This window comes from Rhynchophorus ferrugineus, unplaced genomic scaffold (genome assembly GCF_030347505.1).
Source record: "Rhynchophorus ferrugineus isolate W39M unplaced genomic scaffold, kcgeb_rfMv2 rfM2, whole genome shotgun sequence".
In the NCBI taxonomy this organism is placed as follows: Eukaryota; Metazoa; Arthropoda; class Insecta; order Coleoptera; family Curculionidae; genus Rhynchophorus; species Rhynchophorus ferrugineus.
The window spans coordinates 21,223,497-21,800,212 of record NW_027472581.1 but is presented as its reverse complement, the minus strand read 5'-3'; the positions used below and the strand labels follow the sequence as shown (position 1 = coordinate 21,800,212).

Below are 576,716 nucleotides of genomic sequence, written 5' to 3'. Positions count from 1 at the left end.
TTTATTGGTATATTCAATAAACATGGGAATACTGGGACATAATTCTGTATATAATATTTATATTAAAATATAAAACTGTACTTTATATTTTAAAACGTAACAGTATAGCCTATTCTATTGTTTTTATTAAAAATACTAAAATTGAATTTGGATCCATAAACTCAGTTTAGTTATCCATTTCAATATATCGTGTTTAAAAATATATTTTTACGCTGAAAAGTATATTATATCTTGTAATAGCGATGCATTACTTCATCCACACATGTCATATCTCTCAAGCGGAATATCCTGAATATTATTTGAAAAAACAAAACTAGCTTTAGTCCAATAACGCCATCACTTAATTATATGAAAATAAGACAATTCTTAAGTACGTTATTCAGTATACACAGACAATAATAGAATACACAAAATTACAATATCGACATTTATTATTTTATTACTGTCGTATTATTTTAAGAAATCTGCAGTCTAAGCTTCGCCAGTATAGGTTTCATGATTTAAAAATCGAAGGCAATGGATTCCAAGAGTTATTGGCTGAAAATCCAGCTCAAATATTTACAGAATTTTCAAACAGATTAGCAATTAATGAATCAACAGTTTCTAGGCGCTTACATGCTAAAATAAAAAGATTAAAAAGAAGGAAAAATAGCTACTACTGAAAAGGCTATATCAACCTGTTGGCTACTAGGCATTGAAATTACCACTTATTTAGATCGCTGAAACACGGCCTTGGTTGGCACACGGGTTTGAAAAGCAGAATAACTGCAAAATAAATGTGAAGGCGTTATAGAAAATGATTTAAAATATTTTTATTGATATATGTTGAACCACTTTTTCTCAATAATTACACTTTTAAAGTGAAAGAAATAAACAGAATAAGCGCCTAGTATATTTATCAGTTAAGACCTGATGTCCAAATTATTGTATTTGTATTGGAGAATATCAATATGGCGAGGATTTAAAAAAATAGAAAAATTGATTGATGTAAGAAGAAATCATGAATATTCCAACATATCAATAAATAATAAATTTAATAATAATGTATTCTATGAAAAATATTATATAATATAAACTCAGTCGCATTACACAAATAAGGCGATTTTGCAAAGATAAGAGTACTTTATTCTAATATAGAATAATAGAAAGGCAAGCGATAATTGCCTGATTGTATTACGTTAAACGGTTAACAGTATCATTTTGAATGATGTAAAATTATTTATATATTATATTAGATATTTTTCTTAATTTTGCAGAGGATAAAATTTAATAACAATATAATAAATATAATGATGTAATAAAAATATATTAAATTATATAATAAATATTGTTAAGATTATTATTAATTGACATTCAAAAGGCTTGAACAATCATCGAGAGAGTTAGATAGAAACGAAAACGTCAATCAAAAAGAACAATACCTATTATTGTCATAAAAACAACAACAAAAACTATTTGACTGTTTATCATTCATAATTTTATTCCTTTTATCATATAACAGATAAACTGGAAAAAAATAGAGCTCCAAAATGTTTCTATTTGACTGTTATTTACAAACAAAACAACAAGTACTATCATTCATAATTTTATTCCTTTTAAGTCGATGTAAGCGTAAATTCCTATTTTCAAGGTCGCGGCTACGACGACAAAGCCAGAACATTAATAGATAACCTGGAAAAAAATAGAGCTCCAAAATGTTTCTATATTAGTATACAATATATTGTTATTTACAAACAAGACAAAAAGTACTATAAACAAAACATAAAACCATATATTTTATTACATATAAATCGATGTAAGCGTAAATTCCACAAATTATTTTCAAGGTCGCGGCTACGACGACAAAGCCAGAACATTAAAAAATATAGTCTAATGAACCCAGTAGGACCAAAGTAGTAAACTACTAAACAGTTGATAGTCACTTTCAGTCGATTGTTCCCAACGCTAATAAATTTTACATTAATATGAACATGTCCTTCAACGTAGGGTCATTCTTGAATTATTACTCAAAATACGCTACGAATTAATTCCAACGCCTAATATGATATAGAGAGTAGAGATCCATTTTATTATGTCAAATATTATAATATTTACGGTTTTATTACATTACATTAAGTATTTTTTTACGTTCCCAAAATATTAGTACTGGATCTAATAAAACTAGCAGTTTATGAAGTTAAGCATAAAATATGTCGGACATGTTGTTTTAATAAAATGAATTGCGATATAAAAATGCCCGCTTCGGCCGGCCACAACTAAAGAAAGAGCCGAGCCGAAGGCGCCGTATAGGCTGCCGTCCAAAAACCTCCCAAATAAAATGGAATAGATATATCAGAGAGAGTTGTCCAAGGGGAGAAAACAGATGATATTGTTACCTATAGCCCAGACCGGTGTCCATCCCTGCTTCAGGTCGATAAAAACACCCTTTCCTTTTCTCCGTATAGTTTCCCCCGGCCCCTAACCCCATCAAAAGTTGTTTTCTTTCTCAGTTTGACAAATGTATTTGACTTCAAGTAAAGAAAGTTCTAAAAGCCCACCGCCCCCGTGCTCCCCCCTTTGCCGCGGCGGTAAAAAAAAACTTTCGGACAAAAAAGTAAGGCGGTGTAAGATATTGAGCTCTCATTTTTACTTAGAAAATCCATTAATAATATTTTTGCTTCAGGTTAAAAGAATTAGAACTTCGTAATTTCGGACTTTGTTCTTTGGAAGTTTTTAAGGCAACCTGCATGTTCGGTCATTTATAACAGGTTATTCTTTTATTTTAATCCTCGGTTTCGTTGAAAACTTAAGAATGCCGAAGATTAATTAAATTGAGGTTTTTCAGTCGAAAATGGAGGCATTAGAATATTTTTACACAAAAGTTCACTTATAAAGATAAAGAAGTTTTTCGGGCGGCGAGTAAAAGACGCGACGACAAAAAAAAAGCGTCACGAAAGTTCCTGGCAAGTTTTCGAAAATCGTTTTAGGAATTATTACTTTGCTCTTCGGTTTTGATAGACGCGGTAGAATAAGTTGTAGCGACCTTGAGGCATGTCGAATTCTACATCGTGGAATAACGGTCAACAAAGTACCCAGAAATATAATCCCAGATGTTGAACACGGGCGGGGTGCCAGCAGCGACAACTAAAACACAATAACGAATAATTGGCAATCCCGAGACGTTTATCTGGGATGTTATTGAAGGGTATTTCGGGCATTCAGTAACTGACCATCGTTTGGTTTAGACGTACCACCATCGACTGCCCAAGTCTCCTCTCCAGGTAACACGGCTGCCATCCGTTTTATCTATTTTGTATTTTCTACATTTCTTTTATATTGCCAATAAATAACGGTCACATAATGTAAACACCACGGTTTCATTTCGTTTTACCTCCATTCACCGAGCCATATCAGTTTACCCTAAAAAGTATTTTTTCAACCGCGAATGAAACGTAATTACGTGAATTGAAAACTTCAATCTACGTCTGTATATATGGGTTTTAATTCAATGCTTCATGTTAACCACTCTTCTGATTTCAGGTTTTCTCAAACTAGCACGCCGGCTTGGTGGCGCAGTGGTAAAGGCGATAGGACGGTCCTCCTACTGTTGCGATAGCCGCAGGTTCGAATCCTGATGGGGCATTTAAAATTTGTGAATGTTCTAGGCAAGAGTGTAAAATCTGACAAGGAAAATGGTCCCAGTCACGCCAGTAACCAGGCTGGGTAAGACCGGATATCTTCTGAGATGATTTCCAAAGTTCGTTAGTCGCCAGTCGGTAGGCTTAACGCTGAGGACCGTGGAACCCACGTTAAACTTTAGGATAAACCCATAGTTGGTAATAGGAGGCTTTAAAATTTATATAAAATAGCACATTTTCAAAATAATTTATACATCTCTAAAATACATTAACCTAAAACCCTATTAATAAAGTGTGATACACAGATATATTCACAACAGATTCATCTTACCTTGAAAAATAACAATTATATTGTTACATATATCGCGTTTTTGATGATAATAAAAATAATATTCATGCCAAATATTTGATGAATCAAAGTTATGAAGATTTAGCACCAGTTAAATCAATTTGACATTAGATAGGATACCTTAACTAATGTTCTCACATATACCATAAAAAGGAAAAATATCATTAAAACCGCAACAAAGTTTTGGAATTAAGAAAATTAGAAGCGCATCTCCTATGTTAAAATTGGTTAAAGTTACGCTCGGAACCCCCGTGTGAGGGCGCTTACGCATGCGCCATATAACAGTTAGTTACGGGAGAAAATTTTAAAATGTATAGTAAAAAATTTTAGCGGAAAATTTAAAAAGAAATTTTTAATTTTACTGGGAAAATAAAAAAATAAATATATTTTATTGATATATTGCAATTACATTAATTTTCCTTGACCATAAAGACATTGATATAATCACAGAGATATGTCCACTACCCAAAACACGTAATCCACTGATATTATCTTCTCTCTAATATTTAAAACAAACCTAAAACAAACATTAAAATAAGATAATATTACTATCAATGGTTCCGTTGTATTATTTTTTAGAATCAACTAAATTAACAACCTAGCTAAATTGAGGTACATTTTATCAAATACGACAACTGCAGTTCGGTCTATACAGTCAAGTTTCTGAACTAACGACCAAAATTAGAGGTTACTACTCCAGCAGCAAAAAGGAACCTTATTCAGTATCTGCATTAATGTTCTTCTAGAAGGCAAGCAGAATATCTTCGATAACAGTTTATATCTGCCACTGTATTTTAACAAGAATAAAGCCATTAGTTTTTCATCCAACTTGAAACGAAACTGATGAGACAGGCTGAGTTATCTCTAAACGAACATATATATTTCAAGTTAGAACCTCCATTCTCTAATAATAAACATAAGTTTCTTATTATATACTTACTTCTGGGTCTTGTTGTGATAGAAGAATCTCCTATATATCTATCAGCCTCAAAATAACTTATGTGATTTAATACTGTGAATGGGGACATATGTTCCTTATCTTGTAATAAAGGTTAGAAATTTCAATAAATATTGCTAAATTATTTCAATGCAATAAATCATTATTATTTAACAAAATACTGACTATTTAAATTACTAGTAGGAATTACATCCTATTTCAGCCATGGCTTTCCACATTTTGGTCTATAGTCTTCATCTTTAAAATGATTACAAACTTTCCTGGACCTACATAGGAGATCATAAGATATATAGAGGTTTTCTTTTTATAACACTAATAAATTAAAATACACAGAATAATCTAAAGTAATTGTCAAATATATATAAAAACACATAGCGAAAAACTTGACGTAAATAAACAATACAAATTATATCACCTAAAAATGGCCGTTAACTGCTTAGGTTAGAATTACTAATACCGAGGCCGAACGAGAGAGAAACACACATATAGCTATTGCATTTTTCATTTACATTTGGCCGCGTAACGGGGATTCCGAAAAGCTTAAACGTGGGACCCTATTTTTCCATATAACTTTCACTTCTAAATTTCTTTATTCTATGATATAAAATGAAGTTAAACCTAAAATGTGATTCAAAAATGTCATATTGACATTAAAGTTGTTTTTGGAACTTTAACAGGAATCAATTAGTTTATACTTGAATTAAAAGGAGTAGTACTTGAGTGGACAGAAGCCGGTGGCATCCATTCAAAGTAGGCAAAACCAGATTGCATTTTTCAAAATAGCAAAAAACCGTCAGAGCGTTGAATTTTATGTGTAAACTTTGCGAAAAAATGTGTGTTAAAAAAAATTTAAAAGACGTGTTAACAATTGAAATTTATTTTTAAATTCTGATAGAAAAAAAGAAGTTCCATTTCTTACATGGTTGATGTTCTTGGAACTAATTTGAAATTGTAAAATTGGAAAACCTTTAGGTTTTATGTATTAAAAAATATATGTCTCTAGGATATCTGCACTTATCAGTATATTCCTAACTAGCGACCCGCCCCGGCTTCGCACGGGTGCAATGCTGATACTAAATTAAATACACTACAGAAAAAATATGAACGTTGTATATAAAAACATAGCGGCCCGCTCCGACTTTGCACGGGCATAAAATATATATGCCTATGTCACTCAATGAAAACATGATTAAAATCGATCCAGTATTTTTGGTTCATTCATTACTGCCCTTGGCCTGCACGCATTAAATTTGGAGTAAAACAATTCCTCTTCCCCTATACTTACTATGAAGATTTCCTGCTATCTTTGGAATATCTAAATTCATACAATTTTTATTACATTACACATTTTTAAACGCAAATTTTAAATTTGTAATATCTCCGAAAATATTTGTTTAATTTACATGCTGTAAGGAACCATATTGATCTATATTAATTGCACACTGTATTTAAGGTACTTAATTCGATAAGGATTAATGCCGTATTGCTTAAAATAGATTCGTAAATAAGTCATTTTCTCACGTAAAAAGTAAACAATAAAAATGGTTAATGTGGGTTATCCCTAAAAGATAAACATATACCATCGCGGACTTTTTTGTAGACCTTTTTATGGTGTACAATACTGTAGTACATTAATTTGATCTAACTCGTAGGGTTAGGCAGCGTTTTTGCTAATTGCTAAATAAGCCTAAAAAAATAGGTTAATTTACGACATCACGTTAGAGACCTCTAAAAGTAGCAATGTTGCATTAGTATATTATGCATGTATTATACATATAAACCTTCCTCTTGAATCACTCTATCTATTGAAAAAAACCGCATCAAAATCCGTTGCGTAGTTTTAAAGATCTAAGCGCACATAGGGATATAGGGACAGAATAGGCGACTTTGTTTTATACTATGTAGTGATAAGTCACTATAGTATATACAATCTAGCTTCAGGATATTCAAAAAAAATTTATATTGAATTTTACAGAAAATAATGATACATAATGTGACAAATACACTATGGTAATCTAAATTACTGACTCACTCACATCACTACTGGACTACTGCAAGTTCTAAACCCGTTTGAAAGATAAGTGTTACAAAACAAATTTTTCCTAATCACATATTTCTAGTAATACTTATTTAGTAGAACCACACTATAGTGCGTTTTAATTAAAACAGTCCACATAACATTCTGAATACAAAGGTTCCAAAGGCCATATTTGTCTTTTTTAATGTATAATTCCGAGAAGAGAAAATTACAGTTTGATTACGAGGGTTAAAGGTACACAATGAACGACAATAAAAGTAGACTATGGATCGTTGGAAAGTTTGTCCGCACTGTCCACAAATCATTATGAGTTGTGTAAAAATGTTCATCGCGAATTGTTTGAAGACGGCTAGAATTTATTAAGGTGTTATCTTCCAACAGCGCTAAATGACACATATTAAGCAAACATTGAGAGAGATTGACTGAGAAGTTTTGATGTATCCACAATATAGTTCGGATCTACACCCGCCCGTTTAATAATTATTCCATTCGCTGCAAAACTCTTCTAATGGTGTGACAGAAGCACCTTCAGATTTATTACTTAGAAGTTTCACAAATTTTACAGTGACGGAGTTATGGTTTATTAAAAAAGTGACAAAATCTCACATATGTCATTGATTAAAGTTTGACTAATTGTGGTTGAGTAAACATTTATCAAGAATAAAGTTCAAATATGCGTAACCGTTTATAGCAAACTATTCACCTTGAAGGTTTTTCAAGAAGCTTCTCTTAAGTCTAAGGAGATGCTCGTTGCAAAATGTCTGCTCTAGTCCTTGTTTAACGACTGTTTTTCCGTCAATATTTGACTCAAATGCATGAGCTGACATTAATAGCTGTATTAGTAACAACAGCTGAAAAAATTATTTAAAAAATATACGGTTGAATTAGTAAAAAATTCATAATAGTTATCACTGCATTGCATTCAACTACCAAATGCAAAAAATGTCGGATTTACTCCAAAATATTCCAGAATTATAATTTCTTGAACGAAGATACAAAAGGTTTGTTATGTTTTTGCTTTAGTTTGAAAATAATCTGCTAAAGAACTTGGAGAAACAATTATTATTATGGACAATGCACCTCACCATAGCACAGTGGTGGAAAAGATTCAACAAATGCTGTAAATACGGAATGGCTAACAAAACATAAATTAATTTCAAATTGTTACTTGGTAAATATAGGCAATAAGTATTTTATGTAATTTACATTTTAGAAATAACTGAGATTATTACGTGTTCTTCTCTATCACTGCATATTCAACTCAACCGAATTGATATAGGGTGTGGCAAAGAATTAGTACAATGGACCTGCAGGTCGAGACCAATATACAAGCAAGAACGGTTTGGATATGTGGAAAGAAGTATTTTCTACAATAACACCTTTAGACTTGACAAATTATACCAAACTCACTGAGAAAAAAGTAATGTGACAAGTGGAAATATAAACAGTGTTAGATTGGAAATTAATAGTTTAGTTATAGGTTTGAACAGTGACACAGAAAGTGACAGAATGAAACTTTCGGGATGTGGGATTATGATCCAATGCTGATAATTACCAAGTCAGAGTGACAAGAATGGAAACAAATAAAGATGAGTGTATAACTAATATGGGATAACTGAAAAAATCGTATCGTAGAGATTGCAAGATTTATGGGCAATTGTTCAGAATATACATAGCATTTGGTTAGAATGTATGCGGAAAGACCGAATTCTAGCTGTCATGTAGAGATGGCAAATGCCATAGGGAGAATGCAATGATTAAAACTCATGTTATAAAAAAATTACACAGATAGTAACAGAAAAAACTAAGGAGAAATACAGTAAATCCTCATAACAAAGTGCCTTGACTAGGAAACACAGCAATGAAGGAAACAAGAACCAAACATAAAAAGTAATTATGCTTTATAATGAAAGTAAAACACATTACTTGAATAAATAATTTTTAATTAGGTACAAATTAAAACAAATTAGGTACAATTAGTTACAAGACACCAACACATAAAAGACGGACCTAGAACTATCTCACAGTTTAATGTAATATAATAAAACAACTCTAACCTACAAACTAATGTGGCTGTGTAATTAACTTTAAGTTTCTTTAAGTCTCTTTATTTTCATTTCATTATTTTATTAACATTAGACTGTTATTATTTGTCACAGCGAAAATAAATAAAAAGTCAAAATTGATGCAACAACAATACAATGTTTTGACGTCACGAATTTTGATGACGTGAGTTTACTGTTCTATTGGATAGGCCATACAAATAAAATTGTGATGTTTCAGGTTTAACAGTAAAACAATAAAACCGGATAATAAATCAGGAACATGCAAAAAAAAATAAAAACAGCCACACCAACTCCCACCAAAATCACTCTCGTTTTTTTTTCGTCAAACGTCACCGAACAATAAAAACACAACGACATCACATCGTGACATACAACTACAATACGCAACAAATATCGGATTCCTCCCCTAAACATCCCCCCACCCCCAGGCGGCCTAATCCGTACCTATCCACCCTGTAAAGCGCAATCAGAAATCATCCCCCGTGAACGTCACTCACCTTTATATTATACCACCGGTGTACGGGCAAACAATTATTCGTAATCACCCGACGATTTTGTGCCGCCGTTGTTTCGCCGTTCCTCTTTTAAAAGTTCGTTAGGGTGAGATTTTCATGCGGCCCTTTTTTGCTCGATTAAATCCGATTTTACCTGAAACAGAAATGCCACCGTTGAAACGGGAATGAACGTGATTATAAAGTCGCTAAATTTACAAAGGAACAATATGGTGAACGCATTAGTCTAGCTCATTCTTTTTGCATTTTTTAAATATTTATTATTAACGTTGGTATTTTAGATTCCATAAATTCACAGATAATTCAACATTCGATGATATTTTAATAGCTAACACATTCATTGTTTACATACACAGAAAAATAGAGATTTAACTTTATAGGAAATTTTGGGAAAATGTTTCGCGACGTCCAACATCTAGATGTCGCTACGTTTGACTTATTACTTGCTTCAATCGCTACGCTATAAGCCGCGACGGGATCTGATTGGCTCACATCGTTTCTATGGTACGTCTATTTTGAGCGCCATTTTCAGTCATAGAAAAAATAGAAATTTCACGGTATAGCGACCTTGGGGAAATGTTTTGTTTAGTTCAATCAACGGTAGCGCTGCGATCTCAAATTGTGATTGGCTAGTTTAAATTCCTAGTGCCGCCACTAACATGGAACGTGATTGGTCGATCAAATTGTGTGAAGTCAACATTTTCTATAAGCGTCCATTTTTAAGTTTGTTGTTTGTAGTTTTTGGTTTTTGTTCAGATCAAAAAATTTTCGTTTTTTCTGTTGATTGTTGATTGATCCGTGATTTTCTGTTTTACATTAATTATTGTGGAGTAATAATATGAAAATTGATGACAATGCGTCAGTGTAGCAAAAGATGTAGTGTACCGGGGTAAAAATCTACTACGGAAATTAGACATCGTTTCCCAAAAAATGATCTCGCTCCTTTCCAAAAATGAGTTGATCAAGTAAATAGTAGTAAGTTACCTAGATAAACCACAATGCAAATATGTCAACGTCATGGTGCCTGTCACGGACATTTTAGTGAAAAATTTAGAATTACCCTTCCTTCACGAAGAGGTATTAGGGTAAATGCATATCCAACATTGTTTTTATCAGATATATATATATATATATAAAATTATCTATCTACTACATGTCTGCTTATATATTATTTCTTTACAGAAAATCAATACCTATTTATGAAGATGTTAGTAGTAATAAAATTCAATTAATCTACCAAGTTGTTCGTATGCTCTCAGTGTTGATTCATTACCATAAAGAAATCTATTTTGTCTAAATTTACAAATAACTACATTTGTTTAATAAATCTTAACCAAGATTGCTTAAAGAATTTTGTTAATGCAATATCAACAGGGAAGGATTTAAAGTTTACCTTCAATATATCAAGATAAGTTAGAACTCTAATAGATCCCATAAAATTGATGGCAGTAAACAAATATGGAAAGGCGTTATAGAACAATTATAGATATTTTAATTTTGTCTAGAATAGAGTTCATACTTGTTTTTTTTCGCTTTTTGTTTATACATATTTATATTATTTACACTTATGTATATTTGTATAGGATTTTATTTTAATAAATTAATTTTAATAATTAAATTTGATTTTCATTTAAATACTGTTGGCCAATAAATGTGACGTCACAAAATAATCAGGCGAAATGGCAGACCAATCAAAGCAAAGTATTTTCCTTACAGGTTTCTACATAACTATTTTAAACTAACCGATCAAATTCACGTTGTCAGCGTCGCCAATGATTGAACTAAGCAAAACTTTGCCCCACTACTTACTATTGGAGTTGCACACCCCTGTTTTCAATATAGCTGACATGAGGAATAGTGCGTTTAAAGATTAAATTATAAGTTCATTAGTATATATAAGTCGGTAGTTCAAAAAGTAAAGACAATTATCGATCTAGGAAGTGTTGTGAACCCAGATGAACAGATAGTAAAGAAATCTAGAATCATTTGCGTTCGAAGAAGTACTTGGATGTCATTAAACAATGGTTGATAATGTCAAACCATTCAACCAAAAATCTCAAACCGATTGGATTAAGTATCAAAGAAATTGATGATCGTTACAGCATGTTTTGTTGTTGTAAGTTGCGGTAAGTTTATTCATATATCAAATATTAATTTTTTTAATTTTAGAAATCAATCCCCTTCCAAAATAAGCTATGCGAACGCCTATGTACTTTTCTTCTTGAATCAATAGCTGCAGCTTCAATAATAATAGCTCCTGAATGCAAATCTATTAAGAGAGGATTAACCGATATTCAATATACGAGGAATTTTGGTATAAAATTTATTGCCCAAGTAAGCACATATTTGTTAAAGATTCATCAATTTAATAACTACTTTGAGTTCTTAAAACTAAGAAAGTTTTATAAAATAGTTCTAAATTCTAAAAGATATTCTAAGAAATCGATGCAATGCCTGGTAAAGTCTTTATTTTAAACGTTCCTCAACTGATGCAGATAATACCGCGGAGAAGGAAGAGTTATCTTTTGAATTCATCAAATTAACCCGAATGAACTTACTTATCATGAAAGGAAACCTATCAATAAAAGAAGACAAGTTTATGTAGAATTAGAAATCATTCAGCAGTTACTGGAAGAATTCTATGTGGAATTTGGATAAAAGATTGCAGGTTGTACGGTATTACGGTGTAGAATATTAGAATTTAGAGACGCTAAATCTTCTATAGCTGTTCCTATAACCGTTAACGGAAATCCGTTGCATGCAGGCTATATCATAGAAATGTGGTTTACCATAGAATAGTTAAAATTGGAAGAATAAGGTATTAAAGACAAACTAACGAAGGTACATAGAAGATATTAAAATATAACTACAAGAATAAGCGGTCTAGGTGCATCATTTAACGTGCATACTTTTGGTGACTTCTTCAGGAAGAATGTGTTATAGCGCAAGTAATGCAGCATTGAATATCATAAACAAATCGGTGTGGTATCTGGTGACGCGATTTGTTAGCATTATTGGCAGTTTCATAACTTACTTTAATACGACAGACTTATAAATTATATTTACTATTTAAGCAGTTTTTAACCCCAAAATAGTTCTTTCTCTGATTTTTAACATTAGTTAACATTTAGAAACTAAAAAGATCGATTTATCCTAGCTAGTTTTTTCATATCCAGGTTAAATGCAAATACAAGATGATGAAACGAAAAATAGAGAAGCTAGAACAATTATTTTAGCCAATTTAGTAATCACAGCAGAATATGTCTTTATTTCACACATACGCAGTTTAATTAAAAATAATAAAAGATTTTACATTTCTCTTTATACGTTAGTCGATATTTCTCGATATTTTTTAAGAATAAATTAAATATAATTTTTAATAAAGTTTTTATGGCCAATTTTGGTAATTCATTTTAAAGGCTTATCTAAAATATTTCTACTTCTTAAGAAAATTAGAAATAATATATATTTTTTAGGCTAATATTTCTTTATTTTTTTTTTTTTTTGAAAATATAGATATATGCCCATATTTTTTGCCCGATATATCGGTAAATCGATAATTTTTAAAAAATATCGAAAATTATCGAAATATCGATATTTTTTTCTATGCCTAACACCCCCACTCTGCTTGAATAAACTGTCGTCAACGCATTCTCCTATCAATACATGATTTATATTAAATTTGCCAACAACAAGAAAATCCTATCTTACTAAATGTTCTAGCTGTTATCCCATGTTTGTTAATAAACAGTATAAGAGTACTTTGTGTTTTCCTTTAAAACTGTTTATCGAATGAACTGAACGATGGCGCAAATAAATTCTCCTTGTCAACCTGAAGAGTCATGCCAAGAGACAGAAAGTTTCGAAATCGCTTGACCTGGGAAATGAGCGGAATACAGCACCGGACAAATGAAACTGACTGTGGAGACAAGTTTTTCCATAGTAGCGTTTCCGTTAAGATAGCCCGTTTGATTCTTAAACTTTCGGTCGTGTTTTTAAATCTCAGATCGCGCTTGGTTCGGTTTACCCAAAAATAGTAAATCGGAGAAATTTATTGTGTTAGTGCAGGAATAATGTATGGACGTGTAAGATAAAACTTAGGTCATTAGTAATACGATAATAGAACCATTTGACATATGATATTTACTTATTGATGCAATTAGAAGTTTAAAACAACAACACAAATATAATGATTGAGTAAAAACTGAACTTCTCCTGAAGTAATACGCCAAATCAGCCAAGTTGTGTGGAAAAAAGTGAATACAACAATCAAGAGTAAAACCCTCCTCTTTCGAATGCTTATCTCGCCAATAGTTCTGTATGACCCCGAGACTTGGGCACTGTTATAATCTAACATATATAAGCTCCAGGTTTTTCAAATGCGATTCCTAAGGCAATTCTGCATTTTTCTTTCCTAAATCGCATTAGAAATTAAGTTATTCGCAGTTAGGAAACAAATCCTTAGATGTAGGATGCAATGTATTGATTTGGTTTGCTTGGAGATGTCTGTCGAACGAAAGGTAAACGAAAATTTCGCAGACTTCTGTCGTAACATCGACTCTTTTGATAACGAAGTGAGCTGCTCTGAAAAAGATATAGAGCAAGATTATAGACTAACATTATCCGAAGCCAAAAAGGTAGTGATGGGCCAACAATTGTGGCGATATTTGGTGAAGAGTATTCCTAAATCTTAGTCCTACCACACCAACCAGTAGAGAATTGGTTGGAAAAGCACATTACCCCCAGCACCGGCTGTGAATCAATGAAGTTATTTACTTAGCAAATTTAAATTGAGCTTGTAATAATACTTGTTTAATTTAAGTTTAATTAATTAATTAATTAATTAATTAATTAATTAATTAATTAATTAATTAATAGGTTAACAGAATGATAATAAAATATTTTTAGCAAAAAAATTGAACAGATTTCAAAAAATAATTGAGAAACTCACTGAAAGGTAAAAAATAATTAATAGTTATTAGCTAAATATTAGTTGCAAGAAATTAGATTTGTATTATTCGTAATTTAATTTAGTGTATGACATAAAATTATATTACTATTTTTGTATTGTTTACCGGTACCGACTTTAAACTGATTGGTAGTAGTTAAAATAATATTGTAAATTGATAAATAGGTTTATGTAGGTATTAAGCTAAATTGTGTATATATAGTAGAACATAAAATACGTTTAGATAGGTTAAATAAGGTTTTTGAATATTTTTATTTAGTTATTACAACGACTATAATGTATATATTTTATATTAAAACCTTTTTTTTCTGTTAAAAATACTCAACACTCAATAAATTACGCAGTTATTTTATTAAGAGTTACAATGGGTAGGCCAAATATAGGTGCAGCCCTTTAGGAGGAAAAATAGAAATAAAGAATCAATAATTAAAAATAAAGAACGCTTCGGGCTCTGCTACCTAACCTAAGAGATTTGAGAAATGTTCTAACCAAACTAGAACAACAAAAAGGCTTTAGTTGTCCTCGCCGGGAATCGAACCCGCGACCTCCGCGTAGGAGCTAACGCTCTAACCATTACAACGTAGAAACGGTTGCCCACAGCATTTCTACAACGTCTCCTATTTATGATATGGTTAATGCTTAAAAAGGATTTTTACACTGAACGACTTCCGATTTTCGGCCACATCAGCTCAGCAATAACACTATACCCAAATATCTGATTATTAAGGATAAAAAATATGTGAAAACTTTGTACGTGCCTTTGAAATTTGAAGGCTTCCCACGATCTCCCCCCCTTCCACCCAGCAGATCCTGACTTGGTTCCAATGGCACTACCTTGGAAGTACTTATATTTAAAAGACTTAACACACAAAGATATAGTTGGATGTCATAGCACATATGCTCTCAGTTAGCATTTATTTACAATTGTACAAGTAAGTTTAAGTGGTAATCCATGCCGCTGTTTGGGACTTTTTAAAATGATCGGTGAATCAAAGTAGGCGAATAATTGAAGCCACAGATAGATAGAAAAAAAGCATTAGTATAATGGGTAATAAATTCGCCGACTCTGATGCTATTTTGGCGCTTTCGGTCAAATTCTAACACATATCTGTATCATAAAATTAATGTATGCAGATAAATACGATAATGTGAAAAGTTCTTAAAGTAAGTAGTTCATATAGATAGCAAGTTAGTTCATAGAAAGCTTAGGTTAGGAAACAAAATATTTACATTAAACAATTTCTTTCTCTTTTATTCCAAGGATGTATTGAACTACCCTTTTACTGTTACTATTGTTAATTACTTTAATTGGATGAAATATTCTGCCAAAGAACGTTGAACATTTTAGGATCTCAAGGTGATGCTGCTCCGTCGTGTACCAATTGTTGATTGTGGTGCTTTTGACGTCAATCACCAAGAATGGCATGGATTGCCAAAAAGGTTCGAAAACAACGAATTGAAAAACATATTAGATAAAAACCCAGGCCTCACTGTTAAATAGAGTTGAGATAGCTTAGCTATTGATAAATCAACTTTTTCAACGTCGCGACTTCATTGCTCACCAAGCAAAAAAACACAAGAGTTTCCCGTGGCTCATTGTGACGAAGAAAATTAGTTGTTAGATGATGAGTTAAAGAGAGTTAAAGAGAAACATTTATATCAAGCCATACAATTTTGTTATTGGACATCATCTATGACCTACGCTGGCTGCATTATTGGAAGAACTCTAGAAAATGATGAAAAATCTATGGATTAATATTCCTGCTGGATCGTCGACCGCGGAGTAAAATATCGATTTCTATATATGAAAAGAAATATCGATATATCGGTGAATACAAAATGTTGATACCAAACCACGCATATCTAACATGTATCATATTTTGCTTGCAAATAAACGTTCGATACTCTTACAACTAACGAAAAAATATTGAAAAATATGGATAATATTTGAAAATAATATCTATATATCGATTTGTAAGTGCCTCTTTAAAGCAAAGAAATTATCAGTGTGCCAGCAATCATTTGACATAAAATTAACATAATATAACAAATTAACGATTTATCCAAGTTAGACCTAACATATTTAGTATTTATTTTCACTCATTTAGATATTTAATCAAATGTTAATTATATTATTGAACATAATTAAATATCACTGGAAGTCACAATATACTAGCTTTGAATAAATTTCTATAAAGAATAACATTTAGAAGTTACTGCGCGGATATCGACAAGTTCATAAAAAAGTAAATTTGGCAACTACCACTTACCGTGGCAATAACATACCTCCTTCCTAGAAAGGTGTATTCGCGCAGCAATCTGTTTGTTTCACTGGAAACGAGATGACGCCGAGATAAATATTTTATGCGCGTTGTTCCATCTCCTTGCAGCGCTTTAAATAGAATTTCAATGAGTTGTATAGTCACAAATCACTGGGAAACAGTCTGTGTATTTACAGGGTTGACAGGGCTTTCGCGCAGGCAACAAATCATCTTACCTGATGCGGTTGCCAGTTTGAATCTGTCCCCCTATCGTACGTGAACGCGAAAGAGATAAAGAAATAAAACATTTTCGGTTTCCTGACCGTGGTGGATAAACAGTTTACCAATATATGAGCCCATTTTGTTATTAGATTTGTTTCATTACAACTATACTGTACAATTACTCTTAATTCAAACAAGTTCGATGGTGCCCTTTTTAATTAGCTCCATGTCGATGTATTTAATCAGAAGTATCTCTTTTAACACATATATCACAATTATTGTAAATTCTGAATTACAATAACCATAAATGTCACAATTTGATGACCTTACAATGAACATTTTCTCTTATTTTTAAAACAATGGATAATAGAAATCCCGCATATTTATTAAACAATGATTTTAGCAAGTTGGTGAGCTACTGGGGCCTGGATTTACTTTATGTTTGGGAATGTAATTGTATATGTCTTTATAGGCAATAGTGAAAGATCCGGCAAGAAATAACTATGCCAATCACGTCAGTAACCAGACTGGGTAAGACCGGATGTCTTCTGGGACGGTTTCTAAGTTGGTCACTGGCCAGTCGGTAGGCTTAATGACGATGACCGTGATTTGGAGACCACGTTAAACTGGTGGTATACCCCAGATAAAAACTCATTGGTAAAAAGGATACTTTAAAATATATCCAAAAGTAATAATAATAGGGTTAATAAAATTACTACGAAATAAAATGACAAATATTTTAATAAAATATTTTTAAAAATAATAAAATAGTTCGCTGCAATTTTACATTCTCTTAAGTTCAAACGCGTTTTTCTCGAAACTAAAAAAATATTCGTCGTATATAGAGACAAAGCGAGATATAAAGTAAAACTATAACAAAATTTGTATTTTTAATATTTTTCAAAATTCGAAAATATCAAAAAATAGAAAAGAGTAAGATTCGTTTTTGCTAACAGTAATTTGGTATTTTGTTTGACTTTTACCACTATTTAATCTACTTATTAATAACATTATTAATTAATGGAAATGAGAGTAATGTATATTTAATTTAAGTATAATTTCAGGTTAAACTGCTGGTCCAGTCCAGATAAACCCTCGTTGGTAAAGAGGATACTTTAATATATATGCAAAAAAGTAATAAAAGGGTTAATAACATTACAATGAAATTAAAGACAAATATTTTAATGACATATTTTTAAAAATGATAAAATAGTTCTCTGTAATTTTACATTTTCTAACTTTAAACGCGTTTTTCTCGAAACTAAAGAAAATATTCCTCGTATATAGAGATAAAGAGAGATATAAAGTAAAACTACAATAAAATTTGTATTTTTAATATTTTTCAAAATTCGAAAATATTAAAAAAATAGAAAAGAATAGGATTTATTTTTCGAACAGTAATTTGGTATTTTGTTTGATTTTTAACACTAATTAATTCATTTATTAATAACATTGATAATTCATGGAAATAATAGTCATGTAGTATTTAATTAATATGAAAAAACATAATCGTTCGTATGAAACATAAATAACCTAATAATATTAAACTGATTGGTTATTTTAAACGATTTTTAACAAATGCAGTAATTTAATTTTATTTTGATCTTAAATATTCCATCTTAAATGTTACTAAAGCTTTGGTCTTCCACTTAAATCTCTATAAACACGATTATCAAACAGACGGCCTTAGCTTCCCCTCTTCGGATTTTTAACGGAGGATTATTGAGAAACTCTCCCCGATATTTTCCGTGTATACACATCGGGAGAAGCGAACTTCGTCCCTAAAAGGGAATCAGGTATTAAAACAATGAAAAAGTTGTTTGTTTTGCAACAGATGCAATATTTGGCAGACGGTTCACCTTTCGCGTAGCGCACAGTGGTGTAGCATTAACGAAAGTAGAGAATATTTTATTAATTTTTGCTGCGAAAATGAACTTAATATAATATTATTCTATATTCTGCTTTTTTGATTATTGTTAATGTTACTACTGTGTACACTCTGTTTCCTTTTAGCTTATGATGGAATTTAATTTGACAACTTTTTCGAATTCTACGAAGAAATTCCCATGAAAATCTAGTCATTTATTATAATATTCATCAGACCATCGGACCTTTTGAATCAATAATTAGAGAATTTTAACTATAACTATCTACAAAACATTTCTCTTTGATTTATGAATCTGTGTTTTTTTACAGGGAAATGAAACGAATCTAAGCGAAAAGGTGGAATTAACTCGTATTGTGAATCAACTTATTAGAAAAATTAAAATAATTTCACAAGAATAAGACGCAGATAAGTTATTGTGGCTGAAAATGGAAATTGCTAATGCAAGTACGATATAGTATGAAATTGATGCAAAAGTATGCTGAATTCATATGCTTGCATGTATGTTAATATATTGCTGAAATACGAAGAATCAGTGCTAACTTAACTATCAAATTCGATGATTTTGGAACTTTCAGACAGCTTAACAGCTGACAAATCAAGTCATTTTGAATGAAGTTGCAGTTCAAATGGAATGTTCTGGTACACCCAGCCCTAACGACTTCTCCTTGAGATTTACCACTTATTTAGATCGATGCAGCATGGATAGGCTGGCACACCATTTCGAAATACAGAAGAGATGCGAAAATGGATAGATGATTGGACGGCTACCAAACTAGAATCGTTCTCTCGGGTATATCTATGTTACCCATAGTCAGTCAAGAAATGAAGAGAATTGCAAGGGGGCATGAGGAAAGACTCCATTCTCATACGAATATTGAAATATTGCAATTTTTGTATACCACCAGAACAGGACATAGACTCAAAAGTATCAAACTATCTGATCTGGTGTAGTGAGGTGCATTTAATAAAAAATTCAGCAGTGACATGTATAAACATTATTTCACCAGAAACTGAGATAGGGCCGTTAGTTATATATCTAGATTTAAGTTATCATAAAGACAAATTGTAGGTTAGACGGAAACGACTAGTAACAATGTATTAATTAAATAATAAAAAAATGTTGTTGCCAAAAAGGTGTAAAAGAGTTATAGAAAATTACCAAATATATATTGGTTAATAATATACAGTACCAATTCTTCTTAACAAATACTTTTTGAAAATGAAAAATGATACGAATACATGTAAACATCTAATATTAGTTCGAGTATCTTGTGTCGATTGGTATAAATCAAAAAATGCAAAAGCTGTGGCACAAAAGTGTGTGGCTGTGGAAAAGACTACGAGCTGTTAAAAAAACATATTTTCGAGAACAAGACACATGAAAAGTATGCCGTTGGAATAGCCAGACTTGTGATACAAATAGCAAATCAGCAAATCTAGAAAAAAACTATTTTTAATGGGTCGAAAAGTGTAAAATATAATGACTTTAGAGGGGAGTAAATAAATTTGGAAAATAAATAAGTCGCATGCATTTTATTTAAAAAATTTTACCATTTTCAGACAAAATATCAATAATTCCTAGAGTTATAGCATATCTAATTGGGTTTTTATATAAACTTAAATTACTGTAATGAAATTCGTTCGAAAAAATACTATCCAAACTATAAGACTAATGAGATTACTACAAAGACAGAGGTAAGACAAGGTGAATAATACCTTCTAATCCTGACTAATTACTCCACGAAATATCTGCTCAATCGTCGATAATTCCACTTTATCTTTCATTGTACTGATTTAATCCCCTTTCCATTCATTTAACTCGTTTCCTGAGAATATCTAATGAATATTTTATTCATGACAGTAACGAGAGTAATTGTTAAATGAACTAAACACAGAAAAAATGTAATAAAATATAAAATGCTGCTCTAATCATAAGAATGGTAAGCGTTTTGAGATGATGAGATGAGAAGGCAAACCGGCTAGTTATTTTTATTTTCGACGTTATCTTTTATGTTAATTTAGTTTCGCACCAATAACAACTATCTTCTGTGGATACAGTGTTAAAACAATTAAATAAAAAAGACGTCCTTGAAGCTAAACTCTTCAAGGAATAACCAGAAGTCTAGGAAGATGTCGGGCGAATAGAGTGTTCGTAGATGCTAAAAGTTGAGTTCCTGATAATACAAAAAACTACCAAGAACCAATACTGTGTAAGAACACATCATGATGAAAAAAACTAAGGATTATTGGTTCATAATTCAAGTATGTTACGTAAACCTTATGAAACATTTTTTATTATCTTACTAATTCAACAATATATCCAATGGGTTCTATAGGAATTTATGCCGTAAAAGTATAAGTACAACATAGTTACATTTCGTAGGACGAAATGGAACTAAGTATCGATTTGTGCAGAAATATCTCGTGCTTCGATTAGTCATTCGAACCAGTACATAAGGTTTAGTTTATGTCCAAGTTACTTTCGCTTAGCAAGTGTGAATTTCTCCCAAGTTAGACGTCGGCCCAAAAGCGCAGCAAAATATTTAGCATCATCCCCTTGGAGGAGTTGGCAATTAATAATGTGTTCTACGAAAGTTAAAAGTTACATAGGGAGAATTTGTTTCACTAATTCTAAGACGTCAAATGTAAAGTCAGTGTATTTTATTATGGTATGTTTAGAGTCATGAACGAATAACACTCTAATAATATTTATTATTGATAATTTACTGCGACGAAAGAAAGATAGGTGTACCATTATACATCTTACCATTTTTTAATATTCCCTTTTGCTAGATTACATGGACAAGAAGAATATCAGTTTTCATTAGGAAAGTTTCATTAGTTTTAATTATCAAAATACCAAATCGCAGTCCTCATTCTCGTGCCTCCTTTGATATAAATATCATTACACCAGAACATATATATCTTTATAATGACTTTATGATGAACAAACAAAGTATAAAGCAAAATAAATAAGTATTTAAACAAACCCCATTAAACATTAAAAAAGAAAACTAAATTAGAATTTTCTGAATCCTATGAGACTATAATTAATGTTTTGTTTCAAGCATACAATTTGACGACAATTAAAAGAAGGAAATCAAACTAGATAATTTTATCAATATGTTGGAATTATAGGATATCTTAATTGTCTTGCCACTGGTATCCTCAATGTACCATACTGTTGAATCAATAGACAAAACTCTCTTTATCCTGTCTAAAATACCCCAAAATCTGAATTAATATATATTTGACGCATTGTTGAATTAATATTCCAGAGCTGGTATTAATTATTATTGTTAATATAATTAAGTACCTGGTGCAAAGATGTTTCTCAATTTCCCTTAGGAGCCATTTATCTGTTACGTCATACGATTTCGGAAGGGACTCTTATTTCTTCCTATAAGCTGGTGGAGGGTCTTAATAATATGTGAGATCACAGAAATCAACGAGGAAAATACTCTGAACTAATCAGGCAAACCAAAAATTAAATATTATTAGTTATTCGTAAGTAGAAATAAACATTTAAAAATTGTCTCGCCGGCTTGGTGGCGCAGTGGTATAGGCGATGGAACAGTCCACCTGCTGTTGCGACAGTCGCGGGTTCGAATCCCGCTGGGGTATGGTCGTGAATTTAGGTTTCTGATTGTTTAATATTTGTGATTGTCCTAGGCAAGAGTGTAAAATCCGACAAGGAATATGATACCAGTCACGCCAGTAACATGGCTGGGTAAGACCGGAAGTCTTCTGGGATGATTTCTAAAGTTGGTCACTCGCCAGTCGGTTAGCTTTAATGCTGAGGACCGTGGTTCGGAGCCCACGTTAAACTGTAGGTCCAGTCCAGATAAACCCATAGTTGATAAAAGGAAACTTTAAAATATATATATAAAAAAATTGTCCTTTTGGAAATTACAAATGTTTAATGTAACTAACCTAAGGTGCATTTTATTTCATTTACGTAATAAACATTGAATATTAATAAAACCGAACATAGTAGGAGGGGGTCGGCTGTTATTTTTCCTACATAAAGGGGAAGGGGGCATTCATAAATGAATGGCAAAGTTCTCATATTGATGTGCTGATGTATATATATATAAATATACCCGAAAAGTACTTCACTTAGATCATCCTTAAAAAGACAGTACTACTCACTCAGATATTGGCGTTACACATTTCAAAAATGGGAACTTAATAACTGACTGCATTATATTCAATTAATTCCGTTACAAAAAACATTCTGAAATCAATTTTAAACAACTGCATTGCCCTATAAATTAGTTTTAAAGCATTTTTTCACTTCATTGTCAAAATCACCTCTTTTAAAGCGGCGAAACCAGTAACGACCCGCTGAAATGGATGGAGCATGGTTACTAAAAGCTTCACAAGGCATTCGATGACTTTCAGTCGCTTTTTTCTATAAATTGAAGTAAAAAAAGGAATACTTCGCGCAAACGCAATTGATTCGGTGCAAATTCAGATATTTTCAACGCACTAAAAGATTGTTTTGTTCACACTTCCACAAAATGACCCGATGCCATTTAAAACATAGCAATACCATCTGCTGTAAATCCCTTAGAGGCCTGATATGACCTGACAGGACCACATTATATTATATTATATGCATATTTATAACCAGTCATAACAATTGATTAATTCGACGACCAGAGCATGAAACATGTTTCACATCAAAGTTAGAATAATGAAATAGAGAGAACCATTTCCACATAAATGTACAGTATTCTCCTTTACGTCAACTTTTCTCAATTTTCCAACCCAAACACCATTTCAACATTGCACAAATTTCGATTTTTATACACTCAAAGAAACGCTCGAAATGACACCTCCCCTAGTGATGTCACTGCAATCTATGTTTCATGAGTTATTTGCAATTGCCTTTGACGGAATATAACTCTACGAACTTTTTCTCGAACCCAATATACCGTCGACTAATATAAATTATGAACAGCATTTTTTGTACTCAACTAATCTTACAAGACTACAAGACTAATAAAACACGATACGTCTTCGTTCTACTGGAAACAGTTTTGCGATATCCTTCGTGTGTTTAAGAAATTTAAATGAACCATTATAAGTGAACTTTCCCATGCTGCCATCGATAAAACTTCCGAAGACAAATTTCGAAAAAAAAAGCCGAACAACAAAAACCCACGTTCCCGTATACGATCGCTGGTAGTAAACAGATTGATCCTTTCAAAACTTCAATAAATCTAAATTCCGAGTACTGTTTAAAATATCTGGATGGGTCCGCAGAAGTTTTCTCTTATTTAGTTTATACTTTATGTCGACCGGTTCGAAGTTATATTTCATAATTTGCATAAAATGTTCGGCTCTCTAGATTTATTAAAATCTCCTTTGTTTTAATGCATTCCTCGCCATTCCGTGGTAATGATTATATAGTTAAAAAATTCGAAAATAAGAAATTTAAAAAATCATATTAAAAAAATTATGACTAATTTTGAAAAACTACTTCACCATATTTTTATAAATAAATATTATTTCTGGAAAAAACATATTACAGAAAAAATTATGCATTTACAAATATTTATATTCACTAGTATTGTTGATACATTATTTTAATAGCCGCGGGTTCGAATCCTGCTGGGGCATGGTCGTAAATTTATGTTTGTGATTGTTTAGAATTTGTGAATGTTCTAGGCAAATGTGTAAAATCCGATAAGGAAAATGATCTCAGTCACGCCAGTAACCAGGGTGAGTAAGACCGGATGTCTTCTGGGATGATTTCTAAAGTTGGTCACTCGCCAGTCGCTTAGGCTTAATGAGGTGTGGTTCGGAGCCCATGTTAAACATTAGGCCCAGTCCAGATAAACCCACAGTTGGTAAAAAGAGACTTTAAAATATATATATAAAAAAGACATTATTTTAATAGTTTGTGTTATAATTTTGCATTTTAATGTGGATCGAAGATATGGGATTCCTCAATATGATAATACATCAGTTAAAACAGGGCAATTGAAAAGTCCCAGGCCTAACACACAGATGGCACTACTTGAATTAATTCCGTATGTTTGAATGACCGTAAATTGAAATCTAATGAAATAACAGACACTCTAAAGATATCAACTGAACGTACACAATGATAGCATTCACGAATATTTGGGTATGAGAAAGCCCTATGCAAAGCGCGAGCTCATTTTTGGCCAAAAACAACGACGAGTTGATTATTCGGAGCAGTGTTTGAAGATGATCAAGCGTAATAAACCCGAGTTTTTGGGTCGATGTGTGACAATGAATGAAACATGGTTTCATTAATTCACTCCGAAGTCCAATCGACAGTCATCGGAGTGGACTGCACACGATGAACCCGCTCAAAAGCGTGAGAAAAGGCAACAGTCGGCTGGCAAGGTTATGACGTCTGTATTTTGGGATGCGCATAGAATAATTTTCATTGACTATCTTGAAAAAGGAAGGACCATCGACAGCGACTATTGCATAGCGTTATTGGACCGTTTGAAGGACGAAATCGCCGAAAAACTGCATTTGAAAAAAAATAAAGTGCTGCTAAAAATCCATAAATTGGGCTTCGAAATGCTTCCTCATCCACCATATTCTCCAGATCTGGCCCCCAACGACTATTTCCTGTTCCCAGATTTCAAAAGAATGCTCGCTGGCAAGAAATTTTCGTCGAATGAACAGGTGATCGCCGAAACTGAGGCCTATTTTGAAGCAAAGGACAAATCGTACTACAAAAATGGTATCGAAAATTTGGAGGATCGCTATAATCAGTGTATCTGTCTTGAAGGGAATTATGTTGAATAAAAAAATACTAATTTTGCGAAAAAAATGTTTTACTGTGGTAGGCTGAGGACTTTTCAATTTACCTGTTTGATTGTTATTATATATTAAAGCCAAAATAAATTAAAAGCCAAAGTTAAATGTAGCAACATTGCGAGGTTTTGACATCATAAATTTAGATGACATTAGTTAAGTCAGTGTAATTTAGATATGTGTCGAATTGTAGAGAAGGTAAGAATTTCACGTAAAATATAAATTTTATTTAGAGAAGCTTATGTTGTAAACGAATAATATTTCTTTAGACTATTGTTTAACACGACGTACAAAAAAACAGGTTGGAAATCGTACAAAACAAATGGCTAAGAGTAAAACAACGCCTATCTGAACCGAAATCGAGCGAAATCCATGGGCCGACGGTTATAAAGCAAACCACCAATGGTCCCCGTAGGAGCGAAACCGCACTCCGATAACGCCACCACCTCTACGGAATTGTTTATCGGTGTACCGGATCCATACATAATGTGTTTATCTGGGATGGATGTTCCGTGTACCGGTCGGCCATGTTGCACTAACACTTGACATGATTAATAGTCGCACTGTTGCTGCCATTAGCAGAAGTAGCAGGTCGACGGCGAAAGCCGGCCGGCCGGCCCCGCTCGTCTGCCATCGCTGTTTGCACCTAACCGTTACGGTAGCCGAACGATCACCGTCACAACGGCCCCAATCAATGATCTGTCGAATAGCTTTCGAACAGTAATTATCGATTAAGCTGTCTGCAATCCGGTATAAAATCACTGTAACCTTCTAAATCATTTTTTTAAAAATATTTTTATAGCAATTTATCATGATTAATTAGAGTTGAGAATTGTCGACTGTTTAGTAATAGACTACCTTTTACTATCGACTGTTTCAGTCGCTATTTTCGGTTCGACTGAAATATGCAATTTTTTACTATCGACTGTTTCAGTCAACTACTTTCAGTCGCCATTTTCGGTTCGAATGATTTGACTACTTCTAACTATCGACTGTTTCAGTTGCTATTTCCGGTTCGACTGAAATATGCAATTTTTTACTATCGACTGTTTCAGTCAACTACTTTCAGTCGCCATTTTCGGTTCGAATGATTTGACTACTTCTAACTATCGACTGTTTCAGTCGCTATTTTCGGTTCGACTGAAATATGCTATTTTTTACTATCGACTGTTTCAGTCAACCACTTTCAGTCGCCATTTTCGGTTCGAATGATTTGACTACTTCTAACTATCGACTGTTTCAGTTGCTATTTCCGGTTCGACTGAAATATGCAATTTTTTACTATCGACTGTTTCAGTCAACTACTTTCAGTCGCCATTTTCGGTTCGAATGATTTGACTACTTCTAACTATCGACTGTTTCAGTCGCTATTTTCGGTTCGACTGAAATATGCTATTTTTTACTATCGGCTGTTTCAGTAAACCACTTTCAGTCGCCATTTTCGGTTCGAATGATTTGACTACTTCTAACTATCGACTGTTTCAGTTGCTATTTCCAGTTCGACTGAAATATGCTATTTTTTACTATCGACTGTTTCAGTCAACTACTTTCAGTCGCCATTTTCGGTTCGAATGATTTGACTACTTCTAACTATCAACTGTTTCAGTCGCTATTTTCGGTTCGACTGAAATATGCTATTTTTTACTATCGACTGTTTCAGTCAACTACTTTCAGTCGCCATTTTCGGTTCGAATGATATGACTACTTCTAACTATCGACTGTTTCAGTTGCCATTTCCGGTTCGACTGAAATATGCAATTTTTTACTATCGACTGTTTCAGTTAACTACTTTCAGTCGCCATTTTCGGTTCGAATGATTTGACTACTTCTAACTATCGACTGTTTCAGTTGCTATTTTCGGTTCGACTGAAATATGCTATTTTTTACTATCGACTGTTTCAGTCAACTACTTTCAGTCGCCATTTTCGGTTCGAATGATTTGACTACTTCTAACTATCGACTGTTTCAGTCGCTATTTTCGGTTGCACTGAAATATACTATTTTTTACTATTGCCTGTTTCAGTCAACTGCTTTCAGTCGTCATTTTCGGTTCGACTAACTTGACTACTTCTAACTATCGACTGTTTCAGTTGCTATTTTCGGTTGCACTGAAATATACTATTTTTTACTATCGATTGTTTCAGTCAACTACTTTCAGTCGCCATTTTCGGTTCGACTGATTTGACTACTTCTAACTATCGACTGTTTCAGTCGCTATTTTCAGTCCGACTAATTTTACTACTTTTTTACCGACTTTAGAAAAGGAGGGGGTTTTTGTTCGACTGTGTATTTTTTAAATGTATGTTCGCCGATTTCCCCGTCAATTATGGGCCAATTTTCAAAATTCTTTGAGAGAGAAGAGTGCACTTTCGAGGTGGTCCCAATCGAATCAAGTCAGGCTCTGATGGCATCGCGGGTTCGAATCCCGATAGGGACACAAGTTTTTGCTGTCATTCTAGTTTGGTTAGAATATTTGTCAAATCACCTAGGCTAGGTAACGGAACCCGGGGCATAAAGCGTTCCTGATTTTCAATCATTGTTTCTTTATTCCTATATTTCCTCATACTTGGTCTATCCATTGTAATACTTCACTTATAATAGAATAACTTAATTTATTGAGTAAATATCTAACTCTATACAATATGTTAAAAGAGCCCTACTGACAGTATAATAAAACAATTTTCTGGGGCATAAGATATTGTCTTGACTCGTTTATTCTTATAGAAACATCTGGAATTGAAGTTATAGAGTCATCCCCTGCTAGTATAGAATGTATATTATTTAAAAAGCTCCCATGTTCATACTCTTCACAGTTTCCTAAAGGCCCATAAGACTAAAAAAATTAACTTATGTTAAGCGCTTCAAATGATTTCTAAAACATACTAGCCGAGGATGTATATTCCTGAATCCATTAGCTAGATCCAAAAAAACTATCTTTGCTAAATGGCCTTAAGCCAACACATTTACACGGATAATTACACCTTTTTTCTTTAATGAAAAGAACCCCTCAAAGTAGTTATTAAATTGATGGCACTTAAACAAATTTGTTCTTACTTGGACAATAATGTTTACACCAAAATGCCTCTTGTATTGAATATCGGTTAATCTTCTCTTAATAGATTTGCATTCAGGAGCTATTATTTTGTTGGAGCTGCAACTATTGATCCAAGAAGAAAAGTATATAGCCCTTTGCATAGCTTCTTTCAGAAGGGGGATTAATTTCTAAAATTAAACTTCCTAGATCGATAATTCACTTTACTTTTTGTACTACCTACTTATATATACTAATAAACTAATAATTTAATCTCTAAACGCACTATTCCTATGTCAGCCATACTGAAAATGGCGCTCAAACTAAATAAATACCAAACGTACCATGGAAACGAAGTGAGGCCAATCAGATCTCGTCGCGGCTTATAGCGAAGCGATTAAAGCAAGTAATAAGTTAAACGTAGCGACATCTAGATGTTGGACGTCGCGAAATATTTCCCCAAAATTTCCTATAAAGTTAAATCTCTATTTCTCTATGGTGGCAACCAACATGTGAATACCGGTATCGACGTTTTAAAAGTAGTGATTATGACACTGAGGACACTCTGGACAGACAAAAAAATGTGAAGACGAGCATTTGAAGATATTATTCGATAAACCCGTCAATGGGGACTGCCACCTGTTCCTACATATGTGACCTGTCTGAAATGGGTCGACTCATGGATAGCCGCAATATATAGCTACATATTTATTTCCAGATGAAATCCATAAATTAACTGGAAGATAGAAAAAGTAGCTGCTATTAATGGGTAATAAAACACCTAATAAAATAATCTACATATTAGTACATAAAGCGAAAATATCAGAATAAAATAAATATTTTCAAAACCTAAGTCGTAAGATATTCCCAACTTGACCTATGACCTATAATTGACTGATCAAGCCTATTTGGACATATTGGGTCGAGATTAGGGTTGTACTAAGACATCAAACCTACTAGTTATCCAATGCTGCCAAAAAAAGATCGACACTTAATTATCAATGCTTATCGCTACGTAACCAACGTAACCGACTGAAGAACTGCATGATGCCCTCGAAATAAAATGGTAGACATGGAAGCAAAGCAGTTACTTTTGAAATGTATGGAATATGGGAATGTTAGAAGTGATAAAAGATATAAATACATGTTATAAATAATTGAAAATTTACGATGGTGGTTCAAATATGATGGAGACAAACGCTGTAGATGTTTCACGCGCGTATGTTTCGAAGGTAGTGGCTTGAGTATGTGATGTGGACCTGGATCCTTACGAACAGTGTGGCATAGTTTTCGTTGGAAGCGTATATTCACGCGAGTGCTACGACCATGAGTGAACGTCAAGTGCCGACCGCCGTAGCGTAACGTATTTTCATTCGTTTTTTAGTGTGGGAAGGCGTTAAAAGACGGAAATTCTTCTGCGTTTGTGATACAGTTCCGTAATGTGTTTAAATGGGCCAAAGCATTCAAGGGCGGCCGCGAAACCGTCGAGAATCCGCCGCATAATCGTCGACCACGAACCATCATAACACCAAACAATATTCGCCGCGTAAAACAACTCATTTTGGAGGACCGTAGGGTAAATGTTCGAGACATTTCGGCTGCGAGTTCATTAGTATTGGTAGTGTAGAGCCTATCCACGAATACCGTGAATATCGCAAAATAACGGCGCGATCGGTTCTTAAACTGTTGAACTTCGATCAAAAATTTATGCGGTTGAAAGTTTTTCACCGCTTGCTGACGCAATACGAGGCGGAGAAGGAGGAAGGAGGAAGCGGCGCCAGTCAAAACGAAGACAACCAGGTCCGCGGGTAAGGTTCTGTGTTTGGTGTTCTGGGAACGGCGGGGCGTGCTGTACGTGGATTTCCTGCGCACCCAACATATCATTAATGCTGCATACTACTCTAACCTTCTGAAAACACACGCAAAATCCACTTATAGCTCGAAACAAAGGAGCATTCCAGCGCGAAATTTGAATCTTTTCCAGGAAAACGCGCGCCCCCATATCGTGCGTCTCACGCTCGATACAATATCAGAATTAGGGTTGGAGGTACTGAAACACACTCCTACAGACTACCACATGTTTGAACCACTGAAAGAAGCCCTCGGAGGTCAAAGATTCAACCCCGACGATGAGGTAGAGGAGTTCGTGCGCACATGGCTGTCCGAGTTGCCTAAGTAATTCTTCGATACCGGCATCAAAAAGCTTCCGGAAAGATGGACAAAATGCGTAACTAGTGAGGAGAAATACCTAGAAAAATTGTCAATTTTTGTAAATTTTTTCAATAGTAAATAAACGTGTCAGAGTATTTGTCTCGATCATATTTGAACCAACCTCGTAACACTTAAACTTTCCTGTTACTGCAATAATTCGAAAAAAAGAGGTATTTAATATGGTGCTGAAGATCTGAAGTAGTGAAGATGTAAGTGTATTATTATTGTATTCCTTAACTTAGGTAGAAATCCACAATATATCTGTCCTTTTTAATTTAGAAGCTTAATAAGTAAGGTTAAATAACTTAACGGTAGAAGAAGAGAAATAACAATAAGGTTATATGTATCAGTGAAACCTAAAGAAATATTAATATTCGTAAAATTGGCGCATAAAGTTACATTTTGTTAAAATGTTTGAAGTATTTCGTAATTAAATATTCAAAGTTAAATATTACAAAACAAGGCTATAAAGACTGATGAAGTTTGCTTAATGGCTACTTCTGCGAGTCCTCAGTATCACTCTGAAATGTTTAACATTTATCAGTCTATTATTAACTTGCCTTTTTACAAATTTGAACTGTACCTGTGATAAATGTATCCAACCTATTTGCCTTTTCCTACAATCAATGATGTGTTTGTTATTTTTCAAAAATTAAATTCAAACTAGCCTAAAAAACAATATTATATTCACCTTACATTGTAATCCTAAAAAAGTAAAAGGTGAAAGTTTCCTAATCCTCAACGAAACAAAAAGGAGCATTTCGGGTAAAGTTACGTCGAAAAACGTTTCTTTTCTTCGATCCGTTTTCTCACATCATTAGTGGAGTTTCATCAAATTCAATAAAACCCCAATTTCGCATCAAATCCCCAAATCGAAAGCAATAATAGTCACTCTTTATTTAATCGGTCGACTGCACGTTGTTTCTCATCCCGTAAGGTGAGAACGCGTGACCAAATTCCCAACAACACACATTCCTTTCGCCACCTGCAGTAGTTTGTTTTCCCCTTAGGTATCCTTGAACAGGACTGGCTTCACTTCTATTTTAAAATTCTAGTAGTTTACAGATATACCAACATCTATATTATAAGTTAGAAGAATAATAAGAATTCCTTATATTCACTCATTTTAACAAAAGTTTTCTTCTGTATACTGGGTGAAACGCAACATACAGAAAACATAGACAGACTTGACGTATTTTGACCACCACTTTTCTCCCAGCTTAATCAGGCTTCTGTTTATTCTATTTTGGTCATTGGTAATTTTGATTACTTAACCAGTCCAGTTTAGTTAATATAATTTTCAACATTTATTGATAATTAATATTTTTAGGGTGTTATTGATATATTTGATTTGTTAGGAAGCTGAACAGTCATGCATTTTCATGAGGCCACAAGAAGCTCTAGAGTTTACATGTGAGATTGAATGAGTGTAAACCCAAATGTCTTTTGTTATCTTCGAAGTACATAACTAAATTAAAATATAAAACATATGTTTAGCCTTTAGCTTCACCAAAAAGGAAAAACAAATTCTGAGAAAGAATAAAGAAGGAATCAATTGGTCTGTTTACATTAAAGAGACAAAAATAACAAGCAGATATAAATATAGAAATATTATATATATATATATATATATATATATATATATATATTTATTTATTTATTTATTTATTTATAATTACATAAATTTTCAATTAAAGAAATCTTATTCACATTCATTTATATTTAATGTCATTTAAAATAGTAAATAAAAGATATTGTAACATTAGGCAGTATTTTTCATTTATTTTCCAATATCACTTTCAAAGGTTAGTACCGAAATAAAATGTCTTATTACAATTCATTTCTAAATTTTCCTGTATATGAGTGTCCCTTCCTAGATTATCCATATTTTATGATTGAGTGAGTTAATGAAATGAAAAATAAACTGAATATCAATATAATAAAGTGTTTAGTAAAGTAAAATAGTTAAAACATAATTTTTATTTTACCATCATAAGATTAAATAAAGTTAATCTACACTTAAATCGCCACAAGTTAAGTACCATGCACTGGACTTTTAAAAATGAAGTACCTGTTTTAAACATTTATTAAAAATTATTAAAAGATTTTTTTAACATGTTTAAGGAATATTTTTGAAAAAATATCGGCTAATAAGATATGGATATATGTACAGAAATGTATTCTAGAGTAGCATGGAGTGACTATTGCCGAAGCCAGCCCTGTACCTTTTTTCAAATGTAACGTTTAGGTCTGAATCTATCACAGCCAACACCAATTTCATTTACTGTTTTCTTATCTCCTTTCCGTTCATCACCTTTTCGCCAGACCTGAATAGTTTTCGCTTTTGTTCAACCAGGAGGAAATTGAACAGAAAAAAAGTATTTTTGTAATTGCTTACAAGTTTTCCCCTCGTGTCATGTATTTATCCGTGGCTACTGTTTCACAAGGCAAACATTTCGTACTGTTGTATTTTCCTACAGATCTATTTTGTACGTTCTAGTCTTGCTTTATGTTTAAAAATGACTTGATGTACGTTTAAAATTTAAAGTATTTTATAGATCTACCGATATTTTACTTCATTGAAAAAATTGTGCTAATATAGAAATTTAATCTATGACAGGAAGTGCAACGATACAGTAGAAGTTGAATCAGAGACAACAAAAATTTAAACAGTTTCAAGAGTTCAAATTTTTCTCTCAAGTGGAGATACACAAAACTATTGCACCAGAACAAACTCGATGGCTATTTGTAAAAGCGTGTGTAGACCGTGAGCTAGAGTAGTACATTTCATTAAAAGCCTACTTGACACACAGTCTTTTCTGATCCATCGAAGATTACTGAAGTAATGAACAACTAATTCACTGCAGCACATTTATAATTCATGTCTTATGTACTTTCACTGCTAATGAATTTCAATACCTTGTTTCAATTAAAAACATCACTTCTTAACGTAACCAGAGGTAGAAAATCTTTTGAAAACGCAACTTCCAAAATTCAACATATTTTTCTATGATTATACGAAATATACATTGGATTAAAAGCTAGAGAAAGTTATGCAAATAGATAAGAATGTAGCTCATACCGGCATACCATGTACCAGCAAGTCATTATCGGTTTTTCTAACAGATGTCGCTAGACTTGTTACATTGCTTACAGCTAATACCACCGGTTTCGATTGGCATTGGTCTAATGAAAATATATGGTCCTTGAAAATATAAAAGAGAAAAATAACCGACTTATAAACAGTTAATTATTAAATTAGATTTGTTTTGTTCCTTTTTAATTTTGTGATTTTGTAATTTTTGTATTGTTCGAAGACTCGGTACCGACTTCAACCTGATTTTTATTCAGTTATTACAAGGATTCTAATGAACATATTTCATTTTAAAAGGTTTTTTCTTTGTTAAAATTCTAAGTTTGATTGTTTTTTACATTTTAGTGAGTTCCATATTTATTTTTTGAAGTCGATTAAATTTTTTTCTTTATAAATATATTTTATTTTTCTCTTTTAGTGTTAGATATTTACTTTATATATTAGACAGCTATTTTATTAAGTCTTACAATGGAAAATCCAGGTAAAAGTACAGCCCGTATGAGGAAAAATAGGAATGAAGAATAAATTATTGAAAATAAGGAATGTTTCAGGAACTGGGCCCGCTATCTAGTCTAGATGATTTGACAAATGTTCCAACCAAACTAGAAAAAAGAAAGTTGCCGCTCTATTGGGAATCGCACCCGCGACCTCCGCGTGCGTGCTTAACGTTCTAACTATTACACCATAGAAACAATTGCCTACCATGTTACTACGACTTGTCATATGATATGGTTAGTACTTAAAAAGCAAACCGAATGGCTTTTACACTGAACTACATCCGATTTTTCATCATATCGGTTCAGCAATAACATTATACACCAATATCTGATTATTTTAGATAAAAAATATGTGAAAACAATGTACGTGCCTTTGAAATTTGATGTTTTCCCTCGATTTCCCCCACCCCCTTTCTCATTTGATTTTAACTTGGTTCCAATGGGACTACCTCGGAAGGGCACTATTTCGAATAAAAAAAGAATTTTGAAAATTGGACCACAATTGACGAAAAAAAAACAATATACGGTCGAATATAGAACCTCCTCCTTTTTTGAAGTCAATGTCGTTGTCAGCAATGTCTTTAATGACAACAAGAGAAAGGCTTAAGAATGTGGGCGGCACTGTCAAGTTTAACTTTACACTTTATTGTTGGGACTTTCCCAGGTTTTATTTTTGTAATTAAATAAATGTTGTTTATGTAATAATTACTTTATTCTAACTAAACATATAAATAAATTAAGTATTAATAGTTTGTAAACTTTACAAAAACATGTGAGTTTATGATTATTTAAAGTTAATATTTCTAATTTAAATGTGTCACACTACAGTTCTTTATTTGCGACACATATTTAGTAGAATAATATTAAGAATTGTATATCATTTTTTCCACATTTATATTGCGTAACACAAGAACAAATCAATCTAAATTTAGCTTACAAAATCCATTCGATTTCAGCTATTTTAAAAACTACATATTTCTTTTGTTTTTTTTTTCTCACCGCTGACAGAACAAACAGCTTCACCTTGCTGCCCATCACTCAGGCTAATATAAATAATTACAAGACGATTTCGCGTCCTTTAAAATTCCACGTATTCTGTAAACCGTTCGAATGTTTTAACTTCGCGTTAAATTAAAAGTGCGAGTCTGCCGTTTACGTCTGGGCAACATTAAACGAACTAATGCACTCCAGTTGATTGATATAGCCTTGATGGCCATCTGGACGGTGGCTAGCCCAAACACCGGCTTATAGTATTTGTTGAGTAACCTGAAAATTGCCAATTACACAATGTCAAGGTGTGCTACGATCCAAGGTAATGAATCATAACGATGTCTCTTTGTGTCCAAATTGGAATATAAACGGCATTTGTTGCAAATTGCTATGATTATGATGTTTATTGCGGCTAGTATTCTTACAAATATGTCGCCATATATATCTAAGATTATTAAAAAACACAATACAATAATATAATTAGTAATAATATACGAATGTTATTTATATTTTTGTAAAATATTATATATATATATATATATATATATATATATATATATATATATATATATATATACTGGTATAAGTAAAAAAATAAATAGGTTTGAAGGTAATAATAATATTATATTAGTTGTATAAATAAATGTCCATATATAAGCAATTTTGTATAAGCATGGCTTCATTTCCTTTGCTCTATTCTGGTTTTACTAACAACTACTCAAGCAGACTAGCAACTTTTGGATGAAATTTATTAAAAAATAAATTAAATGAGTGAAACTGTCATTAAACGATTTCATTTATTTTTAAACAATAGTGATTAATTTTTATGTTGTTTATATTATTTTTTATCATTCCAGTATTGCTGGCACAATGAAGGATAAAAGGTAGGTTTCGATGAAGAACTATTATAAATGGTAAGACCATATACTATAAAAACAATTCATATTTTTAGTAGACACATTATTAAGGTAGAATAATATACGAAAATTCTATAAAAGAGCTCACACAATCCAAAAATAATAAAAGTATAGAGCATAATCATCTTTTAACACAAAAATTTTCTTTTCTAGAAATATTTTTTTATATTCATAAAATGAAGATTAAGGAATTCAATTTTATTTTTCAGAAACTTGATATTCGAAGAATAGAAGATGCTTACTGAAGAAATGATAGTAATCTGGTCAGATAGTATAACATTATAATATATGCAATTGTGAAGATGTTTACTTAGGATTTTTCTAAATATTTTTAGATAACTTTAGTAATAAATACGTATTTTGTGGAGCTCACTCTAAGACTTTCTACAAGAATTTCGTTTCGTTTCCAAAAGAATTGACATACTGTGATAGGCAGCATATAAAAAACGCAGATCTGAAAGTGAGATCGACTCTCGTTTATATAGACAATCATGTTACTCAAGTTTCAATCAGAATTCAATTCATATACTAATCTATACATGGAAAAAGAAGAAACGAAGAAAAATTCTACAATCTATACAAAAAATATAGGAATAAGCGGAAATATTTACTTGAGTTGGAATCAATTTAAATTTCTTTTTTTTATTAATCTCTTAGAACGGCAACAATATGTCCGTGGCCAATAAGTATTATTATATGATTTCCTTTATATATTATAGCTATATGTCACTATATGTATATTCCATGTCAAACGTCGACATTCAAAATGCATTCCCAGATATTTAACGTTGTCTGCTTGCGGAAGTTCATGATTATTAGTGTTGGGAACAGTCGACTGAAATCGACTAACGACTGTTTGGTAATTGACTACTTTTTACTATTGACTATTTTTGGTTCGACTGTCTTTACTAGTAAGTGTTTTCAGTCGCTATTTTCGGTCCGACTGATTTTATTACTATTTACTATCGACCGTTTCAGTCGTTTACTTTTAGATACTATTTTCGGTTCTACTAGTTCATGCGACTGATTTAGCCGCGACCTTGAAAGTAATGCGCGGAATTTATGCTTATATAGATTTATATGTAATATATGTGGTTTTATGTTTTTCTGTAGTTTGCTTGTGAATAACTATATATTGTAAATTAATATAGCAGCATTTTGCAATGCTAGTTTTCGAGGGCAAAAAAATTAAATTGTAAATGATAAATAAGTAAGATACTTTTGACTGGTATAATAGGTAATACTTTTGGCTGGTATAATAGGTAATACTTTTTTGATAAACTTTCACGATTTTTGTCCAAGCCTTTTATTTGGCAAAACTTTTTTCCTAAAATCATGAAAACTAAAATTAGGTTCCAAAGGTTTCAGAAATTGCATCAATCCAAAAGATTTGAAGAATTTTTTATATAAAAATATTAACGGTATTAAAAAGAACACCACAGTGTTTATTCGTTAACGAATGGACTATCTTAACAAAATATGTTCAACTTTTAAAGCCCATTGAGATAATGACCAACGAGTTATCCGGTGAAAGATGTCCCAACGATGTATTTAATTATACCGTTAATAAGAGAACTGCAACATTCCATCAAATCCAGGATTTTAACAAGTGAATGGGGAAAAAATTACAAAATTGTCTATTAGATATCATCAATAAAAGACTGGACATTTTAGAAGTGAACACGATATGCGGGAAATCCACATTTTTAGATCCTATATTTAAAAAGCAGGATTTGGTATTGCAAATAATGCTGACGCGATACAAAAAGTTACAAAAGAGGTATCTTCCATTCTAACTTCAAAAAATGCAAATATAGTTCCACAACTCGAAATTCAAGACACAATTACTGACCAAGAATGTATTGACATCTGGAGATATTTTGATAAAAAAAATGGCTAGAATGAAAGAAGTAATTACTCCAAGTACTGCAGCAACTTTACAGATTTAGCAGTAATTGGAAATTCCATTTATTGGGCGTTCAGAAAACCCATTGAATTTTTGGCAAGCCCATAAAATGGAACTACCTGAATTATATCAGTTAAACGTAAAATATTCGTCTATACCCGCAACATCTGTCCACTGGGAACGAGTTTTTTCAAAATCTGGACAAATAATTAACAATCGAAGAAATCGCCGAATCTTTAAAAAGGGCCTGGTAGTTGTTGTACGATTATTTTTAGGTTCATCATGGATTAGATTTTTCAATGATTAGGTATACGTTTACATTTTATTTAGTAGTTATGGTTATTGAAAATCTTTAGTTTTTAGGTTTTGGTTAAGTTGTATTGTACTATTTATATTTATTATACTATGTTATTTAAAAACAGCAAATGATATATTACAACACTATAAAACATTTGTGGTGTTATTATTCCATTCCTTTTTACACATCCACAGAACATTCAGTATAAAAGTAATTCTACTTCCTTTAAAATTGTATTATTTATTACATGTTAATAGAAATTAGTAATTTTTTTTCCTTTCCTTTTTTAAAGTTATCACGTGAATGAATATATATACATCTCAGTCTCGCTAATACTACCATTGGCGAATATAAACACATTTAAAATTAACGGCTCCAAGCAATTATCTCCGTTCTTTCCTATCTCACATTTTATACAGACAAGAATTCGTACATCTTCGTCTGGCATCACGAATGGAAAAAAAAACAGTCGAACCGTGCATTTGACTGAAAATAGTAATTACTATTTTCTCGTCGCTATTTTTTTGATTATCGACTGTTTCGACTCTTCTGCGACTATCGACTGTTTCAACTGTTTTCAGTCGATAGTTCCCAACGCTAATGATTATTCAATTTTACTGAGGGACATGTTCTTCTACAAAGGGCGAATGTAGATTTTGTCTCATTTGCTTTGATATTTTCATTCAACCACAATTCGGCTTTGTTAATCTGAAGTTGGAGGTTTCTTGTGGCTGATAATGGATCCTTGTGTGATGACAAAACCGCTGTATCGTCAGCATATGTTGCAAAAATAATGTTTCTTGAGGTGGGTAGGTCAGCTCTATACAATAGATATAAAAATAAACACAAGAACACCGCCCTGCGGAACACCCGAATATATTGAGTGTAGGTCAGTGCATTCGTCACCCTGTTTGAGAATAAAGTGTCTGTCTGAGAGCTTGATTTCAGCAGTTGAAGGTGCGTATAGGGCAAAAGATGTTTCAATTTAACATGCAGTCCAGTCTGCCACGCCTTGTCGAAGGCCTGAGAAATATCGGGAAATGCAACGGAGCAATAATTGTTTAAGTTTTTCTTAATTTGGTTGACTAATTTATGTATTTGTTTTATTGTTCTGTGTTTATTACGGAAGCCAATTTAAATTTCTAGTGATTAAATTTTAATTCCATTTGGTTAAAGGAATTTAGTCATAAGAGTTTAAAAAAGGCACCAAAAGAATTGTCATGTTCAGATTAGAGATTAAAGGTAACTAACTTTAGCGTAAATAGACAATTCAACCAAATTTTAATCCATATACAGACATATAAGACATTTTATTAAAATCATTATATTTACTATAAATATCCTAAAATTTAAGTTTAAGTTATATCATATAAAGTTATACCACATCTCGATAAATAAAAACAATTCACGTCAAACGAGAAACGAACGAAAAAAAAGCAGAAATAAATATGGAAGTTGTTCCGGAGAAATTCTTTTTTGTCAGTTAACGACTGAACGCTCGTATCTATATCGATATAAAACCAGTTGAATTTATGAGCGGCAAATGAATCGACACGGCTTTGTGATTGATTTATTGTGACAGTGACTGATCGTTCCTATAGAAAAATCTAAGGTATACCATCACATTCGAACTCACTTCCTTATCGATTTTATATGCCTGGCCAAAAGAAAAAGGTGATATCATCATGAAACGATATTCTCGGAAAAAAATATATTGGGAGTACAAATAAGTCTCTGCCGTTTTTTTAAACATAACAGAATATATCGTGAAAGTAAGAAATGTATGTTGTGTTGAAGCTATTATTCATGACTCACTACTATTTCTCCCATATTCTGACTGTATTCGGTGGCATCAGAAGAATGATTCTTCTTGTGGTTGAACATGTCTCCTTCAATATATAAAAACCAATTTTATTTCAATTCTCAGGCTTTAATTGGCTTAAGCTTTCAATTATAAGTACGAAATACAATATGGGTTCGTATCTTTCGCAAAAAATTCATCATCCTTAAACATCTATAACTATTTCGAAGCAATACTAGATTATTATATAGAAGTACCTACTAGATTATTCAAATTAAAGAAAGAGTTCCCACAAATAACATCTGTAAATTTTGAAATGTTGCTTTATTTAAACTTACTTTAGGCTACTGAGCACCAGCTTTGACAGATTTGACATGCTTCATAGACAAACTTGATTCAATCAAAAGATCAATAATATATCATGAATGTCGTGTCAAGCTTTGCCCACCAACTACGCATCGCTGAAATTATATGAGACGTGTTTTAAAAGACATTCGCAAGTTAAACCTCATACTAATTCATTAGTCCTACACATCTGAAATACCTTTAAGACAGACAGAGTAAGAGGCCCAAGAATAGTTCGAAAACTCGTGAACCTTTTGTAGATACTTTAGTCCAAACATAATCCGCGGAGTCTATTTAACATGTTCTCCGAACCACAGTCATCGGCATTAAGTTCACCGACAGACATGCGGTCTTACCCAGCCTGGTTACTAGCATGACTGTTGAGCGTGATACACTCTTCCTTATAAAGACATTTACAGTTACAATCACAAAAATAAAGTACGTCTATACCCCAGCAGGATTCGAACCCGCGACTATCGCAACAGTACGAGGACCGTCCTGTCGCTTTGACCACTGCGCCAACCAAGCCGTCTTTGCGATAATTTCATATTCCACATAATGATATTTAAAAAATATATATCATTATATTGTTATTACAATATTTTTATTATATCAATAACTTTTTGGTCGATATTTAACAAGAGATACAAATTCGATGTTTTTCCCGAATATCGACTCTTTTTAATACGTATAAGACCGAACAGGCATAAAAAATATTTTTAACAAACATACGTCGAATATTTTACAGAACATTAATTATTTGTGGTCGTCAGGTCAGACAAATATATGATATTTTTCTTTTACAAAAAATTAAATCAATACTGGATCAGCTTGCATTTTAAATAATAAATATAAAAAATATCTATATTTTTAAACCATTAAGAGTAAATTAATGTATAAATTACGTATATATTATAATAAACGTATCTAATGTATGGCGTAATAAAAATAAATAAATGTCGTTATAGTGATAAAGCGATATTTTCTATTACTTATACTTACTTATTTGCTACTTATATCTCTACGTCTGACTTTTAATCCGCTCGTTGATTCAAGGTCACATCACTCCAATTTCGCATCGTTTGCCACTAACATACACTATAAATATAAAATATGAATTTTCCTAATGGACACCCTGTACAATCAAAAGACAATAAAGTGATTTTGAAACAAGGCAATGTTCGGCCGTATGCTTCAAAACGTATGAGCTGACTTCGATATATTCAAAGTTACTAGAATTAAATCCATATGTTTTTTTAATTAGCCCTAACCCTCAAAAGATGGGATCATTACTTTGTGAATTGAAAAAAGGATCATTACTTTGTGAATTATAGCATTTTGGGTGAAGCAACTTTTGTTATTGCGAAAAAATAGATAAAAAGAATTTCGCATGGTAATAAAAATTGCTTTTTGAAGGGAAAAATTACAGTTGAAGCAAAAACTTGTCAGTAGACGCACAAAAGAGATTGTTACCGACGAAAACATAAAAAATCTACAAAATGAGTTTGAATGACCGTAAAATGAAATTGAATGAAATTGCAGACACTCTAAAGATATCAACTGAACGTGTACATCATATCATTCAAGAATATTTGGATACGAGAAAGATCTGTACAAAGTAGTTGCCGCGTGAGCTCACTTTTGACCAAATACAACGACGAGTTGATGATTCGTCTCACTCCGAAGTCCAATCGACAGTCATCCGAGTGAACTGTACACGATGAACCAGCTCCAAACCGTGAGAAAACGCAACAGTCGGCTGGCAAGGTTATGGCGTCTGTATTTTGGGATGTGCATGGAGTAATTTTCATTGACTACCTTGAAAAAGGAAGGACCATCAACAGCAACTATTACATAGCATTATTCGACCGTTTGAAGGACGAAATCGCCGAAAACGTCCGCATTTGAAGAAAAAGAAAGTGCTGCTTCACCAAGACAATGCACCGTCTCACAAGTCAGTGAAAACGATGGCAAAAATCCATGAATTGAGCTTCGAATTGATCCTCATCCACCGTATTCTCCAGATCTGACCCCCAGCGACTATCTCCTGTTCTCAAATTTAAAAAGAATGCTCGCTGGGAAGGAATTTTCGTCAAATGAAGAGGTAATCGCCGAAACTGAGGCCAATTTTGAAGCAAAGGACAAATAGTACTACAAAAATGCTATCGAAAAGTTGGAAGGTCGCTATAATCAGTGTATCACCCTTGAAGGGAATTATGTTGAATAAAAAAACTAATTTTGCCAAAAAAATGTGTCTTACTATGGTAGGCGGGAGACTTTTCAATTAACCTGTTAGCTTTTCTCCTAGAAAAAAACTGGTAATGACTTTCCGATAATCGATATCGATAACATATGATCTAATTCAAAACTGAAGTGGTAATAATTTGCAATAGGCAATAATTTAAAAATAATAATGTGTCCATTTCATCTTCCATTCTCAAAAAAAGAACACTCCGCATTTGAACCGTTCCCTTCGTCTATGATAAGAATCATATCGGAAGGTGTATAAGCACACTCGAATACATATAGTGTCCCAAAAGTAATAACGTCGGCCTTAAACGATAAAACAATCCGTTATATAGCTTAACCATCCTCGTGTATTGTCGTTCATTTTAATGTATCGTAAATAGACCAAAATAGTATCTGCGAGTATTGAATGCGCCTCCGGAATAGTCTCTTACGCGACGATAGGAAGGTAATAGTGGCAAAATATAAAGTGACAATGGCGCTATTTTTGTAAAATATTGCGGACAGACATCCGCTGCAATAAGAAATGCACCTAGCATGTAGTGCGGCGTGGAAACATAAAATCTTTGTCAATAGCTGGAAATCGACTGGCCATTTTACTTATTGACTTGGTAATGTTCTCGACGAGGCACAGTAAATAACGTTTTACAGCGTTTTCAGCCGCTATATCGCTTTCATGCTGCTTCGGTCGTTTAAAATCATTAATAAAAAGTGCTTGATGTGTTGATCGATTTCTACAAGCTAATTAATTAGCATTTTGATTTGCACAATCCACTTTAATCATGACAAACACAAAACAATATTATATTCCATCCAAAGTAGCAGTGAACTCGCGTCATCAAGATGTATAATGTATTGCCTATTGCAGTTTCTAAATTCGTTTTTAAAAGCAGACAATATTTTCATTCCCATTTTATTCTAGTTAAAAAGAGATACAATGCTGTCCGATACGTTCAAACATGTTAGCGGAACATAAGCCTTCAAAAATCGGTCTGCTGTCTTTGTTTTTGGCGCTTTGCTTGTTTTAATATATTTCAAATAGCTGCTTCAAAAATCCAATCGCATATTCAAATATATTATTACTTTGCTATATTATTTATATATTTTATTATATATTACCTTATATATAATATATTTATTTATTAATCCCATAGAAAATATCGAAAACAATAGATAATCAGGGACAAAACTTATTGCGGCTTCTCTTGCTAGTAAAATCCGTTGGAGAGGTATTGATGATAATAAATACAGGTTGCTGAGGTTTTATTGGAAATGTTCTTTAGCGTATTCCTGTTGCGCCGAATGTTACTATGGACATTGCGACTAAAATCTCTAAAAAAATTAAGAACATTATGTTAGAGAATCCGTTCATATACAAAGTGGGTAACGAATCAAAATCATTTTGATAATAGCTCTATTCGATGTCAAATATATGAAATGTATAAGAACACTGAGTACACAGACCAACGATTTTGATATAATCAAAATTTAAAAGAATTATTTCAGAGGAAACTATTAGTCTGGAAAGCATACCTAGAAAACTTATGAATACGCAGCTCTTTGAGTCATCTCTTCATACATAGTTGGGAAACATCGGATTTAAATGCTGTAAAGATAACCCACGAATAGGTCTAATAGAACTGCCAGATATTGCTTTTGGAAGATTACAATTTTTAAGAGCCTATAATAATATCAAACAAGATTTGTTATTTCTATGTATGTATTTAGATAAGACATGAATATTTCAAAATGGAACATTGAATGACTCAAGATAAGATGATAACAAAAACACCATAAAAACAACAAAAGTTGACGGAAAAACGTAGATTAAATTTTGTTAGAATTATTTTTAATTCATTGCACACAATATGTTTTTGCTGTGGATTAAAAATCAGCTTTTAAAGAACAAATTATAGCCCACTGATGGAAAAGGTCTTAACAAGTGGATTGCAATATATAAATTGATTTTCGGAGAAACCATTAAAGAGTGAATTATTTCAAAATGGTACTCGATAAATATAAATAAAATGTTTAATTCCAATTTATGAAAGTGGCTTTTTTAGATGAAATGACTTTTTTAGATGAAATGATTTTTTTTAGAAATACGAATATGAACAATATCAATGAACAATATAACCACAGAGTATTATATCTTCCTGCTTCTCACTGCGTATTCAATCCAATTGGATTGATACGGGGTGTGGTAAAGAATTATTACAATAAACATGCAGATGTGAGATTATCATCTGATGCTGACAATTACCGAGACAAAAAAATCGTATTTGATAACATTATTTTTGTTCCGTTACTTTATTTAAGTTTTCTTTTTCTTGAAATGTCAAAGCCAAAATAATAAAATAAACTAAAACTAAGAGTTGATATGGTAAGATGCGACTTATGACGACAATTTGAGTTATTAAGTTTAGATGTGACTACAGTATATATAGCCTCTTATATATATATCCCAACGCTAATATATATATATATATATATATAATATATATATATATATATATATATAATATAATATAACTGAAAACAGTCCAAATAGTATATAGTCGCAAAACAGAACAAACAGTCGATAGTCAAAAAACTAGCAGGGTTCGACTGTTTTTTTCAATTCGTGATGTCAGACGAAGATGTATGAATCCTTTCCTGTACAAATTGTGAGAGAGAAAAGGACGGAGATAATCGCTTGAAGCACTTAATTTTATATGTAGTTATATTTTCCAACGGTAGTGTAAGCCAGACGGAGATGTATAAATCCCTTCACAATCTAACTTTAACAAAGAAAAGGGACAAAATAATTACTGAATACTATTATAATAATGCATAACATGCAATTTATAACTTAATTTTAAGCGAAGTAAAATTACTTTTATATTCATCGCACTAAAATGTTACAGGATATTAAACGTTCAGAACGTTTTACTATAATATCATCCTACCCCTCTGACCACTTATCAATTATAGATTTAAGTAAACCCAACGCTCTCCATTCAGGACATTTTTCTCGGTTAAACCAAATCAAAGACTCCTCTGTTGTCCAATTAAAATGCATAAATGTTTCTGGTCCGCTTTTAATCGTCGACCGTTGTCCATTCGGTCCCACCGTCGCCCTTTGCGCCCTGGGGGCCGGTTGGAGCCTTTGAACGGAAGTTGTCCCCACGGTCTCGGTCCGAAGTGGAGTTGGTCACGGGCGGGAGCCAAGCCTGAATTATTAAGAAGAAATCATTGCCGGAGCAATGTAAAGGACAGGCCACTTTAACCACTAATTGAAACGTGAATCGTACAAACAAACTCCCGAATCGCCAGTAAAAGGAGTCGGCGAGCGGCAGAGACGTGGTCATAAGCTTAATTCGTTCCACCTTATAGACATGACGCGGGGAAGTTCGGCGGTCGAAGAAAGTACTAATTAAAACTTGGGTTCGTTTGATTTTTGCTGATCGCTGGACTACGGTGGATCGGAACGATATACTCACTTGAATTCGAAATAATTATGACTTTTTGTATTTTATCTCTTATATGTTTTTAATTATCCGTTCCTCAATTTTAACAACAACATTGTAAAAATAATTATAATTTATCTCAATACATTTTTATGTTGAACTAGTAAGTAAAATACTAAGAGACACAGACTTTTAGCTATGCTGCTCTGCTTTCAGTATGAGGAAATAAAAATTGTAATCATGTAATAGTATGTATATAGTTAGATATTCGCAAGTCTAGGTATATATCTAGGAGGCCCTATCACCCCTATCTTAGTCTCTGGTGTGACAATGTCACCTATTAACACTGCTGATTTTGTATCAAATTCACATTATTACTATTGTAGGAATGTTCGTCAGGTCGGTCGGTCGGTCGAAATGTGTAGCTGCCGATGCGATTGCCTGTCCGAACACTCACTACTATTTTTGGAAGGAATTTGCACGGGAACTAAAAACACTGGTTGAAGATATACTGGTTTATTTTAACCTTGAATGATGCATGTAGTCGACGGGAGAATTGACAGGATATTAGGTTAGGTAAAGAAAGTACGGCAGCGCTGTGGAAGTAGTACTGTTACAGGGGGTAGAGAAAAGAAAAGAAAAGGAACGAGACGTCGTCGTGATAGTCTTTGATAGCCCGGAACTGCATGGTACCAATCCACCGGCGTTGCCAACCTTTGAGCTTGTTGTAGGTGAATGCGTGGTGGCCTAAAAGGTCTTGGCGATCGCCACATGACTCCCCTCCTAGTGGAACTACCGTGGAACTTACCTCTATGTGGTGCAGATTCCGGAGTGTACCTGCAATTACGCAAACAATGGCCCAGGGACTGTTGATGAGATGGGGATCCCAACCTGAGCGAGGAGTTTTACGGGATCAGCTGCCATCGAAGTTGTAGCAGGACGTCGTTCGTCTTGGGGCGTTTCGATTTGTTTGAGGGTATTTACAAGTGTGGTGCCTTACGTGTCCCGTTTCGTGATGCAAGGGGGTTCATGCGTTGATTTTATACATGATGGGCTTCTGTGGTTTTCGTCCATCAGGCTAGTGGGATGACGTCGACCATGTGATGTTGATGGGTTCCATTTCTGTCCATGCGCGTGTCAAGCACCTATCGAGTGGCTTACGTTGAGCTGATTTACCTGCTAGGCACTTTGAGCACGTCGGGGTCACCAATTGTATGGAGGTTCGTCAGGTCGGTCGGTCGGTCGAAACGTGTGGCTGTCGATACGATTGTCCGTCCGAACAGTCACTGCTATTTTAGGAAGGAATTTGCACCGGAACTAAAAACACTGGTTGAAGAAATACTGGTTTATTTTAACCTTGAATGATACATGTGGTCGACGAGAGAATTGACAGGATACTAGGTTAGGTAAAGAAAGTACGGTAGCGCTGTGGAAGTGGTACTGTTACAAGGGGATAGAGAAAAGCAAAGAGAAGAGAACGAGGCGTCGTCGTGAAGACCATCACATTATAGCGTTGGAGCTGCATTGTACCAATCCACCGGCGTTGCCAACCTTTGAACTTGTTGCAGTTGAATGTTGAATTGGCCTAAATGGTCTTGACGGTCGACACACCGTACACTGTACAAGATCAAATAGTTGGATTATTTTCAGTCTGTGTCCTGTTCTTATGTTATCTAAAACTTGTATTACTTTGATATTGACATGATAATGGGAGTATCAGTTCATACCAGCTTGCGATTCTTTTGATTCCTAAACAATTGGGATCTGAAGAGTTCGGTGTAAGTAATCAATCCAGTAGTATCTGGATATACACACAATAACTAAACTACTAAATATTCTGGCTGTGCTGTAAGATATTTATAGTTAAATGTGTTACTTCGGTAACAGTTTATGTAGCTTAAATATAATTGATTGCATTTGATTGGCTAATTTCTATAACCCCATTGTTTGTTTCTATGGTTTGTTTATAGCGCCATCTTTGTATGTCTGACATTGAGTGCGATCAGCATTTTTGTGCATTAATTATAATCGCTAGTATTTGATTAAAATGCATCTTCATTCACAAAAGTGTTGTGTATCCGGTGTATGCGCAGGAAAAAAAACAGACGTCGTTTTCCTTAGAAAAAACAACCCAAGTTAGTTAGATTAAGGATGTGTGTGTGGCCTAGCATTGTGTTAGCATTGTTGTGCATATTTAAATATATATATATATATATATATATATATATATATATATTGTTATTTATACGAATACAACAGAAGAAATCATGAAAATATTACCCACACTAAAATAAAATGCGTCCAAATTGGGTGATGGTAATTACATTGAAGGTAAATGTGATTATACTACATGAAAAGTTTCTGTAACATCTTAAAAAGTTGTTTGTAAAGTACCATCAATTAAAAATTACTTTGAAGGTGTCCATTTGCTTCACACAAATTTATATTGGTTAAAATACTTATAACTAATATTTTGGCTTAAAACTCCTTAACCAAGATAAACAAGGATCATCATCAACAAGGATGTTAATAAAATATATTAATATAAAATTAGACAATACAGAATCCAACAGTATAAGCTTTATTTTATAGACAAGAGATTATTTAATGATTGTTTTATTATATTGTTAATAGATCTTTAAGCTATCTTTTTAACTCCTCGATTTTAGGATAATAAGAGCACAGCTGCAATTTTGATCTATAACATATCATACATTTTAATGTTTTGTTGCTGTTCTTTAAAGTATTATTTTTTATTTTGATTTCTTCATTCTGATGTATATCATACAATTTAACCGTTTTAATTATCCGTTCCTCAATTTTAACAACAACATTGTAAAAATAATAATTTATCTCAATACATTTTTATGTTGAACTAGTAAGTAAAATACTAAGAGACACAGACTTTTAGCTATGCTGCTCTGCTTACAGTATGAGGAAATAAAAATATAGATACTTTAATACATCTTTTTTAAATTGATAGCACTAAAGAAATATGAAAAAGGGAATATATACAATTTGGATTATATTTGCCAGGAGATATGTTGATAAATATATAATATATTTCGTTATATTTTATTTATATAAATTGAATTTATATAGAACTTTATTTTAATAAATTGTTTTCAGAGACTATATTTGGGTTTTACTTCAAATTTAATTGGTCAGTAGAATGTAACGTCAGAGTTTGGTCACGTGATACGTATGACATTCTAAACCAATGAAATGCTTTCCTAATAAATTATTTTGTCTGCAATGGTAATTTAAATTAACCAGTTAAATATAGCGAAATGACGTTCTGAACGCCTTCCTGCTGAGACCACGCAAAACACTTCTGAATTTATTTGTATTAAGTTAACACTCTATATATTATTCTATGGATATGTTTAGTATGTTTAGGGGCATTGTCATGTTAACATTCCTTAACCAAAGGCATCGTCACATAATGATTAATAAAACTCATTAGTACTTATATACTATAGGTATACATTTTTCAGTCACTGATTCCACCTCAAAAGAACGATATTTCTTTTGAGGATATCCACGAATCGACCCATTTTTTATATATTGATAACAAATGAAGTGCTGCTCAGACAGGTCACGACACATTGGAACAAGTAGCAATCAGAAGAAGCAAGGTCTGGAGAATGCGGCGGGTAGGGTAGCACTTCCCATTTTACCGTTTCCAGGCATGTTTCACCGGTTTTATAACATGTTATGAAGCGTTGTCATGCCGAAGAATAACATGTGTCTTTGCTCATATTTCGGTCGTTTGTGCACGGTATTTGCATCAATATCGCACGCAAACGCATCAATTGTAATCGATAGCAATGCCCATTGATAATGTCATTACGTTTTAGCAGGCCATAGTATACCAAACCAATTTGATGCCATTAAATACAGAGCATTAGTATATACCAGGCTTATGTATATCATTTCGGCTTTGCTGTTAAAGTTGATGCATGAGCAAGTTATCCCCATTATATTTTTTGCATCACTAATAATTATACGATACAAGGAACCTTTCCAATTTTACCGTTGAAGCATTATCTCACACATGACCAAACGCCTTTCAATATCTCTTAGCTTCAATTCAAATATCCAAGTATTTGGATTATATCCACGTTCTTCAAGCAATTGAAAATAACTTCTTACGTTACTCCCAACAATTCCACATACTCTTCTTGCATCTTACACGGATCATCATCGAGTAAATCCTCGTCTTGTCCAATCCAAATGTTTTGGCAGTTTAAGTTGTCTTTTTTTATTGTTGCCTTTGCCTTCGGTATCAAAATCTTGTCGCCTTTTCTTCACATTTAAGAAAAAATAAGGAAAAAAGTAAAACTTCCCGCAAATTCCAATCAACTAACGAAGTTTTTTGTTCACACTTCGGCTAAATGACACATACTGAAAAATGAAGCTTGTCAGTATAGTAACAGCCTTCAATATAAAGTTGGTTACAAATGTACCTGATGCGATCTATTGTAAATTACTCAAACTTAATTTATGGCCTTGATAGATTAAAACAAAAATATAACTATACTTAAACACATTCATACGTTCACTAAGAGCAAGAGCAGAAAAATATGGAAGGGGAATGCCACATCAAACATACTATTTTTTGTATATAGAAATTTGGTCAATGCTTTTGTCCTTTTAGATCCAGCAGCAATGCCCATCAAGTTGTCTAATACTTTAAAAACTACATCAAATTTATTTAATAGGTAAAAAACATATTTCCATCTAGTTTATTGCAGGAAAGATGCGAATAGACCAGCAAGCATCTAAAACCGTTATCGATTTTCTTGCAATTTTTCCGATAGACCTCCTGTTCTCAATCATGTTAAGCCCCGATGTTATTAATTCCGAGCTTGTCCCATTCTAGGTGCCTGCAATCCATCATTAGGTTGATTGTTTTCGTCGTCATCCTGGCAAGGTGTCCGCACCGAACGTACAGGGGTCAGTAAATCCCCAGGTCCCTCGCCAAATTTAAGAGATAATTACTGGAGAGTATAAGGGCTACGGCACTAGACAGCTCCGATAATTTAGTTACCTTGAGTCCGGTATATAGATCTCCACGGAAAACCTAATTCGTACTGGCGGGGATGGCTTTGCACCAGATGCCATGGGTTTATTTAAACCGCTAACTTAAACAGCAGCTTTATGTATAAATTAAACCATCAAGTGATAAGTTACAAGACTATCTATCTATATTCCTCGACGGATTAATTCCCATCAAAAAAGTTTCGTTCATAAATGTTTATTTGTATTGAAATTTTTTGGTCGTGTGGTGCTACTTTTTCACCATATCGCTATTTTATTGTAAAAACTAATAATTAGTTAATTAAAAATTAATGCTTAAAAATTAAAGATCTAAAAAAATTTAATTCAATTACTATCAATATTAGAACGAAAGCGTTTTAGTTAAATCGTGCACCATCACGTGAATACTGTGATTGCATCTGACATTTTAAATATTTATCCCTATTGATGCAAGCATTTTTTATGTACTAGATTGTTCATTAAGTTCGTAAAGCACCATCATCAATAGAACAGAACTAAAAGTTCAATGTTATTTTAATATATTAAAACATGTTAAATAAGACCATAAGAAGTTATTCTAGATTCCAAAACCTAAATATAAATTACTCAACATAAACCAAAATACAAAGGCACCTGGTTGTGATTTTGAAACGTAGTTGATTGTTGTCTATTACAATGCGAATTTCATTAAGCCGTTACTCTAATACTATACCATTATGATTAAATAGGTGCACCTTTCCTTGTTAATTTATATTCATCATCCAGTATTGCCTACAACATTTACTGTTTCTGTGCTAATAATTATAAATATTATATAAATCATTTATTTACTTAGAAAACATATTATTACATAAGAGGTCAATTGACAAGTCCCCGGGCTGAAACATAGATGGAGCTACTAGGATTAAATCCATATGTTTTTTAGTTAGACCTAAACCACAAAAGATGCGTATATAAATTTGACAGCTGTCGAATCATTAGTTTGTGAATTATAGCATTTTCAGTGAAGCAACTTTTATTATTGTGAAAAAAATGGATAAAAAGGAATTTCGCGTGTTGATAAAATATTGCTTTTTGAAGGGAAAAATACAGTTGAAGCAAAAACTTGGCTTGATGCCGAGTTTCCCGACACTGCCCCTGGAAAATCAAACATCTGGTATTGGTATGCTTAGTTTAGACGTAGTGAAATGAGCACCGAAGACGGTGAACGCAGTGGACGCCCAAAAGAGGTTGTTACCGATGAAAACATTTTAAAAATCCACAAAATTATTTTGAATTACCGTATATTGAAATTGAATGAAATAGCAGACACTCTAAAGAAATTAACTGAACATGTACATCAAATAATTCACGAATATTTGGATATGAGAAAGCTATGTGCGAAGTAGGTGCCGCGCGAGCGCACCTTTGAATAAAAACAACGGCGAATTGATTATTCGGAGCAGTGTTTGAAGATGAACAAGCGTAATACACCCGAATTTTTGCGTCGATATGCGACAAAGGATGGAACGTGGCAGCATATTCATGCTTTCACTCCAAAGCCAATCGACAGTCATCCGAGTAGACTGCACATGATGAACCCACTCAAAAGCGTGGGAAAACGCAACAGTCGGCTGGCGAGGTGATGGCGTCTGTATTTTGGGATGCGCATGGAATAATTTTCATTAACTACTTTGAAAAAGTAAGTACTATCAACAGCGACTATTACGTAGCGTTTTTGGACCGTTTGAAGGACTAAATCACCGAAAAACGGCCACATTTGAAGAAAAAGAAAGTGCTGCTTCACTAAGGCAATGCACCGTGTCACAAGTCAGTGAAAACTGTGGCAAAAATCCATGAATTGGGCTTCGAATTGCTTCCTCATCCACCATATTCTCCAGATCTGGCCTCCAGCGACTATTTCCTGTCCTCAGGTCTCAAAGGAATGAAATTTTCGTCGAATGAAGAGGTAATCGCTGAAACTGAAACCTATTTTGAAGCAAAGGACAAATCGTACTACCAAAAAGGTATCGAAAAATTGGAGGGTCGCTATAATCAGTGTATCACCTTTGAAGAGAATTATGTTGAATAAAAAAGAACTAATTTTGCCAAAAAAGAAGTGTTTTACTATGGTAGGCAGGGCACTTTTCAATTGACCTGTTACTTAATATTATTATTCCACGAGAGCACCCTTTGTTGATGTAGGAAAATCTTATTAAGAGTCTAAGCCATCGACCACAAAATATTGGACATGTAGTTAACCTGTAGTTCTTCATAGCCCTTGCTAACTGACGCTTCCCTAGGTTGAAATAATATTGAATACATTAATAAAGACCTTGGATTTAGAAATATTATTTGCTCTAGTTTATTTATAATTTTTCAACGCTATATAACATCTAGACAAGGTTGTGTCAAATTTCTAGCATAGAAATATTTCCAAAGACCAGCGTACAAAAATACAGTGATTACACAAATGATTACAGGTGCAAACTATCCATAAAAGATACGAGAATTAGTCAACGAAAAACCAAAGGACGTGGAATAAACTAAGGATTACTAAACACAACAAAATACATAACGATAAGTCTCAAAATCTTAGGCGAAAAATTTAAAATACTAAAGAAGGATCAATAAATTTCTGCAAGAGATTATCTTATATAGGAGAATACAGTAATTCTGGAGAACAGCCAAGATGGATTAAGAGGCCTGTGACACATATGCAAGGAGTAGTAATGCACCGTGGGTCAGAGATAATACACAAAAAGCAGAGCTCCTTGCTGAACATTTGGCAATATATGAACAATATACTCTCAACTGAGAACAGACGAACTACACGATAATTAGCAGTGATAATTTAAAATATCACACCAAATACCCCAAGGAGATAATAATAAATCTGAATAATCACTAGATAAATACTAAAAAATTGTCTAAAAACTTGTTGGTGAGCACGAAAGAACGTTTAACTCCTTGACATATAATTGATTAAAAGATTAAAAGGCAAAAGAGTAATATAGTCCAGAATGCATATTCATATTCTATAAACATGTAGTTAAGAATATAATAAAGACCGAGTATATTAACAAGGGTGGTTGAAATATAATACAATACACATAAAAAGGAAATATTAAAGAACTGTAAATTTTAACATATTTTAAAAAATTCCGATAAATCCTAAAAATATTTACATTTATAATTCTTATTACACCCCATGATGTCAAATCATTTTCAAATGGTCTTTTAAATTTAAACCCAGAAAATTTCACTCTTGTCGCTGCCATGAATAGTTTCACTGTCACCAATGATTGGCATTGTTGTTATATATACAAAAGCCCTACGTATATAATTATATACATACTAGGTAAAAGCAATGCTGGGTCGCGCACCACACGAGATTATTCAAGATAATTTTGGATTTTTTACTAGACATATTTTTGACACATTCCTTAAGTAGGATTGGGAACGCATCATATAAACGAAATGGATCAATCAAATGCTTTTGTGGCAAATTAAATTTCTATTTTCTATTGTTGTTGCCTGTCAAAATTATATAGGTACGTTCCAACATTTATTTTGAAACTAAAAGTGTTGAATAGTGATCAAAACTACTGACCACTATCGTCAAACCGCGATTAGAACACATATTGTATTAAAGATTAAAGATAATTTATCGGCACCGACAGTTTAATACTTTACCACTATTTGTGTTTGCAGGTAGGTTTGTCGATCGGATAACGTGAAAATCCAATGAAAACTAATGAAATATATGTAGGGCCTGTTTACGGTAAAGCATACTTTTATTACTTTTTATGTATTTATTGATTTTTTTGAACTTTTATTATAATTATTAGTGATCATTACTTCTACTGTTAAAAGTGCCAATGAAAAGGCGTGCTAACCGCACTGATGGCTAACAAGAGCCAGAAAATAATAGTCGTATTGGTATGTTGCGTTCTAAAGTGACCAGAAATGAATTGGATAAGCTAGAATACAACAAGTTCGTTCACATCAAATAGAACAACAGCGAGAACGGCACAATGAAATTGAGCTATTCCGCAGACCTTCCACTTCACTCCCAAAATGGATTTTAGTGACGCAAATCAGTTATAATTATATTATACTCGGTCATGTTGTGCTGGTGAAATACTAAAATTGCCACAATTAGTGCTACCACCAGATCTACTACAGACACTAGTTTCTGGGGAGGAAAATGATTCTAACCACTTCTTGGTCGATATTTAAAAATATAACAGTTGTTTCCAAATGGTGCCGTTTAGTGAAATGTATATTGTACAGTACCATATACCATCAAAATGTTCTGGTAACCATCAAATTTATATCAGAAACGTTAAACCAGATTACAGATACAAGGACAACATTATCACTTACTAGGAGCGCTGTTACCACTATTAGATGCAGATTATCAATTCTTAGCAATACAATTTTATGAGCAATACAAGAATGAAGAGAACTATGGACCGAGAACTACCAACGTTTTTTCATCAGAACAACGATTTAATCAAAATGTTTAAAACAGCATCACCAGGTCATCTAGTATTTTAATGAAACAAAATATAACAGCGTTAGGTAACATATTCAGTATTTCTCGAAAATATAGACATAATAATAATCGCTTGTCAACATCAAAAGTGAAGAGAGCTGAAACATTAGGTACATAATCTTGCCATACGGTTATTTTTGCGTTCTAAATATGTTCGAGCCGCGACCGAACTAGATCCCGGTAGATTTTCCCATATAAATAAGAGCCCATCACGTATTCCGGCAAGGATCTAAGCCGCTCTCTTGTAACGGTACGCATCTTTACATAATTTGTCAAAACAAACTGGAAAGTAACGGACTATTAGTCAAGCGATTTAAATCTAGAACAAGTTGCACCTGTCTTATCCGAGTTATTAATCAAGATATAAATTACAGCTGAAACGGAAGAAAATTAATTGGTCTCGCTCTTTAGCAATACGTTGCATCATCACCATTAATATATTTGTGTGGTTTCCACCTAGAAATTTCAACAACCGTAACAAACCGTTTCTGCGGGAAATTTCTAAAGATATACTGCCACGATCAAAGATATTCTTATACGTCGTTTACATCAACCTTGATATAATTACAAAAAATTATGTTGTTGTTAAAAGAATAATGGAACTCTTATTGCAGCGATAATAGAAGGAATCATTTTATATAAACCACAATCCAGGGGAAACAAATCGTTTTTCGTTTTTTGTAATCAGACCATGATGAACTTAATGGACACTTTTTGAAGACTTTTATTAAAATAGTTTCAGTTAATAATTTTCTTTGTTTCTTGAGTCACATATTGTCATTCGGTAGTGTTAGATGCAATTTTTTCTATCATCACTAAAATAACTTGTTGGGGATTTTTACCTATTTGTACATATGTACGTTGAGGAACAGCACATTGCTGATACATATGAGAATTATTAGAATAAGAATGAATATTATAAGATAAATTTATTGAAATAATGTATCAATAAAACTCGATACATACAAACTGTCAAGTTTGGCGAAATACTTATGTTACACACAGATTTAGAGCATATTGAGACACATATAAAATTACACTATTTCTTTTAAATCCTTTCTTTTGTGGAGCACTAACGTATTTCGAATAAAGTAAATACCTAAAAATTATTTGAATGAATTTCTCAAAATTATCATTTGTTTCAATCAGTTATTTCAAAATCATATCAATTATGAGTGGTTTTCCTATATCGAAAATCAATCTTTTTACATAACATTATACCACTCTCTTAGAACTCTTATCATACCTCAACCCCAATGTCTCCAATCGACGTTATTGATTTTTCGTCTCTCAAAATATTAATAACAATGTTTTAATGTGACTAAAGTCTGGAAAATCTGAAAAACGACTAAAGACTATTACAAAAATTGACATTTCAAAAATGTTGATATAAATGGCTTGCATTAATGACCATTCAGGGTGGAGCATTAAATTAAATACATTTAGAAAAATAAAAAGCTCTTTTGCGTCTTATTTTAAAAGTAACATTTTCAAACAGTTTCAATAATTTGTTGTATCTCCAAATATCAGGTATTTAAAAAATTAATTATGAATAATTTACTATCATTAAGTTCTAAAAATTTTTGTAAGCTTTTTATAGAATCAACTGTCATTCGCCAGGTATTCGACAACATCCATAGAATATATATGAGGTTTTACTTAAATAGGCGAAACCAAGGAAATATTTTGCGTGGTCCAACTAATGCTGGCTCTGAGACTACTTTTTTGATTGGTTTATTTAAATTTCCCTACAAAGGCATTTGATTGGCTAATTTCTATAACCAGATTGTTTCTCTCTACGGTTTGTTTATGATGCCAGTTTCATGTGCCTAACATTGAGTAGAATGTATCTTCATTCTCAACAGTGTTGTGTCCCCGGTATATGTGCGGAAATAAAAAAAAACAGACGTCGTTTTCCTGGGAAGAAACAACCCAAGTTATATAGATTAAGGATGTATGTGTGACTTAGCATTACTTTTACCTGATACGTATACAATTATTTATATAGAATATTTGTATTCATATAAATTGTTATTTACAGGAATACAACAGAAGAAATTGTGAAAATATTACCCACAGTTTAAAACCAAAATGAGTTCAAATTGTAATTAATGTAATTATACCATATAAAAAGTTTTTGTTATCCATAAAATTTGTTTGTAGTGCCATCAATTAAAAACTTAATTATTTTGAAGGGGTTCATTTACTTGAAACAAATATATGGCTAACATACTTATAATTAATATTTTTTAAGGTTTAAGGCTCCTTAACCAAGATAACCTTTCCAACAAGGATGTTAAAAAATGCACTAATATAAAATAAAATAATATAATTTGTAGACCAACAAAATGAACTTACTTTTATAGACAAGATATTATCTCATGATTGTTTTATCATATTGTTAATAGATCCTTAAGCTGTCTCTTTAACTCCTCGAATTTACTATAATAACAGCACAGCAGTAATTTGTTTAAAGTGTTACTTTTTGTATTGTTTATATTTCTCCATTCTAACGTATATCACACAATTTAACTTTTTTAATTATCAGCTCCACAATGTTCACAATAACATTGTAAAATTAATTATAACTAACCTCAATACATTTTTGTGTTGAACAAGTAAGCAAAATATTAACAGATATAGACTTTCAGCTATGCTGCTCTGCTTTCAGTATGAGGGAACAATAAGATTTGACAGCACTAAAGAAAGATGAAAAAGGGAACAGCGCTATGGATAATTTTGTTTATATTTGTTAGGATATATGTTGTGTATTTAAATAGACTGCAGCCTTTTTTTATATTCACATTTAATTATTTTTTTACTTATATACATTATATATATTCATTACATATTTTAGCTTATATTTTATATTTATATTTATATGGAATTTTATTTCACTAAATTGCTTTGAAAAATTACATTTAGGTTTTATTTCAAATTTAATTCAATAAATAATAATTTAATAATGTGACGCTAAATGTTGAAGTCACGTGATGCGTATGAAATCCTCAACCAATGAAATTTTGTGCTAACAAAATATATTCTTTACAGGTGCCTGTAATAGTAATAAAAAGCTTAGAGCCTTCCTGCTGAGGCTTCGCAAAATAGTTTTAAAAATTATTCGTATTAAGTTAACACTTTATATATTACTCTATGATAACATCTTTGAAAAAGAGTTCAAACCTCCCTGGTCAAAAAAACATTTCCATGTTGAAACAAAATAGTATGTTCTACTCGAGAACATGTATTGTAATTTTATGTATTTTATCATTTTATTTGGTAAACCTATTTTTAAGAAATAGAAACGTCGAATTTTATGGAAATCTTCAAAAAGAAGTTCACCAGGTATAGCAGCAATTAAGTTTCTCGAAAGCTATAATATAAATTATTCTTAATTTCCTTTAAATTAAAATCATCTGATAGTGTATGTAGATAAATCTTATTGAAGCAAGTATATAACAACTCTTTTGTAATAAGATTGAGTATTTCATACATCCAGTATACAAAATAATTAAAACCGTAATAATAAATCAAAGAAAGTAAAAGTACAAGGAGAACTTATTAACACACATTGTTATATTTCATTATCCTCCCTAAAATCCCCATCAAATATGCTATAATATAAATTATTCTAAATTTCCTTTAAATTAAAATCATCTGACAGTGTATGTAGATAAATCTTATTGAAGCAAGTATATAACAACTCTTTTGTAATAAGATTGAGTATTTCATACGTCAAGTGTACAAAATAATTAAAACCATAATAATAAATCAAAGAAAGTAAAAGTACAAGGAGAACTGATTAACACACGTTGTTATATTTCATTACCCTCCCTAAAATCCCCATCAAATATTTACTTGGTCCTCCGAATATATGCGTAAGAAGAGCAGAAAGCAGAGGTTACCTTGTTTCCTTCTCCGAACTGTCCTATATAAAAAGAAAATACTCGCAAATGGCAGCAGGGCTCCCAATAATATATCCCGAAACTTGTGGAAAACTTTGATTAAAAGGGACGAGCGACGAGTGCCAGAATGTCTAGTTGTATCACTACAAAGGCCTACTTTAGTGTAGTGGATATAGAACAGAAAATGATTTTAGCTTAAATTGCTCAGCCTATATATTGAAAATAGCTATTAAATTGTGTCAATCTATTATGAATTAAAAACTAAAATTAATTAAGTAAGCAAAAATAAAATTAATATTTAGTAAATATGATATTTAAATTAACAAATAACAAATTCAATTGAAAAGTTCCCGACCTGACACATAGATGGCGCTACTACAATTAGATCGCCCTAACCTTCAAAAGATGCGTATATAAATTTGACAGCTGTCGGATCATTAATTTGTAAATTATAGCACTTTGAGTGAAGTAACTTTTGTTATTGTGTAAAAAAATGGATAAGGAATTTCGCGTGTTGATAAAATATTGTTTTTGAAGGGAAAAAATACAATTGAAGCAAAACTTGGCTTGATCCCGAGTTTCAGGACACTGCCCCGGGAAAATCAACCATCAAGAATTAGTATGCTAAGTCTAGACGAGATGAAATGAGCAGCGAAGACAGGGAACGCAGTGGACGCCCAAAAGAGGTTGTTACCGATGAAAACATTTAAAAAATCCACAAAATGATTTTGAATGACCGTAATTTGAAATTGAATGAAACAGCAGACACTCTAAAGATATTAACTGACCGTGTACATCATATCATTGACGAATATTTGGGTATGAGAAAGCTCTGTGCAAAGTGGGTGCCGCACGAGCTCACATTTGACCAAAAATAACGACGAGTCGATGATTCGGAGCAGTGTTTGAACAAGTGATGATCAAGCGTAATAAACCCGAGTTTTTGCGTCGATATGTAACAATGGATGAAACATGGCTCCATCATTTCACTCCGAAGTTCAATCAATAGTCATCCGAGTGGACTGCACACGATGAACCCGCTCCAAATCGTGGGAAAACGCAACAATCGGCTGGCAAATTTATCGCGTCAGTATTTTGGGATGCGCATGGAATAATTTTCATTGACTACCTTGAAAAAGGAAGGACCATCAACAGCGACTATTACATAGTGTTATTGGACCGTTTGAAGACAATGCACCGTGTCAAAAATCAATGAATTGGGCTTTAAATTGCTTCCTCATCGACCGTATCCGCAAGATCTTGCCCCCAGTACATGTGTAAATGATAATTCACGAAGAAACAAGTTAATTTGATAAAACGTAGTTATCCCTTCATATCATTACAGTTTTATTCATTTTAATTCCGCCTTTGATTTTATTAGCCATACAAAGCTCCATCAAGTATAATTTGCGAAAACATCAGAATCGGATCACATACAGATATAAAAAAAGTGTATAATCATTTTAGAATTGAAACAGATACTACCTCAGGAATTGTCTCTTCACTTCATTTCATGATAAAAAAAAACATTCTTAACCGATATGATGCCTGACATGATAGTGTTTTATAATTGGTTATGAAATTAATTGATATAACAGAAGATTAGACGTTAGTTCACGTTAACGTCCTCAATACCGTTGTATAACAATCAAAGATTGCCAGTCACGACAATCGTTTTCTAAGGTAAGAGAGGGAAAATATAGCATTAATATACATTAAAATATCAGGATTAGCTGTATTAATGGTACCTGTTTTAAACGGTTCGGATTTGAGACTTGCGAAAATTTTTACCATGTATAACATCTTTAATCAATTGAGGCAAAATGTGAAAATCAAAAAGCCATAAACAGTGCGCAGTTGAGCAACAGACGCATTATTTAAAAGACTAGATATCGAATAAGTCAAAGTTCCGTTTTCAAATCACCTGAATGCGGTTGTCAAAATGACTTTCTTGAATTAAATTCTAATATACTCAATAGATTCAAAACGCGGAAAATAATAATGTGTGTGCCGGCTGGGTTGACGCAGTGGTCAAGGCGACAGGATGGTCCTCCTACAGATGCAATAGTCGCGAGTTCGCATGCTGGGGCATGTCGTAAATATATGTTTGTGATTGTGAAAATCCAACAAGAAATAACGATCTCAATCACGCCAATAACCAGGTTAGGTAAAACCGGATGTCTTTTGGGATGATCCCTAAGTTGTCGTCAAGTCGATGGGCTTAATGCCGAGGACCGTGATTCCGAGCCCAGGTTAAACAGAATGGCCAACCCAGATTAAACCCTCGTTGATAAAAAGGAGTTTTTATATTAATATTTTTATTTAAATAAAATATATATATATATATATATATATATATATATATATATATATATATATATATATATAATTGAAAAATGACACCATATTATACGCCATATACCTTTTGCTGGTTTCAACAGCTGAAATCATACCTCACAGACAGCTAAACCCAATATATTCGCGTGTTCTGCAGTGCAGTGTTCTTGGCCCATTTTTATATCTATTGTATACTGCTGACCTACCGACTTCAAGAAACACTACTGTTGCAAAGTATGCTGACGATACAGCGGTTTTATCATCACACGTGGATTCAATATCAGCCTCAAGAAACCTCCAACTTCATCTCAACAAAGTCGAATTCTGGTTGAAAACGTAGCGTATCAAAGCAAATGAGACAAAATCTACCCATGTGATATTCACCCTTTGTAGAAGAACATGTCCCTCAGTAAAACTGAATAATATATAACTGAAAAAAAACATATAATGACGAAATGCAAACAGCTTGGAGTTAAACTAAACCAAATGTACTGGCGATAGGGCGTCAATCCAAATTATCATTAGATAACAAGGTATTACTGTATAAATCAATACTTAGCCCAATTTGGATTTATGGTATTGAACTGTGGGGTACTACTAGCAAGTGTGTAGTTGAACTACGAGTGTGATTTAGAGTGTTAGTGCGAAGTACTCTGAAAGACTATTAGTGCATTATTTTCATTTGATTATTTTTTAGAATAAGCTAGGATAGACTTTAAAATAAGTTAGAATAGTACCTAGAATAAGATTTAGATTATAAGTTGTACAGTAGATCACTTACTGAAGTCAGGTACATGTCAGGATGGTTATATTATATAACTGAAATCATATAATAATACTTATTGCCCACGGGCAGATTGTTAACGTTCTAGGAGATTAATAAAAAATATATTATAGACACGATTAAATATAACAAATATTATATATCTTGTAATGTAGATTTTTAAAAATGCATTCAATTAAATAAAACATATTCTGAAATTATTAAACACAAAGGTATTTTTGTTCGCGATAGAAAAAAAAATCCGCTCGACTATGAATCGAGGTGTTCTACGGCCGAGACGTTGCCATGGCGATAGTCGAGTAGGCGCCATCATAAACACTCATTGTTGTGATGCGGTTCAGGCCGGTAAGTGGCTACGAGACTCCCGTCAGCAGTCCGTCGTCAGGAACAACATCTTCGGATCTAAATTGGATTTTATCGGCAAGGTAAAGGAGCGGACCGGGGAAGAAACATCGACGACGGGGCGGAGGGGGCCGAGGAGCAGGCGGCGGCGACGTCGGCAGGGGGGAACGGCGGGGGGCGAAAAGGCCCCGACGGGCGAAACTGGGAAGTGATAAAGTATTTCGAGGTGGTATCTGATTTTGAGCGGGGGGACCGGAACGAGTCTATTGGAATATTTAAGTAAATCTGCGTCGGCGGACGGGAATGAGGGATTCGAGTGGAATAACTAATTGAGAACAATATGCTGTAAATTGCATTTCTTGTTATAGCTATTATCCGGAATTGAGTTGCGGATGGACGATCTTATCGCCTGCGTATCACAATACCAAATTACCATTTTTTTTTTGTATTTTTGCTGTGTGGAATCCATTTTACTTTCAAAAGATTTACCTGGTACTTGGAAGGAAATTGACATTTCTAAATATTCCTAGCAAAATATTCTATATTCAACTTAATTTAGAACTTTAAACAATAACAATAACTGAATAGTATTTAGTGAATTAGTTTTTGAGTACCGAATAATATTTTCATTAAATATACTTAATATGTGCTGCAAACTTAGCTGGCGAGTGGCCAGCCTAGACACCATTCAAAAAGATGTCCTTAAGATCTCATTTTTACCCAAGAGGGTTTATCTGGACTGGACCTACAATTTAGCGTGCTACCAACTGGCCAGTGACCAACTTAGACATCATACGGTCTTACCCAGCCTATTTACTGGCGTGACTGGCATCATTTTCCTTGTCGGATTTTGCACTCTTACCTAAGGGCAATCACAAACATACATTTACGACCATTCCCCACCAGGGTTCGAACCCGCGACTATCGTAACAGTAGGAGGACCGTCCTATCCTCTTTACCACTGCGCTTATGAAGCCGGAGTTACTCTAGTTAATGAAGTAGAAATATCACTATTTAAAACCAGATTAAACACTCTTGTCTATAAACAATGGGCATCATAACAGAAATGAAAAATCACAAAAATATTGATTTATTGTAATAATACAGAATAGATTCTAAAAGACATTTTCAAGTTCAAATATAAGTTATATTAATAACTTCTTAGTTAAAATATTGGCCGCATTAACTTAGAATGTTTGTTTACAATGTTTACCGGTTTGTTACCTCTATTATTACCACTACCTTTAAGTTGCCTCTAACGTTTTGATGAATTTTAAAAACATTTGACGACAGGTACGACCAGTACGTTCTTAATTTAAAAGTCTTAATTTTATTTGGATAATTTATCTTATATCACATAGTTATAAAATCTTATGACAATTTCGACATGTAGATGAAAATGTTTTTGACAGGGCTACCAAAACTTTAATTTTACTTAGCTGACAGGAACAGCTCAAAAAAAAGTGTCACAGTGAAAAAATGTCTAATTATCTTCTCATTATAAATTCTTAAACTAGGCTATACACTACTGGCTGTAGAAACTTGATGAACTATTTTACATTATATTAAAAAACTATTTGATGTACAAGAAAGCAGATCTTTCAAATATAAGCTTTTTAATTAATCTAACCACGACGGAACTTTTTGATGACTTGTATTAAAAAAACAAATTAAACCTAACCTTAAATTTTGTCAGCTGTGTTTACTTCGATGTGGTTTCTAGAATACATTATAAAGGTTTAAGTACTTACACAACATGACCCTCACATAAATAAATTAGCAATCTTGAAACTATATTTGCTGATTCTCGCCTTGTTACATTTATCCAACATATTTCTAACCTGGAATAATAACAAAACAGCTCATTTGGACTTTTTACTGATGTATTGCTACATTAGGGACCCGCCTACCTTCCATACGTAATTAAACTGCATGATTATAACAAAAAATATTAAAATAATGTATCAACAATACAGATGAGTGCAACCAAAACAAGTACAAAGATTTAAAGCTTTTTGGAATTACATTATCTTTAACGACAATTTTTATTTCAAATATTTCTTGCATAAAAAACACATTTTGTTTGACTTCTAAATTCAAAGTCATCATGCTCTTTATAATCTTTAAAACCAACCAAACAATTTCTTTAAAAAGCCGGCTTGGTGATTCAGTGGTAAAGGCGATGGGACGGTCCTCCTACTGTTGCGATAGCCGCGGGTTTGAATCCTGCTGGGGCATGGTCGAAAATTTAAGTTTGCGATTGTTTAAAATTTGTGAATGTTCTAGGCAAGAGTGTAAAATCTGATAAAGAAAATGATCCCAGTCACGCCAGTAACCAGGCTGGGTAAGACCGGATGTCTTCTGGGATGATTTCTAAAGTTGGTTACTCGCCAGTCGGTAGGGTTAATGCTGAGGACCGTGGTTCGGAGCCCACGTTAAACTTTAGGCCCAGTCCAGATAAACCCATAGTTGGTAAAAGGACACTTTAAAATATACATATAAAATTTTCTTTAAAATCTTCTATAATTTGTTGCTTCATTTTTGAACAAAACAGGCTAATAGTCAAAATTAAAATGTATTATAATATTTTTAATATATAATTTGTTAATAACAAAAAATTAAGAAGATTAAAACGTTTATTGAATTATGCCTAATCAAATCAAATCAAAAAATTAATCTAAATCATTGAAAAAAGTTAAATTTAAAAATTATAAGTAACAAAAAAACTATTACTTTTTGTTGCAAAATAATGTACAGTAAGTAAAGTAACAATAAGTTTTCATATTAGCTAGATACTATACTTAGCTATTTAGATGATATGCCTTAGCAACAGTACTTATTTGTTTCAAAATAGTACTGTTACTGTTAGCTTTACCTAGGAAGGTAAAATTTAAATGTCTTGAATTTAATGGCTGGTTAAGAGTTTTCATTTTTCTGCAGTTGTAGTTTGAGATTTAAAAAAAAACGATGGCTTAGTATTAATCTTGTAGTATTTAGATTTGAGGGAGATATTTAAGATATTTAGTCTTTAATTGCTTCTGTGGCATTGCAAGTTTTTGCATTCATTATGATTGTCTTTAATTAATTGATTTTTTTCGCGAATTTCGTGAATTTTATGCATCATAGTATTTCCACATTGCTGTAATTAAACAATGTATTTCTCCTTCTATAGTAAAGATGATTAACAAACGATATCATACTAATTATATGATATTATATTATATTATATATATATATATATATATATATATATATATATATATATATATACATAAAGAAAAAGAAGTGTACAAGAAAATAAGACTATTTAGTTTTATTAGCATCTGCACCATTTATTCTATTACAGAAATTGTCGGGTCATGCATAGCTACAAAAACCCACGGGATCAAATCACTTTAATTTAAAAGTACCTACTTAAACTATTAAAACACATGTAGGTAAGTTAAATGATATAATAGATTAATGCCGTGAGTTAGTCGTTTCCTTTCTACCCTATCTCTTCATAAGAAGAGAGTTTTAGCAGAGGACGAGAACGCTATAGGAAATATCAAAAATAAAATTTAGTTCGACGTTAATTTTACTTCTGTAATATATAGTCTATTCATAAGTTATTTTGTACATATGTCGTCTAAATTTGTGACGTTAAAACGTCGCAATATTGTCGCATCAACTCCTAGTTTTAGTTCAGTTTGGTTTTGACATACAACAAAATTTTAATTTAAATAAAATAATTGCACAAAAATATTATAAAATATAATTTATTTAAAACTATAGTTTCTATAATCGTATCACTATTGCTTTCAAGAATTTTATATACGTCTGATAAACGGACGACTTTGACAGGCTCATTTGTTTACGTGTTCGAACTAATCAGACAGCATTGTGTCTCTTTTAACCAGAATAAAATGAGAAGGAAAATATTGTCTGATTCTAAAACGAATTTAAAAGTTGCGGCAGATAATACATTAAACATATTGATGACGTATGTACAAAAAAACTTAGAATATACTATATATTTTATTTGTCTTAGTTGAAATATTTTATTCCTTGATGTTCCAGCTCTATATTCCTTTAAAATGCAGGACATCAGTACTTAATAAACTTATTATCCCAATATCCGTATTAATTCATTAAAGTGGATATTGGAACTATACCATAATAAATTAATAATTCATATTTTTTCCGAAATGATAGTGAAAAAAGTTCTGATTCTGTTCAATACAGCACTATAGCATTATAATTTATATTTATTTGTCCACGTTAGTCAAATTCAATTAAAATAAAGAGCATTTGCGACACAAGCTATTTCTCCTGTTCAACCATAAAAAATGTGAGTGAAGGTCGATGTCAATCACGATACTTGTGGATTTAGGGTAACAATATTTAAGTATATAAGTTTGGACAATACGCCAATCTCTTGAAATTTTTAGTAGTTGTATATACTGCTTACCATGAATTTTAAATCACAGTCATAGTGACCTAGATCCAATAAGACCCGAAGTTATTCAATGTTATACAAGTTTAGATATTTTAAAAATCATAATTTACACATGAAAAACAATGAATGGCAATTGAATAAAAAAATTTAAAAAGAGATTTGACGATTAACATACATACGAAATTCACCAAATAAAATTTATAAAAACTTCAGTTAAATTAGTGCGGTGGTGTATATCAAATTAGTATGATTTCTTACATAGTTTTTATTAAATACTTCTGGAATGACGATGGTATCAAACATTTTTTGTCCATTATTAGTGATATTAAATATATATAAATAATATGGCTTTCAGTAAACATGAATATCTCCCTTTCTTCCATAATAACATTTTATAGCCCGATTGTTCGGCGCTCTGCTGAAGCCAATGGGATGGTCTTCTTACTGCCATAGACACAGGTTCGAGTCCTACTGGGGCATGACCAAAAATTTGTGTTTGTGATTATTTGTAATTGTAGAGCGCAAGATTCGATAAGAAAAATGATCCCAAACACGTTAGTAACAAGGCTGGGCAAGTCTTGTGTTCTTGGATGATTTGTAAGTTGGTCAGTCCCCCCTTGATAGGTTTAATGAAGACGACCGTAGTTCAGAGCATACGTTAGGCAGTAGGTCCAGTCCCGGTATACCCTAGATGAGAAAAACAGAAAATACAACAACAAAAAAAGGTTTTATATAAAAATAAATTTAACAATTCTAGGGAAAAACTAGTTTTTTGTTTGTACATTTTTATGGGCTTAAATGAAACAAAATAATGTGACATAAAATATAACTGGGATATGTTGTACTTAGTAATCAAAAAAAAGTCAGTAAATCTACTTGCTTTAAAAAGGCTTGAATAAAAAAATTATTATATTTATATTAAAAACTAATTGTAATTGTATATATTTTAAAAAGTTTTGATATTTCAAACTTATTTAGGTCTTATATTTTATATTTATTATAAAATATAAAATAGATATATATGTTGTAGGCTCTAGAGTTTACAGTTATATAAAATAAATTAATAAATATTTTCACCACACATTGTGACACATTTTTTTTCCTTTTCCTTTTTTATCTCTTAGTTCAATATATGATAAAATATAATCACGAAAAGTAGTCATAATTTGGAGACGAAATTCTGACGAGATACCGTTACAAAAGACACCGATAACGATATTCGCCGGTCTAATCGAAAACTGACTCGAGCTCAGGGCGGATAGAGTGGGTAACACGATGAGGTTAATTGAAAGCCATCTACCTCCATTATAGTCTATACCTGAACTACATAAAGCACGGAAACTTATCTTGCATTAGCTTATGTATACAGTTCATTTAAATGTAGTCGTCGCGAGGAATATCTTAAGGTGGAATCTGGAGTTTTGGGGGAAAGTTAAAATTAATACTCGGGAGCTTAAAGTGTTTAAGGTACGGCACATTAAAGGGCTTCTTTGTTAAGGAATAAAGTGGAAGTTCCCGGCTTGCATGCTAACAGAATACGTTAAGCTGGAGAAATATTAATTATAACCGCCATGAATTATGTGAATGTTATGTATAATGCATATACTGGGTTGTCCAATAAGTTATGTCGTTCGAAGTACATTTCAATCGGTTTTCCATAAATGTTTCTGCTGAGATATATCAACAGTAATAAGTCAGAGGGATTTCAATCTGGAAATTTTTAAAAATTTATTCTTTTACTAATCAGTTATTTTCTCAAGAATGTTTACATCTAGTTGTTCCAAAAGAATACGGACTCAATGAATTCACTATAGACTTTCAATATTCGTAAACCTATACGTGTGTTTGGCCTTGAGAGATCTGCATTGCACAATTTTGATGAGATGATAATATAGATCACGAGCAAGCAATATGCATACCAGCTGACTCATATTCAATATGAGTCTCCAGCATGGAAACCTGAGTTATATATGAGTTTGATAGGAAAGGATAAGATGTGGGAGGTAAAGAAATGTTATTAGAGTCTAAATATAAGAAAGTATGTGCCTGTGATCGACCCAAATTGGTCCTCTCCTGTCCCTAGGATTTTTCAAACCACCTGCAGCAAATATTTAGGATAGATTACTCCACAACATCTCCGGATGCTATATGCGCATATTGGCTCCATTTAACTTTAAAACAGAGGATAATCCGAGTTTGGCGGATGAGTATATACAGCTTTATATACTTTTTCTTTATCGTGATTAAATTTAATGTCGTATATATTAGGCAGGTAAATAGGTTCAGGAAGTAAATAAAAATGGTAAAATTTTGGATATTTCCAGCTATTCTATTTTTATAAGAATATATTACACATCTTCATTATTTTAAAAAAATAATAATACACAAATATCATAATTGATTTAATGTTGACACTATATATAAGGAAGGAAATAAACATTGAATTTTTTTTAAATATACTACAACTATATATGAAATCAGTAAAATTTCTTACAAATCTCTAAATATTATCGCTATTACACTTGATCGACAAACGCATAATGAATAATAATACCTCGAGCTTTCGATTAACATATTGCACATTTACTAGCGTAAAACAAATGGATGATCGTACTTTGAACCTGAAACACATCTCTGTCAATACATCATTATTCTTACAAAACAGTATTTTTTTACCTATATTCTAATATAATAACGCATTGTATTTTCCTTGTCATTAGATCATTAGGGTGTAGTTTTATATTTTGTTTATTTGATCCAGGTCTACTTTTGTTAGCAAATTTAATTATTTCAAAGTATCAATGTAAAATACCGTCTAATTTCTTCTTCTCTGATTCTCTGAATTTCCCATTCTTCGACTTTTACTCTCAACAAATTCTAGCTACATCTTAGCTATAAAATAAAATCTATATAATTACTAAAATATATTATGTTTAAAATAAATGTCTAATTATTACCAGTTATTACAGTTTTTGCTATTATTCTTGATGGACAAACCTCATTAATGACTTGACTACTTCCAACACAACAAAAATCATTTTCTTCTGTGTTATAAATTTGGCAGCTAAAATTCCCACTATAAATAAAATTGATGCTGATTGAACTTTATAAATTTTAAATATTTAATCTTACATTCTGCATTTACCCTTGTTCTTCCATATTTTAAAACCAATGTATGTTAGATCAAGAATAACACAACAATTTCATTATTATTACTATATAATTACTAATGTAATACAAAATTTAAATATTCTAAATTTAAATTTTTGTTGTTTTGATCTGATCGACCGTACAGATCGACCCAAAAAGAATGGACCGCCACGCTGCATCACAGTTTTTCATAAGCGTATGTTGCAATAGGTTTTAACTCACATAAAATCTTTGATACATATAACTAGCGTTGTGAACTAAAACTTCCACTGTTATAGTCATAGTCGATAGTAAAAATAGTAGCTGACTGAAAATAGTAATAACCATTTAAATCGAATTCTTTCCCCTGTTAATTTTGAGAGCGGCAAAGACGGAGAATATCGTTGGATTATCTGTACTGTATAGATCAGTTTATTTTAAATAATTTTAAATTGGCGACTGGCAGTGTGCAAAAAGGAATAGAATAATGATCCCGAATATGTTTCATCGTATTTCAGTATTTGGAAAGTAACAATGACATAATATAATAATATAATTAACTTATTTCTATTTCATTCCAACGTGTGCTTAGGAATGCAAATTCCAACGTGTGCTAAACCATGCTACAAGTGAGACGGAGATGCACATATTCCCTATAAAAGTTTCTATGGAAAAGAAAAGACATGAGAAGAGAAGAGAAGGAATAATTGATGGATTCCATTATACTCAAAAGGATAGTTTCATTTTGAATTATGTAAAATTACTTTTATATTTTATATATTTGATTTGATCGCAAAGAGGAATGGTATAATGACCATTAAATATTTGCATCGTATTTTCTCAATCAATCTGTATCAACTGTTTAACTACCTCAGCCTTTTTAAATGCAATAATATTTTTTATTGTTAATTAGTAATCGAAGGTCGAGACAGAGAAAAATGAGAAAAGTCGTCTGTGATAATGATATAAGTCGTCGGTTCATCGAACAGCCAAAAAGGAGCTTAGGGCGTGCAAGCTCAAAAAAGTTCAGCTCTTCACAGATGAGAATAAACGGGTATGACTTGAAACATGTTGTCAATTCAAGCGTCGGGCCTCTGTTCAGGGATGGAGGGGGTCTCCTCATTTCTCTCACGGACGAGAAACTGTTCACCATTGAGCAAACTCAAAACTACCGAAACTACAGGAGCTGGTCCGTTTAGGCTCCCGACACGTCGGCCATCGTCGGCGAATTGGACGTTCCAACAGGACTCCGCTCCGGCCAATAAGGCAAAAGCGATGCAAAACTGGTACCGAGCCCATTTTCTGGACTTCTTCGCGTCGGCAGAATGGCCTCCCTACTTGCCGAATATCAACCCGATGGACTAGAGCATATGGCTCATTTTAAAGGCCAAGGCTATACGCCACAAAAGTTTGGAGTCGCTGATGCAATCGCTGCGTCGTGAATGGGACCGATTGTCGCCTGAGGTCCATTGACGAAAATTTCAAGTCATGTTTAAACCTGCATATCGCGGCGGAAGGAAGACACCACGAAACCGGCTGAATATATTGTTGCTGAAGGTCCAGGTTATTGTTATTCATCGCTAAATGTATCTGATTTAATAATATTATCACCTAAAATGTTTCATGCAATTCTTTGGGAGTCTACCGGCTAGAAATACAAGCGCCTACCTAATAAACCTAAAAATAGCTAGGCCATAAAAAATCAAGATGCTGAAATTAAATAAAAAAATACCCATTTCAGATCGGTTTTCAAATATACTAGTGATAGGATAGCCCCTTTGCATTACCTAGCTGTTTCTATCCTGTAAATTATATGTAATGCGACTATAAAATAAAAGACTGTTTCAAAAGGAATTGTGTTCAGTTTATACAGTAATCTTCACCATTTCATTTTTCCTACTATAGTTGTGGTAGGGCTGCTTCTCTAAGAAAACAGAAAACATGAATGTGTTTATACGCTAAAGCTTAAATATTATTTTCAAACTACTATCAATTATATAAATTTGTGGCTCAGTGTTTTTATATTATTTAACATAAATAAACTTTTGTTCCTTAGTAATTTACAAAATTAGTGTTACTAAAATATAACTATAATTCCTACTTTACACGTGTACTATATGTAAAATAGAATTATATAAACTAATCCGAGAATAATTTAAACAAAACACTAACAAAACAATACCGTAGACACTAACCACTGAAATTATAGGCAGCAATACAGCAATTTTGGAAATATTTGGAAATGCCCAAGAATATAGGATCGTTGAAGATTACTGTATGCTTCAGTCCAGTCGCTTAGTAGTGTCGAATTATTGAAACTTGTTGAAATTAGAATTTCATTTAGTTTGAAGATGTCATTAGTTCAGCATCTAGAGATAAGAAAAATAGAAGTGAAGATTAGGTCACAATAATCGTAACTGGAAAAGTCTGATATTAATGCTCAAAAAGATGAATGACATAAAATATGAACAAATATCAAACGTATTAGCATTTATTTATTGCAAAGGGGAGTATTACAAAATAAATTATATACGGAACAAAATTCAGTATTTACATTGATTTCAACCCATTAATAAAAAATTAATCATTTCAGAAACATCCATATCCGAATCCCACGTTGGAAAAATAAAAGTCGTAACTGTACATCAGTGCCGGGGAAATCCTTTCAATAATATGCTGAATGCACTACGGCCAAAACGATCGGCCGAAAGAATCGCAATCTTATATCATTAATCACGGTAAATGAGCGACCGGCGGTTTTACACGTCGAAAACGGGAAAGAGAAAAAAACACGGAACGGGAATCGATACACTAGCAAACTTTTCCCAATAACGACATTCAGATGATTTTAAATGGCCTTTTACGGAAACGCTCCGCAAACATGCTGCCTCCTTTCAGATAAATCAGATTTACTCCAGTTCAATTGGACAATGCCGACATAAAGACTCCCGAATGACATAAATCATACAGGAAGCTCTTGTTTGGATTGGTTACTTTATTTTCGATTATGTAAGAAATTATTTTACTCACGAAGTTTTTTATTAAAAATAACTAAGCAAATCAATCATAGTTAAGGAATTCTTCCTAATTTCTTTCAAAGCCGCCACGAAAGAGTGAATAAGGCGTTGGGAACTAGGGATGCAGAAAAAAATATCGATATTTTTTTAGGCGATATTTTCCTTCGTAATACTTAGTACTCCTACTTCGTACTTAATTTAAAATATTTGGTGAATTTTGGTACTTAATTTTAAAGATTCATCAATCACTATTTTTAAATATTTAGGAGATATATATATATATATTGGGGACTATCGAATGAAAACGACTATCGATTGTTTGAATAATTTTTACTATCAATTGAAACTTTTGAATATCTCATTCATTACTATTTTCAGATCCGCCTACTTTATTCAAATAAAGCACTCGATACTTTTGTATAATTAAATTTTATTTATATTGGATTATATATATATATATATATATTATATATATATATATATATATATATATATATATATATATATATATATAATTATATATATACACACTAGGGTTTCAAACTTAGTTAGGAAGCATTAAAGAAGACATCTTATATACCCTGATTCTTTAAGCGATCTTAGCAGCTACGCTGTTTATTGTAGCAGAAAATCATAAACATTAAAAAAAAACGAATGTTCTCCGAAACTCAAATCAATGACTATCGCATCAACTGAAAGACTATTTATAATATAATACTAAAATAAGACTGAAATATTATGTAATGTAAAAAAAAACGAGCAAATGGCTATATTTTTTTATTACTTAATTATTACATTGTTACTAGTCGTTTCCGTCTAACCTACAATTTGTCTTTATGATCACTTAAACGCAGGTATATAACAAGGAGGACCAATCGGCCCTATCTCAGTCTCTGGTGAAATAATGTTTATACATGTCACTGCTGTATTTTTTATTATAAGCACCTCACAAGATCAAATTTTAAATTTGTAATATCTCCGAAAATATTTGTTTAATTTACATGCTGTAAGGAACCATATTGATCTATATTAATTGCACACCGAATTTAAGGTACTTAATTCGATAAGGATTAATGCCGTATTGCTTAAAATAGCTTCGTAAATAAGCCATTTTCTCACGTAAAAAGTAAACAATAAAAATGGTTAATGTGGGTTATCCCTAAAAGATAAACATATACCATCGCGGACTTTTTTACAATACTGTAGTACATTAATTTGATCTAACTCGTAGGGTTAGGCAGCGTTTTTGCTAATTGCTAAATAAGCCTAAAAAATAGGTTAATTACGACATCACGTTAGAAACCTCTAAAATTAGCAATGTTGCCTTAGTATACTATGCATGTATTATACATAAAAACCTTCCTCTTGAATCACTCTATCTATTGAAAAAAACCGCATCAAAATCGGTTGCGTAGTTTTAAAGATTTAAGCGCACATAGGGATATAGGGACAGAAAAGGCGACTTTGTTTTATACTATGTAGTGATAAACGTCCGATTTTTAAATATAATTTAGTAATTAAGTCTAAAACAAATTGGTGATTCCTAAAACATACTAGTACAATAGAATATTTACTATTTTACCTTTGTTTCTCCACTAATTGCACTAAAATAAATATTATAAACAAGTTAACATAACACATAACACCGTAAAATAAATTGCCACCGAATAAAAATATAAGAATATTTTAAACTGTACTTTTTCCTTCAAATAAACACCTCACAAGATCAGATAGTTTGATTCTTTTGAGTCTGTGTCCTGTTCTGATGGTATCCAAAAGCTGCAATACTTCAATATTCTCATGAGAATTGAGTCCTTCCTCATGCCCCCTTCCAATTCTCTTGATTTATTGGGTGCGCCCACAATACCTCTCAGGACTTTTGTCTACCTCTCTACTCTTTGCAGAACATCCCCATAGTTGAACTCCGTATGTCCATGTAGGTTTCAGTATTTGCTTGTATAATAGCAATTTATTATGTACTGATAATTGTGATTTTCTTCCAATTAGCCAGTATATTTTCCTATATTTCTATTCCAGTTCATTTCTTTTCTTCTTTATATGTTCTTTATAAGTTTTCCATCAAGATTCATTCCGAGATATTTAGCGTTCTTGCTGTATGAAATGATAGTATTATTTAATGTTATTGGTGCTTGTACGGCCTGTTTATAGGTGAACTGCACATGTACAGATTTACTTTCGTTAATTTTTAGTTTCCAAGCTTGTGTCTAATTATTTATATTATCACTTGCCAGTTGTAATTTTCGTGAGGCTCCTTCACTTTTATCTCCGACAGCTATAATTGCAGTATCATCAGCAAATGTAGCCATCGTAATATTCTCCTTTCCCTTTCTGGTATATCACAAGTGTAGAGTAGATAAAGCATTGATCCCAGTAAACTTCCTTGTGATACCTGCTTTAGCTTCTTTTATTGTAGAGTAAGCTTCTTCTAGTCTAACTCTAAACACTCTGGTTTTAATGAACGATTTTAATAGTTCGGTATGTTGTTTTGGTAACATTTTCAGTAGTTTAGGAACAAGCCCCAGCGGGATTCGAACGGACGACTATCGCAACAACTGGAGTGCCATTTTGTCACATTTGCCACTGACCCAAACAAGCTGGCGGTTTGAAGTTGTAGTTAAAAAGAGACAGAATGCTATCCGATGCGTCCAAACACATAACCGAATCAGTCTGCAAAATTCTTCAAGACATGCGATAGGAACTGATAATAATTAGAGGTTACAAACCAGCAATTTTTTTGTATTATAAATAACTAACATCAATAATTATTTAATATATAAGGTATATAAGTAATAACTCATTTATTTTATAGTCGCCACAACATTGTTGAGTTATGGCGACGTTATTGAAGAAAATAATGAATATATATGAATAATGTCTCATTCGTTACTATTTTCAGATCCGTCTACTTTATTTGAATAAAACAATCGTCGGTACTAGTTTTTGCTGTTCTAGTCCTGACTTTGAAAGTGATGTGCTAGATTTATGTTTATATTAATTTATATGTAAATATATGGATTTCGTATTTTCTTTGTAATTTGTTCGTAAATAATTCTTATTTAACGACACTGCTGTCAAACATCTGCAAAATTGTTCTAAATATGTCATAAAAATGATAATAATTAGAGGTTACAAATCAGAAAATGTTGGGAACAAAAAGTTAAAGCGGCAACATTGGAAGGCGCTGACATCATAAATGTTGATGACCTGCATTGACTGTTTTATTGGATAGACTGTAGCAGCACCTTGAAGCTTTAGTTTTTAGAATTATTTATTAATAAAACAGGACTAACAATTTTATTGATAAATAGTAAAATACTTTTAGTGAAAATTTATTTTATATATGACTTTTTAACTCTCACGGTGTATGTTTAAGCATTTAAAATATAAAACCTTTGTTGCGGTTGTTAAATAATTTATCGATAGAGATATATATTGATAATTACCATCAATTGTCAGGTATTATAGAATAGTTACGTATTATATTATTTTTAGTATTTATAAAATAATATTGTACCGCATATTTTTTAAAATTTAATTATTCCTTAGCCATCGATAAACTTAATCATCCCAGAAGACATCCGGTCTTATCCAGCTTAGTTACCTGGCGTGATAGGTATGATTTTCTTTGTTGCCTTATGGGCAATCATCAAATTTACAGCAACCACGTCCCAGCAGAATTCAAACCCGCCACTATCGTAACAGTAGGACCAAGATAGATTTTAAATATTTAAATATGTTTATTAAATAATATTTCTGCCAAGAAAAATGTGTGAATTGGTTGAAAAATTTGTGCTTGATCATTTTGGTTTTTGTATAATTAAATTTTATTTATATTCTCTTTCTAGAATATCTTTTCTACCAAGTAGGGTTTCAAACTTAGTTAGGAAGCATTCAAGAAGATATCTTGTTTTACACACCCTGGTTGTCGAAGCGGTCTTAGTAGCTAGGTTGTTGTAGAATTTTATTGTACATTCTTGTTAACAGAATCATAAACATTTAAAGAACGAATACTCTCCGAAACCCAAATCAACGGCTATCGCATCAACTGTAACACTATTTGTATTTTATACTATCTTAACCTTTTAAAAGAAATATATAAGAAATGCACCAAAAAATGCAAAAAAAACTTGAAAATGGCTAGATAATGCTGATACTAAATTAAATACACTACAGAAAAAATATGAACGTTGTATATAAAAACATAGCGGCCCGCTCCAACTTTGCACGGGCATAAAATATATATGCCTATGTCACTCAATGAAAACATGATTAAAATCGATCCAGTATTTTTGGTTCATTCATTACTGCCCTTGACCTGCACGCATTAAATTTGGAGTAAAACAATTCCTCTTCCCCTATACTTACTATGAAGATTTCCTGCTATCTTTGGAATATCTAAATTCATACAATTTTTATTACATTACACATTTTTAAACGCAAATTTTAAATTTGTAATATCTCCGAAAATATTTGTTTAATTTACATGCTGTAAGGAACCATATTGATCTATATTAATTGCACACCGAATTTAAGGTACTTAATTCGATAAGGATTAATGCCGTATTGCTTAAAATAGCTTCGTAAATAAGCCATTTTCTCACGTAAAAAGTAAACAATAAAAATGGTTAATGTGGGTTATCCCTAAAAGATAAACATATACCATCGCGGACTTTTTTGTAGACCTTTTTATGGTGTACAATACTGTAGTACATTAATTTGATCTAACTCGTAGGGTTAGGCAGCGTTTTTGGTAATTGCTAAATAAGCCTAAAAAATAGGTTAATTACGACATCACGTTAGAAACCTCTAAAATTAGCAATGTTGCCTTAGTATACTATGCATGTATTATACATGTAAACCTTCCTCTTGAATCACTCTATCTATTGAAAAAAACCGCATCAAAATCGGTTGCGTAGTTTTAAAGATTTAAGCGCACATAGGGATATAGGGACAGAAAAGGCGACTTTGTTTTATACTATGTAGTGATAAACGTCCGATTTTTAAATATAATTTAGTAATTAAGTCTAAAACAAATTGGTGATTCCTAAAACATACTAGTACAATAGAATATTTACTATTTTACCTTTGTTTCTCCACTAATTGCACTAAAATAAATATTATAAACAAGTTAACATAACACATAACACCGTAAAATAAATTGCCACCGAATAAAAATATAGGAATATTTTAAACTGTACTTTTTCCTTCAAATAAAACAAAACAATTCAAGCAATTTAATGAGAAATCATCAATAATAAAAAATAAAGATATGAGTGTCATTAATAGAACTCAATGCTGAACGTAAAAACATTAGCTTCAATCGCAACCCTACCTAGTAATTATTTTACATTTTTGTTTATTTAGCATTCAGGCTTGTAATTAAAACTCTGTACCGTAATATTAATGAAAAGCAAAGTTCATATCGGGGCTTGTTCGTCATACGTATCAAAAATCGAACCGGACTACACAAGTCCGTTTATGATAAATCAGGGACGGCATCCGGGGCCGAAGGCATCCGGGTGCTCGACGCCGCCGCATCGCACCGTGTAATTAAACGGGGGGGCCGGAACGTGAGACACGCAAAAAAGCACTAATTACTTTCCGACTGCGATGACGCTGTCGTCGAAATTGCAGGTGTGCCAAATGTGCGAATATTTGTAATTCGGATTTCCGGGGACGGTGGAAACAATTTTTCCTCTACATTTTAATGGTTTAAATTCGGAACGTCGCACAAATGACACGTACAACAAAAAATTATTGAACTCTAAGTCCATTGTAATTGTTATTAAATACGTAGTGTAACCCAAGTTAAAAGAAAATCAGATTTTACAATATACATAAATTGTTAATAAAATAAAATGTTAATAAAAGATAATAAAAGGTTGTAAATAATGGGTTTATATTCAAAAGCAGACAGAAAAGTAATGCACTCAAGTTATTAAACCTGTTATCAACGAAACCACTATGTTCAGACATCTCACTCATCAAATCTTCCAGTATGACCTAAATACATAGATTTATATATATATATATATATATATATATATATATATATATATATATATATATATATATATAGAGCAACCGCCTTTTTCGAAGTTGGTTAAAAAATCGACCAAAAGGATGCACTGCGTGGTCATTGTCCTGTCTGTGCAGCTTATAAGTGTAGTAAATTTATTTGTGAGTATCGTCTGTACCTTGATTCGCCAGTTTGCCCTTGGTATTTTTTTAATTTATAATTGTACGAAATATCTTCTGAATAGAACCATTTGAACATATCTTTATTTGAAAGAAATGATTTCCCAAGTTATAGAGACCCCAAGTTCCAATAATCTACAATAAAATACAATATAATAAGCCTTGGTAACCATAAACCTTGAACAGTAAAAATTTGAGTAGACCATGTCAGTTCACAGCAACTTCATAAGAATTTAAATGAGAAGAAGAATCCATTACAACTGCAAAACGAATGTTACATTTTTACAAAATGTATTTGACAGTATATTCGACGTCATCTATGATGTACATTGGCTGTTTTGTTGCAAGAACTATTAAAGTTATTTTACTATAATACAAACGAAATTTACTCTCTAATATTCTAACTCATTATAAACTAAACTCGATGTCTAGATACCTCATTCAGTCCACCTTCCAGTGTGACATAAATAAAGGACGTATCTGTCGAGATATATAGTCTATTCAAAGTTTTTTAGTAATGCTTTTAGTAATCATGGATATTTGTGACGTCGAAATATTGCAATGTTGCCGAATTAACTCTGAGTTTTAGTTCAGTTTGGCTTTGACAAAGGGCTAAAATAATGTTTGCCGGTTTATAACCTGTAGTAATTATAATTAATATTTTGAATAACTTAGCGTACATCTGACAACCAGACGGCGACCGGCTGTCAGATGTATGAAAAATTCTTGAAAGCAATAGTGATAAGAGATTTTAACACTTACCTATAGATTATTGTGGCTGAATAATTAACTGTAGTTTTTATATTTACTATAATGTTAAAATAAATTATATTTCATAATATTTTTGTTCAATTATTTTATTTAGATTAGAATTTTTTGTATGTCAAAGCCGAACTGAACTAAAACTCTAAAATGCATTACTAAAAAAACTTTGAATAGACACGTGATAGTATCATTCCTACGTGGACGGGCTTTTTGAATATTTATCCAGTGTATTTTGAAATCATTTTTCTATAGAGAATACCTGAATACTTTTAAAGACGACAAAAATAGCATACTCGCCGAATGATTGATTAAAAATTGATGTAATTAATTTTGAGTCACCAAACATCCATCACATAATGATGGACAAGTAACTATACATTTCTCGCGTCCAGGGAAAAAAATTAAGAAGGATATTTCACCGACAAACTTAAAAAAACTTCACATTGTACTAGATTTGTTTCCCAAATTTCTTATTTCGAAGTGTATTACAAGGAGGTGCGCATTGCTTTTTTCAGTCCACCCTCATATCTACATATTTTGAAATAAAATAAACCACGAATAAACTATTAATACTCCCAGTTGATAATATCATGATACTGAATCATCAAAATTAAGAATACACATCACATTACTAAAAAACAACTTGATTCATTCACGATAAAAAGATATTCATACAAAACAAGACTACCATACCAATAATTATATTTTAGAAAAATAAAAGTAATACAGGCTTTATAAATGTGCACGAAACGAAAGAAAATCACTTGAAAATCAACGCATACCAAACCTACTAGTGAACTCACTAGTTACTCATAATATATGTTCGCACGTTACCAATATCTTCACTTAAAAACTTTTAAAGCAACAAATATATTTTGTTATAGTAATGACATCATATCCACTAAAAAGGTCATACAGATTTGAACATAAAATGTTTTATATATAGTTAAAGTATAAAATGTATAATTCTGTCTGTTTAAAATGCACATAGATGCATACCCATATATATAACTTTTTAAAAAATGTACATTAAGACTCATCAAAAATATTAAGCAATTTAAAAATTTCCTAAATGATTAAATGAACTTGGATATTACTGATATCACTGGACTAGCTCGTAAAAAACATCATATCCTTCAATAAGTTTTTTCGGTTCTTTCGGTTCGGATTTTTGATGATTTCTTATTAAATTGCTGAAATATCATATATATATATATATATATATATATATATATATATATATATATATATATATATATATATATATATATATATATATATATATATATATATATAATATAACCTAAAAATCATAAATCCTACATAATAAAGATTGTTAAGTGAAACCTAAATGAAATAATCCAGTGGATTAGATAAAAATAATACAATAAGTGCAATATCAATATCCCCAACATGCGTTAACCGATATTAAAATTGAAGAAAAAAATATAAAATTCGCACCAATAAAAAACCGATAAATTTTTTAAACGCCCTTTACCGTCGAAATAAACGTTCGATGACACCGCAAATCGTCGTCGACGAAACGCCGGAAATAAAAAGCCAAAAAATCCCCCCGCCGCCCCCCGATCACTCGTCCGTGCGCTCCCGCGAGAATAAAAAGTAACTTTCGAATTGGCGAACAATAAAATATGCTTCCTGGAGGGAGTTCCGACGTCGTCTCGACTTCACATATGCAGATACTGATTTATGGGGAAGATTTGCCTTTTAGCCGGATGCTCACGTGCCCCCGCGACCGGAAACCGAACAATCCGAAAAACAAGAACGACGATCAACATGTTGAAGTCGGTGAGTTATCGGCGGGGAATTGCAGAAAAATCGTTTTCATTTCCGATTGACTAGCTTGATCTATCGGAATGAATGGAAACTATCTACCTATAATTCGGATTGGATTTTATTGGTTTCCGACGGCACGATTCCGGGAGTACGGCCGAATAAAACACTTAATGGTATTGAAGACTCTCCAATTAATCAGCCCTAATTATCAGTAGTTATCAATGATTTACAATTTATTTTATAACATAGGCTGTAGAACTCACTAACTGAGTATTCGTTAAACTGTAGACCCTGTGCGTTCGGGTAAAATCGAAATTAACAATCGGGAATTGTCGCCGGGCCATGGCCGTTTTTGACGCTGCATTCGAGTGGGATAAATCCCTGAGAGTATATTTTTCATAATAAAAGCTGTAACAATTGCTCTTAAAACTGGAAATCCAGAAGTAAGTACCCTTTGATTTTTTGACTGATTTTTTTAGATTATTTTGAATAAATTTATTAAAATAAATATTAGATTTATAGAGAGAACTTAGTGTCAATTCTGCAAGAAAAAAAAATTCGTAGGTATAATCGACTATTTCAACTAAGGGTATGAAAATACATCTACAGTACGTCAGCCACCAGCTAGAGGTTGTCAGTTCATTAATGTTTGTCCGTCAAGAATAATAGCAAAAATTGCAGTCACTGGTAACAATTATGTTAGAACTATATTTTAGTCGTTATATGCTTTAGTAATAACGTCTATTTTCGGTGGAATATCCGTTGAATATACTGAGACACATGTGGGGTATAAATATGAAATTTGTTACAAAAAATTGACAAAAGCCGAAGAGAATAATACTAATAGGATTTTGCAGAATGTTAGAGTAGTAGAGAATAATACTCTTTCAAGGATAAATGTGCTGATAAGAGTTGACCAATCATTTCATAAAAATACAATATTAATTGTCAACGACACCTTAATGATCTAACGGCTACTACTCTCTAAATAGAAAAGTGGAACAAAGATCCTTTCTATTTAAAATAAAATAGGTAATGAGTTCATGTTTTGTACAGTAATGTATTGACTAATAATTTAATTACTTTTATAGATTAGATATAACAGATTAGTAGATAATCATTCTAACAAGCAAATTGAAAATAACTTGGGTGTTAGTAATTATGTGTTATAACTTATTTAATGTCATTTTTTATTCAAGGCCAACAGACATGAAACTGAAGAAGAAAAAAGCAGAAATATTAGGGTATGTAAGCAAAAGTTCTTAAAAATTTATATTGTATTTTGCAGATATACAATGGTATCTCCAAACTTGGTGCTAGGTTGATTTTAGTGAATGGAATAAGTATTTCCATAATCCTTTAATATACTATAAAATTTTCGATGAATATTTGTTAAATCCCAATAAAATTTTACAATTCAGTTATGTGTTTTTATCATTGTTATTTATTTATTTGCTTTTGTAATTCTACCCTTGTAAACTATAAAATGTGTATATATCATTCTTTAGTTAAAATAACAAGTCTACATACGTATTACTTTAATATACCTCCATTAATGTTTACAATTTGACAAATTCATGTCCTTCATGATCAATCTATTTATGTTACTATTCTTGAACTATATCAATGTATAAATTAAAAACATATTTAAATAAAATCAGAATAAGACGTTACCTTTGCCATCACCTTCAAATTCACTGTTCATTTTATATAATATACATTTACTTATATTTAGTTCTACTAAATTAGTCAGTATCAATAAGTTATTTTTACAACTGAATTAGTTCATAACTGATATAAAGGCAAGGTTAACCTTAAATATAGCAACAAAATTTTTCATCAACATTCTTCAATAAAATTTTCATATTTTTTAATTAAAAATCAACTATCCAAGTAGTTCATTTAAAAAGGTACTTCTTTCCTTCTTCAAACATGATTAATATTCAATCACTACTCTAATACTCACTAGTAAACACGCAACATACAATAATGAACATAGAAAAAAATTATGAAACAGCAGAAAACTTTTATTATCAGAAGTCTAAACTCAACGACCCGATCTTCTTGGATGCTGCATCCCAGACGCCACCCATATAGCAAAAAAATTAATCAACCATGAGAACACGATTATACCCGAAGGGCAATTATGATTATACCCGAACGCACAAGGTCTCCTGACTAACGACTGCTCGCTAACTGTTGATTTATTTTGGAAATGCGTGTCAATTTAACAACACTGCAGCACTTAGTACTGACAAGTATAGTCCTTATATATATTCCTTAACGCAGATATTATTAAGCATATAATAAGCACACCTAATTTGGTAATAAAATAATAAATAACAGTACTTCAAATAATTCTGATTTTTTTTTCTACATTTTAAAGTTTTTAGCAACTAGGAGTTTATCTGGACTGAACCTACAGTTTAACGTGGGCTCCAAACCACTGCCCTCGGCATTAAGCCTACCGACTGGCCAGCGACCAACATAGAAATCATCCCAGAAGACATCCGGCCTTACCCAGCATAGTTACTGGCGTGACTGCGATCATTTTCCTTGTCGGATTTTGCACTCTTGCCTAGGACATTCACAAAGATCTATTTACGACCATGCCCCAGCAGGATTCGAACCCGCGACTATCGCAACAGTAGGTGGACAGTCCTATCGCCTTTACCACTGCATTAACCAAGCCGGCATTTCGGATTTTATATGGAATAAAATGTTCTATATTGCTACTTGTCGTTACCGACTCACAATTTATCTGTACAATAATTAAATATAGGTATATATCTAAGAGGGTCCTATCTTAACCTCTAGTAATGTTTACGCATTAACTCAAATGGTTTAATTCTTTTGAGTCTGTGTCTTGTTATAGTGCTATCCAAGAGTTGAATTACTTCGATATTGACATAAGAATCGAGTTTCTTCTAATATGTCCTTGCGAATCAGTTTGTTGAAAAAATAATAAGTTTCTTTTTACTACACCTATGTCTATCGCAGCAAAAAGCGAATTATATTACTATAAAATAACGTTAAGGAGTAAATCTTTACAAGGTCACATAAACTGAGCAATAGAATGTTAATGCTACCTCATTTTTCATAACCGCCATTAGATTTATTGGTAAAATATTGGTCGGTCTCTTCTGCGACCAGGACGCAAAACAATTAAAATTTATAAATAAATTTTAGTAACTCTATCATTTACAGAGTTGTTATCAGTTATTCTAATGACAAGCAACTGCATAACATGCCTAATTCTGGTAAATGGCTGTAGATGCTACTAAAAAGTAATTTGTCTAACACCACTACTAAAGGTTGACATTGTAAACTCTCAAATACATCGCCAGAAAAGATAATATTAAATCTTATAAGAACAAGATTTTTACATAAAATCAAATTAGTTAAAATTGTACTCAAGTACCAAGAAAAATTACATTTATTGCAAATATCTAGTAATTACTATGTAACATCTTATTGAAACAAAATTGAATTGAAACCAGAAGGACCCGAAAGACTTGAAAATATTAGATAATCGGATTATATATATTAACATGTGGGGCAAAAGTCCCGCATCTTGGTTATGTGATATTTAGCTCAGTTTCGCTTTAACCACTGTGTTGCATAGACGTCGAAATTTCATTATGGATAAATATATACAAGAATGAGCAGAAATAGTGACAATATTTATTGAAAATAACCGTTCCATTATTGCCACTCAGCGGAAATTGGCAGTGCCTCACAAAACCACAATTTATCATTAACATGCGAATTTTCATACTTTGTTCTGGAAGACACAGACAATGGATGTCTCGTAACGCTGAATATGTGGCTCTGGTGCGCTATAGTATTGCAGAGTCTCCAGAAACATCAATTCGGAGATGTTGTTCCCAATTACATATTTTTGCACGAATTTCAAGGCGAATCTTGAAAACTGATTTGAAAATGTTCCCGTACAAAATAAGTCCAAAAATTGCTACCGAGAGATCCTGATCAACGAACAGTCGGTTTTGGGTGACACAGAATCCTCAATTAATTCATGAAACATCATTGCATCCACTAAAAACAACTGATTGGTGTGGTATTCATGCTGGAAACATTATTGGTCCCTAATTTTTTGAAAATGCCCAAGGTGTGAAGTTGCTGTTACTGTCGAACGGTACCAAGACATGATTAAACATTTTCTTGTACCTGAAATGGACGAGCAAGAACTAGAGGACATGTGGTTTCAGTAAGATGGGGCCACAGTACGCAGAGCTCGTTCAACAATTCAAATATTGAAAGACGTTTTTTCAAGAAGAGTAATTTCGAGAAGTGGCGATTTAGCATGGCCAGCCAGATCGCCGGATTTAACAGCAACAGACTTTTTCTTATGGGTTTTTTTTAAATCAAAACTTTATGTGAATAAGCCCCAAACGATTCAACATCTTAAAGACAATATTCGCCATGAAAGTGTCGAAAGTTGCATAGCGAATCGTGGTCACCATTTAGCCGATATAATTTTTCAATCATAACGAAAAAAAAATGTAAAGACCAAATAAACTTCTTATGAAAACGAAACTTACTTATCTTTTCTTTGAGCAAATTTATAGGCAATAAAAATAGTAGCGGGAGTTTTGCCCCACGTTGTACATCAAACGTTACAGTTCATAATGTATTTTAGTCATTAAGAATATCATGTCAAGTCTACCGTTACTTCTCAATTTATTAATTTAATGGAATGTAACCATGGGATACTTAAAAGCTAAGGGCTACGTGCTACAGTCGATGCTCTCTAGTGCGTCTCAAATGAAATTATACAGCGTAATATCCTTCTAAAATCCACAACCAATATAATTCAAACTATTCTATCTAATTATTGAATAGATATAGATTTTAAAGCAATATTTAGAATAAGATGTATTCCACAGAATATCACTCACTGATGTAATTCTCATCACAGATTGTATATAACAATTAATATAAGAAATACCTATGGGGTATTAAAAACATAATTGAATATTGAAACCATTTTCTTAGTAATACAAAACAAATATAGATACCCAAAAAAAAACCTATAATTTTTCGAAATAATATACATAATAAAAAAGGTCACGAGTCGCACTTCAATCTACCTTAGTTGTTTCGTCTTTTCGGGTGTGTTTTTCTTGACACGGTGGACTAATGAACACAACTATCTTGTGTATTGGGCCATTGGTAATATCATATTTGTTAAGAACCAACACAAATAGTTGATGCTCTTGGTATTATTCATCTATATTCGTAACATTTTGACTATTTAAAAAAATATTCGCGAAATCCGCTCATAAACAATCGACAATGTGCGATATAACTAAATTAAGAGAAACTGAAACATTTTTTGTACTATCATGACCAAATAAACAATCAATTAAAAGCATTTACTAATGCAGTTGACTGGCTTATATTACTCAGAAAGAAATAATAATATACATTATATTTTAAGCAAATAATGTCTTAACTAATTAATTTTCCTAACTTTTTCATTCTCTCTATTCCCCGCGATATCTGTAAAACGTAGAACGAAACCCTATCAAATCTAAACAAGGTATAACACGCCCGTCCATTATCCCCCCACCGCCCCGTGTCAGGAGGACGGGAGGGTGTGGAAAACAAGCGGGTTAATCTCTGTAGACTTCGTACAGCCTTCAAAGTTTGAATTGCGAGAATTGGAACGTCTTATTCGAGTAATGAACATGTCAAGGAGGCAATCAACACGCCTCACCGTAGGAAGGTGATCTGGACCTGTCGACCTTCGGCTCCCTTTTCAGACGGATCGTTTCACCGCTCGCAGAGACCGTTAGCGATTAATGCAGTGCCGTGTGCCCACGTTGACTCCCTTGTCCAGTGTCGTTCGGGAGAGCTGATGGATGTTATCCACTGGAGTGCTGTCGATACGGGGCCAGTTTTAACAAGGCGAATGGCTTTTAAATTGCTTCCACGGAGAATAGACGCTTAAACGGTTTTGAAATGTTACTTGATATATTTATAAAAGATTATATTCTCAATACGTAATACTGATTTATAATAAATTGTTTCTTTGTATATTTTATAAGTTTTTTAATATGTGGCAGGTAAATATTAACACAAATATACAAGGTTTTGGACCTGAACAACCAAAAACTCTTTATAAAATAGAAGGGCCTGAACTCAAACTAGCAGCCCGTTTTTTTAATTCGTTCCAGTTTCCGAAATACTCAATACATTTTACATTCATTTTCAAATACGCAACATATTTTGACTATTAATCAAAATGCCGACTATGTGAGAGGAGACCACGACTAGAACAGAGGTTGAACTGAGTCCTTTATACTTCTTGTGATCCGTTTTACGCATTAAGACCCAACAGTAATCGCTCATCGTGCATTCGTTCGAAATTCCTTGGTATCAATTTTCCTGGCCTTTCAATTTTCCCTATATCTTGGTGTAGCTGCTCTCCTTGCTCAGCGCGCATGTCACTCAAATTCTGTGGAAAAAATCAAGATGTGAATGCAGAAAAATTATTTTGAGAAAGTGCTCGAATGGCACCACTTTAAAACGATGTCTATTCTGCTGCTTCATCAGACGTAAATTTTGCGACAGTCATTAGTTTTGGAAAATCGAAACTAAATGCTTTTCCTCCACGACGAATCGCTTTCACTGCTCGCCAGTGATGAAAAAAAAATTCTTAAAGCATTTTTTGCACTTTTACCTCGACAAGTTGGCAATGTATCACTGCGCGTAGGTGGAACTGACTTCGACACTGGTAATGCGTCAGGATATTCCTTTTTTGCATTTATACAGACGACATTTATCGAGCACCACCCAAATGTTACTGGTCGACCCTGTTGTCAAATGTCCAGAAAGTTCTTCAAAACATTAGTAACAATAATTAGAGGTTACAAACAGGCGGCAAACGTTGTAAACCAAAATTTTAAGTTAATGCGATAACATTGCGACTTGCAGGAGTTATAAATTTTGATGATGCGCATTGGCAATTTTATTGGATAGATTATATGTGGTTTGATACGTGAAGAGCAAATCTCATAGATGCAAAAATTAGTAATAATAAAAACATAATTTCATAATTATCATAAAATCGATTAAAATAAAATATATATCCTACTACTTGCATTACTAGTAATACCCTTACTCTAAATACCAAAATGCCTTAGATGCGAATATCGTATCAGAGTTTATTTATAATTATGTTTTACTTGACTATGTTTGAGTTTAAACAACATATCATATCTCAACTGTGAAAATATCGAAGGATGAGCCAATAAGATATGATTTGTTAGGAAAGTAACTTTCTTTTCTTGCATTGAAATTTAAGAAAAATGCTGTCAAATGTCACTGCCATCATTTCGATTATTAGTTTCAAGACTTTTTTCGAGAAGTGGTGATTTTAATACAGTTAACCAAGAAAAATATCAGTAAAAAAATAGAGCAAAAAAGGGGTACTCAATCCAAATAAAATCATTATCATAAAATTAAAATTTAAAATGGACATTCTCTTTTATTATGATTTCCGCAATATAACCTTTTATTACCATATACCTCTTCATGTAAAGATAATCGTTGTCCACACTAAAACTCTAAAATGCGAAAAAAGGATTCGTATCCTACCGGAAGCTGAACCTGATAAATAATTAATAAAGCTAGATCTTGAAACAACTTAACAGAATTTACCAGATCTAACGCTGGTTCTTGGATTCAATGTTTTTTTTTTCATTTTCACAAACTTGTAGATACCCACGAAGAAAAGTTGTATTTTAAATCTTCAAAAATTTACTGTGGCACTTCCATGAAAAGATCAAAATATTGAGAACTAACGGCCTACTGATACAGGAAAATGAAAGAGGCATCTAGCGCCGAAGTAATAAGCCAAATCTCCCAAGAAGCAGGAGTTTTTACTTCTCTAAGATGGCGCGTGCAGAAAAATGAAAATATTACAATCGAGTCTAAAAAACGCCTCTTTCGAGTGCTTGTCTTGCCAATTCTTCTATATGGATCCGAAAATTAAATACCGTTACTTTCTGACACCTGTAAGTTTGGGGTCTTGTTTCTCTCCATGATCGTATTATCAAGTCATTCGTTTAAAATGCGACAAATTCGGAGATGCAGATTACAATAGTTTGGACTTGTCTGTGGAATTAAAACTGAACGAATTCCTTCCAGACAATTGTAGTGAATTCGACATTTTCGATGGAAGATACAGTGAAGAACTCCGAAAAAAATATGAAATAAGATCATAGAAAGTGGTCTGAAAAATAGGAGAGGACTAGCATTGCTCAATGCCAGAATAGCTGCACCAACCGTCAACTGTGGCGAGATTCAGTGAAGAATATTCGGAGTCGCGCGACACCAACTGCAGTGTATTAGTTGAGGAGTTGACACTTCCTCGAGCGCTCATAGATTAATAAAGATAATGATCTTGATGCGAAGAACTGGGTTCAACCCAGTCCTTGGCTCCTAGTGTTGATTCAGTATCATAACAATGACGTAAATCTCATCCAAAGAAATGAAACAAAACACCCTCTTGAAAAGTCACACTCACAGTCAAGGTTCAATCGTCGCCTTTGTTTCAATATAAGCGAATAAATGGAATTAAAATTCCGCCAGAAAGATAAAAATATAAGGAACGTTGAATTAAAAAGTACCTGAATATTAATTCACAGTCCTTATACATGTAGTAAATTACATATGAGATTTAAAGAACCATTAATAACACATAACGGCGTGTAAAACCATTTGGGCTCGGTAACATAATACGGAAAATTCAGCTGAAACAAAAGCGTACAAAAAATATAGGTGTACGGCCGAAACACGTGCGCCGTCAGATGGTGTTAATGAAAATCTGAAGACGACGTCGTAATGGAGGAAAAAGGGCACGGCTTGTGGTCAAAATCGCAAAATGAAAGGAATATTGTGTCGAGCAGGTGTAGGCAGAGGCGCTGATATTGCTTTTCCAGCACCTTATGTCGGACGTTTTTTTTATAGCTGTTGGAATATGTGACTCTCTGGTAAAGACCTATGTAAGCAATTACTGCGACAACATTGGAAACGATAAGAAAAGAAGACAAAGGTTAATAGTCGGTTTGCTATTCGCACAAAAAAAATCAGATAACAGAATATTGGGGGACCCAAGCGTTTAAAAAAACTTCGAAATGTTAATATGAAGTTCGCCGATAAAATGAGAAATAATTTTTGTGAGAGGAATATAAAAAAAATTTTAAATTATTTTTAATAGTATTTTGATATGATTATTTGTTCTTCTACGTTGGAATTATAATAAAAGTGACCTGAAACTGTTAGTATTCCAATGGGTATGATATTACTAATGATAGGCTAATAAATTCGTTTTCCCTTTTAATAATACCTGAAGAACAACCAAATATATATACGACTTCAATGAAAGTAGCAATGTAATAAATCTATTATTATATCTATAAACTAGACAATTTCACATTTTCACCAAAAATCCGACATAGCTGAATCAGGCGGATATCAGAAATATGAAATTTGAAGTTAAAAATTTTGCAAAAAAAACGTGTGAAAGAAAGTGAAATATCGTAATTAAAATATCAAGTTATGAACACATTTTCTCCTGAAATTTTAAACGAATACTACGAGTACTCGTATATTCTATAATAATATAAAATAGCCCATTATTGACAGTTTAATTCTGAAGGCATTTAGAATAAACACACTTCGATAATAGTAGTATATAGCATATAGTATAAAGGTAAGTACAATCTATAAATAAACTTTAAATAAGGACAAAAGAATAATATAACATGTCAATTGAAAAGTCCCCGGCCTACCATAGTTAAAAACTTAACTATGTTAAACACTTGTTTTGGCAAAATTAGTTTTTTTTATTCTCCTAATTATTCCCAATTTAAGAATTAATTCCCTTCAAGGGTGATTATAGCGACCCTCCAACTTTTCGATACCATTTTGGTAGTACGATTTGGCCTTTGCCTCAAAATAGGAGTCAGTTTCGGCGATCACCTCTTCATTTGACGAACATTTCTTCCCAGCAAGCATTCCTTTGAGATCTAAGGACAGGAAATAATCGCTGACGGCCAGATCTGAAGAATACGGTGGATGAGGAAGCATATCGAAGCCCAATTCGTGGATTTTTGCCATCGTTTTCACTGACTTGTCACACGGTGCAGTCTTGGTGAAGCAGCACCTTCTTTTTCTTCAAATGCGGCCGTTTTTTGTCAATTTCGTCGTTCAAACGGTACAATAACGCTATGTAATAGCCGCTGTTGATGATCCTACCTTTTCAAAGGTAGTCAATGAAAATTATTCCGTGTGCATCCCAAAATACAGACGCCATAACCTTGCCAGTCGACTGTTGTTGCGTTTTCCCACGCTTTCGAGCGGGTTCATCGTGTGCACTAAACAAGGATGACTGTCAATTGGACTTTGGAGTGAAATTATGGAGCCATATTTCATCAATTGTCACATATGGACGTGATAAACTCGAGTTTATTACGCTTGATCATCTTCAAACACTGCTCCGAATCATCAACTAGTCGTTGTTTTTGGTCAAAAGTGAACTCGTGCCGCACCCACTTTGCACAGAGCTTTCTCATACCCAAATATTCCTGAATGATATGATCTACAGGTTCAGTCGATATCTCTAGAGTGCCTGCTATTTGCTTCAATTTCAATTTATGGTCATTCAAAACCATTTTGTCGATTTTTTTAATGTTTTCGTCGGTAACAACCTCCTTTGGGCGTCCACTGCGTTCACCGTCTTGGGTGTTCATTTCACCACGTCCAAACTTAACATATAAATTCTTGATGGCTGATTTTCCTGGGGCAGTATCGGCATCAAGCTAAGTTTTTGGTTCAACTGTATTTTTTCCCTTCAAAAAGCAATATTTCATCAACACGCGAAGTTCCTTTTTATTCATTTTTTCACAATAGCAATAAGTTGCTTCACTCAAAATGCTATAATTCACAAACTAATGATCCGACAGCTATCAAATTTATACACGCATGTTTTGAGGGTTAGTGCTAACTAAAAAGCATATGGATTTAATTCTAGTAGCGCCATCTATGTGCAAGGCCGGGGACTTTTCAGTTGACCTGTTAATAAATATTAGGAAAAATTACCAACTAATATTTTTATTTATATTGTAAATTGTATTGTAAATAACTACAATTGTTTATATGTAAATCATCTATATTAGTTCTATCGCCAAAACCAAATTTCAGGAAAGAAAACTAATTTTCAGGTATATCGAGAATCGATCTCAAACTGCATGGTAAACTCTAGGCATTGCCATTGAATAATTAACAAGGATTACACATAAGGTTTTATAAATACTTAAACATATTTTATACTGTACTAGATCTGCCTTTTAAACCTGTACAGATTTCAATTGTTTAATTAAAGTTTAATCGAAAATGTATTTCCAGTGTCTGCAGTTCTGTCATAAGAAAGTCTTAAATAATGTAATAATATGCCAAGTATGTTCAATTAAATGATAGCGTTACTGTTATTGAATGACAATTGAATTGTTAAAGATATAGTAATTGACTGTGTGATGTGACTAGGGAAATGGTTATAATTAAGGGTTTCGTTTATATTATAGGCCTATAATTTGAAATGTTATTATGAAAAATCGGTACAATGTCAGACTTTCAGACGATTCCCGAAAGGAGACATTTTTGGTATCTTTATAAGAAATGAAGAGCTGCTCATATAAATCAGGACTCATACGTTGAAACAAATAGTAACCATAAGGAGCAAGATCTCGAGAATATGATGAATGGGATATCACTCATCATTTTACTGTTTCCTGGTAACAGTTCAATTGAAAAGTCCCCGGCCTGACAAATAGATGGACTAGAATTAAATTCATATGTTTTTTAGTTAGCCCCAACCCACAAAACATACATGCAACGAGTGGTCGAGCGTTATCCTGCTGAAGAATAACATTATTGTGTCTTTTCAGCGCGCAGCGCATCATTGTAGCCGATAGCAATACATAACACTCTTTATCTTCGATGTGAAAATCACCATGTTTAAAACATTAAAACCAATATTCAAATATTGAACTTGATGAAGCATACTTACCATAAGCTTCACATAGCATTCGATGAATTTTAGCTACTTTTTCCTGAAACATAAACTGAGAAGTTAAGGTCTGTGAGACTTCAACATGATGTAAGTTGGTTACAAATGTACCCGATGCTATTTAATACACAGAAACACTATCTATTGTAGTAGTGAACTAACTAGCAGTTAGTAGTTCATCCAGTAGTTCCTAGCACCTGTTCTTTTCGTTAAAATAAAATATTAAAACTGTTTAAAGCTGTTTAAGAAATTAAAAGGATTTGTTTTCAAACTTACACGTTTCATAACATATCTATATACAGGAATTACCCGTTTGATAATACTAAACAATACCACTATCGACATATCATCGATTTTTACAAAATGTTATTTCATCAGAACAATTATGGATAATACTAAATTATCATGTTGAAACTTACTTTTACTGGAAAAAATATACCTACTAAATATAATTAAATTGTAAAAACAAGCACATTTACTTATTTTATGACGTTGTTTTATTTCCTTTTGTCTTTTTGGTAATATTCCAACAAAACAACATTCCACCGAACGACTCTTAAACTGTTAGCGCTGCGGTGTATCACATTCATCTGTTAAATTTCCACCGCCTTCGTCGTACATTCCACACCGTACACCTAAGTATAACTTTGCAGTAAGTTATTTGTAAAGGGGGTAAATTTTGCGTCTTATTTCGCAGTTGTTCGAGTGCGGTTCCTGGGAGTTGGAGGAGACGAAATTAGGTTGCTTGTTACCTCGCCGCACCACTTACTTAATTAATCTATTAAATTAACTCACCGTGCGCGACTGTTTGTGTCACCTTCCATAAAAGACCGCAATTGTTTGTCAGACACCGGTTTCGCTTCATTTAGATATATAGTCATATTTTCATTTCTATTAATGTAGCAATTTCTTAAACTTCATCAAACCTTTTGGTCTTTGGTTTTGGTCAGAGATAGAAAAAATTATGCCGCGGTTCTTTAGGAACATCTACTTCGAAGGCTGGAAAAACTTGCATGTATACTGATCATTTTTTAACTTTAAAATCAAAGCATTTTCTTGCAACTTTTCCCTGCGCCTGTTCCTCGCTGATCTTTTTTGCAACAATACCTCCTTAAATTTGTTCAATCCACGCCAGTATCTGTATTCCTGTTCGGTTTTAGCACATAGGCGCAGCAGTCTTTCCTCTACTTTTGACTCGTTTTAAATATTTCTCATCGCTAATAGAGATCTGGAAACAGGTGTTTCATCAGCAGCTTGAAATCTTGTCAGAAATACATTAGCTTGGAACTGTTTTGGTTATTCAGGCTGTTCCTTGTAATTAACATTAAAATTATCACTTTTAAATAACTGGCCAAAATAAACAATTGGCAAAGATGGAGCAGCATCACTATAACTTTCTAAGAAAGTTTCTTGTTTTGCCAGAGCTCGGTTGAGAAATGCTGATGCATGCACTATATAAAAAAAACATATCATGCTACCAATGCGTTGAACCGAGATCACTTCAACTAGCTTTTCAACTAAAACCAACACAAAAGTATTCAACAACGGCTACAAAAAATGGCACTGAAAAATGATAAATGGACACTGTTCATAAGAAAGAAGGATATTTGGTTTAAACAACTTCCTTTTCATATTAAAATCAGTTTTATTTAACCCAGTAGCTTTTCCCCAGATATATGAACATTGGATCCAAAAATGTCCTACGGTATGACTTGTTCATATTTATGTAATGTATGTATTATTAGTATTATATTAGTATGCCTCGTCAATCAATCAATCATTTATTCAATCCACATGCCTATCTGCATTCTACATTAGTAACAGTTGCTTTTGGTTTTAGCAAAACGTAATACACGTTGCAGCTTACTTTGCCCAACAAATGCACAGCAAGACTTTATGACCATGGATATAAATAGATTCCATTTCTGTGTCGATATGGATGTGTAGGAATGTTGCTTTGGTCGGTCGGGCGGAATGTGTGGCTGTCGATGCGATAGTTTGTCCGAACACGCATTACTATTTTTGGAAGGAATTTGCACGGGAAGTAAAAACACTAGTTCAAGAAACACTTGTTTATTTAGATTTAAACTGATACATGTGGCCGACGGGTGAATGGACAGGATATTAGGTTATGTAGAGGAAGTACGGTAGCGCTGTGGAAGTGGTACTGTTACAAAAGGGTAGAGAAAAGAAAAGAGAGCGAGACGTCGTTGTGGTGATGGCCTTTTATAGCCGGGAACCGCATGGTACTAATCCACCGACGTTGCCAACCTTTGAACTTGCTGTAGGTGAATGCATGGTGGCCTAAAGGGCCGTAGAGGTCGCTACAGATGCTTCTGCTGGACTAACCCACGACTTATCCATTTGGAATTGTCGTAGTAAATCAACTTTTCATCACCAGACACAATAAGATACAGAACACCCTTATCTTGATTGCTTCTGAACCTCTCTCATCGTAGACAAAAGTTTAGAAATAGTTTATTAAATAACATCTAAATTGTCAAAAAATTCTTTGAAAGTTTGAACTAAGTTAACATCCGATCAATTTTGAAATAGACTGGCTTCAAACATTTTACTTTTCTAGGCCGTTCTAATTTATATACATCAAAATCGTCCCTTTAAAATCGTTTAAACCAAAACCAACAATGGGGATATGCCGAAGCAGTATTACCATAACTTTCTGAAAGTGTTTTATGGGATTTAGTAACCGATTTTTTTAAATCAAACAACAAACAAAACAAAACATGACCAAATAAAAATATATAGTCGAGATATGTCGAGAAATATGTCCACTAATATGTCGAAAATATAATTTCGAGTGTCTAGTTGTGATTAGCGTCTGTATACACTAACAGTTAGGCTAGAGAGCTTAATATTCATTTAGATTAATACTTCATATTTTCGCTAATAGATATCATATAAAAGGAAAGGTCCGAGTTGAATCATGAAACAGTCCCCGGCCTGACACATAGATGGGGCTACTAGAATTAAATCCATATGCTGTTTAGTCAGTCCTAGCCCTCATAAGATTCGTGTATAAATTTCACAGCTGTAGGATCATTAGTTTGTGAAATATAGTATTTTGAGTGAAGCAACTTTTGTTATTGTGAATAAAGTGGATAAAAGGAATTTCACGTGTTGATAAAATATTGCTTTTTGAAGGAAAAAATACAGTTGAAGCAAAAACTTGGCTTGATGCCGAGTTTCCGGATACTGCCCCAGAAAAATCAACCATCAAGGATTGGTATGCTAAGTTTAGATGTGGTGAAATGAGCACTGAACGATATGAAGACGGTGAACGCAGTGAACGCCCAAAAGAGTTTGTTAACGACGAAAACATTATTGGGCTTCGAATTGATTCTTCATCCATCGTATTGTCCAAATCTGGCACCCAGCAACTATTTCCTGTTCTCAGGTTTCAAAAGAATGCTCGCTGGGAAGAAATTTTCGTCGAATGAAGAGGTCATCGCCGAGACTGAGGTCTATTTTGAAGCATAGGATAAATTATACTACAAAAATGTATAATACTACGAAAAGTTGGAGGGTCGCTATAATAAGTGTATCACCCTTAAAGGGATTTATGTTAATACATAAAAAAAGTAATTTTCCAAAAAAATGTGCTTTACTATGATAGACCGGGTAACTACGTCTCAACAGATATCATCAAAAACTTACGGTGAAAAATGACGAACCATTTTTGATAATGATGAACCATTTTGATTGATGATAGTAGTTAGTTTATATAACTGCAGCTTCATGTTGAAACCAATTAAATTTTATTAAAAAAAAGCTTTTTCCTAGAAACCAAAGCGAATCAAACATACACGGTAATTTTACTATTTAGCTTAGCACGTAATTCCGATTTAGAGGATTCGATGGTCGGGTGCTCTTTGGTTTATGAGGAGGGAGGAAACCGGTGTGGATAACAGGATACATTTCTTAACAAATATCTCCGGTTTTGGCACATGCGCACTTATCCTGCATAGAAAACCATAGGAAAGAATATATAAATATATATATAAATATGTATATATAAATATATATATATATATATATATATATATATATATATATATATATATATATATATATATAATAATTTAATTTGCTTATTAAGTATACTATATTGCCTTCCTTTTCTAATAGCTGTACATTCTTTTCGAGTCGATCGAGTCAAAACAATAAAAAAATCTAGAATATTTAGATTTTGTATTACATTAATAATTCTATACTAATAGTAATTAAACTGTTGTGTTATTCTTGGTGGTCTAACATACATTGGTTTTAAAATATGGAAGAACAATGATAAGTGCAGAATGTAAGGTTACATTTTTAAAAGTTATGAAATCCAAAAATTATAGTTGGAATATTAGCTGCCAAATTTATAACACATCATTTTCAACGATATCGAATATTTAATGATAACAAGAATAGAGAAGAGAATGATTCTTATTGTGATGGAAGTAGTCACGTTATTAATGAGGCTTGTCGTTGGCAAAAGTGTGTAGAACACGGAGGTGACTACATTGAAAAATGTTAAATGTTTAGTTTGTGTATACCATTGATCAATAAATTTACTTTACAAAATTACCGTTGATATTTGATTCTCCCTCGTATATGAATATTAGATACAAAAAATGTTCAGTTTCTTGTTTATTTTCGTCCTCTCCGTTCAGTATGCGGCGACCATTAAAAAAATCGCTCGTACAACCAGCGCTGGCCCGAGGGGTCCAGGTCTCGCCCACCTCTGCGAAGTTAAGGTAAAGTATAATAGTGATAATAAAGGTAAAAGGGAATAAAAGTTGGGATGTAATTAAGTTAGGCGGCTAGAAGGTGCGAAACGGTGGACAAGGGCCAGTCTTTGAGGTCGACTGTTCGGTCCTGAGGGACCGTCGACATAGGAGACTTAATTAAAGAGTTGCTATAGTTACTAATAGCTGCGGTCGGATGACCTGTACTTAAACGCACCTTTGCAGCTTCGGCTCGAAGTGCCGGAGCGTGGCGTTGAACGGTCCGTCAGTAAAGCAAATGGCGTTTCGGCTTAACGATTATTAAAGCGCAGGAATTTTGACCGATACTATTAAAGGAAATAAACCGGTACACGGGGAGTAACGTAGAAGGGTTAAAGCATTTAAATTGTACTAGAGTTCCTTAAATTTTACAGTTTAAATTTTAGTTAAATCCAATTTTAGTTAAACCTTCAAACTAGTGTTGGTAACTATCAACTGACATCGACTATCGACTGTTAAGTAATTGACTACATTCTGCTATCGACTGTTTCAGTCGTGTACTTGTAGTTACTGTTTTTGGTTCTACTAATTTCATTCGACTGATTTTGAACATTCTCGCTCCGTGGTCTTAGCCGCGACCTTGACAAAAATGTACCCAATTTATGCTTACATAGATTTATATGTAATATATATAGTTTTATGATTTTTTTGGTAGATTGCTTGTAAATAACAATATATTGTATATTAATAGAGCAGCATTTTGGAACGGTATTATTAAAGATTGTTAATATAATAGAGTAAAAAGATTAAAATTGTGAATGACAAATAGTACAATACTTTACTTTATATCGGAATAAACAGTAATCAGAAGAAGCCAAGTCTGGAGAATAGGGAAGGCAACACATTCCATTTTAATGTTTCCAAGTATGTTTAATATGTATGCTGAAAAATAACATTGGTGTCTCCTTGCTCATATTCCGAACGTGTTTCGCGCAGTGCTCACCACTCTTAGAACGTCGAATTCCATTTTCAATTCCAATTTCCATTCCATTTAATCCATTTTTCTCAAAATTGACGTTTTTTTAATTGTTATTACTCTTAGTGGTTCAACAATCTGAGCAGTGGGAAATAATCATTTCTTATGATTATTTGTACAAGATCTATTCATTAAATGATCTCGTGTATAAAATATTATCTTATTTAGTTACTCCTATTCTAGATGTTATTCTAGACAGTCTATATATATATATATATATATATATATATATATATATATATATATATATATATATATGCTACAACCAGATCGGATGGTGTTAAACGTTTTAATCTACGCACTTCACCATTACGTCGCACATGTAGCTATGGGTTCTAGAGGGATACCGTACATCGCTCTGTGTCACATCATTAAAGTTATAGTACAGAGCATAGACAATGGCACCCAACACCTTGTTTTACAACCGTTGTATCATTGCTACATTAGACTTCCTAGCAGTAACCCATAGTTGGATTCCACATGACCAAATAGGCTTAAGTATTGATTCTCGTATATGCTTGTTATCTAACGATAACTTGGTCCAAGTTGTTTACGCCTAGCAAGTATGTACCTTCTTCCAAGTTAGGCATCGGTCAAGATACATACCAAGATATTTAGCATCCTCAGGTTGGAGATATTAACGATTATTGATAATCACTGGTGGGCATGTTCTTCGACATAAAGTCAACACCTAGTCATCTTCAAAAAATGTTATTTGAATAAAAATTATGAATACTAAAAATTAATTTGTAATATATATCAACTATTATAGACTATTTATAATCAGCTTTAAACATAACAGAAAAAGAAAAAGACAGAAATGTATGTTTCAAACAGGATTAGAGCAAAAATAAAGGTTGAGTGGTTCACTCAAAAGTTCTCTAGGACTCTGCAGTATGTCAAGAATTAAAAAAGCATAAGGCAGAAAAAATATTAGAAGTAAACAAATGGGCAATCCTATTTCTGGTTTGTATGAATATAAGATATACGATGTACAGTATTTAGCATAACACAAACTTCTATATTGCTTTAAAACCTATTTTATTATATGGAAAATGTATTAACTATTGAACGACAAGCACAAAAGGACACTGAGGCTTTAAATATATTAAATAAAGTCAGTCTTAACATTGCCTTGCTCGTTTGAATATATAATCTTCGAAATATCCATATGTCATATGATAGCACAACTTTAATTGTTTACTTTAGCTGTGGGGTCTGATGTGTCAATTCTGAAGTTAAGGATTTCATTTATTAAATAAGAAGATTGATTCTGCAAAGTCATTCCAACAAGAAATAATAATTTGTCTAAATAGACCTGAATGTAATTTTTCAGACACGCATTATATTGAGCGAGAGAAAAAAGTAAAAAAAGAAAAAAGGATGGTAAAAAGTAGAAACGGATGGTAAAACTATAAAATATTATGATATAAGGCTATAAAGATCTAGTAAGACCTGCTGTAGTAGAGGTTTTAGTGAAGGCACTGACTATAGAAAAACAGATTGTAATGATTTTATTACACAGGAAAAGGTAATATGAAAGGGATTACGGAGTAATAAAATATTGTAGAGCTAAGAGCTAAGAGCTAAGATAGAAGAAAAGGGGGCATTAACCGGGCGAATGACCAGCAGTATTTTATCAAAACTCAAATTGTAGTACCAATCGCAAAACATATATTGGCAAATATATTTTTATTTGAGAATCAATATTCCCATTCATAAACAAATATCGGACCTATAAAGACCTACTAAAATATTAAAAGTTCAAAGAGCTTTAAATTTTCACTGAAAAAGTTTCAAGTTTATAACCTCGAGTTAACCGTCCATTCTCCGAAGGTGAAAATTCCTTCCAGCGTGATAAGTTAGGTAGAAAAAATAAATTTAAACATAATCAGTTGTCGAGCATAAAAAGCTTATTCAAAAATCATTCTCTCCTGAAAAATGTATGTGCGGCCCGAGCCCGAGGGTCAGATTGTAGGTTTTAGTAATAAGTCAAGTTTCGCAACAGCCAGGAACGCGGTTATATTTCCCGCAGGTAAGGGTAGTCTCCGGGTCCCTCTCATGCAATATGCATGGGATATTTTCCTTATTTACGTTTATACAGGAAAACAGTCACCTACATAATTTTCTCCGCTTTGGCAACTTTGTTCGCAACTTTTTCGCTCGTAAAGAAAATGAGGAATTACCGCCTATGTCGCAGCGAAAAATTGTTTTATTTTCACCACCCTGAAAAGAGAAACTTTACCTATTTAACTAATTACTTAGTCTACATATTTACAATAATATGACTGAAGTAATAATTTATTCTTCAAGATATTATCGAGAATTTATAGTTATGGAATTAAGTACAGCGAACTAACACAATACAAGTTTACAAATTCGGGCCAATTGTTGGACCCGAATAGGTGAGAAAGATTCATTCAACATTGTTTGATGCGCTGAAGCCAGATCTTCAATCCGTGCGTTAAGATTGTTTCCATATTTCAAGTACACGCGCGATGACAGCACTGCGCTCTTATAATAATTGACAGCTGACGATGTTGCATTAAACACCATTTGGAACTCGCTATTTGTTTTGTAGTTATGGTGTGGAACGTGTAAACGCGCCACTTGGTGAAAATAGATATTCTTCTGTCAACGCTGTGAAGAGAACAGAAAAACTATGAGATAATTGCTAACTTTTCTCAATGAATGTTGTCGGCATAGCTGCAAAAACAACACAGTATTAATATATTGACCTATCATCAGTGTCGAAGCCAGTTCCACCTATGGACAGTGATCCATTGCCAATTTGACGATATACAGTACAAAAAAATGCATACGCAAAAATCAAAGAAGGTATATTTGTCCGACCTAATATTGGAAAACTAATGGCTGACGCGACGTTTACAAAATGATGTTTACGCCTAATGAAGCACCAGGATGGGTATTGTTTCAAATCGTTTGTCAGAAAATATTCTCGGTAACAAAAAATCACCATATTACAAGCACATAATCGACAAATTGTTGCTAATACATGAAACAGATCCCAAATAGTACACCCCAGCCTTATTTAATCTCTTTATTTCAGATATGCCGAGAAAAGAGCATATTGACGTCGCCTTTTACGCTGACGACACTGCTTTCTTCACGGCAGGTTCGAAGTTACAATTCATGAACGTTTACAGAAGCAGCTCGATCATGCGGTCAAGTGGTTCAAATTTTGGAGGTTGCAAATCAACCCCCTGAAAACCCAGGCCATCATTTTCCACAAGAACCGTTACGCACTACGCGTCTCGCAACTTAAGATCGACACCGCAATAATTCCATGGCTGGATAACGTCACGTACCTAGGTCTTCACTTCGACCGGCAGTTCGGTTGGCATTCCCAAATCCAGAAAGCAATCCAAAAAGGTTCGGGGATAGCAAACCTGCTATCTTCTCTGATCTGCCCTTCTAGCAGACTTCCCATCTCCATCAAATGCTTATTTTACAAGATGTTAATTCGGTCCGTACTCCTCTACGGATCTAATGTCTACTTCAAGTTTGTTACACCCAACCAGGTCAAACGGCTTCAAGTTTTCCAAAATAAGCTCCTCAGGAGAATATTAAACGCTCCATGCTTTGTCAGAAATAATCAAATTCATAGGGAAACTGACACTCCAGAAATCAAGCACTTCATATCTCAATCATTCCACAAACAACAACTCAGCTCAAGTTCTTCTGAAAACGCGCTTGTTCGCGAGCTGGTCGACATGCTGGGAGCTTAGCACCGTGTCACCGCTAAGCTCTCCCCCTTTTCCAGGCTGAAACGACCTCATCCGTCGCTACAGTCATAACTTTTGCCACCATACAACAGTACCCAGTTGTGTGTTAACTCAGGTTCGCGAATCAATAGAATCGCCGGGTCCTCGTGCCCAATAACGGCTGCCCGATCAGCGGGTGCCATATCCCAAATTTAATGCAGTAGCAGTAGTGATCCACAGGGGTCAACTGTGAGGCGGTTTCGGTTTAGTGTATTGGTAAGCCCAGAGGCAGTCCCACATAACCCGGTCCAACTTGTCACTCCAGGGCAAGTCTCCGCGACCAGGTATGCGTCATGCATTCCACCGCCTGGTTTTTAGGCCAGAACAAAAAAAAACCAAATAGTACAAAAGACGCATGTCAGAATTGTTCACTTGTGATTAATTTGATTTAACTCAATAATTTTGTTTTGATAACATCTTTTATTGTGGGGATGTTACCAGTGTAGAGCAGATACAGGAGAGGTACTAAAATGCTACATTGTAAAACTCCAGCCGAAATAGCTTTGAATGTCGAGAAGGCCATTTCGTACGAGACTCTAAATTTTCTTCCGAAGAGATATGAATCCAGCAATTATTATATTGAATATGCTGTGGCCCAAGAATAGTAAATGAGCCTTAATAAAAGCTTAATAATAAAGAGTTGTTTTCTCCAAATGTATTAGGACCTCTTTAAATATCCTTTTCCAACCTTCGAGATAATCGTTAAGCTCAGCTGCTGGAACGACCTCTAAAGTATTCAGTTCTAATTTAGTCCCTTCAATCAGCAAAGTTTTTTAATTTAAGGAATACCCAGATATCCATTGGAACTAAATCAGATGAAAGCGGCAATTGTAGAGTTATAGGACTAGGTAAATGATATAGCAATTGGCAATTGACTGATTAATTGTTAGGCATGACACTAGTAATTTATAAAGAGCACTATGACCTTTACGTCCTGAAACGTTTTTTATGTAAATAACATTCCTCTTGCGTTCAATTTACTTGCAAGAAATTGGCGGGGAACTTAAGATCACGTTATTTTATTTATTACACAATTTCTATAGAATATATCTAAATACTAAAATCTTGATGTTAAATTTTGCTACAGTCTAAGGGATATAACGTTGTGTCCATGCACTAAGTAATAGGAATTTCTTCATTTACCAGCAAACATAACGCAAAAAAAACAAAGATCTACGAAAAAGGACTGGTGATGTTGCCAGAAAGATATATAAAAGTTGCAGAAAGTGATGAAATGAATTTGATTTTTTTTTACTTTTTTTAAATATTTTAAAGTCTCCTTTTTACCAACGAGGGTTTATCTGGACTAAATCTAGAGTGTAACTCCGAACCACGGTCCTCGGCATTAAGCCTACCAACTGGCGAGTGACCACCTTAGAAATAATCTCAGAAGACATCCAATCTTACACATAACGACAATCACAAGTGTTAAACAATCACAAATATAAATATACGACCATGCCCCAGCAGGACTTGAACCCACGACTATCGCAATAGTAATAGTAGGACCGTCCTGTCACCTTTACCACTGCGCTAACCAAGCCGGCTTGAATTTTTTAAATTAACATATATTGAACCCTATTTTTCTCAATGTATACACCAAGCCACTAGAACTCATTAAAATCACCATAGACCACAGATATGATTCTTGGTATCAAGTGATTTTTTCAATAAACAGGAAATAAATAATTCGTTCAAATTGATCCGTTAATTTTAACTATTAAATCGAACATATCGAAGTTATCAAAATAGCAAATTATCTTAATGATACACACTTTAACTTTATATAATATTGTGTTTCTTTCAATTTCATTATATTCTCCTATGCCTATAGCTATTCAACTCGCAAATTTATGGAAGCACCAAGGAGGATCATTGAATGTAAACGTAACGACTAAGTTAGAACTTGACGAAAAAATCAAATAACTTCTTGGGGTTAACAGCCAACAATATAAAATAACGATCGAGCTTTGAATTTAAAGAACGTCTTGCAATAGTACCTTTTTCTAAACTCGTCTAGGAGACCGATCTTCGGGAATAATGAACATGCAAATAGCTGGAAGCGATAAGAAAAAATTAAAGGCATTCGAATCGGAATAATGCGACTGTAACAGGTCGATTTGTAGCAGTCACCGCCACAAAATCCTGAGTAATACCGTCCAAATCTAATCCTTTCACCTAACAAATGACCGTCAATCGCGGTCTCCCAACCGTGCCAATTTGAATCGGTTGCAGACGGCATTGAATCGAGCATCATCGTCGTCCCCAGAGGACCGCATTTTTTATACCTTTACGAGCGGACCAGCGAGCGGGAGAGAATGAGAGAGAGAGAGACGGGGAGAAGAGAGCAATGAGATCGACTAAAAGGCCTTTATCAAATTGCAGAGCGATCGGCCCTCTCCCCTTTTCTCGCTCTCTGTCTGTTCTGGTCGCCTTTATAGAAAATCCGATCAGTTCGGCCGAGCACGGTCATCGTTTATCCCGAAAGTCCCTCAGGTTGAGTCGGGGTTGAGGTGTCATCGATTTTAAATCGGACCTGACTTTTCGGAGGACAGCGATAATTTAGCTGCGGTTTTTTTTCTCGTCGGTTAAGAAAATTCGATTTTTATTGTTCGGCTCGAATTTCAATACGCTAAAATATGACTCCGTATAACAAATGTATTATATAATAAAACTCTCAAGTTTATTTCTACAAAAAAGGCGAAATATATTGTATTAAAACATTAATGTGTAATTGGATGAAGATTAGGAACTATTATTTTCCTCTTTGTGTCTCAAAGATGATTCACTCAGATATCAATTAATCACTCAATAAGTAACGGATATACCTTCTTTATTTGGGCCAATTCTTGAATAATTATTTTGTGGAATTTGAACCATCAATAAGTCACTGGGTGGTAAATCAGGACAATACGAACAATTCGATCAGCATTTTCATCGGCGGTGAAATATATTTTAACAAAAGTTGTTTCACCAAAGTTCCCCTAAAAGAGAAAAATACCTAGCTTTAGTTTTTGACGACATTTTCTTCAATTAGTTGTAATTCGCTCAAATTTGAAATAACTTCCTGCAAAAGGTTTAATATTAACAGATCTAAATATAACCGGAGCATAAATAACATTATTTATTAGAACCGAAAGAACAAGACTGGAATTGTAGACAAGAATGATTCTGACAAACTAGCTTTTTGTCTAAGTCAAACTTTGGCGTTCTCAAACTCAAACCGCTTGTAGTTATTGTATACAATAGTGTGATCCAGCGGCTAGTTTCAAACACAAGTACTAAGTAATACTGTATGTGTTCCTTAAAGTATATAATCGAAGGGAAAATCAGAATAACTGCTGGGAACTACTAAACACATTAAATCTTCTGAATTATGTATACACGATCAGACAAATTAAAGAATAGAATTCAAGGCATAATTAAAATTCGGATAAATTGTCGGAAGATTGTCTTATAAAAGATAAAATGAAGAAAGTTTAATGATCTTAGCTTAACATGAGATAATTAATTAATTAGGTATTTTTCTATTAAAACAAATAATAGTATTAACTAATTAATCAAACAATACCAGTTGTATTTCAACGTCAAAAACTGACATTACTATTGACTGACTACTATTTTGAAAATAAAAAGCAAAATTCACCGAAATTCTCAGAATAGTCCAGATTTGGGTACCACTGACCACTTTTTCAGACTTCAGACAGAAAAGAATGCATGAGATAAAATGAGATTCTTTTTTATTATTATTCTTTCTGAAGTTACGCATATGGTTATTAATAAAGCACTTTAAAGATTGAAATTACTTTACGTAATAATAGTTCATTACCTATTAAATATTATGCGATTGTATGTCTTCTGATAATTTTTTCACTTAAAAGTAATTTTATAAAAATTGGCACAATATATATTAATAAAAATATTTTCCATCATTTTCTATAACGTTTTCTTGTCATTTGGGCAACATGCCGATATTGTGTCGAAATAATGTCAGATCAAAACGTAAGTGAATGACTTAGTGTATGTTACTCGCTATTGCTTGACTTTTATGTAGCAAAACTTCATTCATTTTACTAAATTGACGTAAGTAGAAATCAGCAGTAGCAGTTTCATTCGGTTTTAGCAATTCGTAATATTACGAATTACCAATCTTACTTAACTACCTTACTGACACCACCATATGTAAAGCAAGGTTTTATGGCCATAAATATTTCGCCTCGATATCGATATAGATGGACTCTCTTGGGCTAAGTCTTTTAAGATTAAGATTTTTTGTGCTTTTCATCGTCAGTCTCAATATGTGACAAAAAAATCTTCTTATTTGGTAAGCAAACAATGAAACCATGATGTTGAAACGATTGTAAATAGCATTTTTAATAATTTCGTTTCGTGTTTAAGTTGTTAAAAACTTCTTTGAGAAGTTGAGCTGGACTCTCGTCCAAAAAGTTATCTTTTTTTGAACCTCGAGACCGACTATTTAGATATGACGAAGCAGTATCACTATAAACTTATAAAAAAATTTGAATAATTTATATGAGAATATGATTATAAATAAAAAAAACAATACTAAATTTCCACCAATAGATATCACTGATTAAAATACATGCAAATACCTAATAATATCATAAATGTATATACAAAATAACTACACTAAAGCATCAATTAAAATGTAACTAAATATATATGCCCCACAAAAGAAGAACAAAGACAACAAGTACTTACGGTTAATTAAGTCTTAAACATAATTATGCAGGTAGCAGGAATTCCTTTACCGCGAATCCAAAAATATCTTAATTTGTGCTGCAGCGATATGCATCAAAACGAAAATGTCATGGGGACAGTGCTGAAATATAGAACGACTAACCTACATCGACCCAGCAATTTATTAAGGTACATTCAGAATGTTGTTAATTAAAGAATCAAAGCAGTTTTCGTGTAATTAGTGACATATATATTACCTTAATTTAAAATATCTCTAAAGTTATGTGACGCCTCGGAGTGCAAAAGCCTTTAAATGTTTTAACACGGCCGTAGGTGTCGTTTATTAACCAGGTTGATTTTACGATATATAATAGTTTTTTTTTTCCTTTTGTACTCGGCCAAACTGTAAACATTTCTAACCGAAAGATATGACAGGATGTTTAAATAGCAAACGTAACTCAATCAGTTTCTACTATAACATTTAGAAAAGTGGTACACCATATTTTTTTCGACATTTAAACTTGATTAACTACGTCATGTTTATCGAGATAGTTAAATAGAATATTTTTTAAATCGTTGCGACGTCGTCACTTAAATGACGATTTTCTTGACTTCTGAAAAATTAACACTGACAGATCAATTTTCAAGGCACGTTTTCTCAATGACATTTTAGAAATATTGTATCCTGGGAATAATGACACAGGTCAATCCTGAAAAAGATGCTTTAAATATAAATAAAAAAAGAAATATATTGCTAAAATATTTTAATCAAATTTGACTACCAAATATCCTTCAGAAGAAAGTTTTCCCATAAAATAATAATACAAATGAGAACAGATAATTACAAGGACAGCTAAGAAGACATGTAACCAATTTCTTTCAATATATGTAAGTTATGAAACTTGTTGGAACAACTGTACAAACAATACTGCCGATCCAATCATTTTTCAATATAAACGAAACTCTTAATTCTAAAAGGCTCATTGATCAGATCCCATAGCTAAAGTAAACAAACCCTTTTTTGGAATATTTTCTTAAGTTTTAGTGGCTCCAGATTTCAATAGTCGTCAGCTAAGCAAAGTTTCGGCCCAAATCCAATAGACTAAACTTGGAAACTATTTTACATTAACAGAAAGAAGTCACGACTTGTTGAGATGACTGCTGATAATTCTGCCGAACCAACCCTACTTTAATATAAATGCACTCCTAATTCTAAATACTTCACACATCACATCTCGCATCTAAACTAAACCGGCTTGTTCTTTCTTTTCATAATTCATTTACAGTTTCAAGGCCTTAATTCATAAAACACTAGAAGGGTCCTGAAGTATTGCAAATGTGTCTACATAGTCTAATAATATTATTCCAAGTTTTGGATTGTTTTAGGTGTTTATAATAGAAACTATACAACAAATAAATAAGTAGAAACTAATGAAAAATATCTACAAACAATAAGCTATACGTATTTGTGTTAGGAGCTGTAGTACTTTTAACAATGGCTGGTATGCTTAAACTTTAATTATGTACTAATGACTTTTATATGGTGTAGATTTAGGTCTTTGTATAAGATATCATGATCTGATAGTTGGTCCATGGTGTGACCTGACACACAGGCTGATTAACCCCATCATGTTATCCATACTTCTTGGTGACTTTCGCTGTGTTGTAAAGTTCACTCAATCTGTTAAATAAATATTTCCCATTCAAAGAGATCATAAATCGTTTCAAACATTTATGGAACTTACGATTTCATCTTAAACCATTTTTAATTTTGGTTGTTTATGTTTAAAAAAATGCGAACAATAACTTAAAGTGAACCAATCCACTTCTTTTTAATGGTGGAATTTATAGAATTTGCGGATACCCAACAACAGAAATAATTGCCATGAATGGCCATATATGAGGTCGTTTACTAGGACTGTTATCTTATATTACATGGGACATCTGACCCAAAAGGCGTTAAAACATCAAAGAGTTCATTTGTGAAGACGCGACCTTCAAAGTCACTACCTTTTTTTATTCTGTTGATTCTAGTGTTTCATTAAATAAACTGATGATTGTTTTTGCTCTTGGTGGCAGCGTATCCAGCCTGTGGTCTTTAGCTTTTTGCCTTGTGCGCATCGCACATTCATTATAGCTGGAGATGTGAGTGCATAATATCAATAGTGTTGCTTATTTGTTTATTTACGATTTTTTAGCTTTCCTCTAGAGAGGCCTACTAACCATAGTCGCAGGATCTGGCTCGATTGGGATCTGCCACCCTTGCAGATACCCAGCACCTAAAACAATTACCATAATTGGCAACATGTTTATACCCCTCCTCGAACTGCAGTTGCCCTATGTGATAATTTAATATGCCCAAGGGCTTTTCGAGGTCTATGAAAGTTCATTTATGCAGCCGCGACCGTCGGAGTAACTACATTTTTCAATCGTGCCGATTATACAGTGATTTATGCTGCACAACCCCAGTTCTTCAAAACGGTGAGTTCTTCACACAGTATTCCAGTTTTCTTTTTATTTTAAATTCTATTCAATTACCTGTTCGTTTATCCAATCATTTATCAATTAATTTAACTATTTATTTCACTATTTAATTATCTATTAATTTAACTATTTATCTATTCATTTCACTATTCATTTCTTTATTCAGTTATCTATTTATTTATCAATTCAGTTATCTATTCATTTATCTATTCAGTTATCTATTAATTTATCTATTCAGTTATATATTTCTTCTGAACATTCTCCGCTATTTATTTATTTAATTATTATAAGTAATAATCACTATAAATCAAAGGTAATAGTTTTAGGGTTGCAACTGTAAGTATAAATTGTAGCTATTTTATAAACCAGAGGCTAATGCCATAGTGGCCAAAGTTTCTGATGTATAGTTATGATCTATGAATAATTTGAAGCATACATAAACGCCACCGAAAGTGGTTTCTACTGGCTCTTGATGGCAGCGTGTCGAAAGCTAAAAGCATGTGGCTTTTAGCTTTCTTCCTTATACGCATTGCACGTCCATCATAGCTGGAGCCGGAGAAATTAATGCACTAGTAACAGTACTGTCATTAGTTAATTTGTTTTTTTATTTTAAAAATTCAGTTTAATCCTAGCGGGGCCTACAAACCTTAGTGACAGTAGATCTCACGCGTTATCCCTTGATCTTACTGCACATTATTATCGTTGGTATTAGGACATAAGCTGTTACGTCGCGTGCTATCCCGTCGTACCATGTGCACATGTCATACTTCGTCCAAGCACTTAGTTTATCATTGCTATCTGATATCGCTATTATCTTTCATCATTATTGACTAATTACACGTTTAGGCATTATCATTAAATTGCGCTACCAGTCAATTGGTCTTAATTATCAGTATCATCACCGTTGTTAGCCGATAATTCATTTAATAATTATACGGCTGATTTAACGTTCTCTATATTTTACTCTTATTCTCGAAAATTGGTTGCTCAGGTACCTTTTTTATGTACTTCAGAACTGCCTCCCGTATTTTCTCAATCTACGTTTTCCTGTTTAATTTTATATGTATATATGTATATATATTATTAACTAAAGTAACCAAATATCCTTTAAATAAATTTTTTTATTTACACCCACATAGTAAAATTCATTCTACACTTGTTATGAGACAATTTTTATTTTTATAAAACAATACAATGACGTCATGTTGATTGAAATTGAAACCGACGTGATAAAATTGAGTATAATACTGTTGTAATATAACCGATGCATAGCATTTGCAGTGAAACGTGATAGTTCCGACCTGCCTATCAGAATAAATGTGCGCCCACATGTCGATATTAAATGGAAAAAATTCCTTCTCTTCGCCAGATAACACACGTCAGGTACGGAGCGTATTGGCAGGCGATATATTGACGCGAGACGTACAAAGAAAACAAATAGATTTTCCTCCGTAAACATCGACGACTTTCATTAGAACGCAAAGGCGAACGGAATACGGGACGGATAATTTAGACCGAGAAACACCTGGTATCTTTTAAACAAATAATTATCCAGATTTACCAACCGCTGCCTCAAAGGTAATTTCAATAAAATCTTTTAGCGGTACGCACGTCTATAACAGCTGGAGGCCATCGTGTAAACACTATAAACTTACCTTTGATTGCTAAACATATCCGTTTGGAAAAATATCATTTAAATACGACCTGAGAATAACGGTTATATCTCCAAGAAAATTGGGTATGTTTTAACCATTACGAGGGTCGAACTGCAATTACTAACAATACAAAATCCATTTAACCACGCACTATGGGTTGTTTATTAAATAATGAAGTATTTTATCCCTCTATAGAAACTGATATCCGCTCATATCAGTTTAGTTCATGAACGTTATTGAACCATATTCATTTATATCAGGATAACTTTAAACCAAGACCTGTTCAGATTTTGTGACATGTTTTTATTTTTAATATTAAATTATACATGTGGTCGACGGGAGAATTGAAAGGATATTAGGTTAGGTAGAGGCAGTACGGTAGCGCTGTGGAAGTGGTACTATTACAAGTCTTTTATAGCCTGGAACTGCATGGTACCGATCAACCGGCGTTGCCTACCTTTGTAATTGTTGATGAATTCGTGGTGGCCTAAAGGGTCGTGGCAATATTTTTAGCAAAAAAAATCAATCAGTTAGTAGTAGTTAAAATAATATTGTAAATAGATAAATAGGTTTATGTAGATATTAAGCTAATTATGTGTATATAGTAGAATATAAAATACGTGTAGTAGATAGGTTAAATAAGTTTTTTGTTTATTTTTATTTAGTTATTACAACCATTATGTACATATTTTATTTTAAAACGTTTTTTTTTTTGTGTTAAAAATCAAAGTTCGATTATTTTTCATTTTTAGTGAATTCCTTATTTATTTTTTGAATTCGATTCTATTTTTTTGTTAAAAATATTGTTTTATCTAATATACATTCACTAGCACACACTAAAACTTTTTCATTTTCCCAGTGAGGCTTTTTGTTTTATCTAATATACATTCACTAGCACACACTAAAACATTTTCATTTTCCCAGTGAGGCTCCCCTTTGTACATTTTCAATTGTGGTAAATGTCCAATAGTAGTTTGATATCATTGAGACGTTACACTTTCTTTGCTATATTTTTGCCATCTGTTTAATGTTCTGACGAAATAGCTCACATCTCCCAAATTTTCGGGAAAGAAGTCCAGGTAGGATTGAAGAAAATTGACTTTTAGGATAATTAAGTAAGCTAAAGATTAAAACGTTTTTAGCATTCTTTTGAGGATTTGTTTAAAATTACGATCTTTATGGTTGCATAAACATTTCTCTTCCTGGTCTCTGGCAACTAGGCGGGATTGCCTTTTCTTTCAAATTGTAGAGTTCTTCGCCTTTGCCAATTTTTGGGAATTATCCATCATGCATGGCAACATTGTTGATGTTTCTTCAACGACTGTATTTCCAAGATGTGTCTAAGCACGTCCCAGGTGCATTACAACCTCATAAGAGTTCATTTCTGAGGACGCGACGCTCAGAGTCACTACCCTTTTCATGCTCGGTTTATTTTACTGTGTTTTGTGGCGCCCGACCTGACTTTCATCAAATGATGAGTTTGTTCACAGAGTATTCCAGTTTTCTCTTCTTAATTCCCATTTATTATTATCTATTTATTAATCTTCATTTATTATTTATATATATATATATATATATATATATATATATATGTAATTTATATTTACAGTTGCAACCATAAAACTAATATCGTTGATTTACCACAATTTAAGAGTTATGGGGAATATACGACGATTCAAAGAAATAATAAAATAGAGTAGAATAAGATGTATAACGATAAAGGGATAAATAATTAAATAAGTAGAGGACAATGAAATAGAGAATAACACAGCTAAAATAATAAGTAGAGCAAAGAGTAATAACAAATAAATAATAATAAGTGGAAAATAATAAATAGAATATATATATATATATATATATATATATATATATATATATATATATATATATCGTCGTATATTCCCCATAACTCTTAAATTGTGGTAAATCAGCGATATTAGTTTTATGGTTGCAACTGTAAATATATATTACAATTTAAGAATTATGGTGAATATATGATGATTCGAAAAAAAAATAAAATAGAGTAGAATAAGATGGATAACGATAAATGGTTAAATAATTAAATAAGTAGAGGATAATGAAGTAGAAGGTAACAAAGTGAAAATAATAAATAGAAAATAATAAATGCAAAATTATAAATAGATTATATGTAAATAATAAATGAAGATTAATAAATAGAACATAACAAATGAGAATTAAAAATAGATTAATTAATAGAGAATAATAAGTATAAAATAATAAATAGATAATTATAATTGAAGAATAATAAATGGAAAATAATAAATAGAACATGAAAAATTAACGCTAAAAAATATAAAATAATAATTAGAACATAATAAGTGGATATACGATAAATAATATATGATAATTAAAAAGAGAAAACTGGAATACTCTGTGAACAAACTCACTATTTGATGAAATTCAGCTTGGACGGCACAAAACATAATGAAATATACAACAATAAAATAAACTGGACGAGAAGAACGTAATAACTCGGTCTCTAGAAATGGATTTTTATGAAATTCTAACATCCCTAGGACGTGATCACATCTGGCAAATACAAAAAGAAAGATCAACAATGTTGCCATTCATGGTAATTATTTCTGTTGATAAGTATTCACAATGGCGACAAATCATACAATCAAAAAGAAGCGGCAATCCCGCCTAGTTCCTTTACATTATCTTTCAAACATTAAAAAAAAACAACTTAAACAACCCAAATTAAAAGGTCTGAAATATCGAACTACGAGATGGAATTCCAAGTACCATAGACATTCGGAACGATTTATGATTGATGTTTTAGAAAAAAATATTCAGAAAATATAAACAAATAAAACTCCTTCTTACAGATTTTAGATTATTTTATATTGATTTATTAAATACAATTCTTAATTTATGCCCTGGGTTTAAAATTAATCTTACATTATTTTGACGGGTCCGAAATTTGGAAATAATTATAGCGTCCAATCTCTTATCCATATCTCACATTCATTCCCTCAACCTAATCAATTGTTGGTACATTATAAATAAAATTCATTATTAAGAACAACTTAAGATGTATTAATATAATAATATATGCGAAACAAAGGTATTCTATTTATGGTATCAAACGAATGAACAAGCTGATATCATCATTAGAAAAATATCAAGCGAAGCAAGTGAGCAAATCGGAAAAATATGTGTAAAATCAGACGACAAAAAGCACACTCTGCTACACTTTTATCGCAGGTAAAGTGGGTCGTTGGCAGGTTCTGACTCTTGCGATTTCTGTCCGTGTCAGCGAAACGTGTTCTCACCTTGCTTTCGCAGCATCCAACTAAAATAATAAAGGTAATTCTCCTGCCACTTTCGATAAGGAGCAGGTTATCGTCGAGAGATAAAATATTGCCGTTCTTGGAAACTTTCGTCGGCATTAAATATAAAAATGTTGGAGAATCTTGGTAAATTGCTTTATAGTTTTCTCTCTGGATTAGAATAATTGAATATTTTCTCTTATATATTTTTTATATATAACTTAAGGTCTAGTTAATGTCAACCTACAAATATAAATTTTACTCTCGCATATCACTCACATGACAAGAGTAAGCATCAGGCTATTCGTATTTGGACCTGACATTGTTTACAAATTTAAAATTGACGGCAAATCCAAATGACCTAGAATAACGGTAAATTCAAACTACTAGAGGCAGTTTAACGGAAATAAATAAATAATTCGTCTAATGGTAGGTTCGATGATAAAATTGCATCAAATAAACTTTCAGTTGTTTACCCATCTATTGTAATATTCCCATTACCATTATTTATTTCTAGATTTCAGAGTAGATAATTTAACATTAGAAATGTTTTCCTTAATAGCAAGGAGACTTACTTTTCATATTTCATTCTATTTAGTCCCAGAAAAGAAAAACAATATAAGTTATATTCAAATCATACAGCAAAATGTAGAAAGAGACGAATTCACTAACCCCAAAACTAAAATGAATACGCAAAAGGTAACAACTATGTACGATATCCTCTGTAAGTTGGGAAAATTTACATAGGAAAGACGGGAAGTTAGAAAACAAAGAACATCAATGTGTAATACGAGACAAACGGTCCAGTCAGCTCTACTAGCTGAACACTTCCCGCTCAACATTTTTTTCGGGGCTATTACTTACTACACTACACAAGACTGCATCGATATTGATTCAGCAAGCGTATATCACCTAATCTATCTATCATCTAATATAAAATCAAAGAGTATATCTAACCGAAAAATATGATATTATTTCTTAAAATCTTACGAAAGTTCATTGTTTATATGATTAAATAAACTTGTTTTTATAACATCCCAATTAGATACGCTTAGTACAATCTTAATTAAAAATTTATTTATTACTACTATTCACTTGTACTTGGATTAATTCAAGAGCAACACGAGTGTGAAAAAATCATCAATATGTATTCCTCAATTATAAAATTATAATAACTTATAGCTATAGTTTACACTAAAGGTATACACTTTATATAAGTTCGTATGGTTTGGTTCCCTTCAATCTCCTGACATCCTGCGCGCTGTCCGGCAGTTGTATTGCTTCCACGTTAGTATGATTTAGTAATCTTCTTTCGTGTTTCAAGGCGAAATCTTGGATAACTTCGCAAATCCATTTGATTTCCAGGTCATCGTGCAGTTCTTCGTTGGTTATGTAGCGATAGGCATTGGTAATCAATAGAAGAATCTCGTCTTGATAGAGTTGTATGACTAGTTGATTTTAATTTTTAGCGCAACCCCATATTGCACCCCATAGGTCCAAATGGGCTTTAGAATTGTCTTATAGATCAACCTCTTTGATTTTAGATCAAATTGAGAGTATATTTCGACTAACCAGTATAGTTGTTTTATTTTGGTTCTAATGTGTTTTGCTTTTTGTCTAACGTGATGTTTCCAATTTAATATACCGTCAAGATGGATTCCGAGGTATTTAGCTGATTATGCTTGAGGAATCGGGCATCCGTTGAGTGATATAATTAAGTTTTTATTATTTCGCCGCAATGCAAAATTAACGTGGACAGATTTGGAGCTATCAAGTTGAATTTCCCAATTTTTCGTCCATTTGTATATTTTGTTGACTGCCACTTATACTTTTTCTATTGCCCTAGGCAGAGATGTGTCGTTTGCCATAATAATGGTGTCGTCAGCAAAGATTCCAAATAGTATTTCTCTTATTGTTGGAATGTCAGCAGTATAGAGCAAATATAAGAGAGGTCCTAAGACGCTACCTTGTGGAACTCCAGTCGAAATAGTTTTAAATGTCGAGAACGCCATTTCGTGCGATACTCTAAATTTTCTTCCGAAAAGATATGACTGCAGAAATTGACAATTAATCCTCCAACAACTTACAGATTAATCCCAAATGCCAAACCCGATCAAAAGCTTATGAGACATCCAGGAATATTGCAGGGCAGTATTTCTTTTCCTCAAACGCTTTTTCAATAGCCGCAGTTACTCTGTGCACTTGATCGATTATTGAATGGTGATTTCGAAAACCAAACTAGAAATCTGGTATTATTACAAAATTTTTAACACGTTTAAATATTAGTTTCTCAAATAGCTTTGATATGCAGGTAGTAGGGAAATAGGCCTGTAAGATTCGACTTGTTCTGCAGGTTTGTCAGGTTTTCTGAGCATAATTATGTGCATTGTGTCCTTCAGTCTTAAACACGCATTAAATATATGTCAACATGATGATTGCTTTTCGTGGCAGTTCCTTCAATAATCCAGGTGAAATGTCATCTATACCAGGTGCCTTTTTAGGATTGAGGTTATCAATTTCAGTGGCAACTTCCAATGGAGAAATTAGATTTAGATCTACATCGGGTTGATAAACAGGAGATGTATCCATGGTAGATTCTATATCATTAGGTTGAAATATGTTAGCTAAGTAATGTACGAATAATTCAGCTTTTTCATCGTTGCGTCGAACCCATTCATTTTGATCATGTTAATTGGCGGTACTCGAATAGATGGTATAAATGGTTTTAAATCTTCTAGTTGCTTTCCATAGCGAATAATTTTTGTATGCTTCTGGGCTTAATTAATTTGCATATTTTTGAAAGCAATTCTGTTTACATTCTGTGATCTTTGGATTTGTCTGATTACTAATTCTATTAAAAGTAGTTTTGTCTGCAGCATTTCTGGTTCTGTACCATACTCTTCTAGCTTTTCGCTTTTCTTTAATAATTTCTCTAATTTTGAGGGGGGTAAATTACTTCATATTCTGATTTTTCTGTTGCTATTGGAGTAGCATCTTTTGCAGCTGACCGAATTTGTTCAATTATATTTTTGGTTTGTTGCTCAAGATCATCTATACTTTTAAGTCTTACTTTTAAACTGATTTGTTCCTGCAGTATTAATCTGAATTTATCCCAGTCAGTATATTTCTTGGTAAGATTAGGCTCTTTTGCTTTTCTTGGGATCGTCATGCCCAGTATTAACAATACTGGAGTGTGATCAGATATTAGATCGCACAAGCTTTCTATACTAATTTGGTTTAATGAGATTCCTTTTGAAATATAGAAATCCAACAGGTTTGGGACTTTATTACTGTCTGTGGGCCAATAAATTAAACTCCCTCTTATTTTTATATCGATTTTTATTTATGGGTATGCGATTTCTTATTCTGATTATTTAGATATATTTTATAAATTTTTAACTTAGTTTTACAGGGACTTTGTTTTAACTGAAAAGCAGCATGTTTCGTAAATGAAAAAAGGAATATTCAAAAAGGAATATAAAAAGTAAAATGGTAAAATTTACAATAGTACCGAATTTTATAATTAAATAATAGTAAACTAAAAATGACTACTGCCGGCTTGGTTGAAGCAGTGATCAAGGCGACAGGATGATCCTCCTACTGTTGCGAGAGTCACGGGTTCGAATCCTACTGGCGCATAGTCGTAAATTTATGTTTGTTATCGTGACGGGCCAAAAGGCAAGAGTTCAAAGTCCGACAAGGGAATTAAACCTAGTTCCGCCAGTAACCAGGCTGGGTAAGACCGAACACCTTCTGGGATGAGCTTCTCAGTTGGTCACTGGCTGTCGGTAGGTCATTATATATGAGGATCGCGGTTCGAAATCGACGTCAATCAGTACGTCCAGTCCAGATAAACGCTAGATGGAATAAATGAGACTTTAAATTGTAACAAAAAAATCACTTCTATATATTTATTATCAAAAAAAATCCAACATACGATATATAAATAAATTCGTGAGAAAACGGTAAATAGATTATATATTTTTGTTTCAATATGCTTTTGTATACCTTCATTCGAAGAAAAGGTAAACAAAATAACAATCACCGATGATGATACATTCACCTTCCTGGGAAGGTGTTAGATAACTTAACCCAAACAAAAACTTACAATTTTCATAAATCCGTCCGCTAACAGATTCATGTCAGTCATCTTCCATTTACGCTCAACATCAAGCACTCCCGATTGTTTATTAACCATCACCAAAAGACAAGAGCGCACCAAATGCTCTTTTGTATATCGAGAATAGACATTCGACTAAAACATTTTTCAGAGATGATTTTAAAACATATTTTCTTACGTAAATACACCTTAGTTTTTAAAGCATAAACAGTTTGATATTTACCAGAAGGGTGTGAAATTAATTGATATTACAATAGATAAAAAATATTAATATATTTTAAACTTAATATAAGTTTATCTTAATAAATCATAATTAATGTTTTAATACAAATCTTGTTCACAAAAAAACACATGCTGTTCTATTTAGCCACTTTTAAGGTCGTACACAAGCGTTGAATACAGTTTCACGTGAATAACGTCAAAAAACTGCCTCAAAATACAACATCCTAAATAGTCGTAAAAATAAAGAATATAATTTGGAAATATAATTAATTAACTCATGGGTATTCAGTAGAAACTCTAGCCTACATCTCAACCAATACGCTGTATTTAGTGCAGCAGGACCTCGGATATTATTCTCCAAATCTCGTCTGCGTTGACAATGTTAGTCTTCTATTCTTCAGTCGCTCTCTACGATCTTGATCTATATATGTTTCGCGCTGCTTGCTGTCATAACTTCAAAATGTTCTGCGAAACGGGCTACGACATGAAAAGTCAGTCCTATTGATTTTTATTAAATATAATGATTATTAATTAAAGTAAAAATACTACACTCCATTTTAATATAGAAATTACAAAAATATGAAAATAAACAATATTAACATTATACTTCAATTTTCATCACTAAATTAATATAATATTTTAAGAAACTCAACATCGACAACTGTATAAACGGATGTGAATCTAAAAACATCAGCATCTATATTCGCATTAGCAACATCCCTAGCGTGAACCTTATTCAATATTCGCCTCGGAAAAGTATGGCGTCACCACCAGTTATTCATTTTGGAAGTCAAGAACAACTTCGTTCCTGCACTACTTCTAAACTTGTAAAACGATGACTTTTATTCCAAACTTTTAAACCAACTGCAAATAGATGTATGTAAATTATATAATGTGAAAGTAGACTGTAGCCAAGAGTAGCACGATGTTAACATGTTTCTTCTAAAGAAAGGACCACAGGCCTAGACAGATTATAGCTGTTGTAAAATTATTTTTGAATATCGCCTCTACTTTCGTCGCCAATTTGCTTTTGTTACTCTTCTAAGTGACAATGTTCCTCCTCAATTTCCATCGTATTAATGTAACCAGATTGTAACTCCAGATTCCAATAGTATACTGCTGAAAAACTAAGCTACTCCAATCCGCTTTTGGTTGCCATTCACCTTGAACTGCAAGCTTCTGTTCAAATTCCAGAAGGCTTTATTATTTCACAACAACTTTAATCCACCTTTAGTAACCTTACACTCTACAACAACAAACTCTATAAAATAAAAGTATTTCTCAAAGCTTGAAGGTTTTATAATCGAATAGTTTGTGGCGAAGGGTCTTTGAAAGTCTTCAGTTCCCCTTTTGTGACCTTACAGCTTCAACTGCGATACTTTTGCCTTAACTCCGCTTAACTACATGATTGTCAAACCAACGCCAACTTGTCTTCTTTTCGTAAAAAAATGAATGGTTAATTAAATTCAAAAGAGAACACTTTTATGATTTTTAAGAAAAGGTTTAAAACAACAAATCTATTAATTCACTTAATTTGGTAAAACTATTTTATTTTATATAAAAAAAGAGGCGACTTATTGAAAGACGATACAATACGACAATGCGAATAAAAACAGGTAAAAATCTATCTCGACAACGCTTGTTATTTTGTGATATCCCATTCGTTGCAAAATACACTAATGAAAAAAGAACTTGTTTCTTAAAAAACTACTTTCATGAAGAGAAAACGTTATAAGTGACTCTATTATTTTTTAAAATATTTTAGACATAAACCAACTAAAAACATAACTTGATAACTGTTCGGAGACTATGTTGAACATAATTCAAGTAAATCCAGAAAAACCACACTCGGCTACTATCCCTAAAACTCGAGAATTGTTGGACAGATTTGATTAATTTTAGCTTCAAAATATTTATGCAAGTTCAAGGAAGGTATTTTATGTTAACAATAACTTCGTTTTTCCACACAAACTGTCATTGTTATTGCCATCAATAGTTTCGCTGTTACATCGCATCGGAAATTTATTTTGTGGCAAACAAAATGGTTCGGTGGAAAAGTAAAATTGCTACAATTGGTCTCACCACCAGATCCATTACGCTCATTAATTTTTGGGATGCGAAATAATTCTAAATACTTCTTGGCCAACATTCAAAAATATAACAGTTGTTTCAGTCAAATGACGTCGTCTAGCGTAACGCAAATTGTAAAGAATATAATTTCATTATCACTTTTAAGTTACCAAAACCTAAAGCAGTTGAAGATTTATCAAATTACAAAGACAAATTGAGCAAATAAATAAATTAAATAAATACAAACGTGTCTTCATCAGAACAACGATTTAGTAAAAATGTTCAAAATAGCATTGGATTAGGTGCCATCTAATAGCCATAATATTGCCCTCAGGTCTGACAAAATACCTGATGGCTACCTACACAAGTGGTTATTGTTATTTTCAAAGAATATTTGCAAAATATATATAGGACGAAGTTCACCGAGTCATCTAATTAAAAATACTTTTATTTCAGTAGACTACAAAATAATTATAATCTAATTTTAACTAAATAAATTAATAAATAGTATTTTATTATAAAATAAAATTCCCATCCCCATAAAAACAATATATATAGAAAAGTTCAGGTAATATAAAATAAAAAAATAAATCCCCATCTTCATATATATTATACTTCAGGAGATAAAAATTGATAGACAGAAACTCCCTTTCAGCAGTTGTGCCGCCATAATACAGTCCCATTCCGTGTTACTCCACTTTTAGTGAAGTGAATTGTAACTTTACCTGGAGTCTGCCGACGGCGGTCGAACTCCAATTAGCAGCGACAAAGATTTTAGTATGCAAATTGGTATCAGCGGTTGCCATAGTAATGGCTAACGTGCTTGGCAGGTGAGGGTCGCTTCTTATTATCCCATTGTCAAAACCAATTTTCTATTTCTCGACCCCAAGAATGTATTGTCATCGAGGCTGCTTCATCGCCGAGTCGTCCTTCGATAAAATCAGAGCTGTGTTTTCAAATAACTTTATATTTTAAATTTATTAATATATTATTACTAGTAGTTGCCGATTAATTTACAATTAATCTTTATATCGACTTAAAGCTAGATTGTTATGTATGAAGGGGTTATTTTATTATAAAATAAAAATTAGTAATACTTTCCGGCATTTTTACCATTTCGTACACTTCACTACACAACAACACAAGATCACACGGTTTTCGTTCCCTGAATCTGCGTCCTAGTTCAATGTTATTCAAGACATGCAGCACTTCGGCGTTAATATCTTAATTTCCTCCGTGACAGTTGGAATCCGAAGGTACCGGTGTAAGGGTAATAGTTTATTCTGAAGTATATCAATAAGTAGCAAATGTAGTGACTACAACTGCTTTAGTTTCTTTCATTGCTGAGTAAGCTTCTTCTTGTTTAACTCTAAACATCCCGGCTGAAATTAGGGGTTTAGTGGTTCTACGTATCGCTTCGGTAACATTTTATGTGGTTTATATATGACTTATGATGTATATTTATGACAGATTTTATCGACGGATTGCATTACGCCCAAGAATATAGCAAATATTTTCATTCTCTTCTCTTTCAATAATGTCTGTGACTCTATATACCTAGCTACTTGTTCAATATTTGCCCCAAAAACCAAACTGATGTGCAGGCATTAGATTTATGATAGGTTTTAATCTTATTAACAGGTGTTTTTCGAACACTTTTTATCTAACTGGTAACAGTGTAATTGGTTGATAAGATTTTGCTTCATTATGTGACTTTCCAGGTGCCGGAATCATTACCAATTATACAGGCACAAAATCTTAAAACGATAGTCGAGTACTGAATGATTGGAAATACCCTTCAAACATCCCAGATAAACGTCTCGGGGATGCCAGCTATTCGTTGTCGGGTTCTAGTTGGCGCTGCTGGCACTCCGCCCGTGTTCAACATCTGGGATTATATTTTTGGGTATTTTGTAGACCGTATTCCACTATGTTACATTCGATATGCCTCAAGGTTGCTACAAGGTAATAAGAAAAATACTACTCAGAATAATACAAAAAGTTCGAGTGTCTGCCAATTCTAATATTTTATGACTGAGTAAAAGAAATACGCTTGTGTCAGGAATCTACGATCTAAGGGTGTTACTCAAAGCGTGGAGGTTTTCTAGTTTTAATAAGAAGCTAGAGGAATACAGTCAATCTGCTTTTGGTAACCTTACACTAAGTCAAGAAATGCTTCAAGTAACTCTGGAACGATTACCAATACAACGTCAACCTGTTCTCTATCCTCGCTGGTCTATTTTCTTGATAAGCAAATCGATTGAAATCCGGTTAACTAATGATCTCCCTTGCACCCCATCGACAGCATCTATTATGAAACCTGTAGGATTTCAAATAAAAATATTCCATTTATTTTATACTGCCTGTCTATAACCCTATAACCCTATTAGAATATAAACCAAACCCTTACAATGTGAACTTGTAGTGAATATCACTTTTACAATATCTGGTGCAGTGTTAGTCGCCTTATACAGCATATATTCATGCAAAAATATTTTTGAAATTTGTTTTTAATATATGTGTAGTACTAGCATACATTTCTGTGAACTAAATCTGAAGTTCCAAAGTATATTTCTTTCAAACATTATTTAAAAAATATAGAGAAGACATACTTTTAAACCTACTCTAAAATTCTTTCAACAATCCATGGGGTATGCCATCAAACATCAATTAAATATGGAACAGTTTACATCAACTTTTATTTACCTAAAACCACATTTTTCATAATCGGTTCGAGAAATATTTTTAGTGAAATATCTCGTCTCAATAAACACGAACCGGCCATTTGGCGTATTCTTACCTTTTGTTGATGGTTCATAAACAATCGAAAGTGCTTGTGATCTGAAAATATCGAACAAGCGATGACTGACACAAATCCGTTAGCGAAATCATTTATGAAAGATGTTAAAAAGCTCTTGTGTTGGTCAATTTAGAACAATAAACATCTTATCGAAAAGGTGAACGCTCATGTTAGTTTATATAACAAATCCAAACAGAAACTATTGTATATATGCGCTTGACGTATCGATATTTGCGGATTTATTTGTAGATATAAGAATGTGTTTAAAATACCATAGGTTGGTCAAGGTTTATCGAAAAAAAAATTTTCGCTGTGAGACTGCTAGTAGACACATTGTTAGCTAGTTCAGAAGATAAGTGTTACTATCAGTATTTACCAATTAAGTTACATTGGTATTAATGATGGTTACTAATCGGAAATACTTGGCATGATCTAAGTTACGAAAAATATTTCATAATATTCGACGACATAATACTTACATCAAATAGAAATACATTAAAGAAATTGTTGTAATTGTTATAATTAAATATAATAAAAATGTTTTCGTCCAAAAAAAACAACCCTTAATAGATTTTCAGTTTAAGTTTTCCAAAATAAGCTCATCAGGAGAATCTCAAACGCCCCATGTTTTGTAAAAAATAATTACATCCATAGGGAAACTGACAGTTTATATCTCAATCCTTCCACAATCAACAACACAGCTCTAGTTCTTCTGAAAACGCGCTTGTTCGCGAGCTGGTCGACATGCTGGAAGCTTAGCACCGCTTCACCGCTAACCTCCCCTTTTATAAGCTGAAACGACCTCATCCGTCGTTGCAGTCATAACTTTTGCCTGCCCCCATACGACAACACCCAGTCGTGTATTACCTCAAATTCGCGAATATATAGTTAGTTTCACTATCTGTTTTTTCGCCAGGTCCTCTTTCCCAATAACGGCTGCCCGGTGCCATATCGCCAAATTTAATGCAGTAGCAGTAGAGATCAACATGGGTCAACTGTGAGGCGGTTTCAGTTTAGTGTATTGGTAAGCCCAGAAGCATAACCCGGTCCAACTTGTCACTCCAGGGCAAGGTCAGGTAATCAGGTATGCGTCATGCATTCCACCGCCTAGTTTTCGGCCAGAATAAAAAAAAATTGAAGAACGTCTTAATACGTAGTTGAAAATACATTTTGCGTTCCCTTTAAAACAAAACAATATTGACTAACGGTTACGGACTGCACTGTGATCTGAGGGGCAATCTATTTTGAATGGTGTGTTATATGGCCGTCCTACCAAACGCTTCATCTTTCCGTTAAATAAAATATTTTTTAAAGTAAATAAATTAGTTTTCGTTTCCTTAACACTTTCACGTAGTCTATAGGATTCCGGGAAGGTCATATGGCCGTTTGACTGCAAATTAATTATCAAGAAAAGAAGACAGGTTGACATTGGATCGGCAATTTTTCTGCAATTACTCGAAGCATTCCTTGGTCTAGTTAAGTTCGGGCAAAAGTATCGCAGCTGAAGATACAAGGTCACTAAAGGTGAATTGAATATGCCTAAAGAACCCTAGCTATAAACTATTTTCCAAGTAAGACGTACTCAAGCATTGAAAAACACTCTATCACAATTCAAGATTTAAGGCCATCAAAGGTGGTAACGTAGTAACAACTAGCATAGCCTACTGGAATTTAGAGAGAAGCATGCAGTTCAGGATGAACCTCCACCAAATTGATTGCAGTAGCTCGGTTTCTTAGCCATAGACTATTGGAATCTGAAGAAACTAAAACTTAGAAAAACCATTCCTTAGAGAAACGCTATGGAAATTTGGGCAGAAACACTGATATTTCGAATATCATCATAGGTAAACTGGCGGGTAAAGCTACAGGTGATACTCGAACATCATTTGATTAGAATTGTAATCTGTCCAGACGGGACAACGACCACGTTCATCCATCTGTGATATTTTCTTTGGGAGAGAGCTTTATATTATACAACTAGTACTGCACTGACTAAATACGGACTGATCATTGATCTAAAAGGCAATCTCTTCTAAATGGTATTTTAGGGTAAATGGGGTAGCTCGGTGAATGGAGGTAAAACGAAATGAAACAGTGGTGTTTACATTATGTGACCGTTATTTATTGGCTATATAAAAAAATGTGAAAAATACAATTAGATAGGACGGATGGCAGCGGTGTTACCTGGAGACAAGGCTTGGGCAGTCGATGGTGGCACGTCTAAACCAAACGATGGTCGAGCACTGAATTCTAGTTGGCGCTGCTGGCACCCCGCCCATGTTCAACATCTGGGATTATATTTCTGGGTATTTTGTAGACCGTTATTCCACGATATAAAATTCGACATGCCTCAAGGTCGCTACAGTATGTTACGAGTGCGATATTTAGAAATTGACGTCGGGACGGTTTTTACCTGTTTTTACTACCATTGTCGCTTTGTATCGACATTCAACCAGTCCCATCATCTTGCGGTTAAACAAAATAGTTTTTTAAAGAAAATTAATAGGTTTTTGTTTCCTAAACCCTTACACATTTTATAACGTATGTATGCAATCCGACGTGTTTGAAGCCGCAATTAAGATTAGGAACAGAATCAACGTATTTCACCGCGTGACTTTGATTATTTATTCGGTTATTCAAACTCGAAACAGGCCGTTGAACTTTTTGAAATCAGAATGGCCATAAACAAAAATGAATTATTGTAATTACCCAAGGTGTTAGTGGTGTACGTATTCAATCATAAAGAGTAAGCCTTTCCGCTGATTGTGCCAAACCAACAAAATTTAATATAGGTGTACCTAATCAAATGTGTTGGCCTTTTGCCCGAAAATTATTTCATAAGTGAATGATTTACGTCGGCCGCATCCATTCGAATTATCAAGAAGATTAATAATTTTCGCCCGCGGTGGAGTTAACAAAACATAAACTGCTACCAACTCGGCCTACTTGATGTTTGTAAACAATGAAATAAAAATAACGTATAGTACTTGTTTATATGTACTGAATATTTTAAAAGATTTATTAAATAAGAAAATACAACAGTTTGATTGTCGGTGTGGTTCATCGCATCAATCGCAGGTTCGAATCCTGCCAGAGCATGATTGTAATTTAAGTATGTGAATGCCGTTTTAGTTTAGAGCTCGGTAAATGGAAGTAGGCTAAAAATAAAAATAGTAAAAAGGTTCTTTCATATCCTCGTTATCGTTTACTTGACGTCGCTGCTGGCACCCCGCACATGGTCAACATCTGTTATTCTACATATAATATTCCTGGGATTTGATCCGTAAGATGTAAAATTCGACATGCCTCAAGGTGGCTACATCATAATAATCTGACCAATAATTTATATTTGTCATAAAATAAGAGTTTAAAATCCAAGATAAGAAAAATCATAACAGTCAAATCAGTAAGCAACCTCGGTAAGTTAGTCACTCGCCAGTCGGTTGGTTTAATGCCGAGGACCATAGCTAGGAGCCCATATTAATCACTAGATCCTGTCTAAACAAACAATAGTTGCTAAAAGAAGTATAAAAAATAAGTCCGTATACAAAAATCATTAGCTGGATGTTAAACAGTTACTTTGTTTTACTAACTACAAATACCAGTCTGAGTTTACGCTTTGTTGGGGAAAAAATTTACTGAAGATTAAACCATTTTTTGCAAATAGATTAGTTAATCTTTCATTTCATATCATTGATTGAACAATCTATTATAAATAATTAGAAATGCATCAGACCCATAAATTAATATAAAAGGACTTACATACAACACATGGTGTTACTGTGTATTAACTTGCATCAGATACATTTGTAACTAATTTCATATTGAAGCCTCACTGAGAGCCGTCACTTTTCAATGTGTGTTATTTCAAGTGCGAACAAAAAAATTTTTCAGCGTGTTGAAAATATCTTAATTTGTGCCTAGTAAATCGCATTTGCGGGAAGTTTATACTTCGATTTGCAGAAAAAGACGACTGAAGGCCTAGAATGATGCGTGAAGCTTATGGCAACCATGCTCCATCGATTCATCATCCATCAATGGTAATCGCTATCGACTACAATTGATGTGTTTATTCCGAGCATTTCGCAAAATATATCCGGAATATGAGCAAAGATACAACAATGTTATTCTTCGAAATTATAACGCTCAACCACATGTTTCGGAACCGGTGAAAACATACTTAAAAACATTAAAATGAGAATGTTGTTGTCCACCCATATAGGACTAAATGTTCTATAAGAACTTTCATCAAAAATTATAAAATAAATTAATTCTGGAATAGCTTTGATCTGAAAAAAGTCAGTATAAAAAATAATGTTATTAGTCAGACCGAGTTGGTAGCGTTTATATTTTGTTAGAGAAAAATTCTACTGAATATTAAACTATTTTACCAAAACCATAAATATATTCGCTTGCCTTTGCCATTTTCATGAAATTATTGATTAAACAATATATTAGAAAAATAATAGGAAAAATACAATAGGAAACTGAGTTTTTCACTAATTAGCAATATAGTATACATAATATGTAAAACTACCCATTAAAAAATAGCGAATAATTAAATTTAACAAATCAGGTGAAATGATGTAGTGGCAATTAAGTTTGGAGAATCATAAATAATCATTGGACTGATTTTGGACGTTATCATTTACAAGCAATTGAGAGGTCCAAGTAGAGGTAAGAATTCTGTTTTGTAAGGTTAAAACTTTTATTGTTTACCGTTTATTTGTTCTTATACTGTTCATATTTTGATTATAAGGAGTAGGAAGTAATCATCCACTTGTAAATATTATCAAAAAAGGTATTATAACACTTTTAATCTGAACAAACGTATGAGAACATATCATCCAGTCCATAGAGTTTGGCTTGCTTTTAGGGTTGGGGGTTTCTATTTTGGTAAAAATACTAGCACTTCTAAAATGTTGATAGGTGAGAATCAGATAAAAATATACAGCCAAATTAGCTGCTAAAATTCCAATGGATATTATAATGGATGAAACCCGAACTGATTGAAGCAGTGACAATTTAGAAAGACTAGATTTATTGACTCATAAAGCTTTATATAATATTCAGCTAGCTAATCGATTGAATTCCACATGTACAAAGCATAAAAGTGTTGAAGCATGGGAGGTTAAAAATACCGGATGTCATATATAGATATATATATATATATATATATATATATATATATATATATATATTTGATGAGCATAATATAAATTCTCGAGAATTCACAAATTAAACTAAAATCTTACTTGAAATCCAAGTCCAAATTTAACTAAGTCATACATATATTCATATCTACATATTTTTATATATGTTATATTATTATTTTTATATATTATATATTATGCTCATCAAATATACGAATAATTTAAAGAAACTATAACTTTGATTTGTTACTGTAATGTTTACATATTAATAAATAATTACATATCATTTTACTTTCTCTTTATTCCCTTCAAAATTATTTTCAAATTAAAGATTTATAACAGGTTCTTCATATTACATTTTTCATATTATAGGAGATGAAAAATATACCAAAAATGTTTAACTTGAGTATCAGAAAATATAGGTATGATTTGCAAGAACTGGCAATATATAATATAATTTGCAAAATTTGAGCCTTGTGTAAGTTTAAACTGATACACCTATACTAGTATTTGAAATTATAATTTGTCGTCCATTCATTTAAATACTTTAAACAGCGTTTCATTGACCATCACTTATTATGGCATTATAATTACCCCCTTCCTCCTGCAGTATCCCATAAAAAAGAAATAACCTAACATCGTCGTAAAATCCTAATTCAATTACTCACTTTTTAATAACCGTCGAAATCCAATTAAAATTCATACCCAACTCTCATATTAGAAAATTAGAGGAAATTTAAAAGGCGGCCTTAAACTTTTACCGTTCTTGCAGTAAAATTACGGCAAATTCGATTAGAAAGCCCTCACCTGTTTTCCACCACAGGTCGTTAAGTGAGTCCCTAATCTTTTAAAGCCTTGGTATGATGCCTTAATCTAATAATGGTCATCATTAAAACGGCAAGTTCGTGCAGATAAATTCGACGGTTATTGTTACAGTCTTCGGTAATTACTTTTTAGAGAGAAATTAAGCAAAATTGATGAGCGCGAGATGGCGGGCGCGCGAACGGCGAGGGGAAGGAGAGAGAGAGTTCCGGACCGGAATAGTCGTGAAATGTTTCCGAGTCAATTTTAAGTACGTCTTAGATTTCGAACTTTTGCCACAAACAATATCGGTGAAGGTGACATTAATATAATTTCCAATACGATAAAAATAAACGTTTTATGTCCCTGAAGAAGTTATATTAGGAATAAGTGCGATTGATTTAACGTTTCATTAGTATTAGCGTCGTAAAAGAATGGAACTGTTCGTCATAACAATTCATATTACATACAATAATTAAATAATAACAGGTCAATTGAAAAGTCCCCGGCCTGACACATAGATGGTGCTACTAGAATTAAATCCATGTCTTTTAGTTAGCTCTAACCCTAAAAAGATGCGTGTATAATTTTGACAGCGGTCGGACCATTAGTTTATGAATTATAGCATTTTGAGTGAAGCAACTTTTGTTATTGTAAAAAAAATGGATAAAAAGGAATTTCGCGTGTTGATAAAATATTGCTTTTTGAAAGGAAAAAATACAGTTGAAGCAAAAACTTGGCTTGATGCCGAGTGTCCGAACACTGTCCTAGGAAAATCAACCATCAAGGATTGGTATGCTAAGTTTAAATATGGAGAAATGAGCATCGAAGACGGTGAACGCAGTGGACGCCTAAAAGGGGTTGTTGCCGACAAAAACATTTAAAAAATTCTAATGATTGAATGACCGTAAATTGAAATTGAATGAAATAGCAGACACTCTAAGGATATCAACCGAATGTGTGTATATCATACCATTCCCGAATATTTGGGTATGTTTTATTTTTTGGTAGTTTGCTCGTAAATAACAATATATTTGTATATTAATAGAGCAGCATTTTGGAACGATATTTTTCAAGATTTTTAATGAAATAGGGTAAAAAAATTGAAATTGTGAATGATAAATAGTAAAATACCTTTGACTATTTTTATAGTAATAATAGATAACATTTCGATTACTTTTTCGATTTTTGTTAAAAAATATTTCCTCTCAATAATAAATAAAGCATTTACCTTATTTAAAAAAGCCATAGTAATCGTTGTGCGATCATTTTTAATTATATCATGAATTAGTTTTTTTTACAACATATTATTAGTTATGTTTAATTCTTATATAGTATTTATGGCTATTGTACTTCCTTAATTTTTAGGTTTTGTTTAAGTTCTATTGTATTATCCATATTTATTATAGTATATTATTTAAAAAATAGCTAAAAACATATTAAAATACGATAATATATTTGTAGGTATTCCAATTAAAAAGAAAATCCATTTCTTTTTACAGATCCACAGAACATTCAAATCTAAAAGTAATTCCACTTCGTTTAAAATAAAATTATTATTTGCAAGTTAATAGTATTCAGTAATTACTTTTTTCCTTTTCTATTTTAAAGTTAGTACGTGAACGAATATGTACATCTTCGTCCCGCTTATACTACCTTTGGAAAATATTAGCACATATAAAATTAACTGCTCCAAGCAATTATCTCCGTCCTCTCCTCTCTCACAATTTATACAGGAAGGGGTTCGTACATCTTCATCTGACATTACGAAATTATATTTATAAAAACAATCAAACCGTACATTTGACTGAAAATAGTAATTACTATTTTTGCGACTTAGTTTTGCGACCATTGACTGTTTCGAGTATTTTCAGTCGATAGTTCCCAACGCTAATTTCCTTGCATCCTATTATTAGTGGCGATAAAAAGTCTATCCATTACGATAATTCAAAGCGAAAAAATCATAGGAACCACCTGGTCATGCGTCAATATCAAAAACAAAGCCGAATATTCAGCATGACAACGCTCAACCATGTGTTACAAAACCAGTGGAAATATACTTGGAAATATTTAACTCACGACCATATTCTCCAGATCTTGCTCCTTCTGATTACTACTTATTACAAATGAGTCATAACCTGTCTAGGCAGAGCTTCACTTCATATGAAAATACTATAAAAACGGGTCGATTCGTGGATAGCCTCAAAAGATACATTATTCTTTAGAAATTGAGTCCATAAATTGCTTGAAAAACTGGAAAGAGTATCGGCTTCCGATGGACTGTAGGAATGTTCATCGGGTCGGTCAGTCGGTCGAAATGTGTGGTTTCCGCTGCGATTATTTGTCCGAACACTCACTACTATTTTTGGAAGGAATTTGCACGAGAATTGGTACTGTATTGTACTATTAAATTATGCATGTGGTCGACGGGAGAATTGACAGGATGTCAGGTTAGGTAGAGGAAATACGGTAGTGCTGTGGAAGTGGTACTGTTCCAAAGGGATGGAAAAAAGAAAAGAGAACGAGACGTCGTCGTGATGGTCTTCTATAGCCTGGAACTGCATGGTACTAACCCACCGGCGTTGCCAACCTTTGTACTTGTTGTTGGTGAATTCGTGGTGGCCTAAAGGGTCGTGGCGGTCGCCACATAACTACCCTCCTAGTGGAACTGCCGTGGATCGTACCTCTATGTGGTGCAGGTTCCGCAGTGCACCCGCAATCACGCATAAAAACGCCCAGGGACTGCTGATGAGATGGGGATCCCAACCTGAGCGAGGAGTTTTACGGGATCAGCTGCCATCGAAGTTGTAGTAGGACGTCGTTCGTCTTGGGTTGTTTAGCTTTGTTTGAGGGTACCTATAAGTGTGTTACGTGGCCCGTTTTGTGATGCGAGGGTGTTCATGTGTTGATGGTATACATGATGGGCTTCTGTGGTTTTCGTCCATCAAGCTAGTCTCGTGGGATGTCATCGACCATATGATGTTGATGGGTTCCGTTCCTCGTGCTATCCTTCCATGCACGTGTCAAGCACCTGTCGAGTGGCTTATGTTGAACTGATTTACCTTTTAGGCACTTTGATCACGTCGGGGTCACCAATTGTAGGAATGTTTGTCGGGTCGGTCAATCGGTCGAAATGTGTGGCTACCGCTGCGATTATTTGTCCGAACTCTCACTACTATTTTTGGAAGGAATTTGCACGAGAATTGAAAACACTGGTTGAATAAATACTGTTTATTTTAATATTAAATTATGCATGTGGTCGACGGGAGAATTGACAGGATGTTAGGTTAGGTAGAGGAAATACGGTAGTGCTGTGGAAGTGGTACTGTTCCAAAGGGATGGAAAAAAGAAAAGAGAACGAGACGTCGTCGTGATGGTCTTCTATAGCCTGGAACTGCATGGTACTAACCCACCGGCGTTGCCAACCTTTGTACTTGTTGTTGGTGAATTCGTGGTGGCCTAAAGGGTCGTGGCGGTCGCCACATAACTACCCTCCTAGTGGAACTGCCGTGGATCGTACCTCTATGTGGTGCAGGTTCCGCAGTGCACCCGCAATCACGCATAAAAACGCCCAGGGACTGCTGATGAGATGGGGATCCCAACCTGAGCGAGGAGTTTTACGGGATCAGCTGCCATCGAAGTTGTAGTAGGACGTCGTTCGTCTTGGGTTGTTTAGCTTTGTTTGAGGGTACCTATAAGTGTGTTATGTGGCCCGTTTCGTGATGCAAGGGTGTTCATGTGTTGATGGTATACATGATGGGCTTCTGTGGTTTTCGTCCATCAAGCTAGTTTCGTGGGATGTCATCGACCATATGATGTTGATGGGTTCCGTTCCTCGTGCTATCCTTCCATGCACGTGTCAAGCACCTGTCGAGTGGCTTATGTTGAACTGATTTACCTTTTAGGCACTTTGATCACGTCGGGGTCACCAATTGTAGGAATGTTTGTCGGGTCGGTCAATCGGTCGAAATGTGTGGCTACCGCTGCGATTATTTGTCCGAACTCTCACTACTATTTTTGGAAGGAATTTGCACGAGAATTGAAAACACTGGTTGAATAAATACTGTTTATTTTAATATCAAATTATGCATGTGGTCGACGGGAGAATTGACAGGATGTTAAGTTAGGTAGAGGAAGTACGGTAGTGCTGTGGAAGTGGTACTGTTACAAAGGGAAGGAGAAAAGAAAAGAGAACGAGACGTCGTCGTGATGGTCTTCTATAGCCTGGAACTGCATGGTACTAACCCACCGGCGTTGCCAACCTTTGTACTTGTTGTTGGTGAATTCGTGGTGGCCTAAAGGGTCGTGGCGGTCGCCACATAACTACCCTCCTAGTGGAACTGCCGTGGATCGTACCTCTATGTGGTGCAGGTTCCGCAGTGCACCCGCAATCTGAGCGAGGAGTTTTACGGGATCAGCTGCCATCGAAGTTGTAGTAGGACGTCGTTCGTCTTGGGTTGTTTATCTTTGTTTGAGGGTACTTATAAGTGTGTTACGTGGCCCGTTTCGTGATGCGAGGGTGTTCATGTGTTGATGGTATACATGATGGGCTTCTGTGGTTTTCGTCCATCAAGCTAGTCTCGTGGGATGTCATCGACCATATGATGTTGATGGGTTCCGTTCCTCGTGCTATCCTTCCATGCACGTGTCAAGCACCTGTCGAGTGGCTTATGTTGAACTGATTTACCTTTTAGGCACTTTGATCACGTCGGGGTCACCAATTGTAGGAATGTTTGTCGGGTCGGTCAGTCGGTCGAAATGTGTGGCTGCCGCTGCGATTATTTGTCCGAACTCTCACTACTATTTTTGGAAGGAATTTGCACGAGAATTGAAAACACTGGTTGAATAAATACTGTTTAATTTAATATTAAATTATGCATGTGGTCGACGGGAGAATTGACAGGATATTAGGTTAAGTAGAGGAAGTACGGTAGCGCTGTGGAAGTGGTACTGTTACAAAGGGATGGAGAAAAGAAAAGAGAACGAGACGTCGTCGTGATGGTCTTCTATAGCCTGGAACTGCATGGTACTAATCCACCGGCGTTGCCAACCTTTGTACTTGTTGTTGGTGAATTCGTGGTAGCCTAAAGGGTTGTGGCGGTCACCACATAACTACCCTCCTAGTGGAACTGCCGTGGATCGTACCTCTATGTGGTGCAGGTTCCGCAGTGCACCCGCAATCACGCATAAAAACGCCCAGGAACTGCTGATGAGATGGGGATCCCAACCTGAGCGACGAGTTTTACGGGATCAGCTGCCATCGAAGTTGTAGTAGGACGTCGTTCGTCTTGGGTTGTTTAGCTTTGTTTGAAGGTACCTATAAGTGTGTTACGTGGCCCGTTTTGTGACGCGAGGGTGTTCATTTGTTGATGGTATACATGATGGGCTTCTGTGGTTTTCGTCCATCAAGCTAGTCTCGTGGGATGTCATCGACCATATGATGTTGATGGGTTCCGTTCCTCGTGCTATCCTTCCATGCACGTGTCAAGCACCTGTCGAGTGGCTTATGTTGAACTGATTTACCTGTTAGACACTTTGATCACGTCGGGGTCACCAATTGTAGGAATGTTCGTCGGGTCGGTCAGTCGGTCGAAATGTGTGGCTACCGCTGCGATTATTTGTCCGAACTCTCACTACTATTTTTGGAAGGAATTTGCACGAGAATTGAAAACACTGGTTGAATAAATACTGTTTATTTTAATATTAAATTATGCATGTGGTCGACGGGAGAATTGACAGGATGTTAGGTTAGGTAGAGGAAGTACGGTAGCGCTGTGGAAGTGGTACTGTTACAAAGGAATGGAGAAAAGAAAAGGGAACGAGACGTCGTCGTGATGGTCTTCTATAGCCTGGAACTGCATGGTACTAATCCACCGGCGTTGCCAACCTTTGTACTTGTTGTTGGTGAATTCGTGGTGGCCTAAATGGTCGTGGCGGTCGCCACAGGACAATACATTGAATAAAATATATTGTACCGATATTTCCTAATAAATCTTAAAATAAAAAATCTGATCATTAATATTCGATTCCGATTCGATTATTAAAATAATTTTTGCATTAAAAAACTTTAAATATAAATCCCATATTACATGATACCTCTACAGTCATAGCAAGACAAAAAAAAATTAAAAAACGTGGAAAACCAAGAAGCAAGTGTCAGTTTTAAATTAGAATCGACCAAGCAATAATTTAAATTTCGCATTGAGACGGAGCGCATCTTGCAATAATCTCTGGAGCGATAAATTAAAACGCAATCAGCCATAAGTAATGGAAAGGAGTTTCACGTGGTGTAGGAACCGTAGATTACAATCGAGATGTATTAAAACAGGTCTTTTCTTTCCTGTATACCTATCCGAACGACCATTAACTGGATCTCGTCTACTTGTTAGATAAGGAATCGGGAAGATGAGAAATTCTAGTTTATAGAAAGTAATTTCCTTTGGTATTGTGTAAGCCGTTCGGCACAGCAAGTTTAAAATGTCTATTTTGTTGTTATTATTATTGGCGGTATTCGATATAGTTCAGCTACGGAATTATCTGGCGAGTAACTCGTTCCATATTTTAAGAAGACAATATTACGTCATGAATATCGTATTATGGCGTCCTTTTATCGATTATTTTTTTACATATCAATGTGCTATATAATAATGAATGTATGTATGGGAATGTAATCATTTCTCATATTCGATTTATTACTTTCCACTTGTTATTCTTCATTTATAATTCTCTATTTATTATTTTCTATTCATTACTTATTTATTTATTTATCCATCCATCGTTACCTAAATGTTCTATAAGAACTTTCATCAAAAATTATAAAATAAATTAATTCTGGAATAGCTTTGATCTGAAAAAAGTCAGTATAAAAAATAATGTTATTAGTCAGACCGAGGTGGTAGCGTTTATATTTAGTTAGAGAAAAATTCTACTGAATATTAAACCATTTTACCAAAACCATAAATATATTCGCTTGCCTTTGCCATTTTCATCAAATTATTGATTAAACAATATATTAGAAAAATAATAGGAAAAATACAATAGGAAACTGAGTTTTTCACTAATTAGCAATATAGTATACATAATATGTAAACCTACCCATTAAAAAATAGCGAATAATTAAATTTAACAAATCAGGTGAAATGAAGTAGTGGCAATTAAGTTTGGAGAATCACAAATAATCATTGGACTGATTTTGGACGTTATCATTTACAAGCAATTGAGAGGTCCAAGGGACTACAGCGGCCATTTTGGATTTGACCCTGGTACTGGTAAGAATTCTGTTTTGTAAGGTTAAAACTTTTATTGTTTACCGTTTATTTGTTCTTATACTGTTCATATTTTGATTATAAGGAGTAGGAAGTAATCATCGACTTGTAAATATTATCAAAAAAGGTATTATAATACTTTTAATCCGAACAAACATATGAGAACACATCATCCAGTCCATAGAGTTTGGCTTGCTTTTAGGGTTGGGGGTTTCTATTTTGGTAAAAATACTAGCACTTCTAAAATGTTGATAGGTGAGAATCAGATAAAAATATACAGCCAAATTAGCCGCTAAAATTCCAATGGATATTATAATGGATGAAACCCGAACTGATTGAAGCAGTGGCAATTTAGAAAGACTAGATTTATTGACTCATAAAGCTTTATATAATATTCAGCTAGCTAATCGATTGAATTCCACATGTACAAAGCATAAAAGTGTTGAAGCATGGGAGGTTAAAAATATCGGATGTCATATATATATGAATATATGTATGACAGTAATCTATGGACCACTTGAAGCATACATAACCGCAATCGGAAGTGGTTTCTGCCGACTCTTGTTGACGGCGTGTCTAACGTGTTTGCCTCATCATAGTCAGTCATAGTTACGAAAATTCAGTACACATAACAACAGAATTGCTTATTTATTGACTTACACATTTACATATTTATTTATTTATATATTGAATAATTAAGCTTTACCCTACCGAATACTACTAACCGTAACGGCAGGATCTTGTACGTCTACTTTCCTTGATCTCTTTGCACGTCCATTATTGTTTTCCCTTCGTACCGTGTGCACATGTCATACTTCACCCTTCATCCCTTCAGCATAGTTCATCATTGCTATCAGTTACCGTTATTGTCGGTTTTATAATGACCGTCCGCCAATTATTGACTACTAGGGACTAAGATTATTGCTAATCATCGTGGTTAATCTATTCTTTTATTGCCTAGCATTGTAATAATCGTTTATTGAAATTAATAATACCATGCATTACTTGTATTTGTCGATACATTTATTTATCGAAACTATTATAGCTGCCAGTATTTTAACTGCCAATGCCGTTATATTTAAATTACCTGACAATAGTAGTACCTATCTACGTAATATTTCAATTATATTTTAATTTCACCGTTGTCATTATAAATTGGTTGCTCAGGTACGTCTTTATTATGTTTTCAGATTTATCTCCCGACCACCTCGATATCAACATCTTACCCGCTTATTTGCATTATTTGTTTTCCCATTTAATGAGTAAGTAGTTGTTACATCATTTATTTTGATCTCTGCCTTTATTTATTAAAGATGTTATTTTTTATTATTCTTTTATTAAATGTAATCTTTATATTACGCGCTGGGTTTAAAAATAACACTACAGTGCTTTTAAGTACCTTTAATTATATCTAAAGTACAATTAACATAATATGACGATAAAAAAAACTGTTGATAACAATTGAGGTTAAATATCATTTGTTTTATTTATTATGTATGAGTCCCTAATAATGTTGTTCTTTTTTCAGTTGCCAAACAATAGGGAAGATTACATTTACTATAATGTGGTAAGTTTAGTCTTACAAGGTTGCAAGAAGTCAGTATATATTTCCAAAATATTCGAATGCTAACCAGACAGAAGAAAATGGACTTCTAATTGAGCTCACTAAGCTTTCACCGTTCAAAGATAAATATGAATTAAATTCAAGCCCTCAACAAATGTTAATCAAACCCTATCACGGTTATATTACAAAAAGTTAATATCAAATATCTCGTTTCTTCTTTTAACTTGAATAGTTCATAACCAGGTTAAGAGCAAATAATACATCTTTGGTTCAACAACGTGATTTTATCAAGATTGTACAACCTGGTATGTGTGTATGAGTATACATCCTGTGTCAGAACAATTAATGACAACAATAATCTGAAATGGTCTTTCTAAATAGTACGGTAATCCCCAGAAGGCAAAAGGTTTTTACAGAATTATGGAACTCCCAACACTAAAAGAGAAAAACTGTAAAATGTTTTAACTGTAAAATATAGGATAAACAATCCAAATAAAATCGAAATGCGCTAAAAGGTTTAAACGTTGGAATGTGGAAATGGTGATTAGGAAACCGTATGTGACGTCAATACTTCGCAGTAGTTTTAACTGATGTTTGACTTAACATGGCGAATTTTCAGATTTTGTGTTTTAATTTCTATTAAAATCTTAGTAATCCCACTTTTAATTTTAAAACAAATGTATTTTAATAACCTCTCTATAGTATATTATTATGAATCAATATTTTTGTGATTCTTTATTAAAGTCATCTAGCCTATTGTGAAATTAACTTTTTTCTCCAATATTATAAGTATTACTAAATAACTAAATCAATAACATTGCTTCCTTCTTGATTTTGAGAACGATTTGATCGGCCTGGATGTCGCCATATACTATTCTCTCCAGCTCTTCTTTAGGAGTCTTTGAAACATTAGTATTTTTCGCCCTCAAGGTTTCTCCAAATCTGTCCCGAATTTTGGATATAGGCTTTCACTCAAAATATGTAATAGCCAGAAAGAATGTCTGGCAAAATCAACGAGTAGGATTGGACTGCTTTTTTAAGCATATCTATTGGTTATACGTCGCTACTGATAAAACACAAGTTGTTCGAAAAAAAAGATGTGATTAGTAGAAAGTTAAAGGAAACGAAATCTTTGCAAGGAGACTCTTTGATACTTCATCCTCAATTAGGTCCCGGTACAACTGAATCGAAGATTAAAACGAATCGGCATAAACCTACAAAACGGTTTTGTTTGTATCGCAATCACTAGCAGTTACTAGTTTCTCGACAATAACAATTCTTATAGAACACAAAGACAGAATGACACAGAACAATTTAATTTAGGAAGTAATCTTAATTAATCTAATCGAATACATAATACAAAATAAATTCGCATGACTTCCGGCATTTACTGAAAAAAAGGGCCTTATTACTCGAACCTTGAACTTTTCAGCCAAAAGAAAGTTTTTATATTTAAAAATTCAAAACTAATGAATAATTATTTTACTCATGTACAAATGAAACATCCGCAAAATTGAATTTGCCCATAGAAAAAGTTATTCGCATACTAAACAATAAATCTTCCCACTTTACATGATGTCGATAACATTTCAGAAGTAATTGCAGTAATTAACTACTGTTTGTTAAATTCGTTTTAGGTAAATATATAGAGGTATGCACGATAAATGTGGACATAACGTTAATGATTTTACGTGCTTTATTGAACTGTACGGATGACAAATTAAATCACAAATCCTCTTTGGTAACTGGGATCTGTTTGAATTAGTTTAATTAAAACCATGTACTAGATATTTGGGCATGTTGAAAATACCGCCTAAATATTGGTAACGATTCAATGAATTATGACATAATTCTTTTAAAAAATAGTATTATTTTCGTATATAGGGTCGTTCAAAAATAAACAGAAATATTGATTATTCGACTAAAGTGGTGTCAGAGTTTTAATGATGACTGGAGAAAAGGGAGGGAGTAGCCATACAAATTAAAAAATACAACAACAAAAAAACAAACAGCACCAGTTTCAGAGCTGTAACCTCTTTGTTCGCTCTTCTGCCAGCAAAGATGAGAAATCAAACAGAATTTCGAAAAAAAAACTCTTAAACATAGTTTATTGATGATACGTTGAGCAATTCCCAAGTGCTCCATCACGCTCTTGGCCAACGTAAAAAGCTTGGAGCAGTCCTTCTGGACCTAACCAAAGCCTTCGACAAGTTCCGGAACGACGGTTTGATCGCAAAGTGCGTGCGGTTAGGCCTCCCAGAAGACCTAACCGCTCTCATCAAGTCCTATCTCTCGAACATATCTTTTCAGGTAAAAATCATGGAATCACTTTACAGTCGTAAACAAATCGACGCTGGCCTACCTCAGGGTTCACCGCTGGTCCCAGCCTTATTTAACCTCTTTATTTCAGATCTGACGAGAAAAGACCACATTGACGTCGTTTTTACGCTGACGACACTGCTTCCTTCACGGCCGCCAGGTTCGAAGTTACAATTCATGAACGTTTACAGAAGCAGCTCGATCATGCGGTCAAGTGGTTCAAATTCTGGAGGTTGCAAATTAACCTAAAAACCCAGGCCATCATTTTTCATAAGAAGCGTTACGCACGTCATGTACCTAGGTCTCCACTTCGACCGGCGATTCGGTTGGCATTCCCAAATCCAGAAAGCAATCCAGAAAGGTTCGGGGATAGAAGTTTGTTACACCCAACCAGGTCAAACGGCTTCAAGTTTTCCAAAATAAGCGCTCCATTGTTTGCCAGAAATAATCAAATTCATAGGGAAACTGACACTCCAGAAATCAAGCACTTCATATCTCAGTCACTCCACAAACAACAACTCAGCTCAAGTTCTTCTGAAAACGCTCTTGTTCACGAGCTGGTCGACATGCTGGGAGCTTAGCACCGCGTCACCGCTAAGTTCCCCCCGTTTCCCAGGCTGAAACGACCTCATCCGTCACAACTTTTGCCCCATACAACAGTATCCAGTTGTGTGTTAACTCAGGTTCGCGAATCAATAGAATCGCCGGGTCCTCGTGCCCAATAAGGGCTGCCCGATCAGCGGGTGCCATATCCCCAAATTAAATGCAGTAGCAGTAGCGATCCACAAGGGTCAACTGTGAGGCGGTTTCGGTTTAGTGTATTGGTAAGCCCAGAGGCAGTCCCACATAACCCGGTCCAACTTGTCAGTCAAGGGCAAGTATCCGCGACCAGGTATGCGTCATGCATTCCACCGCCTGATAGTCAAGGGTGATACACTGATTATAGGGACCCTCCAACTCTTCGATTCCATTCTTGTAGTACGATTTGTCCTTTACTTCAAAATAGAGTTTCGGCGATCACGTCTTCATTCGATGAAAATTTCCTCCCAGCGGGCATTCTTTTGAGATCTGCAAGCAGGAAATAATCGCTGAGGGCCAGATCTGGAGAATACGGTGGATGAGGAGGGCACTTGAAGCCCAATTCATGGATGCAATCGTTTTCACTGACTTATGACACAATGCATTGTCTTGATGAAACAGCACTTTCTTTTTCTTCAAATGCAGCAGTTTTTCGGCGATTTCGTCCTTCAAACGGTTCAATAACGCTATGCAGTAGTCGCTGTTGATGGTCTTTCATTTTTCAATGAAAATTATTCCATCCGCATCCCAAAATACGGACGCCATAAACTTGCTAACCGACTGTTGCGTTCTCCCACGCTTTGGAGAGCATTTTTTTCACAATAACAAAAGTTACTTCACTCAAAATGTTATAATTCACAAACTAATGATCCGACAGCTGTCAAATTTACACACGCATCTTTTGAGAGTTAGGGCTAACTAAAAAAACATATGGATTTAATTCTAGTAGCGCCATCTATGTGTTAAGCCTGGGACTTTTCAATTGACCCCTTTTACAAAGAATTTCGGTTTATTTTTTTCGGTTGAAGCTTTTGAGGTATGAATTTTTCAACATGGCAGACAAATAAAAATTATAAGCAAACGTGTTACATATTTTTATTTTGTTAATTAGTTTTTTACAAATCTTTTTTAGTTAAAATGGTCTGTTTAAATGTATAGCCAATAAAAGGAGCCAAGTTCAAGGTTGTGAAAAGCTTACTGACAATAACATTATTAGAGGCAATATAAACTAAATGAAGTTTAAGTGATGCAGTTAAGTCTTCAGTAAAGCTATTGGAGATTTGATGATGAAACGTTTAGAAATTTTCTGATACAGTCAACTGTATTGAGCATTCTCAACGAAATATAATTAAAAAGGTAATAGTTATGTTAAGTGTTGTTTATTTTGATGGGTGATAATTGTAAACGAAATCGCAAAAGACAAGAATGAAACATTTTTTATTGCATCTAAATATAATTCAGCTTATATGGAAGACGTACAATTATATACTTACAATAAATATATCTCTAAGAAAATATTTAAAAATAGATAGCCTTCAACATAATAGATATTGTACCGCTTTGTGCATTTAGCTCAGTTATATTTATGATAACGAAAAATGTTGCATATACAAGGTATAAATTATTTTAAAAACAATTTATACTCGTATAAATCTTTAAATATATTATAAAACGTTGTATATTCCAAAGTATAAACTGTTTTATGTCAATTTTTTTTATTAAGTGTTAAATATTAATATAATTTCATAATTTATAAAAATGAAATTTTATAAATTCTCCTTTAGAATAACATTACGATTGTGATGAAAAAAATGTATATATCTGATATATATAAAAAAATCTTTAATATATTTTAAAGCCTCCTTTTTACCACTCAGAGTTTGTCTGGACTGGACCTATTGTTTAATGTGGGCTCCAAACTACGGTCCGCGGTGACCAACTTAAAAACCATCGCAAAAGACATCCGGTCTTACCCAGCCTGGTTACTGGCGTGACTGAGATGATTTTCCTTGTCGGATTTTGCTTTCTTACCTAAGGACAATTACCAATGCTAAACAATCACAAACATGAATTTGCGACCATGCCCCAGTTGGATTGGAAACCGTGAGTATAGGAACAGCAGGAATACCGTCCTGTCGCCACTGCTCGCTGTTACCACTGCGCCAACCAAGTCGGCTATAAAAATTGTTAAATTATACAATAATTTTAGTTTTATTTGTCTATATTTTCTCCATATTATTTTTCCTAAGACACAGACAAACACATGTACCATTCAAGGAAATCATAAATCGTCCCAATCTCTATGCTACTCAGAATTCCATCTCGTAGTTCAATATTTTAGATCCTTTAATTTTCGGATCGTTCAAATGTTTTTTTTAAAAGGTTTGAAGTCCATTTCTAAAGATGCGACGGCCAAAGTCACTATGTTCTTATTGTCCAGTTTATTTAATTATGTTTTGTGCCGTCCAAGCTGAGTTTTATTAAATGGTGAGTTTGTTCAGAGAGTATTCCAGTTTTCTCTTTTTATTTATCATTTATTATTTATTAAATCTCGATTTATTAACTTCTAACTATTGTTTTATATTTATTAGCGTTCATTTCTCATATCCTGTTTATTATTTTCCATTAGTTATTGTTCGTTTACAATTCTCTACTTATTATTTATTGCTCATTATTCTCTACTCATTATACTCTACTTATGTATATATTTATCCATCCATCGTTATATATTTTATTCTACTCTATTTTATTATTTCTTCAAATCGTCGTATATTCTCCATATTTCTTAGATTATGGTAAATCAAGGATAATAGTTTTATGGTTGCAACTGTAAATATAAATTATAATTATTTTATAATCCAAAAACTAAAGTCAAAGTGGCTAAAGTTACTGAAACATAGTTTTGATCTATGGATAACTTAAAGCATAAACGCCAGCGAAAGTGGTTTCTGTTGACTCTTGAGGGCAGCTATCTAGCGCGTGGCTTTTAGCTTTTTCCCTTGTACGCATTGCACGTCCATCCTAGCTACAGCTGGAGAAATGGGTGCACTAGTAGCAATAATGTTCATTTATTTATTTATTGTGAGAATTTAGCTTGCCATTGAGGATGCCAGAGAGGCCTACTAACCTTAGTGAGCGCAGATCTCACGCGTTATTTCCCTTGATCTCATTGCGCACCATTATTGTTAGTGTTAGGACATAAGCTGGTACGTCGTGCGTTACTTTCCCTTCATACCGTGTGCACATGTCATACTTCATCCAAGCACAGTTTACCATTGCTATCAGTCACCGTTATTGTCTGTTTTATAAAGATTGTCCGACAATTATTGACTACTATGGACTAAGATTATTGCTAACCATCCTGGTTAATCTATCATTTTATTGGCTACCATTGTAATCGTCTTTTAATAAGATTATCAATATCATCTCTCACCAATATTTGTCGATAAATTCATTTATCGATACTTCTATAGCTACCAGTATTTTGACTGCCAGTACCATTATATTTTAATTTCACCCTTGTGATTGAAAATTGATTGCTCGTGTACGTTTTATTATGTTTGCAGAATTATCACCCGACCATCTCGAACATCAAGATCTGCCACGCTTATTTGCATTCTTTATTTTTCCACTTATTGAGTAAGTAGTTGTTATATCACTTATTTTGATCTCTGTTTTTATATATTTAAGATGTTTGATTATTTTATATTGTTTTATTAAATATAATTTTTATTTTACGGCCTGGGTTTAAAAACAACCCTACATTATATAGTATTTTTTCATGCATTTTCCAAATATTTACTTAAAGTGTGACATAAATTGTATTTTACATTTATTGTATTTTTATTTTTACTCTTACTTTTACCAGTTTACTTCTACTGCCTCGCAGATATTAGCTGACAGGTCTGCCTTAGTGGGACATACTGTATTACATTATAAAATATATGTTAATTTACAGTACTATTGAATAATAAAAATAATAATGCCAAAAAAAGAATAATTAAAAAAATATAAACTTTCAATAATATTTGGACTGAGTTATACGTTTAAAACTGATCAAATGTACTAATAATTACTTCAGTTTTTAAATAAGGCCACAAAAGAGCTGAAAGAGCTAATAAATAAGGAACAAAATCAAGAAATTCAAAACTATTTAGAACTAGAAAATATTAACGCCAAGTGATGCAACGGAATATTCTCTCTGGAAAGTAACAAAAAAAATTAAAAAACCTCAACAACATAATCCACCCATTAAAATTGACAACAATACCTGGACAAGGAATGATAAAGATAAAGCGGAATTTCTCTCTAAATATTTAAAGACAATATTTAATCCGTACCCGTCTGAAATATCCGCAACAGAAGAAAATAACATAGCTGAGTTTCTTAGCACTCCGTTTCAAATGGATCTGATCTGCCACATGAGAAATTTACTGTTAAACAAGTAAAACAAACAATACATAAAGAAATCAATTCTAAAAAAGCTCCTGGTTTTGACCTAATAACTGGAAGAATCTTAAAAGAACTGTCAGGAAAGTGCATCAAATTAGTAACATTTATATTTAATGCCATGCTAAGCACTTAATTACTTTCCTATCACTCAGGCCCAAATCATTATGATTCTTAAACCTGCGAAAAAATCAGACAGAAACTTAAAACAATCGCAGAGGGGAGAAACATTATTCCAGACCATCAATTTGGCTTCCGTAATAAACATGGAAGAACAAAATAAATCCATAGATCAGTCAACCAAATTAACAAAAACTTGAACGATAAAAAATATTGCTCCGCTGCATTTCTCGATTTTTCTCAGGCCTTCGACAAGGTGTGGCACACTGGACTGCATGTTAAATTGAAAAAGCTTTTGCCCCATACGCACTTTCAATTGATGAAATCGTACCTCACAGACAGACATTTTATTGTCAAACAGGGTGACGAATACATTGATTTACACCCAATATATTCGGGTGTTCCGCAGGGCAGTGTTCTTGGCCCATTGTTATATTTTATGTATACAGCTGACCTACCGACCTCAAGAAACAGTACTGTTGCAACATATGCTGACGATACAGCGGTTTTATCATCATACGAGGATCCATTATCAGCCATAAGAAACCTCCAATTTCATCTTAACAAAGTCGAATTGTGGTTGAAAACGTGGCGTATCAAAGCAAATGAGACAAAATCTACCGATGTGACATTCACCCTTTGTAGAAAAACATGTCCTTTAGTAAAATTAAATAATCATGAACTTCCGCAAGCAGACAACGTTAAATATCTGGGAATGCATTTCGATCGATGTCTGACATGGAAAAAAAACATATAGTTACAAAATGCAAACAGCTTGGGCGTAAACCAAACCAAATGTATTGGCTGATGGGGCGTTAAAATTTAAATTATCATTAGATAATAAGGTTTTGCTGTATAAGTCAATACTTAAGCCCATTTGGACCTATAGTATTGAACTGTGGGGTACTACTAGCAAATCTAACATACATATTCTCCAGAGGTTCCAGAATAAAGTGTTGCGAGTCATTGTCGATGCCCCATATTACGTGTCCAACAAACTGATTCAGCGTGATATCCCCATAAAACCCATAACGAGTGTGATTTGGAGTGTTAGTGCGAAGTAATCTGAAAGACTATTAGTGCATCCCAATGCACTCGCCAGACAGTTAAATGTGCAGGATGATAGTGAAGTGAGTAGGCTCAAACGCAAACTGCCGTACGAACTGATTAATAGTCACATAGAGTGAGATTTAATAATCTCTAGAATAAGCTAGAATAGTTTTTAGAACAAGTTACAATAGGCTTTAAAATAAGTTAGAATACTACCTAGAATAATATTTAGGTTATAAGTTGTACAGTAGATCACTTACTGAAGTGATCTACTACATGTCAGGATAGTTATATTATATAACTGAAATCATATAATAATACTTAATGCCCACGGGCAGATTGTTGACATTCTAGCAGATTAATAAAAAAAAGTTTTTAAATAATTCGGTAGTAAATCTACAAAGTAGCAAAAGGAACTGCAACGTCTTCAAACCTATTAGAAACCGCACGACGGTAAACAGCACATTGTTATAAGTCCTTGTGCCCGTATAACCGCCCCGATAACATCATACCTAGTACATTAACGCCGAACATTAAACTGTTTACAGCATAAACAAGTCGAAACCAATCGGCCTTTAAAGGCTCCCCGTCTAGATGGCGCCCCACCGGAGCGGACGCGCTCACGAAATAATATTACGATCCACCGTATCATTCATCATGCTCACCTAAACCGTTTGCCAGATTAATTTCACCTGCTTCGTCGTGTTTACTTTGGTAATGGAGCAGATTCTTGTCGGTTATAAAGTTATCATCGCGACGGAGACCGCTTCGTCATTGTCGGCGCAGAAAATGGAGGTGGAACGAGATCGGACGAGGATGGAGAGGAGGGTTTCGTGCGAAACGGTCATTTAATGGTCCCGAATTGCTCGCCGTGTATAAAACCTGCCTCTGTTTCGGTGGAATCTTCCTGGACGTTAAATATCACGAAGGTGAAACGTTTGCTTTAAGTGTTTTTATTTTCAGTCTGGAGAGTATTATTTAATTTTTGTTGAAAATGAACATGAAGATATTTTATACAAAAAAAAATTAATTAATATTTTTAAAATTAATCTCTTAGTTCTTCAACAATCTGCCCGTGGGCAATAAGTATTATTATATAATTTCCGTTATATAACAGGTCAATTGAAAAGTCGCCGGCCTACCATAGTAAAACACATTTTTTTTTGCAAAATTAGTTTTTTTTATTCAACATAATTCCCTTCAAGAGTAATAAACTGATTATAGCCATCCTCCAACTTTTCGATACCATTTTTGTAGTACGATTTGTCCTTTGTTTCAAAATAGGCCTCAGTTTCGGCGACCACCTCTTCATTCGACGAAAATGTCTTCCCAACAACCATTCTTTTGAGATCTAAGAACAGGAAATATGGATTTTTACCATCGTTTTCACTGACTTGTGACACGGTGCATTGTCTTGCTGAAGCAGCACTTTCTTTTTCTTCAAATGCGGCCGTTTTTCGGCGATTTCGTCCTTCAAGCGGTCCAATAACGTTATATAATAGTCGCTGTTGATGGTCTTTCCTTTTTCAAGGTAGTCAATGAAAATTATTCCATGCGCATCGCAATATACAGATGCCATAACCTTGCCAGCCGACTGTTGCGTTTTCCCACGCTTTGGAGCGGGTTCATCATGTGCAGTCCACTCGGATGACTGTCGATTGGACTTCGGAGAGAGAGCCATGTTTCATCCATTGCCACATATCGACGCAAAAACTCGGGTTTATTACGTTTGGTCATCTTCAAACACTGCTCGGAAGCATCGTCCTTGTTCTTGATCAAATGGGGGCTCGCGCGGCTCTCCCTTTGCACAGAGCTTTCACATACCCAAATATTCGTGAATGATATGATGTACACGTTCAGTTGATATCTTTAGAGTGTCTGTGATTTCATTCAGTTTCAATTTACGGTCATTCAAAATCATTTTGTGGATATTTTTAATGTTTTCGTCGTTTTCTTTTTGGGCATCCACGCGTTCGCCGTCTTCGGTGCTCATTTCACCACGTCTACTCTTAGCATACCAATCCTTCATGGTTGATTTTCCAGAGGCAGTGTCCGGAAACTCGGCATCAAGCCAAGTTTTTGCTTCAACTGTATTTTTCCCTTCAAAAAGCAATATTTTATCAACACGCGAAATTCCTTATTACCCATTTTTTGCCTTAAATGCCTTAATTCACAAACTAATAATCCAACAACTGTCAAATGTATACACGCATCTTTTGAGAGTTAGGGCTAACTAAAAAATATATGGATTTAATTCTAGTAGGGCCATCTATGTGTCAGGCCAGGGAATTGACCTGTTAATATAACCATCCTGACATTGTAAGACCGCTTCACTAAGTGATCTGCTCTACAACTAATAATCTAAATCTCATTCTAGATATGATTCTAACTTATTTTAAAAGACTATTCTAACTTACTCTAGAGATTATTAAATCTCACTCTATGTGTCTATTAATCAGTTCGTATGGGAGTTTGCATTTGAGCCTACACAATACACTGTCATCGCGCACATTTAACTATTTGGTGAGTGCACGCACTAATAGTCTTTCAGAGTACTTCGCACTAACACTTCGAATCACACTCGTTATGGGTTCTAAGGGAATATCGCGCTGAATGAGTTTGTTGGAGACCTAATAGGGGGCATCGACGATGACTCGCAACACTTTATGAATCAACTCTAAGGGATTTTCTTCTCAATGCTAATTATTTTATGATGAAATTGAAATGTAATGAGACTGATACGGCCCTAGTTGCATGAAGTAGTATTAGAGTAGAATTAAGAGTTTCATGTATAATAAATTATAATTAGTGCTAGAGCCTTTTTAATGTACCAGTGGCCCTTGTTGGCCACGCTTATAATTTTATATTTAAGGAATAGAGTAGAGATGTCGAAAAAATATCGATATTTTTGCCCAAAATTTTTTTGACCGATATATCGATATTTTTGTAAGCCGATACTTTTTCAAAAAAACTAAATATATTTATTAAACATTATAAAAATCCAGTTAATTATTTTTTATAAACTGTTTAAATTGGTACTTAATTTTAATAAAAACATATCGATATTTTTTTTCTCCGAAATATCGATATTTTTTAAAATATCGAAATATCGATATTTTCTAGGTGACCGACACCACTAGAATATAGTACTCTTTTTGGGACATTTGGCACCGCCGCCTTTGTTACCACCATTTTACCATATTAGTTATATTACGAAAAATACTTCCCGGGGTTAATGAATATTTACTGGAAACCTTTGTAAATCCGTTGATGCGGTAAGCTTCTTAAAAAAATAATATTCTCTCCTGGTGAGGTAGTATATCTAGGTAGTATAAACAGTTGATTAATAAATTAATGGAATAGTACAGTGGGTGATTATTTACATCCCAGTCTAGCTGAAACTGTCAGCTATGAGCAATCAAGGCAAATTAAAAGGTTAAGCGCCAATCTGTGAAAAACTGGTACTAATAATACACACAGAAGAGTTAAAAAGGCAGTTACTACTAAGTTTTTGTACCGCTGATTCAACAAGGCACAATTTATTTATATTAAAACAAAATATATCATGGGGCCCACTTAGTCGTTTATCAATATCAACAGCAATTTGATAATATAATATTTAATTTGAATTGATAATTAATAATTTGATAAAAGTATTTTTGTTTAATTATTTTATTTAGAGTAGAATTTTGTTGTACGTGCAAGCTGAACAAAAACTCAGAGTTGATACGGCAACATTGCGACCTTTAAATAAATTTCTAATCTAAATAATATAATTGAACAAAAATATTATGAAATATAATTTATTTTAACATTATACTAAATCTAATACATATATAACCGAAGGACTTAAAACTACAATTAAGACACACTTTTCCACACCTTCCATGAGGTAGAGTTTCTAGGCGCGTTTTTTTATGTCGTGGTATCCCCCTGAATCCCTAATCCACCTAATTCATAAAATTAATCACTGAATTCTCTCTAATGCATTTACCATATCTACAAAACAGTTAGTATTCATTCTCTCCTCATACGTTGTAACCTAATGCTCATGTTTAATTTTGAACAATTACAATCATATCTGTGCACCCAAATCTTTCACGCCCTACAATACCATTTTCTACAGTTATATTCAATTAATTATATGCATACCTTTAGTTGTTTCCACTCTCATCACTCTGTCTCAGGAATTTCTAGCAGTCCAATTCAATCACTTAACTGTTAATTTCTAATGTTAATGCCTGAAACATGTTCACAATTCCACCATTTATCAATTACTTCCTCTGTATGTCTAATCGAGTCCATCCAAACCCAAGGTGTTATGGTTGACAATGCTTCCTTCCACATATCCAAACAGTTTTTGATGGAATATCCTTCTCAACCAGTAATATATCTGCAATTAATTATTAATGAATATAATGATCAACAAAACCTATTCGAATGCTACTGTAACTTTTACCTTTTTCCATCACTTTTTGTTGTCTTTACACCTTTTTTGTTACCGCCTTGCCTAGAGTGTCATCAAGATACACAAATTCAAATAGTTTATCTTCCTTGATCTTATTTTATGCCTTTAAAAATTTAATTCTTTTTAAGGTAATGTCTGGAAGTTATATTAAACCTCTCCGAGGGTTATCTTTATACCATTTAAACCCTATGCCCTGTAAGAGTGTATAAAAGGATATCTTACATCCCTCAAAAAGCTGCATGTCCCTAATTCCTTTATGTATACTTTCCAGACAGACAATTTTCTCTAAAATAATGTTATTAAATTATGTTTATATCGATAAAATAATTTGTGCGCTAACTGTTCTTATACATTTCGTATATTTGGTCTCCATTATCTTGTTCCTTTTCGAAATAATCTATTAAAACCGCAATCAATTTGTTACCCTGAATATCTATTGTTTTCGGCATTTTCAAACAAAGTAATATGATATATTACGCAGGGACTTGAATTATTAAAATAATCAAAGGACTAAAATAATGTTTGCCGGTTTATAACCTGTAGTAATTATAACTAATATTTTGAATAATTTAGCGTACATCTGACAACCAGACGGCGGCCGGCTGTCAGATGTATGAAAAATTCTTGAAAGCAATAGTGATAAGAGATTTAAACTCTTACCTATAAATTATTATGGCTGTATATTCAACTGTAGTTTATAGATTTACTATAATGTTAAAATAAATTATATTTCATAATATTTTTGTTCAATTATTTTATTTAGTTTGGAATTTTTTGTATGTCAAAGCCAAACTGAACTAAAACTCAGAGTTAATTCGGCAACATTGCAATATTTCGACGACACAAATATCCATGATGCATTACTAAAAAAACTTTGAATAGACTATATTTCTTTGATAATATTGAACGTGTAACGGGAACTTCAAAGAGACTGTTTACCCTTGTAGAGAAGCATTCGAACGATTATGTTGCACGTGTATTATTAGATCGTATGGTCGACCGAAAAAAAAGAACAGTTTCCTTTCGGCCAAACGCTTTGCTAATTTTCTTAACGAGCGTGTAATCGATCCCCAGGTGAATTTACGTGCGCGTATTTACAAAACGACACGTTCCGCCTTGCCACGTGCTTCGCAACGTCCACGGTCTGCTCTTTTACGCTCGCACGGAACGCAATGTGCATTAAACGATCTAAATGCGGAGTCCATCATCTGCGTAACCCAACTATTTATAACGTCCATCTGTTTGACAGGAGGAGTGGTGGCCATACCGGATACAAGCCGGATTTTCTACCTACACGAAGGTGTAAACCTTGAGCCGAAAATAGACCGGTCCTGACACAACGACCACCCCTTTTCCAGCGGGCCATTTTTCTTGATTATTTTTGGCGATCGAATTCGTAAAAAACGTCGTCAAAACAGTTCTCAAATATGTTTCTTCACAGTAGTTCAAAACGGATGTAATTTCAATGCAATTTATTACATCGTTTACGAGTCTGCACTTAACAGGTCAATTGAAAAGTCCCCGGCCTACTTTTTTTATTCAACATAATTACCTTGAAGAGTGATACACTGATTATAGGGGCCCTACTAATTTTTCGATACCGTTTTTGTAGTACGATTTGTCCTTTGCTTCAAAATAGGCCTCAGTTTCGTCAATCACCTCTTCATTTCACGAAAATTTCTTCCCAGCGAGCATTCTTTTGAGATCTGAGAACAGAAAATAGTTGCTGGGTGACAGATGTTTCATCCATTGTTACATATCGACGCACAAAATTCGGATTTATTACGTTTGATCATCTTCAAACACTGCTCCAAATCATCAACTCGTCATTGTTTTTGGTCAAAAGTGAGCTCGCGCAACATCCACTTTGCACAGAGCTTTTTCATACCCAAATATTCGTGAATGATATGATCCACACGTTCAGTTAATATCTTTAGAGTGTCTATTATATATATTATATTATATATATTATATTATATTGTCTATTATATACTATTATTCAAAATTATTTTGTGGATTTTTTAAATGTTTTCATCGGTAACAATCTCTTTTGGGCGACCACTGCGGCCACAGCGATTTTTGCTTCAACCGTATTTTTCGCTTCAAAAAGCAATATTTTATCAATATGCGAAATTCCTTTTTATCCATTTTCTTCATAATAACAAAAGTTGCTTCACTCAAAATGCTATAATTCACAGACTAATGATTCTGTTGCAGCTGTCAAATTTATACACACATCTTTTGAGAGTTAGGGTTAACTAAAAAAAATATGGATTTAATTATAATCGCGCCATCTATGTGTCAGGCCGGGGACTATTGACCTGTTATAGTAACGGGGTGAAGATGAATAATTGTAATTATTTAGGCATATATTAGTAATACATCTGAAAATTGAGAAGTTTGTTAATTTAGAAAAATCATTCTATTAGCTTTTTCAATTTTAAGATTTAAATTCGCGGTAAAAAAAACTTGACTGTTTTATTTAATTCTCAGATTATGCACAAAACTTAACAAACAATCTGTCCAATATCACCTAATGCCTGTATTTTTCAAAACAATAAACTGTTTTGAGCAAGACATTTCAAAATAACTAGACTTCAAAATATATATTGTACTGTACTCTGTATTTGTATTTGTATCTGTATTTGGCCGAGTTATATTTAAGATACTATTGTAGCGACCTTGAGGCATGTCGAATTTTACATCGTGGAATTACGGTCTACAAAATACCCAGAAATATAATCCCAGACGTTGAACACGGGCGGGGTGCCAGCAGCGCCAACTAGAACCCGATAACGAATAGCTGGCGGTAACCCCGAGACGTTTATCTGGGATGTTATTGAAGGGTATTTCGACCATCGATGCTCAACCATCGTTTAGTTTAGACGTGCCACCATCGACTGCCCAAGCCTCGTCTCCAGGTAACACCGCTGCCATCCGTTTTATCTAATTGTATTTTTCACATTTTTTATATAGCCAATAAATAACGGTCACATTTCGTTTTACCTCCATTCACCGAGCCACATCATTTACCCTAAACTATAAAATGTTTCATATTCAATTCATATTTTCATATTTATTAATGAAAGTAAATCTGTGCATGTACAGTTCACGTATCAGACCACACACGCACCAATAACAGAAAATAATAAATAATACCATGATACCATAGAGTAACAACGCAAGTATCTCGGAATTAATATTGATGCAAAACTTGCGCTGGAAGAAATATGTAAAAGGTAAGGAAATAACTGGAGTTCAATTATAGGTAAATGTAATGGTTAATTGGAACAAAATCACAATTATCAGTATATAATAAATTGCTATTATACAATTAAGTATTGAAACCTATACGAATATACGTAATTTAATTATAGAGATGTTCGGCAATAAGGACTATAAATTCAATACAAGTTTTCCAAAAGAAAGAACTTCCTGAGAAGTACTGTAGGTGCACCCAGATACTACAGCACTGATTACTTGCGCCGCGATCATTTCATTCAGGAAATCAAGAGAATCGTAAGGAGACATAAGGAAGCACTCGTGTCAAAATCAAAGCATTACAACTCTTTTATAACACCACAATAGGATACAAACTCAAAACATACAAAGTAGTGAGCCGCATTTAAAGGAAAAAGACTGCAGTGTTAATGCATAATCATGATCAGATTAGAGAGTAAGTTAAGTAGCAGATTAAGCAGATTAGAGAGTAAATAGTAGGTGTAAGAAAATATAGAATGGCATTGTTGACGAATTACGTAGAGGGCACCTGATGACTCATATAAAGGCCGCCGCCTTGACTAGAAAGGATATTATTTCTTATAATCTCTCGAAGGGACTTGTTGATGTAGTTGATAGGCGAATGTTATTATAATCACCGTTGTAATACCTTGTATATTATCAAGATAGTGACCAATATAATGTTTTATTGAATATTTGTATTTTATTTACCAAGAAATAAAAGTATCTCTTACATAGGTTAGTCCGTAACGACTAATAACAATGTAATAAATAATTTAAAAAATTAAAACAAATAAATGCTTAATAATTTAAATAAAAATGTACGTTCCGTCTCCGCGAACTTATCGAACAACCTAGTATATGCAAAACCACAATTACTTTCCAATCTAACACAGCCAAAACGCTTAGAATAAAGCAGTCGAGGAAATAAAACTGTGGAGAGTTACTTCCCATCCGACCCGTAACAAAATAACAACCAATTAAACACCAACGCCCAAACACCCACCCGCCGTCATCGCACAACAAAAGTCTTCTTTTCTGCTCTCATATACTCGGTTTCTAGAAACAATAGACATAAATTAGTTGTTTACTTCGGATCGCAGTAATTAAAACTTTATCTCTCCGCTTTAATTATTATTTGCAACGGTCCAGTGAAACCGAAGAAAATACCTTTATGCCGGCTTATCGTCGACGAAAAAAGCTCAGCGACTCGGTCGCTCTACGTCAATTCATTTTAATGCTGATGCTGCGCCAATAAAAACGGATTCCATCACCTAGGAGATAACCTTTCGGATCAATCCTTGATCTCGCCATGCATTTCCCGGTATCAGATATCGAGTATGGTTGGTGATTCAAAGTTTTCGGTACAGTCGATTGGAATACGACAAAGAACAAACAAAAAATTACCGTGAAATGCAAGATTGTAAGGCAACAACATAAAACAGTGGTAGGATCCAAAACTATTAATATAAATACATACTCGGAATTAGATAAGGGTAACAGGTATTATAAATTATATATTATAAATTAATTTAAATTTAAAAAATATTGTTTTCAATTCTAAAAATTCATGCATTCGAATTCTCAAATTAATAATTTCATTACATAACAATAACAATTTTGTTTTATGCGTCAGTGAAAACCACCTGTTGACAGATGTCAATCACGTTAAACACATAACAGTTAATTCAAAAAGTTAATTGTAAAAATCGGGTTAGATCTAACTCTATGCTTTATAATATTTTACAAATTATAATGTTAACATTCATATTGTACCTAATTATTTGAATATATTCAATAATACTTATGGAACATGCGCAATGTTATCATTCGCACATGGTTGGATTAACCCTTACAAACAAGAAACAGCTGATTGGTGTATCGCCCGCATACTTACCTTTTCTCTGGGGCTTGCTTTGTTTTCGTCGCCCGGTGCCTCCATAGGACCCGTCAAATGTTGACATTGTTCGATAGTCTCAAATACCCTGTAAACACCCATAAAACACCACGACAACGAACTGTCACCACCGTTAGCTTATTTCACATTATTCTTAATAAAACGCTAATTAACGAAATTGACATAGGTAATGGAAACGAGAAAAACCACCCTCACATTCGCGAGTCTCGCTTAAACTCACATCCAGAGGACCGAAGGCAAAACGTAAACACTACCGCTCATTCGCCATTGGATACAACCTGACCGTTCCCATTGGTGCACCTTCAGCAGGTTACTCCTACCTGCACGTTGTGTCTCACCTTGACACTCGTAATCGGCGGTCGAGCGTCGAAAATTAACGACGACCGAAAACCGGTGTTGAGGGAGTATGGCGGACGATAATCAGCTGATTGACAAGAAGCGGACATTTTTGAGGTCGGAGGCGGCAGTGGCCCGATGAAAAGGTCGGCATTTCGTCGGACCATACGATTCAAAGGCGCGAGCGGGGACGCCCGGGATTCCGATGCAGGAAGAAAGCGGGAAATCTATTTGAAATCATGGATATGAGATGGCACTAGTGCCAGCTTTCCACTTTTTTAAAGAACGCTAACATGATTTGCTATCTAGGTAAATAATTGAAATAATAATGGAAATAATTGCTTAAATGAGCCCTAGAGAACCATGCCATAAGAAATTTAAGTAAATGCAAAAATATAAAGCTGCGGCAGAATTGTTGATATTGTGGCGAAGGTAAATTTATGAATATTATTTTTTATTACTACTATCATGCTCTATATATTACTATCATGCTTGTTTAATATTCCTTACAATTATGTATATATATATTCTACATTTAGTATATACTTTTAATAACAATATACAATAAATGCATGCATTGAACATTTTAAACAAAAAAAAATACTGTAAGACGGTTTTAGTTTATATAGTTATATATTAACGTAAAGAAATATTTTATATAGAAGCTGTATATCATCTATTATTAATGATTTCAACTAATAGTTTTCTTGAATACCTTTATCATTCAATAACAAATATTTTAGGTATATACTTATATATTTTAATATTAGTGAATTATAAATTAATGACCAGCTAGAAATTGATAACTAGGTATATCCATAATATTTTGATACATTAGAGCGATATTTGGATTAGTATACATGACATTTTAAATTAAGAAAAATGGTGGCACCCTTTTATATTTATATAGTGATTTTATTTGTACCTATAGACAACTGTACAATGTACAGTTAACTTGATCTCTTTGGGAATATGTTTTATTAAGGTTAACACTAAAAACACTTTGTGGTGGTGAAAAAGAAAACTTACCATTTTACTAAAAGTTTTAGTTAACTATGAATGATTATTGAATAGAAATTCTTATAATTTAAAACTAAAAACGAACCTTTAATAAATCGAATTTATTGTGAAGTGAGCAAAATCACGATTGGTTTTTTATAATCCCTGTACCAATTTCAAAAATATGATTTTAAAGAGGGGCTATTAAAAATTTCCTTCTAGCTGTTCTAGTACAGACTATTCAAGGGCACTAAAGGTGAACTACTGAGGGACCTTTGTTTTTTGACCAACAGAATTGACAGAAGTTTTTATTATTTTTGAACTCCTTTTATTAATTTAAATTAAATTTAAAAGAAAATTATAATCATTCTAACATTAAACCAAATTGAAAGAAATATCAGTCTATATATCATATTACAATTTGTCTAAATAGTATTAACTGAAATGAAAGAAATCAGTACTTAATTAGCTTTAATTGATAAATATATAATTTTAATACTGATACATAATATTATAAAATATAAATACACACAAAAATGCCAACATTCTATTAAGTCATTATATATTTTTTTAATTTACTATTTTATTATTTTTTTTATATCACAGTACTTGTGGACAAATATATGATTGCTATTATATAACTTCATGTATTACGACAGATTCTGAGCTTCAGCTATGTCACTTCCTAACAAAGGTAAATCATCTGGTTTCAGTAGTCCTTTCGGCAAATATCCTACTAAATTCTTTACATGCTCTTTCAGCATTATCATACGTTCTTCTTCAATAATTTGTTTCCTAAAAACATCAAAAATTAGTTAGTCATGAAGAATTTTCAAAAAATATACTTCAAACTCTACCTTTGTTCCATTTCCTTTTCTTCTTGTTCTTTAAGCTTAATTAGTAGTTGCATCTCTTCAGCTCTCCTTTGTCGTCGCTCCAACATCATATTTTCGACATCACGGCGTAGTTCTAACATCTTCATGCGTCTCTTTTGTTCAGACATTTGCTCTAACTTGCGATCTTCAGCCAATCGTTTCATTAACTGAAATATCGGATGTTTTTAAAAAATACTATAAAAACTATAAGAATTATATTTACCTCATCCTTACACTTCGCATCTTCTGCAGATTCTTTCTTCAATTTCTCCTCCTTTTCTTTCACCTGCATTGAGAGCACCTGGCTTAATTCCAATCGCTGCCTGATTCTCTTCTCGATCTCTTCTTGATGACGCATTTCTTGAGCTTCTTTCTGTTCCTCTTCCATAAGTTGTTGGAGTATCTCTTCGCGTTCTTTTTGTTTAATCTATAAAACCGTCAGTTAATGATAGATAAAATTCAATATTGAAACGAAAACAGTCATTGACATTATTACTTTTTAATTAAGATGGCCAAATAAACTATTTATTCATTTTGTATTGTCGCTATGCCTATCAACTATTTTTTGAGGGAAATACTTTCTTCATATGTTTAGTAGGGTATATTATTGAAGTGAATCCTAAGAAATAAGCGAAAATATACTGTATGCAGTATATGCAAATGAGCCTTTTATTCAACAAAACAGATCATTTGATATTACAGTCGTCTGAACAAACAGAAGCATCTATCTGCTATGCCAGCTTAATATCTTATTCGACTTAAAAAAATGTTTTCTCATATGAACAACATGATTCAAGCGAAAAACAACTGCTGAACAACAACAACAAGCATGTATAATGTTGAATGCTATAACACAAAGTTGGCACTGATTGATAAAACTTCAGAAGTTACCCTCGTAGGCAAGCATCAGTTATATATTATACAATAAAGAGCTAATTGGACTTAAACGCTTTTAACAGGGATAACACTGCCATTCGCATAGCTAAAAATGGATTAAGAGTTAGTTTGAATTCATTATTCTTAATTTTGTGTTTTTTAAATTTATAGTAATGAAAATTACTCATCGTATAACAATAACAAGCATATTGGAGCCACCAGTAAATTCAGCATTCCAGTGAAACCGTCAAAAAATTGTCATTTAAAATCATCAGTCATTATATAGGTAAAAGCAATTATATTTTTCAGACGATTATTATATATCTGTGTTAAACTATTCTTCGGTCACAATTTACCAATTTTTTATTAGTGAGTCCACTAAGTCAATGATCTCTTTGGGAACTTCTGTTATATTAATACGAAAATGGGTTTCCTAAAGACTTTTAATCTTCTGATGAAAGCTAAAAAAATTTTCTTAAAGAAGAAATCTAACAGACAACGAAGGGAAAATGTTGCTCGGGGTAACCATCACAAAAATACCAAAGAAATCAGCGTTATGAATTAATTATTATTCCAGCTATGTCTGGTCCACTGGACATTTCTATGGACTCTATGGAAGAAACAAGACTCAAAAAAAGAAATCAGCATTTAATACAGAGATTGGAAAAACGAGTGCATTTTTCATATTTGGAATTGGAATGCCTGTTAATTATGTATTATAAACTTCAAAAAGATGGACAAGCTTCAAATCCCAAACAAGTAATTGATACAGAATATATAAGATTATTAAATTTACTAAGAGTATTATGCATTTTAGGATGGAGTTACTAAACTTCAATTCAGGGAAGTTCTCCATGTTGCTTTAGATATGACTGATGACACTTTAATGGACAGAATATTTTTAGCAATTGATAAAGGACCTAGTTCCTGTATTTCAATGGAAACGTGGGCTATGGCTTTATCATTATTTTTGCGCGGAACTCTTGAAGAGAAGATACCATTTTGTTTTGCAGTAAGTAATAATGCATGGCTTGTTTGGTTTGGTTTGATGCTGATTCCGAAAATAATAAAAAGTTCTATCACCCACCAATTGCTCATTCAATATATTATTCAGTGAATAGTTTACAGTTGGGTGCTCTGCGGAGATTTAAGTTACCTCCATGCAGTTTGGCCAACAAAAGATACAAGGTTTCCATGTTCTATGTGTGAATGGTAAAAAAATAATTCACACCCGGCAAGAAGACTTTGGTAGATCCAACAAATATTCTTCTACCACCACTATACATAAAGTTGAACTTAATGAAAAAAATTGTATATGTTTTGCTTAAAAATGATGATTGTTTTAACTATGTTTAAAGAGAATTTGCTTATTTTTCAGAACAACTGAAAGAAAATATTTTTTTGGATCTTATTCGTAAATTGACGCTTGCTTGATTCTAATTTCCAAGTAGTATAAACAAAAGGAGGCTTGAATATAATTTAAAGAAGTTGTGACTAAGTTTCTGGGCAATGGGAAAGTGTCTAACTATAATGTCATTGCAGTTAAATAAGACATATTCAAAATTGTTGGTTGTCTATGACTTTATCATTATTTTTGTGCGGAACTCTTGAAGAGAAGATACCATTTTGTTTTGCAGTAAGTAATAATTCATGGCTTATTTGGTTTGATGCTAATTCCGAAAATAATAAAAAGCCCCATCACCCATCAATTCCTCATTCAATGTATTATTCAGTGAATAGTTTACAGTTGGGTGCTCTGCGGAGATCCAGTGTTACCTCCAATTACCAAGTAGTACAAACAAAAGGAGGCTTGAATATAATTTCAAGAAGTTGTGACTAAGTTTCTGGACAATGTGAAAAAGTCTATGTTATTGTAGTTAAATAAGACATATTCAAAATTTTGGGGCTGTCTGATGAAGCCTACAGTCCATTTCTTACACAACCATCCTGACTTTTTCTGAAAAACTCACTTAAAAACATAAGGAAATATAAACATGAGAAATCTAATGATTAAATAATAATACATGGCACATGTACTTAACCAATGATATTGATAATTTGAATGATCATTTTTTAGGTATATGATATAATGGGTGATGGTATACTTGCCAGAGATACCATATTTCAATTACTAAGGTCATCCATGATTAGCCAAAGTGGAGAAGAAGATGCAGAAGAATCGGCCAGGGTTAAAATAGTATTGTTCAGTGAAATATAGAAAATATATTGGATTTTTTAGGATATGATAGAAGTGATAACGAAAAAAATGGATATAGACCGAGATGGTAAAATCTCATACCATGACTATAGAAATTCGGTTTTAAAGAATCCAATGTTGCTGGAAGCTTTTGGACAATGTCTGCCCTCCAGAATTGCTGCGGATGCCTTCCTGAATACTTTTACAAATACACAAAGCACCTTTTAATTTTATGATGCCAATATTTGTTCTATTATTTGAAAAAACTAGAATAAATAAAATATAATGAAAAGTTACCTTTTGCTCATACATTTTCTGGGCCAGATCTGCTTGTTGCTTAGCTTTAGCTTCTTCCTTCTTTTTTTTCTCTTCAAGTCTACCAATTTAACAGTGTTATATGTAAATATTAAACTTTGTAAACAGAATATTACCTTTCCAGCACCCCTGCACTTTTTCTTTCCAAAAATTCTTGTATTTTCCTGTTTTCCTCTTCAATTTCTTCTCTTTTCTTTTGCTTCCATCTATCTTGAGCAACTTTAAAGGCTAACATTTCCTCTCGTGTTCTCTTCATCTTAAAGCAAAATCATTAAAATGACTACTACTGATAAATATTGAAAATACCTTGCACATTCTTTCCTGGATTTCACGTTCGTCTTCGTCATGTATTCTCTGTATAATATCATCAATCATTTTCTTCTCCCTCAAGTATTCTTCATACAAATAACGTTTAGATTTCTCTCTTAAAATTATTTGTTCTTGCAACTCTTGTTTGTATTGTTCTTTTTTCATTATATCCTCCTCTGCTAAAGTCCTTTTCAATTCCTCTTCTTTAATTACAGCTCTTTGTAATATTTCATGAGTTCTTCTTTCTCGAATCTGCAGAAAATCACTATGCTTATTAGATAAAATGTTTATACAGAAATATTCTCACCTTTTCATTATTCCTTTCAGCCTCTTTTTGAGCAATTTGTGCAGCAAGTTCTTTGTTAACATATGCTGCTTTCAACTTTCTCTCTAAATCTCTTAATTCGTGTGAATTTTCCCTTAATTGCTGCCTACAAGGTAAAGTTAATATGTAAAATGTATAAATATTTTCATATATACAACTACCTAAGCTTCAATTGCCTAATCTCTTCTCTTTTCATGTTATCTACTTCATAAGACAATTTAATTTCCTGATCAGATTCAAGTTCCTTTTTAGCTTTTCGCTCATTTATCCTCTGTATTTCTTGTTCATCTGCTAGCTCTCTTCTTTGTTTATTCATGAAGCGCATTAGATTCCCAAAACGATTTTTCTCTTCGATTTTGGCCCGCACAAGTTGAATTTTTTCATCATTATTTTTTTTTAGCTGTTCCTCTCTAAACAATTCTTTCTTGTCTTCATTCAAAGCCTAACCTCACACTCATTTAAATAATTCAAAATATTCTTATTTATGTATATTTAGCAAGGCTTACCATTGTATATAAAATACTCCTAACTATTCGCTCAAGTATTGGTAACAAAAATACCTTTAAATCTTGTATTGTTTTGACATAAATGTTTCTTCTTTTTTTTTTAAATGCATTAAAAAGTTATTGTCTTTTAGACAATTTTTAGGATATTTATAATTATAATATTAATTATAAAACTAAAAACTCTATATATTCCATAAATTAGAATAAAAATGAAGAAATGAACTGTAAATAATGATGTTAACTATTTGAAGTGGATATTAAGTTGCATACACATCATTTTATTCAGAATTTAAAATTAACAGTTTTATTTGAAAATTTAAAAACTTTTCTGTTATTTTTGTCAATAGTATTTTCGCCATTATGTATCTATTTTATTAGCTTCTTCTATTATGCATTAGATATTGGGATTTAGTAGCTTTCTAGTAAGTATAAAAATAGTTTTTATTTGGCACAAAATAGATATTCAAACAGTTAAAATTGTAGCAAATGTAGAAATAATACAACAACAATGCGTTAATATTAACTTTATTAATTTATAATTCTTTTATAAAGTTTTATATGAACTTGAATAGCAGACCAAATAAATCCAATTCAGAATGTTTTAACTTTATCTTAATAAATTCATGTAAGTTTTATTTATAATAGTCCACACAAGTCTGACTGGGATTCATTTGGATTAAAAAGTTAGTAATAGTAATAAATATAATAAATAAGAGGTGACGTTTAAGGGTTTCCAGTTAATAATAGATTATGTTTATTATAGACTTTTGAGCATAGCTCTGTGTAGTCCTCGAGTAAGTGATGAAATATATATATTTGGGTACAAATGCTGTTTGATACAACTTATTTATTTTTATTTAGTTTTCGTTGTTAAGGAGCAACTTTTAAGGTTATTATTACTATCAGTGTGCTTGTTAAAAGTTTTTCTGCCTAGCATAGTGTTTCCAATTACCACTCACTCGAGTACTATCACTGGTAACATGTTTTTTTGTAGACTGGTAAATCCTTTTTAGTCAATTTACAGCAAAGGTACTGTATGTTTGTATAGTACAAATCCTGATATATTCAAAGTTACAATGTAAAACTAATGATTTTTTTCCTCAATTAATATAATCGTAATGTAAATATAAAATACCAGCAAAATTGACAATGTAAAAAAAATATTGATAATTTTCGTACATGGATAGAAAGATTTACGCATTCATTGTCTAAATTTAATATGTTTTTACAGTATCGTATTACAAGATTAGCAGATTATAAATACTTTTTATTTTAATTTTAATCTACTATAATAGAATATAATAATAATTAATAATTTATTTATCGTAAATTTAATGTAAAATGTAATAAAAGTCATGCAACAAAGTATGGCTATGTATATACTTTCTGAACGTTCCCGAAATGTATCTGTAGTTTTGGGATTCGTCGCTCTGGGTACCTGTAGATATTTTAACAAATAATTTATCACACTTCTGAATTTCATAACAATGTTATTAGAACAAAACAAAAAACTATCACTCGTATATATATGTGCAAAAAACACAGAAATGTAAATCTACATACAATATATCAACAACAGTGATCTGGTACCAAGGCGACGATCCAAAACTACGGTCTCGAGAGCAGTTTAGTTCCATTCATAGAAATTCAAAAAATAGTTTTGCGTCTAAAAATCTGGGTACTCATAAAATTTGATAGTATCATTGTTGTCTTAGGACTAGATATCTATATAATACTGCGTAAAAAGCGTATAAACCATAAAATGTTGCCTATAGATATTACAAGTTATATATATATTTTCTTCTATTTCAATATAAAGCTGATCCTATTTCTGGTTAAAGTCAAATAAATATAAAAATCAATAAAAACTAAATTAACCTTGTTTTTTTTTTGGCTTGGCTTACAATGTAATATTAAATATTTTATCATAAAATATGGTTTGCTTTGTTTTTTTTTGGCATAAAAATCTTATTACATCAGTACTAATTAATAATATTAAATAAATAAATAAAATAAATATATATATACGTATAGAATAAATAAAGCTTTGCAGATCAACTATCTGACTTAGTTTAAAATAAATATATACTGAAGTACTTATGAGACTAGAAAGAATATAAAAATAGGTAATTATAGCACAGCATTAGAAATTGTACATGTTTGGACTATATTACACAAATTCATGATATGAAGCAAATTGTTTGACTCTATATACGTTCCTTTGTAAACCATGAACAATGTATAATGACTAGAGATGTGTCTTAGGATTTCAGAGCAAGCATATTCAAAACGAATAGTTTGGTCCCAGCATCTTGTATGTTGGGCAAAAGCCAATACATTTCTATGAGGCGGTTTTGTTACTATTTGACTTGTTCCTTGTGATCCTGTCGAAGGAGCGAGGGAGATTTTTGGGGAATTATATCCGGATTGGTTTTGTCAAGCATGGCCTTGCTCATAGAAATTTATCGGATTAAAACAAAATTCAACAAATAACCCTAAGATATTATGCGAGTAAAATGTGAAGGTATATATATGAGTACCACAATCCGTATATAAGATCATGTGACGTAAGTTAGTTATGCGGAATACTCCCATAGAAATGAACGTAAGAACTATTGTCAGTTTCACAAGTCTTCCCATTTCAAATCCTATCTTAGAATAACGCGGTGACAATGGATCTAGTCACCGTCTGTCACTGCTGACAGTGGACGCCACGCACGGCGCCTTTCTAAGGTAAGATTGTGAAAAACATATCGTTTTAAAATTTTAAATTCGGATACCATTGCATCTGAAAAAATTGTGATGTGTTTAGTCGTTCTTTTAATTTAGATGCCATACTTTTTTTTTCTCTATAATAATAAATAATCCCTAGAACTAGAACCTATCTACTCTATGCTACTCAATGGCTAAAATAATGATTTCTTATAAACCTTAAGATCATGATATAATGAGTTTTAATGGCGGGTCATCAACATTCTTGGGTTAGTTTAGAGCGAACGACGTGAATGACTTATAAAGCGTTTATCTTATCCAATTCATGATATATATATTATAGCTAAAATGTCGAAAAAACGGAAAAGGATAACCGAAGGATCTCATGTAAAAGCGGAATTTATGATTATATTTTTCACATTGAAGAAAAACGATGAATTTTTAAGGTTTTTCTACATGTTTTAGAGAATTTTTTTTGTGGTTTCGTGAAAAATGCGCCTCGATGGACCCCGTTTAAAATTATCTTATGTACAAAATGAGATGAATTGTTTATGGGTAAACGTCAAACAGCTCGAAGCCACAGTACCGACACGCACATTCTTATTATACAAATATATTGAGATTATATATACAATAATATTGAATATATGTAGCAAAAAACTGGCGATTAACCGTAAGAAAAATATCCGCTAAACTCGACGCCTTAATAAAACAATTAACGCGGACGATGGGAACGGACCATTCGTCGTCTGTCAACTGTCACAATTTTTTACCGTGTTAATCCAGGTGCATCGTCTACATATTTCAGGCTCTATATTTACATTGTTTATAAATATATACGACTCAAGTTATTTACTTATAAGAGATAGAAATAAATAACACGTATCACGGGGCTTGGTACCGTTGAGGTCTACGCATAAACGTATAAAGAGGGTCCCAAGATATAGCGGACTTCAATGTTCGAACGGGTTCGAAACACATTGGCCGCCCCCTCAAAGATGATACTTTTACAACGTATAATTGCAAAAAACATACCCTGTATCCTTTAAATCACGATCGCCATTTAACTAACGGATTTTACAAGCGGGTAGAGACAACTTGCTATTCATCAATAGACGTAAGTGTTTTCTCTTTATTATTGTTTATTATTTCATTTTTATTGATTAATTTACATATCCCTTAAACATTTGTCGTAGGCCATTTGTTTTTATCTTATTTCTTGTCTAAGATAAAATTTCATTTTTACTACCCTCTTGTTAATGTTCTCCGTGTGTTTTTTTTTCCTTAAACACTTATGTTGATTGGGAAAAATGTCAGATTTTTTTAATATTTCTTCTTCGTATAAAAAGATTTTTCTCTTAGTAGAGCAGCCAAACACCGATCAGGTTTGGTTAGTCTTTTAGCGCGAAAACTTCGGAATATATTTGGTTGCCTAAACGCAGACAGTCCTTTATATACTTTATATCTAAGCTAATAATATGATTTAATCTTAATTTTACACGTTTTACTTATTTTTTTCGTCTAGTTTTAATGACCTGTTTCCGCAATCACTTGTGCGCTAGTAACGTACTTTGTGCTCACTTTAAAATAAACTCTATCAACCATTTTGCTACGATTATTTGTACTATATAGCATTTTGGTTTTTAAAAATCTCTCATCATTAAAAACGTCTGTATCGATAATACTGCACGAAACGATCGTCCTTATTTCTTTTAAATACATTGTAAAAAGCTCCAACTCTCAAAATTTATCCTACGTTTATTATTTATAAAAAATATCTAAAGCTCAATATTTACAATTTCGAACTCCTATGTTCGGATAGGCTCGTTTTAGGCAACCAAACATTAATGAGGAATTCCCTACAGCGTTTAACGTAAACGTATTCGAAGCGAAAACATTGTGTCCGCTTTGTCAACCCATTCGGATAGTACCTCAGTGGAAAGAAAGAGTGTGTATGGTTTTAAGTCATCACGTAGGTACTGTTTTGTTCTATGGGTTCTGGGTTAAGTTATCGATCGAAAATGCTAAATATTTACGCTTCCTTAGACATAACGGACATAACTATAATCATTGACGAAAAAAGGGACAACACCAGGTTCAGGATAAAGTCGATGAAAGCATATTATTTTTGGTTATGAGGAATTTACTTTTTTAAAGTTTATTGTCATTCAATGTTGATTTTTAAAATTGTTATTAGCATGTGCTGATACAAGAGATTAGAACGTATACAACAATACTTTAAGTTCTTGGTATATATGTACATATATAATTACGTTTAGTATTATCATATCATTATTCATATACATGTATAAACATTGGGTGTATGGTAGGGATTACTGGACGCAAGACCGTCGTTACATCCTATTATGGGGTGAGGGGGAGGGGGGTGAGAAAGAAAGGGAAACGTCACGGTTACTAACACGTCTTGTCAGAGGAGATATGTCGAACGACTTGTAGAAGGAGGGAACAACAATACCAAGTAAAGGATGGTGTATTCCCTACCACAACAGGATGAAAACAAAAATGATATGCTTCTGGTCACTTTTTCCAATGCACCCGCGAACTCAAAACAAACTCAACAACCGAAACGTCGTACGATTCTTCTCTAACGATATAACGTCAGTCGTTCTCTAAAAATATTGCACATCAGTTTTCAGCCAACAAACGCGAATACAAATCTAAAACAAATGGAGAAAAGACTAGAACCAGGAAAACCTAAAAGAAAGAAAAAATATACGTTCTTAATACATATAAATATCTCTACATATGTTATGTTCAATATATATTATGTTCACTAAGTATATATGCCTTAGGACTAAAATTAATCCTAAAATTATTAACTAATCTGCAGCCAAGAGGCCGAATAATTTGACTAGTGAGTGGTATTGGGCGGGCAGTGTAACTTTGAGATAGTACATGATACAGTTCCTTAAGCTAGTGTACAGAATAAGCTCGGAAAATGAGATTACACCTCTAAAGTCTGTTCAGATTGCATTTTAGTCGCCATCAAGTTGCCATGACGATACTCTTATAACGATATACGAGGGTCTTAATTGGTTAACAGGCCTTAAGGTGTCAGATGATGATAGTTTGAGGTTAGATTTTAGAATTAAGGTTTTTGCTAACTTTTTTTTATCATAGAATCATAAAATATTATCAAAATATGAAGCATATCAGGTAGAAATTACATAATAAATTGTCTGTAAATGGAAAAATCACCTTGCTTTTCTATACTGACGTAAATGAAATCTGAAAGGACTATAGAGGTAAGCAGTTCAAGTTCAAAGAACTTGGTAGGCGTAATAAACAGCAGGGTGTCTGTTTAACATTTAACTATCGTCGTCTAAAGAATCTCTTTTGATTTATAAGATATTTGTACCATATTTTCTTTATCAACAACGTACCGAAATCAAAATTTGTACTTTGCGAATTTCACGTAGAATCGATTCTTGTAATTAATCTGAAACATTTTCCGGATGTGGCGAAATTAGTTGGTTTTGATATGTCAACGTTTGCAGGTGGCTGGTTATTATCGATTAAATGCCCGGATGACCAATACGTCCGCGATTAAAACAAAGTCGGAACACCCTGCGCTGGCTATCGTCATATTTTATCTTGAGTCGTTCCATAATAAAACTTGTCTTATTCGAGCTTTGAGACAAAACACCATGTTGTGTATAAGCTTTCAGCGTTCAAAGAATATGTTGTGAAATATTTGGTTGCGTACTTTTTTTATATTTTAATACCAAGCAAAACCATTATTTTGTTCAAGTTTATTCGGTGGATGTCTATTAGAACTATTATTATTATTAAATTATTTTAATTCTAATTCTATTGTCAAATTTTTGTTCAATAGATATCTAATAGAAATTATCAAGATGATAAAATTTAGCGTGTATAAGAAATATATTAACAATACTTGCTGAGTATTGTAAATATTTACATATATTTTCTAGAACATTCATAGAAATGAATAAGGTGAATTTTATTATGGAATACCCCAATAAAAATGGAAATCACATTACTTCTTTAATTAAATAATACTGTCCTAGTTTCACGTATGACCTTGAAAATATGATTGTATCGTATTCCTTTTTACTTCCGTTTAAGACCACGAAATAACAGCAAGAAACGAAGAAGAAGACCGAAGTGAGATCAAGCCTCAAAGAGTTTACATGGCTCGCCCCGTGATTACCTTTGCCTAGCCCGCAAAAGCGAAAACTAACTTTTTTTTTAATTAACAACTAGTCTGGCGAGATACGCTCAACTGGCATTTGATATATAATAATATAATATAAACTTATAATTTGATAAAATTCATAAACTTGAGAACGCATTGTTCTAAAATCGATAAAATGGCACACACCCGACTTGTGGTGGGGCAGATCCAAATTTCAAGTCTAACCTAAGAAAGTACTACCTCTAGAAATTTACAGATTAATATATACTTGGTACAGTTTATGGATTATGCTTAAACTTTATAGTAGAAATTTTTACACTATTTTGTTAGTATTGTTGATTCAATTGTCTGCAATTCCGAATCTATCTCAGTTGTCCTTGACGTGAATCTTTTGTTTTTCAATCACAAACGACGACAAAGCGCGCGCGCCCTTTCGCGGCTCTCTTTAGGACTGATATAACAGATGCGGAACCACGTTATCTTTAAATTTATACATTTTGTTTTTTTTTTATTTTGTTATTAACAAGATATGCCCCGAGCTGATTTGTGACTAGAAACAAAATCACAATTCGCGCAACCGGCTTTTTTTTTCAATAATATATCGCTTTTTTTTCTTATTTTGGCATCGGATCAAAGGGAAACCCTATCGCGACCAACGTCTATTTTTTTCTTTTATTATAGTTAAACACACACTATTTATAATACTTACAAACATATTAGCGCAGTATTCAAAATAGCAATTATTACACATTTTTTTACGAATACGAGAAGACAAAACGGCCTGTACAATCAACACTGATTTGTTTAGTATTCACAGCCCATTTGGAATTTCTCGAATAGTTTGATAGCCAAATAAACGGTCCCGCTTAAAGTTTTATGATATTCAAGCCAACAAAAATATATTCATCTGAATTCTACGGCTATTTAATGATATATTACATCTACTGGCCGTAATGGAAAATATAATTATGTGCAATATCATCCGCGCAACTAAATAACTTAACAAAAACAATATTATTTTTGTCCTTGTTTTATACAAAAATTTATTTACATTTTTGACAAGTGGAAAGAATGTTTGGTTGCATAGAACCTAAATCAGTTTGAAAGGTGTAAATATTTTGTTTAGAATTAACAGGATTGCCAAGAAAGCCTATTTGAAACTAGCTAACGTTACGTTAGGCAACTAAATATACTCAATGTTTTGAATGAATAGATTTTTGTGTCGATTTTGATGAGAATGATATCAATAAAAGCCTAGATCATATATAATATGTCGAGAAGGTGTTTGAAAAACCTCCTTTTATACCTACGACTACCACTATTCTTACTATGTTCAGTATAATTCGGTTTGAGTTGAAGGCTTCTCAATATTAACATTTTTAAGAAACCAGGAATATCGTTTGGCTATCAAACCAAGAAGAGTTAAGGGATCGCGGTGCGTTAGGGTTCCCCGGGTGCGCTCGGGACATCTTCGCCGGGTACGCTTCTCCATAGTATGGGTTCTCCACTTTGAATTAAATACAAACTAAGTAACTAGTATACTATTGGCGGCTAAAGGACCTCTCGAGGAGGTCGGCTGGATGACCTGAGGGTTAGTAGGGCCTGTTGGCGTCTTTGGGTCGTTTCAGTTGAACCTTGAGGCGTTTCATGCCGATTTGGAATCCATTCATTGCCTGGATGGCTGCTTGGGCGCTGGCTGGGTTGTCAAATGAGACAAAACCTGTAAATAAATCAAGAAATACCAATAATGTTCCTTTGATTGCAAGGAGGGTTGCATATATCAAAAAATAATGATATATTTGATTGCATTACAACAAATATAGTATTGGGTTGGCAGTAATATAAATGCATTTTTATATATTGGGACAGCTTATATTTTTAATGTTCATTGAGCAGCAGTAGTTAATGTCTTATCCACATTAATGCCTCTTGATCAACACAACCATCGCACAAATTTGGTTATCAAACAAACTTTTTTAAGAGAAACTTACTTTGAACGATTATGTTGTTCTTAGATAACGTAAACTAAATAACTTAATTTTTTATGACGTCTGTCTATTTACAGTTAGAATTTTGAAACTGTGGATATTAGGCTGACAATGATCTAAAATAAAGCCTTAAAATACTTTTAAATAGTCCATATGTAGTAAGTTTTTGTTATTAATTACATTTTTAATAGATATGGTTAGTACAACCTTAACTTATAAATTAATTTATTAATATGGTTTTGTTGTACTTGCTATAATAGACAACCAAGGCGAGTACGGGATTAATACATAAGTACGTATTGCCAAATTAAAATAAAACTAAACTACTTAAGCTAAAGTTAAGAACTTATACACTTATACACTAAGCAAGTTCGTGTGGTTTGGTTCGCTTCAAACTTCTGATTTCTTGTGTCTTGTCCAGTAGCTGTATTGCTTCCATCTTGCTGTGATTTAGCAAAATTATGTTTTAAGACCAAATCTTTGATCACTTCGTATATCTGTTTAATTTCGAGGTCATCACGCAGCTGCGTTGGTTACGTAGCGATAGGCATTGGTAATTAATCGTAGAACGTTGTTTCGGCTGTTCTGGATTACTAGTTGGTTTGATGTTTTAGGGCAACCCCATATTTGCATCTCATAGGTTCAAATTGGGTTTATGATTGACTGTTAAACCAATGTTTTTGTTTTTAGGTCAAGCAGAGAATATCTTCCGACTAAACAGTACAGTTGCTTGACTTTGGGTTTAATCTGCTCTGCTTTTTGTCTAAAATGATGTTTCCAATTTAATCTATTATCGAAATATATCTTATAGAGAATATATATATATATATATATATATATATATATATATATATATATATATATATATATATATATATATCTTTTGTCATGATGACTGTGTAGTCGGCAAATGTTCTGTTTCTATTGTTAGATATATTAGATATTAGACTTATAAACATATATCTATCATAGACATATATCTTTTGTCATGATGACTGTGTAGTCGGCAAATGTTCTGTTTCTATTGTTGTCGGGACATCAGCAGCGTAGAGCAGATAAGAAGTGGTCCCAAGCCATCACCCTGGGAAAATCTAGCCGAAATAGGTTTAACTGTTAAGAATGTTCCTTCAGGCAAGACTCTGCATTTTTCTTTCTAAAATATATGACTCCAGCGGTCGACAGTAATTCCGCGGGAGCAATTTGCTCATTTTGATAGGTAGATAGTCGACATCCTGGGAAGTATTTATTTTCTTCGAATGTCTTCTCTGTAACTCTGTTTTGTTCCTGTTTTGTCTGCTTCTGTTCCTCTGTGCACTTGGTTGATTGACGAGTGGTGATTTCGAAATCCAAACTGGAAATCTGGTATTGCTATAAATGCTTGAATATGTTTTAAGAGCAGTTCCTCAAATAATTCTGATATCGGTAGCAGCGAAATAGGCCTTTAAGATCCAACGTGTCCTGCCGCGTTTGTCAGGGGATGTGTCAGTGATTAACATCTGGAAGGTATTAATTTTTTTTTTGATAAAATAACACGGTTTTATAGTTGAACATGCTCGGATAGACTGTAGTGTCAGATAATTTCTGTGTGGCAGATGCTCGGTTGCTTATATGTTCTTGTATTTAGCACTACTGGTAGTAAATATTTCATCAAAAGCTTTTTTAAATCAGTTTTAAATCATCATCAATGTTAAAATATGAAAATATAGCAATATTAACAATCGATATTCGTCAGTGTTTTATGTCAACCCAATATCTTATTTGCATTAATATATTTTTGATGGCGTAGAAGAAAAAAACAAAAATTAAGATTATTACAGTATAATGTATTCAAATATTTAACAGGGTACTCGGTTTAATTTTCTTTTTTTTCCATTTTCTGCTACCCCAACGTCAGATAACATTAGCCAAATTATAATTTACAATATATCCATCGCGGCCGATGGGAATTCTACTTACCGAAACACTTGCTTTGATTGGTGGCACGATCAATGAATACTTTAGAGCTGATTACGTTGCCAAAGGGCAAAAACATTTGCATAAGTTCTGCATCGCCGAATTCTTGTGGCAAATGGTAGATGAATAGATTACAGCCCTCCGGTCCAGATATCGAGCAGCCTGCGATAGAAAAAAAAGAACCTCAGATGTTTTCGTCGGTTTCGATATAGCAGGGCGGAGATCGACGTCATCGAGTAAACTGATCGGTTTTGTTTTTGATTCTTCGGAACAAACGGCATTGTGCAAAATGATAAAATGACATCGAACTGAAGCTTACTTCGGAATATAAACATGCATTTTTCTTGTGGAGCACATTGATTTTAGTAGGTGCATTCTAAAGTAAGGTAGATTTTTTCAAAATAACCCATGTCTACTATGTAAAATTTTCTTATTTAATGAAAAATTCTATGGAGTAGTAAAAAATATACGTTAAAAATATTTTTTCGAATATGTAAAAATCACATGGTATTAAATCAGACAGGTATTATTATTGAAGGAAATATAATGTTTTGGAGGTATTTAAATTAATTTTCATTAAATTTTCGTGATTTTCACTCATAACCACTCTCATCCCGCGTTGCCAACTTGTGAAAATTCCCCAATCTGCGGGGAATATCATGCTGATTGGGGAGTTATTGGGATTGGTATTGTGCGGTAAAATTGCGGGGATTTTGACATCTCATTGTAAATATTGTATCGATAGTTTCGTTCGAAACATTTCTACAATAACTCCGAATATCTACATATTTATTTCAAAACTTAAAAATTTTCCGAATATTTACGGATATTTACTGATCTGAAAATTTCACTCATAACCACTCTCATCCAGCGTTGCCAGCTTGTGAGGAATTTCCCAAACTAGGGGAAAATTCATATCGATTGGTGATTTATCCAATGTGCAGTAAAATTGCTGGGATTTTGATATCTCATTGTAAATATTGTATCGATAGTTTCGTTCGAAATATTTCTACAATAACTCCGAATATCTACATATTTATTTCAAAACTTAAACATTTTCAGAATATTTACGGATATCTACTGATCTGAAAATTTCACTCATAACCACTCTCATCCAGCGTTGCCAGCTTGTGAGGAATTTCCCAAACTAGGGGAAATTTTATATTGATTGGTTATTTATCTATTGTGTGGGAATATTGCGGGGATTTTGACATCTCATTGTAAATATAATATCGATTGTTTGCTTCTAAACATGTCTGCAGGAACTCCAAATACTTACATTTTATTCATAGTGGTGCATCATAAAATCTTCACAACAGCTTAAATCCGATGGTACTCGCTAAAGCGTGGTAGACTGTGTGATACTACAGTACATTCCATTAAAAGCCTATTTGATATAAATCATATGTTCTTGTCTGTCAAAGTCTACTGAAGAAATGCTGATTATAATGAACAACCAGTTCACTGTGGAATATTTAGAATTCATGACTTATGCACTTTTACTGCTAATGATTTTCAATTCTTTGTTTGAATCGGAAGGGAGATTTTCTTTATAAATTGAAACCAGAGGTAGATAATATTTTGAAAACGCTGTCTACTAACTTCAACACATTTTCTAGGTTTAGGTGAAGTATACAATGGATTAAACGCTGGAGAAAGTAGGGATCAAAGCTTATAACGACCAAAGTGAATAAAATTTCAGCGATCTATGTTTTTTATACCCGATGTAGGTCCATCAGAAGCTCAATATATATAAATTAAATTACTGGTACCAGTTTTGAAGCGATTTTCAGTACTTTAGAAGTCTCTGTTAGTACAAAAATTAGACGACAAGTGGCAAAGCATGGCTTGATTTTGATAAACATGGGCTTAAACTTCATGAAGATAACATTGATGCTGAATGTGACTGGGGTACGTTGCTTCGCCTTAAAAACATTGCGGTAGAATACTTGGACCCAAACATAAAAAGTGTGATGGTCTTACTTCGATTATTGGGGAATTTAAGAAGCCAGCATTGCAAACCCTAACTCTCACCTAATCCTACTCTCATCATCATATCTTCTTGTAACTATATATGTTATGTGATATGATTCAGACTATCCGGTCATCTACTTTTGAACGAGTGAGACATATGGGTTAGTCTGTTTTTATCCTAAGTGTCGCTTAGTATCGCCGCTTAAACAGTATGTTCTTCTTAATAATGGTTATTTTCTTGTTTTCTGAACCCTTTCACATATTATAACTACTACTAAATATTGGTCAAAAAATATTGATTCTTATATATATTTTGTTATCAATGAATGGATGTATTTTGATGAATCCTACTTACTTTAGAATGCATGTATTATTTCATTGTTATTAGAATGAGGACTTAATGTGTTAAATAAAACTGGTTATTAATTAATTTTATTTAATGACATGTATCGGGACATAGTTCCTTAAAATTAAATATCCCTAAAATAAGAAGATAATAAAATAACTATTAAAATTGTATCGTTTCCATTTCTTGCTACTGATGATTGTCTACGTGAATGAAATAATGACATTTTATCATGTAGTTAAATCTAAATAAAACGTATATTGATCTCTCGTCAAAATCCATAACAGATAACAAGAAAACTCGTGCAGTTTGAATGAATGGAAGAAAGGAATGCGAAAAATACTTGCCTAGATTGTCGATAATACGGTAAGCTGAAAAAAGATAAAAACATTATAGTCGATGCAACTCAAAATTCTTGTTATCTCTAACGTTAAATCTTTTCGAATTCGATTCGAACGATTCCTCTGCGCTATAATGCTAAAGCTATGTACTAAACGTCAACGACTAACAAATAAATATCTTTACAAATTTTACATTTCTTTCTTCCAGTGCCCCAATACTTTAAGAGGAACATTTAGTCACATCGATAATAAATAAAGCGATAAAGGAGGTAACATCTTCGTACTGAGGCAACTATCTAGTTAATTTCTATGTATCGTGCAATTATTAGACATTTAACAACATATATAAAACATTTAAGTCTGATATATATATATCCAGGGACAAATGCAACATTGATTTTATCGCATAAATATTCAACATATAACGTGTTTCGCTCTCAATAGGCTAAAAGGAAATATTTGTCACTTACTAATTAGAATTCGATTCCAAATATCAGTTAGAATATTCCTTTATTTGTCAAGTTTATCATCTCATTTGTTGAATCATCATGATTAATTTCTGTTGTTAATATATAGCTTTTAAATTAATTATGGACATCAACACAAACAGTTCTTCCAATGAAAATAAAATAGCCAATGCACGTCATTAAAATTTATAATGCAACGTTGCCGCACCAAATTTAACTTTTCGTTTATTTTGATTTTTTCAACAAAATACTAATGTGAAACAAAAATAACATTATAAAATATAATCTATTTTAACATGCATTGGAACATGTAACCGATTTAGTTTATAAAATTTTGCGTGGACCATGTTGTCAAGTGTGTCTAAAAATCTTTAAAATATTAGTGTTATAACATACTAGTTAGAAGTTATAAATCGGCAATCCTTGTAAATTAAAATTCGAAGTTGATGCGGCAATATTAATGAGGTGCATTGCATGATTTCATTACATGGACTATAAACAATTATATAGCAGCACCGAATATCGCATAACGAAATATTTTATCCAATAACTTTTATTTATAGATTAGAATATAAATCAGATGATAATTTAGGAAGTAAAATTGGAAGGAAAGCTGCATATCATAAAATAACCAATTGTTTCGATTATATACAACACTGTTTTATATATTAGGTATAGTATTTAATTTTGAAGGATTTTTAAGTGAAAAATAAAACGTTCTTTTTAATCAGAATGTAAATGTTATTTTATCTTCAGTTATCAATCAATATTTCCATTTTCATTAGTTCTTGTCACGATGATCATCAATCACCTCACAGTGTAATTTCTTTGGTCTAAGTCAATGAAAATAAGACATATCTAAATATAACATGCATATATCTAATCTATTCTTTGATCTGTTTCCTTGAATCTGTTTTTCGTCTCACTCTTGATTATCTTATTGTAACGTCGATGAAATACATACAGATTTGTTACAAGAATTTCATGAAGCACATCACAGTGTTACTTATCTTTTACAGGTAAATGAAAATAAGACATATCTAAATAATCTGTTCTTTGATCTATTTTTTTGAACACATTTTTCATTAATTTTACCATCAGTGTTTTTTTTGGAAACCAGTCAAAATAAGAGATATCGAAATAATGTTGATTTTTTTCTTTGGACTTGTCAATTGGTTAATTCATAGCCCTCGAAGGGAAGCATACAGTTTTGTCTCAAGCATCTGATCTCATGTACTTTGGCCTTTGCGTGACGTGGGCCTCCTAGTGATGCCAGGTTTTGGCAGTAGAAATACTGTCTTTTTTGCTCATCTTCGATCTTAGAATCTCAAACACTTTTTCCTATTTCATTGGAAACGTATTTTTGAAAAAATATTTATTGTACCCCACGATTTTTCATGAAAGTTAAAGTGTTTTGTTATGAGTTATTAACAGCAACAAGTGGTAAATCAAAGGAATGATTGAAAGCTGAAGATTTGATTGATAATAAAATAACTTCTCATTACAACATTTATTTTACGCTTTTTTCTCAAGATTGAACATACTATGTCAGTACTGAGGGTGGGAGGCCAAGTGCTTATAGTTGAACAGCCTTCTGAACAGTAGTATCTTGTTCAACTTTTGTTTGAGTGTTGTTCATACATTCAACGCCAACTTGCACAATTCGATTTCAATCAAGTTTCATCGATGGATTCTCACAGCAATCCTTTATTATTAAGTACCACACCTAATTTCGTAACAGAAAGAGGCACCGCGCCACGTAATGAAGTGAGCGAACGTTCATTTAATGAAATATTCATAGAAACGACGGGGAAGTAAATTAAACAATAATTATGACGGTGATTTAGAGGCGGTAACGAAAAAATGCTCCTTTTATAGCCATTCCTAGCAGTTAGTGTTGTTTTGAAACCGTTAAACTCTGTGTAAATAATAAAAGGAAACTGAGCCACGCCGCAATGAATAAATTAAGCGTGTTAAGCGACACGTTATCTTTATTAAGGCTGCGTAAGTGCTTAACGGAATATTATAACAGACTTTGGGGGTAAATTAGTCAAGCGGGCAATTCTACGGAAAAGGAATGTTTTCGTCGTTTTCGGGTGAATTTATGATACTACGAATTTCACCAGATGGGCTTCGAATTATGATATTAAGTTCGCCTTGTCGACGATTGCATGCGCGGCTTGCTTGATGTAGTTGGACAAACGCGATTGAGGTTATGTTATTTATTATTTCGTTAGATAAAACACGACGAAAACATTGAACCGTTTCGATAGGAGTGCCCTCCGATTGGGTTCGATTAGTGTTAGCTTTAGTCAATAGTTTGACTAATTTACGGTTTCAGGAATGCGTCGATTTCTTACCTTCTCGCTGGGCCGGGGCTATCGCTGATACGGGTGGAGGAATGGCCTGAGGGAATTGGCCATAAACTGCAGGGTAAGCTGCTGAACAGATACATAAAAATCACACCCATACCAATTAAGATGCAACAGAACATGCGGTGTCATGGCACATGTTTCTATCAGTTCATTGCCTCTAGACTTTTCTGGTTCATGATTCCGTGTTTAAAATTGGTCCGGTGTCTACACCACTATTGAGAAATAACGGATTTTGCTCAAAGTCTAAAGACAATGAAAGTTTCTAAATAGTTTCAATTATTCGTAAGGCAATTTGTTTCTAGTTGGGTGCCAATTTTAGTGTAAAACGATTAAGTTGGTAACATTAAACACTGAATGTTGCAATTGATTCGCTCGGCTCCGATCGGAATTTGACTTCGGCTGTTATCGTGTATACCCCGCCATATTGGGTTTAAGTACCCGCTAATTCATTTATTATCGCCACTTTTAACGCAGCATTCGAACTGAGTAGATCATTGATTCTTCTTATAAATATTTTTGTCCGATATATAGATAATTTTCGGGCAGATATTATTTGATATTTTTTTCAAAAAAGTATCGAGAGTTGTAAATGAGAGTATCGATATTGTCTTTTCGAAGGAGAGACCTTTTGTTTTCGGATTTCTCCACCTGGTTATCAAGTGAATTTTGCGGGGAAAAGTAAGGTTGGGGTGAATCGATAATGAGTATTGTTAAACAAGTATCGACATTTTTTTATTCGTCGATATATCGATATTTTTCTCCGTGACAGACATCCCTAGCCGAGAGTATACTTCTTCGTTTAATCCTTAAATGATATTGTTTAATAATGAGAGCCTTTACATTTGGTATTAAAAACAAAAGTTCACAAGTAAATATATTTTGATAATATATCGATTTTACTTTTTCAATTTCAATGGATTGAAGTGTAGCAACAGGTCAATTGAAAAGTCCCCGGCCTACCATAGTAAAATACAATTTTTTAGCAAAATTAGTTTTCTTATTCAACATAATTCCCTTCAAGGGTAATAGACTGATTATAACGGCCCTCCAACTTTTCGATACCATTTTTGTAGTACGATTTGTCTTTCACCTCTTCATTCGACGAAGATTTCTTCCCAACGAGCATTCTTTTGAGATCTGAGAACAGGAAATAGTTGCTGGTGACCAGATCTGGAAAATACGGTGGATCAGGAAGCAATTCGAAGCCCAATTCATGGATTTTTGCCATCGTTTTCACTGATTTGTAACACGGTGCATTGTCTTGGTGAAGCAGCACTTTCTTTTTCTTCAAATGCGGTCGTTTTTCGGCGATTTCGTACTTGAAATGGTCCAATAACGCTATGTAATAGTCCTTCTTTTTTAAGGTAGTCAATAAAAATTATTCCATGCGCATCCCAGAATACAGACGCCATAACCTTTCCAGACGATTTTAATGTTTTCGTTGGTAACAACCCTTTTTGCACGTCCACTGCGTTCACCGTATTCGGTGCTCATTTCACCACGTCTAAACTTAGCATACCAATCCTTGATGGTTGATTTTCCTGGGGCAGTGTACGGAAACTCGGTATCAAGCCAAGTTTTTGCTTCTATTGTACTTTTTCCCTTCAAAACGCAATATTTTATCAACACGCGAAATTCCTTTTTATCAATTGTTTTCACAATAACAAAAGTTGCTTTCCTCAAAATGCTATAATCCACAAACTAAGGATCTGATTGAGGGTTAGGGCCAACTAAAAAACATATGGATTTAATCTATATATCAAGCCGGGCACTTTTCAATTGACCTGTTATGTATACATGCACATAATTCATGGAATGAAACAATTTAATTGATATTTAGAAAAGTTATGATGGTTGTTTTTTCAATGATTTTTAAATATGATGATGGAGTTTGTAGTTATGATATTTCCTGATAATTGATGTAAATTAATCTGATATGGGTGTGTGTTTATATAAATATGGTGCCTGGGCAGCTATGAAAACCAAAATATTTATTTTTGTGCAATAAAATTTCGCAATCAAATATGTGATTTTATCATTTGTTACTTATTTACTTGTGTAGTCTAGATATTTTTGAGTGACAATAACAATTAGGTTTATACTTATTTCTTTAATACACTTCCATTCATGTTTTCTACATTTCTATTCGTATTTACAGTTTGACAAATTCCTTTGCCTTCATATCTCTTATAATAAATTTATCTATGTTATTACCAGATTAAGGTATTACCTTGGTTACGACCTTCAAGTTTATTCTATTTTGATTTCGTCTAATGTGCTTCCTTCAAAGTTATAACATTCAATCACTTATTTAATATCCGTTAGCAAAGACGACATATAAAATACTGAAAGAACACCTTAGAAAACCAATATAAATATAAAATATGACGTATAAAAGACGATCATACACGAAGCGTAATTCCCATCGGAACCGAGCGCACGTATCTTTCGATTCAGTGTTTCCTGTTGGTAACGTTGACGCGCTCACAGCGCCACCAACGGCAAATTTCATTCAGAACTGACAGCTTTCAACTACTTAGAGGTTAGAACGTAATAATAAGTAAATTCATTCGGTTTCGTCGGTCCGGTCATACCATCACATAAAAACGAACGATATTCAATAAATATGAACAACATATAAGACACTAATATAAAAATATTAAAAGCCACATTTATGATCCAAATAGTGTGAACACCAAACACTCATAGTGAATCAAGCTACAAGTAGTGATTTTTACGTTATCACGACGAATTAATTTTGTCTGTACTGGATCTGGTTCTGAATGCGAATCGGGTATCACCAGCTAAGTGTCGCGCAACCGACGCTAGCTGCTGATGCCGTCTAACTTCTTTGTTTCGACTTGTTTTGGTGCAGTTTTAGCTAAGCTTAATCGCCACCTTTATCAATCTAAACCATTACGATCTAACTTACCGACTCCGGGATATCCTGGTTGCATGGCCTGGAAGGCGGCTGGATGTTGTAGGGCTGCCTCGCCGTTGGGTAATCCTTGCGCGGGAATGGACAGGTGGAGCGCATCTGTATAGTGGAGGAGATAAGTTCAAGGTGCCAATTAGTAAATTCATTCCGCCGGACGAGGGAGAAAGTAAAACGGGGGAAAAGGTAAATAAGAAACTTTTAAGATCATGGGATCCGGCCCCAGATAAATGTTTCGGGATAATGAATCCAGATTCGACCATTTATTTTTTCGAGAGCGTTCGGACTTTATGCGAGCGGTACAGTAAAACTTTGATAAATAGACAGTTCTTGTATCGTCAGTATTTAGCTGGCATTAAAATATTAGGTTAGGATTACGTTCGAATGTCAGGCGAAGGAAAATTATATAAGATTATTTTCTTTTTGTGGGGAATATATTTTATGTCTTAATTATAGTTATTTTAATTACTGAAATTGTAATTTATAGACACATCGAGTGTTATAGTTTGTTTTTTTGTTAATTAGTCTTCTAGATATATTTTCAGAAAGTATTATTTCCTATTGTATTCTGTATGTATGGTTTTTTTTACTGAAATATACATATAATCTGATTGCCCTTAGGGGACGTAGTTTATAAAATAATAATTGTTATAAAAGTTACATCTTGGATAAAACAATATGATTTTCTTTGTAATTTAATAGCTTTAACTATTTATTTTTGGTCAATTTTATGGTTTTGTTGAAATATTTTTTTTTCTTGCTTTTCATATTTTCTTTCGCAAGAACTCTCTTGCTCTTATTTTACACCCTGTCAGAAATAATATTTGTTAAATACAATTTTTAGACTTTCAACAACTAGTTATTTGAGCATCCATTTCTTTTCAAAATATGGCAATTATTACAGAATCCTGATCATAAAAATTAGAATAATTGTTTCACAATTACCAATATAACTTAATATAACTTCGGGTTGAATTAGGATTTGATGCTTACTTGTTGGTTCAATTGTGAGATGGGATGATTTTGATCCCAATCCAAATCAAATCCTGTAGTATTTGATTCTATAAAAGGTTTAATAGAAGCCAATCTTTCATAAAGTACCAATGCCTCTATATTGATATATATTATTTATTGATATTTAGTTCATTAACTATTTTCTTAATATGTAACTTAATTAACTAATATGAAGAAGATTGTAGTTTTTATTTAAAACATTTTCAACGCAAACCTTCCTGGCCAGGATCCTTCAAACATTGTGTATTAGATTTTAAAGTGATTTTAATTACTTCAATTCATTCTTCTTTTTCTTCGTTAATTTGGATTTGTGTGAGGTATTCATAATTAAATATATTTATTTGTTTTATTTCCTAGTTTGGATGTATTTTTTTACAGTATTTACAGCATTATGACTTTTTAATAATTCATTTTGATCAATTTTAAGCTTTCTTCTATTTTATGATTATTTTAGTTCAAATGCCAATTTTTATTCGTTTTCCATATTTTTTTTCACAAGAACTTCTTTGCTGGTATTTGTTAGTGAAATAATACAGCATCCTAGTTCGTCTTTTATTAAAGCAATTACTAATAGAAGTTAAGTTTGGATGAAATTAGGATTTGATGTTTATTTTCTGTTTTATCTTTTTTTATTTATCTTCCCAATTCAAATCCTGGGGTACTGGAATATTTGATTGGAAATTGCCGTGATGTGTAAAACCAACACCAAGAAGACTGCAATTTTAATTTTTTAGTTTTTTACCGCATACCTTTCTGGCAAGGATACTTATACACATATATTCTATGTGGGATACCAATATTTTCTGTCAGATTGAAAACCAGGTAACATGATGGCCAATGAAACTTGTAGTATTGAAGCCTTGAAATCACTTTTTGTGGTTGTAGCAACGTGTATGGCATGCTAAAGAATATATGTTCATTCCCAGTTAGAGCAATTGGTAATTAGCTTCGTTTATTCAACCGGTAAAAAGTTCTGTTCTTTAAATATCCTTTGATATCGATTCAGGCCAATATCGATCCATTGTCTTGAATTCAATAAGTTGGCAACATTTTAGTAAAATCCTAGCCTACAAACCAACTAAAGACTACTTTTACAAGATAAATCTGTTCAATAGTATATATGATAAGGATCCATTTTTCTCCGTTTTTTTAAAACAGCGTTTTACTCTAGTGAAAAAGAATTGTGTCCTAACCTCTACTTTTTGTTTTAAGTTCAATATTAGTTTGTAATTTTTTAAAATCGTATTCTGTAATTCTGTGAAATTTAATAATTGAATACTTAATTGTCATAATTAGTTAGTTATTATTATTTAAAATAATAATGTTAAAGTATAGTTCAATGCGACAAAACGTCGACATACGACATACTAATGTTTACAAGACATGACAAAGTAAAACGGTACGTTTTAATTGAATTAAACAAAATAAAATGACCAGTTGTAAACGCAGACTGCGTACAAGCCGAATTAATGAGAACGCCATGTAGAAGCCGAACTAATTAGAAGTCATATTAATATACTTACGTGGTGGAAAAGTTTGAGGAGGGATTCCGTTTGTGTATACGGGTTCTTGACCATTAACTTGGGGACCGTTGGGAGTTTGCGCCGCCATATTGAATGTTGGCATTGTGGGGGAGGGCAGACTGGGAATTGCCCCGTTTACGGGTTGACCATTCCGGTCAACTGGGGGACCAACTTGGACGTCTGTGAATTCGGGAGCTGGAACAGTTATCGTACATGAAACTCCAAATCTCGGCACTGCCATATGGTTTACAACATCTGTTTCAACAACAACAACAAAAAAACACATACCGTCATTATATTTTATTATAAAGCATTACGGCTTTAAACATTTCCATAAATCTCAAATATATTCTACATAGTTATTATATATTTGATTTTGGTGTGCAAATGTATCTCGTGATAAAACAGATCGAACTTATATATGCCAATAGAAAGTAAAATAATTTTTTTATAATCATATTTTAACAATATAGAGGTGTGCAAAATAAATATATAGTAATTTCAAAATAGCATTCCTATTACAGTCAGACAATATTATCTTTGTCATTTTATTTTATTTGAAAAGAGACAGAACGCTGTTAGAGAAGATCAAACATGTAACGGAATGAGCTTGCAAAAGTTCTGAAAATCCTTCATAATATTATAATTACGGGTTATAAACCGGCAAACGTTGTTTTAACTCTTTGTTTTAATAAATTTGAAATCGCCGCGGTTTTTATCGAAAATATTTTTTTTGCGCCTTGCAGCTGCACTGTATATTAATACGGACTGTCACTAACATATCTCAAAAAATATAAAAACAATATAACCTTAAATTCGCCAAAAAGAAACGGTATTAATGCTAAACAGGTGGCGAATCAAGATCAGCTTGGTGTTTCAGAGATCAAATATACGAAATGTATAAAATAGTAAGTAGTTTTTTCAATCGAAACATAATTTAATACGATTATTTCAGAGAAAATTGTTAGCCTGGAAAGTACCCATAAAAATCCACAATATATGCAGCTATTTGAGAGATGTAGAACATCCGTTCATACGTTGTTGGATAATATAGGATTTAAGTGGTGTAAAGATAACCTACGAAGGGGCTTAATGGTACTTCAAGAGACTGCTTTTAAAAGAATACAATTTTTAAAAACATATAACAAATTCATGGAAGAAATTTATCAATTTATATATTTAAATGAGACATCAATATTTCAGAATGGTACATTGGGTTGCTCATGGCAAGATGATAATAAATATTTTAAAAACAACAAAAGCTGATTGAAAAAGGTAAATAAAACTATCGATTAGGTTTTGTTAGTCATAACATTTATTTATTGCAGACATATAGTTCTTCATGCTGTTACTTGGTAAATGTAAATGAAATATTTAATTGCTTTTTATGTAATTTACTTTTTTAGAAACGAGCCTGAGAAAAGATACATAGTAGATTAGATTACTTTCTCGCTATCACTGCATTTTTAATCCAATTGAGTTCATACAGGGTATTGCAAAGAATTATTACAATAGATATTCAGGTTGGGGCAGATATTCAAACCAGAAAAGGCATTGTTGAAAAGGTTGTGTGAGCTTGATCAGACACATTGAAGAAGAAATTGACAAATGGTAGAATCTTGAGCAAGTTTTTGATAGACTGGAAATAAACAGCTTAGTTCTTATGAATGTTGGTTTATGATTCAATGCTGACGATTACCAAGACAGGGTGATGAAAGAGAAAACCACTAAAGGTCAGTATACAATTAATATAATTTAGTTGTAGGGAATTGTACTATAGAGTGTGAAAGCTTTATGAGCATGTGTGTTGTTGTTCAGAATCTACATGAACATTTGGTTAACATGTATGAGGAGAGAAATAACACTAACTGTTTTGCAGATATGGCAAATGCATTAAGGAGAATGCAGTGATTAAATGAAGTTTTATCAAGAAAGATGTATACAGATAGTAATAGGACAAACTAAAGAGAAACATCGTAATATCAGAATGACTTTACAAGAATACATTACATTGAAAGAAACAAGAACTAAGCATTAAACATAAATATGCTCTCTAATGGAAGTAAAATAAATTACTCAGATGTACAATTGTTAATTGGGTGGATCACAGGCCTTCTGGGGATAGCACTACATACAAAAACGCGCCTAGAACCCACCCGATACTAGTGTGGAAAAAAAAAAATATATATATATATATATATATATATATATATAATAAAGCAACTCTAACCTATAAATTATTGTGGCTGTAAAATTAATTGATGTTCTTCGATAATAAATGCATTTGATGTACAATGATGTTAAATTATATTTAATAAAATATTTGTTCAGTTATTTTGTTTATATTAAAATGTTGTTATAAGTCAGAGCCAAAATGTACTAAAACTCAGATTTGATGCGGCAGCATTGCCACGTTTTGACCGTTCTCCCGTGTCACTGCTATTTTGAATTGACTACATTTTTATCGGGAATATGAAATTTTGTTTTTAATTCCAGATTAATAAAAGATCTTTTCAGTGAGATAAGGCAGCTTGGAGATGCTCCACTGAAGTAGCTTCTGGACGTGTACTTTTGCAAAATGTGTTGTCAAATCAGAAATAACTTTATCCCTCATTTGTGGTTAATCAACAAGCTATTTTCCAACTATTAAAAACCTTGGGAATGAGTTCAAAAAAAGGGATAAGATCTACTATATGAGTTAAAGCCGAGAGATATTGAACAACGCCATGCAATATAGTATATCTTGTTGCACGTTGGCACTGCTTCTGTCTAAGTAATGCGATGCGTATCTATTGCTCAGTTTACCTGTCAAATCTTGTGAAATGTGTGAAAACAGCTGAATTATTTAACGTTTTATAAGCGATAGTATCAACATGGTAAAACATCATCGACGAATAGGAATAGTGGGTAAAACCCAAAGTAAACATAAAACTACTGGAGCAAAATCAGAAGGTAGTACACAGCTCTGCTCTCACTTGAATGATAAAAGTGCGGCGAGAGTTCCACAAAGTTAACTAACGTGAATGCTTCTTAGTTCGAGGATCATCAACATATCATCAAAAATCTTTCCTGGTGATCTCAATCGCTAGACATCGACGTAGCTGAACCGTTATGGTTAAGTTTTAGAGCAGACCTTCTCCAACATTATTGAAACTATTGGCAAATGTTTTGGTACAAGAATTAAACAATCCCTTTCGAAATTATTCAGATAGTCTGCGAATCTATTCAGCGAATAATTACAACGGTTTTAAAAGCTCAATACCTTTTTGTAAACCTTTTTTATACACAGATACTGTTTATATGTCAGGAATTCATATTATTATGTCAATCCCATGTATGTGCTATTATTGTTGTATATACACACACAGTCACGCCCATAGTCATGGTAACCCTCTGCATATTTAGTGCAAATCACAGACATTTATTTCAGATACCAATGATAATGTTGAATTTTGTAAATATTTATTTAATCTGTCATATTAATATTCCCCGCTAATCACTTCATTGATTAAAAGTCAGGTGTGTAGGAGGTCAGACCGGCAACTTTTCCATCGATGTTTTGACATAAATATATTTCAGATAATAATACATATGATAATCGTCATTTTCTTTGCATCTTCGTCGAAGTTTCGACCTCAGAAGCCTAAAAACGTCCTCTGTTTATTTGACCTTCAGTTATCCGACCGAGACTGATAATTAAATTCCATGTTTCTATCTCGAACATTTATCACCAATAAAAAATAGCGATCATCAAATATAAATACCCTTTTAAATAAACTACAAGTTCGTATGTATTCTTCAGATAACTGAATTCCTCTTGCCGAGGCGACGCGAGTAAAATATATTCCTATTAAATTTAAAAGCCTTTTCTCAACGCTTCTTTATGAAATATTCAACAGAAACTATTTTTTCAATGTCCATCCCGAAATAAGGATGGAAAAAGAAAAAGGAATGGCGCGCATCAAATTCATTGAGTGGGTTTATTTACTCTGTTTTTCCGAATGGTTGTACACTCAGCGGTTGCTTAAATATTTAGTCCGTTGTTTTTTATATTGCTCTTCGTCGCTGTTTGTTAATTTGCAGATAGATTTATTTGGGTCCGGGTGAGGTTTCTTTTTTTTTTTTGGATAGTTTATGTTTTGTAGAGTGAGATGGCAGTGGATTATTTCTATTTGTTGTATTTAAATATGTACATTGTTTTAGGATATGTTATGTTGAATAGACAGCAGACACTCGTTAATGCGACCTAACAAAGTGTAGTTCACACTATCGAAAAGTTTACATTAACGAGCGCGATTTAAGATTTGAATAATAAAAGTTTTATTAAAAGAAAGGGTGAGTATATATATGTATATTTATAAAAAACTAAAAAAATATTTCGACAGTGATTTTTTTGTTAGACGAAAAAAATCTGTTAATTTTGTCTGCGTTAGTTGGCGAATGTACGAATTCTATGTTTATATTAACGCAATGTTTTCAGTATGGAATGTTTACGTTATCGAGCGATTGCTGTATTTCTTTAATTTTCAACATATGAACTCGATTGACAGTAATTCGAGGATAAGGTGAAAAGTTCTCGGTTTGACTGTGAAAAGCTGCAATTTTCAGTCACAAAATGTTATTATTATTCCTCGTAATCTCCCTTGATTTTAACACACTTAGTCCGGCGTTCCTCCAACATCAGTACTTATTCCCAGAAATGAAAGCCCGAAACGCTGTGAAAATATTCATTTACCGTCCCCCAAATTGCTCATTGGTGGCGATACGCTTTCCAGAATGAATCCCAAATTTCTTCAACTTTGGAGATGGAGGGCCATCTGAGCGTACCACGTCAGACGCGTGTGTACGGACGCGTTGTTCTGGCGAAAGGTGATTATTTCCTTTTCAAGCCAGGCCTCTCCTTATGAATTTCGGCTTCTAGCTGCGCAATACATTTGGAATAATATTCTTCTTTTTTTCAAGGTAATTAATTAACAGGATATCTTTCGCATTTTAAAACACATTGTCCGTGAGCTTTGTGACTGTTGCAATCAATTCAGCTTTATATTGGGCTGAAGTACCGGCTTTTACCCACTGATTCATTATTGGCTTCTTGCTCAGAGCATTGGATAATTGAACAAAATATTACTTATACTTTCATCCGATATCTCCACAGGACAGCTATCTCATTCCTACTTGAAGGAAGTTCAAATTTGACATGAATTAATCATACGTGAACCAAGGCAAAAAGAATTCAAGAAGTTTTATCTGACTTGGGTGCCATCTCTGTGTCAGGTTTAGAACTTTTTTCCTTAGCTCCATATATTTAGTTTAAAACTATGTTATATTTTAATTGTCAGTTCCTATATGAATATCCATATCATTACAATAACAAAGTTGTGGGAAGACGTTTTATGATATTTATTCTATTTGAATTGAGTATAAGTAACATAGTAACGTAGTAATATGTAATTAAGTAGTAACATAATAATATATAACATAGTAACAACATTTGAATAAGAGAAGAGCTGTATTACTACATAAGCAATAATAGAATGCTTACTCCTCGTCTTGTTGTAAGATTTAACATGCTTAAAAAGTGTTATGACAATTTCTTGAAATTACATCTGAATAAGGAGTTTGATGTACATATATTAACAGCATAAAGTTGGCATATATATATATATATATATATATATATATATATATATCTGCCAACTTTATGCTGTTAATATATGTACATGTATATATATATATATATATATATATATACATATATATATATATATATATATATATATATATATATATATATATATATATATATATATATATATATATATATATTAATCACCTTAGCGAAAATTTTGTCTCTCTTGTTGTGGAAGACGAGGACACCTGGAGTCATTTTTAGGCATACAATTTTGGTGTAACATGCGCTATAAATAAATGAATTCCAGTAAAATGAAATAACGGCCAAATCAAGCAACCAAGAATAGCCGCCAGATCGATAATCCGAAATATATAAATAATATTTTACCAATAAAGAATATCTGCTGGCTCCAATTCTTATACAGTAGATTATTCGTCGTTTCTGTAGTACGTAAATTCATTAGGGACACGTAATTTTTAAACTCAAAATCTGGCAATGTGGTACTGCAAACAGTCAGCAGGCAATTTTGAATCGGAAGATGGGTCCCTAAATTTTATATTTAATAATTATTAATATATTTATTTATATATTATATATTAATATTATTAAATATAAAATTTATTATTAATATTTATTATTAATATATTAATATATTTATTTAATATAAATATATGTATATATATATATATATATATATATATATATATATATATATATATATATATATATATATATATATATATATATATATATATATATATATATATATATATATATATATATATATATATATATACTTATCCAGTATTATTCCAGTATCGTTGGAACTATTAAAGACTTTTGGCAAGTTTGGATGAAAAACATTTAAGAATAGTACGATCACGTAAAAGTATATTTTACATTTTTTTGTAGAGAGAACAAATTAAAATGTCTGCTTTATCGGAAGGTGTATACAGCTAGGAAAGAAAAGCTTCTTATATGCGAAAATTTCATCCAAAGATCATCAAAACTCGAGAATAAGTTTTGTTTTTGTCAGTTTTTGATTTGATTTGATGTCTGGTGAACGGAGAGCAACTAAAAGAATTGTTCTTGCTTAAGAACTGATAGTAATTGATATGGTCTTGAAGACATAGTATATCATTCTACTAGAGGTAATTTCTGAGGTATTAACTTATATTTCTTAAGAAAGAACTAACCAAACATTGTAGGTAATAAATATTTCAATTTGTAAATCAGGAATTGCAATGAATGTTGCAAAGAATATTAACAAATATAAAATAGCTTCAATGAATTTTAATTCCTCATTTGTTGATGAGTTGTTAGTTTCCACTTGGGATATGAGACAAAATAGAAAGCAATAGACAAACGAAAGCCATAGAAAGCAAATTAAAGATCAGCTATTTGCAAGGGTAAGATTGGAGAGTGGAATAAATAAGCAAAGAATGATCCAATTTTATGTTAAAATGTGAGTAACTAAATTATTCCTTTAATCAGCCTGGTGTATTTATTGCAATATATTTTTAGGTGAGAAATATGGGTAAAATATAAAATGTAAAGTAATCAAAATATGCAACATTTAAAGTGAAAATAACTACATAATTTGTATAGATGGAACACATAGGTCAAATATAAGACATTTTGCATTATTAGGACTAAATTTGTAAACATTTTAAAATATGATAAATTTTAAGGCGTTTACTGTATAGACCTAAGTATTGAAAAATGAATAGATTTTAATATGCATTTATAAAATTTAAAAAACCAATTACATAATTGTATTCGCTATTGTTTTAATATACTCAATAAAGTAAAATATTAATTTCAGAATAGTTTTATTCATATATTCTCTGTTTCAATTTACAAACATGTATTACATCCATCATTATTTTTTATTATGATATTTTCTTATACTACTCAGTGGTGTAGTAATTTAAACTAATCAATACTTTGTTGAGATTTAAATTATTGAGACTTGGAAATTAGATTTAATTAAATACCATTTAAACAAATTAGTGAGTTAGTGTTAGTTTTTGAGATAGTTATTTTAATAAGTTTTAAATTATAGACATTTATTATTTTAATTAATGCTATATATCAAATATATTTCCGATGTTATATTAAAAATACTATGAAAACAAGTTTTAGTAACATATTGTTTTTAAATGATTCCCTTTACTGCGTTATAGAGAAACATGATTATTTAAAAAAAGTAAACATTAACAGGTCAATTGAAAAGCCCCCGGCCTGACACATAGATGGCGCTAACTGAATTAAATCCATATGTTTTTTAGTTAGCCCTAACCCTCAAAAGATGCGTGTATAAATAGCTACTATAGCTGTCGGATCATTAGTTTGTGAATTATAGCATTTTGAGTGAAGCAACTTTTGTTTTTGTGAAAAAAATGGATAAAAAGGAATTTCGAGTGTTGATAAAATATTGCTTTTCGAAGGGAAAAAATACAGTTGAAGCAAAAACTTGGCTGGACGCCGAGTTGCCGTATACTGCCTCAGGAAAATCAACCATCAAGGATTGGTTTGCTAAGTTTAGACGTGGTGAAATAAGCACCAAAAACGGGGAACGCAGTGGACTCCCAAAAGGGGTTGTTACCGACGAATATATTAAAAAAATCCACAAAATGATTTTGAATGACCGTAAATTGAAATTGAATTGACACTCTAAAAAGATATCAACTGAACGTGTACATCATATCATTCACGAATATTTGGGTATAGCTCTGTACAAAGGAGTTCCGCGCGAGCTCACTTTTGACCAAAAACAACGACGACTTGATGATTCGGAGTAGTGTTTGAAGATGATCAAGCGTAATAAACCCGAGTTTTTGTGTCGATATGTGACAATGGATGAAACATGGCTCTATTATTTCACTCTGAAGTCCAATCGACAGTCATCCGAGCAGACTGCACACGATGAACCCGCTCCAAAGCGCGGGAAAACGCAACAGTCGGCTGGCAAGTTTATGGCGTCTGTATTTTGGGATGCGTATGGATTAATTTTCATTAAATACCTTGAAAAAGGAAGGACCATCAACAGCGACTATTATATAGCGTTATTGGGCCGTTTGAAGGACGAAATCCCCTAAAAACCTCTCCTCATCCACTATATTTTCCAGATCTGGCCCCCAGCGACTATTTCCTGTTCTCATATCTCAAAAGAATGCTCACTGGGAAGAATTTTCGTCGAATGAAGAGGTGATCACCGAAACTGAGGCTTATTTTGAAACAAAAAACAAATCGTACTACAAAAATGGTATCGAAAAGTTCGAGGGTCGCTATAATCAGTGTATGACCCTTGAAGGGAATTATGTTGAATAAAAAAAAACTAATTTTGCCAAAAAAATATGTTTTACCATAGTAGGCCGGGGACTTTTGAATTGACCTGCTAGTTAGGACGTTATTATAAAAATTAATTCATTGAAATTCAAACAATGAACAATGAACGGATTCAGCGACGATCCTCTTCGATCGTTTTGTTTCCAAGCCGCAAAACAAACGCACACACATACACACGTACATATACATTCACAAACATGACGACGCGACGGTAGCAGCAGCAGTAGCAGTAGCAGCAGCCGCTCTCGCACGTCAAAGGCTGGTCTGTTTACCTTCACCCCGCTGTTTTTGCGACGCCAAATCGTTTTAAAGTGACATTTCACGCGTCCATGCCTCGAACAAACATTCAGAGTCAAATGTTTACCGTGAGGTACTTATTTGTTTGACGCGCTGGCTGGATTGAAATCCTCCCCGACATTGTTTTGCCCGCCTCGGCTTCGGCACGGGATTAGTCTCGTTCGCGTACGTGGGTTTTTTCGAGCTTGTCGCTTTTTTTTTCGGTCGGCAAAATGCAAATTTCAATTAAAGCCCTAATTATCTCTGGAAGAGTTTAGTTTGGAGTTGGCAGTTGCATCGGAATATGTTAGATCAAACCGAAAACAGTACGAAATGTACGAAAAGGATTGTTTTAATTAATTTTAATATTTCGAAAGATTGAGGTTGAAAAATTTCGAGTCTAACGATATATTAGGTCTAATGAAAAGAAATATTTGAAGCTTTATAGATAAAAACCGGTAAAATGTATTTTATTCAAAGCATTGTTCATTGACTTCCCTTACTTTTCCCATATTTTAGGATTCCATCTCGAAATAACGATGTATCTTTTGAGGCTATACACGAACCGACCCATTTTTTGGTATCTCCATAAGAAATTAAGCGCTACTCAGACAGGTCATAACTCATATGTCGGAACGAATAGTAATCAGAAGGAGCAATGCCTGGAGAATATAGCAGGTGGGCTAGCACGTTCTATTTAATGTTTTCAAGTATGTTTTAACCGGTTTTGCAACATGGGGTCGAACATTGCCAGGCTGAAGTATAATTGTAGCCCATAGCGATTACCATTGATGGTTTTATTGAGTATTTTTTTGTACAGAATGCTCTTTGCCTTCGGCGTATCATTATTTCCATGTTGAAATCGATGGAGCTTGGTTGTCGTAAGCTACAAACAGACGTCCAGCCGCGTCTTTCGTGAAATTGAAGTAACAGAGTAAAATTTCCCACAAATGCGATTCACTCAGTACTGACACAGATATTTTTAATGCACTGAATGTTTTTTTATTCACTATTTGACGAAATGACACATACCGAAAAGTGAAGCTTAAACATGAAGTTGGTTGTCAATTGTCGAATATGGGGAAGAAAACATGGAGATGGCAGGTCCTGACTATAATATAAGTACTTGTTTCATTGCTTAGGAGCTAAACGTTGCAGAAAAACTATTTGGGTCGATTTGATGAAGGTTAAATACAAAAAGAAGCTGGATGTATAGGTGCCACACAAGTTAAAACAAAAAACCGAACCTGCCGGCCGAATTGTCCAATGTTGAATCGCAACAACATCGACCCATCATCTAAAGCGGTGAGTGATGACTGGTAATAAAAAGTGGATAACTTGGAGTAACGTAGAGCTAAAACAGTCATTAGCAGATATTGTGACAACTGGACAACCCTAGGCCGCATACGTCGATAGTGACCTATCAGAAGTTCCGGAAGCTTGGTCCTTTTATATTCATCTTACATTCACAATGTATTTCTCGTACATTTATCCTTATCTCTTGAGAATGCTTCGGAGGAAGATTATTATCATATTTTTATTACTAGCTATTGATATGTCATGGATACCGTGGATATCATATACATGGATATCATATTATTCTACAGCCCACCTACTGGTCAGATTTATCTCCATTGAACTATATCTAAATTAAAAGAATCGCTTGTATTAAAATTCAATCGAAATCGAAAATTGTAAAAATGTGTATCCAATGTGAGTCTTACTATTTCTTAATCACGGTCATATACATAGGTTAATAATTAAATGCCTCTGTTACATATTAGTTCCTCGTTCAGAATCTAGTTTTATATGTGTAATTGATATTAGTAAATGCAGGTAAATATGATATGTTCAATTAAAATTAGCTTTTAATAGGGATGTTAGAAACAAATACGTTTCAAATTGGCAATATATTAGTTCGCTACGGGATCGAGCAATAATTAATAATAAATTTACCTGATGTGGGCGGTGCTACAACTCCATTTCCAACGCCATTGAGTCCATTAATTCCGTTTATGGCATGAGGTAATTGGGCAATCGCTGCCATCGGGTTAATGTAAGTACCCTGTGCTGTTGCTGCTGCCATTATAGCAGCTTGTTGCTGGAAAAGAAATTGAAAATAACCATTATTTGTTTAATGTCAACAACGATATTGGATTCAGCGTTTCAAATTAAACACACACAAGTTTTATAACAATATTTATAAAAAAGAATTGTTTTGAGTAAACATTTGTTGTTTATGTTTATGGATAATATTTTGAAGGTGACTATTTTTCAGAGGGGAATATAAAACCGACTGGAATAAAGTGGTACTGTTATTGAAAATTAAATTATTATAATTCAAAAGTTTTAGTAGATTTGATCATGATTTTTTGAAATCCTTGGAAGTGGATGGGTAAAGGCTATAATTAAGGAATGGCTTGTATAACATAAATAAAGTTTTGAAAATACCAAGTTAAAGAGTGAAATATTTTAAACTGTTATTTGGTAAATATAATTGTAAATGTAATTTACAATTATACTTTAGAAATAGACTTGAAGAAAGATACACAATAGATCAGATGGCTGAACAATATGGCCACAGATTGTAACCTCTTCCTCCCTATCACTGCATGTTTAATCAGATAGAATTGTTATGGGGCGTGGTAAATAATTAATACACGCCTATTGTAGGTCGAGAAAGATATACTAGCTGGAACTGTTTTGACATGTCGAAAGAAGGATTGTTTATAATAATACCTTGATAAATGGTGGAATGGTGAACTAGGTTTAGATTCAAAATTAACAGTGTAGTTATTGAATTGAATAGTGACAGAAAGCGACAGTGAACTTTCTGTATGTAAGATTATGATAACTGTAGTAAAAATACAAACAAAAGTGCAAATATTTAAACTAAACCAAATGTATAAGCTGATAGGGCGTAAATCTAAATTATTCTTAGATAACAAGGTTTTGTTGTATAAGTCAAACTTAGGCTTAATTGGACCTATGGTATTGAACTGTGGGGTACTGCTAGCAAATCTAACATAGCTATCCTTCAGAGGTTCCAGAATAAAGTGTTGCGAGTCATCGTCAATGCCACATTACGTCTCCAACATACTAATTCGGCGCGATATCCCCTTAGAACCCATAACACGTCTGATTCGAAGTGTTAATGCAAAGTACTCTGAAAGACTGTTAGTGCATCCCAATGTACTAGTCAAATAGTTAAAGAAGCGCGTTGACAGTGAAGTGCGTTGACTTAAACGCCAACTACCATACGCACTGATAAAGATTTACATAGAGTGAGATATAAATGAGAATAATCTCTAGAATAATTTTGAATAGTCTAAATTATAGTTATAATTAATTATATTAATAAGTTCGGGTAAACTTTAGAAGAAGAATAATATCTAGACTAAGATTTAAATTATAAGTTTATACAGTAGATCTCACTGAAGTGATCTTCTGCATGTCAGTATAATTATATTGTATAACGGAAATTATAAAATAATACTTATTGCCTACGGATTGTTGAAGTTCTAAGAGATTAATAAAAAAAAAATTTATCGAGAAAAAAGGAGACAGACAGTAACATAAGAAATACAGTGATATTAGAATGATTTGACAAGGAAACGCAAGAAACGTAAGAAACAAGAACTAAAGATAAAAAGGTAAATATGCTCTCTAATGAAAGTAAAATATATTACTTGCATACACAATAGTTAATTAGGTGGCTTAGGCCTTTAGGGGATACCCTATATAGAAAATAGTTTAAAGTAGATATAATAAAACAATTCTATCCTATAAACTATTGGGGCCGTATAATTAATTGTAATTTCTTCAATATATATTTAATTGTAAGTGTAAATCATTCGATAATGTATGCATTAGATGTATTATAATGTTAAAATAAATCATATTTTATAAAATTCTTGTTTAATTATTTTTTATGTGTATCATATATATTCCAGTAAAAATTATCAATATTGCGACGTTTAGGCCGCGTGAGTTTAGTGCTATTCTAGAAATACCATATTTTACTTTTCGTATAGTACATACCTAGTCCCTTTTGATTTCTACTTGTTTAGATCAGTGTAGACTGAATACGCTTAATTTCATTTAAATTCATTAAATAGTCATTTGAAATATGTCTTGTTAATCAAGATGCGATTCACAAACTGTTTAAAACTGTGTAAGAAAATACAGAACGCTATTGTTGACGAATTACGTAGAAGGCACCTGCATTCGCTAATATAAATGCCGACGCCTTCACTGGAGATCATATAGTTTCTTAGAGTCTCTCGAAGAGTATCTTGCTGACGTAGTTAGTAGACGATTGTTATTGTAATCCCCGTTGTAACGCCTTGTATATTATCAAGATAGTGACCATTATAATGTTTGTTGAATATTTGTATTTTATTTGCCAAGAAATAATTCATGTTGTTGAAATAAAGTCAAAACAGTTCGAGCTTTTACATATATCGGAATATACGATTAGAAGAAAACATTAAATGTTCTCGAAACGTACCCGTAATCAGTAAATAGCTTTTAATAAAAATAATGTGTTGATAAAGCGGTTCGCGTGACACATAGAATTTCCAAATAAAATTTTGAAGTCCCGTGGGACGGGCCATCTGTTATGTTATTTCGTTATATTATTTACCTGGGTCGTTTATGCCTATGTAGATAGTATCGGTCGTGCAATAATGAACATTTACTTTTCGTTAGCACGTCGGCCGTAATTTAGGCAAGAGTGACGCTCTTTACCGGCTAATTGCGATGTCATTCGATTATTTTTCGTAATTTTTTTCGCACGTTTAAACTTGTGACGCGAGTGGTTTAGGGTAATCAAAAGTTGGAAACTTGTGATAAGTTCACTGTAAATTACATTTCAAGCATTTAATTAGAAAACTTACGTAATTCTATCAGCCTTACTCAAAAAGTACTTAAGAGAAACTTTCGCGCGGCAGTGAAATAGCTTGAAATAAAGATGAAATGGTTCGGAAAAACTTCATAACGTAGCTAATATGATTAACTATTTTTACAACACTATTACATTAAACCCGGCACTATATTTTGAAATGTTAAATAAATGGTAGGTCGGGTAGGATATCGTCAATTTTCTATTGTACTTTTACGCTTTTAATGTTTCTTTAAAAACGTATCATATTCTCATACATACTACAGGTATTGAAACAAAATGTTTTTCATTTATGCATAGAAAATCATAAAGCATATTAATACGTCAATTAATATATATATATATATATATTAGTGTTGGGAACAATCGACTGAAATCGACTATCGACTGTTCAGTAATTGACTACTTTTTACTATCGACTATTTCAGTCGCTATTTTTGCTTCGACTGATTTTATTACTATTTATTATCGACTGCTTCAGTCATTTACTTTTAGTTACTATTTTCGGTTCTACTAGTTCATTCGACCGATTTTTAACGTTATGGCCTTCCGTCCTAATATATGTGGTTTTATGTTTTTTTTTGTAGTTTTCTTGTGAATAACTATATATTGTAAATTATTATACCAGCATTTTGGAACGCTGGTTTTCGAAGGAAAAAAAGTTACATAGTAAATGATAAATAGTAAGATACTTTTGACTGGCATAATAGGTAATACATTGGACTGGTATAATAGTTAATACTTTTTTGATAAACTTTCACGATTTTTATCGACGCCTCTTGTTTGTCGAAGCTTTTTTCCTAAAATCTTGAAAACTAAAATTAGGTTACAAAGGTTTCAGAAATTGCATAGATCCAAAAGATTTGAAGAATTTTTTACAGTAGCAGTTGTTAAATTTCTTTTAAAAATATTAACCGTGAAGAGCTGAATAAAGTATATTAAATATTTGTAATAAATACATTTTCTGATAGGAAAACTCTACTTTAATATTCAACAATTGGTTTTGTTGGCTAATAAGAAGAACACCGCAGTTTTTATTTGTTAACGAATGGACTATCTTAACAGAATGTGTTCAACTTTTAAAGCCAATTGAAATAATGACCACCGAGTTATCTGGTGAAAGATATCCCAACGATGTCTTTATTTATACGGTTAATAAGAGAACTGCAACATTCCATAAAATTCAGGATTTTAACAAGTGAATGGGGAAAAAATGACAAAATTGTATATTAGATGTCAACAAGAAAAGATTGGTAATTTTAGAAATGAATACGATATGCGGGAAATCCACATTTTTAGACCGTAGATTTAAAAAGCAGGATTTGGTATTGCAAAGAATGCTGAGGCGATAAAAAAAGTTATTACAAAAGAGGTATCTTCCATTCTTCCATTTTAACTTCAAAAAATACAAATATAGTTCCACAACTCGAAATTCAAGACAAAACTACTGACCAAGAATGTATTGATATTTGGAGATATTTTGATAAAAAAATGGCTAGAATGAAGGAAATAATTACTCCAAGTACTACAGCAACTTTACAGATTTAGCAGTATTTGGAAATTCCATTTATTGGGCGTTTAGAAAACCCATTTGATTTTTGGCAAACCCATATATTGAAACTACCTGAATTATATCAGTTACATGTAAAACATTCCTCTATAAATCCGCAACATCTGTCCCCTGGGAACGAGTTTTTTCAAAATCTGGGCAAATAATTAACGATCGAGGAAATCGCCTCACGGGAGAAAAATTGAACATGATAATATTCACAGTAATTTAAAAATATTTCCGTTCAAAAATAAATAAAATTTTTATTTAAAAAGGGTCTGGTAGTTATTGTATGGTCATTTTTAGGTTCATCATGGATTAGATTTTTCAATGATAAGGTATATGTTTACATTTTATTTAGTAGTTATAGTTATTGAAAATCTTTAGCTTTTAGGTTTTATTTAAGTTGTTTTGTACTATTTATATTTATTATGCTATGTTATTTAAAAATAGCAATTAATATATTAAAACAGGATAAAACATTTATGGTGTTATTATTCCATTCCTTTTCAAACATCCACAGAACTTTCATTATAAACGTAATCCTACTTTCTTTAAAAGTATATTATTTATTACATGATAATAGAAATATTTTTTTTCCTTTCCTTTTTTAAAGTTATCACGTGAATGAATATATACACATCTCTGTCTCGCTTATATTACCATTGAAGAATATAAAGGCACTTAAAATTAACTGCTCCAAGCATTTATCTCCGTCCTTTCCTATCTCACATTTTATACAGACAAGAATTCGTACATCTTCGTCTGATATCACGAATGGAACAAAACAGCCGAATCACTATTTTTTTGACTATCGACTGTTTTGAGTGTTTTGGGATTAACGACTGTTTCGTCGATAGTTCCCAACGCTAATATAGATTTCTTTCTTCTTCAGAATCATTTTCTTAAAAACTTTAAGAATCTTGAGATAAACTTAATAAAAATGGTAGCAATAGCCAATAAGCAAAACAGACGCAAAGTTATCCTCTTTCATGACAATACTGTGCCACATTTTTTTTTCAAGATTTGCTGAAGATATACTGTTGCGGATTGATTGGATCGCTTTTCAACTAACACCGATTTTTTGACACGGTATAGCTATGTTGCTGGAGAGACGGGAAAACGTTTAGAGTCTGAAGCAATATATTTTGACAAATATATATTATGTATTTTTTTTTAAGTGCCTTTTTATGTTGTTAAAATGATTAAGAGGAAATAAATGATCGACAGTCAAAAATAATTCAGTTTCATATTCATATAGTCCCGTTACAATTTTGATTTGACACTAAGATGGGGCAAAAGTCCCGCTACCATTTTGATTGCGCGCCAACTTGGTTTTGTGACGTTTAGCTCAGTTTCGCTTTAACTATTGTGTTGTGTAGACGTCCAAATTTTATTGTGTATAAATATACGCACAAGCACGAGCAGAAATACTGACAATATTTATTGAAAATAATAGTTTCATTATTGCCAGTTAACGGAAATTGCCTCATTGCTAGCGGAACTTTTGCCCCATCCTATATTTACAAAAAGCAGAGCAGGTTAGATGGAAAGTCAAGAAACTGTTGGTTAGTTGGAAGATACTCTCAACTTGATTTAAAATCAAACGGAATGGTTTATCAGTCAACCATAAAGCCAATTTGGGCCTATGGCGTTCAAATATGGGATGGCATTAAGATCTCAAACTAATTAGTAATCCAACGTAACCAAAACAACATTCTACGATTAATTACCAATGCTTATCGCTACGTAACCAACCAAGAGCTCCACGATGACCTCGAAGTTCAATGGATACATGAAGTTATTCAAGATTTTGCCTTAAAACATGAAATAAGGTTGCTAAATTACAAAAACGTGGAAACAAGCAGGAAATCAGAAGATTGAAGCGAACCAAACCATACGACCTTGTTTAGTGTATAAGTGTATTCTTAGCTTTAGCTTAAGTATATTAGTTTTATTTTAATTTAGGAAATACACACTGATGTATTCACCCCGTACTCGCTTTGCTTGTGCATTAATACGAGTACAACAGAACAGTAGTAATAAATTAATTTGTAAATTAAGATTGTACTGAGCATATCTAATGTAAGATGTAATTAATAAAAAAGATATTTAATTATATATTAATATTTTTGAAATAAATTAATTATAAATATAAAGGTTTTTTTGCAAGTAAATATTTTATTATTAATTTATATTTTTTCTAGTGTTGGGAACTATCGATTGTTTAGCAATTGACTACTTTTTACTATCGACTGTTTCAGTCGCTATTTTCGGTCCGACTGATTTTGTATTTTATACTATTTACTATCGACTGCTTCAGTCATGTGCATTTAGTTATTGTTGGTTTTGGTTTTTTATTAATAATTATTTATTGATTTTTAACGTTCTGGCTCCGCGACCTTGACATAAATGTAATTTATGCTTATATAGATTTATATGTAAAATATATAGTTTTATGATTTTGTTGGTGGTTTGCTTGTAAATAACAATATATATTTTATATTAATATAGCAGCATTTTGGAACGATATTTTTCAAGATTGTTAATGTAATAGGGTAAAAAGATTAACATTGTGAATGATTAAATAGTAAAATACTTTTGACTGTTTTTATGATAATAATAGGTAATATTTCGACTACTCTCTCGAATTTTGTTAAAAAATATATCCGTTAAATAATAAGTAAAGCATTTACGATCATTTTTAATTACGTCATAAATTAGTTTTTTTGATTAGGTATATGTTTAATTTTTATTTAGTATTTATGGTTATTGCACATCTTTTGTTTTTTAGGCTTTGTTTAAGTTCTATTATATTGTCATAAAACATTTGTGGGGTATTATTCCATTCCATAGAAAAATTCCATTCCTTTTTACAGATCCACAGAACATTCGAATATAAAAGTAATTCTACTTCGTTTAAAATGAAATTGTTAATTGCGTGTTAATAGTATTCAGTAATTATTTTGGTAAAAGCACGGAAGCTACTTTATCTAAAGCTGCAACAACAATTCACAATATAAATCACACATTAACTTAACAATGTATTAATATTATTCTGGAAGGTTAATAAACAAATTAAAAAGCCGTTATTTTATTTGAATTGGCTGATACTTGATGTTCTGAATGTTACATTACTACGACAATATCGTATTTATAACAGAGTAATATAGATCTAACTCTATAGGAAATTTCGGGGAAATGTTTCGTGACATTTTCGTTTAAGATCTAGATGTCCCTACTTTTAATGTATTACTTGTTTTAATCGCTATGCTAGGAGCCGCGAGGGGATCCGATTGGTCTAAAAAATACGAAAAAAGGAATAGACGGATGAGACAGAGATATTAAATTTTATTCGTCAGTTAAACGTGACGTTAGGGCTTTCACTTGTCACACTTGTGCCAAATTTTATTAAAGAGCCAATCAAATGTCTTCGCAGCAAAATTTTTTTCTTACAGGTACCTGTAATGGAGATTTAAACTGACCAATCAAATTACTTGAATGGCCGATAGAACCCCCATCTAGATGTTGGACCAAAACTTCTCTTCAGATACACCTATTGAGTCTTCTCCCTATTACTCTATGAATATATTAACATTACTACAATATTTACCTGTGCATATGCGGCACCATACGCCCCAAACTGGTTGAAAACAAATGGATTCAGAAGACTCATGTTGCCGGCCATCTGCTGCATTCGTCTTAATTGTCTTTCTTTTTCGGTATCAGCAAACTTTACCACTAAGCTGGAAGAGGCTCCCTGAAAAAACAAGAAGAAAGACGTTTTAATGTTATCTGAGAAACGATTTTAATTTTCGTGTTACCAACATATTACTACATTATATATCGCAAAAAAAAAATCAAATAAAATCCTCCACATAAACCCATTTTACATCCTGACGAAACGTTCGCAAATATTAAAAAAGTATATGAAAATATATAAGCGAAAATACGTCTGCAAATAGGGAAAATATGCCTGCAACATCAAAGACATTTCTTCAGAGATTATTAGGTTTTATTGGAAAAAACTGAAATGTTCAGCCCAACAAAGATCTCAAAGAACCGAGCTCTCTCTGTTGGGGTTTTAAAATCTTCACAGGGTTAGTAACAATATTGGTCCGGATCTCAAACGAATTCAGTACATGATTTAAATATTGGTTCGAATCTGGAGATTTAAAAAAAAATGGATATCGTTATACTTTTAGTGCTCAGAGTATTGCAGATCGGCTTTTTAATTGGCGATTGAGCATATATAGAAGAGGTTTTTTTAATCTGGTTTTCGTTAATCATTTCGGATATGTTCTTACCGGGTATCTCGGGTGGATTTCCTTACTATACTAGGTGGGCAAGTCAGTAATTTCGTTTCTTAATCTTTTATTAAATGGATTAATTTTCATTATAAACATTTAATTACTTATTTGATATAATACTTGATTCTATTAAAAAAATTCTTTAATAATAATGGCTTATGTTTTTATAATTACGAAATAAATATTATTGCAAATCTAAAGTGTGCACTAATTAACCCATTTTTCAATTCCTTTATAGTTTTACAAGCATACTATACTCCTTCTAATAAAACAGCCTCTGAACGCCATAGATGACGACGTACTGCCAAATTCAGTTTGTAAAAACGTAAAATTTACGTAAACAAACATAAAACTTTATCAGAAAGACAGAACAAGAAATTGACATATGGACATATGGGCATATAAGATTCGATTAATTAGAAATTAACAATTTTGTAAGTTACAGTGACTGAGTGAGTTTGTTGTAGGCTTATGGCGCTTATTATGATGACAATTACTAACACAGAATGGAAAAAACTGAAGATGTGTGTATAATTAATATATAACTGTAGAAAATCACTTTGTAGAATAATGCAGTTATTAAATCTAATTTAAGGAAGAAAATATACATAGGTAGTAACAGAATAAACTAAAAGAAATACAGAATCGAAGGAAACAACAACTGAACGTAAAATGGTAAGTATGCTCTCTAAATAAAAATAAAATATACTACTTGGTTACCTAATTTTTAGTTAGATAGGGACTAATCTCCAGAGGACAAATCTACATAAAAATGGGCTTAGAAATAACTCTAACCTACAAACTATTGGGCCTGCTTAATTAACTTAGTTTTAGTCCTTCAATAATATATGCATCAATGTAATGAATTTAAAAATAAACTATATTATATAACGTTATTCTTGTTTTGTTATTTTATTTGCATAGAAGTATTTTGTTATGTCAGAGTCAAAATAATCCAAAACTTATATTTGATGGGGCAACATTGCGACACCATAAATTTTGATGACTTGTATTGGCTCTGTTATTTATAGGACTATATAATAGATGGTTTATAGTATAAAACAAGTGGTGAATATAAGGAGCATCAGGTCTGAACTGATTATGAATGCAAATAAAATTGTAGTATGTTACACTTTATTTATTATATTAGGATGCTCAACGTTTAGTTTTGGATCCAATGAATCCGAGTACTAGCGGACTCCAATATATATATATATATATATATATATATATATATATATATATATATGTATAATCGATATGTGAATAAATAATGTGAAAATAGTGAAATTAATTATTTTCCGGTTTTTGTAACAGATTTCATTTGCCATCAGTACGCAATTTAATGATTTGATACACATGCTATTTTATTCGACCGATGCTAACTAGCGTCAAAACTAAACAAGTTATGTTCTGCCAATGTAATAGCATTATAGATTTATATATACTTTTTTGAAAATATCGAGTAATGTGCTTGAAAATATGCATGCATATTACGTTTCTGGTTTTTTTTAATAAAAACAACGTGGTTTAGATAATTTAAATGTGGTGATTTGAACGTTCAAGACAAAGAACGTTCTGATAGGGCGAATACATTTGAAAATATGGAATTGCAGAAGTTATGGCATGGAGATTAAAGCTAAATTCAAAAACAATTGGCAGAATAGTTTGTTGTGAACCAAGTCGTAGTTTGTGAACGAGTAGAGGTAATCGACTGTAAAATGCTGCTTAAAGGTATATATATATTAATAATTATATCCTAATAAACACTTGTTGTCCATTGGATAACTGTTGAACCATTAGTGGTAATAAAAAATATAGTTTATCTTATTTTTAACAATGCACTTCTCTATTATCTGGAATAGCTGCAATAAAAGTCATTAATTTTAAGGAAATATTCTTTTTAAAAATCGATTAATGTTAAATGTCAATCAAATGTGCAGGAAAAGCAAAGAAGAAGATGATTCCAAAGACGAGTTCTATCAACAACTCGGTTGACTCCACCTTCATCGGGATTTCGTTCCCATTTCCGCCCGTAAATGTTTAATTTCCTTAAAGATTTACCAGGAAAAAAATATATTTGCTGCGACGTTTCGCTTTTTTTTATTAGAAAATAAACCTCCAATACAGTTAAATAAAACCTAAAACTGCCATAAAACTTTTATCGGTCCCATAACTCTATATCGGAAAAAATGTGATCTAAAATGTCTCGAATACAGTTTCAAAGTAAATCCAGCACTGATCCTTCGCAGCAAATCAATTGGCGTGGCTTGAGGAAAGGACGATGGGGAAAATAAGAAGAAGGTGGGATGAACAATATCCCTTTCTGACAAGGGATATATTTACAGGGGCGGATTTTGATTTATATGACGGAGCAATTTTCCTCCTGTTTCTATTTATTACTTAGCATTCGGCTGGAATAAATATTCACTGGAGTAATAGAACAAGTACGAAAATAAAAATATATTTCGTACTAGTATTACTTTTTTTCATTTCAATAAGCAAAAGTTGGAAAAAAAGTCCTGTGATAAAAAATCAATATAAATAATAATGAAAAGATTAAATTTTTCAAATTCGAAACTTCAAAATCAGAAGAACATATGAGGTAATACATTTTGATGAACTTGTGCTGAGTAAAACACAAAGGACTATAAGAAACAAGCAATGACAAACTAAAGCTATAACATCAATAACATTTTAATTTTCTTTTTATCTAAAACACAAAATGTCTTGACGCTCATTATAACCTAATTAAAATTTCATTCTGTATATATTTTTCTTATATATTCAGCCATTGTGGGAGTTGTTGGTTCTGTGATTGATGTCCTGGTGAAATGATGATTGTGAATATCGTAAGAAACCGTAAAAAAGAAGACGTAAATGTTAATACCGTTTGTATGTTAAAAGTGGAAATGATGTTAGGTAGATCTGTAATAAAATGTTTTCAAATTTATGGGTATCACTTTTTGTCCAAGTATAGCATGTCAACATTTGCATTTAATTATTATTAAATATATATGTATATCTAGTATTAACTGAGCAACAGTGACGAAACTCAGAGCTTGTAGATCGGTTTTGTCATCAAGTGACCGTGCGGGAAGCTACAGTGGCACAGTCTATTTTTAAATATTCAATCTATTAAATATATTATATGTAGGAAGACAGTTTGATATTTTAATAAATATGGTCTATATACATTTTCATAGATTAGTAAATTGTATTGTAAAACTTTTTTGAATAGAACGGCTATCTACTAGTAAAATGGCGAATAAATGTTAAAATAAAAAACATTATTTATGTTATATTAAAAGTTAAATCGTATATATTAAAAATATATATTGGCCTAAAAAAATCGATATTTGTTGAAAAATATATTGAAAAATATTGTCCCAAAAATATCGATATTTATTGAAAAAAATATCGATATATATTTCTTTGAAAAAAATATCTAAAAAAATCGATTTATCGACATTTTTTCGGCATGTCTAATGTCTGGATCATTAAATTTACGAATGGTAGTCCGTTTTTTCTAACTAAATCTGTGCAATACGTATTTATTGCCGGTAATCCATTCTCCGATAAAACATACTTCGCTTTTTATGTATTTAATTGAAAGTTTGAGACGGGTTTGTGCTGACGTACGCACATCGAAACCCCCGACCAGAACGAGAAGGAAAAAAAAACGTCTATCGGAAATTGATTCGAGAGTCTGACCCTGTCTTCGAGGAGGCTACGCTCCGTCGCCCAAGCAAATCTATTAGAAATCGTTAAATCCCGAGTTCGGAGGAACGCCATCCAATTCGGCTGGATGCCGCTCGCAAAGGCCCAGCAGACAACCTGTTATTGAATGCCCAGGGTTACCGATTCTCACGAGTACGCGCAAAACGTCTCAAAATACCCGCACAATAAAATGTATTAAATCCCAGAACTTGTTACCAACACTTCCCCGTTCAATATTGGAGATAAACGATAAATTTATTGACTGTGTCTGTGAATTTGTGCGCGCGGATATCTATTTGTTCACTATGAAATACCTTTTTATTTTATTTCCCTACCTTTATTTTATCGGCACTTGCCTTCACCTCGCTACAAGTAAATCTAGGGTAAAATAAGAAATATTTTTTTGTCAATATTTCAGTAACATGTTTCATATGGCCTGTACCGTAAATTCGCGATTATTTAAAGGGGTGGGGGTATTCTACTCTAGAAATTTGAAAAAAATATAAAATTTATTTATAAAAAATATAAAGAAAGATTTTATTTAAAAAATGTAAATCGGTTCAGAAGATACTTGAGATATCGCCAGGAAAAGAAATCATCAGATCAGGAAAATGCGTTTAAAAATCCGTTTTTCGATACCGCGTCACTTAAACAGCCATATCCCGAAAATAATTTAAATGTTGAAAAATTCTCTTAAGGACATATTTTAGAAAGTTCAAGCTTTGCAAATATTTTAAAAATTCCATTTTTTCAAATTTCTAGACTGGAATAAGCCCATAATTAATCCACGTGAGTCGTAAATTCACAACGATTTCAACTATACTGATGTTAGATCAGAAACTAATCAACTGTAAATAACTATGAAGGAAAATGGGATCGAACTGTAGAAATGTTGAGTCTTTACTCGTAGTTAACAAGTTTGTCAATCGGTACTTCACATAAATATCATTTGAATAATTACAGTTAGCTTTTGTTATTTAAATTGAAATAATTTGACAGCAACACTGTGAACTGTTTGATTGTTAGTAGGTCTGAGGCATTTTCGAGAATCATTTTTACAGTAATAACTTCTTCATTTTGCGGTTCCATTTTAGGGATTCCAGGAGAGGCAACCTGTTTACACATTATCGATACACATCGAGTGAAGTTTATATTGATAAGACATAGATCTAGAACACTGATATATCGATATTTCTTTTTTTAACCGCAAATAAACCCAAAAAGTCTTTGTATTAAGCTTTTATCGATTACATAATATTTTATATGTAAAAAATCAATAAATAATATTATATTGTTGTAACATGAACTTATTAAAAAAAAACTGTAAGCCTTTAACTATTTTAAAGCACCTAAAGAAGCTAAAAATAATTTTCATAGTTTATTTCCATCTATTTGTTTTGATATGTAGTGGCCCTTGCATTCGAAATAGTTCGTTTTTATTTTATTTTTCATATTGAGCTAAGTATTAAGTAATAAACAACACGTACATAAGTTTTAGTTTTAAATAGTAGGCAATAATAAATAAGTAATTTTGTGGTGAACATTGTCGAGCAACTGAACAGACACTTGGTGATATATCATCCAGATGATCATCTATTTTATTATTTATTTTGATTTTGCAATTTTGATTCATTTCTATACTAAATGCATTATATGTATTATATGTTAGAGAAAATGGAGCCTGTGAAAGTTCAACGAAATATCACCGAATGTTTTTTGTGCGAAGAAAATTCAACAAAAAAAATGCAATGTATTTGGACTCGGTTGAACATTTTGAAATATGGAAAAAGCAACAAGATTGGATACCTATGTTAGTAACAAATTTTGAACATATAGATTTACTAGTCATTGATCATATATTTATAGGATTATATCAAATATAAAGTAGTAAAATAAATACGTTTTGTCTAGCTGGTGTAAAAGTGACACAAAAAGGATGCGAATATGAAAGAACATGAAAATTACTGAGGTAAGTTATCTCTTTTAAAATTATATTGATAATTTATTGTAGTCAAACTACTGGTTTGACTAAAATTATAATATCTATACACATATTTATATAATATATAACTATATATGAAACATTGAATTTCGTAGATAGTATAACAGTGATGCTACTAGTGCTGAAGCATCGGTAAATGGAATCTAAATTAGGGTATCTGTGCTCTTATATAAGTCACAGTTTTAGTTTTCATTTTAAATTAACTATTAAATGATTAAAGATCTACTTTAATCAATTTTATTCACAAAAAACACGTTTCATAAGATATAAATTTATTCTCGTCCTTTATAAGTGATTTTCCTTGGTATTCATATAGAATTCTATTCTACAGGAAATATTATATATAATATAATATATAATATAATATATGTAATATAATATATATAATATAATATATATAATATAATATATATAATATAATATATATAATATAATATATATAATATAATATATATAATATAATATATATAATATAATATATATAATATAATATATATAATATAATATTTAAGGGCTTATTTACTTTACTTGTCGTTTGATGATTTGTTCTGTAAAAATGAACTCATAAAACTAATAAATATATCATAGTAAATTTAATAAAACAGTTATTACGAATTATTTGGTTTGTTAAAAAAATAAATTATCAATATACCTTCAAAATTATTTAAGTTCTATAACGGAAAATATTGTTTTTAATATCCTGTAAGATTTACCAATCGAACAAAACCAAAAAAAACTACAAGTGCACTAACTGAATCTTATCATCAATATCAATTTAAGCCGTTTACGGTCGGTCCGTCCTAAGATCATTATATGGCGATTTATTGATGACAAAAGAATAACGAGACTTAGCAGAAAACTTTCCCTAAAGCCGCACAATAAAAAGTATTATAGTCCCCGAGCTTCTGGATTCTTTACTATAAATTCGACCCTTTTCAATGCCGAAAATAAAGTGGAAGATTATTTAGCTTTATTGTTTGGAAATTTTTCCGTTTGTTCTCCAGAGTCCGTCCATTTATTCCTTTTTTTTTGTTACGTATACCTTCGCGCCGTAGTGAATAGACAGGATAAATAAACAACAATGCAAAAGTCGGTATCGTTGTTAGTATTATTAGTATCAGTTACTTTTTTGCTTTTATTATTTTTAAGAATAATAAGCTGATTATTATCATTGATAATGACAGTCAGAAGACATGTGGTCTTACCTAGCTTGGTTACTGGCGTGACTGGGACCATTTTCCTTGTCAGATTTTACATTCTTGCCTAGACGATTCACAAATTTTAAACAATCACAAACATAAATTTACGACCATGTCCCAGCAGGATTCGAATCCACGGTTATCGCAACAGTAGGAGGACCGCCCCATCGCCTTTACCACTGCGCCACCAAGCCGGCTTCTTACTATATTTAAATCGAAATATTTATCAATATTTTCACATATGGCGAGTCTGATCTAGTGGGTACTCTGGATACGGGAGAACTTCCTACTCCAGCTGCGCAAACATTTACTTTCATTATGTAGCGATTGACATTTTATTTGGATTACTGGAGATTAGAAGTATTAACAAAAATTCTATTTATATTCTTTGTAGTACTAAGACGAGTTGATTAGAAAAATCAAAAAGATACAAAATATAAACAGTATGTAATATATAACTGGATATAAATTAATGTCAATGTTATTACATAGATTTGACTATTATTGATATCTGACTTTATACGTGACCTTCGAGAATTGTTTTGCGATGTCCGCAAGCTACATGACGCTGTAATTGCCTGCCCGAACTATTTTATTGGATTCAAGTGCTATACTCTACAAGGCATTTCATTGGTTCATTCCGTTACAATTATATAGTTGCTTTTGGTTTGGTTGGGCCAATTGGTCCTTCGCGTTTAACATAAAGGAGAACTGCCTTGGTTGGCGCAATGGTAAAGGCAACGGGACGCTCCTCCTATTGTTGCGATAGTCGCGGCTTCGAATCCTGTGGAGCATGGTCGTAAATTTATGTTTGTGATTGTTAAACATTTGTCATTCTCCTAAGGCAACAGTGTAAAAACTGTGAAATATACAAAAAAAAATAAGTAGAGTAGCTATAACATTTTTGACCAAAGTATAATCAATATTAGTTGTTAGTGAATTCGAACTAAAAGAGATAATATATAGGTTTCCTGCGATTTTCTATTTAAAAAATAGATTGATAATATTAAAACTAGCGAATTGTAGTGACTAAATTATTGTGTGTTCCACCAACATCTCAGTATCGCTTATAAATTTATGATATTTTTATGTACTTGTTATATATGTTTGAAAACTGATTTCATATACGTGTTGTTTATTACTTGTTAACCGATGATTGATGCTATCTGGCATTTTAATGGAATAAGAATATAATAAATATGTTTTGGAAATAAAATTTAGTTTTTTATTTAAATTTTTTTAACCGATAATATGTTGGTTGTGGTTGGCTACGTGATGCCGTGGTGTCATATGATTGCATGGCAGACAGTGTTTAAGATCCAATGATAAACTAACTCAAAAGGTAATTTACAGAGAAAAAATTTTACAATATTTTTTTTGTATATATTTTTAGTCTCCTTTTATCTATGGGTTTATCTGGACTGGGCCTAAAGTTTAACGTAGGCTCCGAACCACGGTCCTCAGCATTAAGTCTACCGACTGGCGGGTGACCAATTTTAGAAATAATCCCAGAAGACAGCTTATAACAATATTTAAATCAAAATATTTATCAATATTTTCACATATGGTGAGTCTGATCTAGTGGGTACTCTGGATACGGCAGAACTTCCTACTCGAGCTGCGCAAACATTTACAAATATTGAAACATCTTGTCTGACTCTATCTACTATCCATTATTGCTGATCTTTTCTATGATAATAGAGTCATTTAATTAGTTCGGTTGACATCGTAGGCACCAGCAACATTTTAGTTTAATTTTAGTCGCTTGTGTTAAACTACCATATGCACAGCAACACGATGGTTCTCTTGGGCTGATCCGCGACTTTTCATGCTTACAATTGTTTATTGAGTAGAAAATATGTTTTATACCTAAGTTATAATATGCTACAGAAAACTCTTTCTTACCCACCAAGCAATCAAATGGTTCGTTATGTTGCAACGGTTCGAAATGGTGTTGCGAATTCATTGATTTGATTTTTTTGTCATTCAGATTATTCTTTGTCATTGACATCAATATGACTTGACATGTTTTTAACCGACTATTGGAATATAACGGAGCACAATCGTCATAAGTTCCATCAAAAATGAGATTCAACAGCATATTTCTTCAAGGTTATTGATGTCGAAATTTTCATTTGAGCGTTCCTTGACTAGCTATCACTAACTAATTTCGCTAAATAGAAATCTATTACTTTATGATAAATGCCAAAACCATGGAATGCCATTAATTAGTTAAATTGGATTGTTAAGAAATTTCAATTAACCAATCAAATTCCTGGAATGTTGGAAGATATACTTTTTCGTCTGTGGATGCTTCTTTTCTTCAGAGTTCTATATTGAGTTGTCTCTCTATTATTCTATGTTATAAAGTAATATGCTAAAACTCCGCTCCTTCTCCATTACCTCAATTTTCCCCCTTGGACCTCCACTACTCCCTTCATAAACATATCTTTATGTCAATTGTATAACAAAGAACATCGTTTTTACCTTATTCGGTTTTGTAAACTTCTCCACTCTTACCCTGGCCGCAAGCCTGTCATGTAATGTCATATGTCACTGTAATCACGTCAATGCATGCACACTGTCAGTCATCCGTATCCTCTATGTGAATGGGATCAGGACATGTCTACTGTGCATCCCTTCTCACGTTCGTATACGTGGACATGAGCACGCGGGTAGTGTGGCTAAATCGGCAGCCTCTTCTCCCCTCCCCATCACGGTTATTTGTGTCCATACAATATTGTCTACTGACTTTATCCCATTCGTTCCTTGTTTCACAAAGAACGAGGTACAACGTAGTTGAGCCCACGAGGTTGACCACAAAAGGTTCTTTGAGGTTAAAGCTGATTTTTTCTCCTCTCTTCACTTTTTTCCCTTCGTCACCATGCCGTAGCTTTGAATCAACTGACATTGGGCCACTGTCATTTCTACCACGTCACTTGATGACTTCGAGCCCGCCGGCTCACTGAGAGTGTTGTTACCGTACCTCTATTTTAGTTTACCACATACTGAACGACTGTCTATGGCTTACCCATATTAGAACTAAGTATGTGCTGCAAAATGTTAGGAATGTCTTAACAGGAAAAAATACAAATAGACTTCTCGGATTTCTACGAGAAATCGATTTTCTCCATAGAATCTAGCCTAAGTTAAGTCTTATTGACTAAATAACCATTACCACGCATTGGAGCGGGTTCACCGTCTGCAGTCCACTCGGATGTCTGTCGATTGGACTTCGGAGTGAAATGATGGAGCCATGTTTAGTTTTTTATCACATATCGATGCAAAAACTCGGGTTTATTACGCTTGATCATCTTCAAACACTGCTCCGAATCATCAACTCATCGTTTTTGATTAAAAGTGAGCTCGCGCGGTACCCACTTCGCACAGAGCTCTCTCATATCCAAATATTCGGGAATAATATAATGTACACGTTCAGTTGATACCTTTAAAGTGTCTGCTATTTCATTAAATTTCAATTTACGGTCGTTAACAACCTCTTTCAACCCTCACACTGCGTTCACCGTCTTCGGTGCTCATTTCACCACGTCTAAACTTAGCATACCAAACCTTGATGGTTGATTTTCCTGGGGCAGTGCCCAGAAACTTGGAATCAAGACAAGTTTTTGCTTCAACTGTATTTTTTCCCTTCAAAAAGCAATATTTTATCAACACCCGAAATTCCTTTTTATCCATTATTTACACAATAACAAAAGTTGCTTCATTCAAAATGCTATAATTCACAAACTAATGATCCGACAACTGTCAAATTTATATACGCATCTTTTTAGGGTTAGGGCGAACGAAAAAACATATTGATTTCATTCTAGTAGCGCCATCTACGTGCCAGGCCGGGGAATTTTCAATTGACCTGTTGTATTGAAGACATTAGATGCTGAGTTGCTGAGTTATAGGGAATATTTAAATAACTATATTCAACAAGAACCAGCTATAACAATTATATCGTTGTTTTATATAAGATAATTACTATTTTCTGATTTATTTCATGGCCACGGTATGACGTGCATGGCACTGTTTTTTGTGACATCTTGTTTGGTTAATACTTATGGAGGCAATGTCGCCAAAAAACGGGCGTACTTAAGGAATCCCCCGCCGTTTCCTTCACCTGTTTAAAGCCATCCCTTAAAACTTTATGGCTCGAGCAAGTGCTATTTCTTTCATCGTAACTCGCGAACGCACGTTGAATTGCTAGCAAACGGTTTATATAAGGAAATGGCGAAATTATATTATCCGGAAAAGCTGTGTGTAGTCCCATACTTTTTAGAACCTTTTTCTAGTTTTTATAAATGACCGGGAAACGCGGGGAAACTAATTTCTCAGAAAATGCGGGAAAGGTTTTCGTATATTTATGCATTTTATCGCCGTAAGTAGGTTAGGTTTCGAGTAAGAAATATTGTAAGGGATATTTTACAGAGCCCATTAAACCGTTTATGGGCGTGTGAATGTGACAAGAGTTACTTTAAAGGAAAGTGCTATTGATTTTAATCGTAGATAAATATGTAGAGAGCAATTAAACTTTTTTTTATTCTAGGTATTATATAGCCATACAATTTTGTAACAATAATACATTTTGCTTGTTAAGAAATTCTTTTAACGTAATTTTATTTGTATTAATTTATGATTTTCGAATTGATGTAACAGTAATTAATTTATTTCAGTGCATTTTTACTGAAAACTTGAAGTTGCTTTGGCCAAAGTTAAGAGTACATTATACAATTCATGTGGATTTGTTCTATTTTCTTATTTACTGTATGTTGTCCAGTAGCTGTTTGGCTTCAATATTTCCATGATTTAGTAACCCTATTTCATGGTTGTAGTTAAAATTCCATAGGTACTAAGCATGACAATTATGGTATATTGTGCTCAAGTATTAGTAAATGTATTTTAAAAAAGAGGATTCGTGCTCTTATATAAGTCACAACCTTAATTTTTCGACACCTATCTCAATTTAATGTAGTAGTTACAACCTCCAATATTTCCGTTCTTTCCTTATAATAATATATTACTACTTTAGTCACGACAGCAATCTCCTTCAGGAGCTCTTTATTTCTCAGTTGATTCTTTTTTTGTAAAGAAATTCGTTTTTAGTCGATTAAGGCATATGTTCCCTTAAAACATGTTGTACCTACTTCTTTTTTTAACAAAGCATGCAAATTATATTTTGGTGATTCCAAGCTGGAATATTCATCTAACATAGCTTGTAATTTCGCATTTTTAAGCGATTTTAAGCATGGTTGGTCATCAAGATCTAAATTATCACTTCTAAAAACCTTGTAGCAATGATTTTAGATTTTATAGTATATAACGTTGATACTAAGAATATACAAGTTGGTATAAGAGTGATTGTTGTTCTTTAAAAGTATTTTTATTGGTATTCATACAGGATAGTCTATATGAGAGTTTCGAAATATTGTATTCGATCCTTTGAAATAGTCAAAGGATCGCTGAAATATTTCTACATTAAGTCAGACAAAAAATATCTGTAAAAATAAATATGTTAAAATATTTTATATCTATTAGTTTTTCCAAATTACTTAGTTAGAATATAAATTATGTAAATATAGCAATTAATTTATTTCAGTGTTTTTTTTACTGAAAACTTAAGGTTGCTTTGGCCAAAGTTAAGTACACTACTATACAATTCATGTGGATTGGTTTGTTTCTGTGTTCTGATTTACTGTATGTTGTCCAGTAGCTGTTTGGCTTCCATATTTCTATGATTTAGTAACCCTATTTCATATTAGTTACATTTAATTTCCAGGTCATCGTGCAGTTTTTCGCTGAGTATATAGCGATAAGCATTGGTAATTGATCGAAAAATTAGTTTTGTATTAAAAGTTGATTAGATCTTTTAGTGCAATGATATTTGCAACCTCTAGGTCCAAATCGTTTATATCAGGTTATAGCCTGGTTATTTGCATGACTGGGATGATTTCCCTTCTTGGATTGTACTCTCTTGAATTATGGACAGTTACAAATTCTTATAGCAGGATGATCATCCTGACACCTTGTCCATCGCACCAGCCAAGCTGCCTTTTTCTTTTGACGCAGAAAAATATAGTTAAAGTGGATGGGTTAGAATTGTAGATAATATTCATCACAGAAATGAACTAATATTGAAAGTAATATAGCGGCAATGAGGTCGAAGTTGAGATCACCAACTGGTTGTTTCAGAAAAAAAAATTGGAATGCCATAAATTTTATGGCATAGCTGATACATAGTAGGTAGACAGCAACCTATCCAATGTGATCCAAAAAAATCACCCAGTAAATGTGGTATCTAAAAGTTAAAGGTGATTGAAAAGTATTTAGTTATTACACATGAAACAAAAGTTGGTGGACACAATAATAAATATGGTTCTGTTAGTTTAAGGAAAGGAGTGCAATCTAGAGCACAGAAATATTTTATCTTCATAACATTTACGTGTGTTAATAAAGGGTTGAGTAATATGATTTTTGAATTATACAAGACAAAATTGAATTACTATGAAAACAACTTTTAACAACTTAACAACAACTTAACTTCAAGTAATATAAAAATACATATGTGTGTTCAATTTAGTATTTAAAATTGAATTACTATTGTTAAATTTATATAAACAATATTTTGAACAAAACTCCTAAAGTTTAACCTTAATAAATATTGATAGTATTAATAAATATTAATCTATAATAACAGAGCAATATGAGTGATTCAATTAAAAAAGTGAAGCATTAAAACGTGCAGCTATTAGCCGTTTATAAATATTATGATTCCAGGTTCTAAACTTTTGGAAAAATGTTAAATCACCAAAGACGCCTAATTTTTCTGTAGAAAATGGATGTGCTTAAAAAATAACAGCTTTATGTGAAGCGTTGTACCAGAAGAAAGAGTATTCATAGAAACCTGTCTGTTTTAATAAAAAAAAATAAGATAGCAAAACCAAGGAAGGATGTTTTTAATCAAATGTTCAGGCCTAAGAGGATGATTATCTAGGAGCGTATGCAGTAGGGCTTTTTTTTAAATAATATAGACTATTGTTTTGAGTTAAACTCGTTAAGTTCTATGTTGACGCAGCAATGAGCGTACAAACAAACTCTTTGTCTTCCTCGTTACGTTCGTCAATATCCGTGTTTGACTTTCCATAGTTGAATAATTGAGAACCTTTAATCATTAACTCAAATAAAATCACTCCCAGCGCCAAATATCAATAAATCTCGATTCGGCAACTAACGATAGAGAGAGAGTGCGAACAGGTGGTTAGTTATATATTGATAAACGGGCAAGAACGCTCCGTCAATTACATAATAACCGTACTTTGTAAAATGTTAATATTTCAGCTAAACGCTCGCTTTATGTGTGTGTGTGTGTGCGCGCTGTTAAATTGAACGTTTGCGAGCGTCCGTTACGTTCGTAAAAAAAAACGATTTTTTTCGTTCAAGTGGTATCATATTTTCACCGGTTATGAAAAATACGGTTTGATCTGTTTCTGTTTACCCATGGTATTTCAATTAAATTGCCTTGTTTGAATGCTTTTTTCCTCCGAGTGTTTGTTTTTTGTGTGTTTTCCCGTGTAACGCAAACCGTACGAAGTTAATAAATACGTTGTTAACATTTACTTCCGCTTCTAGTCGGAATAAAATGCTAATTTTAATAGTAGGCCTCGGCTCGGAGGATGTGTTCGTCTGCCGGGGATGTTTTTGATTATTTCCTTTTGTTTCTTGTCGCGCCGCCCCTCCGTTATTCAGCTCATTTGTTATTCCGTTGATTCGGGTGCCTCTTTTTAGTTCTGGTGCGGTTGCGGGTTTAAAATTATGTCCTTTTTCTTCATACCTCTCGTGACTGTTTATCTTCAATTAAAGTTTCAATTAAATTGTTTCACATTAACTTGAGGTATTTACTGTTAATGTGTTAGGCAGATGAAGATTGTAAAGGGCGGATATACAATTGAGGCGCTTAAGCCAACTCTTGAATAAAAAAGTCACTGTCAGTATAGAAAAAAGAATTTGCTATATGATAATGGCAGAATTCTTAAAGGAGTCTTATATTTCATTAGTAATATTTTCCAGGCTTGATCTGTTTGTTAAACACCACTTCAATTTTGGTTTTTAAGTTCATTAGCTAGTCATTGCAAATTTCTTACAATTTTTCTCTGCAAAAATTTAAACTAGGTCCTTATCTGGGAAGACACATTGGTTCTTATTTAGTCTCTTATAAAATAAAATAAAAGTTAGTGTTAAAGATGTCGAAAAAATATCTATACCTCGATATATACTTATTTGTTTAACCGATGTATTTGTTAGACAATATTCTTCGATGCTTTTTCAAAAAAAAAATAAATAAATAAAAAGATTGTAGCGACCGCTACGACCTTTTAGGTCACCCCACATTCACCTACATCAAAATCAAAGATTGGCAACGCTATTGGATTGGTACCATGCGGTTCCCGGCTATAAAAGACCACCACGACGACGGCCCGCTCTTTTTTCTTTTCTCTACCCCCTTGTAACAGTACCACTTCCATAGCGCTACCGTACTTCCTCTACCTAACCTAATATCCTGTCCATTCTCCCATCGACCACATGTATCATTTAATATAGCAATAAAATCGTAGTGAGTGTTCGAACAAACAATCGCTTCGACAGCCATACATTCCGACCGACCGACCAGACGAACATTCCTACAACATTTTTCTTAAATATCCTAAAAATATCGAAATCGATATATCAATATTTTTTAAAATTCAAAAAAATATATTGAAATATGTCGGGTTGGGGTTAATGAAACGGACAATTTTAGGACTAATAATTACCTGCTGTTTTATGGTCCACATAAATTGTAAACAATAAAATTGATAGTAATTATTATCTAGGTGAAAATTGTGTTATAAATATCGAGTAATTAAGAGTCCTATTAATATTTTTTAAATTAATAAAACGCTCTAGAAGTTATGGCTGTTTTTACAAAAGAACTCAACAAAAAGTAAATATAAAATCTATATGAAACTGATACATAAAATTGTCAATAAGTAGGTTCTTTCCTTCACTCTACGAGTATTTTTGGTACCCACTGACGGTGACTTTCTATATGTTTGTTTTTCATTGTGTTTAGATTACATTTTGAAAATTAACTTAAATTATTTATACAGCTAAACTTCTTGGAAATATTTTGTGATAAAAATCAAGCCCAGAAATGTACAATTTCAAATAGACTATAATATAAGGAAGGGTAACAAAATATAGCACAAGCTCTCAAATTGTTAAGTTTGGAATAAGTCGGCACGATAAAACTGTATAATCAAAAGCTTAAAGAAAAAAATATTTTCGCCTATAGACCCGTTTTTTTTTAAAATTTTATATCCGATTTATTCGTAAAATTATAATAATTAATATAAAATTCCTTTCGCATTCGAAAAAAAACTAATGCGTTCGGATGAAGAGCTAAAACTATTTTCAGTAAATGCGGCACCTACTGTGTACACACAATTATTATATCTCAGCGATATTACTAAAATTTACAATTTTAAATATTGGTGCCGGCTTGGTGGCGCAGTGGTATAGGCGATGGGACTGTTGCGATAGCCGCGGGTTCGAATTCTATTGGAGCATGGTCGTAAATTTATGTTTGTGATTGTTTAAAATTTGTGATTGCTCTGGGCAAGAGTGTAAAATCCGACAAGGAATATGATACCAGTCACGCCAGTAACCAGGCTGGGTAAGACCGGATGTCTTCTGGGATGATTTCTAAAGTTGGCCAGTCGGTAGTTTTATTGCTAAGGACCGTTGCTCGGAGTCCACGTTAAATTTTAGGCCCAGTCCAGATAAACCCATAGTTGGTAAAAGGAGACTTTAAAATATATAAATTTTTTTTTTTAATATTACTCAAAACCAGTGAATATTTGAATTTTAATATCTCTTAGTTTCTTACAACTTATTTATCCAAATATTAACGTATACACTAGCAATGTACTCTGATTATGTACTAACACCACAGTATCAACTCAAGACTTTCTTTTGAATTTATTTTGAAATAGTGAAGAAGTCTTTGTTTATGACTCTGGACGTACTTTCATAATGGCCTGGTGAATCCATTTCCAAATCTTTATGAAGATCGTTATCACATAACAATACAAACAACATAACAATTACAACAACAGCACTCAATAATTTGTTCTCAAAACCGCTGTATTATGACTAGATTGCTATTCTTAACGTCACTCGATATTTTAATGTTATATGTTCATATGGGTTTAGGGATTTATGGGCAGTAACTTATGTCTACATGGTATAATTTATTTGAAATAGCCAAGACATTCATCTAAATTTAATATCCAGTCCTCCTCTCTTGCTCTTTCTATGAGACTTCTAGCACAGCTTCGTGCATTTCCTAATTATCTTGATCTGTCAGCATATGGTTAGGTGATATATGTAAAATTGACATGAACAAGTTTAATATCAGTCATACTGATTCTCCATGCTTTTGCTGCTTCTCGCGGTCTTTACCTAGAGCCATTATGATCATCAGCAATGTTGCAACCGGTGTATATCAGGTAACATTGCGTACTCCTACAAATTTAATTGAGTTATAGAATTTTGGTTATGTGGAGTTTTTTTCTGCTATTATTGAGAAATCTATGGTGCTCCACGAACCTATTGAACAACCTAGTACGTATAAAACGGAGGAGGTTTAAAGAAGCCGGGGTTATTAAGAAATCAGGTTTCCGTTAGGACGTGGGAGAATTAATCAGCCCGACCGGAGTAGCTTTAATAGCGAGACTAATCTTAGTAATTTCTATGACAGACATAAAGCGTTTAGACGACGACAGTGCTAGATTGCCCCCAGATTCGACGATGAACGCCTGTATGAGGGCGCTCGTGGCGCTTTTCAAGTTTTTAAGATGGTTCATTAACTAAAACACCTGACCTAATAAATCTTATGAATTGTCTCTTTTGACAAAGCTAGAGGTAAATAAAACACAATAGCAGGTGTTATTTGGTTCTTTATTGCAGGCGTTCCTTTCCTCTTCTTTGTTTCGGAAGATAAATTTTCATTAGGAATAAGGTGCCGGGCCCTTAGCAGGCCCCTCTGATTACCGGCGGCCCCCTTTCCGTTCGTTCTCTACCGACCGCCCGTCCTTCCGCCCCGCGTCTGCCGCCCTCTTGAACTGTATTAGGCATAAATTCAGGATTTAATTTAAATTTTTCCTTTAGATTAAAATATTTTATTTTGCCGGGGGCTTTTTAATATACGGCCGCGTAATTTCGGATCGGACATTGACGGATTATTGTTTTATTTTTCGGTTGTTTGTCAGTTCGTTTGCGTTATTATTTTATTATGCGCGCCGTGTTTGGTTACGTCTGTTCTTTTACTCAACATGTTATAGATATATAAGACTTTCTAAGTGAGTTGGTTTAACACTTAGAAAACATATAAAAAAACGATTACATACCCATCCGGAGGATGGTGGTGGTTCCAACCTTGATCTGTCGTTCATTTGGGTAATATGTGGATTCCCCGTCGATTAACTTTATTTTCTTTAGAGACGATCCGACGACGATTTAGGAATGACCCAATTTTTAGACGGATGAAACTGTTGTTCAACCAGACCATGTGGTATTGTTCGAAATAAATAAATAAATACAGTGGATGCTCAATTTCAGCGTTTTAATAGAAGTATTAATTTCTTGAACCATATGTAGATGGGCATGTGTTTTCCACGTGGAAACTACCTGTTCGTCTAGTAATATTTTCGCAATTAGGCTTTTAACGTTAATAAAATTTTTATATCTTATAACTTATATTTTATAAATGATTTCATTATATGTGTATATATTTTAATGTTCTATGGATATTATCATTAATTAAAATATAACTAAAAATATTATTGTTAAATTAGATCTGAAAAACAGTTTATGACGAATATTTTTTGTCAGATTTAAAGGGTTGTTTTAGATATCAGTTATCTTATTGGACACAATCAGAAATTAACAATCAAGTTAACAATCATCTAAGACACTTTGTTTTTTTGTGTCTTATAAAACGCTTATATAAACACTTATAATTTTATATTCAACATGATATTAGGCAAGATTGTTTTAATATCGCAACAACTGAATTAAAACATGTTTTGTTGCACTTAGTGGTGTCGATGTGGTATATTTATTGTATATTTTCACCTTCTCTATTTATACATTATTTCCATTTTTTCTTTGTTGTTATTTTTTCCTCTATTGATGCAATTTTCTGGTATATACATCCCAGATTCGTTTAGGTCGCCCTTTGATTTCTCCGTTCTTGCTTCCCATAATCTCTTTATCTGTCTTGCCTCTTCCATGCGCTGTAAGGGTCCCCACCAACTGAGTTGTCTCTTTTCTGTGTATTATTCCACTATTTCAACATTGATGTCTTTTTTTAATTATTTAGTTTTCATCCTGTCCATCTTTGTTATACCTCTGATGTTTCTTCTAATTACGTTAATCCTTTTTCCTGTTTTCCACTACTAGCCCCATATATATTTTGCTCATTATCATTCTATAATATTTTATATCATGTCACACTCCATCTGTTAAAGGTTTTCTGTAAATGTTCTGGTTTATCAGTTATAATTTAATAAAGTGTGCACAATGATGACCATTGATCACAAGTCAGGAAAACTAATGATATGGTAATTCAAATCATTTAAAGGCAGATACAGACAAAAAGTAGCCATATATATTTATAGTGCTTTAAATAGGCCAGCCTCTTTTAAGGAACTTTAATTCATTAAAAGCTTTGAACGTAATTCAATTAACAAAAACAAAAACTAAACAACAAACTTTAATCAAGAATAAACAGAAACTTATTCCTGAATCTTAATAACTCGAAGTCAGTTAATTAATAAATCAAACGGTTACTAACGGTTCGACCTAAATCCTTGTTTATGCTATAAAAAACGTTACCTTTACCGAAAACACCCTTTATTAATATCCAATACAGTGCAATTTAAATTTCCCCGGTGCTTTTTAATGCAAATAAGGTGTAACAATTTATCTCATCTACATTGATACCCTATATAATAAAAAAATCGATTTCGGCCCCCCATCGTGCCCGTAGCCTTTAGCGAGAGAAAAGGGAAGAGCAGGAGAGAGAGAGAGAGTGTAATTTTTTATTCAGAAGTTACCCCCAGAGCTCGTTTCCTAAATCACAAACACAGTTTACACTTGGGAAGGGAAATTGCAAGGCCAGACCTCCCCATGACTGATTTCGGCCGCAAAAACTATATCCCATGGGCCTCAGGGCCATTACTGAACGTGTGGACGTCCGATTGTCAAAAGGAACGCCGGTTTATTTGAGCATGAACATCATTGCAAATATAGGAAGGGAACTTTTAGTAAGTAATTAAAATTCTGTAATAGTGGAAGGAATCTGAATAGACGATTTTTTAAAAAATATATTGATTAAAATTGGTGGTTTGTTGTAAATAATTAATCATATTTGAACAGGTACATTTAATAAGTTAATTGCTATTTTTTAGTAATATACTGTAATAAATATAGAGAATACTACTATAGTACTTTTACGTACAAAAAACATTTTGGATTGATTAAAAAAATGTAAATAAAAAGTTTCAAAACCAAATAACTTTGAAACGATTTTCCTAAATATCTATCTAATTAGATTGGCTAAAATATTCGCGTAAATCACCTAATTATTCGGGAACGGTCTGACTCGGGCCAAATCCGAGGTGAGCCGAGTTTGTTTTTGCGAAAGAATAAAGCGACGAAAAATAATCGCGGATTTGTCGTCAACGAATTATATTCGAATCGTATTAAGTCGGGCACCCGTACGGAAACACGGATCTAATTCGAAGTTTATCTGCCGGTTTTATCAAAAGTCAATTTCGACACACAACGCGCACCATTAATAATCCAGCAGCGAACCGTTTAATGGAAATCTTTGATGGCGTCGCGCCGTATCAATAGTCGCGGAACGGCTGACGTCGAATCCAACTATGAGGGCATAAACGTTAAGTGTTTACACGTTAAACTAGGGTCGCAGACTTGATATAAGTGACGGCTTAATGAGAAACTTACTAGGACCGCAAATCTCATTAAATTCTGCGGTCCGTCAATGACGCTGGAAGTTCCACGTTGCCGTGGTGTTTGTAAATGAAAAGAAACGTAAACAGGAAATCGCTCGGCTGGAACGCGACACAATTAGAAAGCCTGATTGCAATGGGACTCGAATAGAACATGTTCACAATGAAAAAATATAATCACGTTTAAGTTGTAATATAATTATTTGCATTCTAATGTTTATATATCGTGTGTGTTTATGTAGATACGAGAATAGTTCTTAGTCACAATTAGATCCGATAGCCGGTTGCCATAAGATTCCAAGAATTTTTTAAAACATATTTTTATTTCAACAATTATAACACTAAAAGTAGTGTTGGGAACTATCGACTGAAATCGACAATCGATTGTTTAGTAATTGGCTACTTTTTACTATCGACTATGCTTCAGTCGCTAATTTTGGTTCGACTGATTTTACTACTTATTACCATTGACAGTTTCAGTCGCTATTTTCGGTCCGACTGATTTTGTTACTATTTACTATCGACTGTTTCGGTCGTGTACTTTTAGTTACTATTTTTGGTTCTACTAGTTTCATTCGACTGATTTATAACGTTCTGGTTCTATCGTGCCAGCCGCGACCCTGACAAAAATGTACTCAATTTATGCTTACATAGATTTATATTTAATATATATAGTTTTATGATTTTTTGGTAGTTAATGTGGGCGCAATTTAAGTTTTCATGCTTGGCAATTGTTGGTAAAGTTCAGTATTCAGTAAAGAATTCAGTTAGAGCAAGTGTAGGAATTTGGGTACTTGGAATCAGTAATACAGAAAAAGGAAATGGTATCTATTGCTGAAGTAATAAGCTGAATTGAACAAGCTCTAGGAGTTTTGGCTTTGATGTTTGTGCGAAATTTTTAAGCTTGTTTTTCTTGTAAGATCATATTAAAAATGATGTCACTAAAGCAAAAATATTTGGTTTTTTATGTTCAGTTTATTTAGAAATTATTTTTTGTTAATACAATGATTGACATGATTGGAGAACAAATAGAGTATATTGTGACGCCTTTTTGCATGAATGTTGTTATACGACAGTTGGATGAAATTTAATGCTAGTTATGATGTCCCTTCTAAATCGCTCAAAAATTCTTTTCTACATGTATAATAATTATAGTGATTATGAAAAAGTGAATATCAAACAGTTGTAAAATACAAACTTGGTATTTTTTACCTGTATTGATTTAAAAATATCCAGACTATATATAGGCCTAAATATTTAGGTACATACTCCTCTTTGTATTGATGCCCTTTTTACAACCTTTACGACGTCATATACGTTTCCTTATGATAGAACCTTACCGGTTCCAGGGCGTAATGTAAAAATGTAGTTACTTTCCGGGCTTGTATTCCGGGTATGGTCATAAACAGGGCCCTTTACGACGTCCTTGGCTACTAGATGACAACGTCTATTTAAACGTTTGGCTTAAATTGGTCTATTGTTGTGGATAGACCGTCGTGATTCTGTAGACCGTGCGGCTGTAACCTTTTTTTATATCATATCATGCAGATTTTTTTATATAAATACATTGTTTTTTGCTAATATTTTTTTTCACAATTTGTATTATACTAATGCTGCTAATTTTGTATTGTATTAAGCTTTTTGTATTAAGCTAATGTTGCTATATATATATATATATATATATATATATATATATATATATATATATATATATATATATATCGAACAACATTAGTATATATAAATGTATATGTATATATATGTATATATTCTAAATTGAGATTATGTACCACGAGGGTCGATAATTATTTTCCGGTTTTTGTAACAGATTGCATTTGCCATCAGTACGCAATTTAATGATTTGATACACATGTTATTTTATTCTAGCGATGTTAACTAGTCTACAAAAGTTACGTTCTTCCTATATAATAGCCTTACAGATTTATTTATACTTTTTTGAAAATATCGAGTAATGTGCTTGAAACTATGCATGTATATTACTTTTCTTGTTTTTTTTTGTATAAAAACAACGTGGTTTAGATAATTTAAATGTGTTGATTTAAACGTTCAAGACAAAGAAGTACAGTTGAAGATAAGGAATTGTAGAAGTTATGGCATGGAGACCAAAGCTAAATTCAAAAACAATTGGCAGATTATTTGATTGTTAGCCAAGTCGTAGTTTGTGAAAGATTAGAAGAAATCGCCTGTAAAATGCTGCTTAAAAGGTATATAGCAAGTCAAAGTAATGAAAATTGGACTTATTTCGAAATTCGTAAGCGCAAAAATTATAGTTACGACCTGACAAAGCAGGTCCATCGACTACAAGGCCAAGAAATATTAAGATAATTTTGATGCATGGTAACGTGGCCTCTCATGCAGAAAACCTAGTGCTGAAATCACTTGAATTTTACCCACTGTCCTCTCCAGATCTGGCTTCACCCCTCTATCGGCAACTGAATAACTTTTTAATGACATCAGATAACCAAAATATTCTTGTTGAATTTAAATCAACGTTCATCGTAGCCAGAAAAATTAGAATTCTTACGATTTCATACTCAAAGCAAACTCTCCAAGCACTCTATCACTGCTACCAAGGCGGAGCTGCATAATAGAAAACTTAGCTTAAACTTAGATAGAGAGAAAATAGATTATTTTATGAAATTGCAGGGAACTGCAAAATTTTTTAGATAAATGCTGTTTCAGAATGCTATGGAAATAATTTCTGCATTTAATAGTAACGGGTGATGAAAATTTGATTTATTTCGAAAATCTCAAGCTAGAAAATCATGGCCATCATCTGCCGAAGTTGGCTAATAGAATGCGACCATATGCTGTGTCTGGTAGGACCAGGTTTATGTTGTACATTATGAACTGTTGAAACCTAGCGAGAAAATTAATATTGATTGCTACGGACAGCAAATGGTTAATTTAAACCGTGAATTTGTCGAAAAACATCCAAGACATGATAAAGCGATTTTTAGCATGATAACGTGCCGTCTCATACAGGAAAATCTGTTAGGAAAGTGCTGAAATGACACACCTACTATATAACGATGGTATAATATGTTTTCCATTATAATAATCTGAAATAACCTGAAGTTATAAAATTTTGTTAATATCAGTTGCTAAAGTGTACTAAAACAAAAAATTCATGTGTTTCATAAATATTTCAATAACAATACTAGAATTATAAATATTAACATCAAAGAATCAGAATATCCTTTTTGAATACAAATAAAGGTTCATCGTAGTCAGGAAAATTATGCATTCTCACAATTCCGGCTGAAAGCAAACCCACAAGATTGAAATAATACCGAAAAAGGAAAACCACCGCACCAAGTCCGAGGCTGCATAATAGAAAACTTAGCAGGTAGAGAGAAAAGAGGTTATTTTATGAAATTGCAAGGAACTGCAATTTGGCGAATTTATTGTCCTCTAAATGAATTTAGCACATACCGCCGGCGTGTTTGCAAGGTGTAATTTATTGATGGTGAAAAATGGGTTAGACTAAGCCCGGGCTCACTTTATAGCATCATTTGTTCTAATTTGAAAAAAAAAACCGGCGCTGTACAGGCCGCTCCAAAATCAATTTGTTCCTGGGAATGAAACGCAGATAAAAAAAAACGTTTGTATTTTATCGTCGGACAGGGCCAAGTGCCATCAGGGCTTTTAAAATTTTACTGTTACTCGCAGGATCTTTTCGCTTGTTTTTAACGGTGTCATTTCGCGGAGAACAAACAACTTGGTCCTAATTATTTTTTGTCTTGCTTTTTTAGAGCCACCTCACCTGTCGTTTTTATTACAGACTGACAGTTAAGCACAACGCAATATAAAATTGTTATATAAAATATTATAATTTAAAGTGAATTTTCTTATATCCATCGAAGAAAAAATATTTAATGCGCTTGATCTTACGTTTTTTCCGAGTAAACATATAATACAGCCATTTTCTTCTCTCTCCAATTCGTTCTTTAATGATTTATTTTATTTGATTTCTTCCAATTAAACAAATAATTGATAAAAATATGCCGGAATTTATTATGTTATTTTCTTTTGAGATATTCAAGGTGTACAAATTTTAATATAGTAGTCTTAGTGTGTACTGTTCAAGAAATCTATTAATTTTTACTGATTCAAATATTCCTTATTGTTTATTATATTTTGCATAGTTGTAAGCCGTTTGAGAAAATAAATACATATTACTATGGGTTAATTTATTTCCTTAGTTTCAATATAAAAGCCAATACCAATTTTAATTGGTGGTAGCTCGGTTTATATGAAGACATTTATATGAATATCAATTATATGGTAGGAAGCTAACCCAGGAAATCTATACCTTAAAGAAAAACAGATCAAAGCTATGATTGGATGAAAATTCATGTTATATTTAAATATATATATATATATATATATATATATATATATATATATATATATATATATATATATATATATATATATATATACCACACTGGGATTAGCTATAAAAATGAAAGTATCTATATTTTAAGAAGTCCAAACACTATACTGAAGACAACTGACCTTTGGTTTGGATATTTTATCATGACGACAACTGAAATATAGAGCCAAAAACAAAAGTGTCAAAGTTTTTATACGAAATTTTGTTATTAATATGGCCATCACATCTTGATTTTATGTCTTTTCGAATAAACATACAATAGAAAATTTTTGTTAATTGTTCTAGTTTAAAATATATTTTTGGGCAAATATGCTTGAGGTAATTTTAAATGTTTTTATATGAGAAAGTTAAAGTATGTATAATGTCAGTTACTAGTTACTTAAGGTTATTTTTAATATACATACTAATCTGAACATTTATTCACAATCTTAGTATGTTGGTTACTGGTCAAGATCCCCATTAATTTTTGTTAATTGAAATAACCCTTCATGCATATTTTGCATAGAGTAAATTGATCGAGGTACAAAGTTACAGTTCAAAAGCCAATACTAATTGGCTAGAAGACACTTATAAGAATTCTAATTATATGTTAGATAAACGACAAAAAAATATTGGCTTTAATGAATTTTCTTAACGAAAAATCTTTTAATGATTGTCTTGGTACACTGTATTTGAAGTATGACTAATGAATGATTAAAATATCTTTTGACTAGTGAATCACATTAATATAGTACTCAGGCACCATTATCCAATCAGTAAAATGTTCAGTCCTAAATATACAAAATCAACTCGATTTTCTGTCTGTTTATGGGGTGAGATTGATTATAAAAATTGTATATGAATTGTGTAAGTTATTATGATCATTATATAAGTCAACATGACAATGACCGAAACATAGAACCAAAAACAAGAGAGTTAAATTTATAAAAGTTTTTTTTACATGAGAGAAAATTTTGCTATGGACCATAGAGCTTAGTTCAGAAATGAATTCTGTCAAGATTAAATATGCAAATCAAATGAATTGATGTTTCGATGAAGCGTGAACAAAACATTTTCTCAATACGAGAAGTTTTACTTTATATTTTAGTTTGACAACGCTTATGGCAACTATTCTCCAACGATTTCACTATGTGAATACTGGTTTCGACTTCTGAAAGGTGGTGATTTCGATACCGAAGGCAAAGAGCGTTCCGGGCAGTCAAAAAAAATTGAAGACATTGCTCGATTATGATCCGTGTAAAATGAAAGAAATTCTTCTTGTAGCATATATTATTCATGTAAACTTATTGAGACTAATACCCAAATCTATTTTCAAACTCTTGAAGAATATGGGAATAACCGAAAAGCTTCGCTATTTTGTGCTAATGTTCTGTATTTGATGGGAAAATTTTGGTGTGCTATGCTATGAATTCCTAAAACTTAAAACAACGACCGAAATACTAGTAACGTTAAAACAATATTGTATGACATGACTGGTCAAAATATATTTGGAAACATTAAAACGATAAATGTTGCCACCTACCGTAATCTATTCGTTGTTCCGGCATATGATTCGTAACCTGTCTGAGCGGCGCTTCACTTCTTATGAAGATATCAAAATAAGAGTCGATTCGTGAATAGCCTCAATCGTTCTTTCGAGATGGAATCCGTAATTTGCTTGAGAGATCGAAAAAAGTAACGTTTATCGGTGGTTAATATTTTGAATAAAAAAAATGTCACAATAAAGTTTAATTAATTTTAAAGCTAAATTAATTCGTTATCCATCTTACAGAAATTATTCTACAGACTTGTATTATTAATTTTTATTATTAAATTACTTTATTATTATTAAAACACACTTCTTATTATTAGAAAGTGAACATAATTTATTTATGTCAATTTTTAATTGAAATAATAATATAATTTTATTTATTTTTTTTTATTCATCATATACTTGAAGTTAATCGGCCTTTGTTCTAAACAAAGGAGGCTTTATTGGATAAAAATCGACTTATACTTTATAAATGTCCCCCTCAAGTTGCATCGTCGGAGCTTTAAAACCGCTATCTCGACGAAACTCTTATCCCAAATCACCAACAGTGCAGTGTACACAATCATCTATTATATGTTTCTCAAAATGGGTTTGATGTCAAGCAGCGCGGGAACCGAGAATTTCTGCCGGTGACACTTCCACACTTCAGTCTAATGCACATGTTAAACCATATCTCTGCGACGTTCATGCGGTTAGATCTAATGAAGCAGTTAGCGCTACCTAACGGTGATTACATTTTCCTCGGAACTACATTAAAGTTTTAGCGACTCTCTTTAAAAACGACAACGGATATTTGAACAATAAGGGCGTTCTATAGAGGTGACAGCTCGGTTAGAGTAGAAATATATTTTTGACAAGGATATAATTGAAATACTTTAATTACAGTGTACTTAATAAAGCAGTAAATAGAGTTTGGTGTCCGGAAAAAATACTATAAAATACTATGAACTATAATATGAATGATCATGCTTAATTTCCTTCCAGAACAGAGTGTTGATTGATATTCCTACAATAATGGGAATATTAATAGTTAATGTTCGTTATCTTGAAGGTCTTGTACTTTGTTGAGAAGGCACCTCATAGTAATCGAATCTAATTTTTGAGTCTCTTTTTTTAACAACTACGGATTATCTGACGGTATAAGTCGTTGTTATCGACATAATTAAGATTTACTTATTAAATACAATTATATAATAGTTAAAATGCATATAATTTTTTTTGGCATATATTTTTTTGGCAAAATTAGTTTTTTTTTATTTAACATAATTCCCTTCCAGGGTGATATACTGATTATGGCGACTTTCCAAATTTTCGGTACCATTTTTGCATTACGATTTGTCCTTAGCTTCAAAATAGGCGATCACCCCTTCATTCGACGAAAATTTCTTCCCAGCGAGCATTCTTTTGAGCTATGAAGACAGGAAATAGTCGCTGGGGGCCAGATCTCGAGAACACGGCGGATGAGGAAGCAATTCGAAGCCCAATTCACGGATTTTGGCCACCTTTTTCACTGAATTGTGACACGGTGCATTGTCTTGGTGAAGCAGCACTTCGTTTTTCGGCGATTTCGTCCTTCAAACGCATAATGCTTTATGTAATAGTCACTGTTGATGGTCCTTACATTTTAAGCTAGTCAATGAAAATTATTCCATGCGCATCCCAAGATACAGACCCATAACCTTGCCTCTATTGGACTTCGGAGTGAAATGATGGAGTCATGTTTCATCCATTGTCACATATCCACGCAAAAACTCGGGTTTATTACGCTTGTTCATCTTCAAGCACTACTCGGAATCATCAACTCGTCGTTGTTTTTGTTCAAAAGTGGGCTCGCGCAGCACCCACTTTACACAGAGATTTGTCATACCCGAATATTCGTGAATGATATGATGTACACGTTCAATTGATAATGTCTGTAACTCAAAATGCTTTAATTCACAAACTAATGATTCGACAGCTGTCAAATTTATACACGCATCTTTTGAGGGTTAGGGCTAACTAAAAAATATATGGATCTAATTATAGTAGCGCCATCTATGTGTCAGTCCGGGAACTCTTCAATTGATCTGTTATATGCCATTTTGCAAAGATTTAAATAACATTTTTCTTAGCTCCAATAATGTTCTTATATCATTTTTAATTGTAACACTTTATAATAAAAATTACGGAAAGCGGGATTATAGATTTTCGGTTTTGCTCTGTTTGTTATTAAAAAATTTTAGGTTTGTCATTATTTAATATTTGAGATTGTTCTAGGCAAGAGTGTAAAATCCGACAAGATTAACTAAAATCCTATAGGGAAAATATAGTATTTTGTAACCTAAAATACCTTTATATAACAACGAAGCTAAATGTGAATCACAGTCGTTAATATAGAATTAGAAGTGTCCGTTCGAGAGTTGCTATTCAGAACTAATGACACTGTAAATTCTTATTTATGATTTTGTGTTTTATATAATTTGTAATCAAAATACTTCCAGGTAGTCATGAAACTGCATGTGAGTCAGAGGCAGTATTTTTAGATTAAGATCTAATATTTTTGTAAAATAAATCTGGTTTTATATCTCGATATTTTAATTTATAGCAACTGTGTTATATATCGGTTATCGGTTATCGGTTATTACGTTTATTTAATGTGAATTAATGGTATTTTACGAAAAGCCTAAGGTTACATAACATTTTGTTTCTATTTATTTGTATATATAAATATAAAAGTAAATGAATAGGCATCACAATACTAGTGTTTGACATTTTTATACATATGCACCGATATATCAATAAATATCTACCAGGGTTAGAAATTATATAGGTTATTAGGTTATTATATTTAGAAGTCTCCTTTTACCAACGAGGGTTTATCTGGACTGGACCTACAGTTCAACGTGGCCAATTGGCGAGTGACCAACTTAGAAATCCTCCCAGAAAACATCCGGTCTTACACCAGTAGGAGGACCGTCCTGTCGCATTTTTCACTACACCAACCAAGCCGGCAAAAAATATATGTAGTCAAAGCTGTCTTGTTCGCCTTTACTTCTTATTATACTGTTTAGTTGTGGAATATATATAGTGAATATACGCCATCCGTGGATAATAATCGCTGGCATTAGTTTGAGGTATTAGGAATAATGATTTAAGTGAAAATGATCAAGTGTTCTAGTCAATCAAAAAAAAAAAAAATCAAAGTGTGGAATAGGTGTTTAGACTACTAGGAAGCTACAACTGTTTGTTGCAACTGACCCGTTGAAAATCAATACAAGCAAATATGAGCAGAAATACGAAAATGCCATTTTGCAAGATGAGGATACCCGTTCATTTGTTTCAAAACTAGTGAAAATCTGGAAAGACTTACTGGGACTTTGTATTCCATTTGTTGGACCCACTGGACCATTTTTCATAGTAGAGCCTTAAATTACTGTTGCAACCATCATCATTATATTTAACTATAGTTCCCAAGTAGATAGTAGACACAACAGAATCGTGGTAAACACAAAATAATAAATTTAATTGACTGACTAACAAGAAAAACAATTTACATTATTTTTATTTTGTTAATCGCAAATTGTCAGTAATTGAACAAGTGTTCTAGTCAATCAAAAAAAACCAAAGAGTGCATTAGGTGTTTAGATTTCCAGGAAGCTATAACTGTTTGTTGCAACTGACCCATTGAAAATCAATACAAAAAAATATGAGCAGAAATACGAAAATGCCATTTTGCAAGATGAGGATACCCGTTCATTTGTTTCAAAACTAGTGAAAATCTGGAAAGACTTACTGGGACTTTGTATTCCATTTATTGAACCCACTGGACCATTTTTCATAGTAGAGCCTTAAATTACTGTTGCAACCATCATGAAAAGACTGACTAACAAGAAAAGCAATTTACATTATTTTTGTTTTGTTAATCGCAAATTGTCAGTAATTGAACAAGTGTTCTAGTCAATCAAAAAAAAAACCAAAGAGTGCATTAGGTGTTTAGATTTCCAGGAGCCTATCATAAGTCAGTTTTTATTGCAACTGACCCATCTAAAATCACTATAGGAAGAAAATATGAACAAAAATATGATGATATGGTGATTTTAAAAAATGAGAATACTCGTTCATTTATTTCAAAACTAGTGAAAATCTGAAAGGACTTAACTGGAAATTTGTAGTCAATTTGTTGGACCCACTGGATCATTTTTCATAATAAAGTCTAAACAGTTCTCGAGCAGATAGTAGATACACCTTGGCTTGGAATTATAACAGAATGGTGGTAAATATAAAATAATAACCGCAAATTGCCAGTACTATTTACCCCATTGTGACGTAAGTTGGTAGTAAAATAAATAGAAAAATGTAATTTATTATATTGATATCTATTAAATGCACACAAAGAGACATTTGATGATGTATTGTTAAACATACAACAATTACAATCTCATTATACCACTTAAATTCCTATTATTGCAACAACGTCATTACTCCGAACGTCGATTCGAAATAATGATAAAGATGATTTGATAGTAAAAGCTAATAATTAATCCTGTGTGGGAGGAAACTCTCGTAAACAACCGACCTCCACTAGGAAATGGAACAAATTGCTTTTCAGATTATAATCGATCGCAGAGACAAATTGTTGAAGCAATCGCGTTTTGTTTGTTATGCGGTTTTTTATCGATCGGTTGGTTGAAACTTCGGTAATTCGAACGTCGATAATTGGAAAGTGCCGAACAAATATAACTTGTTTCTAACTTAAATCGGATAACTAATGCGTTCAGGATGGAGGTATATGCGAGTGGCGATAAACGAACAGTCTGTGATATAGGTATAAACTTAATACTGTTTGTTTTTTACTTTGTTTGCTGGGCGGAAACATGTTGAGGTTTAGGATTACTTTTTCTCTTGACAGTTCACGCCTTAACATTAGTTAACAACTGGGACTAAAATTATATCAAATGTATTGGCTCATTGGGCGCAAATCCAAGTTATCATTAGATAACAAGGTATTGCTGTATGAGTCTATACTCAAGCCCATTTGGACATATGGAATTCAACTATGGGGTACTGCTTGCAAATCTAATATATCCATCATTCAACGGTTCCAAAATAAGGTGTTGCGTGCCATTGTTGATGCTCCATACTATATTTCAAATAAAGTGATACAACGCGATATTCCTCTAGAACCTATAACGAGTGTAATCCAACGTGTTTGTGTGAAGTACTTCGAAAGAGTGTCAGTGCATCCCAATGTACTCGCTAACCAGCTAAATATGCGACGTGATAGTGAAGTGCGTAGACTAAAACGTTTAACACCACCTGATCTGATTACTGGACATATGTAGAGTTTAGAATAAGCATTAGAATAAGACTAATTAATTAAGATAATATTTTATACAGAAGATTGCTTAATGAAGTGATTTTCTACATGCCATGTATATATAATATAAACAGAAGTAATACTTATTGCCAATAGGGCAGATTGTGGACTCACGAAGAGTAATAAAAAAAACATTAGTTGTGTCTTGATTCCTAATTAATATATTATTCCTTTATTTTTATTATTACTATTTAATAAATATATTGCTACTAGTCTTTTCCGTCTAACCTAAAATTTGTCTTTATGCTAACTTAAATCTAGGTATATAACTAGGAGGACCCATCGGCCCTAACTCAGTCTCTGCTGAAATAATGTTTATGCATGTCACTGCTGAATTTTTTAATAAATGCACCTCACTACACAACACTACACAAGATCATATGGTTTGATTCTTTTGAGTCTGTGTCCTGTTCTGGTGGTATCCAAAAGTTGCAATATTTCAATATTAGTATGAGAATGGAGTCTTTCCTCATGCCCCCTTGTCATTCTCTTGATTTCTTGACTGACTATGGGTATCTGAAGGTCTCGATGTAGGTAATCAGTCCTATAGTATTTGGATGCACCCACAATACCTCTCAAGACTTTGTTCTGAAAAAATTGTATTTTATTAATGCTACTCTTTGCAGAACATCCCCATAATTCGTATGTCCATATAGGTTTCAATATTTGCTTATATAATAGCAATTTATTATGTACTGATAATTGTGATTTTCTTCCAATTAGCCAGTACATTTTCCTATATTTCAATTCCACTTCTTTTCTTTTCTTCTTTATATGTTCCTTCCAGCGAAGTTTTGCATCGAGATTTATTCCGAGATATTTAGCGTTGTTGCTATATGGAATGATAGTGTTATTTAATGTTATTGGTGCTTGTGTGGTCTGTTTATAGGTGAACTGCACATGTACAGATTTACTTTCATTAATTCTTATTTTCCAAGCTTGTGTCTAATTATTTATATTGTCACTTTCCTGTTGTAATTTTCGTGAGGCTTCTTCACTATTGTCTCCGACAGCTATAATCGCAGTATCATCAGCAAATGTAGCCATCGTAATATTTTCCACTTGTGGTATATCACAAGTGTAAAGTAGATAAATCATTGGTACACTTCCTTGTGGTACACCTGCTTTAGTTTCTTTTATTGTAGAGTAAGTTTCTTCTTGCTTGGCTCTAAACATTCTGGTTGTAATGTATGCTTTTAATAGTTCGGTGTGTTGTTTTGGTAGCATTTTCTGTAGTTTATGAACAAGGCCTTCATGCCAAACTTTATCGAAGGCTTGTGCTACATCTAAGAATATAGCTGAGCATAATTTTTGACTTTCGTAGGCTTTTTCAATAACATCTGTTGTTCTGTGGATCTGGTCAATTGTTGAGTGTTTATTAATAAATCCAAACTGGTGTGTTGGTATTAGGTTTTTTCTCTTTCTTATTTCCTTATTGAATAATGGATTCTCATACAAATATTTTTAAAGTTCGGTATAAACATATACGCTTATAAATTAGTTTTAAAAGAAGTTATATTGTGAACACTACCTACAAGGTATATTTAACCGACTTAAAAAAGGAAGGGGTTCTATGTTCGGCTGCATATTTTTTTTTAATTTATGGTCGCCGATTTCTCCGTCAATTATAATCAGATTTTCATATTGGTGCATAATGTTATTGCTGAACTGATGTGACGAAAAATCGGAAGTAGTTCAGTGTAAAAGTCAGTCAGTTTGCTTTTTAAACACCGACTATATAATATGAGAGATTGTAGAAACGTTTTAGGCAACTGTTTCTATGTGGTAATGGTTATAACGTTGAGCTCACGTCCGAAGGTCGCGGATTTCATCGCAACAGAGCAGAAATTTTTTTGTTCAGAAGTTTGGTTGGAACCTTTGTCAAGTCACATAGACTAGGTAGTCTATGTGACTTGACATTTTTTATGAAACAAGAATATTTTTTATTCCTAATTAATATATTATTACATTAATGATTACTGGAATTCTAATAATATGATTTTTATAGTTTGATATAAACATATAATCCTATAAATTAATTTTAAAAGATATCTTCTTAATTTGAAGTTATATTGTAAATATTCACTACAAGGTATTTTACTCAAAGTATTGTTCATTGTTAGCCGCTTGTTCTTCCCGTCTTTCAGGCAATTCATGAATTCCACATCGAAAGAGCGATGTATCTTTTGAGGTTGTAAATGAAACGAGCTGTTTCTTGGTCGGAATAAATAGGTTTAGGTCGGTATTAAGCTAAATTATGTGTGTATAGTAGAATATAAAGTACGTGTAGTAGATAGGTTAAATAAGATATTTGGTTATTTTCATTTAGTTATTACAACGATTATTTTGTACATATTTTATTTTAAAACGTTTTCTGTTATGTTAAAAATGTAACTTTGAGGCTGTAGATGAAATGAGTTATTTCTTGGTCGGAATAAGTAGGTTTAGGTCGGTATTAAGCTAAATTGTGTGTATAGTAAAATATAAAGAACGTGTAGTAGATAGGTTAAATAAGATATATGGTTATTTTCATTTAGTTATTACAACGATTAATATGTCCATATTTTATTTTAAAGCGTTTTCTGTTATGTTAAAAATCTAAGCTTGATTATTTTTTACTATTTACTGAGTTCATTATTTATTATTTAAAGTCGGTCCAATTTTTTTGTTAAGAATATTTTTTTATTCCTAAATAGTATATTATTACGTTATTGGTATAAGCCTATAAATTAATTTTAAAAGATATCTTCTTAATTTGAAGTTATATTGTAAATATTCACTACAAGGTATTTTACTCAAAGTATTGTTCATTGTTAGCCGCTTGTTCTTCCCGTCTTTCAGGCAATTCATGAATTCTGCATCGAAAGAGCGATGTACCTTTTGAGGTTGTAAATGAAACGAGCTATTTCTTGGTAGGAATAAATAGGTTTAGGTCGGTATTAAGCTAAATTGTGTGTGTATAGTAGAATATAAAGTGCATGTAGTAGATAGGTTAAATAAGATATTTGGTTATTTTCATTTAGTTATTACAACGATTATTGTGTACATATTTTATTTTAAAACGTTTTCTGTTATGTTAAAAATGTAACTTTGAGGCTGTAGATGAAATGAGTTATTTCTTGGCCGGAATAAGTAGGTTTAGGTCGGTATTAAGCTAAATTGTGTGTGTATAGTAGAATATAAAGAACGTGTAGTAGATAGGTTAAATAAGATATATAATTATTTTCATTTAGTTATTACAACGATTAATATGTCCATATTTTATTTTAAAACGTTCTCTGTTATGTTAAAAATCTAAGCTTGATTATTTTTTACTGTTTACTGAGTTCATTATTTATTATTTGAAGTCGGTCCAATTTTTTAGTTAAGAAAATTTTTTTTTCCTAAATAGTATATTATTACGTTATTGATTACTGGATTCTTACAATATGATTTTTATAGTTTGGTATAAACATATAAGCCTAAAAATTAATTTTAAAAGATATCTTCTTAATTTGAAGTTATATTGTAAATATTCACTAAAAGGTATTTTATTCAAAGTATTGTTCATTGTTAGCCGCTTGTTCTTCCCGTCTTTCAGGCAATTCATGAATTCTGCATCGAAAGAGCGATGTACCTTTTGAGGTTGTAAATGAAACGAGCTATTTCTTGGTAGGAATAAATAGGTTTAGGTCGGTATTAAGCTAAATTGTGTGTGTATAGTAGAATATAAAGTGCATGTAGTAGATAGGTTAAATAAGATATTTGGTTATTTTCATTTAGTTATTACAACGATTATTGTGTACATATTTTATTTTAAAACGTTTTCTGTTATGTTAAAAATGTAACTTTGAGGCTGTAGATGAAATGAGTTATTTCTTGGCCGGAATAAGTAGGTTTAGGTCGGTATTAAGCTAAATTGTGTGTGTATAGTAGAATATAAAGAACGTGTAGTAGATAGGTTAAATAAGATATATAATTATTTTCATTTAGTTATTACAACGATTAATATGTCCATATTTTATTTTAAAACGTTCTCTGTTATGTTAAAAATCTAAGCTTGATTATTTTTTACTGTTTACTGAGTTCATTATTTATTATTTGAAGTCGGTCCAATTTTTTAGTTAAGAAAATTTTTTTTTCCTAAATAGTATATTATTACGTTATTGATTACTGGATTCTTACAATATGATTTTTATAGTTTGGTATAAACATATAAGCCTAAAAATTAATTTTAAAAGATATCTTCTTAATTTGAAGTTATATTGTAAATATTCACTAAAAGGTATTTTATTCAAAGTATTGTTCATTGTTAGCCGCTTGTTCTTCCCGTCTTTCAGGCAATTCATGAATTCCACATCGAAAGAGCGATGTATCTTTTGAGGCTGTAAATGAAACGAGATATTTCTTGCTCAGAATAATTAGGTTTAGGTCGGTATTAAGCTAAATTGTGTGTGTATAGTAGAATATAAAGTACGTGTAGTAGATAGTTCTATTATATTATATATGATTATATAGTTCTTGATATTCATTTAGTTATTACAACGATTAATATGTGCGTTTTCTGTTATGTTAAAAATCTAAGCTTGATTATTTTTTACTATTTACTGAGTTCATTATTCATTATTCATTATTAGTTATCTGATAGAAAACAGTTTGGTGTATCGCAAGATGTAGTAGCCCTTCCAAATTTAATATTTCCAAGTACGTTTCCACCGGCTTTGTAACATATGGTTAAGCGCTGTCATACTGAAGAATAACATTTTTGGTTCTTTGGTCGTTTTTTTCGCGCCGTGCTGGAATTCTTGCCTTTTTTTTTGGCTATCGAGAACTCTTTTAATCGTCGATCTTTTTACCACATTTTTAGTCAAATGAAAGCAAAAAGATTCAGACCACTTCAACGCATTGAAAATATATTCTGTTCACACTTCTGTTACAGTTTGACCTCTGTAAATTTATTTCCTTTCAAATGTGATGCTTAACGAAAATTCTACATGTATCTTTTGGAGATAGTATTAGAAATAACTTAGTTCATCTACGATGAGACAATGTACGCACAACTGACGAGAAAATCCATAGACGCAGATCACAATGGTTTGGATATGTATCTCGCATGAAAGATAGGTTTGTCATATAATATTAAGGCGAAATCTATTGTTTGGATGGAAGATGCAACAGACAGCTCTAGAAATATATGTATCAATATCATTGATCATAGATATTAAGAATATGAGACTAACATTGCTCGCTTTTATTCACTTAATAGTAATTAGTATTCACCGAGTTTGCATTATTTAGTTCAGTCAGGTTTCTGGTTACATCTTAAACTTCAAAAATCGGACAGATTAAAACTGAATCTAAGAACTTTTAATGGTCAAATTATAGATCAGTTGTTACGTATTCAAGGCTTTTGACGTAATTGCTGGTATTATTAGCAAGGTTTTAGCTTAAAGAGCGGATTGAATTTATCTATTTTAACTACTAATGAACAGTGTGCACCCATTAGTTTGATTCTAGCCGAAGGGGTTAGAATAATAAATGTCTAAAGTTTAGTAAACTAAACTTTAAAGCCGGCTTCTTGCATTTTCAACCTTTACGCCAGCTAACATATTTCACGGTCTTATTATGATACAACATTAATATTAATCAGCGCTATCTTTACACAGTTTTGTTTACAATTTTAGACAGTTTCGCTTTACATCACGTAGAATTCAAATCATTTAATAACAAGTCAGAAACAACAAGTTGCCGCAAATATTTTGATTATTACTTTATCTACTCGAATATATATAATACATTTTTATAATAACTTGTTATAACATTTTACTTAATACATCTTTTAACTATTAATATCGTGCCACAGGTATCCAAGGTTCTCTGGAATTGAACGCATGTTAAATAAATTTAAATTCCCAAAGAGTGTTTTCTGCTCGCTTTTTCTAAATTACCATTCCAGTTTAGCTTAGTTACCATTTCAAGTTGCTATGATGATTTTGCCAACCATATTTGCAGCAGTTGTCCCATTTTCTGGAATTGTCTAGTATGCTTTTGTGTATATATAGGATACTGTCTCATATCATTCAATAATTAATTATTCCCAGTGTGTATTCTGATAGTTATGCTTCTTTAAACTTAATATTAGGCCAATATTTGATCTCAGAACGCCTTTAGATAGCGCATACTACAATAGCAATAACTAATAATTGTGTGTTACACAAGTGTGAATCATATGTGGAGAAAATTAAAAAGAAAACAAATTGATTTATAATATAAACATGTATTAGTTAATTACAGAAAATCTCAGTTATTTCGTATGTGATAATTTGCTGTTTTATAAGCAAATTCTAAAGCGACATGGACCAATGGAACTCAAGCGAATATTAATATAAATAAAATACAATTTTTTCAGAATAAAGACATAAGAGGAATCGTAATTATATCCTGGTACTATAGGAATTATTACTTACACCGAGATATTCAGATATTGACTCTATCTCAGGAAATCTGAAGACAAAAAGAAGAATAAAGAGACTTGAAGTTATAAAAGCAAATTATAGGTTACCTGGAATCGACTAATAATAATAATGTATTAATAAAAAAAATACGCTTAGATATGTTACAAGACATACATATCTTGCATATTAAAATAAATATCTGGTAAAATATGATAATTTAAAAGAGTTACATAGAGAAAAAAATATATAGAGATATGTTTCGTGACTTCCCATATCTAGATGTCACTAGTTTGAACTTATTAGTTGTTTTAATCGCTATGCTAGGAGCCGCGAAGGCATTTGATCAATTCAATCAATTCATTTCTATGGTGCGTTTGTTTTTATTTCGAACGCCATTTTTTTTAGTACAGAAGTAAATAATAGTATTATTAACATTTTCTTACGTTTTCGTGATTAAATTATAATCAAAATTAGTTTATTATAAAGCATATTTGTTCTAAGAGGTGTTTTTTTACACTGTTTACTGTTGTGTTTACTATTTGTGTTAGTGTACTGTTTCTGTACATCCCTCTGGGTGTACAGAAAGCTAAATAATGATATATCGTTTTACTTTCAAGAAGTTTCCGACTCTAATTTGAAACATAGATAGAACATGTAAAAAGTCCAAAATTATCTGGATTAAATATGTGTAGTGTGTGACTTAAAATTGTTATATATACAATTTTATATATATAGTCAATTCAAAGTAGCAGTGATACGATTGTCAACATACGTCTGTCTACAGTTGTAAATTAGTTTTACAGTCACACAGTATTATTCTTGTCATTTTATTCTATTTAAAAAGAGATATAACGGAATGAGCCTGCAAAAGTTGTCCGTTTGCCAAACGTCTGAAAATTCTTCAAAATATTATAATTACCGGTTATAAACCGGCAAACGTTGTTTTAACTCCTTGTTTTAATAAATTTGAAATCGCTGCGGTTTTTATTGAAAATATTTTTTGCGCCTTGCAGCTGCACTTTATATTAGTACGGACACGGTCATCATACGGTCATTAAAAGATATCAAACAATTAAAAACAACATAACCTTAAATTCGCCGAAAAGAAACCGTGTTTATGCGAAAAAGGTGACTAATCAAGATCAATCTTGGTGTTTCAGAGATCAAATATACGAAATGTATAAAACAGTAAGTAGTTCTTTCAATCGACACATAATTTAATACAATTATTTCAGAGAAAATTGTTAGTCTGGAGACTATCCACAAAGATCCAAAAGATATACAGCTATTTGAGAGTTGTAGAACATCCCTTAATACATTGTTGGATAATTAGAAAATCCTAACAAGTTCATCAACAAAGGCTGCAATTAAGGAATGGCTTAAAGTATATAAAATAAGTTTCGAGGAAATCATGTTAAAGAATGAACTATTTCAAATTATTACTTGGTAAATATAAATGAAATATTTAATTGCATTTTATGTAATTTACTTTTTTAGAAATAAGCCTGAGAAAAGATACATAGTACATCAGATTACTGAATGTTATGGCCACAGAGTATTACATCTTCCTCTCTATCACTGCATTTTTAATTCAATTAATACGGGGTTTTGCAAAGAATTATTACAATAGATATTCAGGTTGAGGAGGATATTCAAACTAGAACTGTCTGGATTTATTGAAAGAGGCATTGTTGAAAAGAGCACCTTCGGTTTGTGTGAGCTCGATCAGACACATTGAAGAAGAAATTGACAACGGTAGAATCTTGAACAAGTTTTTGATAGATTGGAAATAAACAGCTTAGATATTCACTTGATTACTGTTTCTGAAAGTGAGAGTAATTGAATAAAACCTTATGAATGTTGGTTTTTGATTCAATGCTGACGATTACCAAGACAGGGTGATGAAAGAGGAAACTACTAAAGGTCAGTATACAATGGATATATTTTAGTTGTAGAGAATTGTATTATAGAGTGTAAAAGCTTTATAAGCATGTGTGTTATTGTTCAGAATATACATGAACGTTTGGTTAACATGTATGAGGAGAGAAATAACACTAACTGTTTTGTAGATATGGCAAATGCATTAACGAGAATGCAGTGATTAAATGTATTTTTATCAAGAAAGATGTATACAGATAGTAACAGGACAAACTGAAGGGAAATATAGTGATATCATAATGACTTTACAAGAATCTCTAATGAAAGTAAAATACATTCACTCAGTAAAATACAAAATACTCAGATATACAATTGTTAATTATGTAGATTAGGCCTTCGGGGGATACCACTACATAAAAAAACGCGTCTACAACCCTACCTATACTATTGTGGAAAAAAGTTTAATGAGTATATAATAAAACAACTCCAGCCTATAAATTATTGTGCTGTATAAGTGCACAATATATGTTCTAGTGCTATATAAGTTCGTCGATAATATATGTATTGGATATATTATAATGTTAAAATAAATCATATTTAATAGAATAATTGTTCAATTATTTTATTTATATTAAAATTTTGTTATATGTCAGAGCCAAAATGTACTAAAAATCAGAGTAGCTGCGGCAACATTGTAACGTTTCCCATGTCATTGCTATTTTGAATTGACTATATGATTTTGTATATACTTATTATAGAAAATTTTTTGTTAGAAAGTTAAACCACTTTTCATCTTGTTATCAACGAATAGGCGACAATTGTTAAAATATTGGCTAGAACATGAACCAAAAATATGTAGAAATGGAACTGAAATCTGTTAACCTGGTAAATGTGATCACACTAAAACAAGATATGTATCGCAAAGTCAATACACATTTAGTGATTGAATAGTGTTAAATTGCATTATATTTTAAAAATATGCTTATTAAGGTAGCATATTTTTTTAAGGGGTTCATTTATTTAAAGAAATTTTGGTATTATGTATCCAAATCAGTATGTTGTGGTACAAGGCTACTTAACAAAAATATTGTATTTTTGTTTTGGATCTACTAGAAATCATGGATTCAAAAATCTACATGCCTCAGCAATTATTTAAAAAAATAAATTAAGTAATTTGTTATGGGTAACTCTGTAGACCCAAATGAGATAATGTTTATAGGGGCAAGGCAATATCTCATGCCAGACTTTGCAACTCCATTAAGATACATTTTAGGATATATATATATATATATATATATATATATATATATATATATATATATATATATATATATATATATATATATATATATATATATATATATATATATACTTTTTATTTAACTATTATGGCACATTTAATTTACTTTACAGACACCTATAATAGAGATTTAAACTGATCAATCAAATTATTTGAATAGGTGATCGTAACCCCATCTAGATATTGGACGTGGCGAAACTTTTCTCCAGAGACCCCTATTGAGTTTTCTCTATATTATTCTGTGTATATTATGTGGATATCATCAAGATCAAGAAAATTACGAGAGAAATATATTTTAAAACCTTAGTTAAATAATAATTAGTTATATTGTGAAAAATGTTATTAATGGCAGACATACATTCTATGATTCCGTAACGAGGGAAAATTATTTTCTTGTTACATATGTGAAGAATAATATAATTATTCTTATATTTTTTTCTATACATATCTAAATCGTTACAATATCTAGATCATGTAACTAATCCTAAAATCGACACCTTCACATATTTCATCCAAAACACTTATGTATATGTACAACTGATATTATTAAATATTTAATTTAGTGGTTGAAAATAATACAGAACCGCTTTAATTTAATTAAACTAATAATAAGCAGGCAATAATCTAGGGAAATTGTTATGAGGATTTCGAATAATTATAATATATATCCGGGGAATGCGAGCATTAGGTGTTGCTGTGCCGAGCATCTCCTAGACTACACCTAGGACTTAATGTAAACAAGGTGACAAAAACACGTCAACCTGAAATTTAATTAAGTTCGCGGTTACACCATAAGAAATTCCTTTCGGGGCAGATAGAGAGAGAGACCGCCCCGGGCAGGAGGGAGCGAGCGCGGGAGTAAGAGTGAGAGAGCGGGATGACGACGACGAAGAACGAGTCCCAGCATCTGCCATCGTTAATCTATATAAAACGCTACGGTACACTAATGTTTCATAATCGTTTATTCATGCATAATATGACATTATTTAGGCTTGGGTTAATTGGCCGTTTTAATACCGAAAATGTTCTTTAATAAACTAGCAAAATGAGGTCTATGATACTGTGCGGCAGCCTTTGCTCTCTTTGCCGCGATACCGCCATGCGTTGCCGCATAACTATGTCGGAATAGTTCTGTCCTGATGGGGCGACATTGAGAAATGGATCCGTTTTGTGAGAGATCAGAATAGAGAAGAGTTTGTAATAGAATGCCAATAAAATGGTTTTGGTTAAAGCTTCTGATATTTTGCAACAAACAAAATAACAAAGGAGTCGCGTTTTAATTGAAATTTAATGTCCACTTGCCTTTATTATTATTTTTGTTGACATTTTTTAGTATTCTATATTGATTAATTTTATTAATTAAATAAAAACGTATCATATCATTCTATTAATTAATATCTCTGAGGTCACACACTGTGCAAAAAGTTGAAAAAAATCTTCTAAATATGAATTACATTTGGATTGTTTTGAAATTTTAATTATTTTTAGATTAGTGCTGTTTACTGCAACAAGCTTAAAGAATCAAATATAAGTATACATCCTGGAGCAAAAGTCCCGCTACGATTGATGCAATTTTCGCTGAGTGACATTAATGGAACGTTTATTTTTAATAAATATTGTCACTATCTCTGCTCATTCTTGTGGCGTATATTTATCCATAATATATAAAATTTGGACGTCTACACATCAGAATGGTTAAAGCCAAATTGAGATAAACGTCACATAACCAAGATAGCACGCAATCAAAATAGTAGCGGGACTTTTGCTCCACCTTATGTATGACTATTATTTAGTTTCATGTTATAATTATAAACCTGTAGCATTAAATCAAGTAATACATATTTTTATATTATTAAAATTATAACGAATTAGACACTTTATGTTTTACAATATAGAAGGGCGACGGTCCACCTACTGTAGCGATAGTCGCGGGCCCGAATCCTGCTGGAGCATGGTCGTAAACTTATGTTTGTGATTGTCTTAGGCAAGAGTGCAAAGTCCGCCAAGGAAAATGATCCCAGTCACGCCAGTAACCAGGCTGGGTAAGACCGGATGTCTTTTGGGATGATTTTTAAGTTGGTCATTCGCCAGTCGGCAGGCTTAATGGCGAGGACCGTGGTTTGGAGCCCACGTTAAACTCTAGGTCCAGTCCAGATAAACCCTTAGTTGGTAAAAGGAGACTTTAAAATCCATAAAAAATATATATATAGAAGAAATATATTAGTTAGAATTCTATTTTTGCGTGAATTTTCAAATGTTGCGAAAAATGTTTCATTTCTGCTGAGTTAGGTTCCAAATTATGATACATTCTACATTGTTAGTTACACAGATAAAGACAAAAGCGATAAAAAGATGGTCGATTCAGATATCTTTTATTAAACTGGATAGAATTCATCACAAAATAATTCGCGCGGACGTTCCGCAAACATTAAATTAGTAATTTTGGATAATGGAATAAAGGAACCAGGACCGATTTTTGCCCGCCTTTGGGTATAACGAGCGACACGGAACGCCCAACAACTTTCGTAACATTAGAAAGGTTCCTCAAAAGTTCCGCGCCCGCATATTGCAATCAACTTCAAAGCCGTGTACGTACGCATTTCAGTCGCTCCGAAACGATTGTCTCGACGAAATTAGATACCATTTTAAAATAAAGCAGCAGGTATTTACGGCGAACGCAGAGAGTTCGGGCTTTTGTGCAGGAGGCTCATATTGTGAAAATTACAAATCCCTCCGGCAACTTTATAATTTACACCTAAATATTTCTGTAAATAATACAAGTTATACATAATGGCGAAAACTTTGGAGAAACGAAATTAAATTCGTGCTGACATTCGCCTCCCACTTTATCATATCGTGCACTTTATGCCGCTTAACACGGTTAAAAGGAAAATTATGTCGTTTTCGGGGCAGCAAGGAAACGACCGAGACTTGAGCCGGATGAAAGTTTCTTTCGATCCTTGGGGTCACTTCTGCATAGTTCTCGTTTGAATTACGATCTGTTGTTGCCGTCAATTTTAAGATATCACTTCCATGATCTTTATTTCAAATGCGAGTCACGTATATTTTTAATTAGATCGCTACTGTAATTATAATACATATCTGGGCATTCCCTCTATGTTATTAATTTCAACTCTAATGTTCGTGTACATAATACTTGCGCATGCATAATTTTTGCACTTATCAGCACTTATAAGTTTCAAAAAGTCAAAAAATGTAATCTTATAAAATATTTTTAACAAAAAAATTGAACCGAATTCAAAAAATAAATAAGGAACTCACTAAAATGTAAAAAATAATAAAACTTACATAATAATGGTTGTAATAACTAAATAAAAATCAGTTTGAAATAGGTATCGTGCCCAGATAGTTATATTAAATTATATTTGTTTTGTTCCTTTTTAATTTTGTGTTTATGAGATAAAATTATATTATTACTTTTGTAGTGTTTGAGGGCTCGGTAACGACTTCAAATTGATTTTTATTTTGTTTAACGATTAGTATGTAAGTTTTATTATTTTTTTTTAGTTCCTTATTTGTTTCTTGAAGTCGGTTCAATTTTTTTCTTAAAAATATTTTATTTTTCTCTTTTTAATATAAATATTTACTCAAAAAAGTACGCCGTTATTTTATTTAATATTACAATTGGTAGGCCAAGTAAAGTTGCAGTCCGTATGAGGAAAAGTAGGAATAAAGAAACAATGATTGAAATTAGTGAGCGTTTTCGCCGTATTCGCCACCTAGTTTAGGTGACTTGACAAATTTTCAAACTGAATGGCTTCTGCACTGGACGACTTACGATTTTCCGTCAACAATAACATTACACACAAATATCTGATTGCTATAGATAAAAAGTGTGAAAACATTGTACGTGCCTTTAAATATTGAGCGCTTCGCTCGATTTCCACCCCTCCCCCCAAAAGATCCTGATTTAGTTCCAATGGGACCACTTCGGAAGTGCGTTTTTTCGAATAAAAATGAATTTTGAAAATCGGCAGACAATTGTTGGAGAAATCGGCGAACATACTTTAAAAATATATACAGCCGAATATAGAACCTCCTCCTTTTTCGAAATCGGTTAAAAATCAGTTTTTTGTTATGGTATCTATATACGTTTTCCGATTTATCAGTAATAATCTATATATCAGTAGTAAATATTGATATTATTCGTTCATTTATAAAACATAGCTGTATTAAAAATATATATACAAGTGTTTCATATCTTGTACTCTTTTCTATCAGTGAGCTGTGCTATTGAAACATTTATATGTTGGGGGCATCTTTTGGTGCAATTTTTATTTGGAGATCTCTATATTTTCTATGTTTTTAGGGCCTATACATGTTTAGTTACTTACTTAACCGTCAGAAAAAGAAAATTTTCGTTCGAAAATATAAATACTAATTTAATTAATTAGTAACTAATTAATTAGTTAATTAAACGTTCATTGAAAGAATTATTTTCAACAAATATAATTTATGTTTAATATGATTTATGCGTTATGTCAATCCCATTTTATGTTTGATGCTTACGTATATTTTTATCAGCGATATCTATTAGTGAAGATGAAATGTATCAAAGCAAATAAATAATTGTTAAATAACTTAATCCAAATAATAAACTATATGGTTTTGACATGTCTCTATATGTTTTGACATGTCTCTAGACTTTTATCACGGTACGGTCAAAATGGTATTTTCGACTTTCACTACTTCTGCTGGTGCTTGATTTGACGAAATCTGTTGTCGTAGTTTATTAAATACTTATTAAGGAAACTATTTTTTGCTTTATCATGTCCTAATTGTCGATTTTGGTTGCGGCGACTTAAAAGTTGTGACTTCGGTCTTAATGACAAAGAATGGTCTGGCTGACCAAGAAAGTATGAACACAGTTAATTGAAAGATTTATTGGACGAGAATCCTGCTAAAAATCGTAAATAAGTTTCAAATAGCTTACCGCCTGATCAATGAATGCTACCACACGAATTGATTGAAAACACTATTTTAAACAATTTCAACATCGCTTTTTCATGACTTACCAGGCAAAAACAGAAGAGCTTTCCATGGCTTACTATGACAGGTGATTCCAAAAAGTGCCAGAGCCATATCAATAGTGAAGAAGAATATTCATGAAGTTTTACTGTGCATATTGTGAGATCACCAAGATACAGTGTGTTATGAGCTTCTAAACTAGAATGAGATTCTTACTGCAGATGTCCATTACTAACAATTGAACAAATTGAGTGACGTATTGTTACCAAAAAGAATACATGCAACAACCTAATATTTTATTTTATTTATTTATGTCTTGTTTATGTTTCTAAACTAGTTTGTAACCAAGTTTTCAGTATGGAAAATATCTACAAATATAAATACTTTTCAATGTTTGAGATGCCGTACGTCTTTGTAGCTCAATGAGTAGTAAATGCTAATAATTATACAGATTAAACGATAAAATTCTAAATATGTTCTTTATATCGTTATTAATAATTACTTGGAATAATTTAATTAAATAATGTTTTTTCCTCAATTAATTGATACAAATTCATACATATAAAGAAGGAAATGTTACACGACTTTTTTTTTCACAGCCTAAAACCGCAATTAATGGCAAATCAATAATCGATTTAATTTAATTAAGAGAGACGAAAAAAGACATCATTAAGGTCAGATCGTGTCGCTTCAATAGACGTAAAAACCGGCCCGTAGCCATTGTACTAATCGACTTAATGGGCAAATTCGAAAGAGACCGATATCAGTTTCAGTTAATCAGCGGCTTGTTTATATCTGTTTCGAATGCAATCCACTCTGTTCGAAATGTTTGACACTACTTAACGGCAGCTTTAACTCATCAGGGATATGTAATGCATTTTGAATAGGCCACGGTCAATTGTGACAGAACCGCCCTTCTGGTTTACAGTCCCATTCAGCCATTAACTTCAAATAATTTATATATTTTCTGTATAATTATATATATATATATATATATATATATATATATATATATATATATATATATATATATTTATATATATATCTTATATTTTATAATTTAATTTTGTATTTTTTTATTATGTGGCATTAAAAATACATACAAGTCTATATTTTCACTTCTCTATCACTAACCCCTGCTTTTTAATAGTCATTTTAATAATTTTATCATTTTTTATCCCGCTCGATAACATTGTAGCGACCTTAAGGCATGTCGAATTTTACATCGTGGAATAACGGTCTACAAAATACCCACAAATATAATCCCAGATGTTGAACACGGGCGGGGAGCCAGCAGCGCCAACTAGGACCCGATAACGAATAGCTGGCGGCAACCCCGAGACGTTTATCTGGGATGTTATTGAAGGGTATTTCGATTCATTCAGTGCTCAACCATCGTTTGGTTCAGACATGCCACCATCGACTGCCCAAGCCTCGTCTCCAGGTAACACCGCTACCATCCGTTTTATCTAATTGTATTTTTCACATTTTTTATATAGCCACTAAATAACGGTCACAGAATGTAAACACCACTGTTTCATTTCGTTTTACTTCCATTCACCGAGCCAGATCATTTACCCTAAAACATCAATTATTATCATTTGGTAAGTTATCCCCTCCATGTGTCTACTGGTGCACTTCTCACCCAGTAAACAGCCCGGGGTAGAGATGACAACGAAGATGGTATCCTATTTCTCTCAAACAATACGCCTTTTCTCACTCCCTCTACAGTTTTTGGCTATTATTAATGTTTATGCGTCAAGCATAGTAGTTAAACATTTTTGCTATCTCAGTGTAACTCTCATAACAAATATATTCTCAAGTAACTTTATTATTTATTTATTAATAACTAATATTATTAAATATAATTTATTATTTATAACTAATAATATTATTAATTTTGAGTGAAACTATCTATTATTTACATGTATATTTAATGTAATGAAAGATAAAAGAAATTATTAATATAATATTGTACAGTGGACAATGCCAACAAACCGCAAAGGAGCCAAAGTGAGCCGTGATACAAATAAATCTAGAAGCATTCGAAATAGAAAAGCCCAAAGAACCGAAGTTCAAGTTCAGGAATAAAATACTGGAGCGCGTGTGAGAATGGCGTAATTGAGTCAGGAACAAAACAGACGGGCTAACAAAAATATTGTTCACGCTGTAGCATTAAGCGATTAATATTATGTAATGTATTAATGATATAAATAATTACTACTAAAAATAAATTATAATAAATTAAAAAAATTAATGTTTGGTGTTTTGTTATTTTTATATTCACTCATCGTTCACAGCGCTCCATGCCTTTTTCGTTCATATGCCACATCCTTACACACTTCCAAAAAGTTAGTTATTTTTTATCTACACTAATAATTCTCTAGAAATTATTTATATGGCGAAACAACGTTTCCCGGGTTAGCTAGTACGTACATAGAAATATCAGGTTAGTCTATCAAGTAATTTTTTTTTAACTTGTTTTAACTCAGATTCTTTTTATTAGCATTATATTGATACAGTACAAATTTCAAACAATTTTTATAGCATTAGAAAAACATTGTTATAATTATAAAATATTGAAGAAGTTTCACTTTTCAGAGATTTTTAATGTATTCTAATTCATCATATAAGTTTTATTTATACATATAAACATTTGTGGCTGTCATTTAAGTGCAAAAGTAAAATTCTATAGTTGCGAAACGACGATGAAATCGTTGAAAGCGACAGAAAAATAAATCCGTTCATTAAACTTTATTTCAAAAAGCTGTTTATGGTATCGCTATATAATACTTTTTGAGGAATTATTACTCATCATTATAAATAATATCATGTTAGGCAAGAACTTGAACAAGTAAGACTCAAAATTAAGTAACTCTACTGGTGAGTTGGAAAACATTTCCAAATTCACCTAGAGCCAAAGAAATTTATTTATTTGAATATATGGCATACAAGTACGGGGCTGAAATAAATCATCAAATTGACTAGTAATTCAATGTTGCCAAAAGAGAGTTCTAATGCTTATGGCTTCATAGTCAACGAAGAACTATACGATGACGTTGAAATCGAAATAAAACATAAAAAAAATTACCAACATGGGACTAATGGATAACGCACAGGAAATCAGAAGGTTGATGCGAACCAAATCACACTAATTCGTATATTATAAATAATATCATGTTACCCAAGAACTTGAACAAGTAAGACTCAAAATTAAGTAACTCTACTGGTTAGTTGGAAAACAATTCCAAATTCACCTAAAGTCAAAGAAATTTATTTATTTCAACATATGTCATGCAAGTACGGGGTTGAAATAAATCATCAATGTTGCCAAAAGAGAGTTCCAATGCTTATGGCTACATAGTCAACGAAGAACTATACGATGACGTTGAAATCGAAATAAAACAAAAAAAATTACCAACATGGGAGCAATGTAACTAATGGATAACGCACGGGAAATCAGAAGGTTGATGCGAACCAAATCACACCAACTTGTATAAAGTTTACAATTAATCGCTACTATTATATTAACTTTAGCTTAAGTTAGACTAATTTTATCATTAAAATTGCACTAGAGTATCTAATACAGATGCCTAATGAACATATGAACTACCAATACCTTTACTACCTGCAAAAAATAGTGATTCTAAAACAATTGTCATAAGAACATCTGTATATACAACCAATCCAATCAATTATAATATATAATTAACACATATTTAAAAATGAGTTAAATAACTATATAAGAACATAAACATACAGAAAAGTATGAGAATAATTATAGGTATAGAAACAGAATCGGTACGGATCGATTTGAATATAAGTATAAATATAATGTATATGTATACAATTAAAAATTATATGTGATATAGGGAGTATATTATTAAAATAAACATAATATTGTTATATCTTTAAGAGTAACACTGTTAAGTAGCAAGCATATTAGAGTTTAAACATTTTCGAAACCACATTCCTCAGAACTATCACAATAAAATTAATCATATATTGATTGACTCATATGCTGATATATTAGTTCAAGCAGGATGTTTGACGGTAAGCCTGAACAAACGGAAGGGAGTTCACACGTGAAAAGGAAGGTATGATATTCGTAAGCCAACTTTGTATCATCCAAATACAAACACAAAAACTTTATATTCCATAATCGATTTTCCTCCAGAAAAAAACATTCTGAAAAATGTGGAGCACTATGGAAATCTCATCTGTCTTGTCCCGCGACAGGTAGGTGTTAGGTAGGCAGCTGGTTGTACTTTATTATGGGTTGCTCAGCTCGAGCATTGCCAACACGAGAGATTTCAATCTATTGTAATTGATTTGAGTTAATCAAATAGATACATGACAAATTGACGTAATAACGATATGCGGTGATGTTGCGAAATCCCTGATACCTATTTTGGGAACGTTTCAATTAGAATTCCTGCCCTGTTCGTGTTTATCAGACTATCGCTTGTCTCAATTGATGCTGTATATTGGTACCGAGCAACACTTTTTATTCTTATGAAGACTGGTGGATTGTTTTAAAGGAAAATATTATGTATGTAATAATTTTTTCACTTATTATATATATATATATATATATATATATATATATATATATATTCAAAACAGTAGTGACGCACATCATAAGGCTGCAATTAAGGAATGATTTAAAGTACATACATTAAGTTGCCAAGAAATTTTCTGAAGAAACCTTGTTAAAGAATGAACTATTTCAAATTGTTAGTAAATGTAAATGATATATTTAATTGCATTTTATGTAATTTAGTTTTTTAGAAATAAGCCTGAGAAAAGGTAGATGGTAGATCGATTGCTGAACATTTTGGCCACAGAGTATTACGTCTTTTATATTGAAGAACAAATTGGATAAATGGTAGAATCTTGAGCAAGTTTTTGATAGATTGGAAATAAACAGCTTAGTTATCCACTTGATTAGTGTTTCTGAAAGTGACAGTGATTGAATAAAACTTTATGAATGTTGGTTTATGATATACTATAATTATGTAAATTGTAATGCATAATATTTTTGTTTCATTATTTCATTTAGATTAGAATTTTGTTATGTCAAAGTCATAATGTACTAAAACTCAGAGTAGCTGCGGCAACATTGTGACGTTTTGTAATATCCTCCCAATTCTTGCAACATGTGGTTGGCAGTTGTCAGGAAAGATGATTTTGCATCTGTTTTTCGCTATTGTTGGACGGCCCTCTTGGAGTAAGTATGAATTTTTTTTATTTGGGCTTCGGCAGCAGATTTCTTCAAATAAACCAACAACATATATACACCGAATAACTCAGTCATATTATTTATATATTAAATTTTATTTCAAAATCATCGAATTTAACAGTAAGATTAAGTTTTTTAACAATTGTGCTAACTTAATGTTAGATCAAAGCGTTTTTATAGTCATAATCCATATCGTATGACTGTTTCTTTTTTTTGATAATATTGGTGTAATATCTTTAATCTCAACATAGCGCATTCTTTTCATCGGCACTTTTTCATCAATTTTGAAGAACTAATCGAAATAATGCGATGCTAAATCATGCAAATTAGTGAATTATTGTTGACTTAAATGACATGACTGGTCAAATCATACACCTGACAATGAAGAATATGCACCAACACATTTTTAGAGGACCATGTGTCTAATTGAAGTTTTATTTAACTGATCTAGTTATGTAAACATTCGGTGATTTAAAGCATAAATAGTACTTTAAAATCATATGTTTAATAATTATAAAATTGAATTTCAATGGAAATGTTTTCAATACTAATAACTAATTTAATTACATGGATTATTTGGTTAGTAGTAATTTAATTTTAATGTTTTACTATTCTAGTGTAACATTTACTAATTAGTAACCGAATTATTGGCTATATTATCTTGAGCAAAAATACAATTAGCATATAATGCTATATAGATCATTTACTATGATTTATCTTTTTTAAAACTGTTTTATAGTATGAAAAATATAATTTTTTTCAATATTATACAAAAAGCTATTTTAGTTTTAAGGGATTTTTAAAATTTTTAGCTTTTTTGTTCGAATTCCATCTCGAAAATCTCCAAGGCCTGAAAAATATGGTGACTGAAGAAACACTTCTCATTTTAATGTTTCCAAGTATATTTTCACCGGTTTTGCACCATGTGTTCGAGGGTTGTGATACTGAAGAATGCTCCGTATTTCGCGCGTGTTCGGCTTAATCGCATTAATTATTGTCGATGGCGATTCTCATTAATAGTTTCATCGAGTAATGCTCCCAAATCCTCGTCTTCAAGCTGTTTTGTCTGTCCAGAACCCTATCTGTCCTTGGTGTCAAAATCACCATTTTGAAAATATGGAAACTAGTATTGAGCTCCTTTTTCTTCAAATTGTTGCAAATAAGTAAAAATTCCTACAAATACGATTTATTCGGTACAAATTCAAATACTCGTATTTTCGATGCACCGAAAATATGTTTGATTCATACTACGACGAAAAGGAGAAGACTTACTGATGTACCCGATGTGGTTTCATACACAGTAATAATTAATTTGTATATACACATCTTTGTGCAACTTAACAAGTTTATGGCAACTCGACAAAAAAATAAAATCGCAGACCGATAATGGAATAAGCGCCCGAAAAGGGAAAAAAATGAGCAACGAATAATTAAAACGGACCCAAACTATCAACTCCGCAAATAACGAGCCCGAAGTCTAATCAATACAAAATACGGCCATCGTCTTCGATATCAGTCTCGCTTAACATTCTCCTAATTAAAAATTTGTCAAACGCAAATAGCGTGTTTAAAAGTTGTTTAATTAATTCCCAGATAAGTTTATATAATAACGGCACAAAGGTAACGGAGAACAAAGATACCTAATTAATTACTTTAGCCGTGCAAACAAAAGTAAATAAAGAAGAAAGATGACTACATTAATTAACGAGCTAACGAATCGCTAGGAGCTACGTTCGGCCCAGGTAAAGGTAAACTTGTTTGTTACACGCATCGGCTTCAGAAAGGAGCACTTAAAAGAAAACTCGGAGAATTAGTTATTTTTAATGAAAACATTCGGAGAGTGTCTTATTACTCTGTTTATTTCGCTGGAAGATTTGTCGTTGTCCGATGTCTCCTTCTGATTTTCTTTCTGTTTGTGCGACTCCCGCGAAAAATAATTATTACGCTTTTGATATTTTCTCAACTGGGACAAAGTATTTTTTTGCGTTTTCTTGTATCGCTTAGATTTTGTATCACCAGGCAGGCATTTGGGATACTTTTACTGTTGAGTAATTTCACTCATATCACTGTTCTTAAATGATAATAATTACCTTATATTATTAATTTCGTTATTAACTTTTAACAAGGGATTTTTTCAATTATTTTACTTTATACAAACAAGAACTTGAATATTTCTTTTTGTAAAATTGTAAAACTTTGATGTTACTGATTACATCAACCTTTTAATACAATTGTTATATAAATCATAGTGGACATAAATAAAATAGGGAACTTGCTATTAGGTGCTTGCATGTATTTTATTAATTTTCTCACTTTGAAAGCGGTATTTATTAGGAAAAGTTGGTACGATACATATTTGTTAAAACATTTTTTACCATTATCTACTTTTTCTCATCTTCCAATAAATTTGAACTTCTTTACACTCCCAGGCTATTCATTATCATTGACATCCTAGTTACAACTTCTATATCACTGAAACCAAAGTCGACAATTATGATTTAACGAAGTAACAGCACTAAGCAAGTTTCTAAAAGTATTTGATGGGTTTCGACAGCAGATTTCTTCCAATCAAATAAAGACAGTAATGAAGGCATAATAAGCAATTTTGATCATCTATATACGATGAATAACTCAAGTGAAATATAAAAAGCCATCTAATAGTTATGTTAGTTTGTTTAACAGTTGTTTTTGATTACATTTATATTTCGCATTTTCGCAAATAGATACCTCTGACAGAAATACGTGCAAGCTTCTGATAATTTATAATATGCTATTTCGCAAATACAAATATATTTCAAAGGCAACGGACGGCATGTTGACCCAATGTTGTATAGTTTATTATATGTTCTGTCCATAACAGGTCAATTGAAAAGTCCCCGGCCTGACACATAGATGGTGCTACTAGAATTAAATCAATATGTTTTTTAGTTAGCCCTAACACTCAAAAGATGCGTGTATACATTTGGCAGCCGTCGGATCATTATTTTGTGAATTATAGTATTTTGAGCGAAGCAACTTTTGTTATTGTGAAAAAAATGGATAATAAGGAATTTCGCGTGTTGATAAAATATTGCGTTTTGAAGGGAAATAATACAGTTGAAGTAAAAACTTCAAGTATTAAGTACCATCAACATCAAGTATTAGTATGTTAAGTTTAGACGTGGTAAAATGAGCACCGAAGACGGTGAATGCACTGGACGCCTAAAAGAGGTTGTTACCGATGAAAACATTAAAAAAACCACAAAATGATTTTGAATGACCGTAAATTGAAATTGAATGAAATAGTAGAGACTCTAGAGATATCAACTGATCGTGTACATTATATCATTCACGAAGATTTGGGTATGCGAAAGCTCTGTGCAAGGTGTGTGCCGCGCAAGCTCACTTTTGACTAAAAACAACGATGAGTTGATGATTCGGAGCAGTGTTTGAAGATGATCAAGCGTAATAAACCCGAGTTTTTGCGTCGATATGTGACAATGGATGAAACGTGACTCCATCGTTTCACTCCGAAGTCTAATCGACAGTCATCCGAGTGGACTGCACACGATTAACGCGCTCCAAAGCGTGGGAAAACGCAACAGTTGGCTGGCAAGTTTATGGCGTCTGTAATTTGGGATGTGCATAAAATAATTTTCATTGACTAAGGAAGACTTTGAAAAAGGAAAGACTATCAACAGCGACTATTACATAGCGTTATTGGACAGTTTGAAGGACGAAATTGCCGAAAAACTGCCGCATTTGAAGAAAAAGAAAGTGGTGCTTCATCAAGATAATGCACCGTGTCATATGTCAGTGAAAACGATGGCAAAAATCCATGAATTGGGCTTCGAATTGTTTCCTCATTCACCGTGTTCTCCAGATCAGGCCCCCAGCGACTATTTCCTGTTCTCAGATCTCAAATGTGTGCTCGCTGGGAAGAAATTTTCGTAGACTGAAGAGGTGATCGCCGATACTGAGGCCTATTTTGAAGCAAAGGACAAATCGTACTACAAAAATGGTATCGAAAAGTTGGAGGGTCGCTATAATGAGTGTATCACCCCTGAAGGGAATTATGTTGAATAAAAAAAATAATTTTGTCAAAAAAAAAAAGAGTTTTACTATGGTAGACCGGTGACTTTGACAATTGACCTGTTTTAATATTTTATACAATTGTAAAGACAGTAGAGATTGATTGAATTTAGAATCAGATTTTGAATATTTTCTCATATGATTTCGTGCAGGGTAAAATTAACAGGAAGTTATTGGTAGTGATAATTTATTCAGAATGACGACAATCGTATTTTTAAACACCTCTTATTATTCTATAAGTGCTCTATACATACATGTCACATTACCAACTAAACAAAAACCATACCAATGTGTGGTTGGATACGATTTTTTACTGAAAGTCATTAGTTGGTTACATTACCAATAAAACCATTTTTCTACAGTCATGAATCAGTCGAACGGCAATTTTATTATATTTGGCAATATTGCTGCAACTTCTTAAATCATAATATAATGCCTTCCTTTCATCTATATTTATGTCTCGTGGATTTTGTAAAAATAACGTACTACTAAATCATGCAATTGTACGAATGGTTGATAGCTAAAATGTCATGATTGTGTAAATCATATGTCGATCGATGAAGAACAAAATTCTAACACATCTTTCACGGACTATATATCTAATTCGAGTTGACTAATATAATTAATTAGAAGTCTGATGAGTTAGTAATTAAAAATAAATAATTCGTTCATTAACTATAAAATTTGATTTTAATGGATATTTTTTCGATGCTAATAATTGATTTAATTATTATCGACGATTGGGTCGTGATTAATTGGATTTTAATGTTTTCCAACTCTAATTTAAAATTTCGTGATTAAATTAAATAGCAACTGCATTATTGCAAAATAAAGAGGATCGTATAATACTAGTTATTCAGGAGAGTATATGTATATATAACTGTCGTATAATATGTAGTAAATATGTCTGCGTAATATGTAACGTCTGAACGCGATTTTTTTTGTTCAAAATTTGTAATATTCATCAAGAGCTACAAACTTATTCCAGCGACGCTCTAATATTTCAATACTACTTTTGTAGAACGATTTATCTTTTGCCTCAAAATAGGCCTATCACCAGTTGCTATAAAGTGATGAATCCATGTTTCATCCATTGTCGCATATCGATGCAAAAATTGCGGATTTTTACGTTTAAACATGGCCACGCACTGCCCAGAATCATCAACACGTTCTTGTTTTTGGTCAACAGTGAGAAAACGTGGCACCCACTTTGAACAGACCAGTCTCCTGGTCAAATACTCAAGTAATGTATGACCAACATGTTGTTCCTATATCTTTACGATGCTGTCTAACTCACGCCACTTCACTTTTCGATAATTCAAAACGATTTTGTGGATTTTTTAATACTTTTTGGTGTTACCACTTCATTTGGATGACTACTGCGTTCTGCAACATCAGTGCCTCTATGACCACGTTTGAAGTCAGCAAACCGACGTTTTATTGTTGCTTATGATGGAGTGGAGTACTTATAGTACTTTTCAAGCCATTGCTTTGCTTGAACAGAATATTTCCCTTCAAGAATCATTGTGAAATTAATACACAAAATTGTTTTTAATCTATTGTTTTGAAAATAGCAAAAGCAGTGTCACTTTTAGCACAATAACTAACAAACTTAGGAGTAGAATATTATGAAATTTTAACAGCTTTTTTTTTGAAGGTTAGAACTAACTGAAAAAGTAGTCGAGTCAGTCGAAAAATCAGTAAACCAACGTTTTTTTGTTCTTTATGATGGAGTGGAGAACTTATAATAATTTTCAAGCCATTGATTTGCTTGAACAGTATATTTCCCTTCAAGAATCAGTGTAAAATTAATACACAAAATTGTTTTTAATCCATTGTTTTGAAATTAACAAAAGTAGCATCACTTTTAGCACAATAACTAACAAACTTAGGAGTAGAATGTCATGAAATTTTAACAGCTTTTTTTAAAAGTTAGAACTAACTGAGAAAGTGGTGAATGGTTTAATACTAGTGTCATCTATGTACTATATTACTATAATACTCTAAATATCGAATTTTCTGAAATGTTGTTTTTGTATCCTTCATTTTCTGTAACACGGTTGTTGTTAATAATCAAAAATAACAATTCCGAAAAATTTCTCCAGAAATTATGAAATAGTGTCTCAGATATTTCTCTATATACAATAAATTCATTATGATATAAATACCAATATATTTCAAGCTATAGAATCAAAGCTAGAATAACACACTAATTGGATGGGATGCAGATTTTCTAGCAGATCAAATGAACAAAATAATAGTATATCACACGATTTAGAGATTGATGCTGTAATCTGTTACTATAACAAGCGTGGAGGGGAGAGAGAATTTTTGCTATAATTTAAGGAACACTGAATAACATATTATTCAGAAGAACTACATTTTTATAAATATTTAAAATATAAAGTATTTAGCAAATATTAAATAATCTCAAATTATTTATATGTAGTTTTTAGTTAATAGTTTTTAACGATTTTTGCAAATGAATATGAAATAATCCATATTGTTTCCTTTTTTTCGGAGAGGCAACAACGATAAAAAACTGATTGAAATATTTATCAAATGTTAGTGGGAGGTCGCGTAAAAAAACACGGCCAAAAATATATATCTCGGTTATGTGGCAGGAATATCATATCCATTGTTCAAATATTGGCTGATCGATTGAGTAACACGTGCGATTAAGCCGACAAATATTATAACATGAAATATTAATGGACCCTTTGAACCGTGGCGTCCGAATTACCGTTAAATAACCATCGGCTGTTATCCTATGCAAATTGGTCCAATCCTGAGATTGGCTGGTACGGACCGACTTGGAATATTATCCATATCCAGATGCTAACAGATGTCTTGATTAGGACATGATTTGCTTTAGAAATATCGCATGATTTTGAAAAATCAATCAAATCCATTTAATGTCTTGTATATTTCGCAATTTATTTGATTATCTTTAGTATCTCCTAACTCTAATGTTTGTCCATATTTATAGTGATTTATATATGAGAAAAGCTACATAATCAAGAAAAACTCTTGAAGATGAGAAACTGAGGGCTGAAGTCAAACGAAGCCCTCATGGGAGTTCGCTATCGATTTAACTTGAAGCGCTTGATGATTTAGTGATATACAAGTAGATAAAAAGGTCAAACCATTTTTACCTGAAACCTGAAAGTGCACAGCTACATGATTCAACATGCTGTAAAACTTACATAAGAATGCATGAACCAAGGTACTAAACAAATATTTTATCGTCTTTAATTGTAATCGCCACTCATGGTTAATTAGGTACCTAATTTTTTGTATTTTCAACTTTTGTTGATGTAAAAATATCAATAAAAGTATGTTTTTATACCTTGTAATTAGACTTTCATTCATAATTTTCAATAATTGATATACATTGCGCGAAATTTTGGATCTAAATGATGATATGATAATCACAAGTGCAAGAAATCATGGCTTAAGTCTAGTCTAATTAGTTCTAATGGAAAAAATGTTGTTAATTTGGCTCAGCAAAATTATTATACATCTCTTTCTCTCAAAAGTCACCTAAATGTCTTAAAAATTTCACTTAGTAATAGAATATACAGTTTTTGTTCAATTCAAAATATTAATAAAAGTATATTTGCATAACCTGAAACAGTACCTTTTCTTATAGCTTAAAAATCTTATATATCACTTCCATATTAAAATAAATTACTACCTTCAGTTAGTCGAAGTAATTGCCATGGCCATGAAATTTAACAAACAAGTCCCTGTGAATATTGTTTCTTTTCATTTAAATCTTGACATATTGTTCTAATATGTTGATTACGTAAGTAAAAGCAATAAATAAACAATCAAACAATTGCATAAAAAGAGATACACAGTGTACGGTATTGCCTCCCGATTAAGCCGTTCCTGTTATGCCTGGTCACCGATCGCTCCCTCTCTGTTCCCCCAGTCTCATTGGGAATCCAGTCATATGCTGTCGGACTGAGCCATGAAGTATTATGCAAATCGTGTATATTTTATCATTATGATCGTTGGAGCATTTGTTTGTTTTCTCTGCGTTTCCGACTCCCTTCACCTTCTCGCCCCGCCATCCCGCCGTTCTCAGTCCTCCCACCGCTTCCCCGCCGGGCACGTTGCCGGCGCATCCGGCAAATTTATTCAGTCCGGGTATTTAGCACACCGTGTAATTGAATAACTAGCGGCGTCAGCGAGCGGAATAAGTTTCTTCGGATCGAAAGTCGACGGTTCAAGTGGAAGTATGATAATTATATCATAATGTAATGTAAATTAATGAAGCTGCTGTTGTCGAATTTGCATGCAGGTATCCGCCGAAGGCCGGGTACAAGATACCGAGGCTTGTAACTCTCGGAAATATAATTAATAAAGTTGCGATGCAAGCGTGAAATATCGAATAAACAGCGTTCTGTCTGGAGGAAAATCATCGAGTTAAATGTGACCACTATCCAGGTGCATTATAAATAATTTCTAAGGTGGTCTGGCGTAAATTGTTACATAACTGTTGGTCTGGTCATGTGCTCTTTAATGAATGTAAAAACAATGATTAATAAGGCATGTTACTATAACATGCTGGTTGTTTTCCTTTTAATACATTTTATCTAAAATATTCAGATGTGACGGAGAATCGGAAGTCGTTCATTGCAGAAGCTATTCAGTTTACTTTTTGAATACTAACTTTAGCATATAAGACATTGTAGAAATATAGTAGTAGACAGTTGCTTTTAAGAGTTAGTTGTTAAAGCGTTTTGTTTTCAATCGGATGTCGCGGGTTCGATTTCCTTATCCTTATTTTTCCTCATACGGGCTGCACCTATTCTTAGTCTACAGCCGAACATAGAACCTCCTCCTTTTTCGAAGTCGGTTAATTATATATTCTTCATTCCTACCTCGATCACATTCTCAGTTAGCAATTTCTGGAAATTTGGGAGATGTCAGCCAAGAGCAAGATGAACGTTTTATTAGGACAAGTTTGAGAGAAGATACCAAAAATAATAGTTTTCAATGTATTTTATTTTATTTCGTTTTAATGTAATAAGTCCCTAAAGCTGAAAAGAAATATGTCCTACAAAAAAAAGAAGTCTTTTTCGAAATCAGTACGCCCCAGAACATAAATATTACATCACAAAACAGCTCTTAAAAATTTGTTTCGTACTATCTATGCTATAATGACTACATGGTCCATATGAACATTTTCTTGAAATATGTTTCATATATTTATCATAATTTCCTTGCTGAGTATTCTAGTTGAAGGTTTATCTGCTATTCTCACAAATAATGATGATTCTCGGAAAGGAAAAGCAATTAAAAGGAAAACAAAATATTGCTGAAAATTAAAACTCAATGCTAGTCGAGCTAATTTATTATTAAAGTTTTATTTTACTGCCCTTTTAGATAATCAAATTATTAGAAGCAATTATCTATTCAATTATTTGATACTTGGGGAGATTAGAAGACAGTTTAGTTTAATTAGAAAGCATAGATGGATAATGAGTTAAACTCATCAATATCTGGGTTACACAAAGTAGACCTACTATTGAACGAAAACAGCATTTTACCTTCAATTAACTGAAGCTGGAATACTTTATCTAAAGACTTGCATTTAATTGCAAAAATATATAGTTGAGTAAACTTTATATTGTTGAAATTTTAGCTACCGAAGTAAACGAAATTTAAACTGGCCGCGAAACATTCGACATGGTAAATTTTATATGCGTTTTAAATAGGGACCCACCCCTAATTTTGCAACATGGCTGCGTCGATCTTCAGCTTTACGCGGATTTAGAATTTCGCTGTTTTTACGGGGCGGTAAAAAAGGCGTAAATTTGGGGATAATGTAGGCGGCGTAGTCTGTTCTTTAAATACGCGTTTTTTTTTTCGCAAAGCCAAACCGTGTATTCGGGGGAGATTTTTTGATGTTGCCGCGTCAATCTTTCGGTTTCAAAATTCTATACGCGTCGGTTTTTCCAAAGCAGTCGCTATAGACTTTTATTTTTCATTTAATTAACTGTCCGTAAAATAACAAGTCGAAAAACCTTCCAATTTATATATATATATATATATATATATATATATGTATAGAGTTATATATAGAGTTAACATATGTGAGAGGAATTCGGACGAGAACGGAAAACACTGGTTGAATAAAGCTTGTTTATTTCGATATTGAATGATACATGTGAACGACGCGAGAATGGACAGGATATTAGATTAGGTAAAGGAAGTACGGTAGAGCTGTGGAAGTGGTACTGTTACAAGGGGTAGAGAACAGAAAAGAGAGCGAGACGTCGTCGTGGTGGTCTTTTATAGCCGGGAACCGCATGGTACCAATACACCAGCGTTGCCAACCTTTGACTTTGTTGTAGGTGAATGCGTGGTGGCCTAAAGGGTATGTAGCGGTCGCTACATTTATATTTTCATCTGCCCACGATTTTGTGTTAGTGTATTCGAATGGTATGTTTCTGAAATGGCGGAGAAGTTATTATCTACTACTTACTACTAAGAATGTTTTTGATAGTTGTATATGTATGGAAATATTGATACATTTGTAAGGTTACTTAATCCACGGAAGCATCAGGAATAACACTACGTTCTTATCTATTAGAAAAAAAAACCCTCCGTTTCATTTTCATTCTGACTCATTTTGACTTCCTGAATGGTGAACGAGAATGAGACTGATGGGTCTGCTTTCTAATAGATGAGAATCCTCAGTGTCGCTTTGTATCGCCGTTCAATAAGTCCACTCTTCTTTGCATTAATTAAAATAATATGTAAATTTTAAAGTTTTTCGTCAATAATGTACTCTTTTATAAAATTCTATTAATAATTAACCGACTTCGAAAAAGGAGGAGGTTCCATGTTCGGCTGTATATATTTTTTTAATGTATGTTCGCCGGTTTCTCCGTCAATTATGGACCGATTGCCAAAATTATTTTTTTATTCGAAATAGTGCACTTCTGAGGTAGTTCCACTGGAACCAAGTCAGGATCTGTAGGGGGAAAGGGATGGAAATCGAGAGAAACGCACACATTTCAGAAGCACGTATAAAGCTTTTACATACTTTTTATCTTAAATATTCAGATATTTGTGTATAATGTTATTTTTGAGCTGATATGACGGAAAATCGGAAGTCGTTCAGTGCAAGAGTTATTCAGTTTACTTTTTAAACAATAACTATAGCGTATAAGATATCGTGGAAATATAGTAGTAGAGAGTTGCTTCTATGGGTTAGTTGTTAAAGCGTTTAGATTCCAATCGGATGCCGCGGGTTCGATTTCCGGGCCGGAAAATAATTTTTTAATGTTCTAGTTTAGTTAGAATTATTTTAATTATTTTCAATCATTATTTCTGTATCTCTATTTTTCCTTATATGGGCTGCACCTTTACTTAGCCTACCCATTGTAATACTTAGTAAGATAACTGCGTAATTTATTGAGTAAATATTTAACACTAAAAACAGAAAAATAAAATATTTTTAACGAAACAATTGAACCGACTTATTTTTTGAAGTCAGTTCAATTTTTTATTAAAAATATTTTATTTAATATACATATACATAATAAATAATAATTAATAATCGGAATAAATTACTGAATCAATAAGGTTATTAACCATATCCAGATCCAGAACTGAATTACTATCCAACCAATTAATTATCTGTAAACTTAACTGTACTTGGATTATTATAATTAATAGAATTATATAATTATTTATAATAATATATATTTATATATTGATTATATGTAATAATTGATATATTATCAGAATTTATACAAAGCTTATAACAAAACCAAAACCAATTTTGGAATGTTTTTACCGAAAAATTTATTATTATGACTAAAGCAAAGAGCATTTCTATGCTTTTTAAAACTATTTTTAAAAATCAATTTATCAGTAGGTACCCTATTTGCGGAAAATAATAGGGCGATAATTTGTGGATAATGTATGCGACACGACTTTGCCTTTAGGTAAACTTTCCATCTCCTCCGTAGCGGCAAATGAAAATAAAGAGGGAAAGTTTTTAAACTTCTTCAGAAAGTCTGATTATAATCTTAAAAAGCATATAAAGATGTAATTTATGCTGATTTTTCTTTGTGTCCCCTGGCTTAACACCTTTTTATAGAATACTTTTAAGAGCGGTCTCTTTTTCTTCGCGATTCTGTTCAGGGAGTCCTTACACTTTGTCGATATGTATCTCGGAAATATTTTACCGTCAGTCTAATTGATTTACAGTTATGTTCTTACTTTTCTTTCGTAAATTGTTTTTTTACATGTATATACCATTTATCAAGGGGGGGGGGGCAAAAGTCCCACTACCATTTTGTTTCGGTTTAACTATAGTGTTGTGTAGACGTCCAAATTTTACTATGGATAAATATACGCCACAAGAACGAGCAGAAATAGTGATAATATTTATTGAAAATAATCATTATATTAGTGCCACTCAGTGTGGCAAAAATAAAAATGGTAGCGGGATTTTTGCCCCACCTTGTAGTATCATTGCACCAAAATTCGGTAAATTTCATGATTATTATGGTTTTGAATAAATGCAAATTAAAGTTTTAGTTGACATCATCTTTTGAGTCATGTTACACGTTATCACTATGTATAATGTATGGCCTATTAGAGTCTGTAAATTCGTTTTAGAAATCAGACTATTTTCTTTCTTATTTTATTTAATTTAAAAAAGCGATATAATGCTATCTAATTTGAAATATCCGCAAAATTATTTAAAACATAGTGACAAAGTTAGAGGATATCGGTAAATAAAATTAAAATGCCTAAGTCAACAAACAGTCACTCAGAAACAGATTGTGTCTCTAATCGGTTAGGAAACAGGATTTAAATGGCGTAAACATAACTCCATGAAGTGTAATGGAACTTCCAGACATTGCGTTTAAGAGAATAAAATGTTTAAATGCATATAATAAAATTAGGAATGATTTATTAATTCAATTTGTGCACCTAGACAAGACATGAATATTTTAAATGGAACATTGGAATAATAAAAAGTGTGTCAAGACAACCAAAGCTGATGGAAGAAGGTAAACGTTATAACATTTAGTTGGATTTAGAAATCCTATTATTACTCATCATATTTGTTTCAATACATCGCAGGAATGGTTTTAATCTTGGAGCAGAGTTAGTGTTTTCCCTCTAGTCTAGATAGACACATACATACGATAGAAAAGAGAATCAAAATATATTTTTATTATAGTTTGAAAATCGGCTGTTCAAGAATGTAAACAAAGCATCAGTTGTTGTTCTGGACAATGCATCATGCTATAGCACCCTGGTGGAAAAGATCCCAACAAGTGGATTGATTAGGACCGTAATTAAGGAATAGCTTGCAAAACATAGATTAAGTTTTGAAGATACTATGTTAAAGAGTGAACTGTTTCAAATTGTTATTCGGTAAATGAAATGTTTAATTGTATTTTATGTAATTTATTTTTTAGAAAAAGGTTTGAAAAAAAGAGACCCAGTAGATTAGATAATTGAACACAGAGTATTACATTTTCCTATATACCACATAGGAAATCTATAATGGGCATATGGGTCGAGAAGGATCAGAGACAACTGTTTGGATTTGTGGAAACATTGCAAGCATTAACAACTTCACACATCTTTAGTCTACCTGAAGTCCATCAGACATACAGAAGAGTAAATTGACAAATGGTGGAATTGTGAACAAGTGTTTTGTGAATTGGAAATTAACAGTGTAGGTATTGAATTGAATAGTAATTCAGAAAGTGACATTGACAGAATGAAACTTTCGGGACAAGACACAGATGAAAGTGGAAACAACCAAAGCTGAGTACATAATTAATATAGGATAACTGTAATTAGTGGTTCTATAGTGACCCAGACCAGTGATTTACGCAACCTGAAATGTAGAATCTATGTAAAGTCAACTGAGTAATTTGGAAAAAAATTGTAAAGAGTTTTTTTTATTTTGTAATTTGTTTTTGCTGTATAATGTTATAACTAATATTATGTAACTTAAATAGGTTTAGATATTTTAGATATATAGATTTTCTTATTACATTTATGATAAAATTGTTAATATAAAAAGTAACGTTAATGTATTTTTAAAGTCAATAATTCTACATTTCGTTTCATAAACGAATTGAAAATAGCTAAAAATTAACATATGTGCTCATTAAAATTTACTGTTTCGATATAGTAAATTATAAATAAGACTATTTTGGAAAATATTATTCAAATAGACAAGAATCTTTTATTAAAAAAACCGAAAAAATATTTTTCGAATTCTATTTATATCCCGAACATTATAGACAACAAAAAATATTTCCCATACTGTAGAACATACCATTTATGTTCAACAGTTTGTAATGGGATGCTGATAACAAGAAGAAAAAAATAAACTTCCTGCTCTCAAGGTTGAGTGCGGCACTATAGAAAAAAGGGAGTGAACTTTCTAGTGGCCCAATTAACCTAAATTTTCAACTCACCGGCATAGTTTGGCTACCGTGCAGGCTATTAATGGCTGCTTGTGCCTCCTGATGTGAACTGTATTTCACAAAAGCACAACCTGTAACAAAACATATGGTTTTAGTTAAAAGGAAATTGAAAGAATGTGTTTAAATTTTAGTAAGAATAAGTCATTTAATTATTTATTAATTTTCCAGCCTATTTTAATCATATTACATAAAATAAAGTGATATATGAAAAAATATGAACCTTATCAAACACTGAGTATATCACTATCTATTACTCGATATTGCTGGTATTTTTTTGCAACAATACGTCATCCAATTTGCTTATTTAGCATTAGTAGACATCTGCAGTAACAGTTTTATTTGGTTTTAATAACTCGTAATGCACCCTCTAACACTCTCCCACCATATGCACCGCAATACTTTGTCAATATTCGCATCGGCGTCAATTTGGATGGGTTAACGGCTCAATGTGGAATAGGCTACAGAATCTTTTCTTTTGTTGAACAGTTTGAAACTGCATTTTCGCGTGGTTGCAAGTTCCTCTCATTTGGATCTATCTATCGCTAGAAATCTGGATGGAACTGAGTTGAATAATCAACTGCTGCAAGACCGCCGGTAGATGATTAGATAGCAGATTTGGTAGCTGGATATTTTCTACAATAGTCTTATTCTACAATAATGCTATTATTTTCTTGCTTAACTTACATTTGACAGATATTATTGATAAAATATGAATTATTAATTGAAATATCAAGTGTGAGACTCTTTACTTATAGAAACTAGCAGTCGATAACATATTATATATACTACTTATGATATTGAATATTTACTTACTTATATTTGCTTACAGCGATAATAATTTAAAAAAAGTTTATAAAAAAATAATATCCACGTAGAAATGATTCAAAGAAAATGTAAATGAACACCATATATATGTTGATAAAAGTATCAAAAAGCCCAGCCTTCTAGACTAAGATTGAAATTATTGCCCATCATTTTACAAAGGATTTTACACCCTTGGTAGTAGATAATCACAAATATCATTAAAAAACAAATCAAATTAAAATAAGGTTCATTAAATAAAATATACCGATATTAAATTTTAAAAAATGCCACCTTGCACGCTAATTTAGCAGTAAAAATAATTGTTATTAGAAGGGAAAAAATAAATAAAGGGGGTTTAACGGAGAGGGGGCGACTGAGCTCTTAGTAATCTTTATAAAACAAGATACAAATTCCTTAAGCGTTCGGTAGGCCCTTAACCAGCCCGAATGTTTTATTTCTCCGTCGTTTTATTTGTTTTAACCTAAAATAGCAGGCCTCTCTCTAACTACATAATAGAACGGCCTTGCTTCGCCCTTATTAAATTGCGAATTTAACAGTTTTCATGCGACAATATCTCGGGGAAGTTTTAGCACGGGCACTGTTAAGAAAAGAGTCTCCACTTTTTATAACGCGCGCGCTGTCGGTTTATTTTGGGCGTAAATTTTTAGTGATCTCAAAGAAGCCATCATTTAAGTTTTTTTCTCTCTTCTTCTTTTATATAAGCCAGAAAACAGTTTTAATATTTCTCAGGTATATATTATTTTTTATGAAGACGCTTTTGGCGCTGCTCGGCAGCTGTCGCTTTCTTAAAAGCTTTTTATTAAAACTCATAAAGAGGAAAGAGGCTAAAATACAACAAAACCTACAAAAATCAAATATATAAGTTTGTATTGTAAAAGCTAATATCGCGACTTTGCACCGTAGTATCAGTAAATAAAAATGTATATTGAAATCGATACTTTCGGTTATAACTTCCAACTTTTATAAAATTGTTTATATTTTGCTATATGTTCATCATAATTGATTATGTTATTTACCAGATTTACTTATTAAATTATGTTAAATTCAGTTAGATATTAGTACTAGTAAATTTTATTGATTATTTATAATGTTATATTTATATCTTCATAATTATTAATAGAGAATAATGGCTTATATTTATGTTTATATAAAAATATGGCATTTATTGTGGAGAAATCGAAGCTTTATGATGTTTATGATGTTTCAAGTTTCAAGTGTTCCATTTTAAAGGATATTGTTACTTTTAATTACATATATTAATAACTTTGATTGTTCTTTTTTAATGATATCTATATATTATATTATCGAAAAATAGACATTCCAGGTGGTTGGACGAATATTACAACGAATCAATTAGTAGTGCGTGAGAGATTTGTCTTCTGGCTTTTTTCTTATATGAGACCCTGACATCATTGTCTGAACGATTCAATTTGCAAGTTACAATTTCAATTGAATGAAAACAATAAACTTTAATTAACTTAATGTATGCAAAATCAGGGTCATACAACGTCTTAATTGAGTCATGCGTCCTTCTCTAATACTGTTTTCATGTATTTCAGATGAAGTAAACTTTCTGAATGTAGAAGAAGTTGTTTAGCGGACTGTTTATTTTTCTAAGGTGGAGTCAAATAAAAGTTTATAAAAGTCAAACTGAACATGGAGCTAACGACTTATTTTGGTTCCATAATTTTAAATTAAAATAATGCCAAGAACGGGCAGTTTATACAAGATACATTAGTTGTGTTTCTGTGAAGAAAATGTTATTATATATTAAATTAAAATGTCACAAAGATTCTTCATTGAACTTACTTATTTCGGTGGTATGTTGACGTAGTATATTTTACTCCTTAAAACACTCTAAAAACAGCAATTATTTTCCTATTTTAACCTTAAAAGTTATATTGAAAGCCCGCTTATATTAAAAAACTAATTTCCCACAAACTCAAAATGTAGAATATAGAATATATAACACGTTTTTGAAGTTGACAGACGAAAATACACGATAATAGGTCATTTTTGAATCCGAAATATTTTCATTGTTGGGCAGTGTAATCAGTATGAGCAATGTTGTGCGTTTTGGTATAAATAATTTACAGGTTTAGCAACAAGTGGTTAAGCGACGTGGAAACATGTTGCATGCTAAGTCTTTATTTTTTTAATACCCAACTCAAATGTACCAGACACTCTAAATGGTAACTGATAGACCGATTGAATTCCATATCTCATGATTCTGATTCTCATGATTATAGGTGACCATTCAAATGCTTCGATGTTTTACAGCGGCATGTTCCTTGGTATTTAATTTTTATCGGTAGAGGGAGATATACTATTTTCTTGAATCATAATTGAATACAATATTGTTAATATTCATATTTTTCAGTGAATCAAAATAGTAATGACAAAGCTTTGATATAAATATATAGCAACTATTTTAAGCTACATACATTATTGACAGCCTTATCTAACTCCGCTACTCACATAGAGTATATATTCAGTACTCATTGACCTTTGAAATATATTTAGTTATGGGGTAATATATTAGAGTTACAGATCAAAAATTGTTAACTAATACTAACTTTAACCATAGACACTCAACAACTGATTTACTTGAAATTTAGTGTGAGCCTTAACTATATATTCCTTTGTTGTGTAAATTACTCGTACATAGTTAAAACTATAATAATTTTTTGATTTTTACCATTTTAAAATAAATTCGGAAATGTCTAAAAAATGGTAAAATATCACGTTTTTTTGAACAGTCGTAATTTGATGAAAAAATATTTGTTTAACTTTTTTACATTGTACTATAGCACCGCTTCTTTATATTAAGAATTTAATTTTTTTATTGGTTTCAAATTACTGCAATCGTGTCAACGAAAGCGCAGTAGTTTTTTAGACCCCTCCCCTCTTCTTTATCAGCTTGAAACTTTTTGGATTTTATTTTTCTTACTTTTATGTATGTTTTAAACATTAATAAACGTTTATTAAAAAAATAATATTAACAAATATATATTTTTTTCAAATTATAATATTCATGCCTCTAAATTAGAATACCCCTCAATTATTGCTTGTTTTCGAAACAATTATTGAATTCGAATTATGAAATAGTCTTCTAGCTTCTTTCGATTCGGTCTCAGTCTCCTGAATCGACCCCAAAATAGATGCTTAAAGTGGTTATTTGAGTTTTGAAAATCGTCAGAAATAGGCAGGTGCTAAATCAGGTGAACGTTGCGGTTGTAAAATGACATGAATTGTAATTTTAAAGAAAATATCGCCGATCTGTGATAATAATCAAAACTTATCGACTCATAGTTAATACCATTTGATACTTTCATGCAGAAGATGCACAACAATGAAGCAGTTTTCATTTGTGCTTGATATGGCTTCATGAATTTATAACGGACATTGACCAGATTAGTATATACCGCAAAAAAATTCGGTTTTATTAATATATCGTCTGAAATACAGGGGATGGACCAAGTAATATGAACATGTGATACTTACACAATATTTATTCATTATTAAGGTGTTGAGCTACAATGGGCTTTTAAAAAAGTTTCTTCGAACATAATTATTCGGGGAATAAATAGCAGAGGAAACATCTGCCAATTGCTTCAATGATATTCGAGATTGAAATCTACACCTCACACTTTACTATAACATTCTCCTTAATGGTTCAATTATGTTGAGGTGTGGCGACTGTGCGGACTAGATAAGATGTTTGATGATATTCTGATCAAACTCCTCACACTAAGACTGAATCTATTTAACCATGTGTATTGACACATTATCATGGTGGGCTATGGTAGCAGTTGGAAGCAATATGTTAGTCATAATAGGGACTTTATCATTGAGTATGTCGAGATATTAATTCGCAGTAATTTTTCCAGTGATGTAAATGACACGACCAGCTGAATACCACTACATTCTCGCGGAATCTCCTCAAAATTTGATTAGAGGAAGCAGGCCGTCCTGATCTTGGGTTGTTTGTGGTGTTCTCCAAACATTAACCTGGCTGTTTGCAGGAAATAATGTAAATGATGATTCATTGAATCATACCACAATCTTCCAAGCATCAAATATCCGGGTCTTATAATGATCGTACGCCTGGTTTTTGCCAAAACAGCATTATTCAAGTGAGTGTGAGTTTTGTTGTCATTTTTGCCGCTGCTGTTTTAGTTTGTCTGTCCGCTGTCCTTCGTCGGTATTTGTTCAACTGTTACTGTTTGTGACAGTTACATTTATAGATGACTTGTGTTAGCTGTCGGAGGACAAAGCATATAATACAGTGAAAATTTAACCTACCGTCTATCTAATAAAACAGCCAATGCGCGTCATCAAAATTTTTGATGTCAGCACCGCGCTATGTTGTCACATCAACTTTAAATCTTCGTTTACATTTCGTCGGTTTGAAACATCAAATTATTATTACCTATGTTTTGAAGAATTTTGTAAACATTTGACAACAGTGTCAACTGGTACCAACACAAATAATTTGTATAGGCAAATTCGGTTACATCAAAATACTAAAACAAAATTCCTAAAAATCCGCTCCGCGAAAAATACATACGCTTCGTATTATTTATACAGACGCAGTGTTGCCAAGATGTACTATATTGCATATAAATTCGTCTATCCCCTGTGTTTCAATAAAACTATCGATAATATAAATCCAAGACCTTGTAGCTCACAATATTTACTTAACGATTATTCGATCACACCCATTAACGTTTTAGTCGTGATAAATCACTCCGTACGCGTTTAGTACGAAGATTATTATCACTATTAGTTCCTTTGTGGAAACAAAATGCCCAATAATTTATTTAATAACGTTCGGCCTGGCGTCGTGGCGCGAAAGAACTCAACATACAAAACCTATTAATATCCGAATGGCGTCGGCGATATAATCGAGCGGCCGCCAAAGAAACGCTTCGTAGTAATTTCAAAAGAACGCACATAATTTCGACATGTTTGACAACCCTTCAAAATTAATAGACTCCACAAACTTCGCCCGATATATACTTCATCCATAATTTTAATTCCCCGGCCCTTTTTGTTTGCACTTCCATTATCGGTTTTGCTCAAACAAACCTGTTACAGCTGGGATCGATCGCATAATATGTTTCGTGGATAAATAAGGTAAAATACGGAATCGGGCAATGTCTGTTTCTTCTGCGCAAATAATCGAAAAGAAACAAACCGATGTTCGGGGTTTGTTTTTTCTTCATATTTTATGTGGCCTAATTGTGTAATCGACGTTGTTTTTATGACCGTGATGGTGGTGCTGGTATTTTTTTCTCATTTTTCCTTCTCCACAGAAAATTGTTCATCGTTAAAAATATGATTTGGTTGGCCCAAAAATAATATTTTGGTGAATGGTGTTTTACAAAATATATTAGCCTATAAATTAGTTTTAAAGACATTTTTAAATTTCAAGATTTAATGTGAAAAATGGGTACAATGTATTTTATTCAAAGAATTGTCCATCAATAACCACTACTTATTCCCATCTTTCAGCCAATCTACGGATACCATCTTGAAGGTACGATGTATCTACAAATCGACTCATTTTATGATATCTGGGTAAGAAGTAAAGAGCTGCCCTGGACGGTTATGACTCATATATCAGTGGTAATCAGATGGAGCAAGGTTTGAAAAATACGACGAGTGGGGTGGCAATTTCCATTTTATTGCGTTCACAGGTTTAGCAACATCTGGTCGAGCGTTGTCATACTGAAGGATAACGTTATTGTATTTTTGCTCGTATTCTTTTCAAAATATTTGAGTGTCTCTTGGTTTCAATTCATACGATACAAAATATCCAAGCTGTTGGATGATAGTGAGGTCGGCGGAGCATGTTTGCCATAAGCTTCATGTGTTATTCGATGACTTTTATCCGCCTTTTTATTTAAATTGAAGTAAAAAAGTAAAACTACTTGGTACAAATTCAGACATTTTCAATACATACTGAAAAGTGAAGCTTCAAAATGAGTTGGTTACAAATGTGCCTGATGCGATTTAATACACAGTAACACCGTCAGTTGTATATGCTTCAAAATTCATGTATGGGTTTATATTTATTTAATTTGACTGTTGGATTGTTGGAGAACATTTCGTTACTACGAATGTATAGTTTCATTTTACTTGGATGACTATATATAATCTCGCTTTGAACTATCTAACAATATCTAGCGTCTCTCTATTGGATTAGTTGCAATCCAGTATCGGTACCATTGCTTGTAGATATACTGGAGATCTCTTTATTTAGTCTAGGGTCATTAAGGAAAAAGACATAATAACATTAAACTTAAAACAAAAGATAAACCATTCCTTTATAATAATGCAAATTCCTTAAACAATGGTGCAATGTTTCAGTGAAACCGTTGGGGGAAGTTTTGGTTCAAAGCCTGGAAAATTGGAAGTACTTCGCTAAAATAACCTATTTTCTCATCTGCAATATTGACCAGAAGTCCTTTTGACTATCTCCTACATCCGTCCATAAAAAATCAAAATTTGGAGAATTAATATCGAATATAAACATCTAATTGATATTATTTTAAATATAATTTGACTGTCTGTAATTTATGAATTTACATTATATATAATTCTATAAATATAGTATTATAAGTAGTATTATCCTTCATTTAGGCCTGGTACGAGATGGTACAAGCGTTTCTACTTGTGCCATGTACTGTTATTCTGTGGATTCTATTACTGGTAATATAAGTGGTAAGAAAAATAGTATGTATGTTACCTTGACCGTTGAGTCAAGTTATATTAGGTCAAGAAATGACGATAAACTTTAAGAGCTTTTAAGCTTTTCGGAATTCCTATTACACAGCCAAAAGTAACTCGAAAATGCAACAGTTGCATGTATATTTGTCTCTAGTTTCACTTCGGTATTAATAATTCAACCTAAGCAGTTAGTGGCCATTTTTTGGTGATATAATTTGTGATGTTTATTTATTTCTATTTTTTAGGTATGTATATATTTAACAATTTTAATTATTTTAGATTGTTCTGTATATGTTAGTTTAGTAGTGTGATAAAAAGTGTTGTGTTAGAAGTTATTTCTTTTTGGTACTAAAAATATTTCTTGATAAAATAATTTTCGAATATTCTGAAATTTTTATGGAATGCATGCTTTACCAGAGGACCGTGCTCTAGTCAATACATGACTCTTAAAAATTAATAACAAACATCATAAGAGGATCTTTTATGAACTCTTACGTAGGTGCAGGAATGTTTGTAATCATTTTAGATATGAAGACTTTAGACCGAAATATGGAAAGCCATAGCTGAAACTCGATGTAATTCCTACTTCACTACTCCATTCAAATAATTGAGCAGTATTGATTAATAGATCCTTTACTTTTAGACCAGGAAAATATGCCCCCAATGGCAATATTAAAATCACATGAGTTTTTTGAGACTGTTGAGTTTGAGCCTTCAATCTCTGTTAGATATATAAGAGATTTTTCTACCCCAACAAGACCTAGAAGTAAGTAAGGTTATAATAATAAATGTATGTTTATTGTTAGAGAATGGAGGTTTTAACATGAAATTACATTTATATGTTCCCTTACAGATTATTTACAAATAATTCAGCCTATCTCTTCAGCTTCGTTTCAGGTTGGATGAAAAAATAATCCTTATTGAGATGCACTGGCAGAAGATATAAGCTGCTATCGAGATATTCTGCTTGCCTTCTAGAACATTAAGGCAGGTACTGAATAAGGTTCCTTTTTGCTTCTTTTTCCTAATTTCGGTCGTTAGTGATTTCAGTTCAGAAACTCAACTGAATATACAGAACTGCGGTTGTCATATTTGATGAGATGTATCTTAATTTACGTAGGTTGTTAATTTAGTTGATGCTTGAATAGCTATATCATCTTATTTTAATGTTTTAAATATTAGCGAGAAGATAATATCAATGGATTACGTGATTTGGGTAATGGAGATAGCTCTGTGATTACGTCAATGTCTTTATAGTCAAGTGAAATTAATGTAACTGTAATATTTCAATAAAATATGTTGAAATATATATTTTTTTATATTCTAGTAAAATTACAAGAATTTCTAAAAGTTTTCCGCAAAAATTTTTTACTATACTTTCTTAAATTTCCCTTTATTTTCACTAAAAAATAAATTTAAGTTTTTAAAATTCCCGTTAAAGATTCCATCGTAACTATTTGATTTAGGCCCACGCGCAAGAGTTCTCAAGTGGGGATTACGAGCGAAATTTAGAATCAATTTTAACATGGGACATGCACTTTTAAGTATCAGTATTCTGTGTATTCTATCAAGTAAACGAGGTGGATGATCTAACAGTAAATATTATATTGTCATGTCGAGTGTGAGTCGTTGCATTGTCATGATAAACCCTGAGGTTTTGCTCACTGAGTAAGTTTTATTCACTGAACTGTTTACTTTATTGTGAAAACCTGGTCACTTTCCGTCATTATTGTATGAAATATGGCCAAAAGTAAATAAAGTGTTAAAATAAAGCTAACATTTCTTGTAGCTTTAAGACAACATATAACTATTATAACATTTCGATCATTATTAGATGTAATGTGACCTAAATTGATATTATTTCTTGTACTTTTAACAAAACATATAACATTAATTGTTGTTAATAAAATCTATTATAAGGCTTCAGCAGGTAGATTTTCTTATTTAAAAAGAGATACATAAATCTTTAGGGCAATGGAAGAAAATAACTTCCACATAAAAACTGTCAACAAATGACCGAAATTCATACTGATAATTGCTCTAAAATATAATAGATTCTCGTCGAAAAAAGCTTCATTTAATTTTTTTGTTCGCCCAGCGAGACGCCGTAAGTTTGACGGGTGGCGGTGTTAGGTCGGGCGGCCGAGGGGTCGAAAGTCTTAACGGGGGCCGAACCGTGAGCGAGTGGGGGAAGTATTTCGTATCTGGCCGCATCGTCTCTACATTAATTTATAATACGGGATCACTTCTTTGTTTCGTGAAAATCGCCAATTAATTCCAAGAGATGGATCAGAAACGGGATCAGACAGAGTTAATACACCATACGAAATTCCAATAGAGTTTTCCGGCGGGGCCGGATGAAGAACTCATAAAACACCTACGGGATTTAACGATTCCGCTGCTCTAGAACATTACAACGGTCCGGTTTATATAGCGTTTCTTTTTATAGATAAGCGAGAGCCGATGGGATTTTTGTATTGGCGTTTAATTCCACGTTGGACTAAGGGAGTTGTCTAGGTTGGGAAACTGTCTTACCGGTATTCTCTCTTAATAACTCAGCAGACAGTTTTTCAATCGTTTTATCAGTTTATTGTTATTTTTTTACAGTAAAACAATTATTGTATTTGATATTTTAATGTCTGTTATTCTGAAAATACGATGGCAATTTGGCAAGTCAGCAGCTTTTTTAATATCCCCCACAGTAATACAATTTACAAATACACATCTGCTGCCTTAAACTGGGATCCATTTATTAGTAGACTGCGGTGAGATTTAGTTTGTGCTTGATAACCATTGACAGCAGAAAATCTCTTGAATTTCAACTCTTACTCTTCGGTTTTGATATAAAGAGAAAGGCGGCTGAAGGTCATCGAATGGTTTATGAAGCTTATAACAACTATGCTCAATCGACTTTAACATGTTACTGGTTTTCGCGTTTTAAAAGTGGTGATTTTGCTACCTAAGGAAAAGAGCATTTTGGACAGCCAAAAATATTGAATACTGAGTAATCTCTTAGATAACTTAAAAGAGTTTTAGAAAAAATTAATGAAGCTATGAATTATAACGGTAGATCACCCTGCTGGCTCGATTTAGATCCTTCCGACCTGAAGATATGTATAGAAAACGATTTTTATCGAATGAATAGGTAGAGATAAATGAATTGAATTACTGATGGAAAAGTGGGAGAAGTCACTGAAAAAATGAGATTGAAGTACAAAGTGAATGAATAAATGAGATACGATTAAAATAGGTTTTTTTTACTAGAATATACTGAACAATACAATAAATATTTTATATTTTATTTATATAATATATATATATATATATATATATATATATATACATATATATATATATATATATATATATATATATATATATATATATATATATATATATATATATATATATATATATATACTATTGTGGGCTTCTTGTTGGACTAGTATAACATATTTGTTTGGCTCTTTTAGACAATTTCTTTCAGTATCCAACCAAAGTATTATTCTTCGCAGCAGCATAATATTATTTGGTTAGTGTTGACCAATATTAAGGAGAGAAGCTCCAATAACAAAAATAGGACATCCGTTTGGTTTTCCCACTAGAAAAGTTTGTCCTAATTAAACTTTTATTTTATTAAGATTCAACGAACAACGAGATATGAATAATAACTTGGCTTGTTGATTAACTGTGTAATTAGATATTAAAACTAAGAAAAATAAATGAGAAAAACTGAGAAAACAAATAAGACTAAGAAGAAGAAATATTTTATTTCATTTCAGTGGGAACTTAATGGATGCCCGATATGTTTTGAAGGTAGGTTAAATTAAAAACATTTTATTACGTAAAATGCCGAGCAGACTAGATTCAATGTTAAGCAACATGGGGTTGCAGTAAAACATCAAACCAACTAGCAATCTAACGCATAGAAAAGAAAGTTCTACGATTTATTGCCAATGTTTATCGCTAAGTAACTAATGAAGAGCTGCACGATGACCTCGAAATCAAATGGATATACGAAGTGATCCAAGATTGTGCTTTAAAATATGAAATAAGGTTGCTAAATCACAGCAATGTGGACGCAAAATAGCTCCTGGGCAACACGCAGGAATGCAAAATTTTGAAGCGAACCAAGCCACATAATCTTGTTTAGTGTATAAGTCACTATTAGTATTCTTAACTATATCTTAAGTAGTTTAGATTTATTTTAATTTGGGAAATACATACTGATGTATTAATCCATAAAAAATATTTGGTTTTATAAAACCAAAACAAATTCTAATTACTGTTTTCAATTGTGTATATTTGATATTTTCAGCTGGTATTTTTTTCATTTCGTTAAAATATTCGGTTATTTTTCTATTTAGTTGCGTCCTATCGTCGTTCGGATGGCATCCGAATACCGAATAAATCAGAATGCAAGACCAGTGTTTAATTTGAAAACGTTCAGGGGTCGTTTCAGTCGAACACCGGATATTTTTCAATTAAAATATTCGAGTTGTTTGCCGGAGGCAAACAGACAACGAAACATAACCCTTGGCTTTGGCGTTGTACCGCATCGAAAAAGCGACCAGCGTCGGAAATCGAGTCGAAAGAAAATATTTAATTAAAGGAAATAAAGAACATTTCTTATTCGCCGTTTACTTTCGTCGGCTTTTCATGCGACTTTAACAGTTTCCACGAAACGAATGGCATGGGGGCGGACGACTGAGATAGGAAAAGGGGGGGCCGAAAGTCGTGGGCCAATGTAGATGTGGGTGGAATATCAAAAGATATAAATAACCGAAGCTACCAAATTTGTTTAGGGTAAACTAACGACATGGCCTATCGTCAAGATTACTCCAAAGAATTCTGCGATATTGCTATTGGGAAAAATCCTTCAAATCCCAAGAAAAATGTTTATTTTGTTTTATTCGTTTCGTTTGTCATTGTTTGTCAAACAATTGTATGTAAAAATTGAAATATATTTAACAAAAAGGAAGAAAATGTATAAATATATCAACAACGTTTCTTAGCGTCTAAACGATTATAGAATGAAAGAACGAATCATCATAAATCCGTCCATATCCAAGATATTTTTTTGGCATTGGTTTTTTGGGCGCTAGTATCCTATTTTTAATAACGCTTTCCATAATTTTGATCCATATATTTTTTGAAATTGTTCGCTGTGTCTCTCCTCCAAAATGTAGTGTACTGATTGTACTGACCTTCATCTAGAATCTGATCATTCTCGGTTTTAATGTTGCTGTTCTTCTACAATCTGTAAATATTCTCGGATCTTGAAATATATCTGTGTATATATTGTCTATTCCTGCTTGATATAAACTTTATATAATTTAGAGATTATACGAATATATATATTTTACTTCCTTTATATGAACTAGTAATCAGAAATGTTGTTGTTTCAATATAGTTATTGAATGGCCAATTATAAAAACAAACATTGTAATGATGCAAGTAATGATGCTTATTTCATTATTTTCAAGGTCTATTCATAAAAAAATTACAAGTTAATAAAAATAAATCATTCTTAACTAATATTATCTTAAACTAAAAGTATTTCCAGTTTTGAACACATTTATCCTCGTTTATTTTTACACATTTTTATTATTTTATTCAATGGTGATGAAGATATTTTACTATTTACACGATTATATTATACAAAATATTTTTTGATCAAAATATATAATTCGTATGATACAAGTTATAATTTCCATGTAATTTTCGAAAATAGGTATATAGGTATATTTTAAATAACTAAAACGATTTGTATTGTGTATTAATAACTGGTAGAGAGAATTTTTAGGATTATTTCCCCCTTATTAAGTATTTATTTCTTAATATTTATTATTTGTCTGTGATGATTTTATTGTCTTTCAAAATGTGTTTCATAAGATTATGCAAGAAATTTATATCATATCATTGATATTCGTATTAACCGCGACGTAGGATATATTTTAAATCACATAACACTGGAGTAGAGTGGAAAATAAAAAAATACATTATTTGATTTTGAACGCAACGATTAGTAACAATCTGTTATTAAATTCAGAATTCTGGAAGCTTTTTCATTGCGAATGGAGCTAAATTGCCAGACAAAAATTATTTTGTTATCTTCTTCGAAAAAAATAAAATGATAATTCTCGTAGTTATGAGTTTAATTAAATTTTCTTTCTCAATTAAGTTATATAACAAGTTTTTTCCACGTACATGATATTTACTGGAACAGTAATCGATATTGAATAGTTTTTTTTGGAAATTAAAAATGTCGGAGGCTATTGAGTTAACACGTTAAAATGTTCTTCGTAACCATTCAAATTTTCCTGATGAAACAATTTTTAACACAATCCCGAAACATAAAAGGCAATGGTCGTATTTCAAGAACTAAAAAAATATATAGAAACTTCTTTCATAAACCTATTTATTTTAAGTAATGTGTCCCATTTATATGTCATATATATGCCCATTATAGTATGTCATAAACCCCACATTTTTCTTTTTTACTATTTTTTTTTAATGACCACAATTGAAGCAAAGGTAACGTTTCTCTTAAAAGGTGTCAAGCCCTCAACACTAGGACCGATCTTTCCCGAACAGGGTTTGTTCTCTCTTAAATGTAATATATGGTGGGCATCGAAAGGGTCAGACGATTTTTATATTATACGTGTCACGGTGGAATATATGATTTCCCCAGTTGTTTGAAGTTATTATGTTGAAGGCGGGTTAGGTCTAATGTTCGCGATACGCCACATTGAACCAGCCTCGAAATATTTTTCCTTAATATTTTCGAATATTATATGTTATAGATCTGATTTAGTGTTTTTTTTTGTGTGTGGATATTTATTGCAGTGCTCTTAAGATATAAAATTAGCGTTTTCCTTGGAATAGTAGTGCAGTGGTCAAAGGAACTGGACAGTTTTCTTACTGATGCCGTAGTAAAGTGTTCGAATCCTGTTGAGAACGTATGTGCTTTTATTTTAGGTTTGTAATTGCTTTTACTAAGGGTGTGAACTCTGAATGAGCAATGATTCCAACGACATCAGTTATCAATCTCTTGATACAAAAAAAAAAACAAAAAAAAATGTGTTCATTTTATAACATATATAAATAAACATATATAACATATATATAAATAACAACATATATAAATATTCTTTTGAACTAATCAACATATTTTATTCTATATTTGTATCTAATACTAGCGACCCGCCCCGGCTTCGCACGGGTGCAATGCTGATACTAAATTAAGTACACTACAGAAAAAATATGAACGTTGTATATAAAAACATAGCGGCCCGCTCCGACTTTGCACGGGCATAAAATATATATGCCTCTGTCACTCAATGAAAACATGATTAAAATCGATCCAGTATTTTTGGTTCATTCATTACTGCCCTTGGCCTGCACGCATTAAATTTGGAGTAAAACAATTCCTCTTACCCTATACTTACTATGAAGATTTCCTGCTATCTTTGGAATATCTAAATTCATACAATTTTTATTACATTACACATTTTTAAACGCAAATTTTAAATTTGTAATATCTCCGAAAATATTTGTTTAATTTACATGCTGTAAGGAACCATATTGATCTATATTAATTGCACACTGTATTTAAGGTACTTAATTCGATAAGGATTAATGCCGTATTGCTTAAAATAGCTTCGTAAATAAGCCATTTTCTCACGTAAAAAGTAAACAATAAAAATGGTTAATGTGGGTTATCCCTAAAAGATAAACATATACCATCGCGGACTTTTTTGTAGACCTTTTTATGGTGTACAATACTGTAGTACATTAATTTGATCTAACTCGTAGGGTTAGACAGCGTTTTTGCTAATTGCTAAATAAGCCTAAAAAAATAGGTTAATTTACGACATCACGTTAGAAACCTCTAAAATTAGCAATGTTGCCTTAGTATATTATGCATGTATTATACATATAAACCTTCCTCTTGAATCACTCTATCTATTGAAAAAAACCGCATCAAAATCCGTTGCGTAGTTTTAAAGATTTAAGCGCACATAAGGATATAGGGACAGAAATGGCGACTTTGTTTTATACTATGTAGTGATTTTTATTTATGTATTTTTAATATATTAATTTAGAGCGGTTTTACATTTTACACATGTTAAACTGCAGCAAATAAAACTGCTTTCGATTGTCTCACGTACTACAGTTTGATAAGAACCCCAAAAATTACGGTCAACGACCTTCAACACCCCTTGAAAAAAACACCCTCTGACTGATATCCCTTCATATTCGCTCTAACTTTTGAGTACAGTCTGTCGATTCGTAAGAGAACATGTGGACGATGTTTCAGAAGACATCTAGTATGCAACGCTGATAAAATAAATAGTTAACCGGTCAGTGAATCAGAAATTATACTACGAAGAGATAAGTATATTTTTATCTTATATATGAATAGTGTATTTTAGAATAAAATTGCCGATTTTAGTGGTTATCGTTTAAGAAAATGTAACATTTGAAAGCTATGAACTTGAAACATACGAGTATATTATTTAATATATCTAAGCAGTGCATAAAATAGTTCCAAGAATAACATAAATGTTGGTTTTGTCGCCCTGAGGTCAAGTTAATTGGACAAGAGTCATTCTACAAATGCAATAGTCGCAGGTTCGATTCCCACTGGGTGTGGGCCTTTTAACCATAATAAGTCATTGAAGAGTCCTCGGCCTGACACATAGATGGCGCTACCAGAATTAAATCCATATGTTTTTAGTTAGCCGCAACAAAAGATGCGTGTATAAATTTGACAGCAGTCAGATCATTAGTTTGTGAATTATAGCGTTCTGAGTGAAGCAACGTTTGTTATTGTGAAAAAAATGGATAAAAAGCAATTTCGCGTGTTGATAAAATATTGCATTTTGAAGGAAAAATACAGTTGAAGCGAAAACTTTGCTTGATGCCGAGTTTCTGGATACTGCCCTACGAAAATAAACCATCAAGGATTGGTATGCTAAGTTTAGTGCAAAATGAGCACCGAAAACGGTAAACGCAGTGGACTCCCAAGAGAGGTCGTTACCGACAAAAACATTTAAAAAAATCAAAAAAATGATTTTGAATGATCGTAAATTGAAATTGAATTAAATAGCAGACACTTTAAAGATATCAACTGAACGTGCACGTCATGTCATTCAAGAATATTTGGGTATGAGAAAGCTTTGTACAAAGTGGGTGCCTCGCGAGCTCACTTTTGACCAAAAACAACGACGAGTTGATGATTCGGAGCAGTGATTGAAGATGATCAAGGGATAATAAACCCGAGTTCTTGCATCGATATGTGGCAATGGATGAAACATGGCTCCATCATTTCACTCCGAAGTCCAATGGACAATCATCCGAGTGGACTGCAAAAAGAAAGTGCTGCTTCACCAAGACAATGCACCGTGTCTCAAGGCTTCAAATTGCTTTCTTATCCACCGTATTCCCCATATCTGGCCACCGGCGATTATTTCCTGTTCTCAAATCTCAAAAGAATGCTCGTTGGGAAGATATATTCGTCGAATGAAGAGGTGGTCGTCGAAACTGAGGCCTATTTTGAAGCAAAGGACAAATTGGACTACAAAAATGGTATCGAAAAGTTGGAGGGTCGCTATACTCAGTGTATCACCCTTGAAGGGAATTATGTTGAATAAGAAAAACTAATTTTGCCAAAAAAATGTGTTTTACAAAATATCTCTTAGCACATGGAAGGTAAGTATAAATTGAAATGAAATTTCATGGGATTATACTATTGTTAAGTTAAAGTATTATATTGTTATAGCAATTTACTTCATGTTTAAAATCCTAAGGCTACTTACTACTACTACTTAAAAAAGTACAGCAACAAAGTGGGATATCTTTGTTGAAGTAATTATGACAACCATACTTCGTTCAATCAGCATTAATATATTTTTACAAGGCATTTTTGATAAAATTAGTGACATTGAGGTGATTGCTTGAAGAGATTTGTTCAAAGTAAATAAAAAAATCATTAATTGATATTTTTTTCTATAGATATGATTGAAATTTCGTTGGATTGTAGAGGTATTATATGAGCTATTCACTGCTCTCTATGTAAATAACATTAATGGTCTCAAGTTGAATTTTTATATCAGTGTTGAAATCACAAAGTAGTTTTGCGAGAATCACTTTTAAGATTAACATTTTTCGATAGTACTAGTAAAATAAGATACTCAATTTTTAACCAGCCTCGTTTCCCCAAACAGTGATCACATTCTAGTAATACCTTGTTCAGAATGTATAACAGATGACTTCAAAATTTTAGCTTTGTCTTCGTCTTCGTGTAGTTTACAGGAGAATTTATGAAGTATTGATAATTAATGCTAACAAAATGGATTTGTCTCATTTCTTGGATTTCATTTCTACCTCATATATTAATGTCTAACTTTTTATGAACATTGAGCATACTTGAAACGCATTGATACAATTATTTATCAGTCCTTTCCGAAGTAAAAAGGCTATGTTAAGATGAGTAATAATAACGATGAAAGGATAAATAGTAGCGGTAGATAATTATATACCGAAACAATGATCGCTGCTAATAATTAGCAGGAGATATATTTCACCGACTTTCCAACCGAAAACGGATAATATTCGAAAGTTTCTAAGGCACGCGCTCGTTCAATTGGATCGGTGTTAAATGACGACACAAAAGGAAAAGGATCCATCACAACGGCTGTCGTTTCGCGGGGCTCCATTATGAAAGGCCCTTAATGAAGAAAATAGCGTGCATTCTTACCTGTCAATCTTGCGACGACAATAAAATTATCCGCCGTCAGCAGCCAGTCGGGGGAAACGTACAAATTTCATTTCGACATACCTCCGGCAATAATAACAACAGCCTCGCGGATTCGCCGAGCCCCGAATCAAGGAAATTCATAAAGTCCCCGGCCGAAAGAAACGCGAAAATCCATCCGGCTGCGTGTCGCTCAAAATTTATCTTTCCATTATAAGAAACGCGGGCGGATAGGGGGCGGCGGGGTAAAAGAGGACGGACATTCTCTTCGCGTTCTTCTCGCGCACGGCGCAGCTACTCTCTATTACTGTCGGCATTAATTTAGATATATACAAGTTTTTCCGGGGCGACAGATAAGGCACGAACATAATTACATGCCGCGACCGCTTCGGAAACTCATTTTTGCCACAAATATAAATTTTTATTTATTGCTCCGGCGCCGTTTGTTCGTCGCGTCGGTCGCGACGGGTTCAATTCGGCGACGAGGAAGCGTCAGGAAAAAAGCTTTACAACTCCGCTTCCGGCAAAAAGTGAAATATTGTCACTGATTACAACCTGTTGCCGTCGGTTGGGTTGCGCTCGTGAAAAGGAGGTTGTTTGCCGACGACTATTTTATTTAATTTATTCGGAATGTCTTGGAACGGGTTAGGGTTATATTGCGTTTTATGCGCGAGACGAAATCGTCGACGGGATGATTCTTTCAATATTCCCTTGATTGTATATTTGTTGAAAATGTTAAATATTGGTAAAACTTCTATCGATTCCCAGTACCGTGCTTTGAACACTAATTATATGAAATTTATAATTTTTGCACTTAGGGAAAACTATATTTTATCCAAGGTAGCAGTGAACGCACGTCATTAAGATGTATAATGTAGAAATACGGTATGTAATTTCGTTAAATTACCAGACAATTTTTTTTTCTCATTTTATTCCAATTAAAAAAAGATACGATGCTGTTTGATATCACTCGATTGTCTAATGTTTTTTAAAACATTAGAGATAATAAAATACTATAAACCGGCAACGCTGTTTTGGCGCTTTGGTTATTTCAGTAGATTTCAAATCGCTGCTTAATACAATAAATAAATAAATAAATAGTAAGTCAGAAACATATTAAGTTTCTGATCAATAGCTTCGAATAGCAAAGAGGCAAGAGGAGCTATTGTTACCAGTAAAATGCGTTAGAGAGGTAAGTATTGATACTATTAGATATTAAGCTGAAATATATTTTTATTGTGTTGCATCTGCTCTGCCCCAAAATATTTCAGAGATTGGAGTATGGAAAATATCCATCGAAAATCTAAGGACATGCAGCTCATTGAGGGATCACTTCAAACACTGTTAGGAAACATATGATTAAAATAGTATAAAGATAACACACGAAGAGGTCCAATGCAACTTTAGACATGGCTTTTAAAAGAATAAAATTTTGTAAAGTGTGTAATAAAATTAAGGAACGATAGCTAATAAAATAGCGTAAAGGCAACACAATTTGTGAATCATAATATTTTTTAATAATTCGTTGCAGATATATTGTTCTTGATGCTATAAATAGGAATCGAACAAAAATATCTTAACAAGTGGTCGGCAGAGTCTGTAATTAAGGAATGGCTTGCAAAACATAAATATAGTTTTTGAGGTTATCATGTTAAAGAGTGAAATATTTCAAATTGTTACTTGGTAAATATAAATAAAATATTTAATTGTGTTTGTTGTAATTTACTTTTTTAGTAACAGAGGCCTGAAAAATGATAAATAGTAATTCAGATGTACGAACAATATCGGACAATTCACGGCCACCGAAGGTAACGTATTCTTTCCTCTCACCGCATATTCAATCAAATCAAGTGGACAAGTGGATGTGGCAAAGAATAACTACAATAGACATGCAGGTCACTAAAAATATACAAGCAAGTGTGTGATAGGGTACGTGGAATGGATTTTTTACAATATTACCCTTCGGTTTAGATGAACTCCATTAGATACTCAGAAGAAGACATTGACAAATGTCGCTCATAACAGTGACAGTGAAAGAATGAAACTTTCTGGATTTTATTATAATATGCGGAGAGACAATGAAAACTATTTAGAGAGAATGTAAACATTGCTATGTTTTGATGTCATAAATTGAGATTATCTTGTCTTGTTAAAATATTTTTCACCTTATCCTAACACTTTTGAGGATTGTACCTAACCGTTCTGGCCTCGAACAATGTTATTATCCTCTTTCCAAAATACTGTAGTTTTGATGCATGTATATGTTTGAGGTGTTTATTTCTTCTTTTATCCAAAAGTGGCAAGTGGCCATACTCGTTACCATAAGCCATTACAATTTTAAAAGTTAATTGAAATAACGCCTAACATATTATATTTACATATAAAGCATAGTTATACTTATAAAGCATATTATGATCTTGTAAATAAAATATTTAAGCAAAAAATACTAAATTTTTTAACTAATAGGATTGCTATAATTTATTTCTTTAACATTAATTTCACTTAGGAGTTTCGAAGCTTTTTATTAAATATTTATAACGATAATATAATATAATGCTTTGAAAAATGTATGTTGTTATATATGTTTTTTTATTGTTTTTGTGAACTAACTGATAACTGTAACTTGAATTAGAACATATAGTTTATTAATTGCTATAATATCGTGTCAAATGCTTTTTAAATAGAAGCAATGTTTTTAAACATTTAATAATTTTAATTAACATTAATTTTGTTTAATTACATTTAATTATTATTTATGCAGTTTAGAAAAAATCTTAATACTTAATATGGAAACTAATTATTGGAATAACTTCTTGTTCATTAAGTTATATATTTAGAAAAATATAGAGTTTTTTGGGCTTCCAGATAGCAGTCTTTCACTTTACGTATTTTTTATTAATTATTATCTCCAAAATGTCGAGTGATTCGGTGGATATCAGTATTCAAAGATCACTGCAGTATAAAATAAAACCAATAAATTTAGTTTTAGGACAATGAACAGTAAATATTAAAGTGTTACTAACACTGTGTTATATATTTGAATTTTCAACTAATTATCGGTTTGGGCATAAAATAAATTATTATTAATTAGGCGAACTAAATCGTGGAGGATTATAAAGGGAATTAACCGTTCCCGATTGTCAATTGTTTGTTTAACCGAGATCTTCAACGACCTCGCCCGCTAAAAACGATTTATTTTCCTTCTAAACGCTGATTGTTCGCATTAAACATGCACTCTCGCTCCGAACAGGCAAAGCTCCTCGCTTTTCAGCTCAAAGCAAAACGCTCTTTTCGCGGAGCTAATAACCGCTGAAGTTATTTTTCCGGCAAATAACGCCACAAAGAAAAGCTTCACGCCCGCTGAGAGAGGTAATGTTTTCCCTTTTACAAAAATAAACTACACGCAGCTACGTCAGTCACAGGCAGATTTGTTTAGTTCTTGGAGGAACATTTTTTCATCTTTTCATTTATTATGGAGGTCTTTCGGCTTAACATTCGAAGTTGTCGGTAAAAGGGACGTTGAGGTGCGTTCCAAATGAGGCGCAGTGGCGTTTCCTGCTCTTGAACAGTTATTTTTTTATTAAAATAAATAGAACTCCTACTATATAATATATTTATATTTTTTTTGTACAAAAATTTACAAAATCGTTCATAGAATTTATGTTGCTCTAAAATTGGTTTTTTATGAATGGATATTTATGTATATGCATAATATTATATATTATAAATAGTTTTTATGTTAGAGCTTTTTTTAATATCTTGTATTTTTATAGGCGACATCTGTTGGTGAAAATACGAAGTGTGAATATGAACAAATGTTAAATAACCTAACCTAATTGTTATATTCCATGGTTTTGACATTTCTCTACATAAAATAACAGTTTTCCATAAAATATTATTAAGTTATTCAGTGTATAGCACTGCAGTGTAGTTTTATATATTTTTTAAACTCTAGATCTAACACGTAAACTCAAATAATATTTGATGGATGTAACCCCACTGGTACATCCCACATAATTTTAAGACACGGTACAGTTTTCATGACTAGAATAGTTTAAATAACTTTTGTTTCTTCAACCTTCGGGTGAGTCCGGTTGTAGTGCCTTGACGTTTTTGTGATCACACAATCTTTTTTGATGTTTTGTCGCAACCATTTTAATTTCTTCACTGACTATTGGCACCCTTAGATGTGGATTGTGTAATCTTTTGTGGATGTCTTCATATTTAATATACTACGGGGTGATGACAATACTGCGGAGAACTTTGCTGTGGTAAGTTTGGATCATGCTAATATTAAATTATTTCGTACAGCTTTGTAACTGCACCCTGTAGGCACACTGACTTTGACAACATTTGCTTATATAATAAAAGTTTATTGTGAAATGTTAATTCGGATTGTCGTCCAAGTAGCCACCATATTTTTGAGCTTCATATAAAGGTCTCTTCGTTTCTTTTTAACATGCCTTTTCAGTTGAGCTTGGCGTTCAATAGTATACATATGGTCTATTCAACAGGTTAATTGAAAAGTCCCCGGCTTACCATGGTATAATACATTTTATTATTTATTCAACATAATTCCCTTCAAGGGTGATACACTGATTATAGCGACCCTCGAACTTTTCAATATCATTTTTATAGTACGATTTGTCCTTTGCTTCAGAATAGGCCTTAGTTTTGGCTATCACCTCTTCATTCGACGATTTCTTGTCAGAGAGCATTATTTTGAGATTTGAAAACAGGAAATAGTCGCAATACGGTGGATGAGGAAGCAATTCAAAGCCCAATTCATGGATTTTTTACACGGTGCATTGTCTTGATGAAGCAGCACTTTCTTTTTGTTGAAATGCGGTCGTTTTTCGGCGATTTCGCCTTTCAAACGGTCCAATAACGCTATGTAATAGTCGCTGTTGATGGTCTTTCCTTTTTTGAGGTAGTCAATAAAAATTATTCCGTGCGTATCCTAAAATACAGACGCCATAACCTCGCCGGCCGACTTTTGCGTTTTCCCACGCTTTGGAGCGGGTTCATCGTGTGCAGTCCACTCGGATGACTATTAATTGGACTTCGGAGTGAAATGATGGAGCCATGTTTCATCTATTGTCACATCTCGATGCAAAACCTCGGGTTTGTTACGCTTGATCATCTTCAAACACTGCTCCGAATCATCAACTCGTCATTGTTTTCGGGCAAAAGTGAGCTCGTGTAGCACCCACTGATATGATGTACAAGTTCAGTTGATATCTTTAGAGTGTCTGCTATTTCATTCAATTTCAATTTACGTCTTTTATGTTTTTAATATTTTCGTCGGCAACAACCTCTTTTGGGTGTCTACTGCGTTCACCGTCTTCTGTGCTTATTTCACCACGTCTAAACTTAGCATACCAATCCTTGATGGTTGATTTTGCTGGGGCAGTGTCCGGAAACTCGGCAGCAAGCCAAGTTTTTGCTTTAACTTTTTTCCTTTTTTAACTAATTACTTTTTATTCCTTTTTTTCTCACAATAACAAAAGTTGCTTCACTCAAAATGTTATAATTCACAAACTAATGATCGGACAGCTGTCAAATTTTTACAGGCATCTTTTGAGGATTAATGCTAACTAAAAAATATACTGATTTAATTCTAGTAGCTCCATCTATGCGTCAGGCCGGGTACCTTTCAATTAACATGTTAGAACCAATTATAATTGGCAGATTTTTTGTAAGTGAAATTTCATTCGATTTTAGTCACGGTTTTTATTTCTTCTTTTCATCGTGGGAGGCTCCAATACAAGTTGACAAATATATAATCTAGTCAGATGATCCTCAAATTTTATATTTTCAATAACCATTTCAAAATAAGGAGTATACGAGTGTAAGTTAATCTTTAGTTAGATTAAAAAAAAAAAAATACTATTAATATCCAAATTGGTCTACTGAGATAAAATTATAATATTTCCAATTTAACACTTTTCCTAACAGATTTAGCCAGTTAATTAGATCCGGAGAAGGAATTCACTAGTCGATCATTTCACCGCTCTCCATATTCGAACAGATATCCTAGGAATAAGTTGTTTAAAAGTTAAAATTGCACGCTGTTAGTCTTAGTCAAATACTGCTGTTCAAATTTTACCAGCGATAATGAAAATTTAAAGCAAACAATGTAAATAAATTTCCGTTCGAATTCATCACGTAATACCCGCGAAATAGAACATGGCGGCAGCGGGAACGTGGAGAGGCAGTTTTGGTCCGTTGCGCCCGGCGGTGGAACAGTGGGAGGGAGAGAGTCGGGAGGAGGTGGTGGGAGTCCGGGGGACGTAGCGGGGGCGAGGGCGGCGAGTGATCGGATGCTGCTGGCGAACAGATTGTGCAATAGCGAAACTGTACAATAACATAAAATTAAATAATTTGGCGTGTTGTTGTTTTTAACGGTTTTTAATTTGTAATATTTATTTTGTTGTTTAGGCGCATTTTATTTCGTAGAGGCGTCGGATTAAAGTTTAATTTGTCGCGACACTTATTTGCATGTAGGTCGGGCGATATTTATGTTCGCCAAATTTGTAATGTAATTTGAATTTTATTCTGTAACCTACGTTTAATCTATTGGATTTTTTCCCTGTTAGTTTCATGGGGATTAACGATTATGTATTTGTATTTTTAGGATTGTAATTTCAATCAACTAAATTCCAGTTTAGAGAGCAATTATCAGGCTTTTAAATAGATAATTTAATTAACACAGTTTACTGAAAATATTTAATAATTCTAAGACTCTAAATTTATAATAAGAGATCTCTCCTTAAAATTTCATAATTATAGTTATTGTTAGCACCAAGACGCTATCAACAGAACAAATCATATTGATAGTGTTAACTGGCTACTGACAGAATACTTATATTATCCGAAAGCCTCATTAGTGCCGAATTAGTGTTTATGTTATTTGAGATTTGCTGTATAAATTTATCAAAACATATGTGCCATCGTCGACATGGAGTATTTATCAAAGGTCTAAGGATAGGGGAATGATTATTATTTCGTTCGGGATAACTTTGGATCACTCCGTTGTCATCTATAGCTATTAAAAGCTTTTTTTTATTTATGAACTTTAAGCTCAAAATTTGAATATGTTCTATATCTTCAAAATTTGATATACCATTTATACACTATGGACACAAGTTCAAGTTATCATTACATAACAATATGAGCTTTTGACCGGGAATGACATTTTGGACTAATCTACACGATGAGCAAGTTGCTACATTCTTAACACTTGAACATATTTCGGCTGGGGTTCCTCAGGGTAGTTTCTCGAAACAGTTCGTATAACTACTCTACATTGCTGATATTCCAGCAACAAAAGAAACAGTACTTGGAGCATTTTATGGCCACACAGCTGTCATGGCAAAATAAATATCTCTGCCCAATGTTATAGGAAATATACAAGTGGTATTTAACAGATGTACAATTGAACTAAATACTGCATAATACAGCTTAATAATACAGCTTAATAATAACTGTAATAATAATATCTTATAATAAATCTATCAATCTTAATTTTGCGTTGCTGCGAAATGACAAAATTATAATTATACAAGTATCACTTGACGGGTTCCTTAAACAGAATCAGCTAAATACCTTGGCAGGTTACATTGGAAACATCATGTTAGACAAAAAGCAGAGCAGATCACCCTCAAAATCGAACAACTGTACTGGTTGTTCGGAAGATACTTTCAACTTGACTTGAAATCAACGGGATCGTTTTAGCCTTAATTTTAGCTTAGTAGTTTAGTTTTATTTGGGAGATACATACCGATATATTAACGTTGCTTTGCAGGTGTATTAATATAAGTACAACAGAACAGTAGTAATAAATTAATTAGTAAATTAGGATAGTAATTAGTTAAACATTTAGATAACAAAGTATTGCTGTATGTATCTACACTTAGACCTATATGGTCAATGGAATCGAACTATTGGGTATTGCTAGCAAGTCGATTGAAGTCTTGATATGAAAATAAATACCGCTGAAACTCAATGTATTTCCGTTAAAGTTATGTTTTTATTGAGAAATCTGTTGAAAGTGAGTTTACGGGTTTTAAAAGTTAATCTTATAGGTAGAATAACGAAGGATTGGAAAAATTGCTCGATTGAAACGCACGTCCAGGGCTTCAGAAATTATTTGAATTATTAGGAGTTAAAATTTTATAGTAGACAGACTACTAGATACTATGAGACTAATTAGATGCATTACTATTAATAAACTATAAATTGATTCTTACGACGTCAGGAAAAAAGATGGGATGAAAAAAAAATTGTGTTTTTTTTTAAATTTCATCTTAATGAACTATATCTTAAGAAGGACGCTATTATTTATTTCAGAAAACTAAGGGGCAGACAATACATTTATTTAGAGTTACTTAATAAACCTGTAATATTGACAAAAATCGAAAAATATTTTTATAAAACTTAATTCTCATTAAGTGTACTTACTACTTAACGTTGATGTATAATTAAAAAAAGTTTTTATCCTTTTATACATTAATTTGTTGTTATCATAATGTTATCATAACTTATGAACACCTATTAACTGAAATTAATATATTTTCAAAAATATTATATAGTTAAAAAAGACATGAAATAAATAGTACACAAATGTCCATAATTCAAGAAATATATTTTCAAGTAATAATAATAGGAGAGTTGTCAAGGTATGAAAGCTGTTTAGATAAATATGTTACCTTATCACTTCATAGTGATTCCTCGAGAAATAAAGAATAGTGGTCATCCAGACGAATATAATATTACAAGCCAGAAAATCAACAAGTGACTTTTTGAATAAAAATTCTATAGATGACTAATGATGCGCGACAGCATTCTGATCTGGAACTCCTCTATAAACGCCACTATTAAACAAAATGTATGAAAGTATTATTAGGTTCAATACGGCAAAACCATTGACCTTATTTTAATCTACTTTAATTTAATAATTTTATAATAGAGTATAGATAGAAAAGTCAAACTATAACAGAAATTAAGATGGCTTCAACATAAGGAAAATTCTTAAGAAAACCCATAAGATCATATAATATTAATTCAATCAAATACATATTCAAGATAAGGTTAGTTTTAATTCATTATGTAAAACTCTTAATATGGAAGAATATAAATAGTATCAAAAAAGATATTTATAAAACCTACAAAAATGTTACATCACCTTCTAAATGAGATAAATGTCCAAATTGGAAGAAATAGGAATATTAAAAATTGTATTTTTCAATATCACCGGCTGTTATATCCATAATTATATATTAATGAAACATAAAGATTCAAAAATATAAAACTGAAGACGTTAATAAATGAGCAATAACTGGAAAAAGTACTTCGACATCGGGTAATCAAAAAGGCCATCGTCGAAAAATATTTTCTCGTATTCGGTTTCGCTTGTTATCGTCGAAAGTAATTTATACACAATCTGGCGATTTATTAAATAGCAGAAAGGAGTTTTTTGAAGTCGCAAACATGCCTTAAAAATGTAATAACGAAGAATACTATCAAAAAGGGATATTAAATTGACAAATGAGTTAATATAAAAGTAAGGGGTCCGAACTAGAGCGTAAAGGTGTATTCAGGCATTCATTAAGATTACGCGCAGGATTTCGTTCCTGATATAGCGTTTTAACTTCTTTTCTGATACCATAAAATTCACCTTAAACTTTAATAAAAGTTTAATTACAAATTGTCTTTATTGTCCTAAATGAGATTTTGCCGCTTTTAAGATTTTCTCGTATTAATTGTAGTATTATTAAAATTCTCTTGGTCTGACAAGGTCTGAAGCGAACGCGCCAGGAAAAAAACAAACCCTCGATAGAAGCAAATAAATCTCGAATGAACAGCCAACGCGATTCCTTATGCGAAATGGGGAATAAAATGTTATTATCAGAAAAGCAACATTGTTATTATATATTGTTGTTTTTTTTAGTTAATACGTTTTATATTATTGTTTCAAGACTTTTAATAAGCTTTTTCGCTGTTAGTAATTTTCTAAATATATATTATAACAAGTGGTCTATGTGACATTCTACAGGTTCAAAATTGATGTGCAGCAAGTTGAGAAAACTTGGACGTTTTACCCCTTTTATATGTTATATGCCTTTAACTCAGATATGCCTACTCTTCGTTTCAATGAACATCGTACATATTTCTACATTCCACCGTATTCCTTATTAAGAAGTACGGACTGCTAGCTGGTGCCATTTCGTTCTAAATCTAAAAACAGCTGTTTAGTACTTGCATCCTTTGCAAGCTAGTTTTGAAGTGAATTGTTTTGAAGAAATTGCTTTGTTTTTGTGGTACTCGCAAAACTGACGCATCCAGTTGACCGAAAGCTTGTAGGTTAAGTTTTTTTTACTTTATTAATTGGACACAAGCTTGGAAAATAAGAATTAATGAAAGTAAATCTGTACATGTGCAATTCACCTACAAACAGACCGTACAAGCACCAATAACATTAAATAACACTATCATTCCATATAGCAACAACTCTAAATATCTTGGAATAAATCTCGATGCAAAACCTCGCTGGAAGGAACATATAAAGAAGAAAAGAAATGAACTGTAATTGAAATATAGCTACTGGAAGAACTTTTAGTAAAATAAACATCGCTTGGTTCGTTTCTCGCCTAGTTTCACTAGTCTTTTTTGGATTTAGGTTATTTTACCAAATATAATTTTTCGATATCAATTACGATGAGAGCCGAGTTTTAGATATTAACTGACTATTCTATTGTAAAATTCTAGTACCAAGATGTGTCGAGTCAGTTCGATGAATGTTGTACAGGAGGCTTAGCAAAAATTATTGAATAGCCCTTAGAACCACATGGAGAAACCATAACGAATAGTATAAAATTTTATTGTAATGAGTATTTTTAATCAAAAGAAAACTGATTTGAATGTTATTCTAGTTCGAAACTTTTTGAAATTTTTCAAAGTTAACTAAAATTTTTAAAAACATTAATGCTATTTTAATTAATTAGTTAAATTTAATGATGTATTGCTGCAAAAAATACCATCAATAACCAATAGCAAATGTAAAGGCAACAAGATGCCTACACCACTAGATATGTCAACGCTCAATAACAAATTTCAAGAGTTGTGAAGGATACCCTGTAATAGTTCTAATAGGAAGTTCTGCTACTTCCAGAGTACTCAACAGATAGAGCGCCATAGGACCATCACTTATACAGATCGATTCAACATAGCTTAGCTAGCACACGTTTGCACAAGTTCCACACTCGTCGTCATTTAGAAGATGCTGCTGATCATCATGCTGCCAGAAAGATGGAAGTCCACTTCAAATCTTCTATCACTTCTTCTTCTTCACCACGTCCACTTCTTCAAATTGAAGTATGAAAATGCGATTTAATCGGTACAAATTCAGACATTTTATAACACTAAAAAAAATTTGTTCACACTTCGACGAGATGAAACATAATTTGAATTTAGACGACGAAATACCACGAATAACTATTTTTCTGGACGGGTATTAAAATGTGTTCTTTGCGAAAGTATTAACACTAAATGGAAACTGAAGCTCCACTATTGTTGTCGATTGTTGTTTTATTTCAAGCTATGGTTAAGTTCAATTCATTTGTTGGTTGCAATACATGTTCAGATCGAAAAAGTTTCTGTCTTGTTTAAAAGTCATGTTTATGGAAGTGCCTCTACTAGAGTGGAAAAAGTCTTTTAAAAATATAAAAAGGCAACTCTCGTACTACAACTAAAAAGGACTACAGAATAAGACAAACGTCTATGCCAAACTTTTCCTTATAAATCCACATTTAAATTTCACCTAAGAGACTCGAAACTATAAAACAATTCATTTGTTCCAGTAAATCTTACAGGACACATCGACGGAAGCTTGCGAGAAAATCTCGAGGACCATATAAAACCTTTAAAAATAAATTCGCGTTGTGGTTGATGTATTTTTTTCTTTAGTTTCGAGATTGGAATGTCTTTCAATGGTAACAACCGTACCTGAGGGATGAGGGTTGCACGGTAGGTAAGAAGCTGCTCACATTATATGAACTTTTAAATTCGGAGACTTTTAGGTCTCTGGAGCCATGTAGACAGGCTTCGGGCTAGAAAAAATGCAAAAACTTCGCAACACCTGTCTTAATTCCTTTTTTAACTTTGCCACTTTTACTGTTTTATGTTAAGTTTTAGGTTTAGGGTGAAAAATGTTATTGTGGAGTATGTTGGTGAAACAGAAGATATCTTGTAAACCGTTTTACTTCTGATTTAAATTATTAACTGGTGTTTTTTTTTTACATTTGTGTCTTGGTTATTGCATGTACTACGGTTGCCCTTTATATTTTGAAATTGGGGTCTTTGTTCATTTGAAACCGGTAATTTTTTTCTGATAAATAATGATTAATTATATTTGTTTCATTTATTTTTAATAAAAGGTTTTTTTTTGAATACGCATTTGCTTCCATTAACTGTTTAATTTTTAAGAGCCCAGTTGAGGTTAGCAAGATGTTATCGCTCTGTTATAGATAATAATGGTAATGATTAAGGAAAAGTGGTAATTTTACAATTTGATACTCGCGATTAATTGTATAAGAGGAATTGAGTAACATTGAGGAAATATTGTTGATTAAAGGCTTACTGAACAGAATTCATTTCAAGAATTACTTTTTTTAGAAAATTCTGAGAGGACTAATAAGTCTGTAATTTTATTTAATTATTTTCTTGATTATCCAAGATTAACGTTGGTAATCCTAGTTTTAGATGTGACGAGAGAAACTAATTTAGGGCTGCGTTTATATTAACGTAGTACTGTATGTGCAATACCCTTTATATGGAGGATTAAACAAGTCTTCCCTTATTTGTGTTAAAATGCAATAGCTTTTAAGCTTTTTTTTTATATATATTTTTATCCCTATAGGTTTCATAAGTCATATGTAACACGATCAAAATATTTTCCTACTCCTACTCAAGGCTTACAAGAATATTTTATTGAGTTTAGAATATTGAACTTGGACTTGGACATTTTAACAGCAGCCATATAATTATCTTAAGTAGCCTGCATATTGAGGAATTGTGATGAAAATCTGATTTGGTTGATGATATTTTAGGAATGTTTGTCTGGTCGGTCGGTCGGAATGTGTGGCTGTCGATGCGATTGTTTGTTCGAACACTCCCTACCATTTTGTGGAACGAATTCGTACGAGAACTGAAAACACTGGTTGAATAAAAACTTGTTTATTGCGATATTAAATGATACATGTGGTCGACGGGAGAATGGACAGGATATTAGGTTAGGTAAAGGAAGTACGATAGCTCTGTGGAAGTGGTACAGGTACAAGGGGGTAGAGAAAAGAAAAGAGAGCGAGAAGTTCTTTTTTTGTCTTATTCCATGATGACCAACTAGAACCAAATGGTCTTTTGCTGAGGTTGCTTTTGGTTCGGGATGGGAGTGTTTTGCGGGTGACAGAGATCCTGAGTTACGACTGGGATTGTCGTGGTTGGTTTACTACCGAGGTTTGTGGATGGGCAAGGATTTAGTCAAGGTGTTGTCGTGTTTTAAGGCGCCTGTGCCTACATTACATTGAGCATGTTCGTGAAGTTCTTTATAAACGGGATGCCTGATTCTAGGGGGTAGTGAGAGCATTGGGTAGTGCGCGGACTTTTTTTGGATTGGAACACTTAGAGTAGTTCAAGTTTTCTCTCAGAGACATACCTCTATCACACCTGTGCTCTGTAGTGGCCGATTGGGTGGACTAGCATTTTGTACAGAGTCACCGTCTGGGCGATTGGAAGTTTACTTTTTGAATTTGAATTGAATTTGAGCTGTCCGTTGGAATATGCGGTCAATCTGGAGACCGATGTATGAATCATTCTGGAGCCAAAGGATGGGATCTTTAAAGAGAGTGAGACGTCGTCGTGGTGATCTTTTATAGCTGGGAACCGCATGGTACCAATCCACCACCGCTGCCAACCTTTGAACTTGTTGTAACTGAATGTGTGGTGGCCTAAAGGGTCCTAGCGGTCTCTACAGTACTGAGACAAGTTGCAGACTGGGTTATAAACCCTAAATTTGTTGGAAAAGAGATGGTATTACTTCAGTAAGGAGTAGAAATTGGGCATTATTACAACAGTATTCATAAATATGTATAATGTAATATAACATTTAGATCGCGTCTTTAGTTGGGCGGAAATATGCAATAATCCAGTGTAAATAAATCCAATAGGAATTTACTCTTTAAACACATTTGTGACAATCATCCGTTGAAGTAATCGATGGCATTTAATTTATCAACAACTACAGTCAACCATAAACAAAAGAGATGCGGCGCCGCGTCCAAAAATAAATTCCGAAAATATCTGGGCAATACGAAAACGCCAATTATTTAAATTTCGCATTCCGATTTATCACAGAATTTTACTTTAACGAATTCAAATTTATGTTCGCATATATGAAGCGAATATTTTATGATAATTTAATTTATTGTCATTTGCACATTTTGCACGCACAATTTAAATTCGAGACAATACAGCTGAATATTTTACGGTGCGGTCGGGTAGAGTTTTTCTTCCCTTCCTTCAAATCAAGCTCAAAATTTCCAACGTTACGTGCGAGGTAACGTTACTGTGTAGGAGGAAAGGAAAATATCACGTAACGAGATATAATGTGGCGAGGCAGGAAAACAAAAGCAGTTATCAGGGATGGAATCGCATCGTCAAACAACAAAGTTACATACATTCCGTTCCTGTATTGCTTCTTTTTTAGATTGTATTTTCAGTTGTAAATTAGTCGTATGATACCAATAATAATAATAATAATAGAGATAATGTTTTCGGTTGGACTAAACAACGAGCTGTTAGTATGAACTATAATATACATTTATGTATACATTTCGTATAATATTTGTTTTCAAGTGCCAAACGATGTTATTTTTTGTATGCTATCTAAATGGTAAATTATAAATAAAACATAATTTAAATTTTTCAGGCAACGGAGAAACGTATTTTAATAATGACAATGCGTTGTCGTTAGTTTAATACTGAGATATCAATTAGCAGTACGGCTTTTTAACGGTCCCAACATGGTTGGCATTAACAAATTCATCCAATAGATGGATTTTTAATAGGACTCATGGATGTTTTTTTTTTAATTCTTGATTTAAAAATTTAAAACTGTAGCGACCTTGAGGCATATCGAATTTTATATCGTGCAATAACGGTCTACAATATGCCCAGAAATATAATCCCAAGTGTTGAGGACCGGCGGGGTGCGATTATTGAAGGGCGCTTTCAAAAGTAAAGTAACAATTATGGCGGCTGCAAATAAACCTGAGCAAAACTCAGGCTATTGTGTTCCACCTCAAGAAATTGATTGAAGTCCCCATTGGCTCCCCACTGGCTCCAGAAGGTTTCATACCTCGGTCTCCAGTTCGGCCGCAGACTCCAATGGTCAAATACCCAAATACAGAATGCTAGTTGCAAAGGTAATGGCGTATATAGCCTACTATTTCCACTACTCCGCAGAAAAAGTAAACACCCAATCCCCAGAAAGCGACTCTGTATAAAGTACTAGTCCGTTCAGTCTGGCTCGACCGAGCACAAGTGTAGTACAAACATACCCATCTACAAACCCTGGTAGTAAATCAACTACGACAATCCCAGTTTTAACCCGCAAAATACTCACAATCCCTAACCCCAAGCGACATCAGCAAAATACTATTTGGTTCTAGCTGGTCATCTTAGAAATAGAAAAAAAATCATTCAGTCACCGACCATAGTTTAGTTCAGACGTGCCACCATCGACTGCTCAAGACTCGTCCATAATAACAACTCTAAGGTGGTGACACCGACGTGATATTTTTTACAAAATTGGGTTTGTACTCGTGAGGAGGGTACGTGCAACGTGGTGTATTTTGCTTGACCGTTATCTTTTTTTTTTGATTTTTTGATACAAAATTTTCAATAGTTTTAATACGATTCTTTTTTTTTTCATTTTTCTTTTGTCCAAATTTTTTTAGATTTTAAGATTATTTCTAGAAACAACATTCAAATAATCACTTTTACAAAAAATTAACATTTGAGAAGAATTTTAATGTAAAAACGAAAAAAAAAGTTCTAATTTACCAAAAACTATGTTATAAACTTGTATTACTTATGTTATGAATTCTTTATGATTTCGAGAAAAAGAAACTGTGATTTTTAAATGCGCTGCTTAAGGTAAATTCTTCATATTTCTCTCCGATATTGTGTTGTATAAAATTAGTAAAGTAATTCGTTTAAGATGCGACAATCAGTGTAGAGCTGTGGAACAAATTCGTAGAGGCCGTTTACAGCAGTTTGGATTTATCTGTCCAATGAAAGGTGTACTAATTATACACAGACTTATGTGGCAAAATCAACCTCTTGGGCAGAAGAAGCAACAAACAGCTCCAAAAAAAGACATGGATCAAGATTATCGAACATGATTTAAAAACAGGAGACTAACGCTGGCCCAGACTAGAAAGGACGCAGCTGATCGCCAACAGTAGTGAGATTTAGTGAAGAATGTGCCTGTGGCACCAACAGTGACGTATTGGTTAAGAAGTAGATACTTTCCTTCAGCGGTGGTTATAGATTATTATATGAGATGACGGTGATAGATCTCGCCAAAAAGTTTGAAGACTGTTAAGCACTGAAAAAGTTTGTAAGCTCATAACTAATGAAGCTATTATAGAGGAGTTCTATAGCTCCGCGAAATACGTTTGTGCTGTTATATAAATGAAAATGCAATAGTATGGTTTTGCATCAGCTCTTTCAGCCATGTATTACAGGATCTATGAAAATATACTTAAAAATATGAAAACATAGAAAAGCTGTTTTTGGCAGATGTTAGAAAATATGTTGATTTGTGTACAGTATTAAAACATGTGTTGGGACGTAGAATTCTAGTGCTGTCGAAAAATTTGCATAGCAGTAGTGGATAGCAATAAGCAGTAATTTTAATTATTTAACAGTAATCAACCTCACTATCCTAAAACACTCTAACTTTTTTTATTGTTTTAATGGATTTCCAAATGTCTATGTCTTTGTTATTCGTCTATTTTAAGCATTTTGTTCATAGGCTTTTGAGATATATTTCTGCAATTTATTATCGTGTTAGAGATTACAGACTTACTACAATATCGAGCTAATATTATTTATGGAATTGGTAACAGCTTTGCTGTCTTTTAAATAAATATTTATACAGAAAAATTCTTTGCTTTTTTTTCTAGTATTCACAAGGACAAAATTGGTATTTAATTTGTTGTAATCATTAAACTGATGATAGTTCATTATATGTATGAGAATTAGAATTATCTAGTTAAAGTCTTGCTTTGAAAGATTTCAATGACATTTCTGAATAACTCCAGTTTGATTTATGAAAAAAAAGTAAACCAGTACAATTTCATTGATAAAAAATACCGATATTACTATTAGTAAATTGTTAATGACAGTATGGAAAAAGTATAAACATTAAATAGACAAATGAAATTTTACTTAAAGGATTTTATAGAAATGTATATCAATATTTGTACGAAGCGCAAGAAAAACAAAAACAATGAACTTTCAAAGGTGACAAGTACAAAATGCCTTTTTGGCCTGCTGATAAAGTATAATAAATATCTTTTCAATTATGTAACGGCAAAAACTTCCAAATTTCTGTTTATTAGAGCGGAAACTGAATAAAATTAGTCTCTGGTGAAACTGGAGACAGAGCGAGAGAGAGGCAGAGCGAGAGAGACCGAGAGAAGGACGGGAAAGAGAGAAAAAAAAAACAAAATAGAGACCCCAATTCTCGTTTTACCCGCCGCTGGTTCGAACCCCTTTCTTAACGCGCGCTCGCATCCCCCTCCCCCCCTCCGGCAACCCCCCATCGCCGCGCTCCTTTTCGAAAGCATCTGAATACCCCGCCCGAAGCCACGACGTTGTTAGCGCATTCCAAAATGCAAATTAGGCGTTTTGGAGGGTTGCTTATATTAAATTTTTGGTCTGTTCTAGGCTTCCTCGCGAAACCCGAAATTATTTATTTAAATGACATTCAGGCATATTAGGCTCTACTGTGTTCGTCAAAAAGCTTCGAAGATTTAACGCCTGTTTTATTGAGGTTTTATTGTGGGCGAAAAAGAGAAAGAAATCGCCCGAGGAGAAATGCCAAATGGTCATATTTTGATTGGACCACATTCCGACTTGAATGAGGTAATCTCTTCAGTTATGATTTTTTCTTTACCATATAAGTTCCTATTACACTATTAATATAACTTAGTTATGCCTAGTAGTTGGAATTACCAATTAAGGTTTATAGTATAATGTTTTTTTTTAATTGGCCCATTGCTAGATATATTGGATACCGTATATATTGACTTCATTGACATCGTTGACTGCAAGAATGAACTAATTCTATATATATATGCATTTCTTAACAAAACCTGAGATAAATTAATTTGAAACAGAAAAATCTTAAATAATAACCTGTACTATTGCCTCTAGTACAGTCACTTATTTAGCAAGATTTCTGTATTCCCTGCTTTCTTATTACCTCTAAGTATTAAATTTATCAAATTTCTTAAAATTTAATTAGGGTCCTTCAAGAGATTGAAAAAGATGTTTATGGAAATTGGAATGACCGAAATGATGACGCGAAACTTCTTCTTCTTTAAGAAGAACGATAATTTTTGGAGAAGACACATGATTCTTGTTATTTTCGAACGCTGTCAATCCTGTGAGGAATTTTTCGCATACCATTCGATAAATATTAATTTGTTGTTACTAGCAATCACGTGAAATGAAATTCAATTTAATTTTAATTCTCTGTGGTCTTAGATTATTTTTAATAAATTTTGATCAGTTAGTTGAAATTATTTTATGATTGCAAAAATACTACAATCATAAAAAGCAACAGAAAAGCTTGACGAGTTTAAAGTTAAATAAAAACCTTTAATAATAGCTTTACATATTATCATTTCATATTTTACATTAGAATGCTGGTACATTGTGTATATTTAGTTCATATTAGAGATGTCGGCTTTGCAGAAAATTATTGATATATTCATATATTAAAAAATAACGATTTATCGGCTTTCGTATAATGGAGAATAAAAAATATTAATACCTGTTTTTAAATATATCGGAAAACAAAAATGTTGATATATTGGCACAAAAAATTTCGATATTTGTTAATCATTATTAAATTATAATAAAGTACCAAAAACTTAATTTTAAAGGTTTACTAAAATATCGATATTTTGGAAAATGTTTAAAAAAATATTATTTTTTTTAAATATGGAGAAATACCGCTCAACAAAAATATCGATATATTGATATTTCTGGAAAATGTATTAATATATCGATATGTAGATAATTAGAATCTTTAGTCGATGTACCTTCAAAAGAAACAGTGAGTGTACCCCATGAACGGTAGAACAGGGAACACCTCCTGATTGTACGACTGGCGTAATGTCAATAATTGTGATTGGTTGCTTTTCCATATGTATTTTGAATTCATTTTATAAGTTTAAGGTATATATTACATATTCTTTATATAAATTTTAACTATAGTAAGTCTCGTACTTTAAATTTCTTAAAAATGGACACAAGGTTCTTGCTTGTCATATTAATAAATTGGATTATTAAGAAAATTTGTTATAATGGTATTAGAGTTAAAAATATTTTATGGGTTTGTTTTTATAATTTATTTTTCCGTAAATCAACTATTTTATTTTTTTATAGCTTCATACCATATTTTTAGTTCTTTACATTCATTATATTCTTTCTAAATATTAATATTTTTCATCATATTTATGTATAAAAATCACCAATTGTACATAAAATTAATGAGACAAAGATTTGTTGTAATATTATTAAAATTTAAAACATTCTGTTCATTCTTTGTTATAATTTATTTTCCTTAATGGAATTTAAATAATCAATTATTTAATTTTTTTATAACTGAATATCATAATTTTAGTTCATTATATTCATTATATTCTTTCTATATGTCAACAATTTCCTGTGTTTCCATATTTATGTGTAAGATATCACAAATTACAAAGTACAAAGTACATGAATGATTTTTAGTAAATATATAAAATAATAATAATTTTTAATAATAAATAAATATCAAGACACACACCAACAATTATTGTTTTCTTCTAGGTGCTATCTAATAATTTCTAGTCTATTCTTAAATTGGAACATTAAGCTTTAAATTAGTATGATACATACTTTCTCACTGTTCTACAATTTTGAAATTTGATTTTGGCTGAAATATAAATTCTACTAATTTTTAAATACCAAACTTCTAACATAATTTAGATTGGAATAATTAGTTGATATGTTGTACATAAGTACAATGATACAAATTCAGACATACAGATATAAAATGGTATTTAAAAGTTGTAAAATATATGTGTTTATTAAGAGATTCAAGAGACAGTAATTTTGTTTGGAAATAACTATTTTGATTAACATCTAGTTTGATAATTTCTTAACTTATATATTATAAAATATAATTTGTGTAGTATATCTATAAAATAATTAAAAAATCTTACCTTTACTAGCACCGTCTGGACCTTTTAGTATGGTACATTCTTCTATCGTTCCAAAGGGAGCAAACAATTGTCTGACATCTTCCTCAGTTTGTTGCTTGCTTAGCATTCCCACAAAGAGCTTTCGATCTATACGACAAAAAAGAGAAAAAGAAATGGTCATGAATCGGAATATTGGCTATACTTAAACCATAACAGAAAATATAGAGCGATAGAGATAGATAGATAACATAAAACTAAATTGTGCGACTCGTAATATTCAGCCAGAAAATAGAATTATGGCCTTCCCAAATTGCATTTTTCTTGTTAGCGTTTTTTTTTATCGTTTTACAGGGAGATTATATTTTTATAAACCGGTTGATGAACTTCGGTTCGAACGAGTTCTGATGTTTTTTTCGGATACCGACAATAAAAAACGCCGACAATCGAGAATCAAGACAACATCCATTGACTGGCTTGTATTTTCTAATATAATTCCACATCAAGGTTCGTAGCTAGTTCGAGTTGTTTTGATAACGGGAGGTGTATTAAAATGGTGGAAGTTTTCGGGGGGTTAGTTTAGGAACAGGGAACGGTCTAATGCACAGGGGGAATCCGGAGTAATTGGATCAAAATCAGAGTTAAATCAAAAGCGACTAGGCTTTATGAATTCGTGATATAAAGCCCGGATTGTATCGAGACGTTGTTCGCATCGACGTAAAACAATTTCTAATAACATTATTTCGTAACAATTGTGCTTGCGTAATAAGTCTTTACGTTTAGTTGAACTGAAATATAATATTAATTATTCAGGCTAAAGTTCAATAAAATAAAACAGTAATAAATAAGATATTTCTAAATAATTTTAATATTGTCTTCATTGCCTTTTCACTCTTTTTATGCCAAATTTTTCCCAAAAAAGTTCTCCCTGTTTGTAATTTACCTAATATTTTGAAGATCACGTTAAGCAGCGGGCTTAGAGTACTTGTTATTTTAGTTGAGAAGAAGGGGGCTCCAGGACAAAATATTTTCTTAATTTGGGTATTAGAGATTCATAAACTACGGTCTAATACTTGAAATCCTTTAATTTCAATTCTTCAGTTTTAACTCATTGTCATATTATGACACACTTTTCATTTTTACTAATGGAAGTACTGGCACAAGAGGCAATAGGTGATTATCCCTCCTGTCAGCGTTCAATTGCGTCCCTCCTCTGGAGGATACTGGAATCCAGTTCGTACACTGAATTATGATGGCATTTATCTAAGTGACATGTAATCAGTGTTCTGGTCATGAGGTAGTCAAGAATAAACTGACATGATTTGTTCACTGACATAGCATGATTGGATTTCTCCTCTGTTGTTCAATATCTTAATAAATATTATATTAGCTCTATAAATTAGTTTTAAAATATTTTTTTATTTCAAGCTTTAATGTGAAAAATCGACAAAATGTACTTTATTCCAAATATTCAAATATTGATATCAATCGATATCCGCTACTTTTCCCCATCTTTCATGGAATTTAGTGACTCCATCTCGAAAGACCGATGCATCTTTTGAAACTTTTAAGAATCAACCCTTTTTTTTGTTGTGTCTTTGCTCGCATTCCGATCGTTCTTAGCGCAGTACTCAACTCAAACACGTGAATTTTATAACAAGACCTTTGAATCCCCGTCTCCCATTTTTTTAACTGCTGAGAACGATTGGATAGAGGGTCTTTAGTGTCAAAGTCAGTACTTTAAAACCAGTATTTGCACGCTGAGATTTATTGAGCATAGTTACCAAAGGCTTCATACAGCATTTAATGAGCTTCAGCTGCATTTTTCTTCAAACTGAAGTAACAACATGAAAATATTTTAATTTAAACTTTAACTAAATGATATTCGGTTAAGAGTGAAGTCTGTCAGTGAAGCTTCAACATAAAGTTTGTAACAAATATACCTGATGCGATTTAATACACATTGGCACCATCTGCTATAAATCTACTAAAACTATAGGCCTGGTAGTAAATTTATCAATTTAGTTTCATTATTCCCTTATCAGATATCAGATTTAAGTTTTTACATTTTTCAAACACTATTTCCAAAATTTTATTTACGTTTCACAAATAGCTCGACCGCGGTTATTATTTATTGAAGTTTAACCTGAAGAAAGCACCAATAATAGCTTATAAATCTACATAATATTCCTGGCTTATTTGCTCGAAAAAGAAAAATCAAACAAATCGACTACCTCCTGCTGCACTTTCGCTTTGGCGAAGCAGTAAATACGAGTAAGCGCTTTCCGTCGATCTACCTTTTCGATTAGCGCAAAAAACAACGATTAAATACTTTTTAATTTGGTTCTGTTTACCTCTCATTATCTCAATAAATTTTATTTTATAGCGAAAAAATATTTGTCCAACAAAATGAAGCATAAATAATTCTCAGTCTCTAATAAAAAGGAACGAAAGTCCGGATTAGAAGCGTGATTTTGCTCTATATATTAGAAACATTATATTTTTTATATAAAATATATGATAACATTTATTGAATTTCATAATCCTTAATACAGAACTAGAAGGGTATAGGAGGGTAAGAAATAAGGTTTGAAGGGTGTCAAGGTATATGACAGTGCTTAGTAGTTGCGTTGTAACATACGCGCAGATTTATATATATATATATATATATATATATATATATATATATATATATATATATATATATATATATATATATATATATTAGAAAAACGCTGTGGTTTATCGGATATGTAGAAAATAATTGGATGGAAGCTTTATTGTTGTATATTTCTTTATTTACGTTAAAATTTTATTGAGAGAAAAAATAAATTTTGATTTTCCTTTATTCATATATCATCATATTTTACAACTTTGAGACATTATATTGCAGCAGTTTGCTATTCTGAAAACACTACCCTGTTACATTAATTCAATAATGAAAAATGTATTCTTATATTATTGATAACTTAAAAAATGAATCATCGTTTTTATATTTAATTTCTAATATAATTACTTGCTATATATGAAAATTATATACTGGGTTATTTTCATTTTAATATTATAATAAAGTACCTATAGATTTTCATATTTTTCACAAATACTTCCTCTATATCAAAATTATTCTTATTGATTAATTATGTGACTATCAAAACTTTGATTCGAGACATATGAAATTTTCTGTTCCACAAATTAACACTGTTCTATAATCTGATGTGATTTTAAAACTGATTATTTTGATTATTAAAGGCGCCACTTCATGATAGTGTCCTGTAATACAGATAGATTGCGATCTTCAGTGGATGATATTTGTCTTAAATTATTTCGATAGGAGTCGATGTCGAGTCAAGTGGTCCACATCGTTTTTTGTCATAGTCTACTCCTCTTATCTTCAAGAATTTTTTAAACAAATTTAGTTATTCATAAATAATGTATGTTAAATTTCAATTTTGAATGATATTCAGAATTAAATCATTCGCATCGTTTATTTCGCATTGTTATAGTCAGTACAAGAATTTTTGTAATACATTTAGTTATCCATAAATAATATATGTAAATCTTCTGTTTTCAATACCAATTAAGTGTTTTTTTTATGATTCTATAATAAATGATATTTTTCTTAAATTAATTGATTTTAATGCTGAATGATATCACCTCAATTGTTTATTTTTCATAGTTTGCATCTTCAAGAATTTTTAAAACACATTTAGTTATCTATAAATAACATACGTTAAATTTCACTTCTAAATGTCAGATATTTGTTTATATTCATGATTGTTTAATGAATGAATTAGTTCTATTCAATGCAGAATGATGGGAGCTGCAGGTTTTTGCTACAGTTTGCTTCAATTAACTTAAAATTTAGTTTTCTATAAATATTTGCTCTTTTAATTCGATTTAATTGTTTGTTTTTCCTATCTTATGATATGTTGTGAATTGAAATAATGATGAATAAGGATGATATTCGATAACTATGAACTTTGCGAATATATCGGACTAGCATAAAATTGGCAGTATATTTTTTCAGTATACAGTATTTTTCTGAATATAAAAAGTATTTGTGATATGTGAAAATCTATAGTCCATAGAAATATCTAGAATTTCGTTTCGCTATCGGAATAAAATCAACCCGAAATCGGATTGATTTCTATTATGGCCCTAAACCAAAATCAAACCCGGCTTCTTTAAAGTGGGTGGAGATTAAAACAGAATTTCGTCTCTTTCGCTTTGACGGGGTTCATATTCAAATATAAGGAAAATCAATTTGGCGATCAAATTTACGTTAGCAACCCTTCCCTTTTCCCTAACCGTACCAAAACCAACGCCCTCCCTCCCTCGTCTCGGCCCCCGTCACTTCCTTGGTCGCCCTCGCCCGCCCGATTCTCAGCGTACCCACCCCCTTCGTAAACCATCCCCGTTTGCGTCCTAAAAAGTTATTCGCGACGATGCTCAAACAAAAGGTCCAACAAAAAGCTTTCATCCAGTATTAAAACTAGTTATCGACGTTTATTCGTGATTATCCCACAAAATCCAACCGAAAGCCGTCACCGCCGCCGCCGCCGCCGCCCTCCCCCCCCCCTCTACTGTTGGTTCGTTCGTTCTTCTGCTTGTCTACGAGATCTAGCTTTAAACCTTCGAGGTTGATTCTTTTGTAAATGTCGGACTCTCCCGCTGCGATTACACGGAATTATTTAGCGGAAGCTCTTTATCTTTACATGACGGCGGAGAGGAATAGAAAAAGTTTATCGGAAGTTTTCGAAATTGAGCTCGCGTCCACGTACGATTTCTTTTATTTATACGGGGCGATTGGAAATGACAGACGTTAATTCGAAAATGTTATGGAAGGGTCAAAATATCATTAGGAGCCTTCGGGTTTTTTTTCTCCCTCTCCTTCTCCTTTCAACGCCTCCCCTGGGAAATATTGACTGGCACGAGGGGAATCCTAAGCAGAGTTCTTTATATTAAAGACCTTCTGGAGGAAGTCGTTAAAACAATGCTACACGAGCTATGCATTAAATAAATTTCAAAGTTTTTTAGGGTGCACTTCCAACAACATATTTTATTGCACAATAACTTCTTTTAAAATGTATATTAACAAAACTTCCTTCAATATATTTGCCTCTTATATTATAGTATTTGATACGAAAAACCATTGTCTATGAAATAAAGGCCGATTAAAAATAATTGCTATATCCTTGTGTTCTTTCTCTCAATCATCGTTTAAATATTACTACGTTTTATTTTATATTCAGGGATTTTAGTTGCAAAACAAAGAAAAATTGTTAACAATTTTTGTCGACTCTCCAGTAACACTAATGGAATATGTTTAAGACTACTTTATAATAATTATATTCACTCTAGTTAATCTTGCAAATATATTAAATGCAGTAACAGCTTCTTTAGACGTGGAAAATGATGTTTATGTTACAATTTGCTTTTGATGCAGAGTTACAAAAAATAGAATAATTTTCCATAGATTATGTATGTCCAGTTTCCAAAAATGAAAACCTTTTCTTGAGCAAAAGTATTAATTTAAATATCCCTTTTCTCTAAAACGTTATACAAATAATAATGGAACATACTAAATATAAGCTGATATTATTTTGGATATGTTCCCTATTGACAATATTCGAAAAATTTAAATGATATTTGACGATTTTTTATATTTAAAGTATAAGTTACAATAATATAACAGCTACAGGAAATAAAAGATGTAGTATATGATTGGCTGGTTGTTTATTATTGGTAATTCCACAGTTCTGATTTTACATGCTTGCTCACTTGTCATATCAAAAATTCGATAATATTATAACGTATCATATAAATAATTCGATAATTATCGATAATATTCAGAAAAAAAAAACAGCGAAATATAAATAGTTATCTGACACTGGAGGATGTGAAATGGTGTTTTTAAAACTCATGATGTGTTAGCATGTATTTTTTCATAAGTATATTTAAAGAATGGGAAGTGGTACTGTTGTAGAAATGGACATCTTTGTGGTATGCAAGATTGGCTACTAGATGAAAAAATAGAAAGTTACAAGAGAAAAATCCAGGCATACAAAGAACATTGAATAATATATGATTATACATAATTTAGCATACCCAATATTATCAATATAATTCAGATACTGTTACTTCGATATTATCAGATGCGCCATCAATATTATTTATTATTATTATTATTATAGACATATCTATTGACGCAACTTTGTATTTATTTTAAGTTTTTCAACTTTCAATTCTTTCAGTTGTCTTAAAATATTGATAATTGTAATAGTATTGTAATTAATTGTTTTTACAAGGAAACAGTATTGTTAACAAAATTTACTTTTCGACGAAATACGGACAACCATATAGACAATAACACGTTAAACATAGCAAAGAAAATTGAAACATTATTCATTTTTTCGAGGTGCGTTTATGTTAAATTAGCCGATCAGATACCTTATCTTGTACTCGTAAAATAACCGGCTAACTCATGTTTAATTAATTTTTAATAATATACCTTATAATAATAAAACCAGCTAATATTGCTTTAGTTTTATAAAATATTTTCGTTTCTTATATTAATTTAATTTAATATATCAGATCAGACTTATCAGGATAAGGAACTTACTAATTACTAATAATGAACTAAAATTACTTAAAATTACTAATATTTTTATATATATTTAAATTATATATATAAAATATCTGTTTTTATGACCTATTATATATGAGATACTCGTTTTCAATAAGGACAAGTTTTTTTTCATCAACTACCGGCAAGGAATTTGTTCACATTTAAGGACAATTTATAACTGACGTAGCTGTGGCGGATATAGAAAGAACTTAAGGCAATAATTGATGCAATTTATACTTTTCAACGTCTGCGTGCTGATGCGATGCGAATTCGTAGCACGTCCATTTTTTGGAGAGCTTGATATATAACTGTCGAAATGCTAGAATCATTGTGGATTATTTGAGATGGAACTGACGCAAATATTTATTCGTTGCTGATATAGTTTAATTTTCTGATGTAAAACACAATTTTGTTACAAATGTTTCAAATATATTCTGATGTTAAAAATAAACTTTCTTAAATTCTAAACACTTATTCCAATGAGTTTTTAATATAAGAAATCTGCTTGGCGATAATTTAGAAGAATTGTTTTCTGCTTATGTTAAACAAGGAGGGTGTTGCCATTAATTTTTATTTGTAGTCACACTAAGACTTTTTGTTGTAATCTAGAGTCAATGATAACAAGTTTATTATTATTCTTTTAAACCTGATATATGAGTTTTGATTCATTAAGATCGTATGCAGAACCCATTGCGTTGGGTTTAATAAAAATCTTGACTAACGATGATAATAATGACGAAATAAAGAAATTAGGAACTAAAAAAAACACAAGGCTGATTGAAGAATATTTTATGCATTTTGTGTACTCCAATTATTATAATATATTGAAATTAAGCGACTTGAGAGATTCAAATAACATATTAAGTACTTATTGCACAGTTATATTATATTTCTTAATATTAAGAAGTTCTATTACACTTCAAATACTAGTTTCTGAAGCTTTTTTAACTCTTTTGCGTAGATATACCTAAATTTTGCTATACAAATAAATATTGAATAAAGTGCACACAGAAAAAAATGAAGCATGTATACAAAACTTAACTATATACATCTGCGTTTTCAATAAATAAAACTAGTGAGTTATTTCCCGATTCTTGTGAAAACTCCTCAAAACATTTTAACCCTTATTAACATTTCCGAAATATCCTCGCCATCCCGATTGAAACAATGAAGCTATTGCATTTCTAATTTACATTTAAGAAGGGACTTCAAAATAAGGATTCAGCGTCAGTGCGGCAGGATCCAAAATCGAAAGCAAATATATACATTCAGATTTAACACAGCATCCATACGTCGTAAACCTAATTCCAAAGTCAAATAAAACTGTGCGGCACCGTACCTGTGCGGAACTTGGCTTTTGGTTGCGTCCCCATCGATGGGGCGCGTTATATTTTGAAGTCCAACAAAAGAAACAACTAATAAACAGAATGCCCTCCTAACATACATTACAACGTCTAGACATAACATCGATACGAGCTGACCATTGCTGCACAGAAACAACGCACTACATTACACAGAAAAATGCTGATAGTTTGCATTTTTTTTCTCTTTGCTAGTGGCTGGTATTAGTTCAATATTTTGCTGATGTGTGAGAATGAATTTTGAGGTATATATGTTACTTATGTTCATGTTTAGTATGACCGGTTGTACTATTTTGGTATAACATTTTTTGTTGATCCTAATTAATAGATCTTCTAATATATATTACTTTATTCTTCAGGACACATTTTATGTTTTGTTTTTGTTTACCTCAAATTCACGTTTTGATTAATATAGAGTGTATATGTTGAGTAATTGAAATTAAGCTCCGCATAAATGAAAATATCATTTTAAATTTATCTTTAAAATTGTTTCTAATATTTATACATTTGTAAACTTTTAATTTTATTTCGGTTATAAATTATAGGTAATCACAATTTTTTTTTGTAAAACATCGTAAGAATAATAATTGAAAATACTAAGCATAAAGACGTTAAGTATTTCTATAATTGACAAGAACTAACGCATTTTAGTTATTTCGTTAATATATTGATATTATTCTCTATTTGTGTACAATATTGTGCTTTGTAATTTTGTATTGTTTTTTGTGTCTAATCATATTACTACCTCATAATTAATTAAACTTTAATAACAAAGCTTATAATGTCTAGTCAATTTTTTTTAGTTTTATGAAATATTTATTATTTGTATATTTGACTTATTTATAATAATGCATTAAGAAAAATTAATAGAATAAAAAGTTGTATATCTATTTCTTTTATGGGACTATTCTAGTCTAGATATTTGAAAAACAATCTTTATATTTCCAAAATTCAACACTTTAAGAATAGGCCCTCAAAATGATATTTCAATATTTTCGGAAATTTAGTTGTTTTAGTGAAGTGGCATCTAAACCGGTTGGTAACTAATCCGAAACTTAACTGAGAGTTTATCAAGATGATCTAATTGTGACGTCTAAAAACAAAACTTTAAAATACTTTTTTGAGATTCTTTGAGATTTCAAGTCTTATTGAACCAATTTACTTGAACATTAGTGTGAGTGTTTTCTATATATTCTCTTACAGTACGAAGTAAAGCTATAATAAAATTTATATTTTTACTGTTAAAAAAAAATGAGAAAATGGAAAAAAAAATATAAAAAATTATAATTTTTTCAAACAGTGGTAATTTGGCGAAAAAAATTGTTTGTCTTTTTTATTTTATTTGGCAGCAAAAGTTCTTTAGATTAAAAATTTCCTTTTTTTTGACTCAGAGTGCTAGAAGGGTTGCAATAGTGACAAGAAATGGTTCGTAACAAATATTTTTTGTTTCACTTGAAAAAATACCTAATATTCATTCCTATAGACTAGAATATCCCCTTAATAGACTGATATTATTCTAGAGATCTTCGATATTAACAATATAGGAAAATGTTAAATATTTGTCTATGATAGTGTGTTTTATGACCGTTTTATGTTTTCAATAGTATAATTTAATAATAATATAACCATTTAATTCATAATAATTAATGAAGTTTTAGTAAAATATTTTAAAACAGAACAATTTTGTTTCAATATATTAAATCTACCTGAAATAATTAATAATAGAGCTTTTATTTAAGCACATTTGACGATATATAATTAGTATATAATCTAAAAGAAACAATGCTATATTTATCATGTTTAATTAATATATGATGATCATATTTAAAGATCTCAAATGAATTATTATTTATAGTAAGTAAATTTATTAAAAATGAATTATTAAATGTATTTGATCTGCACACTTTTTATTAAAGCTTTTAAATTTTTTCCGGATTTATTATGAACTAATAACTAACCTAAATTTTTTTGAAGTATTAATTTAGTGCTGTTGTAATATAAACGAGCTTTGTGTTTTCCAATGATGCGAATAATTGTTTCATGTGTGACTCCGCGCCTACTTGACAATATATCGTGTCGAAAAAGTACGAATTTACCACTAAAACCAACCACAATTCAACCATAACAAATAATTTTTCTGTGCGTTGACAATAGAAGTCGATCTAGTCTCTATACGCACAACACTGTCACAAGGCCACAACAAAGGACAGGACGTGGTCTTACTTGACCGGGTTCCAGGCGTTTGGTACGGCTCGGGTCGGGAGGGAGAGAGTTAGCGTTCGGTCCCTCGTTACCCCCGTTAACCCCTACTTCCAGCAGACGCCGCCGCTCCTACTCAGTAGCGTCATGGCGAGTTCTGCAATCAGAATATGACACTGAACTTTATCTCTCGCTCACGCAAACAGAACGACGAACCGTCTATTTATCGAACAACAGTTATGCGAATACTTGATCCTGATCGGTGATTAACCTGCAAGTTTAGTTTTTTTTACATTTCAGGGAGTATAAACTTTAAAAAAAGTTCACTAGATTTGTATTGCGTACTAATTTTTTAACATACAACTAGTATCAAACAGGAACAGCAAAGAATATATCGTTAGAGTATCGTTTCTCAACCAAGACGTAGTACCTTTTGTGATAATCATTTGAGTATCAGTTTAAATTGCATGCCAAATTACTAAGGTGTTGTGATTTTAAGTTCAAGAAACATGAGTATTTGTTTAAATAATTAATTTTTCACGAGTACTGATTGGGTGCTAAATCTAGTGAATATGGTATTTTTCTTAAGAGAATTTGAGATCATTTTTATTTATTTTTTAATTATTACATTGTTACTAGTCGTTTCTGATTAAGCTACAATTTGTCTTTATGATAACTTAAATCTAGGTATATAATTAGGGGGACCCATCGGCCCTATCTCAGTCTCTGATAAAATAATGTTTATACATGTCACTGCTCTATTTTTTGTTACATGTACCTCACTACACAACACTACACAAGACCAGATGGTTTGATTCTTTTGAGTCTATGTCCTGCTCTGGTGGTATCCAAAAGTTGCAATACTTCATTATTCTCATGGGAATGGAGAATTCCTTTTGCCCCTCTGCAATTCTCTTGGTTTCTTGACTGACTGTGTGTATCTGAAGGTCTCGATGTAGGCGCCCACAATACTTCTCAGGACTTTGTTCTGAAAAATTTGTATTTTGTTTATATTATTCTTTGCAGAACATCCCCATAATTAAACTCTATGTGTCCACATAGGTTTCAGTATTTGCTTATATAATGGCAATTTATTTTGTATTGGTAATTGTGATTCTCTTCCAATTAGCCAATACATTTTCCTATATTTCAATTCCAGTTCTTTTCTTTTCTTCTTTATATGTTCCTTCCAGTTTTGCATCAAGATTCATTCCGGGATATTTAGCATTGTTTCTATATGGAATGGTAGTATTATTTAAGGTTACTGGTGCTTATACGGTCTCATCGTAGGTAAATTGCACATGCCCAGATTTACTTTCGTTAATTCTTATTTTCTAACTTCTTGGCAATTAACATTAAATAACTTATCAATAAAAATTGAGAAAACTTCAATATATTTGCTTGAATTTTAGGTTTTCAATGTTATTTGTTTTTTGATATCTTTGGGTATTTCTTCGAGACATTGAATTATATTGTCTAGTTAGTTTCCCTAATGCTGAAATGGTTGAGAAGCGATATATCATCTATCATCATGGACAGTACCATTATTTCAAATAACTGTGTCCATGAATTTCCAAGTAATTAATTTTTGACAAGTGTTGGTGGCTTCATATTTATTATAATCTGTTTTTGATCTGAATGATTTTCAATAATAAAAATATATATATCACTCTATTCGAATTCCCCAAAAATTTGATTCTATTTTATTTAAAGAGTATTTATTATACCGGAATATAAAATGTCCCCCCAACTGGAAATGTGACACATTCCCTGCTCTTCCTTTTCCTATATATTATTCGTTGATACTTGGTATTCGGTTCGTTCTTCGTAGTCAATGGATATAATAACGCACGTAAAATATAAATGAGCTCAAACAGAATAGATGTATATCTATTTTTATCTTTTTCTCGTGGTTTCTCTTTTCTGTTATCGCGAAACAATATACTGACGCGGAATAATCTGTTTTTTGAGATAAAGTTCAATGCAAACAAATCCAGCAGCGGCGTCCATATCCTTTAAACTCTACCATCAAATTTACTGAATTGTTTATTACGACTGTATTAGAGACAATCAATGCGGTAAAATATTGATAGTAAAGCTTTTCCTGTAAAGTAATATGTTATTTTTAATGGTACCATAGTTCTGTGACTCTACATACCAACATATTTCAAATATGCAACAAATAATCAAATTATTTTTAAAATATTTACTGGCAAGTGTCTTGAGGAAAATCAAAAACAATCACGTTGGGTGTAAAAGTGTAACTAAATTCTTAAGAAAGAAACTATATTAGGTAAGCTGTATTTTATACTTAAACAGAAGAATTTTGAAGATTTGTTTTTAAAGTAATTGTTCAAATTTCCGAGAAAAAACCTCAGTTAATCCCAATAGTTCATCTTATATATTTTTTGTAATTTTGAATTGCTGATTTTGATCGAAGAAATGAGACAGGAAGCTATAAGTGAAGAATAGGTTCTGAAAGAAACAAAATTGATCAGACCGTAAGAAATATGGATAATCTTAAAGCTTGTGTTATCGTGTAGTAGCCAAAGAAAAGTTATTTTAATATTGAACGCCAATCGCTGATGGGGGATGGTGGACAATTAGGGGATGATAGTTGATTGTAAATTTTTTTTGAGTATTATTTTCTGTTTGGTTAAAAAACGATTAAGTATGATCATATAAAGTTACGTTTTACATTTCTTAAATAATTTATTAATTATTACTTAGAATAGACTAAGAAAATTCGAGAATAATAAGAATCGTCTCTTCTCTTTCAACAACACTTACACAAGTTACAAGGTATTTAGCTTCAAACCTGCATCAATCCATCTTGAATGTCAAGTATTTCATTTAATTTGTATTTAAATTGAGGACAATTTTTTTTTGCTTAATTAATAATTTATAGTATTATGGTTCTGGAGACGTAGTGCTAGAGGTAATTGTAAATTTTAGTAAAAGTTTTCTGCAAATTTTAATGGTATTATCTTCTAGTCCATTTCAGATTAACACAGCATTAAATGAATATTTTTAAAGAAATTCCATAATTTTTTGGTTAATTGTTAGTTCCCATGTGGGGCACAAGACAACCTAAAAAGCAGTAGACTAATTATATGAGAAGTCATATAAGGCGAATTAAAAATGAGTTCCTAGTAAAGCGAGAGAACAGTACAATTTTATTTCAAAATTTAAGTAAAAACTTGTTCTTTTATTTATTAAAACCTGACACCTTTAATGTTATTCAATATATATTTTAAGGAGAACTAAAAGGTAAAGATTATATGAACTAATGAAAATATGCAGTAAAAATTAAACTAACTGTATAAAATGCATATATCGATTAAATAGAGTAAAAATAATTTGGTAAAAATTTTATCTGTAAATATATATTATACTTTGTTTAAATATTTATATATATAATTTGGTAATTATTGTTGATAAATCTTAAAGTATATAACAATTAATGCAATAATATATTTATAAAACCACATGACATGTTATTATTTGAACCTTTTATATTATTTGACTTATATTTTTTGACCTAAGGTTTATTTATAGGAATAATTATATATACAAGGCTCTGATTCACCAAATTTATATTTATATTTATATATATATATATATATATATATATATATATATATATATATATATATATATATATATATATATATATATATATATATATATATATATATATATATATATAGAAGATCCATTCTCGAGTCAGAAATAAAGAAGACCAAAGCTAGCGAGGAGAATGGGTTCTGTCATCATCCGCGACAGATAGAAATTACGAATCAACCATAACCGCTAAAATACCATACAACATACTTCCATCATACTTTTTTATTTGCAAAAAATTTATACAGTAATAGCGTTTTATAACTTCTAGTGATCGGCCATCAGTGGAAACCCCACCACAATTTATTAAATTAATTATGTTTATCTCATAAAAGAGTAAATAAAATAAGTTATAATAAATATAATTTTGTTTATGTAAAACATATTAAAATTACCAAAGTTAAGGGAAAAATAAAATTAAAAGAAAGGAAATTATAACCATATATATATATATATATATATATATATATATATATATATATATATACATATTAATATACATATTAAAATTACCAAAGTTAAGGGAAAAATAAAATTAAAAGAAAGGAAATTATAACCATATATATATATATATATATATATATATATATATATATATATATATATATATATATATATATATATATATATATATATATATATGGTTATAATTTCCTTTCTTTTAATTTTATTTTTCCCTTAACTTTGGTAATTTTAATATGTTTTACATAAACAAAATTATATTTATTATAACTTATTTTATTTACTCTTTTATGAGATAAACATAATTAATTTAATAAATTGTGGTGGGGTTTCCACTGATGGCCGATCACTAGAAGTTATAAAACGCTATTACTGTATAAATTTTTTGCAAATAAAAAAGTATGATGGAAGTATGTTGTATGGTATTTTAGCGGTTATGGTTGATTCGTAATTTCTATCTGTCGCGGATGATGACAGAACCCATTCTCCTCGCTAGCTTTGGTCTTCTTTATTTCTGACTCGAGAATGGATCTTCTCCCCTTGTGATGGATGGCTCGTAGCTCCTGTAATGTTCCCCCTGGCCTCGTTTTATTTTCTTTCTGATTTGTGTCTACGTCCTACCGTAACTGACAGACAGAAAAATAAAGTAAAGGATGGCGTTTTCACCGCCTCCCATCTTGCATCATTTCTGGTAACTAAGATCCGTCCAAGAGAAAAGTTTTATCTTGTTGAAAATTTGACAATTTTCCATCGTCACTCTCGTGACGGCTAATGGTCGACAATGACCAATTACCGTCATTCACATGCCCGCCTAGTCTCGTTATAAGAACGAACTTTCCTTTTATCGTCGCTATAATCAAAACCGTCGCTAATTCGTCAGTCTCTGTTAATGCAATTAAAAATCAGAAGAAAAAGTTTCGCCTAGCTAATAATTTTAAAATCGCTAATTCGTCGGAAACTCCTCGGGTCACCCTTTGAGAAGACTTTGTCATTAACTTAATATTCGGCCATTTTGTAGGGTATGCTAATTAAGTCGAAGGGGGTAGTTTCGAGATCGACCAAAAATTCTTGGTGATTCTCGCTGTCGCACGGCTTCGAAGCATCTCGAAATGTTCTCGTTAAGAGATAGGGGGTATCCAAATCTTGTGGAACCAGGTGACTTTATCAGAATATATTGTTCTTAATGAAATTTTTTGTTCGTATTTAATCAAAATGGGATTGAAATATTTAATATAAAAATGCTTCAAGTATTTTAAACGTAATATCATGTCCATCGAAAAGTCCCCGGCCTGACACATAGATGGCGCTACTAGAACTAAATCCGTACGTATTTTAGTTAGTCCAACCTTCAAAAGATGTGTGTATAAATGTGACAGCTGTCGGATCATTAGTTTGTGAATTATAGCATTTTGAGTAAAGCGACTTTTGTTATTGTAAAAAAATTAATAAAAAGGAATTTCGCGTGTTGATAAAATATTGTTTTTTGAAAGGAAAGACAGTTGAAGCAAAAACTTGACTTGATACCGAGTTTCCGGACACTGTATCAGGTAAATCAACCATCAAGGTTTGATATGCTAAGTTTAGATATGGTGAAATGAAGAACGAAAACGGTAAACGCAGTGGACGCCCAAAAGAGGTTGTTACCGACGAAAACATTTAAAAAATCCACAAAATAATTTTGAATGACAGTAAGTTGAAATTGAATGAAATAGCTGACACTCTAAAGATATCAACGGAACGTGTACCTCATATCATTCAGGAATATTTCGGTATGAGAAAGCTTTGAGCAAAGAGGGTGCCACGCGAGCTCACTTTTGACCAAAAACCACGACTAGTTAATGATTCGGAGTAGTGTTTGAAGATGATTACGCGTAATAAACTCGAGTTTTTGCGTAGATATGTCACAATGGATGAAACATGGCTGCATCGTTTCACTCCGAAGTACAATCGACAGACATTCGAGTGGACTGCACAGGATGAACCCGCTCCAAAGTATGGGAAAACGAAACAGTCAGCTGGTAAGGTTATGGCGTCTGTATTTTGAGATGCGCAAGGAATAATTTTTATTGACTACCTTGAAGAAGGAAGGATCATCAACAGCGACTATTGTATAGCGTTTTTGGGCCGTTTGAAGTACGGAATCGCCGAAAAAAGGCCGCATTTGAAGAAAAAGAAAGTGATGAATTCGGCTTCGAATTGCTTCCTCATCCAACGTATTCTCCAGATCTGGCCGCCAGTGACAATTTCCTGTTCTCAGATCTCAAAAGAATGCTCGCTGGGAAGAAATTTTCGTCAAATGAAGAGGTGATCGCCGAAACTGAGGCCTATTTTGAAGCAAAGGACAAATCGTACTACAATTAATTTTGACAAAGAAATGTGTTTTACTATGGTAGGTCGGGGACTTTCAATTCAATTGACCTGTTATATCAGCCAAATTTAGTACGTTTATTTGACTGAAATTTTGTATTTTGAATCTTTATGAAACCGTGTTAAAGATGATGTTATTCGATTAAAATTCAATATCCAACCCTCATTTGAAGATACATATTGCAATGGGCGGCTTAGTTGACGCAGTTGTCAAGGCGACAGGACGGTTCTCCTGGTGTTGCGATAGTTGCGGGATGGAATCGTAAATGTCCCGGATGGCCTCTCGGTTGGTTAGCGGCCAGTCGGAAGGCTTAATGCCGAGGACTGTGGTTCGCGGTTAAGATTAGACTTTAAAATGACTGCTTGGTTGGCGCAGTGGTAAAGGCGACAGAACGGTCCTCCTACTGTTGCGATAGTCGCGGGTTCGAATCCTGCTGGGGTATGGTCGTAAATTTATGTTTATGATTACTTAATATTTGTGGTTGTCCTTAGGCGAGAGTTCAAAATACGACAAGAAAAATGATCTCAGTCAGTAACCAGGCTGGGTAAGACTGGATGTCTTCTGGGATGATTTCTAAGTTGGTCACTCGCCAGCCGGTAGGCTTAATGCCGAAGACCGTGGTGCGGAGCCCACGTTAAACAGTATGTCCAGTCTAGAGAAACCCTCGTTGGTAAAAGGAGAGTTATAAAGGAGAGATATACAAAAAAATACTTCAAAAAATATTGAAATTGTTTACCCATAAAATAACAAGAGGAGTTTGAAAGAGACAATTCTGAAATTGCATTCTTAGAAAAAATCACATTATTTATTACTTTCACGTGATTTTAAAGTGTCTAAGAATGTTATTTATATTACTTTCAAAGAAAAATAAATTTATTTAAGTTCAGTTAGTTACTTAGTTATTAAATATTGTATTTTTCTTGTTTTTTAGAACAAATATTGAGCAATATCAATTATATATTTATGATAATTATAGTAAATGAACGAAGTATTGTAAATTGTTTAAGTAACAATAATTGTAATTGTAATAATTGTATTTATAACAAATTGTTTCTATTTAAATGATAGTTGTTGCAGAATTATTGTCCCTGCTGCTAAAATTTGTCTAGGATAGACATTCACTTCTTCATTATAGCTAAACTTAGTGCTACTTTCTAATGTATTTGAGATACTATTTAAGTGCCATAATTTCACTTAAGGTACTATTTATATACTCTCCATAACGTTTATCATGGTACTCTTTGGCTACAACAGCACTTTTCTCAATAACTATATATAATAATCTCACAAAGTTCTAGTTTATTGTTTTGATTACAAGAAAGTGTTTTAAAATAAATGTAATTTGTAAACTAATTGGAGTGTCATGTAGTTTTCATAAGAGGTTTATAACAGTGGTACTGTCATGATGATTCGGATATATTGAGATAAATAACCCAGACAAAAAAGGACAATCGTCGACTATTGTGAATAAACTCACAAATAAAATATTATATAGAAATTAACCCAGCTGCTTTGTAATAATAATGATTATTTTCATTATAATATATTAATAATAAAAATACATGTGTGATAGAATTAAGCAACTTTATTTTTGTATACATAACGAATATAATAATATAATATAATAACCAGTATAACAACCCAAACGGTTAAAAATGTCATGTTCAGTCAATTCGTGTAGTAGATCCTTTCTTTTTAGATCTTCTTTATCGCATATAAATGTCTGGAGATGTTGATTTAAATGCTAAAGTGTGTAAAAGTGATCTGAGGGTTTCAGCTGTTTATATGCAATAAATTTTGTCATTCTGTTTCATTGAACTTCTTTGGTCTTCGAGACTGTTCTTTGTCATTTACTTTTATTTTGTCAATTACTTTTAAATCATTGAAATCAAAACAAAGTAATTAGTTATCATAGGTGTCTAAAATTGTTTGATGGGTATTGGCAGAAGGGTTCTTCAAATTAAACAACAAAAGGAATTGATGGCAAAAAAAAACATTCCATGATTTAAAAAATAGTCCCTAGTCAACACTTTTGTGCTGTTAAACTTCTGTATTAGTTTAAACGTACATTTATTTTATTAGGACTGTAATATATATTTCATGTTGCTTAGTGGACGAAAACAAAATAGAATAAATGTGTATAAAATAAATATACGGTGCAAACACATTTTGTATAAAGAAAAATCAATATCTAAGCAATATATAAAATGAGATTAAATATAAATAATTATAATACATTTAAAATAGAAGTGTAACTTATATAACAGGGTTATTGAACTGTATTTACTAGTACACAATGATTACATAAAGGATGCCAGCCACAGGAATATGAAACCAATGATAGGAATGTTTATACCGTTTAGTAGATAATGGTAAAGAAGCTTAACGATGGTACTTTTTCTAATAGTTTCTTTAGTTGCGAAGTCTGCTCCCTCCTTGCCTTCTATGATCATATGACTGGGGAATCAGACAATTGATACTCTTCTCTTCCATCCAATAAGAATGTGGTAGATGTCATTGATGGGGACGATAATAGGTTGTCTGAAAGATGTATCTTCAATGTAGCTCAGGAAAAGAAGAATATGGATGAATATTTATGAAGTTTATAAGTTTCTATTATAGACGACCCATAAAGAGCTGCGCCTATTCCCTCGGACGACTTGAAGCTACTAGCGAAAGAAGATGACCAAACAGGTGTCGAAGACTCTAGGACCCAAATCGTCTCGTAATTAGCATTTGTATATACTGAATAACTCAATAATCAAAACGATTGAATTTAATGCATTGACCTTAGGCATTTTCATCAATAGATATCGCCGTTCAAAAGACATTCAAGTTTCTGGTATTTCCTATTAATTATCAATAACAATCAATTAGTCAATTGAAAATGTCAACTGACAATTTAAAAAAGTGGTGATATTGTCACCAAAGACAAAGATCGTTCTGGACAGCCCAAAAAAAAATTGAAGACGAGGATTCGAAGGCGTTATTCGAGCACTGGACGAAAAAATGCCGGATTACGAGCAAAGCCACAAAAATGTCATTTTTCAGGGTGACAACGCTCGACCAAATGTTGCAAAACCTATTGAAACATATTTGAAAACATTAAAAGGAGAAGAGGTATGAGTATTCCGATATATGAGTCGTGACCTGCCTGAGCAGCATTTCACTATTTATGAAGATACCAAAAAAATAGATCGATTCGTGGATAGCCTCAAAATGTACATCGTTCTTTCAATCCGTAAATTACTTGAAAGATGAGAAAAAGTAGCGTTTATCGATGAACAATTCTTTAATAAAAAATAAATTAAAAGAAGGAAAAGAACAATAAAATACATTGTCTTGATTTTTCACAATAAAGATTCAAAATTATTATTCTATATCATATATATAGATTCACTGACAGACATTTTATTGTAAATCAAGGCGATGAACATACTGAATTAAATCCCATATATTCAGGAGTTCCGCAAGGTAGTGTACTGGGTCCAGTACTGTATGTTCTGTATACGGCTGATCTGCCCACCACAAAAATAACTACTGTGGCAACATATGCAGACGATACAGCAATCTTAGCATCCCATGAAGATCCAGTCACAGCATCAATAAACCTACAAACCCACCTGGAGTAAATACAATTATGGTTGAAGACATGGCGCATTAAAGCCAATGAATCAAAATCCACGCATATTACGTTTACCCTGCGTAGAAGAACATGTCCACCAGTAAATATCAATCATCGTCAACTCCCACAAGCAGAGCATGTTAAATATCTTGGTATGCATTCAGAGCGACGCCTAAGCTGGAAGGAGCACATACTCTCTAAACAGAAACAACTGGGACTAAAATTATATCAAATGTATTGGCTCATCGGGCGCAAATCCAAGTTATCGTTAGATAACAAGGTATTGCTGTATGAGTCTATACTCAAGCCTATTTGGTCATATGGAATCCAACTATGGGGTACCGCTAGCAAATCTAATATATCCATCATTCAACGGTTCCAAAATAAGGTGTTGCGTGCCATTGTTGATGCTCCGTACTATATTTCAAATAAAGTGATACAACGCGATATTCCTCTAGAACCTATGAAGAGTGTAATTCAACGTGTTTGAAGTACTTCGAAAACTTCGAAAGAGTGTCAGTGCATCCCAATGTAATCTCTAATCAGCTAAATATGCGACGTGATAGTGAAGTGCGTAAACTAAAACATTTAACACCACCTGATCTGATTACTGGACATATGTAGACTTTAGAATAAGCTTTAGAATAAGACTAATTAATTAAGATATTATTTTATACAGAAGATTGCTTAATGAAGTGATTTTCTACATGCCATGTATATATAATATAAACAGAAGAAATACTTATTGCCACTAGGGCAGATTGTGGACTCACGAAGAGTAATAAAAAAATATATATATAGATTACTAACTATACTGTAATACGGGAATTATTAAAACCGAAATAAGCAAATGGAACAAAATGTGTTTTGTGTTAATAAACGCATTTATGAATACTCCTTATGTGATCAACTGCCCTGCCTAGTAGTCTAGTTAGAACCGAAAGTTTCAGATCAATAAGTGCTCTGAAATTGGCTTCTACAGAAATTCGGAATACAATAAATATATAATCATAATTATTTTGTTCACAATGAAATATCAAACAAATGTAAGTAATAAATAACTAACGATTCTAAAATAACATGAGAACATTGGGCAACGTTTAAATAATTGGTTTTAAATTATATACACTAATCAAAGTAATTAGTTCGGCATGATACACGAGCGGTACGATAATTGTGGCACAAAATAGGGTTTTTAAGGTTGATAGTTTAATAGTGGCAACCCTTGTATTTTATTTCCAATTTAATATTTCCCCCTATTAAACCAGAACTCCCCAACGACATTTTTGATCACGCATTACTTTCCCATTACTTCCCCGAAAACTTTACGATGTATTCTAATTGGGTCGCAATCCCCCCCACCCATTTCGCCTAAATAAAAATTTTATTCCGTTCAATTGCGGTCTGGCTTTCGAAGTTTAACTTGCGTTTTGACTGCGGTATCCAATCTGCGATAGAGAGCATACAGTATTTTGAAAACAATTTCGGATTAGGCGCGTGCGCACAGGTACAAATTCACTATATTTCATAGAATAAACTATATTGTCTTCCTTTTCTAATAACGGTACGTTCTTTTCCATAATAGAATTAGTTAAATTATAGAAGAATAGTAATTAAATTGGTGTGTTATTTTTGGTAGTTTAATTTGTTTTAAAATATGGAAGAACAAAGATAGGTGCAGAAATAAGTTTACATTTTTAAATGTTATAAAATTCGGACAGTATAAATTTTATTTATAATGAGAATGTTAGTCGAAATTTACATTATTTTTTTACATGGAAGTAGTTGCAGATTTCAAAATGATAATAAGAAGCATAGAAGACAATCAGTTTTTGCCACTCGAATAAAAAAATTAAAGGGTATGAAAGAAAAAATATACAATTATACTAGAAGTAATACTAAAAGTAAGTATTGGTTTTAGTCATATTTTTTCCAATTAATCATTTATTCGTTTTAATTTAGAAAACATACAACATGTCAACCAAAACCAGTTATTTTATTTTATAAGTTTAGTTAGAGAGAGAGGAAAAAAAATTAGACAGGATTTTGCTAGGATGCAAGTATAGTGGAGAACGATACTTCGAAAAGATTACATATGCTAACTAGAGTTGATCTGGACCGAATAAACACCCTAATGATCTAATTACTACTTCACTGTGGGTGGAAGGATGGAACAAACAAGGAAAAGAGAACTCTTTTTATATAAGACTATAGGTAAATAAATTATTGTTTAAAAAAATAATTAAGTATTACCTGGATTGAAAAGTACGATTATCCATTTGTTTTAGTCTAGTAAATGTATAATATGTCAACCAAAATCCGGAGGTAGTCAATTTATTAATGTGGTTTTATCAATCAAGAATAGTAGTAAAAGTTGCAGTAGGGATTATAGTTGAACATATTTGGAGTTTTTAAGACATTTTCACTTGCTTTCATATATAACGCTGATAAAAAGTAATATTAACGTTTATATATATATATATATATATATATATATATATATATATATATATATATATATATATATATATATATATATATATTATTTATATATAAATTTATTTACATCCTTTTCAGCATGCTTCAACCCAAACTAAATCAAATATTTGTCAAATACTATATATACTAAAGTAAATAACGCTGTATATGCACGCTGAATCCCAAATAGTTTTTTCTAAGTAACGTATCCTAAGTTTAACCTGCATTTTGACTGCCGTATCCAATCTGCGATAGAGCCCGGTGCCTGTCGCGATTCGGCTTTGTGTATTTGCCGACTGAAAAGACATTTTTGTTCATTTATTGAACAATAGGGGGATTGATGCTGCTCTATGTGTTCGCGGCGTTCTCTTTAGACTCCAAAGTAATTGTATTGGCGGCTATTTGCTGATTGTTTCCTTCGCAAACAAACGACGCAAAGAATGTTCCGGTTTAAAACATCGTTAAAGTTGATTAGTTGAAAAATTCGATATCGGAGATTAATTACATCTGAATCGCGGATGTTTTTCCTTTCGAGGAATGTTTAATTAACAGTCGGGATATCAACAGATTGTATAATAGGGGGAGAGCACGTCGGACAAGCTGCTTTATTTGTGTTGTGAAAATGGCTTCGTGATTTTGATGGGTCTAACTGTTACCGACAGCTGCTAGATTACGATTAAATGGAAATAAGCGTTATTTTTATGTTTATTTTATTAATCGAAAACTGGTATATATAGTATGTTATATCAATATTTTAAAAATAATAACTATATTGTAATAGTTTACATTTTAATGTGTTTAAATATAATTATATTAATTTAATATATGCCTATAGGCAGGCTGGGTATAACTAGATATATCTTATGATGATCTTTAAGTTCATTACTCACTGATCACACCAAAAACCTTGGTTATCAACCCACTTTACTATATTGTAATAGTTTATATTTTAATGTGTTTAAATATAATTATATTAATTTAATATGTGCCTATAAGCAGGCTGGGTATAATTAGATATATCTTATGATGATTACTCACTGATCACACCAAAAACCTTGGTTATCAACCAATTTTATCTAACAGGTCAATTGGAATGTTCCTGGCCTGAAACATAGATGGCGCTACTAGAATTACATCCATATGTTTTTTGGTTAGCCCTAACCCTCAAAAGATGCGTGTATAAATTTGACGGGTGTCGGATCATTAGTGTGTGAATTCTAGCATTTTGAGTGAAGCAACTTTTGTTATTGTGAAAAAAATGGATAAAAAGGAATTTCGCGCGTTGATAAAATATTGCTTTTTGAAGAAAAGCCTTTTGAAAGAGCGTGCCGCTTTCGACGCTCAACAACAACGTGTTGATGATTCGGAGCAGTGTTTGAAGATGATCAAGCGTAATAAACCCCAGTTTTTGCGTCGATATGGAACAATGGATGAAACATGGCTCCATCATTTCACTTCGAAGTCCAATCGACAGTCATCCAAGTGGACTGCACATGATGGCGTCTGTATTTTGGGATGCGTATGGAATCAGTTTCATCGACTACGTTGAAAAAGGAATGACCATCCGCTGTTGTGTATACATAGCGTTATTGGACCGTTTGAAGAATTAAATCGGCGAAAAACGCATTTGAAAGTGCTGCTTCACCAAGACAATCACAAGTCAGTGAAAAACGATGGCAAAAATCCATGAATTGGGCTTCAAATTGTTTCGTCATCCACTGTATCCTCCAGATCAGGCCCCTAGCGCCGGCGTATCACCCTTGAAGGGAGTTATGTTGAATAAAATAAACTAATTTTGCCAGAAAAGTGTATTTTACTATGGTAGGCCGGGGACTTTTCATCTGACCTGTTAGTACGCAAAGAGGAAACATGATATTTTTTCGTGTTTAAAAATTTTAATAACTAGTGGGATCGATAGATGTTGTCCTGAATGGAATTTGACATTTAATGTAAAGAGATTAATTTATTTTGGCGAGAAATATCACAAAAATGTTATATATTTCAGGTTTTGTTTTTTTTTCTCTGTTATATGTTTCTATATTCCAAACTTTTGAATGATTTGAATATAAAACGAAACATCGAAATCGTTCTTGCGGTTTAGGAGGATCTCTGCGATATACACGTAAAAAGAATTATAGGCTTATATTATAAATTGTGGCCTATAAATTAAATTTAAAGGATTTAACAGATGGTGTTATTGTGTATTAAATTATATCAGGTATAATTGTAACCATATTTCATGTTGAAGCCTCACCTCCAGGCTTAATTTTTCAGTATACGTCATTTTATTGAAGCGCGAACAAAGATGATTTTAAGTTTATTGAAAACGTGTGAAATTGCAACGAGTAAATGAAGCTAAAGGTCGACCACATATTGGAAAACCGGTGAAAACATACATGGGTATATTAAAATGGGAAGTGCTATCCTACTTGCTGTATACAGACCAGACCAAAAAAGAGGGTCGGTTCGTGGATATCCTCAAAACATATATTCTTGTTTTAAAAATAAATGATGGGAAAAATAGCGGCTATAGATGGACAATACTTTAAATGAAATACATTGTACCGATTTTCCACAATATATCTTTAAATAAAAAAAAATCAAACAAATGTCAGCCTTATATCATAACTATACAGAAAATTCTGTAATATTTTTCAAAATAGTAGACAATAGATGTATAAATAAAAAATAACGTTTTAAATTTTTTAAAATTTCTTTTAAAAAAATATTGATTGAGATTAAAGAGAAATCATGTTTACCTTTTAAATAGATACATGTTACTTAAAAAAACATGAAAAGTATTGTGTTAAATTATTTAAAATTTAAAATTAAGGAATATAAAGTTTTAAAAGTAAGTGGTTTAACGTAATGACGGTATGCAAAATAAACCATACAAAAATGCGTATGATATATGAATATGCAAATTCCTAAAGGTGCTATATACATTTTATTTCCAGCCCGAGAGATAAACATATATTATATTTTATATTTTTACGGTGTTTTACTTTTACAGATGGAAATAAGCAGTTTCACTTTTGTCGTTAAATAACGAAACAGTTGAAAACCCACAGATATCTTCGATATACTGATAATACATTTTAGAAGTGGCCTTTATTTAATTTATTTTCAGTTATAAAATAATTTTCTGACATGTCTTCAATAACCTGAATCAACGTAAAAAAAATTATATTATATTCCATGGTTGTGATATTTCCAATATAGAATAACGCTTTTAGTATTATTAAGTTCACTGTATATGAACACTAATTAGCGAACGGTCAAAGTTGAAATAGCCGTGAAATACTTCCAGAAGTTTATGACTATGTTTTTCCATCATATGACAATTTTAAAATCACTGGTCAATGAGAAAGAACGGTCTAGAAGAACAAACAAGTTCCAATATGTGTTGCAAAACTTATGTATTCACTATAATTCTAGCGACACAAATGCATGTAGAAAATGTGAAAAGTCAAAATAGTTTCAGAATACATGCAAGCAAGTAATATTATTGACTGTTAGGTGAAAAATCAGTTTTTTAAGTGTGTTTTTAAATAATTTCTAGACGAAGCTTTTGGTTGTAAATATTTAATGTTGATTTTCAGTGGATTAAATTATATTTTCCAATAAATCAAGTTTCCAATGAATCAAGTTATCCTCTTTAGGGTTGTGCTGTGTAAAAATAGAAATAAGTATGTGCAGAAATCTGAAGAAGTGGTGTCTGGCAAATACAGAGGGTCAGGTATGATAGCAGTATTAAAGGTACTATTATTTCATATTAAAATGTAAAAACCTTCTAAGTTAGCATTTACTACTACAAATTTTCAACAAAGTATATAATTATATATAACATTCGTTCTTTAAGAATTTCTCATATACCTTATTTGGCCGGTTTGCGTCCGTTGGATTATACTAAACTCAACAAACCGTTTCAAGATTATCATTGTAAGTACATTGGGAAAATTAAAAAGGAATCGACAGAAATTAAAAAAGAAGAAAAAACCTTTAAAAGTAATTCCAGAAAACAACAGTAACCTCAAAAACTATTTTGAAGACTGGAAGGAAACTTCAGCATGTATCCAAGGGCATTACAAGGAAGGGGGCGAAGTAAATTTAGAAAAATAACTAACCCACTTGGATTTTGTTATGAAAGTCTCACTATTTTTTGATCATTTTAATAGAATTAATAGCGTAATAGAAATTTTAGGTGAAGTAAAATAAATATTTACGATTATATGCTATAGTTTGAATTAAAATAATGAGTTATTCAACGAAATAAAAAAAAATGAAATAGTTAATTTTCTTTGATGCAAATGAAATTTTAAAAAATAGGATCATGTAATTCGCTAAGTTGGAATTACCTCATTCGAAATTTCCTAATATTCCGCCGTTTGCAAAAAGTATGTCACTATTATACCCAAAACAATAAGATTCACGTAACAGACTACCGCATTAGGTTTATGTAATTTTACGGGAATACGGAACGGAATTACAAAAGTTTTAATTCGGTTTCGTTGAAACAAAGAGGAGTAGCATTTTTCTTCATATAATATTGCGAAGTTTCTCCGGAACCGGGATATATCTCGCCGTCACGGGCAAAAAGGAAAACTTTCATTTTCCTAATAGACATTCGACATCAAGAAAAACCGACTCCAAATTGTGATTGATCAAGTACATTAAACAAAATAACGTCGACAAACACGTTTCGACTTGGCTACGTGCTTCAGGAGATCCTACTGTTTTCCTGCCTAAAGTCGTCGCAGGTCGTAAATCAAATAACAAAAAATGTTTTATACACTCATAACAAACAGTTTTTTTCTCTTTTGTTTTACTGGATTCCTTAATCAAGTCAACTTAGCATACCACTACAGTTTCTTTGGAACTTTAGGTTTTTTATTTGGTATAAGTTTTTAGTTTTACGATTTGTAGTTAAATGAATGGGATTTCTTTTATTTTTATGTTAATACATTGCTAAAGTTAATTTTTAGCCTTGTAGATTTTTAGGGTTATTTTCGTTTAAACATTTCTTAATTTTTTACGACTTTTTATTGTTTGAAATTATTTTATGTTTATTAATTTTTATTGTATAACTGTATCTATGCCTTGGGGACCAGAAATAGTATAAATAAAAAACTATCTTAACATTAATGATTATTAAACTCGATATATTTTGAGATGACAAATAAAGTGGGATCAGTAACAATATTAAACTGTGTTATATATTGTTAATTCGTTTAGATGTACTTAGACAATACTGCGGTAAATGACTATACTTAGAGTCTTATATAGACTGAGATATTAAAAAACTGATAATCTGCAAGCGATAATTCATTATCAAATAATTTGCAAAGTTTTAACAGCGAAACATATACCAAAAGAACGAGTGATACCTGGTAAAATACCCCAGGAACATGATGGTTGGACTATAATATAACTTGCCTCTGCTTAACAGGTTAGTGTTACACAAAAAAGTTTTTAAAAATCTTTGGGCTTACAGCCTGAAACTTTGGGGATACACAAATAGTTTTAATATAAATCTAAGTAAAACATATTCTAGAAGAATGTGTGGTAATAATATAAATTCCTCATGGTGAATCAAAAATGCATAAGATAGTACTGTCAGCCATGAGATTAATTTTTTTCGAAGAAATACGAACTAAAAAATGTGAATATATGGTGTTGAAGAATTACAATTACTTAACATCTCGGGGATTGTTTAGGTTTGAATATGGGCACTTGAATATTAAAGTAAATTTTCTATTAAGGGCTTGAATATAGTTTTATCAGCGATATCTGTTGGATAAAATAAGGTATATCAATATAGATAATTATTAAACAACCTGACCTAACTGTTTAGTTCCAGTGCCTTGACATTTATCCATATAAAATAAAAGTTCTTTATTTAATAATTTTAATTATTAAGTGTATACAGACAGTGTGCAGTACAGTGTAACTAATCATGTAACACTCAAAATTGTATACTCGATATTTATTATATTTCTATTTGATTTCAAAAAAGCTGTTGAGGAATGCTGGAACGGCTTGGTTGACTCGGTGGTCAAGGCGACAGGTTGGTGCTCCTACAGTTGCCATAGTGGCAGTGTCGAATCCTGCTGGGGCATTGTCGTAAATTTATATTTATGATTATCCAAAGGATAAGAGTGTAATCCGACAAGAAAAATGACCCAAGTCCCGCCAGTAACCAGGCTGGGTAAAACCGGACAGCGTTATAGCGAGGACCGTGGTTCGGAGCTCACATTAAACAATAGGTCCTGTCGAGATAAACGCTCGTTAGTAAAAAGGAGGCTTTAAGATACAGCAAAAAAATAGAATGGCAAGGTGGACTAAAAACGTGGAATTTTGCATGAAAATACGGATCAATCACTCAAAGAACGTTTAGATAGCTTAGTAGTTGGTAAATGCAATGCTAAATATTCTGAAGGAGGGATTTTACATGAATTGACTGAGAATAACGTTTTAAATCCTTTCAATATCACAGATTCATTGGTTGGTAGACAGACAAAGAAACAATTTTTGTGAGACATTATGACTGGATGTGGAGAGTTCGCCATTAGCTTTACTAATACTCTCTAATCTTGCTCTGCTTATAGTGGGATCAGTAAGGTTTAGTGTATTACGAAGTACTAAAATCCAATGAAACTCTTACTGCATATGCCTATCAATATCAGTTGAACAAATTCCATGACGCACTGTTATAAATAAGAAAATAGATTGCATAAAGAAGTAGTGAATGATAAGTTGTTGCAGCTCGAAGTTCTGCCACACCATACAGATAGCTTGGCTTTAGTTTCGAAATGCTGAAGAAATGCATAAATGGATACATCATTGGAACTCTATTAAACCAACATCATTCCTTGTAAAAGTTGTACAAAATGATGAAAAATATTTTGATTAATATGACTTATATCAATATTAATGTTAATTTCCGTCACAAGATAATCAGAGAACATACAAGCACCTAATAAATAGTGTAAAATATTTCTAAAATCTGCACCATATGTGTTTACAAAATATCTATGCTATATACAGTATAACATGAAAAATGTAGGCTGGAAATTAGGATTGATCAAGTACGTATGTTAAACAAAACAGCATCAGCCCACACGTTCCGTCTGGGATACGTGCGCGATGGCGGCCTACTACTCCCGTCCAAATTCGACGCGAAAAACACATAAAATTCTCTAAAATATTTAAGACGGTATCGATCATACATTATTCTATTACTCTTCAAATTCCCGTTTTTCGTACGATTTTTTCTCTCTCCCTCTCGCTACCCTCCTCCCCCCTCGAATACACGAAGGGGAAAATGGAATTATGAATTATTATGTTTTTTCCTTTGCTTGTGTTCGGACGTTTTTTCTCCATCCTCCTTCTCCTTCCCCTCCTCCTCCGCCGCTACGCAGAGCAAACAATCAGGTTTGTGTGCTGCCAAGTCAAGTTTTGTTTCGTTCGGCTTAGCTTACGAGGTTTTGATTGCTGGATTTTAAATTGAGAGGTCCAGGTTTTAATAAAAACGGATGGGGGCGGATTATTTCCGATTGATTTTACGACGACTACGATTTATCGGAAGGTGGGGCGCGGGGGCGGTGTGTTTCATCGTTGGGAATTCCGCCGAACAGATATTAGAAAGGTCGGTATTTCTGCAAAATATTTGATTAAATATTGCGATCGTACTGGATTTACATTTTAAACGTAATTTTGTTATGTTTTTGTACACCAGCTCCGTCCGTAACCCTTTATTTATTTGTATTATTACATTGTGCCGTATCAGATTAGGCGGACATTTATTTAAATTTTAATGCTTCTTTTATACGGAGTTGATTAAGCGTTTGTTAAATATACGAGAGCATGTTTTAATTTATTTCTTCATTTTGGAGGTTATTCTATTTTTCAATCGGGTTCCCATTCGATCAATTTTATCGGATTGAATAACCTAGCTAATAAATGTCTCGTATTTAAACAATCTTGTGTTTTTCTCAGTGATTGTTATCGAATGAGAGGTATCTATGTATTTTTCAGTTTATCTTCCGTTTTGGCCTCGATTTATCGAATCATCAATATAAATCAATATTTATATTGTATATCACTCAATTGTGCAGGTAGAAAATATTCTCTAAGAATCTAGTGTGATTATTTTTATTATTGCTGAACGTTAATATGATTATATACTTTAATATGACTGAAGATCATATATTCTCGCCTTAGATTGATTTGACCATTATTCTGTTGTATTTGCATCATACTTGCATCATACAAGAATAAGACTGGAATTGGGCATCCATTAAATAATATAATTAGGTTTTTGTCATTTCGCTGCAACGAAGAGTTAACATGGACATATTTAGAGCTTCGTAACAAGATAAATACTTTCCAGTTTCTAGTCTATTTGCGGATATTGTTCACTGATATTTGTACTTTTACTGTTGCTTTAGGTACACACACGTTTGCTGCTAAAAGGATCAAAATATATCTGCTTTAACATATTTGATATCAGTGGCAAAGAACGGTTTGGTTATTCAAAAAAGATCGCAGATAATGAAATGCAAGACATATTGAACGAATAACTAACTCAAACTTTCAAAGAACTTTCAGGGAGCTTAGCAGGAGGATCTAAAATAGATCACTTCGACATGTGTGCTAGATAAAAAGTAGTTTTTTATGACAACTGTGTGAGGTGATGCAAATTGCAGTTATTACGACATAAACAAAAATCCCATGCACAAAAATCATGGGATATTTTATGAGAGTCTATCACACCAACAGAGAAATGGAATATAGTCATAAAGTCTATGCACTTGGATGGAAAAAAGTAGTAGAAAATTATAGAAAAGATTTTGGAAAAAATATTCTCAATAAGTCCCTTTTTGAAGTGAAAACATGGCCAGAATATAACACAGAATAAGTTATTCTGAATGTGTTATTCTTCAAAGTAATTAAATTAGTGTATATAATTAATAAGTATTAAGCTTAAATTAACAGATAAGCTATTTCAGTTATCTAAATATCGATGGTCTTATTTGTTTTTGTTGAATTGATAACTTCAGTTATCGGCAGCAGTGTTGGTGAGTTGGTAAGCGTATCAAATAATTATTTATCTTCCATGTTATAAGTATTTCTTTTCAAATGTCTATGTTAATCACTGTATGATATGGTGGATGCTCTTTTCAACATAATTTCTGTAAAAATAAATTACAGTAGTAAAAGTTTGGTCAGATGCTCCTTTTATTAAGAAGCTCAACATGTCTGTTAGTAGAAATACGTTTTATATTTACCTTAGAGACACCAAATTTCAAGCTTGCTTACTTACAAATAGAATATTATTATAAGCTATACAGAGTTACATATTTTGTACATCTGTATATTTGTACACGAGTAACATTGTTTTCTGGTAAACAAATAAACTCCTAATATATAAGCAACTCACATATACACAACAATACAATTAGATTATTATAAAAAAGAACACGTATTATATTAAGGAAGAGTAAGTTGAGTTTAAAGACAAGATATAAAGAAGCGATCCCTTTTAAAAACAACTAATTCAAATTTAAACATAATACGAATCGAGAAGGGTGTCGGAGAGGGAAAAAAGGAGAAAGCCCTACACACAAAAACCTTTACAAAGTAGTCGTCGCCTCTAGAAGTCCAATTTTCCATCAAAACCCTTTGCGATCAAAACGATTTATCTTATCTAGAATCTAAGACAGCAATTTCGCTGCATAATTAAATTAGATGCCTTGAAAGACTCGAGATAATCTTGTTTTGGTGTTGCGGATAATGATGAATTTTAAATTTAGACAGGGTTCTTCTTTTAAAGCGTGAAGGCGAAGAACTTAAATTGTCAATTTTAATTTACATTTAAACCGCCCAAAGTCTTTATTCAATTTCCCAGGTTTAACTCTTCTAGTTTTTTTCTTATGCCGGTGCCGCTTGTTCCGCTTACGGTTTGGTCTCGTCTTGAAACTTTCTAATAAATCAATGTCGGTTTTTTTTTCATCAGTCAACAGGCGTCAGATTATTATGTAGTTATATAAAACATTGCTAAAAACTGAAAGTATTTATTATTAATTTTATTAAATATAAAGGTAAACGTTATTAAGTTTTCGGTAATATTGTATGTATAAATATAGTATTTGAAAAATAAATAAATAATATTAATAAATACATATTTTTGAATAAATTTGTTATAATGAATTAAAATAAGTGATGAACTTTAATTTTTCCCAGTTTGTTCTCTTTCATTGTGTATATACACACACATATATATATATATATATATATATATATATATATATATATATATATATATATATATATATATATATATATATTTATATATTCAAATGACATTGACTGATGTTGACATGATTGTTCATTGTTATTATTTTATGTGCAATATAATTGTAAATGTGTAAATTCAATATGCACCCATTAGCCTTGCTTAAACTTTATTCTCTATATTTGGATAAATTTTTTATAATGTTTAATAATTTTCCGTTTACTCTTTGTTGTTGTCTCTAAAAGCAAATTTGCTCTACGATTAACAAGTGTAGATATGATTAACTTCTTCATTTGTGGCATATCACATGGGTAAAGAAGATGTAGAATAGATTCCAATATACATCCTTGTGGGACTCCTGCTGAAGCCTCTTTTATTGTAGAATAGCCTTCATCTTCTTTGATTCCAAACTGGCTGAAATGTAAGTGTTGTTGAGAAATGTTCAGTATGTAGATTCGGGAATATTTTTTAACTTTCATGATGTCTCACATGTCAAACCTTATCGTAGACTTACGCTACATTAAAGAATATAGCTGAGCAGAATTTTTGATCTACCAGTGATTCTATGATCCTGGTAAATTGTTGAATGTATTTAAAAAGAAAAATAAACTAGTGGGTCGGTATTAGATTTTTTCTTTCTCTCGTATATAATAATGTAAGTTTTTGTAAAAATATGTTTAACACTTCTTGTTAGATGTATATATAAATCTAATATAATAAAAGTATTTTCTGAAGCATTTTCGGTGGTCATGAAAGCATGTTTCTAAGTAACAAGCTAGCTGTAAGTCAAATAAGGCCTACTAAGCTATTTTTGTACATAATTATAATAAGACAATAAACTGGATAATCAAAATAGTATAGTACTAAAAATAGTTTATACTAAAAGTAGAGTATAACAGTCATTATTAATATGTTCTGAAATTATGTATATTATAAAAAAAATTACAAAAATTTTTAGCTAAAAATATAATTTAAAGCGGTTTTGTAGAACTTGTAGCCTGAATTTTGTATACACAAAATAGACCGAGTAAGATCCAGTGAACAAATTTTGAATAATATGAGAAAAAAAGGCGATAGGATGGTCTTCCTATTGTTGTGATAGTCGCGGGTTACAATCCTGCTGGGGCATGGATGTATCTTATGTTTATGTTTGTAATTATAATTATCTTTACATTCAATAATGCAAGACTCTCAAGGAATGACCATCCCTGACAGGCCAGTAACCAGTCTGGGTAAGACCGGCTGTCTTTTGGGATGGTCTCTTAGTTGGTCACTGGCCAGTCGGCGTGGTTAATGCCGAGGACCGTAGTTTGGAGCCCACGTTAAGTGGTAGGTCAATTCCCGATAAACCCTCGTTGGTAAAAAGGAGACTTTTAAATATATCAAAAACATTGACTTTGACAGTATTTATATACATATACATTTATACACATAAATAAAATATTTTGTATTTATTAAATAAAATAAGATAGTTATAAACCTATTTGGATATATAACTAATTAAAATAAAATGCGTATTACTAATATAGGAACCGGATCGTTATTCTCACAAATACAAAATTGAAGAATATTTTATTAATAATACTAAAACATTACGAACGAATGCCCTTGTGTATGCGCATAAAAACAAGTGAAAGCATCGGAAGTTTTTTACGACCCTGGAGTACATTAGTGTGCGTAATAGCTATTGATTTTATTCTACCGATTCGATACAAGTAACGTTGTCAGTGTGCATGTAAATAATAGATTAGAATGCTTTTTGTGAATAATTGGGATAAAACGCACGAAAAAAGTGAGGTCCCCTCTACGTAAATACCGTCGAAGGGGGATTATCACGATGGTATTATCGTAGCTCGTGACACAATTATAATAAAAATCAATGGAAGCTCTTTGTGTTGGTCAGCATTGTCTGCGGCTTCGGGAAATACGACAACCCGTCATTCAGATTCGATTTTATAAATAATTTCCACGGCACCCGAAATACATTTGTCAAAATGGACAATTTATTATTAAGCGGTCATTAAATAAATGATAAAAAGGAAGGGAAACGGTGGAATCGATGGTAATATGTCAATGTAATGTATTGTGGTGTCTTTTTGTTTCGAGTCTAAGTCATTATCATTATGTAGATGGTATTAAGGGCTAAATGGAATAATATTAATATATGTGAAACAGAAATACCATTTTCAAATATTAATTTTCCGATATATGAAGAGCTTTAATAAAAGAATAATATGATATTACCATTAAATATGAAAATAGTAGCTAAAGAAACAAATATAGACATACATATAGATATTCGATAAACAGTTCAAAGCTACTGATGAAGGGAAATATAATATAAGCTCGTTAAGTCAACTCAGAAAATATTTCAAAGTAATTCTACTTTTCATTCACATGCGACTAACATTAGCAGAGACAATTAAGCTATTTAAAATGTTCAAAATCTTCTCTTTATATTACAATTCACCTATGATAGAAAATATGTCTTTAATGACTTCTATTTCCATAAAAACTAAACTTGTGTTGATCAATACAGGCAGATGCTCTCCAAACGCTTGGTACAGTGGTTTTTGGACAATACAGTTTGAGTTTTATAGGCTATTGCCTATATTTAGGATTGTAACTGTGGGTATATGAAAATATAAATATGTCGCAGATTTTTAAAAATATTGTAAAAATGCAAAACCGATACTCTAATTTTTACCCCACTAACAATACAAAAGAAAGGAAGCCTCTGTGTTGCAAGTAATATTTGTTTAAAACTGTAAACAACCATGAATAGTCCATAGTTTATAGCCCAAATAAGTGTAGTTTAACATATCGATGATTACACAGTTTATAAACTAAAATGAGAATAAAAAAACTCTATAGATTAATTATATTATAGATATTCCCGAATAAAGTATTTTGAATGGTTGCTGAAGAAAATGAACACAAAACGCTGATATTAGAGGAAGAGAAACATTAATGTTCATGGAATTTTAACTATTTTGTTTTGTCAAAAAACTTTAGTATGCGACAATTATTTAATTATATATAATTATCTTAATTTATTTTTATTTAGAGTTATTTTTATTTAACTAAAGTAATATTTTAAAATGTTTCTAGTAGCACTTGAGTTCGATATTTAAAGTAATTCAAGAGTTTTACATTAACAGCCAGCTTTATCTGAATGAATCTGCTGTCCAGTCAAATCTTTTAACATCAATCGCAACAAATGATGATAAGAAGGGGAAATGACTGTTGAATGACAGGTTTTTCTTTTTCAGTGCTCATTTAAATGCAAAGTTAAATAATTAGGCAAAAGTCAGGACAAGAAGGCAGTTCACGTGAAACATGTGCTATAATTGTTTTTAATATTCCGAAAATATTTAGTTACCAATTTCTATTGATTTTGTAAATGTTTCCATTATTTTGTTTTCATTTCGTGTCGATTCACCGGTTCTTTGTACTCAATATTAAAACAATTATGATTGGACCAATACTTGATCATTTTAAAATTACAAAATTATTTCAGTGAAATAACAATCATTGTATTTCCAGCATCCCTGTATTATTGAATTATAATACACTGTAATGGAAAATAATCCGCCTATATTCAAAAAACATCCGAAAATTATTCCAGTTTCTAATTTATGAAGTTATTATCTGACCTGATTGATATTTGGTTCTGCCAGAATAATAACTTTTCAATTGGAGTGAATCAATAACAAATTAGCATCAAAACTAGAAGTTTACATTTAGTGATAATATAGAAAATATTTATCAGTAGGCAATAAAAACTTATTTTACGATACTTAATATAGAAAATTCATTGTTTGAGAGAATTTTTTATTAATTGGAACTCTTTTTGCAACATCTTTACCGCCGTCACCTTGACCTGCATCCTATTTATTGCATGGACAATACCTTGAACTGTTTATGAGATACGGTTCTTGAAAAGTATAAGATTCTCTTAGAATATGCAACCCTATACATTCACATTTTAAAAGTCGAAAATGTTAAATTTCCTCTATTTTTATTTGTCGTATATATTATAGTTAGCTATAAAAAGTCCATAGTCATTTATATGTAAAATACTCTGGATGTTTTGGTTGCAATTAAATCAAATTAGAGATATTTGTGAACAACCAAGATAGTGCCTTCAGATTGTATATCACTGACGTTGACTAAATATAAACAAAAGAGCTCTAATGGTAATTCCATTCGAATAGGTTCGTCAATATAGAGAGGAGAATATACCAACTATATAACATTTATTATTCATTATTTTTAGTCATCATTTCATATATCATGATCGTCTGAGGAATCATTGATTAAATGTATCAATACTTTCAATGCGTAAACTATATAATTTCATATTTTCATCTATTCCTTGCAAGTGTTCGATTGTTATAATAACAAAACAAAACGATTGTTTAGATTACTTTGATTTCCTTTAGGTCCTTCAATTAGATTTTGACGTGCTGTATAATGTTTTGTGATATAAAGTGTAAATATAAAGCCTCCTCAGGATTCACTCAAACACACAGAAAAAAATTAATCAAAATTGGTCCAGTGATTAAGATAATTTTAGTAGAATTTAATTTTAGAGATAATTTTAAAGACTGGTAAGATTTATTTGTACATTAGTAAATGCTTTTCTTAACAAAACACTAACTGAATATTCCAGGTAATTAATACGTTAATTGGTGCATGAATAATTAAAACGGGCGTTGCATGGAATATTAACAGTTATAAAACGATTTCATAGAAATTTAATTCCTCATTTGTTGGTGAGTTGAAACGAATGCCATAGAAAATGAACTAAATATGAATTATCTGCAAGGGAGGGATCAAAGAATCAAATAAATAAGCAAGAAACAAGCCCTTAAATCAGCCTGCTGTATATAGTGTTTATGTATTATATATTTTAGTTGAGAAGTAAAGATAAAAGATAAAGATTATATGAATACATAAATGAAGTAACGAAAATATGCAGCAGTTAAATTGAAACTAACTACAAAATTTGCATTGATGGAACATATAGGAGCAATAAAAAACATAAGAATTATTAGCAGTACATTTGTATACATTTTAAAGTATTGCATATATATAAAGGCGTTTACTGCTTAATGCAATAACATTCGTGGCTATATGACATTTTATTCTTTGAACTTTTAACGATCAATTATATTGATTAATTACTGTATAGACCTAAGTTTGGGAAAATCAATAGTTAATTTAATGATTATAAATACATTTCTTTTACATACATTTCTAATTTGTAAAAAATAAATTACCATACTTATGTTTATAACACAAAAGTATCTGAAATATCTGAAGTTGTTACGGTTCTGAAACTAATCTTACTTTGTTATAATGTCCAGTAGCATAGTAATTTATACTAATTAATACTTTATTGATCATTGAAAATTAATGAAAATTAGATTTAATTAAATGCAATTTAAAAAATGTTTAATGAGTAGTTCACATATATTTTAATATTTTTTAATATACATACATATACTATTTTAATTAATGATGTATCAAATACATTTCTGATCTTTTATTGAATTAATCGTTGTTAAATTACTCTTTTTACCCTATTATGAGAGAAGCATTATAAATTTAACATATTGTAATCGAATGTCGACCATAGAGCGATCACTAGTATGAATTAATTAGTTTGAACAACAAATCATAAGAATGATACAATCCATAATCAGCCGAATTAATTAAGACGCTGGCGCCGTCAGCAACGGTTAACGCCATCCCTCCATCAACTCAGCTTGACGCCATCGCACGAAACTAGAGGAGACTTTCTCCTTTCCCACTGAATTATAAATCGGCCTCCTAATAATTCAACGACTGTTTTAAACCAATTTACGTAATTTAGATTTCCTTTTAGTAAATTTTATCTATCTGAAGACGTGTAAATAATAGACGGCATAAACACGCGCCCGAGAGAGAATGTGGGAATTCGAGTTTATTTATTATTTAGCGCAATGACCGAGCAGCAGCAGCGGCACCTGAAGGTTCCTTTGCGCCTCTTATTTCTTAAGGGTGTTTCATTTTGCATATTTCGTGTCGGGGGGATAATTCAGGGGTTTGTTTTAGGCGGCTCGGTTCTTGTTACTGTTTTAATCCAAATTAGATGAATTCTCACGAGTAAACTGTAAACTTTAAGGCTAAATAATATTACAAGAATAAGCGCGGAAAAGCTTCCTCCCGAGAAGTTGGGCGGGACGATGAAAAAAAAACAACAGGAGGAAAAAAAACGCTGATGCTAATCTCCGGACGCTCGAAATGTAGGTCATTGAATGTAAGGATATTAATAAATAAATAATTGGCTTCAGGAGTAGCGTATTTAACTTAAAATCAATAGAACCATATATTTTATTCATTCTAAAATATACACCCTATTCAGGACTATTACTTAATAAATTAGATACACAAAAGTTTTTAAATATTATTTTTATTTTTATGATAGTTCTAACAATTCTTAGAGTTTAAATGTATCGATTTACATTTATGTTTATCTGTAAAGCTACTAAAATATTCTCTAATGCATTGTAGGAAGTATGACTAATTTTTAAATAATAAAATGTGTATATTATGAACTACATTCTTATCTGCTTTTGTATAATAATTGTTATATTTTGGATGTATTTTTAGAATTTATCCACTATGTTATATATGCTATATATCGGTTGGTTACTATTTTATTTATATAATTTGTGTTTGTATCATTTAATTATTATACATATATATTTGTTCTATTTTGTTTTTATTCACTAAGCATAATACAGGTTATCTATGCTTTGTTTCATAATATCTATGTTTTTGGGTGCGATGAATCCGAAAATATCTTCCTCTTTGACCTAGGATGGCACGTTTCATGACAATTTGTGGACACATTTTTGCTTGTTGGTAGAATATAGAAGGTCTCTGAAGCGTCCAACAGTAGTATGATATCATGGAGATGCTTCATTTTCATTGGTATCTGTTCTTAATCTATTTAATGTACTTGTGAAATAGTTCACCTTGCTCTTCACTTACATCACTATTTTTAAACTCATTGGGAAATCCAGCTTAACATAGTTTGGCTTTCATTTTATCATAGAGCCTTTATGATTGGCTAAAAATTTCTTAATGGCCTCCTTCAAAGCAATCTAACCTTCCTTTCAGTCATTTATAAGCCGTCTAATGTTGATACTGTGAGGCAGAACTGTTTTAAGATTTCTTTTTGAAGAATATATGCAAAGATCTCTTTGTTTGCATTTCGTGAGGTTTAATTAGATAAATATATGTTTAAAGCAATCAAAATAAAACAACTATACTGGTTAGTCGGAAGATAATCTCAACTTGATCTGAAATCAAAGAGATTGATTTATAAGACAATTATAAAGCCAATTTAGACCTATGGGGTGTAAATGTGGGATTGCACTAAAAAGTCAAATCAACTAGCTATCCAACGCTGTCAAAACAAGGTTCTTCGATTGATTACCAATACTTATCGCTACGTAACTAACGAAGAACTACAGGATTGACCTGAAGACCAAATAGACTTGAGAAATTATCCAAGATTTCGCCTTGAAACACGAAAGAAGAATACTAAATTATACTAATATGAAAGCAATACAAGTGCTGGACAGCGCGCAGTATGTCAGGCGATTGAAGCGAACCAAACCATACGAACTTATATAAAGGCTATAACTTTAGTGTAAACTACAGCCATAAGTTATTATAATTTTATAATTGAGGAATATATATTGATGTATTTTCTCGTACTCGTCTTGCTCGTGAATTTGTTTTCAGATTTTCTGATATTGGTCCCTATTTGTTGGCGTTGTTTTGATGTGTGGCTCACTCTGGGTGATTTCTTCCCTCAGACGGCCCAATCGTTTACAATACATATTTTAATTTAGAAATTATTCCTAGGTTAGCAGTTATTAAACTTATTGGTCATTAATCCGGGTTTGGCCATAATTTGAATCGGCCCACCGCACCTCAATTATACTATTTTTGCTGAACATTATCGTAAATGATCCACTTTTCATTACCAATCACTATCCATTTCAGAATTAGGTGGATTTTGTTGTTATTCAGTATCGATTCATAGATGGAAATTGGATCCATATGGATTTTTTTGTGTATCATTAAATTTTTTAAGCGGTTTTTAGGATGATGTTTACCTTTTGGGTAATAGAAACAGTGATAGTTCGACTTAGAAATTGAAACTGTGTTTGATTGGCTGGAGAATATTAAAACTATAAACTACAGACAAACATAGTTATGCTTAGTATGATGGAAGATATGTTTTGGGAGTTTTGAAGTATTAAAACTATATACAAAATGCTTTGCTGACTCTTCTGCATCACATAATGTTCACCGCACATTGAACAGTAACAGCTTTGTCTTATTAAGAAGTGGAATTATATATTTTTCTCTCAGTACAAATAATTTCTAAGATGTATAAATAATAGTGATTTTTTGTTAAATCTAATTTCATCCGGATATTTTCCAACATACTATACGAAAATAAATCATGTCTATTTTAAGAAAGATGTAGATATTTGTAGAAAGTATAAAATAGATAAAGACGCTGTTAGTTTTTTTACTATAAAACTATAAAACCCAAGCGGCATCCAGATCTCGGCTGCAAAAACAAAAAGAAAGGTAGCCAGACAGAGAGCAAATTGCTATCCACGAAAGAAAATGAGCGTGCTTAAACATATTAGGCGTGTTTTAAAATTGGTTGAGGAGCTATAAGGCGCATACGGCTCGGAAACGGTATGATAAAGCAGAAGTTGCGGCAGGGAGAAAAGAGGTAGCGATATAACCTCCGACGTCAGTTATCAAACCACGGTAGCAGAAAACTCGGAGCGACTTCATAAAACGGAGCGGCGGGAGACAAAGAGAAACATCAGTCAGAAACAGTCGCCGAAATACGTAAAGTTTAAGTAAATGCCGGGCAATTTACTGTAAGAAATGAACCTTATCCGGGATATTCAATTCTCCTAAGGCAGGCGATTTCTCGGATCCCGTTCGGGATGTGGATTGTTTTATTTTAAATAAAGAATTTGTCGATCTTAAGGGCTTTGCTTTAAAATTTCCTTGGATTCCCTAAATTGTTTTTAAATAGGTTTTATATAGACTCGTTGCTCATTGCGGATTCATCAACTGTTAAACTCGTAAAATATTCATACGGTTTATCATTTATCGAGAATTGAGCGTAAACGTAATTCGGTTTACATGTTTCTTGTTTATGTGAATCTGGATATTGAAATTCCTTATATTAATTTGCCTCTTTGCATTTTTAGAAGTAATCTAGTTAATTAGATTGATTTTTTTCGTTTTTTCTGTACATTTTCCTGGCAAAATTTGTATTTTATATTCAACATTATTCGCTTCAATGGTCGCTACACTGGTTATAGCGACCCTCCAACTCGCCAAATAGGCATCAGTTTCGACGACCACCTCTTCATTCGACAAAAATTTCTTCCTAACGAGCATTCCTTTGAGATCTGAAAACACGAAAAAGTCGCTGTGGGCCAGATCTGGAGAATACGGTGAATGAGGAAGCAAGTCGAAGCCCAATTAATGGATTTTTGCCATGGTTTTCACTGACTTGTGACACGGTGCATTGTGTTGGTGAAGCAGCACTTTCTTTTTCTTCAAATGCGGCCGTTTTTCGGCGATTTCGTCCTTCAAACTGTCCAATAACGCTATATAATAGTCGCTATTGATGGTTCTTCTTTTTCAAGGTAGGCAATGAAAATTGTTCCATGCGCATCCTAAAATACAGACGCCATCACCTTGCCAACTGACGGTTGCGTTTTCTCACGCTTTGGAGAGGATTCATCGGGTGCAGTCCAGTCGGATGACTGTCGATTGGACTTCGGAGTGATATGATGGAGTCATGTTTCATTCATTGTCACATATCGACGCAAAAATTCGTGTTCATTACACTTGATCATCTTGAAACAATGTTCCTGCTTCTGCGAGAATCACCGCTCACTGTTTCGAAGAAAACAAATTCATATAATATAATATTCGAACATTCTGTTTATGTTCGGGGCTTGTCAAATTACTGTTGCCATCTAGGATCTAATATTTATGATATCTTATGAGCAATATTTAATTTGTTAGCAGGGATGCTGAAGTTCAAGAATCATAATCTATAATTATTTTGTATTATTCACTGATGTTTTGTTCCCTACAATCTTCTCTTAATTGTGAATTGATGCTTAGTGCTACAAAATACTGGTACTACAAGAGGGCCATTCCGACGTCATTATTGCAGGACTCTTGACTGGTACTTAATCGATATTACATGAATATTTGGTTCTCAAAGATCGATCATTCTCTATAATTCTCAAAGCAAACTGCTACAACGCCCTTCAACATTGATTTTGAATACTGATTTTGTCATGTGTATTAATTCTCATCAATAATATTTATGAAAAATATGTAATTTTGATAGATAATTAAGTTGTGGTATGTATTAATCATATAAATTAGTTTTAACGGATTTCTTTTCAATAGGAAGCTTTATTCTGAAAAATAATAATTCAATTAAATTCAATATATTTTACTCAAAGCATTATATATCAATAGCCGCTATCCTCAGATAGGTCGCGATTCATATGTCGGAAACAGCAGTAATCAGAAGGAGCAAGGTTTGGAGAATACGCGCGGAGTAGCACATCCAATTTTTATGTTTTCAACTATGTTTTCACTGACGTTGTAGCATATAATCGAGCGTTACCATGGTGAAGAATAAGATTGTGTAGCGACCTTGAGACATATCGAATTTTACATCGTGGAATAACGGTCTACAAAATACTCAGAAATATAATCCCAGATGTTGAACAAGGGCGGGGTGCCAGCAGCGCCAAATAGAACCCGATAACGAATAGCTGGCGGCAACCCCGAGACGTTTATCTGGGATGTTATTGAAGGGTATTGCGATTCATTCAGTGCTCAACCCTCGTTTGGTTTAGACGTGCCACCATCGACTGCCCAAGCCTCGTCTCCAGCTAACACCGCTGCCATCCGTTTTATCATTTGTATTTTTCACATTTTTATATAGCCAATAAATAGCGGTCACATAATGTAAACACCACTGTTTCATTTCGTTTTACCTCCATTCACCGAGCAACATCATTTATCCTAAAATTGTTTTCTTTATCAGCATACCGGTCGTTTTTTGCACAGACCTCGGCTCAAACGCATACATTATAGTGGATAGTGACTTCAAATCCTGGGCTTCAATTTTTTTTGGACGCCTAAAATGCCCCTTGTTTTCTGGGCTATTTTTTGTTCATACTTTGACGAATTGCACCTGATATGATCTATTTACACAGTAACACCATCTGTTGCAAATCCTTTAATATTGATGTATAGGCCTGATAATAAAACTTGGTTAGTTTTCATAAAACCTGTTTAATTAGAATTGAATATATAGAGTCAAATAATCTCTTATTTAACATCGGATATATTAATACTTTTTTGGTTTTATATATGTTATTTCCTAGCTTAAGGGGGTCTATTGTTTTAATATGCATGTATTTTTTTTATCGTGTTAATTCTGATTTACTTTTAATATTGCTTTTCTTGTTATCTTCTTGGAAAATAAAGTTGTAGTTTGTTTGGTTGATGTAAAAAATAGCCCGTCAGCAATAATAAAATTGCAATTAATGCATGGAGATACTTCAGAAATAGTGATCTCTATAGGGACTTGGATGTTGACACCTTTAATCAAACATTACTGTTAAAAAACTTAGCCCGTTTCATGAAGGAACCTTCCCGTGTCAATGTTTAAGCCATCCGGCTTCTTGAAGGTCTAGATGGATAAGAGCACCCAATAGGACCAAGCCTTTTAAGCTGGTGTAGTTTGGTGTTAGAGAAAATCAGAATGCAGTGTTAGTTTACACGTTAATTTAGTGTAAACAAGTTAATGGAACCTCAGAGATTTTAATATGGAGATCTTTTGTTATTTTTTAGTAATTTCGTTGAAGTTTTAGTAATGTCACTAAGATATTATTTAATGATAAAAAAATGATTGAGTTAAATAGTTAAATAAAGTTATGTCTTATGTTATAAATTAATAGAAATTTTAACAATATATATCACATATTTTATTCATTTAATTGCTTTTGATATTTATTTGTTACCTAAAGATCATGTTGCTTTTATCTATATAATATAATTAATAATAAAATATAAAGTATACAATCAATAATATAAAAGGACCTATAAAAATGTCTTCATATATGTGGAATGATATATATCATAAAAACAGAATCAATATCAAATTTATTAAGGTTGCGTGAGGGTGCGTCACATATAGCCTGACAACTTTTCTATACTTGTAACGTCCTAATCAATTATTAATACTAAGCGCCAACCGAAAGTAAATTAGAAAGATGATCAAATATTCAAAGTGTGACGAATAAGTGATTCGGGGCGGATGTTTTTCTCATTATTTTAAAATGAGAAGAAAATACTCCGCGACTGGGGCGGTCATAAAACTTTCATAGATTCGGTGGAGGAGGTGATGCGAGTGCCAAAAGTTTTTATAAGTTGAGAAAAGTATATAATATGTGAAGTGTGTTGTTCTTTCTTGACGAAAGTTTTGAGGAGGTATGAAATTTTGACGATAGAAACGATAAGGACGGGAAAAAATGAGACGGCGCTATATTGACGTCGACTGATAGGACACGATGGTTCGGTGAGATCAATCACCCCGAGAATATTTTAGGCGTGATTGAAGGATGCCGTCCTTATTTGAAATTCGCTCAGTTTCGCTATCACAGTGTACCTAAATTTTAATTAACTGAATTAAAAGTAATTTATACATATGAAATGAATTGCGGTTCGTTAGTCTCATTAAAACTTGAGAACAGCTCGACCGATTTGGGTAATTTTGATTTTAAAATAGATGTGGAATACCAGCAAAGGTTTATATGGTTAGTAAATATGGAATAATTGTGAGGAAAATAGTAAAAAAAATAGTTTTCCCGTACAAAATATATTTTTCACTCTCATCAAGCTACCATCACAGGATCAACATTTTTGTTGATTATCTAATATGTATGATATGTTGAGATAGATATGTTGAGTACTGAGGAAAACTATCGGCCACTATAATCAAACCGCGATTAAAATATATGATATATTAAATATTGAAGATAACATCTCGGTACTGAGCTTTTAAAAATTTGTAGATATATTTCACATTTGTTATTATTTAATCACATGTTTAGTTTGTTGTTTAGCAATTTGGACCGGAGACTATTCAGCCGATGCGTAAATTATAACACATGGGCTATATTTATTGCATTTGCCTCTTTTTCAGTTAGTATTAGCATTCAAAATAAAGCTGTTAAAATATCATGATATTCTACTCATAAGTTTGTGAGTTATTGTGTTATGAATAATAGTATTTTTCCTATTTTCAAAACAACGGATCAAAAATAATTCCGTGTTTTAATTTTACACTGCTTCTTGATGGGAAAAAATACAGTTCGAGCGAATAAATGGGTTGAAAAGTGTTATAAGTACTGCGCTCCATTAGAAACAACAATAAAACGTCGGTTTCTCGACTTCATACATCGTAGAGACCCCGATGATGCAGAACGTAGAGGATCGAAATGCGAAAAGATATCAAAAGAACGTGTTGGTTTTATATTTCATGAGCATGTGGCTATGAGAAAGCTCTGTTAAAAGTGGGTGCCTGTCTTGGTGCTCACTGTTAACCAAAAGCAAGAACGTATTGTTGATTTTGAACAGTGTTTAGTCATATTTAAACGCAATAAACCGGAAGATTTTGCGTCGATATGTATCAATGGATGAAACATAGATCCATCACTTCTCTTCGGAATCAAAATGATCGTCATCTAAGTGGACAGCAACTGGTGAACTTCCAAAAGACTGGGTCCAAAAGATCCGATAGCAAAACATTCGGCTGAAAAGGTTATGGTCACGGCAATTTGGGATTTACGTGGTGTAATATTCATCGACTATCTTTGGAAGGGAAACACCACCAACAGTGTGTAGCGTCAATTAAACTATCATTATCAACATAGCGTTATTGGAAAGTTTGAAGACCGAAATTGCAAAGGAAGGCAGCATATGGTAAAGAAAAAAAGTCTTTCATTAAAACAACGCACAGTGTCACAAGTCAAACAATGAAAACAATCAAATAATGGCAAAAATACATGCATTGATCTTTGAATTGCTCCCATATCCACCGTATTCTCCAGATTTGACTTCCAGCGACTACTGGCTGTTCGTAGAGTTCAAAATAATACTCACCAGTAAGAAATTTCGCTCGAGTGAAGAGGTTACCGCTGAAACTGAGGCCAATTATGAAGCAAAAGATAAATCGTTCTACAAAAGTGGTATTGGCCAATTTAGAACAAAAAAAGAAAATATGTTTTCTTTGTTACGACCGGGACTTTTCAGTCCATGTCATCAATACAAACCAAAAGTTTTCTCTAATTCTAAATAACAATTATAGTATTTATCTATAGGAGGTTCTGTCGGCCTAGGTCTGTTAAATTGACTTAATAAAATTTCAAAGATTCCTTCATACACAGGCACGTATAAAAAAAAGCAATGAAAAAAGTACACGTGAAATTATTGTTTTATTTAGATGTCGGAGGAAGTTAAAGCTGCGCTACTGCTGACGGTCTTTTTAATTCTGCCGCTTGAATGAACGTCTAAAGATGAAAAACCTAGACTTTAATTCGTCGAGAGTTTGCAAGAAAAACAGCTGCTACTTGTGGCACATACGCTTTATGTGTGCGCCAGGCCCTTTTTATTGCTTTTGACTTTATTAAGTGAGGGTTTTTTTTGCTCTAATTAACTCTTTTAGGACTTTTGGACGATGTCGCTTTCTTTTTGTCTCTCTTTCTCTCACGTTCTTTTCTAGATATAATTGTTTTTTCAACATATGTATGTGTTTGCTTTAGATGGAATTTTGATAAGTATATTTACGTGTAAATATTATACTATGTATATATATATATATATATATATATATATATATATATATATATATATATATATATATATATATATATATATATATGTATACTTTTACTCTCAACAAATTCTGGCTACATCTTAGCAATAAAACAAAATTTAAATCATTACTAATATATACTATATTTAAACTGAATGTCTAATTATTACCAGTTACTATAGGTTTTGCTACTATTCTTGATGGACAAACTTCATTAATGACTACTTCCAAAACGACAAGATTCATTTTCTTCTCTGTTCTTGTTATCATTAATTTTTGGTATATGTTGATACCTATTCCAGGTCGTTGAGAATGATATGTTATAAATTTGGCAGCTAAAATTTCTACTACCAATAAGACTGATGCTGTATGGATTTTACAACTTTTAAAAATTTAACTTTACATTCTGCAATTCCAATGTATGTTACACCGCCAAGAATAACACAACAAATTAATTGTTATTAGTATAGAATTATTAATGTAACACAAAATCTAAATACTCTAGATTTGTTTGTTGTTTTGATCTCGGCCATACCGATCGACTCGAAAAGAATGGACCGCCGTTAGAAAAGGAAGACAATATAGTTTCATATAGTTTATTCTTTTCTATGATTTATTCTATGCAGGAATAATGTATCCTCTTCTAAAGTGAGATATTTGAACTGACTGTTATAAATAAAAGCTTATTAGTAATTTTTATGTTGTTTTTTTGTCATCAGCGGAAGTATGTTTGGTAAAAAATAAATTATTTTAAGCCCGAAACATTTTTATTGTTAAGTAATTGTGTCTTTATTATTTATAAATGTATTGGAACTGTAACTACTAAAAGTAAACTATATAAATGGACGTATAGAAGAAGCACATCCAAAGTGCAAAAACTGATTTAAAATATATACTAAGAAAAACTTTTTCTCCTGGCGCGAACTCATTTTATGCCTTTAACTTTACACTTAGATAAATATATTCCCCCAATGGTGATTGACAAGAGCTTATCAAAAAGATAGGGTAGTTTTTGGGTATCAGAGGGGTGCTCACCAGTACGTAAAAATGAACTTCTCGAAGAATAATATATATGCGTAAAGAGATTGGAATTGTGAGTGACTTTCTGACAGTTACTTCACAAGATAGAATCTAAATAATGGGAAGGTACGGACTGGATCCTGTTAAATAAAAATTGCTTTTTTACATTTTCGAATAAAATCTAATCAGACCGAAGATTGAAATGTGCAAATTTACGTTCGAATTTCGTGATACACCTTAATGTACTATTTTAGAGAATATCTAAATTTAAGAATAATTCTTTTTATTCATAAAATTCATAGCAACGTATCGTTTTTATTTGTATGAACTGTTTTACCTGAATTTCAGGCAAATACAATCTTTAATCATTTCAATAAATAATGTTGATTATTTTTTAATTATATATTCTTGGTTATTTCATTTTTTTTCTAAACTAAGCCTATTATTATGTTCTTTATAAATTTTTTAAAGAACTGTAGGTTAAAAAATTTTTGTTATGTTTTGGCATTTTTCAAGAAAATCCGATAACTTACGTAAGTAATGTTAATTTTAAAGTAGTTATATAAACACTGTTGTTTTTCTATTAATTACGTCATACATTAGATATGGTTAATACAATGTTAGAGATCATCCCAGAAGATATTCAGCATTACCCAGCCTGGTCAGTGGCATGACCGGGACCATTTTCTATGTGAGATTTTGCATTTTTGCCTGTTCGACACTCACAAACATAAACTCACGACCACTTCTCTGCAGGATTCGAACCTGCGACTGCTGCGACAGTATGAGAACCATTCACGGAGGTTTTTTTCTGTTGTTTATACATTCCATCCGATCATTAATCATCAAGATCTACTTGCAGATGTGTGGTCACAAATGAAGAAGCGACAGCTGAAAATTGATTTCCATTGCCCTTGGCACATTGGAAAATTAAATTAGACGATTTTTATCACCATTTATAGAAATTAATATATATTTAAGAGATGAAACCTACTCTGCTGCTGTCACAGAATTTAAGCTTGCCATTTAAACACATTTGTGATCATAATTTAGCTGAGCTTACCTATTCTTTTTAAAGTTTTAATTGAAAATAAAATCGACTGATTGCGAATTTGTCGATAATTGTTAGCACACATCTGGGACAAAAGGCAAAGTAAAAAGCTGTAGATTAACGAAAGCTATAGAAGGCAAATTAAAGATGAATTATCTGCAATGGAGAGATTTTAGAATATTATATAAAATAATAGGTTGAAATATATAAATTTACAGGAAAAAAAAGTGAGCTACTGTTTTAAAGATTAAATAGTGGAATATATAAGTAAAGATATTATTGTTTTATTAAATTAGCCTGGCTTTTTATCAACTTTTTTGTATTTTAATATATATTTTAGGTGAAAAATATACATAAAAGATAAAACTTATATTAATACATAAATGAAGTAATGAAAATATATAAATAAAATGAAACAAACTACATAATTTGCCCCCAAGGGAGAAATAGTAGAAATTATATATTATTAACAGTAATCTGCAAAATATTTTAAATTACTTATAAATATTACGACTGCCGGCTTGGTGAAGCAGTGGTAAAGGCGATGGGACGGTCGTCCTACTGTTGCGATAGTTGTATAGTACTGTTGCGCGGGTTCGAATCCTGCTGGTGCAAGCTTGTAAATTTATGTTTGTAATTGTTTAATATTTGTGTTCTAGCAAGAGTGTAAAATCCGACAAGGAAAATGATCCCAGTCACTCCAGTAACCAGGCCGGGTAAGATCGGATGTCTTCTGGGATGATTTCTAAAGCTGGTCACTAGCCAGTCGGTAGGCTTAATGCTGAGGACCGTGGTTTGGAGCCCACGTTAAACTTTAGGTCCAGTCCAGATAAAGCCATAGTTGATAATATTATATTATATATATATATATATATATATATATATATATATATATATATATATATATATATATATATATTACAATTTTTAACGATGAATGCAATAAAATATTTAATTATAGGACTATAACTGAATATTTTATCAATTATTTTATTTATTTACTCTATAAACCTAAGTTTTGAGAATTCATTAGTTTATTTAATGATTATAAATAATTTACTTTAATACAAGTTCTCTATTGTAAAATGTAAAATGCCTAATTGTTTTTTTGTTGTTTCAATTAATATGCTAATATGTATTACTTGATTTAATAATTTAGTATGTTTCTGTTTATAAGGAAAATGTTAATATAAAAGAAAAAGTTAGTGAGTGTTAATTTTTAAGATAGTTTGCATATATTTTAATTTACACACATATGTTACAGTACTTTATTTATTCTATTGTGAGAGAAACATGATTAATTTCATGAATTGTGATCGAATTTCTATTTATTGATCTATTTGTGAAAAAAATATTTATTGGTCGGACAAATCTAGGATTTATAAAAATTAATATTTAAAAAGTACCTTATTTTAATTTTGGTGCCATATATACAATGGTTTTATAATGAATATTCAGTTATAATAGACATAAAATCTATGACATAAACGATAAAGAGTACGGCCTAGATGAGACAATGTGTCGGTTTGTTATATCAGACGATTAAACGAACTTCAAGTGCACAGGCGCGTTTACGATCAGGCAAGCAATTTTCGAAGACAATCAGTGAATGCACAGGTATTTACATTAATCAATGCGAGCCGAGTCGGAACACATAAGTGTCTCTGGCGTGTGTATTCTGGCGCGCCACTTCTGTTATAATTCACGCATCCCTTCGTTTTACGTTTCAGACGGAAGCACGCCGAACGGTTCGCGATCCAAACAACGCATTCAATTGCTCGCTGGCTTGACACCTTCATCGTGTTACACCGGATTCGGTGACTTCGATCGGATTAATCGATATATGACGAACGGAAAACTGAAAACAATAACCTCTAACATCAAGCGTAGAAATTTAATATTTACGACGATTCTGCGCAAATATGTGTATATAACAGGTCAATTGAAAAGTCCCCGGCCTACCGTAGTAAAACAAATATTTTTGACAAAATTAGTTTATTTTATTCAACATTATTCCCTTCAAGGGTGATGCACTGATTATAGCGACCCTCCAATTTTTCAATACCATTTTTGTAGTACGAATTGTCCTTTGCTTCAAAATTGGCATCAGTTTCGGCGATCGCCTTTTCACTCGATGAAATTTTTTTGCAGGCGAGCATTCTTTTGAGATCTGAGAACAGGAAATAGCCGCTGGGCGCCAGATCTGAGGAGGATGAGGAAGCAATTCGAAGCTCAAATCATGGATTTTTGCCATCTTTTTCACTGACTTGTGATACTGGGCATTGTCTTGGTGAAGCAGCACTTTCTTTTTCTTCAAATGCGCCCATTTTTCGGCGATTTCGTCTTTCAAACGGTCCAATAACGCTATTTAATAGTCACTGTTGATGGTTCTTGATATATATATATTTATTCATAAGGTTTTGGACACGTCTACACTGATGTCTGAAAATTTATTGCCTGGACTAGAGGGAGTTTTCACGAAATATTGTTGTTTTCTCTGTTTGTGGGACCGTAGAGACACCAAAACACTACTATAAAATTAAATATTGGCCAAAAAGGACGGACTTTGTTTGTGATAAGAAAAAAACGTTAAATACGAACTTCTTCCTATTCGACAAGAAAATGTTATTCTTCCACCTTTGCATATAAGACATGGTTTAAGAAAAATTTTGTCAAGGCCATGTATAAAAGCTGTTTTCTTTGAATTAATTGATGCTAAATTAAAAGATTGTGGGCTTACAAATAAGAAAAATAAAATGAAAATTTTACGGCTAAAGGGTTAGCGGCTTGGTTACCGCTAAAGAAAGTAATTCAGGGGTTTTTAGGCTATCTTAAAGATGAAAATCGCGAGTTTTTAGTGAAAGATTTGTTACACAACTTTAAAACGTTCCCATTTCGATTTCCCACCCTAATCTACGAATGGTGAGTGACGAACAAGGCGAAGGCCTTCACTAGGACATAAAATAGATAGAAAAAACATCATAAAATATGGTTTAAAATTTTTATACCGTCTTTATTTATTGATTTTATTTTAATTTATCATAACTTAAAAAATACAATGGTCCACCTTATTTACGTACGTATTTAGAAGATATAATTTGACATAAAAAGCCAATTTATTTAATGTTACAGAACAGATTTTGACAGAAATAAGATAACAAAATTTTAAAATTCCCCATATTGAGCACCAATCAAACACCAATCAGAAACGTAACGAAACGTTGACTTTCTTTATAGTTTCCTAACCATCATTCCGCATCGTAATGTTTAAAATTTTCGCGAACTTGGATTTATATAGAAACTTTTATAGAAACAAAGGGAGTGAGTATTCGAGACACATGAACTATGAGATGTGGTAGAATATTGAAGAACATTAAGTAAAAATGTTAACAGTATAGAACTTGGCAAGAAAATTAATATATGCAGATAATAGCTCTAAAAACTACCCAATAATAGTACTATCGCTAATCAAAATTTTACCAAATTAAAATTTTTCAGTGGATTTGCCATCGATACTACATTCATATGTTTTAGCAATTGTACGATACTTGATCTCAATAATATCAATAATACTATTCTCACAGTTCCCAATTGGTGATCATGCTATCAGTAGCTGCTGATTAAACTGTGAGCCGATACTTCATTCAGCCGTATCACGTACGTCATCGTCTCCAATACTCTACCATATTTCATGGTTATTATATCTGGATCAACTCCATTATCATTGTCGTAACAGTTCTATTATTCCCTTTAAAAATGTTACTAACGTTACGTAACATTAAATGACGACTATAAAAAGTAACGTTTTTTTTTGATATAATTTTTCTATCCTATATTATTACTATAAATCAATTTAGCGAAGAAAAGTTTTGAGAAGTTTATTAAAAAAATAGTTTATCAGTATCGTTTCCACCTAATGAAATCAGCTTAAATTACATTAAACTGTTTATTATGAACGATATGATTTTTCAGAGTAATTTTACTGAAAGTTTCTTATATCAATGTAATAATATAACGGTACCACAGGGTTATACAGTAGAAATGTATGATTTGGATATATAATCTACAATATTATAGATAAAATAATGAATATATAAAATTAACATTTTATGAATGATATACAGAGTTATACATATCATTGGTAATTATGGTAAAAATTATTAATATTCATTAATTTATTTGTTTTATTCTGTAATTGCAAAATTGTCATGCTGCTTTATATTGTTATTTTATATAAAAATAATTTTGTGAAATTACTAAAATAAACTTATACATTTCTAATATAAAAATATTTGCTACACCGTTTGTAATTTGCATTATATTTTGTGGAGTCGAATTAAACATTGATCTTAATAAATTGTGTTTTATTATAATATTTTCATAACAAAGCTTTATCAAGGCAAGAACTACTATATACAAAGTTGTTTTAAATACGCTAATATTATCATAAAATATTAATTAGTTTTGTTCAAGATCTGCATGCAATCAGTCATATTTAGAATTCAAATCTATAGTCCGAAACCAAACTAAAAGGAAAATAAAAATAGATATAAAAACAAAACAAAGCATATAACAAGAGACACAGAATAAAACGAGTATCTTCTGATCGGATAGAAGTAGCAAAAAAACTAAAAAAATAAGAGAGAAAAAGTCAAATACTGGTCAAGAACGAACCAAAAAACAAAACCAAACCTTCAAAGTATCTACTGGATAAACCAAAACAGGACTGACACTACTGCAAAAAACGGATCCAAGTGTTGAATGAAATTGAAAAAGGAAAAACTTGTAAACTTGAAAAAATCTTGGTGAAATATTCTCTAACTACGTCGATGCTTACCGGTACCATCCCCGTTATTATAAAATCGGTTAAACGAGCCTGTTTTTGAGCTTTTTTCTTTGTCAAAATCTGCAAAACAAATTTTTCGTGTTGATAACTCTGGTCTGACTCAATAACTGCATTAGTAATTAGTTTAGATCTTTTCTCTTATTCGGTAGTTGGCTCTATTAATTGCGGTCTATTGTTTTTATTGTGGCTTGTGGTATGTAGACTTTCAGAACTATGGTTGTTGCTCTATTGTTAGAATAAACTTTCGAGATGTCGGTCATTGATCAGGTGAGATTGTTCATGGATATTTTACTGTATATACCGACATCAGATGTTTTTATTTACCAATAAACACTTGTTGGTTATAGAGAAACAAATTCTAATATCACTATATCACATCAAGTCAACACTTACCACCGCGGTTTTCACTATCCGCTGGTTTAACTTGTATGGGGCGGTTCATCTGGAACAAAAGATTAAAATTAGTAACTTATAACAAATACTGGAATATATAAAAACTCTCGACAACTTATAGAATGGCTAGCTGACATCGTTGTCATTTTGTACGCAACCTCACATAGATGGCCCATATAGAAAAATAACGTAACTGAACAATAACTAACCCATAACAATAACTTAAATATTAGAAGTTTAAGATAGGGAATAATTCGAATTTAATAATGTGCAACAAGACGTAGATTAATTGATATTTACAAATAGGTAGACTAGGAGCGAAATAAGTGGATCTGTCAAAAAAGTAACAGATATGACAATATTGGTCGTATCATTTATATATTATTTATATATTCAATGTATTTTGTTATCCTTATATGCTTTGAAAATATATATTTAAATGTTGATATAGAATAAGCGCCTCTCAAAAAGTCATCTAGAAATCCAGCCACACGAGCATTAAAAATTATGAAATGTTTGACATGTTTTAAGCGTAAACTAGTTGAAGATACATATATTAATGGTTTGCAAATAAATTAACATCTTTCAGGGCTAATCTCTTTTATTTCAATATAATAAGTTGTTTATCATAATTACCCTAATTGTCAAGAAAGGTTTTTTTGCAATTTTTGGTTACAGGTATATGTTATATTTTTCAGACTTGAGCACATATCCTGCCTGTATAAATCTGCAAAATATTTCTTGACTTCCTTTTTATGGCTTAAAATAGAAACTTCAATATTCAATTAATACAAAATGACAGGAAAATACGTTTATAAATACAAACACGAAACTGACTTTCTGATTTATTTTGCATTATAATTTATTATACAATAAAACGGCAAATGGGTGATTTATTAAACAATAAATAATTGCTCGACCTGAGTCAATAAAGATTTGCAGCAGTATTATTTATCGTATTTGTATTCGTTTTGTTTTAAATGGCCTTCGATATTTTCGATTTTGTTTCAAAACTGAACGGGTTATGTGTTTACATTTTAAAAATACAATTTTCATTAATTATCGAGCGATGATGTATAGACAGGATTGAATTCGGTAATTAATCTAAATAATCGTTTTATTCAGGTTTCGGTTATACTCTGTAATCGGCGATTATTTTCCGAAGATAATTAATTGTTCGTTGATGCTTCGACTTCAATAAATGTCAGAAGCTGATGGAGTACAAGGCATTATCTGAGGAAAGTGTGATAATAATAAATATTTATTTTTTCTCCATTTTTCATGAAGCAATCCATTATGCATTTTCTTACTATGTACTATATGTTCTATATAGACTATACTATATATATGTTAGTATATGTTATTTAAACATTGTCTAATTTCGCATGAATTGTCAAAATTGAAATTGGAAAGTAAATGAAAAAAATACTTTCTATTATTTATGCTATTTTTAGCAAGGATAAACAACATATAGTATATTCTTCGAATCTGAAGCATAGCCATACTTGTTTAAATTAAAAAATGATGGTTGGACAACGATACAATGTTTTATTTCAATATAGCTGACTACAGATGAATTCTGATCAAGTGGGTAAGTTCGAAGATCAGAAGTATCTGAACCTGATGAGGTAACTGAATAAACCCATCAATAAAACCTACTTAGCTTACTTCCTGTTTATATTATCATTAATATAGTAGAAGTTTTAATGAATATTGTTGAAATTGAGCTCAGAAGCAAGGAGCTATTGATATTTTCTATCGTCAGTAACTATTTTTGTTTATCATTTATTACTTAATATAATGATGCACATCATTTAGCAACGCTAGTTATATTTTTATATTAAAACCTTTAGTATGAAGTTGTCGTTGAGATAATTATTTTAATGATGAGATTTAATAAGATAACTATATACAAGAAGTACTACTGCAATCTTTATATATATATATATATATATATATATATATATATATATAATAAGTTGTATAATATATATATCTTTACATTATTGGGTGTGCTGAAACCCAAAAAGACTTCATTTTTTTCATAAGACGATTGGTTTTTTGATAATTTGCTATAATAACAAATATTAAGTGCGTAAGTATATTAAAATGAAAAAGAATAGAAAGAAAATATGATTTTATGTACAAAACATTAACCATACATTTTTTTTTGTCTAGTATATGTCTCCTAGCACACACTAAAACCTTTTCTTTTTCCCAGTAAGACTCCTATTTATACATTCTCGCTTGATGGCAGAATGTCTGAAGCGTCTGACATTAGTCCGATATCATTGAGACGCCCATGTTCCTTGATATCTCTCTAATATCCCGGTTTACTCACTCGCATCAATTTTTTTTGAAACTGGTTGAGGTGGGAATTTAGAAATTTTACTTTAGAAGCAATAGAGAACCTAAGGCTTGAAACACCTTTTGACGATTTGTTAAAAAATTCTTGTTGTCTTCTTTAAAAGCAATCCACCCTTTTTTTTGAGGATCCGTTATAGTCTCAATATATATATATATATATATATATATATATATAGTATAGAATAGAGTAAAATATATATAAAATAGAGTAAAACTAAAAAAAGTGAAAAATTTTAAAATACCTCTATATGTTTATTAAATATTAATTATCGTGTTAGTACAGTGAATAATTAGTGTATTTCCTTAACTTATTATGACGGAATTGATTATTGAACTTGACTCATTTAGAGTAGTAAGGTTTTGTCGCTTATTTATCACTTCAAGCGGTATAAAATCTGCGTTTAAAAGAGGTAGATTATTTCGAGGTTATATTAGAGGTTATTTGGATGTAGATAAGCATATTGGAAGTGATATAAGTAAATTTACAATCATTAGGTTAAGCGTTAGTTTATCATTTATATATTGTCTATAGCTATTTTCAACATATGTTATTGTCCATATGTACTTAGTATTTTAATGAATAAGTACCTTTAAAGTAAACTTTTAAAAAACAGCTAGAGTGGTGTCTCCTTGAGAATGAGAATAAACTATGACTCATCAAATATTGTTTTCTTCCAGTCCTTGTCCTTACAGATAAAATACTGAAATAGATTAAATTATGTAAACTAGTAATATAGGAAAATGTACTGGCTAATTGGAAGAAAATCACAATTATCAGTACATAATAAATTGCTATTATATAAGCAAATATTGAAACCTATATGGACATACGGAGTTCAATTAAGGGCAAAGAGTAACATAAATAAAATACAAATTTTTCACAATAAAGTCCTGAGAGGTATTGTGGGTGCACCAAACACTATAGGACTGATTATCTACATAGAGATCTTCAGATACCCACAATCAGTCAAGAAATCAAGAGAATTGCCAGAATGCATGAGGAAAGACTCCATTCTCACACGAATATTAAAATATTACAACTATTGGATAGCACCAGCACAGGACACAGGCTCAAAAGAATTAAACCACCTGATCTTGTGTAGTGTTGTGTAGTGAGGTGCATATATTAAAAAATTAAGCAGTGATATGTATAAACATTATTTTACCAGCGACTGAGATAGGGCCGATGGGTCCTCCTAGTTATTATCTGGATTTAAGTTATCATAAAGACAAATTGTAGGTTAGACGGAAACGATTAGTAACAATATAATAATTAAATAATAATAATAATAAATATAAACTAGTGCCGCTTCATAAATCCCTTCATTATAGACAATGGCATTATGCCCTACAAGAGAACACTTCGGTCTAATAAATTAAATATTAGAAAATACATTCCTTACCCCAAACTAAGAAAACGTCTTTCCCAAAAATGGAACTTCCATATATAGCGTTCTTTTATCTACAGCTTTGTATTGATTTTATTTGGCAAGGACGTTTTGTTTACTTATTATTTATTATTTATTTATCGAATTGCCATGACCTTGTATAGTTTTTCTTTTTGTTACCGTCTACATTTATTACTTCGATCTCCTATCGATCGTTTATGATGGTAGCAACGTTACTAATGAAGATACTCTTCGAGAAATTCTAAGAGGCTAAATGTAAGAAAAATCAACCATGTTCATTATAGACAATGATATTATGTCCTACAAGAGAACACTTCAGTCTAATAAATTAAATATTAGAAAATACATTCCTTGGAATTTCTAATGGAACTTCAACCGTATGTAGCGTTCTTTTATCTACAGCTTTGTATTGATTTTATTTGGCAATGACGTTTTGTTTACTTATTATTTATTATTTATTTATCGAATTGCCATGACCTTGTATAGTTTTTCTTTTTGTTACCGTCTACATTTATTACTTCGATCTCCTATCGATCGTCTATAATGGTAGTAACGTTACTAATGAAGATACTCTTCGAGAAATTCTAAGAGGCTAAATGTAAGAAAAATCAACCATGTTCATTATAGACAATGATATTATGTCCTACAAGAGAACACTTCAGTCTAATAAATTAAATATTAGAAAATACATTCCTTGGAATTTCTAATGGAACTTCAACCGTATGTAGCGTTCTTTTATCTACAGCTTTGTATTGATTTTATTTGGCAATGACGTTTTGTTTACTTATTATTTATTATTTATTTATCGAATTGCCATGACCTTGTATAGTTTTTCTTTTTGTTACCATCTACATTTATTACTTCGATCTCCTATCGATCGTTTATGATGGTAGCAACGTTACTAATGAAGATACTCTTCGAGAAATTCTAAGAGGCTAAATGTAAGAAAAATCAACCATGTTCATTATAGACAATGATATTATGTCCTACAAGAGAACACTTCAGTCTAATAAATTAAATATTAGAAAATACATTCCTTGGAATTTCTAATGGAACTTCAACCGTATGTAGCGTTCTTTTATCTACAGCTTTGTATTGATTTTATTTGGCAATGACGTTTTGTTTACTTATTATTTATTATTTATTTATCGAACTGCCATGACCTTGTATAGTTTTTCTTTTTGTTACCGTCTACATTTATTACTTCGATCTCCTATCGATCGTCTATAATGGTAGTAACGTTACTAATGAAGATACTCTTCGAGAAATTCTAAGAGGATAAATGTAAGAAAAATCAATTGAGATAATTGAGATTTATGGGTCTCATGTAGATTGCAGTGAACTCACGTCATCATGCCGTCAAATTTATTACTAAGTATAGTGCAGTTTGTAAATTCGCTTTAAGATTAGTAGTTTTCCATTTCATTTTATAGTAGTTAATAAGGCATACAAAGAGTGCTAAAAGGATTAGTGATGGATGTTTTGAATTGAAAAATGTTGTTTTAGCGCTTTGCTTGTGTTGATACATTTCAAATCACTGCTTAATGTTTTTGATTATTCTGATTAAAAATACCATAGCAAATAAATGGTCAGAGTCAGAAAGTGATTGCGTTTCTAATCATTTACTTCGAACTGGAGCGAGAAATGAGGCTCGTAAAATGCTTTAAGTATTGCTACTGTTAAATATTAAGTTATTGGGTGTTTAAAATAATTTTTAGCGTGTTGCAACTGCACTAAATGCAAATGTATGGACACTAAATATTGCACGGATAACCTTGAAATGTATATAAAAGTGAATAGCTTTTTTATATTGTGTTCTTAGTATAATCATAATTTAATACAATTATTTCAGGCAATATTGTTAATCTGGGAAGTTAACAAGAAGACCTGTCTTCTCAGGAAAACAGGCCAGGATCCAAAACTCAGGAATATGCAGTTCTTTGAAGGACAACTATTTAAAAATATAGTCACTTTTAGAGTTTTACGCCTTGCTCTATATCATTGTTCATTTAATCATATCCAGTTGATAAGGGGTGACAAATAATTATTATAAAGGATATGCTGGTTGAGAGAAATATACAATGAAGGACGGGTTGGTCATGGGGAAGGAAGCTTCATTTAGAATAATACCTTTGGATTGAATGAAATCAATCAGACACGGAGAATAAGACACAATTGGTGGATTGACTTGAACAATGATTCTGACATTAAAAGTGTCAGTGATTAAATTAAACTTTCCTGATGTAGGTTTATGCCGACAATTACTAAAATAGAGTAAGCAGACAACTAAATATGTGTATATAAAAATCAAATTATGTGTAAGATTAGTGCGTAATTGGTCAGAATATATATGAGCATTTTGTTGGAATATATGTGTGGAGAATGAATATTAACTCTTTTACAGATCGTACGAGTGAAGAAATCGGTAGTATATTGCAAGAAAAATGTATGGTCGTAGTAACAGATGAGAATAAGGGGACATATGTTCATATCAAAATGACTTGGCATGGAAAAGTGATATAGAAAAGCAGCAACGACGGAAACAAGATCTAAAATTAAGAAAATAAATATGTCCTCTAATAAAAGTAAAATATATCACGTGGATATAAAATTATTAATTAGGTTGATTAGACTTCTAAAGGATACCACCATATAAAAAATGCGCCTAGAACTTCACTTCATAGGTGGTGTGGAGAATAGTTTAATGTAAATATAATAAAACAACCTTAATATAATATTATGGTTGTATGATTAACTGTAATTTAAGTCCTTCAACAATATATACATTATATGTATTATACTACTAAAATAATATGCTTGATAACTTTATTTTTGTTCCATTGTTTTATTTATATTAGAATTGCTTACTTTCGAAAGCCAAAATAACGTCAAAGTCAAAGTTAATGCGACAACATCACGACGTTCCAACATAAATTTGTATGATTGAATTTACTTGTTATACATCATTGAATCAGATATTAAAGATCTATTATTAGTATATTATATATCAACGACTTCATGCGACATGATATTTATTAGTAAATATTTTTTAACGTTAATTGGCCAATACGAAATGGAACAAAATGCCTGGCTGCTCGTCCTCAACATAAACGTTCAGCTAAATCATTTTTATTTACTATTTTTTGTACGCGCATCAGTTTATAAAAATGACAAAGAATAATTTACGGGCGGCGGAAAAAAGGCGTTTATATGGCCCTATGATTATTTTGCAGAATTTACGGCTTATAATTTATCTCAAACAAAGTTTTTGTAATTAAAGCTTCCTATTAATTATGTTGTCGAAATGTAAAATGGCGAGCATCGGTTTTATTAGCCACGTAACGCAATTTTCGCGAAAATTCGCATAATTGTTTATGCTCAGTGAAATTTGTAATTGATGATTAATGACAGTTTAATTATTCGAGTATTTTCGGTCGAACTGTGTAACGGGAAAGAAAATTGATTTTTTTCTGGGTAGTATTTTAAAATGTATATGTTGGCGTGCATTACATGGATAACTTTTAACATATGTCTGCATACTTTATTGATTTTACTTGAATTTAATGGTTATTGCTAACGTCACTTTGTGTTACTACGAGGGTACGTCAAAAAGCAATCCATATACGTTATGTAATATGGTCCAGAATATTCGTCCATTTGTTTTTCTAACTACCTACGTGCTGAAGGAGTGAGACGGATATTGGTCTATTCTTACTCTCAGTGTCGCTTAATAGCGCCGTTCAGCTAGTCGCCTCCTCTTTTCTTGAATACATCAGTTTTCAAAGTAAATTAATAGTTTCTGTGATTACCGAGCAGATCATAAGGCTGTTTTCTTTTGAATTCATTTAGTTATCCGAAAACGAATTAATTATCCAGAAAAGAAGACGGGTTAATATTGGATTGACAATCGTTTCGTAGTCACGAGAAGAGTTTCTTGGTGTAGTTAAGTAGAGCTTGGGCAAAAGTATCGCAGTTGAAACTGTAAGGTCACAAAAAGTGGATTGAAGGTGCTCAACGACCGCTAGCCATAAACTGTTCCAAGTAGGACATTTTCAAGCTTTGAAAGACACCTCTAATCCGTGGATTCCTGCCACATGCATCACAGTTCAAGGTGCAAGGCCACCAAAGTCGGATTGTAGTTGCTGTGAATTAACCTAGTTTACTAAAATTTTAAAGAAAGCTTCCACACTAGAGTCACCAAATACGGATTGCAGCAGCTCAGTTCTTTATCCGTACACTATTGTAATCTGGAGTCACCAAAGCTGATGCTGTTGAGCGCTGCTACCATCGTTTAAATATAAATGTAATTTTTTCCGTTTACAATGCGAGAAAAGTATATTATTTTGCTACAACTACAATGTCAATTGATGGCAGGGATACTCCTGCAAGACCGTTTAAACAAATTAATAACCCTAATTAGGATTCCCTGGACATCATAATACAGGACGCAGTCGCGTGCAACGCACATATAACAGTTATTTTCAGTTTACTGTTAATTTTAGCAATCCCCTACCCGCTAATTAATTAAAAGCGAAAGAACTCCGAGCACGGTGTCGCCATTATGATGTCCATATACGATTTTATCAAAAGTCAGCCATCAACTATGCAGATTCCACGCATAATGGGGGTTGACTTTAATTTCCCGTCATCGAGGCTAAATTAGACGTTTGGATGTAACTCGTAATTGGACCGTACAGAAAATATGGTTTATAGGCAACTGATGTAGTTAACAGTTTGGAAGTTTGGTCCCTAATTAGTGCAGTAATATTCCTGTGGGATGCATGACGAAATACTATTCCCGAATATAATTAGTTTAATGGTAATATTATATATTATTTACTATCACTTTAGCACTTTCCTTATTAGTTTTTAGCTTTAATTATTACCATGAAGAATGGCTCTTTTTGGTGCTATAAAAATATGTAATCATCATTGTTGTAGAAATTTTGGTAAGGCAAATTTGGGAAATGTACTAATAGGGATATAAACATATAGGAGATATAAATGACAATTAGGATAACCTATGACTACATGTAGTTACTAACTGATTAAATTAATTCAGATTTAGCTAACACAGATGGTTCGAGATAAATAACCCACATTTGCTGAAGCTATATTTAAGAATTAAGACATTATTTATGATTTTATTAAGTCTTTTATCTTTATTAAGTGGTTATATATATATATATATATATATATATATATATATATATATATATATATATATATATATATATATATATATATATATATATATATATATATATATATATATATATATTCATTTAATATATAATGAGACAAAGTTACTATTTTTGTTTTTCAGATTTTGGCGACTACCTATGGTCATAATTTTGTTAAAATTAGTTTAGAAAAATAACGGATCTCCATGGAATTGAAAATGGATGGGAGTATATTCAGATATACTAGTCTTGAAATATATACCATTTGACAAAAAGACATGTGTTAGTAACACGTTAGTAATAATAATTGCGTCGTAGTAACTTCAAAAATTGATAGCGTGTATCGGGTGTTTTATTGCATAGACTATATATTCATATTTCTAGGAAATACTTCTCGATAGCTATTCTGTAATCTTCTCTACAAATTCTAGTTATTTATCAGCTTTCGATATGATGCTGAAGCTATATGATTAAGACGTCATAGCCTACTTAAATACTTCAATTTCAAGTAGCCTCTTCATACCTTTAAACAACTATTGCTAAAATGTACTAAACAAGTAATTCAATACAAATGCAAACATTGGAAGTTATCCTTAGAAGTTCGACAGTAAATGAAAGTTGGATAATCAATAATTTGAAATATAATTATTATAATCTAGGATAACATTGAAACCGAATTCTCCCAGTAGAGATTACCCAATTTAATATTAAGTTTATTAAGCTCTGAAACTCGAAACCTAAAAACTAGGTAAAAACTTGTTAATTAAGAAGTTAAAAGCAGGCAACTCGGGCCAGCGATCTCAAAAGATATTTCGGTATTGAATATTGGAATAAATTTACCCAAAGTTTTACGAAATTAATGGAAGTAATAAAATAAGTGCTCTCTGGGTCGAAATATCTTGTTTTAGGGCCAAATTTTCATTTACTTGTTGGTTTTATTAATAACTCAATTTCAAAAGCTAATATTGGAGTTTGATACCAAGTCAACCCCTTTTATTTGCTACTCGTTGATAGTAATGAGACATACAACAGGATTGAGGAAAAAACGTTCGAGATCATCGCTGAAATTCGGAAATCTTGTGACGATATTTCTAACTTGAAAATATTTAAATATTCTAGGTAGTATTTCAATAAATATTTGCTTTTAATCACTATAATCTAATAAATATAAGGCCTACTTTAATTTTAAAGTATTTGCAATAATGGTTTTACTCTGTATTAACAACGGGTACATTTTATCCTTCAGCCAACTTCATGTTAAAGCCTCACTGACAGGGTTCAGTATTTAGTATGAATTAATTTTATGTAAATGTGAACAAACGAGTTTTTCACTGTTTAGTATTTTATTGTTTTTGCCCAAATAGAATTACGACTCAGCTACTACCATGCGCCTTTGGTGGAAGCAAGTTCAGTTACCCTTTGGTAGTCTTACGCCCTGAACTTGTGCCAGGAATCCACGGATTGGGGCTTTGGTTCAAAGCGTGGATGTTTCCTAATTTTCAACGATATTTAAAATCTCTTTTAATAGGCATACTTTTTGGATTTTTTTTTCACTTGAAAGCTACTTATACAAAATATGCCTGATGATATCCTTTGCCAGTTCGTATAGTTTCAATAATCACAGAAAAATTTATTAGAGAGCCTAATCGACCCATATTATTGACATTTATCTCAGATTCTGTTAGTCGACTCTCTTAATAGGTGGCCTCTATTAATATTTTTTTGTAAAATAATAAATTAGATACTATTTGACGAAAAACCGTCAAAACATTTAAGATAAAATATCTTTCTTTTAAAGCAATTCCCCGCAAATCTGTATATATATGTTAACTTTTAATAATCAACGCGATGTGAGGAAGCGTATTATGCTGAAGAAAAAAAAACAAGAAAGCTCGTAATTCGTAGCGTCGTAATTCGAATTACTTTATACAAATATCTTACAACTTATTTGTTTATTTGGACTTATTTTGCAATATTTACATCTAGATGTTTTACCAAAAATATAAGTACTGGGTATGGTCTATAAAAAGTGAGTATGACTATTGAGGGATAGAGGATATAGCATTATTTTTATTTACAATATTTTAAACTGAGAATACATTTCCTAACAATTTTGAAATACCTCTCAAGCATTTTCATAAAAATATTTTCATTAGCGTTGGGAACTACTGACTGAAAACGACAGTCGTTATATTCGGTCCGACTGATTTTGTTACTATTTACTATCGACTGTTTCAGTCGTGTACTTTTAGCTACTATTTTTGGTTCTACCAGTTTCATTCGACTGATTTTTTACGTTCAGGCTCTGTCGTCCTAGCTGCAACCTTGACAAAAATGTTCCCCAATTTATGCTTAGATAGATTTATATGTAATATATATAGCTTTCTTACTTTTTTGGTAATTTGCTTGTAAATAACAATACATTGTGTATTAATATAAAAGCATTTTGGAACGATATTTTTCAAGATTGTTAATGTAATAGGGTAAAAAGATTAAAATTGTGAATGATAAATAGTAAAATATTTTGACTGGCAATTATAGGCAATTATAGGTAATATTTTGATTACTCTCTCGATTTTGTTAAAAAATATTTCCGTTCAATAATAAATAAAGTATTTACTTTAATTAAAAAAGCTCTAATAGTTATTGTGCGATCATTTTTAATTATGTCATGGATTAGTTTTTTTCTATGATTAGGTATATATAATTTTTATTTAGTGTTTAAGGTTATTGTATATCTTTAGTTTTTAGGTTTTGCTTAAGTTTTATTGTATTGCCTATATTTATTATAGTATATTATTTAAAAACAGCAATTAATACATTAAAATACGATAAAACATTTGTGGGGTATTATTCCATTCCATAGAAAAATTCCACTCCTCTTTACAGATCTGCAGAACATTCAGATATAAATGTAATACTACTTCAGTATTATCATATCATTATACTACTTCAGTATATCAAGTTAGTACGTGAATGAATATATACATCTCTGTCTCGCTTATACTACCGTTGGAAAATATAAGCACATATAAAAATAACTCCTTCAAGCAATTATCTCCGTCCTTTCCACTCTCACAATTTATACAAGAAAGAGTTCGTACATCTTCGTCTGATATCACGAATTGAAAAAAGAAACAGTCAAACCGTCGCTAATTTTTTTACTATCGACTGCTTCGATTGTTTTGCGACTGTCGACTGTTTCAACTGTTTTCAGTCGATACTTCTCAACGCTAATTTTTATATTTAATTTATTAAGCATAAATATAGAAATATCACTGTTTTATCTTTGCGAATGTAAATTTAAATGCTGATTAAAAATTGAAACATTGTCAGCGCGTTTGTTTTATCTGAATTACAACGGAGAGAACTTTTGATGCCCAATAAAGCCCGGCCATTTTTTATCGTCCTAGGTGATTTAAACAGTGCGATCTTCTCACTTTATCGCTGTTAAATTTACAACCTTTTGATGAAATCTTCCGCCCGCAAATAAATCTAAACCTTTACATGTTTTATTATTTTCCATGGTAATAAAGCTGGAGAATCGAGCCCCCGCGTCTCTCCCCAACACCAACAAAACTTGTACCCCAAAAGTTTTTATCTCGCGAATTGGATTGCCAGAATGGTCATCTTCCACCCGCCTCGAATTCATGAATCGCAGTTCAGCTCCGGCTAATGGCCGAAAGTTATCTTACGCTGTACAAGGGTTAACACACTGGGTCAGATACACAGAATTTTCCTTTCTCTTTCCATCGGCTCTTTCCGTCTCCGTTCCGGGGAATTTTGAGCAGCGGCTCTGTCTTAAATAGGTCAGCCGGAAACTATATCTTGTCAAAAGGAAACTCCACTTTTATCTCGCCGCTGAAAGTTCAACGTATCGTCTACTGGCAATATCTATTTCGGGGTCAACGTATACGAAACGATTGAGGGGACGTTGATAATATGCGGGGCGGGTTTTAACAGGGGGGTTGAAACTCTTTTAAGGTTAATTTATCGCCTGTTTGTGGAATTTTGTGTACGGAAAGAAGACCCGGATCATCGGGTTCCGATATCCAACTAGCCGCATTCTTACGCCATAATAGCCCAAAGTTCTCTGTCCATATACGAAAAAATTACATTCCGAATACTTTTTATATAATATATTCATGAATAGCAAATATGGGCTCATAAAATATCATCCTAACGTTTAAATTATGGAGGAGCCGAAAATATTTAGTATAACAAAGAGTAAAACGAGAGGTTTATTCATTAGTTCTTGTGTTAACATAACAATCTCTTTGGAGAGATATGTTTATTTTATAATATAATTGATTAATATTCCAAATGATGTCGTACATTTAAATGCTGTGACTGAACTACAATTACTTTTCGAGTCTACAAAAGAGATCTAGATAAAATATAGATAAGGCGATAGCGTTACCAGGACTACTAATGCCTATTGGTTGTGATAAGCATAATTTGTGTTCTTGTTAAAGTTGTTTGTGTGAGGAACAAAACACCTGTTGGGTTTTACTTAATTGTTTCTGGTGAAGCATATGGTTAATGGAACAACGGGTACAAAAATGGTTAGACAGAAGAAAGGAAAATAAAGAGAAAGACATATGCGTATGAGTTATTACAAGTTGTTAACATTTCATACTTTCTCTGTTAATATGGAGTAAATATTTTGTTTTGTTCTTTTTTACCTTATTGAATGCTACTCGTTTTATAAGACATTATAAATGTAAGACTCTTGTTTGTTGTTCATTGCTGTTTGTAGTTTTAATGCATGTTTTAGAGCTTCTTTTGTATCAGCCAGAGTTGAGCAAAATATATGATTTGCTCTAATTAATATTAATTGTTGTTGCAAGAAAATATTGATATTTTTTATTCCCTATATATGTAATATTCGTTACGTTTCTTATGAAACGATCAAGCATATTCATACACATTCCCGATTTATTATCTTGAACCTGAATGTTCTAAATAATGTATCTAAATAATTTATATTTAGAATCATGGCAATCGGATATTCAGACTATAATTGTCATCATTAATATTTCTAACCGAAGGCTAAGGCTTCCTGAATGTTGCGGTAACTTTAGTTTCAGTTATTACCGAACGCTCTCGAAGATTCATTGACATTAAATTTTTGTAAACCAACTATGAATGATATTTATTAGCCTGACTGATTATTGGTCGGTAACATTTCAAATAAATTATATATAAATAATATTTCATTTAAAATTTTGCAGACACATAATTTATAACGTAATAAAATTTCTGGATCGAATTATGCCGTTGTTTTGTTATTTCCTTGATTGTTGTTGCCAGTTATAAAATCATAATTATATCGGTAATAATTTATTTAAATTCCCTCGCAAATAAAGCCTACAATTATATACACATAGTAAAGCAATTTTCGGTTCTTTTCATCGGGCGAATTTAATTAATGTGAAATTTGTTTAATTATATTTATTAGTAACAAAATTTCGTGCTAGAATAAATATTCGAATCGTTACATTTATGGGAGAATTTTAAGGGCGGGAATATGTCGAATAACGATGTAATGGTTCAATTACTTGTATAATGATTAATTAGCTGTCTAGCAAATTATGTATTTCATGCTTCATATATTTATTAATGTATAGTTGATATAAATATTAAATAATCAAAATTATTTTTACTGTATCAGTTTTTTTTTCGTATATTTGACTAAAAGTTTCCTTAGCGAATTACCATTGATACATAACTTTTCTAGAAGAAACATGTTGAAAAGAAAAGGAAAGGACTAGAGTAAAAATATAGAAAAATGTATTAGTTAAATGGAAATATATCACAATTATCAGTACATAAAATTACTATTTTTCAAGCAAGTATTAAAACCTATATGGACTGCAAGAACCAATGTTAATATAGTACACGTTTTCCAAAACAAAATCCTATGAAGCATAGTAAGTGCGTCTAGAGGCTGTGGAACTGATTACTTACACCGATACCTTCAAATACCAACTCTTAGTCAGGAAATCAAGAAAATCACAAGGAGACATAAGACTTTTGGGTAACACAAGAATATAACATTTAAAAGAAATAACCAATTTGATCTTATGTAGTGTAGTGTAGTGAGGTGCATTAAAGGAAAACTAGTAGGGTTAATACATAAATATCATTACAATAGAGACTATGTTAGGAACAATGGAGGAGCCTTGATATATATCTAGATAGCTATTGTAAAAACAAATACGAATGGTAAACATAGGTTAGTCAGCAACAAATAGTAACAATGTAATAAGCAATTGAAAGAAAATGTAACGTGAATTTTATTTTTTAGAAATATATTTCCAGGACCGAACACTGAGCAAATCTTAATTAATAATCAGAATGTCGTGAAGTCCAACAACAAATTGAGTAGGCGGGTAATATGTGAAAAAAAAATATCGTAAACAAAATTATGAACAAATACATAATCATGGCTTCTTAGCCAAACATGACTTTATCATTATGGCTATTTAGAAGGCCGTGGTGAACTATTTGAGTCGCCTGCTACATTCCCAACGGACCCTGTAATATCGTAAATTAGGTGGTCAATTTAATTAATTTAGTTTCCGTATAATGAATAAGCGTAAATCGAAACAAAAATGGGAAAATAGTATTTGTTTGAAGACGTAGATGTTTAACGTTTAGATATATGAATTGAAAATTATTTTATATATACCGAGTGTTGCAGAAACATGAAGCACGCTTTAGATTAACGCGGGTGAATAGTAATTTGTAGTTTAGACAAATATGATCATGCTGTTCTATAAATAACTAGTAAATATTTAACGGATAACGTTACGAACTTTATTAGGAGAATAAAAAAAGGATAAACTTCTAAAATCTGCACATGAAAGACAAGTGTGACCTTGCCATGTTGGAAACCAATTGATGATATTTGTTTAGGCACTTAGAAATGATAAAATCATCTTAAATATAATTATTTTGGTAATATTTTGAGCTGTTCTGGACGTATCCATCGTGATATCGTTGTTCATTGATATATAATATAATATAAAAATATAATAAACTTGAAATAAAATTTTAAATGTACATCAAAAGTTAAATTTAAAAATAAATCATAAAAGGCATGGTTTATTTTAAATATGATTAAATCAAATTAGTAATAATTAAATTTAATATAGATAAAATAACATGAAAGATGTTAACATAATTTGATATGATTTTATAGCTGTTTCATATTGTTGAATATTCCTAAAATGGTTAAAATCCATAACATTATAGAGATAATTTAACGTATTTAAAAAAACAATATATTTCTCCTTTTAGCAACTAGAGGTTTATCTGGACTGAAACTGTAGTTTAACGTAGGCTCCGAACCACGGTACTCAGCATTAAACCTACCGACTGGCGAGTGACCAACTTAAGAAATCATCCCACAAGACATCCGTTACTGGCGTGATTGGGATCATTTTCCTTATCGGATTTTACACTCTTGCCTAGGACAATCACAAATTTTTAAACCATCACAAACATACATTTACGATCATGCCCCAGTAAGACTCCAACCCGCGGTTATCGCAACAGTAGAAGAACCGTCCTATCGCTTTTACCACTGCGCCACCAAACCGGCTTAATGTAATTTGATATCCCCGATAACTGATAGTGGATGACTATCATGAATAAAATATATTAAATTATAAAAGAGTATTTTATTGATTTATGATCTTGCAAGCTAGTTTTGTGTCCATTTGACGAATCATCAGGGGTTGTTTGTTCGTATTATAGACACGAAAAAAAAACAATATTCATCCTTATGTAAATTTCATTGAAAGTATTCCATTTCCAGTATCTATTAAAGGGATTGGTTCGAAATTAATTAATTAAATTGAAACCCTTCCTCTCACGCCATCGCATATTGCTACGCATTGTTTTTGTACATGTTATATTGGCTGTGGGCATGAAATATTCAACGAATAGTATCGAAATTAGATAGAAAAAATATTTTAAAGGCCCGTTAATCACGACTGCATTGCATCACTTCCTATCCGCCATTAAAACTCGATATGGGTGGCAAAAAATGACGAAAGCTCATCGGAATTTCGACGAAATATTTGGGATTTAATATATTTCCATACTAATTGTTGGAATATATTTATTAAACATTATTTATTTATTTTTTTAGAATTTAAAATTAGTTCAGTTTAAAATGGATACATTTATGGGTTTTTTATTTTAAACTAAATTATTAATAGTGTATAATATAATAAATTGGATAATTAAAATATAAATATTATGAAGCTGTTGCTTATTATGAGGAAACTAGCAAACCTAAATAAATTCCATACTACCTATTCTGTAGCAAATTACACTTCGGTTGTAAAGTATCCGGTCTTTATTAACAATATCTTTAATAAAAAATGTGTCATTTAAAAATATGTTAATCCTCAGAAACACTAAACGTTTTTATTTTAGTTGTCATTATGACATCATATTTGAAATAATCAACAAACAAAATTGTAATACATCTTAAATAATATTTGACGTAATTTAACAAAATATATCACGTAAATATAAATATATTTATGCAATATCGGATGTGCTATTGATAAAACGTTGCTTTTACTGATAACGAGTTATATCAACAGTGTAATTACAAAACTGATAATAGGCCGTTGTTGATCAATAATGGACCAGCGTGTTTATTAGAGCTTTAAGTGTATTTACATATATATCGATCGATGAAACTATCCGTTGTCTAACCATTCTAATTAGAATATTCTTGTTATCTCAACGAGCATATTTTGCTTGGCTTTTTTTTATACATTCATAATACCCTGTTAATAGATTTTATGAAACATGCACTTGCAGTGATATTAATAAAATTACTTTTGCTGTATTCATTTGTTTTGAAATTTGTTCGTATGTTAATTAAATAGCACTTCGGATGAGGAGATTATTGTTGAAGCTAAACCGCAGCCAGAAGTAGTGTTAAAACGAAACAATTAATATATTTCACGTACTAGAATACCTACAGATAAACAGTTGTTGAATTTGTCACTAAAGTTTGTCTACCAGTTTGATATAAAACACAATATTGGATATTCAACATAGGTCTAGAGATCGTAGAATAGTTAGAGTTAAAGAAGCGATGTCAGACAAAAACTAAAGCTAGAAATAGAAACGTACGATGGAGGGACTTCCTTTAGCATCTCTATCAGTAATTGACATAGAGAACCTATTTGTTGACGTATCAAGAATGGACGAATTGTGAATGATAATAAAACCATTAAAGTGTGGTGAGACCGTTGATGTCACTTGCTGGCTAGAAAATATTGTTTCAGCTGCTACCGAAAAAAAGCATAATGAAAGTTCGCACTGCTTTCGTCTATATACCCGGTAATCACTGCATTTCTAATAATGATTATGCAATGAGCAATATTAACTGTTTCCCACTTTCGGTAACAGTCAATGAAGGATCTGCTTCCATGAATTGTAAGATGCGACTGGAAATGTGCCTGATATAATATATAATTATATTAAACAGAGCGGGGAAAATATTGATGATGCTCAATGGTCTTAATCCCAACTGGATCGAAGTCGCAAGGAATATAGATTTTAACATTAAATGTTTTGAGGCAACAGGTCTAATAACATTACGATTCCCTAACATTTGTTTTAATATGTAAGTATCAAGGATAATAACTTAAAATCGCTATTATATAATTAACCAACACGAGCCGAATCATTATTTAATGTGAATAAAAATTCAGAGCCTATGCTCCGTTTTTTATCCCGTTCGAAAACCAATCGATATGTTTTATTCATCGGTGTGCGTTCATCGCCGTGTCGTTAAAAAATGTGCCATCGACTGTTACACTAAAACCATATTTTATAAATTCCTTAAAAATTCTGAGTGCGGCGCCTGGGAATTAACACGTCGTCAAAATGAATATTAAAGACCTTTTAAAATGCCGCCCTTTTGGTTTACGAAAATATCTTAATTTTCGGGATTATTTTAAATGGAGTTTTTTTTTGGCCAAATTTTGACCCCGGTTATTAAAACGTCTCTCAGCTTTATTTCTAATTGCGGAGATTTGGCGAATAATGGCGAGGAAAATACCGGGTGCCGGTGAGACGGTGAGGTTTTGATGGCGATTTGGTGAAATTAAAATAAACGGCTCCAATGCTATATATTTATGTTGTATTCGGTGTCGTATTTGATATTCAAGGAGTATAGTTGGTTTAAATGATGGTTTGTCATAAATTTTATGCCAATTAAAGTATGAACCACTGTTAGAGCTTAAATAATGTTATTAAATAGTTTTCACAGATCTTTCAGAAAATTTGTTTTATATAAAAACACACATACTTTGTTTGAAAATGCCGAAAACAATGCATGGTCAGGGTCATAAACTGATTGCGTCTTAATAAGTTATATCGAAAAAGAACGAGATGTGGAGGCCTCTTTTGCCCATAAATTCCGTTAGAGAGGTAAATATTGATGATATTAAATATTATAAGTTGCTGCAAGAAAACCCGTCTACATACGAAGTGACCATCTTGATATTGGCTCCATTCGAGTTCAAATATACGAAATGTATAAAAACAGTGAGTACACATACTATTTTATCGATATAAACATAATTCAATGAAATTATATCAGAGAAAATTGTTAGTCTGGCAAGTATACATAAAAGAGTTAGGGATATGCAGTTTTTTGACGGACGTAAGATATTGCTTCATACACTTTTACTGAGCATGGGATTTAAGTGGTGTAAAGATAATCCTTGAAGAGGTCTAATGGAACTTCCAAACTGAACTATTTCAAGTTGTTATTAGGTAAATATAAATGAAATTTTTCAATGAGTTTTTTGCAATTTACTTTATTTAGAAATAAGCGCGAAAAAAGATATATAGTAGATCAGATGGCTGAACAATATGGTAACATAGTAATATGCCCTCCTCCCTATCACTGTATATTCAATTCAATCGAGTCGAGATGGTGGGTAGCAAAGAATTATAACAATAGACACGCTAGTCGAGAAGAATATTCCATCAAGAGCTGTATGGATATGTGGAGGGAAGCATTGTCGACTATAACACATTCTGTTCGGATGAACTCGATAAGACATACAGAAGAAGAAATTGATAAATGATGGAATAGAGAATATGTTTTAGACAGGTTGGAAATAAATAGTTCAGTGATTGAATTGGACGATGACTCGGAATGTGACAGTGACTAAAGGAAACTTTCAGAATACGTGATAATGCTGTGCAATGCTGAAAATTCCTGAGACAAAGTAATGAGGGTGGAAACTACTAAACGAATGCACCTAATTAATAGAGTATAATTTCAGAAAATAGTATTTTAGGGTATGAAATATTTGTGTGCATGATATGATATGAAGTGTTTTGTAGATATGATAAATGCAGAATTCAATGATTAATTTTATCAAGAATGGTTGACACATGTGGTAGCAGAAGAAATAAAAATACACTGATACCAAGATGACTTGACAAGTAAACACACCATAGAAGGAAACTAAGCTAAACGAAGAACTAAACTTAACTAGGTGGATTAGGCCTCCAGGGGTGATAATACTAGGTCCACTACCTCATGGGTGGTGTGGAAAACAGTTCATTGTAGATATAATAAAACAACTCTAGCGTACAAGCTATTGTACCTCTGTTCTTAATTGTAGTTTCAGGTCCTTCGATAATATAAGCATTAGATGTACTATAATGTTAATATAAATAAATTTAGATGGCCATGTACAAAATAACTTTGAATAGACTATATATACTGTCCATTACTTTCTATGATTTTGTTTCATTTCTTAGGTAAGAACAATAACGACTGTAACAATATAATATATAATATAGAACTTTTACTTGTGTACTTAAGACAATTAAAACTAATGCTTCCACAAATAATCTAACCATTACCTTTCGTCTTTTTCGCACTCTCACTTTTCAAAGTCAAGAGAAACAATTTGTGCATCTTTGTTTTACTTAGGCTACCGTCGAAAAAGAAAGAAAAGCAGCTTTAAGTAATGATGATATTAATTAATGATTGAGTTTAGATCTTACTATTTTAAATCAATAACAATCTTAACAATCCGAATGTTTCGAATATTACATCACTATGGAATGTTCGGATAATTTACATTCAATTGTTTCCATAACGACAGAAAGTTATTATTTATTTTTTACGGATTTCTCAGAAATATTTCCTATAAAAATGGGTTACAACCGATTCAACTTTAGAAATATTGTCCATTGTATTCTGTGATTTGGTACCTTCTTTCAAGTAATTTTAAAATGTAATCACCGAAGAAACTCTCAAACTTCGAGGACATTAAATCATCAAAATGTAAGATGTGGTATATATCAAAGGAAATACGAATTAAAATCAATCAAAAATGCTTGAAACACAAACCTTGTTATTTTGTAACTATATTTCGTTAGTATGCATTGTTCAAAGTACAAAGTATACAACGCTTTTTTTCAATTATTCATTTGCTAAGAAAATGTAAGAGACTATGCCAAGAAAAGTGATTTAAAATTGAAATATATTCATTTATTAGAGAATGTAAACGCAGTATCAATTCCAAAGTTACCCAATAAGTTAAAACGTTAACTAATTAGCATATTTATACTTTATTGAGATCAATATTAACTGTGAAATTCACAAAATGTCTTATTTATGAATGAATATCAGCCAGAGGAAGACATTAATGCTATTAAAGATTTTGGATTCCGTAAATATTATATATTAATTAAAAGTTTCATTGTCATTTTAACTACCAGCTATGAGATATATGTATATTTGCATACATTAACCTGCATCTTGCTGGGTGATATAAATTCAGACATTCAGGTCAGGTATTTGATTCGATTTATGATGCGAGGTCTACAATACTGAATTTTTTATGGAGTGGCCAAATATGGTAAATTCAATCAATTTCTGATTCTTCTCCGCCATTCGTTCTCTATAGATACGTGGTATCTTTCATAAAAACTGCATTGTTTGATATTGGCAAGGTTATTTCCAATATATTGTGGTTAATGATTATTTCTGTATAAAAACGCAATGTGTAGATATGGAGTACAAAAAGTATAATAGTGATGAGATTTTAATAATAATAGTACACATATATAATAGTGGAGTTCAAATTTTATATTTACAGATTTTTTAACATTGTCAATTATATGCAATATAAGGGTTATGGGACCTAAAATAAATTCTAGATCATATTCTCCTTAGATATCACCCAGGGTACCTTATCTGACCAATCTTAAGTTAAACTGTTCGTCTTCATAAATCTTCCCATTTTTGTTTCTTGTCAAATTTATCTTGTATTTCAAAAATTTTGTACCTATTCCTATTTACCTTTAATCTGATCAATTTAGTAACATTAATGTAAGGTATTTGCTACTATAAATATAATTCAGGTTCTTTCATATATATATGAAACTAAATACATTTTGTGGGTTATTTTTTTGCAAAGGCAAACCTTTCTCATACCGCAGCAGAAACGTTGAGCCAGAATAACAAATCTTGAGTAATTTGTGAGCTATGGGAAGGCTCTATGAGTGTCACGTTTGGATACAACAAAATAACATATCAAACTGCGAAAAACACTGCATAAAGACGTGGTAACTGGGTTCATTAGTTGCATACTTTCGCTATATAAACAGTAATTTTTGCATAGTGAGGTCGTTTTCAAAGGTAAGAAGAATATTTGCAACAAATCCATTCATACTAATAATTTTTTTTGGATTTCTACTCGTTATTACCCATAATAATATGTAATGAGGTTATTTTTAAATTAAAATAATAGTATACAAAAATTGTATTTAAACTATAGTATTACGAATATCGCGAAAATGCGAAATATAAATGTAAACATCTGCGAGAAAACAACATAACCTAATTGTTAAGTTTGGTTGGAAAGTCTGACATATGACGACCTAAAAATTTCAAAGACAATACGTTTCAAGACTTATTGGGTGAAAACCTAGATCAAACTATTAAAGAACCTGCGGAAAGCTTAGCAATTAATGAATCATCTGTATCCTGACATGTAAATGCATTCTGAAATATCCAAAAAATAGGAAAATATTTATCACACGAATTGACTGATAAAGGTCATATGAACCCAGTTCAGATTTCCAGGAAGAACGTGTTTGTTTCATACCTGAGAACGTGCATTTTCTTTTCTTATTTAATCATAAGAAACAAGTCATCATTTGCTGGTAGTAACCTAAACTCAAAAATAGTTGGCAAAATCGTTAAATGTGGCCCAAGAAACGATAAACGACCTATTACGAGCATTGGGGATAATCCAAAAGATGGGAAGATGGCAAATGGAAAATCGAAAAATTGTCTGTGAATTCCAATAGTGACGGGCGATTAAATAAGGTTTTATTTTGAAAACCCTAAGCACAAAAAATTATTATTAACACCTGGCGAAACCAGCCGATCGACTTCTAAGCCAAATCGTTTTGGTCACAAGACAATGGTCTGTGCTTAGTTGTGCCAGAGTGGTATAGTATATTTGGAACTACTGAAACCCAGTGAAAGTGTTAATAGTGATCGCTACCGATAACAAATGTTCAAATCGAGCCAATTATTAACCGAAAATGGCCCAGAATGACCTATAAGACACGGTAGAGTGATTTTACAGCATGATAACGGGCCATCTGATAAAGCAAAACTGGCTAAGCAATTGGATGGGACATACTATCACAACCGTCCTACTGTTCAGACCTTGGCCCGCCCGACTATAAACTTTTCGGACCAATGGGACACGCGCTTGAAGAGCAGAAGTTCGCGAATGTCCAAGAAATTAGAAAATGGCTAGATGAGTGATTTTGCTCAGAGGACAAACATTTTTTTGTGATGGCATCCATCAATTGCTTTAAAGATATACAAGATGTAATTAAATGGTCAATACCTTGAATAAATGTATTTTCCATTTTCTTGAAAATTATGTTGTTTTTTTAAAGAAAAATTGATAAAAACGTTCCGATACACCTGGTGTAAATAATGGTATCAATAATGGTATAAAGTTACAGATGAGAGATATTTTGCTTAATCTATTCTATGAATGTTTTTCAATAAATGCCTAAATAAAGTGCAAACTTGATTATAATACACGCAGGAATCTAATATTTTAATTAAACACTGATAATTTTACATTTATTGTACTTTAAATCAATATATTACATCAAATATTGCTAGAAACTATCGGAAATGATAATCCGGTACATATAGTCAGAAAACTGGTGTAACGTTATGATGAATGATGATGATGAATCATGATTATAATACAAGAATCTAACTAAACTAATCTAATTTCAATAAACAGTGATAATATTACTTTTATTTTATTTTAAAATCAATATAAGTAAACTATTTTTAACAAAAAAATTGAACCGAATTCAATAAAATAAATAAGGAACTCACTAAAAGTAAAAAATTATCGAATTAGATTTTTAACACAAAAAAACGTTTTAAAACAAAATATGTACATAATAATAGTTGTAATAACTAAATAAAAATAAACAAAACCTTATTTAACCTATCTACTGCATGTATTTTATATTGTACTATATATACACAATTTAGCTTAATACCTACCTAAACTTATTTATCTATTTACAATATTATTTTAGCTACTACCAAGTGTGTAAATGTCACAAAATTATATTATTATTTTTGTATTTTTTTAAATTATAGTCACTTCAACACTGTTGTGTTATTTGGTGACTCAAACGTATATTTACTTTATTAGCACTGTGATATATATTATTAAGTATGTCTAGTTGACAAAATCAAAACAGAATAAACATGTATCAAACACATACACGATACAAATAAAAACTGTATAAATAAAACAATAATCATTCAATATATAAAACGAGATAAAACATAAATAAATATTATACATTTAAAATATATCAATAAATAGATATTATATAAAAATAAATACATAAATGGATTGGAAATTAACTTGACAACACATATAAAATAATATCACTATAAAAAATTATAATTCATCACTACATAGTATAAAACAAAGTCGCCTTTTCTGTCCCTATATCTCTATGTGCGCTTAAATCTTTAAAACTACGCAACGGATTTTGATACGGTTTATGATGTTTTCAATAGATAGAGTGATTCAAGAGGAAGGTTTATATGTATAATACATGCATAATATACTAAGCAACATTGCTAATTTTAGAGGTTTCTAACGTGATGTCGTAAATTAACCTATTTTTTTAGGCTTATTTAGCAATTAGCAAAAACGCTGCCTATGACGTAGGGTTCTACGAGTTAGATCAAATTAATGTACTACAGTATTGTACACCATAAAAAGGTCTACAAAAAAGTCCGCGATGGTATATGTTTATCTTTTAGGGATAACCCACATTAACCATTTTTATTGTTTACTTTTTACGTGAGAAAATGGCTTATTTACGAAGCTATTTTAAGCAATACGGCATTAATCCTTATCGAATTAAGTACCTTAAATACAGTGTGCAATTAATATAGATCAATATGGTTCCTTACAGCATGTAAATTAAACAAATATTTTCGGAGATATTACAAATTTAAAATTTGCCTTTAAAAATGTGTAATGTAATAAAAATTGTATGAATTTAGATATTCCAAAGATAGCAGGAAATCTTCATAGTAAGTGTAGGGGAAGAGGAATTGTTTTACTCCAAATTTAATGCGTGCAGGCCAAGGGCAGTAATGAATGAACCAAAAATACTGGATCGATTTTAATCATGTTTTCATTGAGTGACATAGGCATATATATTTTATGCCCGTGTAAAGTCGGAGCGGGCCGCTATGTTTTTATATACAACGTTCATATTTTTTCTGTAGTGTATTTAATTTAGTATCAGCATTGCACCCGTGCGAACCCGGGGCGGGTCGCTAGTAATACATAATATATTAATATATTGAAACCAAAGCAGTAGATAAGATATAACATAAAGGTTATAAATATAAAATAGTTTGGTTTTTGGAAAAGATAAGAAATTACATAGAATACTGTAAATGAATTTCATGTAAATAATGAAATATTTTATCGATGTGATTTGGAGTGAAAAGAGATTTCAGATTTCTAGGTATATTACGTCTAATTCGAATAGACCTTAGAGCCTCATATGATTGTAAAACATATCGGACTGTTTTTAATAGTCCACATTAATCACACAACGGAGGTACATCGCCAGTCATAAGATATGAATGTGAGAACTAACAATGCCCGATCATTAGCCTATTTAACAGGACCTACTTATACCTATTAGTAGATAATGTCATAGAAGAAAAAAAAATCTTGCTTAATAAACCGCAATTTATTATCGCCCTCCAGTAAATCCCACCCCAATTGAACAAGACTATCGATTTTATTGGTAATAATGGGATATAAAACACATAAAATAATATCAGTATAATCGCTAGAGTATTAATATCGCTAGAAAATATCGGTAATGATTTTCCGGTACACCTGGTATAATCAGAAAGATGGGATAACCTTATGATGAATAAATACCTAAATTAAGTGGAAACATGATTATAATACACGCAAGAATCTAACATTTTAACTAAATAGTGGTAGCTTCGCTTTTATATTATTTTAAAACCAACATACAAACAAAACAAATGATTCGGTAATTATATTTTCAAATGGTATTGCACTCGCCAGTTGCGTGCATAAACAGAAGCCATCGGAGTTGTATTATATTGTGTCATTCGGAATGATAAGTGTAGCGCGCGTACGAATATTTGAATAAAACATTTTCGCCGTCCAAAACAAAAATCCGTCTCGCATCCATGACAGCGTACCTGTTTGACAGTCTGCGAAAGCTTTTATTTCGATATTTATTCGAAATCGAATCGGCATTACACCCCCTTTCCATCATTCGGAAAGGAGATATTAATTTCACACATACTTCGTCGAGATATAAAATTTTATTGTATCGAAAATGCTTTTAGCATTGTTGCTGGATATATCGACATTAAAAAGGGGCCTTATTCCAATCTGATTCCAATACTCTGTACTTCCGAACGGTAGGTACGTATTATGTATACGCTTATTTTATTTGCATATATAAGATTCAGACAAACGTAATAGTATCTTCGGCGGATCCGGTTTGGAATAAAGGGAGTTTTCGCGTTGCCGTCTACGTATAGAAAACACCCGATATGGGTCTCGTATTAATATTCATAACGTGTAATTCAATTTTATATCAATATATCTATGTGGTGAGATGTTTTGCTATCCCAGAAAATAGGACACCACATATTCTTATTAATGGGCGTAAAAATAAGTCGCTTCAATAATAGAAGATATCATCAGATTAAACAAATAAAATTGGGAAAAATTTTAAAATTGTAAATCCTCTGAAATATAACTTTCAAATGCTTGAGTTTTTATTTGCTTCCTTCGTCTACAGAAGTTCTAGTGCAAAGCCAATAATATAGAAAAACTCGGAAATGAAGAGTTAAATTAGCGTTGGGAACTATCGACCGACAACAACTATCGACTGTTGACTAATTTTTCTCTCCTGCATAAGATAAACCATAGAAAATAATAAACCATATTGTCTTCCTTTTCTAAGTCAAAGCAACAAAAAAATCTAAAATATCCTTTAGATCTTGTGTTACATCAATAATTCTATAGTAATAATAATTAAATTGTTGTGTTATTCTTGGTGGTTCAACATACATTGATTTTAAAATATGGAAGAATGGGGGTAAATGTAGAATGTAAGGTTATATTTTTAAAAGTTATAAAATCCAAACAGCATCAACTTTATTTATAGTGGGAATGTTAGCTGCAAAACTTATAACACGCCATTTTCAAACACATCGAATAGGTATCAACATATGCCAAAATTTAATGATAACAAGATCAGAGAAGAAAATGATTTTTGTTATATTGGAAGTAGTCAATTTATTAATGAGGTTTGTCCATCAAGAATAGTAACAAAAATTGTAGTAACTGAAAATAATTAGACATTTATTTTAAACATAATATATTTTAGTAATGATTTACATTTTATTTTATAGGTAAGATGTAGCTAGAATTTGTTGAGAGTGAAAATCGAAGAATGTGAAATTCAGAGAAGAAAAAATTTGCAAAAAAATAATTAAATTTGCTAACAAAAGTAGACCTCGATCAAATAAACGGAATATAAAACTATTAACGACACCCTAATGATCTAATGACAAGGAAGATACAATGCATTATTATATAAGAGTGTAAGTAAATAAATTATTGTTTTGTAAAAATAATTATGTATTCCATTCAGTTTAAAAGTACTATAATCCATTCATTTTAGGCTAGTAAATGTACAATGTGTCAATCGAAAGCTCAAGGTAGTCAATTCATTAATGGGGTTTGTGGATCAAGAATAGTGGCGATCATATTTGGAAATATTTTAGGCGAATTTCATTTCTTTCATATATAGTGGTGGCTTTTCGTTTTCGTTTGATCTAAATGATTTTCCTCTTTTTATGGTAATGTTTATTTATATGGTTCTTGGAGTTGTTGTTGATTGTTCAAATATGAAAATTAATTGAAATATGATGTTTTTATAAAAAATAGAAAGCCAGAAATTATTTTTATTATTTAATTTTATACAATAATTTTATTTAATACAAATGTGTCATTTCAAAGAATTTTCAATATTTATTTCCCTTCTTATTTATAATTTCAACATTATATCTATTATTTATAAAATTTGTGTATATTTATTTATAAAAAATAATGATGATGTGTAAAATGCTGTTTAAATAAAAATGGAATAGCTGGACATATATTAAATATATTTTCATTATTTCGTTTTATTCAATACTTTTTTAAAGAAGATGTGTTATTTTATTTATTTTATTTTTTCATTTACCTCCTGAACCTGTTTAACTGTTCTACTACTTATAGCTGCTACTTTCGGTTTGACTGGTTTCATTCGAAACTAGTTCATTCGACACGTTTGAAGCTTTTCGCGTTCTGATTTTGCTTTTCTAGTTGACTTTGAAAATAACGTCGATTTTATGCCTATATGTAAATATATGGTTTTATTTTTTATTAGCAGCATTTAGCAGCTTTATTTTTTAATTCTACTTTGGCTGTTCTAATCGCGACTGTGAAAAAAATGCCAATTTTATGCTTATATGTAAATATATCGCTTTTTGATTTGTTTAGTAGCGTTTATTAATGTAATAGGGTAAAAGAACAAGATTTTGATTGATAATGATTTTTGTTTTTATGTTATCTTGGCAATCATTGCGTATTTTTTGATTTGATGTACCTTGATGGTGGTTCAAGGCTTTTAAATTTTAAAGCTTCTTTTATTAAGGTTTCACCGATTAATAATTATAAAATATTCCTCACTAAAGGATACCTAAAGGTGTGGTAATTAACTAGATAATAAGACTTTAAAATTAAATATATAAAAATGATAAAATCAATTTTACATCATTCAAAATAAAGCTGTTGTTTGAATATAATAGAATTCAAATTGTCTCTTTCCACTTCTCTGTCCAGAAAACTTCGATACATACATCAACGACTAACTTTTTACACGGTTGAAGGATAAATATTATGCTATTGCTACTTTCCAAATATTAAAATTATATGAAACATGTTTGGGATCAATAAGAAAGGGATTCCATTCCTTCTTTCACACTGCCACTTGTCAATTTAAAATTATTTAAAATAGACATATCTATACATATAATCAAACAACTGTATCCATAATTTCCTCTCCAAAATTAACACGAGAAGGAATTTGTATATCTCCATCTGTTATCACGACTATAAAAACACTCAAAGTGTGCATTTTACTGAAAATGAATGCTGGGAAAACTGGACAATTTTTTCAGCCTTTCCCCTATTCTCCTCATTTGTCACCCTCATACTTCCATATATTCTCAAATTTGAATATTTCAGGAAGGTATGTTGATGCTAAACCGTAGGAAAACTTATGACCAAGAGTGTTGAAATCAAGGCAAGCATTTATACAGAAGAATAAAACCATTTTTAACTGTAATTTGCAGTGTTTAATTAAAAAATGTCAGACAGAGAACTTTCCATCTTACTATCCTGTAGGGAAATTGTTCACAAGAAAATTCTACATCATTCATTATATTCATTAGCAAATGCTCCTTCTGACTACTACTTGTTTCGATTGCTGATTTATGGTTAGATGGGCCGGTAATCTATTTCGACACTCAGAATAAAATACCGTTTGTCAATTGGTTTACCGGACCGACAAAAACCTGCTTAGCACCACTCGTCTAACATAAGACTTGTACCTTGACATTAACTTTCATTGGTACAAAAACATTTGAGAATAAAATTTTAAATAATTCTTAAATTCTCGATAAAAGTGTGTAGAGCACGGAGGTGACTACTATTAAAAAATGTTAAAAGTTTAGTTTGTGTATACCAGTTATTAGCCTATAGTATTTGTTTATTTTACGAAATTACCATTTATATTTGATCCAATCTCGTATATTAATACTTAAAAGCTTATATCAACTGCCTCAAGCTTCAACTGCACATATTTATAAATTTATAAAATTGGATAAAAATAATACTAGTTATTATATCGGAGTTATTATAAGACTAGACCTACAGTTTAACGTGGACTCCGAGCCACGGTATGGATCATTAAACCTACCAACTGGCTAGTGACCAACTTAGAAATCATTCCAGAAGACATCTGGTCTTACCCAGCCTGGTTACTGGCGTGACTGGGATCCTCTGGATTTTCTTCATCGGATTTTTAACTTTTGCCTAAGGACAATCACAAATGTTAAACAATCAGAAACATACCGCAACACTAGGAGGACCTTCCTGTCATCTTTACCACTGCGCCAACCAAGCCGGCTTCGAGCCCTCGGTGTGCTATGAAATCTATGATATTGCTGGAATAATTAAGTACTACCTGTGACTCATTTTAAAGACCCTCCTTACAATACAAAAAAATACAGTTTGTTGATTTTTTAATATACAATAATATATCATAATAATAATAAAAGTAAACAGAAATAATTACATAAACCCTTGGAGAACTAAACCTATGACTCATATTAAACACCCTTTATTTAAATAAGCCCGTTGGGCATTTTTTAGGCTTTTTAAATACCGCTACGGTTGTGTAACATTTACCTATAAATATAAATAAATATATATTAAAAATAATATCAAAACAAAAGAGATATATTCAAACAAAAACACTATCATTGTCTCGGGATAAATTAACACTAGTTGATAATAAAATCGTAACTCGTACCAAGCCTTTATTGAGCAGCTTTCAAAACGAATTCATTTCTCTTGTAATATTATTACGTAACAGTGTGTATATGGCATTGGTGAGTCACGACCCACTGACGGGGTGCCAGACCCCTCCATTTTAAGGGTATTAAGAGCGGCAGGGAGATGTTACAGGACCGGCTTAAGAACTAAGTCGAAATAAGGATTTAAAATCTGGGTCAATCTCGTTTGGTGGAGGATTTTTAGTCCAGTCGTTGTCGGTACGATGGCAGTCAGCGTCTTTGTGTATTGTCGTTCGGCGATGGAAAATGAGGAAAAAGAAGGAAACATACGAAAATAGAGGAGACACTTTAAACTGTAATCTGTTTCAGACATCGAAACAAAAAAGGAGGATTCAAGAAGCGCTCAGCTCGTTAAAAAAAAACAAGAAAATAATATAATATTCGCGTGCTTAACTCAATGATTTATGATGATAAAACGTGTTGACTTTCTAATAACCGACGTCACTTTTTTACGGATAATAATTAAATTAATTATGTAATCGCTCTTCGTTTATTTGGTTAATCTATTCTTTGTTCTCGGAACTTTTAGTAGAATTGAAGTGGCCGAGAAAGTTTGCCCGGATGCCTTTAGTATACGGAGTAATTTTGCTGGTAATTTATCTAAAAATAGACTTACAAATGTATTTCGGAGAAGTGGGCGTAGGAAAACGGTAGGACGACTTTTTTTCTGATTAAGAATAATGTAATAATTAATGATATGTCGATTGCCGATTTAATGACCTTTTAGTGGATGAGGCAATTTGTCAGTATTCTATGTATAACAGGCCAATTAAAAAGTGCCCGGCCTGACACATAGATGGCGCTACTAGAAGTAACTTTTGTTATTGTGAAAAAATGGCTAAAAAGGAATTTCGCGTGTTGATAAAACATTGCTTTTTGAAGGGAAAATACAGTTAAAGCAAAAACTTAGCTTGATTCCGAGTTTCCGGATACTACCCCAGGAAAATCAGCCATCAAGTATTGGTATGCTAAGTTTAAACATGGTGAAATGAGCATCGAAGACTGTGAACGCAGTAGACGCCCAAAAGGGGTTGTTACCGAAGAAAACATTTAATATATCCAAAAAATGCTTTCGAATGACCGTAAATTGAAATTGAATGAAATAGCAGGCACTCTCATGATCAATTGAACGTGTACATTATATCTTTCACGAATATTTGGGTTTGAGAAAGCTCTGTGCAAAGTGGGATGCCGCGCGAGCTCACTTTTGACCAAAAACAACGACGAGTTGATGGTTCGAAGCAGTGTTTGAAGATGATCAAGCGTAATAAACCCGAGTTTTTGCATTGATATGTGACACTGGATGAAACATGGCTCCATTATATTACTCCGAAGTCCAATCGACAGTCATCCGAGTGGACTGCACACGATAAACTCGCTCCAAGGCATGGGAAAACGCGGCTGGCAAGGTTATGGCGTCTGTATTTTGGGATACACATGGAATAATTTTCATTGACTACCTTGAAAAAGGAAGGAACATCAACAGCGACTATTACGTATCGTTATTGGACCGATTGAAGGGCGATATCGCCGAAAAACGGTCGCATTAAAAAAAAAAGAAAGTGCTGTTTCACCACTGTGAAAAGTCAGTGAAACCAATGGTAAAAACCCATGAGTTGGGCTTCGAATTGCTTCCTCGTCCACCGTATACTCAAGATCTGGCCCCTAGCGTCTATTTCCTGATCTCAGATCTCAAAAGAATGCTCGCTGAGAAGAGATTTTCGTTCTTAATTAAACTCGTTTCTAAATTAACAATTAATTTCCTCGGTCTTTTAAGCCATACTATTTTTTGACATATTTCATTCAGAAATTAGTATATTTATATCCATGCATATAACACACTTACGCTTAATTATATAATGTAATTAACGGTTGGTTACAATTAATATTATTCTACATATTTTTAAAAATTTATATAATTGCGGATATACCCAGAATTTAAAAATATATAAAACTTATACCGGAAAGCATGTGAAATGACTTTCTGTGGATGATATTCCATCAATTGAATTGAAATCAGTACGGATCTCCCCTCAGGTTACACGCAGTAAAAATAGCCTAATGTACACCTGTACCTACATTATCTATAAATAGGTATACTCAAATCGTGTATACTCTCCATTATTCATTGTTTGTTCTTGCAATCTTATCGTGTACCATATTATAACACTTAACATATTCCCAGCTGACATACAGGGGGTATAAATAAAACTCAGTCATTTTTATTAAAAATTGAGGTATTCATGAATGCATATTTTAGGTTTTACTCAATTTTTAATTTTTTCTGGTATGTCATTTCTAGTATCTTTCGATGTATAATTAAATAATTTAAAGTTTGTTCAAGGCTGCTTTCACTAAAAAGATGTACTAATTAGGAAAATGTATCCTATTATTTATATATTCTTAGATTTTGCGATAGGTATTGTTGTAAAATTATTCGAACGCTTTTGTGTTAGGAAACCAGTTATTGAAAAAGTAGTTATTATCAATCGATTGCGATCTATGGTCATTACTACATCATTTCTTTTGGTTGAAATATCAAGTTTTGTGCCTTGTAGAGTTTGGGTCACTTTCATGTGATGCTTAAGGCAATTTCTATATATATTTCTCCAAGATAATCATTAGAAATGATGTTGATGATATGTTAAAAATGCTACAATCAGCACATGTCTGTCCATTCAAAGATGAATGAATTCCTAGAGACTCTTAAGGTTGAGAAGTAGAAATTTTCCCTGATAAAAAAGATGAAGATTATGATGTACATTTTCAACTCTCCAGTATGTTGTTTGTCTCTGATATTAGCACAATTTATTTCACCTAAGCAGGCTACAAATGGTGCTTAAACTTATTTAAACCGGAGTTAGGTTTTCAATAGATCATGTTTTTACATCAAACAATTTTTACGTAACCTGTAGCAGGTATCATCTTTAATCAAAACTAATATGTCACACCAGACCTATTAAATATTTTAACTTAAACAATTATTAAAAATTAGTTAAATTGAATTTTAAAAAAATCGATTCGGACCTGATATCCCACCCCCGAAAAGGGATGCTTCATTCTTGTGAAAATCAGTCATCGTTCTAAACGGACGTCCCTCATTATTACTTATATCGATTCCGGTTTTCTCATGGTCCCCTTCTTATTAAAAATGTACCGAGCGAGGATTTAATTGTTTTTAGTTAATGAGAATTTTTTATGAGGTCCGAGAGGCATCCTCGATTGACTGAAATCAAACTTATTCGATGCGACGACGTTCCTTCTACGTTCGTTTCGTCCGGTCGATCCCGTTCCCGCTCTCTCCCCGGGGAACCTGATTGGATTTCGCAAAGATAATTTGTGGACAGAAATTGGCAAAGTTTCAGTGATATTATTGGGTTTTTTGCCGATATAAACTTAACCTATTGGGTTATGTTATTAAAGTTTCTTTTCCGGTGATACGTCGTCGAGGATCTAATAAATTTAAAGGCGCTGAATTTATCTACCTTGAAAGATGGAGTGCGATACTTTGTCGTTGCCAGGTAGCGAATGAAATCCACCTTCTCTACATCAACATCGTTATTGATGTCACTTTAGGAATTACCATTGCCATGTTTAAATACGTTAACGGTTTTTGTCATTACCTTTATTACTTCGTCATTTCATTATTTTATTATTATTTATTATTTGTTAACACCATTGTGTTACACTCTGAATGATTTTTTGAATATTAATATTAATATTATACATACATAGCCTATATATAAAGTAATATACCTGTCATCAGATCTTCCTTCTTACTTGTTAGTTCTCATATGTTCCACATGGCTATCTGTTTGTCATGTATTCTGAGCTCCCACCGTTTTTCCTCGTTGAATATAGTCTTTTTTTACTATTTTGCCTCTTTTAATTCGCTATATCTTTGCCTATTTCTCGTCTATAACTGTAATATCTCTCTTATCCATCTCCCTGATTCATGTTCGATTTTCTCCATCTATTATCAAGTTACGACTTCCTATCTTTACGGCTTTGCTCTTATATCTCTTTTTCTTCGCTTTTTATTTTTTCACTAATTCTTATTTTTCCTTGTATTTGCTTCAGTTCCTTAGTGCCTTCAATTGAACTCCATTATTTTTGTTCTTCATAATCGAGTCGTTATTTTAGATATTTTACATCTCAATTAGACATATTCCATCCTTTTATTTTGTAGTATTTTTTACTAGCACTTCTCTACCCATGCTGCGTCGCATAAAAGTCTGCGTGTTATTATTTAATTCAATTCCATTCTCTTAATAACAAATCCTTAAATAACTACACTGAATATCCTTTTCTATTCTTCCATATAATCAAGCTGATTCTTCAGATCCATCCTGCTCTATTCTCGCCGCTTTCTCATTTTTCTCAATGATCTTGTACATTTCTTCCCTACATTTTCCTTCTTCTTCCTTTACTTCCATCAATTACTTCATATTATTAATGGGCATGTCTAAGACTCTATTCCACTTCGCTCTTTTAGTATACCCGAACATATAGATTGTAAAATGTAAGTACATAATTATAGTGTACATATAGATGTAGCATTAACAACAATGATTGTTTACAGCACTAGATTACAACATATAAAAAAACACATATATCTCAGTTAGGTGAGTCAATATTACACGAATTAACTTCACCACCAAATTCCTGAAAACGCACTGAATAGATTTGACCAGGAATTCAAGCGGAAACATAAGTGACTTAATCCAGGTTTTTACATGGTAACATCTATAGCCCAAGCTAATACTAAGCGTAATAGATTGAACCAAAGTAATTTGTAGTCAAGAAGGCATTTTGGTGGTCTATCATATCCTAGCTATATTTAACAGAGAGAGGTTCTTCAAGAGTATTAATTTAGTAGGGAGCGAGGTAAGAGTAGAACTCGCATTGGCTGGCCTTGACAGAACCGAGCTAGTTGGAAGGGTTGATAAGAACTCTGGCTGCGGTATCTAATAATAGGTTATGAAATTCAAGCGTGAACGATTTGTATTAGAAACTGGCTGTAATAAGACAGATAATGAGGGATGGCTAGAGATATACCATGACAGTAGTATTATGGCAGGTTTCTAATTTTGTATCGAGTAAAATTAAATAAAGTTATAGGTATAAATATGATCAATACGTAGAGTAGATAATATGTTGATTTGATGTTAGTTACTGACATTGATTGAGTTATTGATTGTGGAATAGTTCCCATATAAGACACACTTGATGGGTACAATAGGTCAATTGAAAAGTCCTCGGCCTACCATAGTAATGCATATATTCTTGGAAAAATAACTTTGACAAACAATTCCCTTCAAGGGTGACACACTGATTATAGCGATCCACCAGCTTTTCGATTCCATTTTTGTGGTACGATTTGTCCTTTGCTTCAAAATAGGTCTCAGTTTCGGCGATCGCCTCTTCATTCGATTTTTGCCATCGATTTCACTAACTTGTAACACGGTGCATTTTCTTGGTGACTATTGTGTTATCCCACACTTTGGGGTGGGGGGTTCTTTGGGGTGTGCAGTCCACTCGGATGACTGTCGATTGGACTTCGGAGTGAAATGATGGAGCCATGTTTCATCCATTGTGACATATCGATGCAAAAACTCGAGTTTATTACGCTTGATCATCTTCAAACACTGCTCCGAATCATCAACTCGTCACTGTTTTTGGTTAAAATTGAGCTCGCGCGGCACCCACTTTGCACAGAACTTTCACAGAGCTCATACTCAAATATTCGTGAATGATATGATATACACGTTCAGTTGATATCTTCAGAGTATGTGCTATTTCATTCTATTTCAATTTACGGTCATCCAAAATCATTTTGTCCATTTTTTAATGTTTTCGTCGGTAACAACCTATTTTGGGCGTTCACTGCGTTCACCTTCTTCGGTGCTCATTTTCTCATTTCTTGATGGTTGATTTTCCCGGGGCAATGTATGGAAACTTGGCATCAAACCAAGTTTTTCTTCAACTGCATTTTTTCCCTTAAAAAAGCAATATTTTATTAACACGCGAAATTCCTTTTTATCCATTTTTTTCACAGTAACAAAAGTTGCTTTACTCAAAATGCTATTATAATTCACTAAGTAGTGATCCGACAGCTGTCCAATTTATACACGCATTTTCTGAGGGTTAGAGCTAACTAAAAATATATAGATTTGATTTTAGTAGTGCCATCTATGTGTCAGGGCGGGGACTTTTTAATTTACCTATTATAGTAGGTTTAGTAAAAATAATTATTTTCTTCACTAAAATATAATTTTGTCTATACCCATACATAATGATGATTGTATTTTGTTGGTTTTATAGCATATTAAAAAAAGCAGCATATTTTAGAGCAGCATTTTTTAAAGCAGCAATTTTGATAACAACTTATAATAAAAAAATTAGTTGAAAAATTAGACATGTATAATTGATTTAGCTGTGCGTAAATCAGTAGTTAACGAAGTGATTCTCCTTAAAACAGTTCAGCAGTCACATTCCTCCAAACCAAGAATATATTAGGAAATATTATCTTAAAAGTTCCTGTCTAAAGTAGTTCTGTACATTGTTAATGTATTTGATAAAACTAAAATTAAACATCCATTTTGCTCTTACGGTGATAATTGGTCCATAACATTTTATTGATGATTTAAAACGGTGATTTGTACAAAAAATTAATGAAAACATCACTATCTTATAATAAGTAGATAAATAATATAATAAATGAAATAAATTTCAAGTTAGTTGTAATATTGACGTCTGGCACTTTTTATCTTAGTTTATACAAAACCGAAATACCTTTATGACCCCTCTGGTATATTATCCGGTAGTTGATTAAGCATTCATATTGTAAATTAAAGTAACATTGTAGAAAACGTCATTTTTAAATAAACACGCTCATAAATTGTAGCAGTATCCAGGAGAAAAAAAGATGTTTTGTTTAGAGAACTAACTGAATTTCGGAGGGTCCTGTTTATTTAGGTTGATAACAGGCGGGACACAGTTTATATACGGTTTCAATAGGTTGAGGAATTCTCTGTGTAGAACATGAAAAAAGTACGTTATATTTATGTTTTCTTTCCAGATCGACGTCGAAGTTCACAACTTCTAGTTCGTTCGGTTATTTTAACCGTCGGTGACAACGGTCGGTATACAGGAAATAAATATCGAGTGCTTCATTGTATGATTAATACCGTTTTTATAAACTATTCCCAAATATATGTGCCCCCTTTTACCATTAAAATACTATTTTTCGGTATAGCTACTCATTATTACGAACTTCTAATTAATTAATTAATTAACTAAGGGTTTCTTTTCTTTTCTCTGACCAAAAAAATTAAATCTTCAAGCTGATAAATTTTACACAAGCTAAGAATAATTCTAAGCTTCCAAATTACAGTTTGTTGTATATATTACAGAATATAATTGTGGTGGCACTGTACCATAAATAGGTTCGGATTGTTTTTCAAACAAACTGTAAACGAGAAGACGTTGATATTTAGTTGACTAACACTACCATATTGTTGCCAAACATTGCCATGTTCCAAGATGATAATATGTATATACATAGAGGAAAAAAGGTTCAGTCTTGGTTTAAGAAGCACAACTTGACTCTTGTCGGCCCAATCGTAATATCTGGACCCCAACATAACTGAACCATTTTCTCTTGTCGGCCCAATCGTAATATCTGGACCCCAACATAACTGAACCATTATGGAAAGTTTTATAGCACAGAGCGAGGAGTAGATTTCCATTTTTAACATCATTGGAACAATTGGACGGATATTTTAAACAAGAAATAAAATGGTGGCTCAAAACCTTTTTGATAAATAAATATTGTGTATATCTATATCTCAGATGTTATTTTATTAATTATGATTTATTATTTTATTTCGCTCATCCTCAGTGTTTTTTAGACTAAATATCTATGAAGATGATGATTTCTCCACAAGCTAATAAATTTTACACAAGCTAAGAGTAATTTTAAGCTTAGAAATTACAGTTTGTGGAATATATTGTGAACTATATATTGAAGAATATATTTGTGGAGATACTGTATCATAAATAGGTTCGGATTGCATGTCAAACAAACTGTGAACGAGATGAAGTTGCTATTATATTTTTTTGTCTTTTACAAACACCGTCCCAAAACGAACAACTGGAATTGATTAAATACCAATAGGAAATAAATAAACTAGTTTTCTCGTTAGAGTTTATTCAGAGCGGGCGCGTAAAAAAATCTGGAAATTCGTGACTAATTCAGTTGTTTTCGGTCTCGTCCCATTCCGACCATCTAATTCGACGAAATGAAAAATCGAATATCGTCCCACCACGCCAGCGAACAAACCGGACGACCGACCGACCGACCAGCCAGTCGGGACGGAGAATTTTTTTTATAAAATTAGTCCCCCTTTTACGTTTTATATGGGGAGTAAACCCTTATCAAGATGCGCCTGACAACCGCTCTCTTTTAATAAAAGTGAAGTGTTGCTCGGAAAGCGTCATTCGACTGACCGCTGCGTATTATGGATTTCGTATTGCTACCGAAATTGCTTTCAAGTCATCGGTTCGCTCAAATAATTGTTCGAAAAAAATTACCCAAGGAATTTTTCTTTCAAAAAAGTATCAACGTTTCTTAAAAAAAAATTTAAGAGAAATTATATTATCATCAGGATAGGCGATATATTTCACAACTACTACGATGTACTTGTATCATATTATTCAAGAGCTGAATAAGACAATTATTCGAGTGAAATTGCAATCTTTCTTTATTTTAATCGGTTAGTAAACATTTTGGCGCTCTTTGAATTTGATTATTGTATTTTCATATTTTTGTTTATATTTTATAGTTAATTTCTTAGTTAAATTTTATATATTTTTTTAAATATGTTTTAAAGTCTCCTTTTTATCAACGAGGGTTAATCTGGACTGGACCTTTCTTTAATGTGGGCTCGAACCACGGTCCTCGACATTAAGCCTACTGACTGCCAGTGACTAACTTAGATATCACCCCAGAGGACATCCGGTCTTACCCAGCCCGGTTACTGGCGTGACTGGGATCTTTTTCTTTGTCGGATTTTACCCTATTTCGCAGGACAATTACAAATATAAATTCATGACTATGCCCCAGCAGGATTCGAACCCGCGAACAATAGGTGGACCCTTCTGGCGCCTTTACGCCAGAAGACTGCGCCTGAAATAATTTCGTAGCATTTAAGTATATAATCAATGTGATGAGGTTAATACACGATTTTTATACTAGATTATGAGAATGTGAAGTGAAAATCCACAAAAAAAACCAAAGTATTCGTGAATTGTCGAACACAATTTATTTTGATAATTTATTTCGATTAAATATACCCACCAATATACATATTTTCAACAATGTTATGACTATCAGACTCATAGGCTTATGTTTTCAATAAAACTGACTTACCATTAGTAATTTCCAATAATTTTAGCTAATACAAACTGAATAAATTTACTGCATAATGATTTAGTACACTTTATAAATCGTTGACGTATGACTAAATTTCATAAATTAAATTAGCTACTGATATATATTGATAGCAATTGCTTATTATTGAAAATTCATTCCATCAAGCGTTCTACAAAAAAAATCGAGTTAAGATAATTTTGAAATTAGATTTTGAAATTTGAAAAGACTGACTAGCAGTGTATTGTAGCAAATGAGATAGGTTACTTAAAATATATGGCGTTTTTTTAAAATACTTTTTCTCATCTTTCATGTAAGAATCCTTGTTAAAAAATTCCTGATCTTTTAGATAATCTAGGAATGGACAAAAGTTTATACTTCTTCCTAAAATGTTATCTGAAATATAATTCATCGACAGAAACGAGCTTAAAGGAGCAATATATGGTGAATATGGCAGGTAAGTTAGGGCTTTTCATTTAGTTTGTAAGTTTTTACGAAATTTTTATGTTATTGAGGAATAAATACATTTCTTATAATAAAATAACTTAATCACATTTGTGCATCTATAATAATACTTTGTATTGAGTGCTCTATAAAAAGAACATATTTGAAGTTATATTATTTGTAATTTATGTTAAATTAGTTTAAATATAAATTTAGTAGTGCCTTCACATACTTTCTGCTTTTCGCTATGTACTCCTTAAGCATTTTTTGAAGACATTACCATATATTTCTAAAGTGATTTAACTATCTTATTAATAGATTTTCTCAAACTTTTAATATTAAAGATGTGAAATAACGGTACCGTGAAATAGAGACACAGTTCATATCCCTATTGTGCTCGTTTTACAATTAAAAATATTTATTTAAATAAAAAGGTTCGTTTTCGATAAGGCTTTTTACACAGAGTAAAAATGCAAAAAAATCGAAAGAGGCTTATTATATCATATCAAAAAAAAAAAAGAAAGAAAATACTAAACAATAAAAACTGATCAGCCTATTACTAATTATTGAAATACAAAAATAATATTACTTAATAAATATAAAGTAATTTTTTTTTGTAAAAATATCGTGGAAGGACAAAGGAAAAGATGAGAAAGGCTCGAGATAGACTCGTTAAAGTTATATTCCACGTATCATTTTATTTTTCCATCTAGCATTAATTTCCCTTTCCTGTTTTTTATGGCACTTTTTTTTCGTAAGCAACAGACGTCGATATTAAATTTTTTTCGATCATAATAAACGTAACTAATAAACGCGGGTAAAAGTTTGAGTAGATCCAGAAACAAGAAACAATCGTAATTCTAGTTTTGACGTTGATAATAATTTGATACATTTTAGAAGCGTTATATTTAATTAAATGTCTAAGATTAATATAATTAGAAAGTTATATTTTTTACTCTCTTTAATTTATTATATATTTTACATACATATTAATCAATTCACTTTATTTGCCATTCATTATTAAATAATATGTTTCCACTATTAAGTTCCTGATAAAGAATTAAAAACAAATTTCAGAGAATTATACATAATATGTTACATCTATTTCTAATAATAGTTTTATTATTAATCAAGTATTTAGTGGGTTTAACCCTAATAAGAGGGTGTGTACCATTAAAAATATGTTATAACATTTCCTAATAAGTGATATAACATTTATGTTATCTATGTAACAGTTATGAAGAGTTTAATATAATAACATATTATTTATATAATTTCCTGTAATTTTGTACATATGGCATTAACATTTTAATATTTATCAACAACAAGTGGAAACAAGTTCAGATATGTAAAAAACAGTGCCTTCTATAGGTATTTTTGAAAAGAAAAACAGATTATGGCTATGACTAAGTTCCAAAAATACAGGATAAACAACCTCCCAATATACATATCTTCGACGTCCTGAATATAATAAGTGTTACTACAAATTACCTTTTGTGATTTTTTTAAAGGTATTTGCAAGTTGTCAAAATTAATAATGGAAGAGTTTCATATATATAGGGCTATTTAGAGAAGAACTGAAGAGATTTTTGAGTTTAAATGTGTTTAGTGAAGTGGGTCTAAGTAAGGAGAGGTTGACAATATACAAGGGGATTGTCTCATGCCTGATCACACCTTTATATAATAGGTGAACTAAAGATAAAACCATTATTTTGGCTGAAATTGAAGGTCTTATTTAACTTATTTAAAGTGATCCTATTTGGTTCTAATTTACATCGTTTTGTTCGAGAATTTTTGGCCAATATGAAGATAATTCCGATAAAGGATTTTTCAGTAGCAAATACATCACTTGGTACCAAGTCCGGGGTTATAAGGCGAATGAAACAGGCATAGGAACTTCCCACCCAAGCTAGTCCCTTTTTGATGGTTATTCCTTCAGAAAGTCCTGTTATTCATTGTAAATTATCGAATATTTTATCATACTTATCTTTGCATCTAACCTGTTTCAAATGGTTCCAAATGGTTTGGTGACCAACCCATGCTTATATAATGGCAGTATATTTTCGAAACTTAGCTTCCATAGTAGTATGCATCTGTAATATCTATACGCAACCGAAACTGCATTTGGTTGACTGTTATATGGATTATAAACACTATAAAACTGTCTATTTTCTCTTTGCAGGTTTTTATTTTTGACGTGAATTAAAATAAAACATATTGTATATATACAACTTTATCAAATAAGCTTTTTAGTACGACATATTAGCCATTTAACGTCATGTAGTGTAGTTCGACCGCTATTTTTTTTATAGATATTTTAAACTCTCTTTTTATCAACTATGGGTTTATCTGGACTGGACCTACAGTTTAACGTGGGCTCCGAACCACGGTCCTCGGTATTAAGCCTACCGACTGGCGAGTGACCAACTTTAGAAATCATCCTGAAGACATCCGGTCTTATCCAGCGTGGATACTGGCGTGACTGGGATCATTTTCCTTCTCGGATTTTACACTCTTGCCTAGAACATTCACAAATTTTAAGCAATCACAAACATAAATTTACGACCATGCCCCAGCAGGATTCGAACCCGCGGCTATCGCAACAGTATACTTTTAGAAATCTTTATAAAAAGATGGTGGTGATAAAGGCTGGGTAAATATTTTTATTATTTCCGTTGTCAGATTAGTATGCTAATAAGATAGGCAATCAAAATGGTAGTTGTATAGATAATGCAATAATATTAATGAGTTTAATGACTTGACCATATTGTACATATTTGGTTAGAAAAATTAAATGTTTTCTTTCTAATTTCATCCAGTGAAAAATCTCTGTTTTTAATACCAGGCGTATGATGCACGTATGTACAACATTATTACACGGCCAAGTATAAACACGGTGAGAAAACATGTGTCACGTCGACGTAAACAAAACTGAAGTGGGAAATAAACATGTGCTTCCGTGAGGTAAAAACGGCCATTGTTTTACTTCTGGTTCGTGTATGTGTTCGTATGAAATTAAACATGTGTCAATAACTTAGTGTGACTTGGGGGTCGGAACGTTAGAATTAAAATTAGAGTCGGACATAGTCGACAAAGCGACAGCGAAATTACTAACCGGCTATTAGTGGAAATCCGTTGTAGTCGATTATTTCTGTTGATTCGCATTGATTCGATGAAATCATTGTTTAGAGTTCTTATTTCGTTGCCATTCCCGTGAAAAATATCTTAATTATGACTTGTTAAATTTATTTTAAGATTTACCCAAAAATACCCAAACATTTTATATAGAAGCTACTTGTTGCTAGCCAAAACATGATGATGATGATGCTATAATAGCCCGACTTATATCCAGGTAAATAAATGAGATAATAATACATGATTTGATGACATTACTACCAAGAAATGGAAATATAATTTAAATAATGTTTACACTTGTAGAAATGTAAACTATAGCTTAAGTTATTATAATTTTATAATTAAGGAATACATATTGATGTATTTATCTCGCACTCGATTTGCTTGAGAATTAATCCAAGTACAAATGAAGTGTAGTAATAAATTAATTTATAATTAAGATTGTACTAAAAATATCTTAATAAAGATGCTATCGAAAAAAACTTGTAGAAATATTTATGAAATGGTGATGGTTTTTGTGGTAATGGTGATAATTCTGATTAAACATTTTCTTTACTTCCATTTTCTGATTTCTTATAATTTACCTTTCATTTTTTTTCGATATACCTGTAAGATTATTTGGCTCTTACTAATTTGTCGTTATATTAAAAAATATTTAGAATTCCTTTTATTTATTTATAAAAATATTAAAGATTTTTTCAATTATTTGATGAAACCTGCTTAAAATATTATGTTCTAAATTATTTTTTAACCATACATTTAAGCAAAGACATAAATTGTCGAATCTCTTTAACAGTTTATTTCATGAAATTGATTTTGTTGTATAATGATGTTAGATTTGGTAGTAGCCTTATATAATTGCTACCTTAACAATTAGACAGCATTTTGATGTAATAAAGTCCAGCGAATTTTGTTTGTAATAGTAGCCTCTGATGTTTTACTTAGGTAGCACTTGAAAATTATTAGTTATACCTACTGAATATAATTACACTATTTCTATTTATTTCGATGGTTGGGGTAAATTAGGAAGCCATTAAAATGAAAAAGTTATAATTATTGAACATTTTTAAGCTGTAATTTTTCATCAAATATGTCGCTAGTAGAATAAAGTCGAACAATTATCAATAACGTAAACCTCTTTAAAATTAACGCAAAATGTTATTTTTCGAATGTCTTACGTTTGCTTATATTATTAGCTAACAGTTTATTTATTTTGGAATAATCAACAATTTAAATAATTGATTACACAAAAATAAATGTCAGTTGAAACCTAACAGTTATAACGGACTAAATTTATATTTTAATAAATTGTTTATATCACATAATATTATATTAATAAAATTAATAGTTTCGAACTTAAAAATTACAGAGCAAAACGAAGCACATCCCTATTTATTGTATAATCAATATACTTTAGTTTGCGTTTAATCTTTTAGGTATTAAAATTATTTACTGGTGATAATACTAAGAATGCATAGATTAATACTTAAGAATGCATACGTTCTTAATTTTTTATTAAATTATAATAAAATTAATATAATTTATATAAGTTTATTGAAATTGTCAGATCTTAAAATTAGTAATTTATTTAATTAACTATTTTTATTCTTTACGTGACTGTAATTTTCTCTTCTCAAACAACTAACCTCTAAAATTAACTTAACTGTTTCGAACTATTTATTTTCGTTTCCGTTTTTATTTTTAATTTATATTTACATTATCATAATATTTTTACAAAAAGGAGCAATTTAATGTCATTAATGTTTATATACATATATGTTTATTGTTTATTTGTACAAAATTAATGTTCATTTATGATTTTGTTTTTGTGGTCCAACACAGCTTGTTCTCTCGTCCGTTCCATTAGTTAAAATTACAACTTTATATAGCATAGTAATATGTATATCTTTATTTCAAACTTTTAACTAAATATAGTACGCCATTTCCCAATTATTACTGTCAATTTAACGAATAATTTTCTATCGTGGTCTTGGGATAATTGTGAGTTTAAATCTTGCTGGGTCGTGGTTGTGTATTTATGTTTATAATTGTGACTGTTAATAAGACAAGAGTGCAAAATATAAGAATGAAAATCATCTCAGCCATTTCAGTAACCAGGTTGGGTAGGTCCAGACGCCTTCTAGGATGATGTATAAGTGTAGCTTCGTCAGTCGGTAGGCTTAATGCCGGGGATCATGGCTCAGATCCCACGTTAAGTAGTAAGTTAGGTCCCGTCAATATAAACCCTCATTGGTAAAAAGGAGATCATTAAAATATAACTTAAAAATGAGGAATATAAAAAATAATAATAAAATAAGGTCAGTTAAAATTACCTTACGTTTAACGAAAATATTAATGTAGTAATTAAACAATTTCGCCTTCTAAAACGGTCTATTATTAATAAAAAAAAACCCTGACACTTACTTGTCCGCGTTTATAATAAACCGGAATTTAAATAAATATAACCGTCAACGGCATAAATTTACCCGTAATATAGACGTTTAATGCCAACCGGGACAATTCCCTACAAATTCGTCGTTTATTTAGCAATCTGAATTTGGTCTTGTGTAATTGTTATTTTCCTCTCGCAGAAAATATAAAATTAACTACATTTAGCTGTTTTATAGTCACAGTCATTCCTGCAAAGTTAAAATTTTATTGCCCTGTTATGTTCCTCAGCGACTGAAGGGTTTCATCTTTTATGGTCTCACTATTGATCAGCCCGTGTTAGTACTATGTATAATATTAAAGTCAAAAAAGAACAGATTTCTTGCTATTTTTGCTTCTATATGTTCTTTTAAATAAAAGCACAAAACAAGACTGTTTAATGCGATGTTCATTCTTAAACAACCAAAACAAACAACTCGAACTTAACTACCCGTATTTTTTGTGTGACATTAGTGACTATACAAATAAGAAATGGCATTATGATGAATTGTTATTCATACTAGTTATTAACTGAAAAAAATTAAGATAATAATGGTTTGAAATATCGCCAACCGAACTAGAACAAATAGATACCTTTAATAAATAATTAGTAACAAAAAGACTATTGGCAGAAGTCGCTTTTTGTACAGTGGTACACAAAACATTGGGGAAACCTAGCCAGGATAAGGTATCAGATCATATAAAGAATAGAATCTTGCTGATTTCTAATATTTTCGTTGTATATTACTATTGCAGAATTAATTGAAACAAGTTTATAAATTATATAGGCATATTTACTTTACAAACCTGTTGCATATATGGTATATGTTATATTTAATATTTGTTTGATAATATACATGAAAACTTAAATTTTTTAACGTAGGCTTCGAAGGTCACAATATTAAGCTTACAGACCGGTCAGTGGTCAACTTAGAGACCATCGCAGAAGATCGGTTTGGTATTACCCAACCTGGTTACCGCCATGACTGAGATAGATATTTCTTGTTAGATATTACCTGGAGTTAATTACACGAATTACAATCACAAACATAAGGTCGAAAGCAGTAAGAATACAGTCTTGTGTTATCTGAAATAAACGCCGTAAGTATGAAATATAATTTATATTAAATGGATTGTGTAAGGCATAATTGTTATGTTACTTTTTTTTAATATTAACAGTCAATACAAAATAATATATACGATATTATTATAAATGTTATCTCTGTTAGGACACAGTAATCAGAGCATTAATATCTATAATTTACAGAAACATTCACATAAATTTATTTAAAAATTAATTATAACAGCATTTATGAATATATCTTACCAAATTTTAATATTACTGCAGATAAACACATACGCAAAACTTTTTGATATAATTTTTAAAAAGTACATTATTATTTTATTTGTTAAATTACTAATTGGATTAAATTATTGATAAATAATCATGAATCGCTACACCTGATGCTGAAATAGTTTATATAGGAATTAGTTATATACATAGATGTGGGTTACGTTACTTACTTTATTGGATTTAATTGTTGTACTTATTGGATAACCTGGTATGCGAAATATAACCCTCAACTACCGGCTATTTTCAGGTAAATGGGAACATTTTTGATATTATCTCAGTTAACAACGTTGCTGAAATAATGCGTTGGATTCTATATTCATTCGTCTTCTTTGAATGTTCGTTTTATCAACTTGTTCCCATTTTATTTATTATTCGTTCTACATATTAATAGTACTATGTTAGTTGATATTGTTTTACATTAATATAGAATAATTGATTTGATATATTACGTAAATTTGTTAATGTATGTATTATTATGTGATAAAAATTAATGTTTTCAGTTCCTTATAAAATATGTGGGTTATGTTATCTGACGGTAAACATCATTAAAATGACTGAGATATATTAAAAACAAATACCAATATATATATTAAAAAAACAACGATGGTCTATATTTTATTATAACAAGAAAAATATATATGAATAATATCAATTAATTAAAAGAAATGCACTTACGAAAGGATAAAGTTAATAAACTTCTAAAAAGAAGGACCCATTTCGGATACTATTTTTCTTATTTTCGCCGTATCCAAACCAAACCAAACAACTTATCGGAAACGGATCTGGTTTTCTTCAATTTGTTACAGCTGATTCTGGTTCGGGATCACCTCTTTCGTCAACCGTACTATAACTTTCGTATGTGTTTGATTCGTTATAAACCATTCTGCGTTCCTGAAGGTTATTTTTAGGCTTTACGCCGTTTATGTGGGATAGCGCGTCAATCATCGTATTGAATCGAATGGATTGAAATTAAACGTGTAAGAAGATCCACTGTAATTACCAGTTAACCTATATATATATATATATATATATATATATATATATATATATATATATATATATATATATATATATATATATATATATATATATTGTATTTTTATCTTAGCATAATCATATTGTGGTGTTGTTCTTTATGGATTGTTATCATAACTCTTTCCTTAAAATGCAATTCATATTATGTTTGGTTTGGTTTCGATCGGTGAAGGTAAGAAGCAAATATAATACAACTATTAAAGCTGATGTATCTCCTAATATCTTTACCGTCACCCAGATTAGTGGATAATTTCATTTGTCTGGAACTTAGTACTAAAATATAACAAATAAAAAAATTGATTGAAAATAACACTGACAACACTTTTATCCATTTTATTTCCTTAGAAGGACTAAGACTTAAATTAAACTATTCTTCTCTTTGACCCACAATATTTCAGAAAGAAATTTTTTAATAATAACTATATCTTACAGCAGAATATAATACAACTATTAAAGCTGATGTATCTCCTAATATCTTTACCGTCACCCATATTAGTGGATAATTTCATTTGTCTGGAACTTAGTACTAAAATATAACAAATACAAAAATTTATTGGAAATAACGCTGATAACACTTTTATCCATTTTATTTCCTTAGAAGAACTAAGACTTAAACTATTCTTCTCTTTGACCCACAACATTTCAGAAAGAAATTTTTTAATAATAACTATATCTTACAGGAGAATTTTCTTCTTCATTTTATTTTAATAGTATTATTTATTTTGTAAATTACTCGCTGCTGTTTATTGTATCGTATTCTATTGTAATTATATTATTGATCTACTTAGTAATCTCAGTATAGCTTTATAATTACAAAATTAAAAATGTAGACAATGCAAAATATAATTTTCATGTTATAATAATTCTGATAAGTTCCCTGCAATATCTGGCAAATTGAATCACATCCTGCTAATTCTTCCTTAATGTTTGATTATATTATATCATTGTAGACGTAGATTATATTGAAACAAACTAATTAAACTGATTAAATAGAGGCACAAAAATATATTAAAAAATGTTTTATAAGCAAGAAGCGAACAAGTATATTTGAAATATTTTAAGAATTAATTTGTTGTAATATGTCATAATAATATATATAATATATATTGTATACAATATGTATTATATTTTTTGCTTATATATCTGCTATTTTATAGTTAGTTGGATAATGTATTATCATGTTAGATCATGCAAAATATTATTCAAATATATATATATATATATATATATATATATATATATATATATATATATATATATATATATATATAATTAAAAAATATAATATATATTATATTATATTATTTTATATATATACTATATATATACATATACATACATACATATATATATATATATATATATATATATATATATATATATATATTATGTTTTATTATAGTGTAATACGTATTAGGATATAGATTTTATCACAATTGTTATTAAAATCTAGTTGTAGAAAAACGACAAATATATATCTGAAATGTTTTGTGAATTTGTTGTTTTTTAACTTATTTAATGCTTTTATAAAGAAAATATGTAATAACATATTATATAATTTTGATTTTTGTTTTATTTCTATTGATTTCACAGAAAGAAAAATATATATTTGAAATATTTTCTGAATGAATATGTTGTAAAGTTTTATTTTAAAGAATATATTCGAACTTTTGGTTTGTTAAAATTTACATTAAATTACATTTCATGTGTTTGAACAAATATTTTTTTGTTCTTTCGATGATATTTCACAATGTTAAATCATAGAAAATATAATTTAATAAAATATTTTTAGAAATTCATATTATGTTATAATAATGTATTTTTATCAATTTCAAATAGTATATATTTAAAAGATATACTTTTATTGGTATAGAAAACAAAAATGTATATTTAAATGCATTTGGATAATATTTAATTATGGAAAATATCATTTAAAAAACATAAAAAATGTTTTTAGAATTTCATATTATGTTGTAATATATATGTTTTAATACAATTCTTGATTTTATATCATAGGGATTGAAAACAAAAATATATATTGAAAAAAAAATTAATATATTTCAAAATATAATGTATTTTTATCATTTTCAGACACTATATGTATAGAAGATGTATTTTAGCACAGTTGTGGATTTTATTTTGTTGGTATATATAACAAAAATATATATTAAAATACATTTAATTTATTTGGATAATATTTCGCCATATCATTTCATTGAAAATATTATTTAAAAAACATGACAAAATATGTTTGGGATTTTCTATATATTATTTTCAAACATTATATTGCAGTATATATTTGAAATATATGATTTAATACCATTGTGAATTTTATTTTATAGAGATAGAAAACAAAAATTTATATTTAAATACAATTAATATATTTAAATAATATGTCACAATATCAAAATATAGTTTAAAAAAAAACAGTAACATAAAATAATTTTTAAACACGATATCACAATATATAATTAGTTTTTGTTATTTTCAAACATTATATTACAATAAATAATATATACTTTAATAAAATAGTGGATTTTTTTTAATAGAAAACAAATATGTATATTTAAATACATTCTAATTCTAATCTATTTGGTTAATATTTCACTACGTTATATCATGAAATAGTATGATTGAAAATAAGACGAAACATACAATATAGATACATTGGTAAATATGTACAAATTTTACAACATTGTAGTATATTATAATATAATATATATTAGGATATAGATTTTAACAGAATTGTTGGTTTTATTTTATTGTAAGAAAATTGTTTGTGAATATATATACATTGGTTTTTTATATTGTAATATAAGAGACATTTGAATATAATTTTGATTCCTGTTTTATTGCAATTTCTAATATAGAGAAAATATATGTTTAAAATGTGAGAACTATGACTTTTTGGTTTTGTATTCTTATAAGATTGTTAATTTTGATTAAAAAATCTAATCTGCTTCTGTCTGTTCTAGTCTATTTGTATAATATTTCACCATGTTGTTTCATGAAAATATAATAAAAAAAATAAAACACACAATTTTTATGCATTGGTTAATATCTACAAATTTAAAACATTGTATTATATTATAATATAATATATATTAGGATATAAATTTTAACACAACTGTTGGTTTTATTATATTGTAAGAAAATTGTTTGTGAGTACATATACATTTTTTTAATAGTTTTGTATTAAATGTAATATGTTGTAATATAATATATATATTTTTATAATTTTGATTCCTGCTGTATTGCTATTGCTGATATAGAAAAAAAATGTTATAACTATGACTTTTTGGTTTTGTATTCTTGTTAATTTTGATTAAAAAATCTAATCTATTTCTATCTGTTAATTTATATAATTAATTAATAATATAATTAATTTTTATAATATTTCACCATGTTATTTCATGAAAAATATAATAACAAAAAGAGATGAAACACACAATTTAGAAGTTTTGGTTTTGTATCCTCGTAAATTCTTGATATTTTTGTTAACACATTTGATAAAAAAATATTTACTCGCTATTTGGCCACGCTATGTTGGTAAACATGCGTCTCGGCGTCGGTCATTCGCGGGGACATCTCGTGAAAAAGACAAACAACTTACTTGAACAGTATAGTCGAACGGATTCGACCGAACCATTTCCAAAACTTGCACCATATGGATACGTCCAATCCTGCGGAACAGAACTCAACAAAAACAAGCCGCGCGATCTTCTGCTCTATTTATCAACAAAAAAGAACGCCGCGTGCCTTACCGGTCCTGTCCCGTCCCGTCTATCAACTTTTACGCGCGGTTCCCAAAAACTGAACATTCACAACTACTTGCTCTCGGTACGTACGTGTCAGTCGGTCTCTCTGTAGCCGTGTGCGTTGGCCTGTACACACATACACAAACGCACACAAACTCGACTATGGAGCGTCGACCAGAGCAGCGGAGCGAGTGCGTCCTCGGAACCGTGCACGATGAGGGTGGCTGCGAGCGCGGATCGAGAGTGCGAGCCGAGGGTGTACGCAAAACGTCGGGCTCCCTTTGAGGGTGCCGAGCGTCGTACGCAGCCGAACGCAGGCCCAATGGCGCGCGTCTGTCTCACGCACTCCTCATGGCGATTACGCCGCCACGCTGTCACATCGATCCGGCATCGTCCTTCTCGACGTCGTCCTCGTCCTCGTCCTCGTCGCCGTCGTCGTCAAAGAGATCGAGTTTTGGGCGCTCGCCGGATGTCGCACGCAGGAAAAAATTCTTTGTATGGAGGTAGTTCGTTCGTCTCGCACGTTCTGGATGGCGGGACCGTCAGGACGCGCGCGGGGCTCTGGGGCGGCTGGGAGGAGGGAAGAGTGGAGAACGCCGCCGTTTCGAACGTGAGTGACGCGGGGGGAGAGGTGCGCTCGTAGTTAGGCAGGTTCATTATCTAGAATTAGCCGAGTAGACGGGTTTTCTTGCGTTGGACGGTTTGTCTTCAATGATTCATTAATGACCGGTGCCCGTTTCTGGAGATGCTGATTTTTTTCGACTCTCGGCGAAATTACCGATTGCTTTCAACTTCGTCGAGGGGAAATGAAAAGGAAGAGAAAACGAAATCGATCGAAACTATTGCTATAGGTGCCTCCGATTTCATCACGACGCAAAACGTCGGTGCTTGGGGATGTGGATGATTACGGCTGGCACGAATAATGCCTCCATGATGAAAAACAATTTAGAAATATTACCTCTACTTATCTTCAGAATTATTATGAAGCTTTAAAGGTTGAGTGTTCCTTTTCTTAAAAATTATTCCTAATTAATATCTGAGAACAGTATTCAATATAAGGTAATCTAGTGAACTATATTAAAAATAGAAATCTGATGAAAAGAAAAAGTTAGAAAACAATTAATTCATTATATAGATTAGTTTTAAGCAAGTTATATTGACACTGATTTTCCAATATATCCTATAAAATCAATTCTCAACAATACTATGATGTTCAATATTGTGAATTTTGATTCATAAAAATTTTGAAAATCATTGTGGAATTTTTTAGGTTAATTTGCTGTTTTTGTTTTATGAGATATAACTCAACAAATGTTTAATATAAAAATACTAGTTAAGTAAATTAAGAAATTAAACTTGATATACTGATGAAATGCTAAAATAGATGGAAATAATTAATTTATATTACTATAGAAAATTAGATTTAAACAAGTTATATTTACTGGGATTTTCCAATATAACTTTTAAAATGAATTTCCAGATTTATTATGGAGACCAATATTGGGAAAATTACTTTAATATATTTTTATGAAAACTGACTCTAATTTAAGGTCTGCCGGCAATATTCAATATCAAAAGCATTAGTGAGCTAAATTAAGAACAAAAATCTGATGGAATACAGAAATAAATTAAAAAAAAAAAGTAATTTATTATAGAAAATTAGTTTTAAACATATAATCTTTACTATGATTTTTGAAATATATCATTCAAAATGAATTTTCAATATTATTATGGTGCCAATGTCAATTATTATAGTGGAATATATCATTCTCAACAAATATTATTTATAATATATTTTTCAAAATTATTATGAAATTCGATATAATTTTTATTCAATGCTGCTTTTTTATTAAAAATAACTTATTATGGTAAATAAATAAAAAAGTAGCTTTTACTCGAACTTTCCCATATATGTATTAAAAAGAAACAATTTCGATAGATACAAATTCAGAGATGATCAAAAACTATTTAGATATGAAGTTTGTGAAGATTGGTGTTTTCTTTTTATGAAAATTGACTCTAGTGTTCAGTATAAAAAGCATCAAGTAAAGTACATTAAAAAGAGACACCTGACAGAATATAGAAATAGAAAGAAAATATTTATCGCCTTTTTGTAAGGGAACGAAATGAATTTCAAAATGAATTTTCAATATTATTATGGTGTCATTATCAATTATTATTATAGTGGAATATAGATTTAGTTAAAAAATAATTAATATGTCACTGCAAATTCATTCTCAACAAATATTATTTATAATATATATTTCAAAATAATTATGGAATTCGATATAATTTTTATTCAATGCTGCTTTTTTATTAAAAATAACTTATTATGGTAAATAAATGAAAAAAACTAGTTTTTACTCGAACATTCCCATATATCTATTAAAAAGAAACAATTTCGATAGATACAAATTCAGAGATGATCAAAAACTATTTAGATACGATGTTTGTGAAGTTTGGTGTTTTCTTTTTATGAAAATTGACTCTAGTGTTCAGTATAAAAAGCATCAAGTAAGGTAAATTAAAAAGATACACCTGACAGAATATAGAAATAGAAAGAAAATATTTTTCGCCTTTTTAAAAGGGGACGAAATAGTGGAGGATGGGAGAGATGCGCTCGTAGTTAGGCAGGTTCATTATCTAGAATTAGTAGATGGGTTTTCTTGCGTTGGACGGTTTGTCTTCAATGATTCATTACTGACCGATGACCGTTTCTGGAGATGCTGATTTTTTCGACTCGGCGAAATTACCGACTGCTTTCAATTTCGTCGAGGAGAAACGAAAAGGTAGAGAACCCGAAATCGATCGGAATCATTGCGATAGATGCCTCCGACTTCATCACGATGCAAAATGCCGGTGCTCGGGCATGTAGATGATTACGGCTGGCACGAATAATGCCTGATGATGAAAAACAATTTAGGGATATTACGTCTACTTATCTTCAGAATTATTATGAAGTTTTTAAGGTTCAGTGTTCTTTTTCTTAAAAATTGATTCCTAATTAATATCTGAGAGCGGTATTTAATATAAGGTAATCTAGTAAAGTAAATTAAAATTAGAAACCTGTTGAAATATAGAAATAGTTAAAGTATAATTAATTCACTATAAAATATTAGTTTTAGACAAGTAATATTAAGATTGATTTTCCAATATAACTTTTAGAATCAGTTTTAAACATTATTATTGTGTTAAATATTGTGAAATTTGAATATCATTATGGTATTTTTAATTTTAATTCAATGTTTTTTTTTGAGAAAATGGACTCCATATAACGTTCTACCAACAATGTTCAATATAAAACATTTCAGTTACCTAAATTAAGAAGCGAAACTTGACGAAATACAGTAATAGATAAAAAAACAAATAATTTATGATATTATAGAATATTAGTTTTAAACAAGTAATATTTACTTGGATTGCCCCATATGTTTTTTTTAAGAATCTTCACTTTTCTGAGTTTTCTTCATTATATTTTATTGTGAATATGTGTGTAAAAGAATACTAGTTAACTGAGCCAATAACAGAGACTTGTTGGAATACGGAACTAGATAAAACACAAATAATTTTGAAATGATAGAGAATTAGTTTTTAACAATTATTTTACCATTTTTATTTATTTTTTAATACATCTTTCAAAATTAATTTCGGTGTTTTTTTTTTATGAAAATTAGATACAGTGTTTAGTATAAAAGGCATCCAGTAGACTAAACAAAGAACATAAACTTGATGCTATTTAATAAAAAACAATTAAGTTATTGTAGAAAATTAATATTTTAAACAAGTAATACTATCTTTCCCAATATATATCTTAATTTAAATTTTCAAAATTATTATGGTGTTCAATATTGAGACTTTTAGTTAACGTGTCTTAGCAATGTTTAATATAAAAACATTGGTGAATGAATTAAGAACAGAAATGCGATTCAATATAGAATTAGATAAAAAATAATTAATAAAGACTATGCAAAATAGAAAAAAATTGGTATATTAAATATAATCTGGATATAGGGATGATTACGGTTGCCACAAATAATGCTTCGATGATAAAAAAATTGGAATTATTAAGTAGTTTTTTAACTTCTGGTACAGCAAACTAAATGAAGAATAGAAACCTGACGAAATATACAGAAAGATAAAAAAACAATTAATTTAATATAAAAATTGGTTTCATACACACAATATTTGTTTTGATTTTCCAATATATTTCTTAAAACAATTGTTTAAAATTATAATTGTAGTCGATATCGTTAATTTTTATTTATTATTTCTTTTTTGTTACAAATAACTTATAATGGTAAATTAATTTTACACAACTAACACATATTTTAACTTTCCCATAAATGTTATGTTTTATAAAGAAACTATTTTAAGTTACCTCCAACTAAAGCACGAAGCAATATGGATGGAAACTGTTATGTCAAATAGTCTGGATATAAAGAAGATTGTGACTTATATTTCGATGTTATATAGATAATAATATAACTATTTAGAAGTATTTTTTCTCTTTATCTTCCGTATTGCAAATTTAAATACCGTGATTTTGTGAACTTTAGTTCTAAACTAGTAATCCTCAAACATTATTATGTCAATGTTAAATAAACGAACTTATTGATTATAAAAAGATAGAAAGACATATAGAAATATAAAACAATTTAGTTTGTTTTAATAAACTAGATTTAAAAGGTTGTCTGAATATAACATTCTAATAACATAACTTTAAATAAAACCAGTTCGACGAAGTGAATAATATTCTTTATATTATATTGATGATGATGAACATGCATCATTGAAATGTAATTTCTATTGTCGTTAAGTCGTTACAAATAACAATTACAATTTGGCGTTCTCTTTTTACCAACTAAGGACTCACTGTATTATATAGACTTCTAAGTGATGTCATTAAAATTACAGACTAGCGATTGAAACTCTTAGCCAAAATAGTATCCGGTCTCACATAGCTTGGTTAGAGCTGTTGTAGATTTTTTTCCCAAAATTTTACCCTCTTGTCAAAACAAAGTAAAAAAATAAAATCAGGAATATATATTAAATAGATCCGTACCCTGAGTAGAATTCGAACCCAGGTCGGTAATATAATAATATTATTCATATTGATAGCTATGGTTCAGTGATCTTTAACTAAATTGTAAGTATATACATAGTTATGTAAATAATAACAGCCATTTTGTGAAGGCAGAAAACTTGAGAGAATAAATAATATAAATACAGTGAAAATAAACTAAATTATATTAGTAGGCTAACAACCGAGTTCTAACTAAGCAGTATTTATATTAATATTTAAAAATATAATTTTTTTCTAAAAGGACACGGACTGTATCGAGCTTGATCATTTCAATACTTGTATGTTAATCGGCCGTCCCTTATTTTCCGGATGATGGTTAATGGAATAGGGTAGGGGTGGAATGGAAGGCGGAGAATGCGTTTGTAGTTAGGCAGGTTCATTATGTAGAATTAGTCCCGTAGCTTTGTGCTTCTAAATCAACGGTTTCACTAATGACGTCGTTTTTTTATGAAGAATTCCTATTAGTCGTGTTGTACTCTCAACCAGATCTCAATAACAAAGATAAAAAAAATTAAATTATGTTAGCTTGGAGTATTTATTTCATAATATTGGTATTATCGATTTTGATTTTTTTAATAAACTTAGGTCCTATATATAAGTTACCAACAAAGTAATTGATGGAAATAATCGATGATTTGGCAAAAAATAAATAATTTGTAATTAAAAAGTAAACTTTAAATCTAAATTTGAAACATTACTTGTACCATTTCTATTTATTTTGTTATGGGGTGTATTCATAGTGGAAATAAATCGTCCGTCTTTATTTAAACTACCTGTAGCCATGATTAAGATGAATACTCCTATTCAATCAATAACAAATATTCATAAGTAAGCAAGTCTCTATTCTTCCTACATCATCAAATAAAAAAATAATGATTGAACTTTGCAAAAGATTGACTATCATTGTAATTTCCCTAAATACAAATCAAAATGTGTTATTTATATTTATTTATTATATTTTAGAGCATAACTTTTAACAATTTTGGTTTATTTACTATAATATTTTAATATGTATGATATGTCTCGATGCAAGTTTGAATTTCGTCGGCTAAACTATACAATAAAGAAATAGCGAAGAGGCAACCAAAGAGTTACAACAAAGAAATTACTACATGGACTAATGGACCTAGAGATGGAGAATATAAGTGAGCGAAAGTAGCATTAGATAATAACGATTAGGTATTTTGGAATAAATTGATGTTTTAAACAATTTGATTTGTATACTGAAATGTAGTACAGAAAAGTATTTAATAACAAAAAAAGGTTTAATTAACACACAAACATTGCTACTGCCAAGACTAAGTATTTTCATTTATAACTCATAAATATTAAATTTATTGTATAACAAAGTGCAGGCTATGTATTATTAAAAAATGACAACTAGATCAATAAAAAAGAAGATTTAACTTTCCTTATTTAAGTGAACTTGATTTAAGTGTCGACCGCCGTAGCGCAACGTATTGTCATTTGTTTTTTAGTGTGGGAAGGCGGTTAAAGACGGAAAATTTTCTGCATTTGCGAAATCAGTTCGTTAGTGAGTGCCTTCGTGGCGGTCGCCACAGTAGGGTTGCCGTATCACGCCAGACAACATTCGCCGCGTAGAACAATTCAGTTTCGAGGACTGTAGGATGAATGTTTGAGACATTTGGTCGAACTCGACATCAGTATTGTTAGTGTAGAGTCTATCATCCAGGAACACCTCTAATATCGCAAAAGAATGGCGCGATGGGTTCCTATACTGCTGAAATTCGAGCAAAAATTTAGGCGGTTGAAAGTTATTTAGGCCGCTTGCTGGCACAATACGAGGCGGAGAGGGATGGTTTTTTAACGCGAATGTTCACTACAGACGAGACATGGGTACACTATTGCACTCCCAAAAGCAAGATGTCGTGTAAAGAGTGGCGGAAGAAGGACGAAGGGGCGTCAGTTAAATCGAAGACAACCAGGTCCGCGGGTAAGATTCTGTGCACGGTGTTCTGCGACCGGCGGGGCGTGCTCTACGTCGATTTTCTGCGCACTTAACGTACCGTTAACGCTGCATACTACTCTAACCTTCTGAAAACATAGGTGAAACCCGCTTAGCCCTCGAAACGAAGGAGTATTCTAGAACGAAGTGCGATTCTTCTCCAGGATAACGCACGCCCACGTTCCGCGCATTTACTGGAACACCGCCCTACAGTCCAGATTTATCACCCCGCGACTATCACATGTTTGGACCATTGAAAGATGCCTTTGAAGGTCTCACTAGTTATGTTATGTATTACTATTTTTTCCGCAAAATTTTCCCGTATTATATATTACGGGAAAATTTCCTGTTCTTCTTTATGAAATATATCTGTTAGAATAAAGTACCAACAAAGGACATTATTTAAGCATCATGCATCATCAGCTTCATGATAATAATAAATTGGAATTATGGACTGATAACTTATTTATTCTTTCGTAATGAAAATGTGTCTTCTGAGATAGTTTCAATTTTTCACAACTTTGTCACCAGAAAGTCAACTCATATCAATCATATATGGCCGCAGTTGTCGTATACATCCGATCTAGTTCTGACATAAATACTATATAAGCAAGAAGATTTGGGATGAAATAAACTTGAAAGAATGTAAAATAAACTGTTGACGTATTCAAATTCAAAAGTCTCACTATCTTTTGATCATAGCTGCAAGATCCATAGGATTAGGATGGAATATGATATAACATGACCTTATACAGATGATATAAAATAGATCAAGAAATTAATATCATTTATATTTAATTTCGTAAGACGAGGTAGGCTTGTTATTAAAAGTTTATAAAAGAAATAACGTTGATTATAAATAATATTTATGTGATGTAAAATATTAAATTAAGCACACAAAAATACACGCAATTTCTAAACAGAGTAAAACTAGAAATAGCCTGTTGACTCTATAATAACTGCAAAAGACAAATGCGTTCTTTCATAGTAAAGGAGTATCCCCTTCATAAACCTTTTCTTTTCACTACTCTAAAAGAAAATTTAATAATAACAAAAGCAGAGACTATCCCACAGAACACTACGTTATTAATTTACCTTTCCATTGTTTAACATACAAGTACAAGGCCACTTTAGTCCTAATTAGATTGCTGGGACAGTCAGAAATGTATTTCGCCATGTTCAACTGCTGCGGATGTAAATTGCATTAATGCAAAGGGATTTTAAATTTGCCGGCTCGAACGTTTGCGTTTTAAATATAATTAAAACAAAAACATTTTTAACTAATCGGTCATTAAATTAGTATTCTCCTGATGTTATTGTAGGCGCGAATGAGACTATTTTGTTAATTGGTCAACGTTTCGGAATATTTGCTAGTGGAATTTAATCGATGCTCAATGGGAATTCATTTCGATATATGTATAATTCGTGTTGCTGACTGAATATATATGCCAAAGCATGTTTCAGTTGGTTTTAAAAACGCTAAAATATAATATATATTTTTGACGAAGATAAGGTCTCATATACTGCTGTGCGAGATCTGCTGCTGCGAGAGTATTTATATTTATGATGGTTGTAATTATAAATAACAGCTCAAATAAAAAGTCCCCATTCTGACACATAGATGGCGCTCCTAGAATTAAATTCATATGTTTTTTAGTTAGCCCTAACCCTCAAAAGATGCGTGTATAAATTTGACAGCTGTCGGTTTATTAGTTTGTGAATTATAGAATTTTGAGTGAAACAATTTCTGTTATTGTGAAAAAATAGATAAAAAGGAATATCGCGTGTTGATAAAATATTGCTTTTGAAGGGAAAAAATACAGCTGAAGCAAAAACTTGACTCCGGACACTGCCCCAGAAATATCAACCATCAAGGATTGCTAGGGATACGCGCTCCCTCATAACGCACATCTCACGTTCGATAGCATATCGGAATTAGGATGGGAGGAATTGGAACACCCCTCTAGAGTAAGGATTTATCGCCCTGCGACAACCACATATTTGGACCATTGAAAGAAGCCCTTGGAGGTCAAAGATCCAACACCGAAAATGAGGTAGAGGAGTTCTTGCGCAAATGGCTGTCTGAGTTACCCAAGGAATTCTTCGATACCGGCATCAAAAAACTTCCGGCGAGATGGACAAAATGCGTAACCTATGAGGGGAAATACTTAGAAAAACTGTTAATTTTTTTAATAGTAAATAAACGTGTCAGAGTACCGTAGTACTGTAGTATATACTGTTATAATTTTAGTTTTTGTTATAATTTTTGTTATTTTCTTTGGTTGAAATTTCAATGAACAATAAGTTACAATATTCTTGATTAACGATAAATAAAATTATTATTTTATTTAAAAAAGCATAATAGTTGATAATAAAAAAGGTTTATTAATTTTATTATATTACCTGTGTATAATTGCGTTTATTATCTTACTTTATTAAAATCAATAATTTAAAGATTGTTAAAATTTCAAACAAAAACAATAATCACCTCAACAATCCACCGACCTTGCGATTTTGAGAAGTGGCTTGAACTCTAGACATATCCAAGTTAATTTTAGCAATAAGTTCATTCCAAATAAATCTCGGTTGCTAAAAAGGAGAATAGGATAATATCATTCTCTTGCATGTTACCACATTAGGAGTTTGCATGTAATTTTATTATTTCTTTACTTTAGAAAGGCCTGATGTTGATAAAAATTGGTACAGTATATGTTAATAAAATTAATTTTCTACAATTTGTTTCCATCTCTCCGCAAATTTCATGCCTATGAACATTCAACAACTCTGAACTATTTTCAGTGCAATCATTGTAATTTATTATCGTTACGAATAAAATATATTTGTAGCAACATATACTAATTTAAAGTACTTAAAGTACAAAACACGTATTTCCACGACAAAAGCCGGACAATTTCCACCAAAACGCATATTAGAAAACAAAGTATGCATGGGAAAATAAACAAAAACAAACAGAAACAATAACCGCCTCAACAATCCACCGACGTAGCGAATGTGAGATGTGACTTGAACTCCGGACCTATCCAGAAGTTGGTGTACGAAGTAAAATAAAGCCGGAGCGAAACGGTTAGGGAAAATTCTAGTGGCAGAGAATGGTTTCCGACTTTAAACCCAAGTCAAAAGGTATAATTTTCTTTTATAGTCAGCACCAGTATCACGCTGGAAACGACGCTTTCAAATCAAATGATACGACTTAAAGAGGAACAGCAGATGCGCCCATTCTATATTTTCGATAGTAATTTCGGGACATCTGTACGTTTCTTGTTTGAAATTTTTGCGTTCTTTCTTTTTTTCCGTGACGCATATAACCAGATATCACTTGATTAAAATGAAACAAAAATAAACAATATATATATATATATATATATATATATATATATATATATATATATATATATAAATATATATATATATATATATATATATATATATATATATATATATATGTAGATATATATATATATATATATATATATATATATATATATATATATGTAGATATATATATATATATATATATATATATATATATATATGTAGATATATATATATATATATGTAGATATATATATAAAATAACATTATATATACAGAGAATAAATAATGTTGGATGCACTGAAGAAATGATTGGAACTGTTTAACTAAATAATTCCTAGTGTAGAGTGCTAACTCTCCAGCATAGAGCAACACTTGCGATAAATTTAATAAATGACTAGAAAGTAATAGTAAAGTAGGGTAGAAAAATTACTTTATGACAATTCCACATGTTTACTTTACCTTACAATATATGTATGTATGTATTTATGTTCCATAAATATAATTGAATTAAGTATGTTAATTTAAATAAAATTACAGTTTATTTATAAAATAACATTATATATACAGAGAATAAATAATGTTGGATGCACTGAAGAAATGATTGGAATTGTTTAACTAAATAATTCCTAGTGTATAGTACTAAATCTCCAGCATAGAGCAACACTTGCGATAAATTTAATAAATGACTAGAAAGTAATAGTAAAGTAGGGTAGAAAAACTACTTTATGATAATTCCACGTGTTTACTTTACCTGAAGTACATTATTTCTGTAATAAAAATAGATTTAAAAGAAGCATTAATGATTAAAATAGTGAACTTTCAATTGCCCACGAAAAAGCTTAAAATCTGTAAATTAGTTTTGCTGGTCGCACGTCATGATATATATGTATACAAGTCTATTAGTTAAAATTATGTATATATAACATAATTTTAATAATTTTGTCTTAAAATTTGATATTCTAATGTATGAATGTCGATGGTGTGAGTGTATCTAATGTAATAATACATCGGTAAAAACAGCAAACAAGTTCTGTATTTTAATCTAAGATAGAAGATATTATTGTTAAATCCTGCAAAGTGCGAACCAACCAGTATACTTTAAAAATCGGTAAGACCATTCTAATATAATGTAATATAATATAACATTTGATGTTAGACTTCATTGGTTTTGTTTGTTGACTATTTGAGTCCATAATAATTGTAATAATTTTTATATCTATATAAAGAGTAATGGTAATTATTTCGTTAAAAAATGTAGTTTTATCTACTTTTTATTGCCTGACGTGCGTGTTATGATAACCAGGAGTTTAACATATTTTGAACAGTACTTCAGTCAAGCACAGCAAAGCACTGAAGTCAAGTAAACTAAATGACACTAAGCAAAGTTCCAATTCATTCAGATTCAGAGGTTAATATGTTAAAATATGTCTAAACAAAAAATCTTAATAATACCACTTTTAGTTTGAAAATTAATATATTTTTAATGGCTCGTCTCTAGTATATTATTTAGTAATATTTTTCTTATTCTTTAATAGCCCTTGATTGCTCGCATGTATTTTGATCAGAGATATCTACAGGTGGAAATGTGAAGCCTCGATACAAACAATATTTATGTGTCTCTACGCTATCACTGTTTCAGTTAATCATTGACTTAATTGGAAACATTAAACAAAGTTCCTGAAAGAAACTTAATGTTACACGAGAAAGATTTTATAAAGTGTTTTAAAGTATTTAAGTTTAATAACATTGATAAATAAATGAGACTCGAACGTTTTAGTTGGTAATAAAAAAACTCAAACTCCATCAAGCTAAATTGAAAATATAAAAATTTAGCATAACTCCAGTAAACTATAGACATATGTTAAGAAGAAATATATCCCATATTCTGTGAGCGTTCTAACCAGAGCAAACATAAATAGTATTTAAATTTAAATCTGCTATAGTAATTATGTTAAATAAAAACCTCTACCGACTTAGTTTACATTTTATCGACAATATACTGTTATAATTTTACAATGTTAATATGTGCGTGTATATAAAATGATATATCTTCAAATTATTCCACAGTAAAAGTCAACGAATGTTATTTATAGTCCGTATTGACCATAAAACCGCAGTAGATTTTCTAAATTTTGCTGGTGACCATTAAACGCCTACAATAATCTCAATTTTACATGCGATATAGAATATATTTTTAGCAGAATTTTTATTGAATCTATTTTCGATACTGCAAGAATCTCATTACAAAAGAAACAATTTAGTGCTTTGATTACTCCAACTCTTCATACATCAACATCAGAACGATATTGGAGTTAACTGAAGAAACAGTGCTTTTGTGATAGTCACAGAAACTTATTTATATATTGTCACATTTTGAGCTGATGGCGATGGATAACACTCCAAGAAGAATAAACAAATGATTAGTATAGAAAATAATAATAATACATACATAGATCGACTATTTATTTTGTCAGTTTTTTGTATAAGTTGTTCACCAGCAAAGTTCAATTTCATTCCCTATGTTATGAAATTTATATTAAACATATTAATTTCTATTACAAAAATTATCTTAAGGATTGAGTGCTTATTGGTGGATATTGGTGTTTTTTACAACAAAATGTTAAATTTGTTCAATAGACGTTGGCAGATATTTGCGCTAATAGTTTTATTCGGTTTCGGTTTAGCGGTCCTTAATAAACTAGACATTGCTTCAGAATCGTTCTGACTGCTGGACTAGCCCATGCTATTTTGCTGGAATGTTTAAAACTTTACACAAAAAATGGAGTATACATAAGATGCTAAAATATAAGTTTTTCAATAATAAGTACAAGGTGGAAATGAGTTTAAGTTAAAAAAGAAATTGTTATTTAGGAAATGTATAGATCAAACGGCTAATACTTTGAAAATTATCCATTTTAAATAAAGTGTGTTAATGTGATGGGATTTGGACAGATTTCAGACTAAATTTAAACAAAAATAATAAAGCCTAAATATTTGGCATAGGATTCGACTATCAGCCTGAGTACATAAGCTATACAGCCCCAGACAATTACGCTTTACACGTTTCTAGCAGACGAGCGGCTTTCGCTGTTACGAACACCGTACCAACTTTGATTCGAAATTGAGTTAGCCTCACTATTAAACATTCAATAACCGTTCAATAACGGTTAAAGGTTTCTATTAGACGGCAAACTTTGTAATATAAATCGTTTCTCTCTGATTGCCGCCAAACTAAAAACTTTCGTGTCTCCGCCAAACGCCATTAATGAATCGAACGTACCAAACCGAAAGTTCTGGCAACCGACAGTGGTAAACCCGATTTTCCAGCGTCTATGTTCAGATCTCTTACATAGGCCAATGTACTGTATTTTTAAAGGGGTTACTGATTTTAATTCCAATACAACTTTAATTCTTGTTTATTTCTTTTCATATAATATGCTTAATATTTGATTAATAATTGAATAATGTAATTCTTATGTAATGTAATATTATGTAATAATTCAAGATCAGTTTGTTGATGTTGCCACCTCTAGCGTATAGCTTGAAAATTAGTTCCAGTTAGTACATTTAAAGTATATGTAGGAGTCTTAAGTATTTGAAATCAGTAATATGGGAGAAAATAAAGTCATTTATAGCGCTCCAAGGAACTTTGGTTTCTCTAAAACAGCACATCTGCAAGCGGGGAAATATTACAATTAAGGCTAATATTCGATTTGCTTAAATGCTTATTTTGCTAAAGTTTCTTTCTGTACAGATCTACGATCCATTACAGTAATATATGTAAGCTTGAAGTATTTCAAAACAAACCTACACTTATACCTTGTTAGTTCTATTCTTTGTTGGCGAAGTCAGCCTCTTCGATAGAAGACGCAGTGATTAGCTTTGAAATGGATCAAGACTATAGAAAGTGTTCTGAAAAAATAGAAAACTTTTTAAAAAATTGGTGAATATTCCAAGTTGTAGGAGCGCCGGTTATGTTTTTTAATTTCTTTCTTATATTTGTTATTTTCTTTCTCACTTTAGAATATGTTTTTACCAGTCAATTTTTTTAGAATAGGAGCTATTTCTATAGGCTCCAAACCAAAGCTCTCAATGTAAAGCCTACCATCTAGTGAGATACGAGAGGCAGTCTCAGAAGACATCGAATCTTACCCGACCTGATAATTAGCCTGATTGGTATTTTGAACTCTTGATGATAACATAAAACAATGTTTCAAATTTGTTGTGGTAGTCAGATTTGGGCTTATGTCTCTTAGCCAGATGTCACGGCTCTTAATATATTTAATGATATAACTTATATATCAGTATCAATATTAAGAGTCAGCTAAGAAGGAATTGCTATAACATTAAAACTTTTATAGTATATTTTTATACCACCTGTATATTGACCAAATGTATTTAATTCACCAAGATTTCACACATTTTACAATGATTTGGATATGCTAGAATATTTGATGATTTTGAGAAATAATATGATGATGAATTAGCGCCGTCTAAGGATTGATAATGATGATATAAATTCATTGTCTTGATAAAGATTTTCATTAAGGATGTAGCATGTGGTGGTCATATTGTGTCACTAATGCAAATCACCATGGCAACTTTCACAATTGAGCAGCCGCTCAAATCCTAAAGCTCGCAACGATCAAATTGATCAATATGATCATAGAATGACGATACAACCTGATTGAAAAATATATCTAGCAACAAAAGAACCCCACACATTCTCTATATTTTAACATCGGCCCTTTCTTATTGAAAAACTATATATAACTAACTATAAATTATTATCTATTTCTAGCAATAATATTTAACACCAAACATATACAATTTTTGATTGATATTTATTTTTGATCTCAAAATTGGCCATTAACAACTTTGAGGATTAACTTAGTGAAATCGAAAACAGATTTCGTTGATCCGTGAATTGCGGACGATCTTAAACAATAATGTCCCCTTCAAGGCAACCAGCCAACGAACCTACAATTTAAATTTTGGCTTTTGCACTCTACGACTTTAAATACTAAACACAACAAAGTTTTATTAAATATAAACATCTCCGATTCGGGGGAGAGTGGTCCAAAGAAAGCTCGAAAGCATTTTATTTGCTAAAGTTTTTCTTTCCTTCAGCACAAGAAGAAGAGGACGAAGACGATGAAGGAACGGAGGGAGGAGGGAAAAAAACGAAATCCCTTAATTAAAGTTAGTTTAAGAAAGTGATGGAAATATGAAGGTGAGGCACATTGCTAAATAACTTTGAAAACTTTTCTTATATAAAGCCTATTTTTAAAATGCTTTGGAAACGGATTTACGAATTGAAAGGCTTCGCTTTGGATTTAATAGAGTTTTAGTATTTTTTAATTGCGTTCGTTAACGATCGCACGAGACAGAGGAAAAAACAGGGACCTGTTTTTCTTGTTTCGGATAAAGGAATTGGTCAGGCGAATTTGTTTTGCTTAATGGATATTCATTGGCGGGAAATAATTGCAGTAGATTTTAATAACGTGATTTCTTAAGAATATTAATTTGTCCTCGAAAATTATGATTGCAGCTTAAATATTTTCTCGCCATTAATTCGCTCAAATTTTAGAAGATAATCAATGAAAATTATTTCATCCATACCTAAAAAAGCTATACCATGCCTACTCTAGTATATTGACCTGTCTTCGGCTGCTATTTAGCTCATTTTCCCCTCTCGTTCCAATGTTTTGACTCGCCCTCTGTCTCAGGTGCGAGGCGATGGACCCATTGTTATGAATCAATACAAAAACGTGCTATATTGTTAGGAAATATCGTTAAATACACGATAGAATACCTTGCTCTTTTTCAGTCGACAATTACTCAATACTACGTTGTTCAATAAATTCGCAGAATACCATCTGTAGACGAATCACAATAGAACTAAAATTTTGAAAATAATATATATTTTTCCGAAAAAAACTTAAAGTTTGATGACTAAATTCAATTAATAAATAGGGTAAAAGGTGTTTTGTTTTACTAGGTGTATGTAAAATCACTATGAATATTGAAAAGTTTTTCCGTAATGTAAAAGGAATTTCAGTCCTGAATTATCTTCATAATAGTAAAACAATTAATTCAAATTGATCTTAGAGCTATTTCTAGAAAACGTTCTTCAAAAAAGAACGGGTTACCGAAGAAATAAGTAGTTTTTCACTAATGTAACACAAATATGTTATAATACACTATATATAAAATAATAGGTGTATTAAACTATGGATAGATTCAACATAAAATGTATTTATTAGATTTAGCTAAATTAGATGTAGTGTCAGATTAGATGAACTGAAAACTAACAGAGTCATGTTCTTGCGCATGCTAAAAGGTCATTTTAAGGAAAATGATTTTATTATTCGACAAAGAACGCTTTGAAGTTGTGAATTGGAAGACTATGTAAGACTATGTAGAAGCGTAAAAAGTTTTGCTTTAGTCCAGAAGAACCATCCATGATCATCGACACTGAAGCGGAATATTCATTGCATTAAAGCTTTGCTGTGCATATGGTGGATTCAGCAAAATGAAGTGTGTTAAGTGAGGAATTATTACAAAATTACTAGCTGTATATAGTAACACAGGTAAAGTGATAGAGTTATAAAGGATCGACTGTTGCAGATGGAATGGGTATCTACCCTATCCGGCACCCTCATCAAACATTGCGTCCTATAATTACTACTTGTTTTTAAATCTCGACTTGAAATTGCTGGATCGGTGTGAGAATAGGCCCGTGACTAACTAGCACGGCTCTTTTTGGTGAAAATGATTAAAAAAACGTTTGAGTTAATAAGTATTGCCCCAATTTTTCTCAATAAATGCTTTTTTCAAAATGAATATGATACACATTGAGAGCGTTGTATCACATAACAGTTATCAACACTATCTTCAAATCTCAAATTTTAAATATTATAAACTTGATGCTTTAGGTCATTTTATTTTTAATACTGTCCATTTGGAGAGTATAATTTACAAAACTTACTTTTAGTTGCACAGGGTATATTTAAATGCATCTAAAGTATCCTTGAATGCAGATAGTACAAAAGGTTATCGTTAACTACAATAAGATAATACGTATTATTAGGGTCAAGTCGTTACTGTAATTTCCAACAAAAACCTTAATTTCCCGACTCTATGAGGTAAATAACGTCGCAATTAAATCAGATTAGAGTTGACCCACTTTCGAAATAATTTATAAACAAGACTTTACACATTCCAAGTTCATACGTTGGTCATTCAATTCCGTTTCGGTTTTGAGGTTGCTTCCAGACGCACTAATTTTGTTATTAGCCCCGAAATGGCGGATATAAAGGTTGCCTTAACGGTCCTAATTACCTGATAATGGAATTCGGCGCTCAACCTTAAAAAAAATAAAGAAAACGTACTAAAACATCCAGCGGTTTTCTTTTCTCATTACTAAAACAGCACCGAATAAAACGGGTACTTCTTGTATATTAGTTCTTAATTTAACATTTAAAGGTGTTAATTGTTTGCCGAGATTGAAATTATGTCGAAATTAGGTCGTTAGAAAATTGTTTATTAAAATGAGTAAACATTTTATTGAATATTAAATTTATTATTTTAGGTCCTTTTGGACTGAAATGCTGTATAAATTTTATAATATACAACTTAATTAGCTTTTTGAAAAGTTTAGCACTTGGTCTATTAAATTTAATTTATTTATAATGAATAAAATATTGGTATCGTTAAAATATTGATTTCCAAGCATATTTTGAAACATTATATAAGTTTTATATAACCTATATATAAGAAGTATATTTTATAACCTTGAAGACAATTATTAGGAAAAATGTAATATATGAAATAATTTTGTTGAATTTAGGGTATAGCCAGGGGATTAATGGGGCTAAATCAGGTGAATACCTGGGAGACGGTTATTGTAAATGGTATGATTTGATTTTTTGATGGAAAGATGCATGACAAGGCTTGTGATATCTCGATGAAAGTAGTTATTAACATATAATAGGGGTCTTTTAAGTCTAATAGATTGATGCTAGCCATGAACAGTACTTAAATAATATTCCTTCTTGACAGCCTGTTTGATCCAGTGGAAAGATTTCATAACAAGCCGTTATTTTACGCTTCTATATATCAAAATAATTCAACAATACATCATGATAATATTGATGATACAATAATTGGGATTAAACTTGAGAGTCCAAGTTATAACATCAGGTATATCATTCCCAGTTATTTCTTTTTTGTTCATGTTGTTCGAGTTTTATGTAGAACCCCCTTAAGACTTACTGAAATCCTGTGGTGTTAAGTAGTAGTGTAAGTAGTAGAGAGCGAAAGTAGTACCTCATGTATTCCATATTATATTTAACTGTTTCCATGTCAAATTTGCTGACTCTGAATCTGATTTTTTTAATTTTAAGTTAAAATACATCAATTGCAAATGTCACTGATATCCTATGAAAGTCTCGTTAGATTTGAGCTTGTGCTTCTTCATGTTCCAACTAGTTGGATATATTTTGACACTCTCAGTTAAATATATGGAAATTTTATTATTATTAATACTAACTGGATGGAAAAATTAAGACTTCTATAAAAGCTGTTTTGTTTGCTTAATAATCACTTAACATTCGAAATACTGAGAAAAAAATGTTGTTTGTATTAAAAATTTTAGCTTTTTTTAAATAACTTTTATAGAAATACTAGCGACCCGCCCCGGCTTCGCACGGGTGCAATGCTGATACTAAATTAAATACACTACAGAAAAAATATGAACGTTGTATATAAAAACATAGCGGCCCGCTCCGACTTTGCACGGGCATAAAATATATATGCCTATGTCACTCAATGAAAACATGATTAAAATCGATCCAGTATTTTTGGTTCATTCATTACTGCCCTTGGCCTGCACGCATTAAATTTGGAGTGAAACAATTCCTCTTCCAATATACTTACTATGAAGATTTCCTGCTATCTTTGGAATATCTAAATTCATACAATTTTTATTACATTACACATTTTTAAACGCAAATTTTAAATTAGTAATATCTCCGAAAATATTTGTTTAATTTACATGCTGTAAGGAGCTATATTGACCTATATTAATTGCACACTGTATTTAAGGTACTTAATTCGATAAGGATTAATGCCGTATTACTTAAAATAGCTTCGTAAATAAGCCATTTTCTCACGTAAAAAGTAAACAATAAAAATGGTTAATGTGGGTTATCCCTAAAAGATAAACATATACCATCGCGGACTTTTTTGTAGACCTTTTTATGGTGTACAATATTGTAGTACATTAATTTGATCTAACTCGTAGGGTTAGGCAGCGTTTTTGCTAATTGCTAAATAAGCCTAAAAAAAATAGGTTAATTTACGACATCACGTTAGAAACCTCTAAAATTAGCAATGTTGCCTTAGTATATTATGTATGTATTATACATATAAACCTTCCTCTTGAATCACTCTATCTATTGAAAAAAACCGCATCAAAATCCGTTGCGTAGTTTTAAAGATTTAAGCGCACATAGGGATATAGGGACAGAAAAGGCGACTTTGTTTTATACTATGTTGTGATTTAGAAATTATAATTCTACAAACTCAATTTCTGGGAACCGAAGCCGACCACATTTAGGATACTGGCACCTATACTAGTTGACTTTTTGGATACGGAATTTCCATTTTTATTAGGTCACTGCTTGGTTATTTTTGGTTTGGTTCCTCGATATAAAATAATATTTTATCAGTTTTTTCCCATATTGAACATGACAATTGTTGTTTCAATAAAACCACTGTAACTTGAATAGAACCAGTTAGGTCGATATTTTGACTTGGCCGGCATTTTTTAAATATCACTATTATTCAGAAATCACATAAACATATGTTAAGTCATTAAGTGATGACATTGGAAACAGATTGTCTAGAGGTCACAATGAGGTTCAGCACAATAATAGCATATGTTTGACGTATCCAACCAGTTATTACATCCCCAAACGTCATTAACGTAGTCTGCTGTCAAATTTATCGCTGATGAAAGGTAATAAATATGGCCTCTTGATAAATATTTTGAGTTTTAGGAGGAAATCTTCATGACGCCACTTTTCTTAAACTTCATTTAAGACTTCTCTTATCAGCTATAATTTATAACAATTGGTGAAGTTGTTATGAAGTTGATTAATTGAAAACTACATCTACATTTAATTTATTGATATAACTTTTATCCTGTAAAAAAATAAAAAAATCAGTTACCCGATTATAACGGTTAATCCTGGATGGAATTATCTTAATTATATTACATTGAATTTCTTATTAACCTATCAACTCTAATATAAATGTATGTTTCGATATGAAACATGAGACTATTATAAAATTAGCAACATGTTCCTTGGTCGATGGCCAGAAGTTTGATGTATTCGGAATAAGGGAGATTTATCTCTGTCAGTCGGAACCCTTCAACCCTTCGTGCATAGTCCCTACCGCGAGGCATGGAGGGGTCAGTAGCCAGTTATGATTGGGGATGTTGCAGTGCCATGTCTGATATTATAAAAAAATATCAGGAGATTCTGAAATAACATATCATTTTACCATCGTATATAGCTAGTTTAACATCGAATGTAATTTGGAGGGATTCAAAGAAAACCAAATAAAAATTTAATAATTCGATGGATTCTAATTTAAAAAGAAAACGTAGCGTATTGTGTTATGCCCTGAGGATATAAAAATACGACAAGATGTCAGGCGAATATAGAGTTCTAAAACGGTACATGATTAGATGTTTTTGCTTCCTAGTTGTTGTTTGATTTTTTATTTATATATACCTTATCATTACATAATAAATTGCTATTATATAAGCAAGTACTGCAACCTGTATGGACATACGGAGTTCAATTATGGAGATGTTCTGCAAAGAGTAACATAAACAAAATAAAAAATTTTCAGAACAAAGTCCTGGGAAGAATTGTGGGCGCACCAAAATACTACAGGACTGTCTACCTATATAGAGACCTCCAGATACCTACAGTCAGTCAAGAAACCAAAAGAATTGCAACGAGCATGAGGAAAGACTCCGTTCTCATGAGAATATTGAATTATTGCGACTTTTGGATACCACCAGAGCAGGACACAGACTCAAAAGGATCAAACCATTTAATCATGTGTAGTGTTCTGTAGTGAGGTGCATGTGATAAAAAATAGAGCAGTAACATGTATATACATTATTTCACCAGAGATTGAGTTAGGGCTGATGGGTCCACCTAGTTATATACCTAGATTTAAGTTATCATAAAGACAAATTGTAGGTTAGTCGAAAAAGACTAGAAGCATTGTAATAATTAAATAATAAAAAAAACATGAATCTTAATTATTGCTATTTACAGTAACTTAGTTTTTTCTCTAATATTACAAAATACCCAAAACATTATACTATTCTCATATGGAGCAATACCATTCTATGGTAGTTATAATATGAAATATTTATACAAATATAAAAGCAAATATTTAGTTTCAAATTGTTAACAGTACTTTTTGTAATAAGAGCAATGTAATGACATGACATGACCAATACCGCAACAAGGTCTCTAATGTTCATAAAAAATATATTGATGAAATTCCGCAGCTGCTTCTACAACTGCTCTACTATAATAATGTCTATGATCAAAAAAATATGATATCTAAATATTTCAACGTTACAAAAGTTTGATCATACTTTTATAAATTTCAACAGAATATTGGATTTTTTAAAATACTTCTACGAATATAAAAGCAAATAATTGGTGTTTTTTAACAATACCTTTGGTAATAAGGCCATTAACAAGTCATGGTAATTTAAGACCAATGGAAAAATGATATAAGAAATAGATATTTGTTATTACCCCAACAAGGTCTACAATGTTCATAAAAAATATATTGGTGAATATATAATATCAATAATCAAAAAATATTATTTCGATAAAATATTGGGTTCTTTTAAAATTTTGTATTAGTAATGATGGTAATGAATAGATACAGTTACCTGTCTTTATTTATTTCATAATAAGAACGTCTGGAAGCGGGGAAATATTACAATTAAGGCTAATATTCGATTCGCTTAAATGCTTATTTTGCTAAAGTTCCTTTCTGTACAGATCTACGATCCATTACAGTAATATATGTAAGCTTGAAGTATTTCAAAACAAAGACCTGCACTTGTACCTTGTTAGTTCTATTCTTTGTTGGCGAAGTCAGCCTCTTCGATAGAAGACGCAGTGATTAGCTTTGAAATGGATCAAGACTATAGAAAGTGTTCTGAAAAAATATATTTTTTTAAATTGGTGAATATTCCAAGTTGTAGGAGCGCCGGTTATGTTTTTTAATTTCTTTCTTATATTTGTTATTTTCTTTCTCACTTTAGAATATGTTTTTACCAGTCAATTTTTTTAGAATAGGAGCTATTTCTATAGGCTCCAAACCAAAGCTCTCAATGTAAAGCCTACCATCTAGTGAGATACGAGAGGCAGTCTCAGAAGACATCGAATCTTACCCGACCTGATAATTAGCCTGATTGGTATTTTGAACTCTTGATGATAACATAAAACAATGTTTCAAATTTGTTGTGGTAGTCAGATTTGGGCTTATGTCTCTTAGTCAGATGTCACGGCTCTTAATATATTTAATGATATAACTTATATATCAGTATCAATATTAAGAGTCAGCTAAGAAGGAATTGCTATAACATTAAAACTTTTATAGTATATTTTTATACCACCTGTATATTGACCAAATGTATTTAATTCACCAAGATTTCACACATTTTACAATGATTTGGATATGCTAGAATATTTGATGATTTTGAGAAAAAATATGATGATGAATAAAAATATTGGGTTCTTTTAAAATTTTGTATTAGTAATGATGGTAATGAATAGATACAGTTACCTGTCTTTATTTATTTCATAATAAGAACATTAAAATCATTAAAGACTCATTAAACATATGGCATACGACTTTTTTTGATATGATATTTTTTTAATTCTCCAATTTATGTTCTGTTAATAAATAAAAAGATATTAAAATAAAAATTAATAGTATCTGTTCATTTTATAATTAAAAAAATTGAATGTATTAAATATAAGTATTTGTTATAATATTTATGACCAATACTGTTATAATAAGCTTATCATGACGAACTTCTTATACTTTATTTATTATTGCGTATTATATCTTTTAAATGCACTTTTTAATATATTTCTTTATTGTAATGATATGTATATTATATGGCAATTCTGGGTGATTATTATATATGCAGGTTAAAGTATCATAATGACGTACATATTATATGATTTTTGCATCACACCAAGAAGAAAAACTTTAAAATATTATTAGTAAACTATACGTGTTGATTTATTAACAAACTTAATATCAATCTTCCAGAATAAAACATATTGCATATGTGACATGTCCATGTAATTGGTAACATTCCATGAATAATCAAATTAGGGGGAAAAATTTAGTGATTCCTCAGAAATTGCCGACCAGACTTATGTAAAGAAATGAAACAAGTCTCGATCATTTAATTAATATTCGTTTTTATCTTTTCATAATATGGAATAAACATATGAATTATAACGTTATACCTTTTCCGTACATTTATTTTTTTCCGTCAACGGACACTGCCTCGAAATTTCTTCATCCCTTCCTTTGTTGTCATTAAAAACAATGCAATATCTATTCCTAATCGATTGCAGTTTTCTGTTTTTCTATTATTAAGGACATTAAATTGGTGTGATAACAAGTATTCTCCTGCAACGTTTTAAAGCGTTTAAGTTTAAGTTTAAGTTAAGTTTAAATACCTTATCCCAATCCTATCAATGTTATCGTAATGAATTTCAATCCCATGCTCATCAGAATTTATTTGCAACGGATGTAAAAGAAATTAAAGGAATGTTGAAACCAAATTCTTGGTAATGTTTGACGTCAATGTATTATAAAAATCTTGGCATATTTTATAGAAATCTGTAAAACAACTCTGTTCCGTATATAGCTAGAAAATGTGTTGAATTGCTGAAGTCAGTGTTTAAAATTTTAGGACCGGAAGTCAGCAGATGGAGTTTGAAAATATTTTCTACCTCTAATTTCAATCTTGAAATTCATTAGCAGTGAATCTAGATAAGATATGAATTCTAAATATACCACAATGCATTGTGATATCTTATTTACAACGAGTTGTGAAAATGAAAAAGAAAAATCAGCATGAGTTTCCCCGCAGATTGGAAAATTCTATACAATTTGGCAACACCGAAGCTAACCCATGTCTTCATATATTGCATGTGATAATTAAGTCATGAATATCAAAAAAATATTGTTAAGTTGATATATCCTACCTGGTATAATTTATCGTTGCCATAGATATATATTCCAATATATTCATACCGACTTATGTTACTGGGAATTTGTAAATATATACACGCGCACATGTGTAAAAAATCTCTGACGCCATTAAACCAAAACCGTCAATAACTAAAATGAAAGTTGTTTATTACGAATTCCCTCTTGTACTTGCGGAGGCTCCCTCGCAGAAACGAAACCAATTAGAGTTGTCTAACTGGAGGCAGTTTTCCAGAACGTTCTGCAAACGCGGGATTGGTATTGCCGGGCCCTAACGAATGTTGTTGTTGTTGTCGTTGCTCTCTTCTTATACACAAATAAGGGTTTCAAAACTTTTATTGCTTACATGCCGATACGTTGACAATGGATGGAATATTCGATATGTCAATTTGGTTATTTTATTCGAGTCGGTTAAAGTTTCCGGTCCAACGGAGTCCATAAAATTTTTTTAGACTTATAATTTTACGATTTTAATTTATTTACCATCAAAATAAATTAGCTTTTATATCACGAAAAATATCAACCTAAAAGGTCCAAGGCAAGATTATGCTCTAATCTATTATTATTAACTACTAAACAGTAGCAACTTATCTGTGTAACAATAGAACTAACTGGCCAGAATTTAGTATGGACAAAATTCTAAAATTACTTCTCTAAAGTTGCCTCATAAAATTCGCAGATATAGATAAAATGCAGAATAAATTTAACAGTTAATCAAATTTAGCAATCTCAAAGAGAAAACTACATGTCATGCACAATTCAGCAGAAACTTTCTGAAAAAATTAAGAAAAAGGAGTTAAGAAAAATTTGGGAATATGTAAGAATGAAATAAAATAAGAGAAAATTTCACAAAGCAATAACAAAGCTGAAAGAGCTGATCCATAAGAAACGACACCAAGGGCATCAAGACACCTCAAAAATCTGCCAACAACAGTATATTTACTTTTAAGCAAGATTTAGATTAAGGCATTTTACCCAGTAGATTATTAGTAGTAGCTTACTTACTGAAGTTACATTATCATTAGAGATAAGAAATGCTTATTGTCCTCCAATTAATTATTATGAAATACTGTTGCACCACCAAGAGCACTAAAAGCTTGGTTTAACTTTTAATATATATTATTTTGAATTTAATTTCTACAGAATATAGAAAAATTGTTTATTAACGTTGTGCATAATAAAAAAATATTAAATAACTCATCAGAAATAACTTTCGTCTTTTAGAGGAAAGAAAATTACGAAACGTATCAAAGTAGAAACGTTAATGTAGACAGTGTATACAGCAAAAATAATAACTAAATTTCCAAGATGAAAAGGGTGACAATTATCACAGAAAACCAGAGGCTCATTATACTAAACAGTAAGGACATTCTAAATAGATCGGAAATAATATTGCAAGAGGATCTTGAAGAAGAAACTCGAAAAATTAAGAAATTGCTTAAATCATATTCATAAAAGCTGATAGAGGATAGTGCAATATAATAATAGTTATAGATATTAGGTCTCAAAGAAGGAGACTACAAGAGGGATAATGAGTAAAAGAGAGTAACGTATTAATGAATAAAGAGTATTTAAAGGGAAGAAACAAAGAACTAACAAAAGGAAAACCAGAAAAACCAAATAAAACCAAGATAACAATAGCTTTTAGAAATAAATAACTTTAATAATATGTTAATTTCACTTGGGACATCGCTGAATATTTCTCATGGAATTTAGTATTATTCTTCTTGGTAATTCCTAATACTAGCGAATATTGATGAGAATAAACCATAGGTTCTTGATGGAATTTAATTAAATGTATTTAAAAATGAACTGTCAAAGGATGCAATCTTTAACTCATCTAAATACTCGAGAGCTTAAATGATTAATTATTGATTAGTTATGTGGAAGAAGTTGAAGGCCGTTGCAGAAGCTGATTAATTTATATCAACTTTGTCATGGCATTGATCACAGAAAATTCATTGAGGTGCAATACATTTCAAATTTATTCAGATTACCATTAACAAATGCGTAATTATCTTTTTGTTTGATAGCCCGTGACTTTGTCCAGTTTGTGTTACGAGCAGTAGAGGAAAAGGAACCAAGGCTTGAAGATGGCGGATGAGATTCTGTGATTTAAGACGTCAAAAGTTATTCAGGAAACAAAACGCAAATGGAAGACTAGAATACTGACAGAAGTTTTGATAATTCAAGCAACAATATTGGCTTACTTGGATTATATTAAAATAATATCTCAGCCGCTGTACTCAATAATATATTTTAACATAATTGGTATACTTCCATTATGTATCATCGAACAACGCTAATGAAAAAGACATATGCCGGTTTAAGTGCTCGTTTCTTTCTACAACAAAACACACTACTTTCTTTAGCTCCACTAATAGAAAATGACCTTAATAATAATCAGAGCAATTTATGTGCCATTATAAACGTTACTTTATAAAGTAAAATAATAATATTATGAATTGACAAGGACATTAATTATACCGATAATTTTTCGGCCGATGTTTGATATATATTACCGAATTATCTTTGTAAAAAGAACACTCGACTATATAAATAGCTTATATACTGAATAATCAATATATACGTCTTTAATCTTACCCATAATACGTAATGATAAAACATCACATTAGGTAATCTACAACTACTTTAGCCTATCGGACACAACAACAACACAAAAATAGGTACTCTACGTACAGTAATAAATAAGGCGATTCAGATGACTCAAACCATTCAAACAATCACCCTTAAACACGTACAAGGGGAGGTGCTCATTGAAGTTAGGGTGAGTTATTTTCGGGTTATTGACCTAGGGATCCATCGACTTTGTAAGATCCTTATCTGGGTCATACCGTTGACACGTATTTTTTCCTCCGCTCGCTCGAACGTACGTTGTTTACACGGAAGACGTAAATTTAGATATATATTACGTCTGTTCTTTTCATCTTAAGCGTTGGCCAGATTCAGATTTATTACTTCCAATACTACACCGAGACAAAAGCGCCCAGGAGCTCAATATCCACTGTTTGTTTTTTCCTTTTCTCGACGACGTGCGATTCTTTTTCCAGATATATATACGCCCCCAGAAATAAAGAAAAAGTTCATTTAATTAATAGGTTATTTACACCGTTTTATTTTCTAACAATTTTGTATCTGTTAATTCAACAAAAAACTAATTTTGGCTACAAAATCATCTTTTAATACCAATCATACTCTTTACCTTACCTAGCTATTGTGAATAAGTTTTTGTTATATGTTTTAGAATGGTATAGTTATTGGACTACAATCCTTTCAGACTGAAAATGATAATACCCCAGCCATTAAGGCACTATGAAATTCAAACACGTCATATATTATAGCTTAAACATATTTATTGGTTGATAATATTTATTAAAATCCACTCTCCTTAAAGCCCGAGTTTTTAATGTAACTGGAATGGTACATCTAAACGGCCTGACACATAGATGACGCAACTAGAATTAAATCCATATGTTTTTTGGTTACCCTCAAAAGATACGTGTCTAAATTTTACAGCTGTTGGATCATTAGTTTGTGAATTACAGCATTTTGAGTGAAGCAACTGAAAAAATACAGTTGAAGCAAAAACTTGGCTTAATGTCGAGTTTCTGGACACTGCCCCAGGAAAATCAGCCATCAAGGATTGCTATGCTAAGTTTAGATGTGGTGAAGTGAGCACCGAAGACGGTGAACGCAGTGGATAAATTGAAATAGTAGACACTTTAAAGATATCAACTGAGCGTTTACATCATATCATTCAGGAACATTTGGGTATGAGAAAGATCTGTGCAAAGTGGGTGCGCGCGGGCTCGCTTTTGACCAAAAACAACGACGAGTTGATGACTCGAGGCACTGTTTGAAGATGATCAAGCATAATAAACCCAAGTTTTTGTGTCGATATGTGACATTTCACTTCGAAGTCCAGTCGACAGTCACACAAGTGGACTGCAGATGATGAACCCGCTCCAAAGCTTGGGAAAACGCAACAGTCGGCTGGCAAGGTTATGGCGTCTGTATTTTGGGATGTGCATGGAATAATTTTTATTGACTATTTTGAAAAAGAAAGACCATCAACAGCGACTATTACATAGCGTTATTGGTCCGTTTGAAGAACGAAATCGCCAAAAAACGGCCGCATTTAAAGAAAGAGAAAGTGCTGCTTCACCAAGATAATGCACCGTGTCAAACATCCATGAATTGGGCTTTGAATTGCTTTCTCATCTACCGTATTCTCCAGATCTGGCCCCCATAGATTATTTTCTGTTCTCAGACCTCAAAAATATGCTCGCTGGGAAGAAATTTTCGTCGAAGGTCGATGAAACCAAGGCCCTATTTTGAAGCAAAGAACAAATCGTACTACGAAAATGGTATCGAAAAGCTGGAGGGTCGCTATAATCAGTATATCACCCTTGAAGGGAATTATGTTGAATAAAAAAAACTAATTTTGTCAAAAAAATATGTTTTACTGGCCGGTAGGCCGGGGACTTTTCAAATGACCTGTTATAAATGTATAATTATGTATTATAAGGAATACAATACTCTTCTATGCAACTTTTATTCTGCTAACACCTCTATACTGAAATTTTAATAACTTTAATCAATAGAATATAATGTGACACAAACTTAGCATTAAACTTTCAATTTCAAGGTTAATTTATTTTAATTTCAAAATTAAATTTTACCTTCATTTACACCCGTTACTTCTCAGTTTACGTTTTAAACCAGCTGCTACACTAGCACGACAAGATTCTTATCTTGTTGGATTATATGGAATTCATGTCTAGTAGCAGTAGCACCTTCACTAGCCATGAAGCAACTGTAATTTGACGTTTTTCGTAATATTTTGTAGTTTTTTGTGATGTAATTTGACCGTACAGTGTAAGATCTAACGAAAACTTACCTAAATCTATGTAAAGTATAAAAAGTGATTCATTAATTTAATTTTTGATTAATTTATTCACTAGGAATATGCTCTTAAGAGGAGTTCCCAAAATTTAAATTATTCCCGGAAATATAGTTTAGTGACGCGGCATCTAAAGCACAATATTTAAATACGAAACTTTAAACGCGTCTTTATAGAAACTATTTTTTTCTGGACGGTTGACAATATATCTCTACTAAACCAATTTATTGGAAAGTTGGTGCCACCTTCTCTGTGAATTGTTCTCTCGTATTCAAATTAGAGTATAATAGAATAATCTACGATCTTATTTCCCTAATAGCCAAAATTATATTTTGACAATGCGCCAAGTCTTTCATAAGTAATCATTTGTTTAAGTTGTAGTTGTTTGAACAACATTACGTGTAATTAATATGCAATTTCTGAAAAAAAAACATTAATTACTAATAAATATGTAATTAGGATAAATAATGAGGCTGTCACTCGTATAGAAATTTGTAAAAACATTGACATTTCAGATTTATTTTCCAATATTATCTTTTAGTGTTTAAAGGTAATGATGAGAAGCAAATACATTTCATTCATTAATAATATGTAGATATAATATATAACTACTAAAACACAATAGTTTATAGTTAATTATAAATATTGCAATATAAATAGTTTTATTATTAAGTTTACTAAGTTTAAAAACATTATAAGGTTCCATCGCTACTGTTTTTACAAAATGCAGATGCAAGCAAAATAAGGTTGAAGTTATTCTTATATATGTGTTTCTTAATGTTTTAAAAATATTAGCCTGAATGAAAATATAGGGACTTATTTTAAATTAAAACTAAATAGGATTCATTAAGGGTTTAAAGTCGAACAAAACGTAAAAAGTGGACACAATAAGGGCAAATGTGTCCCATGTACGTCGAAACTCATTTAAAATAATTTTCTTCGGCTCCTCTGCTTCGAACGATCGCACAATAAACAGAAAAGTGACCATAGGGAATTATCCCGCAATAGAATTTCATAAGGCCGGTATGGTGCCGCGTTATATTTTTTTTCAGGTCATATTTGTTGCAATTAGCTTTTTGCAGAGGGATTTTTTGCTGCAATTAAGTCCTGCCATTTTTTTAATATCGTGTCTCTAATTGGAGACAATTGTTTTAAAAATGCAGGAGCTTTGTCGCCTACTGACAACGGACACTTCGTATTTGGGTTTCAATTTCGAGAAAGGGGTTGAATTAATAAAAAAAAAGAGCCGACAAGGGGTCGGATTTATGCTTTAGCCATGGTGAAAAAATTAACTTACCACCTTCAGAATGTTTGAATATAATGGAGTGTACTTCAAGCTTACCTAGAACAAAAAAAAATTAATATAGATCTTTAAGTTATAAAACGATTTAATTATATAATGGATTTTTAGTCAATGGATTTATAGCTTAACACGGGCTCGAAACTCCGGTCCTTGCTTGCCGATTGGTGAGTGACTAACCTTCCGTCCCAGAAGGCATTCACTCTTAAACGGCTTGGTTACAAGCATGGCTGGCATTACTTTCCTTAACTGATTTTACACTTTTGCCTTATGGATAAACACAATTATAAAAAATTACAAACATAATTTTAAAACCATGCCCCAGCATGATAGGAACCCGCAACTATCGCAATAGTAGGAGGAGCCTTCGCTTTTACTACTCTGCTACCAATCCGGCTGTTTCAATAATGGTTTCACTTTCTAATGTATTTTGATATTTTGACAAAGGTACCATTGGGAATCGGTCAATAAAACAATAGGTATATATTCATAATTCTTCTTTATATCTTCCACTGACTAAAAGAGAGTGACTCGAAGTAATAATTTGAGCTTTGACCTGCCCAATCGATCATTATGCTAATCAGATGATGATGATGACTGATGATGATGCCCACTTAGCTCTAACAAGAATACTGGAAATCCTTTTAAACCATCTTCCATAATAATCTATGTCTATTATTTTTTAAAAGAATGCATGATTGTTTATAGATAAAAGGGCAAACCTAACAAAGAAGAACCTTGTCTTGTCTTGCATGTCTTCCTGGTAGAAAGTTAATTCATATTTTATCATATCTTCTTATATTTTATATCATGCAAGTTGGTTGATTGGTTGGTCTTTTGATACAATCTCTTTTGTTATAGTATTTAGTTGTATTATATATTTCAACTGGCCACTATTTTTTATATAACGCTAGTATCTTTTTTAAAATAAATTCATTTTACGAGATAAATAACCAATCAAAAAAGTAATATTGTCCGTGTTACCAATTTTATGACCCTGAAGTTTGGTTTGTGTAAGTATGATTCTTATATTGTTTTCTATTTGATATATATTTTAATATATTTTAGAGCCTCTCTTTGTGTTTCTTCAGCATTAAGCCCACGGATTGATGACTGATCAACTTGGAGATCATCCCAGAAGACATCCAATCTTATCCAGCCTAGTTGCTAGAGTGACTAGATCATTTTCCTCTTCAGATTTTGCGTTCTTGCCTAAGAATGTTACATAATCACAAACATACATTAAAGACCATGCCCCGACAGGATTCGAACCCGCAACTATCGCGACCGGAGGACCATCATGTCGCCTTTGACATTGCGCTAACTAAGCCGATCTATTTTGATAACTATTTGACAGTTTTTAAATTGTGTATTTGCTGACGCAATTCTAACCGTCCACCGAGTCACAGTTAGTAAAAGTGATAAAACATTCAAAATATTTTGTAAGCTACATATTGACTGAAAATTTAGATATTAATTTTTGTATAGCAGCTGGAACATTGTAAGAATATTTCAAAACTTTGGTAATGTTTCAGTACAATATCCGACAATAACTTATACAATTTTTGTACGCAATCGTACATAGTAATTGATCCCACATTTTTTAGCCTGCGATGAAGAAACTGTTTTAATGAACTCATTGCTTTGCTAACCAACCAGACGTCGGTAGACTAATTCCTTATTCCAAATATATATTATTTATACAAATATTTATTTATTTATTTATAGTAATTTTTGTATTTGTAATATATTATTAAAGAAAATATTGTCTTATCTACGTCTAGATCTTGTTTAAGCGTATTTAAACTTATTAAAAATGTATTTGTTAAATTAACAAAAGTAAAGAAGCTTCAATCAAAATAACCTGAAATGTCTAAAAAATTATACTTTCGTCGCTAAAGATTATGTTAAAATATAATATGGGTTTATGTTTATATTCATGGTAGAAATATCCAAAAATAATGAAACTAAGTATCTTGTTAAAATTTGGCAATAATAATGTGGTAGAAGTTCTGAATGAAACTGTGCTGAGGTATTTCCAATTTTGTCTATCGATATTGAGATATTACTTAACCAACATTTAAAATTACTGATTGATATGTTATTTAAATTTGAGTAAATTGTTGTATAATTTTGTAGACAGTTAATAGATGTACTTTTAGCACGAATGGTTTCTAATAACTGAAAACATCCGGATGCAAGATTCCAACTGGTAAAATATTTAAATGTTTTGGACATACTCGCTTTCAAGAAGATCGGTTTCAATAAAAAAAGCTGGTGGAAAAAAATACATTGCATAATTTAATATAATAAATAATACAGGATCTCTTCTGGAAAAAAATGTCCAAAACTTTCTCACTGAAACCAAACTATATAATAATATTAAAGATCCGACATCAATAATGCACGTGTTTGCAAAACGACAGGATGGTCCCCGTGAGGACGTGGCAACATCGCTCATAAATAAAACGTTAAACGCGAAAAATGTACAAATAAAACGGCGGGTGATGGACAGTACGAAGCGTTAAGTTTTTCCAGCGAAACAAAATAACGGGAACCATCAAATATTCATCGCGATATATCCTACATTAATCAATAGACCGAAAAAATAAGATCGCATGCGATCCGGATGACCCTGCAGAACTTGAACGTTTGGAATATGAAACTTTGACGCACCCTCCTGATTCCCCAGACACTTCACCCGTGGTAGTTGTTCCAGTCAGAAATGGATGGAATAAAACTGCTCCGCGTTGTTCATGAATATAATATCGCTTATATATTTAATAATGTTTTTAGGTCAATATTTAACCTGCAGTGATGATACTGCGTTTCATCCTTATACGCAAATATTTCGTTTTAAAAATTTTATCGTCAGCAAAATCGCCAGAAATAATAAAAAAGTATATTTATAAATTTATTGTTATTTAGTGATTACAACGATTATTAGGTACATATTTTATTTTAAAAAGCTTGATTATTACTTACTTTTTAGTGAGATCTTTATTTATTTTTTGAAGTTATCATTATAGGATAGCCCAAGCAAAAGTACAGCCTGTATGAGGAAAAATAGGAATAAAGAACAAATTATTAAAAATAACGAACTTTTGAGGCCCTGGGGTTCGTTGCCTAGTCTAGGTGATTTGACAAATGTTCCAATTAAACTAGACCAAAAACAATTGCTGTCCTGTTGGGAATCGAATCCGCGAACTCTGCGTATGAGCTCAACGTTCTAACAATTACACCATAGAAACAGTTGGTTGCAGGGTTTCTACGACATCTCATACGATACGGTTCGTGCATAAAAAGTAAACTGCAACTGACTCTTACACTGAACTACTTCCAATTTTTTGTCACATCAGTTCTCAGTAATAACATTAAACACCAATATATGGTTATTTTAGATAAAAATTGTGTGAAAACATTGTACGTGCCTTTGAATGTTGAGGTTTCCCTCGATGTCCCTCCTTCCCCCACCAGATCCTAACTTGGGCTAAATCTCGACATTATAAAAAAGTTTTTTATACTTTGGGGCAATAGCAGACACGTCCGTTAAATACTATGAACATGAATGATCCATATATTCTCAAATATATAATATACTCTATATATTTTATATACTAAAATATAAAATTGCCGGCCTGGTCGGCGCAATGGTAAAGGTGGCAGGACGGTCCACCTACAGCTGCGATAGTCGCACGTTCGAATTCTGCTGAGGCATGGCCGTATATATATTTTCGTGATTTTTTAATATTTGTGATTGTTCTAGGCAAGAGTGCAAAATCCGACGAGGAAAATGATTCCAGTCAGGCCGGTAACCAAGCTGGGTAAGACCGGATATCTTCTGGGGTGATTTCTAAGTTGGTCACTCGCCATTCGGTAGGTTTTAGCTCAGCACTGTGGTTCGGACTACGGTTAAACTGTAGGTCCAATTCAGATAAATCCCTATTTGGCAAAAAGTGAGACTATACGGTGCGACAATAGACAGGCCTCGTTCTGGAAAACAACGGACGTCTCGTAACGCTGAAAATGTGGCTCTGGTGCACGATAGTGTTGCGGAGTCTCCAGAAACATTCATTCGGAGTGGTTCTCAGTTACACATTTCTGCATGCAGTTTAAGGTGAATTTTGAAAACTGATTTGAAAATGTTGCCCTACATAATTTAATTAGTCTAAAAATTACTTCCGAGAGATCCTGATCAACGAGTTGAGTACAGTAATGCTATCCAAAGGCTGTCTGGTGATATAAAAGATTTTTCGTCTAAATTGATAATGAGTGATGAATTTGATTTGATGAGCCCATTTTCTTCTCAGTGGCCACGTCAATAAACAGAAGAGTCGGTTTTGGGAAACACAGAGTCCCCAATTAATTTATGAAACGTTATTACATCCACTTTGCGATGTGGTATTCATACTGGAAACATCATTGGTCCCTATTTTTTGAAGATGACCATGGTGTTGCAGTTACTGTTACTGCTGAAAGGTACCAAGACATGATTAGAAACTTTCTTGTGTCTGAAATGGAAGAGCAAGGACTAGAGGACATGTGGTTTCAACAAGATGGGGCCACAGAACACACAGCTCATCCCATCATAATTGATTTATTGAATAACGTTTTTCCACGAAGACTAATTTCGCAAAGTGGCGATTTAGCATGGCCAGCCAGATTTCCGGATTTAACAGCACCACACTTTTTTATGGGATTTTTTTTAAATCAAAAGTTTATGTGAATAAGCGCCAAACGATTCAACATCTTAATAAATTTCGTCGATATAATTTTTCATTCATAACGAAAAAAAAATGTAGAGACCAAATAAACTTTTTATGAGAACCAAACTGACTTATCTTTTCTTTGGGCAGAGTTATAGGCAATCAAAAAGGTAATGGGACTTATAAATGCCAAATTAGAAGCACTAATGATTCATTTTTATGCCATATTGTACATGGAAAATGTTTCCGAGTACGTACTGTCAACAAATTTGCATATATCTGTCGAAATCAGACGCGACTATAAACTTAGCGTCATTTCACGCCGGGATACGTGTTCCCGAAAGTTTATTTTTCGACGAAACTGAAAAAGCGTCGCGAAATATCGTATGCGGTCACTCAACTGGCGCACACCATTCCGCACCCGCTGCAAGATGGATGACAGCCATTAAATAATCACCGTATCAGTCTATAAAGCGTTATTTTGTTTCATTTCCTACGTTTTTGTGATAAATCCGAAGTTGGCGGGTCGCTCATTCCCAACGAAATTGGGAACGTGTGCTCCTGATCTCATGATGGATGATTTGAGAAGGAATTACGAAAGTTTACAACAAAAGTGTATAGTTTTATCGAGGGAAATCTCCGAGCAATCCCGCAAGATGAAAGATCGGTCACGTTTCTCAATACCGCCGTATATAAACGTAGATATATAAAGTCTGGTCGGGCGTGAAAGGTACAGAAGTTTGTAAAACTTTTCCTCCGACTAATATAGATCGTCATTCTTAAAAATTATTTGCGGTTCAAAGTTGAAGCTTTCGGAATGAATAAAACTTTACACAAAAAAGGGCTCGCTCTACATATAACGTCTGTTTTTATTCATATCGCTTTTATATCAACATAATTTTATTGGTTTTTTTAATAATCACTTAGTTAAAATGTACTTCGGCTACTTTATATATTTCAGGATTCTTGACGTCCTCGTATATCTAGTAATGAACATTTTAATAGCTTTGATTGTAGAGTATTCCAGCCTAGAAACTTTAAAATATCGATTTTTGTTCATATTTTGAGAGTAACCTTTTCGAAATATGTTATTAACATTATTATTCAAAATTTAAATTATTTTCATTACATATACATTTACCTTTACATATACTATAAAATAACTATGAACTAATTAGTATTCATACATTTTTAACAAAACTTTCGTAACAGAATACATGTTTCTTAAGATCTCTTAGTTTGACATTGTTAAATATTGTATCGGAACGATGATTCGCTTAAGCAATAATTAAACGTTGGCTTATTTGTTTATTCACTATAACATCAAGAAAATAAAATGATTAATACTTAAATGTAAATGTCTATAGAATGACTTTAATTTTTGTGGTATGTAACATACCAGTCAGAAATTAAGTATCTAGTCTGACCCATAGGCTCTAAGGATGACTGACCTACTGCTATGACTTCGGCTACTTTATATATTTCAGGATTCTTGACGTCCTCGTATATCTAGTAATGAACATTTTAATAGCTTTGATTGTAGAGTATTCCAGCCTAGAAACTTTAAAATATCGATTTTTGTTCATATTTTGAGAGTAACCTTTTCGAAATATGTTATAACATTATTATTCAAAATTTAAATTATTTTCGGAAGTAATAGCTATTTTAGTGACGCGGCATTTAACAATGAAACTTTAAACTCTTTTTCTTGTTGATACTTTTTAGAGTCAATTAACATCTCAAATTCTACTGGAACTATTTACTTGAAATTTGGTGCAAACCTTCTCTATATATCTATATAGTATGAGAATAAAACGCGTTTAAGTTTCTTTCGGCGAATCTTCTGATAGTGTCCGTAACCATATCAATTTCTAGGTAACAATGGAGGTCACAAAGGCGTACATACTAAGGCGCATTCACAATGCACTTCAGCACCTTTTTGGAACATCTGAAATACTTGGAAATTGGAGTCACTGGCGCAGCCCTGGAGATTCACAAGAATTTCATAGTTCCACATTTTTCTCAATATCTGTTGATATAAAATAAGCTTTTTGTAGGTTGATAGCTGGGAATTTCGGCAAGCAACCAATAAATTTTCCAGAACTTGAGTTTATCGCGTTTATCATATATCTGAGCTTGATACCCAAGGTTATGCTAAGGTACGCTGCTGTGTTGTTATATGGAACTTACATTCTGTTAATAAAGACACGCTGGGGCTTCCTATTTGTAAATTCAATGTATGTAGATTTTGATTCATTCAATTTGATTTGCAAATTTCTTAGTCCATATAGCAATTTTATCAGAAGAATGTTGAAGCCTCCGGGATGAGTTTTCTATAGCCTCTGCTACTACTAATAGTAGCGTATCATCAGCAAAGTTAGTAGTTGTACCACATAATGATATAGGGAGATCACTTCTGTAAAGTAGATAGTAATTACTGGCCCCAACACACTTTCTTGAGGCACGCCAGCTCTTAGAGGTTTGAGGTCAGAGTATGTTCCTTCATGTTTAACACGAAACTATCGATTAATTAAATAAGATTTTAATAGTAGGTATAAATGCTTATGGATAAGTGACTTTATTTTATTATTTATTGTAATTGATGAGTCGGCATTCATGAAACCAAACTGGTGAGATGGTATCCGATTTATTTGCTCGAGAATAGTTGAGCCATAATCGGCGATAAAGATATAGGGTGCTATGATATAATTTCTCTTAGATTTTACCAGGTTTTGGAATCATTAAAACTTCAGCAGTTTTCCATGCATGTGTTATATTGCTGAACCAAATGCAAGCATTATACAAGTTTGTTAAGTTAACTAAAATCTTTGTTTGGAGTCTTATAAGAATCTCTCCCAAATGTGCTGTGCTTAATTTCTTCTGAAACTTTCCTAAGGAGAAACCATTGCAATTCTCTCAGGACAGTTATTGGGATTGAGGCACAATTGAACACTGTGTCCTTCATTTGAATGGTATCCATATATTCTGAAAATTTAACTGCTTTTTCAAAAGTTTAAAGATTGATCTAATATGTATTCAATAATAAAATAATATAATTTTCGAGCCGACGATATTTAATTAAAATAAGTTAAAATATGTACTTGGATATGGATACATTTTTCTAATGCCTGTTATACTTACACAATATTTATTTAAAATCTACATTTACGTTTACATATACTATAAAATAACTATGAACTAATTAGTATTCATACATTTTTAACAAAACTTTCGTAACAGAATACATGTTTCTTAAGATCTCTTAGTTTGACATCGTTAAATATTGTATCGGAACGATGATTCGCTTAAGCAAAAATTAAACGTTGGCTTATTTGTTTATTCACTATAACATCAAGAAAATAAAATGATTAATACTTAAATGTAAATGTCTATAGAATGACTTTAATTTTTGTGGTATGTAACATACCAGTCAGAAATTAAGTATCTAGTCTGACCCATAGGCTCTAAGGATGACTGACCTGTAGAAATGTTCGTTTGTTATTTTTATTGACTTTGTTTGTTTGCTTGAACACTCTCTACTATTTCCTGGAAGAAATTTGAACGCGAACAGAAAACGCTGATTGATATAAACTTATTCATTTATATTGTTAAAGTTTACACATGGTCTATAATAAGATGGATGGTAGATGTTCGAACGGAGAAGAGTAAGGGACGTATTCGTGCTAATCTTGTTTAACTGGAACCACATAGTTCCAGTACTCTCGCGTTGCCGTCCTTAAAATCCAGCGAGGGTCTTTTTGTGGTGACCTAAAGAGCTGTAGCGAACGCTACAAGTCCATGTGAAGTGCAAATCATTGGATTATTATACTGTAAGTTACACGGTTTTAGGAAATAACCTTTCTTATTTTTAAAGTAATGAATAAACATATTTTCGAGTGTTGATTGAGCAATTTATTAATGAAGATTAATGAAATAGTTAATACTAAGAAAACTCTGCGCCAAAATATTTACTGGTATATGTTCCAATTACCATATTGCTATAAACTCTGTTGATATAGAATTGGTAATTTTTCCCTAAAATATAAAAATAATTCATTATTCACTAAATAACTTGTCAATGATTTAGGAAGCGGTTTAGAATTAATTATTTCTTCTATGTAATAGATCGAAAAATAAACCGCCGATAACAAGGACATCAAAAAGTTACACATTACATTGATATAGACATTTTGATTATTAATCTTTAATCTTAGTTAGAGCCATTATTACATTAGTACATTTAAATACGTACAGGGAAAACGAAATAATTTATTGATTTAATATCAATTTAATTTCAAATAATTTTGAATAATTTGCTGTTCAAACAAAAATAAATTATGTATAACACGAAAGTTAGGAATATATTGATCACGTAGATCTTTCATAAACTGTTTAAGAGGCAAAAAATTCAGACACTTTACGTCTTATAGTCCAATATAACAATATATCGCTTCTTTCCATCGAACAAAAAATCTACCTCGAACCAAACTACGATAGATCTATTTTTTTATCCATCAGTATTTCCCCGTTCCGCAGAAGCCGCCCGAGGCCAAACGGAAAAGAATGTTTCGTCTTCCATTCCGTGAGCGCAAACATTTTTGTTTACTCAGTTCTCTAAGAAACCGTTTGCAATGCATATAAAATTCCAAAAATCTTTCTATGTCGCACGGCAGGGGAATGTGTGTTATTTATGTCGACGGAAGCGCCATCTAACGGATTCCCCGGGTATTGTCGTCGCCCTTATTGTCCGAGCCTTTCAATCACGTAGAATAAAATCTGCACCATATGACGAGACGAATTTTTATTTTGCCGATGTCGAGTTCCTTAACCCTTGCCTGGGACAACGACGACGGTGCCTCGGGAGAGATATTCTGCAGGAATGGCTGTCTGTTGTTGATGACCACTCGTTCGTAACGTAACAAAATATACGAGATATGCGCTGGGATTCGTGTGGACAATATTGTACTTTAATATAGTGGAAGCAGAACGTATTGTTTGTTGGAAAATCGTAAAACCAAATGGTTGTTTGCCATAAACGATGTCTATAAATTGGTGTTATTTTATAACGACTGAAAAAAAATTCGTTCAGTACATTTAAAATTAATTCAAATTAAAAACCACCCAAAATTATAAATACTTTTTAATATTAAATAAAAACGGTTTGGTTACAGTTTGCCACTTTTGGAGTCAAATAGTGACAATCTTGATCTATTTTCAAGCAGTCTGTGGGCTCTTTAAGTTCCATCAGTCTACATTATCGGCGATAGACCTCCCTGGGAAATATTATTGGGAACTGTTGATCCTCCCCATGACGAAAAGTTACATTTTCTATAGTATTGACTTCTCCTTGAAAAATAATATTTATTGAAATAAATATTCTTTTCTAAGATTGTCTTAGTATCAGCCCATTATTGGAGATACTGCTGTATATTATAACATTAGTGCTTTGTTCGTCACCATCACCAATCGATAGCCAGCGCTCGGGGTGAATATTTACTTCTCAACCAATACACTGCTGTTGGAGCCGTAGATCTTTGATGATTCTTCTCTAAATATCGCCACAGTTAGCGAGGTTGCGGCCTTAATTGTTCTGGGCCAATGTCATCAATATCAATCAAGTTTTTATTTGCAGCTATTATGCCACAAACTATTATAAACTATTATAATCTGCGTCTGTTTTCCTATTCCTCAGCTGTATCTCAACTGTGCACTGATTGTTACATTTTCAAAAAATGACAACACTTCTAGTATCATGTCGTAGAATATGTAGAATTTGATTTAAATATCGCATTCAGAAGATACTAAGCTTACAGATGTCAGACTGTAACAGTATCCAAGTCGCAGACCCATATACAAGGTTTGGCAAGATAAGCTTTAGAGAGATGCGGTTTCTCTTCTAAACTTTGCTATGTCTTTGGAATGGATGAGTGCCAAATTTCAAATCGCTATTGGGACCATGAAAATTTAAAAAGTTAATGAGAAGAATTATGCTAGAGAACAATATTTTGACTCACAGTTGGCTCCTCACAACGCTGTGTATATGGTTGATTCTGAATTCACTGGCCACTGAATAGAAAGTACATTGCTACTAGTCGTTTCCGACTAACCTGCAACTTGTATTATTTAAATTTAGGTTAATACCTAGGAGGATCTATCGACTATATCTTATGCTCTGTTGTAATAATATTTATATATTAACACAGCTGCTTTTCTATTAAATACACTTCAATCACTATAGTAGACAAGATCGAATGATTTGATTCTTTGGAGTCTGTGTCTTGTTCTGGTGTTATCCAAGAGTTGTAGTAGTTGGAAGTAAAGAGAATTAAGTTTTTTAAATTTAATAATAATTTATTATATACTGATAATTATGACATGATAATAAAAACATTTTCCAATATTTTCCCTTCTGTTTTCTTTTTTGCGTTTTCCTTCCATAGAAGTCCAGCATCAATATTCATGAATGACAGTATTATATGGAATGATAATATTATTTAATGTTATTGGTGCTTGTGCGGTTTGATTATATATGAACTGGGTATGCACAGATTTACTTTCGTTAATTTTTATTTTCCAGGTTTGGATCCTATTATTTATATTGTCACCTGCCTGTCGTAATTTTGGTGTAACTCTTTCGACATTTTCTCCGACCGCAAGAATCGCAGGTCATCAAAAAATATAGCGATCGAAACATTTTTTATTTGCTATATATATGTTTATAACGTATTATAAGGTATGGTAAAGTAAAGGCAGATGCATAGTGTGGCAAAAAATTGGTCCCAGTACACTTTCTTTTTGTACACCTGTTTTAGCTTCTTTTATTGTATGAAAACAATAATAATTAGAACGATTAAAGCTTCCCATCTACCTAATATTAAATCATAACATTTTTGTGAACTTGATGAATCTTGAAATTGGCTTAAATTGCTAATACGCAAACATTTTTGTTCGTCCAATTGTCTCTTTGACTTACGGCTATTGTGATATGTTAAAAAATTAAACATTTGATCTAGAGTGCGTAATCCAGAAGAGTACTGGACTAATTCTGTTCTTATTATGTAAAAGTCGTAAAATTTCAGTTAATGGACATTGCTACATGGCTAACTAATCTCATAATTTCTATAATTTTCTTTAAGAACTCGCTAAAAATTACTTCTTATATTTTTAGTCTGCCACTAATTTACCAAGGAAACGACGTCTTTAATATTCTCCAGTAGGTCTGCATTATATGAATAAGCATATATGTGATAGTAATATCCGACTAAATAAAACTTTATTACTTATTGTTTATACTTTCTACAGTTTATTGACTAGAATTACGTATATAAATATTAATATTACTCACAAATCTTGAAAAGAATTTGTAATATTAATTTTACAAATAATCAATAAACTTTGAGGTTAGAAGAGGATAAATAACATTGAACAATTGAGAACTATGAAGTATTTTTTTCAAGGACCAGCGTAAAGTCACCAATAAATTATCATGTATTTTCTTTAACACAATTTGCTAAAATTTATGCTTTATAAAATGTTGTGTTTAGACGTCGAATATCTCTTCAATTTAACTGGGTCAATATATGAAATGATCTTGTTTTTGTTTTATGTTTCTCATGTTGTGGAGCTGTTTCAACTGAAAACAGTTTCATTATATATTTTCATCATATTCTTGAAAGGAAAATAAAAATAAAAATAGAGAAAAAATTAAAGTTGCTGTTAATGAATAGATCTATGTTAACTCGAAAGTTCCCCATTTATCAAAATTACCTTCTAAATTGACAAGCACAGTTACAAATTGTTTTATTATACGGAGAACGTAAATAGCAAAGAGGGCGAATGTTTAAAAAAAAACGGTTTCTCGAGACAACCTTCATGCCGAAACTAAAGATCCTTTAGCGTAAGGGAAAAGGATCAATGTTGCCATCTGGAGGGACTTCAGGAAAATTAGCCATACGTGATTGAAAGAACTGGCAAATAAAAAATACGTGAGGGCGAACGTCTGGATATTACGAAGGATTTGTAATTGGAGAAGTATTCAGGTCCGAACAAATTCTTGATTTATTGTTTTGGCCGAGAAAATGTATATGGAACATTTTCGTATTTTGGTATGTCCCGTTTGTTCTTCTCTTTTGTAATATACCGATTTCTTATATATATTAGTTGAAAATGAAACATATTATTACTAAATATATTTAAAGTGTAATTACTACGACAGAACATTGGTGATAATAATTAGTTAATTATTAATAATAATTAGGTTTGAACTCGGTAAAATTATTTATACAAATAATCCATTTTTAGCAACTACAATATACAAAACGTTGAATTCGAATTTCTATTTTGTATGTACATTCTGTTTTTATTATAAGGTGTTAAATAAATATTTGGTGCCATATGAAGACTAAGGCTATATGATCCATAAAATCGAGGGTCATATAATTTAGTGTCAAATAAAAACAAAATATTAAAAGATTTCTCAATGTTACGATTTATAGGAACTAAGACATAGATACGCTAGAATACAAATATGTACAAACTTTGTAAATAATTGCAAAAAAAATCGATTGAACTGGCCAATCAGATGGGCAGTTAACTAGATAAATCAATTGTTGATAAAAGCAAACTCTATATAATTTTACTTATGTTTATTATTTACTAATTTAGATTTAGTTTTTTATTATAGAATTTATGAAATAGTTAAATATTAATTGTAAGACCTAATTTACAGTTAGTACCCGGATTGGACAAAAAATTTCAGAACGAAATAGAAGAAAAATCTACTCCCTTCCTACTCCAAGCATTCCGGATGGTACCCGATAAACTATATTTTTGGTACTACTACGTGCTTTAAAAAATCCAACAAGAACAAAATGGGTTTAATGGTTCTTGGTGAGGTTATTGTGTTTTGTGAAACATGTAACAAGTGGCCGGAAAATTTAAATACAAGACAGCCGGCTTGGTTGGCGTAGTAGTAAAGACGACAGGGCGGTCCTACTGTTTCGATAGTCGCAGGTGCGAATCTTGCTGGGGCATGGTCGTGAATTTATATTTGTGATTGTTTAATATTTGTGATAGGCCTAGGCAAGAGTGCAAAATGCGACGAGGAAACTGATCCCAGTCACGCCAGTAACCAGGCTGGGTAAGACCGGATGTCTTCTGGGATGATTTCTAAAGTTGGTCACTCGCCAGTCGGTAGGTTTAATGCTGAGGACCGTGGTTCGGAGCCTACGTTAAACTGTAGGTCCAGTCCAGATAATCCCTCGTTGGTAAAGGGAGACTTTAAAATATGAAAAAACAATACAACTGCAACAAGATCTTTGAAATTAGCCCAACTTTAACTCAGCATTTCCACTGAATCAGAAAAAGTTTGAAAGATTGCTACAAATGAGATTTCTGTTTAACTTGTTACTTGATGTTTAACTTGTTACTTGATGAAAGATGTATTTTTGGAAAATTGCGAAAACTCATGGAAGGTGTTTGAGTAGAACAGCCCAGTATGTCTAAAATTGGATGTTCACCTATGGTTATTGTTACTTTCTTGCGTTTTTTTCTTTAATTAATTCTTTATTTTGTATTTTTATGTTCTTGAACTTATTATGAATTCTTGGAAACATTCCAGACGATAATTGTGGAATGTTACAGCTAATAGTATAAAACAACTAAGAGGAGAAATTGATCAGATAAGGTTATTTAATAAACAGAACAAGAAAGCTGGAAGATGTTAGTTATAAATAATGATATATCCCAAAAAATCGCTTAAAATAAATTAATAATAATTGCTATGTGATACACACATGTGTATTAGGTGGTTTTAAATACTATTAAGGGTTTGCATGAATTTGCTCGGTGAAATTTGTTATCGTGATGATATAGTGATATGCTTAAAATCGTATATTAAATATTCATGATTTTTGTTTTAAAAAAGTCTAATGTCGACGCCCATCAAATAATTTAAGGAAATTATGGTGATGATGCTGCTAGGTAATAAGGCATTATTAGTTTTCGTTTCAACGATTTAAAAGTGTTTATTTTAATGTCAATGATTGAATGAATATTTTAATGAACTGTTTGAAAGTGTGGCTGTCACACGAATTTCCTGAAAATGCCCATTCGAACACTGTCAACATCGCGATGATCGACTGCTAAAATCCGTTATGTGTAGAAAAAGTTCAGGAAAGTCACCTGCATCAAAAGCAGAGAGAACTATTCAAGTCTATAAAGTGTTACTGTATATATGGTGGGATCAGCAATGTATCGCGTATTTCAAGTTGCTAAAATTGAATGTGACTGTTGCTGTAGATGTCTCCTGCAACATCGAGTAAGAGACAAAGTAAACTTATTGCATGACAATACTAGATGCATGAGGTGTGTAGGATACATTATTGTAGCTCGAATGGACAGCTTCATCGCACCTAGTTTACTTTGACTGCTATTTTACATATAATGCTTCATGACTTCATTGCCACATGAAATTTGAAAATATTGAAGAAGTGTAAAAATGGATTGAATATGGATTCCAACTACGTTACCAAACCAACGTCATTCTTTTGATACGATAGCGCCATGTTATGTTAACAATATGACGATTAAGGTAACTGTACCAAGTTTTTTTAATAAATGCGTTTCTATAGTGAGAAACTGATATACGTAACATGCGTAAGCACGTATTATGTCTTATGTTAATATGCGTTTTTGAGGTTCATACTAAATACTATATAAATAATTTTCTTCCCATTATTACAATAATATTTGATATTTTATGTAAGATCCAAAATTGATCCGAATTTTCTCCATATTCGACATAGTTACATTGTATAATTTATAACTGTCCGACATTAATTGATACAGTTACAGAACATTACAGGTTATGTTAAGATTGGATCCATGTTTTAAAGTATTTTGGTGTTTATGATATCTGTATAATTTTTGTAATGGTTGCATAATTATAGACTAAACGAAAATACCTTTTATCCCTTAGTTGCCAGGGATGACCATTAACAAATAAGAATATAAATGTATCGGGAAAAATATCTCCGGTACATTTCCGGAAACGGTTCCTAATCCTCGTCTCTATTAAATTTGGGCCTTTATCTAAATTACAAAAAACTCCCATTAAACTCCATAATAAATCCACTTAAGTCGCGAAATGACCCTTTTACTTTCGAAGCTACAGTCTTATTTCGAAGGTAACAGGATACTAGAAAATTTAAAGTTTGTTTCCCTTACAGATAACACAATTAACACCCCAAGTTTAGTAAATTTATGCTAAAGTTTTAACCGTATTTATATTTTCGCCACCCCACGACGTAAATCAACTTTTTTTTTCTCTCTCTCTCTCAATCCCCCCTTCCCCTCCTGCTACCTCGCGCGCTCCACGCCCCCGTATCGTTTGTAATATAATACTTCTGAAGGTAAGCACAAAAGTTTTCGCGAAACGTAGATTTTAATTTGCAGTCTGGCAGTTTGAAATGTAAATTCTTAAAAAAAGGCTTTTTTTGTAAATATATATTTCGCCGGTGGAAGACACGGGCTCGGGACTGAAAGAAAAAGGCCGGGCATACTTTTCAGTTATACATTTTCGAGTTGAACGGATCCGAAAAGCCGATCCGAAATGAGAAATTAATGATTTTTAGAGTGGATATATTGCTGTTTGTTTCTCTCTTCTTCGCGTTTTTTTTGCCTCTGCACGAAGTACTTGAACTCGTTGTCGAGGAACACTTTCGTATTTTTACTTTTGCGATATATTCGAGAACTCGTGTTTTTGCTCGATTGATCAGCTAATAAAGTGACATGTCGGATATGGAACGAATAAAAAATTTGTTCGACTATATACCGTCTAAAAAAATCCAGATTCGTCTGTTCTTTATTACTGTACTTAATCTAATCAGATGATAAATGACGAGTAACATATCTATTTTTATTACAAATATTTAATGTAACTATCTGTCTATTATCAATTGTAGTGGTGCAGTTTTTAAAAGAAAGCTGGAAATACGAATAAGAGTCAGAATATATAGTCTATAGGTCAAAAAACAGCAGTGAACCCACGTCATCTGAATTGATGTCGCAATGTTTAGAGTTAGTTCAATTAAGAATAGTTATTAGAATAGTTTTTTAATAAATTAACTGTTGGTATTTTGGATAAAAATAAAATGCTGATGATTATGTACAATTTATTGAGAAAAATATTGCAGAACTTAGAGGCTGATTTCATACATGCTAGAGAGACTCTGCAATATGGAAATTAACTATATTATTTGCTTGCAGGTATTTTGATCAATGATATGTATTGGAAAACTGCGAAGTACCACTGTAATTAATTGTTAAACACACTAATCTATCTGTAAAAATCAATGGTTTTGACATTTCTCTACACAAAGTTATAAGTGTTTTGTATGGGCACAGTTAAAACATTTTTGCTGCACAACACTTTGGTTTGTATTATAAGGATTTAAAAGTGATTTTGGTTAAGAGATACTAAACTGAACTAATAGTTCAAAGACAATGAATAACAAAACTTATTGGATAGAAACCCGGCTCAAACCCCTTCGCATATTTTAGTCATTAGTGAGTTAACTGTTTTCAGAAGTTTACATTATATGATGGGTAAGATTCAAGAGTATGAGAAATTGCTACCACACGAATCCTGATGAAAAATGGATGTACTACAAGAAGTCAGTCAAGATACAGCACCATCGGCATTGAAGAGGAATTTATATTATTCATAGCAATAAATAAAGTCATGTTGTGTGTGCGGTACAATCAGCAAGTTATATTGTATCAGAAAGGATCGGTAATAGTAATGACAAATACCAAGCCATCCTCTTGCATGATAAAGCTGGAATCCATGTTGCAAGATTAGTGAATGACACATTTGAAGCTCGAATGGAAAATTGTGCCGCATTCAGCTTATTCACCCAACAAAGCTCTTGATTGCCATTTACCAGGCCAATGTAGGATGTTTGACAAGAAGCGAGAACATAGATAGACGATAGACCCTCATACTGACATTATCCTTTTAACACGGTATAGCTATTTTGCCAGAAAAATGTGAAAATAAATTTTGATTAATATATTTAAACCAATTATATAGAGCTAACTACATAATATATTCAACCAATTTTTCTCGATAATTGGTTTTCCAAATAGAAAAGATAATACATGCACTAAATATATACTAGTACGCTTGATTCAAAATTGTTAAAAAAATGAATAATAACTATGATAACAAAGCGCAAATAAAGTCAAAATAAGAAAGCTTGGAGGGTAAATAATAAATTGCTTCTGAAGAAAAGTTAATAAAGTAGGTGCAGGATGTGTAATATGAGCTGTAAGAATCTGCACAGTTTTTATAAATTAAATTAATAATTTTAATATTAACTGAATATTCTGACGATTTCGCATATTTGAACGACTTAAGATTTATTTACAATATGTTCCTATCAAATTATTACATCCCCATTATAATTGTCCATAGTTTTGCATTAGCTATCCTTTCTACATATTTGTTTCCGTTTATTTTCAATCTTTTTTTAGGTGGATATTTTTTAGTTTAGATATTAATACGACTTTTTAAAATAGATAACGTTACTTTTTTTTATGTTTATAAAGCTAATATGTTATACGAGTAAGAACAAATCAATACTTTATAACATTATATAATATTATAACAATAATATTATAAGAGCTCTTATTTTAATAATTAATTTGGAATAACTAGATCAAATAATTGCTAATATATAATACTTAGAAAACTATAGTCTATTTAAATGCTATATTTAAAATATTTGATTATCGTTAAATAAACTGGAACATAAATTTTTACTCTATTTTATTAAAATACTATTAAACTATTAATATCGACTCTGGCAACTTCGAGAATATTTATTTACCATAATCAACAAGTTATTTGAAGTTACGTTGACCCGACAATTTTACTAATTTAAATGCGGTAGGTCCGAATATTTTCTGAAAATTTGTCCTACACCGCCATAAAAGCAGAGACAGGCGATAAAACTAGGAAATGCTCCAATATTCATAGGTTTATATCCTCGTACGAACATTTTAATACCGCAAGCCTATAAACATAAAATTCCTTAACTGTCTTTCTCCTTCAATAACCGTTCTGCGAACGAATTATTGGAGGTGAAACAGACATGTGCATGCATTCATAATGTACGAACCAGATTCCCGTGAAATATTAGATGTAATGAACGACGATATATCGGGGACATCCCAATAAAATGACGAGGTTATGTTGTCGGCAACGAATGCCAAGAAGTAAACGATGGATGGCCATATATGTGGTTGAGATAACGGCAGGAATTGGTATTAAGTACCATGTATTTAATAAAATGAGTTATGAATATATTGGTGAAGTATTACATTGAATATTAAAATATTGATGTAGACGTATACGTAAAATTGTTTGTAAATATATTTTGAGTTATCATTAATACAAATTGGTTTCAGATTTTTTTGTTTTGTTTGGTTATTGTGGATAGTTTAAATTCTATATTGAGTTAGACAGGGAACGATATATTTGAACGACATATTTCAATTGGTAGTTTTGGTTTGAACAATTTAAATATAGTGATTTAGTATGAGAATGATCTGAAGGACCAAAAAGATTAGAAAATATTGAATGCAATGTAAAAGAGTAAAATACAGCTCAAATATTGAAACAGTTTTTAGACAAGTTATCAATTTTATAATCAAATTAAATTTACGTGCGATGGGAAACATCCAAAAGGAAGGAATAGCTACCAAAAAAAAAAGATTTTGAATGACCGTAAATTGAAATAGAATGAAATAGTAGACGCTCTAAAAATATCAACTTAACATGTACATCACATCATTCACGAATATTTGGGTATGTTTCTCATCAATATTTGTATGTTCGCTCTGTGCAAAGTGGGTGCCGCGCGAGCTCACTTTTGGCTAAAAACAACGACGAGTTGATGATTCGGAGCAGTGTTTGAATATGAGCAATCGTAATAAATCCGAGTTTTTGCATCGATATGTGACACTGAGTGAAACATGGCTCCATCATTTCACTCCGAAGTCCAATTGACAGTCATCCTAGTTGACTGCACATGATGAACACGCTCCAAAGCGTGGGAAAACGTAAACGTAACTACCTTGAAAATGGAGGGACTATTAACAGCGACTATTACATAGAGTTATTGGACGGTTTGAAGGACAAAATCGTCAAAAAACGGCCGCATTTGAAGAAAAAAAAAGTACTGCTTTAACAAGACAATGCACCGTGTCAGAAATCTCTATGAATTGGACTTGCTTCCTCGGCAACCATATTTTCATGATCTGGCCCACAGCGACTATTTCCTGTTCTTAGATCTCAAAAGAATGTTCACTGGGAAGACATTTTCGTCGAATGAAGAGAAGGTCGCCGGAACTGAGGCCAATTTTGAAGCAAAGGACAAATGGAACTACAAAAATGGTGTCGAATAGTTGGAAGGTCGCTATAATCTATGTATCACCCTTGAAGGAAATATGTTGAATAAAAAAACTAATTTATTAATTAAAAGTTATCAATTTTATAATCAAATTAAATTAACGTGCGATGGGAAACATCCAAAAGGAAGGAATAGCACCAAACGAATTGATCAAAAATGCCATTTCGAATCGTTTCAATATAAAATTTTCATTGTAGGCCAGATAAAGAAAATAATAATTTTCTGTGATTTTGTGTTTTTGTAACTGGCATTGAAAAGTGCATTTGCTATGACAAATCTAAGCGCAAGGCCTCCAGGGGACCATCCATGTCGACATCGAAACAAAATATTTATAGCTATAAATTCTCGTTGTACATATGGTGCTATTAGTAAGATGTGGTATGTTACGAGCCGTAAAAGCGAGCTGAACAATGTTACGGACGTATTGGATGCAAAAAAGATCAATAACAGACACAAAGTCATCCTATTGTGTGGCAAGGCTCTGCCACGTGTTGCAAGAGTTGCATCCATCGTATTCAGCAGACAAAACATTAGTCAGATAATTGTGAATAAAAAGCTTATTGTTTAGATCGATGCAGCATAGCTGGTGCATGTTTTGGAACTGGTTGTTTATGCCAATAAAACGAAAAATGATCAGAATACATGCAAGAACCTAATTTTTTGTGATCAACATGTTGTTGATGTTGCAGATGTTGTTGTTGATGTAGCAAAAGCATTCGATAAAGTTTGACATGAAGGCCTTGTTCTTAAACTACAGAAAATTTTACCAAAACAACACACCGAACTACTAAAATCATATATTACAGCCAGAATGTTTAGAGTTTAACAAGAAGAAGCTTACTCTACAATAAAAGAAGCTAAAGTAGGTGTACCACAAGGAAATGTACTGGGGCCAATGCTTTATCTACTCTACACTTGTGAGATACATGGAGACACAAATGGAGAATAATACGATGGCTACATTTGTTGATGATACTGCGATTATAGCTATCGGAGACAATAGTCAAGAAGCCACACGAATATTATAACAGGCAAGTGACAACATAAATTATTGGACACAAGCTTGGAAAATAAAAATTAGTGAAAGTAGATCTCTGCATGTGCAGTTCATCTACAATCAGATCGTACAAGCATGAATAACATTAAATAATACTGTCATTCTATACAGCAACAACCCTAAATATCCCGGAATGAATTTTGATGCAAAACTTCGTTGGAGAGAACATATAAATAAGAAAAGAAAAGAACTGGAATTGATATATAGGAAAATGTATTGGCTAATTGAAAGAAAATCCCAATTATCAGTAAATAATAGATTAATATTACATAAGCAAATACTGAAACCTATATGGACATACAGAGTTCAATTATGAGGATATTCTGCAAAGAGTAGCACAAACAAAATACAAATATTTCAGAACAAAGTCCTGGGAAGTATTGCGGGCGCACCTAAATACTACAGGGCTGACTACCTACATCGAGACCTTCAGATACACACAGTCAGTGAAGAAGTTAAGAAAATTGGAAGGGGCATGAGGAAAGACTCCATTCTCATGAGAATATTGAAAAATTGCAACTTTTGGATACCACCAGAGCAGGACACAGACACAAAAGAACCAAACCCACTGATCTTGAGTAGTGTTGTGTAGTGTAGGTGCATATAATAAGACATACAGCAGTGACATTTATAAACATTATTTCACCAGAGACTGAGATAGGGCCGATAAGTCCTAAGTCCTCGTAGTTATCTACCTAGATTAGTAGTTAACAGTTGGTATTATGGATAAAAAATAAGTACCATTATTGCTTGTAGTGATAGCTTATAATCAATTTGTATTAATATTTGTTTAGCTCTTTTTAAATATTAGTAATATAAACAGTTGTCGCAATAAATAATTTGTTTGAAAAAAAAACGTTTTAAATTGGTCTTGTGTCCCGTGATATCAGACAGCGTAATAAAGGTGAAAAATGTGTTGTATTACCTAAACGTAGTTCTCCTGTCCCAAAGCCAATATTGGATGACCCTCGTAACAGCTGAACGTAAGAGCGTAATTCATATTTGGCAGTATGACACGAGGACGGCTGACGTCCCAGAGGATGGCGGCATCGGCTTATCTCCAGCTCCCAGCTCTCCGAGTTCGCCGTTTCGCCGGGAAAGGCATGAAAAATAACGGCTTCGCCACTGCCGAAGGCATTATCAACATCTGACTAAACATTGTAAGAAATTCAGCGCTTAAATACCCGGACAAATTATTTTATTAGACGGTGACGGGATTTTATCGTCTGCGAAGAGAATTTTCGTCCTCGTCTGCGACGATTCGCCGGGACCGAGGGAAGGTCGACGGGGATGACGCTGGAACGAAGGACCCAAAGCTAAATGGAAAGAGGACGCTCGGCTGAAATGTGGCTTCAAATTAAGTGAAGACAGAACGGGAGAGAGAGAGGAAAAAAAACTGGGTTAATTATAAAATACCAGCCAGTGTAAATATTTCGGTGGAATTGTCGGACGCGTTAAGGGCGAGGCTAAGCTGTTGGATTTGATCACGAAATGAATGGGACAGTTGGGACTTAAGAGTATAAAAGAAGCGTAGGATGAAAATAAACGTTGTAAACAAGGTGGGTAGCTATAAGTCGAATAATAAGACCGGTTACATTTTTACTATCAAACAAACAATTTTAATTAAATACATCTTGGACTGTTTCTGTCTTAATTACAAAAGAAAAAACAACTATTATAATGACGAAGTTGTATTATTTGCAACTACGTAACATAAACATAAATTTAAAATACTAATTTAAAAAAAAAACATCAATTTGTTCTTTCCATCCAGATACAATTCATGCCGAACAGTTACAATTTATAGTGACCCAGTGAAATATTACTTGTGACCAGAAGTGTAGAAGATTATGCTCAAGCTAGATGTAACAGTTCAATTCATAAGTCCCTGGCGTGACACCTAGATGGCGCTACTAGAATTAAATCCATTTATTTTTTATTTAGCATTAACCCTCAAAAGATGCGTGTGTAAATTTGACAGCTGTCAGATCATTAGTTTGTGAATTATAGCCTTTTGAGTGAAGCAACTTTTGTTATGTGAAAAAAATTGATAAAAAAAATTCCGCGTGTTGATAAAATATTTTGAAGGGAAAAAAATACAGTAAAGCAAAAACTTGGCTTGGTGCCGAGTTTCCGAATATTGTCTCAGGAAAATCAACCATCAAGGACTGGTATGCTAAGTTTAGACGTGGCGAAATGAGCACCGAAGATGGTGAACGCTGTGGACGCCTAAAAGAGGTTGTTACCAACGAAAACATTTAAAAAAGCCACAAAATAATTTTGAATGACCGTAAATTGAAATAGAATGAACGAATAGAATAGTAGACGCTCTAAAAATATCAACTGAACATGTACATCACATCATTCACGAATATTTGGGTATGTTTCTCATCAATTTTTGTATGTTCGCTCTGTGCAAAGTGGGTGCCGCGCGAGCTCACTTTTGATCAAAAACAACGACGAGTTGATGATTCGGAGCAGTGTTTGAATATGAGCAAGGGTAATAAATCCGAGTTTTTGCATCGATATGTGACATTGGCTGAAACATGACTCCATCATTTCACTCTGAAGTCCAATCGACAGTCATCCGAGTGGACAGCACACATGAACACGCTCCAAAGCGTGGGAAAACGTAACAGTCGGCTGGCAAGGTTATGGCATCTCTATTTTGGGATGCGCAACAACAAAACGGCCTCATTTGAAGAAAAAAAAGTACTGCCTCACCAAGACAATGCACCGTGGCAGAAATCTCTATAAACTGGGCTTCGAATTGCTTCCTCAGCAACCACATTTTCCCGATCTGGCCCACAGCGATTATTTCCTCTTCTTAGATCTCAAAAGAATGCTCGCTGGGAAGAAATTTTCGTCGAATGAAGAGAAGATCGCCGGAACTGAGGCCTATTTTGAAGCAAAGGACAAATCGAACTTCAAAAATGGTATCGAATAGTTGGAAGGTCGCTATAATCAGTGTATCACCCTTGAAGGGAATTATGTTGAATAAAAAAAGGAATTTTGCCAAAGAAATGTGTTTTACTATGGTAGGCCGGGAATTTTCATTGACCTGTTATAATATACAACAGGTCTCATTAATACTGGTATGTTCAATACTATTTTGCGCTCCATTTTAATGTTCTAACTTTTATGAGACCGTAAGTAAAATGTCATGATTAAACTTAATTTAATTAGGACATACATTTAAAAAAAAAGAAGGAAAAAAGTCTCATATATTTAAAGGGAGTAATTTTCAAGGTCAAAATTAAATTCGAAAAAAATATATTTAAAGAATTCAACTCACTAATATATAACTGAGAGGACAACAATATTATTTCAACACATGACTTCAGCTTCAGAGAAAAACGCTGAACTATAGATCAAATTCATAGAAATACGGATATAATGTAAAAGTCCTTCATATGATTTTTTCAAAAAAGAAGTTGTTCCACAGTTCTTCTAGATATTTTAGCATTTCTGGATGATACGCAGGCAACTGATAAGGTGTGGAAGGGCTTAATTTTATTTTAAGCAAGATGGTATTCAACACGTTTAAAAAATTGTTTATTTTGATATTTCAGATAGAGCCTTTATTGTTCAGTAGTTTAGTGGGACAGGTTCTTTGCATGATCTACACTGGTGATGTACCTGAACTGTGACATAGTTCAGTAGCTGCTATTGGCAACAATACTGCTATAAAAACTGTAAGTAAATAGTACGAGGAAGCAGCAATATAATTGCAAACGTCATTGAATAAATGCACCAAGTTTACAAAGTTATTGAAAATCAGTTTGAAAAAACTTACAAATTACACTTCTACATACTACAAATCTCCTCAGAATAAATATTCACCAAATGCCATATGTTAACAAAAACAAAATAATAGAAAGGAGAAGAAATAAGAACTCTATGTTAGATTTAGAAGAATGTCTTTTGGCTATTAAATCTGGCCTCATGTAATAAGGTGAGTACTATATGATGGCAAAAATCCCAGGAAAGCTGGAAATAATTTAGCGGTTTCTTAGAAATTAACAGTATCATCGATCTTCATGGATTGTTGTAAGAGAACATAATTGAGCATTAAAATTAAAATTGACTATTAAAACAGATTGCCCAGAGCCGGAAGTTGTCTTTTTCACTATCTCACGTCAATGCTCAGTCAATCCGGCTGTTAGGAAGCGCGGATTAGGCAAGAAGACTCAAGAGGACGAAGTCATTTAAGCCTCATAGTGCTCACACTGGAGTAAAAATATTACTCATTAAACGTGTTTTATTCAAGACAATTTAAGATACAATCAAGCTACATTCGAAGGCAATTTTTGAGAAGAATCAAAACAAAAAGATAAGAATCTGACTATTGGTCTTTGAAGCCACTTGATGTTTAAAAATTTATTAAGATGTTGTTCGAATTTCAACCAACTAATATTAATGTACCAAATTGAAAGCTAAAATTTGAAGATATGTTCGATATATAAAATCAAGTGGACGTATTATTATTTATATTATATATATGTAAATAAGTTAGGGTTACATAATTATTTTTGCATGGTAAAACAATTTTTAATGTAAATCAAAATATTACCAATCATTCCAATCAATAGATCCAGTCTAGATAAACAGTACTTGGCAAAATAGGTCTCGATTGCTAGAAGATAAAATAACAAATAAATTTTAGATTTTACAAAATAACACTTTTCATTACTGGAGTATTTTAATTTTAAATGTTCCATTAGTCAACAATATTTTATAGTAATACTTTCTGATAAATGCGCATTCAATATAAACTATAAAAAATAATATAGAATTAATACCCCATGATGTATTTATAAATAAATAGTTCGTATAAGAAGATACATGCAAAATATTTATAATCCGTAAATTTAATATTAAAACAAAACATGAATAAATAAAAGCAAAACAAACCATATTATAACAAAATGTTAGTATCCTTTTAATATCATAATATATGCTTTTTAGCAGAAATATGAACAAATTTTAAAATAATGTTGCAAAAAATATTCCGTAATATATTATAGTCCATTAAGCTTATTTTACCGAAAATGTTTCATATTTAAAATTTTTCGATATGCGGAAAAGTTAAATAATGCTTGTTTTATAAAATAGGTATATACATTAAAATAGGTTGGTCAATAATGTTTGTTCCCGATAAGAGATGGCTCTGTTAAGTTCTTCGACTTAGTTTTACTATTGGATCACTCGTTGACCAAGATATATTTAGCAGAACACCTGGGTATGTGTTGGATGACGTATTTGTTAGTAATAGAACAAAAACATATTCAAGTACGATTTTAAAAATATATAATTTTGTAATTATTTTTATTTCTACAATATTGTTTTTTTTGTCGAGAGGAATTAAGGTTTAGAAATTGTCCAAGGTAGTGTGGTTATCAGTTTTTTGTCTATGTAAGTGAAAATTCTGTTGTTATAAGTAGTCAAACAATACACACAGATTATTCTTGTAGGCTTTTTCACATACACGCTAACGTTAATAAAAAATCAGTAAATTATACTGCGAATTGTTATATATATATATATATATATATATATATATATATATATATATATATATATATATATATATATATATACTGTCAAGTTTAACTTATCTTGATTTATGACTGTTTTGGTTTGGTTTTGGAACTTATTTGGACAGTCTTTAAAACTCACAGGCATTGTGCACTCGTAAAATTTAGATATATGAGAGGTACCAAATTCCTGTATTACATTCAAAATATATCATTATATTTCTTTAAAAAAGTGGCTTCAAAAATACACTTTGAGTCTATAATATTTGAATAGTTTTTACGAAAAAATAATTGCGATTATATATGTATAAATTAAACTGATATGAAGGACTCGAAACGCCGGACAGGATTATGATGTTAAGGTAAACATTTGTCCAGAATTTGTCATAATCGTATGCGAGTTAAGAACGAAGATTTTTGTCCAACTAAAAAAATTGCATAATGCCTCATTAAGATAAATTAACTCCATCATTACAGCATCCACTCATCCACTTACAATCCACTCATTAAAGCATTACAGATATTATTATCGAAGCATTAGAAATGGAGGCGAAAAATTATGGCATGAAGATTTTGTGTAACATAGTTTTCTGAACTTGACCCAAGAGGTAAAAATTTATTTTGAAATTCCCCAATGAGAAATCGTACCCCACCCGCTGTATTATCCAGACATCCAAATTTCAGGTTTGGATCACATTCAAAGAACACGAATGAGTGAATAGTTTTGAACTGGGAAGCCTGTTACTTGAAAGATGGTCCAAGGATATGGATAGTGATGGACCTTATTTGCTTGTGTATAATGTACCGAATGTATTTCCTTGTGTAACAAAGCGATTTGCAATTTGTTCTCCTAATATATGTGAAGAAAAAAGGGGGAAAATATCAGAACGTCCAAATCTAAAAACAGAAAATAAACATATTAGCAACTTATTTTTAGTTACTTATTTTTAGTTAGTTTAGTGCATAGTTTTGAAATATTACCCGGCGGTACATATGATTTAATTCTCAATATTAATATGGTATTCAATTATGGAGATACATTCAAGGAGTTCAACATCATAGTTTTTTCAAACGTTTCAGAATGCAGTACGACTAATTTTTGTTATAATGTGTTTTTTGGACAAATATGAAAAAGAAAATAAAAGAACTTGAATGAAAATACAAAAAAAGTATTGGTTATTAGGAAGAAAGTATAAGATATGAGTAAGAGAACTAAGTATGTTATAAATTCTATAGATTGAAGGATATTAAAGCATGTGAATAGTAAATTGGTTACTATGATCGATGTATTACAATTATGTACAGATAATAAATGTTTAGCCATTAATACAAGGATAGTTTTTATAAAAAAATGAAAATCATCTCCGGTTATATAAAATGACAGTTACACTCAATATTTTCATAACTAGATAATTCAATATATCCTTTATAAACTGTATGTTTTATATACATAACTTTCTTCAATATTATTGGAACGGTTTCTGTTAGCGTATATGAAAACAGCTCAATTTGTTTTTTAATTATTGATGACGTTCTCCCCCGGGACCATCACATATAAATGAAATAAATAGTATAACGGATCCTAGGGTGAAAATTAAAGTTGAACGTGCCCCCTGAAACCGCAGGGGTCGGAGGGGGGACGGACGGCGGTACGTAGTGGGGATCGACGTGCTATAAGGACCGCACGTCCCGTGGCGATTGAGCCTGACGTGACGTACGTCAACCGCACCATCCTTGTTTGTTGTGGACAGGGGGGCGGTGGGGTCAAGGCGGGGTCGAGGGGTGTAATGAACGGGCCGAATTCGATTGACAGGAGATATTTGACAGATTATAACCGGCGGTGACGTAACCCATCTATGCACATGACGGAGCAATGTTGTAATGGGCGTCTTTGTAATCCAGTTCCTTATTTTAATTTTCCTAAGGTTAGTTCGATGGAACATATAAGTATTATTTATACTATTTACAGAATAGTTTGAAAAAGTTTCTTTACTATTATTTTTGAAAAATAAAATAATAAAAAATAATCCAATATTACATTTTAAAAATCAATTAACACATTATCTGAAAAATCCCGGGCGTAACAAAATAATGCTTTTTTAAGATAAAAGACATCAACATAATCTCCATCAAAAGCCACACAATAATTCCAGCGCCGCTCTAGCATTGCAATACCACGTTTGTTGAACGATTAATCTATTGACTCAAAATAGGCTTGTCACAGTTGCTGTCCAATTAGATGACTATTTTGATTCCGGAGTGAAGTGAAGGATCGCATTATGCCCATTACCACATATCAACGCAAAAATTCCGTTTGTAACACGTTCTTATTTTTGGTCCATAGTATGGAAACGAAGCACCCAGTTTGAACAGAGCTTTCTCATAACCAAATGCTCAAGCAATATAAAGCCAACACGTTCTTTTGATATTTTTACAATATTAGCCCACTCACGCAACTTCACTTCTCAATAATTCAAAACGACTTTGTCGATTTTTTAAAAAAATTGTGTCACTATTTCATTTGGACGTTCACTGCATTCTGCATCATCGGTGCCTTTATGACCACGTCTGAAGACAGCAAACCAACGTTTTATTATTGTTGCTGATGGAGCAGAGTCCTTATAGTACTTTTCAAGCCATTGCTTCGCTTTAATGATAGTTTTCCGGAATTTTTCAGTTTAGAACTAGAACACGAAATTGTTTTTGATCCATTATTTTGAATCTAATAGAAGTAGTATCACTCCAAGCAAAATGACTCACAAACTTATGAGTAGAATATCATGACATTTGAACAGCTTTTTTTGAAAGTCAGTACTAACTGAAAAGGTGGTGATTGCAATAAAACTAGCACTTCTATATGTTAGGCTCGGGACTTTTAAGGCCATGTGTTATTTGAAGGTGCGTGTAAGTATTAATTAGGATGGGAACAATCAAATGTAAACAATCGAAACGGACGAAAGCTGTAAAATATTCCAACTACTAGATGGCTAAAAAGTAGTTGTTAGTAAAAAACTTACTTCTTCTCTCTTCATCGTTTGATAACTCTTCGGTTAGCTCTCGTAGCGAACTGCCATTGGAGTTTTTTAACTACACCATTTTTTTACGTTTTCAGCTAGACCTTCTTGCGAATTAATGAAACACTTTACTTTAAACTATTTAATCTGTTTGTACTAATTACAATTTAAGTGAACCAAGGCGATCTTTAATATGCGTCTTTCTATCTAGCCTTCTCGAGCCTGATCTCAGGAACTAACGCGAATTGAGTGAGTGAGTTTAGTGAAAGGGTGAAAGAGTGCAAAAGGATTGGAAGACCTCGGATCGTCCTATTTAAGTTGGCATATATGTCATATGACTACTTTGAAAGTATATTGTATCTGACAATCACCTTCCCTTCTAGCCAAGTGTCAATTATAAAGGTGTTTCCATATATGTCAGAGGCTAGGTAGCGGTAACAAAACAAATAATGATCGACAATATTCCAGAGTGACCCAAAATACTATAAAACCATAAAACTGAAGATATTATAAAAGCGGTATTTTGGTAAATTACAATTAGAATTTTAGAAACATAATTAACAATTTTATTCATTGATCTCTCCGATATTCTTAACAGTAGTCCAGTGAAAATAGTAATTACTATTTTATTCGAATCACTCCAATTTCTCACTTATTTTGGGGTCATATATTGCCAATTGCAGTTTGTAAAAACGCAAAATTGGAGGGGAATTTTCGTTCACATTATTTAATAGCTCAAAACATATTAGTAATTAAAGTTTATAAAGTGGTAAATGTTTTGGTATTATGCTTGTATTGATTGTATTTATATGGCAAAATTGCGACGTGAGGACATCATACATTTTGATCATAATTATTTGGATCTGGTTGCTTTAGAGATCAGCACTGAGGAGAAATTATTTTAAAGGGACAGAGACAGTGTAAATTTATTTTTTACATTTTAGCGTTACTTTGGATGAAAAAGATTGGAATAATGATCTTAAAAATGTTTTATTGTATTTTAGAAACATTTGGAGAGCAACATTGACAAAATATAAGAACTGTAATTGGTGATTATTTCTTCCTATATATATATGTATATATATATATATATATATATATATATATAAATATATATATATATATACATATGTATGTATGTATATATGTATATATATACATATATACATACATATATATATATATATATATATATATATATATATATATATATATATATATATATATATATATATATATATAGGTATAAAGATTAGCTATAATATTACAAATACAGTTTGTCTTTCTAGATATGTGAACAAGCAATAATCTATGGTTAATGCTGACAGGCAAATATGGCAAAAATACGTGGCAAAAAGTTCATATACAGGTTTACTAACATTCAATTATTTAAATGGTACTGGTTTTAATCAATGTATAAGAATGGCTGCACATTTTCAATTTCTCAACAAAGCATTTGGTGGGCATTTAAATTTGAGTGTTCATAGGACCCATCCAGTTTCAACTGTAAACAACCACTGCCCAATTTAAACATTTTGTATATCAAAACAGGTACGCTAAGGTATAGTTGAAAGCATTTCAGTATTCTATGATATGATTATTTCTAGACAGTTTGCAGAGAGTATTTTGAACTCATTATCAGAATCATAGAATATTGAAGTTAGGTTCGTTGAAAAAATGTTAGTATATTGATATTTTGAGCAATATATTGTATTTCGTTATATTGATATATTTATATACTATCAATTTTATATGGAGAAAATATCAAAATATACTTTATTTACTTTACCCAAATTTACATTATTTCTTACATAGATTATTTTGAGTCCAAAATATTACTTTCAATATTAACTTTTTATTTAATTTCTTTGCTATTTATGGTTCGTTTACGGCCAATATCCTTTTCCGGTTTTAAGTGGATTAGCGAAATTAATAGGATAGATATCGAAACTTATTTACACCACCCTCCAAGCATTCCCGATTGAACTAGAGATTACTTTAATATAAACACGATAAATTTAATTTGCAACCTGACAAGTTTCAGCCACATATTAATCCTACTTGTCATATTCACCAGACTTTGGACTCTGTTCCATCCGATTATTACTTGTTCTGATTGGTCTCTGAGTTGAGTTTGGTAGAGCAACTGAAAGGCCCAAAAATAATCTTTATAGAACTCAAAAAATATATATCTAATATAATATAGAATATTACTTATAAACCCATTATTGACGTAATATAGTATATCTCACGTCATCGATTGATAGACGAAAATAATCCAATGAGTAAAAAACCTGTTCGCTCCGTTAATTTACTTATGAAAGTTTATCTTGCAGCGATATTGAGCGATGAGTAATCAAAAGGAAGAAAGGTACATATAAAATATTTGCCAAGTAATATAGGCGGGAGATACATCTTTCAGACTGTTTGGTTTGTGTTCGGGGACATGTTTGCTCTCACATTTTCACTATTCTTATTTTCGTTTTGTACGAGATAATTTCGAACGGCCTCTAGTTCAGATGTTTATTAGTTTTCACATCTGCGATAAGACTTAGATGTTATTATTAACTACTATACATTTAATTATTAGGTAAAGACGAGTTCTTACTTTTATAAAAGATGTTACTTTTTATAAAAGATTAGCGAACTATTATAAATTTAAATTCACTTGGTAATAAAACGAAATTGAGTGCAGTTGTTCAAGGTTCAAGTATATATATTTTCAAGATTATTTCAGGTTGAAAGGGTAGATGGTATTGGTGTGAATATATCTACATAACCAGGCCCTTCGCAGTGTTATAAATAAAATTAATTCTTAATTAGTTCTTTAATATTTTGAGTATATTTGTTATATCTATATCAATAAAGAGCTGGTCGCTTAGACAAAATTAATTGCTATCGATTCCTTCTATCGAAAACTTTCTATTTTAAATTGGTTCCTAATGATTTGGATTAATAATCAATCTAACTTCTATTTGTTCCTATTTAAACATTTCATCACATATGATTTTTCTATCTAATACTTACGTTACATTTTTATCATTATATATAAGAGAAACAGTGTAACTGTGCCGTCCCAGTAATAGTATCTATTTATATAAATTTTAGTTACGTCAATATCTTTTAGTGGTAGTGATACTGAATAACCAGAGCACTGAACCAAATTCTTTGGCATTAAGCCTATCAACCGGCCAGTGACTAACTCAGAGGCCACCTCCGAAAGCATCCGGTCAAACCTAGCTTGGTTACTGGCGTGATTGGATGATTTTACATGTCGGATTTAATCATTTTGCCTATAGACAATCACTCATAACTATTGTGGCAATAAGATATCATCATGTCGCCTTAACCATTGCGTCTACCAAGCCAGCTCTAGTCATAGAAGCAATTTCTAAAAATCTACTTTTATTTAGTACAATATGTTTGGAATATATCTCTAACATTGTTGCTTTTAAAATATTGATTGTTACGGATTGAAAAAAAAATAGCATTATAGCAATCTCAGTTAATGTTTGACTAAATATAGTAATACAATATGGAACATGTTTAAAGTTTATCAGAATCAGAGTGCTTGAAGTCGGCGATACTAAATGTATTAATACTGTACATACTCAAAGGTACTTCAAAATAGAATGGGGCGAATAAAGTCGTTTTAAATAGGATATTATTTTAACTGGCTTAATACATTTAATTTTACAAGTTTCTTACAATATTTTGTATCGAAGATAATATGGAATAAAAAAATATTTATTTTATACAAAAATACTGTTGCTCTTTCACTTATTCGGTACTTTGTTTTAATTGATGCCAATTCTGATGTTGAGGTGCAGTACCTCAAGTGCAGTATTTGGTTAACTACTACATCTGCTTTGTCAATATAATACTTTTAATTTGGATTGAATGTACTATTTAACATGGGTTGCGAACCTCTCTTAGTTGGTGAAAAGTTGCTAATTCCTTTTCTGGTTTTACACTTTTAATTATCATGTCATTCTGTTCTACTGACATCAAGCATCAAAGCAAAATATATTTTGCTTTGATGCTTGATGTTATATTTTGCGAAAGTAATAGTAACATAGATTTATAGCTCGTTGAAAATGTCACGTTTCGTGCCTGAAAAAATGTATTTGCGGCACGCATTACGTTTCTTCTTTTATCAAAAGGAAAACCTGGTTATTTTCGTGGTTATTATCTAGCGAAGCTCGCCTATTGACTTCAAGGCCTAACCGTTTTGGTCGTTGTGCTAGATGGAACCAGAGTGGCGAGATATATTATAAACTGTTGAAACCTGATCAAATTATTAATAATGATCACTACCGACAACAAATAATCAATTTGAACTATGAATTGATTGAAAAATGTATGGAATTGGCCCGAAAACCCTGTAAAGTGATTTCACAGCACGATAACGCGCCGTATCATAAAGCAATGCGGTCAAGAAAGTATTGAAAACACTTGGATGGGGCATATTTTCCCACCTTCTGTACACTTTTCGCATCACTAGGACACGCGCTTGCGGAGCAACACTTCGCCAATTTTAAAAGAGTTAGAAAATGGCTCGATGCCAATGGGTCCTGCTCAAAGGATAAACAGTTTTTTAGGAATGGTATCAACAAATTTCCTGAAACATGGGAAGATGTATAGAATCTAATGGTCAATACTTGTTTCCATTTTCTCGAAAATTATGTAGTTGTTCCGAAAAAAGACCGGTAATGAGTTTCCGGTACTAAGTGCTATTGTTCATTAAAAGCTATTATCCACGTGTTTACTAATCCTGTATCGCAATGGAAATGCAATACAATTAAAAGTTAGTGAATCCATTTCTTCTACTGTTGTTTCATTAGTTCGATAATTTGCATGGTTTTTCCAAAAAGCACTTTAACAATGGGCTGGTAATACACCAACTAATTCGGCATAGTTTCAGGTTAAGACCCATTAATTAACCCACCTTTCATATTGTTCCGCAAATATTATAATCCCGTCCATGAGAATATAATAACCATAGTAATCCAACGTTCATATAGGTATCGAAGGAAAGTTTCGGGCGTACCTATGCCGGATAGTTTCCACTAATTAATTTCTACGGAAACTTTCCAATAGTCGATTTGTTGTATTTAGCGCTCTCCTAGGGAAAATATAACGGACGCGTTCGGTTTCAATGAAAATTATACCCGAAATAACCAAAAGTCAATTAACGAAATAATAAATTCATAAAATCCTAACAAAATTGTTGATTCTATTGAAAGTAGTATTAACTTTTAAACAAGTAAACAACATTCCATTAGTAAGTTCTCTAAAATTTGTTTGATGTTAAATAACATGCCTTAAAATAAATACCTTTATCAGTATTATAACCATCAAGTACCAACGAGCTTAAATCGGCGTGACAATTTTTTTCTTTTTTCTATTCGAATATTGAATCGAGTAAGCGTTGTTTGTGGATTAATGTTTTTTGTTTAACTTCTTTCATTTGGAGAAATCTACAGATAAGAAAGGTATATTGCTTTCAAATGCGTATAATAATATTGTTTAAAGTAAAATAAGTTGGTGTGAGAGTTTAAGATTGATGAATTGGGTGTTGTAGACATCCACTTCTAAAATAATAAATTGCAAGGCTTATTGTACTAAAAGCAAACTCACTTTCTCAAAGAACTTTTAGGCGGCTTGGCAGTTGATGAATCAAATATTTCCAGATATTTACTGATCCTGATCAGAAATATCCTTTCGAATCGTTTCATTACTTGTCAGGCAACGAAATCAGTGACTTATTGTGACTGGATATAATAATTGGATCCTTTATTATATTTCCAACCACAAAAAGTCTTGGGTTGTTTCAGAAGGGCGGAGTATTCATGGCCATAGACTATCTGTGCATGTGGAGGGATAAGCAAGGAGCAGATTTTTTCCATAAATGTGGTAAAATTTGAAAAATAATTAAAAATATATTTATTAATATATAAATAATTAATAGTGCCAATTTTTTTTAATAAATCCCTTTTTAAAGTGAAAAAATGATCAGAATACATAATCTAGTAGATCTCTGTGACAGTGACCTTATTACCAACAAAATATACCATGCCTGTTAAATAAATTTGGCATATTTTACAAACTTGACAATGCAAATCAGCTTATCAATCACTTGAGTTTGGTGTATACCATTTTAGAGAAAATTGTTTGTTTGTTGTTTGGAAAATTGTTGAGAAAACCATTTTATATGAGAAAATTGTTTGTATTCAGCTTCAAAAAAGTAAAATTAATTTTTTTTTGTAAAGGATGTTAGATAACTTTGTTAGATGTTTAATTCGTAATCAGGTTGAATCTTGTGTAGTATTACTGGTAAATGGATTGATGGAATGGCCATAATTTATCCTATTTACACTATTTACATTAACTACCATTTTTTAAATAAACACAAATAATATTTCACTTACAAGTAAGCCTGAAAACGGAGCTTTTGTAACTCTGACGGTAAAATTTTTACAATTAAATGCAGAACAAATGTGATTAAAGAACGATATTTTAGCGGAAAATCCATAAAGTTTATTAAAATTTGATTTAATCCATGATTTAAACTCATCAATTAGGCAAAACTGTTCAGACTAAAGAATTATCGAATATGATTTAAAAAAAAATGTATGTATATAAACGTACCAAAGAAAAATCAGGTTGCTAAGGTATAAACCTAAACTATATCCTTTGTTGCGTGTTTGTGTTTTTATCCCCCTAAATCCGAATAACCGAGCAAGCAAACGAATAAGATTCCTCCAGCATCAGCAGGAGCCTATTTAAAAAGATAGTTGCCGGAAATTTTACGAGGCACAACATGAATTTAAAGACAAAATTCATGAATATAAAAAGAGGACTAAATAAAAAATGCTTACGTCTTTAGACAAAAACCTGTTTTGTGAGGAGGGGTTCTGTTTACTTTTACGGCGCATTTCATGTTGTTCATTAATGGAAATGCTATATTAAAAGTCGTTCGATGCACTTTACGATTCCGTTTCGGATTTCGTTGTTTTTGTATTTTTAGCTGTGCGGCCTATAAAATTCGGTACGAGTTTGTTATCAGTAAGATATTCGCTTGGTAAAAAATCGAAACTATTTTTATAACCTACATAAAAATGTATTTCTATTAATTTTTTAAACTTTAATTGAGAAAGATATATTAATCATAATAAATTTCATATATTTATGCAACTATTTCAAATCCGTTTGGAAACATTTTTGTACTAATTACATCTTACTTTAGATAGGCTTAATGCAATCTTAATTTACAAGTTAATTTATTAGCACTATTCTGTTGAACCTGCATTAATAAGAGGTCCATTGAAAAGTCCCCGGCCTACCATAGTAAAACACAGTTTTTTGGCAAAATTATTATTTTTTATTCAATATAATTCCCTTCTTCACTGATTATAGCGACCTTCCAACTTTTCGATACCATTTTTGTAGCACGATGTGTCCTTTGCTTCGAAATAGGCCCCACTTTGCACAGAGCTTTCTCATACCCAAATATTCGTGAAAGATATGATGTACCTTTTCAGCTGATATCTTCTGTCTAAACTTAGCATACTAATCCTCGATGGTTGATTTTTCTGGGACAGTGTCCGGAAACTCGGCATCAAGCCAAATTATTGCTTCAAAAAGCAATATTTTATCAACGCAGTAAATTCTTTTTTATTCATTTTTTTCACAATTACAAAAGTTGTTTCAGTCAAAATTCACAAACTAATGATCCGACAGCTAAAGTTAATTTATACATGCACCTTTTGAGGATTGGGGCTAACTAAAAAATATATGGATTCAATTCTAGTAGCGCCATCTATGTGTCAGGCCCGGGACTTTTTAATTGACCTACATAAACAAGGTTGGCTCGGGATTAATACATCAGTATGTATTTGCCAAACTAAAATAAAACTAAACTACTTAAGCTATTTTTATAAAGATTTACAGATAAAAACTTCTTTATTTTATAAAGAAAAGAAATCAAACACTTTTAGACCCATGAAGACATGTCAGGATACATTTAAATAACTTGATTTAAATTATCTTGATCTAAATTAGATAAAACACGTTTTAACCTTTAATTCTGCACCAAACCGTGAATACATTGGTGGAACACAAGTAAAATAAAATATTGTTAGAGCTTAAGATTGATGAATTGGATGTTGTAGAAAAGAAGCGCATCTCTTGGACAGAAATATATGAAGACGCGTCAGCCATTGAGGATAAGCGGTCGCTATGGAGGTAAAAATATTGTATTTATGAGTTTTCAACATAAAAACATCTCACATTATCAATGAAAATTAGTCTAATCACTGTACCTACATGAAATTGATCTCGCTGATTACTACTTGTTTCCAAAATACCAGAATTTGAGTCGATTTTCGAATGGAACTTTAGAAAGATTGCTGTCAGAAAGGTTGGAAAAATAGTGACAAAAAAGTTAACTGAAATGATGATTTTTCCATAAAGATTGACCCCGATTTCTAATTATTTCTTTGGCTGTTCATGATTTCACTTGTTTATGACTTCCCTGGTTTGTTATATAATAATTTCTTGCCGTAATAAGTGATAAGTGAATGCTCTACTAATTTCGACCTCAATTCGTCATAATATTTATTGCTGAAACAATATTGTCTAGTGGTATGTACTTTGATCAGCAATATATGCTGATGCAAATGCGAAGTATCAGTGTAGACAACAGTTAAAAAATCAAATTTAAAGAATTTAGATGGTTCAAGTTTAATGGTTTAAATTAGAATGACACACGTTATAATATTTAACTCTGCATTATAAACCTTTAAAATTAAGCACCAAAAAATATCGCCCATAAATATCGATATTTTATTTAGAAAACATAGATATATCGATATTTTTTCTGCATCCCTACTCTTTACTAAACCGTTAATACAAAGGTTTAAGCATAAAACTCTAAAATTAATAATAAGGCGTGCTAGCAACACATTCCGTGCCAGGGCCTCCCAATCCACAAGTACAGAACGGAAACTAAAACGGACAAGTTCGAACACGTTTCATACTATAGTTGAACTATGACCGATCGTCGTGGGGAGCGTTCGATGAAATAAGCGGTTAAGGCCTAGCCAGATATCGATCCTGTCGCTTCACCTGTCGAGCCGTACTATGTCGGGAGAACTGCTCCTATGCCACACTCTTCTAGGAACCTAATTAGAATTATACTCGGGCTACTTCTTGGGTTAAAGAACGGATGCTCTCATACACTATACAAGATCACGTGGTTGGGTTCGCTTCAATCTTCTGATTTCCTGCGCGTTGTCCAATAAATGTATTGCGTCCACCTTGCATTAGAAATTTAGAAATATTATTCCATGTCTTAAAGCGAAATATTGGATCACTTCGTGTATTCATTTGATTTCGAGGTCATCGTGCTGCTCTTTCGTTGGTTACGTGGCGACAAATATTGGTAATTTGACTTGGATTTCAAGTTGGTTTGATGTTCGAATGCAACCCCATATATGCATCCCATAGATCCAATGGCCAAATTTTTATAATAGACTGATAAACCAATCTCTTTTATTTTAAGTCAACTAGGGAATAACTTCCGGCTAACCAGTACAGTTGCTTTGAATCTAATCTGCCCTGCCTTTGGTCTAACATGATGTTTCCAAGTTAAGGTACCATCGATATGTATGCCGAGTTATTTAGTTGATTCTGTTAGAAGAGCGCAACCGTTAAGTGATATAATTATATTTTTGTCATTTCGTCGCAACGCAAAATTAACGTGATCATATTTGGATTTTTGCCCACATGGTAATAATGTTTCAAAACAAAGATGTTGGCTAAGAATCTATTAATTGCGTGACCCTCCAGCACTCATAAATCGTGTGTTAGTAAAGTAATGCTGTATAGATATAAACAAGCTGTAACCCATGACGTTTTGAACTAGGGGATTCTCGTAGTAGATCCTAGTAGTACTTCTAGATCGCTAGTTATAACATGTTACAGTTATTTCCTACTAGGCAAAAGTACAGTGATGTTTTCGGTAAATTGATTTGGCACTCATTTTGGCATCTTCAGGGTTTTTCCCATAAGACAAGCGTCTGGAAACAGTTGAATCATCAACGGCTAAGTTACATAACATAATATACTTAAGAGTATAAGCTTGGTTTACATTGAATCGTTTGGCAATAGGAACATTATTGGTGATCCGGGTTAGTAAATTGTTTCAAAATAATAACTTTTAGTTTATTGAAAGCAAAACCGACTATTGAATTATATCTATTGGTCTCGGCAACATATTTATTCATATCGAATAACAAAATTATGTTGCAAAGGCAGTTTTAAGAGTTCTATGATTAATGTTTGTATATTGTGAATAACTCAATAGTGCTAAATTAAAACCTGCTACTTTATATATAGAAATGTCAAAATAATCAGATTTAATAATTAGATTCGTTTGTTTTTGGTTGTTTACCTTAATATTTCTCATATTGACCAACATATATCGCTGTGACGAACGAAGAACAAAATTAATTAACCCTTAAGGTTCAACCACATGTTTGATCTATAGTAGTCACGTGCCAACTCAGAATCACTTAGGAGTAACTATGTTAGATGCTATCCTAGAAAATATTCGGTCTTACAAAGCCAAATGTCTGGCTTTTTTAGCATGGGTGTTATTTGTCGGTTTTTATAATAATGACTTTTGTTTTTGTACTCTTGCACAAAAATAAATTTACAGGAGAGATTTTTTTCAACACCCATTATCTATATCATCGCTGCTGACTCACATTGATTTGTATGGAATTGTTGAAAAACATGGTTTATTGAAACCTAAGATGAATAAATAACATAAAATACAATAAAATATAAAAAAATACAATAACTCGCAATGGTACCGAAACAAATGCAATAGTACCTTATGGAACTTATTCAATAACATATCTACAGCCACTATTGAAGTACGTATTTAGTAATAAATTAGAACAAAATAATCATAGTGCACACTGAAACTGTATTTGGCTCATTCACAATAATGTTCCAATCATAAAATCATGAAGATATATTGTTTAATAATTAATATCTTGATATATTTTCTGTTTTCTCTTGTGTCCCATTTTTAAATAAGTAATTTTTAATGTTCAGCGTATATAGCTAATCGATTTTGGTTTCTATTTTATCTGTAAAATGACTGCATGCCTGTGTTCTGCATGTTATAAATAATCTTTTTATAAGATTCTAACATACATACATATTCTGTAATATATGAGTATATTACTGCCAGAGGTTATTTCTCCTCAGCAATAAAAGGAGCTATCAAAATAGGTAACGGTAGATAAAGAAACTGAACATTTTCTGCTCGGATTTGAACAACCAAAGAATATGGTTCTTCCTTGTTTATTTCTTAACCTATTCTGCTTGGCTACTGCAATTTTTGTTTTCTTAAAACATCAATATACCTAAATCACTTAACAGTCGTTGGTGTAAGTACCCTTAATTATTATGAATATATTTCAAATTCAAGTCATGGCACCCTCCTGACCTCTATTAACATAGCTGCTGCTTATCTCTGATATCAGATCGGCAATTTTTAACTAATTTTGATTTTTCCTTTGTTTTATCAAGTCATATTGACCAGACTTTTTATAATACGAATTTCTGGGAACAACTACACTTAATACGACTTTTTTTCTCGCCGTTCTGATCGTATAATTCGTAAACGCCCTGTAGGCGAAGACTACATTTTTAATTAAGTTCACTAACAATTTTTTTGCAGTCATCGAATTTTCAAAGTAAACGAGCCCCCCCGATGTTGGAAGAAAAATACGGGCTTCGCATTAGGGAATCTGAAATTTTATGAACCTTTCAAATATTTGCTTAAATTTTAATCTCACCAAAATTACATTTTTCAAATTAAATGGAACTTTCGGTTTCTTTATTGATCATCCTTCTATTTTCAGTCAATCATTGAATGGTCTTCTGCAAATTTACTTGTACAAGATTTCAGTTGTCGGCCTGTCGGTATTAAGCATATTTTAAACAACGAAATTTAATTTAATAATAAAGTTCATGTAAGTAGCAGAGGCTGTATCACTCCCTAGTTTATCTGATGCTTTAAGGTAAACTGGTACACATTAATTTTTCTATCATTATAGGTTGAGTCTAAGAGAGTTGTAAGACTTTATGAATCAGTTACGAAAGACCACACCACCAAGACACTTGTAATCTTACCATAACCTGGTTTTGGTACAAGATATTTAAAATCTAATTTAAATAAAAATGTTAATGTTTTGTATTTTTAAAACCTTTACCTGGTATACTTCGACTTCGATGCAAATGAGACTTTCTGTGGTTTAATATTCAATACGCTTATTAGGTATTTTGAGCAAAAATAGGTAGAACTAGAAAAATTTACTAAAATTAAAGTTACAATAAAAAAGCGATTCGGTCTGCGTGTTTCACAAATTTTAGATTGTTATTTTTGTCAAACGGCAGAAATTTTATGAAATCACTAAAATACAAATCTTGTTTATTATATGTTGAATAGTAATTTCTAATATTAAGGAAATGACAAACATTGTATTATGGTAGTTTTAGTAGTCTCGATATGTCCAAAACAGTTGAAGCAAGCTTGTATAAGGATACGGAATAACTGAATGTTAGACCAAAACCTAAGGGGTATTTTAACCCAGAAATTTAAAAAAATATATTTTCATATTTTCAAAGCTTTACATTTTAGGAATATGTCCTTAAGACTTTTCTAAATTGAAATTATTTTCGAAGATGTAGCTTTATTAGTGATGCGGCATCTCCCTTAAACCAAATTGATTAACATAAACAAACTATTGTTATGTTACTCTTTTTTAAATAAAAGTTTTGGCTACTTGTATTAATATAAATTTTAGGACAGACGTTTCTTTAGATTTCTTTAAATTCTTATCTTTTTTATATTACTAGCACCATTAGTAATCCGAAAAAATCATATAGATTATTTTTTCAAAGTAGTATCGTAGATTCATAATTCTTTTACTTAATACCGAACCGGTTTTGCGGTGAAATTAATATTTTGTAACTAGCTGTCAATGGATGCTGGGATCCAGTAAAGTGTTGGCAATGAAGTTATTTGAAGTTTTATGGTTAGTAGATGACAAGTTTCGAATTCTTGAGACTGATATTCTTTTAACAATCTAGAAATTACTTTTATTGGTATAATGGAAGGAGATATATCCATTTTAGTTTTTACTGTTTAATTTTTAAAGGTACAATTAAGAAAAGCCCTTTAATGGTAGACATATGCTTAGAACAACTGCGTTAGGAATCATTTGATAAAGCCATTTTATATTTAATTGTATTGGCCTTTGTACTGTCTTCGGCGGTACATATATTAAATTGGAATGATACAGAGAATATTAGCATGACTCCTGCGCAAGGATGACATGCAAAATCGTGAAACGTTCCACATTTTTAGGTTATAATTTAGGGGTGTAGGAATAACATACCTCCGGGTCCCCTCCCATAAAGGAACATCTGGAAATGAAAGAGCCGACCATTTGGCAAGTAGGGAAGAGGAGTCGATCAAGTTAAACGAACAGTTCAGCCAAAAAGATGCCAAAGTCTATATGAAGGGCCAAATAGGCAATTGACCCAATTAGAATGGGACTATGGGAAATCAAGAGAATATTTTATCCATCTATAGACCATAATAACATCAGTAGACACAAGTCAAGCGTCCTCGCACGACTGTGAATGGGGCACTGTAGACTGACACATGAATATTTGTTGAAGGGACAGATCCCGCCCTTATGTGATTTGTGCCAGGTTCAACTTAGCGTCGGACACATCCTACTAGACTTCCAAAAATATGATGATTTGTGGAGACAACTTGAGATGCCGACAACATTGGAACAACTGGTCCAACCTGAGCGACTGATTGACTATCTAAAGACCATAGACCTACTTCAACACTTGTAACATACATTTATTATTGTGTAATTGAAAAATTTGTTGTATATATTTTACTGTTTATAATCTACTGTGTAGTATTGTAAGCTGTTAATGTTCATATAATATATTGTAATTCACCCTAAATAGTCCAAGAGGCTGACGGGTTTAAATAAATAAATAAATAAATAAAAAGTATATTTGGTCTTTTCAATGACTAATTATTTTCATGTGGCTTGTACATTGATGCCAAGTTTTGCAAAACATAACCAAATATTAAATGGAATCTTTCAACCATCTTTGCTACATCTCATTCTTTTTTGTTTCATTAAACAAAACAAAACACGATTGATTGTTATACCCACTTATTGGCTGCAAAAAAAGCTTAATTAATTAGACAAGATTTGTTTTATAGTAATAGATAAATTCGTGTTGTTCTTTTGATCTGATTCAAAAAAGTTTTGCAAGTTAAAAAGGCCGGCTATCAGAACCAACAGCATTATGCAAATACTAAAACACTAAAGGTATTTGTCGATGTGCATTGATTAAAATTGTACGAAGCGGTCTTATAAATAATACGTTATCATCGTCTGAGGACACAAAAATCACGATCCATACCGATGGCACAAGTCTGTTGAGTAAATTCGAAAATGTCAGGCAAAAAAATATTTTAAATTTATTAATGTTCTAAATAAAAAAAAATCTTATTAACTCTGATTCAAAAAAGTTTTGGAAATAATAATTGAAAATTTTTTTGACGTAAACTATATAAATTAATTTTATAATAACTAAACTAGTATATATTTTATTTTAAACATGCTATATTAATTAATTATCAGTAATACTTACTTTTTATAAACATCTATCGAACCGTATTTATTACTGTATTTTTGTCGAGGTTTTATCACGTCTAGCTTTTACGTTGTAATTACATTTAATGGAAAATGTAAAAATAAACATAATATTTACTAATACAATTAAACAAATGGATAATACGTTTACGTTCTAGACAAATCCATTATCGACGGCACAACGTTTTTAAAAGCTCAGACATTAAAAAGCCCTTCATTACAACAAAATAGTCGCAGTTTTAGTTGGAAACTTTTGGAGCTTTCACGAGATTTGCCCGTTAAAAAAAGGCCGCTACAAAAGATGTTTCCCTTTACTCCCGGGAGGTAATGTATTAGTTAATGAGATTTCGTGCCTAATGATATTGTAATGGCAATGATTAATATGTTAATATGTGTCTGTTTATGTTAAGTCGGTTATTCGAGAGTTAATTATCTTAAGTTCAAGTGCGGTAATAGACGTTAGACTTATTGATTCTAACTGTAGAAATTACTGTCTTATGTTTGCTTTCCAGGGCTGTTGATGTCTGTGACCTAGAAACAATTTTTCTATTTAATAGTTATGTATTATTATAATATCCTTCGTGTGAATTTATAAACTTCAAGAGTCCTATATTATGGGCATCATGCATTTACATCATATCATTAGTGCCCAATTCATCTGGTTTAGCTCTGCTGGAGTTTCGTAGGCTTTTTTATATTACGAGAATCATCCTCAAATCGCTTGGGAGTCTTACCATTTCTATATCACTATATTTTTTTCACGCCCATTTATGTGTGGCTTTTTTAATATATATAGTTTATTATTAGTTCTTTATAATCAAGTTTCATATTCTTATAAACAATATTTAACAAATTTACTAAATTTCGACTAGAATATTGTATATAACTATATATATATATATATATATATATATATATATATATATATATATATATATATATATATATATATATATACTTTTTGAATCATAAAACGGGTATCAGAAGCATACAAATTATGTTTGCATTTCCTCAAATATTATTCAGAATTACTAAAAGGACATTTCATGATATATTATTTAGCACACAAGCAATCAATCACCATTCAAAAGATTTCAGTAATAGATAGCTTGAAACATATTAGATTTACAGCATTGTGTCGAAGGGAACAAAGTTGATCTATTTGCAAAGATATGTTGGAGGAAACAATGCTCAATAGACCATTACAGCTAACATTTTCCAAAGATTGCATCTGATTTACTACACTGGATAATGTCGTATTCATTTGCTAATTTGGCTCTTGTTTAGCGCATTACGACGTTATTAAAGAAGCACATTGGACCTTAATTAACCAAATACTAACTCAGAATATATAAAATAAATAAAAATAATTAATATTATTTAGTTCGTAGAACAGACCAATTTATAATTATGTTCTTCAATTCAATTTCCTCAAAATGAATATAATCATATCAATAAGAGTTCGTTGATCTGGAAATATTTATGAATTCCATCACTTATTCTGGAAGTGACGTAATGAAACATTCGTTACTAATTTTATACTGACGTTTTATACTGATAGTTCTCAACGTTCCGACGTTGTTGTACTAGCGGTAACCTTGAAAGTGATGAGCCGAATTTATACTTGTAAATGTAATGTAAATATATGGTCTAAATATGTATCTAAATATATGGTGTTATATTTTGTTTGTAATATAATTGCATAAAAATAATGTACACTAACCTAGCAGCCTTTGGGAACTCTAATGTTAACATTTCGTTATAATTTATTAATGTAAAAATAATAAAAAATTTATTGATAAATTGTAAGCTACTTCCAATTGTATTCATATTACAATGGCAGCCATTAGGTAATGCTGCTTTTGATCGATTTTGATTCCAAATTTTTAATGCTAAAACTTCATTCATTAAACTGTCAACGAATAATAGTTTCAAGTGAATTGACTGAGTGATTCAGTTATTCATTCTTGATTAACGATAACTTGTATAAGAGTTATTTTATTTAAAAAAGCGACTGTAGTTAAATATTTGATAAAGATTCGGATTTTTAAGTTTATGATATTATCGATATGTTATTATTTTATTATAGTATGCTATTAAGAAATAGCAATTAAGCAATTATAATTATGAAATACGTTTGAATATAGATTGAAAATAGAAATATATTGAGGTATATAAAACTAATTGAACATCATTCAAAATGAAGCTATTCTTTGCGACATATTGGAATGCAGCAATTATCTCTTTCTTTCTCTTTTTCAAAATTAGTACGAGAAGGAATGTCCTACTAGAACTAAATCCATATCTTTTTTAGTTAGCCCTAACTCTCAAAAGATGTAGGAAGGAATGAAATAGAAGACACTCTGAAGATATCAATTGAACGTGTACATCATATCATTCACGAATATTTGGGCATGAGAAAGCTCTGCGTAAAGTGGGTGCCGCGCGAGCTCACCTTTGACCAAAAACAACGACGAGTTGATGATTCGAAGCAGTGTTTGAAGATGATCAAGCATAATAGGCCCGAGTTTTTGCGTCGATATGTGACAATGTCCAATAGACAACCAGCCGAGTGAACTGCATACGATGAACCCGCTCCAAAGCGTGGGAAAACGTAACAGTTGCCGGGCAAGGTTATGGCGTCTGTATTTTGGGATGCGGGTGGAATGATTTTCATTAACTACCTTGGAAAATGAAAGACCATCAACACCTACTATTACATAGCGTTATTAGGCCATTTGAAGGACGAAATCGCCAAAAGTGGTCACATTTGAAGAAAAAGGAAGTGCTGCTTCACCAAGACAATGCACCGTGTCATAAGTCAGTGAAAACGATGGCAAAAATCCATGAATTGGGCTTCGAATTGCTTCCTCATCCACCGCTTCCTCCAGATGTGGCCCCCAGCGACTATTTCCTGTTCTTAGATCACAAAAGAATGCTCGCTGGGAAGAAATTTTCGTCGAATGAAGATATGATCGCCGAAACTGTGACCTATTTTGAAGCAATGGACAAATCATGCTACAAAAATGGTATAGAAAAGTTGGGGTGTCGCTATAATCTTTGTCTTAATCTTAATAATAATTATGTTGAATAAAAAAAAACTAATTTTGCCAAAAAAATGTGTTTTACTATGGTAGACCGGGAACTTTTCAGTTGACCTGTTATATACCGTTACGGTCCTGACTATCGCTGCTAAGTGCAAGAGACATCTCTATTAAGACTCCGTGAGTGTTAAACGAGTCGTATGATAGGATCGTAGTAGCTCAGTTTCTTAGCTGTAGATTGTTAGAGTTCGGAGTCAGAGTCAGAGTGTTAAAGTTAAGAAATCATTCCATAGAGGACACCATGGGAATTAGGGTACAAACAGTTTATTTAAGCTGTTCACGTACATGTGTATGTAGACTGTACGTACACGTACGGCCGTTTTTAGGAGGGTTGTGTTATATATCCTTATGGATATGACTATCGTGGCCATCTGTTTTAAGAGTAATCGAATGGTGACTGAGAGAGGTGAGTTGGGTCTATTTAAAAGTATATTAATAGCTTTGTGTTGTCACCTTTTCCTAGTCTATAATAGGGACGGTCGAAAAAGCGGGGATCCAATAAGCAAAATCATTAACGCATATACGTTCAATATGCATATACATAATAAAACCAAGATATAAGAAAAAGCCTGTACAACTTATAAATTTTCTACTCGTTTAATCGAAACGGTGGACGTATAGAGGAGAAGTGCGAGGAGAAAAGGAGGGGGGAGAAGAGCGAGGAGGATGGGCGAATCTCTTTGATCAAAGCGATGTGTACTCGTCGCGAACACAGCTGATGGGATTGGGTTGATAATTCGGTGTTGGGCCAAACGTAAACCACTACCTCGCCATGTTTACAATATTCTAGATCAGTGATTCGAGGCTAAATTTACATCAAATACAGTTACGCTACTCGCGCTGCAGATCTTTTCGAGCATGGCGGCACCACCCGTCCGGGATTAATTACACAGAAAAATTCAATTTGTTTTTTGTTCGGCCTAGATAGGGCCGAAGCCGAAAGGTCGTCGGACTCGGTACGAGAATGAAGCCGGCTCCCGACTTTTATTTAAATAATTACTTTAAAATTTAAGGCGCGATTTGTATGCTAAGTAGTTTCGTTTTTTTTCTTGCCTCTCTCCTACGACCTGGGAGCAAGGGGCCGTGTTGGTAGGGGGTATAAATTCAAACTGGATACATGTATTGGAACGATTTTTTTAAAAAAATAGTTGGAGGCATAAATTCGTTGTACCCTTCTCGGTTTTTATTAAAAATCGCGTTATTTATGTGTATGCTAATACCGTGATGGTTCTTGTTCCTTTATATATTCTATCAATATCATTTGGTTTTAGCAGCTATATTAAGGGCGTCAATTTTAAATAATGGTTGAAATTAGCAAATTTAATTAGAACTATTCGAGAACAATTTTGCGGATTTTTAATTAACCAATCAAGTTAAAACTATGTTCTTCAATTACTATGAAATAAATAAAAACTAATAGTGATATTTGAGATAAATAATGTTTTTACTTTATTTTAAACTAATGTATTTTCAATTCTTAATATTCAAACACGTAATAATCAATTTTACAGTTAAATATAACACACAATAAAAGAAACACACCTATAGTTTATTCTAGATTTGAGACCCCATTCAGAACAGAAATCTTCAGGTATTTTATTTAAACTTGTCATATTTTCTCATTATCTGAAAAAATATATTTGTAGGATTACAAAGCAGCTATTATAATCAACAACATTATGTACATATTAAATCAATTAATTCAATTGTCAATAAGTAATAATTATAATAAAGCGAGATGATAAATTATATGTTATCACTGCCTGAGGACAGAGCAACCACGCACCATATCGACGGCGCAAGTTGGCAGCGAATATTCTTGATATATCTTGATCTAATCATATTTTTCAATGGCTTCAACAAATTATAATTTTATAATTACAAAACGGCTATTAGTATCAATAATATTAAGCACACATCAATACATAAAATGCATTTGTTGGTGTGTATTGATTAAAATTGGACAAAGCGGTCTGATAAAAATACGTTATCATCGCTTGAGGACAGAACAATCTCGATCCATAGCGGTCAGGCAAGTTTGTAGAGAATATTCGTAATAGCCAACCAAAAACAGCGTTTGACAAAGTAAGGTTTTGTCGTTATTTTAATTCTATTGATCTTCCGAGAAAAAACCTTTTTTTACCACATTACAAGTATCATTTATAATACATTTGTATGGTAGGTTTGGTATTAATCTGGTCCGTTTAAGTATAACTTTATGAGCAATATAAGTCTACATAAATACTTAATAATTATTTTAAACTTACCACCTTTGAATTTTGTAGAGTTTATGAAACTCTGAAACTTACCTGAAACAAAAAGGTTTGTTTATATATGACTTAGTAATATTGACATTTTAGATAATACATATAAATATAATAAAACATATAAAAATTACTATAATGATGTTAAACTTATTAAACTTAAATACTTATTAAAATATATATAAATCAACAAATAATTTAAATTCTTTATCGATAGTAAAATCATTAGCCAGACATACTTTTGTCACATTTAGCATTTAACATAAAATAAATAAATCAAAAATCAATAAAAATGTTTAGTTTTGCAGAGGACTTTCATTTTAGTACCATCCTAAAAATATGTTGATCAAATTGTACTCGATAATGTTTTCATTTCAATTAAAGTCAAGATTTTAACATTGGAAAATGTAAAACATAACAAACAATAAAATTGAGAAAGTACTATGTTAGTTTAATTTGATACTTGAAATCCTAACCAAGGAATTTAGATCGCAAATTAAACTTTAGTTCTAGAATTGTAGAAAGTTAAAGACATATTGTTGTGCACAGATAATAAGAAACAAAATGAGATAGCTCTATGGTTTCAGCTGACGCTAATCTGTTTCTAAACAATCAAACTGTCAAACTGTTAGTTTACTACAAAAATGGTTTATTATTATTTTTAATTTTCAATTTTACAGCAAAGATAGAAGCTCAACATTGAGTAGCGATAAGGCAGTGAAATAGAGCTACTAATTATAAAACATAATCCAGACAGTCCTGATATAATATCCTTGATTTTTTTGTGAGCTGTCTTCAAGCATCATCGCCGACTATCATTAAAAATATTTATACACCATATACTAAGTAGTTTAATGTATTACAGTTAAAAAGTGACTTCTTGATTCTTGATAAAGATACCGTTAAATATGGAAAGTATAGGAAATTATTGTGCATGAGGGTAGTTTAACTCAAGGGGTGTTACTCTGTGTAACATTTTATTCTAAATATCGTTCATCGTTATTAAATATCAGAATATTATATAGTGGTGAATTGTTTTTGATAAAGTACAAACTAGTTTTTCATCCACCATGGTTTCGCAATTTATTACTTAGTATTTATTTATATTTAATGGTTTGATTGAATTAATATTATTTAATAATATTACAGAAATGGCTTTCTATATTAAGAAGTAGGGGCACTAGTATATTTTAATTACCAGTGGAGCTTCAACAATAATGGACAATAAGTATTTCTTAAGATTACACAAAATTTAAAATAGTCTACGATACGACGATTTATTAAGTAAGTGACCCCCATGTAAAGTTTATAAAGTATGGTATATATATATATATATATATATATATATATATATATATATATATATATATATATATATATATATATATGTATATAAATATATATATATATATATATATATATATATATATATATATATATATATATATATATATAGCATACATCTAAAAATGTTTTCTTGTTAATGTTTGGTAGGTAATGTTTAATACATAATACATTCATATGAATATAGTTGGAAAGAAATATATGATTTGTGATTTTCATTTATTATAGATAAGAGAAATATATCTATGTAGTACCTAACTGAATAATTGCACAAATATAATGAAACCTATGGAATCAAAGTGGAAGTCACGTTTTAAAACACGAGACAATTCATCCAGAAAATGATTTCGTTATCAAACGCCCCCCTCCAATTTACTTTACGAATTATTTTTGCGAGCAGACTTGTTAGAGACCTAAAAAATAATTAGCCTGAAACATTTAATTTAGGACCGTGTATGTGTGTGTGTGAGTGGGTATTTTTTAAAAACTCGCAGCGCGCTCTCTCACACGTGATCCTCGCCCGAAGCCGACGATGGGTACAGCAGATTTTCATATGGGAACAGGAGCACGTTGTTTCGTAAAGTAATTTCTGATGTGTATTAAAAATAAAGTGGAATTATGCCGTTCGGTTTCATTTTTGTTACATGACCGAGTAAAGTCGCGCCGGTATATACGCGCATCCACATTTCCCTTGTCGGCGATTCACAGACCGACCAACGAAAATATTGTTTTTACTATAGAAAATACAAAAGCGAAGCAGCACGATGCGTTCTTTTAGTTTCAATTAATTAACTCAGATGTATTTTTAAATACATCGCATAGAAATAAAAATTGCCGTCCGAATGAACCGAATTCACGTTTGGTTTGGCTGAAATGTGAAACAATGCTTTGTATATTTTAATTATTCTGTCGTATATAAATATGAGTTGTACTAGAATAATATAATACATAAAAAATTGTTACGAGTACTATTAAAAGAAGATAAATGTAGTCTTTTATTTATCAAAGATAATTAGGCTTGTAATATACTGTGTAGTTTTTGATATATAATTAGGTGAATAAGCTTTTTATTCCTAAGTTATAGAATGTGGAGAATAAAATGTCTTTTGGAGATTTTCCAATACCAAATATTTCCAAAAGCTTAGATATTTCCTAAGCTTTACACTTTTTACTTTAAAATAAATCCTACAATATAGTGGAGGTATGAAATTCATATGATGAAAATATTCGTATGATATATGAATTACTGGTTGAATTACTGAAAATCTATACCCGGCCATCCTCAATGATAAAATTCTTACAAAAACAATTATGAAAAACAAAAATAAAAAAAATATTGCTCCAAACACTGCAATATCCTAGATGATAATGCATCCTTAAACAGATCCAAAAAGGTTCAGTTTTGATATGCGGAGTATCATCAAATTTCCAATCATGGGTAGTTTTAGAGCATAAAATGAGGAACAGATTTCCATCCTCATTACCATCATACGCAATAGCATATATATGCATCATAACACTGACACTTGTGTGTCGGAAACACTAGCGAAGAAGGGATACGAAAATTACAATAAGTAAGTGACAATGTAAATTATTGAACCCAAACATGGAAAATAAAAATGAATAAAGGTACATTAGAACATGTACAGTTAACTTATAATCAAACCGAAAAAGCCCCAATAACAATAAATAATACTACTATTCCATATAGCAACAACACTTACATCACGGAATTAATCCTGATGCAAAATTTCGCTCGAAAGAATATGTAAAAAAGAACAGAGAACGAAAACAGCTGGAGTTCAAATATAGGAAAATGTCATTATGGGAAAAAATTGTTTTAAAACAAAGTCCTAAGATATATTGTTGGTGCACCCAGATAATACAGAGCTGATTATTTACTCCGAGACCTTCATATACTGACTGTCACTCAGGAAATCAAGAGTTTATTCTCATATCAATGTCGAAGTATTAAAACTCTGGGATAACATCAGAAGAGGTCACAAATTCAAACCAGAATCTAACCATTTGATCTTATGTGGTATAGTGAGGTGTATTTGATAGAAAAGCAGTGTGATAAAAGTGTTGATGCATAAACATTATTACACTAGAGACTAAGATAGGGCTGGTGATTCCTCCTAGTTATTAACAATATTTTTTATTAATAATATTTTTTAGAAAATAGGTCTTAAATGGACATAGCTTTACACAGAAATCCACAAACATTTAATAACCACAATACCAAATAATATATTACACAAAAATTTAATTACACATAAAAAGTATTGAAAGGATTAATTAGGGAGGAATTTTATGTCAGAAAAGCGTTACGTATTTGAGGCTATTTTTAATTTGATTAGTTTTTGGTCAAACTGCTTAGCAGAAATTACTTATAGAGATCACGTTGCATCAATAGGAATACAATAATTTCGTTCTAAATTTTTGGGTATTATTTCCCCCTGCACTTTTAATTTTACAAATTTTGATTACTTTGTTATCTCGTGACTAATTTCCATGCAAACTTAGACTTTATATCTTAAATAAGATGAGGATGTTCAATTATACTTCAAGTTTTTTATCGGAATGCCGGTTTACTTAGAATTGTTGGTTGTTGTGGCACTGTTAAATAATAAAATTTTTAACAATTTTAAGGCAAACAGTTTGGGCTTCAATTAAATCTAAATATATTGGCTAAAAAGCCATAAATCTATATTATCATTTCAAATTAATACTTACTACTCTCAAACCTAACTTAGCTATCGTTCAGAGGTTTTTTTGGTCAAACTCAGTGCGATATTCCCTTAGAACCCATAATGTGAACCCATAGTGAAGTGCGTAGGCTCCAAAGCAAACTACCATACGAACTGATTAATAGACACGTAGGGTGAGATATAATAATCTCTAGAATAAGCTAGAATATTCTTTAGAATAAGTTAGGATAGACTTTAGATTAAGTTAGCATAGCATCTAGAATAAGGTCAAGATTATAATTTTGTATAGCAGATCACTAACTGAAGCGCTCTTTTATATGTCAGGACAGTTATATGGTATAATGGACATCATATAATAATGTTTATTGCCCACTGGTGGATTGTTGTTCTAATATATAAATAAAAAAAAACAATTACAAGGCAAGTAGTATGAAAATGTAATTGGTCAAATACAACAGCAGGGACATAGTATGGCAGGATATAAATTATTAATTAATTCAAAAGGTGCGCCATTTTGACATGCCCATAATAAACGGAAAAATATGGCGCGTTTTTATAGTAATTCTGCCATAATCCAATCAGTAAATTCGCCACATCTCAGGTCCTAAGTGTCAAAGTTATAAACGAAAAACACGACGCCGGCCAATGACATAAAGATTAGGGGACATTATCATAAAACATACATCCATAAAATCCGTTTGACAAACTGCACTATAAAATATTTCCTCCCGAAAGAACGTGCGAAAACGACAGAGACAGAGATAAGTACACTTAAGTGTACTTTTATTGAATTCCACCAAAGATTTTTCTTATTTCTTCTGCGATGTTTTTGTCGTTCTCCCCGAAAACATTATAACGACGTAGTTTGCAGCTCGTTGCCGGTCCCTTTTTTTATTCGGCAGTTAGGCTCTAACTTTAATGGTCGTCCCATACTTGCTTTGAAACAATCATAAAATAAATACCACTTGCGTCTACCTATATACGTGTATCTAAGCCGGGGGTGGGTAGTCCGGGGGTGGTTTATGAAGGTCCGTCCGTCGCTGGCTGGGCGGGGAGTTTCGGATTTTCCTTAAAGGGAGAATTAGTTTTTGGCGAAATTAAAGCAAAAGTCTTGGGGTGGAACGGCGGAAAGGCATGACCGTAAAGTAACGAGGCGCGTTCACTCTTTGAAAATTTATTAGGGCTTCTCTCAAGAATGGTTGCTTGATATTTTCCAATATATTACATGCTAAGATTACGCATTATAGTGACAAGTAACGACTTGACATATAGTGCTAACACTGAGAAGTAATATATTAATAAGGTCACTTCTGTGATCTGTTCGTTAGTCCCTCTAAATCACGAGAACGGCTGGACTGGTTTGGTTAATTTTGATTTTTAAATACTTGTCAAAGCACAGATCAGGTTTATATGATGAGAAAACATGGAATAAAGGCTAGGAAAATAGTAGAACAAAGAAATATTTATGAGCGCTTTCAGAGATTCATATTGAGACTAAAATATGGAAGTAAAATAAAGTAGTATATTGAACATTGACGATAACTTATTGGCACTAGCAGTTTACTACTTTACCACTATTTATATTTCATGTATTTATGTTTATGTGCATTTATGTTTCAGTACATAACGTGAAAATGTATAAATATAGTTTCGAATGTTATTCCAATTGTACTGGGCTACAAATATTTACCAAGAATAGAGCTGAAATACTTTCGTGTCCGGTATATTTATACATAGAAGTATATTTTGTACATCCACATCCCAGTTGTTATTATCTATCAATAAAGTTAGAGCGCCAGAATATTTTAAATTTTATTAGTAATAATGCTAAGGAGAATGTTCCTACCTGACTTAGATTATTAAAGTCAATCAAATATGCTTCGAGCAGCATCACATGCTAATACAACAAGAGACAAAAAACGATAATAGTCGTATTTTTATGACAGAATTGCGTTCTATAGCAATTGAAGTGGATAGACTTAGAAAGCAACGAGTTGGGTACATTAAACATAAAATTGAGGAATTAGTAGAATTACGTATGATTCAAAAATTAGCAGCATTACAGTATGATCCGGAAAGAGAATAAAGTGCCAACAAATCAGTTATAACATCAATATACAGCGGATAATTTATTAAGTTGTATTGTGCAGTTTGAAATCATTTACTAGGAGATCTGTTACTATTATCAGATGCAGATCATCAGCTCTACAAATTGTTTGTATGCGTTGTATTTATAATCCGACAGTGAATGGAACTATTGTATTATAAGTACAAACTTACCTTCATAATAACGATTTAGTAAAAAATAAATGTAACATTGGATCCAATACAATCTAATAACCATAATATCCCTAACAGACCTGACAATACACCTGGTGGTTACACAACAAGTGGCTATTGTTGTTGTAGGAGAACATTTGAAAGATAGATGTAGACCATCCGAAGTTCACCGGAACAACAAATATGTTTAATTTATTAATTGTATTATTATCATATTCATGTTCTTGTTTTCAATTTTAATGTTGTTTTTATTTATCTTATTGTTATTCTCATTATTCTTTCAACGCGGTGATGTCTTTCTATTATTATTTATCTTATTAATTATTATACTCAACTCCGTATGGAGAATAGTTTAGTTCTTTTAAAAATTATATTATTCTGTAATCAGTAATCCGCATACCTAAGTGATAAAATAGCTTCAACCATCAAGAATCCCAGCGTCGTTCCTAATATGCTGGCACATTTTATCGCAGAATTATTTGCCTTTGCGTTTAAATAGGTTTTATTTTTACCAAAGACCTGTTTATTTCAATCAAACCTCTTTCTCCTAAGCATTTGCTCATTTCTCCTAAGGTCTGCAAATGCTCAATAACAATTCGGAGCTTGATTGGTACCGTGTGGTAGTTGGCAGAATAATTTGAAGTGTTTTTTGTTCATATTAGTCATCATATCCAACTGCTCCTTTACATTCCAGGAACTTTTACATTAACTATCAGGTTTCCGTAGGGCACTTAAATGAATTATTTGAAGGTTAGTTTTATTCGGCTATATTTAGGAATACTAGGGCGTATCTGTATAAAAGGCCCACCAATTATTGAAATATACTTTGGTTAGTTTGAAGGTATATTCAAATAGAAAAAAATAGAGATAATATTCGTAAATAGATAAATTAGCATACATTGTAGCTTCAGATGCAGTATAATTTTAATATATTTCATTATTGTATCAAAAGAAATATTTTATTTAGATGTCAAAAGAATGGAAATACATTTGAACACCGTATAGAATCTCTATAATAAGGCCCAAGGAATATGCTACTCAACTTGGCATCATTAGAAACGACTATTCAGTAGAAGTCAACCAAAAAATATTTGTAGTTATTATTGCAGTTTTAATTTCTCTTCTAACATCTTAGCTTATTCTCATATTCTGTACAACATTATATTCGACTTATTAATATGCATAAGTTACTACAAGGAGTTTTATCAAAACGCACTGCTATGTATATGAGTTAAATGAAATGTGGAATACCTAAACTACACCATATTACTTTGCTTTCTATTCAAAAAAAATCAAAAACTCCATTTCTAGCAAACTAAAAGATTTCAGAATGTTTGTTAGATATTTTATTTTACATAAGATAAAATGGTTGGAGGAGATTCCAATTCTTATTTTCTAGACACACGGTATTACAAAAAAGTTTTACGTAATAAATTAACAAGTCTTATCAAATCTATTTGATGACAGTTAATGTTATGATTTATCTTATTTAAATTGGAACATCCTGCGAAAACTCATAATATATTTATGGGAATTTGAATTAAAAATGTTTTATATTACAAATCGTAATAAAGAAAAATCAAATCGCAATAGACATGTACGTTTCTCGACATTGAGGGCATCGACGACTCGAAACCCTTGTATCGGTGGAAATCCACGGGAACAGGCAAAAAAACAACAATCCTGTCCTCTCATCTCCAGCACAACGGTCGCAGCCACCACCACCATCGCCGCCATAACTGCTATTGATCCCGTTGTCAAGGTGGCAAAAATGAGGCGGCATTTTCAGCATTCGGCGATAAGACAGCTGTCAGATGCACGCTTGAACTGGCTGCAAATAAAGGTGACATGTGTATAGCGCGTACGACCAGCCGCCACACCGAGAATAATACGAGGTGTCACACAGCATAAAGATATCCCGGTGGAATGTAATGTGACTATATGAAATTTTTATGATCTTGGATTTTTTCCTACGGCAAACGACGGCGTGTGAGTCTCAGCGGACTGGACACGTTGTAGCTGGTCGTCAAACAAAGAAAGAAAACGGCGAGGGAAGAGGAAAAACGTGGCGAACATCATTCGGTTCCGCTCTGATACGCTCAGGAAACAAATGAGCGATTAAGACGTAAAATGTCACGTCGCGTGTCTCACGGTTAAATTGCTGTTCTTATGATATAGAACCGCGCTCGTCATGGATATTTTTCCGAATAAATATCCGCGGGTATGTGTATTTCTTGGGCCAAATGAAGGAGACACAATTTTAAAATAAAATATAATGCTATAATTCTTTAGAAAGGAGTATATATATTTGAACACAAAATATCGCATATTTGCTTCATTACATTACACGTACTTTTCATTACTACATCAGTTATCCTAATATGCTAACTTATTATCTCAGCAACAGGAAATTGTAGTTTCTTCAAAATAACAATGAAATCCGTCTTCACTAATTAAGGGCTACTAACCAGCAAACGCGTTAACGCTTTCAGCGTTTTGATAATAAAAATATATGGATTCACTTAAATGCAAAGTTGCCTTTTTAAGATGTCGCAGCTGCTCTGAATATTAGCATGGGCACTGTGTTTAAAATCTCTCAAAAAATTAAGAACAATATAATGTCGAATACACTTAATAGAAGGCGTCATCATACAGAGCGGGTGACTAGTCAAGATCATCTTGATGTTAACTCTGTTCGAGATCAAATTTATGAAATTTATAAAAACAGTGAATAGTTTTTTTGGATATTTAATACAATTGTTTTAGGAATTTGTATTCTGTATATACAAAAACGTTATTGGAAAAATATAATAATTATAACAAAACATTGTAGATAAATTATTCTTCATGCTAAACAGGAATGGTTATATTCTAGAAGCAGAGTTAGTGTGACTATGTTAGTTATGGTTAGAGTTATTTACGGCTTGACAATGCAACACAACAACAAAGGAAACAATAATTAAATGTTAATTGTTATTTAGGTTGATTAGGCCTTCAGAGTATACTATTACATAAAAAGGCGTCTAGAACTCTTCCTCACAGGTGGTGCGTAATTCAATATAAATATAATAAAACAACTTTAACCTACGAACTTTATGCCTGTAGTTTAAAAAAATATATGATAGATTTCTATATGCATTGTATGTTTAGATAACACATGCATTGAATGCACTATAATATTATAATTCGCAAACAAAATAGACCCAGGAACAAACATTACAATTTCACGAAATTACACGATTGTTTTTCTCTAGGCTGTTATAAACTCTCTATAGACTGCGTTCAACAGAGTTATTTCATAGAAGAACAATGCATCCAAGTTTTAGTTATCCAATATTGATACTTCTAAATATATGGCATAAGTTAATTTTTCCTTAAAAGAAAATTAGTGAATCTTCTGACTAGTAAAAACGTTACAGTGCAAATATAGAAACTAACAATACTAATGTTCAGAATTACCTCGCAGCTTTAGGACTGTAATTATTATAAGAATCAATCATGTACATTAAGTATAACGCCTTCAAATTCATGAAAAAGGAGAATGTGGAAATGGTAATTATAAACTAATGAATTAATATAACCTTAATGGACGCTATAAAAAAATATTAGTATTGTATGTGTCCTATGTCAAAATTGGTAGTTTCATTGACTTGGCCGAAATTTTGTAATAATATTAGTATTAATTACAGTGCAAACATAGAATATGTATAGAGTTAATAATGCCATAAGATCTAATATTAGTATAAAATTGATATAGAGGAAATGATGACCATAAACTAATGAATTATGATAGCGTTCATTAACAAAAACTTTGATATTATAAGTGATATTAAGTAAAAATTGGTCATTTAATTGGCTTGAACGAAAGTTTGTAATAATATTAATATTAATTACAATGAAAACATAGAATAGATGTGGAGTTAATAATGCGATAAGGTCTAAAACTAGTATAAAATTGATATAGAGGAAATGATAACCATACACTAATGAATTATGATAGCGTCCATTAAAAAAACTTTTATATTATAAGTGATACTAAGTAAAAATTGGTCATTTAATTGACTTGAATGAAAGTTTGTAATAATATTAATATTAGTTACAATGAAAACATAGAATAGGTGTAGAGTTAATAATGCCATAAGGTCTAAAATTAGTATAAAATTGATATAGAGGAAATGATAACCATAAACTAATGAATTATGATAGCGTTCATTAAGAAAAACTTTAAAAAAGTAAAAATTGGTCATTTAATTGACTTGAACGAAAGTTCATAATAAGATTGATATTAATTACAATGAAAACATAGAATAGATGTAGAGTTAATAATGCCACAAGGTCTAAAATTAGTATAAAATTGATATAGAGGAAATGATAACCATAAACTAATGAATTATGATAGCGTTCATTAACAAAAACTTAAAAAAAGTTAAAATTGGTCATTTAATTGACTTAAACGAAAGTTCATAATAATATTAATATTAATTACAATGAAAACATAGAATAGATCTAGAGTTAATAATGCCATAATGTCTAAAAATGTTATGAAAATTGATATAAAGGAAATGTAAATCATAAAATAATGAATTATGATGGCGTCCATTAATTAAAACATTGCATAAATACTCAATCTCCTAAATGAGAAACAATAAAGTATACACGGATTTAAGCAGTCCAGAGTCCAGAATCAAATTATCGGCAGGTGCGTCGTTATATCCTACGGGAGCCCTATGAGAAAATAGGCTGAAAATTCATTTCACGCGTTACTTAATTCCAGAGATTATATCACACAGTAGGAGCCCATTTCCATTTCAAATTAGTATAAAATTCAATACACTATTCCGCCTACTCCAATTACAATCCTTTGAGTACTTATAAATAATTATTCCATTAATTTTAACGTTGCCGAACTTTAATGTCTAATTTACGCAGCATCTCGAAAACAGTTGATTAAATGTTTATAATTTTATCCTAATTTTCAGGAACGTACTGACCAGGTATATTATATCTTATGTATACCAATAGTTCAATAATACCTCAATTGATTTTTCCTCATTTCTTTTACTGATTGTTTAAAGTTTATGAAACGATCTCATAAACAATTATGATTATTTTCGGTAATATTATAAAGCTACTTATTCTCTATAAATGCGATTATAATGTTTATCTTTGCTTGATATCACAGGTCTCTAACAAAAAAGTTTGAGGGTGTTCTTAGTTGATTTCCATGTATTTTAATTTTTGAAAACAAAATTATTTTTTCTAATATAATTTGTAAAATAATTTTTGGAATTTATTGAAACTCAACTACCAGCATAATTGCATTTTTATATATGCATTAAAAAGAAGCCTTAAAACAGCTCTTCTTCTCTACGGCAATTAATATGTAAAGACTATGGCTAGCAAGTTTGCGTCGATTTTACAAGTTTGTTCTCGGACAAGAAGTTTGGTTTACCAAATTGCCTTCTTTCTTGTATTCATGGAATAGCAGAGACTAAGCAAATCATTGGATCAAAAAGACCATCGAAGGTGTTTAAAGTTCGTGAAAAACTTTTTTCATCGCTGCAAATTATGTTTGTATTGATGAAACAATTGGTAAAATTACTTCCAAGAGAAGGAAGGAAGGAAATTGGTTCAAATACATATTATAAAGCATTTAGACCTCTTGGAAGTAAAGATGAAGTACGATATCTTCATTGTCAGATCAGACATTATATGGCTTATGATTGACCCATATTTAATTATTTACACAATTGACCCATATCATGACAAAATGATCTTCAAAAAGAAATGCGGATTGTATCTAAGGAGGTCAAAAAGAATTTCTTGATAACAGAAATGACTAAACTATAAACAGTCAACAGAATGTAAAAGTTTCTTCATTCTCACTGCGACTACTTTCCATAAAACTTGTGGGATGTGAGGTGAGGAAGAATTTAAAAAAAATGAGAGTGGTGAACGATTTTACCAAGACACAACAGAGATGGATATCATTATATCATAGTTTGTAAATAAAATAGCATTTTTCTATAAAGGAAAATATTATTTTAATGTAATTCCTGTTTTATCATAGTTATTCAAATTGTCAAGAAACTAGTTGTCTAATGACAAAAAGAAAGTTGTTTACGGATATAGTAAATCCAAAGACATGAATTTTACCCCAGAAGGCTTAAAAAGCTCTCATATTTTGTACATTTAGACCTGTAAAATTATTTATTTGGTCAGTTAGGTAATTATATGTTCATAAAAATTTCGAGTTTAAATAGTAAATTTTAGTTAAATGAAAAATAAGCTTTTAGCAAATTATATTTTTTAGTAATAAATATTAGTATATAACTAACATATTTAGATAATTACCCTGTTTATTATAGCTAAAAATGTTGAACCCTAGTTACATGTTTATTTTATTTCATAAATAAATATATGTATTTAATAGTTACCTTTAATGGTTATTCGCCCTTAAAAGGCATACGTATTTCTATTTATTTTTTAGTTGATTTACAAAATAGTGTTATAGTTTATGGTGAATTCCAATTATATAAGTAAAAAATTAATTATGCTTAATTTGGGGGAAAAATATTATTTAAAATATATGTATATAAAATATATTAAAAATTATATAATATTATTATTGTTTACCCAATTTGTTATCGAATATAATGAGCTTTAATGATGTTGTAATAATAAAAATAGATATGAAAATATATAAAAATTACAATAATATAGTAGTAATTCAAAAATAAGGCCATGATAATATATTCCTTGAGTATATTAAGATAAGAAAACAGTTCCCAGATTATATTGTGCTTAAATATAATATAAAAAGTCGAAATGTCTCCATCTCTGGACACATCCAGATGGGGCTCTATTGATATAAAGAATTTGCTATTGTTTACAAATTTACTTGTCCCCAACGCTTATCACCGAGCGTTTTCTGACCCCCTAACACAAAGGCGTCCCTTCTTCGTCAGATAATTTTCTTTTTTGTTAGGTTTGGGTTTTTATTCCTTTTGCCTGAAATAACAGAGAGCGACAAAAGATTTGAGCTACAATTGTAAACTAAGCAAAGTATAAAGTCTACGTGACATCCAGAGAATTTGTCAGCTGCAAACAGAAAATTTAATATGTTGTATGTATTTTTGGCGATGGCGATGAAAGAGGAGAAAAACAAACAATCTGTTTTGGAGCCTTATTTTAGTTTTGAAAATATTCTGGATATAAGTGGGATAAATCAATTTGCTACCACAAAAAATAACGGTTTTTTTAGAGGTAAACATAATATTTTAGAATGTATCCGAAAATCTTCTCTAAGCTGGAGTGTTTTTCGGGTTATATTGTTATTTTCGTAATATTAAAAATCTAGCGCAACAGAATGCCTGTTATGCTTTATCCTGAAATATATTATTTTTTGTTCTAAAAAATCGAAAATATGTTGAAATAAGAAGAGTTGTTTAGTAAACCTGTACTTTTGGATTACTCTATCTCTATTTGATTTAATAGCTTAATAGGTTTAGGTCATTGGAATGAGTTGCAAATTTGTAGGCCTAAAATGTTCGGGCAATATGCCCTATAAATAAGTAAACTCTTATAAAATACGAAATACGACAAAATCAAGCAACCAGATATAGTCATACATACATATACATATAATATACAAAAAATATTTTCGGCTCTATTTTCATTACATCTGACCGATACCAAGTCTAAAATTCTAGGAACGTGTAAATTTACGTTGCGACTTAAATTGGCAACAAATTTGGGCATATCAACAACAAAACAACACGGAAAGTGAGTGAGTTAAAATATTATTAAATGATAATTGTTTAATTGTTCTAATGCAGTGCTGTTTAAGATATTGTATTACGTGTGGTTATTCCCATATTGTTGAAAATGTGGTAGTTATGATTTATTCATGAAGAGAATTATGATCATAAAAAGTTATATTTGAAATTACTTGTAAGTACAACAAATTAATATGACCGTTTTACAGAAAGTTATACTCAGTTGTGAAAGGAAAATTTGTAACTAGTCGGCTTGGTGGCGCAGTAGGCAAACGGACGGTCCTCCTACGGTTTCGATAGCCGCGGGTTCGAATCCTGCTGGTTTAAAATTTGTGATTATTCTAGGCAAGAGTGCAAAAATCCGATAAAGAAAATGATCCCAGTCACGCCAGTAACTAGGCTGTGTAAGACCGGATGTATTCTGGGATAATTTCTAAAGTTGTCACTCGCCAGTCGGTAGGCTTAATGCCGAGGACCGTGGTTCGGAGCCCACGTTAAACTTTAGGCCTTGTCCAGATAAACCGGATCGGATCATTACTGGAATTGGAACTCCAAAGAAGCAAATCCTTGAGAACATGATGATTTTGTCCAAAATGAATTTTTTTCAAAAAATTTTCGTCGTTAGATATTTCCCTTATCTAAAAAAAAGAGAAGTGGTAATTATACTTTATATAGATACGTTCAATGGCAGGAAAAGAAGTGAAGAATATTTAAAACAAATAATCCTGAAGTCCTGAACAAGGCTCTAAGCCGAATATAAGGCTAATTAATATCGTAGTAATATTAATCGTTTCATATTAATAGCAGTAAACCAAAGAGAAAGGTATAATCAATAACAGTAATTGTTATCAGCTCGTCATCAAATATTTTCATTTTATTTTATTATTAATCCATTTAATAACAGTACATTAATTTTTCTGTAGCATTTGTCTTCGTTATAGCCACTTGAGCTGTATTAAATTTATTGAGTGCGCTACTGTGAAATTAGTGAACTCTGGTTTTCAAAAGTTTTACCCAATGTTTGTTGATGGATGAGAGCTGGTAAAATTTGATTGGATTTTATCCCAGTAGTGCAAAGGAGTTATATACTCTCAGATATAGAGAATAGGCTGTTATAAATATTGAACATGAGTGAATAGTTAGAATTGAGTATGTGATCAAGAAAATAAACGTATACCGAAATTTTGTAGATAATTTCCTATGGAAATTTATATAAATTAAGATACAGTTAATTTACTACATCTATTAAAAAAATGTAAACTCATAAAATTATTAAGAGTTCTAATTTTTGTTAGTACGACACGATAGAAAATAAAAGATCCGAAACGTACTTATCCCATGAAAGAATAAATTATTGGTATCCCAATGGAAAGCATCAAGTAGCACGAATTCGTGTCTGTATCCCGCTGCAGAGTTTTTGTTCGAAATTTAATGCGGCCCAAAGGAGGTCTGCAAAACGATGTTCTGCGGCATAACAGCACGCAAAGTACAAATTTAAAAATTATGTCCTTAAGTAAAAGAAGGGAACGTGCAAAAGTAAATAAAATGAAAACGGACGCAATAAAGGCAATAGGATTCTATAAGTGGCCCTTAAGGGCAACTGTTCTAGGAAATGTCTTAAGTGATACCATTCTTTTTTTAGCTGTTTATTATAAGCTTAAGATAGTTACTAATACTAATAGATAGTTAATACGAAAGCGTCATAAGGAGTCGATAGTTTATTAATTTGTATAAATCTGTACAAAGTGAACATTGATAAAACTCATTAGGTTGAATTTTATTTTATATTTTATTTTGAACTTTATTGTAATGCGATTATGTAATAATATATCTTATTAATATTAATTTACGTGGTATATAAAATAGAACTAAGTAACATAGTTGGCATCCAGATTGCTAGCTTATAATAGTAATTTCTATACTTGCAATTATTGAATATAAAAGATCTTATGAAACGGTAAATACACACTGAAAATAAAACAGAAACGAAAACGAATGAATAATCCAGTATTTAAACCAATAAGTATACAATTATTACATACAATTAGTAAATTAATTTTAGAGCATATTTGTTAAGAAAAGAATATTAAAATTCCATATAAAATAAGTGTTTAATTAAATAAGTTATTAATTTAGTATCTGATAATGTCAATAAAGACCTTTCTATATTATTTAGATTTAATTATATTATACTTAAGGATTAAGAATGTATTCATTCTCAACTATTTAACTGATTAAAATATTTTAACCCAAATATTTTAGGGTATTTTTTTTACAATATTTAGTAATTTTTATAATATATTAATGAATTATGATTTATATAGCCCAAAAAAATATTAAAATCATTTCATTATTTGCTATATCATAATTATTTGTTATAACTCTTAACCTTTCGCTGTTATGTTATTTATATCTATAGAAATTTGTGGCTATCTAAATTATTGACAATCCCAATTTAAACTATTGGTTGCAAATATGAACCGCCCTAACATAAGCCGTTCTAAAATTAATATTATATTTTTGGTGTAGAATGATTTACATTATTGTTAATTGTTCATCTTTGATCTACCAGAAATTATTACTCAAAACTAGTCAATAATTACATTTTGTTCCTCTTGACGGCTTGCCGACCTATCTTAACAACCGAGCGATGTGTAGCGAGATCTAGTTTAGTTCTAATCTGTCAGCGCTTCTAATAATTTTTAAGTTCACATCATTATAGATCTGAAGTAAAATGTTCGAATTTTAAATAAAATTCGACTGCGGTTCTTTATATGTCTCAATGACTCTTATTATTTATTGTGTTTTAAATATTTTTAGATGATAAGTACATGTCAAAAATCCATTAATTGGATTATATTGTGATTATCTTACAATTATAATATAATGATATATATATATATATATATATATATATATATATATATATATATATATATATATATATATATACATATAGGACAAAAGTAGGATTTATATATAAACTGTCGAAATTATTCTTTTTCAGAAAAACCACTGGGTTTTCTCAAAATTCAATAGGTCACTGCTTTGAGAAGTAAAGTAAATGAAGTAAGAATTCATGGCAAAAAAGAAAAATCTGAAACGAACACAATACAGTCGCTTTTGTGCACTTTGTGTAAAAGAATTTCGAGCATGGCATGAATCCACTTGCCTTTCCAGATGGGATTTTTAAGTACTAGTTTAAATTCATGGAAACTTTTTAGATACAGAGCGAAATATAGAAGTAAGGATAACAGAAATACTCAGCAATTATTTCTTGTAGTATAACTAATTAACAGTTTATTTGGAAAATGGAAAAATATATACTACATAGACTGGGTTGTTCATACAAGATGCATGTATTTTTATAAGCTATATCACTGTAAACAACCCTTAAACAACCAAACCTAAGTATTATATTCGATGGTTTTGACATTCCTCTGTATATAATAATAGTTAGACATATATCAATCAAAACTGCATTTTCGGTATTCATAAAATTAAATAATAAAAGTATTATTTGATTTTATTAAATTTTAATTTTAAATTATTAAATTTTCTGGCATATAATGACGGTATTGTCGATAGTGTGATACTACTTCGTCATATCCTAATCGACGTTTTGGTTTCAACTATTTGAAAATGGTTACTTCGATATCAGTAACAAAGAAAGGCTTGTAGATCGAATCAACTTGCGGACAATGAATTGCAATTGTTTTGGAGGGGAATCCAGCTGAAAATCTCAAATTACTTTCAGATATCCTATGGTTTGATTAATTAACTGATTTTAGTGGTTTCGGTCTTTGAAAAAAGGGGCAAAATAGTTACGACATGAATTGACTGAAGATACCATATCTAGCCATTTCAAAATCGCAGTGCCTACATGGTAAAAAAAATATTCTATGGCATATTGTGACTGGATGTATGTATACGACAATCCAGGAAAGCCGGCTATATCAATATCTACGCGGGATATTTATGGAATGAAATGGTATCTCCAGATATCTGCCGAAGTATATTGAACAAATTGGACGAATATTGTCGCGAATAGATCATCTAAAAAGGGCAAAATCATCATCTTACGTGACAACTCTCAACTACACGTTACGAAAGCTGGTAATGATATACAGTTGCAGCTGATCTAAAAATTTTGCCATATCCAGCATATTTATCAGACGCAGCATCTTCTAATTACCATTTGCTCAGATTATAATTTCTAAGTTGGACAATTGACCTTTCGAAAAAGATGGGAAGAATGGTAGAAAATGAGAGAAAATATATTGGTTAATATATATTACTCCAGGTTTTTTTCAATAAATGTATTATTAACAATTGATAGTAATGGATGAAAGCATCTGATAACTTAAAATGTGTATGTGGAACATCAATAAATCCTTTAAAATAAACTTAATAAAAGTATCCTCTTCGAGAAAATACGTTCGAAATAATTAGGTCTATTTCGAAATACACATTGCTAAAATCCAGACATAATAGCAGTTATGTCTCAAATAATCTCTCTCAAAATATTATAATATTCGAAATATATTGTGTTACGAATATATAAGTAAAAAATCAAATACCTATATTAGAAATAGGCAAATTTTTCATCAAACGAATATTCTCCTGTCACGTAGGCCGTACACTTTAGACATCCAATAAAAAAATGCCTTTTATCAAAAAAGATAAAAATCTCAAACCAGAAAAAAGTGGCTTTATGAAAAATCAAGACCATCTCTCGAATATACACCAAAAGATGAAATAAACAAAATGAGAAAAATGTTGCCAGACGATAACATCGAACATAACGTTTCGAGTCTCAAACTTTAATAAATACCTTGAAAAACGACATTACAGTTTCCGTAGTACAAGTTAAAAGTAATTTATTTTATGCATGACAGCAACAAAAAATTTGAATAACGTCAAGAGTTCTACTTTGAAGTATTTTCTTTGAAGCCGAAGAGTAGTAAAAAGATTTAATCTTCTTTTATGGAAAAATGTAAGGGCTCTAAGCTAGTTACAATATAAATGATTCGCCGTAATGAAATATTAAGGTGGACAGGTTCAATCGTTCTTTTATTCGTTGACATTGTTTTGATATTTCAGGCAGAGAAGTCGAAACATTTTAATTAAAAAAATAATTTCGGAGCAAAAAAAGGAATGATACCTTTTCGAAGCCAATCTTCTTGAATTTCAAAAAGGGGGTTTCCAAATAAGACAGTTTATTTATAAAATCAGCGTTTGATGAAATATATATATATATATATATATATATATATATATATATATATATATATATATATATATATATATATATAATGTAATATATTAGATGCTTGATTGTTTAGTTATTATCAAGATATATTAATGAAAATGTGAAATATCTACTACTAGCGATCCGCCCCGGCTTCGCACGGGTGCAATGCTGATACTAAATTAAATACACTACAGAAAAAATATGAACGTTGTATATAAAAACATAGCGGCCCGCTCCGACTTTGCGCGGGCATAAAATATATATGCCTATGTCACTCAATGAAAACATGATTAAAATCGATCCAGTATTTTTGGTTCATTCATTACAGCCCTTGGCCTGCACGCATTAAATTTGGAGTAAAACAATTCCTCTTCCCCTATACTTACTATGAAGATTTCCTGCTATCTTTGGAATATCTAAATTCATGCAATTTTTATTACATTACACATTTTTAAACGCAAATTTTAAATTTGTAATATCTCCGAAAATATTTGTTTAATTTACATGCTGTAAGGAACCATATTGATCTATATTAATTGCACACTGTATTTAAGGTACTTAATTCGATAAGGATTAATGCCGTATTGCTTAAAATAGCTTCGTAAATAAGCCATTTTCTCACATAAAAAGTAAACAATAAAAATGGTTAATGTGGGTTATCCCTAAAAGATAAACATATACCATCGCGGACTTTTTTGTAGACCTTTTTATGGTGTACAATACTGCAGTACATTAATTTGATCTAACTCGTAGGGTTAGGCAGCGTTTTTGCTAATTGCTAAATAAGCCTAAAAAAATAGGTTAATTTACGACATCACGTTAGAAACCTCTAAAATTAGCAATGTTGCCTTAGCATGTTATGCACATATTATACATATAAACCTTCCTCTTGAATCACTCTATCTATTGAAAAAAACCGCATCAAAATCCGCTGCGTAGTTTTAAATATTTAAGCGCACATAGGGATACATAGGGATATAGGGACAGAAAAGGCGACTTTGTTTTATACTATGTATAGATGTACATAATGCTAAACTTCTTAACCTAACCTTTTTTAAATATATATTTAAAGTCTCCTTTTATCAACTATGGGTGTATCTGGACTGCACCTAAAGTATAACGTGGGGTCCGAACCATGGTCCTTAGCATTAAGCCTACCGACTGATAAGTGACCAACTTAGAAATCATCCCAGAAGGCTCCCATGTCTTCTCAGTCTGGTTACTGGCGAGACTGGGATCATTTTCCTTGTCTGATTTTAAACTCTTGCCTAGAACATCCACAAATTTTAAACAATCACAAACAGAAATTTACGACTATGCCCCAGCAGGATTCGAACCCGCAGCTATCGCAACGGTAGGAGGCAAAACGGTAGGTCAAACAACTGGCAAGTAATGTGGGAAATAGTTTTAATGCTTAACTTTGGATTGGAAGGAAAATTCAGAATAAAATAATCAGAGAACTGAAACATAGAGATATTGATAGTCTATTTTTTTGAAGATCAGAAGCAAAGTTTATCTTACTGCTGAGACCAAAAACGAGATGTATATTAGCGGCTTCTGCAGCCTGAATTATATATTCCTAGCCATTAATATAGGCTGAAATTGATTCATTTGAATCGCTGAATACTCACAAAGATGTGACAAATTGTTATATTGTTAGTACTAGACTCTCGTTGTGAATTGCAAATTTGAGAACTTCAAATTATGATATTCTAAGGATCTATCATTAGTATTGTTTACTAACTGAATATCAGTATTGATAAGTTATGTAATTTCAAGAATAGTTTTCTGGAATTATTTCTTCAATGACCAAAAATTCCAAAAAGATGACGGATTAAATAAAATCGAATTGAAGATTGATGTATATATATTGCAAAATGAAATATTGCTTAAAATACCATAAAATGTTTGCTCGTTATCATATAACCGTCCTACGGAACATACTCCAAAACATTGTGAATATTGTGAAAGAGAGAAATAAAAATTGACTATTAAGTCAATCGCGCTCCATTATATATCGTTTGTAACATAAAATTTTACATAATATTTTGTCGAGTTTTTGTAACAACTTTTTACATGACCATCCTACGGAACATAATGTAAAAAAATTGGGAAACCGAGAAATGGAAATGGGCTATTAGGAAAACCGCGGATCATTATATGTCGCCAGATATTTTCAATTTGCAGAATGGAGCCAAACAAAACAGAACGCCACCGGATTGAAGATTAAAACCATTAATTATGTTAATAATTGCAAAATTAAATATTTTTCAATCCCAGTCAAAATTTGTTAAGAAAAGTAGCACAAATAAATTGTTTTGTAACATAGAACTTCACTTAAAATTTTGACGACTTCTTGTAATAACATTTCATATGGCCATCTCATGGAACATACTGTAAAATAAATTGTGAAACAGATTTCTTTTTTCTTGTTCCAAGATGACCAACTAGAACCAACAGCATAGCCTGAGTTTTACTCGGGATAATCTTGACCTGCCAGAATTTGTACCACGCAATCGCCGAGTTTAGTGGAACTTGAAGTCTGCATAAAATGGTGTGTGGAAATGTTTGTGGAGTAGGAAATGACCAGGTAGAGGCTGAACAGGGCAGGGGCTAGTGGAACACCTTGCGGGACTTTTGCGGAGATCTGATTTCGAGAGGAGACTGCGTCACTGATCCTCACTTGAAAGGACCTACCGTCCAAGTGTGAATCAATCACGGAGACTAAGTCATTCGGTAGATCAAGCTGTTTCGCTTGTGAGACATAAAAAAGAAAGTGGCTTACTAAGAAAACCGGGCTCCATTATACATCATCAGATATTTCCAATTTCGAGATCAACTCAGTAAAAAATTTATTACGAAAAATGATACAAATACAATTTTTGATAACATAAAATTTTCTTATATTAACTTTTCATATGAACACCCTATGGAACACATTGTAAAACAAATTCTGAAAGAAAATTGAAAATGGTTTATTAAGACAACCGCGCTCCATTATACATTTTCAGATATCTCCAATTTTCGGAAAGCATCCAAACAAACGTGAGCGTGACCGAATTGAAGAATGAAACTATTAATTATATTAAGAAATTCAAAACCAAATATTTTTCAAACCCAGTCAAAATCTGTTACGAAAAGTCACACAAATAAATTGTTTTGTAACACGAAACTTTACTTAAAATTTTGTCGAGTTCTTGTGATAATATTTTTGTATGACCATCCAATGGAAGATACTGTAAAACAAATTGTGATTAATTAAGATAACCGCGTTCCATTATACATCGTCAGATATTTCCAATTTTAAGAAAACAGTCAAACAAAACTGAACGTGACCGTATTGAATATTGAAACTAGTAATTATATTAAGAATTGTAAAATTAATATTTCTCAAACCCAGTTAAAAATCTGTTACGAAAAAAAAATCACACAAATAAAATTTTTTGTAACATAAAACTTTACATAGAATTTGGCCGACTTCTTGTAAGAACTTTTCGATTGACCATCCCATGGAACATACCGTAAAACAAATTGTGAAACAGAGAAATGAAAATGGACTATTAAGACAACCGCGCTCCATTATACGTCGTCCGACATTTCTATTTTCCAGAAAACAGCCAAACAAAAGTGAAAAATAAAAACGTAGAAAGAAAATTTAAACATCAGATCGCGGCATATTACATGCGGAAAAAGACGCTTGTTGCAAGAGGAGAGGAGAACGAGGTAGAGGGAGAGGACCGAACAAAAAAAAAACTAGAAGATATTTCAGTGTCGTTGTGTTGTGAAATGGCGCATCTAAGAATAGAGTAAAAGGTTTCCTATATTTACATTTTAGATTGTCGCAAGTCCGCTCTTTAGAATCGTCTTAAGTATTATGTCGGGCATACTTCAAACGTATCATTTTACCGTTTCAGATTTTATTACTTTATCCAGACCGGAACCGCTTCCGAAAACGGAAAGAACGCTACGCGTTGGTGAATTTTTTACTATACGTGTCGTTGGTCTGTGCAAAATATTAAACTTTGAGCTATTTACGCCAGACGGAATTTATGTTGCAATGTTATTTTATTAAAACCCGTGAAAAAAAGGATTGGCATCGACAATTTAACCCATTCCAAATATCGCATGCCGAGCACGTGTTTTATTTAGATTCATGTTGAAACAACTTTCGAAGTGTTGCGCTTGTTTATTCTATTAAGCGACGCCTACTGGATAGATAGATGTGACTGCACAATTACTTTTATATGTATTTTATTTATTTAATTCTTTGAAAATAAATTTGGGATTAGTGTTAATGGGGATAAAATGGGTTACAATAAAATTATTTTTCTACTGATTTGAAATTCTCTTTATAACTTAATAAGCAGACATTTACCGGTGAATGTATTCTTTAAATAAAAATTAAATGAAACTTGTGGAGCTTTTATAAAAAAAACAGGTTGTTATTGTGTTGTATTGTAACAAGTCAATTGAAAAGTCCCCGGTCTGTCATAATAAAACATTTTTTTTGGCCAAATTAGTTTTTTTTATTCAACATAATTCCCTTCAAAGGTGATACACTAATTATAACGACTCTCCAACTTTTTGATACCATTTTTGCAGTACGATTTGTCCCTTGCTTCAAAATAGGGCTCAGTTTCGTCGATCACCTCTTCATTCAACGAAAATTTCTTCCCAGCGAGCATTCTTTTGAGATCTGAGAACAGGAAATAGTCGTTAGGTGCTAGATCTTGAGAATACGGTGTATGAGGAAGTAATCCGAAGCCGAATTCATGGATTTTTGATACGGTGCATTATCTTGATGAAGCAGCACTTTCTTTTTCTTCAAATGCGGCCGTTTTTTCGGCGATTTCGTCCTTCAAACGGTCCAATAACGCTATGTAATAGTCGCTATTGATGATCCTTCCTTTTTCGAGGTAGTTAATGATAATTATTCCATGCGCATCCCAAAATCCAGTCGCCATAACCTTGCCAGCTGACTTGCATTTTCCCACGCTTTGGAGCGGGGTCATCATGTGCAGTCCACTTGGATGACTGTCGATTGAACTTCGGGGTGAAATAATGGGACTATGTGTCAGGCCGGGGACTTTTCAATTTACCTGTTATATATAACGTTAGGAACACATTTACGTTGTTTTAAGCTCATTAGTTTAGAAGAAAGAGTTAATATACATTTAGTTGTAAAATAGAAAAGGGTATTAATCACAAAAACTATTAATTTACTTTAAAAAACTTATTCAAGGAAAAAAGAAGATATTTGTTCAACGGGGGTACGAAGCAACACCGAGGGTATATTATAAAATAGACCTTGTTGACTATTCAGGTAGGTTTAAACCAAATGGCCGGATAGTCATACTATATAACACCTCCCTCCTAAAGAAAATGTTAAAATTGTTAGTCTATCAGGACAGATTATGGAATTTCCAGGAAAGTTTTCTAAATTTTAGTGACTCCATATCACAATAGTCTACAAATATTATGGCAATGATTGTTACATATATTATGGCAAAATCCTGCACAAGTTCATATGTTTATTTTAGTTTGAGCTTATTGGGTAGCTCCTCATTTGAAAATTTTCATGAAGAAATTAATATTAATCAAAAAAATAGGTGATTTAAACTTTAGTAAACTAAGAACTTAAGAAGTTTTCATTCTAAAAAGTACTTTGCATTTTGTAACAATGATTCAATCCAAAGCGTTGCCAACTTCTGAAGAAATTAACTATAACTGGTTTCTGCAGTGTTTTGAAAATTCGCTTTTAAAGAGCTTGGAGGAGCCATCAGCTATTCTTATGGACAATGCACCATATCATAGTACACCGGTGGAGAAAATCCTACTAAGTGCATTACCACAGGCTGTTATTAACGAAAGGCTTAAAGTACATATAACAAGTTTTGAAGAATCGATGTTAAAGAATTAACTAATTCAAATTGTAAGTCGTTAAATGTAAATGAAATATTTAATTGCATTTTATGTAATTTACTTTTTTTAATTAATCGTGAGAGAAGATACATGAAAAATGATGGATTCGTGAGCAAATTTTTGATAGATTGGAAATAAACATCTTAGTTATTCACTTGAGTAGTGACTCTGAAAGTGACAGTGATTGAATAAAACTTGATGAATATTGGTTTATGATTCAATGCTGAAAATTACCAAGACAGGGTGAAGAAAGAGGAAACAAATAAGCATCGGTATATAATTAATACACTTTAACTTTAGGAAATTGTATTATAGAGTTTGAAAGCTTTATGCGTATGTGTGTTATTATTCAGAATATACATAAAAGTTTGATTAAAATATATGAGGAAAGAAATAGTTCTAACTGTTTTGCAGATATAGCGTATTAAATCTAGCTTTATCAAGAAATATGTATACATGTAGTATCAGAACAAACTAGGGAAAAATACACTAATATCAAAATATTTTTAAAAGGAAACATTGCATCGAACCGGAGACATGAACTAAGCGTAAAAGGAAAATATAATCTGTAATGAAAATCAAATAGTTTACTCAGATAGACAATTCTTAATTAGGTGGTTTAAACCTTCAGGGGATACCAGTAAATAAAAAAGCGCGCCTAGAACTCTACCTATACTAGTGTGGAAAAAAGATCAATATAAATATAATAGAATAACCCTAACCTAGAAATTATTGTGACTGTACTGAGTTTTAAGTTCTTCGATAATATATGCATTAGATGTCCTATTATGTTAAAATAATTATAGTACATAACATTTTTATTGCAGTATATTATTTAGATTAGAATTTTGTTGTCAGAGTCAAAATGTACTAAAACTTAGAGTTGATGCGGCAACGTTGCGACGTTTTGGCGTCGTCAATTCGGATCACGTGGCTTCACTGCTGTTTTGAATAGACTATATATATGATTGATCCCATTACGTTTATGTAATTCACCGTATTATTTTATAATAATAGAATTTTTTGACGAATAAGCTTCATATGTTTATTCAATCAACAAATTTATTTGTTGTTCATTGCCATTGAAAATAACACAAGCAATTTCAGTAAAATTAGTATAACCTATATATATATATATATATATATATATATATATATATATATTTCAATCTTTGTAATCATATGGAATTTTGACAAAAATTATTTGAACTTTCTGTCAACCTTTATGCCTCCAAAGTGTCAACACTGGAGACTCATATAGAGTGATCGAGAATTTATAACAAAAAACCTTTTACTATTAGTTTCAAACAATATTGTATAGTTTAATAACGACGAGCGAACTTAAGCTTTAAAGTTTCCGAGATTAAACATTCGCGTCACGCTTATTTTAAAGATAGTTGAACAACGAAAAGGCAACAATTTCTGAAACATCATTATCAAATTCGATTAAAGATCGAATCGTGCGAATAATACGAAATGCCGTGTAAAATAATTTGCTACGCTGCCTGACGAAATTAGAAATTTGATAACTTCAGTTCCTTTCATTAACCGAGACCAAATTATTTTCCGATGCCACAATCAACTGTTCCATTAAAAGTTTTAAGTTACCGTTCTGGAAATTAATGCAAAAAATCGAATATCGGCGCCAACAAATAAAGTTTAAAAAATTGTTTTTTTTGTTGAATTTGTTGTAAATTAATACGATAAATGTATTAAAATATATCTATAGTTTTGGTTATATAGTTTATTCAAAACAGCAGTGAACTCACGTCATCGAACGTCCTGTCGAAAGTTGTGAATTCGTTTTATAGTCACGCAACATTTTCCTTCTCATTTTATACTAACTAAAAAGAGATAAAATGCTGTTTGACAATTTCGAAAATGTAACCGAATGAGTCTGCAGAAGACGTCTGTTTGTCAAACGTCTGTAAAATTGTTCAAAATATAATAATAACGGGTTATAAACCGGCAAACGTTGTTTTAAAAAAGCCGCAGCCGCACGGTATATTAATAAGGACACGGTGACTAAAATATCTCAAAAATTAAAAATATTATAACCTTAAATTCACCAAAAAGAAGCCATCTTGCCATGCGAAACAGCCGACGAATTAAAATCAGCTTCGTGCTAGACCAGAGATAAAATATAAGAAATATCTAAAAACAGTAAGTAGTTTTTTTCAATGGAAACATAATTTAATACAGCTATTTCAGAAAATTGTTAGTCTGGAAAGTGTCCATAAAAAACTGAAAGATATACAGCTATTTGAGGGATGCAGAACATCATATACTATTGGGTAATATAAGATTTAAGAGGACTCCCAGACATTGCTTTTAAAAGAATACAATTTTTAAAAACTTGTTTATTTAAATGAGACATGGATTTTTCAGAATGGTACATTGGGTCGTTCACGGCAAGATGATAACAAATGTAATATAAAGACAACGAAAGTTTATGGTAAACGTTGCACTAACTATCGATTAGGATTTGCTAATCATAAGATTTATTAACAATTCTTCATGCTGGAACGGTTTTATTCCTGATGCAGAACTAGTGTTTTCCTCTAGGTCCAAGGATGACTATTATGGGGTAATGAACCATAATTTGTTATTGCAGTGGTCTGAAAATCAGCTTTTAAAAAACTTGAAGGAACCATAAGTTTATGCTATGGACAAAACACCAACCAGATCCCAGATCACAACAAGTGCACCAAAAAAGGCTGGAAATAAGGTATCATCAATTCAGATGATGTGGGTTCACTGTTGTTTTGAATAGACTATATTACATTTCACCCCACTTTTTCCTCTAAGTTGTTCAATAGGTACGTGAATCTAAATTGAAAATGAAAAATTTATATACAGTTTTAAAACATTTTCCCTCAAACTTAGCACAATAATTCCAATAAACCAAAACAGAAAAATAATTTATTAAGTATCTTAATTAAATATTCTAAAAATTCTGTTTCCAATCATTTTTTTCAAGTCTAAGAAATGCCAGAAGTCAGATGGAGCTAAAGCAGTCAAATAATACATATTCTGATTGTTGCAATAGTTCGCTTATTATATCGATAGTTTTAAAAAATATGAATCAATTAATTTGTTGAGTATGTATTTATTCTGTTATAACCTAGACCTTTTCTATAATAACAAAGGATTTATAAATTAAATTTTTATACAGTCCATTAAATCCATCGATGATCATTAATTAAATGATTCTACATTATTTGGTTTTTTCATACTGGTGGATAAATATTAGTCATTAACTGCAGCACCTTGTCCCTTTTTCAATAATGTTTTTAAGTTTTAAAGGTCTTTTGAATATAAAAGGTCTACTATTTTCTGAAAAAAAATCACTAGAAGCACCAGGTTGTATTCATTGTCGTTTACTTTTATGTATTTCTAGCTCATGAATCTAGTTTCTATCCAAGCGCGAACATATTTCACAACCATGTTTCTAGGCATTTATAGGCATCAAAATTGTCATGAGACTATTAGAACTCTTAATTATTTTAGTTAATATTAAAATAGCAGTCAATCATGTCAGAAAACTTGAAATAAGACGTAAACGGGAATTATGTTCTATATTCAAAATATTAACGCCATATTACATTTATTAATTCGTCCTGTTTGGTGTAAATTTCGAAGAGGATCTTTAAATATCATATTAAAACTAAATACATAGCAAAAAGCAAGAACATCATAAATACATGGTAATTTGTCCTCAGTATTACTGAATAATACAGATAAAATACTTCAGTCTTTCAGTCTGATTTCAATGAAAATATTGAATAGAGATTGTGAAGTAATTTTTTTTAATATATATTTTAAAGTATTCTTTTACCAACTATGAGTTTACCTGGAATGGACCTACAGTTTAACTTGGGCTCCGAACCACTGTCCTCGGCATTACGCCTACCGATTGGAGAGTGACACAGTTACTGGCGTGACTGGGATAATTTTTCTCGTCCCATTTTGTACTCTTGCCTAGGACAAACACAAATTTTAAACAATCACAAACATAAATTTACGACCATGCCCAAGCAGGATTCAGACCCGCGACTATCTCAACAGTAGGTGGACCGTCCTGTCGCCTTTATCACTGCGAACCGAACCGGCTGAGTTAAATTCTGTTTACTACTATGATCCTCAAGAATTCAGTGTAAATAAACAATAACTCTTCATTTCAGAAAAAAATCCTACACATTTTTTTTTATTAATTACTTCTTACATTCCATATTCTTAGTACAATTTTAATTTAGAAATTAATTTATTATTAGTAATCTTTTCTACTCGCGTTAATATACAAGCAAGGCATGTTCGGGATTAATACATCGATATGTATTTCCCAAATTAGAATAAAATTAATCTGCTTAAACTGAACTTAAAAATACAATATACACTAAACTAATTCGTGTGGGTTGGTTCCCTTCAATCTTCTCATTTATTGCGTGTTGTTCCGTAGCAGTATTGCTTTCACGTTCCTGTGATTTAGCAAACTTCTTTCATGTTTTAGTGCGAAATCTTGGATTACATCGTGCGTCCATTTAATTCCGAGGTCATGGTGCAGCTCTTCCTTGGTTATATACCGCTAGCGATTGGTAATTAATCGTAGAACTTTGTTTTGGGTTCATACATATTTGAAAACATTTTGAGAATAGACAATGCAACGCGAATTTGAAATAAAATAACTTTATAGATTTTGGTAACTTGTAATCGCATGATGGGGTATGTGTTAGTGAGAGTGATTCATGAACAAAATCTGAAAAATGAGTCTAAATTATGTTGTTGGCGTTACATAAAAGGTCAAATATCAATATAATGTAGAAAATAACAGCAAGAAATAGGATTAATAGATTGTGTATATAGAAAAAAAGTTATAATAAGATTATACAATTTTCAATATGCTACAATATATATAAATGCATTTAATAAGATTTATACATTAAAAAGCTGTACGTACATATGTACATTTTAGATATACTTGTTCTCTAATTTACTCCAGTAAACAGGTAAAAACAAATTTATGAGTAATTTGTTTATGTCCGAGCAAAACTAATTTAAAACAGTCTCTATCGAGATAATTGCGCTGCTCTACATCCTTTTTTGCCGGAATAAATTTTGTTAACTTCAAAATTACAGCTCAGTATAGTTAATGCACTGTACTGATGGCGAATATTAGATTTGTTTCAACGGCAAAAAATGGACAGGGAAATATTTTAAAATTTTGCGTGGGATTGTGGCGAACAGTACCAATTACTGGACGGTTTTTCTTCATCTATGTTTTATTATTTTAACATTATGTATTCTATCACGTCATTTTATTAATTAATATTTATTTAGTTTTTATCTAGGCAAGGTGTTCAAGAACATCATTGAATGTAACGACTGCAGGATGTTAACTGAAGAAAACTTTGCTCTGTTCAAAATTTTTTTATTAAATTTATTTCGAGCAGAAATAGTTTTTCGATATTTACTCGAGACCGGCTGAAAGGTTTATATGGTGAGGTATATGGAACAGTTGCAAGGAAATAGTAAAAAAGAACAATTTTGTGTGTGTCAATGTCTCACTGTTATCAATAGTTTAACAGTTACACAGAAATTATATTTTTGTTCCTTGTCATGTTTTTAGGGGTGAATTTCGAAATTTATTTTGTAATTAAAAATGTTTAATACTAACTAAAACTACCGGCCACTATTATGAAACCACGATAAGAATATCTAGTGTATTAAACTTTGAAGATGTTTTTCTCAATACCGACAGTTTAATAATTTAACAAACTTTATTTTTCATATAATCGATGAACTAAACGTGAAAAAATTAACATATATGTAAAATTTTATATAATTAAGTGTTATAGGTATTCTAATTGCCGTCCAGTTAATATTTACCTAGAATAAAGTTGAGATATATTTCTAGTACATCATACTTTATAAATGTTTTTCACATTTGCTTTTATTTAGTCACAAATTTACTGAGTAAGAAGTCTCTTTAGTTTATTATTAGCAATGCCAAGGCAATCTGAGATATTGTTGCAATCAATCAATAAATGTTCAACGAGAGACAGAAAATAACAATAATGGTATTGGTATGTCACAATTGCGTTCGATAGTGATTGGAATTGTAGTAGATGGGCTTAGATTGTAATGAGTTCGTGCACATCAAACAAAATAACAGCGAACACGACACAATGAAATTCACCGATTCACAGTGCTCCTGTGATGGAACGAGCAATATTCCACTACGATCCGGAATTAGATTATGGTGGCACCAAAAACAACAGTTACAACAGTAAGAACTTAAATTACAGCGGTGAAACTGCAGAGACATATTTGGCCGGTGGAAAAAAAATCTGCTATGGGTACCACTTCTTGGCCAATATTGATAAATGTAATAGTTGCTCTGAAATTATTTTGATGCAAAGTATATTGTACCGGACAATTTCATACTCACTTTCAAGGTATTATGCCATAATTTTTTTGGTAATATTCAAATGTATATCAAATATAAACTGAAGTTAACTATATCTGAAACAATTGCACAAACAATGAAATGTATCACTTGCTAGTAGTACTGTAACCACCAGATGTGGATCATCAAAATATACAAATTCATTTTATTTCTTATTATCTTATTTTATTTTCTGGGCATTTTAGTTACGGAAATTGATAGGCGTTGTGCTCACAATTCAACAGTGAAGCGAACTATTCTCTAAGAACTACAAACATTTTTTTCATTAGAATGACACGATTTAGTCAAAGTCTTATGACAGCATTAGATTGGATGCAATTTGACAGCCATAATTTCATCATCAGACCTCACTGGTTTGGGAGCAAGGAGGTTTATTAAATCATCAACAATTGACGAAGTGGCTATCACTGTAGTTAGAGAAAAATTGCAAGATATGTAGGTAATACGAAGTTCACCGGGTGCAACTAATTTATATTAAAGTACTTTTAAAAGCATAAATAATAATTTTCAAAGGCAATAATTCTTATTATATAGATATAAATGTATATAAATATTATATAAATATAAATGTATATAAATATTATATAAATATAAATGTATATAAATATTATATAAATAATATCTGTTATAAATGCAGCAAAAAAGCAGTAAAGAAAATAGATGTTGGTTGCGTTTTTCTAAATGTAGATATATTAATGTTGGTTAAATAGACAATAAGCTTTCATAAAAGTTATATAGATCTCGATTATATATATATATATATATATATATATATATATATATATATATATATATATATATATATAGGTCTGGGACAGCAGAGACACCAAAAACTATATATATATATATACTTTACTATTATTACTATTACTATTACGATTAGTACACAAGCAAGACGAGTGCCATAAAATACATCAATATGTATTCCTCAATTATAAAATTATAGTAATTTGAGCTATAGTTTACAATAAAGATATACATTTTATATAAGTTCGTATGGTTTGGTTCGCCTCAATCTTCTGACATCTTGCGCGCTGTCCAGCAGCTGTATTGCATCCACGTTAGTATGATTTAGTAATCTTCTTTCGTGTTTCAAGGCGAAATCTTCGCTAACTTCGCAAATTCATTTGATTTCCAGGCCATCGTGCAGTTCTTCGTTGGTTACATAGCGATAGACATTAGTAATCAATTGAAGAACCTTGTTTTGTCAATGTTGGATGACTAGTTGATTTGAATTTTTGAATGAATGAACCCCATAGGGCCAAAGAGGCTTTATGATTGTCCTATAAATCAACCTCTTTGAAATATATAATGCTAAAGGATTTTTGTATTCGGAAACTGTTTAAATTGTTCTTGAAGCTTTAAGTGATGCTAAATTAAAGAAGGCTTATTTTTGTTGGCCCACAAGGAGGAAAACTTAAATTTTGAATGAATGAATTCGATGAAAATCCTACCGCGAATTAGCAGCTTGATTGTCTCTAAAGAAAGTAATTCAACAATTTTTTTATCATTTTTTATCAAATCAAGTTGAAATTGCCGAGTTTTTAATAAATGATTTGTTACAAAAATTTAAAACGATGGGGTCGGAATATCTTTTCCTATTTCCATTTTTCCTCCGTAATCTTGGAATGGTAAGTGACGAACAAGGTGAACTCAATGAAGACGGAATTCTAAAATATTAAAATCCGTTTAAGTGTTTGTGTTCATCAGGTACAATTCATAAATGTATTTAAAGCCGGCTTGGTAGCGCAGTGATAAAGGCGACAGGACGGTCCTCCTACTGTTGCGATAGCCGTGGGTCCGAATCCTGCTGGGACATGGCCGTAAGTTTATGTTTTGTGATTGTTTAAAGTTTGTGAATGTCTTAGGCAAGAATCACGCCAGCAACCAGGCTGTGTAAGACCGGATGTCTTCTAGGATGATTTCTAAAGTTGTCAACTAGCCAGTCGGTAGGCCTAATGCTGAGGTGGTTCGGAGCCCACATTAAACCGTAGGTCCAGTCCAGATAAACCCATAGTTGGTAAAAGGAGACTTTAAAATATATTAAAAAAAAGTATTTAATATTTAGAACAAAAAAAAATTTCACACAGTGTAATTATATTAAAAACAGCTGCTTAAATTAATAGGAGTTTAATTTTATTAATTTTTTTTTGGTGGCGAAGGGGGTTGTTACGCAGACATAATCCGAACACAAAAAACATAAATTCGAAAAAGCAATTTCCTAATCTGGATCGGGAGGAAAAAAAATCGAAATTAATTTAGCATTAAATAGCAATTAAGCTCAAGTCCGACAAATCATAAATTAAAACGAGCCTACTCGTAAATCTGAAAAATTAGTCAATAACCAGACTGGGCAGACGGAGTCACGCGACAGACGGCCAAGTCGGTGCGTGCGTCAGTCAGTTCGGGGCTTTAGTTCCAGCCGTTACAAATCCTCCGGTCGAATCTTACCGAAAACCGAAATGATTTATGGGCCCTTCGCCGACACATTGTATAGCATTTCCCTAACAATAGAAGACGGACAGAAAAATGAAAGAAAAAGAGAAAAGGACGACGGTTCGTTTCTTATTCGGCGTTAATCGATTAAAGGTTCAATTGTGCCTTTTGCTACGGCTTATTGGCGTGCAGTAAATCACGAGCCAGAAATAGTTTTTGGGAAGCAACAGGCAAGGAGTGGTGGCGAGCGCTGCCGACGCCAGCAACTGGTGTTTTAAAAAAGAGATGAACGAGCTCTGCTGTCGACCCGGAATGGGATTATTATAGTAAATTTTTGGATGTTTTTTAAAGTTTACTCAAATTCCATCGAAAATAATAAATACAGTAGGTGGCCGAATTATTAGGGAGTGTATTCGTATTTATGTAATGTATAGTTTATTATTTGTTGGAATATATGATGTTGTTAAAGGGAAATATTATCTTAAGTAGGTACTGGTATCATAAATATTATTTTTGTGAAGTGGCAACACAGTATACGTGAGTCATTTGTCAATTGTGTAACGTTTCTTCTCATTCACTTATTGTCCGTTAAAATGTGGCCTTTGCAGTTGTTGTTTCTTCTCATTCACTTATTGTTCGTTGAAACGTGCGCTTTGCAGTATTGTTGTTGTATTGTCTAGATATCATAATTTTATTATTTTTAACCGACTTTTGTGTTCAAAACCGTCGAAAAGTAATTCTACGAATCTACATTTTAATAATGGTTCGATGCAATTACCTCTCAAAAATTTCAACTTTTCAGGATGGATAGGGTTTTGACACGTCTCCAAGAAAATGTAGCGAGATTGAATGTTAAATTGTTACTGTACTATTCATATTCTCAGATAAATGTAGCAGCTATTGCTGTAGTTTCAAAGTCTGTCGACAATCGAATTAGAATTAAAATTAATAATAAAAAGGTAGGCAAATAGTATTAGCCAATGTGACAGAAAAAGAATCACCACACTTCCTGCCAATCGAAAAATGCGAAATTTCTGCCTCGTAGAGATTTAGGAAAGGACAGTGCGGAGGCGGTTGGTTGAAGATAATCTAATAGGATGGCGGCCTTCCAAAAACCAAGACTTTCCAAAACGCCCAAAACAACAGCATGAAAAAGGAACGATTCCAGTGTGCTAGACCACATCGAAATATGACTTTTGCAAACTGGGGTTGAGTAAGTATAACTTTTTTGAACAATGCGATTGGTCAATAAAGATTTTCAAGTGTTAATTTTATTAATTTACAGGTGTGCTTTTCCGACGAATTCTTCCAAATTTTTGACAAAAGTTCTTTTGTAAGACGACACCCTGCTGAATAATTCCACACCGACTGTCTTGTAGAGAATACTAAACACCAGGCAGTGCTATGGTGTAGTCTGTTATCTCAACCAAAAGGATAGGGCGCCTAGATATTGTAGAAGGAACATTGACACAAGACCAATACAAGCACGTACTGTAAACCTGGTTACTATCGCAGGTCAATGACAAAAACATGGGGAACTCACCGAACGGGCGATTGCAAAAGAAATGATTAATAACCATTAATTGACACTCTCATCAGAGAATGGCGTCATAACTCCAAATTGCAAAAAAATGCGGAAATATGTATTGAGAGCATGCCCCGACGCTTAGAAGTTCTTAGTGTAGCAAACTGTGGTATCATTAAATATTAAAATTAGTTATGTTATATTTTAATAATATTAAAATTACTATAAGGAAGATAATAACATCGTTTTTACAATTTAGAACACAAAAAAATCACCACTAATTAATCACTGAGTGAATTACTAAATGAGATACGTTAATCTATTAAAATTATTTTTATCATAAGTAGTTGAGATGAAAGCTTCAAGCACTAAACCTTCTTTAAGTATAAAAATTGAACAGTGGAAAATATAAAGTGACAATCATATGTTCACGAATTATGCTATACTAGATAAATCAAAAAAATAATTAAATATTTTTAAGGAAATTTTACAAAAACTATATAACATATACTATTTTATATCTGCTATTTATTTCGTTTAAGATTGTGTTATTTTTTCTAGAAGGGAAGCATTGGTTATAAATCCTATATAGGGAAAAGCAACAGGCAACAATTAAATATAAGCGTTACTAGCAACTAGTGGCTCAAGGAGAACGTGACGCTGTCAGGGGAGCCAAGGAAAATATGAGTTGCATGCAATTCGGTAATTGGCAGATGTCCAATACCGCTGATGTGCTGAATTTTCTTTTGACACAGGCTAGAGAAAATACTATTTTCTGGCACGTGCCCCGAAAGATGAAATGTGTTCTTTCAGTTGTATCAGTTTCTATATAAATCAGTGTGTTTTAACAAAATCAATATAGATAAGGTAGATTTTGTTTATTTTGCTCATCTTTCGTTATACTGGAGTTGAGAGAAATAGCAATATATATAATCAACAAACTTCTATATTACTATTTCACAAAATAATCGAGAATGGGTCATTTCTTTCCACGTTTCAAAAAGGAATTAATATTGAGAATATTTATGATATTCATATTCATAGGCTAATATTTTTAATAGATTTTGTTACAAAAATATTGGTCAGAAATAATTTACTTTTTTATTAACTGAATTTATAGGACACAGTGTTTTTGAAACTACACGTTATACATATCGATTTCTTGAAATTTAGCTAATGTTCAAACTTATAATGAACAGATAAAAGACTTTTTGTGAGCATATTTATTTATCAATAGTCACACATTGCTTTTCTGAATTATAAAAATGATATATTTAACGCCATATGAACATGATATATTTAACGATTATCGACCTATTAACCATTTTCATATATACTTATTTTAAGATGTAAGATGTTGAAAAAGAAAATTAGATTTATTATCACCTTTAGTGTAAAGCACACCATCTGTTCATGCATAATGGAGTCATAGTTGCGTTCAGAGTCAATTAGTTTGTGTGATAAACCCAGGTGTAGGTGTAACTTCTTGCGGGATATACCATCAATTTATGGCATTGAGAATGGATGGATTTTAGGATGTCAATTTCATCACATTTTGTCACTACAGTGTTAATCCATTGAAAGTTGCCTGGTATTTCTGATATTGAGGTTTAAGAGGACATTGGTCGCATAATTGTTTTGGTCGCTTTCGTTTTAGATATTTTGATGTTAAAGATAAAGGTAGCCATAGCTAATAAACATTGAAACATGAATAGAAACATGAAATAGTGAGTGCAACATATCGAAACAGACTTCATCTTTAAAATTTAGCGATGCAAGTAATCATCGACCATAAAATAATTTAAAAAACACTAGATGACCCGATACACTTTGCATCACCTGCATCTGTTTAGTTTTCTGCGCAAATAAGAACAACCACTTCGTCGATAGTCGGTGAATTAAACCTTCACGCTTGCTCACTTCCATGTTTTTTAATCAGGTCTCATGATAATATTCCTTAGAGAAAATTCATTCGTTAGTTCGTATTGGAACCAATGCTACTTTGGACATATTTAATATTGAATCTGTTCGCTTTAATGTTGGATTTGAAGTACAATGTCTATCAATTTCCGTATCCGGATTTCTCATAAAATATATCTGTAAAAAATGATTCGATAGTGACTCGAACAGCGCTCTTTATTAAGTGGTGAATTAGTCCTTGAATCTGCAGTTGAACAGAATTTTGTTAATTAATTGCTGATACAAATTTGAATGTTACCAAATAATGTTTATGGTATAATATCTTGCAAATGAGCAAGAAATTCTCCTGTCCAGTATACGTGGCTTTATTTGGAAAAACTATGGTGGTATAAACAACTAAAAAGTGGTGCATATTTTCCCACCACCATATTCTAAATTCGAATCGTTGTGGCATCCAAATAACTCCTTCTAAGCCTACCCACTTAAGTTACAGTCACTTTGGAACGAAATGCGTGTGAATTGTACCTAAAATAAAACAAATTTGAAATGGTTTTAAAAAATTGAGCACTTGAAACCATTAAAATGAAGGAAAACTTATTCGGTCCTAAAATCTGCCTGAAGAATCTCCTGAAGCCTGGAGAAACATCACAAACACAACTATTTGGAACGATTAGAAAAGAATTGTTCATCATGAACCCGTAATATGAGAATATACTGTAGATAGCCTTATGAATTATTTTTGTGATGACGATCGAACGAAGTTGATATAACTACACCCTCAACAATACTTGCACAAACTATCAATTGTTTATTTGCGACTACAAGATAGATTAAACTGTGTAAAATCTTTTCATATTTGATGGATTTAAATTACTGGACTGTAGCTGTTAAATCTAGGATGTGTTTCTTTATTTAGTGATTTATTACTAAATTAATTTATTTAGTTCGCAGAGATTTGCTGTATAATTTGATGTTGTTTTCACTATTTTGGAATATCTATGTCAAATAGTTACTAAAAACAAAAACAGGAAAACCCTCAATAGAAATGTTCGCAACCTGCTTTGAAAAACCAGAAATAGAAATAACCACCGATAAACAGTACTTGGTATCAAAAGAAAAGCATCGAAATTCGAATTCGGTTATAATAAAGCCATGAAAAATATTTCAACGAGTTAATACTAATTAGAGTATATTTTAATAATTCTACGTAAAAGCTTAAAGTTAAACTAAAGGTTTTGAATGTTAATAGTGAAAAATTTACAATGGGACTGTAAAATTAAAAAGAAAAACACCCCTCTGAATAGATCTGCAACAACAACTACAACAATAAAAAAAGACATTTAATCGTTTCGCGTAAAATAGCCCGCGTCGAAACATAATAGTCCGCCATCACTTATGTATAACCGTCGTCGTTGTGCAAAACGTCCTCCAGGGAGCCACCAAATGGCTTCACCTGTTGAATGGCGAGAACAAAAAGCCACATGCAAAGCCGGCGCTTCGCATTTGAGTACAATCCAGATATGAAAAATTACCGAATGTCGGAAGTTATCAGGCAACTGTTTCCGATAACGAAATTATCAGCATAATTCGCCGCTGAATTAATGATTGTGTCGGCTCTGCACGACGTGAAATCATTTTATTTCGATGTTATCAGATTCGGCGAGAATATTTAGAGCATTTCCGTTCAAGGCGGCTTTTCTTCCGTCGAGTTTCTTTCATGTTATTTATTTTATGGAAATTCGGAATACAGGAAATGGCAATGCAACAGACTGAATTTAATTTAGAGAACAGGAAATGTTAATTGTAGTTTATTTAGTAATCGGGGTAGTTTCATTCAAATTATATCAATAAATAAATAATTATTTCAAGCTTAAATTATTTTAGTTAGATTTATTAGCGTGTTCAATAAGTTTGCGTAGCACTATTTTAATATTTCCAATCATTTCATCTTTCGTAAGAACATAGAACTAGAACAAAAACACACTTGAATGCGTATTTAAATGTGAATAAAATTATATTGTGTATCGTTTTATGGCTACAGATGGGACTTACGTATCATACACGATTTATATATAAAGTATATTTAATACTTTGTGTTAAAATTATAATAGTTGTATTGGAATGTTACAGTTATGTTAGAAAGTGACTGGAAATGAATTTGATAGTCTTGTAATTGTTATGTTACCGACGATTCGTCAAAGTCATAATCTGGTCGAGTTCCTCCTTTAGGAATTTGATTTCAAAACTTTCATGGAAAAAATATTCATAAAAAAGCTCCAAAATACAAATTATTATTAGCTGACTCTTACCACAAGAGACAGATCTCTACTTGTCATAGTAAACAATATATTTTAGTTATTTGGAATGACGAATAAAAATTAGAAGTGTATGTTGGCCAATCATGAGCACCAAGCAAAGAATATTGATCAGGTTCCATCAAACCAATATTTATCTATTGCAGGTTTGTAACTTACGAAATGTGATAATACGTAAAACTCAAGAACATTAATGCACTTCAAAAAGTATTTTAAAGATGTGACTTTTTGAAAGGTAATATAAATCGATAGTGGGAGTTTTAACTATTACAAAACAGTCCAAAGTATTTTTCGATTATCATTATAGATATCATTATTGGAAATGATAATGGTGTAAAATATAGTTAGAAGATCAATATTCATACATTAATATTTTCAGTGAATACATGTATAAACTATGGCAGAATCGAAGTGAAAGTCGATATAGGTCTACAATGAGCGGTGTGCTTGAAAAAATATGGTCCAACCTACAGACACTTTATATTGATTTCAGTTAAATCTAGCTGTTCTTATTATCGAATCAAGTAGGCCTGTTTCTTTAGATACAATTTGCTTGCTAATATAAAAGTGTTTTTTTTAATTATATTAAATAAATTAAAATTTCTGTTATATATTTCGTTGACTCAATCAATATGCAACCACTGATATATTGTGTAACATATACTTACATATATTATTCTAACATTTTTATGAATGCTTTAAAAATAGTTAATAAATAACTTTGTATTTTTAGTGAAACGTTGGTTTTTGACGGAATAAATAATAATAAAAAGACTGTTTTCTTGAACTTGTGATAATATAATATCACTAATTACTTTCGAAAATGATTTCATGATTCTGACAACTAATTTAAACAAAACAAATAAAGTTATTGCTAAAGACGAAATTAAAAAGCATATTCCTTAATAATTCGTGAAGAAACAAATACCGTCACGTTCACCTCTGAGTTAAAATGAATAATATCAAAACAACCATTTCGACCTGCTTTATACATAAAGACCTCCTGCCTCTGTCACTCTAATTTATTAACAGAAAGTTTTTAAAAATCCCAGTTTTTCTTCGTCCTCGAAAACGTCAACATTAACTTTTTTTACCTTTTGCTCTCCGACAGTTAATTTTCCGTCTAAACGGGACAAACTTTATAGAAATTCACAAAAACACTCCAGGTATTAATGTTATATTTTTGCATCGAGCCGTGGAATATCCCCTCTTAGGTTCTCTCTTTATTTTTTCGTCATCTACATTAAGAGTGGTAAATTAAACGTGGGAAGACGGGGAGTAGCGAATTCGGAAACAAATAATAAAAATTTTCATATACCCGTCAAAAATCGTCATACATTTGTTGAGGTTTAGTTAGTTATTAAAAAAATATATATCACGATCCAGACCTGGCGTTCATATGCTCAGATTAGAATAAAATTGGTGCAGTGAGTACAACGTGAGCACATAATATGTTGGCAACATTTTTCTCAGCTAGTAAAATATATTTAATAATCCATATTTGGTCATGAAGTTTTATTAATGATCTAAGCATGCGCTAATAAAGCTTTTGTTTTACCTACTTTGTAATTTATAAAAATAACTTCCAGTTTCGGACCAACTTGTTCTTGTAACCTACAATTGATTTCATGCGATTTTCTGAATCAAGCAGTTCTTGCAAAGTATTACCTAATAAACGAAGGCTTAGTTTCTTCAGTTTGTTTCCTTTTGATTGTAGTTGTTGTGTTTTTGTTTTATTTCAAAATCTCCTTTTTGCTAGCTATTTTATATCTGCAGTGGATCAACTGCTTAACTTAGAGATCGTCCAAGAACACATTGTGGCGACCGCCACGACCCTTTAGGCCACCACCAATTCACCATCAACAACTACAAAGGTTGGCAACGCCGGTGGTTTGGTACCATGCAGTTCCAGGGTATAAAAGACCATCACGTCGACGTCTCGCTCTTTTTTCTTATCACCGTCCCCCTGTAACAGTACCACTTCCACAGCGCTACCGTACTTCCTTTACCTAACCTAATATCCTGTCAATTCCCCCATCGACCACGTGTATCAATCGTAAGTTAGAATAAACAACTTTGATTCAACCAGTGTTTTTAGTTCCCGTGCAAATTCCTTCAAAAATAGTAGTGAGTGTTCTGACAAATAATCGCAGCGGCAGCCACACATTTCGACCGACCGACCGACCCGACGAACATTCCTACAACATCAATCCATCCTCACCCAGCCTGGTTACTAGCTGGCATGATTTTCCTTGCTCGATATCGAACTCCTTCCTAGTGGACAGTAAAATTACTAGTACTCACGGCTTTTTATAGAAGTAAGACGTCCATCATAAAACGGGGGGATTAGTATAATCAAAAAAATTGAAATGGGGACATATGCCAATGGGACGGGGATTTTGCCTTTCACATAAGGTGTACGTTCAAGCTGTTTAAAATGACTTTGTTCTTAAGTTTTGTTTGAATCAGAATTGAGAATATACGAGCCTAAATAGATACCTTCAGAGATTGAGAGCTATTGGAATTTGGAAATTTTTAAATTAACTTTATTGGAATAAATTTATCAAAGATTTTCTTACAACTTTTTGAATATCACTATCTTACAAATTTAGTAAATAACTACACCATTAAGCGGTTTTAATATATGTTTGTTGAGATATTTTATTCTCAAGACTTGTATCTTTATAAAATTATCATCACAGTTAACGTTAAATATGTTCACTGCCAATAGCGATGACCTGACAGCCATTAATTTCCTTAAGAACAATAAAATATATTTTCTACAAGGGGAAATTTGGAAAGTCACTATCAGTCAATAACTGGCTTTGTTATAATTTTCAGCATCTGGTTATCAAGACGTTACCAGCACTTTGTAAAGTTAAGTAAGATTAAATTAAAATATTTTGTCTAATCCCATTCAAGGAAAACTTCAGTATTATTATGCTACTAAATACCCTTTTACAACGTATAAGTAGTATTTGATTAGTTGCAAGTATTTCTCAATTGTGACATCGATTATAAAAAGCAACGATTGGAATAAAGAATGTATGATGAATCTCACAATTTTCTGATATCAGGAATTCTGTTTCTTTGCATCTTTTCTCATAATGATATTTTTTTTTCAATATTTGAGCATCCTATAATATATTATAAATTGTCAACTATTCCACAATTAATAAAGATTTGTTCAATTATTATTCGAAGTTTTAAAAGTGTTTTTTTAATTATGTTAAATAAATTGAAATTAGTAATGAAAACAATTAGTAAAGATTTATTCAATTATTGTTGGAAGTTCTCATTCTCTTCTATAGTGCAGTTATGTTTCCTACATGACCATCGTCATGGTAAATCCTGACAGTGTATAGGGTTTTTTTCTTCGCTACGTCTTGTACATAGCAAATTTTGCGAGATATAAATAATTTATTCGGAATTCGAAGAGGAAGTTTCCTTAAAGTCGTCAAGTTCTCAGTGGAGGTAAGCCTTCTATTTTCTTTCTGGTACGTGAACTAAGAATACCATTTGACCACATGGTTTTAAGTTAGGATATTATTTCATGCGAAGATATATTTTCGGGAAGGATATAATTTTGAGATAGGTTATTATTAGAAGCGAGAATATTTTTATTGGACTGATAGTAAGCTAGGATGATAAATTAATAGTTTGTGGTTTCTCTATTTTGACCTGAACTTTGACTGTGAAAGGGTAGAAATTAAAACTGATTTGACTAAGATTGTGAATAGCATTTTTTTAAAATTAGTGCAATAGTTTAAAAGTTTATATATTGTATATAAACTGTGTATATTGAAACAAATAATTGAATATATATATATATATATATATATAATATATATATATATATATATATATATATATATATATATATATATATATATATAGTTATATTTTAAATCTTCTTTCCTTGTACCTTCCCACTGATTACCTTTATTTAGTGTATCCTATCTCCTCTTCGTGGTTTTGGATATCGGAGGGTATATATATCGACCTTGGGCTCATGTAGTGCCAACCAATTGAAAACCTCTATTACTTAAAAAATGTCGCGAGGCTTATGTATGCGATGTTATGATTTAATATATACGCAGTTTTATTTTTCTGAAAGCAATCTTGAAAGAATTTGACGTATGAAACCTTGTAAAGCGTAGTTTAAAAAATTCAAAAGTGGTGATCCCGATGTGTAAGACAAAAAATGTTCAGGTAGACCGAAAAAGTTTGAAGATGCGAAACTGCAAGTGTTAATGGATAAAGACCCATCCCAAACTGAAAAACAATTTTTAGACTTAAATGCAGCCAAAAATACGATAAGCGGACCAAAATATGGGAAGATGGATGTCACATTAATTGAATGACGGGCAAATGGAACATCGAAAAATCGTCTGTGAAATGCTGCTTCAGAAATATTACCGGAAGTCATCCCTGCATCGAATTGTGACTGGTGAAGAAAAGTGGATTTATTTTGAAAAGTCATAGGGCAAAAATCATGGTTATCACCTGGCAAAGCCGGCCAATTGACTCCAAGGTCAATTCGTTTTGGTCGCAAGACAATACTTTGTGTTTGGTAAGACAAGAAGAGCGTGGTCCTTTACGAACTGTTGAAACGATGTAAAACGATTAATAGTGATCGCTACCGACAACAAATGATTAATTTAAACCATGTACTGACCGAAAAATGTACAAAATGGGCTCGAATATACGATATAGTGATTTGACAGTATGCTATCTCGCCATCTCATAGAAATAAGAGGAATCAAGCTAAGTCATAGAATTACTCGATGAATGGTTTTACACAAAAGACAAACATTTTTTATGGGATAGGATACATAAATTGCTTAATAGATGGGCAAGTTATATAGAATCAAATGGCCAATATTGTGAATTTGGGTTGTTCAAAAAAATCCGGTAATTACACTCTGGTAGGCCTGGTATAAGTGTTATTAAAACTTGAGGAATTTATAGTCACTGGAATACTTAATGGACACTATAGTTATCCATTGGAAAACATCAGGAACTTATTCTGCATATTAAGTATTTGTAATCAGAATAAGATATTTTTATCTCATAAGATCATTAGGGGTCATTTTTAATTACATCGTCAACACCAAGCGACTTAGGACATCTTGGCAGTTTAATAAACACATGTCAATTAAAATGGAATTCCTTATTACGCCCGCCGCCGCCTTATTCTTTTCCATTTTAATAAAGACACGAGGCGCGTCAATAAAATCCACTTTAATGCTCCACGCCGTCGCCTAATGAAGACGCGAAAATCATTTATCACGGAATCAAGACGAATCAATGGGAAAGAAAAAGACGGATTTTATTTAATTGTCTTCGACCGGCGGACCCAAAATGGAAACCATAAATAATTTCAACCACTTGTTTGCACCCTCGGCATCTGTCAGCGGAGTAGACGGGGCCAAAGCCATGGCTTTTTGCTCCCGTTCCGAGCCATGGAATGAATCTCAAATGCCGGCGCAGACGAGGACGACGATCTGGATTTCGGCATGACGACACAAAATATTTAGTGCGAATAGTTTAACATCAGCCGCGCGATTATAAATGGTTTTTCTTGATGTCTCGCTATCTAGATAGTAGGTTTCAGTATATATTTTTTTAATTGAAATAATAATAGTGATAATTCAGTGAGTGTTTATTCAATAGAAATTGAAGCTAAATTACAGTCTGTGGCGCAATTTTTGTAACATAAACAAGTTTACATTTTTTATTCCTCATTCCATTGTTAAAACATTGTCTATTAACATGGTTGTCTGAGAGGTTACGTTCATTAGTAATAATGTTCAGTGATTTTGAAAAGAACGTATGAAAACACGAAAAAAAAATTATGTCTAATCAAATACAAGGAATGCAACTGGGAAAATTATGCTATTTTAAAAGTTGTTACTATATTGCTTGGACTACAGGGAAGTTTCACTACATATTGTTGTTTTCTCTGTTTGTGTGGATAGAAAACACACCAAAAGCCACAATTAAATTAAAAATTGGTCAAAAAACTGACTTTGAGGTAAATCAAACATTAAATATGTACCTCTTATTCCACAAGCAAATGTGTTCCTTCCACCCTTATATAGAGAACTTGATTTAATAAAATATATTGTCAAGGTCATGGACAAAAATGGTAAGGGATATTTGTATTTGAAAATTGTTTTCTTTAAATTAAGTGATTAAAAATTAAAATTAGAATGGGGCAAAGGATTTTCGACCGCGAAAGAGTTAGCCACTTGGTTATCTCTAAAGGATGTAATTCACGGATTTTTACGCCACTTTAAAGCGAAAAATGTTGATTTTTTTAATGAATTGCAATTTTAGTGCTGTATATTTTTAGAAATATATTTCTTGCATTCTCATTTCCACTATTCCTTCCAAATCTTGGAACGGTGAGTAACGAACAAGGTGGACGATTTTACCAGGATGTAACCAGATAGAATGCGTTATCAAGGAAGGTGGAATACTAAGCTCTTAGCAGATTCCTGCTAGTTTGTAGTGAAAAAGGATTCTGCTATTAGCAAGAGGAAAAGTTAATATTTCGCTATTTTCTTTCAGAATATACCGTATATCATTTTTTTGTTGACCACTTAAAAATATAAATAAAAGAATATGATTTGAAATTTTCGCATTATTTATTTATGGTACTTTAATTTATCATAACTATACAATGGTATATGTTAAAAACATTACTTTTGTTTCACATTCGACAGGTACAATTCGTAAAGTACATCTAATATTATAGAGCAAAAAAAGTATCCCAAAGTATTATATATAATGTACCAGATAAATAATAGTAAAAAAATGTTTAGTAAATATATATTTATAGTTATATATAGAGTTTTGATTAAAAAATAGTGTAGGATTGATATTTCCATAAGTTTAATATATATCAGACCTATTTGACAGACCAATATGGTGTCGGCAGAATCTTAAAATAAAATATGTTAAAAGTGTATGTAACTACTATAACCTTTAGTGGAATAACTATTATTATTTTTAAAATAAAATTTGGAAAATATGTATGGGTTGATAAAATTACCTGCTGAATTTAGTAGGTTACTGAACCAAAACAACACGGAAAACTCTGACTGTAATGTTTAATTCATAACGAAGATTTTTTTATTATTTAATTAATATATTGTTACTAGTCGTTTTCGTCTAACCTACAATTTGTCTTTATGATAACTTAAATCTAGATATATACCTAGGAGGACCCATCGGCCCTATCTCAGTCTCTGGTGAAATAATGTTTATACATGTCATTGCTAAATTTTTTTATATATGCACCTCACTACACAACACTACACAAGATCAGGTGGTTTAATTCTTTTGAGTCTGTGTCCTCTTCTGGTGGTATCCAATAGTTGCAATATTTCAATATTCGTATGAGAATGGAGTCTTTCCTCATGCCCCCTTGTAATTCACTTGATTTCTTGACTGACTGTGGGTATCTGAAGGTCTCGATGTAGGTAATCAATCCTATAGTATTTGAGTGCATCCACAATATCTCTCAGGACTTTCTGCAAATTTTGTATTTGATTTATATTACTCTTTGCAGAACATCCCCATAATTGAACTCCGTATGTCCATATAGGTTTTAGTATTTGCTTATATAATAGCAATTTATTATGTACTGACAAATGTGATTTTCTTGCAATTAGCCGGTACATTTTCCTATATTTCAATTCTAGTTCTTTTTTTCTTTTTTATATTTTGCTTCCAGCGAAGTTTTGCATCGAGATTCATTCCAAGATATTTAGCGTTGTTACTATATGAATGATAAGTCTTATTTAAAGTTATTGGTGCTTGTACGGCCTTTTTATAGGTGAACTGAACATGTACAGATTTACTTTCATTAATTCTTATTTTTCAAGCTTGTGTCCTATTATTTATATTGCCACTTGCCTGTTGTAATTTTCGTGAGACTTCTTCACTATTGCCTCCGACAGGTATAATCGCAGTATCATCAGCGAATGTAGCCATCGTTTTCCATTTGTCGTATATCACAAATGTAGAATAGATAAAGCATTGGCCCAATACACTTCCTCGTGGTACACCTGCTTTAGCTTCTTTTACTGTAGAGTAAGCTTCTTCTTGTTGACTGATTGGTCAACTTGGTGACTTTTAGAGTTCAGGTTGTAATGTGTGATTTTAATAGTTCGGTGTGTTGTTTTGGTAGCATTTTCTGTAGTTTATGAACAAGGCCTTCATGCCAAACCTTATCAAAGGCTTGTGCTACACCTAAAAATATTGCTGAGCATACTTTTTTTTACCATCATAGCCTTTTTCAATAACATCTGTTATTCTGTGAACCTGGTCAGTTGTTGAGTGCTTGTTAATAAACCTAAACTGGTATGTTGGTATTAGGTTTTTTCTCTTTATGAGCGGTTTTATTCTTTTCAACAGGACTTTTTCAAAAACCTTAGATATTACTGGCAGCAGTGATATAGCTCTATAGGCTTTTATTTCATTTTATGACTTCCCAGGTTTTGGGATCGTTATAATTTCCGCCATCTTCCAAATGTCTGGGACATCTTTTAATCTAAATTATTTAATCTCTATTGATCAAGTTGGTGAGTTTTATAATTCCCTTTCTTGGTAGTTTTTGCAGTAATTCTCCTGTTATTATATCGTTAATAAATTGGGGTTAATGTCAGTTTTAATAACTTTGATTAACTCCTTCGGCGTGACTAATTCAATCATCGAATTTTCAGCTTCTATGTCCGGCAAATTATGTTTAATATTAGTTTCGTTTGGTTTGAAGTTTTTTCTAGATATTCAGCAAATGCTTCTGCTTTTTGGTGATTGTCACGTGCCCAATTCCCACATAGGTCTCTTATAGGTGAACTGTGTAGACATGAGCGCTTTAGATATTTTGTGGCTTTCCAGAGTGACTAATCAGTTTCTTTATCATCTGTTCAATTTCTCAGATAGTCATTTATGGTTTTGTTTCTAATTTCCAGTATATCCCTTTTCAGGGATATACTGGAAAAGGTCTTCAGGTTTTATTGTTTAAACTATTTTTAACCTATTTTTAACTATATTAATGAAGATGATACGGAAAACTTCTTTCCCAAAATAGGTTAAAAAGGCCACCAATTTTTTTATTTAAAAACACATGGCGTACATATTACAACTATATAGTTTTCAAATACTACTATGTAGTAATGTTTTCTTCATATTTTTAGTTGTCCATCACTAGGATTTAAATTATCTGGTGTACCGGAAAGTCTTTACCGGTTTTTTTTAAAGTATGCAATGTTATGATTTGACATATATGTTATTTTAGGCTTTTTGGATTTTAGGAGATTAGGCTTTTGATACAAGCTTTTGATGTATGCTTTGATAGGAAATTCATTTGTTGCAACTAAAGAAAATTTTGAGTATACTAACCCTAGTAACTGTCCCTACGATGTTCTAGGATTATTCTGCAATTGGAGAAAATGCAAATTTAATCTATTTGAAACCCACTCATAGGGTATAATAAGGACAATAAACAATTGGCCATCTCACGGGAAATTAACAGGTGCATTTACTAATTGAAAATACCCGATAATTTAAAGTGGCATTGAATTATCGATAGAAACAGTTCTATTAAATAGATACCTTACTGAAACCCATTACTATTACCGACCGACTGGCTTCATTCGTTTAGTATTTTAATCAGTATTAAGATGTTATCAAAAGAATGGAACTGAATAAGGAAACTTTTATTTTAGCCAAATGTTTTCGCCACATCGGAGGACCACATCTTAATCCTAAAAATCGAAAAACTATTTCTGATGTGCTTTTTTATATTCCGCGCCAAGGAGCACCAAAATGCGAAAAGAATGTTCCGCCGTCAAAAGTTACAAAAATTATTCCGCGAGCGTATTCAGGAACGTGTTTCATAAAACTTAACTGATAAAACTTCTGAATTTATCTAAATTGAAAGAATTCCGATTGAATGGGGAAATAGTTTTCCGCTTGATATCTTATTTTGTTACGGCGAAATATATGTGTTCATTAAAAGGTGTCTCTCGCCATTATACATATCCACATTGAAAGTACAGATTAATAATATTATTAATATGTTTGTGTATTGTTTGTTAAGAAAATTCTCTAGCGAAACAAACAAACTGCAAACACCAACAATTAATATAAGAAAAATGAATTTTCAGTCAATAATTCACGCCATAATACACAACCATTCATCTGATTTAATTCCGTCAGATTTATTTATTAAACTCAAAAAAGTTTCAAGGTAGTTAGTAGTTGAGAATCATTCATGGTGATTAATTATACAGGACTGCAAACAATCAAGACTCCTATTTATTACTTGCTCTTTGTTATAGAAAGGAACGTTACTGCTATTTTGGAAAACTTACTTAAACGATTCCTTTGATTATATTAAAAGAGAACAGACTTGAAAAATACTATTTTATAACATTTTCTTTTACAGATAATAACATTTTATAGTGAAGTCAGCTAACTTACTGTTTATATTTTAATATACGTTTTCACTACATAGTATAAAACAAAGTCGCCTTTTCTGTCCCTATATCCCTATGTGCGCTTAAATCTTTAAAACTACGCAACGGATTTTGATGCGGTTTCTTTCAATAGATAGAGTGATTCAAGAGGAAGGTTTATATGTATAATACATGCATAATATACTAAGGCAACATTGCTAATTTTAGAGGTTTCTAACGTGATGTCGTAAATTAACCTATTTTTTTAGGCTTATTTAGTAATAAGCAAAAACGCTGCCTAACCCTACGAGTTAGAGTTAGACCCTACAAATTAATGTACTACAGTATTGTACACCATAAAAAGGTCTACAAAAAAGTCCGCGATGGTATATGTTTATCTTTTAGGGATAACCCACTTTAACCATTTTTATTGTTTACTTTTTACGTGAGAAAATGGCTTATTTACGAAGCTATTTTAAGCAATACGGCATTAATCCTTATCGAATTAAGTACCTTAAATACAGTGTGCAATTAATATAGATCAATATGGTTCCTTACAGCATGTAAATTAAACAAATATTTTCGGAGATATTACAAATTTAAAATTAGCGTTTAAAAATGTTTAATGTAATAAAAATTGTATGAATTTAGATATTCCAAAGATAGCAGGAAATCTTCATAGTAATTATAGGGGAAGAGGAATTGTTTTACTCCAAATTTAATGCGTGCAGGCCAAGGGCAGTAATGAATGAACCAAAAATACTGGATCGATTTTAATCATGTTTTCATTGAGTGACATAGGCATATATATTTTATGCCCGTGCAAAGTCGGAGCGGGCCGCTATGTTTTTATATACAACGTTCATATTTTTTCTGTAGTGTATTTAATTTAGTATCGGCATTGCACCCGTGCGAAGCCGGGGCGGGTCGCTAATATTAGATAAAACACAGTGGGCTGTATTTAGAGTCGTGCGCGCAAAAAATTGAAATCCATTAACGGTTTAAAATCAAAAGTGTGTAAATTAATTGGCATAAGAAGGCATGAATGACACAGTCGACGTATTGGATAATTGAGATTAAATGGCGGCTTCGTGACACCGTAAAAAGGTTAAAAGTTCGCATCAAAAACTATTAAAAGCTCCGGCTTTTAATTAAATAGAAATGATAGTATTAGCAGTTTCGTATCTCAAAGGACGACGGAGTGATAGTGTGTCAGGACGTGTACGAGTGTGTCCGTACGGGTGTGGGTGTGTGTCTGTGTCTGTGTGCGAGTGTGTGCGCCGAACAGATAATGTAACTGAATTTTGTGTAAAAAGCCGGGCAACGAGCGACAGTGCACTAACTGCATTAAGGGCAGTACACTTTGGAAGTAATAGGCTGCTTTCAGCTCGACTCTCTGTTCGGTAATGGACTGTATTGTGTCGAAATACTGCTATGAAATATCCCAAATGTCCGCTTTAAATGCTGCGAGGGGAAAATCAGTTTATTATCCGATAAAGTTTTCGATGTTGTTATGCTATTTTATTACTATTCCAATTTTATATCCGCATTTATATTTTCGGATTTTACTGCGGCAAATTTTAAAACAACGCCGGGAGACAAAATTGTTAATAGCGATAATTTAATAGTGAAATTGAAATCGTAATTGTCATTAGTCGCGAATAAAAATATCCGTTGTTTTCGGGACGAGGCTGGGTGGACCGTAAAAAAATAACGCTCAATGTTCCTTTTTAATGCGCGCCATATAATTTTAAACATGCGCTCATTAATAGGCGCCATCATCATCCGTTCAAATACACGGAAGTTTATGGGAGTTATTAATGCTTCAAAAAGTATAATGTCGTAATTATCTGCTAATAGTACGTTACGGTCCGTTTTTGATATTTTTCATTTAATATCGTTCTTTTACGATTATTTTCATATAAATTAAAAATCGCCTAATTTAATTATTTTTTGTCAGCAAGTCAAAGTACATTAGTCTAAATTCATTCTCTGTCGTATATTTTTACTAACACTATCTATAGTCTATTAAAAATAACAGTGAACTCAAATCATCAAGATGTTTAACATGTTGCCTGCTGCAATTTGTAAATTCGTTTTAGAATCAGATAATATTGTGCTTCTCATTTTAATCTAATTAAATGAGACACAATGCTGTTTGGTACTTTCGAACATGTAATCGATTCGGCCTGAAATAGTGCGGTTGTCAAATGTCTGCAAAATTTTTCAAAATGTTAGCGATAAGAGGTGATAAGTTGGCAAACGTTGTTTTGGCGCTTTGCTTGCTGTCATAAATTTCAAATCGCTACTTAATATTTGTGATTATGCTGATTGGAAATGTTCATGCCACATAAATAGTCACTCAGAAACAGACTAGGTCTCTAGTCAATAACTCCGAACTGGAACGGCAGAAATAAAAAGAAGGGTAAACAGAGATATTTCTAGAGAAAAAGAGATATTTCTATTTTGTTGCAGCTGCACTTAATATTAGTTTAAAGAATATGACTAAAATCTTTGAAAAAAATATTAAGAAATAAAGGGATGCCATCGTACATCATAATGCTTCAAAAATTATTATATCGTAGTTATCTGCTAATAGTACGTTGCGGTCCGTTTTTAACATTTTTCATTTAATATTGCACTTTTACGATTATTTTCATATGAATTAAAAATCATTTAATTTAATTATTTTTATATCAACTAGTCAAAGTATAGTAGCTAAATATCTTCTTCTATCCTATTATTTTTACTAATACATCTATAGTCTATAAAAAATATCGGTGAACTTACATCATTAATGTCTAATGTGTTGCCTGTCACAATTTGTAAATTCGTAAAATATCTGCTTAATATTTGTGATTATTACGACTGAAAATTTCGAGGTAAAATAAACAGTCAGTCAGAAACAGACTACATCTCCTGTCAATAACTTCGAACAGGAATGAAGTAAAGGTGGCCCATTTTTACCAGTAAAATGCGTTAGAGAGGTAAGTATTGATACCCTTAAATAGCTGCTGGATTTTTTATTGGAGAAATTTTTATTGCGTTACAGCTGGACTTAATTTGCATGGATACTATATAACTAACTGCTGTCCCTTCTGCTTTCTATGCAAACAGTACTATATCTTTGGTAAATGACGTCTCATCATCTTCGAACTCACAGATAGGGTAACGCCCAACTAAATCTACTTCACTACTGCGACCAAAGAACTCTTTAACCTCAGTTAGTCGAGACAACGACTAGCCACGGCCTCAATACATAAGTAAAACATTATGGATGCAGAAAACAAGCGGAATGAGAAGTATGAAAGAGTAGAAAGAATGGAATGGCAAAAAGGCAAGCGAGAAAAAAGTAGTCTTCTAATGGAGAAATATCTGATGGCAACCCATTTTTGGTCCCTACTAACGAACAAAATAGCAAAAATGATAACTCTGAATGCCTCTGTCGTCTTATATTTCGTTATGTTATCTATATTTAACATTTCGGAAAGTTATAAATACATATTTCGTATTGCATGAAATTGTAACCTTATTGTTAATGAAATATATTTACTTTTAAAACCTAGAAGTTTACAGAAGTTTAACATAAAAAATGAGACCATTACAACTTACAATATATTCTTTTTATTTGCTTTTTCTTTTGATTCTTGTTTTTTTTATAAAACGTACTGAATAGTAACATTTTTTCCCTATTATCGATAAAATTTCAAATACAGCTAAAATGTCCATTAATTTAGCATCCGAAACTCTAAACAGAAAACAACCAAGAAAGCAAATTACCTCTGTTAAGTCGCCCTATAAGTAAAAGTGGTTCTGCAACGAAATTCGGCCAAGACGAATATGCAAAGGTAAAATGAGAAAAACAATTGAAGTCATTAATCTATGAAAAACTAATCAGCGGAGATAAATGGTCGGAGAGAAGTTAGAACAAAATTACTTTATAGTCCTGATAAAACACCCGGCTAGCTTAATTGAGAGCAAAGCTCCCTTCTCCCTATATTATTATTAATGTCTTTCTTATAATTTACAACGTCGTATTTGTAAATCGATATTTTTGTTTTTGTCTTGTGAAAGTCGATGTTATCTTCAAGGGAAATATTTAAACATGTATTATCCACAACTATATTTTTGTAATATTTTTGGTACTTGTATAATCCCACGATGGAAAACGGGCTTGTTTTGAAAGATTATGTGTCAAAATTTGTTAGATATATTCCTAAGAAAGGCTGGTTATTCAGGGCATCACAAACTCATTGAAACAAGTGATAAATAGGAGGGGCAACATCTGGTGAATATGGTGGATGGCTTCGGAATATTTTCGCACCCAATTAGGAGTGCGAGGGTAGTGTTTCTAGTGTTGCTAATATGTGAAATAATGTATAAATACAACGGTCTGTATTTAGATATTATAGAGGCTTACAGATATTATAGAGGCTGGTACAGAGATGAAAAAAGAGCAAAAATGTATGCAGTGCCAAGAATTTGGAGGAAACCAAGTGGTTGTTGCACATATTGTTAATTTGTATATAACCCATACCGAAAAAAGTCCTATACTTTCTCCTATTGTATAGGAAACTCAACTACTCTTTCAAGGTAGCCATCCATCACGGAGTTTATCCATATCCATACATTCCAAATTCGGTATTGAATCTGAACCAAAAATGATATACCTCGTTAACCCTGAAGATCACAATGACTTAATAAGATTCTTAAATTATCTAAATATAAAATTCAGTAATTAGTATCATGGTTGAAACAATTAAATTTACTAGATTCTGATGTTCAAATATTCAGTACACTGAAAGCACGATGGGGGTTGATAAGAGAAACTTCTGTTGAACATGACAGGAAAAGTAAATCAGTTCAATTTTAAGCATTTGGACTCTATTTTGACAAACAAATCATAAATGGAGGTTCCTTATATTATAAGACATTATTTTTGTGTAAAAATTTTAAGTATCTTATATTTAATTGGTTTTAAACATTTTTTCACACATTAAATCATATGAAGAACTGAAATGCTCTAGTCCGGTGTAATTAAACACTTTGAGAAATTGATTACATATATAAAAATGAAAATCATTATAAATTATTTGTATTTTTATATATGACTAGCGACTCGCCCCGGCTTCGCACGGGTGCAATGCTGATACTAAATTAAATACACTACAGAAAAAATATGAACGTTGTATATAAGAACATAGCGGCCCGCTCCGACTTTGCACGGGCATAAAATATATATGCCTATGTCACTCAATGAAAATATGATTAAAATCGATCCAGTATTTTTGGTTCATTCATTACTGCCCTTGGCCTGCACGCATTAAATATGGAGTAAAACAATTCCTCTTCCCCTATAATTACTATGAAGATTTCCTGCTATCTTTGGAATATCTAAATTCATACAATTTTTATTACATTAAACATTTTTAAACGCAAATTTTAAATTTGTAATATCTCCGAAAATATTTGTTTAATTTACATGCTGTAAGGAACCATATTGATCTATATTAATTGCACACTGTATTTAAGGTACTTAATTCGATAAGGATTAATGCCGTATTGCTTAAAATAGCTTCGTAAATAAGCCATTTTCTCACGTAAAAAGTAAACAATAAAAATGGTTAAAGTGGGTTATCCCTAAAAGATAAACATATACCATCGCGGACTTTTTTGTAGACCTTTTTATGGTGTACAATACTGTAGTACATTAATTTGTAGGGTCTAACTCTAACTCGTAGGGTTAGGCAGCGTTTTTGCTAATTGCTAAATAAGCCTAAAAAAAATAGGTTAATTTACGACATCACGTTAGAAACCTCTAAAATTAGCAATATTGCCTTAGTATATTATGCACAATACAGATTTTAATGCCACAGTAACCTATGTTTATACTACAGGGTTTTTTAAAAGGGATAGGTCAATTGAGATGACAAAGATGGTAAACTAAAATGTGAGTGAGGGATTCTTAACAACAAATTTTTGAACGATTTTCTATGATAGATTGTTTTAAGCAGTATAGGTTAAACCTGACTAATTTCTATAGATCTGGAAATATGACCATGCGAGGTATCACTGATTTCTGATCATCATAAAATGTATAATAAATCATAAACAAGATTATTGCTGATATTAAATGTTGGAAATACACACCAATCTACATATAGAAAATGAGATATAAAATAACCAAAGTCAAGTAGATCATGTTGGACACAGATAGAAAAGTCATCAGCATTTAAACAATGTCGGAGGTGATAATAACAAGAAAAAGTAATATAAAATTGCACCATAGTATTAGAGAGGCAAGTAAGTCTTGTTTAATCTTGCTTGTTGATATTCCTATTCCTATTGTATCAGGTCAAGCGAAGAAGAACAGCGAGCGAAACTTAAAGTTAACTGACAGAGACAGACGAATATTAAAAATGATTGTGGTCATACACCATAAAAATACCGAGGTAAAGTTAACAGCAGAACTCAATACTCACTTGAGTAATATTGTTTTGACTAAAATAGTACGGTGGAAGTCCTTCCTCTATTTTCACATAATGTCAATCCATATCAATTTCATATATTACTATGATGTTGTTGCATTTATAAGTAATAATAATAATAATCGATGTGTTTGATTAATAGCCTATATTTCTGGGTCTTCCTAGTTACTTACCCAGATTTAAGTTACATAAAGACAAATTTTAGGTTAGTCAGAAACGACCAGTAGCAATGTAATAATTAAATAATAAAAAAATATATTTAGTGTTAATACATATTTTTGTCAGGTAGATATTACGTATAATATATTTTAATAATATTTGAGAGAGTGTGTACGTCTCCAAAATGAGTACGTTGCTGTTAGTGCCGCAGGACTTCGAAAATTCTTCCCTAAATCTCGCCCCAATTGACTCTTAGCACCAGCTGTTCAAGCCTCGGAAATATTCGTCGCCTATTTTTCAGATCACTATCTATGATTTTGGTCCATGTCTTTCTCTGAACCTCTTAAATGAATGATCTTAGTTCAAATATGATCTCAAAGGGCTGTAACAGATTAAAAATTGTAATAGATTAGATTAGATTGTAATATTTCCTCTCTTCTACGTGCACCATCTTAGAGCAGCAAAAACTCCTGTAACTTAACCGACACGCTTTGTTACATCGGACGTAGATACCACTTTCTTCTTCTGCACTACTGATCCTAAATACTTGAAGTTACGCACATGCACCAACAGGATCCCGTGGCGATTAATATTAATTAGCAGGTGATCCTTTAGTTATTAACACGTTGGTTTACTATTTCACAAGCATTATGGCTCCGAATTGCGAACTATATCATGGAGAATGCTAGTAGTATCCACGCCTGTATCAGCGAATAATTAAACTTAATTATAAACCTTCTATTTTAATGACCATTATAAGGCAAAATTTTTTGATTGATATTCGCATTTATTTATTATAAATGAAACAACAAAATCAATGTTAATTCTTAAAATTGAATTGCCTTAATAACATTGTATCCGCAACAGTTTAAAGGTGGCTTTACGTTTATGCTATAAAGCCATAGACTAATTAGGTTTGATAACGTAATAACAAAGTAAATATATACCCGAGGTATAAAACGGCTCAAGTATACTGTCGGCAGTTTAATTTAAAACTAATAACCATTATTGAAATTTATATGAAGACGAAACCGTGCAGTTTGTTATTATTATTACATAACGTAAGACCTTTAAGCGTCGAAGTGGTTGTCGTTCAATTATAATATCCAACCTGGATAAGTTTAATGGTCCATAAAAGGTTTACCAACCTTGGTGATCATAATATTGATAATATCGGCTGAATGTGATCGGCGTCCTCTCGATCGATCGGTCTAATTTATTTTCATTGTTTGTGCCATTTTGAATCGCCTGGTTTATCCAATTAACTATGGGTCTAAATAGAATTGGAGAAATGTGAAATAAAAAATATTATTACAAGTCTACAAATGCTGTTATTGCATTTGGACAATCAGATGTTTTTATATATGCTAGTGATCGAGCTGTGGTCGATATTCGACCACAATTTATTAAGTTGATAATGTATCTCTCATCAGAGCGTAAAAGAAATAAATTAAAAATAATATGTTGCTAAACATGTTTGCATATTATTTACAATACAATATCAGGAAGGTATTTGATGTTGCAACATTAATTAGTATAAAAAATGTCTGTATATTAAAACATAATAAAATAACTATCTCGAGAACTAACACTCACTAACCTTTTTTAAATTGTATTATTTATATCTAATATACATAAAATTTCACTAATCCACAAAGTATTGACAAAGTTAAATTGCTACACCCCTGAATTTTATAAAAAATATCATAAGTAATATTACTTTTTAATATAAGTATTGTAACAGGTCAATAGAAAAGTCCCGTCCTGACATATAGATGGCGTTGATAGAATTAAAAGCATAGGTTTTTTGGTTAGTTCTAACTCTCAAAAGATGCGTGCATAAATATGACAGCTGTCGGAACGTTAGTTTATGAATTATAGCATTTTGAGTGAAGCAACTTTTGTTTTAGAACAATTATGAATGTGATATTCGACTTTAGAATATTTATTGAATTTGGAACTAACACAATTAGGTAATTTATTTTTTACAAATTAGAAATGTTACGTTAGTATAATTACGTAGTTACATATTTTATTGTATTAAATGTTAGACACCTTAATATTTATCATAGGTTTAAAATAGTTGCAAATTTACTGTTAATAATTCATAATTTCTTCTATTTGTACTTCTATATATATATATATATATATATATATATATATATATATATATATTTTTTTTTTTTTTTGTTCAAGCAGTGTTTTCAGTTCCCGTGCGAATTTCTTCCACAAAATTGTTATTATTATTATTATTATTACTATTAGAAATATTAGAGAGTGTTCCGAAAAACAATCGCATCAACAGCCACACATTCCGACCGACAAGACGAATATTTCCTACAGTACATTTAATTGAGGTCCGATCAAGAGATATCTAAACGGCCTCTTGAGATTATAATAAATATTATTTACCACTTGACTCAATTTATTTTAGAGATGTGGAGACTAATTGACACGAAATGAAAACATTATGATAACAACCTCTAACAATATTTAAATCAATGTTTGTTTATGTTATTTTTACAAAGTAACTAGTAAAATCTAAATGATTTTATGTTAATTAATACAATAATTAGAACCGCAAAAACAAATACATTGTCTAAACAATTTACGTAATGGTTTCGAGTATATGTAATTTGCAGTGAGAATAAAATATCAAACAAAAGGCAACTACAAATTATAATGGCGCCGCGCATCTCATGTGGCCCTTTTAATAAATTTGATGCTGCCCTGTTTACAAATTGAAAGCAAATAATAGACTAAACCTATTGATTAAAACACACACATAGAGAGAGAGAGAGAGTGGCAGAATTAGAAAATATTTCGTCAATTCATTAGCGTAATTTATTTATGTTACTTGGGACATCGATATGGTTACTCTATAGTTAAATATAAATTAATTAATATTTATTTAATGCAAATATATATTAACACTGCACTTTGTTTGTAAAACACACCGTATAGATGAAGTTGTTCTAAACTTTCTAAACAATATTTTGTTTTGTTTGGTTTTTAACAGAAAGGTAAAATTATATATTATTTAAATTAAAGGTAACATTGTTATCACCTTAAAATTTATAACTTAAGTTATTATACATAGAGTAACTAATTATAACTTTGCTTTGCTTTTTATATTTAGATGATGATTAGACATAATTAAATTTTATTAGTGCCAAATCTGTTAGTAGTGATCAAGTTAATAAGATCAATTAAGAGGGCGGGGGTAGTGTTTTTAGAGTCTATAATATGTGAAATAATGTGCAAATCATGTCTTTATTTACGTGTTATAGAGGCTTGACGTGTTTTACATATTTTTTATCAGTTGAAAATTGTTTAGAGAGTTTGTAAATGAGATGCTGACATATTTTACTATATTTGAGGGGAATTTATTCCTGTACTCCACATATGCGATATAACTGATGCAGATATGTTACGAATGGTGGGTTTGTTTTCTTTTCCTTTTATTGTTGTATCGAACTATTCATTAATTTATCTGTTGCGTCTTATTGTAGGCTGGTACAGACATGAAAAAAGAACAATGAAGTATGCAGTGCCGGGGATTTGGAGTGAACCAAGTGGTTATCACACAGATTGTTAATTTGTATTGTAAATCTACTTAAAGCTAAACATTCAACGAAAACATCTTATTTTGATCCATCATCGACCCAATAACCCATACAGAAAAAAATCCCGGACCTTCTCCTATTGTATACAGAGTTTATCTGAATTGCGTATCCTTAGATGCGCAATTCGATTTTGAATCTGAACCAAAAATAGAACACCTTATTTATTAACTCTCAAGATCTCAATGACTTGACAAGAGCCTTAAATCATTCAAAATATAAATTAGATTTACTGGCATCATGGTTAAAACAATGGAATTTGCTAGATTCTGATGTTCGAATATCTATTACACTGAAAGCATGATGGAGGTTGATAAGACAAATTCTGTTGAACATGACAGGAAAAATAAAACTCTTCAATTTTAAGCGTTTGGCGTTTACTCTATATTTAAATATAAATTAATCAATATTTATTTAATGCAGATATATGTTAACACTGCGCTGTTTGTAAAACACACCATATATATGAAGCTGTTCTAATGTTTCTAAACAATGTATTGTTTTGTTTGGTTGTCAACAGAAAGGTAAAATTATATATTATTTAAATTAAATGTTACCTTAATATTACCTTAAAAAATTAATAACTTAATTTGTTATAAATAGAGTAACTAATTATAAGTTTTTTTGGCTTTTTATATTTAGATCATAATTAGATATAATTAAATTATATTAGTGTCAACTTTATTAGGAGTTATCAAGTTGATGTGACACAAAACAAATAGCAATCGGGTTTGTAGCAGTAATTTTTCTCTAGTTATTTCCTCTAAAGTTCACCAGTAATACTTAGAGATTATTTCAACAACTAATATCAAAATAAGATCTGATTTTTATATATATTAATACATTGCTTTGTTCTTGATGGTCTTTGATGGTTCTTGATAGAATTTCTTTAATGTGATGTATTTCTCTTAATCTCCAATGTTTAATACAACTTCAAGAGGTTATGTTGCCTTCTAGTTACAAAACACATAGTGACGAGATGTCATATTGTTACTTGTCCATATTTTAGAATATATACTGACTGCCGATAGATCAATAGATGTGTCTTGATTTTTTGTTAACTATTGCGAATAGTATATAAGTGTTTCAGATGGCTTCAAAACCTCCGGAAACCTCCATACTTTCTATTTCACGATATCATTTTCGTAGTATATAATTAATTACTCAATATTAATAATACTGAAGTTGTAGTTAGAAAAATAAATTCTCTGTCCAAGTATTTTGGTTGCAATGGTGACAAAATATTAATATATATATATATATATATATATATATATATATATATATATATATATATATATATAGTAAGCGTAACATATAAATAGATCGTATCTATATCTATTCGAATGTTTATTACAGGAGCATATTTGTAAAAAAGTCCCTTTATGGAAACCTATAATTTATATCAGATTACCTTTGATATGCTATAAATAAACATAATAATACTAAGAAATATACATAGTAATTGAGTGGAACTTGAAAGCGTACCTTTATGTTTCCAATTATTTCCTCTAGCGGCGGTCGCAATCTTGCAGTCTCTTTGTATATTCGTCTGCAAGGAAATTGCTATTGATCGCACAGAAATATTACCGATGTTTGATAACTCTGGAGAGGTGCTTTTCCGCGAGCCGCCTTAATATATCGGCAAGGAGGGAGAGCGCGCTTTGAAGTTACTTTGTATAATTCGGTTTGGAGAGTTTCTTTATTAGATGTTGTTGATAAGAGGTTTCCAAGTTGTTTTATGTCATGTAAGATCTAATATGGCTCTCCAAAGGAACTGATATAAACGGAATAATGTTTCGAGGCCCTTATCGATTGCGTCGTCTGGCTGCATCTAGCCACTTCGGGCCTTGATTAGTAATTTGTTCGATAAGTTCTCCAGCTTTTTCATAACATGGTATAGATGCATTGTAGATGCTAATTATATTAACAAGACCCGAGTGATTTTCAAACTATCCAGACAGCATCAGGTATCTCACATAATATACTTTGAATCTACTTTTGCTTGTCAATCTATAACTATGTATATATATATATATATATATATATATATATATATATATATATATATATATATATATATTGAAAAAATAATATATGTTTTGTGTAATTTTTTTTCACTTTAAAAGGATCTTTAATGGAAAATTTTGTATAATCAAATTACTTTCAATCATGTTCTACATCACTCACCAAATGCAAACAACTTGGATTTAAACTCGTATAAGATATTATTGTATAAATCTATACTTAAACAGATTTGGTCATATGGAATACAACTATGGGGAACCGCTGGCAAGTCTAATATATCAATCATACGACGCTTCCAAAATAAAGTGTTGCCTGCCATTGTCGACGTTCCGTACTATGCTTGAAATGAAGTGATACAACGCGATATTCCTCTAGAACCAATAACGAGTGTAATTCAACGTGTATGTGTGAAGTACTTCGAAAAAAGTGTTAGTTGCATCCCAATGTACTCACTAATCAGCTAAATAGGCGAAGGGATACTGAAGTGCGTATACTAAAATGTCTAAAACCATCCCATCTGACTATTGGACCTATATAGCCTTTAGAATATGCTTTAAAATAAGACTAATTACTTACAAATAGTACTTTTTACAGGAAATCATTTAATGAAGTGATTTCTACATGCCATGTATATATAATATAAGCATAAAAAATACTTATCGCCCTCTGGCCAGATTGTGGAACTACTAATAGCTAAAAAAAATTGTGACATGATATTATAAGGTCTCTATTTATATTGTTTTAGTCAGCGTTGTTGTTTATGTCAACTCAGTTTTAATTTATTAGTACGTAATATACAGTTGACGATTTTGTTAAAACAACAGTTATAATAGAAATAAATAATTTATTACAGGTTTAATATAATATTTTATTGCAAAATTATTAAGAATTAATTATGTTTTTTTTTGATATCGTCAATTTTAAAATAAAAAAATATATATTATAGAAAAGTTACAAACTCATTATAACCCTTAAGACTGACAAAAAATAATTGTTTAAGAAACTTCAAAGAATGAAATTTGTTTCAAAGGTAGAAAGTTTTAATGAGATTCGTTATACAATTAAAGTTGAAAGGTTTTTATCATTAACCGAAAAGGTCTTTCAGTCAGTGTGTCCTACCTGGCGTATTTTATAAATCCGTTTGTATATTTCTTACTTTTCTAGATTTTATTATATTGCGATGTGTAAATATAAAATAATGTAATTTAAAATCAATTATATAACAACATACAACAATTATAACAAAAACACTAGCCCTTTTTATTCGTTAATCATTAGACCACTTTTATAGGACTGTTGGATTTTGGATGAGATGAGATCAATATTTGTTGATTTCAAAATATATTCACTGTTTGTTAACATGATGTTTAGTATACTATCAGTGTCTATGCTATTAAATTCAGTATTTTGAGCTTCTTCCTGTAACTTATTTGGGATATTTTTCGTTTCTATATACATATAATTTTGACTTATATCCTTTGATATATGTCGTATGCTTCATCAATTTTGTTTTTAAGCAATAAACATGTCTAATTTAATAGACTTTATATTAGTTAATATTAGAAGGTTGGCCATAATTACTGAATCGTTTATATAGTATGTTTGTATTGCAGTGCTCACAGAAGGAATTATACATATACACATTTGTTTTAACTTCATCAAAGAAGCTTTTATATACAAGCTCTTCACTCGTAAAGAAACCATTTGGTTGATTTGTATACACACCAACAATCTGTAGAGAAGAAAAATTAAACATAATAATGTGAGGTATAGCTTGATATCTTGATATTTAATCTTGTTGCCAAAATATTTTTTAATTACTTCAATTTTTTTGTTTTATTACAAAAATTCTGTCATTATCCTAATTTCAGCGAGGAAAATTACATAGAAAGAAGAATAAATTAGTTATGCTAAGGTACAAACACTAAAGTTAACCAAACAAAGAATGCGTAATAGAAAACTAAATCATATCATAAGCCATTACATTATTATACCAATACGCAGAATATTCTATTATTTGCTAGTAAATATTTGATATGGCCTTGGTTAGTAGTTTGTTCGATACGTTCTCTCTACGAGAATTTTGTGTAATTAAATTACTTTCAATCATTGATTTGTATACACACCAACAATCTGTACAGAACAAAAATGAAACATAATAATTTCGGGTATAGCTTGATATCTTGATGTTTAATCTTGTTGCCAAAATATTATTTAATTACTTCAATTTTTTTGTTTTATTACAAAAATTCTGCCATTATCCTAATTTCAGCGAGGAAAATTATATAGAAAGAAGAATAAATTAGTTATGCTAAGGTACAGTACACTAATGTTAACCAAACAAAGAATGCGTAATAGAGAACTAAATCATATCATAAGCCATTACATTATTATACCAATACGCAGAATATTCTATTATTTGCTAGTAAATATTTGATATGGCCTTGGTTAGTAGTTTGTTCGATACGTTCTCTCTACGAGAATTTTGTGTAATTAAATTACTTTCAATCATTGATTTGTATACACACCAACAATCTGTACAGAACAAAAATGAAACATAATAATTTCGGGTATAGCTTGATATCTTGATGTTTAATCTTGTTGCCAAAATATTTTTTAATTATTTCCATTTTGTTGTTTTATTACAAAAATACTGCCATTATCCTAATTTAAGCGAGGAAAATTATATAGAAAGAAGAATAAATTAGTTATGCTAAGGTACAGTACACTAATGTTAACCAAACAAATAATGCGTAATAGAAAACTAAATCATATCATAAGCCATTACATTATTATACCAATACGCAGAATATTCTATTATTTGCTAGTAAATATTTGATATGGCCTTGGTTAGTAGTTTGCTCGATACGTTCTCTCTACGAGAATTTTGTGTAATCAAATTACTTTCAATCATTGATTTGTATACACACCAACAATCTGTACAGAACAAAAATGAAACATAATAATTTCGGGTATAGCTTGATATCTTGATGTTTAATCTTGTTGCCAAAATATTTTTTAATTATTTCCATTTTGTTGTTTTATTACAAAAATACTGCCATTCTCCTAATTTCAACGAGGAAAATTACATAGAAAGAAGAATAAATTAGTTATGCTAAGGTACAAACACTAAAGTTAACCAAACAAAGAATGCGTAATAGAAAACTAAATCATATCATAAGCCATTACATTATTATACCAATACGCAGAATATTCTATTATTTGCTAGTAAATATTTGATATGGCCTTGGTTAGTAGTTTGTTCGATACGTTCTCTCTACGAGAATTTTGTGTAATTAAATTACTTTCAATCATTGATTTGTATACACACCAACAATCTGTACAGAACAAAAATGAAACATAATAATGTGAGGTATAGCTTGATATCTTGATATTTAATCTTGTTGCCAAAATATTTTTTAAAATATTTCCATTTTGTTGTTTTATTACAAAAATACTGCCATGCTCCTAATTTCAGCGAGGAAAATTACGTAGAAAGAAGAATAAATTAGTTATGCTAAGGTACAGTACATTAAAGTAAACCAAACAAAGAATGCGTAATAGAAAACCAAATCATATCATAAGCCATTACATTATTATACCAATGCGCAGAATATTCTATTATTTGCCAGTAAATATTTGATATGGCCTTGGTTAGTAGTTTGCTCGATACGTTCTCTCTACGAGAATTTTGTGTAATCAAATTACTTTCAATCATTGATTTGTATACACATCAACAATCTGTACAGAACAGAAATGAAACATAATAATGTCGGGTATAGCTTGATATCTTGATATTTAATCTTGTTGCCAAAATATTTTTTAATTATTTCCATTTTGTTGTTTTATTACAAAAATACTGCCATGCTCCTAATTTCAGCGAGGAAAATTACGTAGAAAGAAGAATAAATTAGTTATGCTAAGGTACAGTACATTAAAGTAAACCAAACAAAGAATGCGTCATAGAAAACAAATCATATCATAAGCCTTTACATTATTATACCAATGCGCAGAATATTCTATTATTTGCCAGTAAATATTTGATATGGCCTTGGTTAGTAGTTTGCTCGATACGTTCTCTCTACGAGAATTTTGTGTAATCAAATTACTTTCAATCATTGATTTGTATACACATCAACAATCTGTACAGAACAGAAATGAAACATAATAATGTCAGGTATAGCTTGATATCTTGATATTTAATCTTGTTGCCAAAATATTTTTTAATATATTTCCATTTTGTTGTTTTATTACAAAAATACTGCCATTCTCCTAATTTCAGCGAGGAAAATTACATAGAAAGAAGAATAAATTAGTTATGCTAAGGTACAGTACATTAAAGTAAACCAAACAAAGAATGCGTAATAGAAAACCAAATCATATCATAAGCCATTACATTATTATACCAATGCGCAGAATATTCTATTATTTGCCAGTAAATATTTGATATGGCCTTGGTTAGTAGTTTGTTCGATACGTTCTCTCTACGAGAATTTTGTGTAATTAAATTACTTTCAATCATTGATTTGTATACACACCAACAATCTGTACAGAACAAAAATGAAACATAATAATTTCGGGTATAGCTTGATATCTTGATATTTAATCTTGTTACCAAAATATTTTTTAATTATCTCCATTTTGTTGTTTTATTATAAAGTAAACCAAACAAAGAATGAGTCATAGAAAACAAATCATATCATAAGCCTTTACATTATTATACCAATTCTCAGAATATTCTATTATTTGCCAGTAAATATTAGATATGCGTGATTATTCTTGATCAGTTGAAAATAATTAAATTTAACTTATTTAGCTTTAGATTAAAAAAGGAAAGAAAATTATCGATGTAGAGTTTGTTAAGAATTAGTTTGATGGGTATTTCAATAAATGACCGTAAAACAATTATATTTTATAAAAGTATGTTAAGGTACTCAGATCATCCCATACAGAGTTGCGATAGGTGTTTAGCATTCTCCATAGGGGAAAGTTGGGTGATTATTGATTATTTTTTAAAGCACAAATATTCTGTAAAAAAATTATACTGGTATCACTGTTGGGTTTTATTTTTATATTACTGGTAAAGACAGTTATTTTAGTTATTTATATATACTCGAATAGGATGTTCTGGCCAAGGTATCACCACTAGAGTATTGGTTTCGGTGTTTAACACTTTCCTTAAGCACCATACTGAACAACTGTGTGGCTATTATTTTGATAATACAACTAAATATTCGTTTGAATTGTTTGTATAGACTGGAAGAATATAATCATTAACTTAGCCTTTGTTTCAATTAAATATTATGTGTTTCTCTGGGCTGAAACGATCTAAAGGCACCAAACATAAGCTTTAAAATGATTTATTTCATGCTAATAAGTTCCAGTGAAATGTACTGCATGTACGAGGACTGGAACAAATGAAAATTCACTGAAACTCGGAGGAAAGATGTTAGCGCGAATGTTGTTCGCCGCTCGCTTGAGCTTAACTCACAATCAAGAAACTATTTATTAGGGCTAATTATAATATACATTCATAGCGACAGTTTTGTGGAGTTTGGAACAACTCGACTTGAAATTTCGCGAGGCATTTACGGTATAACGTGAATAGATTCGACGATGAACCGACCAGGGCCAGATTTCCGGCTAGGTGAAGCTGGAATTCGAATTCGTGTTGCCAAAATTTAATAAGCAATTCCTCGCGATACGTCTCCAGTTATGCATGCATTTAATTGGACTTTGGAGGGCCATTGTAAGGAAAATTATTAATGCTAATTGGGACTGGATTGGTTCTGACCTGAATGCGGTTCTGCGGAGTTGACCGGCGACTGTTTTGTTCAACGGCGGATTGCTAGTTTTAGTTGTAATGAACTAATTCGCGGTCAAACATAATTACGCCATTACGGGAATGGCAGTTGATTAACAGATAATCTAATACGGCGCTTGTTACCGCCACATGGATTTATTACAACTATGGGTTTCTATTTACATCGGCATATATTCATCAACTGATAGCGTAGTTAGAAATATTACGATTAGAGTACAACTCGTACGGGTACCAGTGCGTATTTATCAATTGCTTGATACTCTCAACGGTGTATTGTTTATAGATTATGTTATATTATAATCTCAGAAGAATATCATGTAGGTAAAAGGTATAGGTGAGTATGCATTTTTTCCAACTATGTAGTGCGCCATGCCAATCAATTTCAGAACAATAAGCCATAGTGTTGTATATATATTAAACTGTTTGTTATTCTTTTTTTTACTAAGAGAGCTTCAGCCTGTGATTACAACTCACGTTCCCTTAGATGAATCTGTTGCTCAGATTGGTAATCCACTCCTATTTCACTCAGCGTTATTATGACAAAATGTATTATTTTGATTTACTGTTGTTACTTGCTCTGGAACCTTTCCACTATATCTTCATTACTCTTGTTATCTCTGTCCCATAGTTGAATACCGTTATGATCAGAATGGGAGGAGCGACTCGTTAACTAATTCACACTCAGGAACCTGAAGTTGGATCCGAACGCACAGAGAGCATGGCAGTGTGATCAACGTAGATCGCAGTCTAGACACATTGCCTTAAAAATATATATTTGTTTTTTATCTTTTCTTTGCGCAAATTAAAATTAGTGTTACTAAATAACAGGTCAATTAAAAAGTCCCCGGTCTTACACATAGATGGCGCTAGGCGCTACTAGCATTAAATCCAGACGTTTTTTTGTTAGCACTAGCCCTCAAAAGATTCGTACATAAATATGACAGCTATGGAATCATTAGTTTGTGAATTATAGCAACTTTTGTTAGTGTGAAGAAAATGGTTAAAAAGGAATTTCGCGTGTTGGTAAAATACTGTTTTTTGAAGGGAAAAAATACAGTTGAAGCAAAAACTTAGCTTGATGCAGAGTTTCCGGACACTGCCACAAGAAAATCAACCAAGGATTGGTATGATAAACTTAGGCGTGGTGTAATCAGCACCAAAGACGCTGAACGCAGGGACCGCCCAAAAGAGGTTGTTATCTAAGAAAACATTAAAAAAATCCACAAAATGATTTGAGATGACCGTAAATTGAAACTGAATGAAAAAGCAGACACTCTAAAGATATCAACTGAATGTGTACATTATATCATTCACAAATATTTGGGTATATGGTAGCTCTGTGTAAAATGGGTGCCGCGCGAGCTCACTTTTGCCCAAAAACAACGACGAGTTGATGATTCGGAGCAGTGTTTGAACATGATCAAGCGTAATAAACCCGAGTTTTTGCATCGATATGTGACAATGGACGAAGCATAGCTCCATCATTTCACTCCGAAGTCCAATCGACAGTCATCAGAGTGGACTGGACACGATGAACACGTTCCAAAGCGTGGGAAAACGCAGCAGTCAACTTACAAGGTTATGGCGTCTGTATTTTGGGATGTACATGGAACATATTTCATTGACTGCCTTCAAAAAGGAAGGACAGCGACTCATATAGCGTTATTGGACCGTTTGAGGAACGAAATCGCCGGAAAATGGCTGCATTTGAAGGAAAAGAAAGTACTGCTTCAGCATGACAATGCACCGTGTCACAAGTCAGTCAAAACGATGGCAGAAATCCACGAATTGGGCTTCGAACTGTCCCCAGCGAATATTTCCTGTTCTCAGATCTCAAAAGAATGCTCGCTGGTAAGAAAGAACATGATCATAACTAGCCTAATGATATGTGAGGATAATGCATTATTTCAGATGGGTATATACAATTTGAGATTAATACTTTTGATTGATAAACTGAACAATTGGTGAGACCGCTTGATAGTAGAGATTATGCTTTGTTAAAACTAGTAAGCGCTGATGACTACAACTTTCTTAAGTGTTTATTATGTGTGTAATTGGTTTCGACAACTTTGGTAGTAAGACCGTGACGCAATTATTGTGGAGTATGTATACACGATTAGAATGGATACTCTAGCTTCATTTGGTAGATTTTTCGAATTTTACTTCTAAGTTTGTTTCCAGGGAAAGCCCTGTCCTATATTGATTTGCTTGCGCACGTGTTATTTTAACCCTATATTAATTTTCGTTTCACAATTAATATGTCACCGCTGTTTCACAAAAAATGATAAAGGATTATTAAAAAAAGGATTATTAAAAATTATGTTTTAAAGCATTTGAAGCAATAAAACATAAGCCATGATATGCACACATGCAATATTTTTGTCAAATTTGGTACTGGGTAATTATTTAGTTGTCTAACGTCTCACAGTGTTTAATTGGAGAAATTGCAAAAATTTCATATCTAATGTGATACAAAATAGAGGAAAAAGCAAATTGCAATAAAATGAATTAGAGTAATCAAAGAACGCTTCGAATATAAAATACTCCTTTCACGACAACGTCCCTCTAAGATGGCTCACGTCATCAAGGTCATTAAGGTTTTCCAAAAACTAGAACTACAGAGGAAACCATCGAAAATAGCATGATATTGTGATGCACGATAGGTGAATGAAGATACATTTGGAGATTTATCTTAAGAAAAGATGTGAAAAATCTATGGAAAATGGGCCTCGAGTTTGCTAAATACCTACCAATCACAACTGTGGAAAAGATTCTCACAGAAATCATTAGACAAATTCTGTTCTGTCAATTTGTGAGAGGCTATTTGTTAACAAGGATGAGAGGGACATCCATCCACTACACCACTTCATCAAAGAAATCGATGTCGATCATATCTATCGAAAAGGTTATGCCCAGAGTATTTTAGAACGTGAAAGGTATTTTATTAAATTCTTACCACGAGAAAAACAGAAATATTAAAACTGAGCACTGTTTCATTGGATTTAACTGAATTCACGAGATGATTAGCGAATATTCACGAGAAGGTTAGGTTTGAAGAAGACCAAAATAATTTTTACTAGGTCAACGTATATAGAGCGATGGAAGGATACCAGCATTTGGTATACAGTTGATTGGATCATCTTCCTTTAACTTCTATATGTTCCCAGATTGGAGAATCCAATTAAGAAGTTGAAAGAGTCGCAGCTGATTATTTTCATAGCCATTCAGACTCTCATTTCTGAGAAAGAATAGTAATATTGGAAAAATATTGGACGTGAAGCAAGTTCATAACCTAGGAAGATTATGTTGAAAAATAAAATCTTATTTAGTTAAAAAAACCAGTTTGTCCTTGTTATATCGAGAATATTTTAACTTACCCTCGTATAATAGCCAGAAATTAATCACAGAGTACTCTATAGAACGCACGAATATTAATGTAAAGGTAGCTGGTGACCGTTGAAATAATATTATCAATGATTTCTGTGAACGTTAGCAATGTCTTCAGCAAATTCAAATATAATGATAATATGTAAATAAAATAACTTTATAATATATTATATATATATATATATATATATATATATATATATATATATAATATAATATATTATATATATTTTTTTGGTAACTAAAAATTTTTAATACTGATTAAATCTACCGGCCAATATTATCAAACTTCCATTAAAATATATAATGTATTAATCATTTAATATAGAAGATTTTACTACTGTATATATTTCGTACCAATATGGTTCTTTTCTAGTCGGCCCATGGATTTGATAACGTGAAAATTAAGTGAAAATAAAGACAAATATATCTAATATTATATAACTATGTACTAACGGTAATTATAAATTGCATTATAACTGCGGACGAGTAAACATTTACCAAGAACTAAGTTGAAATATGTAATGACCATTTATGGTACAGCATATTATATGGTGCCGCAAATTTACTGCATGAGAACTTTCTTTACTTTTATTATTAAGAAGGCCAAGGAGCAGAAGAGCTGAGTTAGCTCATCAAAGTGAGTCACAAGCCATTGGAGAAATAACAATAGGTTGTCAAAAAGGCATAAAAATAATGTAGTAAATATACTGGGTTATGTTGCGTCGGTGACAATATAAAATTATTCTACCAATGGAAATGATTTTAGCCACTTCTTGGTCGGCATTAAAAAATGTAATAGTTCTTTTCAAATGACATTGTTGGCCCAATACGTATTGCATAAGACAATGCCATTTCTACTTTCAAAGTACCATACTATAAAAGTTTCTTGATTACATTCAAATTTGAATCAGAAATAAATTTCGTCAAATTTATCATATACCAGGAGCGCTGCTAACAGTACCAAATGCAGATCATCAATCCTTAGAAATTTATTTTATGGGTAATCCCATAATTTATAGGCGCTGTACAAACAATCTAAACAATGAAGTGATCTATTGTTCAAGAACTACAAACATTTCTTCAGATAAAAGATTTAGTTAAAATGGTTAAAAGAATATTGGATCGGATGCCAGCTGACAGCCATAATAATCGTTATCAGACCTGATAGAACGCTAACCGGTAAGCACGTGAAGAGGTTGAATTCACCATTAATTCACGACATGGCTATTTTTCTTGTTAGAAAAAATTTGCCAGATAAATACAGATGATTAACGAAGTAATTAAATTAATTTGCAAAATAACGATTCATTGTAAATGTTGTATTATATGTAAATCATAGAGAATATGAGGAAACTTTCTCGATTTATTGGTGTGGACTTCAAGATGCAGTTATAAGAATATTGCTGTTCATAATCTATATTATAATAATAAATATTTGACAAACGATTACCGTTATTCTCACGAACGTGACGTATGAAAACGTTGAAGGAACTCGGAATAAATAACGTTATGACTTTTTTGAATCTTACTATTTTTTTATCGTAGTACTATATGGTATATAAGGAGAATTGCTCGAATATAGAATAATATTTCGCAAACTTCCGTTAAGTAATTCATCTCGTTTTAATTATAACTAGGACTCCTTTATCCAATCGACGCAACTCTTCTAAACAAGAATGAAAAAATGAGAGATTTTTTTACGAGTTGCGCTTAAATCTCGAAAGCGGTGCGAAATAACTGACGAGTAGCGCGTCTTTAAAGTAAAATGAAAAAAAATCCAATTAGTAAGCAATTATTAACCTTCAAGTTCGTTTTAAATTTCGCTTGGGTTCACATTTCTTTAGGCACTTGAGCCAACTTCATTTGAATTTCATCTTGGGCTAGTAAGATACTTGTTTAAAATTTCAGGCGAAAATTTAAATTCCTCCTTCGAAATTATCTGATATTTAATAATACGAAAATGTTAATGGAAAAGAGCAGTTTTATTAGATAGAGGGGGGGCTAGCGGCTGATATTCCGACGCTAAAAAACAACTCGCAATTTTTCTCACAATCAACTTCAAACATTTTATTAACGTTCTTAATACGCATTTTATACCGACAGTTTTATCTCATTCATAAACTTTACTATAGGAAAATGTGGTTTTTAATGCCGAATTTATATTGAACTCTGACGATAACTATGAAAAGCAAAATATTTCGGAGTGCTTGAGATTAAAAATCATTCTTTAATATATACTTTGAAAAGAAATATAACCTTAAATTCTACGGAGAGTTTAATTTATTAAGATAAGAAATAAATTTGATGAATATTACTTTTGAGTTTATAAATGTTATACTACATAATATATTACTATACAATGATACAGTTCTAAAATATGATTCTTTAACTTAATAGATTCTCTGTACCATCAAAACTAACTAATTTTTGGCCTTTTGACAAGTCTGAGGACACTTTCAATTTATAGTTTTTAATATATTGACTTTATTCTTTTGATCAGCTTGCTGGATTTATTGTATTTTATTATACTGCTATTATAGTATTGTATTGGTGTATTATATATATATATATATATATATATATATATATATATATATATATATATATATATATATATACAATCAGTTACAGTCATGTAAGTGGATAAATCTGGTTTCAGTCAGTGGAGTTATTGTTAGTATCTCTTACATTTTCACTAACTTGTGTAAATCCAAATTGGGTCCTAAATTTAAATAAAAAGCCGCCTAGATATGTTAGGTGTTGATCAGTGATATTTATTGATCAAAGGG

The 576,716-nt window shown here is 31.8% G+C and overlaps 3 protein-coding genes, 2 long non-coding RNA genes and 1 other non-coding gene across 12 annotated transcripts; 4 read left to right on the top strand and 2 right to left on the bottom strand.

Annotated features, from left to right (window-relative positions):
• The first annotated feature begins 159,212 nt into the window (after positions 1 to 159,212).
• Positions 159,213 to 164,284, top strand: LOC143191554 (calaxin). Of its 3 annotated transcripts, none has more exons than XM_076396746.1 (7): positions 159,213 to 159,350; positions 161,963 to 162,077; positions 162,162 to 162,312; positions 162,369 to 162,550; positions 162,609 to 162,803; positions 163,869 to 163,979; positions 164,031 to 164,284. In XM_076396746.1, the coding sequence occupies exons 3-7, from the start codon at positions 162,216 to 162,218 to the stop codon at positions 164,214 to 164,216; spliced, it is 771 nt and encodes a 256-aa protein (XP_076252861.1). In that variant the 5' UTR covers positions 159,213 to 159,350; positions 161,963 to 162,077; positions 162,162 to 162,215; the 3' UTR covers positions 164,217 to 164,284. The 3 variants fall into 3 exon arrangements, with proteins under 3 accessions (XP_076252861.1, XP_076252864.1, XP_076252862.1); XM_076396749.1 differs by having other exon boundaries at positions 159,345 to 159,473; XM_076396747.1 differs by lacking the exons at positions 159,213 to 159,350; positions 161,963 to 162,077 and having other exon boundaries at positions 162,084 to 162,312.
• On the bottom strand, positions 160,506 to 165,557 carry LOC143191552 (meiosis-specific nuclear structural protein 1). The gene is made up of 9 exons (XM_076396740.1): positions 165,444 to 165,557; positions 165,099 to 165,379; positions 164,920 to 165,043; positions 164,610 to 164,864; positions 164,420 to 164,559; positions 164,286 to 164,364; positions 161,139 to 161,342; positions 160,898 to 161,082; positions 160,506 to 160,835 (listed from the first exon to the last, which is right to left on the bottom strand). Exons 1-9 carry the CDS (start codon positions 165,444 to 165,446, stop codon positions 160,691 to 160,693), a joined length of 1,416 nt encoding a protein of 471 aa, XP_076252855.1. The 5' UTR covers positions 165,447 to 165,557; the 3' UTR covers positions 160,506 to 160,690.
• A 4,100-nt stretch (positions 165,558 to 169,657) lies between these two features.
• Positions 169,658 to 421,347, bottom strand: bru3 (CUGBP Elav-like family member bruno 3). 5 transcript variants are annotated; one of them, XM_076396742.1, is made up of 12 exons: positions 420,958 to 421,347; positions 368,213 to 368,261; positions 312,866 to 312,991; positions 273,971 to 274,050; positions 206,576 to 206,722; positions 198,467 to 198,611; positions 187,252 to 187,446; positions 184,712 to 184,816; positions 181,765 to 181,842; positions 178,944 to 178,967; positions 176,280 to 176,438; positions 169,667 to 174,055 (listed from the first exon to the last, which is right to left on the bottom strand). In XM_076396742.1, the coding sequence occupies exons 1-12, from the start codon at positions 421,009 to 421,011 to the stop codon at positions 173,928 to 173,930; spliced, it is 1,290 nt and encodes a 429-aa protein (XP_076252857.1). In that variant the 5' UTR covers positions 421,012 to 421,347; the 3' UTR covers positions 169,667 to 173,927. The 5 variants fall into 5 exon arrangements, with proteins under 5 accessions (XP_076252858.1, XP_076252857.1, XP_076252856.1 ...); XM_076396741.1 differs by having other exon boundaries at positions 173,790 to 174,055; positions 181,765 to 181,845; XM_076396743.1 differs by lacking the exon at positions 178,944 to 178,967 and having other exon boundaries at positions 169,658 to 174,055; positions 176,280 to 176,459.
• Positions 188,385 to 188,791, top strand: LOC143191555 (uncharacterized). The gene is made up of 3 exons (XR_013004543.1): positions 188,385 to 188,526; positions 188,580 to 188,606; positions 188,658 to 188,791. It is a non-coding gene; the product is annotated as an uncharacterized LOC143191555 (long non-coding RNA).
• Positions 394,974 to 396,865, top strand: LOC143190671 (uncharacterized). Its single transcript, XR_013004306.1, has 2 exons — positions 394,974 to 396,435; positions 396,516 to 396,865. It is a non-coding gene; the product is annotated as an uncharacterized LOC143190671 (long non-coding RNA).
• A 73,846-nt stretch (positions 421,348 to 495,193) lies between the features above and the next one.
• On the top strand, positions 495,194 to 495,298 carry LOC143192094 (U6 spliceosomal RNA). Its single transcript, XR_013004718.1, has one exon. It is a non-coding gene; the product is annotated as a U6 spliceosomal RNA (small nuclear RNA).
• Positions 495,299 to 576,716: the final 81,418 nt, after the last annotated feature.

What these genes read in the sequence shown, in the direction of transcription:
- LOC143191554 (XM_076396746.1), top strand. Translation starts at nt 162,216, where the DNA reads ATGGGTTTCCTAAAGACTTTTAATCTTCTGATGAAAGCTAAAAAAATT. An exon ending in AAGGGAAAATGTTGCTCGGG is followed by an intron (nt 162,313 to 162,368) that starts GTAACCATCACA and finishes TTATTATTCCAG; the next exon opens with CTATGTCTGGTCCACTGGAC. An exon ending in ATGCAGAAGAATCGGCCAGG is followed by an intron (nt 163,980 to 164,030) that starts GTTAAAATAGTA and finishes TGGATTTTTTAG; the next exon opens with GATATGATAGAAGTGATAAC.
- bru3 (XM_076396741.1), bottom strand. Translation starts at nt 421,011, where the DNA reads ATGGTGCAAGTTTTGGAAATGGTTCGGTCGAATCCGTTCGACTATACT. An exon ending in CGTTCGACTATACTGTTCAA is followed by an intron (nt 368,262 to 420,957) that starts GTAAGTTGTTTG and finishes CTTTTGTTCCAG; the next exon opens with ATGAACCGCCCCATACAAGT. An exon ending in CCGTATTATCGACAATCTAG is followed by an intron (nt 176,439 to 178,943) that starts GCAAGTATTTTT and finishes TTTCTATCGCAG; the next exon opens with GCTGCTCGATATCTGGACCG.
- LOC143191552 (XM_076396740.1), bottom strand. An exon ending in ATTAGGCAATTGAAGCTTAG is followed by an intron (nt 165,044 to 165,098) that starts GTAGTTGTATAT and finishes TTTACCTTGTAG; the next exon opens with GCAGCAATTAAGGGAAAATT. An exon ending in AGTGCAGGGGTGCTGGAAAG is followed by an intron (nt 164,365 to 164,419) that starts GTAATATTCTGT and finishes TTAAATTGGTAG; the next exon opens with ACTTGAAGAGAAAAAAAAGA.